General features: G+C 38.3%; 2 protein-coding genes across 7 annotated transcripts in view; both read right to left on the bottom strand.

Moving 5' to 3' along the window:
• Positions 1-121,010: 121,010 nt before the first annotated feature.
• On the bottom strand, positions 121,011-361,800 carry LOC128650021 (UPF0462 protein C4orf33 homolog). Of its 3 annotated transcripts, none has more exons than XM_053703663.1 (8): positions 361,722-361,800; positions 240,418-240,475; positions 234,893-235,073; positions 226,798-226,858; positions 196,278-196,329; positions 168,467-168,490; positions 133,560-133,765; positions 121,011-121,252 (listed from the first exon to the last, which is right to left on the bottom strand). In XM_053703663.1, exons 1-8 carry the CDS (start codon positions 361,790-361,792, stop codon positions 121,156-121,158), a joined length of 750 nt encoding a protein of 249 aa, XP_053559638.1. In that variant the 5' UTR covers positions 361,793-361,800; the 3' UTR covers positions 121,011-121,155. The 3 variants fall into 3 exon arrangements, with proteins under 3 accessions (XP_053559638.1, XP_053559640.1, XP_053559639.1); XM_053703665.1 differs by lacking the exon at positions 361,722-361,800 and adding an exon at positions 288,198-288,278; XM_053703664.1 differs by lacking the exons at positions 168,467-168,490; positions 361,722-361,800 and adding exons at positions 280,890-281,005; positions 288,198-288,252.
• A 117,213-nt stretch (positions 361,801-479,013) lies between these two features.
• C2H4orf33 (chromosome 2 C4orf33 homolog) overlaps positions 479,014-576,716 on the bottom strand; it is a 143,386-nt gene continuing 45,683 nt past the window's right edge. For 3 of the 4 annotated variants that reach the window (XM_053703657.1, XM_053703659.1, XM_053703661.1), the window contains 5 exons: positions 570,634-570,814; positions 559,451-559,511; positions 556,295-556,346; positions 527,581-527,780; positions 479,014-480,873 (listed from right to left, as the gene is read on the bottom strand). In XM_053703657.1, coding sequence (XP_053559632.1) covers positions 480,783-480,873; positions 527,581-527,780; positions 556,295-556,346; positions 559,451-559,511; positions 570,634-570,814 — 585 coding nt within the window. In that variant the 3' untranslated portion in view covers positions 479,014-480,782. Of the gene's footprint in view, positions 480,874-527,580; positions 527,781-556,294; positions 556,347-559,450; positions 559,512-570,633; positions 570,815-574,749; positions 574,815-576,716 lie in introns of all 4 variants that reach the window. The other variant, XM_053703660.1, reaches the window with a different exon arrangement.

Genomic DNA, 576,716 nt, shown 5'->3' with positions numbered 1-576,716 from the left:
GCTCATCTGCCTACCTTATTAGTCAGTAACTGCCACATCAGTTCTATCAAAATCATTGCAGTCACTAAGGCTTTGTTTGGTGGAATACTTAAATTAGAAAACTATTAAATAAGTGGTTATATGTATTTTATCGTTAACACTTGTACTGGGTGTTCAGCAATTGCTTTAATAAACTTATCAAGGTACAGTGGAACAGTACTAAGTAGAGCCTACAGCTCACCTGTCTCAGCTACTGACTAACTGAACCTAACATTAAAGTGAAGTGAACTGTTTGATACTGCAGTCTATGCTGCCTCAACTTAACTACAGCAGGATCATACTTTCACCTCTCAACATCACTAAGCTGCAGTTGAGGTCCTATACTTATATTCCATTTTATTTGCAGGGAATTCTGAGTGATAGAAATTACTGACACATGCGCAGCTTTCGGGCGGATGAATGCAAATTTTCCTCCAGTATTTTTTGATGACATACTGCATTCATCTTGCCATCAATTCTGACCAAATTTCCTGGGTCTTTGTAGCTCACACATCCCCAAAAAATCAGCAATCCACCTCCGTGTTTCACAGTAGGAATGGTGTACCTTTCATCATAGGCCTTGTTGACTCCTCTCCAAATGTAGCTTTTATGGTTGTGACCAAAAAGCTAAATTTTGGTCTCATCACTCCAAATGACTTTGTGCCAGAAGGTTTGAGGCTTGTCTCTGTGCTGTTTGGCGTATTGTAAGTGGGATACTTTGTGGCATTTGTGTAGTAATGGCTTTCTTCTGGCGAATCAACCATGCAGCCCATCATTCTTCAAATGCCTCCTTATTGTGCATCATGAAACAGCCACACCACATGTTTTCAGAGTCCTGTATTTCCCCTGAAGTTATTTGTGGGGTTTTCTTTGCATCCCCAACAATTTTCCTGGCAGTTGTGGCTGAAATTTTAGTTGGTCTACCTGACTGTGGTTTGGTTTCAACAGAACCCCTCATGTTCCACTTCTTGATTAGAGTTTGAACACTGCTGACTGGCATTCTCAATTCCTTGGATATCTTTATATATCCATTTCCTGTTTTATACAGTTCAACTACCTTTTCCCACAGATTCTTTGACAATTCTTTTGCTTTCCCCATGACTCAGAATCCAGAAACGTCAGTGCAGCACTGGATGAAAGATGCAAGGGTCTGTCAGGAGTCCAGGAACTCATTGACTTTTTATACACACACACTAATTACAAGCAAACAGAGCACAGATGAGGATGGTTACCTTTAATAGCCATTTAAACCCCTTTGTGTCAACTTGTGTGCATGTAATCAGGCCAAAATCACCATGGTATGTAAACTTTTGATCAGGGTCATTTGGGTAGTTTCTGTTGTCATTATGATTTAAAAAGAGTTAACAGAGTTGATTGATAATAAACGGCTTCAGCCAAACACTAACAATGAGTGAAAGAAAAGTTTTTGTGTTATCATTCATATTCTCTGAAAAATGGTCAAGAAATCATAAATTCTGCCAGGGTATGTAAACTTATGAGCACAACTGTACATATATATTTACTGGGAACACACAGTTCCCATGGACCGTAAGGTTTTTCTAACACCCCACTCCCGCCAACTTTAGCCCCAAAATACTGCCTAGTGCAGTAATTTTATTTAAAAAAAATAGATGCTGCAATCTTTATTTTTAATAAAATACACTACACTGTATTTTGGTGGCATTTGGGGCATATTTATAAAATTAATCAGAGATCTGGTCTCTGGTTAATTTTATGGGGCCTATTTATCAAGCTCGATATGGAGCTTGAAGGCCCGTGTTTCTGGCGAGCCTTCAAACTCGCCAGAAACACCAGTTATAAGACCGCTGCTCAATAACCTGTCTGCCTGCTCTGAGGAGGCGGACAGACATTGCGGGAAATCAACCCGATCAAATACGATGGGGTTGATTGGCACCCCCTGCTAGCAGCCGATTGGCCATGAATCTGCAGGGAGCGGCATTGCACCAGCAGTTCACAAGAGCTGCTGGTGCAATGCTGAATGCAGAGAGCGTATTGCTCTTCGCATTCAGCGATGTCTATCGGACATGATCCGCTGATCGGATCATGTCCGACAGAGGGTTGATAAATAGGCCCCTATAAGCGATTATTGCTTCTGTGAGCTTGCAGTAGCAATAACCAGCCACTTGTCCATTTGCAGGGGTGTGATCATTTAGGGATCCACTTGTAATCTAGCCCTATATGTTTAAGCTAAAACGTAAAGGGATATGGAAACCATATTTTTTTTCTTTGATTCAAATAGAAAATGTGATTCTAATTTACTTCTCTTATCAATTTTTCTTTGTTCTCTTGGTTACTTTTGTTGAAGAGCAGGGACATAAGCTTAGGAGCTTCAGTAATAGTGAGTACATTTTTGTTTTTTTGGGGGGGTTTTGGTGGGTTTTTGCTTTAGATTAGGGATTTTTTTATTCTCATCAGCAGTATAAGAGCAGATTGCCCTTTTAAGGGCAATTTCCATTCAAATGCCCCTTTAGGGGCAATGGGTAGATTAGGTTTTTTATTTTGGGGTGTTGGGTGGGTGGGGGATTGTAATGATAGGGGGTGAAAGAGCTGTTAAATTTAGGGCAATGCCCTACAAAAGGCCCTTTTAAGGGCTATTGGTAGTTTATTTATAGATTAGGTTTTTTGTTATTTTGGGGTGCCTTTTTATTTTAAACGGGGTATTAGATTAGGATTATCTTTTTTATTTTGGATAATTTAATTTATTTTCTGTAATGTAAGATGTTATTTTTTATAATGTTAGTTTTTTTTTGTAGTGTTAAGGATTTTTAAATTTTTGTAATTTAGGCTTTTTATTTTTGGTATCTTTTATTATTTTAAAATAGTAATGTTAGATTTATTTATAGTTTAAGCTTAGTGTTTTTTATATTTCACATGTAAGTTTTTATTTATTTTAAGGGAGTTATTTTTTTAATTTTTAACTTTAAATTAAAGTTAGGGGGTGTTAGGTTTAGGGGTTAATATTTTTATTTAGATTGTCACAATGTGGGCCAGTGGTTTAGGGGTTAATAGTTTTATTTAGGGAGTTGCGATGTGGAGGGTTGGCGGTTTAGGGGTTAATAGTCTTATTTAGGGAGTTGCGATGTGGGGGGTTGGCGGTTTTAGGGGTTAATAGGTTTATTAAGGGAGTCATGATGTGGGGGGGTCGGTGTTTTAGAGGTTAATAGCTTTATTTAGTGTTGGCGATGTGGGGGCGGTGGTTTAGGGGTTAATATGTTGATTAGGTGTTAGCAATGTGGGGGATGGTGGATTAGGGGTTAATAGGTTTATTTTAGTATTTGCGATGCAGGGGTGGTGGTTTAGGAGTTAATAGATAGTTTATGGGTATTAGTGTACTTTGTAACATATTTTTTATGAGTTTTGTGAAACATTTTTGTTTCGCAAAATCCATAACTACTGGTCTTTGATTGCGGAATGGATTGTTGCGGTATAGGCTATAACGCTAGCGGAATAGCAGTACCACAGAACTTGTAATATCGAGTAGCACTCAATGGCCATTTTTTTAGCAGTAAAGCCATACCGCACAACTTGTAATCTTGCTCCATATTGGCAGAGTGCAAGTATCTAAGATGGTGGTGACTAGTGGGGGTGAGGGAGAGAAGAGAGCTATTTTGGGAGGAATCAGTTAGGGATCAGAGGGTGGAAGTTGTCAGGTGGGGGTAATCTCTACACTAAAATTAATCTAATTAACCCCTTCACTTCCGGAAATAATAGAAGTGTGGTGTGCAGCAGCAGTTAGCGGACTTCTAATTAATAAAAATCAATGGCAAACAAAGGGGATCCCAGAGAAGCTTTTACCATCATTTGTGCCATGATTGCACAAGCAGTATGTAAATAATTTCAGTAATAAACCCAAAGTTTGTGAAAAAGTGAACGATTCTTTTTATTTGATCACATTTGTCGGTGAAATGGTGGCGTGAAATATACCAAAATGGGCCTAGATCAATAACTTGTGTTGTCTACTTAAAAAACAATAAGTTTTGACAGGTAAATAGAAAAAAAAACAATGCTCTATTTCTGTTTAAATGAACAAAAATGCTAAAAATTCTCAGGTATTTTGGGCAAGTTTTTTTCTGAAAGTCCAGATAGTGAAGGGGTTAAACAAATCTGTGTTACCAATATTACAGCGTTCCCTGCATAAATAAAAAAAAAAAAAACAGAAAGAAGATGAAAACATACTAAATAGAATTTTGTGAAGTAAAATGTTTTTATTTGGAAAATAAATCACACTTCTATATCATACTTCTATATAATGGCTCTCAGATGAAAATCAGCTGCAAACAAACTGAACAGAAAGTCTCGAAGAATACAATTTTTTCTCATCAGTAACTGTTTTTGCATTGATCTTGCTTTTTAATGATTCCTTTTGAGAAACCCAAGGAAAAAGAACCTATCATATTTCCCCACTGATAAAAATAAAATTAGAAAAATCTCTGTGGCATGAACTGAGGTTTGTTTGAGGTTGCATATTATCGGCTTTTAATTAGTCAGCTTGATCCAACTTACTTCAAGCTTCCAGGCAAATACACACTTAGGGGTAGATTTATTATAATGCGAGCGGACATGATACGACGTAGCGCATCATGTCTGCCGCACATCGATAAATGCAGACAGCAATGCAGACAGCGTACGCATTTATCATTGCGCCAGCAGTTCTTGTGAACTGCTGGTGCAATGCCGCCCCCTGCAGATTTGTAGTCAATCTGCCGCTAGGAGGGGGTGTCAATCTGCCCGATGAAATATTTGATCGGGTTGATTTCTGTCCGCGGACTCACAGCAGGCAGACAAGTTATGGAGCAGCGGTCTATAGAAACAGGGGCATCAAGCTCCATACAGAGCTTGATAAATCGACCCCTTAGTATCAGGATTAGGAGTAGTGATCTACACTATTGCTTTTCTAGCAGATTTTATTCCCATCACTAGAAAATGTTTTTAAAACAATAACCATCTTTGTGGTTAGACATTGCTGAATAACTCCCCAATCCTATATAATTAAAGGGACACAATAATGCAATAATAGAATGCTATAATGCATTAAAACATTGTAATAGTGCACAGATGCTTGCATGTTACTATCTGTTTCACCAACAGAGTACAGGAAATGAACGGTGATTGGTTACTACATGATTAAGCTGCACTTAATTGGCTCATTAACTGTGTCCAGAACAGGTGCCGTGTGCATTTGTTCAATAATAAAGTTCTGTAGAGCATAATTTTTTTTTATTTTCACACATCACATTTAAATTCTGTAATTTTAACACTTTAATTTATTTAAAAAAATATGTTTACATAGAGGTACTGTCTAGCTGGCAAATAAAATATAAAGCTTTGTGATGCGCCATCATTCTGTGTATTGTACATTTTATTGCCTAGCATAACCAATTTAAATTTGCAGCGTGGGATACGTTTTTATTCCTATGCTTGGATATATTTTTTGTTACAATGAGCTGCATATCTACATAGTTATTATGTCATTTTCCAAAACTTTGCAAATCAATATCATGCATAGAAGTTATTAACTATTTCACAATTTTATCAATCAGGAAACAATGTCCATATGTTATTGTGCAAATTTTTAGAATTTCCTTTTTCACACTCTTTCAGTGACTCATTCTGACTTTTAGCATGCTCACAGTTTACATATTCACAAATTTGATCCTACCCTGCTTTATTTTGCTTGATGTTTTCCATAGAAACACAGATATAGGGCCTGATTTACTATTAGGCAGAGTAGGCATGTGCCTACAGGCACCTTACGTAGAGGGGTGCCTGTCTCTCTGCTCTATATGTCTTTTCTGCACACCTCTGCGGCTATGCCCTTACTCACCATAGTAGATAATAACTTTGCCCTAAACAAAGATGGCCGCCACGCTGGCCGGTCCGGTCAGTTTCTTCAGTGAATGCGGACAGAGCAGCCTGAGAGTAAGTGTGTGGGAGTTGGTTCTTTTATGGGAGTGACAGTAAGTGACTATTTGCGTGCTATTACAGAGCGCTCTGCATGCACGGTGGGCATGTATCAGATTGTACAGTCTGAGGGAGGTCTTTCATATAAAATACCAAAGGTATGAATATTATTGCTAAAATGCAAAATGCCAGGGCTGTTACACAGGATAAACACACTTTAAAAAAACAACTGACCCTTGGTTGATTGTGCATATTGCAGGCTTGGTCAGCAAAGTTTCTAAATAACGCCCCAGGCTAGACAACTTGCACTTTTCTTGTATAAATTTAAAAAAATACTGTCCTGGCTGGAATCTCATTATACTGGGCAAATACTATCTGGAGTGTTTTGTTATAGATCATGGACTGCCTTTTATGTGGCAAAATTAGCAGCTGCTGTAAAAAAAATCATAATTCTATAAAGTTTTAGGGGCCGAATTATCATTGTGTGAGCGGACATGATCCAATATTGCGGATCATGTCCGCTGCACATCGATAAATGCCGACAGCATACGCTGTCGGCATTTATCATTGCACCAGCAGTTCTTGTGAACTGCCGGTGCAATGCCGCCCCCTGCAGATTTGGCCGCTAGCAGGGGGTGTTAATCAACCCGATCGTATTCGATCGGGTTGATTTCTGGCGATGTCTGTCCACCGCCTTATAGCAGGGGGACAGGTTATGGAGCAGCGGTCTTTAGGCTCACCAGAAACACGGGGCATTAAGCTCCATACAGAGCTTGATAAATATGCCCCATAGGCTGTATCTATAGGTTCATACATGTGAACCGAGCACATGGGGGGCGCTTTAGATTTTGGGGCCTATAGGCACCTGGGCTGTAAATCCGGCTCTGCACAGATATCCTCCCGTTTTTAGATTTGGGGGTAGATTTATTAAAAGTCTAGTGAAATGCTTGTGCAATGCCACCCCCTGGGATCGTGATGATTTCAATCTGTCACCTAAAAGGTGGGGGACAAGTTAAGGAGCAGCGGGCTTATGCGGCCTGGGTTTTTTCAGTAAAATCTAGTTTGCTTACAGTACACAATACCTCTCAATAACATGTAAGGAGGAGCTGGTTAATCCTATTTAAATACTGAAAATAATCAATTCTTACATCAGGGCAGAACCCATCAATTACGCTGTGAACATCAGCACATGAATTAGCATTTAATTCTGTGTATGTAAATTCAAAATTAGTTTCATAAAGTGGAAATTACTCACCTAGAAATACATTTTAGCCAACAAAGGTTTTACATTAGGATATTATTCCTATTTTGCTTCCATCATGTCAGAAACATTTAAATGTTAAGAAGCAGAGCATATATGTGATAAATGGGCAGTGTATTGCACACAGGGTTAATATGCCCGAAAGCTTGAGCTAGTACTCTGAAAACATCAATGTGCGAGTTAATGTAAGTAATGAACCTTTCATGTGAAATGATGTAGTGTCACAACTCATTTGCATCCCACTTAAAGTGTAATTAAGATTCTCTGACAGTGTTGCTCATAGTTGAAAGAACAAGAAGCAATGCTAAATGAATCCAGAATCCCTTCACTTAACAGTGTGCATGGAAAGCTTTGCAATTTTCACTTGATCAAATCCCCTTTCAAGTAACAGTTAATCAGTTTTTGTATTCTTTTTTTTTTATCCTTGATATATAATTGTAGCTTTGTAATTTTTTTACACACGGCATGTGGTGAAATGTTATATTGCAGAGCTTTTTCAGCAGCAAAACAAAAACAAGAATGACTTAAGGTAATGGAAACATTAGAACATTTTGTTCTTCATCCACAGTAGCCAGATCAAGAAATTCCCAAAGCAATTTATTGTGTGGCATTTTGAAACAGCTTTAAGTTGGCAGTGCATTTTTATTTATACATGAGTCTTCTAAGCTATAGCATTTGTCTAAATGAATCACAGATGATACTCTTAAAACAAAAAAACAGTTTGTTATTCTCCCTTAACTGGTAAAAAAAAAGTAAGAGAGGAACATTTTTAAAGAATGTTTTTTTTTGTGTATTTGGCAAAAAGTTCTGTATATTTGTAAACAGATCAATATATTCAAATGGATGTTGATTTTTTACTGTGCAATTTACATCCAATTAACATTGCTGTTCTTTATTCTATTAACTGTAGGTTCAATTTTTTTAAGTCAATATTTTCCAAAACAGTTCAGCCATGAAATCCTTTTGTGGGTTTCAAAAGTACAGAAGATTCCAGAAAACATATAGGGCTAGATTACAAGTTGAGCGCAACATATTGCTTCCGTAAAAGCGATATTTGCGCTCAACTTAGTAATACTAAGTGAGGTACAATGTGATTGCGACCTCACAAGAGCACGCTTCCATAGGCTCCAATGGGAACCTCGTTCCCATGCCGTGAGACCCAGCATGAGAAGTAGAGCAGCGAAGGGGGTAAGTTGCGCAGCGATGTGCAGCAAATATAAATATATATGTATATAAATATATACATATATATATGTGTTAATATGTGTTTATACACATATTAACACATAAATATATATATATATATATATATATATATATATATATATATATATATATATATATATATATATATATATGTATATAAGCATTATAAGCATATACATATATATTTACTGGGAACACACAGTTCCCATAGACTGCAATGGTAAAGGCACTTTTGCAGTGCCGTTTTTTTTTCTAACACCCCAGACCCGCCAACTTTAGCCCCCACAAACCCCTTAGTGCAGTTAAAAAGAAATGCTACATTTTTTGTTTCTTAAAAAAGGAGCTCACTTATTATTTTTGGAGCAATTGGGGGACACAAAAAAAAAAATTAACCAGAGGTCTGACCACTTGTAATGGCTTGTTATTTATCAAGCGCCCATAAACAGTGAATTTGCCCTTTTATGGGTGCCCAATAAATAAGTGACCCATTTTTAGTCTAGCCCTTAAAGTGGCCGATAATAATAATTAGAACCCTGAGATATTTTTCATAGTAAAAAAAAATTGTGTAAATATAGTGCTTCCTTCTTGTGCAATCACTTTCAACTAACAAAAGCAATTTTTAGTGACAATGTTCCTGTGGATCACATAATCAGAAAAAAACTGTATACCAAGTTACAACAAAACAAAGTTTGAAAAATACTTTGTAGGTGTCAATCCATCAAAATTCCCACTCAAAAATGTCATGTGGCAGCTTGGGTAACTTTTGCTAAGCCATTCCAGTCTGTAAGATGAACTACAGTTTGAATTAGAAAAATAGGACTTGTGACATAAATATATATAATTTGAAGTAATTTCATAATTTACATTTCAAAGCCTTCAAACACTTTATTACAATAATAAATGGTCATTAAGATGGACATATTAAATGTGTGTACAAGTTTCATACTTTACATGTGTAATGTAACTATACTTTTATTAGCCAAAAAAAAACACAAAACTGTGCATATAAACAAAATTTGCACAAGCTTTAACATGTAAACAAAAAAAATCTTATAAGAAATACCACTCATAAAAGGTAAAAATTTGTTTTCAACAGGTTAATTGTAATACCTGTCCCCATGCAATCTGTAGGCAATATTGTACCAGAAATACATTTGAAAACCTTGTGATAAGACAGTAATCAGTTTCAAAGGGATTGGAATGGCTACAAAATTGAGACTCCCTTAAAATAATGCACTTCAAATGGAGTTCTGATTGATTGGAATAGGACAATTGTGTTAATTCAATGAAATTCCATTTGTCTATTAGCATGACCAGCTCAAAGAATTGCACTGATAATGTACTATGTAAGTGTGAGAATTAAACAATGCCCCCCCCACCCCAACTTTTTTCCACTACAGTCTATACCCAACCATTGCACTGCTTCCTAAATGCAAAAGATATACAGAGACCACTTGGGTACTTTTATATTATTTAAAACAACCTTATTCTCCCCATTGGTGGCCCCTGTTAAGTGCTCCTTGGGTCCTATGGTCTCACCAGGACCCATTATAGAGCCTGCACAATTTAAACTTTCATTATCTTCTGTTCTACAACTATTGCTGTAAAATATCAAATATGTATTGTAAATTTATATAATCTGTGATTCCTTGCAAACTAAAATTAAGTAATAAATAATATTTTGTCTACAAATATCATCTCAAACAGCAAGGGCTATTTTTATGCAATTTGTTATTAGTAAACTAATATTAATAATTATAATCATATAATTGCTGTTAGTGTTTAGTATGAAAAGTGATTTTTGTGTGCACTGTAAATTACATTGTACACCTGGGATTCCATATTGCAATGTTCAGTTAATAAAAAATATTTTTTTCTGCAGTTTCTATAAAGACATTATTTCTAAAATGTGTTTTCAAATCAAGGTTTCAGATCCCTACCAAGTTATTTATAAAATGAATGCATAGAACAACAATCATCCTGTATAATGTAATGCAGAACCGACAAATGCATTATTTAACTCTAAAACCATCTGATTGAACATCCCAGAAGTCTTCACCCCCCCCGTCTATACTATAAGCTATTGTTTTTTTACATTCTTAGTTTAATGTATGATTCATCTGTGTTAAGTTAGTACCAGAGCAAATCATTTTAAAATATGGATAGAGAGGAAACTCTTTTCCTAAGTCTGAGAAAGAACAGTTTACAGAACCTTTCTACAAATTGTTCCTTAGGTATAGACAAACATATTGAAGTGGTCACATATGCAAAGAAGACAAAATACCTGTCTTGCACACCTATACACCATGGGGCCGAATTATCAAGCTCTGAATTATCACGCCCCTGTTTCCACGCGAGCCTTCAGGCTTGCCGGAAACAGTAGTTATGAAGCAGCAGTCTAAGGACCGCTGCTCTATAAATTGTCCGCTGCCTCTGCCCTGCTACGGAATCTGCAGGGGCGACATTGCACAAGCTGTTCACAAGAACAGCTGACAGCATACGCTACATTGTATCATGTCCATCCGCACTTTAATAAATCAGCCCCAAAGACTTTCACTATATCTATCCATGATGAAGCCATGGCTTGTGTAGAATGACTGTTCAACTCGGAAAGTAAATAGTCATTCACCTTGCATTGCTCTTCAAATGTTTTTTTTTTTTTTTTTTTTTATTATTCAAACCTATTCTAATATTTAAAAAAATCCATGTATTTCAAGCTTTGCAATTGCATTAATTTCATGCCAGCACCCTGTATACCATGTTTGTGGACAGTTCAACAGTGTATTCAAATCAATCATTGATCACTTTCAAGTTTTTACATGATTTTTAGGCTTTAATCTTAACAAATCTCATCTTGACCCATATTTCATGTTAGATTGTTCCTGTTAGCATTGCTTTTTTACAATTTTAATATTTATTTAATTCTTAATATGCTAGATTCTTGGCTTAAAGGGATAGTAAACCCCAACATTTTCTTTTATGATTCAGATAGAACATACAATTTTAAACAACTTTCCAATTTAATTCTATTATCACATTTTCTTCATTCTCTTGTTATCCATTGCTGAAGGGACAGCATTGCACTACTGACAGGAAGCTGAAAATATACATTTAGCCATTCACAAGAGACAAATGTGTGCAGGCACCAATTAGCAGCAGCTCCCACTAGTGTATGATATGTGTGTATTAATTTTTTAACAAGGGATACTAAGAAAACGAAGCACATTTGAAAATAGAAGTGAATTTAAAAGTGTCTTAAAATGACAAGCTCTATCTGAATCATGTAAGTTTAATTTTGACTTTCCTATCCTTTTAATGAAAATATGCTGACATACTTTTTCAACTCCAAAAATTGTAGTCAAATTAAAAATGATAATTAGAATATACACTTATTATTGCAATTACGTGTTTTGACAGTTAAAAATAAAAAGATCACACACCTCTGTTGTATTTTAAACAACAATCATGGTTTCCTTTAATGTGCTGGCTTTTTGGAGCATGAGTAAATAAATAACCTATGCTTCCCCTAGGGCAAAACGTTGTGAGTCCTCTCTTATAGTCACAATAGTTTAGCAATAAGTTCAGAAGGTTGGAGCTTCAAACTGATATCTGGCAAGAAATGTTGACATCAATATTCAGAAAAAGAAACATTTAAAAAGGAAGAATTGTAGATCATATAAGATTATACAATGTACAATCAGTTTATTCTAGCTGAATTATTTTACTATACAATTAAGCAGGTAGACCAGGTTGGCAGGCTGTAGTAGCTCATCTATCATTTAGAAAATCATTTGATATTATCCCATTCGATAATCTAATTAATGAACTGGATTTCCTTCGCTGATTAGGAATCCATCATTTTACTTCCTCTTAAAGAGACAATCAGCTTTAAGAATGCATATCATGCATTTTGAAAAAGCTATATTTAAAGATGTTAAAATTATTTTGTATGAAAAATTACTCCGGCTTCATTGGTGGATACGGACATACCATCACACCCTTTCATGAATATCCTTAAAAACTGCAATATATTCAAATTTACAATTTTTAGACTTTTATAGCCTTTAACATTAGAACAGTTGCTTCTTCAATTTGCAAACAAGTAGTTAATATTTTTATAGACAGCAACTCGGCCTATGCATCTAAAATGATGTCAGTGGGGTAGATTTATCAAAGCTTCAACTGATAATGCGCTGGAAGTCCGCGTCAAAATCGCAATTAATCCGACGCAGAGCAATGCTTGTGTTATTCGAGCGGAATACTGATGATTCGCCCTCATATCCGACTCTGAACCTCTTAGCAAGTTATCAAATATTGGTCAGGTATGCTCGCGTTTATTTCGATGCAGCGTACCTATCATTTAATCTGCCACCTCAGAGGCCGTGAATGCCATGGTAATCAACGGGACTCAGAAAACACAGAAAGGATTGTGATACTTTGTAGACGCTTACACAAATAAAACCAATACAAATGTTTTAAATCACATTCTCTTTCTAAGGGACTTATTTATCAAGCTCTGTATGGAGCTTCATGCCCCGTGTTTCCGGTTGCTCCATAACCTGTCCGCCTGCTCTGACACCCCCTGCTAACAGCCAATTGGCCGCAAATCTGCAGGGGGTGACATTGCACCAGCAGTTAACAAGAACTGCTGGTGCAATGATAAATACCAACAGTGTATGCTGTCGGCATTTATCGATGTGTGGCGGAAATGATCCGCTATATTGGATCATGTCCACTCGCAGCATAGTAAATAGACCCCTCAGTCATTTATGGCAATGTTAATACACCAAATTAATTTTCAATACACTAAGCAAATATTCTTCAATACACTCAGCAAATATTTCCCCACAAAGGATAGCAAGAGAATGAAAGCCATTCCACACAAAAATACTTGCAAATGTGTTTAAAATTGTATTTTACTTCCCACAAAGGATAGCAAGACAATGACAACCATTCCATACAAAAATACATGCAAATGTGTTTTAAATTGCATTCTCTTTATAAGCCATGTTTGAAAATGTTAATACACCACATTATTCTTTAATATTGGAGTCTAAAAACAACAAAATCAATGACTAACCCTTTAAAGGGGCAGTCAACACCAGAATTGTTGTTGCTTTAAAAGATAGATAATCCCTTTATTACTATTTACCTCTGTGATTAACTTGTATTTAAGCATCTTCTGACAGCCCCCTGATCCCATGACATTTCTTTCCTAAGATATGGTGAGTCCACGACGTCCTCAATTACTAGTGGGAATATCAATCCTGGCAAGCAGGAGGAGGCAAAGAGCACCCAGCAAAGCTGTTAAGTATCACTCCCCTTCCCACAAACCCCTTTCAGTCTCTTGGCCTCTTCACAAAGGTTTTGGAAAACAGCACACCTGTCTCTTAGTTGAGGGGCACGGAATGTAGGACTTGCCACGTCCAATAGTAATCCAGTAACATAAAAGGTATTCCAGCCTCCAAAGTTAAAAAAGCCCTTTATTATTTCACATAGGGTCCAGAGAGCAAACCATACGTTTCAAGCCTGCCTTAGGCCCTTAGTCATGTATATCATATACATGATTAAGGGCCTAATGCAGACCTGAAACATTGTATGTTTTGCTCTCTGAACCCTATGTGAAATAATAAAGGTCTTTTTTAACTTTGGAGGCTGGAATACCTTTTGTGTTACTGAGTCTCTTGGCCTCTGTCAATGGAGGACGTGAAGTTCTGGTGTCTGAAGAAAATTGGATTTCTTTTGCTACAAGCAAGTTTTTTGGGTCTAGCCATACTCCACGTTAGTCTCTTCAGTAGGGAAGTGGTGGCTTTAAAGCAGTTAGGAACTTGTAAGGTGGGTCTTGCTTCGTTTTCCTAACATTTTTGCTGCCCATGGTACAGAAAGCCAGAGTAGAGTTACTCTGTTCTTTCTTTTTTCTACAGGACTCTGTGAGGATTGTGTGTCCTCTCATACCATGTAAACTGTCTTCCTGCCAGACGGCTAGACTACAGGTAAGTGCTTTTGTCTTCTATGTATTGGGGACCTGCACTTATGAGTCTTTATCTGCAACAATAGCTGGGACATATATATACTTTAGAAGGATATTTTAGGCAGGATGCAGCCACTTGTGACCAGGAGACTAGGTGTTAATACTTTTATAATAGTATCCCCTGATTTTTGGCTTATATGTTTTAACATTTAGAGGTGAGGAGTACCTTACCACATTTGTTTGCTTTTTACCTAACCTGTAGGTGCACCTATGACCTAAGTTTTAAGAGTGTTGTGAAGTTTTTATACTTACCAATGGATTGTCTTTTATGGAGGAGCCGGTCTGGTTTGTTTTTTTTGGCTGGTTAGCGTTTAGAGGCTTATGAGGGGTTAATAATTCCTCTAAATATTAACTTGCTTATTGGGTTTATTATTCATTTGGTTGGGCTATGTGTTTTGGTAGCTCTTTAAGGGATTTGCACAGTATAGAGTTTCTTAGTGTTTTGTGAGTGCACTCTGTCTGCGCTTGTCTATGGGGCTTGTCATACATTCCCATGTTGATGTCGTGTCCCCGCCTTGTGGCCTAGCCTAAGTTTCCTAAGAGCTCTAGCGGAGCGGCGATATTACGATGCATTTATCTTTTTAGAATCAGGTGAGCAGTACCAATATTTGTAAACACATCTCTTGTTGTTGCTACAAGACACCTCGCTGGTGGTTTATTTACAGCTGGAGAATGAAACACGATATTAATACTTTTTCACGCTTCATTCCCATGCTGATACCGTGTCTCCGGCTCCTTCTTCTTAAGAAGGGGAATGGCGCCATTTTCAGCTATCCTGGGTCCAGCCAGCTGCCTCTTTCAGTTCCTCCGGCTGAGAACGGAGCAGCAGCTCAACCTTTCTCTGAGTGAGATTGATGAAAAATAGACCTGAGTTTTGTATCAAGTAGCAAACTCAAAGGTTATATGGATTGTTGGAAAAGTTAATTCTACACTATGTGAATGTATATATTTACAAGGCATCTCTTAATTAAATAAAATCCACTGCTTCCTCTCTATCCTATACTGTGTATGCTATAGAGAAAAATCCACTGTAGTAAAGTGGTAAGCATCCCCTTTAAAAAAAGTGTTATGTCTTTAAAGTGACAGTTTTTTTATTTTAAACAAACACAGTTTGAATATAACTTTTTCCTCTCAATTTTCTTTTGGTAAAGAACTCTGCTTGTTTTTTTAGATGCTGATGATGCTGTTTAAACAATGCCACAGCTTTTTCCTCAAACGTCCCAAGCCTTTATGGCGTCACATGCAGTGCCCTGCAGTTCCTCTCAATCTCCTGGAGGAGTTTATCTGCCGGCAGAACTTTTTTGCCCAGGTATCTTCAGCTGTATCTGCAGCATTATCTGCTTTTCTTATACTAAAGGGAAGACGCAAAAGGAACATAAGAGATTCAGATAGTAAGTTTTCTGTCCCATTTGCTGCTACTCAGGTTGTCCTTCCTCATAAGTCTGATGAGGAGAATACATCAGTAGCCTCTGAGGGTAACATCTCAGATTTGGAAAGTATAATTCCTTCATCTGATGCTAAAGTAGTAACCTTCAGATGTATGCTTGAACACCTTGTGTATTGTTAAAGGAGGTTTTGGCTACACTGATATTCCTGTCGTTGTCAACCGAGTACGTTTATTTACTTACTATGATGTTCCTTTCTCTGTGGAAGTGATCTAGACTGTGCTATGGAAATTTTTCACAGGAATAGGAGAAGTCAGGGATACCTTTTCCCTGTCTCCGGCCTTTTAAATAATTTTTTCCTGTCACTGACTCCATTAATGATCATGGTGCATGGTACCTTAAGTAGAAGGGGACTTTTCTACTTTGGCTAAGAGAACTATGATCCCTATAGAGGAGAGCTGCTTTTTTACGGATCCCATGGACATGGAATTATTTGATCATCTTAGTTTTTAATGGAAACCTGCAGTTTGTATTGCCACTGTTTTCAAGTGCGGGTTCCTTTTGGTATGACGCCTTGTCTAAATATACTGGGAGCCAAGATATCTGGCGTTGCTAGCCCGTTAGGTGTATGTGGCTAAAATCTTGGTCAGCTGATGTTACCTCCAAGTAAAAGCTTCTGGCATTTCCTTACAAGGTAGGTCCTTGTTTGGACCTGGTCTGGCAGAAATAATTTCTGATTTTGCGGGTTGAAAAGGGGTCTTTTCTACAACAAGTTAAGAAGTATAGACCTAAAAGGACATCAGAATAATTTTCTTTCCTTTTGAATCTTCTCAGTGATAGTTCCTTCCTGTAAGGGAACAGGATCTAGGATTCTATTCAACTCTGTTCATGGTTCCCAAAAAGAAGGGAACTTTCCGACCTATCCTAGACCTAAGGTGTCTAAACAAGTTTTTCAGAGTACCCTCCTTTAAATTGGATACTATTCATTCCATTCTTCCCTTGGTCCAAGAGAGTCAGTTCCTGATGACAATAGTCCTGAAGGATGCGTATCTTCATGCTCCCATCAACAGGGATCATCTCATGTTCCTGAGATCGCCTTTCTAGGCTAACATTTTCCGTTGGTGGCTTTTCTGTTTGGCGTTTCCACAGCTCACAGAATTTTCAATGTTCTGGGTTTTTTCTTGGCAGTGATCAGGGCTAGTGGACTTGCAGTGGCGCCCTACCTGGATGTTATGCTGGTTCAGGTGTAATCTGTTCAACAAGCAAACTCTCATACAGAGATCTTGTTGTCTTTTATACATTTCCACGGATGGAAGCTGAACCTGTAAAAGAGTTCACTTGTTCCAGTTACAAGGGTAGTTTTCTTAGGGACCACAATAGATTCCCTATCTATTAAAATATTTCTGACAGAGGTCCGAAAGTCAAGGTCTCTTTCCTCTTGCCTCTCTCTGTAGCCTACTGTTCAGCCATCAGTGGCTCAATGTATGGAGGTAATTGGTCTGATGGCTGCTTCCATGGACATCATCCTGTTGCTCGATCCCATTTGAGAGCTCTCCAGTTATGCATGCTCAGACAATGGAACAGAGACCATTCAGATTTATCTCAGAGGATAGATCTATATCAGTTGTTAAGAGACTCTCTCCCGTGGTGTTTTTTTTAGGAGCATCTGTCTCAGGGCACAGGCTTCCAGAGACCTTCCTGGGTGAGAGATAAGTGGGGTGTAAAACCAACCATAGGGGGTTTTTTTTAGTGGCGGACTAAGTTGTCAGTAGGGGCAAACTTCCCTTGTAAATATGCCCAGTGCGTAAAGTCCCCACCCCTAATCAACGGATGTGCCCATGACAGAGAGGTGACCTCAATCCTCCTGTCTGGCTAAGTGTTCAGAAACAGACCTTTTGGTTACACGCTCCCTCACATACAGAGCGGCTAATACAGTGGATAGATAAAACTACCAAGCGTGTGACACAGTTCTCCAATCGCCGTAGCGTTTTCACATACCTTGCAATGCAAGCAGGCCCCCTTTCAGGATATCCAGCCTGTGACAGTATCCACTTCGTCAGTTGTCCACGTCCCACGGAGAGCAGCGGTCTTCAGTCTGAACACAGATAATCCGTTAGTTAATGAGCCACCCTGCAGCCACTTGCTAAAATCTCCGTGCTCACTCAGGCCAAATACATGAATAGAGAACAAGAAGGGATTAGAGGAGCACTCGAGTGATAGCAAGTAAAACCATTTATTGGACAGTTGCAAATTCCACATAAACGTAAAGTAAGGAGTAAATACTCCGGGGTAAAAATACAGAGTGAAGTGTACAAATAGGAGTGCAGGGGCACTAGAACAAACGGCTTACGCGTTTTGGCCTAAGCCTTACTCATAGCCATACTAAAACAGTGTAACAAACAAACCAGTTATCAAACCTCATCCTTGCACCTATTGGCCGCCCGGTAAACACCTCTCCAAAGGCTGGCCAATCCAAAGTGTGTATTGATACACACCCCTGTCGGACACACCCACCCTAACACACCACTGTCGGACACACCCACCCTAACATGAGAATTAGGGTGGGTGTGTCCGACAGGGGTGTGTATCAATACACACTTTGGATTGGCCAGCCTTTGGAGAGGTGTTTACTGGGGGCCAATAGGTGCAAGGGCGAGGTTTGATAACTGGTTTGTTTGTCACACTGTTTTAGTATGGCTATGAGTAAGGCTTAGGCCGAAATGCGTAAGCCATTTGTTCTAGTGCCCCTGCACTAATATTTGTACACTTCACTCTGTATTTTTACCCCAGAGTATTTACTCCTTACTTTACGTTTATGTGGAATTTGCAACTGTCCAATAAATGGTTTTACTTGCTATCACTCGAGTGCTCCTCTAATCCCTTCTTGTTCACCTTCCTGGGTGATTGTGACCATGGACACCAGCCTGCTGGGCTGGGGAGCAGTCTGGGACTCTTTAAAGGTGCAAGGACTATAGACTTGGAAGGAGTCTGCTCTCCCCATAAACATCTTGAAGTTGAGAGAGATTTGCAATGCTCTGATTGCTAGGCCTTCAGTTGTCCTTAGCCGGTTTATCAGGTTCCAGTTGGACTATATCACCTCAGTGGCTTTCATCAACCACCAAGGAGGAACACTGAGTTCCTTAGCCATGAAGGAGGTGACTTGAATTGTTCAGGGGGGGTGGAAGCTAACAATTGCTGTATATCTGTCATCCACATTCCAGGAGGGGACAACTGGGAAGTGGTTTTCCTGAGCAGAAAGACATTTCATCCCGGGAAGTGGGCTCTCCATCCGGAGGTGTTTTCCTGAGATCCACAGGCCGCCCTGATAGATGCTCTGGCGGTTCCTTGGGATTTCAGTTTAGCATACCTGTTTCCTCCGTTTGCTCTCCTTCCACGAGTCATTGCTCATATCAAACAGGAGAGAGCATCAGTAATTCTTATAGCTCCTACGTGGCCTTGCAGGATCTGGTATGCAGACCTAGGGAGATGTCATCTCTTCCACCTTGGAGGTTTCCTCTGAGGAAGGACCTTCAAACCCAGGGTCCATTTCTTCACCCATATCTCGTTTCTCTCTAGCTGACTGCTTGGAGATTGAATGCTTAGTTCTGTCTAAGCATGGTTTTTCTGAGTCGGTCTTTGAGACCATGATTCAGGCTTGTAAATACGTTTCTAGAAAGATTTACCATAAGGTATGGCGTAAACACCTTTATTGGTGTGAATCAAAGGGCTACTCTTGGAGTAGGGTCAGGATTCCTAGGATTTTCTCATTTCTCCAGGAAGGTCTGGAGAAGGGATTGTCAGTCAGTACTCTGAAAGGTCAGTTTTCTCCATTATCTATTCTGTTACATATACATCTGATGGATGTATCAGACGTTCAATCTTTTTGTCAGGCCCTAGTCAGAATCAGGTCTGTGTTTAAGTTTGTTGCTCCTCCTTGAAACCCTAACCTTGTTCTTTTTGCAGCAGGCTCTGTTTAAACCTTTACATTCCATAGATATTAAGTAATTATCTTGAAAGGTTTTGTTTATTTTTGCTATTTCTTCTGCTCTGAGAGTTTCAGAACTTTCGGCCTTGCATTGTGATTCGCCTTACCTTATTTTTCATGCTAATAAGGCGGTTCTTAGTTCTAAGTTTGGTTTTCTTCCTAAAGTGTTTTCAGATAGGAATATTATTCAGGAAATTGTTGTTCCTTCCCTATGTCCTTATCCTTCTTCTCATAAGGAACGTTTGTTGTACAACCTGAATGTTGTGTGTGCTCTAAAATTTCACCTACAGGTGACTAAGGATTTTCGCCAGTCCTCTGCCCTGTTTGTTTCTCTGGAAAGCGTAAAGGTCAGAAAGCAACATCTACTTCTCTTTTTCTCTGGTTGAAAAGTATAGTTTGTTTTGCTTATGAGACTGCTGGACAGCAGCCTCCTGAGAGAATTACGGCTCATTCCACGAGGGCTGTCTCCTCTTCGTGGACTTTCAAAAATGAAGCTTCTGTGGAACAGATTAGCAAGACTGCAACTTGGTCCTCTTTGCATAGTTTTTCCAAATTTTCCAAATTTTATACTTTTGCCTCGGCCAAGGCTTCTTTTGGGAGAAAGGTTTTTCAAGAAGTGGTGCCTTCTGTTTAGGTCTGCCTGTCTTGTTCTCCCTCCCTTTTCTTTCTGTGTCCTCTAGCTTGGGTATTGGTTCCCACTAGTAATTGATGATGTTGAGGACTCACCATATCTTAGGAAAGAAAAAAAATGAATACATACCTGATAAATGTATTTATTTCCAGATATGGTGAGTCCACAACCACATCCTTTTATCAAGACAGTTATTTTGTCTAAATTTCAGGCACCTCTACACCTTGTGTTACTCATTTTCCCATTTCCCTTCGGTCGACTGACTGGGGTTTGTGGGAAGGGGAGTGATACTTAACAGCTTTGCTGGTTGCTTTTTGCCTCCTCCTGCTGGCCATGAGTAATATTCCCACTAGTAATTGAGGACGTCGTGGACTCACCATATCCGGAAAGAAATACATTTATCAGATAAGCATAAATTTTGTTTTTATTATTTATCTATTGACTTTCATTTTAGCCAATTAGTTCAGTGTCTGCCACAATCCACGGGCATGATCACAATGTTATCTATATGGTTTACATGAACTAGCTCTCCTATGTTGTGAAAAGCAAATAAAAAAGTATGTGATAATAGGCGGCATTCAAGGGCATATAAATTATCATATGAGCCTTCCTATGTTTAGCTTTCAACTAAGATTACCAAGAAAACATAGAAAAATTGGTGATAAAAGTAAATTGGAAAGTTGTTTAAAATTACTCTCCCTATTTGAAACATGAAAGTATTTTTTGGACTTGACTCCCTTTAAGACTCCATGATGCTGCCATCTAAAAACAGAAAACCAGTCATGAATTTATCCATATTTAAATACTCATTTGTGGGGTATAATAATTAAGGTAATTGCACAATCAATATCAAGCATACACCTGCATTTACAGATGGTGAACTTGTCATCTGGGAGGTGCTTCCATACATATTACCTTTAAAACAACAACTTTGTGCTCGTATAATGACACATCCATGAAAAAAATCTGAAAACCTGCCATGATATGTACTGTGTGTCACAGAAGTAATTCAGTTAATTTCATCAATCAATATCAAGTGTCCACAGCTGGTTTTAAGCAATTTAACTTGTCATGTGGGAGGTGCTTCCATTCATTTTTCAGCTGGTGAACTTGTCATCTGGGAGGTGCTTACATACATGTTACCTTTTTAAAAACCACTTTGTGCTTGTATAATAATGCAAAAATACAGAAAACCCGTCATTAATTTGTCTGTGTTGTAATGTGTGCCAGATATGTTATTCAATCAATTATTGCAATAATTTACAGCTGGAGAACTTGGCATTATAAAACGATGTTTCAATTGACACTTACTTCATATCCTAATTAATTTTCAATGTAGTTCATGAGCATGTTAGAGATTGATTTATTATTACAGAGACAAAGAGTAAGATGGGTGATGATAGCTGTGGAGCGTCAAAGAAGACACCAGCTGGTGCCAAGGTTTTTCCTGCCTAGGATTGGTCTCCATGCCCTCAGTGATCGAGTGGTGATCCGTCGATTTCCACTCAATAGGGCTTCTATTGAGAGGCTCTATGTTGAAATCAAGGACTCTCTCAAACCACTAACTGCATAGACTAGGGCATTCCCTGGGAAGGTAAAGTTACTATTGTGGTCCTCTATTTTTTGGCAACTGGATCATTCCAGGCTGTGACAAGTCTATGTGTAGGTATGAGCCAGGCAACCTTCTCCCGTCATCTGAAGGTTGTCCTGAATGCCTTGCACCAATGCCTAGTCCATCATGTCCACTTCCCAAAAACACTGGAGGAGTGGCATGATGTCAAGCTCCAGTTCTATAATCTAGCTGGGTTTGCAAGAGTATTTGGGGCCATAGACTGCACTCATGTATTGGTACAGCCTCCTAATGGAAGAGAGGAGCCATACCGGGACAGGAAGCACAACCACTCGCTGAAAATCCAGGTCATCTGTGACGCTGGGTTAAGAATTATGAGCGTCTGCTCTGGATTGCCTGGTTCTAGTCACGGTTCCTTAATCCTCCGGAATATATATATATATATATATATATATATATACTATCAGTTCCAGGAGTGACAAATGCCAGAGGGAATCCTAATAGGTAAATATATCTTATAAATTTTCACATATGCATATTATAGATTTTATTAATTCTGATTGCTAAATATCAATGCTCTTTTTCTTTTATGGAGGTGATTCTGGATATTCTTGTCTTCCGTGGCTGTTCACGCCCATCAACAATCCCAACAGAGTGGAAGAGGTGCGCTACAACGAGGCCCACATCGTCACACGATCAATTATTGAGCGTACCTTTGGTATACTGAAGAGCCGTTTCCGATGCTTGAACACCTCCGGCGGGGTTCTTCAGTACGCCCTCTCCAAATTCTCTTTTATTTTCCTTATCTGCTATATGTTACACAACATTGCCATTAATGTTCCTGATATAGATCTGGAGAGCTTGGATGTCCCCGAGTATGATAATCATTTAGCTCCCTTACAGCTAAATTATGCAAGGAGAGCTCAAGCTCAATCCGACTATATTTTGGACGTTTTTGGCCAATAATGTTGTCAGGATTGACTGTGTAACATACAGTAGTTTTATTTTTGTTATATTGTTTTTCAATATTGCTTTTATTTCCAAAAGATGTTAATTTTGGTTATCTTGCAATTATTGAAAGTATTGAAAGTTTGTCAATAAATATCTTGAAAATAAATATATTCAAATAAAGATTATTTATTCTACACTTGACTCATTTTTTTTCATTCAAGATTATTTCCTGGATTGTCAAAATATATTTGTGCAGACATAAATCTCAAAATATATATTAGTAACATGGTTTTCATCTCTCAACTTTGTGAATGTTAAGGTGACAGTAAAGTCAAAATTACAGCTTCATGATTAAGATCGGGCATGTAATTTAAAAAAAATAAAATAGTTTTTTTCTTCAAATGTGCTTTGTTCTTTTTTTATTCTTATTTGAAAGATACACCTAGGTAGCCTAATATACTAATATCTAAGTACTTGAAGGGTGCATCTTATCCCATGCTGTTTTAATTGGTTTTCACAACAGGGGACTGCTATTTCATGTGAGGCTTATAGATTATATTGTAATCACGCACGTTTCTTTTAGCAGACAATGTACTAATTGGCTAATATGCAAGTCAATTGATAATTAATCATATATCATGTACTCAGAGGGCTGTCATGAGATGCTTAGATAGAATGTAATAAGAGGTATAAAGAATAGTAATGTGACATGAAACACAAAGTTTTCTTTCAGGATTTAGGTAGAACATAAAATATTTAAGAAATAGGTTTCCAGTTTACTTCTACTATAAAGTTTGCTTCATTATCTTGTTAGCATTTATTGAAGGAGCAGCAATGCACTACTGGTTTATAAATGAACACATATGTAAGCCAATTGGTGTATATATATGCAGATAACAATTAGCAGATGGAACCTATATTCTTTTCTGCTCTAGAGATTACCTGCACATCTTCATCATCAAAGGATAACAGGAGAAGGAATTAAATTTAAAACTAGAAGTAAATTTGAAAGTTCTTTACAATCATATGCTATTTATGAAGCCTGAAAGAAAATATTAGTGATTAATGTCCCTTAAATCAAAGTGTTTTTTTTTTATGCAAAATTGGTGAATGGCTAAGAAAGGGATTGTCTGTTCTGTCTATTGTCAATCTCACCCTATCTAACTCTAATCTGTCCCTTTCTAAATTAATGCCCCTCTCCAGTATCTGGCCCTGTTGCTCGACGGATAATCTTAATGCCCCATGCAGCTCCTTGTGATCAACCCTGTACTGCCTCCTCAGAATCAACAATTCTCTGATGGCATCATCCTCATTAAGAGGCAGCTGGGGCAGCCAGAGCAGGAGGGGCAGGAGGGACAACAGCAACTGGATCATATGTTCCCTGGAAGATTTCCTGTTCCTGTGATTGCTGAGACAGGATCTTTCCCAGGAACTCCTCCTCCTCCTGATTCTCATCGATAGTTGCTCTTAGCGACCGAAGACAAACAGAAAGCTCCACTTCATAAGGTAAAATACTAATATTGAAATCACACGTAATTTAAAGTGAAATATTAATGGCATATGAAATTCAAAATGCAAATATCATTATTCATATAGATTTTGAAATTTAAATGCACAGTCTACACCAGAATATTTGTTGTTTAAAAAATAAGATATACCTTTATTACCCATTCCCCAGTTTTGCATAACCAACATAGTTATAATAATACACTTATTACCTCTAAGATTAACTTGTATCTATGCATCTTCTGACATCCCCCCTGATAACATGACATTTTATTATCTATTGACTTTCATTTTAGCCAATTCGTGTAGTGTCTTCCACAAGCCACGGGCGTGATCACAGTATTATCTATATGGCCTACATTAACTAACTCTCCCCTGTTGTGAAAAGCAAATAAAAAAGCATGTGACAAGAGGCGGCCTTCAAGGGCTTAGAAATTATCATATGAGCCTTCCTAGGTTTAGCTTTTAAATATGAATACAAAGAGAAAAAAATCAAAATTGGTGATAAAGGTAAATTGAAAAGTTGTTTAAAATTACATGCCCAATTTTTTTTTTATTTTTTTTTTTATTTGGACTTGACTGCACCTTTAAGATAACATTACCTATCTGGATCATGTCTCAATACACTTTTGAAAAAATCGTGTATTTTCTATAGTGCTTTGTTCTCTTCTCTATAATTTTAAATGTACGCTTAAAGGGATAGGAAAGTCAAAATTAAACTTGCAAGAATCAGAGCGTGTCATTTTAAGACACTTTTAAAATCACTTCTGGCCTAGATTTGGAGTTTGGCGGTAGCCGTGAAAACCAGCGTTAGAGGCTCCTAACGCTGGTTTTAGGCTACCGCCGGTATTTGGAGTCACTCAAAATAGGGTCTAACGCTCACTTTCCAGCCGCGACTTTTCCATACCGCAGATCCCCTTACGTAAATTGCGTATCCTATCTTTTCAATGGGATTTTTATAACTCCGGTATTTAGAGTTGTTTCTGAAGTGAGCGTTAGACATCTAACGACAAAACTCCAGCCGCAGGAAAAAAGTCAGTAGTTAAGAGCTTTCTGGGCTAACGCCGGTTTATAAAGCTTTTAACTACTGTACTCTAAAGTACACTAACACCCATAAACTACCTATGTACCCCTAAACTGAGGTCCCCCCACATCGCCGACACTCGAAAACATTTTTTTAACCCCTAATCTGCCGACCACCACCTACGTTATACTTATGTACCCCTAATCTGCTGCCCCTAACACTGCCGACCCCTATATTATATTTATTAACCCCTAACCTGCCCCCCACAACGTCGCCGCCAGCTACCTACAATAATTAACCCCTAATCTGCCGACCGCAAAGCGCCGCCACCTACGTTATCCTTATGTACCCCTAATCTGCTGCCCCTAACACCGCCGACCCCTATATTATATTTATTAACCCCTAATCTGCCCCCCTCAACGTCGCCTCTACCTGCCTACATTTATTAACCCCTAATCTGCCGACCGGACCTGAGCGCTACTATAATAAAGTTATTAACCCCTAATCCGCCTCACTAACCCTATCATAAATAGTATTAACCCCTAATCTGCCCTCCCTAACATCGCTGACACCTAACTTCAATTATTAACCCCTAATCTGCCGACCGAATTTCGCCGCTATTCTAATAAATGTATTAACCCCTAAAGCTAAGTCTAACCCTAATACTAACACCCCCCTAAATTAAATATAATTTAAATCTAACGAAATTAATTAACTCTTATTAAATAAATTATTCCTATTTAAAGCTAAATACTTACCTGTAAAATAAACCCTAATGTAGCTACAATATAAATTATAATTATATTATAGCTATTTTAGGATTTATATTTATTTTACAGGTAACTTTGTATTTATTTTAACCAGGTACAATAGCTATTAAATAGTTAAGAACTATTTAATAGCTAAAATAGTTAAAATAATTACAAATTTACCTGTAAAAGAAATCCTAACCTAAGTTACAAATAAACCCTATCAGATTGAGCTTGCATTCTATTGGCTGATCGGAACAGCCAATAGAATGCAAGCTCAATCTGATTGGCTGATCGGATCAGCCAATCGGATTGAACTTGATTCTGATTGGCTGATTCCATCAGCCAATCAGAATATTCCTACCTTAATTCCGATTGGCTGATAGAATCCTATCAGCCAATCGGAATTCGAGGGACGCCATCTTGGATGACGTCATTTAAAGGAACCATCATTCGTCGTTCAGTCGTCGGCCAGGATGGATTTTCCGCGGTGGAGGTCTTAAGGATGCTGCCGCTTCGCTCCGGATGGATGCCGCTTGGATGAAGACTTCAATCGGATGGAAGACCTCTTCTGCCCCGCTTGGATGAAGACTTCAGCCGGATCATGGACCTCTTCAGCCCCCCGCTTGGGCTTGGATCAGGACATCGGAAGAGCTCTTCTGGACCGATCGGTGAACCTGGTATGGTGAAGACAAGGTAGGATGATTTTCAGGGGCTTAGTGTTAGGTTTATTTAAGGGGGGTTTGGGTTAGATTAGGAGTATGTGGGTGGTGGGTTGTAATGTTGGGGGGCTTGGGTATTGTATGTTTTTTTTTACAGGCAAAAGAGCTGTATTTCTTGGGGCATGCCCCGCAAAGGGCCCTGTTCAGGGCTGGTAAGGTAAAAGAGCTTTGAACTTTAGTAATTTAGAATAGGGTAGGGCATTTTTTTATTTTGGGGGGCTTTGTTATTTTATTAGGGGGCTTAGAGTAGGTGTAATTAGTTTAAAATTGTTGTAATATTTTTCTTATGTTTGTAAATATTTTTTTTATTTTTTGTAACTTAGCTAGTTTATTTAATTGTATTTATTTGTAGCAATTGTATTTAATTAATTTATTGATAGTGTAGTGTTAGGTTAATTGTAGGTAATTGTAGGTAGTTTATTTAATTAATTTATTGATAGTCTAGTGTTAGGTTTATTTGTAACTTAGGTTAGGATTTCTTTTACAGGTAAATTTGTAATTATTTTAACTATTTTAGCTATTAAATAGTTCTTAACTATTTAATAGCTATTGTACCTGGTTAAAATAAATACAAAGTTACCTGTAAAATAAATATAAATCCTAAAATAGCTATAATATAATTATAATTTATAATGTAGCTATATTAGGGTTTATTTTACAGGTAAGTATTTAGCTTTAAATAGGAATAATTTATTTAATAAGAGTTAATTAATTTCGTTAGATTTAAATTATATTTAATTTAGGGGGGTGTTAGTGTTAGGGTTAGACTTAGCTTTAGGGGTTAATACATTTATTAGAATAGCGTTGAGCTCCAGTCGGCAGATTAGGGGTTAATCTTTGAAGTTAGGTGTCGGTGATGTTAGGGAGGGCAGATTAGGGGTTAATACTATTTATGATAGGGTTAGTGAGGCGGATTAGGGGTTAATAACTTTATTATAGTAGCGCTCAGGTCCGGTTGGCAGATTAGGGGTTAATAAGTGTAGACAGGTGGAGGCAACGTTGTGGGGGGCAGATTAGGGGTTAATAAATATAATATAGGGGTCGGCGATGTTAGGGCAGCAGATTAGGGGTACATAGGGATAATGTAAGTAGCGGCGGTTTACGGAGCGGCAGATTAGGGGTTAATAATAATATGCAGGGGTCAGCGATAGCGGGGGCGGCAGATTAGGGGTTAATAAGTGTAAGGTTAGGGGTTTTTAGACTCGGGGTACATGTTAGAGTGTTAAGTGCAGACGTAGGAAGGGTTACCGCATAGCAAACAATGGCGCTGCGTTAGGAGTTGAACGCAGCTTTTTTGCAGGTGTTTGGTTTTTTTTCAGCTCAAACAGCCCCATTGTTTCCTATGGGGGAATCGTGCACGAGCACGTTTTTGAGGCTGGCCGCGTCCGTAAGCAACTCTGGTATCGAGAGTTGAAGCTGCGTTAAATATGCTCTACGCTCCTTTTTTGGAGCCTAACGCAGCCTTTATGTGGACTCTCAATACCAGAGTTATTTTTATGGTGCGGCCAGAAAAAAGCCGGCGTTAGTTTTTCGGGTCGTTACCGACAAAACTCCAAATCTAGGCCTTCTATTTTTAAATGTGCTTTGTTCTCTTGATATCCATTGTTGAAAATTAATAAACACATATCCTACACTAGTGGGAGCTAGATGGTGGTTGGTGCCTGCACACATTTGTCTCATCTGATTAGCTAATTAGATGTCTTCATCTAGCTGCTAGTAGTGCAATGTTGTTCTTTCATCAAAAGATAACAAAAGAATTAAACATCCTATATAATAAAAGGCCAGGTATTTTTGTCAGATGCAGTCATGCGCAGTATATACTGCACAAGGACAAACATACCTGACCTTGAGCAGCAGAGGAGTGCGCACTGTGGAAGCTGCATGGTGGGGGCGTGGCCGGGCGTGCTGTGATGGGGCATGTCCAGGCATGCCGTGATAGGAGCGTGGTCGGCAGGTGTCCCAAGGGGGCATGGCCAGACGGAGCATGCGTGAAGGGGTGTGGCCAACGGGAGCAGCCATGGTGGCAGCGACATGGTCAAGTGAGAGAGCAAAAGCGAGGGGAGAGCAAAACTGAGGGGAGAGAGGAAAAAGAGAGAGAGAGACCAAAAGAAAGTGGGGAGAGACCAAAAGAGAGGAGGGAAAGAGCAAAAGAGAGGGGGGGAGAGACCAAAAGAGAGGAGGGAAAGAGCAAAAGAGAGGGGGGAAAGAGAGAAACTGAGCAAAAGAGAGGGGGGAAAGAGAGGGGAGAGAGAGCAAAAGAGGGGAAAGAGCAAAAGAGGGGAAAGAGAGCAAATGAGAGGAGGGTGGGAGCAAAAAAGAGGAGGGAAAGAGAGAGCAAAATAGGGGGGAGAGAGCAAAAGAGGGGGGAGAGAGCAAAAGAGGGGGGAAGAGCAAAAGAGGAGAAGAGAGAGAGCAAAAGAGGGGTAAGAGAGAGAGAGTGAGCAAAAGAGGGGGGAGAGAGCAAAAGAGGGGGTGAGAGAGAGCAAAAGAGGGGGAGAGAGAGCACAAAAGAGGGGGAGAAAGAGAGCACAAAAGAGGGGGAGTGAGAGAGAGCAAAAGGGGGGGAGAGAGCACTAAAGAGGGGGAGATAGAGCTCAAAAGAGAGGGGGTGGGAGAGAGCGCAAAAGAGGGGGAGAGAGAGAGCACAAAAGAGGGGGGAAAGAGAGTGCAAAAGAGAAGGGGGAGAGAGAGCCCAAAAGAGGGAGGGAGAAAGCGCAAAAGAGAGGGGGAAGAGAGCGCAAAAGACAAGGTGGAGAGAGAGCACAAAAGTGGGAGAGAGAGAGAGCGTAAAATAGAGGGGGGAGAGAGTGCAAAAGAGAGGGGGAGAGAGAGCAAAAGAGAGGGGGAGAGCGACAGAGAGCAAAAGAGAGGGGGAGAGGGAGAGAGAGAGCAAAAGAGAGGGGGAGAGAGAGAGAGCAAAAGAAAGGGGAGAGAGAGCAAAAGAGAGGGGAAGAGAGAAAGCAAAAGAGGGAGAGAGAGAGCAAAAGAGGGGGGAGAGAGAGAGTAAAATAGGAGAGAGAGAGAGCAAAAGATAGGGGAGAGAGAGCAAAAGTGGGGGAGAGAGAGCAATAGAGAGGGGAGAGAGCAAAAGAGAGAGGATGGGGAGAGAGAGAGAGCAAAAGAGGGGGGAGAGAGAGCAAAAAAGGGGGGAGAGAGAGAACAAAAGAGGGGAGGAGAGAGAAAAAGAGGGGGGAGAGAGCAAGAGAGCTAAATAGGGGGGATAGAGAGAGCAAAAGAGGGGGAAGAGAGAGAGCAAAAGAGGGGGGAGAGAGCAGATGAGGGGGGGAGAGAGAGCGCAAAAGAGAGGGGGAGAGAGAGGGAGCAAGGATTGGAACCGCAGTATTTAAAAAAATTGGCCCGTGTACACAGGCTTTAGGACTAGTTTTGTAACATAAAAGTAAATTTGAAAGTTGTTTAAATTTGTATGTTCTAACTGAATCATGAATTAAATATTTGGGGTTTCCTGTCCCTTTAGGAGACATTCCATTTTTTGTCAAACACATAAGTAGTACTTGCTGATTATTGTTTTAAATGTCGCCAAACAATCATCAAGCACTACACAGGTGATGATCCAAACATATACTTCCTTCTAAGCTTACATTCTTTATTTTCCCAAAAAAGAAAAGACCAAGGCCTCTAGTTATGAAGCTCAGTATTTTGCTGCATTCGCCGGCCCAATATGCTCACCTATGCTCACCTAACATCGCTGCCGTGGACCTGAATACGTTCGCCAAAGTTACCAAGAAAGCTGTCAAGGAGCCGCACACCAAGTACAGAGCGATGAGCAGCGGACTGTTGTTAACTGACAGTCATCGATCTCGCTGCTCATTGGCTTCTTCACAGCTTTCTTGCTAGCCTGTCACTAAGCACCCACACTATGCTATACAGTTTTTCCCCCTAAACCGCCGCTCCCGGAGCCCCCTGTACCTAAATAAACTTATTACCCCCTAAACAGCCGCTCCCGGACCCTGCCTCCACTATAATAAATATATGAACCACTAAACCGCCGCTCCCGGACCCCGCCGCCACCTACATTATACCTATTAACCCTTAATCTGCCTCCCCCTATACCGCCGCCACCTACATAAAGTTATTAACCATTATTCTGCCGATCCCTGACCCCGCCTGAAAATAAATTAATTGTTTAACCCCTAAACCGCCGCACCTGGAACCCTCCGCCACCTACATTACATTCATTAACCCCTATCCTGCCCCCCCTACACCGCCGCCACCTACAGTACATTGATTAACCCATAATCTACCCCCCTACACCGCCGTCACTATATTAAATGAATGAACCCCAAAACCTAATTCTAACCCTAACCCTAACACCTAAATAAATCCTAACCTAAGTTACAAATACACCTAACACTACACTATCAATAAATTTATTAAATTAATTAACTACAATGATCTAAAATAAAATACAATTAAATAAACTAAACTATAGTACAAAAAAACACTAAATTACACAAAATAAAAAAATATTACAAGAATTTTAATCTAATAACACCTAATCTAAGCCCCCTAATAAAATAAAAAAGCCCCTCAAAATAATAAAATTCCCTACCCTAAACTAAATTACAAAAGAAATCAGCTCTTTTACCAGCCCTTAAAAGGGCTTTTTGCGGGGCATTGCCCCAAAGTAATCAGCTCTTTTACCTGTAAAAAAAAAAGCAATACAATACCCCCCCAACATTACAACCCACCACCCACACACCCCTACTCTAAAACCCACCCGATCCCCCCTTAAATAAATCTAACACTACCCCATTGAAGATCACACTACCTTGAGCCGTCTTCACCCAACCGGACCGAACTCTTCATTCGATGCGGGCACAACTGGTCCTCCAGCCGGGCAGAAGTCTTCATCCGATCGGCACAGAAGAGGTCCTCCATCCGGCAGAAATCTTCATCCAAGCAGCATCTTCTATCTTCATCCTTCCGGCGATGAGTGGCTCCATCTTGAAGACCTCCGGCGCAGAACATCCATCTCTGCCGACGACTACCCGACAAATGACTGGTCCTTTAAATGACATCATCCAAGATGGCGTCCCTCGAATTCCGCTTTGGTATCAACACTTTATCTGATCAGTTCTCTTGTTGACTACTAGGAGTCAATCTCCAAAGCCAAGGTCTTTTCTAGGCAGGCACTTAGTGTATCTCCCATTTACAACTTTTTCTAATAGTGTACCTAGTCACACTGAGCTGCCAGCCCAATCTCCACTAACTTTTTAGAGCAACTTATAGATTGATTCTGATTCATCTGCATACATTGATTTTTAAACTACCTTTTACGTCTATTATTATCTTTTATTATGGAGAGTTTGCGGAATTTAAGAGAAGCAATTGATCTAAAAATAGTGAAAGATAGAACAAATTTGAATATAAGTACAGATGAGGAGGATGTTATTGACATCCAGTTGATTTTTAGGGAGTTGGAGAAACTATTAATTACGGAAGTAAAATACAAGGCAGAAATATCTTTTCTGCAAAAGTGTCTAGAATTCGACATTATACCTAAAGGGTTATTGGTGCATAAAGAATGCGCGTTTCCTCTTTCAGAGGAATTGCTGAAAAATGGAGAAAGGTGCTAATTGATGCCTCTAGAAAATTGATAGAACTTATTATAGAATATAGATTAATGCTAACATCAAATATAAACCTTGAAATAAAGGAAGATGAAGAAATTATTCTAAACTTAGAAAATTCAGGGCCAGAAACAAATGATATAGCAGAAAGGAAAGAAAATTTAGTTAAAAAAGTAAGTAAAATCAAAGAGGATGTGATACAAAAGAAAACTAAAAAAATGATGAAAGAGCTAAATAATAAAGAAAAAGTAAATAACCCAGTAATAGGTGATACTGATACAGCAATAGGGAATATCATTCAAGGGGATACTGACATTGAACACAAATCTGGATCTAATATTACAAATAAGTATAATACAGCTGATCAAAGCTCAGAACGAAGATAAACTTTTTCTGACAGTTTTCAAAATGGAAGACACTTGAACAAAAAACCACATACAGAGAATATACATAGTAATTATGATCCGTATCACCCATATAATTACCATCAGCATAATAATGGGTACAACACTTATGGATATAAAGGGAGATTCTATGGAAGACAATATAACAACCAAAAATGGACAGGGGACAGCGATATAATGTGAGAAATAGAGATAACTATCCCAATGATTGGAACCAGGAGAGTAGAAATAGAAGGTACCATTTCAACTACTGGAATAGAGAGAGGAGACATGATGATTTTAGAGGAAGATTTGATTATTATGGGCCAGAACATGGTACAAGAAGAAGGCCTGAGGATTTCGAATATGGAGGCTACCAACAATGGCCAGAAAGAGGATATTACCAGGGAGAAAATAGATATCAATCTGAATATCACCCAAACAGAGGGAAAAACTTCCAGGATCCACCAAGGAATTGTCACAGAGACTATGAAAACAATATAGAAGGTGAAAATTCATATGAAACTCCAGGAGGGTATCAGAGAAACACTAAACAAAAGAATGGAATGGAAGAAAGAAAGGAGAAAGAAGCCAACAGAATTGAGGAATGGAAATAAAACAAAAAAGGAAGAGACATGGACCCAAAAGTGACAATTCCAGTCACAGTGACCACATCACAACCAGGTACCTCTGGCGCTTCGTCTGGACCTTATTTAGAGTTGGGACATCACCATCAGAAAGGAAAGGAAAAACAACATACATTAAAAACAAAGGCAAGACACATAGAGGAAGCAGAGGAGGTGTAAAGACTAAGAAGGTCAAACATAAAAACAACGATGTGGAGAAAAAAGGAACAAACAAAGGAATTTTCAATCTAAGTTCACATGCACTAAATGATGATTGAAAAGCAGTCCTGAAATTTGGGCTTTCATTTGCTCCATCGAGGAGTCTAGATAAATTTGGTACTTTCGTGAATACGAAAGAATTTATCAGAAAACTGACTCTGAAAAGATTCTTCCTGAAAGCTGAACAAGAGGAAACTGGAGAAAATTTAAGGAGGAATGAAAATTCTGGGACAAGGGAGAAATATATACATACTGAACTAAAACCAAGATCAACCTTCTACCTTGTAAACAGTAAAGGAACAGCAATAGAAGCCTTCAAGACTGTAGTCTGTAGAGAGATAAGGGAGATACAATCGAAAAAACTAAAATATAAGAAGCAAAACTTGTCAAGAAAACAACGGGAGACCATCACGAAGCTGGAACATAATCAGAATCTGACAATAAAACCTGCGGATAAAGGTGGAGGGATTGTCGTGATGGATAGGGACGACTATGAGGTTGAAAATAGACGGATTCTAAGTGATACAAGTACATATGAGGAACTGAAAGGAAATACAACAAATTTATAAAGAAAAGAACACACAGATTTGCTGAGAGAAGCCAACGAGGAGGGTATACTAAACGACAAAGAGTTCAACTACTTAAATTTAAAATATCCGATTATACTGATACTATATCACCTGCCAAAGATCCACAAATCGCTAACTAAACCCCCCGGAAGACCAATAATCTCCGGAATAGGGTCTTTGAGTAGCAACCTGTCGGAATACGTAGATCAACATCTACAAAAGTTGGTATAGAAATTACCCTTTTATCTGAGGGATTCAACGCAGGTTCTGAACCTTATAGAAGATCTACCTTGGAAGGATAGCTATATACTGGCATCATGTGACGTGATGTCACTATATACGAGTATTCCGCATGAGGAGGGTATCGATGCAGTAAAGTTCTTTTTAGATAAGGAATCTGATATTATACCATCAAAACAAAATGAGTTCATATTGGAAAGTATCCGATATATTCTCACACATAATTTCTTTAGCAATGAGGGCAAATTCTATCGCCAAACCTGTCGAACAGCCATGGGGACCAGGTTCGCGCCAAGCTATGCGAATCTCTATATGGGAAAATTGGAGCAAATATTCTGGGACTCCTGTCCAGCTGGTGTGGACCTGGTCCTCTATCGGCATTATATAGATGATATAATTATAATCTGGAAGGGCACTCTGGAAGACCTGATGTATACCATTGAAATCATGAACAAGAACAATGTAAATCTTAAGTTTACATACGAATAAAGCTACACAGCGCTGACATTCTTGGATTTAAGAATAGAGATGAGAGAAGGGAGATTGGAAACATCCACACATTTTAAAGAAGTGGATAGCAATAATTATGTCCACAGAGAAAGCTGTCACCTCACCAGATGGAAGAATAATATCCCAAAGGGACAGCTGCTACGGATGAGAAAAAAATGCTCACAATCTCTCCAAATGGGAAGAACAAGCGTCAATAATTAAAGAGAAATTTATAGAGAGAGGCTATGACGAGAAAATGCTGGATGAAAAATTGGATGAAGTAAGAAAAACAGAAAGGAAAGAACTCACCAAATACAAAGAAAAGGTCAAGAATAAGTCCATTGAGGGCAGTCTCAATATAGCAATGATAACAGAATACAGTGATAACAAACAGATTGTAGAGAACATCTTTCGGAAACACTGGGCATTGCTAAAGGACGACGACGTACTAGGAGAAAAACTGCCAGAATACCCGAGGTTTATATATAGAAAAACAAAAAAATCTGAAGACCAGACTGGCACCAAGCCTTCAAAAGAAAAAAACTGGAGGAAAACGGGATGTGTTTGGAAAAAAGGTTAAAGGATTCTACCTTTGCCATACGTGCAAAGCATGTAAATGTGGGACCAAAACAACTAAATTCCATTCTAACAATACCAAAGAGGAATTCAAAATACAAGATCTGATACGTTGTCAAGACAAGGGAGTGATTTACCTACTGCAATGTCCATGTGGGCTACAATACATTGGACAGACGTCCAGAACTCTTAGAGATAGAATTCGGGAACACCTGCTAATGATTGAAAAATTAAATATGGATACACCACTATACCAGCATTTCACGACCAAACATCATGGAAATATTAATACATTGAAATATATAGGAATCCAAAAGGTTGCCAAAAACTGGAGAGGTGGTAACTTTGAGAAACTACTACTAACTAGCGAATACAAATGGATATTTCTAAAGGATTGTCTATACCCAAGGAGTCTCAATAATAAAGAAGACCTCTCCCACCTGTTGAACCCTTAAGCCAAAAGCATATATTAAATGATCATCATTAAACACTTTCAGAATATGCTTATAGATCCTCATAAGAACGCACATGAATGAGGGTTTTTGGAAAGAAACATCCAAATTTCAAAATAAGAAAAATTGTTGTAGTCACCTCTCTCATCCAGTTCAACATACGGCATTGATGGGCCTGTAAAGCTCTCCAGATCATTGTCTCAAATAGTACACCACAAATATATCAGTGAAATAACTACCTGAAACTCTCAAATAGAACACCACAAAAATATCGGTGAAACTATTACCTAAAACTCACTTTGTAGATACCCTCTGATGGGACATTAATATCGCTTCCCCTGTCACCAGTCACTAATACCTGGAGGCAGTATGCTACCCTGTAGCCAGGCAGTTAACACTTGGTAGCAGTAAGCCTCCCCTACGTGAGTAGATTTCCCCATCCAGTATTCGTCTGTTTAAAGTAATACATAATTAGATTTACAATTAGATTTTTGGATTAATAGTATTTTTTAAATTGAGACAATTTAGATAGTCAACAATCTAAGAAAGTTAGTATATAACCGCAGCATCTGAACTAATTGGCTTATTTTAATTACTGGCCTCTGACTATTTTTAGTTTTTAGCACTTTTTCATACTGGCGCTAAAGCCTCTGAATATTTTTAGTGTGTAGTGTTAGACATTTATGAAAGTGGTGTTCTAAGAGTTAGGAGACTTAGAGCCTCCCCTAAACTCAATACAATAGGGTTCATTATAATATTGTATCCACTAGCCAATTGAAAAGATTCATACAATATTTGTAAAATCATATAAATTACCTCCCTGGTAATCTCTCTAGAGCATCATCACCACAAGAAATTAGGTTCAACATATTATACATTAAATTGTAAGAAGTCCGCCAGTTTTAAAAAATCCAACAACTCTTGCAGACCTGCTACTAATACAAGCTAAAAAAGTGGCCACCAATCCCAGCTACCTAACATAATGGTTTTTTGTCTAGCCAGTTCTTAAATACCTCTTAAGGTGGGCAAAATAAAAGGATAAGTGAGATTAGGATATATACAGCCTCCTATAATAATTGAAGTTTTTACTCTCCCTACTTTGCCAGTTTTTTTTGGACGAAACTGACAGAAAAGTCGGTGTTAGCTCTTTTTGCCGGTTTCTTTAAACAAAACTGACACTATGAGTCCGTATCAGTGATATAAATATATTGACTGATAACGCAAGCTATATTTTATAAACATTAAAGGCTTATCGGCTTTAAACGAAAAAAAGGCTTACTGCTTTTGTTCAAGATCTATATATTATTTGTTGAATGAAAATTAAATTCAACCAATAAGGTAATGGTCTCTTCGCACACCCTCCTTTATATACAAATAATAAGACAGCAAATCACAGCTCCTAATAATGGAATCTGACAGTACATATAGGAGCCGGGATTACTGTGAAAATGTATACATATATAACTAACAGGCTACTACAAGATATTGTGGGAAGAAGCCACGTTTAGGTAATATTAAGGTGGGCAAAATAAAAGGATAAGTGGGATTAGGATGCATACAGCCTCCTTTAATAATTGACATTTTTACTCTCCCTATTTTTCCAGTCTCTTTGGATGAAACTGACATAAAAGTTGGTGTTAGCTCTTTGCCGGTTTCTCTAAACGAAACTGACACTATAAGTCTGTATCAGTGATATAAACATATTGACTGAAAACGTAAGCTATATTTTACAAATATTAAAGTCTTATCGGCTTTAAACGAAAATAGCCTTCGTTCAAGATCTATATACCATTTGTTGAATGAAAATTAGATTCAACCAATAAGGTAATTGTCTCTTCGCACACCCTCCCTTATACACCAATAATAAGACAGCATATCACAGCTCCTATTAACGGAATTTGATAGTACATATAGGAGCCGCGATTGCTGTGGAAATATATACATATAGCTAACAGGCTACTACTAGATATCGTGGGAATAAGCCATGTTTAGGGAATATTCATAATTTTTATAATCTTTTATAGACGATTATTTCAACTACCCCTGTCTATTCTAAATACAAATACTGAAGCTTTAATTCCCCAAGATCTACACGATCTCTTGACTAATATCTGATAGAAATAAGAAAGGCCGGGTCTGAACACATGGTCTGAATACATTTGTTTATTTATAAACATGCATACGCTAAGAACTGTTGAACAAGTCACGATGTGAACCGGAAGTAACTTGTCAAGGAAACCGGAAGTAGTTAACGGCTGATGATTCCAAAGCCGGTTGAAGTTTTTTATACAACTAATGCATAAAATAAACAAATAATATATATATAAGAAAGGTTATTTAGATATACAATCTTTATAAGCCACTTTATACTCAAGTAATATTTAGAAATAAGTATTTTAACTCATTATACAAAACCAGAAGTATTATACATTACTTCCGGTCTACATTTGCCAAACCGGTATAAAAGACCACTTGTAGCTACACATTCCAGTCTTGATAAAGGTCTAGTACAGACCGAAACGCGTCGACTGGTGAGTTCATTTTCATTTATTCTTCTATTTGGGAAATACCCTCTGCACTATTGTTTGTTTTTACTATTATAGGTACTATTTGGGAATGGATTGCCTGGTGTCTGAGGAGACCAAGACACCCCCAAAACAACCCTTCCGTTCCTGCTGTGGTTGCAGGCACGTCCTCTCCAAAGAGTATTACTATTAGGAAGATCTGTCTGTAGGGTCCTTGACTGTCTGCACATTTTTGTTTCTTTAAAACAGTGGCCACTGATTTTTTCTGATTTTTTACTGATTTTTTTACTTTATTTTTATTGACTATTGTTGCACTATTTGGATTCCCACATTATTATTTGGATTCCCACATTGAATTTTGGAAGATTTTGGACTAGTGACAATCACATATTTTTGGATAGTGACATTCACGTTTGTTTCACCCTGCTAAGTTATTTTTGTGAGACTCTTTTTAGTTTTTTTTTGTTTTTTGCTTTTACCACCATGAATATTTGTATCATTTGTATTCACTCTGCAATTTAATTGGACTGTAAACTATTTATATTCTATTTTTGTTCACTTGTTTAGGTCATTTTTATTTTCTTATCCATTTATCTCTGTGGATAAGTTTATTGGATTTTTACACATAGTTTCACATATTTCACATTCGACTCTGCACAACACTATTTGCACACAGAGACTTCTCATCTGTATATTATTATTTTCACACAGTTACTTTTCAATTCGACAATTTTGATAGATACAGGGAGTGCAGAATTATTAGGCAAGTTGTATTTTTGAGGATTAATTTTATTATTGAACAACAACCATGTTCTCAATGAACCCAAAATACTCATTAATATCAAAGCTGAATAGTTTTGAAAGTAGTTTTTAGTTTGTTTTTAGTTATAGCTATTTTAGGGGGATATCTGTGTGTGCAGGTGGCATTACTGTGCATAATTATTAGGCAACTTGACAAAAAACAAATATATACCCATTTCAATTATTTATTTTTACCAGTGAAACCAATATAACATCTCAACATTCACAAATATATATTTCTGACATTCAAAAACAAAACAAAAACAAATCAGTGACCAATATAGCCACCTTTCTTTGCAAGGACACTCAAAAGCCTGCCATCCATTAATTCTGTCAGTGTTTTGATATGTTCACCTTCAACATTGCGTGCAGCAGCAACCACAGCCTCCCAGACACTGTTCAGAGAGGTGTACTGTTTTCCCTCCTTGTAAATCTCACATTTGATGATGGACCACAGGTTCTCAATGGGGTTCAGATCAGGTGAACAAGGAGGCCATGTCATTAGATTTTCTTCTTTTATACCCATTCTTGCCAGCCACGCTGTGGAGTACTTGGACGCGTGTGATGGAGCATTGTCCTGCATGAAAATCATGTTTTTCTTGAAGGATGCACACTTCTTCCTGTACCACTGCTTGAAGATGGTGTCTTCCAGAAACTGGCAGTAGGACTGGGAGTTGAGCTTGACTCCATCCTCAACCCGAAAAGGCCCCACAAGCTCATCTTTGATGATACCAGCCCAAACCAGTACTCCACCTTGCTGGCGTCTGAGTTGGTCTGGAGCTCTCTGCCCTTTACCAATCCAGCCACGGGCCCATCCATCTGGCCCATCAAGACTCACTCTCATTTCATCAGTCCATAAAACCTTAGAAAAATCAGTCTTGAGATATTTCTTGGCCCAGTCTTGACGTTTGAGCTTGTGTGTCTTGTTCAGTGGTGGTCGTCTTTCAGCCTTTCTTACCTTGGCCATGTCTCTGAGTATTGCACACCTTGTGCTTTTGGGCACTCCAGTGATGTTGCAGCTCTGAAATATGGCCAAACTGGTGGCAAGTGGCATCTTGGCAGCTGCACGCTTGACTTTTCTCAGTTCATGGGCAGTTATTTTGCGCCTTGGTTTTTCCACACGCTTCTTGCGACCCTGTTGACTATTTTGAATGAAACACTTGATTGTTCGATGATCACGCTTCAGAAGCTTTGCAATTTTAAGAGTGCTGCATCCCTCTGCAAGATATCTCACTATTTTTGACTTTTCTGAGCCTGTCAAGTCCTTCTTTTGACCCATTTTGCCAAAGGAAAGGAAGTTGCCTAATAATTATGCACACCTGATATAGGATGTTGATGTCATTAGACCACACCCCTTCTCATTACAGAGATGCACATCACCTAATATGCTTAATTGGTAGTAGGCTTTCGAGCCTATACAGCTTGGAGTAAGACAACATGCATAAAGAGGATGATGTGGTCAAAATACTCATATGCTTAATAATTCTGCACTCCCTGTATATGTTACATACATAGTTGCATACAAATTTGAACAACATCTTATCATCATCACCACCTGCAAGAAGTTTCCAACATATAGTGAGAGGCTACCATGACCCAAATATTAAGAGCATTATATAAGGTAGAAGCTGGGGCACCAGTACATTTTGGCTCATTACACTAGTCACTTGGAAGAGGACAGTGTTTGTGATTTTAATAATCAACCATTTTAGTGTTTAATTGTTTTAAATTGTCTGTTTGTTACATGGATCCATGCACGTTTGAAAATAAAGTGTAATTTTACTTTTACTTTTAACAAAATGTCAATTGACTGTAGTTCATATTGTTGAGACCCAGCCTTTTTGGCGCTTTGATATCAACACTTTATCTGATCAGTTCTCTTGTTGATTACTAGGAGTCAATCTCCAAAGGCAAGGTCTTTTCTAGGCAGGCGCTTAGTGTATCTCCCATTTATGAATTTTAAAACCCACAGGGACTCTTTCTGGCCACAAAAGTGATGGAAAAGTTGTTTCAAGGGGACTAACACCTGGACTGTGGCATGCCGGAGGGGTATCCATGGCAAAACTCCCATGGAAAATTACATAGTTGATACATAGTCTGTTTTTAATCCATAAAGGACATAAATCACCTAAAATTCCTAAATTGTTTGGAATAACATCCTTTAAAACATCAGGTATGATGTTGTATCGTTCAGGTAGTGTAAGGGTTACGCCCGCTTCACAGTGACAGACCAAACTCCCCGTTTAACGCACCACAAACAGTCCATTTGCACAACCGCAAACTCCCCATTTGCACAAGGTTGGATACCAAGCTAGCCATGTCCCGTTACATTGGACAGACGTCCAGAACTCTTAGAGATAGAATTCGGGAACACCTGCTAATGATTGAAAAATTAAATATGGATACACCACTATACCAGCATTTCACGACCAAACATCATGGAAATATTAATACATTGAAATATATAGGAATCCAAAAGGTTGCCAAAAACTGGAGAGGTGGTAACTTTGAGAAACTACTACTAACTAGCGAATCCAAATGGATATTTCTAATGGATTGTCTATACCCAAGGAGTCTCAATAATAAAGAAGACCTCTCCCACCTGTTGAACCCTTAAGCCAAAAGCATATATTAAATGATCATCATTAAACACTTTCAGAATATGCTTATAGATCCTCATAAGAACGCACATGAATGAGGGTTTTTGGAAAGAAACATCCAAATTTCAAAATAAGAAAAATTGTTGTAGTCACCTCTCTCATCCAGTTCAACATACGGCATTGATGGGCCTGTAAAGCTCTCCAGATCATTGTCTCAAATAGTACACCACAAATATATCAGTGAAATAACTACCTGAAACTCTCAAATAGAACACCACAAAAATATCGGTGAAACTATTACCTAAAACTCACTTTGTAGATACCCTCTGATGGGACATTAATATCGCTTCCCCTGTCACCAGTCACTAATACCTGGAGGCAGTATGCTACCCTGTAGCCAGGCAGTTAACACTTGGTAGCAGTAAGCCTCCCCTACGTGAGTAGATTTCCCCATCCAGTATTCGTCTGTTTAAAGTAATACATAATTAGATTTACAATTAGATTTTTGGATTAATAGTATTTTTTAAATTGAGACAATTTAGATAGTCAACAATCTAAGAAAGTTAGTATATAACCGCAGCATCTGAACTAATTGGCTTATTTTAATTACTGGCCTCTGACTATTTTTAGTTTTTAGCACTTTTTCATACTGGCGCTAAAGCCTCTGAATATTTTTAGTGTGTAGTGTTAGACATTTATGAAAGTGGTGTTCTAAGAGTTAGGAGACTAAGAGCCTCCCCTAAACTCAATACAATAGGGTTCATTATAATATTGTATCCACTAGCCAATTGAAAAGATTCATACAATATTTGTAAAATCATATAAATTACCTCCCTGGTAATCTCTCTAGAGCATCATCACCACAAGAAATTAGGTTCAACATATTATACATTAAATTGTAAGAAGTCCGCCAGTTTTAAAAAATCCAACAACTCTTGCAGACCTGCTACTAATACAAGCTAAAAAAGTGGCCACCAATCCCAGCTACCTAACATAATGGTTTTTTGTCTAGCCAGTTCTTAAATACCTCTTAAGGTGGGCAAAATAAAAGTATAAGTGAGATTAGGATATATACAGCCTCCTATAATAATTGAAGTTTTTACTCTCCCTACTTTGCCAGTTTTTTTTGGACGAAACTGACAGAAAAGTCGGTGTTAGCTCTTTTTGCCGGTTTCTTTAAACAAAACTGACACTATGAGTCCGTATCAGTGATATAAATATATTGACTGATAACGCAAGCTATATTTTATAAACATTAAAGGCTTATCGGCTTTAAACGAAAAAAAGGCTTACTGCTTTTGTTCAAGATCTATATATTATTTGTTGAATGAAAATTAAATTCAACCAATAAGGTAATGGTCTCTTCGCACACCCTCCTTTATATACAAATAATAAGACAGCAAATCACAGCTCCTAATAATGGAATCTGACAGTACATATAGGAGCCGGGATTACTGTGAAAATGTATACATATATAACTAACAGGCTACTACAAGATATTGTGGGAAGAAGCCACGTTTAGGTAATATTAAGGTGGGCAAAATAAAAGGATAAGTGGGATTAGGATGCATACAGCCTCCTTTAATAATTGACATTTTTACTCTCCCTATTTTTCCAGTCTCTTTGGATGAAACTGACATAAAAGTTGGTGTTAGCTCTTTGCCGGTTTCTCTAAACGAAACTGACACTATAAGTCTGTATCAGTGATATAAACATATTGACTGAAAACGTAAGCTATATTTTACAAATATTAAAGTCTTATCGGCTTTAAACGAAAATAGCCTTCGTTCAAGATCTATATACCATTTGTTGAATGAAAATTAGATTCAACCAATAAGGTAATTGTCTCTTCGCACACCCTCCCTTATACACCAATAATAAGACAGCATATCACAGCTCCTATTAACGGAATTTGATAGTACATATAGGAGCCGCGATTGCTGTGGAAATATATACATATAGCTAACAGGCTACTACTAGATATCGTGGGAATAAGCCATGTTTAGGGAATATTCATAATTTTTATAATCTTTTATAGACGATTATTTCAACTACCCCTGTCTATTCTAAATACAAATACTGAAGCTTTAATTCCCCAAGATCTACACGATCTCTTGACTAATATCTGATAGAAATAAGAAAGGCCGGGTCTGAACACATGGTCTGAATACATTTGTTTATTTATAAACATGCATACGCTAAGAACTGTTGAACAAGTCACGATGTGAACCGGAAGTAACTTGTCAAGGAAACCGGAAGTAGTTAACGGCTGATGATTCCAAAGCCGGTTGAAGTTTTTTATACAACTAATGCATAAAATAAACAAATAATATATACATAAGAAAGGTTATTTAGATATACAATCTTTATAAGCCACTTTATACTCAAGTAATATTTAGAAATAAGTATTTTAACTCATTATACGAAACCAGAAGTATTATACATTACTTCCGGTCTACATTTGCCAAACCGGTATAAAAGACCACTTGTAGCTACACATTCCAGTCTTGATAAAGGTCTAGTACAGACCGAAACGCGTCGACTGGTGAGTTCATTTTCATTTATTCTTCTATTTGGGAAATACCCTCTGCACTATTGTTTGTTTTTACTTTTATAGGTACTATTTGGGAATGGATTGCCTGGTGTCTGAGGAGACCAAGACACCCCCAAAACAACCCTTCCGTTCCTGCTGTGGTTGCAGGCACGTCCTCTCCAAAGAGTATTACTATTAGGAAGATCTGTCTGTAGGGTCCTTGACTGTCTGCACATTTTTGTTTCTTTAAAACAGTGGCCACTGATTTTTTCTGATTTTTTACTGATTTTTTACTTTATTTTTATTGACTATTGTTGCACTATTTGGATTCCCACATTATTATTTGGATTCCCACATTGAATTTTGGAAGATTTTGGACTAGTGACAATCACATATTTTTGGATAGTGACATTCACGTTTGTTTCACCCTGCTAAGTTATTTTTGTGAGACTCTTTTTAGTTTTTTTTTGTTTTTTGCTTTTACCACCATGAATATTTGTATCATTTTTATTCACTCTGCAATTTAATTGGACTGTAAACTATTTATATTCTATTTTTGTTCACTTGTTTAGGTCATTTTTATTTTCTTATCCATTTATCTCTGTGGATAAGTTTATTGGATTTTTACTCATAGTTTCACATATTTCACATTCGACTCTGCACAACACTATTTGCACACAGAGACTTCTCATCTGTATATTATTATTTTCACACAGTTACTTTTCAATTCGACAATTTTGATAGATACAGGGAGTGCAGAATTATTAGGCAAGTTGTATTTTTGAGGATTAATTTTATTATTGAACAACAACCATGTTCTCAATGAACCCAAAATACTCATTAATATCAAAGCTGAATAGTTTTGAAAGTAGTTTTTAGTTTGTTTTTAGTTATAGCTATTTTAGGGGGATATCTGTGTGTGCAGGTGGCATTACTGTGCATAATTATTAGGCAACTTGACAAAAAACAAATATATACCCATTTCAATTATTTATTTTTACCAGTGAAACCAATATAACATCTCAACATTCACAAATATATATTTCTGACATTCAAAAACAAAACAAAAACAAATCAGTGACCAATATAGCCACCTTTCTTTGCAAGGACACTCAAAAGCCTGCCATCCATGGATTCTGTCAGTGTTTTGATATGTTCACCATCAACATTGCGTGCAGCAGCAACCACAGCCTCCCAGACACTGTTCAGAGAGGTGTACTGTTTTCCCTCCTTGTAAATCTCACATTTGATGATGGACCACAGGTTCTCAATGGGGTTCAGATCAGGTGAACAAGGAGGCCATGTCATTAGATTTTCTTCTTTTATACCCTTTCTTGCCAGCCACGCTGTGGAGTACTTGGACGCGTGTGATGGAGCATTGTCCTGCATGAAAATCATGTTTTTCTTGAAGGATGCACACTTCTTCCTGTACCACTGCTTGAAGATGGTGTCTTCCAGAAACTGGCAGTAGGACTGGGAGTTGAGCTTGACTCCATCCTCAACCCGAAAAGGCCCCACAAGCTCATCTTTGATGATACCAGCCCAAACCAGTACTCCACCTTGCTGGCGTCTGAGTCGGTCTGGAGCTCTCTGCCCTTTACCAATCCAGCCACAGGCCCATCCATCTGGCCCATCAAGACTCACTCTCATTTCATCAGTCCATAAAACCTTAGAAAAATCAGTCTTGAGATATTTCTTGGCCCAGTCTTGACGTTTGAGCTTGTGTGTCTTGTTCAGTGGTGGTATCAAACTTATTTTTATATTTTGCTTGTAAGAGGATTTGTTATAAGCTACTAGGATATTTATGGTAAATGAAATTATAAGAAAAAGGTTGTAATTGTATCAGAGGTGCTATCCCACATCGGGTGATGCAGACTTAACCCCTCTGAAGTTATTATGTGCCAAAATGAGAGTTATGGTAGAGACACAAAGTCAGTTTTAACTCAATTTAGGCAGCAAAGTATTATAAGATAGGTGAGTAATGGATAAGGCATACAATGACATTTACTTGTAACAGCAATTGATTAATACGGCAAGAGCCCAGCATACAACCTGACACCTAGTTCCCTCTTTAATAGGAAGTCCCTTGCTGCTGAGATTAGGAAGGCAGTTGAGGCTTGTGAGAAAGGAGAGTTTAGGCGTTCAGCGTAACTCCGTGCTGTGAGATGAAGCGGTAGTTCCCTGAGAGCCGAGACCGGCAATAGCTGATGACGTCACTGGGTAAGAGACAGGCAGCGTCTCTCACGCTGCAGCAGAGAACTGACAGGAAGATTCAGTAGAGCGTCAGGTACAAGGAGGTAAGGCTTGGAGCCGGATTGGCTGTGATTTCACTATGGTTAGTGGAACAATAATCCAGCAAAAGGAAAGGTAATTGGGAAGGTTAAATAGGTAGAGAGGATTTAAGGGGGCCAATAGGAAGAGGCAAAGGAGGATCTGACAGATCCCCCCCCCAAAGAACCCACAGCGAGGGTTCAAGGACTAGGGCGATCCGGATTCCGGCGATGAAATAAAGTAACACAGCGAGGTGCTGATACAGAGGAGGCAGGTTCCCAAGAATCCTCAGTATGATCATAGCCCTTCCAATGGATCAAGTATTCCAAGTGTCCTCTACGGCGTCTGGAGTCGAGAATAGACTGGACCTCGTATTCTACATCCTGGGAGATATCATGTGAGACGGCATTAGATGGTAATTGACCATTATGACATGGTTTGATCAGGGAGACATGGAAAGTGGAGTGAATCCTGTATGATTCGGGGAGTCTAAGGGTGACTGTTGCTTGGTTTCTAATAGCCAGAATTGGGAATGGACCAATGTAGAGTTTACTCAACTTCCGAGATGGGGTGTGCAAGCGAAGGTTTTTGGTAGATAACCAGACTAGCTGACCAACCTGGTACTGGGGTTGCGGTGTGTGTCGCAAATCATAGAACTTTTTATGAGATGCTTGAGCATGCTTGATGTTGTCCCGGGCAACCGCAAAGGTTTCTGAAATATCATTGACAGTATCGTTAACTGTCGGATTTGGTGATGGCAGGTAAGGTAGGTAGTCAATTCTGGGATGTATTCCATGGTTGATAAAAAACGGACTGAAACCAGTTGATGAATTAGTGGCATTATTGTAGGCAAATTCTGCCAATGCGAGATGGTCAGCCCAGGATTCCTGTTGATTGGAACAGAAACAGCGGAGATACTGTTCCAACCACTGATTCGTGCGTTCAGCTTGCCCATTGGTCTGAGGGTGATAAGAAGTAGTGAGTTTTTGAGTTATATTCAAAGTCCTACAAAGAAGTCTCCAAAAGCGGGATGTAAATTGTGATCCCCTGTCGGTTAAAATGACCAAAGGTAGGCCATGTAAGCGAACTATCTCTTTGATGAACATGTCACTTGTTTGTTGTGCGGTGGGTGTGCCAACCGCCGGTAAGAAATGGGCCATTTTTGACAGGAGATCGACTACTACAAGTATGGAGGTGTAAGAGGAAGATTTTGGAAGGTCGACGATGAAATCCATTGCAAGATGGGACCAAGGGGTCTCTGGAACTGGGTAAGGCTGTAAAAGGCCTACTGGGAAAGTATGTGATGGTTTGGTAGTGGCACAAGTGGTACAATGAGTGATGTAGTCGTGTACAGATGTGGCCATAGCTGGCCACCAGTAGTGCCGTTTAAGGAGATTCAAAGTTTTCCATTCTCCAAGGTGTCCTGTAAGAGGGGAGTCATGATGAGCATGGAGGAGAGTGGTCCTGTAGGTAGGTGGAATATAAAGTTGATCGGCATGGAAGAGAAGACCATTAAGTTTCTTATGAAGCAGATGAATAGGTTTCGTGGGATCCTCAAGCTGAGATTTCTGGAAGGCTGGATCTGAGTTAACAATCATACCTAAGAATTTTGAGCTAGGGATGATAGAGGTTGGGTTGTCAGTCAAAGGTGGTCTAATGTCTCTTCTGGATAAAGCGTCAGCCTTGCCATTGCGGATCCCAGGGCGGTACATGATGACAAAGTCAAAGCGGGAGAAGTATAAGTTCCACCGAAGTTGTCTGGCAGACAACGTCCTGTTTTGTTGCAAATATTGCAAATTTTTGTGGTCTGTTATAATGATAATGGGGAACTTGGCACCTTCCAAGAGGTGTCTCCACTGGTCAAAAGCAGATTTTATTGCTAAGAGTTCTTTCTCCCCAACGGGATAATTTCGTTCAGCTGGAAGCATGAGCCTGGATAAATAAGCGACAGGATGCATAGAATCAGTGAGCGATTGTTTTTGTGAAAGCACTGCCCCCAGAGCGTAATCTGAAGCATCTACCTCAACTATATATTGTAATTCTGCATCAGGGAATGTAAGTATTGGTGCAGTGGTGAAGTCAGTTTTTAATTTCTCAAAAACCTTCTGACAGTCTGAAGTCCAGTGGAATGGTTGAGATTGTTTTGTTAGGTCAGTAAGAGGTCTGGCAGTATGGGCGAAGCTTTTAATAAATTTACGATAAAAATTCGCAAAGCCGAGGAATCTTTGCACCTCTTTTCTGGTTTTTGGGGTTGGCCACTGAATGATGGCTTGGATTTTAGAATCATCCATCTTAATGCCTTTATTAGAAATGACATAGCCTAAAAATGTGACTTGTGTGCTATTAAATTCACATTTTTCTAATTTCGCATACAATCTGTGTTCACGGAGTCGTGCTAGAACAGTTCTTACATGCGTGATATGGTCTTGTTGATTGTCAGAAAATATAAGTATATCATCTAGATATACAACGATGAAATTATCTAGTATGTCTTTAAATATATCATTTATGAAGCACTGAAATGTAGCTGGAGCATTACACAACCCGAAAGGCATGACTGTATATTCATACAGGCCATAACGAGTTCTGAAAGCTGTTAACCATTCATCTCCAGCCCTCATTCGTATGAGATTATAAGCCCCCCGTAGGTCCAGCTTTGTGAAGATCTTTGCAGTACGTAATCTCTCAATAAGCTCAGGAATGAGCGGTAAGGGGTAGCGATTTTTCTTAGTTCTCTTATTAAGCTCCCTATAATCAATGATAGGCCTAAGTGACTGGTCTTTATTCTTTACAAAAAAGATACCAGCCCCAGCTGGAGAGGTGGAGGGTCTTATAAAACCCTTTGCGAGATTTTCTTGCAAGTACAGTTTTAAATGATCTAGTTCGGGTTTAGAGAGTGGATATATGTGACCTACAGGTATGGTTGCGCCTGGCAATAAGTCGATAGGACAGTCATATGGCCTATGTGGTGGGAGTGTTTGTGCATCAACCTTATTGAAAACATCTTGAAAATCAAAATAATCGTCAGGTATTGTGATGGTGGTTGAAAGTAAAATGTTATTAATAGGGTAGCATGTCTGTAAACAATATGAAGAAGATAGATTAACAGTCATTTGTTCCCAATCAAAAACAGGTTTATGTATTTGTAACCAGGTGAGCCCAAGGATAATAGGAAAAAGGGGACTTGGTATAACGTCAAAGCTAATTGACTCCCTGTGACCAGTGTTAGAGTGCATAAGTAGAGGTATGGTTTCTAAAGTTATGGGACCTGTTGAAAGAGATGAGCCATCCACCAAATTAATAGAGACAGGAGACTGTTTTGCTTGTGTAGGTATTTTATTACTATTTACAAGATCAAAATCTATATAGTTCCCTGATGCACCAGTATCGATAACTGCGTCAATCCTTATAGTGTGTTGATCCCACTGTAAGGTAAGAGGTATGGATATATGAGGTGGTGTTAACTTTGTAAATGATAGAGTTAGAGTATTAGTGGTATTCTTACCTAATTTCGTCTTCTTTAACAGAGGACAGGCATTCACATCATGCTCTGGGGCAGCGCAGTACATGCACAACCTATGTGCTCTTCTTCTTCCTTTTTCCTCTGTTGAGAGGGGGCCTCTAATAAAGCCGATATCCATGGGAGTTTCAGTCTCCTTAGGAAGAGTTGAGGAAGGATTGTAGTGTCTGTAAGAAGCTGGTGGGTTGTTTGCCCTTTCTTGTTTACGTTCGCGCAACCTTCTATCAATAGTGGTACAGTGGATGAACAAATCTTCCAATCTCTCTGGGACACCAGTGCGAGACAGTTCATCCTTGATGTCCTCAGAGAGCCCAGCTCTAAATTGGTGTTTAAGTGATGGTTCATTCCACTTAGAATCAATTGCATATATTTTAAACTGTGAGATGTAATTCTCAACAGGTTGTCTGCCTTGTCGCAGGGCCCTAAGAGAGGTTTCTGCGGACTCCTGTTTAAATGGATCATCATACAGTAATGAAAAAGCTGTTAAGAATTCCTGTATGGAATTTAATATGGGATTTTGTGTTTCAAACAGGCTGTCTGCCCATGCACGAGGCTCACCCCTCAAATAAGAAATTGTTGTTAATACCTTTATTCTGTCATTATTATATGTTCTTGGTTTAAGTTCAAACAGTAAGAGACAAGCATTTCTAAACTCTTTGAATGTAGCTCTATTACCAGTAAATTTGTCTGGTAATGATACCTGAGGCTCAGGGAGTACTTCTGTATGTGCAGGTTTAGCTGTATAGAACTCTCTAAAGCAATCTTTCAGTACCTGGTTTTCAGTTTGTACCTCCCTGAGTGTTTGAGTGATAGTATCCATACGTTGTGTTAGAGAGGTGACCTGGTTTGCTAACTCATTCACATCCATAATTGCTTATAACCTCTATTTTTTAGGCTGGATTATTATATCAAACTTATTTTTATATTTTGCTTGTAAGAGGATTTGTTATAAGCTACTAGGATATTTATGGTAAATGAAATTATAAGAAAAAGGTTGTAATTGTATCAGAGGTGCTATCCCACATCGGGTGATGCAGACTTAACCCCTCTGAAGTTATTATGTGCCAAAATGAGAGTTATGGTAGAGACACAAAGTCAGTTTTAACTCAATTTAGGCAGCAAAGTATTATAAGATAGGTGAGTAATGGATCAGGCATACAATGACATTTACTTGTAACAGCAATTGATTAATACGGCAAGAGCCCAGCATACAACCTGACACCTAGTTCCCTCTTTAATAGGAAGTCCCTTGCTGCTGAGATTAGGAAGGCAGTTGAGGCTTGTGAGAAAGGAGAGTTTAGGCGTTCAGCGTAACTCCGTGCTGTGAGATGAAGCGGTAGTTCCCTGAGAGCCGAGACCGGCAATAGCTGATGACGTCACTGGGTAAGAGACAGGCAGCGTCTCTCACGCTGCAGCAGAGAACTGACAGGAAGATTCAGTAGAGCGTCAGGTACAAGGAGGTAAGGCTTGGAGCCGGATTGGCTGTGATTTCACTATGGTTAGTGGAACAATAATCCAGCAAAAGGAAAGGTAATTGGGAAGGTTAAATAGGTAGAGAGGATTTAAGGGGGCCAATAGGAAGAGGCAAAGGAGGATCTGACAGGTGGTCGTCTTTCAGCCTTTCTTACCTTGGCCATGTCTCTGAGTATTGCACACCTTGTGCTTTTGGGCACTCCAGTGATGTTGCAGCTCTGAAATATGGCCAAACTGGTGGCAAGTGGCATCTTGGCAGCTGCACGCTTGACTTTTCTCAGTTCATGGGCAGTTATTTTGCGCCTTGGTTTTTCCACACGCTTCTTGCGACCCTGTTGACTATTTTGAATGAAACACTTGATTGTTCGATGATCACGCTTCAGAAGCTTTGCAATTTTAAGAGTGCTGCATCCCTCTGCAAGATATCTCACTATTTTTGACTTTTCTGAGCCTGTCAAGTCCTTCTTTTGACCCATTTTGCCAAAGGAAAGGAAGTTGCCTAATAATTATGCACACCTGATATAGGGTGTTGATGTCATTAGACCACACCCCTTCTCATTACAGAGATGCACATCACCTAATATGCTTAATTGGTAGTAGGCTTTTGAGCCTATACAGCTTGGAGTAAGACAACATGCATAAAGAGGATGATGTGGTCAAAATACTCATATGCTTAATAATTCTGCACTCCCTGTATATGTTACATACATAGTTGCATACAAATTTGAACAACATCTTATCATCATCACCACCTGCAAGAAGTTTCCAACATATAGTGAGAGGCTACCATGACCCAAATATTAAGAGCATTATATAAGGTAGAAGCTGGGGCACCAGTACATTTCGGCTCATTACACTAGTCACTTGGAAGAGGACCGTGTTTGTGATTTTAATAATCAACCATTTTAGTGTTTAATTGTTTTAAATTGTCTGTTTGTTACATGGATCCATGCACGTTTGAAAATAAAGTGTAATTTTACTTTTACTTTTAACAAAATGTCAATTGACTGTAGTTCATATTGTTGAGACCCAGCCTTTTTGGCGCTTTGATATCAACACTTTATCTGATCAGTTCTCTTGTTGATTACTAGGAGTCAATCTCCAAAGGCAAGGTCTTTTCTAGGCAGGCGCTTAGTGTATCTCCCATTTATGAATTTTAAAACCCACAGGGACTCTTTCTGGCCACAAAAGTGATGGAAAAGTTGTTTCAAGGGGACTAACACCTGGACTGTGGCATGCCGGAGGGGGATACATGGCAAAACTCCCATGGAAAATTACATAGTTGATGCATAGTCTGTTTTTAATCCATAAAGGACATAAATCACCTAAAATTCCTAAATTGTTTGGAATAACATGCTTTAAAACATCAGGTATGATGTTGTATCGTTCAGGTAGTGTAAGGGTTACGCCCACTTCACAGTGACAGACCAAACTCCCCGTTTAACGCACCACAAACAGTCCATTTGCACAACCGCAAATTCCCCATTTGCACAAGGTTGGATACCAAGCTAGCCATGTCCCGTTACTTGTCCTCACTGATGTGACTGCACGTGCAATCACTTTGTTTTTTTTAAATTTACACTACTGTTACAACAGATATGAGTGGTGGCACTAGTTGGCAAGTGGGCCTGGCACACACGCTGGCAGGCAGGCAATTGCAATTAGATTACACTAGCAGACTGATGTTTCACAGTCAAAAAAGTTTTTTTTTTAAATTTACACTACTGTTACAACAGATATGAGTGGTGGCACTAGTTGGCAAGTGGGCCTGGAACACACGCTGGCAGGTAGGCAACTGCAATAAGATTACACTAGCAGACTGATGTTTCGCAGTCAAAAAAGTTTTTTTTTTTTTAAATTTACACTACTGTTACAACAGATATGAGTGGTGGCACTTAGCAAGTGAGCCTGGCACACACGCTGGCAGGCAACTGCAATTAGATTACACTAGCAGACTGATGTTTCACAGTCAAAAAAGTTTTTTTTTTAAAAAAAAAATTTACACTACAGTTACAACAGATATGAATGGTGGCACTAGTTGGCAAGTGGGCCTGGCACACCCGCTGGCAGGCAGGCAACTGCTATTAGATTACACTAGCAGACTGATGTTTCACAGTCAAAAAAGTTTTTTTTTAAAAAAATTTGCACTACTGTTACAACAGATATGAGTGGTGGCACTAGTTGGCAAGTGGGCCTGGCACACACGCTGGCAGGCAGGCAGGCAACTGCTATTAGATTACACTAGCAGACTGATGTTTCACAGTCAAAAAAGTTTTTTTTAAAAAAATTTACACTACTGTTACAACAGATATGAATGGTGGCACTAGTTGGCAAGTGGGCCTGGCACACCCGCTGGCAGGCAGGCAACTGCTATTAGATTACACTAGCAGACTGATGTTTCACAGTCAAAAAAGTTTTTTTTTAAAAAAATTTGCACTACTGTTACAACAGATATGAGTGGTGGCACTTAGCAAGTGGGCCTGGCACACACGCTGGCAGGCAGGCAACTGCAATTAGATTACACTAGCAGACTGATGCTTCACAGTCAAAAAAGTTTTTTTTAAAAAAATTTACACTACTGTTACAACAGATATGAGTGGTGGCAATAGTTGGCAAGTGGGCCTGGCACACACGCTGGCAGGCAGGCAGGCAGGCAACTGCTATTAGATTACACTAGCAGACTGATGTTTCACAGTCAAAAAAGTTTTTTAAAAAAAATTTACACTACTGTTACAACAGATATGAATGGTGGCACTAGTTGGCAAGTGGGCCTGGCACACCCGCTGGCAGGCAGGCAACTGCTATTAGATTACACTAGCAGACTGATGTTTCACAGTCAAAAAAGTTTTTTTTTTTTTTAAAAATTTACACTACTGTTACAACAGATATGAGTGGTGGCACTAGTTGGCAAGTGGGCCTGGCACACACGCTGGCAGGCAGGCAACTGCAATTAGATTACACTAGCAGACTGATGTTTCACAGTCAAAAAAGTTTTTTTTTTTTAAAAATTTACACTACTGTTACAACAGATATGAGTGGTGGCACTAGTTGGCAAGTGGGCCTAGCACACACGCTGGCAGGCAGGCAACTGCAATTAGATTACACTAGCAGACTGATGTTTCACAGTCAAAAAAGTTTTTTTTTAAATTTACACTACTGTTACAACAGATATGAGTGGTGGCACTAGTTGGCAAGTGGGACTGGCACACACGCTGGCAGGCAGGCAACTGCAATTAGATTACACTAGCAGACTGATGTTTCACAGTCAAAAAAGTTTTTTTTAAATTTACACTACTGTTACAACAGATATGAGTGGTGGCACTAGTTGGCAAGTGGGCCTGGCACACACGCTGGCAGGCAGGCAACTGCTTATAGATTACACTAGCAGACTGATGTTTCACAGTCAAAAAAGTTTTTTTTTTACAAAATTTACACTACTGTTACAACAGATATGAGTGGTGGCACTGCAGGCAGGCAACTGCAATTAGATTACACTAGCAGACTGATGTTTCACAGTCAAAATTACACAGGCAAAAAAAAAAGATGTTCTAGCCCTACAAAGGGCTTTTTGTGGTTCTGTCCTTACAGCAGAGATCAGATGAGTCCTTCAGGACTGTAGTGGACACTGAATACACTAGCCTAGCTATCAATTTCCCTATAAAATCAGCAGCAGCTACACTTTCCCTCCTCTCACTAAGAATGCAGGATCAGAATGAATCTAAAATGGCTGCTGTCCAGGAGCTGGGAGGGTCTGGGAGGGAGTGTCTGCTGCTGATTTGCTGAAATGTGTCTGCAGACTGTGAGATACAGGGTCAAAGTTTACTCAATAATAACAAATAGGGGGTGGATCAAACATTGCATATGTTCGCCCACCGTGGCGAACTCGAACAAGCTATGATCGCCGGGAACTGTTCTCCAGCGAACTGTTCGCGACATAACTATTCCCTACTTCACTACCAGGAAAGGCCATGAATCTAAAATGAAATTCCTTATTTCACAGCTTGTTGGTCTATCATTAGCATCTTGCTACAGTGCAAAATAACATCAAGTTGAATTTTCAGGGTCTGGGAGGGAGTGTCTGCTGCTGATTGGCTGAAATGTGTAAGCAGACTGTGAGATACAGGGTCAAAGTTTACTCAATGATGACGAATAGGGGGTGGATCGAACATCGCATATGTTCGCCCTCCGCGGCGAACGCGAACAAGCTATGTTCGCTGGGAACTATTCGCCGGCGAACTATTCGTGACATCACTAGTTTGTAGGTAAATTACAAAATTAGTGTTGCAAGAAATACTGAAACGTATGTCATCCTCCCTATTAGTGGTACTGGATACAAATTTCGGTCCCTGTTGTATGTGTGTGCAAGTTTTATAGCTATTGCCTTGATATTTGATGCAACCTATTCTTCTCCTTAACCAAGACTGGTTTTTATTGAACGGTAACATGGAAGGAGCTAATAGGCTTCCTAAGGTCTTAGCTTTGCGGGCTGAGAAATTACAGCCTTCGCAAATGATTTTGTTTAGTTTGACATCACTTTTTAAAATTGGTAAGCAGTTGCGAATAATGTCACAAATTTTCTTGTAATCTTTACTATAATTTGTTACAAAGTAAGGTTTGTTGTTGTTTCTCTTATTCTGTTTTTTTCTGTTACATTTTGTCACTAATAAATCCTCTCTTTTTAATTTATCTACTTTAATTTTGGTTTCTGCCAATAGTTTAGTATCATAACCTTGTGCTTCCAATCTATGGCTGGTATTGGATACATGTAATTGATATTTGTCTTCTGTGGTACAATTTCTTTTGGTTCTAACCATTTGACAATAAGGTATAGAATGAGTGGTGTGCTTAGGGTGACAAGTCCAAAGAGTGCGTGTCTATGTGAGATGTGAGTGTGACGTCCAAAAAATTGAGACTGTCCACACTATCTATCTTAGTGAACTCCAAATTTAAATTGTTGATATTTGCGTGGTCAAGGAACTGGTGGACCAGAGAACGGTCCCCATCCCAGACAAACAGCAAATCATTGATACATGATTATTTGATATATATAAATTGATCATCTAATAAGAACAATAAGAACAAAAATAAAAATAAAAAAGGTAATAAAAATAAGTCTGATAGAAGTAAATATGTCACTTTTTCAAGTATAGACACTGATGGTCAAGACACCAGTGCCCAATCATCAGAAGGAGAACAGTCACAAGATCTCCCTAGAAAAGACTAGTCTAGACTCTAATCCCAATAGAAAAATGTTAAAAACTTTGGTTAAGCCACCTGCTCAAACAAGTACCCCTATAAAACCATCAGATAAAGCTAATAATGAACAAACTGAGCCTACTTTTCGTTACCCCAGCAGAGTCAGAAAAAATGTAAAGAAGTAGGGGTTATCAACCTCTCTGATTATACTTTGTCTAGCACAGAAACTAATCTGTTAAATAAAGGTTTGTCATATGCACCATCACATAACTTTGACTTTGTGAATACACTTATAGACATTAATAGATTTGTTCGTAAGATTGTCTTGAAAAGACATTTCAAAGACAATCCAATGGATCACTTACTGCTAACAACTCATATACCTATCAAATATGATACTGTGGGACTTAGGTATACTGATTTGCTAGATCTCACTAATTTAACTTCTTTACAGCAGGAATCCATTAGAATTCCTGACACTTTGGTTGATAATTGCACATCTTTTAAATTCAAAAACACATCTCACTTTTACCCAATTCATGCTAGACATCATCTATTAGATGTATACCAGAGAGTGGTAGAAAAGGAACTGACTGACCTATTCAGAATGACTGAGAATAACCCTTTTAATATACCTAGGGATAATCTCACTCGACAACAGAGACAAGCACTGATAAGACTCCAAAAAAATAAAGATCTAGTCATAGTCCAGGCTGATAAGGGAGGGGCGGTGGTGGTTCTAAATAAACAAGATTACATAGGCGAAGTTGAGAGCCAATTGAGTGACTGTATGTTATATACCAAACTAACATTCAATCCCATCACCTTCTTCAAAAATAAACTTAGCAATCTGTTGGATCATGCAATAGAACACAATTTCATGACTAAAGAATTAACAGAATATATATATGTGGAAGAGCCAACCACCCCGTATTTCCGGATTGCACCAAAGATACATAAGGGACTTAAAAATCCCCCTGGACGACCCATTGTAGCCAGCAATGGGTCTTTCTGTGAAAGATTGGGTGGCTGGCTCGACCACATCCTCCAACCAATCATGGTGGCTCTTCCCGGGTATATTAAGGACAGTACACATTTGCTCACACAGATCTCAGATCTTACTTGGAATGATTCCTATGTATGGACCACTATTGACGTGACTGCCCTATATTCGAATATCCCTCACTCAAAAGGACTAGAAGCCATTGACTTTATGCTACATAGATACTCAGATTATAGCCATGAATTTATAACATTTATTGTTCAGGTAACTGAGTTTCTTCTGAAACATAATTTTTTCATCTTCCAGGGTATCCATTACTTGCAAAGACGAGGCACGGCGATGGGGGCAAAATTTGCCCCAGCCTTTGCCAATATTTATAAGGGGTGGTTAGAATTTAACATGATCTTTTCAGACTTATTTCCATATAAAAATAATATCATACTTTATGGTCGTTTTATAGACGACATTATTGTCATCTGGGAGACTAGTGAAAGTTGTAATGTAGACAAATTAACAGAATATTTGAACGAAAATGAATATAATTTGACCTTTACAGCACAGACACATAGTCAAACTATTGATTTTTTGGATCTGAACCTAAAGGTAGTAATTTCCACATGCACTTACCGTAAACCCTTGGCCAGAAATACAATACTGAGAGCTGATTCTTGCCACCTCAACCATCTTAAGAGAGGCATACCGAAGGCCCAATACTTACACCTTAGGAGAAATTGTACAGAATTAACAGAATATTGCTCCCAGGCTAGAGAATTGACAAATAGACTGACAGATAGGGGCTACCAAAGAAATTTACTATTATAAACAGAAAAACAAGTAGCAACGCTAGATAGACAAGACTTACTTCAAGAGAGGAATAATCTAGATAGAACCAAGAGATCTAAAAAGACTGTACTGCCTAGTCAAAATCTCTTGTTTGTTACACAATTTAGTAAACAATATATTCAGATTTGTAGTATAGTCAAGAATAATTTGACCATCCTAAAAGGTGATGAAGCTTTAAAAGATATCTTAACATCTGGAGTTAAGTGCATAGCACGTAAAGCCCCTACCATAAGAGAGATAACTAATAAGCAGTTCACTGAAAAAGTAACAGTAGGCTCCAATTGGCTAAGCCTAAAACCAGGATGTTTTAAATGTGGCCATGTACCATGTAAAGGGTGCACGAGCATAACTGTGACTGACACTTTTTTTCATATGTGACGAATCAAACATTTCATATTAGGGATAGGATTGACTGTAATTACCAATATGTGGTCTATCTAGTTAATTGCTTATTTTGCTCTTGCCAGTATGTAGGCATAACTACTCGCCCACTGAAAGATAGGATTCGTGAGCACCTGCGCTCTTTGGATGAAAAAGATCCCAGAACACCTGTAGCTAAACACTTTAGACTACATGGTATAGGCCCCAAATATTTTTCATTCATAGGCATTGATCTAATCAAAAAACATCCCAGAGGGGGAGATAGGGAAAAAAGCCTTAGGAAAAAAGAAGTTTTTTGGATTGTAAAATTACATACTAGAGCACCAGAGGGCATCAACAAGAGGATGGATGTTGACTTATTTGTTGAATAAGCCCCTTGCTACCCAGTTATTGAATTTTTACAAAATCCTTTTCTTGATTTGTCAAAAAATTGAGTCTCTATTTAAGTTAGTCTTTATCTGTTCCCTAGCTAATGAATATGATTAAACCAATTTAACTCATTAGTTCCTCAATTTGTTCAAATTAAAATCAAAATGTATTTATATACAAAAAAAACATATATTGTGTTTCTTTTTAAAAAAAAATAAAAATAAAAATATGTTTTTATTTTTTCTCTCTTCTCTTTTCTTTTTTATAAGAGATAGTTATATGGTTAAGATTGGATCTATATTCAGCTATCTAATTTTCATATACTTGATAGCTTGGAAACAAAGTTTACATTTATATTTCCATATTTATTATTTACAAGGTTCATAACCAGTACTTTGTGTTCTATCTCCACCTATAATTATTATTTACTTATATTTAGATCCCTATCCTTAAATGATTGGTTATTGTTGTATTTATGAATTGTATTTTCTTTACTACTAAAAAAATTGTTTTTGAATATATCACGATATATGTTTTCATGCACTATTAATATTATAGGCTTCTATATATGAAGTCTTAGAATTGAATTGTTTAAACATGTATATATATTTACAAGAAAAAGAATGAGTGGTTGGCTTGTTTACAGCAAATGATCTTATCACATACTACAGGTGTAACCGTTATCCTATTCACTTAATGATACCTGGATTGGTTGTGTTGCTGTATATAAGTCCATTCACACCTTGAACACATCACCTCTGATGAAGCGCATGTGCGCATGCGTGAAACGCGTCAGGTGTGTATGTCCTGGCTTCACCTTTGTACCTGCACTCTACCAATAAACTGGTTTTGAACTGACCTTGGATGTAGCTTCGGCCTCAATGCTTCCCTCCTTTGGGGATTTCTTGCTTCTTATATATATATATATATATATATATATATATATATATATATATATATATATATATATATATACATATACATTTATTTATTATTATTATTATATTATTTTTTTTATATATTTCTATGCTTAAAGGGACAGGAAACACCAAAATATTTTTTTTTCAGGAATTGGATAGAACATACATTTTTATACGACTTTCCAGTTTCCTTACTTTATTAACTTTGCGTTGTTCTCTTGTTATCCTTTGCAGAAGGAACAATACTGCACTACTGTCATCAAGATGAACATATATATATATATATATATATATATATATATATTTTTTTTTTTTTTTCAGAAGAAGAATATAATCTCCATGCATTGCAGCTGCAAAAACATTACACAGAAAAAAACATAGCACATGGATCTAATGTTGACATACATCTTTATTTGTTCACAGATTTATCAAGGCCAACAGGGAGGATACCGAGATACATCATGCCAGTGTCTATGGCCACACCTAGGAGCAACCGCTCCTCCCAACTGCTACCACTGACTCTTTTGGGCAATCCATGGGAGGATGAGTCAGGGACTGATTCAGATGTCCCTGATACCCAAGGTAATTTTACATTAAAACAACATATTTGCAGTATTTACCATAAAAGAGTGAGTTTGAAAGAAGTTCTTTCATGATGTAGGTTAATGTAAGGGATTGTGTTTGTGGATTGATTTAACATATTTGATTTATTGCATCATGTTGTCATAACAGTCTACAGCAATAATGAGTATAATCTCGGACTTGTCACATAATCCTCATCCTAACAATGATTTGTGTTTGTGCTTCATCTCTGACAGATGAGAGTGATGAATCAGATGAGAGTGATGAATCAGTGGCCACGGATCCTACCCCAGCCATGTCACCAGAAATGGCAGATGACGAGGTGGCTGTAGCAGAATGTAAGATATTATCATATTATGTTTTAACACTTCTATCTTGATACTGAATTGGTAAAACATATTTTATTTTGTGTTTTTTAACAAAGATGTGTATAATCTTGGACTTGTCACATAATCCTCATTCTAACAATGATTTGTGTTTGTGCTTCATCTCTGACAGCTGAGAGTGATGAATCAGTGGCCACGGATCCTGCCCCAGCCATGTCACCAGAAATGGCAGATGACGAGATGGCTGTAGCAGAATGTAAGAAATAATCATATTATGTTTTAACACTTCTATCTTAATAATGAATTAGTACAACATATCTTATTTTTATTTATTTTTTATAGATGAAGACTGACCCCATTATTCCCCATTTATTTTCTCAACTGACTGAGAGCCTTGATAATGTTGTTGGGAACATCATGAACATACAGGAGGCACCACAGAGCTTTTTATTTATTTTATTTTGTTTTATACCTTTTTATTTTAATATTTTAAAAATCAGTTAAAAATGTTTATAATAATAAAAAAAATCTAAATTATAGTGTCACAGAATTCCTTTAAGTATTCTCTTGAAGGGACATGAAAAAAAATATATATGTTGAATTATTTGATATCTCTTCATTCTTTTGCTATCCTTTAATGAAGAGCATATGTAAATAAACTATGTAGCTGCTGATTGATGGCTGCACATAAATGAAACATGTGATTGGCTTGCACATGTGCATTGCTATTTATAATAAATAGGATATCTGAGGAATAAAAAAAGTGAAAAGGATTGATGTTGCTTGATATTGTCTTGTCTATCTGCATAATGAAATAACATATATGAGTTTGATGTCTCTTTAAGCTATGAACTAACATTAATTGACTAATGCTTCACTTTACATTTTATATTTTCACTTATTATTGATCTGCATAATAATATATTTACCATATCTACAAATAGTGGTATCAATAAATACAGAGATATGAAAGACAACATTGCTTTATTCAAACATTGCAATATTGAGGGACATGTAAAATTTTTATAAAACTTGACATAACAAATAAATATTATCATAAATATAGAGATAGATATAGATATATCAATATATATATATATATATATATATATATATATATATATATATATATATATATATATATATATTTAGATATATTTAGATATATATTTATATAAAAAGAGCAGTGAAAAACCTTTTGGGAAACTGTGATATCAGTCCCTGATAAGCCATATGTGCTTCAATCTGATTATGGCCTGTGGGGGGTTGCCATAGCAACCAAAACTAGCAACAATGGCCCTAATACTGGGTAAGGCATGATATGGCCAATCATCGGTACTGCAACATAAAGGAGCACCCAACCCCCAGACAGACAAGTCAATCACCCAGAAATATACAGCATAATATGTAAATTGAACACAATCAGTCAAATTGCACAATACCTTGTAGCGCTATACATAATATAATTACAAAATTGCCCAGTAATTAGTAAACAAGCCGTATAGCTGGTACGCAATACACCCCTCAAGTGCCGGGCTATCAGGATGTCTAATACTGTCCAGTCTGGAGGTGTGACATTGTGATCCAATCAAGGGGTTAGACTACATTGTAGAGCCCCAAGGGAAACAGCAGGGCTAAAAGTATGCATAAGGCATCTAAGTCAAGATACCAATAAAGTTAAACAACGTCAACAGGCTGCTACTTTACACACAACCCCACGTCTAATGTACAAACCATATATCAGCATGCTCAGCGCAACCGGGCAATGCCCGGTATAGAGGCTTGACATAGATAGCCAATCAGGGGGCGTGGTGCACCCTCAGGATAAATAGTACAAAAGTATTCAAACGGGTAGAATATACGTTAGCAATAAAACCCTAGACTAGATGATACTGGCATACTGGGAAAACATGTGCAAAATGAAAAACTGTGCAAGTTAAACCAGGGAGGGGGAGAGAGAGAAGGGAAGGGGAAAGGTACACAGTATCGTATTGGAAACCCCATATATGGTAAAGCATTGCAAAATGTGCCAATAAAGCTTATGCTGCCAAAGCAACTAAGTATGCAACTTAGTAACTAGAAATAACACAAGGACCAGGAGAAAAATAAATAAAAAGAAAGAAAAGTGAAAAAAGAGTAAATAAAAAAGGATAAGCAGAGAACAAAGAAAAGTACAAATACTAAGTGTAAATACATGTATAAAGAGGGTCATAGAACTAGGAATAGATCTAAAACATGTGCAAATCAATAAACACATAATTGCAGTGTAACTTTACAGAAAACAATGCCAGCCTAGATGAAGATTTAGGCTGTTCGGGGCCAGGATGTCCAATCTGTGAGTCCACATAGCTTCTCTTTGCAGAAGAATTTTCCCTCTGTCCCCACCTCTAGATAATATGGTCGATGATAGTGTATTTTAAATCAATCAATGTATGTCCTTTTTGGACAAAGTGTCTTGCCACTGGTTGGTCCGATGTTCCCTTCAGAATAGCCATACGTATAGACGATCTGTGATTGGCCATTCATGTCCTCAAATCATCAGTCATTTCCCAATGTAAAACAGGCCACAGGTTCAGTGGAGTAGGTACACAATGTATGTGGTTGTGCACGTCAGGCGATATCTATGTTTGCACTTCATAAGTGAAGAAAGGTCCTGTCTGTAAGGCACTGCAGGTCGTGCAACCAAGACATCTGAAACAACCTGGTTTTGTTTTCTCCAACCAGGACTTTTTCTGATAACAAGAACGGGGGTCCGTCTTTACCAGCATGTCCCTTAGTGATGTGGCTCTTCGAAAGTCCAATGTGGTGGTACCATATTTTTGAAAGGCAGCGCTGGATCACTCTTCACGATTTCCCAGTGCTTGTTGAATCTCTAAGGCATGATTTGTTGCTTGTTTACGTTGTCACAAAAGTGAGTTGTTCCTGTAGTCCACGGGTTTTGAGGGTGTCCAACTCCATCAACTGTTGATCAAGGATCCTTAAGGGGTACCCTCTGTCCTGGAATCTTTTGTACATTTCTTCCATCTGCTGTTGGGCTCTCTACTCATCTGAGTTGTTTCTTTGGACCCTTTTAAATTGGAACTTAGGCAGTGATCTCTTGAGCGATGGTGGGTGGCCAGTGATAAATGAGGGCAGGGAGTTCCTATCTGTCTCCTTTCTATAGAGTGTACTTTTCAGAAGGCTTCCATCCTTATACAGCAGGAGGTCCAAAATATGAATAATTCTATCATCTGTCTCCATTTTGAACTTGAGTGCCGGGTTGGCATTATTCAGATTCTGAAACCATATGTCCAATGTTGCTCTGTTGTCTCTCCAAATCAACACCAAATCATCGATGTAACGTCTGTAGAATAGTATATGTGCATACATATATTTAGATATATTTATATTTACATATATATTATGATATATAGATATATATATATATATATATATATATATGCATAGAAGATATATATACAATGGTATAAATGGTATGAATAAAGTGGCAATAAGAAGACTAAAATGTCTTCATTTGATAGACATTCAGGGTAAGTAATTTGATACATAAGGATATTCAGGAGATTGATGACTCATCGATGCTCAGTCCGATGCTCATTGTGGCAGACTTGACGAGTGTATTTTTGACAGACTTTTTGATAAATAGTAGTCGAATTTAGATTTGCGGCAGCGATGTCTGGCAATGTCTGGCGAGCGTATTGATGCCAGCAAATGCACCAAGATTGACGCTTTTATAAATCGGGGCCAATGTCTTAATTTTAATATTAGTGAAACAAACTGGCAAAAACAAACCACACAAAACAGCAAAAGATAAATAAATAATTTGATGTGAACATTGTTTCTAATAAATTACTGATATACATATATACATGCTTCATGGTGGAATTGTTTTAAAGAAGAGATACTTTTAAAAAGACAGCAACCTAATATTACTGTGTCTCAGAATTTATATTGAAATATTATTTATATATATTAGAAATACTGTTCACATCACATTATTTATTTTTCAATTCCAATTATTATTAAACAACTTTCCAATTTTCTTCTATTATCAATTTTGCTTCATTCTCTTGCTATCCTTTATTGAAGATATATGTAGATAGGTAGCATGCACGTCTGGAACAATGCATGACAGGAAATAGTGCTGCTACCTAGTGCTCTTGCTAATGTATATCATTGTTGCAAAACTACTATTGTATAGGGCTGCAGGCACGTGCATACTCCTAGGAACAGCAGTGCACTACTAGGAGCTAGCTGAACACATTGAGTGAGCCACTAACAGGATATATTTACAGCCACCAATCAGCAGCTAGCTCCCATCTCCTGAGCTTACCTATGTATGATTTTCAACAAAGGATACCAAGAGAACAAAGCAAATTAGATAAAAGAAGTAATTTAGAAATGTGTATTTTCTATCTGAATTGTGAAAGGAAATATTTAGGTTTCATGTATCTTTACGTTAAGAACTTGAAAATCACTCTAACATAGTAAAAATCTTCTAATTTATCAAATTAATTATGTCACACAAGAAAATAATACAAATATTGCATATTAGTTAGAAAGAGTAATATTGGAAATCACTTTATCAATAGTGATGTCCCGAACTGTTCGCCCGCGAACGGTTCACAGCAAACATAGGTTGTTCACGTTCGCGTTTGTGGGCGAACGCATGGCGATGTTCGATCCGCCCCTATGTGTCATCATTGTGGAAACTTTGACCCTTTATGTCACAGCCGCCTGACACATTAGAGCCAATCAACATCAGACACTCCCTCACAGACACTCCCAGCTACTCGGAATCCGCCATTTTAGACTCATAACGACCTTGCTTTTTTAATGAGAGGACGTGTTGTGTTTTTGCTCCTGGCATTAATAGGAAAAACATAGCTAGGCTAGTGTATTTACAGTCCAGAAGGACTCCACTCATCTCTGCTGCAAGCACAGCACCCCAAAAAGCCCTTTTTAGGGCTATATTTCGTGCCGTTTTTTTTTTTTTTTTTTCGTTTTTTTTTTTATTAGCATTTGCCTGGCTTTCAGCTGTGTGTTTAAGGCTCACAGCATATGCTGTGACTACTGCCACCACTGATATCTCCCTAACAACATTAGTTTAAATTTAACTAACCCAAAAATATAATTATTTTTCTAGTGTAATTTTTTTTCATTTTCTATCAGGCCAGTGTCACACAGCATATACTCTGGTTCATTGCTCTGTGCCAGCCAGCAGCCAGCAGTGTTAATATCCGTTTATAACATTATTTTTAATTTAAAAAAAAAAACACAAAAAAATATTTTTCTAGTGTAATCTAATTACATTTACTATCATGCCTGTGTCTGTCAGGCTCACTCAGCATTAATATACCTCTTTTTTTCAGTCTTTTGGTTAATTGGTCTGTGCCAGGCAGCCACCCAGCACTCATATCTATTTTTCTTTCACCTTAATTTTAATATATATAAAAAAAAAAGTTTAAATTTGTTTGCTAGTGTAATCTAATATAATTTTCTATCCGGCCTGTGTGTTTTGCTGACATAGAGAGCCTACTGTGTTTACTTGCTGCCCTCCCTAGTCTATGAGCCACGACTCACATGTGTTTAACCTTTTTTTAATTTCCCCCCCAAAAAAATAATTTCAATCATTTTTCTAGTGTAATCTAATAGTATTTTCTATTAGGCGTGTGTGTATCCAACATACAGAGCCTACTGTTTTTAATAGCTGCCCTTCCAAGGCTATCAGCCACGACTCATATGTATGTACTTAACCTTTTTCTTAAAATTTCCAAAAAAAAGTCTTTAAATCATTATGCTAGTGTAATCTAATTGTATTTTCTATCAGGCCTGTGTCTAACTGTCTATCTGACTTACACAGCATACTATTGTTATAATTGCTGCCCTACGTAGCAGCCAGCCAGTGCGACCACTCATAGGGTCATAAGTGCATTGCACTTCTTAACATAATTTTAATATTAAAATCTAAAAATTTTAAATATTTTGCTAGTGTAATGTAACTTAATTTTCTACCAGTCCTGTGTTTTTGTCACTTACACAGCATACTGTGTTAAATTGCTACCCTACCTACCATCCACGACTCATATCTGCCAGCCTGTCTGCCAGGCCCAAGTAGCCAATTAGTGGCACCAATCACAATTCTTGTAACAGTAATAAAAAAAAAAAAACATAATTTTTTGGACTGCAAATATTCAGTCTCCTAGGGCCATTGAATTTCATTTACCTCCTGCCTGCCACTGCCAGCCTTTTGTCTAGCCAACTATTTACACCAATCATAATTGTTGTCAAAGTCAGACAGTATAGTTATTAATTTAAATAAAAAAATTTTTTAGTGTTGATCTTAATCCTCAGTTTGCTCGTGCCTTTGAATTGCACTTTTCTACAGCCTTCCAAGCCTGTGTGCCAGGCCTACTTAAAAAATATTTACACCAATCATATTTGTTGTGACAGTATTCTAATAATTAAAAATTAAAATTTTTGGTATTAGTTGTTGTGAATCCTCAGTTTGCTGGTGCCAGTGAATTGCACTTTCCTCCTGCCTTGCAGCCTGCTGTGAGTCAGGCCCACCTAGCCAATTATTGCCAGCAATCATATTTCTTTTAACAGTATTGCAATAATTGTCAATCATCACTGTTTTGACTGTCAGTAATCAGTCTCCTAGTGTCCTTGAATTGCATCTACCTCCTGCCTGCCAGCCTTTTGTGCCAGGCTGTCTTGCCAACTATTTACACCAATCATAATTTTTTGTCACAGTATAGTTACTAATTAAAATTAAAAAATTCTTGATTGTTGATGATCTTAATCCTCAGTTTGCTCGTGCCCTAGAATTGCACTTTTCTACTGCCTTCCAAGCCTGTGTGCCAGGCCTACTTGAAAAATATTTACACCAATCATATTTGTTCTCAAAGTATTCTTAATAATTAAAAATTTAAATTTTTGGCAATAGTTGTTGTGATTTGAATCCTCAGTTTGCTGGTGCCATTGAATAGCACTTTCCTCTTGCCTTGCAGCCTGCTGTGAGCCAGGCCCACCTAGCCACTTGTTGTCAGCAATCATATTTCTGTTAACAGTATTGCAAAAATTGTCAATCATCACTGTTTAGACTGTCAGTATCAGTCTCCTAGTGTCCTTGAATTGCATCTTCCTCCTGCCTGCCATCCTTTTGTGCCAGGCCGTCTTGCCAACTATTTACACCAATCCTAATTTTTTGTCACAGTATAGTTACTAATTAAAATTAAAAAAATCTTTATTGTTGATGATCTTAACCCTCAGTTTGCTTGTGCCTTGAATTGCACTTTTCTACAGCCTTCCAAGCCTGTGTGCCAGGCCTACTTAAAAAATATTTACACCAATCATATTTGTTGTGACAGTATTCTAATAATTAAAAATTTAAATTTTTGTTAATAGTTGTTGTGATTTGAATCCTCAGTTTGCTGGTGCCATTGAATAGCACTTTCCTCCTGCCTTGCAGCCTGCTGTGAGCCAGGCCCACCTAGCCAATTGTTGTCAGCAATCATATTTCTGTTAACAGTATTGCAAAAATTGTCAATCATCACTGTTTAGACTGTCAGTAATCAGTCTCCTAGTTTCCTTGAATTGCATCTCCCTCCTTTCTGCCATCCTTTTGTGCCAGGCCGTCTTGCCAACTATTTACACCAATCCAAATTTTTTGTGCGGCTATTCATGCAGGCCATATAGAGCTGACAACATTCGGTGTCGTATCAGCTATTAAACTAATAAGAACAGTACTACCAAAATACAGCCAATGAAGGGCCTTAGGAAGACTGAGCCAAGGTTGGATTGTAGTATTTGGTTAGGCTAATCATGATGGCCATGTAGACCACCATGTAGTAATAAGAACAGTACTACCAAAATACAGCCAATGAAGGGCCTTAGGAAGACTGAGCCAAGGTTGTATTGTAGTATTTGGTTAGGCTAATCATGATGGCCATGTAGACCACCACCACCGAGAGTCCTGGAAGTAACAGGGATGATGAGATGAAAGTGCTAAGAATAGTACTACTTGAAACTTTAGCCATGGGTGTTAATCCAAGAACGCTTGGATTTATTTTTGTATTGGGTGCAGCTAATCATGCAGGCCATATAGAGCTGACAACATTCGGTGTTGTATCAGCTATAAAAATAATAAGAACTGTACTATCAAAATACAGACAATGAAGGGCCTATGAAGACTGAGCAAAGGTTGGATTGTAGTATTTTGTTCGGCTAATCATGATGGCCATGTAGACCGCCCGTAACAGGGATGAAAGTGCTAAGAATAGTACTAATTGAAACAACAGAGTTAGCCATGGGTGTTAGTCTAAGACCACTCGGCTTTTTTTGGGGGTTTGGGTGCAGCTAATCATGAAGGCCAGATAGACCTGCCACCATTTGGTGTTGTAACAGGTATGAAAATGCAAAGAACAGTACTACTTAACACAACCTACTTACCATGGGTCCCAGAGCATATGTTTGGTTGTTATATTTTGTAAGGATAATCATGCAGGCCATATAGACCTCCACCGATAGGGTGAGTATGAGTAACAGCTATTAAAATGCGAAGGACATTACTAATTAACACAACATAGTTACCATGGGTCGCAGACCAAGAGCAGATGTCTTATTATTATATTTTGTATGGGTAATCATCCAGGCCGTATAGACTTCACCAAATAGGGGGAGTTACAGAGATTCAAGTGCTAAGAATGGTAGTACTTAAAACACAACCTCATTAAAATAGGTAGCAGACCACATGTCTTATTATTATAATTTTTCAGGGTAATCTGGCAGGCCATATAGAACTCCCCCGATAGGGGGGGGGGGGGGGAACAGGGATTAAAGTGCTAAGAAAAGTACTAATTGACACAAGCTAGTTGGGTCCAAGAACGCATGTTTGATTATTAGAATTTATTAGGGTAATTATATATCTAACAAATCTATCTATTTCTCTTCTATCGATTCTATCTAACTATCAATCTATGTATATCTATCTATCCTATCTATCACTATCAATCTATCTTCTGTCCGGGATGTTTTGAGACAGCCACTTTGGGAATGTTAGTTGATTTAGACCCATTATGGCTTAAAAGCAGACTCTGCATCAACTATGTAATTTTCCATGGGAGTTTTGCCAGGGATCCCCCTCCAGCATGCAACAGTCCAGGTGTTAGTACCCTTGAAACAACTTTTCCATCACTATTGTGGCCAGAAAGAGTCCTTGTAGGTTTTAAAGTTCGCCTGCCTATTGAATTCAATGGCGGTTCGCGAACAATACCAGAAGTTCGAGTCCGCGGTTCGCGAACCGAAAATTTTAGGTTCGCGACATCACTATTTATCAAATGTATCACAAAACACTGGAAAGCTCTACAGCTCTTTCAGTTATTTGTGACTTTTATTTTTCAGTTCTGCATCCAAGTCTGTGACTATTATTTTCCATATGAAAGTTTTTGCAATTTATTTTGTTCATACAGGTAAACCTCGCTTTACAGCTCTTTACTTTACAGCGCTTCACTTTACAGCGCTTCACTTTACAGCACTTCACTGATACAATGCTAATTTGGAGCTGAAGTTCATCCTCCAAGGAAGTTGAAACAGTACTGTACTCATCTTGAGATTGCGAGAAAGGCATCTGGCACCATTTTGCTATGCGCTGTTTGGTCTCTTTACAGCATTACAGTGCATTCTGTGTCTCTGTGTTGTAATCTGGCAAATATTCACTACTATTTTACAGGTGATGTACAGTTTTTATTGAATACTAATTGAATACCGTACTGTGTTAGTGTTAAACAAAACTTAGCGCTATTGCACACCATATATTTTAGTTCAGACATGTTTTGAAGTTGCTAAACACACTGGCAAGTGAAAAGAAAGCTAAAACCACCTTGTTTCACTTTAAGGCGGTTTTCCCTTTACAGCGGGCTCCAGTCCCTAATCCGCTGTATGAGCAAGGTATACCTGTATATTAAAGGGTTCTTTAGAAAAGTTTATCAAATTATATTTAAAAAAAATCTAGATAGACTTGATGATAAATCATTAGTTAAATTTCTAAAGGATTATGAACTAACCATAAATATGATTTCACTGAACCAAAGTAGTAACTTCATGTTATCTGCAATATGAGCAAGTATATAGACTTAATAATCCCAGAATGTTTGTTTATTTTGCTTTTTTTTTTAACGTGATCCCTTAAAAAATATTTAATTGCCTTAATGAATCAAGTTTTTAAATCTGCATTACAATTATGTTTTGTGCAATCTATGGCCTAGATTTGGAGTTTGGCGTTAGCCGTGAAAACCAGCGTTAGAGGCTCCTAACGCTGGTTTTAGGCTACCTCCGGTATTTGGAGTCACTCAAAATAGGGTCTAACGCTCACTTTTCAGCCGCGACTTTTCCATACCGCAGATCCCCTTACGTAAATTGCGTATCCTATCTTTTCAATGGGATCTTTCTAACTCCGGTATTTAGAGTCGTGTCTGAAGTGAGCGTTAGACATCTAACGACAAAACTCCAGCCGCAGGAAAAAAGTCAGTAGTTAAGAGCTTTCTGGGCTAACGCCGGTTTATAAAGCTCTTAACTACTGTGCTCTAAAGTACACTAACACCAATAAACTACCTATGCACCCCTAAACCGAGGTCCCCCCACATCGCTGACACTCGATTAAATTTTTTTAGCCCCTAATCTGCCGACCGCCACCTACGTTATACTTATGTACCCCTAATCTGCTGCCCCTAACACTGCCGACCCCTATATTATATTTATTAACCCCTAACCTGCCCCCCACAACGTCGCCGCCAGCTACCTACAATAATTAACCCCTAATCTGCCGACCGCAAAGCGCCGCCACCTACGTTATATTTATGTACCCCTAATCTGCTGCCCCTAACACCGCCGACCCCTATATTATATTTATTAACCCCTAATCTGCCCCCCTCAACGTCGCCTCCACCTGCCTACACTTATTAACCCCTAATCTGTCGAGCGGACCGCACCGCTATTATTATAAAGTTATTAACCCCTAATCCGCCTCACTAACCCTATAATAAATAGTATTAACCCCTAATCTGCCCTCCCTAACATCGCCGACACCTAACTTCAAACATTAACCCCTAATCTGCTGACTAGAGCTCACCGCTATTCTAATAAATGTATTAACCCCTAAAGCTAAGTCTAACCCTAACACTAACACCCTCCTAAATTAAATATAATTTTAATCTAATGAAATTAATTAACTCTTATTAAATAAATTATTCCTATTTAAAGCTAAATACTTACCTGTAAAATAAATCCTAATATAGCTACAATATAAATTATAATTATATTATAGCTATTTTAGGATTAATATTTATTTTACAGGTAACTTTGTATTTATTTTAACCAGGTACAATAGCTATTAAATAGTTAAGAACTATTTAATAGCTAAAATAGTTAAAATAATTACAAAATTACCTGTAAAATAAATCCTAACCTAAGTTACAATTAAACCTAACACTACACTATCAATAAATTAATTAAAAAACTACCTACAATTACCTACAATTAACCTAACACTACACTATCAATAAATTAATTAAATACAATTCCTACAAATAAATACAATTAAATAAACTAACTAAAGTACAAAAAATAAAAAAGAACTAAGTTACAAAAAATAAAAAAATATTTACAAACATCAGCAAAATATTACAACAATTTTAAACTAATTACACCTACTCTAAGCCCCCTAATAAAATAACAAAGCCCCCCAAATAAAAAAATGCCCTACCCTATTCTAAATTACTAAAGTTCAAAGCTCTTTTACCTTACCAGCCCTGAACAGGGCCCTTTGCGGGGCATGCCCCAAGACGTTCAGCTCTTTTGCCTGTAAAAAAAAAACCATACAATACCCAAACCCCCCAACATTACAACCCACCACCCACATACCCCTAATCTAACCCAAACGCCCCTTAAATAAACCTAACACTAAGCCCCTGAAGATCATCCTACCTTGTCTTCACCTCACCGGGTATCACACCGATCCGTCCAGAAGAGCTCCTCCGATGTCCTGATCCAAGCCCAAGCGGGGGGCTGAAGAGGTCCATGATCCGGATGAAGTCTTCATCCAAGCGGGAGCTGAAGAGGTCCATGATCCGGATGAAGTCTTCTATCAACGGCATCTTCAATCTTCTTTCTTCCGGATCCATTTTGAAGACCTCCGACGCGGAACATCCTCTTCTCCCGACGCCTACTAGCCGAATGACGGTTCCTTTAAGGGACGTCATCCAAGATGGCGTCCCTCGAATTCCGATTGGCTGATAGGATTCTATCAGCCAATCGGAATTAAGGTAGGAATATTCTGGTTGGCTGATGGAATCAGCCAATCAGAATCAAGTTCAATCCGATTGGCTGATCCAATCAGCCAATCAGATTGAGCTCGCATTCTATTGGCTGTTCCGATTGAACTTGATTCTGATTGGCTGATTCCATCAGCCAATCAGAATATTCCTACCTTAATTCCGATTGGCTGATAGAATCCTATCAGCCAATCGGAATTCGAGGGACGCCATCGTGGATGACGTCCCTTAAAGGAACCGTCATTCGGCTAGTAGGCATCGGGAGAAGAGGATGTTCCGCGTCAGAGGTCTGCAAGATGGATCCGGAAGAAAGAAGATTGAAGATGCCGTTGATAGAAGACTTCATCCGGATCATGGACCTCTTCAGCTCCGACTTGGATGAAGACTTCATCCGGATCATGGACCTCTTCAGCTCCCGCTTGGATGAAGACTTCAGCCATATCATGGACCTCTTCAGCCCCCCGCTTGGGCTTGGATCAGGACATCGGAGGAGCTCTTCAGGACGGATCGGTGAACCTGGTATGGTGAAGATAAGGTAGGAAGATCTTCAGGGGCTTAGTGTTAGGTTTATTTAAGGGGGGTTTGGGTTAGATTAGGGGTATGTGGGTGGTTGGTTGTAATGTTGGGGGGGGGTATTGTATGTTTATTTTTTTACAGGCAAAAGAGCTGAATTCTTTGGGGCATGCCCCGCAAAGGGCCCTGTTCAGGGCTGGTAAGGTAAAAGAGCTTTGAACTGTAGTAATTTAGAATAGGGTAGGGCATTTTTTATTTTGGGGGTCTTTGTTATTTTATTAGGGGGCTTAGAGTAGGTGTAATTAGTTTAAAATTGTTGTAATATTTTTCTTATGTTTGTAAATATTTTTTTATTTTTTGTAACTTAGTTCTTTTTTATTTTTTGTACTTTAGTTAGTTTATTTCATTGTAGTTATTTGTAGGAATTGTATTTAATTTATTTATTGATAGTGTAGTGTTAGGTTAATTGTAGGTAATTGTAGGTATTGTATTTAATTAATTTAATGATAGTATAGTGTTAGGTTTAATTGTAACTTAGGTTAGGATTTATTTTACAGGTAATTTTGTAATTATTTTAACTAGGTAGCTATTAAATAGTTCTTAACTATTTAATAGCTATTGTACCTGGTTAAAATAATTACAAAGTTGCCTGTAAAATAAATATTAATCCTAAAATAGCTATAATATAATTATAATTTATATTGTAGCTATATTAGGATTTATTTTACAGGTAAGTATTTAGCTTTAAATAGGAATAATTTATTTAATAAGAGATAATTAATTCGTTAGATTAAAATTATATTTAATTTAGGGGGGTGTTAGTGTTAGGGTTAGACTTAGCTTTAGGGGTTAATACATTTATTAGAATAGCGGTGAGCTCCAGTCGGCAGATTAGGGGTTAATAATTGAAGTTAGGTGTCGGCGATGTTAGGGAGGGCAGATTAGGGGTTAATACTATTTATTATAGGGTTAGTGAAGCGGATTAGGGGTTAATAACTTTATTATAGTAGCGCTCAGGTCCGGTTGGCAGATTAGGGGTTAATAAGTGTAGGCAGGTGGAGGCGACGTTGAGGGGGCAGATTAGGGGTTAATAAATATAATATAGGGGTCGGCGATGTTAGGGCAGCAGATTAGGGGTACATAGGGATAATGTAAGTAGCGGCGGTTTACGGAGCGGCAGATTAGGGGTTAATAATAATATGCAGGGGTCAGCGATAGTGGGGGCAGCAGATTAGAGGTTAATAAGTGTAAGGCTAGGGGTGTTTAAACTCGGGGTACATGTTAGGGTGTTAGGTGCAGACGTAGGAAGTGTTTCTGCATAGCAAACAATGGGGCTGCGTTAGGAGCTGAACGCGGCTTTTTTGCAGGTGTTAGGTTTTTTTTCAGCTCAAACAGCCCCATTGTTTCCTATGGGAGAATCGTGCACGAGCACGTTTTTGAGGCTGGCCGCTAGCGTAAGCAACTCTGGTATCGAGAGTTGAAGCTGCGTTAAAAATGCTCTACGCTCCTTTTTTGGAGCCTAACGCAGCCTTTATGTCGACTCTCAATACCAGAGTGTTTTTATGGTGCGGCCCAGAAAAAAGCCGGCGTTAGTTTTTCGGGGTCGTTACCGACAAAACCTCCAAATCTAGCCGTATATTTTTAATTTATAAAATAAAATTGTTCTGAACAATTGCACTATATTAAAATCTAAATTCTAACGTCAACCTGAAGTTTATTTTCTTGTTTCATAAGATATAAATATATATAAATATATCAGAGTAATATATTTTGACAGCAACACAAAAATATATTTTTAAATGGCATTTTATTGTTGTCCACTCTCATGTATACAAATGTACAATTAAAAAGTTTAATGATTAGAAGACCTGTGAAATGTGCTTGAAAATTGAAATAGTCAAAATATTCCCCAATTACAAAGTACAATCTATTCTGCAAGAAAACAGATAAAACTAAACTCTGTGCTACATGTATTTTGAGCTGAGCTTTAAAAGAAAAAAACAACTGTTCAATACCCTTTTTGATTTATTTCTGTCCTTTACCCACAATGCACTCTAGATTACATAAAGATAATGCATATATAAATCCATGGCATTTAAATCCCTCACCTATAAGACATGTATGCAATGAACTGGAAATGTATATTTTAAAATTGAATGAGAAAAAGATATTCATTCATCTCAGCATTGACAGTATAACTCCCTCCCTCTGCTTCACATACTATGCTGATACTCATCTTTCTTATGCAAAGGTACTAATAAACAGCATGTGAATAGTGTGCTCTATAAATTAACAGCATCAGCCAATTGCCAGAGAGCTTTTTTTCGCATATGGACAAATTATCATCATTATTGATGTCTCCGCTTGCATGACACAACACATTAGATGATGAATGTATAGGACATTGAAACAAATGATTTTGCCTGCAGCATCAAAGGATGAAATAATATTAAAATGAATATACAAATTGGGTACTATCTTTGCAAATGTGCCATACTTCTCAGTTCACAATATTTTAGCTCATATGAAATATGCAATTGTATGTCTTGTTATTGGAAGAGATGCATATTAGCGGTTGTGGATGAGTCACATACTTCTAAGTTTAATATATTCCAATGGAGAATTAAACTGCTTATTGACATTGAGAATTATGCATGACCTTGTGAAGTTTTATGAATGTTTTTCAATCAATAATTTATTTTGCCAACAGAAGTCTCATGAATTGAGAATATTAGAACATTTTTGTGCCTATAAACAATTAAAAGGACATGAATTCAGATAGAGAATGCATTTTTTAAACAACTTTCCAATTTACTTCTAATATCACATGTTCTTAATTCTTTTGTTATCCTTTGTTGAAAACTTGGAAGGTAAGTTTAGGAGTGTGCACGTCTCCACAGCACTATATGGCAGTAATTTTGCAACAATGCTATACATTAGCATGAGTACTAGATGGCAGCACTATTTCCTGTCATGCATTGCTCCAGGCATGTGCACAGTACCTATCTAGATATCTCTTCAACAAAGGATAACAAAAGAACCAAGCAAATTTGATAATAGAAGTAAATTGAAAAAAAATAATAATAAATAATTGTATTTTCTTTCTGAATCGGGAAAGAAAAAATGTGGGTCTCATGTCCCTTTAATCTAAAAGCCAGGGTCATATACTCTTAGTAAAAAGAGTAAAGGGCAGTAGCACTAAAAAAATATATATAAAATACAATTATAAAACATGACAGTTTTACTCAAGCAGTAAAAGGGATACAAAACAGAGGATATGTATAAATCATTTTAAGTATTTTGCACCCATAGGAGGTGCTTAATCATATATTGAATACATATCCAAAACCATTACTTTAAAAGACAACACAACCAATCACAATAGTAATTCACACAGTGACATCATCAACCCACTTGTAAACAACTGATACCAAAAAAGGCATGGGTGTATAGAGATTTAAAGGGCTTTTATATGTGTAGTACGCAAGAAAGGACACTAAGACAATTTAAGTCTAATACAAATGGAAGTGTACGTTAGTATACTATATAAATCAGTTAGCAACATGTCATTCCACTAATGTAATATATTTTTTAGAACGCTCTCACATGCTACAATATGTATGTTGTACCTCAAGATGCTTGAGTAAAACCTCACTGGAAAGGAGGAGACTATCTTCATTTATTGGTGAAAATAGAATGGAATGAATATAGAAACTTAATACATAGGGGTAGATTTATCATACCCTGGGTGGACATGATTCGCTATACCGAATCATGTCCGCTCTGCATCGCTAAATGCCAACAGCATATGCTGTCGGCATTTAATATTGCACAAGCAGTTCTGGTAAACTGCTTGTGCAATGCCGCCCCCTGTCGCTAGCAGGGGGTGTCAATCAACCCGATCGTATTGATGTTGATGTCAGCTGTCTTAGAGGCAGCGGATGAGTTAAGGAGCAGCGATCTTAAGACCGATGCTTCTTAAGCCCTGTTTCCGGCAAGCCTGAAAGCTTGCACGGAAACAGGTGCATAAGGCCCCATTCGGCCCCATTATCCCCTGAAGAGTAAAATATTGACTTTTGAACTATGCCCTTTCTTATAATTATTGTGACCTCCATTTATCTTGCAATACATGTGTAAAGAAACAGGAGATTCATGTGATTTTTTTTGTTATTTAGAGTTGGACCTTCACTAATTTAGAAGCCCTGCGTGATGCAGCAGAAGAGTTTTTACCTAAGGATGGTAAGTCAGGGTTGCACTGGCATTACTGAGTGGAGGGCAAATATCACTGTCGCGAAATCCTATATCTTTTAATATGCTGATATTCTCTCATATATAACTGTAATATGGTGGTACAAAATAATCTTTTTCATCTATTGGATTGCATAATACTATATAATGTGTGATATATACTCCTTCAACCAAAATAGTTTTAGATATCCGAAGACCATTCTCACTGAGATGAAATGGTTAAAAGCATTTATCATTTTGTGGTTCAAAATGCAGACATAAAAGGAGGAACCTACACCTGACCAGCTATACAAGCTTGTTAGATACTCCATTCCAAAACCATAAGAGCCATAGGCCCAGTAAATCTGCCCAATATTTCCTAAAAGTATTCTACTATTTTTACTGGCCTTACTCGATGCAATACTACATTGTTTGCTAAATTTAAATCATCCGAAATAATGATTCCCAAGTCCCATTCCTCATTTGTAACAGTTAGTAAAGTGTCATTGAGTCTGTAATTAAAGGGACAGTAAACACCAGAATTTTTGTTGTTTAAAAAGAAAGATAATCCCTTTATTACCCATTCCCCAGGTTTGCATAACCAACAGTTATAATAATACACGTTTTACCTCAGTAATTATCTTGTATCTAAGCTTCTGCTGACTGCCCCCTTATTTCAGTTATTTTGACAGACATGCAGTTTAGCCAATCAGTGCTCACTCATAGGTCACTTTACGTGCATGAGCTCAATGTTATCTATATGAAACATGTGAACTAATGCCCTCTAGTGGTCAAAATGTATTCAGATTAGAGGCAGTCTTCAAGGTCTAAGAAATTAGCATATGAACCTCCTAGTTTTAGCTTTCAACTCAGAATACCAAGAGAACAAAGCAAAATTTGTGATAAAAGTAAATTGGGAAGTTGTTTAAAATTGCATGCCCTATTTAAAACATGAAAGTTTTTTTTGGACTTGACTGTCCCTTTAACATTTTTCTTTCCTAAATGCATAATTTTACACTTTACAGTGTTAAATTTTAGATCCCAGTCATTTGTCTAATCCTCCAATTTTTGAATATCACTTCTCATTTTGCCTACTCCCCCCCTCCCAAACATATACTCTATTACACATTTTTCATCTGCAAACAGACATACTTTCCCCTGTAGTTCTTTGCTGATATCTCTGATAAATATTTGAAACAAAACAGGCCCCAGAACTGACCCCTAAGGAACACCACTACTAACAGCTCTCTCTGTTGAATGTACTCCATTTACTAAGACACTCTGTTTTATATCCTTAAGCCAGCATTCTACCCAGTTCCCAATTTTTGAGTCTAGACCAAGGAGATATAGTTTGTGAATTAGTTTGTTTTGTGGGACTGTGTCAAATGCTTTGCTGAAATTTAGATATGCAACATCAAATGCTCCACCCTGGTCTAATACTTTTGTTACATAATCAATATATGTAAGTCATAATTCTTTCTTTTAAGATACTTTACATTAATTTCCATACTACTGAAGTTAAACTAACTGGCTTGTAGTTACCAGATTCTATCCTACTGCCCTTTTTTATGAAGAGGTACTACATTCACTATTCTCCAATCATATGGAACAACTCCTGTCAAAGGTTACTGAAGATTAAGTTTCTTTAAAACCCTTGGATGAATATTATCATGATCCACTGAGTTTTATACATTTACTTTTGATAATACCAACAAAATCTAATTCTCTGTAAAAAGATTAGTGCTAAGCTCATTTCCATTTTTTGTAGCATCCCTAAATATAGACATTCTATCTTCACAATCTTTTGTGAAGACAGAACAGAAGTAATCATTGAGACAGTCTGCAATTTGCTTATCTCTTTCTACTATTCTACCATCAACTGATTTAAAAAAAAAAAAAAAAAATTATATTTAATTTTTATTGAGGGTAAAAGATGCATACACATAAAGGTACAGTGGATAAATATAAAGTCATACAATCAGCAATCTATATGACAATAAGGTAATGTATAAATCTATATTATGATATTGAAAGTTGTCCAATTAATACCTGAATAGGAGCGTAAAACATATAAAACTTGAACCCTCAGTTTTCTACCTCCACCAAACAGATGGGGCCACTTTTGGTAGTCAGTAGGATCTATAGAAGGAGGTTTATAGTATTATTAGGCCACTTATGGGCCATAAAACTTATCAACCGCTAACACAGCAAACATGGAAATAGAGTTATCAACTCTGGATATAACATTTATATATGAGTAACTGAAACTGGAGAGAACCATAGGTGCAACTCAACTAGGTATTTACAACCTAATAGGTTTTAAAAATTCAGATCAGCAGAGGGCAGTCTGCAATATCTTATTTGTAATAATATATATGGTACAACATTAAAATAGGGAACCATCTAATACCTAACTATAGACCTCTTTTTGACCTTCTAGATCTTATGTTAAATATATATATATATATATATATATATATATATATATATATATATATATATATATATATATATATATATATATATTGATTATTAAAATTAAAGGGAAGAGGGATGTATGGGCATGTGAACCCCCAACTTAACTCAAGGGAGTGTGTCAATATTTACTTATGACAAAAGAGGGTATACATCTGATTAGTGTATATTTGTAAAATCAATTCTATAACCCCAATCCATTAAAGTTGTGAGTACATGGTCAATTATAAACACATTTGGAAAAGGTCTGTAAAAGTAAGAAAGGCAGCCTCAGATTTTAAAACTCACCTGTGAACACTATAAAAGCTAACTACAATGTCAGTTGTGCCCAAATAAATCACCAAATTATTTTGCAATATTTTTACATATTTATGATATATGAAGCATATGATGAAACCTCAGGGTTTGAAATTTTATATCAGTGGGTTATGGTGTATATAGGTTGCTCATTAAGACCCCCTGTGCTATAATAATCATCTGCCATTAAGGGTAAAAGACAAATTCACATAGGAGCCTGGCAAAGAAAATGTATGGTATTAACCCCTTTTACTTTCCTATAGCCGGTATGAATAACATATAGAATATCAGCAGTATCAAAACCAGCCTCGAGTATAGCAGAAGTGGAGCGTAATACAGGATGGCTGACAACTTATATGAACATTAAATTAATACAGACTAAACACGTAATTTAAAGGAAGGTGCACTTAGCTCTCTAGTGTAACATAATGAACATTCCCCTTACAGGTATCAAAAATAGCTGATCGTCCCTATTAATAACTATAGCCATAGAATTCGGGACAGATCTTTTGAGCATCTCACACATGATATCATACCGGTAAGTGTAATACATAAATGATTATCTATAAAGTTGAGTCCAAAATAAAGTTCTCATATCATAGGCTTGAGGCAAATGCAGTCAAACTTGTGCAACCAACAAAGAGCGCTTATAAGCATAGTGATAGGGATAAGTAAATTTGAGACATAGGCCTAAAAACAATATGTCCTGGGGTGTGGGAGTCAATAGAAAAGTCTCACCAAGTGTTTATTTGACTCCTAGTTAGCTGAATAACATATTACCCCACTCCTGATCTGGGGCACAGAAACATATCGATGAGTTCGCTTAGGTACATCTCAAGTGTGGATGTGGCCCTGACCTTGGGCTCATATAGTGTGTAGAGGGCTCCCTCAAATTTGTGTGACCGCTGCTTCAAGATGGGATGCTGCTTCAAGATGGGATTTAATAGGGTCGATTTTTCCTCTGAGGTAAGCAATCTCGGTGTCACTTTTTTGCAAGCACTCCCCTATTCAGAATGTAGGGTCTCTGTAAGACTTAGAAGGAGATCATGAAATAGACGGTCTACCTCCCCCAGAAGGGAAACGTGTCTCAGCTCCATTAGTTATTGAAAGTTCGTGGTGCTTGCTGCATCTTGCGGTTTACTGGTACCGATGATGAAAAATTATACAGCGTATACAGCTGTTAATCCTAAATCCATAGGAATATAGGAACGGCGAAATGAAGGCCTAGGCCGCTAAATGACCTCCGCTATGCACTTCATCAATTAAGGTGTTCCGGGCTGAAATCTCTCTTAAAAAAGTAGTGTGATCTGCTCAGCAAATCTTGGACTCCGTTTTAATGCCAAGAAGTGCCTAAGAGTACCAATTTTCTGAGTGATAAATAGCGGATTTATAAACTCTAATGCTCAGCCATGTAAAATAGCAGCCATCTCTGCTGATAGTTAGACATGCCCCCAACTGATTTAAATTTTACTATTCCAACCTTAGCTTTTCTTTTTTCACTGATATATCTAAAGAAGGTTCCCCATGTTTTACTGAATGTGCTATCTTCTCTTCCGCAGGAGCTTTAACCTTTCTAATTAAATGCTGTCTTTTTTTTGTTGGAGTCTCCATATTTGCATATCATCATCTGATTGTATGCGTCTGTAATTGTTTTAAGCTATCTTTTTTTGTCTTTACAGCATGTGCTACTTATTTGGAAAGATCATATTGGTTGCCTCTTTCGTTTACAATACTAATGTCTAATACAGTGTGCGGTTTCATCTAAAATGGCACCCTTCAAAAATTCCCCATAATAAGAGTTTGCCCTTTTAATTAGTTGTTTAGGTATTCTCACATGTATGAAAAATCAGCCTTCCTAAAGTCTAAAACTTTTGTTTTAGTCAAGGTGGATAGTGCCTGCACAAGAATACTAAACCAAACAGATTGATGATCACTGGATCTTAAAGGGACAGTCTACACCCGTAATAACCGTCGCTTATCCTTTCTATCTAGTGCTAATAGTTCTAACTCACCCCACTTCAGTCACAATAGTAATTCACCAACGGAGATATTGATATACTAAACTCACTTGATCTCCGTTAGAAATGGCCGCCACACTCCTCCTACTATTACCTCATCAAGCCTCTCTGTTGAAACCGTCCAATACAAACTAGATCCCAGATGGAAAAACATGATCACGCTTTCGTCTATTCGCGAATGCGCACTCATGTCGGAACTTAAAAACCGGAACGAAAAATTCATGTAAATTTGCACACGTATATTTATTTAGACAGTATAAGCTATATCTATTGTAAGTATAGAGTTTACTTACACTTGAAAATATTGGAAATACACTTGGAAATTATTGCCTCTTACCGAATGAACAAAAAGAAGGATGCGTGTAGCGTCGGAACTAAAAATCAATATGGGGATTCTTAAACGTGCACGACAGACGGGATGTTGAATACACGTCACTTCTGTATATTCGCGCATGCGTATTTACACGCGTGTGACGTAGGTGACTGACCGTGCACGAGTATGCGTTCGATAGAGAAGGGGAGAAAAATTTGAAAGGAGAAGTGAATGGGCGGAGTTTGGCGGCCATTTATAACGATTGGTAAGAAACTTTTTATTTTGTAGATGTCGGTTTGGGAATCAACATATGAAGCGAAGAGCGGGTGAACTACAACTATCAGCAGTAAATAAAAATGATAAGCGAAGGCTAAAACGGGTGTAGACTGTCCCTTTAAGTTCTCACCTACAGACACATCTGAAACTGTATCACTGTTTGTAAGTATTAAATCTAATATATCTTCTATTCAAGTAGGTTCCTTAACTAATTTCTCAAATGATTCACCTTGCAAGGATTCAAGAATATACCTTCTTCTAGCTGATCTAGCAGAGTTAATCTTCCAGTCTATAACTGGAAAATTAAAGTCCCCCATTACTATAACCTTACAATTCATGGTAATTTTGGTTATTTCTTCTAATAACAGATTGTCCAGTCTTTCATCCTACAATGAAGGCCTATATACAACCCCTATTCTAAAGACATTTTTTTCTCTAGTTTCCACAGTCACCCAAATACTTTCCACATCATCATTAGTTCTAACAATTTCAAGAACCTTTATATTTTCTTTTACTCTTCTGGGAAGGAGATTTTTTAATGTGCCTGTGGCCCATTCAGCCAAAGAGCATTTGTGAGGTTAGACACTGATGTTGAATGAGAAGGTTTAGCTTGCAAACAGCTTTCCAATTCATCCCAAATGTGATCATTGGGGTTGAGGTCAGGGCTCAGTGTAGGGCATTCAAGTTACTCCACAATAAAATCATCAAGCTCAAAGTTGTCTAAAATATATTTGTATTCTTTAGCATTAAGATGACCCTTCACTGGAACTAAATGGCCTTCCTCAAAAACAGCCTCAGATCATTATTCTTCCTCCACCAAACTTTACAGTAGGCTTTATGCATTCTGGTAGGTAGAGTTCTCCTGGCATCCACCACACTCAGATTCTTCCATTAGACTACCATATAGTGAAGATTTATTTATCACTCCAGAGAACACATTTCCACTTCTCCAGAGGCCTGTGGCAGTGTGCCGTTCACCTCTCCAGCTGACACTTGGCATTATACATGTTGATACGAGGATTATGTACAGGTACTCGGCCATGGAAACCCATTTCATGAACCTCCCAACACAAAGTTCTTGTGTTGATGTTGCTTTAGAGGCAATTTGGAACCCTGTGTTATTAAAATATTTAATATAAAATATTTTTATAAAATGTATTAAATTATTAAAAAAATATTAAACATACAGTATAATATTCTAAATAATCCATAGAATGTATCTATATTTTTAATACTATTTTACCTTCCTATGTTCTACACATAGGCTTTTTTTTTACTTTTTATTATTAAATATATATTTTTATGTATATCTGATACTGTTAATGTAAAATACATATGCCAAGTTTAAAGTTAGCTCTTCAGTACAACATATTGTACTGCCAATGTTTGTAGAGATTTGATGGCTATGCGCTGGATTGTATGCATCGGTTAGAAATGTGTGTAGCTGAACACCTGAACTCATAACAATGTACTTTGACATGTCCTGGTCTGAAACATTCTGATGTTGCTGGTGTGTATACTGATTATTAATAAAGCCTATAATTCAGATAGGGATAGCACAGTAGATGAGACGTGTGATACTTATATGCCATATTTTTTAATCCTTTCCAGCCAATAGGATTGCATCAGCCAATAGGATTTTTTCTACCTTAATTCCATTGGCTGATAGAATTCTATCAGCCAATCGGAATCTAAGGGACGCCATCTTGGATGACGTCACTTAAAGTGATATTCATTCAGCAATAGACATCATTGGAAGAGGATGCTCTGCGTCGGATGTCTTAAAGATGGAGCCACTCCGCGTCGGAAGGATGAAGATAGAAGATGCCGTCTGGATGAAGACTTCTGCCCGTCTGGAGGACCACTTCTGCCTGTCTGGAGGACCACTTCTGCCGGATTCGTTGAGGACATCTTGCCGCCTGGATGAAGACTTCTCCCGGTAAGTGAATCTTCAGGGGGTTAGTGTTAGGATTTTTTAAGGGTGTATTGGGTGGGTTTTATTTTTTGGTTAGGGTTTGGGCTTGCAATAGAGCTAAATGCCCTTTTAAGGGCAATGCCCACCCAAATTCCCTTTTCAGGGCAATGGGGAGCTTAGGTTTTTTTAGTTAGTAATTTATTTGGGGGGTTGGTTTTGTGGGTGGTGAGTTTTACTGTTGGGGGGTGTTTGTATTTTTATTTACAGGTAAAAGAGCTGATTACTTTGGGGCAATGCCTCGCAAAAGGCCCTTTTAAGGGCTATTGGTAGGTTACTTTAGGCTAGTTTTTTTGTTATTTTGGGGGGGCTTTTTTATTTTGATAGGGCTCTTAGATTAGGTGTAATTAGTTTAAAGATCTTGTCATTTGTTTTTTATTTTCTGTAATTTAGTGTTTGTTTTTTTGTAATTTAGTTAATTTAATTTAATTTAGTTAATTGTATTTAATGTAGGGAATTTATTTAATTGTAGTGTAGTGTTAGGTGTTATTGTAACATATGTTAGGTTTTATTTAACTGGTCAATTTGTATTTATTTTAGGTAGGTAGTTATTAAATAGTTAATAACTATTTACTAACTAGTCTACCTAGTTAAAATAAATACAAACTTGCCTGTAAAATAAAAATAAAACCTAAGCTATCTACAATGTAACTATTAGTTATATTGTAGCTACCTTAGGTTTTATTTCACAGGTAAGTATTTAGTTTTAAATAGAAATTATTTAGTTATTAATAGTAGGTTTTATTTAGATTTATTTAAATTATATTTAAGTTAGGGGGTTAGGGTTAGACTTAGATTTAGGGGTTAATACATTTAATATGGTGGGTGGCGACGTTGGGGGTGGCAGATTAGGGGTTAATAAGTATAATGTAGGTGGCGGCGGTGTCGGGGTGGCAGATTAGGGGTTAATAACATTATGTAGGTGGCGGCGGTGTAGGGGGCGGCAGATTAGGGGTGTTAAGACTCGGGGCTGTTTGTGTTTGTGTTAAGCCTCTAACTGTTTGATATCTGATAAATTTATTCATACCAACCTAAAAGAGAAATCTAAATTTTACCCAAAAAATGAAAAGGGACCTATCATTGAATCTTTTGAAAAACTGATACTCAGGGACATTGAAAATTTATCTGAAAAAAAACTTAAAAATGCTCATAATAATACAACTAAAAAGCAACTAAAAGTAATAAAAGAATTGGAGGAAAATAAAAACATCACGATCAAGCCCGCCGACAAGGGCGGCGGGATTGTGGTTATGGATAGTTGCAATTATCAAAAAATGTGTAATAATATAGTCACAGATGAATCGACTTATAAAAAGCTAAAGTTTGATCCCACAGAGAAATACAAATCAAGTTTAACATCCATTCTTAATAAAGCTAAAGAGGAAGGAATCCTAAATGTAAAAGAACGTGAATACCTTCTTCCTAAGTTTCCAAGAATTTCTCTGTTATATTGTTTGCCCAATATACATAAGAGCATGATAGATCCCCCAGGCAGGCCAATTATTTCAGGCATAGGCTCTCTAACAGCCAATTTATCTGAATATTTGGATGTTTTCTTGCAAAAATATGTAAAACTTCTTCCATCCTTTCTAAAGGATTAAACAGACGTATTGAATCTTATTAGGGATGTACCATGGCAGGATGACTATTTGTTGGCATCCTGTGATGTTGCATCTCTATATACGTGTATCAATCATAAAGATGGACTTAAAGCTATTAATTTTTACTTAGAACAAGATATATCTATGAATTATGAACAGAAGACTTTCATTTTAGAAGCCATTGAGTTTATTTTGACACACAATTTCTTTTTCTATGAAGGATATTTTTATAATCAAGAGAGAGGTACAGCGATGGGCACCAGGTTTGCCCCAAGTTATGCCAATTTATTTATGGGGTATTGGGAACATCACTTTTTATCAAATTACCCACTTGGGGCAAGCCTGGTGTCCTTCAAGAGATATATTGACAATATTTTAATTATTTGGCGAGGAGACTGTCCATCACTAGATAAATTTGTTGAAGATATGAACACCAATGAAATTAATCTCAAATTTACCCATACACGTGATAAAACCACTATCAACTTTCTTGATTTAGAAATTTTTGTTAATGACAATGAATTAAATGCTCGGACCTTTTTTAAAAAGGTTGATGCGAATAGTTACATCCATTATACTACTTGTCACCATAAAAAATGGTTGGACAATATCCCCAAAGGGCAATTTCTGAGGATTCGTAAAAATTGTACAAACCTGACAGACTTTGAAAATCAGTCAAGTTTGATAAAACAAAAATTTATAGAGAGAGGGTATAGAGAAAGCGAGATAGATAAAACTCTCAATGAGGTTCGATCAGTCGACAGAAATTCCTTACTAATCGCCAAACCAAAACAAACTATACACACCGTTAACAAAGATAGGGAAGGGAACAAGCAGATATTCATTCCCTTCATTACAAATTATAGTCAAAATAAATATTTACTAGAGAAGATTTTGAACAAACATTGGAAGTTACTTAAAAATGACGAAATACTAGGTCCTGGTCTTCCACCAAGACCACAAGTAGTGTATAAAAAAGTGAAAAATCTTAAGACTATTTTGGCACCAACACATAATAATAATAGTTCTGTGAACAGTGCTAACCAATTAGACATAAAGGGCAAAAGCCTTTTAGGCTTTTATCCCTGCTTAACCTGTAAGTCTTGTGAACACTCAACTAAATGTAGAGAATTTAAATCAAATGTAACAGGAAAATCATACAAGATAAAAGATCTCATTAGATGCTCGGATAGCAATATTATTTACATCATTCAGTGCAAATGTGGTCTACAATATACAGGAGAGACCTCCAGACCCATACGTACGCGTATCAGAGAACATATGTGGTCTATAGAAAATTTTACACTAAAAAGAAATAAAGACCTACCAATTGCCAAACACTTTGGGGTGTGTAACAATGGGAATTTAAACTATTTCTCCTATCTCGGAATAGAAAAAGTCAAAAAGAAATGGAGAGGAGGAAATATAATTAATGATCTTTTAAAAAGAGAAAGTAAATGGATCTTTGATCTAAAAACATTACAACCACTAGGTCTGAATGTCGACTTCGACATTGGTTGCTTTCTAAAAGATTGACCTCCTATTCTATCCATCTATATATCTAGCTTATATATACATTTTTCAATTTTTAACTTTAAACTTTCAATGTATCCTTCTAGGGTCATCTGCTGTCCTTCCTCGTAATATACCTTTTTGATTGTCACTAATATATATATAATACATATATATATATTTTTCTATATACTTTTATATTTTCCTTAAACCATTCAAATTTATACTATGAGCTTATTATTATTTTTTATATATATATTTTTATACATTTTTTTATATATTTCTTATTTTTACAGATTTGTATATTTTATATATGTATATCTCCACATACATTTTTAATTACAAATTTTTGCATAAATTACATTTTATATTTGGAGCTGATTTTTATAAGTAGTTTTTTTGCATCGAGCATAATGTTTTTTATATATGGTCAGAGAGACCTCCGTGCGGATTGGATACAACCAGAGTTGTGCATCTTAAATAGAGGCATATATGTACACATGGAGTTGTTTTTTGGCACGATATAGTATATGTTAGAGCATCGAGTGAACTGTGATACACAAACACTACGGCTGGCAAAATATCTTGACATACGCCCACTGACGTAAATTAACCAATAGCCTAATTGTATCAGCTATATAAAACACTCTTATCTATCTGTTGGGAGCTTGAAAAAGACCCTGCTTACGGGTTGAAACGCGTTGCTCTGTTCTGTTCTGTTCTTGTCTCTCTCCGGCCTCCGTAGGTGCAGTTTTCCAGTTACCTGTGCAAAGGTGTTTGCATATTTTCCGCTGGATTGATTGTCGCTGCCCACTACGGTTTGGAGCCTCACGCTACTGAAAGGAACATATAGGATTCAACCACCGATCTCCGGTGTAAGTAGAAGTGAAAACCATATTTTGTTGCCTTTTCTGTCGTTTTATTGGTCTTCCTCATCTCGTTCCAGCTCTTATTGAAGATCTAAATCCTCCTTCAAAATCTGGGCTGACTGAAAAAAATCATCACATCGAATCTTAACTGGAAATTGATTAAACTTTTCACATTGTTTCATTTCATTTTTTGTATTATATTGTTGCTATTATGTATACTACACTTCAATATTGCGCCTGATCAGCGCTTTTATGTGTGCCAATTATTTTATTCTATTTTGTCACTTATGTAATTAAATATATATATATTTTATATATTTCTATTGTTCACACTTCTTTTGTTGATTCAATCCGCACTGGGTGTCATTATTTGCATATATAGATTGCGTTATATGCTCACAAACCATTTTTTATATATTTTCTATTTTAAGCTGCTTTAGCGCCTGTGTTTTGAATTTTATGGTCTCTTTCTAGAGTCCATAATCATTCTTTTTAAATCACTATATCAATTGAGGTTGGGAGTTTCCTCTTTATCACCACAGGTTTAATAGTTTCCCTTTTTTGCGCAGTTAACCCTTTTGTCTTTTTATCTTTATTTTTACCAACTCTCACTTTTTAGGATTCACTGCTGCAGAAACCATGACTGATTCCAATCTATTAAAATATAGGGAAGACATCTATAAAGGTATTTATGAGATTTTTTCTGGGGGACAGCCGGTAACACTTGAAAGTTCTGGTGGTTTATTTAAACTTATGAAAGAATTGGAGGACAAACTTTTATCTGAATTAAAACATAGAATTGAGTTTATTTTCATTGAAAAATATATAGAACAAAAAAGAGTACCACGTGGTCTTAGAATCAAGAAGGAATGTGCTTTTAAAGTAGATGATATTAATTTAAAAAAAAAGTGGAACGAAATTTTAGAAGAAGCTTCTTTTAACTTACTTAGATTAATCAAAGATCATAGAAATGGAATTTTGACTAAATTAGAACAGGAAATCAAAGACTTAGAAGTCCAATTAAAAATTTATGAAAATAGCACAGAATATATTGATTTAGAAAGAGATATTAAGAAAACTATCAATAATACTAAAGAAGATATTTTGAAAGTAAAGGTTAAAAAATTTGAAAGAGATAGAGAAGATTATCTATCGCATATCAAAAACCCAAATTGTGATAATTATATTTCACATAGATGGAGAAGTGATGTGAAAACATCAAATGAGGAAAGTACAGGAGACATTTCTAATACACATATGTCATATACACCTAGGAGAAATAATAGACATCAGGGGATCTCTTACACCAATAGGGCCCACATTAACAATCCTACCTATAGAGAGATTGATAGAGAAAATCATTTTAGGCCAGTCCAAAGACAATTAGAAAAAGATAAAAATAATTATTTCCAAAACACCAATAGAAGACAGGCTGTGGACAATAAGCATGATTCTGACCACTTTAGAACTCGAGATAGGTCAGATCCACATAACCAACATATTACTAGAGATGAAAAGTATTTAAATGTATCCACTTCAAATAGCCATGCACAATCTCACTCTTTCCCTAGAAGACAAAATGCCCAGAATATTGAGTACAGAAACTCTAATGTTTCAACCAGAAATTATGAACATACACACCAATATAATAGACATTCAGACTATGACCTAAGATTGTCAAATAGATTCTCTCCGTTGTCCAATCATGTAGACACTGACTATAGAAGATCTGACTCATATAACGGATCTCCACAAGTTTTGGGGAACCGTTTTTTAGGCCACGGCTCAAGTATCCAACCAAGCCCATTACCACAAAGAATGGTAAGAAAAAAAAGGGCTTCAGAAAGCGAGGCAACAGGGGAGGACTTAGGCGAAATAAAAAAGTCAAGGGTTTAACTAATATAGAAACTGAAAAGAACCCAAATATAGGCATTTTCAATCTTAGCAAAGAACCTTTAAGTGAAAAACATGAGGAAATTTTAAGTAAAGGATTGTCTTTTGCTCCAACTAGCAATCTAAATAGATTTAATACGTTTGTGGATGCTCACAAATTTGTACGAAAATTAACAGTAAAAAAATGGTTTATGAGATCTAGTGCTGAGAAAGCAGCCTCTAACTGTTTGATATCTGATACATTTATTCATACCAACCTAAAAGAGAAATCTAAATTTTACCCAAAAAATGAAAAGGGACCTATCATTGAATCTTTTGAAAAACTGATACTCAGGGACATTGAAAATTTATCTGAAAAAAAACTTAAAAATGCTCATAATAATACAACTAAAAAGCAACTAAAAGTAATAAAAGAATTGGAGGAAAATAAAAACATCACGATCAAGCCCACCGACAAGGGCGGCGGGATTGTGGTTATGGATAGTTGCAATTATCAAAAAATGTGTAATAATATAGTCACAGATGAATCGACTTATAAAAAGCTAAAGTTTGATCCCACAGAGAAATACAAATCAAGTTTAACATCCATTCTTAATAAAGCTAAAGAGGAAGGAATCCTAAATGTAAAAGAACGTGAATACCTTCTTCCTAAGTTTCCAAGAATTTCTCTGTTATATTGTTTGCCCAAGATACATAAGAGCATGATAGATCCCCCAGGCAGGCCAATTATTTCAGGCATAGGCCCTATAACAGCCAATTTATCTGAATATTTGGATGTTTTCTTGCAAAAATATGTAAAACTAATTCCATCCTTTCTAAAGGATTCAACAGACGTATTGAATCTTATTAGGGATGTACCATGGCAGGATGACTATTTGTTGGCATCCTGTGATGTTGCATCTCTATATACGTGTATCAATCATAAAGATGGACTTAAAGCTATTAATTTTTACTTAGAACAAGATATATCTATGAATTATTATTAAAAAGACTTTCATTTTAGAAGCCATTGAGTTTATTTTGACACACAATTTCTTTTTCTATGAAGGATATTTTTATAATCAAGAGAGAGGTACAGCGATGGGCACCAGGTTTGCCCCAAGTTATGCCAATTTATTTATGGGGTATTGGGAACATCACTTTTTATCAAATTACCCACTTGGGGCAAGCCTGGTGTCCTTCAAGAGATATATTGACGATATTTTAATTATTTGGCGAGGAGACTGTCCATCACTAGATAAATTTGTTGAAGATATGAACACCAATGAAATTAATCTCAAATTTACCCATACACGTGATAAAACCACTATCAACTTTCTTGATTTAGAAATTTTTGTTAATGACAATGAATTAAATGCTCGGACCTTTTTTAAAAAGGTTGATGCGAATAGTTACATCCATTATACTACTTGTCACCATAAAAAATGGTTGGACAATATCCCCAAAGGGCAATTTCTGAGGATTCGTAAAAATTGTACAAACCTGACAGACTTTGAAAATCAGTCAAGTTTGATAAAACAAAAATTTATAGAGAGATGGTATAGAGAAAGCGAGATAGATAAAACTCTCAATGAGGTTCGATCAGTCGACAGAAATTCCTTACTAATCGCCAAACCAAAACAAACTATGCACACCGTTAACAAAGATAGGGAAGGGAACGAGCAGATATTCATTCCCTTCATTACAAATTATAGTCAAAATAAATATTTACTAGAGAAGATTTTGAACAAACATTGGAAGTTACTTAAAAATGACGAAATACTAGGTCCTGGTATTCCACCAAGACCACAAGTAGTGTATAAAAAAGTGAAAAATCTTAAGACTATTTTGGCACCAACACATAATAATAATAGTTCTGTGAACAGTGCTAACCAATTAGACATAAAGGGCAAAAGCCTTTTAGGCTTTTATCCCTGCTTAACCTGTAAGTCTTGTGAACACTCAACTAAATGTAGAGAATTTAAATCAAATGTAACAGGAAAATCATACAAGATAAAAGATCTCATTAGATGCTCGGATAGCAATATTATTTACATCATTCAGTGCAAATGTGGTCTACAATATACAGGAGAGACCTCCAGACCCATACGTACGCGTATCAGAGAACATATGTGGTCTATAGAAAATTTTACACTAAAAAGAAATAAAGACCTACCAATTGCCAAACACTTTGGGGTGTGTAACAATGGGAATTTAAACTATTTCTCCTATCTCGGAATAGAAAAAGTCAAAAAGAAATGGAGAGGAGGAAATATAATTAATGATCTTTTAAAAAGAGAAAGTAAATGGATCTTTGATCTAAAAACATTACAACCACTAGGTCTGAATGTCGACTTCGACATTGGTTGCTTTCTAAAAGATTGACCTCCTATTCTATCCATCTATATATCTAGCTTATATATACATTTTTCAATTTTTAACTTTAAACTTTCAATGTATCCTTCTAGGGTCATCTGCTGTCCTTCCTCGTAATATACCTTTTTGATTGTCACTAATATATATATAATACATATATATATATTTTTCTATATACTTTTATATTTTCCTTAAACCATTCAAATTTATACTATGAGCTTATTATTATTTTTTATATATATTTTTTATACATTTTTTTATATATTTCTTATTTTTACAGATTTGTATATTTTATATATGTATATCTCCACATACATTTTCAATTACAATTTTTTGCATAAATTACATTTTATATTTGGAGCTGATTTTTATAAGTAGTTTTTTTGAAATCCGTGCGGATTGGATACAACCAGAGTTGTGCATCTTAAATAGAGGCATATATGTACACATGGAGTTGTTTTTTGGCACAATATAGTATATGTTAGAGCATCGAGTGAACTGTGATACACAAACACTACGGCTGGCAAAATATCTTGACATACGCCCACTGACGTAAATTAACCAATAGCCTAATTGTATCGGCTATATAAAACACTCTTATCTATCTGTTGGGAGCTTGAAAAAGACCCTGCTTACGGGTCTGTTCTTTTCTGTTCTTGTCTCTCTCCGGCCTCCGTAGGTGCAGTTTTCCAGTTACCTGTGCAAAGGTGTTTGCATATTTTCCGCTGGATTGATTGTCGCTGCCCACTACGGTTTGGAGCCTCACGCTACTGAAAGGAACATATAGGATTCAACCACCGATCTCCGGTGTAAGTAGAAGTGAAAACCATATTTTGTTGCCTTTTCTGTCGTTTTATTGGTCTTCCTCATCTCTTTCCAGCTCTTATTGAAGATCTAAATCCTCCTTCAAAATCTGGGCTGACTGAAAAAAATCATCACATCGAATCTCAACTGGAAATTGATTAAACTTTTCACATTGTTTCATTTCATTTTTTGTATTATATTGTTGCTAATATGTATACTACACTTCAATATTGCGCCTGATCAGCGTTTTTATGTGTGCCAATTATTTTATTCTATTTTGTCACTTATGTAATTAAATATATATATATTTTATATATTTCTATTGTTCACACTTCTTTTGTTGATTCAATCCGCACTGGGTGTCATTATTTGCATATATAGATTGCGTTATATGCTCACAAACCATTTTTTATATATTTTCTATTTTAAGCTGCTTTAGCGCCTGTGTTTTGAATTTTATGGTCTCTTTCTAGAGTCCATAATCATTCTTTTTAAATCACTAGGGTTTGGGCCTGCAATAGAGCTAAATGCCCTTTTAAGGGCAATGCCCACCCAAATTCCCTTTTCAGGGCAATGGGGAGCTTAGGTTTTTTTAGTTAGTAATTTAGTTGGGGGGTTGGTTTTGAGGGTGGTGGGTTTTACTGTTGGGGGGGTGTTTGTATTTTTTTTTACAGGTAAAAGAGCTGATTACTTTGGGGCAATGCCTTGCAAAAGGCCCTTTTAAGGGCTATTGGTAGGTTACTTTAGGCTAGTTTTTTTGTTATTTTGGGGGGGCTTTTTTATTTTGATAGGGCTCTTAGATTAGGTGTAATTAGTTTAACCCCTTAACGACCGAGGACGTGCAGGGTACGTCCTCTAAAAAATGTCAGTTAACGACCAAGGACGTACCCTGCACGTCCTCAGTCTGGAAAGCAGCTGGAAGCGATCCTGCTCGCTTCCAGCTGCTTTCCGGTTATTGCAGTGATGCCTCGACATCGAGGCATCCTGCAATAACACTTTCTGGCCATCCGATGCAGAGAGAGCCACTCTGTGGCCCTCTCTGCACCGGACATCGATGGCCGGTATCGTTGGTAGGTGGGAGCCGACTTGGGAGGTGGGTGGGCGGCCATCGGTGAGATCTGGAAGGTGGAGGGGGGCGGGATCGGGGGCGGAGCCTTCGGGGGCGCTCACGGGCGCGCGCGTGCACGGTGGGTGGCGGGCGGGCGCGTGCACTGGCGGGAGCGGGTGGGATCCGCTACACTACAGAAAAAAAGTTAGGAGTAAAGTGAAATTAAAAAATGAAATAAACATTTTTTTAAAAAAGCATTTAAGCGATCTGGAAGGGGTGGGGGGTTGGTATTGGGGGGGGGGGAAGCTACACTACAGAAAAGGGAATTTTTTTTAATAAATAAACATATTTTCACTAAAATGGGTACTGGCAGACAGCTGCCAGTACCCAAGATGGCGCACATTAAGTCAGAGGGGGAGGGTTAGAGAGCTGTTGGGTGGGGGATCAGTGAGGTTGGGGGCTAAGGGGGATCCTAAACAGAAGCATATGTAAATATGCTAAAACAAAATGCACAAAAATGCCCAAATTTTCCTTTTATTTTAGTACTGGCAGAGTTTCTGCCAGTACTTAAGATGGCGGGGACATTTGTGGGGTAGGGGAGGGAAGAGAGATGTTTGGGAGGGATCAGGGGGTCTGATGTTTCAGGTGGGAGGCTGATCTCTACACTAAAGCTAAAATTAACCCTGCAAGCTCCCTACAAGCTACCTAATTAACCCCTTCACTGCTAGCCATAATACACGTGTGATGCGCAACGCCATTTAGCAGCATTCTAATTACCAAAAAGCAACGCCAAAGTCATATATGTCTGCTATTTCTGAACAAAGGGGATCCCAGAGAAGCATTTACAACCATTTGTGCCATAATTGCACAAGCTGTTTGTAAATGATTTCAGTGACAAACCTAAAATTGTGAAAAATGTAATGTTTTTTTTAATTTGATCGCATTTGGCGGTGAAATGGTGGCATGAAATATACCAAAATGGGCCTAGATCAATACTTGGGGTTGTCTACTACACTACACTAAAGCTAAAAATACCCCAAAAAGCTCCTTACATGCTCCCTAATTAACCCCTTCACTGCTGGGCATAATACACGTGTGGTGCGCAGTGGCATTTAGCGGCCTTCTAATTACCAAAAAGCAATGCCAAAGCCATATATGTCTGCTATTTCTGAACAAAGGGGATCCAAGAGAAGAATTTACAACCATTTATGCCATAATTGCACAAGCAGTTTGTAAATAATTTCAGTGAGAAACTGAAAGTTTGTGAAAAAATTTGTGAAAAAGTGAACGATTTTTTGTATTTGATCGCATTTGGCGGTGAAATGGTGGCATGAAATATACCAAAATGGGCCTAGATCAATACTTTGGGATGTCTTCTAAAAAAAAATATATACATGTCAATGGATATTCAGGGATTCCTGAAAGATATCAGTGTCCCAATGTAAATAGCGCTAATTTTGAAAAAAAAAATGGTTTGAAAATAGCAAAGTGCTACTTGTATTTATGGCCCTATAAGTTACAAAAAAAGCAAAGAAGATGTAAACATTGGGTATTTCTAAACTCAGGACAAAATTTAGAAACTATTTAGCATGGGTGTTTTTTGGTGGTTGTAGATATGTAACAGATTTTGGGGTTCAAAGTTAGAAAAAGTGTGTTTTTTTCCATTTTTCCTCATATTTTATAAAATTTTTTATAGTAAATGATAAGATATGATGAAAATAATGGTATGTTTAGAAAGTCCATTTAATGGCGAGAAAAACGGTATATAATATGTGTGGGTACAGTAAATGAGTAAGAGGAAAATTTCAGCTAAACACAAACACTGCAGAAATGTAAAAATAGCCTTGGTCCCAAACGGACAGAAAATGGAAAAGTGCTCTGGTCACTAAGGGGTTAAAGATCTTGTCATTTGTTTTTTATTTTCTGTAATTTAGTGTTTGTTTTTTTGTAATTTAGTTAATTTAATTTAATTTAGTTAATTGTATTTAATGTAGGGAATTTATTTAATTGTAGTGTAGTGTTAGGTGTTATTGTAACATATGTTAGGTTTTATTTAACTGGTCAATTTGTATTTATTTTAGGTAGGTAGTTATTAAATAGTAAAATAAAAATAAAACCTAAGCTATCTACAATGTAGCTATTAGTTATATTGTAGCTACCTTAGGTTTTATTTCACAGGTAAGTATTTAGTTTTAAATAGAAATTATTTAGTTATTAATAGTAGGTTTTATTTAGATTTATTTAAATTATATTTAAGTTAGGGGGTTAGGGTTAGACTTAGATTTAGGGGTTAATACATTTAATATAGTGGTGGCGACGTTGGGGGTGGCAGATTAGGGGTTAATAAGTATAATGTAGGTGGCGGCGGTGTCGGGGTGGCAGATTAGGGGTTCATAACATTATGTAGGAGGCGGCGGTGTAGGGGGCGGCAGATTAGGGGTGCTAAGACTCGGGGCTTATGTTAGGGTGTTAGGTTTAAACATAACTTTATTCTCCCATAGGAATCAATGGGATATCGGGCAGCAGCGAACATGAGCTTTTGCTGCTTTCAGACTCCCATTGATTCCTATGGCATCTGCTGCCTCCAGGGCAACGGATTGAAAAGCAGGTACGCTGGGCCAGAATAGTGGCGAGCGTACCTGTTAGAAATTTGTTAACTAGCAAAAGTAGTCAGATAGTGCAGAATTTGCATTCAGAACATCTGTAGTGACGTAAGCATCGATCTGTGTCGGACTGAGACCGGCGGATCGTATGTTACGTCACAAATTTCTACTTTTGCCGGTCTGTGGGGTTTGATAACTAAGGGGAATCAGGCTTGCCACAAATACGCTGTGGAATTCCAGCGTATTTGCGGTTGACGGCTTGATAAGTAGAGGCCACAATGTTCAGTAGCAGCATTTTTGCTAATGCAAGTATATTGCAAAATTGTTTTTATTAAAAATTGAAATTTAATTTCTGATTATGTCCCTTAAAGTAAAGCAGTTTTACATTATGCAGCCCAGTGTGTGCTGCACACATTTCTGCCCAGTATAAAAATGTCATATACACTAGAAAAATTCAAGTTTAATGAAAAATAATATTTTCTTAGAGTCTTACAGTGCTGTAAATCAGGCTTATTTGTAAAGTGCTTTGTGAAAATGCTGCAGATTTTGGAGATGTTATTTAGGTAAAAGGAGCAGAATTTGATTCAATGTAAAGAGCAAATGTTGGTCAAATATGACCCCATGCCAGCAGGCACACGTTATAGGAGTAATGATGGCATTAACATCAGTAATGTATGCTTGAGTCATGTGTTAATTAATGTAGAAAAGGGTGCATAACTTCACAAACTGTTGCATAAATATCCTGTGTAACACATAAAACATATATATATTTATTATTTTATTAAACATAAAATCTGGCCATGAGAATTTCCCTCACTGGTTCTTGTTTTAATATTGGCATAGGATGATATATCTTTTATACCCAACTTGTACAATGAAATTTCTTATTGGATTCACTATATAAAAATAGTTTTAAACATATATATATATATATATATATATATATATATATATATATATATATATATATATATATACACTGCTCAAAAAAATAAAGGGAACACTTAAACAACACAATGTATCTCCAAGTCAATCACACTTCTGTGAAATCAAACTTTCCACTTAGGAAGCAACACTGAGTGACAATCAATTTCACATGCTGTTGTGCAAATGGGATAGACAACAGGTGGAAATTATAGGCAATTAGCAAGACACCCCCAATAAAGGAGTGGTTCTGCAGGTGGTGACCACAGACCACTTCTCAGTTCCTATGCTTTCTGGCTGATGTTATGGTCACTTTTGAATGCTGGTGGTGCTTGCACTCTAGTGGTAGCATGAGACGGAGTCTACAACCCACACAAGTGGCTCAGGTAGTGCAGCTCATCCAGGATGGCACATCAGTGCGAGCTGTGGCAAGAAGGATTGCTGTGTCTGTCAGCATAGTGTCCAGAGCATGGAGGCGCTACCAGGAGACAGGCCAGTACATCAGGAGACGTGGAGGAGGCCGTAGGAGGGCAACAGCCCAGCAGCAGGACCGCTACTTCCTCCTTTGTGCAAGGAGGAACAGGAGGAGCACTGCCAGAGCCCTGCAAAATGACCTCCAGCAGGCCACAAATGTGCATGTGTCTGCTCAAACGGTCAGAAACAGACTCCATGAGGGTGGTATGAGGACCAAACGTCAACAGGTGGGGGTTGTGCTTACAGTCCAACACCGTGCAGGACGTTTGACATTTGCCAGAGAACACCAAGATTGGCAAATTCGCCACTGGCGCCCTGTGCTCTTCACAGATGAAAGCAGGGGCACACTGAGCACATTTGACAGATGTGACAGTCTGGAGACGCCGTGGAGAACGTTCTGCTGCCTGCAACATCCTCCAGCATGGCCAGTTTGGCAGTGGGTCAGTAATGGTGTGGGGTGGCATTTCTTTGAGGGGCCGAACAGCCCTCCATGTGCTCGCCAGAGGTAGCCTGACTGCCATTAGGTATCAAGATGAGATCCTCAGACCCCTTGTGAGACCATATGCTGGTGCGGTTGGCCCTGGGTTCCTCCTAATGCAAGACAATGCTAGACCTCATGTGGCTGAAGTGTGTCAGCAGTTCCTGCAAGACGAAGGCATTGATGCTATGGACTGGCCCTCCCGTTCCCCAGACCTGAATCCAATTGAGCACATCTGGGACATCATGTCTCGCTCCATCCACCAACTTCACTTTGCACCACAGACTGTCCAGGAGTTGGTGGATGCTTTAGTCCAGGTCTGGGAGGAGATCCCTCAGGAGACCATCCGCCACCTCATCAGGAGCATGCACAGGCGTTGTAGGGAGGTCATACAGGCACGTGGAGGCCACACACACTACTGAGCCTCATTTTGACTTGTTTTAAGGACATTACATCAAAGTTGGATCTGCCTGTAGTGTGTTTTTCCAATTTAATTTTGAGTGTGACTCCAAATCCAGACCTCCATGGGTTGAAAATTTTGATTTCCATTTTTTAATTTTTGTGTGATTTTGTTGTCAGCACATTCAACTATGTAAAGAACAAAGTATTTAATTAGAATATTTTATTCATTCAGATCTAGGATGTGTTATTTTAGTGTTCCCTTTATTTTTTTGAGCAGTGTATATATATATATATATATATATATATATATATATATATATTATGGATTATTTAGAATATTATACAGTATGTTTAATATTTTTTAATAATAATAATATTTTTTTAATATTTGATGTTTAATATTTTAATAATTTGGCCTTAAAATTAATACATTTTTATGTGTGCTAACCCAACGGTGCAAAATCTAAATTGTGAAAACCTATGCGTTGAATGCATATTTTAAGTTCCTTTGTTCTTCACATAGACAAATTTAATATATTTAAAATAAAAGCCCCAAATAGCCCCCCACCCCCATGAGGCTTCAAGGATGGCAATGCTCAGTGCATAATGGGGTTTCTGGGGGTGTCCCTAGCCTGCCTCATCATAGGAGCAGGCTAGGGTCATCCAATCTGAGCTTGCCATTAAAAAAAAAATGATAATAAAATATTTAATTTGTCTGATTTGTAAATATTGACACTGATCAGTGTGGATCTCCCTCCCTCTCCTCACTTGCGTTTTTGTTGGAGAGAGAGAAAGATCTGTGTTTAGGAGAGATTTATTTCATATATTTGAAAAAACAAAAGGTTCTTTTCAGAGCCATTAACCCCTAGCTTGCCAGTGATCAGTATAAATTACTGGCAGTAGCATAGCTGCACTTTTTTGCTGTCTGTGCATTTTTTTAGGGGTTAATTTTTTTTTAGTAATTTTCTTTTGTGAGACCCAAAAGGCTCTTTTCAGATCCATTTAGCTAGTTTAATTTAATGTATTTTTCAGAGCCATTAACACACATAGCTGTACTTTTTTGCTGTCTGCATTTTTTAGGGATTCATTTTTTTTAGTATTTTTGTGAGAACCAAATGCTCCTTTCAGAGCCATTTAGTTAATTTAGTTAATTTTTTTCTGTGACAGATAAAATAATTTTACACTCTACAACTATGGCATACAAACTGAAACGCGTCAGTGGGTCAATGGGATTAATCCTTAATTTTCCCACCTTTGCTGCTATGCATTTGTATCTGCAATGGATATTTTAACGCTATGTTATCTAATAAAATTTAATTTTACATTATCCATGCCCGTGCTCCCTAATTTATTTAGGGGAGACTACACAAAAAATCAGAGACCGCATTTGTCAGGACAGAAGTAACATCAGAAGGAAAAATTTTGAGGCCCCTCTGTCTAAGCACTTCATTGAAAATAACCATAATGTTAGCCAGCTTCGTTGGCAAGTTATTGAGCAGATCCAAATCCCCAGGAATGGCACAGACAGAGAGGTACTACTCAAGCAGAGAGAGATGTGGTGGATTTTTAAAATGGAGACCATGGCACCCAAAGGGTTAAACCGTGGTTTTGATCTTTCCTGTTTTTTATAAAAAAAAATTTATAGAAAATGTTAAATCATAAACTTTTGCTGCCGTTTTTTATAAAATTAATTTTTCTACTACGTAATGATGTTTGCTGTAAGATGGGATATACATATTATAGATAATTACATTGTCCTTTATTATGGTATTTCTACCTCCAAATAATTCAGGTCATAAACTGTATTCTGTATTGTTAATTGACATAATATTCTAGGATCAAAGATTTTTAGCAGTAGCCCTAGGATGAGATAATGTATAACTGTAATGTTTTGGTTACCTTTTGGTGCAAGTGATACTTTGTTTTTAATATTTGAAACATACTTTTTGTAATAAAGATAGCTAATAATTTTTTGGTCAGTAGGTGGCGCTATGCACATTGTGCAACACAGAATTGGCACAAAGTTGAAAGGGTTTAAAAAGACACCAAACACTGTATGTATCAAATAGCATGATTAAGGGGTTAACCCCCAAACGTTGCATTTTTTACTAAGGTCTTCAATAAAAGTATATTTTTTATCCATTGTGCCGGCATCTTTCATGCATACAAGTGTTATACATGGATTGAGCAGTTAATTCCCTTTGACCGTGCACTGACAGTGGTGCTGTTCTCCCTACTGACTTTGTTGTTAACATCTCACTCTCGTGTCAGACATCACGCACACTGTGTCACACCTCACCCTCATGTCAGACATCACACACACACACTGTGTCACACCTCACTCTCGTGTCAGACATCACGCACACTGTCACACCTCTCTCATGTCAGACATCACACACACACTGTGTCACACCTCACTCTCGTGTCAGACATCACGCACACTGTGTCACACCTCTCTCATGTCAGACATCACACACACACTGTGTCACACCTCACCCTCATGTCAGACATCACACGCACACTTTGTCACACCTCACCCTCATGTCAGACATCACACGCACACTGTGTCACACCTCTCTCATGTCAGACATCACACCCACACTGTGTCACACCTCTCTCATGTCAGATATCACATGCACACTTTGTCACACCGCTCTCATGTCAGACATCACACTCACACTTTGTCACACCTCTCTCATGTCAGACATCACACCCACACTGTGTCACACCTCTCTCATGTCAGACATCACATGCAAACTTTGTTGCACCTCACCCTCATGTCAGACATCGCATGCACACTGTGTCGCACCTCACCCTTATGTCAGACATCACGCACACTGTGTCACACCTCTCTCATGTCAGACATCACACACACACTGTGTCACACCTCACCCTCATGTCAGACATCACACGCACACTTTGTCACACCTCACCCTCATGTCAGACATCACACGCACACTGTGTCACACCTCTCTCATGTCAGACATCACACCCACACTGTGTCACACCTCTCTCATGTCAGATATCACATGCACACTTTGTCACACCGCTCTCATGTCAGACATCACACGCACACTTTGTCACACCTCTCTCATGTCAGACATCACACCCACACTGTGTCACACCTCTCTCATGTCAGACATCACATGCAAACTTTGTTGCACCTCACCCTCATGTCAGACATCGCATGCACACTGTGTCGCACCTCACCCTCATGTCAGACATCACGCACACTTTTTCACACCTCACCCTCATGCCAGACATCACACACACTTTGTCACACCTCACCCTCATGTCAGACATCACACGCACACTTTGTCACACCTCACCCTCATGTCAGACATCACATGCACACTGTGTCAAACCTCTCTCATGTCAGACATAACACACACACTTTGTCGCACCTCACTCTCATGTCAGACATTACACGCACACTTTGTCACACCTCTCTCATGTCAGACATCACACCCACACTGTGTCACACCTCTCTCATGTCAGACATCACATGCAAACGTTGTCGCACCTCACCCTCATGTCAGACATCGCACGCACACTGTGTCGCACCTCACCCTCATGTCAGACATCACGCACACTTTGTCACACCTCACCTTCATGCCAGACATCACACACACTTTGTCACACCTCACCCTCATGTCAGACATCACGCACACTGTGTCACATCTCACTCTCATGTCAGACATCACACACACACTGTGTCACACCTCACCCTCATGTCAGACATCACACGCACACTGTGTCACACCTCACCCTCATGTCAGACATCACACACTGTGTCACACCTCTCTCATGTCTGTAACAAGAGGGGGCAGAGAAGGGACACTATATATTACTGTCCTGATTGCCCTGGACAGCCTGGACTCTGCATTGGGGATTCCTTCAAGCGGTATCATACAATGGTCAATTTAAAAAAATAAAATAATTTGCTGTTATTATTTTTTTTGGTTATGTTCACTGTTAGAGGTTTTTTTTTGTTTTTTACTTTTACTGTGCTAGATTTTTACATTTCACTACTCGATTTTTTATAAGTTCTAAAATTGGGGCTGTTTTTTTTTTTTTTTTCTTACCAAAACCCCTGTCAAACCTATCCATGGGGGCATAGGTGTACTCAGGGTGCCTTGCAGAAAACCATCTGGAGTGTTTTTTTGCAATAACTTACAATAGTCTCTCCTAAATTATAGTCAAAAAGCAATGTGTGTGTAAAAATGAAAATTGAAGACACCATGGGAAGGACCCATAGTAGTGAGAGCATGGGTGATGTTATGATCAGGTCCCTGGCACAGCTCATCGTTCTGCTCTGCTATGTCACTGGACTTTGTGCATAATGACAAATTGTGGCATCCAAAAAAAAAGACGGGAGCAATGCCCCTAACCAAGGCTTCCTAGGAGTCACACTTCACTCTCGTGTCAGACATCACGCACACTGTCACACCTCACTCTCGTGTCAGACATCACGCACACTGTCACACCTCACTCTCATGTCAGACATCACACACACTGTGACAAACCTCACTCTCGTGTCAGACATCACGCACACTGTGTCACATCTCACTCTCGTGTCAGACATCACACGCACACTGTGTCACACCTCACCCTCATGTCAGACATCACACGCACACTGTGTAACACCTCACCCTCATGTCAGACATCACACACACTGTCACACCTCTCTCATGTCAGACATCACACGCACACTGTGTCGCACCTCACACTCATGTCAGACATCACGCACACTGTCACACCTCACCCTCATGTCAGACATCACGCACACTGTGTCACACCTCACCCTCATGTCAGACATCACACCCAAACTGTGTCATATCTCTCTCATGTCAGACATCACATGCACACTGTGTCGCACCTCACACTCATGTCAGACATCACGCACACTGTCACACCTCACCCTCATGTCAGACATCACGCACACTGTGTCACACCTCACCCTCATGTCAGACATCACACCCAAACTGTGTCATACCTCTCTCATGTCAGACATCACGCACACTGTGTCACATCTCACTCTCGTGTCAGACATCACACGCACACTGTGTCACACCTCACCCTCATGTCAGACATCACACACACTGTCACACCTCTCTCATGTCAGACATCACACGCACACTGTGTCGCACCTCACACTCATGTCAGACATCACGCACACTGTCACACCTCACCCTCATGTCAGACATCACGCACACTGTGTCACACCTCACCCTCATGTCAGACATCACACCCAAACTGTGTCACATCTCTCTCATGTCAGACATCACACCCACACTGTGTCACACCTCTCTCATGTCAGATATCACATGCACACTTTGTCACACCGCTCTCATGTCAGACATCACACGCACACTTTGTCACACCTCTCTCATGTCAGACATCACACCCACACTGTGTCACACCTCTCTCATGTCAGACATCACATGCAAACTTTGTTGCACCTCACCCTCATGTCAGACATCGCATGCACACTGTGTCGCACCTCACCCTCATGTCAGACATCACGCACACTTTTTCACACCTCACCCTCATGCCAGACATCACACACACTTTGTCACACCTCACCCTCATGTCAGACATCACACGCACACTTTGTCACACCTCACCCTCATGTCAGACATCACATGCACACTGTGTCAAACCTCTCTCATGTCAGACATAACACACACACTTTGTCGCACCTCACTCTCATGTCAGACATTACACGCACACTTTGTCACACCTCTCTCATGTCAGACATCACACCCACACTGTGTCACACCTCTCTCATGTCAGACATCACATGCAAACGTTGTCGCACCTCACCCTCATGTCAGACATCGCACGCACACTGTGTCGCACCTCACCCTCATGTCAGACATCACGCACACTTTGTCACACCTCACCTTCATGCCAGACATCACACACACTTTGTCACACCTCACCCTCATGTCAGACATCACGCACACTGTGTCACATCTCACTCTCATGTCAGACATCACACACACACTGTGTCACACCTCACCCTCATGTCAGACATCACACGCACACTGTGTCACACCTCACCCTCATGTCAGACATCACACACTGTGTCACACCTCTCTCATGTCTGTAACAAGAGGGGGCAGAGAAGGGACACTATATATTACTGTCCTGATTGCCCTGGACAGCCTGGACTCTGCATTGGGGATTCCTTCAAGCGGTATCATACAATGGTCAATTTAAAAAAATAAAATAATTTGCTGTTATTATTTTTTTTGGTTATGTTCACTGTTAGAGGTTTTTTTTTGTTTTTTACTTTTACTGTGCTAGATTTTTACATTTCACTACTCGATTTTTTATAAGTTCTAAAATTGGGGCTGTTTTTTTTTTTTTTTTCTTACCAAAACCCCTGTCAAACCTATCCATGGGGGCATAGGTGTACTCAGGGTGCCTTGCAGAAAACCATCTGGAGTGTTTTTTTTGCAATAACTTACAATAGTCTCTCCTAAATTATAGTCAAAAAGCAATGTGTGTGTAAAAATGAAAATTGAAGACACCATGGGAAGGACCCATAGTAGTGAGAGCATGGGTGATGTTATGATCAGGTCCCTGGCACAGCTCATCGTTCTGCTCTGCTATGTCACTGGACTTTGTGCATAATGACAAATTGTGGCATCCAAAAAAAAAGACGGGAGCAATGCCCCTAACCAAGGCTTCCTAGGAGTCACACTTCACTCTCGTGTCAGACATCACGCACACTGTCACACCTCACTCTCGTGTCAGACATCACGCACACTGTCACACCTCACTCTCATGTCAGACATCACACACACTGTGACAAACCTCACTCTCGTGTCAGACATCACGCACACTGTGTCACATCTCACTCTCGTGTCAGACATCACACGCACACTGTGTCACACCTCACCCTCATGTCAGACATCACACGCACACTGTGTAACACCTCACCCTCATGTCAGACATCACACACACTGTCACACCTCTCTCATGTCAGACATCACACGCACACTGTGTCGCACCTCACACTCATGTCAGACATCACGCACACTGTCACACCTCACCCTCATGTCAGACATCACGCACACTGTGTCACACCTCACCCTCATGTCAGACATCACACCCAAACTGTGTCATATCTCTCTCATGTCAGACATCACATGCACACTGTGTCGCACCTCACACTCATGTCAGACATCACGCACACTGTCACACCTCACCCTCATGTCAGACATCACGCACACTGTGTCACACCTCACCCTCATGTCAGACATCACACCCAAACTGTGTCATACCTCTCTCATGTCAGACATCACGCACACTGTGTCACATCTCACTCTCGTGTCAGACATCACACGCACACTGTGTCACACCTCACCCTCATGTCAGACATCACACACACTGTCACACCTCTCTCATGTCAGACATCACACGCACACTGTGTCGCACCTCACACTCATGTCAGACATCACGCACACTGTCACACCTCACCCTCATGTCAGACATCACGCACACTGTGTCACACCTCACCCTCATGTCAGACATCACACCCAAACTGTGTCACATCTCTCTCATGTCAGACATCACATGCACACTGTGTCGCACCTCACACTCATGTCAGACATCACGCACACTGTCACACCTCACCCTCATGTCAGACATCACGCACACTGTGTCACACCTCACCCTCATGTCAGACATCACACCCAAACTATGTCACACCTCTCTCATGTCAGACATCACACGCACACTGTGTCACACCTCACCCTCATGTCAGACATCACGCACACTGTGTCACACCTCACCCTCATGTCAGACATCACACCCAAACTGTGTCACACCTCTCTCATGTCAGACATCACATGCACACTTTGTCGCACCTCACCCTCATGTCAGACATTGCACGCACACTGTGTCGCACCTCACCCTCATGTCAGACATCACGCACACTGTGTCACACCTCACCCTCATGTCAGACATCACGCACACTGTGTCACACCTCACCCTCATGTCAGACATCACACCCAAACTGTGTCACACCTCTCTCATGTCAGACATCACATGCACACTTTGTCGCACCTCACCCTCATGTCAGACATTGCACGCACACTGTGTCACACCTCACCCTCATGTCAGACATCACGCACACTGTGTCACACCTCACCCTCATGTCAGACATCACAAACACTTTGTCACACCTCACCCTCATGTCAGACATCACATGCAAACTGTGTCACACCTCTCTCATGTCAGACATCACACACACACTTTGTTGCACCTCACCCTCATGTCAGACATCACGCACACTTTGTCACACCTCACCTTCATGCCAGACATCACACACACTTTGTCACACCTCACCCTCATGTCAGACATCACGCACACTGTGTCACATCTCACTCTCATGTCAGACATCACACACACACTGTGTCACACCTCACCCTCATGTCAGACATCACACGCACACTGTGTCACACCTCACCCTCATGTCAGACATCACACACTGTGTCACACCTCTCTCATGTCTGTAACAAGAGGGGGCAGAGAAGGGACACTATATATTACTGTCCTGATTGCCCTGGACAGCCTGGACTCTGCATTGGGGATTCCTTCAAGCGGTATCATACAATGGTCAATTTAAAAAAATAAAATAATTTGCTGTTATTATTTTTTTTGGTTATGTTCACTGTTAGAGGTTTTTTTTTGTTTTTTACTTTTACTGTGCTAGATTTTTACATTTCACTACTCGATTTTTTATAAGTTCTAAAATTGGGGCTGTTTTTTTTTTTTTTTTTCTTACCAAAACCCCTGTCAAACCTATCCATGGGGGCATAGGTGTACTCAGGGTGCCTTGCAGAAAACCATCTGGAGTGTTTTTTTGCAATAACTTACAATAGTCTCTCCTAAATCATAGTCAAAAAGCAATGTGTGTGTAAAAATGAAAATTGAAGACACCATGGGAAGGACCCATAGTAGTGAGAGCATGGGTGATGTTATGATCAGGTCCCTGGCACAGCTCATCGTTCTGCTCTGCTATGTCACTGGACTTTGTGCATAATGACAAATTGTGGCATCCAAAAAAAAAGACGGGAGCAATGCCCCTAACCAAGGCTTCCTAGGAGTCACACTTCACTCTCGTGTCAGACATCACGCACACTGTCACACCTCACTCTCGTGTCAGACATCACGCACACTGTCACACCTCACTCTCATGTCAGACATCACACACACTGTGACAAACCTCACTCTCGTGTCAGACATCACGCACACTGTGTCACATCTCACTCTCGTGTCAGACATCACACGCACACTGTGTCACACCTCACCCTCATGTCAGACATCACACGCACACTGTGTAACACCTCACCCTCATGTCAGACATCACACACACTGTCACACCTCTCTCATGTCAGACATCACACGCACACTGTGTCGCACCTCACACTCATGTCAGACATCACGCACACTGTCACACCTCACCCTCATGTCAGACATCACGCACACTGTGTCACACCTCACCCTCATGTCAGACATCACACCCAAACTGTGTCATATCTCTCTCATGTCAGACATCACATGCACACTGTGTCGCACCTCACACTCATGTCAGACATCACGCACACTGTCACACCTCACACTCATGTCAGACATCACGCACACTGTGTCACACCTCACCCTCATGTCAGACATCACACCCAAACTGTGTCATACCTCTCTCATGTCAGACATCACGCACACTGTGTCACATCTCACTCTCGTGTCAGACATCACACGCACACTGTGTCACACCTCACCCTCATGTCAGACATCACACACACTGTCACACCTCTCTCATGTCAGACATCACACGCACACTGTGTCGCACCTCACACTCATGTCAGACATCACGCACACTGTCACACCTCACCCTCATGTCCGACATCACGCACACTGTGTCACACCTCACCCTCATGTCAGACATCACACCCAAACTGTGTCACATCTCTCTCATGTCAGACATCACATGCACACTGTGTCGCACCTCACACTCATGTCAGACATCACGCACACTGTCACACCTCACCCTCATGTCAGACATCACGCACACTGTGTCACACCTCACCCTCATGTCAGACATCACACCCAAACTATGTCACACCTCTCTCATGTCAGACATCACACGCACACTGTGTCACACCTCACCCTCATGTCAGACATCACGCACACTGTGTCACACCTCACCCTCATGTCAGACATCACACCCAAACTGTGTCACACCTCTCTCATGTCAGACATCACATGCACACTTTGTCGCACCTCACCCTCATGTCAGACATTGCACGCACACTGTGTCGCACCTCACCCTCATGTCAGACATCACGCACACTGTGTCACACCTCACCCTCATGTCAGACATCACGCACACTGTGTCACACCTCACCCTCATGTCAGACATCACACCCAAACTGTGTCACACCTCTCTCATGTCAGACATCACATGCACACTTTGTCGCACCTCACCCTCATGTCAGACATTGCACGCACACTGTGTCGCACCTCACCCTCATGTCAGACATCACGCACACTGTGTCACACCTCACCCTCATGTCAGACATCACAAACACTTTGTCACACCTCACCCTCATGTCAGACATCACACGCAAACTGTGTCACACCTCTCTCATGTCAGACATCACACACACACTTTGTTGCACCTCACCCTCATGTCAGACATCACACGCACACTGTGTCACACCTCTCTCATGTCAGACATTGCACGCACACTGTGTCGCACCTCACCCTCATGTCAGACATCAGGCACACTTTGCCACACCTCACCCTCGTGTCAGACATCACACGCACACTGTGTCACACCTCACGCTCATGTCAGACATCACAAGCAAAAAAAAAAATTGAAAAATTACCACCATATACTTTCTGTATTTTTTTGTGGCTAAAACTGTTGCATCAAAGGCATCAAAGCACACCATATACAGTACCTTGGGGTGTCAACATTTCAAAAATATACACTTTTATGGCAATAAATAAAAATGGGGTATGCAATAGGCCCCAAACTAAAGATAGGCCTATCAAAAGAAATACTCTCACTTTTAATAACTAAAATTACAAGTCATAAAATTGTAACAGAACCTTCCAAAAATCCTGGCAAACCTATGCATGGGGGCATAGGTGTACTCAGGAGGTCTTGCAGAAAACAACCTGGATTGTTTTTTTGTAATAACTTACAACAGTCTCTCCTAAATCATAGTCAAAAAGCAATGTGTGTGTAAAAATGAAAATTGAAAAATTACCACCATATACTTTCTTCATTTTTTTTGGCTAAAACGGTTGCATCAAAGGCATCAAAGCACACCATATACAATACCTTGGGGTGTCAACATTTCAAAAATATACACTTTCATGGCAATAAATAAAAATGGGGCATGTGATAGGCCCCAAACTAAAGATAGGCCTACCAGAAAAAATACTCTCACTTTTAACTAAATTTAAAAGTCATAAAATTGTAACAGAACCTTCCTAAAACCCTGGCAAACCTATGCATGGGGGGCATAGGTGTACTCAGGAGGTCTTGCAGAAAACAACCTGGAGTGTTTTTTTTTTTTGCAATAACTTACAACAGTCTCTCCAAAATTATAGTCACATAACAATGTGTGTGTAAAAATAAAAATTGAACAATTACCACCATACACTTTCTCCAATTTTATTGGCTAAAACGGTTGCATCAAATGCATCAAAGCACACCATATACAATACCTTGGGGTGTCAACATTTCAAAAATATACACTTTCATGGCAATTAATAAAAATGGGGTATGTGATAGGCCCCAAACTAAAGATAGGCCTATCAGAAGAAATACTGTCACTTTTAACAAGATTTACAAGTCATAAAATTGTAACAGAACCTTCCCAAAATCAAGAAAAACCTATGTATGAGGGGCACAGGTGTACTCAGGAGGTCAGGCAGAAAACAACCTCAAATTGGGGTATGTAAAAAAGCCCTCCAAAAGAAGATAGTCAAAGATGATATGTTAAATTTGAACATGTCAGAAGTGTGGAATTGCAAACCTCAAACAACCCAACAAACCTAGGTTGCATAGGTTGTATCGCTGTACTCAGGAGATCTTAACAGGAACTAAAGTATAATGTGTTTTAAAAATAACACAAAAAATGACTACCCAAATGTTTGACAAAGACTGGTGGTTAAATTAGTGCATGGAAAGTGTTAAAATACCAGAATTTCAAATACCCTAGGGTGTCTACTTTTCAAAAATATATGGTTTGATGGGGGTAAATTACATTGGCCGGCTTAAAAAATGACCCAAATAGGACATGGGTGCATGATGACAGATGTAAAAATTCCAAGTTGGAAAACTGGAATGCGCCCCAGAAAAATAATTATTACATTCATGATTATCATATCCTCTAGATGACAGTGTTATGGCTGTCTGCATATGAAATGCTGAAAAGTAGGATGTATCCAGAATGTTGTATTGTGATTGGTTAGCCATACCGTTAAGTAAAGTTCCAGGTGTACTATCTAGTATGCATGATTAAGGCACTGCGTTCCCGAAGCGTTGCATGTGTTTTCAATAAAGGACATTTGATACATTTTATACATTTAAGGTGCTGAGGATATATATTCATTGTGGATCTTTGTGAGGCTGGAGGTCGCCATATTTTCCTTCGTGCACCTGGCCTGAGAGGGCTACTCCTGTGGTTGCTGGGTTTATCTTGCTTTGCCATAAAAATAAGGCCTTTTAGCCCCCTGAGAACCCAACAAACCTATTTATGGGTGGTATCACTGTACTCAGGGATGTTGTTGAACATATATTGAGGTGTTTTTTTGCAGTAAGAAATAACAGGAACTAAGAATCCATGCCTAAAGTATAATGTGTGTGAAAAATAACACAAAAAATGTCTACTTAAAAGTTTGACAAAGACTGGTGGTTGAATTAGTGCATGGAGAGTGTTAAAAAACCTACATTTCAAATACTCTAAGGTGTCTACTTTTCAAAAATATATGGTTTGATGGGGTAAATTACATTGGCTGGCTTCAGAAATGTACCAAATAGGACATGGGTACATGATGGCAGATGTGAACATTCCAAGTTGGAAAACTTGAATGTGCCCCCCTAAAAATAAGGCCTTTTAGCCCCCTGAGAACCCAACAAACCTGTTCATGGGTGGTATCACTGTACACATGAGATGTTGTTGAACACATATTGAGGTATTTTTTTTTGCAGTTACAAATAACAGGAACTAAGAATCCATGCCTAAAGTATAATGTGTGTGAAAAATATCACAAAAAAATGTCTACTCAAAAGTTTGACAAAGACGGGTGATTGAATTAGTGCATGGAAAGTGTTAAAATACCTGCATTTCAAATACCCTATAGTGTTTACTTTTCAAAAATATATGGTTTGATGGGGTAAATTACATTGGCTGGCTTCAGAAATGTCCCAAATAGGACATGGGTACATGATAACAGATGTGAAAATTCCAAGTTGGAAAACTGGAATGCACCCCCTAAAATTAAGGCCTTTTAGCCCCATGTATTGAGGTGTTTTTTTGCAGTTACAAATAAAAGGAACTAAGAATTCCTGCCTAAAGTATAATGTGTTTGAAAAATAAGACAAAAAAATTACTACCCAAAAGTTTGACAAAGACTGGTGGTTGAATTAGAGCATGGAAAGTTTTAAATTACCAGCATTTCAAATACCCTAGGGTGTCTTCTTTTAAAAAATATATGGTTTTATGGGGGTAAATTACATTGGCCGGGTTCAGAAATGACCCAAATAGGACATGGGTGCATGATGACAAATAAGAAAATTCCAAGTTGGAAAACTGGAATGCGCCCCATAAAAATAAGGCCTTTTAGCCCCCTGAGAACCCAACAAACCTATTCATGGGTGGTATCACTGTACTCAGGAGATGTTGATGAACATATATTGAGGTGTTTTTTTTTTACAGTAAGAAATAACAGGAACTAAGAACCCATGCCTAAATTATATTGTGTGTGAACAATAACACCAAAGAAATATCTACCTAAAAGGTTGAAAAAGACTGGTGGTTGAATTAGTGCATGGAAAGTGTTAAAATACCAGCATTTCAAATACCCTAGTGTGTCTACTTTTCAAAAATATATGGTTTGATGGGAGAAATTACATTGGCCGGCTTCAGAAATGACCCAAATAGGACATGGGTGCATGATGACAGATGTGAAAATTCCAAGTTGGAAAACTGGAATGCACTCCCTAAACATAAGGTCTTTTAGCCCCCTGAGAACCCAACAAAACTATTCATAGGTGGTATCACTATACTCAGGAGATGTTGTTGAACACATATTGAAGTTTGTTTTTGCAGTAACAAATAACAGGAACTAAGAATCCATGCCTAAATTATAATGTGTGTGAAAAATAACACAAAAAAATGTCTACCCAAAAGTTTGACAAAGACTGGTGGTTGAATTAGAGCATAAAAAGTGTTAAAATACCTGCATTTCAAATACCCTAATATGTCTACTTTTCAAAAATATATGTTATGATTGAGGTAAATTACATTGACTGGCTTCAGAAATGTCCCAAATAGGACATGGGTACACGATGACAGATGTGAAAATTCCAAGTTGGAAAACTTGAATGTGCCCCCTAAAAATAAGGCCTTTTAGCCCCCTGAGAACCCAACAAACCTGTTCATGGGTGGTATCACTGTACTCAGGATATGTTGTTCAACACATATTGAGGTGTTTTTTTCAGTTACAAATAACAGGAACTAAAAATCCATGCCTAAAGTATAATGTGTGTGAAAAATAACACAAAGTAATGACTACCTAAAAGTTTGACAAAGACTGGTGGTTGAATAAGTGCATGGAAAGTGTACCCTTTGGTGTCTAAGTTTAAAAAATATATGGTTTTATGGGGTAAATTACATTGACCGGCTTCAGAAATGACCCAAATAGGACATGGGTGCATGATGACAAATGTGAAAATTCCAAGTTGGAAAATTGGAATGCAACCCCTAAAAATAAGGCCTTTAAGCCCCCTAAGAACCCAACAAACCTATTCATGGGTGGTATCACTGTACTCAGGAGATGTTGTTGAACACATATTGATTTTTTTTTTTTGCAGTAACACATAACAGTAACTAAGAATCCATGCCTAAATTACAACGTGTGTGAAAAATAACACAAAATAATGACTACCTAAATGTTTGTCAAAGACTGTTGGTTGATTTAGTGCTCGGAAAGTGTTAAAATACCTGCATTTCAAATACCCTAGGGTGTCTACATTTAAAAAATGTAAGGTTTAATGGGGTAAATTATATTGGCCTGCTTCAGAAATGACCCAAATAGGACATGGGTGATTGATGACAGATGTAAAAATTCCAAGTTGGAAAACTGGAATGTGCCCCATAAAGATAAGGCCTTTTAGCCCTCTGAGAACCCAACAAACCTATTCATGGGTGGTATTACTCAGGTTATGTTGATGAACACATATTGGGGTGTTATTTGGCAGCATCCCTTAACATTCTCAGTAAATGTATTCTTAAATTACTATTTTGTCAAAAAATCACTACTTTTTTTTTTTCATACTTTGGCATAAATAAAAAATACCCCAAGTTAAATACCTTAGGTTGTCATCTTTTTAAAAATATATACATGTGAGGGGTTATTTTTTTGGGGGGGTCAAAGTTAAAAAATTTGTGTTTTTTTCAATTTTTTCATCATATTTTATTAAAAAAAAATATAGTACATTATAAGAGATGATGAAAATAATGGTATCTTTAGAAAGTCCATTTAATGGTGAGAAAAACTGTATATAATATGTGTGGGTACAGTAAATGAGTAAGCGGAAAATTACAGCTAAACATAAACACTGCAGAAATGTAAAAATATCCTTGGTCCCAAACGGTCAGCAAATGGAAAAGTGGTTTGGTCACTAAGGGGTTAACCACTTAAGGAGCAGGCATTTAGACAAAAACTTCCCCAAAAGATCAGAGCATTTTTAGCATTATTGCCATCACTACATTTAAACAGAAATAGAGCCTTTATTATATTTACCTATCAAAACTATATATTTTGTTTTAGTAGACAACCCAAAGTATTGATCTAGATCCATTTTGGTATATTTCATGCCACCATCTCACTGCCAAATGCCATCAAATTTAAAAAATAGTTATTTTTTTCACAATTTTAGGTTTCTCACTGAAATTATTTACAAAATGTAAATGCTTCTCTGGGATCCCCTTTGTTCAGAAATAGCAGACATATATGGCTTTGGCATTGCTTTTGGTAATTAGAAGGCCACTAAATGCTGCTGCGCACCACACTTGTATTATGCCCAGCAGTTAAGAGGTTAATTAGGTAGCTTGTAGGGTTGATATTAGATTTAGTGTAAAGATCAGCCTCCCACCTGACACATCCCACCCCGTGATCCCTCCCTGTCCCCTCTCAAACAGCGCTCTTCCCACCCCACCTCACAATTGTCACCGCCATCTTAATTTCTGGTAGAAAGTCTGCCAGTACTAAAATAAAAGGCTTTTTTTAATAATGTTTTTTATTTTTTTATAAATATTCTGCAGTGTTGTATCCCCCCTTAGCCCCCAACCTCCCTGATCCCCCAAACAGCTCTCTAACCCTCCCCCTCTACCTATTTGCCACCATCTTAGGTACTGGCAGCTGTCTGCCAGTACCTAGTTTGCTGCAAATTAGGCAGATTTTTTACAAACAAATTAAAATAGCATTTATTTTTCTGTAGTGTAGCTGCCCCCCCTCAATACCCTACAACCCTCCCCGTCCCAGATCCTTTTATGGCAACGGATCCCAAATAGGATCCCCCTCATTGCCCCTACCTCCCTCCTTCCCCTTTTTTTGGCTTCCCTGTAGCGTGGCATAGCGGTCCAACTGCACTCGCCCTCCTCCCGCCTCCTACAGTGCACCCACCCACCTCCCAACTTAACCTCCATCCTACCCACCAGCTATCGGCACTACCGCTGTCCAATGAAAATCATCGGTAACTCCGCAAATCTATTTCTGCAGTGCCCCACTCGTGGGGCATGCAGAAATAGCGCAATCTCGCATTTTTGAGCAAGATCATAGCAGAGAGAAGCCCAGAGTATGGCGCTGGTCATTAAGGGGCTACATATATATTTCTATAAATATCTGATACTGTTAATGTAAAAAACACATCTATACCTATATATCTATAGGAATAAATATGCAGGTATAGGTATATATATATAAATACATATGAAAACTGTAAAGAAGACAGTGACATTCTGACATAATTAGATTATCACTTTTTTTGTTTGTTCTATTGATCAGTGCAATTAATCAATCAGGAGCCAGTTAGCCCCATTTGAGCTAAGGGTTGTCTTGCTATTTCCTCAATAAGAACATCATTGTAATATCCTTTTATTTCTAAAAAAAATGTTTAACATAATTTAATTATAATTAATTATCATTTCCATCAACTCAAAGATCTTCTCTCATAATTGGTAGTCTTGTTTTTGGGGGCAAATATGAGAACATTGACTTTAACAAAGTTTGATTGACATAAGCCTCAAGGGTCCAGTAACACATGATCAATAGCTTCTGGTCAACATTATCAATAGTTATCATGTTATAGAAATGTTATATTTCTTGTTATTCTATTAACAGAAAAAAATACTAATTTCTCAAATACTGGAGATTCACCTTTTTTGTTTCAAAAGTACAGGGTAATGTAATAAGCTTGGAAAAAGAAAATGTCCTCTTACTAAATGGCAGAGTCCATGTTTAACCCTAATATTATTAGTTACAGTAATCCATAAAACACGAAAATGCTATATTGATGTTGCCTTTGTTGTATTAGGTATAAATCAAGGTCTTCTATCTAAAATATATGCTGTGAATTTTCGACTACTATGTTAATCTACAGAATTAGATCTTAAGAGGTTGAAATGACATATTTGATGTATTACATTTAATGTGACCTCTCTGCCAATTCCAATTTGTCTTAGAGCTACCCCTTTTTCATCAATATTAATTATTCAAAGTTACTACTAAAATATGGCACTTTAAAAATCGTGGTTTACTTTACATATAATATTTTTTGTTATGAATAATAAAATATGTTTTATATAAATACACTTATTCTAGGCCAATTAATCTCAACCTTATTGTCAGGACACATTGGTCCATGTTGATAATCAGGGCTGTTCTGTTCAATGTGCTGTAGGTAAGACAGAATAATTAATGAGAGTATTGATCACCCTCACACACACACACACACACATATATATATATATATATATATATATATATATATATATATATATATAAAATTATATAAAATATTTGCATAAACACTAGGGTTGCACCGATACCAATACTAGTATCGGTATCAGTGCTGATACCAAGTATTTGCATGAGTACTTGTACTCGTGCAAATGCACCGATACTTAAACTGATACCTCCAATTCCTACCCATATGTCATCTTGTGGCGTTTTTAAAACTGTATGTTCCTATTTCATTTTAAGCTGGAGTGGAGACTTAACTAAAAATTGTTCACTTCTGTTCTGCCAATACAAATTGCTGTTATTTGTATTATTTTACTTCAGAGCAGTGCTTTAAAAGCTGCTACTTTACAGCTGGAAGCCTCTCATCTTGCACAATTATGCTCAAAATATACTGTACTCTTAGGAACACCTTTAGCCAGGGCTGGACTGGGAATAAAAAGCAGCCCTGGAAAAATATGAAGACCAACCCTATTTTCTGTTGAGTCAGTAGAATACAAATGCCCCATTTTTCTCAAAGGGGATTACTGGGACACTCCTTCCCCAATATTATTTTCAGAATTAAATTATACGACTTTGTATTAACAACCAAATGTCAGATTGATGAGTTATATATGCACCCTACAACCCAATAGCATTTAGTAATCACCCATTTAAATTGTAGCTTTCCAGCCCCAGCTGCTGCAGCTGTTATTTATTGTTGTTATTATTGATATATGTTATTGTAATAATTTAATTTATAAACATGTTCTGTGAACTTTGTGACAACAAGCATATAAAACTGTTTTATTATTTCAAAATGTCTTTTGAGATACAGTTCATAATTATAAAGAAGCGATCTTAAATCATTAGTCTGTATTGTGCTTGGTAAACTGTCATATGACATTAAAAAAGTATCGGTAATTGGTATCGGTGGGTATTTGAAAAAAGTATCGGTGCTTGTACTCAGTCTTAAAAAAATGGTATCGGTGCAACCCTAATAAACACACACATACATAAATAATCACAAATATAAACACTTTGTTATGGTTGCAACTTTCTACAGAATATTTAGAATAATAATATGACAGATAATGCATACATTTGTGACATTTCTTGGTATCACATAAATTAAGAAAATAAGGGGCGTCATTTTAATTTCATAATAAAGATGTCCCAATAAAAAGTCTGTCTTTATATGATGAAAAAAGAAATAAGAATGTGTAAAGGGAAAATAAGGTAAAAAATTAAATACTAATATAAAACATATTTCAAAATAGTTTTAGTTAAAAAAAATAAAGAAAAGAACTTCACCTAAACTCCCTGGTGCTCTACAGCTGTCAGTGTTTTACCATTTATCTTAAGGTCAATCTGATCCAGCTAATACACTGAAATGGCTATAAGGCTGACTTTAAACACATTTTTAATGACAGCAGTTAGCAAAAAAAAAAATTGTAATAAACTTTGTTGATATGGACAGTTTAGCTTTTGACCTCAATATCCCTTTAAGTATAAATGGACTTTTCAATTTTCAGAAAAAAAAAAAGCAACTAAAAATGGTATTAGAGAGAATAATTGTATCATACTGGACAATTCAAATGGCCATTTAAGCTTAAATACCATAGAAATATAAAGATATATATGATTCCAATCTGCAGAAATAATTGGCATAAGAATTCAGAGGTAAACAACCTTTTAACTTATGTTCCCCAAGCAATAAGTAGAAATTCTCAGCAGAAGAATTCTGTAAAAATAAAAAAAAAGAATTTTAAGAGCAGTTATGCTAGTTTATCCTTTACTTAGGGATATCTATCTCTGCAGATTCCATATAACACGTTTTAAAAGCAATCTAAGTAAAAAAGCAGAGATGGAAAACAATTACATTAACGGAACACTAAAAATAGATGTTTCAAACTGAGCCAGAGTGGAAAGCTCATTTTATTAATTTGCATAATCATATAAGTTTCAGTCATGAGGAAGAATAAGAGGCTTGTTAAGTACTAAATGCCAACAGGGATAATCTTTTTAACACAGATGATTCAAAAAAAAACTTGATAGAAGACTTTCAAGGAGCTGATTCCCAGAGGCTGGAGGACGGTTGTTCCCACTCGTCCCCCATAATCCATTTCAAGCTGAATGCTTTGAAATATTCCAGACGATGGCTATAAATGTAAACAAATGCAAATTAGGTTTGGAAAAAAAGCAATATACATTCTGATCATCCTGCGCATATTGTGGATGTCATGTTTAATTTCTCTAGTGACTGCTTACAGGAGCACAGCACACATCAAGGACATCAACATCCATAAATGTGTATTCTACTAAACTCTAGTCATAATACTTTGATGTAGACACAGGGAGGGGTTTAAAGTGGTAATCTAGAAATTAAAGTAACATAAAGAAGTAGTATCGTACATGGACTGCAACAAAAATATCTTTATGCCCTGGTCTGGTTTGTCCCTCAGGGGATGGAGTTGGAAGGTATTGAAATTAAAATGGTGACAAGGGACAAGTTATGGAGCAGCGATCTTTAGAGGAGCTTGATAAATATGCCCTTTTGTCTCCCTTTTACCACATTGGATGAAGTACTACACTTTTCATCAGTTTGCACTTTCAGTCTTCTAAGTGTACATAGTGTACCACATCTGATAAAGTACTATACTTTTCATCAGTTTGTGCTTTGAGTCTTCTAAGTGTACATAGTGTATCACATCTGATAAAGTACTATACTTTTCATCAGTTTACTATGTTTCTGCTCTTAAGATGGTGTGTGTATGCATATACATTAAGGGGTCAAATTATCTTTTTGCTCAACATGTGCCTTTCACAGAGAAGAACTTTCCTGAAGCATATCAGTCTGATCCTGACTTCACAGTACAGTCCAGCCCTGAAATACCAGGCAATCCCTCTCTGAACGAGAGAAACAGCAAACCCCAGATGTACGTTTCAGCCTATTGTGGGCCTCGTCAGTGACATGCAGCCATATCCCTCTAGCAACGGGTCCACATCTGGATTCCCGCATCTCACTTAGTCAGACTTCCCAAAATGTAATAATTTGCATATATAAAAAGAGAGAAGCCCTCAACCTGGAAACGAACAATAGCATAATAGCTTGTTCTATGGCTAGTTACCACCCAAGAAGCAGCCTCTTTTTGCTCAACATGTGCCTTTCACAGAGAACTTTCCAGTAGCACATCAGTCTGATCCTGACTTCACAGTACAGTCCAGCCCTGAAATACCAGGCAATCCCTCTCTGAATGAGAGAAACAGCAAAACCCCAGACATACGTTTCGGCCTATTGTGGGCCTCATCAGTGAGGTGCAGCTATATCCCTCTATGCACACTGAGCAACGGATCCACTTCTGGATTCCCGCATCACACTTAGGGAGACTTCCCAAAATGTCATAATTTGCATAAATAAAAAGAGAGAAGTGCTCAACGTGGAAACGAAAAATAGCATAATAGCTTGTTCTATGGATAGTCACCAAAGAAATAGCCTCTTTTTGCTCAACATGTGTCTTTCACAGAGAAGAACTTTCCTGAAGAGGGATTACCTGGTATTTCGGGGCTGGACTGCACTGTTAAGTCAGGACACTAGTGAAAAAGGTGAGAAAAGCGCTGTAAAATGGAAGATCCACCACAAAAAGAAAACAGAAAGTTAAATAAAATCCCCAAGATAATATTGACAAGATATATAGAAAGAAATAATCTTCCTGCGCTAAAGGTAAAAAAATCTTACACTAAAGCTGAATCAAAAATGGGCGGTCCTCTTTATTGAGGCTATGTGGATGATTATATAGGGAATTTATTTGTTTAAATTTTAAAAAATATATCCAAAAATGCAAGTATAAGGTTTATTTATAATATACCAGTAGGTAAAAGTGATTAAAAGAATATTCCTTTTAAAAGCATTCAAGTAAAATATAAGATAAAAACATGTAAATGAAAAAAGAGTACTTTGGTTAGTATACACAGTGAGTTAGTATACACAGTGGTTAGATAAAATAGCGTACAATTTTGCATAGAGCACACTCATATATTCAGGAGGCTATTTTGGATAGGCTATTATAGAGATTAAAAAGGTTAAAAAAGCAAGCAATTGGAATTAAAGGCAAGCAATTTGAGATGAAAACCCAAGCAGTGTAAACACAAACAAGCATACGCCTAGATTACGAGTTTTGCGTTAGAGGTTATTCGGTGCTAATGAGCAGTTTTCCCTCACCGCTCACTTACCTACAGCGCTGGTATTACGAGTTTTCAGAAACCCATCGTTAAAAGACAAAAAGTGAGCGTTGAGCAAAATTTAGCTCAAAATCTCACTTCAATACCAGCGCTGTTTAAGTCAGCAGTGAGCTTGTGTAACGTGCTCGTGAACGATTTCCCCATAGGAATCAACAGGGAGAGCTGGCTGAAGAAAACTCTAACACCTGCAAAAAGCAGCGTAAAACTCCTTAACGTAGCCCCATTGATTTCTATAGGGAAATAAAAGTTATGTCTACACCTAACACCCTAACATGAGTCTAAACACCCCTAATCTTACACTTATTAACCCCTAATCTGCCACCCCCGACATCGTCGACACCTGTATTATACTATTAACCCCTAATCTGCCGCTCCGGACACCGCTGCCACCTACATTATAGTTATAAACCCCTAATCTGCTGCCCCCAACATTGCCGACACCTTCATTATATTTATTAACCCCTAATCTGCCGCCCCCAATGTCGCCGCCACTATAATAAACATATTAATCCCTAAACCGCCGCACTCCTGCCTCGCAAATATTAGTTAAATATTATTAACCCATAATATGCCGTCCCTAACATCGCCGCCACCTACCTACATTTATTAACCCCTAATCTGCCGCCCCCAACGTCGCTGCCACTATATTATATTTATTAACCCCTAAACCTAAGTCTAACCCTAAACCTAACACCCCCTAACTTAAATATAATTTAAATAAATCTAAATAAAAATTCCTATCATTAACTAAATAATTCCTATTTAAAACTAAATACTTACCTATAAAATAAACCCTAAGCTAGCTACAATACAGGGAGTGCAGAATTATTAGGCAAATGAGTATTTTGACCACATCATCCTCTTTATGCATGTTGTCTTACTCCAAGCTGTATAGGCTCGAAAGCCTACTACCAATTAAGCATATTAGGTGATGTGCATCTCTGTAATGAGAAGGGGTGTGGTCTAATGACATCAACACCCTATATCAGGTGTGCATAATTATTAGGCAACTTCCTTTCCTTTGGCAAAATGGGTCAAAAGAAGGACTTGAGAGGCTCAGAAAAGTCAAAAATAGTGAGATATCTTGCAGAGGGATGCAGCACTCTTAAAATTGCAAAGCTTCTGAAGCGTGATCATCGAACAATCAAGCGTTTCATTCAAAATAGTCAACAGGGTCGCAAGAAGCGTGTGGAAAAACCAAGGCGCAAAATAACTGCCCATGAACTGAGAAAAGTCAAGCCTGCAGCTGCCAAGATGCCACTTGCCACCAGTTTTGCCATATTTCAGAGCTGCAACATCACTGGAGTGCCCAAAATCACAAGGTGTGCAATACTCAGAGACATGGCCAAGGTAAGAAAGGCTGAAAGACGACCACCACTGAACAAGACACACAAGCTGAAACGTCAAGACTGGGCCAAGAAATATCTCAAGACTGATTTTTCTAAGGTTCTATGGACTGATGAAATGAGAGTGAGTCTTGATGGGCCAGATGGATGGGCCCGTGGCTGGATTTGTAAAGGGCAGAGAGCTCCAGTCCGACTCAGACGCCAGCAAGGTGGAGGTGAAGTACTGGTTTGGGCTGGTATCATCAAAGATGAGCTTGTGGGGCCTTTTCGGGTTGAGGATGGAGTCAAGCTCAACTCCCAGTCCTACTGCCAGTTTCTGGAAGACACCTTCTTCAAGCAGTGGTACAGGAAGAAGTCTGCATCCTTCAAGAAAAACATGATTTTCATGCAGGACAATGCTCCATCACACGCGTCCAAGTACTCCACAGCGTGGCTGGCAAGAAAGGGTATAAAAGAAGAAAATCTAATGACATGGCCTCCTTGTTCACCTGATCTGAACCCCATCAAATGTGAGATTTACAAGGAGGGAAAACAGTACACCTCTCTGAACAGTGTCTGGGAGGCTGTGGTTGCTGCTGCACGCAATGTTGATGGTGAACAGATCAAAACACTGACAGAATCCATGGATGGCAGGCTTTTGAGTGTCCTTGCAAAGAAAGGTGGCTATATTGGTCACTGATTTGTTTTTGTTTTGTTTTTGAATGTCAGAAATGTATATTTGTGAATGTTGAGATGTTATATTGGTTTCACTGGTAAAAATAAATAATTGAAATGGGTATATATTTGTTTTTTGTTAAGTTGCCTAATAATTATGCACAGTAATAGTTACCTGCACACACAGATATCCCCCTAAAATAGCTATATCTAAAAACAAACTAAAAACTACTTCCAAAACTATTCAGCTTTGATATTAATGAGTTTTTTGGGTTCATTGAGAACATGGTTGTTGTTCAATAATAAAATTAATCCTCAAAAATACAACTTGCCTAATAATTCTGCACTCCCTGTATAACTACTAGTTACATTGTAGCTATCTTAGGGTTTATTTTTATTTTACAGGCAAGTTTGTATTTATTTTAACTAGGTAGAATAGTTATTAAATAGTTATTAACTATTTAATAACTACCTAGCTAAAATAAATATAAATTAACCTGTAAAATAAAACCTAACCTAAGTTACACTAACACCTAACACTACACTATAATTAAATAAATTAACTAAATTAAATACAATTACCTAAATTAAATTAAATTATCTAAAGTACAAAAACAAACAAACACTAAATTACAGAAAATATTAAACAAATTACAGATATTTAAACTAATTACACCCAATCTAATAGCCCTATTAAAATAAAAAAGCCCCCCCAAAATTAAAAAAACCCTAGCCTAAACTAAACTACCAATAGCCCTTAAAAGGGCCTTTTGCAGGGCATTGCCCCAAAATAATCAACTCTTTTACCTGTAAAAAAAAAATATAAACCCCCCCAACAGTAAAACCCACCACCCATACAACCAACCCCCCCAAATAAAATACTATCTAAAAAAACCTAAGCTCCCCATTGCCCTGAAAAGGGCATTTGGATGGGCATTGCCCTTAAAAAGGGCAGTTAGCTCTTTTGCCACCCAAACCCTAACCTAAAAATAAAACCCACCCAATACACCTATAAAAAAAAACTAACACTAACCCCCTGAAGATCGACTTACCGGGAGACGTCTTCATCCAAGCCAGCGAAGTGGTCCTCCAGACGGGCAGAAGTCTTCATCCAGGCTGGTCAGAAGTGGTCCTCCAGACGTGCAGAAGTCTTCATCCCGACAGCATCTTCTATCTTCATCCATCCCGCACGGAGTGGGTCCATCATCAAGACATCCGACGCGGAGCATTCTCTTCTGGCGACGACTAAATCTGAATGAAGGTACCTTTAAGTGACGTCATCCAAGATGGGGTCCCTTAAATTCCAATTGGCTGATGGAATTCTATCAGCCAATCGGAATCTAAGGGACCCCATCTTGGATGACGTCACTTAAAGGTACCTTCATTCAGCTTTAGTCGTCGCCAGAAGAGGATGCTCTGCGTCGGATATCTTGAATATAGAAGATGGGGGAACTTCAATAAGTCAGTCAATCGGAATTCGAGGGATGCCATCTTGGATGACGTCATTTAAAGAAACCGTCATTCGTCGTTAGTCCGTCGGCCAGGAAGGATGCTCCGTGCCGGAGGTCTTCAAGATGTAGCCGCTCCTCGTCGGATGGATGAAGATAGAAGGTGCCGCTTGGATGAAGATGGCTGCCGGTCCAGATGTCCTCTTCTGCCCGGATAGGATGAAGCCTTCTGCCGGTCCGGATGTCCTCTTTTGCCCGGATAGGATGAAGAATTCTGCCGGTCCGGATGTCCTCTTCTGCCCCATCAGATGAAGACTTCTGCCGGATCGGATGACCACTGGTGCCCGGCTGGGTGAAGACGGCTCAAGGTAGGGTGATCTTCAATGGGGTAATGTTAGGTTTTATTAAGGGGGGATTGGGTGGGTTTTAGAGTAGGGGTGTGTGGGTAGTGGGTTGTAATGTTGGGGGGGTATTGTCTTTTTTTTACAGATTAAAGAGCTGATTACTTTTGGGCAATGCCCCGCAAAAAGCCCTTTTAAGGGCTATTTGTAATTTAGTATAAGGTAGGGCATTTTATTATTTTGGGGGGCTTTTTTATTTTATTAAGAAGCTTAGATTAGGTGTAATTAGTTTAAACTTCTTGTAATTTTTTTTTATTTTCTGTAATTTAGTGTTTGTTTTTTTTTGTAATATAGTTTATTTAATTTAATTGTATTTTATTTTAGCTAATTGTAGTTAATTAATTTAATTTATTTATTGATAGTGTAGTGTTAGGTGTAATTGTAACTTAGGTTAGGATTTATTTGACAGGTAATTTTGTAATTATTTTAACTAGGTAGCTATTAAATAGTTATGAACTATTTAATAGCTATTGTACCTAGTTAAAATAAATACAAAGTTGCCTGTAAAATAAAAATAAATCCTAAAATAGCTACCATGTAATTATTAATTATATTGTAGCTATGTTAGGGTTTATTTTATAGGTAAGTATTTAGTTTTAAATAGGAATAATTTTGTTAATAATAGTAATATTATTTAGATTTATTTAAATAATAATTAAGTTAGGGGGGTGTTAGGGTTAGACTTAGGTTTAGGGGGTAATAAATTTAATGTAGGTGGCGGCGGTGTAGGGGGGTCAGATTAGAGGTTAATATATTTAACGTAGGTGGCGGCAGTGTAGGGGGGTCAGATTAGAGGTTAATATATTTAATGTAGGTGGCGGCTGTGTAGGGGGGTCAGATTAGAGGTTAATATATTTAATGTAGGTGGCGGTGGTGTAGGGGGGTCAGAGGTTAAACACTTTATTTAGGTGCGGCGGGGTCCGGGAGCGGCGGTTTAGGGGTTAATACATATAATGTAGTTGGCAGTGGGCCCTGGGAGCAGCGGTTTAGGGGTTAATACACTTTATTAGTTATTGCGGTGGGGGATTGCGGTTGACAGGTAGATAGACATTGCACATGCGTTAGGTTTTTTTTGGAAGGCATTTTAGGGAGTTACGGTGCTCCCATACTCAGCGCAAGGCCTGCTACGGCTGCATTTTATGGCAAGGTGAAAATGGAGTAAGATTTCTCCATTTTCACCACGTAAGGCCTTGCGCTGGATATTGGATACCGACTTACGACGCGGTCCCATGTTAGCCTATGGGAGTAAAAATTGCGGGCGATGGGTGAAATATACGGGCGTAAGTTGTATGCTACGCCGTATATGTGATACCAAACCCGCACAAAAAACGGGGTCGCCGGCTTTTGCGGGCAACGCTGCATATCGGATAGGGTCCCTAGAGACCATTTCTGCACTATGACCTTTGCTGGCATTTCTTTTTCCATTATTTCTCATGACCCTTTGTGTAAGCATTCTTGTTTGTCATTATTGTCTATATTCCACTGATCATTACTGTCTGGGTTCCTGTTGGTCACTACTGTTTGTGTTCCAGTTAACCATCACTGGTCAACCTTAATTGCTCTTTTCATCACCTCGTCATCATACCTGTCCTGTTTCTAGTATCTTCTACAATCTTCATCAATAACTGTTTCTAAGTATCACAGATAAATGTTGGTGATATGTGTAGATGCTGTATTTTAATAAAGCTGTTTAAACTATCTCTAGTTGACTGCTAAACTTGATCCATATTGTCAACAAGATCCTCACGCTTTGGATGTTAAAATATTTTGAAATAATTTGAAACCCAACTGTGTGACTACCATTTCTCTGCAGCTGCTGAGCTGTACTTTAACCATGTGTTTAACCCCATTTGGGCGATTAACCACATAAAGTTGCAGGGTCAGTAGGGATACAGTTGTATACTATTATGAATTAGAGCATGACATTTTTTCACTTTAATGGCCCTTTTATAATGCCAACCCTCTGACTTCTCTAAACAGATGAAAACAGAACTGAAGCCCAGCTCATACCATTTATAGGTAAGGATGCTGAGAACCTGAAAACAGTAATACATTTAAACAGATATATTTTTTCTTAGGATTTATGCAGCAAGTCCAAAACACAATACAATTCAGAAAGCTTTATTGTCCCAGGGATGTTTATTCCCATGTATATTAAAAATAAAGATGTTGGAAGCAGAAGATCATCTCCATTATCGCCTGATTAGAAGCACAGACACAGACTAGAGGATGTTCAGAGTTACTACAACAAAGCATTTAATCAGCGCTATTCCTGGAAGCCAAGTTATGCTTCAAGGCTCCCTACTCTCATACACAAATGAATACGTTGACACTTTTAATTGTTTTTTGTGGAGGGGGGGGGTTAACAATTGACTTTTTCTTTACATTTTTTATAGATGTTTCCTGGGAGATGAAAATAAACACTTTCAAACAATTAAACTGTAATTATTTTTGGAAAGTGTGCATGGTTTTGTAGCTTCAGTGTAAGATTTTAGTGAGTATAAAAATGGTGTCCTTATTGTTAAAGAGAGGTTAGTGTGTCCTTCTTACTATTTTAACACTAGGCATGATGTAATGCTGAGGTGATAAGTTACACATGCTAAGGGCTGAGATCATATATGGATAGAAGGGGATGATGAGAGACCAAAAGTATATTGTCAGCAATCTTAAAGGGTATTTAAGAGGCATGAGAGATAATAGTAGTCAGAGTGCCACTGAAGGGAAAACATCAAGTTACACTCCATGACTTAAGGCCTCCCACAGTTGAAGCAAACAGGGTAATATAATTTTATTTACTATTTCTCTGTTAAATTGTTTTCTGTGTTTTAACCTTGTAAACAATAACAAGTAATCTTGTTATTTATCTTTCTTTAATAAACGTGTGATTGATTATTATGAAGGAAGTATTGTTGTCTGTTCTTGAAGGGTCATATAGCTATACAGAAGATTGTATATAGATTTCGTTTGCACAAGGCTGATTATTGAGATATATATATATATATATTAATTTTTAGACGTGAATGGTTTTTAACATAAGATCCTTCTTTGTTTAAAGTGTAAATTCTTACATCAGAACATTAGATCCCTTCAAAAAGTCTCTTGATACTGCTTATCTTATCTCTCATAAGTTGGCAAATTTATAGGAAAAGTATGTTCCTGCTGATACAAGGGACTCACAAAGTACTAACTAACTAACAGCATCATGTTTAATGGGACATAAAACCCCAAACATTTATTTCATAATTCTATTCTGATATTTGATTTTAGTGTAGGGAAAATACAGGTATAGGAAAGGGAACACTCCATACATTAACAGATTTTGTAATCTACCCAAAATAATGATTTGGATTCACTCATTCTATGGGTTTTATTAAAATCCATTAAAAATTTTGAGTGCAGTTTTGCTTTTTTTGTCTAAGTCAAAACCAAATCATTAGAAATCTATGATTTTGACCAGCATGAGCCTCACAAATATTTTGCATTGAAAGAATTCAGCAGTGGTATTTTAATATTTTTGTACTTTTCTATATTAACAGCTTTGCCTTCATGAAAACCCATTTCGCCTGTTTGAATACTTTGGCTGTTAATATTTTTTTATGAAACTTGTACACAAATAAAATATGATAATCAGAATACTTGATTATTATTGCAATTAAGTGTTTTGACATTTTAAAAAAAAATAATGATACATTTAAGCCAAATTATATGAAATTGTTAATTGCAAGCATGTGATGAATTGATACTGTTGAAGTGAAACAAATTACATTCAAACACAATAGGCAGGCTTTATCAATATTAAATCAATTGGCTGCTCTATATTATGTTTTTATTGGCCACAGGAAGTTTTCCAAGAGGGGTAAAATTAAAGTCCAAATGCTAACAACAGGAATGAAGTAAGCAGAATATACACAGTGAGAAGCACACTCACAGGAATGAACAATCAGCTCAATAACATTGGTCAAAATTACAAATTTTGTGGTACAGCTATACCACTGAAAAATTACCGCAAGCGTTTTAGCCTGTACCGCAACTCTCCATTCCGCAATCAAAAATGGCTTTTGAGTGTGCAATTTTCATTGCGCCTGCATTACAGGTTGTGCGGTCTGGCTATTACGCTAGCGCTATAGCTTATACCGCCAAGATCCATTCTGGGATCCGGGGCCAAGTAGTTATGGATTTTGCAAAACAAAAAGTTTCACAAAACTCATAACAAAAATGTTACAGAGTACACTGACACCCATAAACTACATTATTAACCCCTAAACCCCCATCCCTCTGCATCGCAAATACCCACATAGCCAACACTAAAATAAAGTATTAACCCCTAAACCGCTGACCCCCCACATCGCCAACACTAAATAAACCTATTAACCCCTAAACTGCTGACACCCACATCGAAACTACTATAATAAACCTATTAACCCCTAAACCGCCGGTCCCCCACATCGCTACACACTCAATTAAATTATTAACCCCTAAACCTAACACCCCCTCACTTTAAATTAAATTAACTACCTTAAAATAAATAAAAACTTACCTGTGAAATAAAAAAAAACCTAAGTTTAAACTATAAATTAACATGGCATTACTATTTTAAAAAACTAAAATAAACAAAAAATATACCTAAGTTACAAAATAAAAAAATCCTAACACTAAGAAAAAAAAAATCTAACATTCCAAAAAAAAAACTAAAATTCCAGAAAAAAAATAAACCTAAGATTAAAAAAATAATAAACGAAATTATCCAAAATAATAAAAATTAATTCAAATCAGCCAATAGGATTTAAGCAGCTCTCATCCTATTGGCTGAATTGAATATTTCAGCCAATAGGAATGCAAGGTACCTCAAATATAAAAGGGGTACCTTGCATTCAATCTTCAGTGTGCGGCGGAGATCGCATGAGGAGGAGGCTCCACGCTGGATGTCGTTGTCGTCGTCATCCTAATCTATTGTTAGATTAGAGGGTATTTTTATTTTGGGGTTGCTTTTTTGGTTTTATAGGGGTATTAGATTAGGTTTAATTTTTATTATTTTGGATAATTTTGTTTTTTTATTTTTCGTAATGTTTGTGTTTTTTTTTAAATGTTAGATTTTTTTATTTTTTCGTAGTGTTTTTAATTTTGTAACATAGGTTTTTTTCCGTTTATTTTAGTTTTTTAAAATAGTAATGTAAGGTTAATTTATAGTTTAAGATTAGTTTTTTTTATTTCACAGTTTTTATTTATTTTAAGGTAGTTAGAATATTGTAACTTTAATTTAAAGTTAGGGGGTATTAGGTTTAGTTTAGAATTTGCGATGTGGGGGGGCGGCGGTTTAGGGGTTAATAGGTTTATTACAGTAGTTGTGATGTGGGAGGTCGGCTGTTTAGGGGTTAATAGGTTTATTTAGTGCTGGCGATGTCGGGGGTGGTGGTTTAGGGGTTGATAGGTTTATTTAGTGTCGGCGATGTCCGGGGGCGACGGATTAGGGACATTTAGACTCAGGGTTTATGTTAGGGTCTTTTTACATAATCTTCTTGTCCCCATAGACATCAATGGGGAATGCGTTATAGAGATCGCCATTCTGCAATCGCAGGTGTTAGTTTTTTCTTTAACACTTTTTCTCCATTGATGTCTATGGGAGAAAACGTGCATGAGCACATCAAGTTAGGCCTTGGCTTTTGTGCGGTATGAAGTTTAACGCACCCTAACGCACAACACAAGTAGGTTTTTCTGTAACTTGTAATGGCAGTGCTATGGAAAGTGCGGTACCGCTAAATTTTTAGCGTTATTTACGCACCGGGTTTAGCGGTCAACTTGTAATATCAGTGATTGTTAGCCTGTTCTATGGTGATTTACTACCTGGGTGTAGCTTCTTTTTAGCCCAGTAATGTTTTTCACAGAGTAGAACTTTCCTGTAAATAGAATATGCCTCTATCTACTGATATATATATTTCTATATATATATGTAAGGTTTATGAAAATGTGAGGCTAGAAAACAAGATTGTATAAGAAAGGATGTGTATAGAAGGGAAATTGTTTTTGAACATTGACATTGCAGTGAGTTTTTTTTTCTGTGAGTTTAGTTTCACAAACAGATTTTTCTCAAATTTAGGCCACTTCCGATGTATCTGATTGCAAGGAGGTTAACAAGATACTGCTGTAATGCCATTGGTCGGATATGAGTAGTGCTGTAATACGTACCTTGCAGTATTTGTGCAGCATGCTGACAGTGCAATTTTTATTTTTTTGAGAATGAAATCATTTATTTGTGTTCTACATTTAAGAAGGAAGAGGGTTTTGCTTTGATGGATGGGTGGAAATAAAAATTAAGAAAATGTGTACTTGTGGTTTCTTGCGTTCAGACAGAGCAAACATAACAAAAAAAAAAATACTTACAAGTTGGGGCCTTGTCCTTCACTAATTTCCTCTGGCGGTATTGGATACATGGCCTCGTAGACTCTACCAATCCCAGAACCATGAATAGCATATAAATTCATCCTGTCAACACCTGGTGGAAAATAATTCCAAGGAATAAGAGCTCTCCCATGCCACTTGCCCCAATGTGATGTGATATCAGCTTCAAATTCCAGTTGTAGTTGTTTCTAGTAAAAAGCAAAATAAATACGTTAGGGAAAAATTCAATATTTACTCATATATGCTATTTATCTAAATTGTAAATAACAATCGGCTAGATTACGAATTTTGCAGTAAGGTGAAAAAGCAGCGTTAACAGGTCCTAACGCTGCTTTTTTATGCTCGCTGCTATTACGAGTCTTGTAGGTACAGCTGTCTCGCACACTTTTTTGGCCTTACCGCAAATCAACTTACGCAATTTGCGTATAGTCTATTTTCAATGGGACTTCCATAGCGCTGGTATTACGAGCTTGTCCTGGAAGGCCAAAAAGTAAGAGGTACAGCCTATCACGCAAGAGTCGTAACGCATTTTAAAGTCAGTAGTCATGAGTTTTACGCTACAAAGCTGTAACATAAAGCTCATAACTAAAGTGCTAAAAAGTACACTAACACCCATAAACTACCTATTAACCCCTAAACCGAGGCCCTCCCGAATCTCAAACACTACAATAACATGTTTAACCCCTAATCTGCCGCTCCGGACATCGCCGCCACTAGAATAAACATATTAACCCCTAAACCGCCACACTCCCGCCTCACAAACATTAGTTAAATATTATTAACCCCTAATCTGCCGTCCCTAATATCGCCGCAACCTACCTACATTTATTAACCCCTAATCTGCCACCCCTAATGTCGACGCCACTATATTAAATGTATTAACCCCTAAATCTAAGTCTAACCCTAACTTAAATATAATTAAAATAAATATAAAGAAAAATTCCTATCATTAACTAAATAATTCCTATTTAAAACTAAATACTTACCTATAAAATAAACCCTAAGATAGCTACAATATAACTAATAGTTACATTGTATCTAGCTTAGGGTTTATTTTTATTTTACAGGCAAGTTTGTATTTATTTTAACTAGGTAGAATAGTTACTAAATAGTTATTAACTATTTACTAACTACCTAGCTAAAATAAATTCAAATTTACCAGTAAAATAAAACCTAACCTAAGTTACAATAACACCTAACACTACACTACAATTAAACAAATTCCCTAAATTAAATACAATTAACTAAATTAAATAAAATTAGTACAAAAACAAAAACACACTAAATTACAGAAAATAAAAACAAATTACAAGATCTTTAAACTTATTACACCTAATCTAATAGCCCTATCAAAATAAATAAAGCCCACCCAAAATAAAAAAAACCTAGCCTAAACTAAACTACCAATAGCCCTTAAAAGGGCCTTTTGCGGGGCAGTGCCCCAAAGAAATCAGCTCTTTTACCTGTAAAAAAAAATACAAACAACCCCTCCAACAGTGAAACCCACCACCCACACAACCAACACCCCAAATAAAATTACATATATATATATATATATATATATATATATATATATATATAAAATAAAATAGTATATATTGCAGTTAGACTTTCATTACATTCTGCTGCTATATTTATAAAATTCTATATAGATCCCTTAAGTTATATGTTTACTTTATAACAGTTGCAACAACAATGTATTTATCTTGGTTTTCACATTTGTTTGTAACATTGCCCCACAAACTGCATATTTTTATTTTACATTAAAGGTAATTATTTTGATATTATTATTATTATTATTATTATTATTATTATTATTATTATTATTATTATTACCACTACTACTGTTATTTTATGAATTGCTATTTATAATGAATCTAAATTATAATCAAATTTTTTATTTAAATTGTATTTTCACTTCTTCAGTATTTCTTCACTCTAGCTATCAGGAATGATTAGCTGGCCAGGGTTTGGGATATTCTTGCCTTTTGATTGGGTCACATGTACTCAAGTGTTCTGAAACCCAAGGCTGTTGGAGTGGCTGTGGATTTCCACTGGAAGCCACTGGTTTAAATATTATAAAGAAAGTTCATTCTCACACATCTTCACTTACACAGCCGAACTTTAGCTACAATTGTGCAGTTATCTAATTAAATAAAACATTTTAATAATGAAAACAGAAGGAGGGGAAAATGTATTAAATTAATAGAAATGAAAACCAATACAATTTCAAATTACACATGGATAATCTTGAGTACGTATAATGCTTAGAAGTACCGAACCTGGTCAACAGAGGGCCCTGGTGCAAAAACTTTTTTTGGGCCCCCCAAATATAACTCTGTAGTAAGCAATAGTAATAGACTACTATGGGCCCCCCTAGCCCTTGGGCCCAGGTGCCATCGCACCTGCTGCACCAATGGTAGTCCCACCCCTGCTGTAAATACCTCTAAGATAAAAAAAAAAGTGCAAGGGACAATATTATACAATTATCTCTAAATATCAGCATATACATTTCTATATAAAATATATAAAATCAAATAATAGTAATAATATCTCTAATGTATTATCTTTATCTATAATATCTATAAATTAAAGAACCATATATTTACTCCCCTAAAATGTTTATTGCAAATAACTCAGTATAAAGAATAAGGCGTTCCAACAAAGTCCTTGTGTCTCTGTTGAAGGAGTTAGGTTTTATTCCTTATATTAGGCCTTTTAATATATTTTTTTAGGAAAATAAGTATATTAAATGTCAGTTTGTTGGCATGAGTATTTGCTTCAGCATAAAACTTTCTATAACAATATAGTAAAAAGCTTTTACTTATAGCCTCATGCCCCATTGCATTGTTGAGTATTTTACTATTATTATTGTAAATATTGAATTCAATGCTATGTATTCTTAGTTTTGTTTTGTTTTTTTGTTTTTGTTTTTTACTTTTTTATTAGTTGCATTATTATTTTTTCCTCTTGAGAACTCTTCTTATTTTTCATTCTTTTTTCAGCTTTGGCCCTTTCAGACAGATTTCTCTTGGCAGGGATTGATAATTCCACTGGGAAAGAGCATTCTGTAACAGTTCCTTTTGACAATATAATTTACCTCTTCTTTTCAAAGAATGAGGTCTAGATCCCAAACAGGTCGCTATTAAGCATCTGCTATGAAAAAAATCAAGTGACAGCTGCTTTTATATAGCTGCTTAATTTAAGCAACCTGTTAAAACTCATACCACTATTACTTAGTAACATTTAACTCTATGCAGTTGACTAAATAATACGGCTCATGAAGCCTTCATGCTATTACCAGGGAATTTTATACCACAACCTCTATAATGCTGGTACCTATATTACGCAGACACAATATCTTTATCTAGACCATTCTAACCACAAATAATCCTAAATGCAGTGGATCCAATCACCCCACTGTTGTTAACCATAACTGGCAAGGATCTAATCTTCCTCACCAATGTTAACCATACCCTCTTATGCCCTGATTCATTTGCTGCTGCCAGTCCTAACCATGAATTACCCAAATGCTAAATACATAATTAGAAATGAGTTGCAAGACAGGTAACAGAAAAGAGTGCTTGCCCCTCTGTAAATATGTGTAATAATAATTTTATTTTACGTGGTATAATAGAAAAATAGATACAATATGGCCATTCATAACATTATTTTAGTAACATAATTGAAACCCATTCATACCTTTGACACTAAACTCTGCAGAGCTACGAATAAATAGGGAAGTGTGTGAGAATATCACTCTTCACATAAGGGTTAAAGATGGGTAGTTTTGTATGAGTGTGTGTAGGGTGAGTGCGGCAACACCCAGGGCAAAGAAGAAGAGGGATGAGAATAAATATACTGCTGTTAGGTAGAGGTAGTGATTTGTACTCCTTAAAGGTAATATTCTAGTTGAAAAGATCGGATGTGACTATTATATTGTATTAATTAGTGATAAAATGCCTATATATCAACAGTGAATATCGCACTTACTTAATCAACAAAGCAGATTGATCAATCATACAGCAATGGAGACACGCAATATCACCTACAGTTTCGTCTCAACTAAGCTCCTTCTATAGCGGGAGCTATATTTATAGTTATCTTACCCTGTGCTTGTCACATACTACCGCACACAATTGCAAACATCATTCATCATTTAAGTCTCTCAAAGAGTAAGCAATTTGAAAAAGTGAGAGACAAGCTCTCTAGAACTGGTCCCCTGACACGTGTTTCGCAATCACACTTCCTCAGAGGGGAATTTGCCACTATTTTAAACAATATAATAGCCACATCCGATCTTTTCAACCAGAATATTACCTCTAAGGAGTGCAAATCACTACCTCTACCTACCAGCAGTATATTTAGTCTTAGAAAAGGGGCAAGCACTCTTTTCTGTTGCCTGTCTTGCCACTCATTTCTAAGCGAGTCTCCTGAATGCAACTACCCCTCAATAAGTGCTTAATGTGATTTAAAGGGACACTGTACCCAAAAATTTTCTTTCATGATTCAGATAGAGCATGCAATTTTAAGCAACTTTCTAATTTACTCCTATTATCAAATCTTCTTTATTCTCTTGGTATCTTTATTTGAAATGCAAGAATGTAAGTTTAGATGCCGGCCCATTTTTGGTGAACAACCTAGGTTGTCCTTGCTGATTGGTGGATAAATTCATCCACCAATCAAAAACTGCTGTCCAGAGTACTGAACCAAGAAAAAAGCTTAGATGCCTTCTTTTTCATATAAAGGTAGCAAGAGAACAAAGAAAAATTGATAATAGGAGTAAATTAGAAAGTTGCTTAAAATTGTATGCTCTATCTGAATCACAAAAGAAAATTTTTGGGTACAGTGTCCCTTTAAAGAAAAAGTTTTGCGCTTATAGTAAAACTTTTTATCTGTACTTTCTTGCCAATCTTCTTAAATGAAACTAAATATATTATGTCTGACAAGCCACCCACTGCTACTGTCCTAACCATGATCTCCTGGAGGTAACCATCCTTAAATCTAACCTGCAAAAAAAATTCCTCTACATGCTACCCCCAACATGGGGTCAATTTACCAAGTGTCAGGCGGACATGATTCGCTATATCAAACCATATTAAATCTGCCCCATGATCTTTATTGGAAGTCACACCTTTATTCCTTGCTGTCCCCTTTTGTCCCTTGCTGTTGTCAGTTCCTGATCATGATTACTTTAGTAAATAACAAATCTGAACTATTGGCAAAGATATATATATATTTTTTTCAATAACTGCTGCAAGAGAGAGCAAAAGAGAGGGGAGAGAGAGAGAGCAAAAGAGAGGGGGAGAGAGAACAAAAGACAGGGGGAGAGGGATAGCAAAAGAGAGTGGGGAGAGAGAGCATAAGAGAGGGGGAGAGAGAGCAAAAGAGAGAGGGAGAGAGAGCAAAAGAAAGGGGGAGAGAGCAAAAGAGAGGGGGGAGAGAGATCAAAAGAGGGGGGGAGCAAAAGAGGGGGGAGAGAGAGCAGGGTGGTTCCATCACTACAATAGACTGCCCTTTTGAAAATGGCAGGGTGGTTCGGTGGTTCCGTCACCACAATAGACTGCCCTCTGGGCAGGCTTTCCCCCTAGTAAGAAATAATACATTTAATTACAAGGTAGAGATGCAAAGTAGAGATATATTTTAAAAACATAAAAGGGATGATGCATATTTAAAACTTATGACCTAAATAGCCGAGTACTCGATAAAACACACGCATGCATACATATATATATATATATATAAATATATATATATACACACATAAACATGTATACCGATTTACACTCACAAACATAAAAATGTATTTACACACACACACATTGTTACTGTATATATATACTGTATGTTTTTCCTTCAGTTATATAATGTATATGCTAAAAGAACCAAAAACACATTTTATTCATATATATCTAAACTTACAATAAATTGGAATTACTATATAAATAAATATGTTAACAAAATGTATTTAGCTTGAAGAATGGAACCATTGTCTGTAAGCTTTATCCCTTTAAAGTATTCATACATTCCCTAAGAACATTAACCAAGGGACCCATAATTAATGTAATTATCCTTGTCATTGTAAAATCTACTCTTTGAAAGCTCCTTCTCAGACATAACATTTATTTTTCTTATTACTGCATCGATATTAGGCAATGTAGGCTGCTCTAACACGCTGAAATTGCAGTTCTTTCTGCATTATTTTTGTGACCTAATACATTTGTATATAGCTTTTGTTTTAACAAAGATTTTTCACTGCAGTTTTAGAATAATGGATCCAGAAATATATATATATATATATATATATATATATATATATATATATATATATATATATATATATATATATATATATATATATATATATATATATATATATACATACATACATATATACACAGCACATGTTTAAAACAAAACATATTTTTATAGCAGGGCTTCTTCATTGAGACCAGCACAAATCCATCATTATAAAACCTGTAGGTATCAGTCTGTAATAACTTTTTTTCATGTTGTAAAACGGCTGCACATATTTAAAAAAAAAAACTAAAGTTTTTACTTCAAAAACTAGACAAATTCTGTTTACTAGCAAATACCATTGGAACAATAACATGTACCGTGCCACAAGAGCTAACATTCTGCGTGCAATGGTGACTACCACTTTGTCTTGTCGTAAACTACTGTTGACACAACTATAAACGCATGGTTACCTTACTAGCCACTATTCTTCAAAGTTGTTCTTCTATTTAAACACTTACAGGTGCCGGATGGTGAAGCTCTGCAACTTCATACTGGGTGCCGCCATTTTGGATCTGAGATATTCTCCCATTCTGACTGAAGTGGTGCACACTCACAGATCAGCGAGGTTGCCGGCTCTTTGATATCTATACTGTGTACTTTTGCTTAGTGTGTATGATACTCAGTGTAACCTTTAGATTTTTGCAGTGGCCACATTGCTCTTTAGTCCTGAAGGCTTTTTTATGTCTATTTTGAAACAATGTAAAAAAACGAAAAAACCAAGACCTTCTGTTTTGTATTGTACACTCCAAAATGAAGCACAAGGTACAGCTGTCAAAGAGCAGGTAGCATTACCAAACTATGAATGTGCACTGCTTCTGTCACATGATGGCCCCAATATTCAAAACATCATCAGACCCATGAGAATTTGCCTTTTTGGCTGCAACAGTTTCACAGTCTGTGGGTCTAGTGATATATAAAAATATATATATTGATATATTGTGTTATACAATAAAATATGTATAAATTATTGTATATACATATAATGCACCATACCCCCAATGCAACCTCTCTACACTATTAACCCCTTAAGTGACCTAACCCCTAAGGTAACCTAACCCCTCTACACTTTTAACCCCTTAAGCAACCTAACCCCCAATGTAACCTAACCCCTCTACACTTTTAACCCCTTAAGCAACCTAACCCCCAACGCAACCTAACCCATATACATTATTAAACCCTTAAGTGACCTAACCCCCAATGCAACCTAACCCCTCTACACTTGTAATCCCTTAAGCAATCTAACACCCAATGCAACCAAACCCCTATATATTATTAACCCCTTAAGTGACCTAATCCCCAATGCAACCTAACCCCTCTAAATGTTTAACCCCTTAAGCAGCCTAATCCTTATACATTATTAAACCCTTAAGTGACCTAACCCCTCTACACTTTTAACCCCTTAAGCAACCTAACCCCCAATGTAACCTAACCCCTCTACACTTTTAACCCCTTAAGCAACCTAACCCCCAATGTAACCTAACCACTCTACACTTTTAACCCCTTAAGCAACCTAACCCCCAACGCAACCTAACCTATATACATTATTAAACCCTTAAGTGACCTAACCCCCAATGCAACCTAACCCCTCTACACTTGTAATCCCTTAAGCAACCTAACACCCAATGCAACCAAACCGCTATATATTATTAACCACTTAAGTGACCTAACCCCCAATGCAACCTAACCCCTCTAAACTTTTAACCCCTTAAGCAACCTAACCCCCAACACAGCCTATCCCTTATACACTATTAACCCCTTAAGTAATCTAACCCCAATGCAACCTAACCCCTCTACACTATTAAGCCCTTAAGTGACGTAACCTTCAACACAATCTAAACTGTCTACACTATTAACCCCTTAAGTGACCTAACCCCCAACACAACCTAACAACACTAGAGTAAACAAATAAAAACACACACAACAGTAAAACACAATAAAGTAAATAAATCATTAATCAAAAGTACACAGCCATATTCACGCAACAAATTAACCTAACTAAACGACCATAATTACACAGCAAATTAACTTAAGTCAACTATAATAATTACACAACAAATTAACCTAACTAAACAACAAAAATCACACAACAAATTAACCTAACTACACAATAATAAACAAGTACAAAAAAAAGATGGCAAAAAATTAAAGAAAACAGAAGTAAAGAACAGCAATAAACAAAAACTATTTTTAACACAAATGATCCTGGCAAAGAAAAAAAAGAAAAAATCCAAAATACCATCAAAAAAACAAAATAAAAACAAGGGTCCTCTTCTTTTCTTCATCAGATGTAATCAAAACCGTCCTAGCAAAGAAGAAAAATCAAAAATCCAAACAAAAACAAAAAACAAGAATCCTCTTCTTTCATTCATCAGATGCAATCAATTAGGTCCTCTGTAACGGTAGTCCTATATAAGGAACACTTATAAAAAATATATAGAAAACCCTAACACAAGAAATTGGCAACAATATCAAGAAGCTAAAAAAGAGACAGCTATTTATATCAAAAAGAGTATCAAGCGGAAATAAAGAACAAAGCTTCCTTCATGAGGTTTAATGGGAAAACTTCTAAGTGGCTGGCGTTTATAGTTAAAGCACGTAAAAAGAAAAACCACATAGCGGCTATCAAAAATAAGATAGATAGATTTGTATCTAATGAGGAGATAATTAAAACTTTCCATAATTTTTCCAGGAAGTGTATACTTGTACAAGAATAAAAAGCAAGGAAAAAGATGCTTTTTGGGAAAAAATTAAATTACCTAAAGTGTCCAAAAAGAGCTTAGATAGTCTAAACGCACCAATTACACAGGAGGAAATTCATGAAGGGATTCAACATATGGCGTTGAATAAGGCCCCAGGGCCTGACCAGCTACCTTTTGAATTCTATAAAATACTACAAGATTCTATTTTACCAGTTTTACAAGATCTGTTTATTGAATACTACATAAAATAAAAAATCTTCATCTTATTTTGTCTCTTCTTTAAAAACACTTATACTTAAAAAGGACAAAGATCCAGAGTCGTTGGATGCGTATAGACCTATCTTACTATTAAACAACAACTACAAGTTATTAACAGCTATAGTGGCTAATAGAATTAAATTTATGTTGGACCCGCTTATACATACAGACCAATCCAGAATTATGTCAGGAAGGGACCCCACAAAAAATATGCGAAGAGTGCTTACAGTTCTTGAACATATATGGTGTAATAAGCATAAATCAGGGGAGAATAAAGATGCAGCAATAATTACAATTGACGCGGAAAAAGCCTTTGATGCTATTACATGGGATCACCTATTGACCTCTATAGAGAAATTTGGTTTAAGAGGGCATTTTAAAGAATTTGTACAAATGATCTATACTAAGCCAACTTCGAGGCTCTTAATTAACGGGCAATATTCCCCCATGATTACTATCTCCAAAGGCACGAGACAAGGCTGCCCTTTATCTCCCTTACTTTTTAATCTTGCAATTGAGCCATTAGCAACCAGTTTAAGGAAAGATTTAGAAGGCATCTTCTCGGGAGGAAGGAAAGTAGTAATATCACTTTATGCAGATGACTTATTAGTATTTATGGAAAACACTCGGAAGAATATTCCTATTCTATTAGATATTATACATCAATATATATATATATATATATATATATATATATATATATATATATATATATATATATATATATATATATATTTTTTTTTTTTTTTTGGATATAGGATTAATCTTTCCAAGTCTGAAATACTTTGGCTACACAAAAATGCAAGTAGTAGACCCTCTACTCCATTTAAAGAGGTAGAAGAACAGATTGAATATCTAGGTATTATTCTAAGTAAAAATCCAGCCAGTTGGTATGAGTTAAATTATAAAAAAGTATGGGCATCTGCAGCAAGAGATTTACATAATTACAAGGCCTTACCCCTCGGAATCTAAGCAAAAATTAATTTGGTGAAGATGATCCTCCTCCCCAAAATATTATATCTGTGTCAAAACTTACCACTTTTTATTAAAGAGAAAGATCTTAAGAAATTCCATTCACACTATTTACAGTTTTTTTGGAAAGGGGGGAAAGCACGTATAGCACTTAAAAAAATTAATGCATAAAAAAGAATATGGTGGGCTTGGATTCCCAAATATTAAACTATATAATAGGGCATTTATGGTTAAGATAGCCTGTGACTGGTTAGTAGAAAAAGATCTAATGTCATACTCACAACTAGAATACAATTTGATAAGACCATTCTTATTAAAAGGTCTATTACATCTTAATCTCAAAAACATACCCAAAGAGGTGGCTAGAAAGAAAACAGTTTATAATGTAATTAGTTTCTTGGATTCAATATAATAAGGAACTTGAATCAATAACCAGGTGTCAGGCTACCTCACTATACGAGGAAATCCAGATTTTGTACCCGGATTAAAACAAAATATCTTTAAGAAATGTGAGCAAAAGGGTTTAAAGTATGTAGTGCAATTAATAGATTCAGACTTGCAGACAATTAAAACTTTTCAGGCACTGACACAGGAGTTTGTTCTATCTCCCAAAGAATTTTATGCTTATTTACAAATTAGACATTTCTTCTACAAGTTAAAAGAAGCACATGGGGTTAATTGGTCATTGGGAGTATTAGATATCTGCTTTAAGGCATATCAAGCAGGGTTGACTCCAGTATAAATATGGTACAATCTAATAATGCAGAAAACGGGACAAAATAATTTAGAGAGGATTAAGGATAATTGGAACAAAGACTTCAGAGAGATTTCAGCTAAAGAGATCACTTTGAGTATCAGAGAGTGCATAAGGCTTATAGCTGAATTAGCTGGGAGGAATTGCATGTGAAAATTCTCTATAGGTCATATATGACTCCAGCAATTATGTTAAAGTGGTCTAAACAAAATAGGATGAGTTGCTCCAGATCTAATTTTCCAGAGGCAGATATCAACCACTGTTTTTGGTCTTGCCCCAAAATACAAAAATTCTGGAGTAGACTTAATTTTTGGATTAATAGATTTTTGGAAAGGAAATGTATGCTAGAATCTCAGTATATATTTTTTCTCCATCCCAATATAAATGACATGGAAAATATAGCCCTAATTAATACGGCAATTTTGATGGGACGTAATGTCATATTGAAGTCTTGGAAATCTAAATATAGTCCTATGATTAAAGAATTTACTAATAAAATAATGATACAGATACATTTAGAACAGTTCAATGTAAATATATCACAGGAGAAAAGAGTGGCTTCTTTTTTTCAGAAATGGTTTAAAGTAATATTGACTTTCCCAATTAGGGTTCAAAAAAAGATAATCTATCGTTTTAGGAAATCTGATTATTTTAGTATGGCACTCTTAACTGGGGACTTTCCAGATTCCTGGGGAAATTGAGGGATGAGGCTAGAGGGATGAGAGGAGTGGATATATTGTATATTGTTCTGTTTTCTGTCTTTTTTTCCCCTGTTATGGTGTTTTATTATTTTAAAGCCTTTCGAGAAGCTAGATAAAAGCTATATCTAGTTTGGGATAGATACAGTATGGTTGGATTTAAAATAGATGGGAACTGACATGTTAAGAAAAAGATAGCCCACCCTTGACCTAGACGAAACTAACAACGTCATTTTTTTCTTTTCTCCCCCCCCCCCTCCCTACTGGGATTAGCCATCATTCCTAGTATAGCATCTCTAGTGTATTTGTTTTTGGAATGTTGTAAGAAGAATTGCATAATTCAAAAACTATCTAAATATATTTTTATTTTTATTGAAAAAAGGAAAAGCAATAACAAAGTGAAATTGTTTAAAATGTGTTAGGTTTGATCTCTGTTATGTTATATTTTCTAACATAGTCCTGCGTGGTGCAAATTACGAACTTTGTATATCTTTCACTCTGTTATAGAATAAATAAATATTTTTTTTTTAAAAAAGTCCTATATGATGGCCTCTGCAGTGATCCATCATGTCGCCAGTGATTATGGTCCTCTATGACAGCTTTGGTGGTCCTCCATGTCGGTGGCTTTCACAGTCCTTTATGGCGGTGGATGCCGTGGTCCTCCATCTCTATTGCTGGATGCTCTCTTCATGCTGTCCAGCAACACACTCAATTTTTTTTGTCAGTTTCCCCTTTTCATAGAGGTGTACTAACAATTCTATTGATAGTTTTTGTAAAGCTTTAAAATCAGCCAATAGAAAGAATGAAAATGAAAAATATATGTTGTTTATTGCTGTTGTTTCTGCTGTTTTTCTGTCTTTGCATTTTTTTGTATTTTAGCTGTTTTTGTATTTGTTTATTATTGTATAGTTAGATTAAAGGGACAGTAAATGCAAAAAATAACGTTACATAATACTGCAAATAGTGCAGAATTATGTAACATTATTAGCGACAGGTTTAAAATCTAAAGATTTGAAAGATTTTACCTCTGAAAGTTGAACTTACCTGCTCTTCTCTCCAGGATCTTCTGAGTGTGTCTGCTCTTTCAAAAGCACTTCAAGGGTGTGCTGTCTAATCACAGTGCGCCCAATCTCGCTATTGAACTGAATGTAGCGCGCTCCCGCTCTGGTCGCTAAGATAATGTTACACATTTAGCACTGTTGATGAGATTTGTCTGGGACACCCTCTGAAAGGGGCTGGGAAAACAAAAGGATCAGACACTCCCCTCCCCCCTTCCCTGCATATGAAAAAAAAGATAATATAAACAGGAGCCAACAGGAGTCTGTAAACTCATGTATACATCTGACACTGTGGGGCTTGGTTAGGAGTATGAAAATCAGCACCATGTTCTTAAAAAATAAGCAAAACTATACATTTTTATAAAAACACGTCCAGATGGGCTATATAAATGGATCATCTACAAAACGGTTATGCAAAGAAAAATCTAGTGTACAATGTCCCTTTAAGGAGTTAGTAGTGTAGAGAGGTTAGGTTGCGTTGGGGGGTCATGGCATTTTAAGAGTTAATAGTGTAGGGCTGCTTAGTGTTTAATGGGTTGTTCTTTTTATATTAAAAGAATAAAGACTAAATAAATGTATTAATGCCTTATATTATTACATTTTTTCTTTATTCTTTTAATTCTTGTAGGCTGCAGTTTGTACATGTGTGATATGTGTAAAAGGTATCATTTACATTACATTTATTTTAAAGGGATATTCTGGTCATAATTTAAATGCACATAGATGAATTACATCTTTGAATAGAAACACATTTGCAATATACATGTTTTGGCAAAAATGCTTCTAGCAAAAGCTATTACTGTTTTAGTGTTGGTATTTTTCTGTGCATGTGCCTGTGAAGCATAGTTAGATATTCTCAGTGCACCAGCATTTTAAATACTACAGCTGCTCACAGCACCAGTGGGGCTTGAATCATGTCAGTAATTAACAAATAAAGTCATTATCAGGTGGTACAAGCACATTATGCTCTCTGAGCAAGTGCTGTGTTTAAGCTGCTGGTGCACATTAAATATCTAAAAACACATTTGAAACCACTATAGCTTTCATTAGAAGCATTTTTGATAATACATATATATTACAAAAATTATTCTATTCAAAAATTAAATGCATCCATGTGGATTCTAATTTTGGCTGGAATGTCCCTTTAATTGTAGGTGGTGATACTGCTTTGAATACTTTGCCAGCATCGCCACCCACTGAGATGTATAGTAAGATGCCTCTCGGTGAGGCTGTCTTCAGACACTGATTTCAGAGGTTTTTAAGATTTCTCGTTCCCTAGATGGATCCCTTTTGAATATATCGCCACATTGCGGCAGTTTTGATCTTCAGGGCTGATGTGAGAACATCTAAGCTCCAAGATGGAGGCAACTGTCAATTTGAAGAGAACTTCAGGCACCGGAGAAAAAGCAATAGCATAGAAAGTAATTATAGTTGCGCACGGAAGTTACGGTCTGTTTAAGTGCTCACAATATATATTGAAACACTATGTCCTACTGCACAATAAGCACTTCATGTTTAATTCTTGTTTCTCATAGACAAATACAACTTGTTGGGTAATAAACTAGTTTACTGCTCATGTCTGTACAGCTAAATAATAGGACTTCTGAATCTATTACTGGCAAAAAATATTTTCTACCTATTAAGTTAGTGTACTTTGCACCTTTTAAAATAAATGAAAACTTGTGTTCCATTGACAAGGACATTTAACACCTCTTGCTATTGTGTAAGTAACTTGTACTTGTTCCAAACTCCCTAGAGAGGACACAAAGCAATTTCTGTGACCTAAGTTTTATTCTTCAAAATACTGCATATTAAATGGTAGGTTTAAGCAATTTGCAGTATTTTGAAGAAAATACTTTGCTTTCTCGCCCCTCTAGGGAGCGAGACACAAATGCAAACTGCATTTAATCTAATTTTAACTCTTTGGGGCATATCTATCAAGCTCCGTACGGAGCTTGAAGCCCCGTGTTTCTGGCGAGCCAGCAGGCTCGCCAGAAACACCAGTTATGAAGCAGCAGTCTAAAGACCGCTGCTCCATAACCTGTCCGCCCGCTCTGAGGAGGAGAACAGACATCTCTGGAAATCAACTCTATCGAGTACGATCAGGTTGATTGACACCCCCTGCTGGCGGCAAATTTGCAGTGGGCGGCATTGCACCAGCAGCTCACAAGAGCTGCTGGTGCAATGCTGAATACAGAGAGCGTATTGCTCTCCGCATTCAGTGAGGTCTGTCGGACCTGATCCGCACTGTCGGATCAGGTCCGACATACCTTTGTTAAATAGGCCCCTTTGGGGTCAATTTAACAAGTGCCAGGGGGACATGATTTGCTGTAGTGAATCATGTCCACCCGACATAACTAAATGCAGACAGCATACACTGTTGGCATTTAACAATGCACAAGCATTTGTTGTGAAATGCTTGTGCAATGAAGCCCCCTGCACATTTGCGGGCAATCAGCCGCTAGCAGACGGTGTCAATCATCCAGATCGGATTGGATTGGGATAATTTCAGTCCACCACCTAAAATGAGAAGTTAAGGAGCAGCGTTTACGGCGTTTCAGGCTGCTTGTTAAATCTACCCCCAAGTCTTTAATGTGCTAAGAAATTTTTTTTAGATGTAATAATGATGAGGAAAAAAGGAGGGCAAAAAAGAATAAATGTCACTAGTAACTATAAACAGGTTACTAAAAGCCTAACCTGTAATTAATATTAAGTGCAAATCAATGCAATGTAATGTGAAACTGGTTCTATCACTTGTAGAAATGGGTTGTACTTTACAGAAACATTAAACACTCTCTGGCCTAGATTTGGAGTTCGACGGTAAAAGGGCTGTTAACGCTCCGCGGGCTTTTTTCTGGCCGCACCATAAATTTAACTCTGGTATCGAGAGTTAAAACAAATGCTGCGTTAGGCTCCAAAAAAGGAGCGTAGAGCATTTTTACCGCAAATGCAACTCTCGATACCAGAGTTGCTTACGGACGCGGCCGGCCTCAAAAACGTGCTCGTGCACGATTCTCCCATAGGAAACAATGGGACTGTTTGAGCTGAAAAAAAACCTAACACCTGCAAAAAAGCAGCGTTCAGCTCCTAACGCAGCCCCATTGATTCCTATGGGGAAACACTTCCTACGTCTGCACCTAACACCCTAACATGTACCCCGAGTCTAAACACCCCTAACCTTACACTTATTAACCCCTAATCTGCCGCCCCCGCTATCGCTGACCCCCGCATATTTTTTTTAACCCCTAATCTGCCGCTCCGTAAACCGCCGCAACCTACGTTATCCCTATGTACCCCTAATCTGCTGCCCTAACATCGCCGACCCCTATGTTATATTTATTAACCCCTAATCTGCCCCCCACAACGTCGCCGACACCTACCTACACTTATTAACCCCTAATCTGCCGAGCGGACCTGAGCGCTACTATAATAAAGTTATTAACCCCTAATCCGCCTCACTAACCCTATCATAAATAGTATTAACCCCTAATCTGCCCTCCCTAACATCGCCGACACCTACCTTCAATTATTAACCCCTAAACTTCCGATCGGAGCTCACCGCTATTCTAATAAATGTATTAACCCCTAAAGCTAAGTCTAACCCTAACACTAACACCCCCCTAAGTTAAATATAATTTTTATCTAACGAAATAAATTAACTCTTATTAAATAACTTATTCCTATTTAAAGCTAAATACTTACCTGTAAAATAAATCCTAATATAGCTACAATATAAATTATAATTATATTATAGCTATTTTAGGATTAATATTTATTTTACAGGCAACTTTGTAATTATTTTAACCAGGTACAATAGCTATTAAATAGTTAAGAACTATTTAATAGTTACCTAGTTAAAATAATAACAAAATTACCTGTAAAATAAATCCTACCCTAAGATATAATTAAACCTAACACTACCCTATCAATAAAATAATTAAATAAACTACCTACAATTACCTACAATTAACCTAACACTACACTATCAATAAATTAATTAAACACAATTGCTACAAATAAATACAATTAAATAAACTAGCTAAAGTACAAAAAATAAAAAAGAACTAAGTTACAGAAAATAAAAAAATATTTACAAACATAATAAAAATATTACAACAATTTTAAACTAATTACACCTACTCTAAGCCCCCTAATAAAATAACAAAGCCCCCCAAAATGAAAAATTCCCTACCCTATTCTAAATTAAAAAAGTTACAAGCTCTTTTACCTTACCAGCCCTGAACAGGGCCCTTTGCGGGGCATGCCCCAAGAATTTCAGCTCTTTTGCCTGTAAAAAAAAACATACAATACCCCCCCCCAACATTACAACCCACCACCCACATACCCCTAATCTAACCCAAACCCCCCTTAAATAAACCTAACACTAATCCCCTGAAGATCTTCCTACCTTGTCTTCACCATCCAGGTATCACCGATCCGTCCTGGCTCCAAGATCTTCATCCAACCCAAGCGGGGGTTGGCGATCCATAATCCGGTGCTCCAAAGTCTTCCTCCTATCAGCCAATCAGATTGAGCTCGCATTCTATTGGCTGTTCCGATCAGCCAATAGAATGCGAGCTCAATCTGATTGGCTGATTGGATCGGCCAATCGGATTGAACTAGATTCTGATTGGCTGATTCCATCAGCCAATCAGAAAATTCCTACCTTAATTCCGATTGGCTGATAGAATCCTATCAGCCAATCGGAATTCGAGGGACGCCATCTTGGATGACGTCCCTTAAAGGAGCAGTCATTAGTCGGGAGACATCGGAAGAAGAGGATGGATCCGCGTCGCCTGCTTCAAGATGGACCCGCTCCGCACCGGATGGAAGAAGATCGAAGATGCCGCTTGGAGAAGATGTTTGCCGGTCCGGATGTCCTCTTCTTGCCGGATAGGAGGAAGACTTTGGAGCACCGGATTATGGATCGCCAACCCCCGCTTGGGTTGGATGAAGATCTTGGAGCCAGGACGGATCAGTGATACCTGGATGGTGAAGACAAGGTAGGAAGATCTTCAGGGGATTAGTGTTAGGTTTATTTAAGGGGGGTTTGGGTTAGATTAGGGGTATGTGGGTGGTGGGTTGTAATGTTGGGGGGGGGTATTGTATGTTTTTTTTTACAGGCAAAAGAGCTGAAATTCTTGGGGCATGCCCCGCAAAGGGCCCTGTTCAGGACTGGTAAGGTAAAAGAGCTTGTAACTTTTTTAATTTAGAATAGGGTAGGGAATTTTTTATTTTGGGGGGCTTTGTTATTTTATTAGGGGGCTTAGAGTAGGTGTAATTAGTTTAAAATTGTTGTAATATTTTTATTATGTTTGTAAATATTTTTTTATTTTCTGTAACTTAGTTCTTTTTTATTTTTTGTACTTTAGCTAGTTTATTTAATTGTATTTATTTGTAGCAATTGTGTTTAATTAATTTATTGATAGTGTAGTGTTAGGTTAATTGTAGGTAATTGTAGGTAGTTTATTTAATTATTTTATTGATAGGGTAGTGTTAGGTTTAATTATATCTTAGGGTAGGATTTATTTTACAGGTAATTTTGTTATTATTTTAACTAGGTAACTATTAAATAGTTCTTAACTATTTAATAGCTATTGTACCTGGTTAAAATAATTACAAAGTTGCCTGTAAAATAAATATTAATCCTAAAATAGCTATAATATAATTATAATTTATATTGTAGCTATATTAGGATTTATTTTACAGGTAAGTATTTAGCTTTAAATAGGAATAAGTTATTTAATAAGAGTTAATTTATTTCGTTAGATAAAAATTATATTTAACTTAGGGGGGTGTTAGTGTTAGGGTTAGACTTAGCTTTAGGGGTTAATCCATTTATTAGAATAGCGGTGAGCTCCGATCGGAAGTTTAGGGGTTAATAATTGAAGTTAGGTGTCGGCGATGTTAGGGAGGGCAGATTAGGGGTTAATACTATTTATGATAGGGTTAGTGAGGCGGGTTAGGGGTTAATAACTTTATTATAGTAGCGCTCAGGTCCGCTCGGCAGATTAGGGGTTAATAAGTGTAGGCAGGTGTCGGCGACGTTGAGGGGGGCAGATTAGGGGTTAATAAATATAATATAGGGGTCGGCGGTGTTAGGGGTAGCAGATTAGGGGTACATAGGGATAACGTAGGTGGCGGCGATTTGCGGTCGGTGGATTAGGGGTTAATTATTTTAAGTAGCTTGCGGCGACGTTGTGGGGGGCAGGTTAGGGGTTAATAAATATAATACAGGGGTCGGCGGGGTTAGGGGCAGCAGATTAGGGGTACATAAGTATAACGTAGGTGGCGGTCGGCAGATTAGGGGTTAAAAATTTTAATCGAGTGGCGGCGATGTGGGGGGAGCTCGGTTTAGGGGTACATAGGTAGTTTATGGGTGTTAGTGTACTTTAGGGTACAGTAGTTAAGAGCTTTATGAACCGGCGTTAGCCAGAAAGCTCTTAACTCCTGCTATTTTCAGGCGGCTGGAATCTTGTCGTTAGAGCTCTAACGCTCACTGCAGAAACGACTCTAAATACCAGTGTTAGAAAGATCCCATTGAAAAGATAGGCTACGCAAATGGCGTAGGGGGATCTGCGGTATGGAAAAGTCGCGGCTGAAAAGTGAGCGTTAGACCCTTTAATCACTGACTCCAAATACCAGCGGGCGCCCAAAACCAGCGTTAGGAGCCTCTAACGCTGGTTTTGACGGCTACCGCCGAACTCTAAATCTAGGCCTCTGTTTTTTAGATAAACATTCAAACGTTCCCAAGAAAGGTCTGAAAAAAAATTCTGTAATCTAAGTTTTAAAAATGTTACAGCAGGTTGTCTAAACCATCTAGAGGTTTTGTTAGAGCCAGAGGGTTCAGAATTTGCCTGTCTAGGGAGGGTGGGATAAAACTAAATATTATACTAAAGCAAGAGGTGTTTACTGTCCCTTTAACAGCAGTTTCCATCCTTGTAAACAAATGATCTAAATACATAAGGGCATATTTATCAAGCTCCGTCGGAAACAAAAGTTATGAAGCAGTGGTCTAAAGACCACTGCTCCATAACTTTTTCTGCCTGCTCTGAGGCCGCGGACAGAAATACGATTGGGTTGATTGACACCCCCTACTAGCGGCCGATTGGCTGTGAATCTGCAGGGGGCGGCATTGCACCAGCAGTTCACAAGAACTGCTGGTGCAATGATAAATGCCGACAGCGTATGCTGTCGGCATTTATCGATGTGCGGTGGACATGATCGTACATTGATAAATATGCCCCATAGAGCTAGATTACGAGTGGAGAGCAATATTGCGTACGCAAGCACAATATTTGTGCTCCACTCAGTAATACCAGCGCACGTAAATGTGTGCTGGTATTACAAGTATGGTGAAATGTGAACATGACATTGCATTTGCATTGCCGGAAAACTTGCGCTCACGAGAGCCCGCTTCCATAGGCTTCAATAGAAGTCTCGTTTTAAAGTTAATAGACACGGCAAACCACCTAGCGCAAGGGGCAAATTGTGCAGCATTGTGCAGCAATAAATATATATGAATATATACATATATATTTATGTGTTTATACAGTATGTATATATGCACATATTAACACAAATATATATGTATATAAGCATATATATATATTTATAGTGAAAACACAGTCCCCTTTGACCTCAATGTAAAGGCACATTAGGTGCCCACATCCCCTCACTTTAAACCCTTCTAACTGCTTCGTGCAGTTGTTTACAAAAATAAAAAAGCTCATATTTATTTTTAATTGCTAAGTATTGTAATCTTTATTTTGGGGGCAATTGGGGAGTTTTTTATTTTTAATTGCACTAAACACAAAGTGAAACCGCAAGCTCCCAGGAGCATTAGCCCGCCACTTTTAATGGCTGGTTATTTAACGTGCACCCATAAACTGGCAAATTTGTACCCTTTTGGGCGCTCGTTAGGATAGCGCTCCACTCGTAATCTAGGCCATAATTGGCTTGAAATCATGTGTTTAAAGCTGTTTCACTTTACATGTTATCATTCAAAACATTCATGTATTTGTGCGCATGACTCTTCATTTTTAGCCAGCCATGCTATTACCACACTGGTTTTCAAACCTGTCCTTTATACCTCCCTAACAGGCCAGTGAAATAATCAGCTGATTAGTAAACGTGGTTATTTTTCCTGCTCTCATCCAAGGTAATCCTGAAAATATGTCCTGTTAAGGAGGCCTGGAGACAGATTTGAAAACCATTGCATTAGCAGCTACCTGTTCAATAACTTCTTATAGCAACAAGAAGCAGTTTTCAACCAGTGGTAATTATAGGGCTGCTAGCATTATTTATTCCTGCAGCACTTCCACATCTTGAATGAACCAACAAGGAGAGAGGGAACAAATAGATATATTTTATAGTCTAAAACCAACCCAGCTTTCAACCAGGGTACCTAGACAATTGTTTAAGTGTGACCTAGGCCAGTATTATAGATGAATCTAACTTTGGAAGTTAAACTAAAACATGCATGTATTTGATTCTTGCTTATCTTATATGCAGTAAGTGGCAAAAAAAACTAACACCCTTAATTACACACAATCCCGATCATGTTTACTCAAGTGCACTTACCCGACATTAAATATTATTATTTCACATTCCATTGTTCTTCACATAGAATATATATATATGATAGTTTTTTTGGTAATATATATATATATATACCCCTATGTGAAAATATTTACAGTAAATAGTTAAACACTTTATTAAATATGAATATTGCATAAATAATTCTACATGTTTTCAGCTACTTGACTGCAAAGGGCTCCAATTCACTTACATGCATACAGTACATCCCCAATTTGAAAAAGTTGGGACAGTATGGAAAATGCAAAAAAGAAAGAGTAAACAACAAAAAGAGTTATTTGAAAATTCAATTTACCCTGTACTATAATGAAAACACATTATTAAAACATTATTTGATGTTTTACTTTGTGAATGTAAAGTATTTTTTAAAATATACATTCATTTAATATCTGATGACTGCAACACACTCCAAAAAAGCTGGGACAGTCAACTGTTTACCACTGTGTAACATCACCTTTTCTTTTAATAATACTTATTAAGCATTTGGGCACTGAAGATACCAGTTGGTTAAGTTTAGCTAGTACCTGCACTCACTGCTTACGCAACCATGCACTTGTAATCCGGGCATAATATGGTTTGGCGTTGTCCTGCTGGAAAATCCAGGGACGTCCCTGGAAAAGATGACGTCCTGATAGCAGGACATGTTGCTCCAAAATGTATACATATCTTTCTTTATTAATGGTGCCCTCAAAGATGTGCAAGTTACCCATGACATGGGCAGTGACACACCCCCATACCATGACAGATGCTGGCTTTTGGACCTGATGCTGATAACAGCTTGGATGGTCATTTTCCTCTTTGGCCGGAGAACACGACGGCTGTTTTTTCAAAAACTATTTGAAATGTTGACTCGTCAGACCACAAACCATGATTCCACTTTGCTACTGTCCATCTCAGATGAGACAGAGCCCAGAGAAGTTGGCGGCAGTGTTGATGTACAGGGAGTGCAGAATTATTAGGCAAATGAGTATTTTGACCACATCATCCTCTTTATGCATGTTGTCTTACTCCAAGCTGTATAGGCTCGAAAGCCTACTACCAATTAAGCATATTAGGTGATGTGCATCTCTGTAATGAGAAGGGGTGTGGTCTAATGACATCAACGCCCTATATCAGGTGTGCATAATTATTAGGCAACTTCCTTTCCTTTGGCAAAATGGGTCAAAAGAAGGACTTGACAGGCTCAGAAAAGTCAAAAATAGTGAGATATCTCGCAGAGGGATGCAGCACTCTTAAAATTGCAAAGCTTCTGAAGCGTGATCATCGAACAATCAAGCGTTTCATTCAAAATAGTCAACAGGGTCGCAAGAAGCATGTGGAAAAACCAAGGCGCAAAATAACTGCCCATGAACTGAGAAAAGTCAAGCGTGCAGCTGCCAAGATGCCACTTGCCACCAGTTTGGCCATATTTCAGAGCTGCAACATCACTGGAGTGCCCAAAAGCACAAGGTGTGCAATACTCAGAGACATGGCCAAGGTAAGAAAGGCTGAAAGACGACCACCACTGAACAAGACACACAAGCTGAAACGTCAAGACTGGGCCAAGAAATATCTCAAGACTGATTTTTCTAAGGTTTTATGGACTGATGAAATGAGAGTGAGTCTTGATGGGCCAGATGGATGGGCCCGTGGCTGGATTGGTAAAGGGCAGAGAGCTCCAGTCCAACTCAGACGCCAGCAAGGTGGAGGTGGAGTACTGGTTTGGGCTGGTATCATCAAAGATGAGCTTGTGGGGCCTTTTCGGGTTGAGGATGGAGTCAAGCTCAACTCCCAGTCCTACTGCCAGTTTCTGGAAGACACCTTCTTCAAGCAGTGGTACAGGAAGAAGTCTGCATCCTTCAAGAAAAACATGATTTTCATGCAGGACAATGTTCCATCACACGCGTCCAAGTACTCCACAGCGTGGCTGGCAAGAAAGGGTATAAAAGAAGAAAATCTAATGACATGGCCTCCTTGTTCACCTGATCTGAACCCCATTGAGAACCTGTGGTCCATCATCAAATGTGAGATTTACAAGGAGGGAAAACAGTACACCTCTCTGAACAGTGTCTGGGAGGCTGTGGTTGCTGCTGCATGCAATGTTGATGGTGAACAGATCAAAACACTGACAGAATCCATGGATGGCAGGCTTTTGAGTGTCCTTGCAAAGAAAGGTGGCTATATTAGTCACTGATTTGTTTTTGTTTTGTTTTTGAATGTCAGAAATGTATATTTGTGAATGTTGAGATGTTATATTGGTTTCACTGGTAAAAATAAATAATTCAAATGGGTATATATTTGTTTTTGTTAAGTTGCCTAATAATTATGCACAGTAATAGTCACCTGCACACACAGATATCCCCCTAAAATAGCTATAACTAAAAACAAACTAAAAACTACTTCCAAAACTATTCAGCTTTGATATTAATGAGTTTTTTGGGTTCATTGAGAACATGGTTGTTGTTCAATAATAAAATTAATCCTCAAAAATACAACTTGCCTAATAATTCTGCACTCCCTGTATGGCTTCTGCTTTGCATAGTAAAGCCTTAACTTGCATGTTTGGATGCAGCAGCAAATGGTGTTGACTGACAAAGGTTTACCAAGGCATTCCTGAGCCCATGTCAGAATATCCATTACAGACTAATGATGGTTTTTGAGACAGTGACGTCTGAGGGATCGTAGATCACACGCATTCAGAAGTGGTTTTTGGCCCTGCCCTTTACGCACCAAGATTTGATCAGATTCCTTGGGGGCGATTTATCATGGCCTGAATGGGGCCAAATACCAGTTTCCACGCGAGCATTTAGGCTTGCCAGAAACAGGAGTTAAGAAGAAGTGTCTGGCGTATCATATCAGATAAATCGGCCCCTTGAATGTTTTAATTATATTGTGCACTGTAAAAAGGTCAAATGCAAAAAATCCTACCGATTTGTCTTTGGGGAATGTTGTTCTCAAAGAGTTGGATTATTCGCTGACACATCTGTTGACAGATTGGTGAACCTCGACCCATCCTTGCTCTTGAAGGACTAGACATTTTTGGAAGCTACTTATATACTATGAATACACAATTGCCTCACCTGTTTCACATCACCTTCTTATTTCAACTTGTCACATTGCTATTAATCCTAAATTTCCCCTGTCCCAACCTTTTTGGAATGTGTTGCAATCATCAGATTTTAAATGAGCGTATATTTTAAAAAATACTTTAGATTCACAAAGTAAAACATCAAATAATGTGTGAATAATATGTTTTCAATTAAATTTTCGAATATTTTTTTAAATAATTTTTATTAGACAGTTTTATTATGACTGTAACTGTACTTTTAAATGTGTTTTGACTCGCTTAACAGTAACCAGAGCTCTGAAGTCACACTATCCTGACGTGGGTTAAATTCAATTGCGCTCAAGCAAACACATTTACTTTCAACTTGTAATACACGTGCTACTTTCGGCGCTCACACAACAGCACGCCACTCATAATCTAGCCCCTGAATGGAAAAAGTCCAATCTATTGAAACTCGTGGACATGCCAGGGACTTTTATGTCCCTTTGAGAAGTTATTTGTTTTTTTAATGGCACAAACAGTATTATTTGGCACTTCTATGTTTCATATGTAAGAAATGAATACCTTCTATGTTTAGTTGATTTATTTTTGCATACAGGAATCATGTTACAGTCACATATCAATGTTTTGATTTTTTTTGGTCACCAAATACAAAAATAACATCTGAAAAAAAGTGACATAAAAGAAGCTGACATTGATTACTTAAAGCTGTTCCAAATAGGTTGACTGCTTCCCCTCTTCAAGCCATAATATCAATGAGACACTTGGGATGAATTCAGTGCCTCAGATAGGGAAATCTAATTCCACTGATCTAATCTTTTAACTCTGCAATCAATCCTGCTACATTGAGGCTCTTTTGTCTTGAAGGATGAAGACAGCTTGAAATGAAAGTTTATTCATATTTTAATATCAAAGAAGACTTCTGTGATGGCTGCAATATGTCACTAAACTTTCAATATAAACCTCATCATTGCATAAAATCTTTGACATAAAAAATAGACAGGCTGCTGTTGTAAATTGATGGTGTATTTTGCAATTTTCCTTATATTTTTGCAGGGGAAATTATTACTTATTCATACAAACATTTACAAATGCAGTAGATGGGGTTTCCCATTAATTAACTACATTCCGACTTTTTTGTTTTGTTTATTTAGCGTTTCAATACATTAGAAGTATGATTTTTTTATTAGAATAACCTATCAACCAAGTCTAAACATTTTTCAAACAATTTAGCCTCTTCTCTGCTGCACTTGTTTTTTAATTGTCAAACTCCACCGTTGATTTGACATTTTTTAGGAGCCAATCTGGACTTCCTTCTGGGGATAACAAGGCTAGCTACAGTCACTATGTTAGTAAACAAATGTATTGTTTTGCAGTAGTTCTTTGCTAAAGCCAATAAGTAAAATATATGTTGTTGGTCTACGAGTGAGAAGTCTTCATTTCCAACTTGAGAGTTATAAAACACAACATTTTCAGAATTAAATGACATGAAAAGGGTTAAAAAAAATAATAACTGTATATACACTAAGCAGGAGTCAACGCATACAACTACACTCTCCTTTCTAGTAAGGTTGGCAGTTACCATAGTGGGATAATATATATAATATTGTACCATTAGATTTCTGCCAAATACTGTAATATAATAAATGTCACTAGTCGACCTAGCACTTAAATCTTCTCACTTGTTGATGAGTTTTAGCCGTCACTCTCTGACTTGTCTTCACCTGAGAGTAATTTCAATTCCAGTTCTACATCTGAGTACCCCCTGATATATTACATTTCTAAAGGTTTCTCCATGTCCCACACAAGCCTACCCTCCATACCAGATATAGGCTAAGTTAAGTGGCAATACCCATCTACCAAGCTGACATTGTCCAGCTCGAATCTAGTTACCATATATGTATTTGCAAGTAACTTTAATAAACAAGCTTTACCCTTATTATAACTTCAGCAAGGTTAACTTGCCCAGCAGACATCAGAGCGTCCAAAAGTGACCGTATATTCCATTAGAGTTCCTCCTCCGAGTCACTTAAGTTTATATGGGCCCATGAGTGGCCCCTGAAGTATTGGAGGTGCATTTATCTCGTTAATAAAATAAGGTTTCATTCTTTTCTGTTCATTAGAACTACGGTTGTTAGTATTATCTTGATTTCTGGAAATCACATAGTAATGTGTATTGTAATTTATAATTTTGTACTTGCATGTATCTTCAAAACAAATATTGATGTACTCATTGTATATGCTATTGAACACATTTTGTTATATCTTTGAACAACCTCAATAAAAATTATTTAAAATAAATAAATAAATAAATAATAACTGTAAACTGCAAAGTTGTCTAACTATGCTTAACTAGTTATTTTATATTACAATCTTAAAATGCTTCCTGTCTCTTTAAGCCAGTGTTTCTCAAATTTAGTCTTCGGGACCTTTAACAGACCAGATATTAATTATACCTTAACTAGAGCACAGGTAAAATAATCAGCTCACACATCAGCTGATTATTTCACCTCTGCTCTAGATAAGATATATGGAAAAGTTGGCCTGTTAAAAGGACAGTCAATGCCAAAATTGTTATTGTTTAAAAAGATAGATAATGCCTTTACTACCCATTCCCCAGCTTTTCACAACCAACATTGTTATATTAATATACTTTAAAACATTTAAACCTCTACATTTCTGCCGGTTTTCCACTATAGACACCCTCTTAATCACATGCTTTTGTATTTGCTTTTCACAACAGGAGACTGCTAGTTCATGTGGGCCATATAGATTACATTGTGCTCACACCCGTGGGTTGTGGAAGACACTGCACTAATTGGCTAAAATGCAAGTCAATAGATAACAAATAGCCATGTGATCGGCCTGTCAAAGAAATATTAGATACAAGGTAATCACAGAGGTAAAAAGTATATTAAAATAACTGCGTTGGTTATTTAAAACTGGGAAATCAGTAATAAAGGGATTATCTATTTTTTTTAAACAATAACATTTTTGGAGTTGTCTGTCCCTTTAAGTGTCCTGGGGACAGGAGCTGGGAAACACTGCTTTAAAGGGACACTGAACCCAAATTTTTCCTTTCATGATTCAGATAGAGCATGCACAGCACTGGTTTATAGGTGTTGTCCAATCAGCAAGGACAACACAGGTTGTTCACCAAAAATGGGCCGGCATCTAAACTTACATTCTTGCTTTTCAAATAAACATTCCAAGAGAATGAAGAAAAAATGATAATAGGAGTAAATTAGAAAGTTGCTTAAAATTGCATGCTCTATCTGAATCACAAAAGAAAAAATTTGGGTACAGTGTCCCTTTAAGCCATATACATTTGGCATGCAATAGCCAGTATATCCATGTACTGTTATGTTCTCTTTTTATTTGGACTTTTTTTTTTTTTTTTTGCAGTGGCTTCCTTAGGCACATATAGCAGCAATATATACACAGGAAAAGAAAATATGGCAGCTAATTGATTCAGTATTGATGATCATTGTCTAATGTGTCTCAATCTGTTTTTTTCCCACTACACCATCAATTTGTGACATGTGTGCAATTAACAATTTATATTATTTTGCATAATTTTATAATTAACATTTTTAAAATGTCAAAATACTTCATTGCAATCATAATTGAACATTCAGATTATATTTTAGCTGTGTACATGTTTTATGGGGATTTTAGCTGTATTTTAAGTATTTATTAAAACATAAAATGATTGTGTTCATTAACATATGAGCTGAGTAAAAGCCAATGAATTGGTGAGTATATACAGTTAAAACCAATAGAAATCCACACGAGAGCCAGGTTTACTGATGGATTATAAAAAACAAAAAATGATCACTGGCACTATATATGTACTATTATGAAATATAGAAACAAGATGGATGCTGTAGTAACACTACTTGGTAAAATCTCCACAAAAATGTAATAATTAAAGGGCCATAATACCCAAATGTTTAAACACTTGAAAGTGATGCAGCATAGCTGTAAAAAGCTGATTAGAAAATATCACCTGAACATCTCTATGTAAAAAAGAAAGATATTTTACCTCAAAAGTTCCTCAGTAGCCACCTCCCATTGTAAAGGATTTCTAAGCAGCATTTTAGTGTGTTTGTCCTGGGACATCTGAAGGGACTAGCATCGTGCACTCTCATATTATTTCACCAATCAGGTAAAGGAAGCTTACTATGAAATCTCATGAGAGTTAAGTCAAATCTCATGAGATCACAGTAAGAGTTCATGACCTCAGAACTGCTGATGCTGATTGGCTGCTGTTCATTTCTTCATTTTTTTTTAATTTTTTTACCTGCAGCTGGGAGCAGCTGAGTATAACTTTTTACACAGAACTTACTCTGCTGAGCTGAGGAGATTGTGAGGTAAAATATCTTCCTTTTTTACATAGAGATGCTCAGGTGCTATTTTCCTGTCAGCTTTTTACAGTTATACTGCATCAGTTTCAAGTGATTTAGCATATGAGTATTATGTCCCTTTAAGGAAAAAGGAGGTAGATGATTTGCACAATTCTACCACTAAAATTATTATTTTAATGTACTACATTAAAACCATAGTTAAAATACTCTAGGAGCTCAAAGTCATACACTATTTTAAAAGATGAAGAGGAAAAGGCTAATGTTACTGCAACTCACTTCCCTCAGATTCCTGGCTAATGACTGGAATCTCAGCATCAGGTGGGGGTGAAGACAACAGTTAAAGAAGGCTAAAAGAAAAAACAAGTGCATTTCGGCACCAATTGCCTTTCTCAATGGTAAATTTAGTCAAGCTTAACTAAATTATGGGCAAAATGCATTTGTAGTAACTTTAATTAAAAAAAAGGAAATTTATGCTTACCTGATAAATTTATTTCTTTTACGATATGACGAGTCCACGGATTTCATCCTTACTTGTGGGATTAAACATCCTGCTAGCAGGAAGTGGCAAAGAGCACCACAGCAGAGCTGTATATATAGCTCCTCCCTTCCCCTCCCCCTCCAGTTATTCGACCGAAGTTAGGAAGAAAAAGGAAAAGTCAAAGGTGCAGAGGTGACTGAAGTTTAATAAAAATAAGTACATACCTGTCAAAAAAATGACAGGGTGGGCCGTGGACTCGTCATATCGTAAAATAAATAAATTTATCAGGTAAGCATAAATTTCCTTTTCTTTTACAAGATATGACGAGTCCACGGATTTCATCCTTACTTCTGGGATACAATATCAAAGCTACAGGACACGGATGAAAGGGAGGGACAAGACAGGAACCTAAACGGAAGGCACCACTGCTTGAAGAACCTTTCTCCCAAAAACAGCTTCAGAAGAAGCAAAAGTATCAAATTTGTCAAATCTGGAGAAAGTGTGAAGAGAAGACCAAGTTGCAGCCTTGCAAATCTGTTCAACAGAAGCATCGTTTTTAAATGCCCATGAGGAAGCCACAGCCCTAGTAGAATGAGCCGTAATTCTTTCAGGAGGCTGCTGTCGAGCAGTCTCATGCCAGACGGATGATACTCTTCAGCCAAAAAGAAAGAGAGGTAGCCGTAGCTTTCTGGCCCCTACGCTTTCCAGAAAACACAATGAATAATGAAGATGATTGACGGAATTCCTTAGTCACCTGCAAGTAAAACTTCAGGGCATGGACCACGTCCAAGTTATGCAACAGACGCTCCTTCTTAGAAGAAGGATTAGGACATAATGAAGGAACAACAATTTGCTGATTAATATTCTTATTTGAAACACCCTTAGGAAGGAACCCAGGTTTGGTACGTAAAACCACCTTATCAGAATGGAAGATAAGATAAGGCGAGTCACATTGTAATGCTGAAAGCTCAGAAACTCTACAAGCAGAAGAAATAGCAACCAAAAATAAAACTTTCCAAGATAACAACTTAATATCTATGGAATGCATGGGTTCAAATGGAACCCCTTGAAGAACATTAAGAACTAAATTCAAACTCCAGGGTGGAGCAATTGGTCTAAACACAGGCTTGATTCTGGTCAGAGCCTGACAAAAAGACTGAACATCTGGAACATCTGCCAAATGTTTGTGTAGTAAAATTGACAAAGCAGAGATTTGTCCCTTGAATGAACTTGCTGATAACCCTTTCTCCAATCCTCCCAGAATCCTGGGAATCCTAACTCTACTCCATGAGTAGCCCTTGGATTTGCACCAATAAAGATATTTGCGCCATATATTATGGTAGATCTTTCTAGTAACAGGCTTACGTGCCTGAATCAAAGTATCAATGACTGAATCAGAGAACCCCCGCTTAGATAAAATCAAGCGTTCAATCTTCAAGCAGTCAGCTGCAGAGAAACTAGATTTGGATGATGGAAGGGTCCCTGAATGAGAAGGTCCTGCCTCAATAAAAGCTTCCACGGCAGCAGAGAGGACATGTCCACTAGATCGGCATACCAAGTCCTGCGAGGCCACGCAGGCGTGATTAGAATTACTGAAGCCCTCTCCTGTTTGATCCGAGCAATCACCCAGGGAAGGAGAGCAAACGGTGGAAACACATAAGCTAGGTTCAACGACCAAGGCACTGCCAAGGCTTCTATCAGTTTGGCCTGAGGATCCCTTGACCTGGATCCGTATCTTGGAAGCTTGCCATTCTGACGAGACGCCATCAGATCCAATTCCAGTCTGCCCCATCTGAGGATCAGAGTGGCAAAGACCTCCGGATGAAACGTCTGTCTGCTTAAAAAGTCCGCCTCCCAGTTGTCCACTCCTGGGATGTAGATTGCTGACAGATAATAAGAGTGAGTTTCCGCCCACCAAATAATCTTTGATACTTCTGTTATCGCTAAGGAACTCCTTGTTCCTCCCTGATGATTGATGTAAGCCACAGTCATGATGTTGTCCAACTGAAAGTGGATGTATTTGGCTGAAGCCAACTGAGGCCACGCCTGAAGCGTATTGAATATTGCTCTCAATTCCAGAATATTGATTGGAAGAAGAGATTCCGGCTGAGTCCACACACCCTGAGCCTTCAGAGAATTCCAGACTGCACCCCAGCCTAGTAGGCTGGCGTCCGTTGTCACTATCACCCATGAGGGTCTGCGGAAGCACGTCCCTTGGGACAGATGATCCGGCAACAACCACCAAAGAAGAGAGTCTCTTGTCTCCTGATCCAGATCTATCTGAGGAGACAAATTTGCATAATCTCCATTCCACTGCCTGAGCATGCTCAGTTGTAGTGGTCTGAGATGAAAATGAGCAAACGGAATGATGTCCATTGCCGCCACCATCAATCCAATTACCTCCATGCACTGAGCCACTGATGGCCGAGGATTGGACTGAAGATCTCGGCATGTATTCAGAATCTTTAACTTTCTGACCTCCGTCAAGAAAATTTTCATAGCTATGGAATCTATTAGAGTTCCCAAAAAGGGAACCTTTGTCTGTGGAATTAATGAACTCTTTTCTAGATTCACCTTCCACCCGTGAGTCCTCAGAAAGGACAGAACCATGTTTGTATGAGACTTTGTTAGATGGTAAGACGATGCCTGGATCAGAATATCATCCAGATAAGGCGCCACTGCAATGCCCCACGGTCTGAGAACTGCTAGAAGTGACCCTAGAACCTTTGTGAAGATCCTGGGTGCTGTGGCCAACCCAAAGGGAAGAGCCACAAACTGAAAATGTTTGTCTATAAAGGAAAACCTTAGGAACTGGTGATGATCCTTGTGGATAGGAATATGAAGATATGCATCCTTCAAGTCCATGGTAGTCATATATTGACCCTCCTGGATCAATGGCATAATTGTACGAATAGTCTCCATCTTGAAGGATGGGACTCTGAGAAACTTGTTTAGACTTTTTAGATCTAAAATGGGTCGAAACCTGCCCTCTTTTTTGGGGACCACGAAAAGATTCTTGGAACGGGACGAATTACTCCCATAGTAGAGAGGTCTTTAACACAATGTAAGAATGCCTCTCTTTTTATCTGGTCTACAGACAATCGTGAACAAATAAACCTCCCCCTTGGGAGAGAATCTTTGAATTCCAGATGATACCCTTGGGACACGATTTCCAGTGTCCAAGGATCCTGCACATCTCTTACCCAAGCCTGGGCAAAGAGAGAAGTCTGCCCTCTACTAGATCCGGTCCCAGATCAGGGGCCACCCCTTCATGCTGTCTTTGTAGCAGCAGCGGGCTTCTTGGGTTGTTTAACCTTGTTCAAAGCCTGGTTGGGTCTCCAGACGGACTTTGCCTGAGCAAAATTCCCTTCCTGCTTGGCGGAAGAAGAGGAAGATGAGGTGACTCCTTTAAAATTCCGAAAGGAACGAAAATTATTTTTTTTACCCCTCAGTTTAGCAGTTCTATCCTGAGGTAGGAGATGACCCTTACCTCCCGTAATGTCAGAAATGATTTCTTTCAAGTCAGGCCCGAATAGGGTTTTTCCTTTGAAAGGAATAGCCAAAAGCTTTGACTTAGATGACACATCAGCAGACCAAGATTTTAACCATAAAGCTCTACGCACTAAAATGGTAAATCCAGCATTTTTAGCCGCCAAATTGGCAATCTGAAAGGCAGCATCCGTGATAAAAGAATTAGCCAGCTTAAGATCCTTAATTCTATCTAAAATATCCTCTAAAGGAGTCTCAGTCTTAAGAGACTCTTCTTAGGCATCAAACCAGAAGGCCGCCGCAGTGGTAACTGGTACCATGCAGGCCGTCGGTTGTAACAGGAAACCCTGATGAATAAACAATTTCTTTAGAAGACCCTCCATTTTCTTATCCATAGGGTCTTTGAAAGCACAACTGTCCTCAATAGGAATAGTTGTACGCTTAGCCAGGGTAGATATAGCTCCCTCCACCTTAGGGAGCGTTTGACAAGAGTCCCGAACAGTGTCAGATATGGGATACATTTTCTTAAAATTAGGAGAAGGTGAGAACGGTATACCCGGTCTGTCCCATTCCCTCTTGATAATCTCCGAAATTCTCTTAGGAACCGGAAAAACATTAGTGTAAGCAGGTACCTCTAAGTATTTGTCCATTTTACACAATTTTTCTGGTGATATCACAATAGAGTCACAGTCATCCAGAGTCGCTAAAACCTCCCGAAATAACAGGCGGAGGTGTTCAAGCTTAAATCTAAAGGACATGACGTCCGAATCTGTCTGAGGCAACACACTTCCCGAATCAGAAAATTCCCCTTCAGACAGAAGTTCCCTGACCCCCAAATCAGATCCCTGTGAGGGTACATCGGAAATAGCCAACAAAGCATCAGAGGACTCAGTATTCACATTGACTTCTGTCCTACTGCGTTTGCCCTGTAACGCTGGCAACTTAGATAAAAAAAATCTGTAAGGGTAGTTGACATAACTGCAGCCATATCCTGCAAGGTAAATGAATTAGACGCGGTTGAAGAACCCGGCGTCGCTTGGGTGGGCATTAAAGCTTGTGATGCTTGGGGAGAATTTGACGGCATACCCTGATTCTCCTCAGACTGAGAATCATCCTTAGACACACTTTCCTTAAATAAAATCTGCTCTTTACATTGTAAGGCCCTTTCAGTACATGAGGGACAAAAAGTAAGAGGGGGTTCCACAGTGGCATCTAAACACATAGAACAAGTAGATTCCTCAAGGTCAGACATGTTAAACAGACTAGCAAGAGCAATAATAGTTGTTCTTTACTTGATTGAAGAATCTAAACTAACACCTCACTTTACCTCTTCCTATCACTAACACAGACAAAGAGAATGACTGGAGGGGGAGGGTAAGGGAGGAGCTATATATACAGCTCTGCTGTGGTGCTCTTTGCCACTTCCTGCTAGCAGGAGGTTTAATCCCACAAGTAAGGATGAAATCCATTGACTCGTCATATCTTGTAAAAGAAATTATATTTAAAATAACAGTGAAAATTATAAGGAGTGGGGTAATTCTAAAGAGTGAGATGTTGAAAGATGCATTTCTAAATCATGGTTTTTATCCAAGGTGACTTAAGACCCTCATCATATTGACAAATGGGAAATTTGGTATTTTTTAGAAACCCAGCAGCCTAAAGAATTTGCATTTTGATTACATATGTTGAGAGCTTTAGCAGTATTTTTCTTTTTTTATAAGCAGTTTATGGCTGGTTTTACAGAAGTCACATAAACATAGATGGCTATGGAATTTTACGAAAATAGTGACAAACAATTTAAGAAGCTGGGGACTTAGTCAGAAAGGCTTGGGGTGGAGTTGTGTATGTTTCATAGGCAGAGTCAAGGCAGGCAGAAATATTGTTGTGGGTGTCTGTGGGTGGGGATAGTGTATTGTGCATGGTCCCAGGGCATAATAAGGCATTCCAAGGTTGTGGCTAGGAAGCAGGGGAAAGAGGTGAAAGCAGCAATATTTACCTTCCCCATCAGCCACACAGCATGAAGGGGGCGCAAGTTTAAATATTATGGTAATTTTGTAACCATGCAAACCTACATAGAAACACTACTAGAGTTGGCCCTGGTAGAAATATAACTTGGAACCATGAATTTCTGAAGTTGGCTTCCTAACCCGCTGACCCAGCTCTTCAACTCACTTGATAGACCTGAAGAAACAGACACTGTAAGATAAAAAATCAAATTAAATGAAAATGTTTTCAGGCAGCCTACTTTGCAGTGTTCTACAATACATCAAAATAGAAATGAAAATATAGCTGCTGGGATCAATATTATTCATGTTCAAAATGTAATGTGGAATCAAACACAATGCTATAAATTAGACTTTAAAAAGCTACTGGTATCAATTTCTTGGTGGACAGTCCTTTAAGGCAGCCTAAAATCAACAACAATTTTTATTTAATGCTCAGAAGATGTTAACATTACAAAGATGAATTTAACAAATTATCTCACACAATACAGCTCTGAATGCCCTCATGTATTTTGAATGTGTTTCCAGCATATAGATTGAATATAAGATAATGGCACATACAGATAGAATAAAGTATTGCATAATATAAAGTTCTCTAAAGGTCAGTACAGTCATTCCAGACCTTGAATCTGAACAGTACTTGATATGGATTAGGTGCATGCTTGCTTGTGTGTTTGTGCATGTGAGCGCATGTCTTCATCTATTTGTTTTTAGGTTAAACTGTCTTATAAAATGAATTTTGTGTAACTATGGTCTATGATTTTATGTTCATCATTACATTTTATTACTGCATGTTTACATTAGATACCACAGGCTAGATATTGGTCCTATGTCTAGGAGATAAGCTGCAGAACCATAATCAAATGATTGTCTGTTACTAAGTGACATCTTACTCTAATAAGACAAAACTAAACAACAGCCCCTCTAAATGACAAGCTTGGTAAGGAACTTCTGTCAACTTTCACAATAACCCTGTTAATTATAGCATAGAGGTAAAGTGTTGCTGCACTATAAAAATGTATCATAACCCCTCCATTACAACACTTACCCCACCCCCCATCAAAATTCACAATATCTGATGCCAGAAAATGCTAAAGAATTACCTGACTGGATCAATGATAAGGTAGGGGCATTTTTAAGCTTTTTTTCTTATGTTTTAGGGTTGAAGGGAACTTAGCAGTAGGAGTAGCATTCTTTATGTTGTATAGGTTATGTATTAAATACAGGGAATGTGGTTATTGCCATGAAGGGTACAATATAGGTAGTAGTAGTAACCTAAGGCAGTGGATTGGTTATGTTTTACCTGTCCACAATGAGGTTTACCCTGGTACAGTAGTATTGTAAGAACTTTACACCATCACAAGGCAGGTGTAAAAAGTGAGTTTGTGTAGGCATAAAAACAGGTCACAAGAAAATGAGACCAAATTCTGAGGACACTATAAAAAGTATTTTGCTCTGCCCATTTAAAGTATTAGGTTGTGCAAATAATATATTTGGAACCTGTCACTATTTTTAGAAGGTTGCTATTAATTACTGGTCCTGCCGCAGAAATATTTAGAACAGGATAGACATTTAGCTCCAATTTGTGTCTTAGATAGGGTCATTTACATAGCTTTATATGTTTTCATAAAAGAAAACGTAAACTAAAAAAAATGTTGGTAACATCTTCTGCAAATTAATTTTCTATTTATAATACTGGGGAAAAAACACACATGAAAAAAAAAGAAACCTGACATATTGCAACTTTCTGAATAAAAAACATCTAACAACCTGGAGCATTTAGCTGCTGGCAAAGTAATACAGAGTTGCTGGAGGGTTTCAAGGAGATAATACAGCTTGGGGACCTGAAAGGCAGATGATCTGAAAGCGTTTGCTTATTTTATCAGGCAAGCATAGGTTTTATTCACAAATGTGGCTCTGCATGAGATCCCTAGCCCTATTCCAGGCTCTCAAATCTAATGTTATCAACAGAAAATGTTTCAGAATGAGTTTTTTTTTTCCTCCCCTCATACAAACAGATGCCGGCCCAATTTCTGACTGTGATTGCTTGACTGCATACTACTTGCTGAATTCATCTTACTGCCAGCTCTAAACAATCACAGCTAAAGTAATGCTTAGCATGGAATGTTTGTCAGCATCTGCAATGCATATTGATCAGATATTTGCCCTAAACCGTCTGTCTAATCAAAAAATGAAGCATTAATATTCTTCTGGGCAAAGGGAAACATTATTGCCATATATTAAAGAAATACTTTAGTCTCAGACAAGCTTCATTACATATCCTATAATATCTTATGCAGAATAAATTACTCCATTATTCAAAAGATGATGTGGCCTAGTGGGGGAGGAGGAAGTTCAGATGTTCAAAATAGGTCTTTGGCTCTGAGCGAGAAAATCTATATGACGTGTTTTGATTCTGTATTCAGGTGGCTTTTTTTGATTAATTTGATTGAAGAAATTCTGTGAAAACCAATTTACGAGGGATTTGAAGATTTTCTGGCATTATTCAAACAAATGGTTCACTATTAACAAGATATATGTTGCCAGCACTAACATAAATGATCAAAGAAATTTACCATCCTCAATTACCACAGCAGAGAAAAAATTATAATAAAGCAGCAATTTGCAATAAGCCAACTGCCAGTAAAGCAAAAACGACAGAACTTAATAATGAAAATCACTCTGAATAATGTTATCAATGCAATTAAAATTGTGACCTTGAAAAATTAGCTAACATAAATTATATTACCTTTCCCATTAGCCTGACAATTTTTTATTTATTTTTTTAAACCTGACAATATTTAGTTAGGATTTTTTTTTCCATTCAACCTTGAATTTTTTGCTATAACTTTCAAGGAATTTTCTTCCATTCAAAAATATTGGAATGGAAAATATATTTACAATAGTGCAGCAGATTAGAATATTTTAAGACGTGTGAATTTAAACAAATGTAGATATATCACAGGAACGGTTACAGGGAAATTAGACTAAAATTTAACTCCCCCCACCCCAAAAAAAAAAACAAATGTAAAAAAAATTTATATTCATTATTTATTATAATTTTTTTTTTTTTGCTGTTTAGCTCTGAAAATATTGCAGTGGATCTTGTAGAATTCTGAGCTCAACATTCAACACAGTCATTACTTGAACAATGTATATATGTCCCTTATTGGTAACGGCAAATAAGGTAAGATAAACATTCTAAAAGCTTTGGTTGTTGACTGCAAAACAATGATAATGTTTGCTTAAAATAAAAGCAAAGTTTAAAATGCATTTATTCTGTGTGCAGACATTTCGCAAAGCAGTGCTTGTGCTCATATGTACTATGCATAAATATGGGTTTTACAAGAATGGAGAAAGCAAATCGTAGTTTTCAATTTCTTGTAATTTATTCCTTTGTCAAACTAGTAGATGTGGATTTTGGTAAAATAAACCATTTTAAAAATGATAAGCTGACAAAAATGGGAACAGTAAGATATATATATATATATAAATGTTCAGAATCAGTTATAAAAGAAAGTAACAAGGGTAGGTATGTGGTAGTAATTACTTTCTAATATTCAAAGGGACACTGAACTCAAATTTTATCTTTCATGATTCAGATAGAGCATACAATTTTAAGCAACCTTCTAATTTACTCAAATTATCAATTTTTCTAAATTATCTTGCTATCTTTATTTAAAAAGCAAGAATGTAAGTTTAGAAGCCGGCCCATATTTGGTTCACAACCTGGGTTGTCCTTGTTGATTGGTGGATAAATGCTGCTCAGTGATCTGCTTAGATGCCTTATTTTTCAAATAAAGATAGCAAGAGAACAAAGAAAATTGATAAAAGGAGTACATTAGAAAGTTTCTTAAAATTGCATGCTTTATCTGAATCATAAAAGAAAAATTTGGGGTTTAGTATCTCTTTAAAAAAAGACAACAGGCTTTTTAGCAATAAAACTCATCACATTTAAGTCGATCAGAGACAAATTAAAACCAGGCATTACTGAGTTCCAAAGGGAGGCAGTATGCAGTGTAATTATCATATGTTGTATATATAGATACACCTCTTCTCTTTGAGTCCCAAATCATATAAGCTGTTTTTTCTGTTTTGATTGGATGTGGAATACATACAAATTATTTGTTGCACTAAACTAGTGCTAACAGAGAATTCTGCATTAGGGCAGTGTATAGAATACACACAATACAAATAAATGTCCCATACTGCCCCTAAACCACCATAATCCCACCATACTTAGCCCCGGCCAGATCCCATAACCACTAAGGCCCCACCACATTTAACCACAAACTGATAGACCAGCCCAACACACTTGTTTGTCCTGGGTGATTGAAAGGCCATGCTCTCACTTGACTGGTCATGGAATAGTAGGGAGCAGCACAGCGCTTGCATGTGCTTGTGTAATAATACATGTGGGCATTTGACGCTGCATGCTTGCCTGCTGGTTGATAGCTTGGGCCCTTATTGTCTAAACTATTAAGAATTCCCCACCATAATGAACACCTGAACTGCTGAATCCCCACCACATTTAGGGTTAGATTTTGATTGGAGCACTATTTTAACATGTGCCCGTAAAGGGAAACATTTGCCCGTTTAAAGGCGCACATTAAATAACCAGATAACCAGACAAGTGGCTGGTTAATGCTCCCGGGAGCTCACGGTTTCAATTTACTTTAAGCGCAATTAACCAGAGGTCAGACCTATAATTCATTAAAAAAGTGCCCCAATTGTGCTCTATAGATGCCCTGATTTGACATTATTTTAAATGATAGATGATAGGTTAAGAAGTTTGCGCATATAACCCAACAGGAGTACATTCATTCTTCATGTGCGCTAACCCAACATGAGTTATCTTATTAAGGCGCGTTACGTATTTATTAAATATAAAATATTGAAAAATATTATTAAATAATGTAAAAAATTATTATAAATGTTCTAAAAATAATACATAGAATATTTATGTATATATAATTTATATATATATAACTGTACCTATAATAATTGTTAATAATAATTATTAATATATTTTACAATATTTCATATTTAATATTTCAATAACATGCCTTAAGGTAACTAATTCTTCATGTGCATTAACCCGACTCCGTGTTAGACCTACATTGTAAAACCTGAAGCGTTTTAAGCATATTCTACATTATAGCAATAGATATATAGATATATACAGACATATTCATTTAAAATAAAAATAACATTTTCCTGTATGTGAAGAACATTGGAATGTGAAATGTTTACAGTAAATACACAGTAAAACACACTATATATATAGTAGTACTTTGCAGTCAAATATATATCATATACCTTTGAACCCTTATAACTTTTTTTAAATTAATATTTACATGATTATTTTTTATCAAATAGTGTGTATATGAGTATAACAATTTCTTTTTCTTTTAATGTATTTATATTGTGTTTGATGATTTTTTTTTTCATCCCTGACCCTTTACGCAAGGTCATTCTAACGCACTTTAGCAAACTCTTTCAATTTGTAATATGTTTGTGCCCCTCTTGTAATCTAGCCCTTTGTGTCACAAAAGACTGATAATGGGACCTCACTCTAACATAATCAGAAGCTTAGCATCATCTTGACCCTTACAGGATAACCATCTATTCAGATTGTGCTTCCGTTTAGAGCACTGGGTGCAAATATGTTGCGCAGGATGCAATTTCTGCGTGACATGAAATTTCAACCCTGTGAAACGTATTCCTTCAGACAATCTTCTACTGTCAAAATGGGGACACTTGTCGATAATTTTAGACGCTTCAAAGTTCACTGTAAGTGGCAACAAAGATGGGTTTACCTGATTTAAAATTCAGTCTTTTCACTTCTACATGAGACAATAATTTTCCACTATTCGTCCTATTGACCTCATACTGAGTCCTTTCAATGATCGTTAAAGGGTAACCTCTCAACTTAATTTGTTCTTTCGTAGCGCAGATTTAACTTACAGAATCTTCATCTTTTTTACAATCTTTTGATGTGAATAAACTGACCTTTTGTAATCCCAAAGCCCATGTGCCTATGGTGACAGCTTCTATATGTGTAATCAGTAATAGTTTGTTTTATAAAATGTAGTGATCATTTTATGTAAACATTTCATTCCATCAAATTCAAAAACATTCTGAAACTGTCATGGGATTTTGACACTACACACCACATTAGCAAAAACTTGTCCAATAAATTTGCTGGAACATGAGTTTAAATTACATTTAAAGTCTTTATTTGAATATAAACTCCTGAAAATAAAATATTTTATGTATTCAAGATTTACCATCTTTATAGATTATCAAGGATGTTAAAGGAACAGTAAAATCAAAATTAAACTTTCATGATTTAGATAGACCATACAATTTTAAATAACTTACCAAATTACTTCTGTTATCAAATTCGCTTTGTTCTCTTGGTATCGTTTTATTAAAGAGTAAAACAAGGTAGGCTCTTAAGAGCTCAGGAGTGTGCATGTGTCTTTAATACTCTATGGCAGCAGTGTTTTGCAACATTGTAGAACAAAGCTACAAATAATGTTGCAAAACACTGCTACCATAGAGTACTAAAGACACGTGCACACTCCTGAGCTCTTATGAGCCTACTTAGTTTTAATCTTCAATAAAAGATACTAAGCGAACAACACAAATTTGATAACAGAAGTAAAATGGAAAGTTGTTTAAAATTACATGCTCTATCTGACTCATGAAAGATTCATTTTGTCTTTACTGTCCCTTTAAACACCTAATTATCTTCAACAATTTCGCTGAAGGTAAAATGTCTAACTTCTTTTTATGTCAGTTTGTTATACTGTATAGTTTATATACTGTGCCCCAAAAAACAGCACTGTTTGCTCTATGTTGAAAGATCTGAAAAACTTTATTTACTAAACATCTGACTCCAATAAAGAAATAATTACAGATAAGCATGGGATGTACTAAGTGTGTTTATACCTAACAATGATCCAGTACAATTCTTAAAGGGACAATGAACCCAAATTTTTTTTTCTTTCTTGATTCAGATAGAGCATGCAATTTTAAGCAACTTTCTAATTTACTCCTATTGTCAAATTTTCCTTATTCTCTTGGTACCTTTATTTGAAAAGCAAGAATGTATGTTTAGATGCCGGCCCATTTTTGGCAAACAACCTGGGTTGTTCTTGCTGATTGGTGGATAAATTCACCAACCAATAAACAAGTGTTGTCCAGGGTCTGAACCAAAAAAATTGCTTAGATGCCTTCTTTTTCAAATAAAGATAGCAAGAGAATGAAGAAAAATTAATAATAGGAGTAAATCAGAAAGTTGGTTAAAATTGCATGCTCTATATGAATCACAAACGGAAAAATTGGGTTCAGTGTCCTTTCAAAAGAGCAATAACCAGCTAGTTCCCAGTAATGCATTGAGGCTTCTGAACTTACTTATGATTTTACAAAATAAGGATATCAAGAAAACAAATTAAATGTGAAACGTCTCTTAAAATTATATGCTCTGGGGTGGACGGAGTTAGACCACAAGCTGAGCGGACGTGCTTCTTAACAGCTCTGTTGCTGACTAAACTGCTACATACTGCTACATAGGACTCCTCGTTGGCACTGCAACTGACGCGGCACTCTACCACAACAGCCAGCAATATGTTAGGGGGTATGCAGACTGTTCCGAGGGTTGTAGACCCTTAACTCACACTCCGGAGCTGAACCTGACTAGAGGGCCCACCCACCATTATGGGTGCAGTGCGGCGGGGAAAATTACCTAAGCTCCCTACAAGCATCTCAAAGAGCACTCTGATCATAATGTTGGCTGACAGCCATCTGCAAAATCACGGTGGGACGGAGGTAAGCAGTGAGGTGTATCTCCTTGTTCGCACTTTTCATCTGTTGTTCTCCAGCCTCACTATTTACGCTGAGACGATCCATAGCCTCAAAACTGCACACATCAGTGAAGTCTCAGCTCTCAGACCCTCTCAGACCCTCTCTGTGGCACTTCCGCTCATAAGTCTCTTAAGATAATATCCTAAAGGACTTTGTGCCTTGGAGCCCTATTACACCCTGATACCTACAGTGAAGAACTGTTTTTTTATACACCAGGGCTCACACATTAATTATGGCATCCTAGAATATTAGTGGCTTCCCCCACTGGCGGGGATACTGTGTTTCTGAAGCCTGAACCTGTCAATCAATACAGACCTACCCTTGAGTAATTATTTACTCACTACTTCAGTGGCCTCACTTTTTTCATTATTGGCTATTTGGCTACTGCAACCTGAAACAATAGCCTTATAGGATCACTGACTGGTCAATATGTCGCAGCACTCCAAAAAGAAATTAAAACCTAACCTCAAGGCTAAGAGGACAATTTTCAATCACAGACTGAACTGGATCCACAGGGGTCTGAGGAGGAGGGACTAGTTTCCCCTTCTCTTAGTGGAGATAGCCAGAGCTCACGCCACTGGTCGTTTGACCATTCTGAGGAAGATTCATCTGCCGCTATACACATACCTGCCGACTCTATTAAGCAGCTTTTTGATAAACACCACAGTTTTTTTAATAAGAGATTTGACAAACTGGAGAAATAATTAGCTGATTTAAAGAGAGACATCTTGCATTAGTGAGCGCACCGACACCCTAGAAAAGAAACAGAAGACCTAACAGTCGATCATGCTCATTGGGCCAACTATACACAAAATCTAGCTAACTAGGTGGTAGTTCTGGAAGCTAAATTGGCTGATGTTGAGGACTGCTCAACGCGAAGTAATGTCCATATCAGGGGCATCCCTGAGTCAGTCCCTCCTCAGGAACATGAAAGATTTGCAATATCCTTGTTTCAGGCCCTGGTTGGCCATTCACAGGGCGATGAGAATTGTATCGACCGCATACACCGTATAGCCAGACCCAAGAACTTACCTCTGGACAAGTCTAGAGACACCATTGCCTGTCTTCACTACTACTCATATGAAGAGAAGCTGCTACATGAGTCCATGCGATCCCAGGCCTTTCAGGGGGAGTTAGCTGGTATACAGATGTTCTCAGACTTCTCAGTATACACCCTCCTCCAAAGAATCTTTAGGGAAATAACAATGGAGTTAAGGAACCTAGGTATTTGTTATTGCTGGGGCTTTCCAGCCAAGCTCTTCATTAATAAAGATGGAGTCCAACACATCATCTCCAACCCACAGTAGGCCAAAGATTTCTTCCAGGAGTGGTGCAGACCGTCTCCTCCCCAAAATGTCCCCCCCCCCAGGTCTGCGGGGAATATTAGAGCTGCTTCTCAAGAGTGGAAGCCAAATAGGCCCAGACCTAGCCCCACTATTAGACAACCTAATTGATGGACCCTTCTCATTCTTTAGGTCTGCATGCTAAGCTCTGCCAAAAATGGTCAAACAGACTGGTAACATATGATGCTTGGATCTTTATGCAGAACTTTCTTTTAACAGTTTCTTGTATATCAAGTTTTGTTAATGTTCATATGTTATGTTAAGGGTGTGTACTCTTTTTTTCTCCCTCTGTATTTTACTGGTTTAGTTGACATGTTGAGTTGCTATTAAGGGAGGACTGCTACTGAAAAGTTTTTTTTGTGTCTCCTTTGAAACCATCCCTTCCTTATCCTGTCAGACCTACCCTTTACCCCATGTCCCATCCTCTTCCTCTTCATCCCCTTCCCTCCCCTAGCCACTTTTTTTTTTCTTCTTTCTCCTCCCCTCATGTACATGTAAACAGTAATGGAATAGCTAGTAATATGTTTAGATCTACAAATCTACTACTGCTTTGTGTCATGATTGCTTTATTTTAATTATGTATACCACTCCATGTTGGCAAAAATGCTAGGCCTCAAAAGTGTTTTTGCTCAATAGTACGATATAACCAAGTCCCCCCTTTTTATATTTTTTTCTCATGAACGGATGTGTGTGCTAGAAGATATAGACACACCTATAGGCGCTCTGCTAGATGTCTCATGTATTTACTTAAGCTGTTTCAGTGTTAGTATGTTATTTTTTCCTTTTGAAATGACCTATTATGCCACTTGGTAAAGAAAGGTTATCACTTTATATGTTTTTATGCTTGAAACCTCAGAAATGTAACTACCTTAAATTTATGGTAAAGTTTAAACTGTTTTCACCAAGTATAACTGTACCTGTAAAGTCATCACAACTATTATGGTTTCTCCTACACACCTTCAGAGTTCCCTCTTATTTCCTGCACCGACGCCTTTCTCCCTCTCCCAAATCCTTCATTCCATATACCTGTACATTCAGTTCTCTCGCTCGTATCCGGGCTTCACAACCTAGACTAGCTCTACAGTTACTGACATATGGCAGTGTTGCCGCCAGTGGGGACCCTTATCCTACCCCTGGTACTTATTGTTACTCTACCCCCAATTTTAACCCACTCTGCATCTGTGTTGGTCAATTCCCACCCAGCGCTCCACTCTGCAGAGAAGCTTGGCCTCACTCTGCTCACATTTTTTTTTAATCTTATCTACTCAGTTTTATATAATTGGTCTTTGTCAAGGTGGAAGAGAGGAGATTGAGGTGTTTACAATTTGACCCTACCGGACTTCACTCTTCTTCACTCACCCTCTCTCGTCTTTTCTGTCCTCTCTTTTCTTTTGCCCCCTGCCCATTTGCTCCATTTCCCTCCTCTCCCCCCCCCCCCACTTTTTTATCTCTTCCCTCAGAGGTTCAGAAAAACCTCTATTATATGAAACAAAAATATTACCATAAGGATAATAAACCCAACAGACAGATTGTTGGCCACCAAACTTCGGCAGCGTGCCCAACTGAACAGGATCGGGATGATCAAAGACAATGGACGGGTCTTTTACTCACCTAAAGACATAGGGAAATCTTTTTCCAGGTATTATCAACAACTATATGACATAGCCAGATAAAAGTACTTCTACTCATAACAAAAGGAAATTTTTTGCTTCCCTACATCTTCCCCATGTACCAAATGAGTCCAAGGACTGTCTAACCACCCCCATTCAGCTTCAGGAAGTTAAAGATACGATCAAGAACCTAAAGCTCCACAAATCTCGAAACCCTGATGGATACTAAGCTGTGTTCTATAAGAAACTCTTTCCAGAGCTAGGGGGGCAATTAGTAAAGGTGTTTAAATCAGCTCAGAAATGTAGCCATTTTCCAAATGAATACTTGGAAGCCAAGATTATCACCATCCCTAAACCGGGAAAGGACCCAATGCTAAGTTATCGCCCCATTTCCTTAATAAGTATTGAGGTTAAAATCTTTGCCAAGATTTTGGCCAATAGATTGGCATCTGTTCTACCTGAAATTTTTCATTGGGATCATGTAGGCTACATGCCCAATAGACAAGGCTCAGATAATACTAGGCATTTGATAAATATTTTTGTGGTATCCGCGACCGTGGAGACCCCTTTGGTCACCCTGTCCTTAGACACCGAGAAGGCCTTTGACAGGGTGAGATGGGCCTATATGTGGAAAACTATGAGAGCCTTTGGCCTTCCAGAAGGCTTTATCACTGTGGTATCTGCTTTGTACTCCAGTCCCTTTGCCACAGTGAGGGGGGTAGGATTTGCTTTTGACCACTTTATATTAGGAATGGGACAAGACAGGATTGCCCTCTTTCTCCCTTGCTGTTCACACTAGTTATAGAGCCACTCACGGAAAGAATTCGGCAGCACCCTGACATATCAGGATTACTCTTATATGACACACCCCTAGCACTCTTCGCTGATGACCTAACAATATTTATAACTGACACTAAGGGCTCCATGTACTAAGCCGTCAATTCATCCGTCATTTTAGACGCAGCTAAACTCGCCGTTACTCGCCGCGGGCGAAATGGTGTCCGCTGTAGCTATGTACTAATAATCCCACAATAAATAGACACGTCTAGCCCGCCGCGAGCAGTGGCGGAATATTGATAAATTTGACGATAAATTCAAACTCACTTTTGATTCTTCAACACAAAAGTTTTTCTCAGTTATTAATCATGACAAAACAAAAAATGAAATCAAATTACATATTTACGGTATAAAAAATCTACTTGCTCCATTAACATTCCCAAAGTTGCCCTAATTTTAGAAATTTTTTGTTTAACATGATCTTCTAGACAACTCTGAGTACTTTTGTCTGCAGTCTCAATAGTTGATGTTGAAGATAAATCTGTAGAAAAATAAATGAAAAGCAAATTTTAATTCAATTGTCATATACATATTCAATGTATGATAGGGTTTTTCATCACAAATATTACCTCCTGATGTGCTGTTATCTACGTTATCTACTATATTAGCTTCTACACTTATGTCCACTCCTTTAAAGCTTTCATCTGAGCCAACTCCTATTTGAAATATACAATATATGTATTAGTTAAAACTTGTATTTTCTTAGATTTAAGATTACTGAGTATGAAACATACCTTTATCTACCATCATTGTTGGTAAAACTTATATCCTTGGTTGAGTATCATCTGAAGTCAATGCTTCAAATATTGTCACACTATCAGGATTTTGAAATTCTTCCATTTCCATACTAGTTTCCATTTCTTCCATGGTAATATCTATGAACGAAATTACAAAGATAAAGATAGAAAACTATTAAATCAAAAACCTTGTATATATTATTTAAAACAATAATAATAATAATCATTAAAAGGGACATAGAAACCAATTTCTAAGTTTCATGATTCAGATAGTGCATGCAATTTAAATAAACTTTCTATTTTACTTCATTCTTTTTGTATCTTTATTTGAAAAGCAAGAATCTAAGTTTAGATGCCAGCCCATTTTTGGTGAACCAACTGTGTTGTACTTGCTAATTGGACAGAACCAATCAAAGAGTGCTGTCCATGGTGCTCAACCAAAAGTTGGCTGGCTCCTTAGCTTAGATGCCCTCTTTTTCAAATAAAGATAGAAAGTTAATGAGGAAAAAAATGATAATAGAAGTAAATTAGCAACTTGATTAATATTGCATCATGCTAAAACTTTTTAAGCCAAAACCTAAAATATATGATTTAAAATTTAAATAATAAGTCATTAACTGTCTGTGTCTCTTTATGACAAATTTCATATGGATTTGGAGATAATTCAATATCCAATAGTGTTATTGGCAAAGGTGGAGAAAGAGCTTCACTTCTGGGTGTTTGCACCAACATTGACCTTAAGTAGCGTGGTGGGTGTGCACACTTCATTCTCCTACTTCTCATATCTATAAACATATATATAATAAAAAAATTTAATAAAAAAATTTTAATTAATTATTCCAAGTAATTTTTTGTTTTCAAAACATTCAGTTCTGCATGCTTACTTTTCTAACATGTTTCAATGTTATATAGTAATATATTTATATTTTATTCTACTAACTCAGTTCTGCATGTTTCAATGGTATATACTAATATAGTTATATTTTACTCTACTAACTCATTTTTGTATGCTAAGTTTTCTAACCTTTTAAGTGTATATAGTAATATAGTTCAATTTTAATCTACTAACTCAGTTCTGCATGCTTACTTTTGTAACTTTTTGCAATTGTATATACTAATATAGTCAAAGTAACACTCAGGAAATATTATTTTCCTGGATTCGTCAATGATGACGCAGTTCAAAAATAAACCCTTTTTTTATATTATTAAAAATTATTTCATATATAATTTTGAAACTTACATGTCCTTATCAATCTTCGAATCGATTTATAGTACTTTGGTTCTCTTCTCTTCAAATCACTATATTTTCTAAGACACTGTCGTCTTGTTCTTTTAATTTTTGAAATACGATGCATTCTTCTCAGCATCTCGTATATAATTTTGTCTCTGCATTCCTGTCTCACTCCCCTCACACCACCAATCCGTTTAGGGAAATATTTATCCATGGCATAAACTAATATCACCAATTCTCCAGCACCAAAAGGTTCAGGACGCGACATGTTAGACGATGACGTGATTAATCGTTATGTCAATCATTAGCGCATTGATATAGATATGTATCCCCGAAAAATAGAGAAAAATATAATGTATATGTAGATTAATGTATTTTATGAAGGTTTGTAAATATCGATGTTGATAGTTATTACAAATGATATTTGGTTTCTATACATTTTCTTTGTTTCAGATGTGTTGATATGTATTAACATTTATACTTTGGTTTACAATAGTTATTGTTTCTAAACATTTTATTTGTTTCAGATGTGTTTTTATGTATTAAAATTTAATTTGGTTTACAATTTTTATTTTGTTTATAAACATTTAATTTTTTTAAGATGTGTTTATATGTATTAAAATGTGTTATTTTGTTTCTAAACATTTTCGTTGTTTCATATGTGTTTATATGTATTAGAATTTATTTTGGTTTACAATTGTTATTTGGTTTCTAAACATTTCCTTTTTTTTCAGATGTGTTTATATGTATAACAAGTTACTTTGGTTTACAATTGTTAATATATAATGTTTAAAGATTATAATTTTGTAATACAATAATTTATTTTGCCATTATTTTCTATATGCCACTATTCTTTTAACAAATCTTGAATGCAAAAATATATTATAAAGGTTAAGAAAATAAGTGCTAAGAGTAAGCCCTTAAGGTATTTATTTGAATATGGGAAAACCTAGTAGCTGTTAAAAATAGAGGTTAGAATAAAACAAATAAAATTAGCAAGTCTTTTTTAACTCAAAAATCCAATCTGATAACATAAAGCACTGTTGAATATACTGTCGCTTGTTACAGCTACAATTCAATGACACAATACAATGAATTAGCATCAGCTATGGAGGGATTACATTACAATAATCACATATGTAAAAGAGTGAGAGCAGCTGTAGACACTAGTGTGATGTCACAAAGACAATGTATTACCTATAATATATTGTCTGTAATAACTTTGATCATAAACTTTATTTATTTGAAACCTTTGATAATTGAAGAGCAACAACTGTTATGTATTTAACTGTTTATCATGAGTGATTTTTAATAACCTTAACTCTTAAAAAAAAATGGAGACAAGTTAATAAAGAAAGTTTTTTATTGATCAACTGAAACTTTAATCCTCAAACACAAAATATTGTTCTGAAACCATGTCCCTTGTTGCATTTCCACGCCTATTAGCTTGTTCTACACATATTTCTTCTGGTAAATCATCAGCATCTATTGGATCTTCATCTTCTAATGGACAGCCTCTTTTAATTGCAATATTGTGCAGTATGCAGCAAACCAATATAATTTTGGCAACTTTCTCTGGTGCATACTGCATAGCACCACCAGAACGATCAAGACATCGAAACCGCATTTTCAAAAGACCGAAAGTCCTCTCAATAATCCCCCTGGTAGATCGGTGAGCTTCATTGAAACGTACTTGACTTCTGGTCTGTGGGTTGTTATAGGGAGTCAACAGCCATTCTGTACATGAGTACCCTCCATCTCCTAATAGAAGATATAATAAATATAAATATTAATATAAGAATAATTATAAAGATTCAGAACTATACAATACAATTAAACTATACAGATTACAGTCGACAAATTGGGCGCAATTTTGGTACATTGAAATGAGAGACATATTAGACGCCAGTTATGCTTACCTAGAAGCCATCCGTCAGGCATATTTCCGTCCTCGAACTTCCGGTATAACCCAGTCTGCCTTAAAATGTAAGAATCATGACAGGAGCCAGGAAAGTTAGAACGGACACTGATAATCCTCATGTGGGGGTCACAGACCATCTGGACATTCAAGGAATGGAAATGCTTTCTATTCCTATAGATCTCCTCACAAGCTTGAAGTGGTCTTACAGCAACATGGGTACAGTCTATGGCACCTAGGACATTGGGCATTCCAGCCATCCTATAGAAATTTGACTTGATAGATTGCCATTCTTCAGGGGTAGATGGCAAACAAACATATCGATGAAAAATAACCATCATAGCCCCTATTACTTTGGATAAGTGGCGTGAAAAAGCAGATTGACTCATTCCAATAATGACGCTAGAAACTGCCTGAAAGGAGCCTGTTGCAAAAAAATGCAATGCCGCTAATAGTTTGAGAAGTCCCGGAATAGCTTGTGAACGAGCAGTCATCGGCTCCAAATGATCTTCAATCTCTCGATACAGGTGTAATATCGATTCACGATCAAGCCGGAATCTTTGTATGATCTCTCGGTCAGAAAGGCCGTGCAAACCAACCCGTGGAAGGAATACACGGGGGACTCGAACTCTCCTTCTTCTAACCAATCGATTAGCTACATTTCCAGTATTCTGTCTTCTAGCCCGGATTTGCATCAAACGGAGAATAAACAAAAACAGAATTCTCTCCATAGCTGCTGAAATGAACAATGTAAGTACAATGCTGATATTACTGCCTTTTATATATGTCTAGACTGGCGTCTAGAGTGACTTTCCTATTGTTTTGTACCTTGCCCGCCACCTAAAAGGTGGCGAGGCAAAAATAACGAGGTGGGAGCGGAAATTGACGCGAGCGGACAAATAGATTTTTTAGTACATTCGTTTTTGGCGAGTTGGTGGTCAAATGTGTCTAATTACAGTAAAAAATGGAGAGGTAGCGAGGTATGGCGGATAAGTACGCTCGCAATTTTAAAGATGCGAGTTTTTACATAATTGACGGCTTTGTACATATCAGTTTGCGAGTTTGGACGCGAGATTTGTTGCGGGTAGCTCGCTGACTGCTTAGTACATGGAGCCCTAAGAGTTTGATTCCAGTACTATTTTATACCCGAAAAGAATTTGGAAATTGCTCCTATAAAATTATTTATGCTAAAACAGAGGCGTATGCAATTGGTCTACCCCCCACTGACGTCCAAGAACTCGCCAGACTTTATCCCTTTAACTGGTCTACTACTGGTCTTAGACACCTAGGGGTCTTCCTTTTTTTTTTTTTTTTAAATCTTTTATTTATCCTCAAGCACAGAATACATTTCAGTAACACATATTTGTCACACTTACACAAAATTCTTTGTAGACCATGCAGGTAACACAAAACCAAAAAACATGTTTTCCATTTGTATCTTATTTATAACATTAGGCAAAACCTCCTCTGCTAACTAAAAGAGACAAAAATGGTAATTAAATCCTGCACTAATCATAATTACTGTATAGTGACAACATAAAATATCATGACATTCTCAGCTTAATATTAAATTCTCCAATCATAAACTTCCATTGTCATACTATTGTGCGTTTATTTCTTATTTACCTAAAAAATAATAAAATAACAAAAACTACAAAAAACTACAAAAAAAAAAAAAAAAAAAAAAAAAAAGGGAAAGGTCGGAGGAAGAAAGAAAGGACAGGAAGGAAGGGGACTCCTAAATCTCCATCTCCACCAGATTTTAAATGTCCAAACATAGATAATTTATTAGTACCAGTCTACTGGGAATATGTTCCTGAGAATCAATGTACCAAAAAAATCTGATTTATGAAAGCACTTTGTTAGTGAATATTGTAAATTATATGGTTGGTCCAATATTACAAGAAGCCATTTATCAAAAAAACATTGAATCTGATTTGAAGATAAAGTCTTTCACTATTTAGTTGTTCAAACATAATTTGCGAATAAACTTCCTGTTTAAATAACTTAAATGAGGGAGCATTCTTATTTTTCCAGCTTCGAAAAATTAAATTACGACCTAATAAGATTAATGTATCAATCGTCTTAGAGAATTTTATGGTAATCTCCTTAGTTAGGAAGAAAACTTGAAATACATCTATTAAAAAATTCTCCTGAGAGATTTTGGACCACCAAAAAAATACCTTAAACCAAAATTGCTTAATTTTAGGGCAAAACCATAGACAGTGCAGGAGGTCAGCATCAGCCTGTTTACATTTAAAACATTCCCCTGTATTGTTGCCTGTCCACTTAGCTAACATTTTTGGTGTAATATACACCTTGTTAATTAATTTTATGTGTGATTCGTTCCAAGATGTAGGAATTTTAGCCTCTTTTAGATTTGATCTTTTCTAATGTTATTTCTTGAAAATAAGGCCTCCAGACATTAGTTAACATTTCTAAGCCTAGCTGCCCTTGTTTCGACATTAAAATATTATAAGTTAACGAAATGGTATGGATACTATTTTTATGTAGGATGATATAATCTTTAAGTACACCGAATTCTTTGTAGTCTTGAGGGGTCTTCCTAATCTAATTGGAGTTTCTCTGAGGTTTCTTTGTACCTATTTGTCTCACTGTCTACCTATCACAATCCCAAATCGATATCTTGACAAGTTTCAATCCATCTTTAAATCTTATATCTGGGCAAGGAAACCACTTAGGGCTTCCTTGGAACTCCTACAAATGCCAATATGATGTGGAGGATTGTTGATCCAAAATGTCCATTACTATTATAAGGCAACTATGCTATCACATATAGTTCTGTGGGGTTTTGAGGAAGATCAGTCTAGATGGCATCTGATTGAACAGGCCTCACTTCCATGCGGGGTCAGGCTCTCTAACCTGATATGGATTCCAGATCATGCGCTGGTACTCATCGGCCTTAATAATAAGATAATATTGGCTTGCTTACAAAGGTGGAAACACCTTAGACATGAACAATTAATTGCTCCCCATCCATATCCAATCCATTACATTTTGGCTGTTCTGTTTTGCTTACCTAACTCACACCCATGATGGTGGGAAAATTGTGGCCCACTTCATGTCAGAGATCTTTATCATAGAGATAAGCTGATGACACGGGCACAGACATTGGAGAGACTAGAGATTCCTAAAAAGATGCACTTTGGATGCCTACGGTTACATTCGCTGATGGCCTCTTGGGGGTTTCCAGTTTGTGGCTTGAAGAAGCCGGCTCTTTGGGAGCAGCGGTGGCTGTCTAGCAAACACCCACACAAGTTCCTCTCCTTTCACTATCAAACTATTCTTAATTCCCCAGCTTACAGTAAAACCCGGCAGGCGAAGGAGTGGGAGAGAGAATGGGAATGAGAGTTTGAAGATATTGACTGGCTTATGCTATTCATTGCACAAAAACTGCCATTCACTGTGCAACGCTTTATGAGCTTTATCTGAAGCTTCTCATAAGATGGCATATGGTCCCTTCCAAGATTAAAAAAATCTTCCCCATGCGATCTAAGCTATGTTGGAGGGGATGCAGTACAATTGGTTCACAACTACATACTTAGTGGGCTTGCCCCTGCTACAGACTCTTTGGGATAAAGTCTCACATAATCTGAGAGATTTGGGGTTACTACAATCCTTACCTGCCCTTATGGCACTTCTACATATAGGTCTAGGGGGGCTCCCCAAAGCAACCAAATACTTGATTATTTATGTTCTGCTGGCAACTAAACTGGTGATTGCACGTATGTGGCTAAAACAAGCTGCACCATCTTGGACTCAGGGTGGTTGATATTATCCAATTTATTCATAAAATGGAAGAGTATTGCCTAAGTGTAGATGGCCAATCAGCATTACATGCTGTTATCTGGGTGATGTGGGATGATTGGGAGTCTTTGCTTAATAAGCCTAACAAGTAAGACCCAAAAAGGGCTTAGCAGATGGGAGGAAAAGATATCATAAATTGATGACACATATACTCACCTATTATGACCTCTTATACACTACTCCCCTCTTTTAGTCCCCTTGCCTCTGGAACCCTTAAGTGAAAGTAAAGTTACCTGGTTTGCGATCCTCAGTAGCAGTCTTTGGGCATAAATAATATGACTTTCATTCATCGTTTTTTTTTTAAATGTAGCTGGAATCAAAGTTATCGCCTTATTTACAAAACTTTATAAACTATCCAAATTCAACCCGTAAATAAATAAAAAAATTCACTCCGGGTCACGTGTTGTCAAAAGCCAATTGAAAATCTGGCCGTTAGGTGGCCGTGAAACCAGGTCACCCGCCTACTTATTAATCTACGCATGCACAAATGTTTTGGCCAGACACTAATATATCAGGAGCGCGCTCCTGTTTCTCTGGGCACAAACAGTTTTGCCGTGAAGCGAATGCGCAGTAGACGGAGCCGTACGGGATTTGCACATGTGCAATACAAGGCCATACACTAAGATATCAGGCGCACACTCCTGTTTCTCTGGGCACAAACAGTTTTGTCAATAAGCGCAGGCGCAGTAGATGGAGCCGTACCGGATTAGCGCATGCGCAATACAAATAGCCACTGTGAATGCGCTTTGGAGCTACATATAGAGCGGGTTGGGACCACTCTATATGTCAGAACCCAGAAATATAAGAAGTAGAGGATGGGAGGAGTTGGAATAAATACGGTAGGAAATTAGATTTTTAATAAAACTTCGAATTATTGATACATTTATGAAAATAAAGTTAGCGATCATAATATACTAAGGTAGTAGAAAAAATTAATGTGTTCGAAGGGGACCAACTTTACTTTCACTTTATGATGTGCACTTACCCCCCCACACTTTTTTCTCCCCCAATTTTTTCCTAACTCTTCCTCTTTTCTCCATGATCACCTCTCTTCCTCAAGACATGGTATACCCCTTGAGTAGATAACTTGCAATTTGAAAACTGCTTACGACACTAATCTCTCCTGATAGTGATATGCTGCCCAATACACTATATCACTACTCTTTCATTTTTATCTTGTTTCTTTTAAATTGTTTTGCCTCTTTTAATTCTATTTTGGAGAATCAGCGTAAACATTCCTATTACAATTGCCCCTTTTCACAGCTAAATTTATACACTTAGTTTGCAATACTCGCACAGCCCATGTACATACTGAGGAGTCTCATTTACCTAAGCATCTCCCTTGGCCCTACACCTGGTTTCCAACCTGTGTAACCCTTAACTGTTCAGCCCTTTAGCTGACACTCATATAGTAACACAGATATGGGTTAGGAGTTACATCGTCTATGGTTGTACATATTTTGTTTATTCTGCATGTTTAAAGGATAATATTGAGAAGAAATATAATTTGAGAGACACTGCTTTATCATAGACAATTTTGAGTATTATATGTGCCCTTGGCATCTAGTTTATATTGACTTATGCTGTGGGCGCTACGTTATTGTTCAACACAGGGATTCACCCCTTGCAAGACTTCTAGGTTCATCCCATGTTTGTCGATAAGAACCATGTATAACTTGCTCTTACTCTCACGTGTGCCTTTTATTAACCTTACAGGAACTCAGGATTGTAAAAAATATTTTTGATGGCCACTTAACAATTATCTGCAAGGCCTCAGACTTGACTTGAAAGGCCTTTAAAAATATAAATTACAACTAAAAAAACAAATATTAAAAAAAATTAAAAAAAATCTAAGTTTATCAAAATGAATTAAAACTAAAATCACAAAAAATAAAAACCAATTATCAAAAATAAAAACAATTACACCTAATTTAATAGCCCTATAAAAATACCCCCCCCCCCCCCCGAGATGGATAACAAAGGATAAAGCCTAAACTAAACTACCAATAGTCCTTAAAATGGCCTTTTGCGGGGCATTGCCCAAAAAAAAATCAGCTCTTTTACCTGTAAAAAAATACAAACAACCCCCCAACAGTAAAACCCACCACCCACACAACCAACCCCCCAAATAAAATACTAACTAAAAAAACATAAGCTCCCATTTGGATGGGTATTTATCTCTATTGCAGGCCCAAACCCTAATCTAAAAAATAAACCCACCCAATACATCCTTAAAAAAATCCTAACACTAACCCCCAAATATTCACTTACCAGGAGAAGTCTTTATCCAAGCAGCAAAATGTCCTCAACGAAGCCTGCAAAAGTTGTCCTCCAGACGAGCAGAAGTCTTCATCCAGACGGCATCTTCTATCTTCATCCTTCCAGCGTGGAGCTGGTCCATCTTCAAGACATCCGACGCGGAGTATCCTCTTCAAAAAACGGCTTCTTCGTTAATGAATATCTCTTTAAGCGATGTCATCCAAGATGGCGTCCCTTAGATTCTGATTGGCTGATCGAATTCTATCAGACACTCGGAATTAAGGTAGATAAAATCATATTGACTGATTGGATCAGCCAATAGGATTGAGCTTGAATTCCATTGGCTGATTGGAACAGCCAATAGAATGCAAGCTCAATCCTATTGGCTGATTTGATCAGACAATAGGATTGAAGTTTGATGAGCCAATAGGATTTTTTCTACCTTAAATCCGGAATTAAGGTAGAAAAAATCCTATTGGCTGATTGGATCAGTCAATAGGATTGAGCTCGCATTCCATTGGCTGATTGGAACAGCCAATAGAATGCGAGCTCAATAGGATTTTTTCTACCTTAATTCCGATTGGCTGATAGAATTCTATCAGCCAATCGGAATCTAAGGGACGCCATCTTGGATGATGTCACTTAAAGACATATTCATTATGAAGAAGCCTTCGTTTGAAGAGGATGCTCCGCGTCGGATGTCTTGAAGGTGGACCCACTCCGCGCCGGAAGGATTAAGATAGAAGATGCCGTCTCGATGAAGACTTCTGCCCGTCTGGAGGACCACTTCTGCCTATCTGGAGGACCACTTCTGCCGGTTTCATTGAGGACATCTTGCCGGTTGGATGAAGACTTCTTCCTGTAAGTGAATCTTTGGGGGTTAGTGTTAGGATTTTTTAAGGGTGTATTGGGTGGGTTTATTTTTTAGGTTAGGGCTTTGAGCCTGCAATAGTACTAAATACACCTTTTAAGGGCAATGTCCATCCAAATACCCTTTTCAGGGCAATGGGGAGCTTACATTTTTTAGTTAGTATTTTATTTGGGGGGTTGGTTGTGTGGGTGCTGGGTTTTACTGTTGGGAGGGTGTTTGTTTGTTTTTTTTACTTATTTAATGTAGGTAGTTTATTTAATTATAGTGTAGTGTTAGGTGTTAGTGTAACTTAGGTTAGGTTTTATTTTACAGGTAAATTTGTATTTATTTTAGCTAGGTAGTTATTAAATAGTTAATAACTATTTAGTAACTATTCTACCTAGTTAAAATAAATTCAAACTTGCCTGTAAAATAAAAATAAACCCTAAGATAGCTACAATGTAACTATTAGTTATATTGTAACTAGCTTAGGGTTTATTTTATAGGTAAGTATTTAGTTTTAAATAGGAATAATGTAGTTAATGATAGTAATTTTATTTAGATTTATTTAAATTATATTTAAATTAGGGGGTGTTAGGGAATGGTTAGACAGGTTTAGGGGTTAATAAATTTAATATAGTGGCGGCGACGTTGGGGGCGGCAGATTAGGGGTTAATAAGTGTAGGTAGATTGCGGCGACATTAGGGACGGCAGATTAGGGGTTAATAAATATAATGTAGGTGTCAGCGATGTTGAGAGCAGCAGATTAGGAGTTAATAAGTATAATGTAAGTGTTGGAGATGTTGAGGGGAGCAGATTAGGGGTTAATAAGTGTTTAGACTCGGGTTTCATGTTAGGGTGTTAGGTGTAAACATAAAATGTGTTTCCCCATAGGAATCAATGGGGCTGCGTTACTGAGATTTATGCTGCTTTTTGGCAGGTTTTAGACTTTTTCTCAGCCGGCTCTCCCCATTGATGTCTATGGGGAAATCGTGCACGAGCACGTACTACCAGCTCACCACTGACTTAAGCAGCGCTGGTATTGAAGTGCGGTATGGAGCTCAATTTTGTTCTACGCTCACTTCTTGCCTGTTAACGCCGGGTTTGTAAAAACCTGTAATACCAGCGCTACAGGTAAGTGAGCGGTGAGAAAAAAATGCTCGTTAGCACCGCACAGCTCCTAATGCAAAACTCGTAATCTAGCCGTCTGATTTTTTACATTTTTCATAGGATTTTTTTTATTTTAATTTTTAATTTTGATATTTTAATTGTAGTATTTTTTATTTTATTAGGTTAGTTATGTTAGGTTAATTTATAGTTTAATGTTAGGTTTATATTTATTTCACAGGTTTTTATTTATTTAAATAGAGTTATATTGTATATTATATACAAATATTAAATATATATTTGTTAGGTGTAGGGGTTAATAGTTTAATTTAGTGTTTTGTGACGGTTTAGGGGTTAATAGGTTTATTTAGTGGTGGAGATGTGGGAGGTCGGAGGTTTAGAGGTTAATAACTTTATTATAGTGGTGGCGATTTTGGGGAATGGCGGAATAAAAATAGCTTTAATATGGTGTTTGCGATGCGGGAGAGTGGCAGTTTAGGGGTTAATATGTAGTTTATGGGTGTTAGTGTACTTTGTAATACTTTAGTTATGAGTTTTGTGAAACATTTTTGTTAAAAAAAAAAATCCATAACTACTGCTTTCAGATGGCGGAATGGCTCATGTCGGTATAGGCTGTAACATAAGCTTTTAAGCCTGAACGCACATCCTGTAATACCGGTGCTATGGAAATCCCACTCAAAAAACGTCATTTTTTTGAGTGCGGGATTGTCATTGCGTTAGGGGCTAAACTGCTTGCGGTATAGCTATACAAACACGACTCCCAATAGCAGCGTTACTGCTTTTACACTGAAATTGCTATTTTTTCAGCGTTATAAGCCGCAACACAAAACTCATAATCTAGGTGATTTTATATTAAATTAAAGGATCTATATTTTTTTATGGAGAACAAAGGTTCACTTTAGTATTTCCCTACAACACTTCTTTAAGTGTAGGCATGGGAGTATGACTATATTTTGTCATTTAAATGTCAAAAATAAATTCTCATTGTCGTTTAAATGTTTCTAGAGAACAAATGTTAGCATCTAATTATTTAAACATATACTAATATATATGTAGGTTTGTTAAGCTGCAATGGTTTGATTATTAATTATGGTTTACATCATACTACATAGTACTGTAATTTCAATCATTATGCATAGACGGCTGGCATCAGATGATAATGTCAAAATATGTTTCTAATACACCATTTATTATCCCATTATATAAAAGGCAAAGTGTTTTTGTCCGAAGCTGTCATGCGCAGTAGAAACAGCACAAGGACAAACACATCTGGCCTTACCTGATATGCTGTTGTGGCGAAAGTGGGTGTAGCCGAGCGAAGCATGGGCGTGGCCGGGTGGGAGCGTGGACGTGACCGGATGAGATTGTGGGCATGGTCAGGCAGGAACTGGGGTGTGGTCGGGCCGTGGCCCAGCGCAGTCGGCCTGAGAGAGGGGAGAGAAATAGAAAGAGAGGGGCAGAGACAAAAAAAGATAGGAAAGAGCTAAAGAGAGGTGGAAGAGCAGAAGAGAGGGGAAAGTGCAAAAGAGAGGGGAGAGAGAGAGCAAAATAGAGTGGAAAAAGCAAAAGAGAAGGTGAAAGAGCAGAATAGAAGGAAGAGAGAGCAAAAGAGAAGGGAGAGAGAGCAAAATAGAGGGGGAGAGAGAGCAAAAGAGAGGGGGGAGAGAGAGCAATAGAGAGGGGGAGAGAGAGAAAAAGAGAGGGGGGAGAGAGAAAAAGAGAGAGGGGAGAGAGAGAAAAAGAGAGGGGGAGCTAGAGAAAAAGAGAGGGGGAGAGAGAGCAAAATAGAAGGGGGAGAGAGAGCAATAGAGAGGGGGAGAGAGAGAGCAAAAGAGTGGGATGGAGAGAGAGAGGAAAAGAGAGGGGGGAGAGAGGGGGAGAGAGACAGCAAAAGAGAGGGATGGAGAGAAAGAGCAAAAGAGAGAGATGGAGAGAAAGAGCAAAATAGAGGGATGGAGAGAGAGAGCAAAAAAAGGAGAGAGGGACAGAGCAAAAGAGAGGGGGGAGAGGGCGCAAAAGAGAGGGAGAGAGAGCGCAAAAGAGAGGGGGTAGAGAGAGAGCGCAAAAGAGAGGGGGAGAGAGTGCAAAAGAGAGGGGGAGACAGAGCGCAAAAGAGAGGGGGAGAGAGAGCATGCAAAAGAGGGGTAGGAGAGAGAGCGCAAAAGAGAGAGAGAACACAAAAGAGAGGGGGGGAGAGAGAGAGCGTAAAAGAAAGGGGGGAGAGAGAGCACAAAAGAGAGGGGGGAGAGAGATCAAAAGAGAGGGGAGAGAGAAAGTAAAAGAGAGGGGGAGAAAGGGAGCAAAAGAGAATGGGAGAGAGAGAGTGCAAAAGAGAGGGGGAGAGAGAGAGCGCAAAAGAGAGGGGGAGAGAGCACAAAAGAGAGAACGCAAAAGAGAGGGGGAGAGAGAGAGCGTAAAAGAGAGGGGGAGAGAGCATAAAAGAGAGCGGAAGAGAGAGCAAAAGAGAGGGGGAGAGAAAGCAATAGAGAGGGGTAGAGAGAGAAAAAGAAAGGGGGGAGAGAAAGAAAAAGAGAGGGGAAGAGAAAGCAAAGGAGAGAGGGGAGAGAGAAATAGAGAGGGGGAGAGAGAGAGTAAAAGAGCAGGATGTAAAGAGAGAGAGCAAAAGAGAGGGGAGAGAGACAGAGCAAAAGAGAGGGGGGAGAGAGATAGCAAAAGAGGGGGGAGAGAGAGTGCACAAGAGAGAGAACGCAAAGGAGAGGGGGAGAGAGCATAAAAGAAAGGGGGGGAGGGAGAGCAAAAGAGAGGGGGAGAGAGAACAAAAGAGAGGGGGGAGAGAAAGCAAAAGAGAGGGGGAGAGAGGGAGCAAAAGAGAGGGGGAGAGAGAGCGCAAAAGAGAGGGGGGAGAGAGAGCACAAAAGAGAGGGGGAGAGAGAGCACAAAAGAGAGGGGGAGAGAGAGCACGCAAAAGAGAGGGGGAGAGAGAGAGTGCAAAAGAGGGGGACGAGAGAGAAAGCGCAAAAGAGAGAACGTAAAAGAGAGGGGGGAGAGAGAGAGCATGAAAAAGAGGGGGTAGAGAGAGTGCAAAAAGAGAGGGGAAGAGAGAGCAAAAGAGAGGTGGGAGAGAAAGCAAAAGAGAGGGGAGAAAGGGAGCAAAAGACAGGGGGGATAGAGAGAGCAAAAGAGAGGTGGGAGAGAAAGCAAAAGAGAGGGGAGAAAGGGAGCAAAAGACAGGGGGGATAGAGAGAGCAAAAGAGAGGTGGAACGAGAGAGAGCACAAAAAAGAGGGGGAGAGAGCACAAAAGAGAGGGGGAGAGAGCGCAAAAGAGAGGGGGAGAGAGTGCAAAAGAGAGGGGAGAAAGAGCAAAAGAGATGGGAGAGAGAGAGCAAGGGGTGGGACCGCTGTACTGCAAAAAATGGCCCATGTGAACAGGCTTTAGGACTAGTTATTATTATATTTAGCTAGATTATATATATATGTTGAGGTAAAATGTGTGATCATGTATTCCTCTTCTCTAAATCCACTAAGTCTATTTGTTAAATATCACTCTATGGATGTGCAGTCACGGGGTTAATGTGGGAGTGTTTTTACTTCTGTACTTTGACCAATCACTGTGAAAGGTTGTATTTTTAAACTGACACCTATGAGTGGTTTGTGGGTCTATGATTAGGGCACCTGCCGAAACGCGTAAGTCCAGCTTATTTCCTGTGTACCCAATGCTGGTGTTTATGGATTTTATCCTTCTACAATAAAGTTTTAGATTGTAACCTTTCATGGACCCAGGATTTCCTCTTTTTTTCTACACACACACATGCATATACACACACCAACATACCCTTGTGCACCTACACACACATGCCCATACACACCAACATACCCATGTGCACCTACACACACACATGCACATACACACACCAACATACCCACGTGCACCTACACACACAGTGCTATGTGTTTCTGTAATGACTGGTATGAGCAAGGTAAAATATTAATATTTTTAATAAATATGTCTGAAGAGCTAAATACTGAGCATGTTTTGAATTGCATACCATCTCTGCAGCTCATAAATACCTGTAACCTGAATACATCTCATGGAGTTTTACTGCCTGCAGGAAGGAATTGTTAAAAAAGCAATATAGATGATTATTGTTTTACCCCATCTAGAAGCAGCTTGCAATGCTAATGTCCCTTTGATTCACCTCCCTCTAAGCAACACTTATTCAGAAGTGGCAGATTCCAGTTTCAGGGAAGGAAGAATTGTGAGCAATATAGATTCAGTCTTCTGTATGACATTCCTAGTAACATAATGCCAGGCTTAGGTGTCAGTGCCAATATACTCTTTTGTTTGCTAAACACGATTCCTTTTGAGATGTTTCTTTATTTACAATCATTTTCAAATGGTACTTACTATAAAAGCATTTCCGACACCAGACAGTAGTAAGACCAGGTGTTGCCCGTGCCTAGAAAAAGGGGTAAATGTGCAGCTGTTATCATAGGATCAAGATATCTCAAATCTTTTTTAGCATTTAAAAGACCATTTCATGCACAATTCAAATTTGAAAAGGAATAGCTCAGTGACTGCCAGCTCTCAGTAACAACTTGTAACAATTTTAAAGCCAGTAACGAAATATAAAATGTTATAATGGACTCCTTAAGGAAACACAATTGTTTAGATGTAGATTATTTGAAGAAAGCCCATTTTAAAACCACCTGTGCTTTGGGAAATATTGTGTGGGGGATGTGAACAAAATAAATATCATTTAAAATGAAAAGTACTAATGCAGTGCAGCACTATGGTATTTTTTTATATACTTTTTTAAGACATGTTTTTTTCAATGAAATGCTGGTTATGCACTAGAAGAAATATGATTTACAGTTATAAAGGGGAATACACTGCTAATATACTAGATAAACCTAATTCCCTAGTGCATTGTGACCCTTCAGTGTGTATTAATACAATGTAGGCAAGTGAGTACTATGTTTTGACCTTGAAGGTCCCAACCATCCTGCATATTGTGGGATTGTCATGAGTATGGTTGCTACCTCCTACACAAAATACTACGATTGGTTGGTTACAACATTGCTAACCCTCAAAATACTAATTCTCTATGTAAAAAAGATACAATGTTATCAAGTTATAGAGGATAGCGCTTAAAGCAATTGTAAGAAAAGAGGTGAAATTGATTGTTTAAATTAAGTATTTATTGTTAATAACATAATTATAAAAAAATGTATGAATATGTATCATATAAATCCAAGTCAAAGATAGTTTGTATATATTGTGCAATATCATATAAACATAATACAAAATATATATAAATAAAATATATAGAAAAATAGTTATCTCAAAAAATATAACTTTTTCAGCCTGAGTCATTGGGGTCAAATTATCAAGATCTGAATGGAGCTTGATGCCCCTGTTTCTGCGCGAGCCTTCAGGCTCGGCAGAAATAGTAGTTATGAAGCAGCGGTCTAAAGACCACTGCTCCATAACTTATCCACCTGCTTTGAGGCTGCGGACATCAATTTGTCCAATCCTATACGATGTGGCTGATTGACACCCCCTGCTAGTGGCCGATTGGCTGCAAATCTGGGTACTCACATACTCCCATAGCACACCAATGTGCTAGTAGATGCAGACTGCAGATTCAGAGAGGTGTGGCAGCTCACCCAAACAGATAATCCTTCAAGTAATGATGAAATGAGAAGAGATGCAGGTTTAGAGCTTTCCAGTGGCTGTGTCCTTCTCAGTACAAATGAGCAGGTGGTAGGAAATGAATTCCACTCCAAAGATAGAAGTTAAAAAGTATTTATTAAAAACAAGTAAAAAATTAAAACAACACCAAGGTTGTTACATAGAGTGGATTGTGGGGTCACCCAGTTGGCCCCAATAATTGCAACGCGTTTCTCGGTTTACAAACCGTTTCATCAGGCATATCATATTCATTCCTACCTCTGCTCTTTATTCCCTTCATACAAACAAACAATTGAATACTTTCTAATGGGTGTGTGCCTCATTAGTTCCCACCTGTGTGAATTATCAGGTGTCTCTCAGACTGATTTGTTGTTGAAAACAAAAGACAATATTGATAATGCAAAGTAAATAAAAAACTAAGGCCTAGATTTAGAGTTCGGCGGTAAAAGGGCTGTTAACGCTCCGCGGGCTTTTTTCTGGCCGCACCATAAATTTAACTCTGGTATCGAGAGTTAAAACAAATGCTGCGTTAGGCTCCAAAAAAGGAGCGTAGGGCATTTTTACCGCAAATGCAACTCTCGATACCAGAGTTGCTTACGGACGCGGCCGGCATCAAAAACGTGCTCGTGCACGATTCCCCCATAGGAAACAATGGGACTGTTTGAGCTGAAAAAAAACCTAACACCTGCAAAAAAGCAGCGTTCAGCTCCTAACGCAGCCCCATTGTTTCCTATGGGGAAACACTTCCTACGTCTGCACCTAACACTCTAACATGTACCCCGAGTCTAAGCACCCCTAACCTTACACTTATTAACCCCTAATCTGCCACTCCCGCTATCGCTGACCCCTGCATATTATTATTAACCCCTAATATTCCGCTCCGTAAACCGCCGCAACCTACGTTATCCCTATGTACCCCTAATCTGCTGCCCTAACATCGCCGACCCCTATGTTATATTTATTAACCCCTAATCTGCCCCCCACAACGTCGCCGACACCTACCTACACTTATTAACCCCTAATCTGCCGAGCGGACCTGAGCGCTACTATAATAAAGTTATTAACCCCGAATCCGCCTCACTAACCCTATCATAAATAGTATTAACCCCTAATCTGCCCTCCCTAACATCGCCGACACCTACCTTCAATTATTAACCCCTAATCTGACGACCGGAGCTCACCGCTATTCTAATAAATGTATTAACCCCTAAAGCTAAGTCTAACCCTAACACTAACACCCCCCTAACTTAAATATAATTTTAATCTAACGAAATAAATTAACTCTTATTAAATAAATTAATCCTATTTAAAGCTAAATACTTACCTGTAAAATAAACCCTAATATAGCTACAATATAAATTATAATTATATTATAGCTATTTTAGGATTAATATTTATTTTACAGGCAACTTGGTATTTATTTTAACTAGGTACAATAGCTATTAAATAGTTAAGAACTATTTAATAGTTACCTAGTTAAAATAATAACAAATTTACCTGTAAAACAAATCCTAACCTAAGATATAATTAAACCTAACACTACCCTATCAATAAAATAATTAAATAAACTACCTACAATTACCTACAATTAACCTAACACTACACTATCAATAAATTAAATAAACACAATTGCTACAAATAAATACAATTAAATAAACTAGCTAAAGTACAAAAAATAAAAAAGAACTAAGTTACAGAAAATAATAAAATATTTACAAACATAAGAATAATATTACAACAATTTTAAACTAATTACACCTACTCTAAGCCCCCTAATAAAATAACAAAGCCCCCCAAAATAATAAATTCCCTACCCTATTCTAAATTAAAAAAGTTACAAGCTCTTTTACCTTACCAGCCCTGAACAGGGCCCTTTGCGGGGCATGCCCCAAGAAGTTCAGCTCTTTTGCCTGTAAAAAAAAACATACAATACCCCCCCCCAACATTACAACCCACCACCCACATACCCCTAATCTAACCCAAACCCCCCTTAAATAAACCTAACACTAATCCCCTGAAGATCTTCCTACCTTGTCTTCACCATCCAGGTATCACCGATCCGTCCTGGCTCCAAGATATTCATCCAACCCAAGCGGGGGTTGGCGATCCATAATCCGGTGCTGAAGAGGTCCAGAAGAGGCTCCAAAGTCTTCATCCTATCCGGCAAGAAGAGGACATCCGGACCGGCAACCATCTTGATCCAAGCGGCATCTTCTATCTTCATCCGATGACGACCGGCTCCATCCTGAAGACCTCCACCGCGGACCCATCTTCTTCCGGCGACGTCCAACTGCAGAATGACGGTTCCTTTAAGGGACGTCATCCAAGATGGCGTCCCTCGAATTCCGATTGGCTGATAGGATTCTATCAGCCAATCGGAATTAAGGTAGGAATATTCTGATTGGCTGATGGAATCAGCCAATCAGAATCAAGTTCAATCCGATTGGCTGATCCAATCAGCCAATCAGATTGAGCTCGCATTCTATTGGCTGATCGGAACAGCCAATAGAATGCGAGCTCAATCTGATTGGCTGATTGGATCAGCCAATCGGATTGAACTTGATTCTGATTGGCTGATTCCATCAGCCAATCAGAATATTCCTACCTTAATTCCGATTGGCTGATAGAATCCTATCAGCCAATCGGAATTCGAGGGACGCCATCTTGGATGACGTCCCTTAAAGGAACCGTCATTCTGCAGTTGGACGTCGCCGGAAGAAGATGGGTCCGCGGTGGAGGTCTTCAGGATGGAGCCGGTCGTCATCGGATGAAGATAGAAGATGCCGCTTGGATCAAGATGGTTGCCGGTCCGGATGTCCTCTTCTTGCCGGATAGGATGAAGACTTTGGAGCCTCTTCTGGACCTCTTCAGCACCGGATTATGGATCGCCAACCCCCGCTTGGGTTGGATGAAGATCTTGGAGCCAGGACGGATCGGTGAACCTGGTATGGTGAAGACAAGGTAGGAAGATCTTCAGGGGATTAGTGTTAGGTTTATTTAAGGGGGGTTTGGGTTAGATTAGGGGTATGTGGGTGGTGGGTTGTAATGTTGGGGGGGGGGGTATTGTATGTTTTTTTTTACAGGCAAAAGAGCTGAACTTCTTGGGGCATGCCCCGCAAAGGGCCCTGTTCAGGGCTGGTAAGGTAAAAGAGCTTGTAACTTTTTTAATTTAGAATAGGGTAGGGAATTTATTATTTTGGGGGGCTTTGTTATTTTATTAGGGGGCTTAGAGTAGGTGTAATTAGTTTAAAATTGTTGTAATATTATTCTTATGTTTGTAAATATTTTATTATTTTCTGTAACTTAGTTCTTTTTTATTTTTTGTACTTTAGCTAGTTTATTTAATTGTATTTATTTGTAGCAATTGTGTTTATTTAATTTATTGATAGTGTAGTGTTAGGTTAATTGTAGGTAATTGTAGGTAGTTTATTTAATTATTTTATTGATAGGGTAGTGTTAGGTTTAATTATATCTTAGGTTAGGATTTATTTTACAGGTAAATTTGGTATTATTTTAACTAGGTAACTATTAAATAGTTCTTAACTATTTAATAGCTATTGTACCTAGTTAAAATAAATACCAAGTTGCCTGTAAAATAAATATTAATCCTAAAATAGCTATAATATAATTATAATTTATATTGTAGCTATATTAGGGTTTATTTTACAGGTAAGTATTTAGCTTTAAATAGGATTAATTTATTTAATAAGAGTTAATTTATTTCGTTAGATTAAAATTATATTTAAGTTAGGGGGGTGTTAGTGTTAGGGTTAGACTTAGCTTTAGGGGTTAATACATTTATTAGAATAGCGGTGAGCTCCGGTCGTCAGATTAGGGGTTAATAAGTGTAGGTAGGTGTCGGCGACGTTGAGGGGGGCAGATTAGGGGTTAATAAATATAATATAGGGGTCGGCGGTGTTAGGGGCAGCAGATTAGGGGTACATAGGGATAACGTAGGTGGCGGCGCTTTGCGGTCGGAAGATTAGGGGTTAATTATTGTAAGTAGCTGGCGGCGATGTTGTGGGGGGCAGATTAGGGGTTAATAAATGTAATATAGGGGTCGGCGGGGTTAGGGGCAGCAGATTAGGGGTACATAAGTATAACGTAGGTGGCGGTCGGAAGATTAGGGGTTAAAATTTTTAATCGAGTGGCGGCGATGTGGGGGGAGCTCGGTTTAGGGGTACATAGGTAGTTTATGGGTGTTAGTGTACTTTAGGGTACAGTAGTTAAGAGCTTTATAAACCGGCGTTAGCCAGAAAGCTCTTAACTCCTGCTTTTTTCAGGCGGCTGGAATCTTGTCGTTAGAGCTCTAATGCTCACTGCAGAAACGACTCTAAATACCAGCGTTAGAAATATCCCATTGAAAAGATAGGCTACGCAAATGGCGTAGGGGGATCTGCGGTATGGAAAAGTCGCGGCTGCAAAGTGAGCGTTAGACCCTTTAATCACTGACTCCAAATACCAGCGGGCGGCCAAAACCAGCGTTAGGAGCCTCTAACGCTGGTTTTGACGGCTACCGCCGAACTCTAAATCTAGGCCTATGTGTTTCCCTTTTTGTTTGTGCATTTATGTATTTATATACGATAATATTTTGAGGAATGTCATTGTTCCTATATGCTTGTATAGTTTGTGTTTTAGTATGGGAATGTAAACCTCCCTAATCAAGTCATACATACTTGTATATACTTATATGGTTTGTGTTTTTTCATGTGGAAATGAAAAACTCCCCTAATCTAGTCAAATCGTACATTATTGTTGCTAACTAAAACAGTGTCAACCAAAGATGTACTGAGATCTTAATAGTGGCACTCCAAGGAACAAATTGTATTTGCTTTTTCATTAGAAACGAGATTTTTCGTGTGTTCAAAGGTATTTACAAATCGGAGGATCTGTAACGTGATTGGATAGAGGGTGTTTGTAAATTGGCCAATCATGTATCCTATAGAAAAATTTGTTGGATAAGATAATTTGCAAGTTTTTAAAGCCCCCTATTTGTTCTATATAATAGTGTTATCGAAACTCTAAATTGGCACTCTATATTATTTGACACATGACCGGGGGTGTGTATTAGTCATCCAATGACGAACTAGATATAATAGCTTATGTCAATTGAGAAATCGTTTCTCATAGGTATGACAGTATATATCAGTTATGCGTTCGTGCTCTATAGCGCAGCAGGCGTCTGGAAAAATAATTACAACAATGCCATTGATATTGGGCTCTGATCTTTAGAGCATGAACGCATAACTGATTTTATTTAATTAATTTATTGATAGTGTAGTGTTAGGTTTAATTGTAACTTAGGTTAGGATTTATTTTACAGGTAATTTTGTAATTATTTTAACTATTTTAGCTATTAAATAGTTCTTAACTATTTAATAGCTATTGTACCTGGTTAAAATAAATACAAAGTTGCCTGTAAATTAAATATTAATCCTAAAATAGCTATAATATAATTATAATTTATGTTGTAGCTATATTAGGGTTTATTTTACAGGTAAGTATTTAGCTTTAAATAGGAATAATTTATTTAATAAGAGTTAATTTATTTCGTTAGAATAAAATTATATTTAACTTAGGGGGGTGTTAGGGTTAGGGTTAAAATTAGCTTTAGGGGTTAAAAAATGTATTAGAGTAGCGGTGAGCTCCGATCGGCAGATTAGGGGTTAATACTTGAAGTTAGGTGTGGGCGATGTTAGGGAGGGCAGATTAGGGGTTAATACTATTTATTATAGGGTTATTGAGGCGGGAGTGAGGCGGATTAGGGGTTAATAGCTTTATTATAGTAGCGGCGGCGTGCAGACGGCAGATTAGGGGTTAATAAGTGTAGGCAGGTGGAGGCGACGTTGTGGGGGGCAGATTAGGGGTTAATAAATATAATATAGGGGTCGGCGGTGTTAGGGGCAGCAGATTAGGGGTACATAGGGATAATGTAAGTAGCGGCGGTTTGCGGAGCGGCAGATTAGGGGTTAAAAAAAATATGCAGGTGTCAGCGATAGCGGGGGCGGCAGATTAGGAGTTAATAAGTGTAAGGTTAGGGGTGTTTAGACTCGGGGTACATGTTAGAGTGTTAGGGGCAGACGTAGGAAGTGTTTCCCCATAGAAAACAATGGGGCTGCGTTAGGAGCTGAACGCGGCTTTTTTGCAGGTGTTAGGTTTTTTCAGCTCAAACAGCCCCATTGTTTTCTATGGGGGAATCGTGCACGAGCACGTTTTTGAAGCTGGCCGCGTCCGTAAGCACCGCTGGTATCGAGAGTTGAAGTTGCGTTAAATATGCTCTACGCTCCTTTTTTGGAGCCTAATGCAGCCATTCTGTGAACTCTCAATACCAGCGGTATTTAAAAGGTGCGGCCAGAAAAAAGCCAGCGTTAGCTACGCACCCCTTTGGCCGCAGAACTCTAAATCTAGGCGTTAGTTTTTTATTTACTTTGCATTATCAATATTGTCTTTTGTTTTCAACAACAAATCAGTCTGAGAGACACCTGATAATTCACACAGGTGGGAACTAATGAGGCACACACCCATTAGAAAGTATTCAATTGTTTGTTTGTATGAAGGCTATAAAGAGCAGAGGTAGGAATGAATATGATATGCCTGATGAAACGGTTTGTAAACCGAGAAACGCGTTGCAATTATTGGGGCCAACTGGGTGACCCCACAATCCACTCTATGTAACAACCTTGGTGTTGTTTTAATTTTTTACTTGTTTTTAATAAATACTTTTTAACTTCTATCTTTGGAGTGGAATTCATTTCCTACCACCTGCTCATTTGTACTGAGAAGGACACAGCCACTGGAAAGCTCTAAACCTGCATTTCTTCTCATTTCATCATTACTTGAAGGATTATCTGTTTGGGTGAGCTGCCACACCTGTCTGAATCTGCAGTCTGCATCTACTAGCACATTGGTGTGCTATGGGAGTATGTGAGTACCCACTTTATACCACTAAGTACACACCTATGTTTTATTTTTAATGGTCTGCACATATAGTGCTTTCTGTGTGCTTTTTCATTTGCTGCAGCATTACTGTATTGGAAATATCTCAGAAAGGGTGAGCTGTTACACCTATATAAATCTACAGCCTGTCCCTACCAGCACATAAGTGTGCTTATGGAATATGTGAGTACCGATTTGGCTATTCAATCATATCTCTGTCATCACCAAGATAATACTACACATGAGGCGCCCCTCTGTTGTTTTCTGTTTTATAGTTCTTCTCTGGATCATCTGGTGAAGAGGAGGCTGCCGAATACCAACTATCAGTTCATCATACAAAAATACTTTTTCTTTTTTCTATACTAAAGGAGATTTCACCATATTATTTACAGGATTTTATTGGTCTGTATTAAGATCTGTTTGCACTATTTGTTGTAGTTACAAATTGCCTCTAGGGGCCAGTATAGATCACTTTTACCTTTTTTTTTTATATATATATAACCTTGTGCGCCCCCTCCACAGTGATTGTATCACATATTATAAGGATAGGTCTTACTGGATGGGTTTTTTAAATTTTTTTGTAATGGTAGTTTTTTTATATATATTTTATAACTTAGGGGGTGTTAGGTTAGGGGTGTTGGGGGTTTAGCGGTTGGGGGTATTTTGTGATGGGGGTTATGGCGGTTACGGGGTTGATAGGTTAGGGGGTTAATAGGTTAGGAAGTTTATAGTGGTGGACTATGTGGCAGTATAGGGGTTAATAGTATAGCTGGGTAATTTGCAGTGGGCTGTGTGGTGGTTCGGAGTTAATAGTGTAGTGGATTAATTTGCGATGGGGGTGTTTGGCGGTTAGGGGTTAATAGTGGAGAGGTGTAGTTTGCAATGGGGATGTGGCAGTTTAGGGGTAAATTGTATAGTTAAGAGCAATTTTTTTCCCCACCCAAACTAGAGATGTGCGTCGCTAAAATAATTTCGTTTCGGCAAATTAGTTTAGTTAAGTTTTTTTTTTAAAAATGAGTTTAGGCAAATTAGTTAAATTAAATCGTTTTTTTTGGATCCGTTTGTTTTTTCAGATCCATTCTATATTCATATGCATTATTCTATTCTTAAGTTTAGAATAGAATAATGCATATGAATGAAGAATGGATTCGAAAAAACAAAACGATACGAAAAAACTATTTACTTTAACATAACTAATATGCTGCCGATTGCCAAAACAAAATTATCTAAAACCGCTACCGCCACTAAATACAGTTATTAACCCCTAAACCACACACCCCCACATCGCCAACACTACCTAAACCTATTAACCCCTAAACTGCACCCTTCCACATTGCTGAAATAACTAAATAAAGCTATTAATCCCTAAACCGCGATTCCCTGACATGGCCGCCACTAACTAAACCTATTAACCCCTAAACCGCACCCCCCACACATTGCCAACACTACTTAAACCTATTAACCCCTAAACTGCACCCCCCACATCGCCAATACTACCTAAACCTATTAACCCCTAAACAGCACCCCCCACCCCACATTGCCAACACTAACTAAACTTATTAACCCCTAAACCGCAGTTCCCAAACATCGCCGACACTAACCAAACCTATTAACCCCTAAACCACAGTTCCCAAACATACCCGACACTAACTAAACCTATTAACGCCTAAACTGCTGTTCCCAAACATCGCCAACACTAGTTTAACCTATTAACCCCTAAACCGCCGGCCCCCACATCGCAACAACCTAAATTAAACTATATTATTAACCTCTAAACCTAACACCCCCTAACTTTAACATAATTAAAATAGACCTAAATTAAAGTTACAATTATTAACTAACTACATATTTAAAAATAAATACAAACTTACCTGTGAAATAAAAATAAAACCTAAGCTAGCTACAATATAACTATTTGCTAACTACCTAGTTAAAATAAATGCAAACTTACCTGTGAAATAAAAATAAAACCTAGGCTTACACTAATAAAACCTAACATTAATAAAAATAAAAAAACTAACATTACTAAAAATAAAAAAAAATTAAGATTACTAAAAAATTAAAACAATTACAAAAATAATTAACACTAAAATTACAAAAAATAATAGAACTACCATTACAAAAAATAAACAAAATTATCTAAAACAATAAAACTTATTCCTGTTCTAATACCCCGTTTAAAAAAAAAACACCCAAAAATAAAAAACTCCCTAAACTATAATAAACTACCAAGGGCCTTTTGTAGGGCATTGCCCTAAAGTTAACAGCCCTTTTGAAAAAAAAAAAAAAAAAAAAATACCCCCTAACATTACAACCCCTCACCCTCCAAACCCACAAATTTAACATTATCAGCACAAGTGCCTGTAGGCAACAAAATCCAAGAAAGAAGAGTGGTGCTGTGTATCATTTTCTAAGGATATTGGAGGGCATTGCAGTGGTCCATTTATTCACGTGCACCTGAGACAGACACAAAAAAGTAGAGAGAAAAAAGCCGAATCTGATACGTTCCACGCAAAACTCCAAAAATGAACCTCCGTGCATCCGCCGACCACTCTGCCTCCGCCATGAAGATAGAAGATGGAACTACCTGGATGAAGATGTTTTGCCGGACTTCAGCAATGGTGGATTACAGAGTTGTTCTATAGTTTGATATCAACAACCAAATACAAAGCAAACGTCTCAAAGAAAAAAAAAATCCGTCCAGAAGTGACGTCAGACACCAACTTTTTTGCAGTCGGCGAGGGAAAGACCTGTGATGTTCAGTTTGTAGAGAGACTTGGAACCCAGTTGTCTGTCACACCAAAAAGCTGAACCTATTGTGGACACTGTTCTTCTAATATTTTAATGTAAGTGCTTATGCATTACTGCACTTTTGTTTCTGAATGAACCTATTGAGACGTTCTTGCGCTTTCCTATACATTTTCTAGTTTCTCTGGTTTTTGGAAATACCCGTGAACGAAAGCAGCACCAGCTGATAGAGGCATAATTGATTTCACTTGGACTACTCATACAGAACTTTTAATTCTGGACTACACTGGTAATTTTGGACAATTTATTAATGCTTGAAGGTACTTGACACAGCTATATAGAGCCATATAGTGCTACATATTGCTATATATTTGATCATAGTTAGAGCCCACTGCATATTGTCTTCTTAGTGTGTTTTTAGTGTGTTATACATCTGTATGTGAAATAGCGCTGATTTTAAAAAAAATGATTTGTGTCTTTTTCAGCCCATTAAAATAAAAAAAAGCCCTAATCTTAAAAAAAAAAAAAAATCCCAAAAAAACAAAAAAAAAAAATACCTAAAACTAACCCCAAAGTACTCACAGTTGCTGAAGTCCGGCTAAAGATCTTCATCCCAGCGGTGAAGCATCTTCATCCAGGCAGCTCCATCTTCATCCATCGCTGGACCGGCATCTTCTATCTTCTTCATCCCTGCAGAGGCGGAGAGGTTGGTGGATGCGCGGAGGCGGAGGTCCAGGCAGAGTTCCATTGGTCCGACGTGGAGGTCCTCTTCATGCGATCGACCGCCGCACACTGAGGATTCAATGCAAGGTACCCCTTTTATATTGGGGTACCGTTGCCTTCCTATTGGCTAAAAAAAAATAAAAAACCAGCCGATAAGAATGAGAGCTGCTTAAATCCTTAAAAGTAAAAGATTGTAGATCCAGGCTCACAAGTTAAACAAATAATCTTTTATTAGATGAAAATCAAAATATGGACATGTGTAAAACAGCTCGGTCTTATGCGTTTTGGCTTACAATCGTGCCGTAATCATAGATCATCAAATTTGAATCAGCCAATAGGAATGAGAGCTGTTTAAATCATATTGGCTGTTCAAATCAGCCAATAGGATTTAAGCAGCTTTAATTCCTAGTGGCTGATTTAAAATTTTCAGCCAATAGGAATGCAATGGTACCCCAATATAAAAGGGGTACCTCAGTGTGCGGCGAACGATCACATGAAGAGGACCTCAATGTCGGACCGATGGACCTCCGCCTGGACCTCCGTCTCTGCGCATTGACTGCTCCACATTGAGCAGAGATGAAGAAGATGCCGGTCCTGCGATGGATGAAGATGGAGCCGCCTGGATGAAGATGCTTTGCCGCTGGGATGAAGATCTTTCGCCGGACTTCAGCAACTGTGAGTACCGATTTTGGTGTTAGTGTTAGGGTTTTTTTTTTTTGTGATTTTTTTTGTTTTTTAGATTAGGTATTTAATGGGCTGAAAAAGAGCTGAATGCCCTTTTAAGGGCAGTAAAAGAGCTGAATGCCCTTTTAAGGGCAATGCTCAAACAAATGCGCTTTTCAGGGCAATGGGTAGATTAGTTTTTTTTTATTTAGTTTTTTTTTTATTTTATAGGTTTGGGGGGTGGGGGTTTGTAATGGTAGGGGTGTTTGTTGTAATTTTTTAGCAAAAGAGCTGTTAACTTTAGGGCAATGCTCTACAAAAGACCCCTTTGAAGGCTATTGGTAGTTTATTATAGATTAAGAATTTTTTATTTTGGGGTGTTTTTCTTTTTTTTTTAAACGGGGTATTATAATAGGAATATTTTTTTATAATTTTGTATAATTTCGTTTGTTTTTTGTAATGTTAGTTTTTTTTCTTTTTGTAATTGTAGTTTAAATTTTTTAGTAATCTTAGTTTTTTTTTTTTTTTAGTAAGCTTAGATTTTAATTTTATTTCACAGGTAAGTTTTGTATTTATTTATTTAAACTAGGTAGTTAGTAAATAGTTATATTGTAGCTAGCTTAGGTTTTATTTTTATTTCACAGGTAAGTTTGTATTTATTTTTAAATAGGTAGTTAATAATTGTAACTTTAATTTTGGTCTATTTTAATTATGTTAAAGTTAGGGGTGTTAGGTTTAGGGGTTAATAATATAGTTTAATTTAGGTTGATGTGATGTGGGGGCCGGCGGTTTAGGGGTTAATAGGTTTAGTTAGTGTTGGCGATGTAGGTGTATGGCGGTTTAGGGGTTAATAGGTTTAGTTAGTGTTGGCGATGTTTGGGAACTGTGGTTTAGGGGTTAATAGGTTTAGTTTGTGTCGGCGATGTTTAGGAACTGCAGTTTAGGGGTTAATAGGTTTAGTTCATGTCAGCGATGTTTGGGAACTGCAGTTTAGGGTTAATAGGTTTAGTTAGTTTTGGTGATTTTTGGGAATGGCGGCTTAGGGGTTAATAGGTTTAGTTAGTGTCAGCGATTTCAGGGAACTGCGGTTTATGGGTAAATAGGTTTAGTTTGTGTCAGCGATGTTTGGGAACGGCAGTTTAGGGGTTAATAGGTTAAGTTTGTGTCAGCGATGTTTTGAAATGGCGATTTAGGGTTTAATAGGTTTAGTCCGTGTCGGCGATGTCAGGGAACTATGGTTTAGGAGTTAATAGCTTTATTTTGTGATTTACTTAGTGTCGGCGATGTCGGGGAACTGCAGTTTTGATTCCTAGGAGACAATTGTTTATGTGAGCTGATTGGCTGCAGTTGACTTTAAGAGGGTGTGCTATCTCAGTGTCAGGTTATCCTATGATTAAGTGCCGTTGGGCACGAAACATGTCAGGACCCCGCCTCCTCCTTCCATAGTAATGCTGTGTGTTTATTCATGTTTTTAAAGAGAAGAATAAAGGATTTTCATTTTAAGGATCTTTGGAGTGCTGCCTTTTGCTTCCACTATTTGTGACTTTTGAGCCTGCTCGGCTCTTTTTTTGGCTGGCACCCTGCTAACTGTGTATATGCTGTACACATGCCATTGATGAAGGCGGTGTTTGCTTGTCTTCGTGACGATCTCTGCCAGGATTGGTTCTGTGCTTCACACACCCTCTCTGCTGAAGCGACGCTATCCCTTCACTGTTAACTGCGGTTTAGAATAGATTAGAACAATGAAAAATTCTGAATATGAATAATGGATCCAAAAATTCGGAAACTGTTTTATTCATTTTCTGAATTTTTCGGGATTTGCCAATTCTGAAATTCAGATGCATTCGAATCTCCGAATCGGCCAAAATTTGTCCGAAAACTAAATTCGTCCGAAACGAAATGCACATGTCTAATGCGAACTCCACTCATAATATGGAGTCAAGCGCAAAAAACACTGATACCTTGCAAATGCGTTTCTCATGCAAACAAATGTGCTCCACTCGTAATCTAGCCCTATACTTGCATGTATATTAAAGATGCCTACAAAAGGTAGATCCTACTGTTTTTTCAGCCCATTAAAATAAAAAAAAGCCCTAATCTTAAAAAAAAAAAAAAATCCCAAAAAAACAAAAAAAAAAATACCTAAAACTAACCCCAAAGTACTCACAGTTGCTGAAGTCCGGCTAAAGATCTTCATCCCAGCGGTGAAGCATCTTCATCCAGGCAGCTCCATCTTCATCCATCGCTGGACCGGCATCTTCTATCTTCTTCATCCCTGCAGAGGCGGAGAGGTTGGTGGATGCGCGGAGGCGGAGGTCCAGGCAGAGTTCCATTGGTCCGACGTGGAGGTCCTCTTCATGCGATCGACCGCCGCACACTGAGGATTCAATGCAAGGTACCCCTTTTATATTGGGGTACCGTTGCCTTCCTATTGGCTAAAAAAAAATAAAAAACCAGCCGATAAGAATGAGAGCTGCTTAAATCCTTAAAAGTAAAAGATTGTAGATCCAGGCTCACAAGTTAAACAAATAATCTTTTATTAGATGAAAATCAAAATATGGACATGTGTAAAACAGCTCGGTCTTATGCGTTTTGGCTTACAATCGTGCCGTAATCATAGATCATCAAATTTGAATCAGCCAATAGGAATGAGAGCTGTTTAAATCATATTGGCTGTTCAAATCAGCCAATAGGATTTAAGCAGCTTTAATTCCTAGTGGCTGATTTAAAATTTTCAGCCAATAGGAATGCAATGGTACCCCAATATAAAAGGGGTACCTCAGTGTGCGGCGAACGATCACATGAAGAGGACCTCAATGTCGGACCGATGGACCTCCGCCTGGACCTCCGTCTCTGCGCATTGACTGCTCCACATTGAGCAGAGATGAAGAAGATGCCGGTCCTGCGATGGATGAAGATGGAGCCGCCTGGATGAAGATGCTTTGCCGCTGGGATGAAGATCTTTCGCCGGACTTCAGCAACTGTGAGTACCGATTTTGGTGTTAGTGTTAGGGTTTTTTTTTTTGTGATTTTTTTTGTTTTTTAGATTAGGTATTTAATGGGCTGAAAAAGAGCTGAATGCCCTTTTAAGGGCAGTAAAAGAGCTGAATGCCCTTTTAAGGGCAATGCTCAAACAAATGCGCTTTTCAGGGCAATGGGTAGATTAGTTTTTTTTATTTAGTTTTTTTTTTATTTTATAGGTTTGGGGGGTGGGGGTTTGTAATGGTAGGGGTGTTTGTTGTAATTTTTTAGCAAAAGAGCTGTTAACTTTAGGGCAATGCTCTACAAAAGACCCCTTTGAAGGCTATTGGTAGTTTATTATAGATTAAGAATTTTTTATTTTGGGGTGTTTTTCTTTTTTTTTAAACGGGGTATTATAATAGGAATATTTTTTTATAATTTTGTATAATTTCGTTTGTTTTTTGTAATGTTAGTTTTTTTTCTTTTTGTAATTGTAGTTTAAATTTTTTAGTAATCTTAGTTTTTTTTTTTTTTAGTAAGCTTAGATTTTAATTTTATTTCACAGGTAAGTTTTGTATTTATTTATTTAAACTAGGTAGTTAGTAAATAGTTATATTGTAGCTAGCTTAGGTTTTATTTTTATTTCACAGGTAAGTTTGTATTTATTTTTAAATAGGTAGTTAATAATTGTAACTTTAATTTTGGTCTATTTTAATTATGTTAAAGTTAGGGGTGTTAGGTTTAGGGGTTAATAATATAGTTTAATTTAGGTTGATGTGATGTGGGGGCCGGCGGTTTAGGGGTTAATAGGTTTAGTTAGTGTTGGCGATGTAGGTGTATGGCGGTTTAGGGGTTAATAGGTTTAGTTAGTGTTGGCGATGTTTGGGAACTGTGGTTTAGGGGTTAATAGGTTTAGTTTGTGTCGGCGATGTTTAGGAACTGCAGTTTAGGGGTTAATAGGTTTAGTTCATGTCAGCGATGTTTGGGAACTGCAGTTTAGGGTTAATAGGTTTAGTTAGTTTTGGTGATTTTTGGGAATGGCGGCTTAGGGGTTAATAGGTTTAGTTAGTGTCAGCGATTTCAGGGAACTGCGGTTTATGGGTAAATAGGTTTAGTTTGTGTCAGCGATGTTTGGGAACGGCAGTTTAGGGGTTAATAGGTTAAGTTTGTGTCAGCGATGTTTTGAAATGGCGATTTAGGGTTTAATAGGTTTAGTCCGTGTCGGCGATGTCAGGGAACTATGGTTTAGGAGTTAATAGCTTTATTTTGTGATTTACTTAGTGTCGGCGATGTCGGGGAACTGCAGTTTTGATTCCTAGGAGACAATTGTTTATGTGAGCTGATTGGCTGCAGTTGACTTTAAGAGGGTGTGCTATCTCAGTGTCAGGTTATCCTATGATTAAGTGCCGTTGGGCACGAAACATGTCAGGACCCCGCCTCCTCCTTCCATAGTAATGCTGTGTGTTTATTCATGTTTTTAAAGAGAAGAATAAAGGATTTTCATTTTAAGGATCTTTGGAGTGCTGCCTTTTGCTTCCACTATTTGTGACTTTTGAGCCTGCTCGGCTCTTTTTTTGGCTGGCACCCTGCTAACTGTGTATATGCTGTACACATGCCATTGATGAAGGCGGTGTTTGCTTGTCTTCGTGACGATCTCTGCCAGGATTGGTTCTGTGCTTCACACACCCTCTCTGCTGAAGCGACGCTATCCCTTCACTGTTAACTGCGGTTTAGAATAGATTAGAACAATGAAAAATTCTGAATATGAATAATGGATCCAAAAATTCGGAAACTGTTTTATTCATTTTCTGAATTTTTCGGGATTTGCCAATTCTGAAATTCAGATGCATTCGAATCTCCGAATCGGCCAAAATTTGTCCGAAAACTAAATTCGTCCGAAACGAAATGCACATGTCTAATGCGAACTCCACTCATAATATGGAGTCAAGCGCAAAAAACACTGATACCTTGCAAATGCGTTTCTCATGCAAACAAATGTGCTCCACTCGTAATCTAGCCCTATACTTGCATGTATATTAAAGATGCCTACAAAAGGTAGATCCTACTGTTTAAAGATGGCCTCAGTCAGTTTACTTTATGTCAAGTTATTGGTTGCCATATTTTATAGTGCCACACAGATGCCATTTAACCACTTGTACTAGTTTCAATAAAGTTATTAAGCCTATTAATGTTTTTTCAACCTTGTTGCCTGAGGCTAGGGAAAAAAGACATCTTGTCGTGGTTGGCATTAGATCTGCTTAAATTGTTATAGATTTGACTGGGAGGCATATTGAGTGTTCACATTACTATGAGCCTTACTTGAGTCAGTCATTAAGCAGCCTGTATACTGGCCAATTCATTTAATTAGAATACTCTCTTCTAATATTTGCCTGCTATCTTCCCTAAAATAGAATTTCTGAGTTTAAAATGTTTCCGCTATAAGAATTCCCGCTTAATAATCAGTTGTATTTATGCCACAATAGGTGTGATCTTCATAGCATATTCATATACCCAATTATATATAGGGTTTAAAAGAAGCACATAAAGTAAGTAGATGGTTAGTTCATTTTTCTTATAGATCCAAACTGTTGTACAACTGCTAATTGTACACCTCCTGTTGTGTATCTTTACTTATTATGTTCATAATCTTTCGAGGCTAATGAGTGGCCTTGGAACATATTTGATTTCCTCCATCAAACTTGTGACAATGCATAGTTCTAAGAATTGTCAAATTTTTTATAGACCTACCTATTCACGCGATATTGTAACTATTTTGTTTTGGAAAAAAAATCTGGGATTGTTCTTTTTGGGACATAGTAAATGCTATAAGTACGGTAATACTCTTCTAAAAACCTGAATAAATAACTCTTTAAAAAAATAAAATATAAAAAAAATGCATGTATGACATAGAAGCAAGCAAATTTAAAATTAGAATTCTCTAACTTACCAAGATTAGATTAGTTTTTAAAACTAGATCAATGTCCAAACTTCTTTTCTATAAACTATTACTATTTTTAATGAATGCACCCGTAACTTTTCTAATTAAAAAAATGTGTTTTTATATTACTGTATAATCATCACTAGGGGGCCTATTTATTAATGTGCGAGCGGACATGATCCGATATTGCGGATCATGTCCGCTGCACATCGATAAATGCCGACAGCATACGCTCCCCTGCATTTATTATTGCACCAGCAGTTCTGGTGAACTGCTTGTGCAATACCGCCCCCTGCAGATTCACGGCTAACAGGGGGTGTCAATCAACCCGATCATATCTGATTGGGTTTATTTCTGGCGATTTCTGTCCACCTCCTCAGAGCAGACGGACAGGTTATGGAGCAGCGGCCTTTAAACACGGGGCATCAAGCTCCATAGGGAGCTTGATAAATATGCCCCAAGTGTAAATTGCTTGCTAAAATAGCTCTAATTTCTAAATTATTTAAATAAACTGAGATATTTATAGTATAGAAAAAACGTTTTAACATAATATGATGGACTGTTTGATTAATCTGTATTATTACTGAAATATTTGCAGGTCTGTTATACAATTTTTTTTATAGAAATCTTGCAGACAAAATAGGGACACATTTTTTTTACTGATGCAGTAAGGACTGCTATATTACCAAAAGTATGTGGATACCTGACCATCACACTTATATTAGCTTGCTGGAAATCCCATGTCTAAACCATAGGCATTAATATGGAGTTAACCGCCACACCCTTGTGGTTATAATAACTGCCACTCTTCTGGGAAAGCTTTTAATCAGCATTCCAGTTCATCCTAAAGGTGTTCAATGGGGTTGAGGTTAGGGCTCTGTGAAGCCCCCCACACTAAACTCAGAAAACCATATCTTCATAGACCTTGCTTTGTGATACTGGAACAGGAAAGGACCTTCCCCAAGCTGTTGCCAAAAAGTTGTAAGCACTGAATAGTCTGAAATGTATCCTGTAGCATTAAGAAGACCCTTAACAGGAATTGAGGAGCCTAGCCCAAACCCTGAAAAACAGTCCCAGACCTTAATCCTCCATCCACCTAATTTTACAGTAGGCACTATGCATTCCAGTTGGTAGCATTCTACTGGCATCTGCCTCATCCAGATTTTCAATCAGTTTGACAGATAACATGTTTCCACTGCTCCAGATTCCAGTGACAATGTGCTATACAGCACCTCAGCCATCTAGCATTAGCAAATACAAGAGAGGCGCCTCATGTGTGTATCAATTACTATATAAATGGATCAAATTGAAAAAAACAAACACAAGGTACTCACATTTCCACAGAGCACCCTTATGTGCTGGTAGAAGCAGGCTGGCAGTTTAAATGTGTGTCAGCTCACCTCCTCCCTACTACTGCAGACAGTCCAGGTACGGCTCCAAATACTCAGAGATGTATACCAAGCAGTAACAGAAAATGTATGTTCACCTAGCTTGTAAACACTGCTCTTGTTTTAAAAAAGGATTTATTAAAACCATAAAAGACCATACAGTGTTAAACACTGCATATATGGGGGTACATACTTTGATGCCCACCAGTCTTTTATGGTTTTAGTAAATCCTTTTTAAAATGTTTTTCAACAAAGGATACCAGGAAAACAAATAAGAGAATAGAAGTAAATTGGAAAGTTGTTTAAAATTACATGCTCTATCTGAATCATAAATCTATCTGAATCAACAAATTTTATTCTGGCATTAAACAAACAGGAAATGCACAAATGGCATCATACAAGCTCACTATAAGAAACTCTCACAGCTCTGTTGTGAACAATAGTGTGCCTCACAACAAGCATAAAATGGAATTAAAAAAGAAAGATAGAAAGAAATGTAATATCCTTTAATACCCCCCCCCCCCCCCCCCCATAGAATCATGTGCATAGGGCACTTCTGACTCTTCAGGCCAGCTTTGAGAATGTGTATACTACTTCTGCACAAAACTACTCATTTGCCTGGACCAGCATCACTTCCAAAGAGCACATTAATATGTATGCAGTTTATTGATGTGTTCAGAGAAGTTGGTCTATTGTTTAAAAACCTTTAAAGGAAAATTGATATTCAAACAAGGATCTCTTTTTTTCAATATGAATTCAACAATTTTATTTTCTTTCAAGTTTTTTTTGTTCAGGTAATGAGAATTGCAAACTATAATGTCCACTATTTCACAACTTGGTCACTTTTGGTTCTCATTCTGCTTAAAAACATTATTTTGTTGTTTATGACTGTGGAGCCAGAGGAAGGAACAGCCATATAATGATTCTAACACCAGGCCTCGCATGCTTCAGAAAGCTTTTGTTTTCGACTTCTCGCAATAATAGACTGGAAGTGACTGGAGACTAATAAATGAGTAAAATGAAATGCACCATAAACCATATCATCCAATCACATTGGACAGCATCAGCTCCTCCAAATATTGTCTATTAAAAACTTTATGAACACTATAATTTAGTAAGCACTCTTAATACCTTGTTATTTTCTGGAGGTGTTTTTATTTTGTTATTACAAATTTAGCTTCCTGTTCAGAGCCATGTGACAGTCATGTTGCTTCTTTTAAACTTTCTCCTAAGTCTGAGAGCTGTGCTAATTAACCAAGGTGTTTACTTATAGAAAGCACAAAGAGCCAACTTGAATGGCACAGTCAGCATAAGAGCTAACAGCCTCTTTAGCCGATGCATTAACCATATCAGCCCTCTTAAGAGTGTGAAAACATAAGGTTACCATGCCCTTTAGTCATCCTGTATGTACATAATTATTATGTTGTGTTAAATCTCTGCAATGTAAAGACACTGGAAATATATATATATAGCTTCTGTTGATTCAAGAAATATAACAAAATGTATTTTTTGTTGGGTATTTTAAAATTTATTAGTATTTTTTTTTTTTGAACGGATGTTCTTGTGTTGAGAAATGTTTTTATGTTTACTAGGTGTCACTGTCTACTAATAAACAAGCAAATTGAACACTCTGTACTTATTGTACATATACATATATAAATGTTGCCCTCCCCCAAAAAAATGTGAAGGAAAGGCTGTTAAATTTAAGTAGAAACTAATTTAAGGTGAATACTAATACGAGTAATGAAATTTCCTGCTAATCTTTACTGCTTGATAATAGGCAAGGTTTTTAGACACTTGTTATGCTGCTGAGCGGTCAAGTTGTTCAGGTGAGATCATGTTCAAAATTCATTGAAGCTCATTTCACCTATGTTTTCTAGTAGCCAATCCCCAGTGGGCATTCCTGCTATTAGCTTAAACAGAGCTAGATTGCAAGTGGCATGCTAACTGTAGCACACAAACGATATTGGGCTTTTCTCACTTTTTGCGCTCAACTGAAATAGCGAGTGTATTATGAGTTGAAAGTAAACAAGTTCTCTTAAACGCAATCAAGATTTACACTGGTCGAGTTAGCACGACTTCAGAGCTCTCATAAAAAGGAAGGGGAAGAAAAAAGTTGCATTAAACACAACATAAATATATGTAAAAATACAGTTATACTCATATAAACACTGTCTGATAAAAATGATCATATATATATATATATATATATTTATATATATATTTATATATATATTTCAAAAGATTTTAGGGCTCAAAGACAGATGGTATGAGGTGTTTGGAAAAAAAGGGCTGCAAAGGGCTTTAACATATATGTGCATACTTACACATGCCTAAATGTGTACTTACCCATGCCTAAACAATTCAATCACCTGGTGCTCTGCAGAAAATATGTATACACAATCACTGGATATTACCCACGGCTGGCAGCCGTATATCCTGGGATATCCAAAACAGCAGGCAAACACAGGGTTTCCTCAATCGGCTTTATTCAGCACGGAAAGGCTATATACCAAAAGTTTCGGCTCTCGCAGGAGCCTTTCTCAATGGAAGCCAAACAGACAGAGAAAGGCTCCTGCGAGAGCCGAAACGTTTGGTATATAGCCTTTCTGTGCTGAATAAAGGCGATTGAGGAAACTCTGTGTTTGCCTGCTCTTTTGGATAACCCAGGATATACGGCTGCCAGCCGTGGGTAATATCAGTGATAGTGTATATATATATATATATATATATATATATATATATATATATATATATATATATATATATATATATAAAAAAATATATATATATATATACTGTATATATACACCTATACCTGTATATCTATTCTTATAGATATATATAGTCATATGCAAAAATGTAGGCACCCCTGACAATTTCCATGATTTTCATTTATAAAAAATTGGGTGTTTGGATCACCAATTTCATTTTGATCTATCAAATAACTGAAGGACTCAGTAATATTTCAGTAGTGAAATTAGGTTTATTGGATTAACAGAAAATTTGCGAAATGCATAAAAAAAAAATTAGACAGGTGCATACATTTTGGCAACCTTGTCAGTTTGTTGATTTGAATACCTGTAACTACCTAGCACTGATTAATTGGAACACACAATTGGTTTGGTGAGCCTATTAAGCCTTGAATATATATATATCTGTATATCTGATAATGTCCATGTAAAATACATATCTATATACATATATATATATATATATATATATATATATATATATATATATATATATATATATATATATATATTTAGGAATAGATATACAGGTATAGGTATATATAGATATATAGAAATAGAAACATTGAATTTGATGGTAGATAAGAACCAAAAAAGTCCATCAAGTCTCCCTATATTACATGTTTCTTTTTCCTTAGGATAGTCTTATGCATGTCCCAGTCATTTTTAATTACTTTACAGTCTTTGTGTTTACCACCTCAATTGGAAGTTTATTCCATGAATCCACCACCCTTTCTGTAAAAAAAAATACTTCCTAGCATTTCTCCTGAATCTGCAACCCTATATCTATTTGCAATAAAAAGTTTTGTTATGTTACAGCAGTCTTGTCTTTTATTGGAAGTCTCACAGGCATAAAAAGAGGGTTGATAGAGGTGCAGGTCCTGGGAGCCAAGTGCGCTAAGCCTCCTGTTAGCGTTTCTGGGGCTCTGGCAACAAAAGGATCAGGATAGCACACTCTCCAGAGCGTGTTAGAGTAAGTATAGTAACTACAGGTGAATTTTTCACCTGTAGCTTTGAAACATTTACATCGTTTTAACTAAAACAAATGTAAATATTTAACTAAACTTCAGTATTTGTTTATTTTTAAACTAAACAAATACTGAATAGTGCAGTAACCGAATATTCAGGGAAACGAATTTCCCTGAATATTCAGAGTGAAAATTTCGTTCTAAAATGAAAAGGACAAAAAAGTTCTTAAGGGGCGGAGCTAACCGCCGAGCTAAGCAGTCGCAGGAGTTCAGAGCTCCGTTTATTTTACCCATATAAATTAAGCTTTATTAATATACTATATTCGTATGTACCCTGCTACAGCTGCGAATCTTAAGGGAGTATACTGAACAGCATTTGCCGACAATTGTATTGCAAGAAAACTCGTTGGAGGCAGTTATTGAGAAACCCAGCACCCACATCCAGGGAATTGGGCCTGAGGAGTCAGGCTCTCAGTCCCATTATATACATCACTCAAAATGGAGGCAGATTACGTGGCCATACAAGAACTTATGATCGATTTCGAGCTATGGATGTGTAGCAGATTTGACCACCTCCTGTTCCTAGTAAAGAGTACCCATCTGCGGGTGGAAGTCTCTGAGCCAGTAACGGAAGAGGCGGCGAAGCTGGCAACTCAGAGCGGTGTCAAACAAGTTGCCCTCGAGAGACTGTGGAGGCCTGTATTAGCCCCGGAATGGAGAGATGCGGTCTGCTTGCTGGAGGTAGTGGATGACGGCTTCCGTGATTGAAAGGGAAAGCTATGCAGCAGCAGTGATGGGACAGATGAGCGCTGTGCCTGGGAGCCAAATTGAAAAAGCCTTTCTGTGTTGGGCTGACCTGAACAACTGTAGGAGTTTCTCTGTCTTACCTTTGCGGCAGCCTGGTCCGGCAGAGCTATTCCTTAATAAACACGCCACGCGACAAGCCTGTTTAGGTAGAACTGGCGTAGGGTAAACCTATTTGTACAGAACTGGCCTGTTTGTGTCCACTTTGGCCTTATTACCCTATATGATGGCTTCCTAGCCCGACGGACCATAAGAGACCCAATCTGCGATACCAGACTGTTAACACCCAGGTTGGATATTCTTTTTTATCTCATCTCCCCCATGGGATATATATCAAGTAAAGCTTTTATTTTACAATCTGCGGCAGGACTGTACAAACTCAAGCAACCCATAATATTTAATACATGGATTATGACATGTTAATATACTTTTCTATTAGGTTTTCATATTGTTCAGAGATAAATAATAGAGACTTTAAGGTAAAATATTTATTGTAACTCCTATACCTATAGTAATCCAGTATGCTTTAAGAAGTTCTATTCTGTGGCAGGACTGTATAAATTCATGCAACCTATAATATTTAATACTTGAATTACGACATACTAGTATACTATTTTGTTGGGTTTATCTATTTTTCAGAGATAAATAAGGGAGACTTTAAGGTAAAATTCCTTCATACTAGAGTATATTTATTGTAAATCCTATGCCTATAGTAACCGAATAAGCTTTAAGAAGTTCTATGTCATTATTTGTATTCTAGAACAGTGGTAGGGATTTAGAGACCAACAGCTCTTACTTATTACCTGTATGCCAGTTTCTAGCCTATGCCATAAGTCTTTATTGTTTAGATATGCTAATCTTAGCTGGTGTTGGCTCTCTGATTATCACCTGCATTACTGTTCTGCATTTGTAATATGACCTGGAGTACAGACCTAAAAGAGATCTATGATAAGGAGTGTGTAAGTTTCATGTCTAGCTACCTAGCTGAGGGTGGTATCCTCATCGTGTTTCCCCAGTGCTTCGAATTACAATGCTATTTATATAGGTTGCTTCTCCCATAAAAGTGATAAAATCTGTATATATATATTTTTTAGCAGTTTTATAGCAACCACTAACATGAGTACTTATGTTATTATGGTCTTCAATGGGTAAAATGTATCTATGCTGGATTTGCCTAATGTCCATCTTAGCTATAATAGTTTTACTCATGGCGCAGGTTAGCAGATGTGGAGAATATTATCATTAGACTGCTACTCACTACTCCGCCCCCCCCCCCCTTTCTCTATGCGGTAAGGGATGAGTAATTTTTCCTCCGCATTTATACTCTGGCAGAGTTTCGTAGCCTCTGCTCAGTTCGAAGAATCGGTTTAATGCTTTCTCCCTTATATGTATTTAAAGATTCTTCGGGCCCTAAATACAATAGAAAAAGTGTCTATACTTATGTACCTTATTATTTATAGTTTGGAATGCCTACTTAAGTTTAGTAAGTCTATCCTGATTCCGGGTACCTGACCAGAACTGAAAATTGTATTAGAGTAATTTTTGTTATAAGATGTTCGGAGTTATTGCCCTATTTATATTTGCATTCTTTTCTGAGGACTATCCGGACATTGTATTTGAACCAAATTATTTTACGTGCTGTTATCACAGTTTGACTTTGGTGTCATCCATGTTTTCAAAAAGACTGCTCCATTCAGTGGAGCTAGCAATCCTTGATGGCACAGCAAACCTTTAAAAACTTAAATGGGGAACAGAACAGATTGGCTGCCAAGACAACCGTGTGTGTTTGGATATGGTATTGTGTTTACCTTGTTGTCAATTTTTGAGATACTGTTTGTGTCTTTAATTGCTATGTATGTACCTATGTGCTATGTTTCCTCAATAAAAAAATAATAATAAAAAAAAAGTTCTTAAGCAGAAATAGATATTTTTTAATATTTTCCCCATATTTGGTCATAGGATCATTTGGCATTTGTTCATCCAGTAAGGGGAACTTACTAGTGATTGTGAAAAAATAAGAATGCATTAACACCTTGTTGGATGGAATAGATTTTTATTAGCCCACCACTTGCCTTATTTGGATGAGCCAATTAGAACCTGTTACTGGAGAAGACATAGCTAGCAACTGAGTAATGACAGATATATGGCAGGGTTTGGCTGGTGAAGAATACAGTGTGCACTTCCAGTCTTGAGAATTGGAAAACTCTTAGGCCTAGATTTAGAGTTGGGCGGTAGCCGTCAAAACCAGCGTTAGAGGCTCCTAACGCTGGTTTTTACCGCCCTCTGGTATTTGGAGCCAGTCATTAAAGGGTCTAACGCTCACTTTCCAGCCGCGACTTTTCCATACCGCAGATACCCTTACGTCAATTGCGTATCCTATCTTTTCAATGGGATCTTTCTAACGTTGGTATTTAGAGTCGTGGCTGAAGTGAGCGTTAGAAATATAACGACAAAACTCCAGCCGCAGAAAAAAGTCAGGAGTTAAGAGCTTTCTGGGCTAATGCCGGTTTATAAAGCTCTTAACTACTGTGCTCTAAAGTACACTAACACCCATAAACTACCTATGTACCCCTAAACCGAGGTCCCCCCACATCGCCGCCACTCTATTAAAAAAAATTTAACCCCTAATCTGCCGACCGCACGCCGCTGCCACCTATATTATCCCTATGAACCCCTAATCTGCTGCCCCTAACACCGCCGACCCCTATATTATATTAATTAACCCCTAATATGCCGCCCCCAACGTTGCCGCTACCTACCTACACTTATTAACCCCTAATCTGCCGACCGGACCGCGCCGCTATTATAATAAAGTTATTAACCCCATATCCGCCTCAATAACCCTATAATAAATAGTATTAACCCCTAATCTGCGGATCGGAGCTCACCGCTACTCTAATAAATTTTTTAACCCCTAAAGCTAATTCTAACCCTAACCCTAACACCCCCCTAAGTTAAATATAATTTTATTCTAACGAAATAAATTAACTCTTATTAAATAACGTATTCCTATTTAAAGCTAAATACTTACCTGTAAAATAAACCCTAATATAGCTACAATAGAATGCAAGCTCAATCTGATTGGCTGATCGGATCAGCCAATCGGATTGAACTTGAATCTGATTGGCTGATTCCATCAGCCAATCAGAATTTTCCTACCTTAATTCCGATTGGCTGATAGAATCCTATCAGCCAATCGGAATTCGACGGACGCCATCTTGGATGACGTCATTTAAAGGAACCGTCATTCGGCAAGTAGGCGTCGGTAGAAGAGGATGTTCCGGGTTGGCTGGAAGATGATGGCTCCGGAAGAAAGAAGATTGAAGATGCTGCTTCATAGAAGACTTCATCCCGATGATGGACTTCTTTAGCGCCCGCTTGGATCAAGACTTCAGCCCGATGATGGATTTCTTCAGCGGCCGCTTGGATCCAGACTTCAGCCTGAGGATGGACGTCACTCTTCAGCCCCCCGCTTGGGCTTGGATCAAGACTTTGGACCCTCTTCTGGACCGATCGGTGAACCTGGCATGGTGAAGACAAGGTAGGGAGATCTTCAGGGGCTTAGTGTTAGGTTTATTTAAGGGGGGTTTGGGTTAGATTAGGGGTATGTGGGGGTATTGTATTTTTTTTTTTACAGGCAAAAGAGCTGAATTGTTTGGGGCATGCCCCGCAAAGGGCCCTTTTAAGGGCTGGTAAGGTAAAAGAGCTTTGAACTTTTGTAATTTAGAATAGGGTAGGGCATTTTTTTGTTTTGGGGGTCTTTGTTATTTTATTAGGGGGCTTAGAGTAGGTGTAATTAGTTTAAAATTGTTGTAATTTTTTTCTAATGTTTGTAAATATTTTTTTATTTTTTGTAACTTAGTTATTTGTTATTTTTTGTACTTTAGTTAGTTTATTTAATTGTATTTATTTGTAGGAATTGTATTTAATTTATTTATTGATAGTGTAGTGTTAGGTTTAATTGTAGATAATTGTAGGTATTTTATTTAATTAATTTATTGATAGTGTACTGTTCGGTTTAATTGTAACTTAGGTTAGGATTTATTTTACAGGTAATTTTGTAATTATTTTAACTAGGTAACTATTAAATAGTTATTAACTATTTGATAGCTATTGTACCTAGTTAAAATAATTACAAAATTGCCTGTAAAATAAATATTAATCCTAAAATAGCTACAATATAATTATAATTTATATTGTAGCTATATTAGGGTTTATTTTACAGGTAAGTATTTAGCTTTAAATAGGAATAATTTATTTAATAAGAGTTAATTTATTTCGTTAGATTTAAATTATATTTAATTTAGGGGGGTGTTAGGGTTAAAGTTAGACTTAGCTTTAGGGGTTAATAAATTTATTAGAGTAGCAGTGAGCTCCTGTCGGCAGATTATGGGTTAATAATTGAAGTTAGGTGTCGGCAATGTTAGGGAGGGCAGATTAGAGGTTAATACTATTTATTATAGGGTTATTGAGGCGTGAGTGAGACGGATTAGGGGTTAATACATTTATTATAGTAGCGCTCAGGTCCGGTCGGCAGATTAGGGGTTAATAAGTGTAGTTAGGTGGAGGCGACGTTGGGGGCGGCAGATTAGGGGTTAATAAATATAATATAGGGGTCGGCGATGTTAGGGCAGCAGATTAGGGGTACATAGGGATAATGTAGGTGGTGGGGGTGTACGGAGCGGCAGATTAGGGGTTAAAAATAATATGCAGGGGTCAGCGATAGCGGGGGCGGCAGATTAGGGGTTAATAAGTGTAATTATAGGGGTGTTTAGACTCGGGGTACATGTTAGGGTGTTAGGTGCAGACGTAGGAAGTGTTTCCCCATAGGAAGCAATGGGGCTGCGTTAGGAGCTGAACGCGGCTTTTTTGCAGGTGTTAGGTTTTTTTTCAGCTCAAACAGCCCCATTGTTTTCTATGGGGGAATCATGCACGAGCACGTTTTTTAAGCTGGCCGCGTCCGTAAGCACTGCTGGTATCTAGAGTTGCAGTGGCGTTAAATTATGCTCTACGCTCCCTTTTTGGAGCCTAACGCACTGAAAACCCAGCCATTCTGTGAACTCTAAATACCAGCGGTATTTAAAAGGTGCGGGAGAAAAAAAGCACGCGTAGCTAACGCACCCCTTTGAATGTCAAACTCTAAATCTAGCCGTTAGTTAAAAGAGTTAATTTACATGAAAATGAGCAGAATACATACAAATAAATAGTGTTTTATATCAGTTTCAAAGTGTTTAAGCTATGATTTCCAAAGCACATTTTAGTTTGTAATATCTTAAAATTGCAAATACTCATGACATCTGATTGGCTGGTAAGTATGGTAAGTTAAACAGAAACAGATAACATGAATACAATAAGACACGTTTAAAGCTTCTTATGATGGTATTTATCACTAATACTAACTTGTGGCACTGTATGATAATTAGGTTCAGTGGTGCTATTTTATGATTTATTCATATTTCTATGCACTTTGGACCCCCCAGACTAGGAAGGACATTATGAAAGAACTTTACCTTTCATTCTACAAATACAATTGAAGTGTTACTAAATGGTTTAACATAAGAGAGGCTATACATTTCAATAATTGCTCTATATTAAAACACATATGTGTACAATGTATAGACCATATTAATGCACTTTAAAATTGACTTCACATGTTCTTGGGTAAATGAAAACATTTGCCATTATCTAAATACTATCTACATAGATTTTGTACCTGCCTCACTAATATATAATTATGTGATTTAATTTTGTAATGTGTAATAATCTGACGATGGAAGAGAAATAAAGCAGTATGTTAAATCAAGTCATCCATCCAGTAGAGCAGAAAAAAAAAATAAAGCAAATTACTAAGAAAAACACATGAGATGGAAGAGGTTGTAAAGGGGAAAGAGCAGGGTAGGAAACACACACTGGGGAATATATGTCTTGCTCATAACTGCTATCTGATTCCCTAAAACATCAACATTTAAAACGGTTGGCTGCCAAAGACATTGCAGTGCATGGATAAAGAAGTATATATATATGTCATTCAGAGTCATTCTCACTAGCAAGATTTAAAGACTTCACGCTCGCTTGTACATCAGCCAACTAAAACATATCTTAATCCAAAATGCTTCCCTCTTGGCTGAGTCTCACTGACAGTGTAAAATAGAGCCATTTTTCTTGACTTACATTGACAAAGGGTCAGGACTGTCAAAGCTTAACAGTTTATGGAAACTGTACATTTACAGTCTGTGTTGTACCTGCTCCATTGCTAAATGTCTATAGCATTCACAGTTCAGTGCTGTCATGGTTAAGTTATTGTTTTCTTCACTTAAAAATTATTTCATACCAAGTCATAAATGTACTTACGGGCACAGTTCTACTTCCAGATATTGAGTGGTCTTGCTGTTCAGAAAAAAAGATTCAACCACTGTAGGCAATAAATAACAGCAGGTCAGAATTAGATGTTGTACTGGAGATTTTAACTTATTTCTATGACTGAGCTACAAAACACATTTAAGGAAAAAAAATCAGTTGCTAAAACATTTTGGTGACATTGTGGGGTTCTAAAGGAGCAATTTTATTTAGTTTCCAAATTAGATACTTATAAGAAAGTAGATTAAAATCCCTGCATTATATAAATTCATAGTAATACAAAGAACTGAATTAACAATAACATTTTTTTTTTTTTAAATAGGGTATTTTAATATGAAAGTATATTACTGTTTGTGGCCAGATCATTGTTTGTGATTACTATACAAATTCCAGTGCATTTAATTTAATTTTAAAAATATTAGATCCGTGGGATAAGGGCAATAATGCTCAGAAATGATTGTGAGAAGGCTGGACACATACAAAGTGGATCTGTGTTTATTGTAGAATATATTTCATTACATTACATATGTACTGGTTTTATACTAGCTAAAATGTAGATTAAAATGTTAGTAATACTTTTTAGACAATTTAGACAGTGAGTAATACTCAATTTACATCAGAGTATATAAAAATCATAATATGAATAACAAATATATTTTTTACATATATAGGGCTAGATTACAAGTCATGCTGTATTTTGCATTTGCACTATAGCGAAAAGTCTGCTAGAATTACGATTTTTGCGCTAGTCGAATTTAGAATATCACGTGCATGTTCACATATTCCCAAATAGAAGTCAAAGGAGAAGAAAAACACCCCACTCTCACGCAAACACCATCACATATTCTCATTAGCGCTAACCCAACATGAAAATATCAATATTTCATATTCCAATGTTCTTTATGTAACAAAATATGTTCTATTTAGTCATAAATACATATTTCTACATATATATGATGTTTTTTAAGCTAATATATATGTATACCTCTATAAATAGATGCTTATATACAGTACAGATGTGTATATATATATATATATATATATATATATATAATCTTTTTTACACCCTAGATCTCTTATCTTTGTGCTCTTATAATTTTTGAAGGCAATATTTTTTTTAAATATTTTTTGTTAGACAGTGTTATTATAAGTGTTAGTGTACTTTGTAATTTATGTTTTATGACACTTTTTATTTTCGCAAAACAGTTAACCACAGCTCTGAAATTGCGGTAATTATTCTAGCAAAAATTGTGATTGCGCTTAACTTGTAATATAAGACCAAGTTAAACAGAGCACAAACGATTGCAAAAATGCTTGCAGAAAGCATTTGCTTGCCACTTGTAATCTAGCCCATATTGGATTAAAGTAAGAAGATTGCTCCAGCATTAGTTTAGAGTTTTTTTTGTTTGTTTTTTTTTACTTAAATTCCAAATGAATTTGTAAAATAAAAGATTCCAAGTTAAAATATGCCAACGGTTTGCTCATTTTTTTTGTAATTTTAAGTGTGACATTTATTTATAAAAAACAAAAAATCAATATATAAAGAGCTAACAATGCAGGTGAAAAAAACCCAATCTAGTTGTTTATAGCAAGCTTTTAGTAAAATGTATTCTTGGAAGAAATAAATATTTGCTCAGTATTTGCTAAATTATAACAAAATTGTGTCCCACAGATACTGAAAACTTGCTGCATTCATAGGGGCATATTTATCAAGCTCCGTATGGAGCTTGATGCCCCGTGTTTCTGGCGAGACAGCAGTTATGAAGCAGTGGTCACAAAGACCGCTGCTCCATAACCTGTCCGCCTGCTCTGAGCAGGCGGACAGACATCGCAGGAAATCAACCCGATCGAGTACGATCGGGTTAATTGACACCTCCCTGCTGGTGGCCTATCTGCAGGGGGCAGCGTTGCATCAGCAGCTCTTGTGAATATTCAGCGAGGTCTGGCAGACCTGATCCGCAGTGTCGGATCAGGTCCGCCAGACCATGATAACTAGAGGCCATAAGCTCAACACTGAAAACATTTTTTCTTTGTTTTATTATTATTTTTTTTTAATACACGAATAAAGACTGTAATATATTTCTTGGAAATATGGCTGTTTGGTTGCTGCACAGAGGTAAACTTGTGTTTTGTGCTACCCCAGGCTCATGATGCAGATTCATCTCATATATTATACTTATTTATTTCTCTCCTGATTTTCTTTTATTTCTAACTCATACTGTACATATTGTACCACCAGCTTTGGGTAGTCTGGGGACAGGATTTGTGCAGTTTGGTTTAGAGATCACAAGGAATAGAAAGACAGTGGCCTCTTAAAGACAGATAAGTTGGGAGTAGGGCAGGACTGTGTGCTAGTTTTTTTATGTAGGCCAACGGGTGTGTGGCACCAAATAACACAGGGGCCTGATATAAAATACAATGTGGACAGGCACCCAAAACTGATCTGAGCTCTGATGTGAATGTTGGTCTGACAGGAGCTGCAGGACTATTTGGTCTGATGGTACTTTTATAGCCCTGCATACCTTTCTCCACTCATACTACTATAGAAACAGCTAGGTATAAACAGGATAGATGTGTTTATACATAATGCACAATGTGTAGTTTCATTCCTGCTGTCCCTTCAAATCTTGTCACACCTTTGTTGCCATATCTATATGCTTTAGAAGGAAAGTAAAAATATTCATAGGTGCAGAGTTTTGGAAAACTATATTAATTCTTTATCAAGTTTTCCAGAGTAAAAATTCTTCTAGTATTCTCTTGGTCCCAGCTATCCTAAAAAAATAAAACAATATATACCTAAAACTAAATGACAATGTTACTGCATTTAGACTTGTGTCAAGTATGTACAATGTGCTCTACTGTTTTTTGTATGAAATAATGGCTTCATAAATTGTGCACACAATACAGAACATCACTCTCTTATACTGAATAGCTCAATTTGCACTACAACCTTTTTAAGGTATTAGGGCTCAGTACAAAAAGCTACATTCATGAACATTTTCATTGTGAGTGGTACTTAAATGTTATCTTAGCTTGCTAAAACTAATAACTGCATTCCATGATGTATTATTCTGAAGTATAATAGTCTCATACTCCCTTATGCAATTATATACAATAACAGCCAATAACTCGTTGCATAACACAAATATCAATATTACAGCAATGTTCAAGTCCACCGGGAACACTTAATATACAATGATATGTGTATATACTACTCTTTGAATTGTGTTCACAAGAAATTGTTACCAACAAAAAAAAAAAAACAATCAGCATACATAAATGAATAAACAGAACACACATACATATTTTCTAAGAACTAATGAATAGCAATACATTCCCTCTATGATGTATTCATGTTTTAACAAATTGCTTTGTTTTAAATGATTACAAAAATTTAAATCAAATCATATATGGCATAAATCAAGTTTCAAAATATCCAGTATATGTGGAAGAAAATAGCAAATAAATGCACATCCCTTTCAATTTATAGATAAACTTGGGGGGAGGGGAATAGATAAAGTAGTAATTTATACAGAAACAATTTTATGATATTATTTACAGTATTCTTGTATTCAATTTGGCCAAACTTTTAGTAAAAATTATACAAATATAAAAAAATAACACAGATATTTATAACTAATTAAATACATAAATACTGTGCATTCAGAAAGTATTCAGATCCCTTAATGTGTTCACATTATGTTATGTTGCAGCCTTATGCTAAAATGGTTTAAATTAATTTAATCATTAACATAAGTATTCAGAACCGTTGCTATGATGCTTGAAATTTAGCTCAGGTGCATCCCAATTCTCTGGATCATCTTTAAGATATTTCTACACTTTGAATGGGGCCCACCTGTGGCAAATTCAATTGATTGGACATGATTTTGAAAGGTACACAACTGTCTATATAAGATATCACAGCAGAAAATGCATATCAGAGCAAAAGCTATGAGGTCAAAGGAACTGCTTGCCAAGCTCAGAGACAGAATTGTGTTGAGGCACAGATCTGGGGAAGGCAACAAAAAGTTCAGCAGCATTGAAAGTTCCCAAGTGCACAGTGGCCTCCATAATTCTTAAATGGAAGACATTTGGAACAACTGTGACTTTTCCTAAAGCCAAACTGAGCAATCATGGGAGAAGGGCCTTGGCAAAAGTGGTGACCAAGAACCCAATGGTTACCCTGTGTGGAGATTATGTGTTGAGATTGGAGAAGCTTTTAGAAAGACAACCACCACTGCAACACTCCAGCATCCTGGGCTTTATGACAGAGTATACTCCAAAAGTCATGAACACCAAACATTAAAGGCAGATCATGCTTTATAATAAAAGCTAAACATTTATTTCATCGATTAAAATCATAAAATATCCACAGCATCAAACTAGCAATGATATAAAGTAACCACAGCATGGAGTGGAGAGCGGACTCCTATGCATACATGAAAAAATAAATAAAGTATTGGTATATATTTGTCTCAGGAGAGAGATATTGGTACTTGGCCACCCTTAAAAACAATTCTTCCTAGAAAACTTTTGTGAACTATGTGTCAAAAGAAGGGGGGTGCAATGACTTTGCTTGTTACAATTCTCTCTAATTCTTTTCTTTTTTTTTTTTAATATTTTGTAACATTTAATTCCCAAATTCAGTAAGCTTATTTTTATTAATTTATTAAATGATTGAAAGTATTTAATATGCTACATGTAATCTATATAGCAAGATGTGAAAAACAGTCTAAGTAAAATGTACACCATTCTATCAGAAAAGTGACCGTGAACTTTATTGGGAATTTGGCTTAAAAAAGTAAAGAAAGATTAACAGGAAAACAGCGCAATTAAAATTGCCTTTAAAAAAGAAGCCCAGCGATGGTATCAGGTATCTTGACAAAGTCTGCCAACCCGAAATGCATAGATTACCTAATTCTATTACAAACGGAGCAGCTGGTTGAAACTGAGGTTCTGTAGGGAGAAGAACCATATCCCCACCAGTTAAATCCTACGTGGACTTACAAATCTGCAAACTCGCAGCAACCTTTTCAGACATCAAGAGGAATAAAGAAGAAAAAAGATTTCAGCAGTGCACTGCGAAGGAACACAAAAAATTGCAACCGGCGAAAGGAAAAACGATAATGGATCATGGAAGTCTGGGGCTGAAAGACCCACAACATGATTAGTGGTGTACTATGGGGGTGGAAGGATAACTATAAGCCGAAGGGATACAAGTTAACCATTCACACCACTACTGAAACATTACCTGCAACAGAGAAACTCACGCACCACTTAAGGATTACAGGAACCGCTCACATTTATAACTTAAGACTATACTGTCAGTTCCGAGGTAAAGACTGACACTAAGGATCCTCTAGCCACCAATATTGGTTGTACCGGCATACCCATCGGTATAACGACATACATCAAGGACTGGTTTACTACCAGTATAATAGTATATAATACGTGTTTTAACAGGTTTAGTAAATGTATTTTAATCTGAATTTTACTCATGTATTATAATAAGCACATAGTATGAGACACTGGTGTCTATTTATATTTTAATACTTATTGTAATATTTTTTTTTTAACATTTTATACAAATATAATACCACTGTCTTTGGGAGTACTTATTACCAAGTTAGAGAGAATTGTAACGAGCAATGTAGTTGTGCCACCTTCCTATGCAGACATTTTTTGTGCTTTCATGAACTTGCTTACTGCTTTTAAGAGTAACGGTCTCTTCTGGTATAAATGAATGTACATTTAAAGTCATAGTACATATATACAAAGTCTATATATACACAATTTATCCACTCCCTGCTAAATTTTCATTTGAGGTTATATTGTTTAATATTTATATAGATGGGAATAGAAGGGTACTTGAAATATTTATCTCTCTTACATACAAAGTAACACATTAATAATTACTGTTTAATCTTAAATTTCATGTATTTGATAAATTGTGTATATATAGATTTTGTATATATGTACTATGCCTTTAAATGTTTCATTAATTTATCCTGGAAGAGACCGTTACTCCTAAGAGCAGTAAACAAGAGCATGAACACACGAAACATGTCTGCATAGGAGTCCAATGTCCACTCCATGCTGTGGATACTCTGTACCATTGCGGGTTTTTAGATGCTGTGTCTACTACATGATTTTAATGGCTTAACTAAATGTTTAGCTTTTAGTATAAAGCATGATCTGCCTGTGATGTTTGGTGCTCAGGACTTTTGAAGTACAGTTTAATGTTTGGCAGTTTGAGCGATTATGTCATCTGCAGCACACACACACACACAGAGCAACTTACATCATCCCCGCTCTCCCTTGAGCTGACAACTATTTTGAATCATGGGGGTAAGAATGAGCACACTGCTTATTTGTTGGGGTTTTTTTTTTTTTTTGCTTTTTATGGCAGAGTAGCCAGACAGAAGTCTCTCCTCAGTGTAAGACACATAAAAGACCACTTAGAATTTGCAAAATAACATCTAAAGGACACTATGACTGTGAGAAACATGGTTCCTTGGTCTGATGAAAATTGAACTGTTTGGCCTCAATCCCAAGCATTATGTCTGGAGGAAACCAGGCACTGTCATCACCTGGACAATACTATCCCCATAGTGGAGCATGGTGTTGGGTGTTTTTCCGCAGCAGGGATATTGGGACTGGTCAGGATTGAAGGAGATGGAATGTCGCAAAATACAAAGATATACTTAATGAGAACCTGGTCCAGAGCACTCAGGGCCTCAGACAGGGCCAAAGGTTCCCCTTACAATAGGACAATAACCATAAGCACACAGCCAAAAAAACAATGCAAGAGTAGCTTAGTGAAATTTTGTGAATGTCATTGAGTAGCCCAGCCAGAGCCTGCACTTGAACCCAATCGAACTTCTCTCGAGAAACCATAAAATGTCTGTCAACAAATAGTCCCCATCCAACGTGACAGAGGTTGAGAGAATCTGCAGAGAAGAATAGCAGAAAATCCCCAGGTTTGCAAAGCTTGTCCCATCATACCCAAAAAGATTTGGACTGTAATAACTGCCAAAGGTGCTTCAACTAAATACTGAGTTAAGGTTTTGAATACCTATTTCAATGTGATATTTCATTTTTTTATTATAAATTTGCAAAGTTATGAAAAATCCGGTTTTTGCTTTGTCATTATGGGGTATGGAGTGTAGATTGATGTGAATAAAAATTAATCATAGACACGCACACAGGGTGTGCCAGGTACACCATAATGCAGCCGACACTAGCAGACTAAGCTGAATGACACAACCATGTGACTTTCCAATGCACCGCCGTCACCTAGGTCAACTTGGAACGTTTAATACTTACAAGCCCCTCTCAATTTGATCTCCTAGAAGCAAGAAGGAGAGTGTAGACAAGAGTCACTAATGTAAGGGGCCCTGTGTAGGCCCCCTCTACCTGCTAGACTAGGGCTCAATTTACTCACTGCCATTTCTGTAGCTGCCATCATGCTTTAATTCGAGCATGTTGTGCACAGTTTTTAGCATGATCTCAACAACTTCAGCAGCACAAGAAGGCAATATCTTAGTACCCCTGGAAATTATTGATTCCCTGCACTGCAGCAGACAGCCTGGGGCTGGGAGCCCCTGCTTCTGGTCTGCATGTAGAGAGTTTGAGTTCTCTGGTTAACAATTTATACTAATTTTGTGTTCCTGGTTATCACTACTAGAGAATGTTCATATTTTGTGTCATATTTATTGATTATGTATCTTCCTTTAAACCTTTGTTTTGCTTTGTCTTATTTTTATTATAATGGATTGAAAAGAACGTTCTTTTTTTCACGTGTTTTGCCACCTAAAAAAAAAAATCTCTGGGTGCACACCATAATGAAATCTGCTTTGCACACCTATGAAAATAATGCAAACCAGTTTAGCATAAGGCTGCAAAATTCGAAAACAATATAGGGGCCTGAATATTTCCTGAATGCACTTTACATACATACAGTACATAAATACAACATGAAATGGATAGAAGAAGAAACAAATCACCCAATAGACAAAAACAGAGAAAATTATAATATATACATAACGCATTTGTGATAAAATTAAAAAAAAAGATACAGATAACTTACCTTCAAAATCCCAAAGTCCATCAAAAGGTTCCCCAGGCTCACCAGGTGGTGTTGGAGGATCATCAAAAAATGGACCATCAACTTCCATTATTAATCCATCTTTGTGAGGCTTAAAAGTTATTGTCATTGGCTCATGCAACACCATTTTGCTGTCCCATGTTGTGCTTATTTTGTAAACTTGCTGTTTGAAAGACAGGATTTATTATTTTTAAGCATGTATTCTATTAGTAAGGTAATTATAAACACTGGAAAATATAATTTTAAGCATATGAAAATGAATGCAGAAATAGTGATGTGATGTATGATATAATGCAATATATAATCACTAATATAATTTATGATGGCATCATGTTGTAAGAACATGAATATCTTTGAGTATTTTTAATTTGAATTGTCACCTGACAATTTTTGCATTGAGTTTAGGTTCTGAGCTTACACGTCATTTCATTTTTATAACATTAATTGATATCAACAGATTTTTTAGACTATATAATTCTGTTAAATATGAGAAAAAAGTTATAGCAAGAAATGTTATGACTAAGGAATGGAAAGCTGTTAAAGACCTACACATCAGTTTTGATAAGAAGAGGATTGATGATGACCATGCTAGATGATGACTCCAATTTTTTTATTTTTTTGTAGCTTCTTCAGCATGTCATGCCCCATCTTCCCCTTTTTGATCTCCTTCCCAAAGCACATACACAATTGAAAAAGCCACAGGGTAAGCCTATTGAGACTGGTGGAGATTGGTTTCCATAATGAGAATCTATCACAATTGGTGGATGAACATCTCCAGCTTGTGGTCATGTGTTTGACTGTAAGGCTATAAATACCCTACATCTGAAACATAGAACTATATATTTTGACAGAAGATAAGAACCATAGTAAGTGTGCCCATATTTTCTGTAAAGTATAAGTTTAAGGGGTCAATTTATTATTGGCTGAATTGGGTCAATTCACCCTGTTTCTGCGCAAGCCTTCAGGAAGCAGAAGCAGCGGTCTATAGAGGCGGCGTACAGCAATCCCCCCGATCCTATATGATCGGGCTGATTGACACCCCCTGCTAGTGGCCACGAAACTGCAGGTGGCGGTATTGCACAAGCCGTTCATTAAAACGGCTTGTGCAATGCTGAATACGGACAGCGTATGCTGTCCGCATTTAGCGATGTCTGGCGGACATGATATGCTACAGCGTATCATGTCCGCCAGACTTTAATAAATTGACCCCCTCAGTGTTAACAATGAAAAAAGTTAAGATCACTGGTATTTGGTTTACTACTACTGTGAGTTCACTATACATATGTATATCCCATTTTTTTGTCATGCTTTGGAAAGGTGGATCAGGCCGGGTATTGAGACTTTTATTGAGCACTTATTGACACATCATTTCTGCCTTCTGCAGAAATGCAATACTAAGGCCTAGATTACAAGGGGAGCGCTATTGATTGCACAGGGTGCACTATCAACATCATGGGCCTGTGATATGGCTGGATCTGGAAATTCCAGGCAAACCATCCATGCTTTACCAAATATTAACATAATTGTTCAAATGTGGAAAATTAGAACAAAAATGAAGGTAACAAGACATATTGTTAGTGGTTTCAATTCCTGTGAATTAGTGCAAGTAATGAATGATATTTTAATTATGGAGAGAAACATTTTTAAGTTTAAATCTACATAAATCTACAGCAGTATGAGAGCTAAGATTAGAGCGCAATATGGGATTACAAGTCTATGGTAAAACAGAGTTCCAGAGATCACTATTGTAGCCAAAATCTCTTTAGCGCACCCTATACTTTCAATGAATAACTCAACTGTGCTTAACATTGCACATATCACAAGCTGTAAGCCAAAAAGGTTAGCAAGACAGTAGAGCAGAAATAAAATGTTTGTTCTAGAATAAAAGTAAAACAAAACACATGTGTATGTGCATACATACATACAAACACATATATATATATACATGTAAACATACAAATACAGACACGTGTATATATAAATATGTATGAAAAGAATGTGTGAAAAACAATGCTATTTAAAATATTCCTTTAAGTACCTTCACTTTATCGCACTTGGCTTAGCTCTCCTTCTGGGTTAGCGCAAGTGAAAGAACAGGGTTTTGTAGCACACCCCTTAGAAGTCTATGGGGAGAGGGACTTAGAGTGGCCGGCTATCTGAATTACAGATGTTAGCGAGCGTTTGGCTTTCACTTAAGTGAAAAAGTTTTTGTTTCAACTTTTAATATGAGTGCAAGAATATGAGCACTTCTGATTTAACTTAAAAGGCGTTAGAGCTCAATAGCACTAATATTGTTGCACTCCACTTCTAATCTAGAGTATTAAAAATCTGCAACTGTATTTTCAGGTTAGTGAGATAGGTGCCATATTCAAGCAAACACTAATCCCTTCAGATAGAATATTTCTTTGTGTGTTTGTAATTGATTGAAAGTGACAGTAAAGTCAAAATTAAACTTTCAAGATCCAGATATAGCATGCAATTTTAAATGGACATGAAACCCAAAACTTTTCATTCATGATTCAGACAGAAAATGTAATATTAAACAACTTCCCAATTGACTTCCGTCTCTTATCTAATTTGCTTCATTCTGTTGGTATCCTTATGTGAAAAGGCTCAGAAGCAGCAATGCATTACTGGGAGCTAGCTTCTGATTGGTGGCTGCATACAAATGCCTCTTTAAATTGGTTCATCGGATGTCTTCAGCTTGCTACCAGTAGTGCATAGCTGCTTCTTCAACAAAGGATACCAAGAGAATGAAGCAATTTTGATAATAGAAGTAAAATAAAAAGTTGTTTGACATCACATGCTCTTTTTGAATAATGAAATACATTTTTGGAGTTTCATGTCCCAGTTTATTTCAAATTTCCTTCATTCTTTTGGTACCTTTTATTAAAAAGTAGAGTCAGAAGAAACAATGTTCTATTTGGAGCTAGGTGAACACATCTGTTGAGCCAATGGCCTCTATTCATCAAAGGTCTTGCTGACCTGATCCGACAGTGCGGATCAGGTCCGCAAGACCTCGCTGAATGCGGAGAGCAATACGCTCTTGTGAGCTGCTTCTGCAACGCCGCCCCCTGCAGACTCACGGCCAATCGTCCGCCAGCAGGGAGGTGTCAATCAACCTGATCGTACTCGATCAGGTTGATTTCCGGCGATTCCTTTAGACCGCTGCTTCATAACTTGTGTTTCTGGCGAGTCTGAAGACTCGCCAGAAACACGGCCCTTCAAGCTCCATACGGAGCTTGATAAATATGGGCCAATGACTGCAGCTGCTGAACATAGCTAGGTTTATTCTTTAACAAAGGATACCTAGAGATTGAAGCAACATTAATAATAGAAGTAACTTGTAAAGTTTTGAATTGCATGCTATATCCAAATCATGGAAGTTTAATTTGTACTTAATTTTCCATTGATAAGGACCTTTAGAAGAAATCTCTCATTTTTACCATGTCTAACTGGTGATAGATTTGGATTTTCATTTTGTGAATTCTATTTTAAATCTACTTTATGCTTAAATCTACAACAGTATGAGATCTATCTTATTACTTCATGTAAGCTGGAATATTTGGGTAGGGTGGTGAAAAATAAGAATTCTGTAAGACCTTAGTGCCATGGGTAACTTCATGTCACGTTTCCTCATTTTTCATACTATAAAAACCAAACAAATTTAATTCTAGAGCCCATTTTCTGCCAACAAGAGGGTAAAGAGAATCTATGTTGAATAAATGAGTTGTCCATTAGATCTCAATTTGCTCTCATTAAAGATTGGGATGTGAATTTACTAGTTTTATTACTTTCTAGTTGTTTTCAGGGAAAAACAAATAATATGAAATTTATGTCAATGTTGATTTGCCTAGTAAATAAAGATGTTTATTTTACAGTTGACAGGGAATAAAATGGATAGTTATATGATTTGTGTTTAAACTTACATTTGCTGTGCATAAATAATTTCTTAGTTTAGGCTTTATTGAGTAGGTTATTTATATCATGTCATATTTTTTACCAATAGCCAATGATTGTCCGCTTCTGAAGACACACATCTGCACATCAGATGTTTGTATGTATATTCTCTTTGTTGTCTCATGTTGTTTTTAAAAATATTTGACTGAACAAAGTCAATTTTTGTTTTTTTTAGGCCATTTCTTAAAAATAATCCTAGCACTACCGATCCTTACTGTAATCCTAGCCCTACACCTAGTCTTAACCTTAACCATAACCCAGGCCTAACCATAACCTTTACTCTTGCCCTAATCCTAAATGTATCCCTAACCATAACACAAATACTTAAGCAAAGCTTAGCCCTATCTCTAACCCTAACTGTAATGTTAGCCCATACACAAAGTCACCATTCACTTGACTTGAAATAGGATGTTTGTCAATATTGCCGAACCACAATATTACGTACTGTGACATCTTGCTAAACTGACACTCTAGACCAGAGCTTTCCAAACTTTTCATGTTGGTGACACACTTTGTAGACCTACATCATTTCGCGACACAGTAATTCAGTTGTACTAGCAAAAAGGAGGTTAAACTAACTTGTTTTAAAAGATAAGGACACATACATAAATTATATAATAACAAAATGCATTTACAAGTAACAGTATGTATGTGCAAGAATTAAAAAAAGTTTAATAACACCAATAGTTACTTAATATTTTAATGGGATATAATGAGGTTGATGGGATGAACACAGTTTCAGAATCTTTGGTGTAATATTAGATAAAGACACTCATATTTCATCATCAATCATTTTTAAGCTTTCACTTTCTATACATATATAAAGAGCAGAAGCAGCAATGCACTACTGGGAGCTAGTTGCAAAAAAAAAACCTCTGACTTCAGCTCAGCGTTTAAGCTGCCACCCTCAGAGCTCTGTGAGTCCGACTGACTACTGCCCGCGCTGCAAACACACTGTTGTCCCACTCACTGGCTACACTTGCAGTCACAAGCCAATTAAGGAGACTACACGTGCAGTCAGGAGCCAATGTGCCGCCAAATCCGCCAATGGTAATAGTTTAAGTTCCCACTGAGCTGTGCCAATTGGTTAAGATGATCTGTGACCCACTAGGTAACGTGTCAACCATGTGATATGCGTAGCAGGCAGGTGGAAAGTCAGAAACCAAAAAACAATTTAAAAAAAAATATTTAAATTTAAAAAAAATTGTGCTGAAGCAGGGACTCACCTACACACTGCTGTGTCCCGACACACAGTTTGGAAAGCACTGCTCTAGACCCATAACATTGCAAGTTAAGTATTATGGAGCTTTATATTCAGCCATGACAACAGCAACTGATCTATCTAGCAGTTATGATATTAAACAGAAGCACTTTTATAAACACTTGTATATAGCTTAATGCCTCCAATTGTATTTAAAAAAAAAATGCTCTGTCTGTTAAATACAACTCTTTGCCCCTTTTATTTAAGATACATTTTATCTAACATTTTAATAGTTAAAACTGTTACAAAAATTAAAATTGTTAATTGCATATAAAAAAATATTTACCTCTCCCACTGTGTACTTTTCAGCTTCATTTTCTGAACTGATTCTGGAAACCAGGACCCTTATGTTTGGGGGGAAAGTGTACATTATTGTTAATTCTTGTGTCAAGCTTAAAAAAAAACAAATTATCATACCTGTAAATGTTTTCATTTAAATATGTTGTTTGGGATATAAAAGGCTTAGACCTAGATTTGGAGTTTGGCGTTAGCCGTGAAAACCAGCGTTAGAGGCTCCTAACGCTGATTTTAGGCTACCGCCGGTATTTGGAGTCACTCAAAATAGGGTCTAACGCTCACTTTTCAGCCGCGACTTTTCCATACCGCAGATCCCCTTACGAAAAATGCGTATCCTATCTTTTCAATGGGATCTTTCTAACTCCGGTATTTAGAGTCGTTTCTGAAGTGAGCGTTAGACATCTAACAACAAAACTCCAGCCGCAGGAAAAAAGTCAGTAGTTAAGAGCTTTCTGAGCTAACGCCGGTTTATAAAGCTCTTAATTACTGTACTCTAAAGTACACTAACACCCATAAACTACCTATGTACCCCTAAACCGAGACCCCCCCCACATCGCCGACACTCGAATACATTTTTTTAACCCCTAATCTGCCGACCGCCACCTACGTTATCCTTATGTACCCCTAATCTGCTGCCCCTAACACCGCCAACCCCTGTATTATATTTATTAACCCCTAATCTGCCCCCCTCAATGTCGCCTCCACCTACCTACACTTATTAACCCCTAATCTACCGACCGCAAAGCGCCGCCACTTACGTTATCCTTATTTACCCCTAATCTGCTGACCCTAACACCGCCGACCCCTGTATTATATTTATTAACCCCTAATCTGCCCCCCTCAACGTCGCCTCCACCTGCCTACACTTATTAACCCCTAATCTGCCGAGCGGACCTGAGCGCTACTATAATAAAGTTATTAACCCCTAATCCGCCTCACTAACCCTATAATAAATAGTATTAACCCCTAATCTGCCCTCCCTAACATCGCCGACACCTAACTTCAATTATTAACCCCTAATCTGCCGACCGGAGCTCACCGCTATTCTAATAAATGTATTAACCCCTAAAGTTAAGTCTAACCCTAACACTAACACCCCCCTAAATTAAATATAATTTAAATCTAACGAAATTAATTATCTCTTATTAAATAAATTATTCCTATTTAAAGCTAAATACTTACCTGTAAAATAAATCCTAATATAGCTACAATATAAATTATAATTATATTATAGCTATTTTAGGATTAATATTCATTTTACAGGTAACTTTGTATTTATTTTAACCAGGTACAATAGCTATTAAATAGTTAAGAACTATTTAATAGCTAAAATAGTTAAAATAATTACAAATTTACCTGTAAAAGAAATCCTAACCTAAGTTACAATTAAACCTAACACTATACTATCAATACATTAATTAAATAAACTACCTACATTTACCTACAATTAACCTAACACTACACTATCAATAAATTAATTAAATACAATTCCTACAAATAAATACAATTAAATAAACTTGCTAAAGTACAAAAAATAAAAAAGAACTAAGTTACAAAAAATAAAAAAATATTTACAAACATAAGAAAAATATTACAACAATTTTAAAACTAATTACACCTACTCTAAGCCCCCTAATAAAATAACAAAGCCCCCCAAAATAAAAAAATGCCCTACCCTATTCTAAATAACTAAAGTTCAAAGCTCTTTTACCTTACCAGCCCTGAACAGGGCCCTTTGCGGGGCATGCCCCAAGAAGTTCAGCTCTTTTGCCTGTAAAAGAAAAAATACAATACCCAAGCCCCCCAACATTACAACCCACCACCCACATATCCCTAATCTAACCCAAACCCCCCTTAAATAAACCTAACACTAAGCCCCTGAAGATCTTCCTACCTTATCTTCACCTCACCGGGTTCAACGATCTGTCCAGAAGAGTTCCTCCGATGTCCTGATCCAAGCCCAAGCGGGGGGCTGAAGAGGTCCATGATCCGGATGAAGTCTTCATCCAAGAGGGAGCTGAAGAGGTCCATGATCCGGATGAAGTCTTCTATCAACGGCATCTTCAATCTTCTTTCTTCCGGATCCATCTTGCAGACCTCCGACGCGGAACATCCTGCTGGCCCGACGGACTAACGACGAATGACGGTTCCTTTAAGGGACGTCATCCAAGATGGCGTCCCTCGATAGGATCAGCCAATCGGAATTAAGGTAGGAATACTCTGATTGGCTGATGGAATCAGCCAATCAGAATCAAGTTCAATCCGATTGGCTGATCCAATCAGCCAATCAGATTGAGCTCGCATTCTATTGGCTGATCGGAACAGCCAATAGATTGCGAGCTCAATCTGATTGGCTGATTGAATCAGCCAATCGGATTGAACTTGAATCTGATTGGCTGATTCCATCAGCCAATCAGAATATTCCTACCTTAATTCCGATTGGCTGATAGAATCCTATCAGCCAATCGGAATTCGAGGGACGCCATCTTGGATGACGTCCCTTAAAGGAACTGTCATTCGTCGTTAGTCCGTCGGGCCAGCAGGATGTTCCGCGTCGGAGGTCTGCAAGATGGATCCGGAAGAAAGAAGATTGAAGTTGCCGTTGATAGAAGACTTCATCCGGATCATGGACCTCTTCAGCTCCCGCTTGGATGAAGACTTCATCCGGATCATGGACCTTTTCAGCCCCCCGCTTGGGCTTGGATCAGGACATCGGAGGAGCTCTTCTGGACAGATCGTTGAACCCGGTGAGGTGAAGATAAGGTAGGAAGATCTTCAGGGGCTTAGTGTTAGGTTAATTTAAGGGGGGTTTGGGTTAGATTAGGGGTATGTGGGTGGTGGGTTGTAATGTTGGGGGGCTTGGGTATTGTATTTTTTCTTTTACAGGCAAAAGAGCTGAACTTCTTGGGGCATGCCCCGCAAAGGGCCCTGTTCAGGGCTGGTAAGGTAAAAGAGCTTTGAACTTTAGTTATTTAGAATAGGGTAGGGCATTTTTTTATTTTGGGGGGCTTTGTTATTTTATTAGGGGGCTTAAAGTAGGTGTAATTAGTTTAAAATTGTTGTAATATTTTTCTTATGTTTGTAAATGTTTTTTTATTTTTTGTAACTTAGTTCTTTTTTATTTTTTGTACTTTAGCAAGTTTATTTAATTGTATTTATTTGTAGGAATTGTATTTAATTAATTTATTGATAGTGTAGTGTTAGGTTAATTGTAGGTAATTGTAGGTATTTTATTTAATTAATTTATTGATAGCATAGTGTTAGGTTTAATTGTAACTTAGGTTAGGATTTCTTTTACAGGTAAATTTGTAATTATTTTAACTATTTTAGCTATTAAATAGTTCTTAACTATTTAATAGCTATTGTACCTGGTTAAAATAAATACAAAGTTACCTGTAAAATAAATATTAATCCTAAAATAGCTATAATATAATTATAATTTATATTGTAGCTATATTAGGATTTATTTTACAGGTAAGTATTTAGCTTTAAATAGGAATAATTTATTTAATAAGAGATAATTAATTTCGTTAGATTTAAATTATATTTAATTTAGGGGGGTGTTAGTGTTAGGGTTAGACTTAGCTTTAGGGGTTAATACATTTATTAGAATAGCGGCGAGATTGGGTCGGCAGATTAGGGGTTAATAATTGAAGTTAGGTGTCGGCGATGTTAGGGAGGGCAGATTAGGGGTTAATACTATTTATTATAGGGTTAGTGAGGCGGATTAGGGGTTAATAACTTTATTATAGTAGCGGTGCGGTCCGGTCGGCAGATTAGGGGTTAATAAGTGTAGGCAGGTGGAGGCGACGTTGTGGGGGGCAGATTAGGGGTTAATAAATATAATATAGGGGTCAGCGATGTTAGGGCAGCAGATTAGGGGTACATATGGATAATGTAAGTAGCGGCGGTTTACGGAGCGGCAGATTAGGGGTTAATAATAATATGCAGGGGTCAGCGATAGCTGGGGCGGCAGATTAGGGGTTAATAAGTGTAAGGCTAGGGGTGTTTAGACTTGGGGTACATGTTAGGGTGTTAGGTGCAGACGTAGAAGTGTTTCCCCATAGCAAACAATGGGGCTGCGTTAAGAGCTGAACGCAGCTTTTTTGCAGGTGTTAGGTTTTTTTTCAGCTCAAACAGCCCCATTGTTTCCTATGGGGGAATCGTGCACGAGCACGTTTTTGAGGCTGGCCGCTTGCGTAAGCAACTCTGGTATCGAGAGTTGAAGCTGCGTTAAAAATGCTCTACGCTCCTTTTTTGGAGCCTAACGCAGCCTTTTTGTGGACTCTCAATACCAGAGTTATTTTTATGGTGCGGCCAGAAAAAAGCCGGCGTTAGTTTTTCGGGTCGTTACCGACAAAACTCCAAATCTAGCCATTAGTTTCTTTATCCATGCAATTGTTACATGCGATAGGATGATTAAAAAACATTAAGTGATTCTGGGTAAACTGCCCATACAGATCATCACGTTTTAGCTACATACCCCTATTAAAGAGGGTTTCCCTTGAGCTTTGCACTGTTTGTTTGTTTTTTACAGTAATAGCTGGATTAAGGAAGCTTAGTATTCCAAAATCCATTTATAGAATCTCTAAAGGACCGTAATTACTCAGCATGCAAAATGAAATATTTTGCATCTATAATTTTGTGTTTCATGAAACATTAATAAACTATTTCATGCATAAATTAAATATCTGATTTTCCTCTATAAACAATAAATTGTTTAATTTATGGTGCAATATTATAGCATGAGCTCATCAGAATTAACTAAATAGCTCATGTTTATTTTTTAAATATATATATATATATAAATATATTCTTTGAGAATATATCAGGTTGGTCCATGTAAGAAAAAAAACAGCTGATTATAGAAAAAAATATATTCAAGCTTCTTTATTAAAAAAAGCCAATAGCTACGTTGACTTGACAGTTCTGTGACATATACAAGTGATTTCTGTATTACTTCAGAAATTGCATTAATATGCAGCTGTTATAAGAAGTAATTTTTAAAAAGCTAAATATTAGTATTTGTGTATTGTTGGTCTGCTTCTTCCATCTAGTGGTAAATCAGAGTAAAGAACTGTCCTATGGAATATTACTGCCTATACATGTAAAGCAATTTTAGATCCCCAAAAGATATGATGTGTAAAAAAAAGATGTGTCCAAGCAGTTTGATAGTCAAAGCATTATAATTTCATCTTCCTAGTGCATTTTACACTGAATCTTTAATTTTGTTTATGATTAAAAACAGGATATTAAAGTGACATTAAAGCTTAGATATTAAAAGTGTATATACTGTATATATATATATATATATATATATATATATATATATATATATATATATATATATATATATATATATATATATATATATATATATATTTAAACACAATGTCAAAAAACCAGCACTCTCTGATCCCAAATATGTAAATGCAGGGTGCTACCAGAGGACAGACAGATAGATAGATAGATAGATAGATAGATAGATAGATAGATAGATAGATAGATAGATAGATAGATATTCCTAATGCAAAAAATTAGTTATCAAGTTATACAAGATGTAAACAGCAGAACATATATGCAAATGCAAACATTTTAAACAATAGATGAGAAGCAGCGCGTTTCAATAAACAGCAGTGTTGCATTTGTATGGTAAAAACTTTGCTCCAGTTGTTTAAAAAGTAATGCTGATTTAAATGCCTTTTTTTCTTTTATACACACTGTTATATGTTGGCCCCAGGCTTGCACATTTTTGTTCTTTATACAAATAGACCTCTATTTGGAACATTTCAAATGGCTTTACTTCAAGTGTATCAAAAGGAAAACAGCAACACAAATATAAAGCAGCAATCTGCAATTATTTTGTACGTCTAAAAAGCAACTGTAAAGTAAATAGATTTGAAAAAGTGTAAAGAGCAATGCTGTGTTAAGGTATATGCACTTTTTACATTCAATTAATAAATGATTAATATTTCATCTCACAATGTGTTGTTATTAACCCACAGCTGCATTATGAAGTGCCAATATCATTTACAGTGTCTGCACCTAAGGCAATACATTAGTCAATATGGGAGTAAATCTGTCTTCAACATACAGTAAAAAGGGAAAGGGTTTTATAGAGGAGTACAGAGAATTATTTGCACCCAGTCTATACTTAAACTGCAGTTTTCCAGAGTATTAACACTCTGGCTTAATCATAACTGTGTTAATGAGGCTGTTTTCCACTAAGTGTCCCATGTTTCTGTATTTTCTTCAGGCAACAAAACCTGCAATGTGTAGGTGGAACTGTGTATTTATTTTTAGAAGTCTACCACCTGTGCAAGGGTTAAGATGTGCTAACATGTAAATTAAGCAAAGTGTGATTCCTCAGATCTTAACAGGAAAAATAATAAATGTGTGTTGTTTAAATTAAATTAAATGACCAAGATCTATTTGTAGTAAATTCCAAAATTTGAAGTAAGGTATAAAGAATAGTTATGATAAAATGTAATCTCCTAATTAATAATGCATTTGCATAATTTGCATTAAATAGCATGCACTGCGCATACCATATACAAAACCAACTGTTCCCCTACACAACTTTCTACGGATGCAACTCTGTTAAAGTAAATAAATATACAATTATCTGTATTTGTGATTGTTTTTTTTTTCTTTCATTTTCAGAAACAAATTAAATGATACACATGCTCTGAATTAGTACATGTAGTCAACCATGACATTTTAATGATGGTATTTGTCAGTTTTCTGTTACTGAAAGTTGAACAGCATTGACACCAGATGAATAATTTTAGATAATTTGCTTTATGATTCGTGTGCAAAGTCAAACTAAACATATGTCCACAAGGCATGTTACATTACAGGGTCTTCCTTTCATTTTTGTATTATTTGGGAATACATTATACACTTTCTATCATAGGAGTATTTTGTTGAAAATATGATATGGTTCAGATGCAGTTGCAAAGATTTTTAAAGGTATAAATAACATAGTAGATGAGGTTGAAAGAAGATGGAAGTCCATCGACTTCCACCTTAACAGATCCTACTTAACAGATCCTATTGGGATTTAAAACATGACCCATTTAACACCAGCAATCATATTCCTGAATTATGTTTCTAGCCAGATATGTATCTAATCCATTTTTAAATGTATCTAAGGTACTGGCATTCACTACCTCCTTATAGAATGAGTTCCACAATTTGACTGCTCTTACAGTAAAAAAAAATATTAACGTTAAATCTCCTTTCTTCCCATTTTAAATTGTTATCTCTTGTTACAAACAATTTTCTCAGAATAAACAGAAATTCTGCCAACTCTGTATATGGGCCTTGAATATATTTATTTAAAGTAATCATATCCCCTCTCAAGCACCTTTTTTTCTAGAGAAAAAAAAACCCAGTTTGGCTAACCTCTCCGCATAGCTTAAATTCTATATTCCCCTTATTAGTTTTGTGGCCCTTCTCTGAACTTTTTCTAACTCTACATATGTATGCTTTAAATCTGGTGTACTTTGCATACCCAGTAAATTGTGACTGACACTTTTTGTTTAGAGGTATCTTAAATTAAAAGTACATATAACCCAAAATATTTAATTAATGATTCAGATAGAGCATACATTTTTAAATAGTTTTCTAATTTCTATGATCAAATTTTCTTCAGTCCTTTTTTATCCTTTGTTGATAAGCATACCTAGGTAGGACCAGTAGCAGCAATGCATTACTGATGAATGGTACCTATACTAATATACCTTTTGCTTTGGCTCACCGTATATGCTCAGCGAGCATGCAGTAGTACATTGCTGTTCCTTCAAAAAAAGATACCAAGAGAAAGAAGCAAATTTGATAATAGAATTAAATTGAAAAGTTGTTTTAAATCAAATGTTCTATCTGAATCATGAAAGATACATCATAGGTTTTTATGTCCCTTTAAGATATGTTAAATTTAGTTATTAATTTGACTTTGGTTGAGAGAGTGTTGTGATACTTTATAACCTTGTATTTGTTAAAATTTATTTTGTGACAATATCACGAAAAGAGCTGCCATTAAATGATAATGTTGTTAATAAAACGTTGGTAGTTTTAATCTATTGTTCAGAAACAATATCACTGGCACAATGGTTTTCTGGTTAGAATTGGAATTAGGGTGACAGCTTAAAGGTTAACATTTTTAATGCCAGAGAGCAGGAAAAAAATCAAGGTGTCACAAGGTGTCACAAGTTTGCCTCCGCTGCAACTATTACAACATGGGTAGTGATTTCAGAGAAAATGAACTTCATCAAGAAGTCAAACCAAGGTCAGGTAACAACAGACACAGGAAGACAGTTATCAAAAATAAAGGGTCAGTACAATTAATTAAGTCTGAAATAATGGAATCCAAATTTCCCTCTCAGGAGAAGGATGGAAAGGTATCAAGTAATGGAACAATTCAAAGAAACACAAAGGTGGCACTGAGTCAGATAACTGTACTTTTTATTAAAGTGAGACCTTTAATAAAAGGTACAGTTACCTGACTGAGTGCAACCTTTGTGTTTCTTTGAATTATATCTTGAGACCCAGGGAAGGGGGTCTGACAGGTGTTGATCCAGGACATTATACTTTTGAAATCACTAATGAATGGAATAGTCTTTTTTCTGATCCTTTGTGTTTACACATAGGTAATGGAACAATGACGGGACCTAATGTCAACATAACACAGTAATGAGTGCAGTACAAACCTAGAAATTATAGGTAGGGAACTAACAATAGATCTGGTGGGGATTCCTGCACTATTGTTTTACCCTTCTGGGTACTGAGACGTGTGACATCATCTTGCAACGTTTAATAGATTATGTTACATGCCGTGAGGATTGTAATAAAGGTTTATGTAAGAAAAATTCTACTGCATAACATTCATCTCTGTATTTAAAATAAGCATTTCATTCTTAATAAAGCTTAAACTATAGCTGCTTTTTCATGCAGCTATAATAACGATTATAAAAACATTGTGAAGCCTCCAACATACTTATTATCACATTTTATACTGTTAATCTAACTGTATGAATTCAAGTGAGTGCTAACTATTATGTGTGTTGTGTTTATATATATATATATATATATATATATATATATATATATATATATATATATATATATATATATATATACAAAACACGGAAGGGAACTGCACTCTCATACCGGAACGGGTACCCATCCCATGACCCTGCAACATGCTCAGCCCTGGGTGCCACTGGCACTCACAGGAAGCTGTGCTGTCCCCAGAGCCACAAGCAGTTAACCCCAGACAGCTCTGGGTGCAAGAACCATAGGGAAAATTACAAAACAAATTAATACAACACACAGAGAAAACCCAGCACTCACTTACAAGCTCTCAGCTAAGATTTAAAAGCAAAAAGGGAAAGGTTAGTCACCGCATCTGGCCTAATGGGACAAGCTCAGGTACCACGTCAAGGTCCTTTCCAATACCTGAGACCCTAAAACAGCCACACAATACAAGCTTTCAAATCCAAACAAACTGAAAAAAAGGGAAGGGTGCACAGGAATATGTAACCACCCTAGACATATACAAAACACGGAAGGGAACTGCACTCTCATACCGGACCGGGTACACATCCCATGACCCTGCAACATGCTCAGCCCTGGGTGCCACTGGCACTCACAGGAAGCTGGGCTATCCCCAGAGCCACAAGCAGTTAACCCCAGACAGGTCTGGGTGCAAGAACCATAGGGAAAATTACAAAACAAATTAATACAACACACAGAGAAAACCCAGCACTCACTTACAAGCTCTCAGCTAAGATTTAAAAGCAAAAAGGGAAAGGTTAGTCACCGCATCTGGCCAAATGGGACAAGCTAAGGTAGCACGTCAAGGTCCTTTCCAATACCTGAGACCCTAAAACAGCCACACAATGCAAGCTTTCAAATCCAAACAAACTGAAAACAAGGGAAGGGTGCACAGGAATATGTAACCACCCTAGACATATACAAAACATGGAAGGGAAATGCACTCTCATACCGGACCGGGTACCCATCCCATGACCCTGCAACATGCTCAGCCCTGGGTGCCACTGGCACTCACAGGAAGCTGGGCTATCCCCAGAGCCACAAGCAGTTAACCCCAGACAGGTCTGGGTGCAAGAACCATAGGGAAAATTACAAAACAAATTAATACAACACACAGAGAAAACCCAGCACTCACTTACAAGCTCTCAGCTAAGATTTAAAAGCAAAAAGGGAAAGGTTAGTCACCGCATCTGGCCAAATGGGACAAGCTAAGGTAGCACGTCAAGGTCCTTTCCAATACCTGAGACCCTAAAACAGCCACACAATGCAAGCAGATTCGATGTCAAACTTGGCCAGTAAGGCCCCCCCCCCCGGCCGGCCCTCCTCACCAATTCAACCGCATCATTGAAAGAAGCATACCACACCGCCGCCAATTCCGGGTCGATCCCATCATTCACCGAAGATCCCTTTGGATATGAAAGTGATGTATCATCCGTAAATTGACCAGGAACCTTTTTCGAACCATATCTCCATGTCTCTATCATCCTATCTCATGTTGGGCCACACTGCAATCCGTTGCCGGAACTGCTCGTCGTACCACCACCAGGCCATATTCCCATATGTCAGATAAGCCACGGAAATCTCATACAGATAGCAGAACAACACAGAACCTTGCTCAGGAAACTTCTCAATCATCACACTCATGAATATGCAGAACGCCTTGGACCAGTAAGCAAACTTGGGTAATTTGCGATACCGCTTCTTCCTCTCCTTCTCTTCCTTCTTACCCGTGTCCCCTTTTGCATCTTCTTTCACCTCTAAAAACTGGTCCAACGGCAGCAGCGAGAATAATTACAAAAACTCTCTCTTTCAAATCTTTTCCTTCACTTCGCTTGTCAGGTGCAGGCCAAGCGGTCCAATTGAACACAGACATGGCCTGCAAAAAGCCTCCTCAGACACCCTCAGTGTCCCCGCCGGGGCCGCCACCCGGAACCCCCCCAGAGCTTGTTGCCGACATCGCGGAGACTGCACCAGCCATTGCATCTGCCGTACAAGTTTCCCCTTGAGCTACGCCTGCGCCTCCCACCACTTTGGTGCTACCGGAACCAATCCAGCCGCAACTGGCGTCCCGCTCACCGGTGTTCCCCACACTGCCCCAGGCCCGGCCAACCCAGCTGAGCCCTCAACTGCCCCCAAAAACTGCTCTACTTGAGCCACCGGATCCTTGAGCCCTTTCAATAGCACACTCTGCACACCATCCACACCTCCACTCTGTTTTGCATCCCCTCCCCCATTGTCGGAACTGGCACCTCACCTGTCCTCTCTCTCAGCTCCCGGGCACTGCTCAGTTGGCCTCTCAGGCTCCTGCACCAATGGACCACTATCAGGCCTCTGTCTGCCTCCAGCTGGAGAGTCACGCCATCTCTCTGGCGACCGCCTCCCCGCCCAGGTATATAGCCTCCTCCCCCCGCTCCTCCCCTGTGTAGTCCTCTCAATCCGTGCCCAAGTTGGCGACAAGTGCCCACTCCCAACGTCCCTCCTGGAGACCGGGAAACGTGATCTGCCTCTCAGTCATCCTGAAGCCATCCTACGGGTAGCAGATGGCCCTCTCTGTCAATCTCTCCCCACCTTCAAGGGGACAGCAGAAACAGACCCAGTAATAGCTTGTTCCCGGATACTCCCCCTGACACCCCTACTCCTCCTCTGCTCCTGAGCTGTTCCATTGTCCCCTACCCCCCCCCCCCCGTGCCCCGAGGAGGGGAAATAGCACACCAAAGCTTCACCAGCGCATCAAGATCTCCCTCCTGGTCAGACATACACGGTCCAGCTCCGCCCATCTTACCAGGCATCTCCTTGTCAAAGTCGCTGGGGAAGTCCTCCAGGACCAAGGAATCCCTGTCTCTCTCCTGCCTACTGCTGCCTGGGTAAGCCACCACAACTGCTCCAGCAGGATTGTCTCCGCCTGCCATAGGTACAACTAATATAAGAGGAGAGTCAGTGGCAAAAACACCTAACAGACCTCAAAATAAACTACTCCCCCTATACCCAACCCACCCTGAATCACTAAACCAACCAACAATTCCCCTCAGGAAAAGGAAAAAGCCATCCAGCTGCCCTACAACCCCTAGGAGCATAAACCCTACCTTACACTCTTCCCCACCCACGGTGATGGCCAGATACCAAAACTAGGGATTAAATTATATCCAGAGCATAGAGCTATGCTATAATGAATAAATAAATTTAAAATTCTCTTTTTTTCTATTTTTAAATTATATGTATATATATATATATATATATATATATATATATATATATATATATATATATATATATATATATATATATATACAGGGAGTGCAGAATTATTAGGCAAATTAGTATTTTGACCACATCATCCTCTTTATGCATGTTGTCTTACTCCAAGCTGTATAGGCTCGAAAGCCTACTACCAATTAAGCATATTAGGTGATGTGCATCTCTGAAATGAGAAGGGGTGTGGTCTAATGACATCAACACCCTATATCAGGTGTGCATAATTATTAGGCAACTTCCTTTCCTTTGGCAAAATGGGTCAAAAGAAGGACTTGACAGGCTCAGAAAAGTCAAAAATAGTGAGATATCTGGCAGAGGGATGCAGCACTCTTAAAATTGCAAAGCTTCTGAAGCGTGATCATCGAACAATCAAGCGTTTCATTCAAAATAGTCAACAGGGTCGCAAGAAGCATGTGGAAAAACCAAGGCGCAAAATAACTGCCCATGAACTGAGAAAAGTTAAGCGTGCAGCTGCCAAGATGCCACTTGCCACTAGTTTGGCCATATTTCAGAGCTGCAACATCACTGGAGTGCCCAAAAGCACAAGGTGTGCAATACTCAGAGACATGGCCAAGGTAAGAAAGGCTGAAAGACGACCACCACTGAACAAGACACACAAGCTGAAACGTCAAGACTGGGCCAAGAAATATCTCAAGACTGATTTTTCTAAGGTTTTATGGACTGATGAAATGAGAGTGAGTCTTGATGGGCCAGATGGATGGGCCCGTGGCTGGATTGGTAAAGGGCAGAGAGCTCCAGTCCGACTCAGACGCCAGCAAGGTGGAGGTGGAGTACTGGTTTGGGCTGGTATCATTAAAGATGAGCTTGTGGGGCCTTTTCAGGTTGAGGATGGAGTCAAGCTCAACTCCCAGTCCTACTGCCAGTTTCTGGAAGACACCTTCTTCAAGCAGTGGTACAGGAAGAAGTCTGCATCCTTCAAGAAAAACATGATTTTCATGCAGGACAATGCTCCATCACACGCGTCCAAGTACTCCACAGCGTGGCTGGCAAGAAAGGGTATAAAAGAAGAAAATCTAATGACATGGCCTCCTTGTTCACCTGATCTGAACCCCATTGAGAACATGTGGTCCATCATCAAATGTGAGATTTACAAGGAGGGAAAACAGTACATCTCTCTGAACAGTGTCTGGGAGGCTGTGGTTGCTGCTGCACGCAATGTTGATGGTGAACAGATCAAAACACTGACAGAATCCATGGATGGCAGGCTTTTGAGTGTCCTTGCAAAGAAAGGTGGCTATATTGGTCCCTGATTTGTTTTTGTTTTGTTTTTGAATGTCAGAAATGTATATTTGTGAATGTTGAGATGTTATATTGGTTTCACTGGTAAAAATAAATAATTGAAATGGGTATATATTTGTTTTTTGTTAAGTTGCCTAATAATTATGCACAGTAATAGTCACCTGCACACACAGATATCCCCCTAAAATAGCTAAAACTAAAAACAAACAAAAAACTACTTCCAAAACTATTCAGCTTTGATATTAATGAGTTTTTTGGGTTCATTGAGAACATGGTTGTTGTTCAATAATAAAATTAATCCTCAAAAATACAACTTGCCTAATAATTCTGCACTCCCTGTATAAAGCGCTGGCTAATACAATGTGCTAATAACGCATAAAAAAATGTAAATTATAGAATATCAGCTTAATAGTGCATGAACCTAAAAATAGCCTCCTATCGAGACCTAAAATAGAGGTACAGTCTCTCACTTAAGAGGTAAGTTCTCCCACTTAAGAAGATGAGAGAGGTCTGTAATTTTCATCATAGGTATACCTCAACTATGAGAGACAAAATGTGGAAACAAATCCAGACAATCACATTGTCTGATTTGGAAAGAATTTATTTGTAAATTATGGTGGAAAATAAGTATTTGTTCAATATCAAAAGTTCATCTCAATATGTGATGATCTGCTGTAGCAGATATTGTTGCAGTGAAAATATTAAGTTTGTTTCTCTTTTCCTGAATATAGTCAAGCAATATGGTCTTAATAACCTGACTAGTCAGTAGTGAGAATTACTGTTATAGATTTAAGCGCAGAGTCTAAATCTGAATTGTCTTTCCAGATTAGATAGTATAAGTACATCAACAATACAAGTAATGATAAAGAACAGATCAGAATGAGATATGATCACACAGGTGATTAATGAGTTAACTTCAGACGAGATATAACTTCTGTTAATTATGAATCCTCTTCACGCACTCACACATACAACCTTAAAATATATACAAGTCCATTCACATATCCTTTCGTCAAGTATAGGCAAACTTTGAGATGATGATTTTAGATTCCTGAGGTAAGTAACATGGAATTAGGATACTTTTATATACAGCGTTTTTGAGCGGAGAGAACTTGTACCTGACGACCGGTCCGGTCGGCGTCTTCAGTGTGAGTGTGGCTTCCGGATTGCGGTAAGTAGTTCCGGCGGCTTCGTGATCCAAAAAGCAAGTTAAGTCCGTAAGAACAGACAGGTTGCAAGATGAAAAGTTTGTTTCAACAAATGATAAGAGATAATGAATACCAGGGAGAAAGTAACAGTCCAATAATGAGAATATATTACGAGAAAAAAGTCAAGTAGCAAAATTAACTAGAGAAAAACAAAATCACTCTAGTAACAGCAATTTCCAGACAAGGAATGCCTGACCCAAATGTGCTATAAATAGGGAGTAACCTGTTAAAGGCGGGATATACCTTAAAGGTATATCACACACTCCCCCCTTCAAGGTCTCCCCACATCAGCAATGGTTGGTTTCAAAGGGTATCGTTTGTGAAAAGACTGTATCAAACGTGGTGCATGGATCTCAGATTGTCTTTGCCATGAATTATCCTCAGGTCCAAATCCTCTCCACTTCAGAAGGTATTCCAGATGACGACCACGAATTCTTGAATCCAAAATCCTCTCAATTTCATATTCCTCCTGATCATCTATTTGAATAGCAGGGGGTTTAAGGTTTTCATCCTTATTTGTTGCTTTGTATGGTTTTATTAATGATACATGAAATGTGGGATGTATCTTATAGGAAGGTGGTAATACCAATCTGACAGTAGAAGGATTTACAATTTTGTCTATCACAAAAGGGCCAATAAATTGATTTGCTAATTTCTTTGAAGGTACATGCACCTTTAGGTTTTTAATCGATAATAAAACTTTGTCACCAATTTTATATAGAGGACTAGGTCTATGATGCATGTCATAATACCGTTTCTGATAATTCTTGGCTTCCATGAGGTGAGTTTTAACCAACGCTAAACGTTCCTGTAGCTTACTTGAGTAGTCTTTGGCAACTGTTGAATTCACCTCAGTATTGGTAATCAATATGTTAGTTGGATGATATCCATAAGTTACATAGAAAGGAGTCATTTTTGTTGATGTTGAAATTGAGTTGTTATATGAAAACTCAGCCATAGGTAAATAATTAATCCTATCATCTTGAAGATGGGATACGTAACACCTTAGATATTGCTCTAACGTTTGGTTTAATTTTTCTGTCATTCCATTGGTTTGTGGGTGAAATGCTGTTGAATACCTGGAGTTTATTTTCAACAGCTTACATAAGGATCTCCAGAATGCTGAAGTAAATTGTGTACCCCTGTCTGTGATAATAGTTGTTGGAAGCCCATGTAACTTTACAATATGGTTTAGAAAAACATTGGCAGTGATGTAAGCGTTAGGTAAGCTTTTCAATGGTATAAAATGTCCCATTTTTGTTAAGTGATCTATCACTACTAATATTGTATTATATCGGTGTGATAAAGGTAAGTCTACAATGAAATCCATTGAAATTGTGGACCAAGGCCTATCAGGAACTGGCAGTGGGTTTAACAATCCAATTGGTCCCCTGTGATCAATTTTATTTCTAGCGCAAGTATCGCATGAAGTTACATATTGTTGGATGTCTTGATCCATTTGTGGCCACCAGAAACTTCTTCTTGTTTTTTCTATTGTTTTTTGTATGCCTGTATGTCCAGATAAGGGTTCGTCGTGAGTGTTTTTTAATACATGGGTTCTCATTACTTCCGGAACATATAACTTGTCTTTGTGATAATAAAGACCTGTTTCTGGGTTTTTAATACAATTTTTAGGATAATCATCCTCTTTCTGTATTACCTTTATTATTTCCTTCTCCAAAGGAGTTAGTACTCCAATGAATCTTTCAGCTGGTATAATTGGAACTATTGCATCATGATGTGATTCTTCTTGTATTCTAGATAGAGCGTCTGCCTTTACGTTCAAGTGTCCAGGTTTGTAAGTAATTATAAAATTGAATCTGTCCAAAAATAAAGACCATCTTACTTGTCGAGCAGACAAGGTTTTGCTTTTCTTTAAGTATTCTAAATTCTTGTGATCTGTGAACACTTTGAATGGTTTCTCAGTTCCTTCTAATAAATGCCTCCATTGTTCAAGAGAAGTTTTTATGGCTAATAACTCCTTATCTCCTATGCTATAGTTAATTTCGGCAGGAGAAAATCTTCTGGAGTAGTAACCAACTGGGTTCATCTCTGTCTGTTCCTTATTGTATTGTGAAAGGATGGCTCCAATTCCAGAACTGGAAGCATCTACTTCAAGTACATATTGAAGATTGTTATCTGGTATGTGGAGCAGTGGAGCTTTAGAAAATTTTTCTTTTAAGGAATCAAAAGCTATCTGTGCCTGTTCTGTCCATTTATACCTTTGTTTCTTACTGGTTAGTTCAGTCAAAGGTTTAACGATGTTAGAAAAATTATCAATAAATTTTCTATAGTAATTCGCGAATCCGATAAATCTTTGCAGAGCTCGTATTGATTTTGGTATAGGCCATTGCAATATAGCGGATACTTTTTCGGGGTCCATTTGAATCCTGTTGGGTGTTATGATATAACCTAGGAACTTTATCTTCTTCACATGAAAAAGACATTTTTCTTGCTTTGCGTATAATTTATTCTCTTTTAATCTTGTTAAAACCCATCGAACATGTTTTTCATGTTCTTGTGGATTCTTTGAGTAAATAAGTATATCATCTAGATATACAATGACACAAACATCCAGTAAATCATAGAATATTTCATTAATGAAATGCTGAAAGGTCGCTGGGGCGTTGGTTAACCCAAATGGCATAACATTGTATTGATATAAACCGTATCTGGTCCTAAATGCAGTCTTCCACTCATCCCCTTTTTTGATCCTAATAAGGTTATACGCACCTTTCAGATCTAGCTTGGTGTAAATATTTGCTCCTTTCAATCGCTCTATGAGCTCTGGAATCAATGGTAAAGGATATCTGTTTTTTATTGTAATGGCATTAAGAGCCCTGTAGTCAATTATAGGTCTTAACGATTTATCTTTATTTTTAACTAGAAACATGCCTGCTGCTGCTGGGGAAGTTGAATGAGAAATGAATCCCTTTCTTAAATTCTCATCCAAATATGTCCTCAGGAATTTTAGTTCTTCTTGTGATAGTGGATAAATTTTCCCATGTGGTATCTGTGACCCTGGAACAAGGTCTATAGGACAATCAAAACTCCTATGTGGGGGCAAATTTTCTGCTTCCTTTAGATTGAAAACCTCTGCCAAATCCTGATACAAACCTGGTATTCCTTCTTCAAGTGAAGCTATAACAGTATGAGGGTAACAAGTTTTATTGCAATAGGAAGAGGTTAGTGTAAGTTCTGAGTGTTTCCAGTTTATTACCGGATTATGTAGTTGTAACCATGTATACCCTAAGATTAAGTTATGTAATGCAATAGGTATTACATCAAATTTTATGTATTCTGTGTGACCTGTATTAGATTTAACTAGTAAAGGTACAGTATGATGTGTAATAGGACCTTTTTTAATCAGAGTTCCATCAATAGACTTAACATACACAGGTGTTTGCTTGCACACTAAGGGTATTTTATTTTTTTCAACAAACATAGAATCAATATAACTTCCTGATGCCCCGGAATCAATCAACGCCCTGGTTAGGATATTTTCCTGATCCCACTGTAAAGAGAGAGTTAATGTCAATTGTTTATCATCCGAGATATGACAAATGTGATTTGGGTCTTTATGCTTACCCTTCTTTTGTTTCTGAAGTATTGGACACTCAGATACAGAGTGCTCTTTGTTTGCACAGTATAAACACAATTTTTCTATCCTCCTCCTTATCTTTTCTTCATGAGTGAGAGGTCCTTTAATCGCTCCAATTTCCATAGGTGTTGAATATAATTGTGGTTTTTCTGAAGTTGAATTATAAGTGATGGTTCGCCTTGTTGATGAGTCATATGAGACCCTTTCTCTAAGCCTTCTATCAATAGATGTACTTAATTTTATTAGAGCTGGTAAAGTATCTGGCAACTCCTGACGTGAAAGCTCATCTTTTAATGTTTCAGAAAGACCGAGCCTATACTGATTTTTAAGGCTAACCTGGTTCCATTGAGAATCTACTGCCCACATTTGGAAGTCAGTAGTATATTCCTCCACTGTACGCTTCCCTTGTTTAAGTGAGCGTAACTTGGATTCAGCTATTATCTGTGTGTCAGTATCTACATATAAGTTAGACATGGCTTGGAAAAATTCTTGTAATGAATCCAGTATGGGATCATTGTTCTCATAATATCTGTTTGCCCACGTTCTAGGTTCACCTTGTAAAAAAGAAATAGTGGTGCAAACTTTGATGCGGTCAGTATGGTAGGTACGTGGTCTTAATGAGAATAGAAGATGGCAAGCATTTTTAAAATCTCTGAATTCATGTCTCTTGCCTGTAAAAGTTTGAGGGTATTGTATGTGGGGTTCTGGTATGTCAGGTTTAGCAGTTACATAGTCTTTGACTATAGTTTTTAGTGCTGCATTTTCTGCTTGAACCTCAGTTAACCCTCTTGCAAGATAATCTAATTTTTGTTGGATATTAGTAAACTGATTTTTTATTTCAGTTGGATCCATTGTATGAAAATCTATAACAGTATACAACTTAATTCACTGTGGTCTGGAAATTATGTGATGATCTGCTGTAGCAGATATTGTTGCAGTGAAAATATTAAGTTTGTTTCTCTTTTCCTGAATATAGTCAAGCAATATGGTCTTAATAACCTGACTAGTCAGTAGTGAGAATTACTGTTATAGATTTAAGCGCAGAGTCTAAATCTGAATTGTCTTTCCAGATTAGATAGTATAAGTACATCAACAATACAAGTAATGATAAAGAACAGATCAGAATGAGATATGATCACACAGGTGATTAATGAGTTAACTTCAGACGAGATATAACTTCTGTTAATTATGAATCCTCTTCACGCACTCACACATACAACCTTAAAATATATACAAGTCCATTCACATATCCTTTCGTCAAGTATAGGCAAACTTTGAGATGATGATTTTAGATTCCTGAGGTAAGTAGCATGGAATTAGGATACTTTTATATACAGCGTTTTTGAGCGGAGAGAACTTGTACCTGACGACCGGTCCGGTCGGCGTCTTCAGTGTGAGTGCGGCTTCCGGATTGCGGTAAGTAGTTCCGGCGGCTTCGTGATCCAAAAAGCAAGTTAAGTCCGTAAGAACAGACAGGTTGCAAGATGAAAAGTTTGTTTCAACAAATGATAAGAGATAATGAATACCAGGGAGAAAGTAACAGTCCAATAATGAGAATATATTACGAGAAAAAAGTCAAGTAGCAAAATTAACTAGAGAAAAACAAAATCACTCTAGTAACAGCAATTTCCAGACAAGGAATGCCTGACCCAAATGTGCTATAAATAGGGAGTAACCTGTTAAAGGCGGGATATACCTTAAAGGTATATCACACAATACTTTGTTATATATCCTTTGTTGGCAATGACAGAGGTCAAACATTTTCTGTAAGTCTTCACAAGGTTGTCACACACTGTTGCTGGTATGTTGGCCCATTCCTGCATGCAGATCTCCTCTAGAGCAGTGATGTTTTGGGGCTGTCGCTGGGCAACACGGACTTTCAACTCCCTTCCAAGGTTTTCTATGGGGTTGAGATCTGGAGACTGGCTAGGCCACTCCAGGACCTTGAAATGCTTCTTACGAAGCCACTCCTTCATTGCCCGGGTGGTGTGTTTGGGATCATTGTCATGCTGAAAGACCCAGCCACATTTCATCTTCAATGCCCTTGCTGATGGAAGGAGATTTGCACTCAAAATCTCACGATACATGGCCCCATTCATTCTTTCATGTACACGGATCAGTTGTCCTGTTCCCTTTGCAGAGAAACAGCCCCAAAGCATGATGTTGCCACCCCCATGCTTCACAATAGGTATGGTGTTCTTTGTTTGCAACTCAGCATTCTCTCTCCTCCAAACACAACGAGTTGTGTTTCTACCAAACAGTTTTACTTTGGTTTCATCTGACCATATGACATTCTCCCAATCTGCTTCTGGATCATCCAAATGCTCTCTAGCATACTTCAGACGGGCCCGGACATGTACTGGCTTAAGCAGGGGGACACGTCTGGCACTGCAGGATCTGAGTCCCTGGCGGTGTATTGTATTACTGATGGTAGCCTTTGTTACGTTGGTCCCAGCTCTCTGCAGGTCATTCACTAGGTCCCCCCGTGTGGTTCTGGGATGTTTGATTACCGTTCTTGTGATCATTTTGAGTAATTTTTGACCCCATGGGGTGAGATCTTGCGTGGAGCCCCAGATCGAGGGAGATTATCAGTGGTCTTGTATGTCTTCCATTTTCTAATTATTGCTCCCACAGTTGATTTCTTCAAACCAAGCTGCTTGCCTATTGCAGATTCAGTCTTCCCAGCCTGGTGCAGGTCTACAATTTTGTTTCTGGTGTCCTTCGACAGCTCTTTGGTCTTCACCATAGTGGAGTTTGGAGTGTGACTGTTTGAAGTTGTGGACAGGTGTCTTTTATACTGATAACAAGTTCAAACATGTGCCATTAATACAGATAATGAGTGGAGAACAGAGGAGCCTCTTAAAGAAGAAGATACAGGTCTGTGAGAGCCATAAATCTTGCTTGTTTGTAGGTGACCAAATACTTATTTTCCACCATAATATGCAAATAAATTCTTTCCAAATCAGACAATGTGATTGTCTGGATTTGTTTCCACATTTTGTCTCTCATAGTTGAGGTATACCTATGATGAAAATTACAGGCCTCTCTCATCTTCTTAAGTGGGAGAACTTTCACAATTGGTGGCTGACTAAATACTTTTTTGCCCCACTGTATATACAGATTAAATGTACAATAGTCACAAAATATATATACACACTCTTATATTTAAGTGTGTATAGATCCTCTTCGTTAAACCCCTTTTGGGTGTCCACTTACTTTATATTACCGCAATCAGTATGAGGTAAGTGTTAGATGTATCTCATATATCCGCCTTGCATTTGCTCTTGACAGGGGCTTGATTAGATAGTGATGCCTCTTGTCACTGATAGAAACTTTCAAACGTTTAGCTTCCCAGGTTGGTCACTGTGTAAGCTGTGTGAGCTTGCCGTTCTCATAAAGAGGGATGAGAGAAAAGAGCCAATAGTGTAATTCCGTTTATTAAAAACACAAGTTAAAAAGATTTTTCTTTATATATCACACTCACATTTAAAATCCTCATAATATGAGGTATTGGTATGGCACATAAAACAGATACAGATAGTTAATGCACAGCAATATTATATCTCATAATATTCCTCTAACGCTCACATGACATAGGAGTTCGTCCCTGGAAATGACTAGTTCCGTTTTGTCACAGGAAAATAAAAGGTCAAAGTGCAGTCTTAAAAACCAAGGTCTGTGCAGACCACAGTCTATATTGCCCTTACGCGTTTCAAAGGTCTAACAAGCTTTCAAAGCTCTTTCAAATACACACTATGTACAGTATATATACCCTGACTCCTGAAAAAAGGGGTGGGGCACCCTAAACAGTCCTAACTACTGATAACACACAACGACTGTCTGCACACCCCACTACAAGGCCATCACTAGTTGGTGATTTTATAACCCCCTAACAACCTCTACACAGGTCCGTTACCTACTTATGCCCCTTACAGCAGCCTTCTCCTAATCCATCTGTGGGCCCCCTACCCTCCCCAGCCGGTATCCAACTCCCACCAATTCATGCCTTCTGATCCCCATGAGAGCTGCAGTAGCATAACTCCCAGCACCTACATTGGAATTCAGGCTTTCATGACCCGCTCTGTGACCCGATCTGATCACATGACCGCGTTCATTCCACCTGCCTCTGGTGGCGGGCTCGACCACTCTTCGCCATACTGCCTGCTCCTGGGTCAGCTCCTGAGCCACTCCACGTGCTTCCTGCTCCACAGCTGGCCATCCACTTGTCCTCCTTCTAGCCACTCCGGTCACTGGACATACCCCTGTGCCTTCATCTCCGGACTCAGCCGCTCCGGCAGCCTCGAACACCTTGCTGACGTGGTCCTAGGCCCGGATGCAGCTTCTCCATGCTGCTCCTCCAGGACGCTCCCACCAGGAACTGCACCAGTGACCTGCAGCTGTGCCGGCAACCACTCTGACCCATGCTCCCTGGCCACAGCTGCAGCCGCTGATATAAGGTCCTGCAAGCCTTCCATGCTGAAGGCAAGGGGGGTCCCCTACGTCACACGTGTGGATACGATGTAGTGAGAAGAAGTGATCACAGCTTCTTTTTACCATCAGGTCCAAATGCGCATAGGAACAGCCCTTCCTGACTCCTCTATAATATAACATCCTATCTATAATAGACATCCTATCTAACCCAACCTTCCACTTGCCCTCCTCAGGGGTTAAATGCCCCTCCCATTAAGCATTTCCAGGGCTTGCTTTAATGCAGCAGCAGGACAAATACATGGTATTGATAATGTGGTAAAGAATATGCTATTTGGTAGTAATCTGAAGAAATATATATAATAGTTAAATATTTATGCAGCATTACCAATGGTTTCGTTTACTAGATACTGTATATTGCATATTGTTTTGTTAGCGTGAATCACAAGTGCTTTCTTTTCACAAGCCACTCAAGATTGACTATTTTAAGGAATAACTGAATTAATAGACTATAAAATAGCAGAAGTTTCAATTGCCATGTAATTTATGAGACCGTCCTGAATTGAAAGATCACTTCCACTGTTCCTTCAAAGTCTATTTATACAACAGCAGAGCCTGAAATGCATTTGTAGAAAGAGACTATTAGTAAATAATACAGTATTTACCCTGTTTCTTTAGGCAAACAAATGTTTTTATGAAACTCATGAGCCTTCTTATACTGAACTATAGGTAAACAGGCCACTACAAGGTCTGTAGAGGTTTAGGACCACTTGGATGATTAGGCTAGGACTAGAGTTTTTTAAAAAGCCGAAGCTTCAACTGTAAGTGGAGGATACATTTCAAATCGGTTAGGCTCACCAAAAATGTCTTTTATTTTATGTGTTCGGGTGGACTTATAATTACTGGCTCACCTTTTCAAAATGTTTACAATTTTAAAAATGTTTACAAATGTTTTTTGATAGATAATTCCTGATTTTGTATTTTGACTGCCACTCTTTTCATATATTAAATTACATTTACAAAACCATACAGAGGTTCATAATAATTATTATTATCAGTTATTTGTGAAGCGCCAACAGATTCTGCAGCACTAATCATTTATACACAAACAAATCTTTTTATAGCACATTGACAAACGGCTTGAGCATATACAGTATATGCAGTGCTTAGATGTTTCCTGTTTCACATGGACATTCAAAGAGTAGCGTAACCAAGCTTTGTAACCAGGACCGTCACGTAATATGCAGCATGGTTGAGAGCTCTGTAATAGCCCCAGGGCTCCCTGTATTATGTTGCCCTGTTCCCTGTATTATGCTGCTTCTAAAAAAAATCATTTTTATGTTTTAACAAAGAAATCTCCCAAGCAGAAAAGCACTCAGGATGATCCTCCGGTTAAAGAAACTTAATCTGCATCTATCTAGATTTATTAGTCCAGTCCTGTATGTAAATTTATGTTTGCCAATGACTGATTACAGTAAAATCATGCTCTGATTATCTAATTGTTTAATATTATAAAGAGTTAATGTAAAAGATTGTGTTTTATGAAATATGGTTCACAGAGCAAATATGGATTTGGCTAATGCTTTGGAGATTGGATATATTTTAACTGCAAAAAAGGGTGTTGTTGTGGCTGGGCCTCAAACTAAATTTCAAACAAGTTTCATTTTGAAGCCAAAAATATTTACCTTTTTTTTAAAAAAATGTTTATCTTTCCTCAGAGTATATACACATTATAAAAATAACTACATTATGTAAATATTTTTCTCAGGCAGCTATAAATTTTGTTTCCAACTCACCACACTATCACTTGTTATTCTTCAAATTTTTAAAGAAAAAAAAAATGTGTGAATGTGTAACATTATTGTTATATCACAAGTAAATATAAGAATTATGCATGCCAAAACATTGTGACCCAATTTTTAGACGTTAGCATGTGCAAACTAGTTCTCACTTTAGTACTGAAAAAGTGAAAAATGACACAAGAATGCAATTAAATAATAATAGTGTTTATTAGGAACTTATTGTAATCACATAAATCAGTAATCAGCTTATAAACATATTAAAACACAATAGCTACACTAAGCAGTAATAACAGTACAATAAAACAAGGCAGTGAGTAAACCATAAATGCATTACTTATCTTTGGGTTTCAGAAAAGGGATTAATAATGTACAATGGCAAGCAGGCATGTGATCAAAATGACACAGAGAGTCATTATGTATTCGAAAACAAGCAGCAAATCCCACAGGTGCTCTATGAGACTTCTTTCCAAGATGTTACCTGCAAACTCTCCTACCCCCTCATAGCAATACTGATAATTAAACCTTCAGTTTAAAAGTTGTGTCTAATGTTATGTCAATCATATTATTTAATTTAGAGCAAAATAAGTGTTTCTCATAACAAGCAAGTGTTCCCATAATCAACTTCAGGTTAGTGCCTGTCACTGTCTCCCATTAGAATGTCACACTCCCCTCTTTCTAGATAAGAACATCTGCTTAAAGTGCCATAAAACAGGATGAGATCTGTGCTTATCCTAAAAGGGCTAATTAATTTAAAATAGTTTGCATAAACAAATTGTTTAAAAATTGCTGGCAAGTATTTTAAAATAATTTTCAAAAATAAGCATAATAAATTACATAGCTAAACTGCCAGGAGCAGCTAACTCCACCCCTCTTATCAGTGTTTAGACACAGGCATTGTATTTCAACTAGGGTTCCCATATTCTAGGCATGCTCCAACAGATAATCCCTATTCACGTTTGCATTTTACCAAAAGAACAATAAAAATAGATTCAGCCATAAAAAAAATTGTGTGGGGGGAGTTAGAGCTTTACAATTCAGAAACTAAAAAGAAAGGGTTAATGGCGAGACACTGCAGTATAAATTTGCAAGTAAAGTAATTAAAGTACATATTATATTATTTTGTCTCTATCCCAACTTGTTTTACGTCCCTTTAAGCAGAGAACAGGAAAGCAGAGTGAAAAACAAGTAATGTATTCTTAATGGCAAATAGGTCTTATACTCTCTCTTATATGTGTTTAAAGTATATATATATATATATATATATATATATATATATATATATATATATATATATATATATATATACTGTATATATTGAATGTGGAATTACTAATTGTCTATCCCCTAAAGCCGTACATACTGTATATGTTGTGTGTAGAATTACTAATTTTCTATCCCCTAAAGCTACTTGACTCACACTTTTACATATTTATGCATATTATTTTATGGGGGTGTAATACTGTTTTTTTTTTTTTTAAATGTATATAAAAAATGATTTAATATTCTATCAAATGCTTCTAATGATAAAATTAGATATTTAGTAGATTTAAAGCCACTTGGTAGAGCATATAAAAATAATCCTAAAAATGTTTTTTTGACTGTGTTGCACATTAGCAGGAGGTCATATACATAATCTATTTGCATTAAAGGAACATTAAACTCAAAATCGGATTTACCATAAAACAAGTAGAATTATGAATATTAAAAAACAAACAAAAAAAGTTTGGAACTTTAATGTTCATTTTTTTTTTTTACTGTAATTTTACTGAAGTTTTACTGTAATTTTACTCCGTAAAACTGAGTGCATCTTACTGGATTCCGAATACTGGCCCAGCAACATTCTATAAAGCAATTACTTTAACTCAATTATATATCTCTATATGATAACAGCAAAGGTGATAAACATAAACTTTTAAAGAGATATGTCCCTGGACTGCAAAACAATTCATACAAATTTAATTTTTTTTTTTTTTTTTTTTTTTTAAATATGGGGTATTTTGCAATGCATGGCTTTATTGTTGATAGATGATGATAGATAGATAGATAGATAGATAGATAGATAGATAGATAGATAGATAGATAGATCATATTTTTGTTCTTTTTATACAGGAACATAACTTGAGGTTAGAAGGATTTACACTGCAAGAAATATGCTTGAACAACATTTATGGTTTACAACCTTCAACTCACCTCACCAGTCCCTTTATTTTATTATGTGGCTCATAACCACGTTTCAGCACATATTACTATCTGCAATCTATTCTAGACTAAACATGCCTTAGAAACATTCCCTGTTTCAATATGTGAATACTCTCATCAACTCATTCGCATATCCCCCTGCTGCCTTTTATCCTCTGCACTGTGTAATTAGTCCTCCGTCCTCTAAGATCAGATATTACTGTACATCAGAAGAAAAAAGAACTGCTGCAGTCTTGAATACCTTATTAAAGTTCAACTGATATATTTCTCAATTAAAAATACTCTATTCTCTAGGACCCAAACAGAAATCAACTGAATCTAAATGTAATTATATATGCAATATTTTATAAAAATTAAATGTCAAAAACTAACATTCATGTCAGAGTTTATGTTCTTTTTGAAATGTGAAAAAAATATTGAAAGTCCTAGTTCAAGCTCTCTCTTTAATAGAAATTAAAAAAAAAATCATCTCTATGCTCCCCAACCTAAAAAAATGTGCTGCATGCAGGGACAACACAAAAAAATTATTGTACTCTCTTATACAGGAGCTGTAAATCTAATAGTTGTGGTGAATGCAGAGTTTGTTTTGAACTATTTTTAAGGTTTGGTTCAATTAAAAGTTCAAGTGTAAAACTTGTATATCTTTTTTAAAGTAGACAACCCAATGCATTGATCTAGGCTCATTTTGTTATATCCCTATTTGCCAGATACGATTACATTAAAAAAAATTGTTAATTTTTTTTACAAACCTTTGGTTTCTCACTGAAGTAATTTGCACATCACTACTGCAGGCATATAACAAATGGTTGTAAAAGCTTCTCTGGGATCCCCTTTGGTAATAAATAGCAGACATGCATGCCTTTGCCATTGCTTTTTGGAAATAAGAATGCTGCTAATTGCTACTGTGCACCTTACTTGAAATTCCTGGTAGTGAAGAGGTTAATTAGTTAGTTTGTAAAGTTAATGTTTGATGCAGAATAGAGATTACCCTGATACCTCCCACTCCCGATCCCTTCCAAACAGCACTTTTCCCTCCCTCACCCCCCATTGGTCACCACCATCTTAGTTACTAGCAGACAGTCTGCCAGTTTGCAGTTTAGGTTTTTTTTTTTAATTATTATTACATTTTCTGCAGTGTAGTGATCGCTCCTCAAATCTCCCACCTCCCTGATCCTTCCAAAAAGTTCTTTAACCCTACTCCTCTCCCGAGTGGTGGCCATCTTTATAAAAAAATGTATTTCTGAAGTGTAATGGTGCCCCCTACCTTCCCCCTCTCCACGATCGTTAGGTAGTTTGCCACTTCCTTACAAACCCAAGGCTTTTGCTGTAGTGCCTAGTCCCTTCAAAAAATGTTTGCAGTATAGTGCCCCTCCCACTTCCTCCCCCTCCTACCTCTGTGCCCCCCTCCCGCCTTTCCTCCCACACCTCCCACCATCACCAACGGAGATTGTTACAAACAGTTGCAAAGACTGTGTCACTGTCTCTAATGGTCTGTCAATCTGTCTACATATGGCAACGGAGCACCGAATGTGCTCTGTTACCATATGTAGGCAGATGCTGGAAGCCCAGGAACAGCAAGTCTCAGTTGTCACTTGACAATGGAGATAGGGGCTCCTGGAGATTGCAAGGCATGGTCGGAAGGAGCCATGACCTGTGGAGGAAGAGGCCCTTATTTGAGGTAGGAGGGATTAGAGGAGGAACGAGGGGAGGTTTTAAAAGGGACATGCAGAGCGGGAAAACCAGCAGACTGTTTTTGCATTGTAAGAGAGAACATCCTCTGTTGGTTCTCCCGCCCTGCATGCCTATGGCTTCTGTGGAGGAGCTGTTGTGCAGGCTTCGTGAGGCGGCAGCTGAAAAAGGACCTACCTGGTTGGAGTCGCAGGTCCGGTCGCTTCTGGGGGCTTCAGTTGCCGGTCCGGAGACCGGTGGCATCCCGCTGAGGAAGAGGTCGTCGAGGCCTTCAAGGCCTCCAGCTAGGCTGAGTCCGGAGGTGAGCTGTAGGCCGGCAGGGAGGAAGATTGGATCCGGCTCAAGCAGGAAGAAAGCGGCCGCGGCGGCGGCAGAGGGGGCATCATCATCTTCAAGGCCCCAGGCGATGACATCATCGGCGGTGAGGAGCGGCGCGGAACCGGAGCGGCAGGTGACGGCTACGACGGCCTCACATGTGGTGGCAGGTGATATTCAGCCGGTGTACGGCCGGGATGGGCCTGGGAGCAGTGGCTTGGGAGCTGGGAGGGATGTTGTGGTTTCTGGGCCTAGCGGGGTGCCGTTTACGTTTGGGGGGGTTGTTCCCGATAGTGACAGTGAAGGGGATAATAGCTTGGCGCCAAATGTTGTTTCTGTGAGGGGGCGGGGGGGGGGGCCCTGTTATTTTGCCTCTGGAGGTGTCGGCTGGGCCTAGTGAACTGCCACCGGATGGGTTAGGTCAGGTGGGGGATGGGAGGCCTCAAGGGTTATTAGTAGATTGTGAGTACGGCTCTGAGGAGGAGCTTGAGGATTTTGAATTGGATTCTGGGGCTGTGGGGCTGTCACTTGAAACGTCTGATGAGGAGTTTGTCCCCTCTTCCCCTGGTGTGAGTGGAAAGTCTGTTTGTCGTTTTGGTGGTTTTTCGAATGTTTCTTCTGATATGTGTTCCTCTCCTAAGCCCCCAGGTAATCGTGGGAGGGTTAGGGATGTTGGTGTGGGGGGCTCACATGTGAGTTTTTGTTTTCCAGATGGTGCTGCGGCGGCGCAACGGCCTGGCCCGCGTCCTGGCCCATCCGCTGCGGCGGACCTCAATGACGGCCTGGAGGAGGATTTCCTCGGCCTACACGGCTCCTGGACCGAATCAATTCGGATTGAGCCTGATGAAGGCGAAGAGGGAGACGCCTTGCAGGTTGCTGGTAGTGAGGTGAGAGGTAGGGGCAGGGGAAAGGGGATGGAGAGGCCTAAGGTACAGAGTGGAGCCAGATCAGATACGGCGCTCACTCGGGGGGGTGGGGGAGGGTATAGATGGCCGGTTAGGTCGCAGGCCCAGGTTGGGATTTCTAGGGGGGGGAGTAGACGACGGCCGGGGGCGGAGGCTCCCTGGTCAGGGGGTGACGGAGGAGGGGCGCCGAAGAGGGGTAGGGGTGGGCCTACGGCCAGGATGGCCAGTCTACATCAGGTGAGACGGGGGAATAGGGGTTTTCCTCCTCTGAATATGAGTTCACGTGCTGTTGTTTTGCAGGATCAGCCACGGCAGCCGGCCCAAATGACACGGACGGCGGCCATACTACAGGAAGATAGTCTGCATGGAACGGAGCCACGCGGTGGCGGGCTCCAGATTGCTACACGAGAACCAGCGCAGGGACTGCAATCGGCAGAGGCTTCAACAGGTGAGACAGGTTTGGTGGGGGTGGGGGTGAATGTTGCGGGAAATGCTAGTGATTCTATGGCTGGGAGGGTGGTTTCTGGTCTGAGGGATTTACTGTTGCAACTGGAAGGGTCTGTACCTGCTAAGGAGGGGTCGGTGGTTAGGGCTTGGGTCCCTGGTCCGAGTTTGTCGAGTGCGCCGGCAGTAGGGAGACTGGAGGTGGGTACGGTCGTTTCACCGGGTGCTAACGTGGGTGCTCCTGTGGTGTCTCAGGGCGCGGGAGTGTCGGTGTCTGTGGTTGGTTTACAGAAACAGGTTGATGGGCCTGAAATGAGGGTGGCGGATACGGCAATGTCCCGTTCTTGTCTTTGCTCCATTGGCCCCCTAGGGATGCATCTGGCCGTGGAGGTGAAAGATAAGATATGTAAACGGGAGTTTATTGAGTTGTTTTCCCTTCTTCCGCTTGAGCAATCCTTTGAGATCCCTGAGGATTCAAAAAAGGATGTGGCCAAGAAGGAGGAAGATGAAAGGAAAAAACGGTATAGAAAATTGCCAAAAACATTCACAAATTGGTTCCAAGCCTTTGTGATTTATGCGAGCATTTTTTCGGGTAGGTTCCCAGAGCAAGGTGGTTCTTTGTTCTGCTACCTGGATGAGATTGCGGCCGCTCAGAGAACATACGGGGGTATGGCCTGGTGGTCCTATGACGAGAATTTCCGGCAACGGCTGTCTGTTAAACCGGAGATGAGGTGGGATGACCGGGACATGGGATTGTGGTTGAAGATAATGACACCTTTGAGAGCCTCCCAGTCCTTTTGGTCAGGAGCCGGTGGTCCACCCTCGGGTGGGTCCCCGGCGTCAGTTAGAAAAGGGTGCTGCTTTGCATTTAATGAAAAGCTGTGCAAATGGGGTTCCGCGTGTAAGTTTAAACACGAGTGCTCAGGGTGTGGGGGAGCCCATTCCTACACAAAGTGTTTCAGGAAGGGTAAATCAGGGGGAGCAGGGGATTCGGCTGACAAAGGGGGCGACTCCGGTGAGGCTAGGCGCGATGGAGCCCTGGCTCGTCAGGTACGCTAGACGTCGGGGTTGTCTGGAGAGAGCGGCCTTATTGTATCATGGCTTTCAATTTGGCTTTGTTATCCCGTCGCAAGGGGGCAGTCGGGTATTTAGGGGCAATTTGAAATCGGCACGTGTGTGGCCGGGGGTTGTCACTGAGAAGTTGGCGAAAGAGGTGTCGTTGGGGCGCATGGCTGGTCCTTTTGGTTCCCCGCCTATTCCTGACTTGAGAATCTCTCCGCTAGGGGTGGTACCGAAGAGGGAGCCTGGGAAGTTTAGGCTTATTCACCATTTGTCTTTCCCGAAAGGGGGATCTGTAAATGATGGTATCCCTCATGAATTGTCTTCGGTTAAATATGCCTCCTTTGACCAAGCTGTGGACTTGGTGAGAGGGGCGGGGCCTTCGGCTTTGCTTGCCAAGGTCGACATTGAGTCGGCTTTCAGGTTGTTGCCTGTTCACCCGACTTCGCACCGTTTGCTGGGTTGTTGTGTGGGGGGCTCGTATTATGTTGACTTATGTCTGCCAATGGGCTGCTCCATATCGTGCTCCTTTTTTGAGCATTTCAGTACTTTCCTTGAGTGGGTGGTATCAGAGCGGACAGGCTTGTCCTCGCTGGTACATTACCTGGACGACTTTTTGTTTGTTGGACCGGCGGGTTCTCCGGCTTGTAAGAGGCTGCAGGAGGTTTGTTGTCAGGTGGCCTTGGAATTTGGAGTACCAATTGCACAGGAAAAATCGGAAGGGCCGGTCACGGCCCTTGATTTTCTGGGTATCACCATTGACTCCGTGAGAATGGAGTGCAGACTGCCATGCGATAAGGTGGCGGATCTGTTGGAGTTAATTGACCGCTGCTTGTCGGTAAGGAAGATTACGTTGCGGGAGCTTCAGTCTTTGGTAGGCAAATTCAATTTTGCGTGCCGAATCATCCCGATTAGGAGGGTTTTTTGCAGACGGTTGTCGCTAGCGACAGCGGGTGTGGTCAAGCCGCACCATTTTGTTCGGTTGTCTAAGGAACTGAAGGATGACTTAATAGTCTGGAGGCATTTTTTGATGGGTTTCAACGGTTCTGCATTGTTTCAGGCACCTAGGTTGTCTAATGAAGAGTTGGGGCTGGTGACTGACTCCGCTGGTGGTTGTGGTTTTGGTGCGTATTTCTCGGGTCATTGGTGTGCGGACAGGTGGCCTGAGGATTGGTTTTCCTTGGGTCTGGTAAAAAATCTAGTGTTCTTGGAACTTTTCCCCATTGTTGTCTCCTTGTTTGTCTGGGAGGATGAGTTGTGTAATCGGTCGGTATTGTTTTCAACTGACAATATGGGGGTGGTTTACGCTTTGAATACTTTGACTTCTTCTTCCTTGCCTGTTTTGCGCTTGTTGCGTCTGTTGGTTCTGAAATGTTTGAGAATGAACGTGTGCATTAAGGCCAAGCATATTCCGGGGGTGTATAATTCTATAGCCGACTCCCTTTCTCGTTTTCAGTTTCAACGATTTCGGGAGTTGGCCCCCCGGGCAGACGTGACTGGTTGCCCGTGCCCGGTTTCCCTGTGGAGGCTTGGAGTAGAGGACTGGATAGACTGGTGAGGGCTTCCTTGGCTCCAGGTACTTGGGCTTCCTATGCTAGGGTGTGGAGGGACTGGGAGTCCAGGTTATTGGCATATGGTGTTGTTGAAGGGGGCTTGGAGCTTACGGGTTTCCTGCTGGACTGGATGAGGGAGTGGGAAGTTCAAAACTGTCGGCTTCGGCGATGGATAAGCGGCTTGCTGCTTTGTCTTTTCGCTTTAAATTTTTGGGTGTTCAGGATGTGACAAGAGTTTTTTGGGTTCGCCAAGTACTTAAGGGTTTAAAGAGGGGCTTGGTGGGCCCCTCCCCTGATAGTAGGAGACCGATTACCTTTATGCTGTTGAAAAAGTTATATGGGATCTTGGAGGTTGTTTGTTCGTCGGTGTTCGAAATTTCGTTGTTTAGAGCGGCCTATGTTTTGGCTTTCTTCGGGGCCTTCCGCATATCCGAGTTGGTCAGCAAAAACTTAAATTCTATGGGGGGTTTAGGTTTTGCGGATGTGGTTCTTTATGAAGCCAGGGTGGAGATATTTTTGAGAAAGAGTAAAACAGACCAGCGAGGGAAGGGTAGGACGGTGGTCCTTTTTTCTAACGGTTTGGAGGTTTGTCCATGCCAGTGCTTGCGAGTGTACTTGGGTTGTCGGCCAGTAATTGGTGGGTCATTGTTGGTCCACCAGGATGGGAGACCTTTGTCGCAATTTCAATTTAGGGCAGTACTCAAAAAAGCTCTGGTTTGTTTGGGCCTGAATTCGGCTGATTTCGGGTCTCATTCGTTTCGTATTGGAGCGGCAACGGAGGCTTCCATGCAGGGGCTTTCGGAGGCTGAAGTTAAGGGCATTGGTAGGTGGGGTTCTAAGCGTTTTCGCCTGTATGTTCGCCCTGAGTAGGGCTTTTGAGGGGGTTTTTGGGTGGTGTTTTCATTTGTTTTCTGTGTTTCAGGTTTGAAACGTTTGTGGCTGGTCGGTCATTCGTTTATTTATTGGGCCCGGAGAGTGGCTGCGGTGAAAATGGACGGTTTACAGTTGGGTATTCCTAAGTCCCAGTGCGAAGTGAAATGGTTCGGTGTCAGGGGGCTCAAATGGGACGGATTGTTGCCTTTGTTGATGGATTATTGCAGGCATTTTCAGCCTCCTACTATCTTATTGATCCACGCTGGGGGAAATGATCTGGGTTGTCTATCTCAGAGGGATTTGGTGAGAAAAATGAAGAGGGACATTGGGAGATTGAGGGTGTTGTTTCCCTCAATGACTTTTATTTGGTCTGACATTCTACCATGGTTGGTGTGGAGGGCAGCCTGGGACCCTGTTCGGTTGGATAAGAGTAGGCGTAAAGTTAACAAGATCATGGGGGCCTTTGTTCGGAGGCTTGGGGGTTCGGTGGTACATCATTTAGACTTGGCTGAGGTTGGCGAGGGTGAGTTTTATATGCCGGACGGTGTTCACCTGAATGATTTTGGCCTGCAGCTATTTATTCTTAATTTCAAGGAAGCGTTGTGTGCGGTTGGTGGTCTGGCGGGACTGAGCTGAGGTGTCAGGCCAGTCGGTGGCGGTGGTGCTAGCCCTAATTTACAGAATATTATGGCCAGTTGTCAAGTGTGGTGGTATGTTGAATTCCCATGGAGGGATTTTAAGATGGGGTTTTCTAAGGGCATGGGGTTCCTTAGAAAACTTAGATGGATTTTCGTTTACGGGCCCAACCACTTGCACGGTTGGGTCCAGTTAAAGGAGCTACGGCCATAGTAAGATTGGAAGAAAACGCAGGAAGGACTAGCACCGCTGGGTGGTTTTGTGTGGTGAAATGTTTACAGTTATTTGCACTTTATTGATTAAGTTATTAAAGTTTACAAGTTATTTATTTGAATAAACGGCTGCGGCCAATTTATACCATTACCTAAGTCTGGTGCCTGTTATTTATGTTGGTTTTAAGAGTGGGTTTGGGTTGGTCTAAAGGGGCCGGAGCTTGACGACATAGAAGGTCAAGGGGCTCCTGGAGATTGCAAGGCATGGTCGGAAGGAGCCATGACCTGTGGAGGAAGAGGCCCTTATTTGAGGTAGGAGGGATTAGAGGAGGAACGAGGGGAGGTTTTAAAAGGGACATGCAGAGCGGGAAAACCAGCAGACTGTTTTTGCATTGTAAGAGAGAACATCCCCCACCCGCCCGTCCCCGTATTAATATGGAGAGGAGTGTGTTTTATTTCTGTTTCAGGTTTTGTCGCAGTTGAAAGGCGGTGGTGCTAGCCCTAATTTACAGAATATTATGGCCAGTTGTCAAGTGTGGTGGTATGTTGAATTCCCATGGAGGGATTTTAAGATGGGGTTTTCTAAGGGCATGGGGTTCCTTAGAAAACTTAGATGGATTTTCGTTTACGGGCCCAACCACTTGCACGGTTGGGTCCAGTTAAAGGAGCTACGGCCATAGTAAGATTGGAAGAAAACGCAGGAAGGACTAGCACCGCTGGGTGGTTTTGTGTGGTGAAATGTTTACAGTTATTTGCACTTTATTGATTAAGTTATTAAAGTTTACAAAGTTATTTATTTGAATAAACGGCTGCGGCCAATTTATACCATTAACTAAGTCTGGTGCCTGTTATTTATGTTGGTTTTAAGAGTGGGTTTGGGTTGGTCTAAAGGGGCCGGAGCTTGACGACATAGAAGGTCATGCTTGGGCTTCTAGCATTATGGACGTAAAAAAAATTGTGAATTTTCCTAAAAAAGTTGAAGGGTACCAATACTTTCAGCCACGTCTGTATGTGTTGCATAAGGAGATGCATAGTCAATTGTTTCATTATGATATCACACAGCCATGCACTGAACATAAACAGCTTAGCATGATATGTAGAAATGTTGAAAATGCTGTAAAATACCTATTTGGTCCATCCAGAAACATAAAATTGGGCATTATACATTGGCAATAATATGCCTTAGTTCAAATTATTATTATTAATTATTATGCATTATTTCCAACATTATATAATGCTTCAATTAATATAAGCAAAAGGCAATATATGGCTTAAACTATATATACTTATACAGAAGCATTTGAGTTATCTGTTCCTGTTAGAAATGACAACTTAGTGATCACAGTACAAATCACAGGGGCAAGCCTGAAGCACAAGTACCCGCACTGGCACCTTTTGAAGGCGCTCAGTGTACACTTTCCTTGCTTACTGCCTGTATTTAAACTATTTTCCAACTGCTGACTATTTAAAATAACTTACCATTAGAGTGACTGTGAATAATCACAGGCAGCAAACCAGATGAGCACGAAAACACAAAGGAACTGCTACAATCCACACAGCATACACACAAACATTAACTGTCTGCCACACCTTAGGAGCAGTAATAAGTGATAGGTGCATCCATGTGCAAGGGACTGTGGGTGTAATGTTTTTTTATTCAGCTGCTTGTTGTTATCTATTGTTATTGTTACACTTAAAGGGACACTGAACCCATAATATTTCTTTCCTGATTCAGATAGAGCATGTAATTTTAAGCAACTTTCTAATGTACTCCTATTATCAATTTATTTTCATTCTCTTGCTATCTTTATTTGAAAAAAAAGGCATCTAAGCTTTTTTCTTGGTTTAGTAATCTGGACAGCATTTTTTCATTGGTGGATGAATTTATCCACCAATCAGCAAGGACAACCCAGGTTGTTCACCAAAAATGGGCCGGCATCTAAACTCACATTCTTGTATTTCAAATAAAGATATCAAGAGAATAAAGAAAATTTGATAATAGGAGTCAATTAGAAAGTTGCTTAAAATTTCATGCTCTATCTGAATCACAAAATAAAAAAATTGGGTTCAGTGTCCCTTTAAACTAAATCATGCTGTGAATCGTGTATGTCAAAGCAGAGGCATAACTAGAAACCACAGGGCCCAGGAGCAAGAATCTAAGAAGCCCCCCCCCCAAAAAAAAAAGAAAAATAAGAAGTGAATTTGATACATATCTTTTTTTTTTTTTTGTAACATTTAACACAGAAAAAAAATGTGAATCAGATTACATGTCTGCAAAAGAAAGTACCCTGTGCCCACAGTCTGTGAGATGATCTGACCCCTATTACTGTATATAGTGACACTGTTTAACTCACCAGTACAGTATATAGTGAGTTAGTGACACAGTCTGTAATCTGCCGGTGAGATGGCTGGCCTGACCCTACCCACCCTAGTACTTTATAAAGTGACCACAGTAGTCTGTGACATGGTCCAGCCCCCCCGTACTGTATATAGTGGTACTGTATAGTAACACTGTTTACCCCCCGCCCCCCCCCATGCTGTAGTAAGGTCTGTAATTTGCTGGTTCCACAAACATACACACATACATACATACATACACACACAGTCACATACATACATACACACATACACACATACATGCAAAAATACACACACAGTCACATACATACACACATACACACATACATGCATAAATACACACACAGTCACATACATACATACACATACACACATGCACACACATACATGTATAAATACACACACAGTCACATACATGCATACACACATGCACACACACATCAACACCAATGGGTAAAACAGAAACACTAACCCCTGTAGTCAGAGACAGAGACACTAGTGAAACATCACGTCACACTCACATGATATCAGTGCAGGCAGTGGCAGGTCACGGTTTTTTATTGGAGGGAAATATTTTTTTTTAAGCTGGTCCCCCACCCTTGGGGGCCCGGTCGCAGTTGTGTCCTCTGCACCCCCAATAGTTCGGCCCCTGCATAAAAGGTAGATTCTCTCCCTCCAAAAACTCAACTCTAAACTAAACTTTATTTAATACACTTTGGGCCAGATCACAAGTGGAGCTCTAATTAACGCTCCCACTCGAGCTTTAACTGCGCTTGAGGTTTGGCTTTTTCTGCTCATCGGGTTGTGCTCGTACTGTGAGTAGAAGGTAAACTGTTTTCACTCATGCGCTAACCGGATGAGCACATAAAGCCGATGTTAGAATATTGCATGTGCATTCGCGTATTCCCCTATAGAAGTCAATGGAAAAAAAGTGGAAAAAAACTTATGGGCCGATTTATCATATGTCTAGAATATGCTGTCTGCATTTATCATTGCACAAGCAATCATTGTGCAATACCGCCCCCTGCGGATTCGTGGCAAATTGGGGCTAGCAGGCGGCGGATGAGTTAAAGAGCAGCGGTCTTAATATCTCTGCTTCTTAACTCCTGTTTCCGGTGACCCTGAAGGCTTGTGTGGAAACAGGGGCATTAGGGGCCATTCGGCCCTTAATAAATTGGCCCCCATTCCTTACTTGCGTGCAAACCTGTTTGCATATTCTTATGTGCGCTAACCCGACATGAAAATATGAATATTTCACATTCCAATGTTCTTCACATACAAAAATATGTTCTATTTATTCATACATATTGCTATATATATAATGTCTTTTTTGTACAATATATATGTATACATATATATGTAATATTATATATAGATATAGATACATACAGATATATATAGGAGTAAATATTTATTAATACATAGAACATATTCTGCTATGTGAAGCACACTGGAATGTGAAATATTTACAGTAAATATAAACTATAAAATTGTATTTATAATGAAATTGCATAAATATGTTTTACAAGTTTACATCTACTTAACTGCAAAGGGCTCCAATGCACTTTTATATATATTCCGGGTGGTAAATCGCCATAGAACAAGCCACTGAGCTGTTGTTCGTTCCTGGTAGAGCGCTTCTCTCTTTGTATGCAAATTATTATGACCCTGGGGAAGTCTCCCTATGGGTGATGGGGGAAACCAGACGTGGACTCCTTGCCCATTGTGCTTAGAGGAATGTGGCTGCACCTCACTGACGAGGCCCATAGGAGGCCGAAACGATCGTCTGGGGTTGTCATGTTCCTTGTTCAGAGGAGAATTGCCTGGTATTTCGGGGCTGGACTGACCTTACTTGGCGGGATCAGACTGATATACTTCAGGAAAGTTTTCTTCTGTGAAAAGCACACTGGTCTAAAAGAGGCTGCTTCCGGGTGGTAAATCGCCATAGAACAAGCCACTGAGCTGTTGTTCGTTCCTGGTAGAGCGCTTCTCTCTTTGTATGCAAATATATATATATATATATATATATATATATATATATATGTCTGTAAATACATATACATCATCTAAGAAAGAGGTGAAGCAGAGATGAATATAAAACATAGCATTTATTTAACAAAAGTTAAAATTCCAATTTATATATACACATATAAATACATAAATACATATGTACTCATATATCTATACTATAATCGCGTTTGTAATGCGTCCATCGGCGCATGCATCCTCAAAGGAATGTTGGCAGCACTAGGTAGCCAAAAGAATGTTGGCCACGCGCAGCCAAAATAATTCACCTGGATGCAGCGAAGGCAAACGGAGCATTACAAAAATAAAACTAACTGCCCACAATAAGTATTAAAAAAAAAACAACTAACCGCTCGCAATAAGTATTAAAAAAAAATAATATCCGTCCGCAATAAGTATTTTAAAAAAAAAACTAACTGCCCACACAAAGTATTAAGAGAAGAAAAAAAAAGCCTAAGAAAATTAATCCCTAAATACACAAAACCCAACATTGCAAACTACCTAATACATCTATTAATAGGCTGACCATATTTCCTTGAGACAAAAACGGGACATTGAGCGGTCAAAAACGGGACAGGGTTATATTCTTTATTTATATGAAAAAAAGTAAGATTTTAACAAAAGTTAACTTTTATGACATGAATTTAAACTATTGAGCCAACAATTATCCTTCAGTGACAAAAGAACTCATACAAAAAAATGTAGGTAGACGTAGAGCTAGAGGGGGACTGTATTTCATCATGATTGTACCATGAATATTTGTCTGATGAAACAAATTTACACAGCAAATTTCGGTATTTCAACACCATATAATAAAACTTCTCACACTCCATGGGCTGATGTATCATGTATATGAAATTATTTTTACTTTAAATTTGATGCACACAGAAAATTGGCAAATCTATATAAAAATAAAGCACAAATGTTTTGACTTATAAAGACACCCTATAAAATGCTTTTTATTATAACTGTTGTTAAGGGAAATAAAATTACTTATCCAATAACCATTCTAAAGACGAAGGTTCCCTCCATTAGATCACATCCATCATGCCTCCCCCCCCCACAATATTCATTAATATTAATTTATATTATGGAACTTGTCTCAGACTCATTGTCACTTTTAAACAGATGGATACCCAAGCCAAATTTGTTCTTTAAACAAAGAAAATCAAAGAGAACATGCTTATAAGAAGAGCTGATTCTGAAGCTTGTGAACAAAAGTATTACAGTTTAATTTATCATACAAACAACAAACATGCTTTAAAAAAGTGAGATTATCCTATGTTGTCAAGGCAAATTCCCCCATATTAACTGATTTTAAAGGGTAAAAGCCTCTGAACTTGCGTTTGGTTTGAATATCTGGGTAGTAGTTGTAGATTTTTTTTTAGCTGAGTTGCCCAAAATCATTGTTACACATGTAAATGGTGGAAGAACTGATAAAAATGTGGAACTACATAGTTACTTGATAATAACCGTTATTTTATAACGTCTGTACTACAACCAGCACCGCAGCAGCATTATAATAATAAGCATATGATATAATAAATGACAATTAATTTAATTGATTGCCAGGCACTGGTCTTACCTTGGCCGTGTACAATTCTTGCAGAAGCTGAAGTTCAGAACATAGACTGTAGACAGTTGAATCGATCTACTTCCAGACCAGACCATAACACTAGTTTGTATGTTCACTTCACACGTCTGTGACACAAACAAGAAGAAGATGGCAACAAGAATTATCTCTCTGGTGTCTGGTGACGGTCAGGTCAGCCTATAATTCGGATGATGGTGAGGCAGCAGCTAAAGGCAGATGATTGATCATCACATCAGATCCAGATGATGACTGATTGAATCTCAGATATTTTTATTCCGACTCCTGCCGGCTGCTGTGCTGTGTCTGTCCTGAGTGTAAGTTACTAGTAAAGTATTGGCACTACTGCAACTGAGCTAGCTAGTAATCTAACTTCCCTCACGCTGACCAGTGACCAGTCTCCCTCCTAGGCTCAGTCTGACAGCTCACGACTGAGTACTGACCTGCTGTCACTGACTCTTTATAGGAACCTATCAATGACACGCCCCTAATTTTGAAGAGCGCGGGCGGCATAGACTTCATGAAGACTGCATGCTGTGGAACATGTGGGCACGGCCTCCCAACCCCAACCCGGCTGCAGTTAAGAAAAAATAGTTTTTTAAAAACTGCCCTCCCCGCTGGCGGGGAGTTTAAAAATTTTTTAAGTGGTGTGTGTGCAATAAAAATTTACACTTGCGCTGCCTGCACGGTCTGATTACCCTCAAAACGGGACAAAATGACTATTAATAAAGAAACAACGGGACAGGGGAAAAAACATAAAATAACGGTACTGTCCCTTTAATGACTAAGCTCCCTAACCTAACACCCCGTAAATTAACCCCTTAATTACATAAGAAAATAAAATACTACATTACAATTAATATAAAAAATCAGTGCTTTAAAAAAATAAAATTACATTAAATTATTCTAAAATTAGAGAAAATAAAAAAAGGCTAACATTACAAAAAATAATAAACCACAGTATCCAAAATAAAAAATGAAACCTAATCCCTATGAAAATAAAAAAGCCCCCCCAAAATAAAAACACCCCCTAATCTAAGAATAAACTACCAATAGGCCTTAAAAGGGCTTTTCGTAGGGCATTGCCCTAAAGAAATCCGCTCTTTTACATTAAAAATAAACCAAGTCCCCCCTAACAGTAAAACCCCCCACTCACCAAACCCCCCAAAATAAAAAAAACTAACACTAATAAACCAAAACTACCCATTGCCCCTAAAGGGGCATTTGTATGAGCATTGCCCTTAAAAGGGAATTCATGTTTTTTTTCCTGCCCTTAAAAGGGCATTCAGCTCTTTTTCGAATTGCCCAAAAAAAACCTAAATAATGGGGTACCTTGCATTTAATCTTCAGTGTGCGGCGGCCGATTACATGAAGAGGAGCCTCCACGCCGCAGAGGATCACCGCCGCAGAGGACCGCCGCCGCTAAGGATCGTCACATCTGGGAACACCTCTCTGCCCTCTCTGCATCTCCGCCCACGCTGCCTTTGCTGTGGATGAAGATAATGGACCCGTCTGGAAGAAGACCTTCTCCGCCTGACTTCAGGAACCATGAGTACCTATTTGGGGCTTTAGTGTTAGTTTTTTTTTTGGGGGGGGGTTATTTTTTTAATTAGGGTTTTTTGGGCAATGTGAAAAATAGCTGAATGCCCTTTTAAGGGCAGTAAAAAAGAGCTGAATGCCCTTTTAAGGGCAATGCCCATACAAATGCAATGGGTAGTTTAGGTTTATTAGTGTTATTTTTTTATTTTTTGGGGGGGGATTTGGTGGGTGGGGGGTTTTAATGCTAGAGGGGGGATTAGTATTTTTTTAGGTAAAAGAGCTGTTTAATTTAGGGCAATGCCTTACAAAAGGCCATTTTTAAGGGATATTGGTAGTTTAGATTAGATTAGGGTTTTATTTTGCGGTGGCTTTTTTTTTTTTTTTTTAAAAAGGGGGTATAAGATTAGGAATATTTATTTTTTATTTTGGATAATGAAGTTTGTTTTTTTCAGTAATCTTAGCTTTTTTAATTTTTTGTAAATTTAGATTTTTTTATTTTTTTGTAATGTTAGTTATTGGAAAGGGGGATAGGGGGATAGGGACAGGGGGATCGGGGGACAGGGGGGTAGGGACAGGGGGACAGAGGGATAGATGAATAGAGGGATAGGAATGGATAGGTATATTTCATTAAATATTTTAGCCCGTGTACACATGCTTTACCACTAGTAGACATATAAATTTATAAATACATATACATTTTTAGACATGTATATATGTATGTATCATTTTTTTTCTAACACCTGAGATATCTTGGCCTTGATCCGATATGCAGCATTGCCCATAAAATCCGTCAACGCCAAATTTTGCGCTGGTTTGGTATCACATATACGCCGTAATCTAGAAGTTACGCTTGTATATTTCTGCCTTCGGCCGTAGTTTTTTGGCCCATAGACAGGTATACCAAACCAGCGCAGTTTGGTATCCAATATACAGGGTAAGGACATACGTGGCGAAAATGAAGAAATCTTACTCCATTTTCACCTCGCCACAAATTGCAGGCGTAGTAAGCCTTACGCTGTCTATTGGAGCACTGTAACTCCCTAAACTACCTGCAAAATAAAACCTAACACCTAACGCATGTGCAATGTCTATCAGCGTAAGGCATAGTAAGCCTTACGCTGTCTATTGGAGCACCGTAACTCCCTAAACTACCTGCAAAATAAAACCTAACACCTAACGCATGCGCAATGTCTATCTACCTGTCAACCGCGAACCCCCGCCGCAATCCCTAATAAAGTATTTAACCCCTAAACCACCGCTCCCGGACCCCGCCGCCACCTACATTAAATGTATAACCCCCTAATGTGAGCTCCTACTCCGCCGCCATCTACATTACCTACCCCCTAATGTGAGCCCCTTAAACCACCGCAACCTACATTACCTACCCCCTAATGTGAGCTCCTACCCCGCCGCCAGCTATATTAAAATTATTAACCCCTAATCTAATCCCCCTATACCGCCGCCACCTATATTAAATTAATGAACCCCTAAAATACTAAACTATCCCTACCACTAAACCTAAGTCTAAACCCTACAAATAGCCCTGAAAAGGGCTTTTTGCATGGCATTACCCCAAAGTAAACAGCTCTATTGCCAGCCCTTAAAAGGGCTTTTTGCGGGGATTTGCCCCAAAGTAATCAGCTCTTTTACCAGCCCTTAAAAGGGCTTTTTGCGGGGCATTGTCACAAAGTAATCAGCTCTTTTGCCTATAATCTAAATCCCCTACACAACCGCCACCTAAAATAAATGTATTACCCCCTAATCTAATCCCCCTATACCGCCGCCACCTATAATAAATGTATTACCCCCTAATCTAATACCCCTACACCGCCGCCACCTATATTCACTATATTAACCCTAATTATATAAGGGTTAATATAGTTAATATAGTTATTATATTATATATATTAACTATATTAACCCTAATTATATTAGGGTTAATATAATATATATATATATATATATATATATATATATATATATATATATATATATATATATATATATATTAATTATAATAACCCTATCTAACTCTAACACCCCTAACTAAATTCTTATTAAAATAAATCTAATTAATATTAATATTATTAATTAAAATATTCCTATTTAAATCTAAATACTTACTTATAAAATAAACCCTAAGATAGCTACAATATAATTAATAATTACATTGTAGCTATTTTAGGGTTTATATTTATTTTACAGGTAACTTGGTATTTATTTTAACTAGGCACCATAGCTATTAAATAGTTAATAACTATTTAATAGCTACCTTGTTAAAATAATGACCAATTTACCTGTAAAATAAATCCTAACCTAAGTTACAAATACACCTACACTATCAATAAATTAAATACACTACAAATATCTTAACTAAAATACAATTAAATACACTAAACTAAATTACAAAAAGAAACAAACACTAAATCACAAAAAATAAAAAAATTACAAGAATTTTAAGCTAATTACACCTATTCTAAGCCCCCTAATAAAATAATAAAGCCCCCCAAAATAAAAAAAAATGCCCTACCCTATTCTAAATTAAAAATTAACCAGCTCTTTTACCATCCTTAAAAGGGCTTTTTGCGGGGCATGCCCCAAAGTAATCAGCTCTTTTGCCTTTAAAAAAACACTCAATACCACCCCCCAACATTAAAACCCACCACCCACATACCCCTACTCTAAACCCACCCAAACCCCCCTTAAAAAAACCTAACACTAAGCCCCAGAAGATCTCCCTACCTTGAGCCGTCTTCACCCAGCCGGGCCGAACTCTTCATCCAATCCGGGCTATGTCTTCAGCCAAGCGGCAAAGAAGAAGTCTTCCATCCGGCGATGTCTTCATCCAAGTGGCAAAGAAGAAGTCTTCCATCCCGGCGATGTCTTCATCCAAGCGGCAAAGAAGAGGTCCTCCATTGGAGCGAAGTTTTCCTCCAAGCGGCATCTTCAATCTTCATTCTTCGGACCTCCGAAGCGGAACATCCAGCTGGCCCGACGACTGAAAGACGAATGAAGTTTCCATTAAATGACGTCATCCAAGATAGCGTCCCTCCAATTCCGATTGGCTGATAGGATTCTATCAGCCAATCGGAATTAAGGTAAGAAAATCTGATTGGCTGATTCAATCAGCCAATCAGATTCAAGTTCAATCCGATTTGCTGATCCAATCAGCCAATCAGATTGAGCTTGCATTCTATTGGCTGTTCCGATCAGCCAATAGAATGCGAGCTCAATCTGATTGGCTGATTGGATCAGCCAATCAGATTTTCTTACCTTAATTCCGATTGGCTGATAGAATCCTATCAGCCAATAGGAATTTGAGGGACACCATCTTGGATGACGTCATTTAAAGGAAACTTCATTCGTCTTTCAGTCGTCGGGCCAGCTGGATGTTCCGCGTCGGAGGTCCAAAGAAAGAAGATTGAAGATGCCGCTTGGAGGAAAACTTTGCCCCGATGGAGGACCTCTTCTTTGCCGCTTGGATGAAGACATCGCCGGGATGGAAGACTTCTTCTTTGCCGCTTGGATGAAGACATCACCGGATGGAAGACTTCTTCTTTGCCGCTTGGAAGAAGACATCGCCCGGATTGGATGAAGAGTTTGGCCCGGTTGGGTGAAGACAGCTCAAGGTAGGGAGATCTTCTGGGGCTTAGTGTTGGGTTTTTCTAAGGGGGGTTTGGGTGGGTTTAGAATAGGGGTATGTGGGTGGTGGGTTTTAATGTTGGGGGGTGGTATTGTGTTTTTTTTTACAGGCAAAAGAGCTGATTACTTTGGGGCATGCTCCGCAAAAAGCCCTTTTAAGGATGGTAAAAGAGCTGGTTAATTTTTAATTTAGAATAGGGTAGGGCATTTTTTTTATTTTGGGGGGCTTTATTATTTTATTAGGGGGCTTAGAATAGGTGTAATTAGCTTAAAATTCTTGTAATCTTTTTTTATTTTTTTGTAATTTAGTGTTTGTTTTTTGTAATTTAGTTTAGTGTATTTAATTATATTTTAGTTTAGATATTTTTAGTTTATTTAATTTATTGATAGTGTAGGTGTATTTGTAACTCTGGTTAGTATTTATTTTACAGGTAAATTGGTAATTATTTTAACAAGGTAGCTATTAAATAGTTATTAACTATTTAATAGCTATTGTACCTAGTTAAAATAAATACCAAGTTACCTGTAAAATAAATATAAACCCTAAAATAGCTACAATGTAATTATTAATTATATTGTAGCTATCTTAGGGTTTATTTTATAAGTAAGTATTTAGATTTAAATAGGAATATTTTAATTAATAATATTAATATTAATTAGATTTATTTTAATAAGAATTTAGTTAGGGGTGTTAGAGTTAGATAGGGTTATTATAATTAATATATATATAATATAATAACTATATTAACTATATTAACCCTAATATAATTAGGGTTAATATAGTTAATATATATAATATAATAACTATATTAACTATATTAACCCTAATATAATTAGGGTTAATATAGTTAATATAGGTGGCGGCAGTGTAGCGGGATTAGATTAGGGGTTAATGTATTTAATATAGTTGGCGGCGGTATAGGGGGATTAGATTAGGGGGTAATACATTTATTATAGGTGGCGGCGGTATAGGGGGATTTAGATTATAGGCAATAGAGCTGGGCGATGGGGTCCGGGAGCGGCGGTTTAGGGGTTAATGCATTTATTATTAGGAGAGTGAGGGGGGATAGCTGATAGAGGGGTATACGTGTCGGGCTATGTTTGGGAGGCATGTTAGACAGTATGGGAGATTTTATAACTTAGTCAGGTTTTGTAGGCGCCGGCAGTTTCTAAAGTGCCGTAAGTCACTGGCGACTACAGAAATTTGTACTTACGCAGATTTCTGGACATCACTAATTCGCTGGTTTATCCGACTTACGGCACTTTAGCAATTGCCGGCGAGGTATATTGGATAGCTCGAGTTGCGAGCTGAAACTACGGGCGGCGGGGGTTCCCTCGCTTGCGCCGCAAACTACGATTTATATCGGATTGCGCCCCTTATCTTTGAGCCTTTATAACATTTGTGTGCAATATTTTATTTTAAGAATTTTTATTTGATGGTGTTATGAGTGTATTTGTACTTTGTAATGATTTTTTTATGTGTTTTGTGATCAGAGTGAATGTAAGCCTTGGTGAACATCTACTTAAAAAGACATTATTTTTTTAATTTTTTACACCCTGCCCCAAAAATATTATGTCTAAAAAAAGGCCTTAAACCTGGGGTGGGGTGGGGGGTGGGGCAGCAGCAGAATTTTGAGTGCCTAGGGCAGCACAAAACCTAAATACGCCCCTGGGTAAACACAAAGAGCGTACACACACATGATAAACCCCTTATTGGTCGCACGTAAAGGTTTGAGCTCCATTAGTAATCTGGCCCATTGTACATAGCACAAGGAAGTGTAAGCGCATAACATTTCATTTGGACTTGTGAAGTGGAAACTTTAGCTAAAACCCCTCTGACATTTGAAATCTATTTGGTGGTGTAATTCCCAGTGAGACAATAATGAAGATTAATTGATGTGCTTGATGTTGTGTGCGCATGTGTACAATTTTTGATTATGTAGTATGTGTAATCTGTGAGTGTCCTATGTCAGTGACAGTAAGTGACTTCTCTGTTGCAGCAGGAATGTGTATGTGAGTGATTTGAATGGGGGTAGAATTTGATGCAATATGTGTGCAGTATGTGTAATTTAGCACTATGTACAAAGGTGGGCTTGCAATCCTTTATGTACTACCACTTACCTTCCAAAGGTTCCAGCAATGGGGTGATTCGCCATTGCTCCCTGCTTGCTGGTTCTGTTCCTCTGTCACACCTCTCGTGACGTCATTATGCTCCGGGGCTGTTATGCTGGTTTGTACCTGTATGTGATAGTAGGTTGGTTTTGATTCCCTGACAGATTTTTTTTTTACTTTCTTTATCTCCTGTTTTAACCCCCTCTCTCCTTCTCACTTCATGTTTTATTCTGGTATTGTTTGTTTTTATGTTTGTTTATGCTTCCTGTAAGTTGGGGGGAGGTTTGGGGTTGTTATGTTGCCTTCAGCAATGGTATAGCAGGACACCACAAAGAGCCCTGGTTTATATAGATGTTACATAGTTTAAAATTAGACCGTGTACCAGTGCTGGTACTGTACTAGGCTGTGTTAACAAGTGACAGACACCCTGAACATTAAAGGGACAGTAAAGTCAAAATGAAACTTTTATGATTCAGATTTGTTGAAGATCATACCTAGGTAGACTCAAAGGGGCATATGTATCAAGCTCCGTATGGAGCTTGATGCCCCATGTTTCTGGCGAGCCTGCAGGCTCGCCAGAAACAGCAGTTATAACGCAGCAGTCACAAAGACCGCTGCTCCATAACCTGTCCGCCTCACGTACGATCGGGTTGATTGACACCCCCTGCTGGCGGCCCATTGGCCGCGAGTCTGTAGGGGGCGGCATTGCAACAGCTGGTGCAATGCTGAATACGGCGAGCGTATTGCTCGCCGTATTCAGCGAGGTTTGGCGGACCTGATCCGCAGTGTCGGATCAGGTCCGCCAGACCTTAATAACTATGGGCCAGAAGCTGCAATGCACTACTTGGAGCCAGCTGTTAATTGGTGGCAGCACACATATGCCTCTTTTCATTGGCTCACCCAATATGTAGATCTAGCTCCCAGAAGTGTTTTGCTGATTCTTCAAAAAAGGATCCGAAGAAAATAAAGTGTATTTGGTATTATAAGTAAATTAGAAACTTGTTAAAAATAGAATGCTGTATATGAATCACAAAAGAAAATGTTGGAATTTTATGTCCTTTAATTAGCAGGAACAAGAAGGAAAATAAAAAGTGTCTGTCCATGGGAAAACAGGACAGTCGGCAATTATGCATTTGTTCTGCTTCTATACAAAAAACAACGACACAAAACACATAACTGATGCAGAGCAGGAACCAGAACTATCATGTGACACACTGTCATAAACAAACTCCCAACTCTTTTATATATTTCTTTTGTATTATAAATGTATTTATGTGTCATTAGCATGAGGAATAGGATCATATTTGAATTGGTTGTTGCTTTTACGTCTGCTATGCACATAAAATGCTACTCATGCAATTAATATCTTTATGCTTACAGTCCCAGTACTGGTGAAACTGCAAAGCCCAAAAGCAATTAACCATTAAATCCCTTAACTTACAAATCTATATTCATGCCAGCCCTGGAGAAATGCATATTTAGTAGGGGCCTGTGACCCCAGAGCAGGACTAGTGAGAAGGGGTAGGTGGAGGTCAGGGGGTAGGCTCACAGGGTAGGTCTTAAGAAATGGTGAACAGGAAGTAGGCTCATCTTCTATCCGGATCTGATGGTGAGAAGAAGCTCTTTGCATCTTCTCACTTTCATCAAGCCCGGAGAGTACGTGAGGGTACTTACCTGCTCACTATGGATGACCTACAGGAGCTGTTCACTGCAGCTGCATCCACAGTGGTTGCTAGCGCAGATGCAGGCTGCAGGGGCGATCCCAGGAACAGCAAGGATCTGGAGCAGGCAGCAGGGGAGGAGATATCCCCTAGGGCCAGGCTGGTGCGGCGGTCGAAGCCGCCAGAGCACCTCATTTCGGAGGCGGGTCCACAGAGGGGGAGGTCAGCAGCGAGCACATCCGGTGCTTCCAGGAGAGGGACCAGAGGATGGCCAGGAGGGCCGGCCCGCAGAGGAAGGGACATCAGGAGCTGGAGCTGCTCATGCGGGAAGATGATGGTGGTCACGAGGGAGCTGTTACATGCCCGGCTGGACCTGTGGTGGAGGCAACGTCAGAGGTGGCAGCAACAGCTGCTCCTGCAGATAGGCGGCTGAGTTATCACAGAGAAAGGGGTCAGTGTGGTTGTATGCTAGCCAGACAGCTGGGGGCACAAGGAGACCTTGGGGTATTGTGGTGGATGGCATTGAGGGAGTCCATGTGCGGACCGGGAGAAGGTTAGTGGGGGGCCCAAATGAGGCCGGGGGGGAACATGTTAGTAGGTAGGCCCACATAGGCCTTGGGTACATGACTGGGTGAGTTAGGGGGTAATGTATCAGTTAGGCTGGTCCAAATGAGGCCTGGGGAAGGTGCATAGGCAAATTGGCCCAAATGAGGCTGGGGATGGCCAGGGTTTAGAGGTCAGGCATAGTGGGCCCAGATGAGGCCAGGGATCAGATGTTAGTCATAGTGGGCCCAAATAAGGCCATCTGGGTGTGGGCCCAGCAAACTAAAGATAAGTACATAGGTTAAGCTGAGATCGCTTTCCTCTGGGCCCCTCGGGTGCGTTATGCGCGTAGGCAAATGGTAGGCCTTCGTTAGGCCTAGGGGGTTTGTTAGCTGGGCCGGGAATCCAAAGGGCGGGAGCCACGCATATATATAGCATTATATAATTGTAGCGGTAGTTTCCTTGCCCCCCGTCATAAAAGGGGGGACTGTTAGGATAGGGTTGTGGGGTAACGTGGGAGTGGCTGGGGGGCCTTTGTTGGGTGTGTGTGCCATAACTGCCTTTTTCTGTAATAGTGCCACAGACTTCAACCCCAGAGGGATGTCGGAGGTATGACTGCAGCAGGATTCGGGAGAGGGACGGGGATTCCCTCGTCATAGAGCATATCCTTAGTGACTTTGATGGTTAAGGATTTCAGGAGGAAGACATCCCAGAGCTGTCGACAGCTGGCCAGGTGGGGGATCTGGATATCTTGGCGCAGCTATTGGGGTCCATTTCACCTCCTCAGGGTTTCGGGGGAGAGGGGAGGGGCAGGTGCAACGCCAGGACAGGTGAAAGGGGAGCTATTGCAGATGTTTTGGATGATGTTTTTGGTATGCCTTTGCAGGTTGGGAGTGACTGGAGGAAGGATCGGTCCCCTAGTGGGCAAATGGAGACAAGCCTGAGGCGGGGGCGGTCCCACTCACCTATCAGAAGCAGACCCAGCAGGGACGGCCGGATGTCACCCACTTTGGCGCGCATTGAGCAGGCGGCCAGGGGCAGGGGTGGCGACAGGAGTAGAGAGCCCGGGGCCAGGAGGAGATCCCCAGGAAGGCGCCGGCGAGGGAAAGGAGACGGTCTGGAAGGGCCGGGGCTGCAAGGGATTCAGGAGCGGGGACGGTGCATAGGACTTCAGGTGAGGCGCCAAGAGGTATGAGTGCAATTATTACTCAGAGTGGGAGTATGAATGAGGTGCAGAATGTTTTGTTGAAGGGCCTGAGGTAGTTGGTCACATGGGTAGAGCAGTCTTGGGCTTTGGCGGAAAATCATGGGAGCCCGGCAGGGGCATGGGGAGCTAGTGCTCCAGGCGCAGGTAACCAGGGGGATGGGGCAGCAGCTGATGTGGTCTCTGGGCCAGGAACCTGGTAGTAGGGGCTGGGCAGGTGCCCGGTGGAATGCCATCTGGGGACACTGCTGCAGGGGTCGCGAGCGCAGGCAGTGCAGCGGTGAGTTACGGGGGAAGGACGATGAAGGTGTCAGAGGAAGAATTCCGTAGGCTGTGTCTATGTTCCATAGGTCCCTTAGGGATGCATTTAGCAAATGAGGTTAAGGAAAAGATTTAGAAAAGGGAGTTCCTAGAGTTATTTTTGCTCCTCCTCTTCATCAATTTGTAGAGATTAAAGAGTACTCAAAAGGGGAGCAGGGGAAGAAGGAGGAGCGGAAGAAGCGATATTCGAAGATACCGAAGACGTTCGCTAATTCGTCTAGGGTCTTCTGTATTCTGGCTAGCGTAATTACTCAGAAGTTTCCCAAACAGGGTTCCACTCTGTTTTGTTATCTGGATGAGATTTCCTCGGTCTAACTAACTTATAGGGGTATGGCCTGGTGGAGATATGATGAGCAATTTTGTCAAAGGATAGAAGTTCGTCCTGACATGAGGTGGGACGACATGGACATTGGGATTTGGCTGGAGATCATGACTCCTTTATGTGGGGGGCAGTCCTTTTGGTCAGGGGGGGTGGCCTCGCTAGAACAGCCGGTAGCAGTTCAGCAGTGGCCCTCTGAAAAGGCCTGTGTTTCAAGAAGGGCAATGCTAATTTGGGTCATCGTGCAACTACAAGCACGAATGTTCAGGATGTAGGGGTGCACCCCTATGCCAAATGCTTCAGGAAAGGGAAGGCCGGGAGTAGAACAGGGGAAGTGGATGTACCTGCCCCGGACACTGGTGGACATAAGAAGCATGGTCCCGTGGCTAAGGCGATACGCTAAGGTTAGGGGAAGTGGGGAAGACGCTGAGCTGCTCCTAACGGGGTTTAGCTCGGATTTTCTCATCCCCTTTCAGGAAATAAAAGGGGCAGGGGTGTCAGGGAACTTGAAGTCCACCAGGGAGTTTACAGGAGTGGTCTGGGAAAAGCTGGGGAAGGAGGTCACCTTGGGGCGAATGGCGGGCCCTTTCACGGCAAGTCCGTTGCCTAGCCTGAGGCTGTCCCCTTTCAGGGTAGTCCCAAAAAAGGTGCCGGGCCAGTTCAGAATGATCCACCACCTAACCTTTTTTGGTTAATGACGGTATTGATCCAGGCCTGGCGACAGTTAGATATGCGTCATTTGACGATGCAGTTTCATTGGTAAGGCAGGCGGGCCAGGGGGCCCTCCTGGCAAAGGTGGATATTCAGTTGCTCCCGGTCCACCCGGCTTGTCAACATTTGTTGGGCTGTTTGTTTGAGGGGAAGTTTTTGGTGGATTTATGTCTCCCTATGGGTTCTTCCATTTCTTGTTCCTATGTTGAAAAGTTTAGCTGTTTTGTGGAATGGGTCATTAAACAAGTTTTGGGGTTGTGTTCTTTGGTCCATTATTTGGACAATTTCCTGTTTGTGGGTCCCCCAGGTGCTGAAGCATTTCAGCGCTTGATGGATGCATTTGAGACAGTAGCTGGTGAATTCGGTATCCCTGAGTTTCTTAGGAATCCACAATGATTTGGTTTAAGTGGAATTTAGCTTGCCTAATGACGAAGTGGTCGACTTGTGTGGCGTGTTGCGGCAGGCCATGGGGCGGAAGAAGTTGACTTTGAAAGAAACGCAATCGTTGTTGGGTAAGTTGAATTTTGCCTGCAGGATCATCCCGGTGGGGAGGGTGTTTGCCAAAGGTTATCCCTGGCCACAATTGGAGTGAAAGAGACAGGAAAGTTTTGTTTCCCTCAGATAATATGGGTGTGGTGTCGTCTGTTTTCTCCTTGTCGGCATCATCCCCCCCAGTAGTGGTTCTCTTTCGTTTGTTTGTGTTGGAGTGCCTGAGATGTAATGTTCTTTTCAAGGCTGTGCATGTGCCTGGTAAGTCAAATTAAATTGCTGATTCTCTTTCCCATTTTCAGTGGGACAGATTCCATGAGCTGGCCCCGTTGGCAGAGGAAGTGGGGATGCAGTGACCAGGGGACTTGTGGAAGGTGGACTTCTTGGCTTGTTGAAGATGGTGAGATTTGCAATAGCTAGGTCAACATGGAAGGCTTACTCTCAGGTATGAAGGGAATGGTGTGGAGTGCTAAAAGGGGATGGGGGGGACTTACGGCCCGGAGCTGGTTGGAAGTGCTATTGAGATGGATGGCAGAGTGGAGAAAAAATATGGTGTATAGGGCCATAGTGAAGCGCAGATTGGTGGCAATTGCTTTCTTATGTCAATGTTTGGGCTGGGAGGATATTACAAAATTGTTTGTGGTTCAAATGGCGGCCAGGGATTTGTGCAAGGGAAGAAGGGTGCTGGACTCAAGGAGACCGGTTATTTTCTCGTTGTTGCAAAGGGTAGTAGGAGCGCTGGCCTCAGTGTGCTCTGATGAGTATGAGGTGGTGCTTTTTTTGTGCGGCTTATGTTATAGCCTTTTTTGTCACCTTTAGAGTATCGGAGGCAACTAAGAGAGACAGGGGGGTATTCAGTGGGGCAATGTGTGGATCCAGGGACATGATCTTTATATCTGGCTCCGGCATTCTAAGACGGATCAGGGTGGAAAGGGGAGAGCTATTGCCTTAAGGCAATAAGGGGGGCATGTTGCTCAGTGGAAACAGTGTCAGCACTCCTGCGAGTTTGGCCAGAGGGTGGAGGCCCCTTGCTTGTCCACCAGAATGGGGACACTTTATCTTGTTTCCAATTGGTGTCGGTCTTTAGGAAGGTGTTAGTGTTACTGGGGCTCCCGCATCTTGAATTTGGGTCTCACTCTTTCCAAATTGGGGCTGCCACGGAAGCGAGAATGTTGGGTATGTCAGACGCAAGTATTAATGGGATTGGGAGGTGGGCCTCTAGCAGTTTTAAAGCCTAACAGCTAGATTACGAGTTTTGCGTTATGACTCAAATAGCATCGTTACGGGCCATAACGCCTCATTTTCCCTAACACTGCTATTACAAGTTTATGTAGCGCCACAAAAATCACCACTATCTACACTCAAATCAAGAACGCTCTCCCAGGCCAGTAGTTATTGATAGATAGATAGTTAACAAAAACATTCACAAATCGATTCAAAAATATAAGACAAAGTACACTTACACTCATACAAACACTCGACAATTTTGATTTTTTTCAGAATATATTTAGAAAAAAAAAATACGAGATCTTGGGTGTTAGAAAAAAAAGGCACAAAAATTTATTTCACATTGACTTACATAGACATACGTGAACATACACTCATTTAGCTACATCTACATACAAATAGCATCACATACATACACAATTAGATACAAACAATATACAGCACATAACATACACAAAACATAGGAAATTAACACGATTTAGCTACTTTTTCTCAGAAGGACATGATGTCACTCACTTTACACTCAATACAAGTGTTGGAAGTTTTTTTTTAAGGAAATATCTCGCATCCATTGACTTCTATGGGGAATAAGTGCTCGTGCACGCGACCGACAGATTTCCCTAACGCAAGACAGATTTTTCTACTTTAAAACTCATAATAGCAGCGTTACAATTGTGGCGCTAATTCATTCATTCTTGCATTGGTCCCGCTATGACAAATAGATCAAGAAATAGACTATTTCACACTGGAGTTATGGCTTTTACTTGTGTGAACATCACTACAACAACAAATCACTACAGCATCAAATTCTTTTACGAAATTACATTACATCAACTATAAATCAACATCAATTCAATAATCACCAATACAAAATTGGTTTCAAGAATTAAATCATATTTAAACGGACAGAAAAAATACTTTTTAACATTTCATTATTCACAACAGTAGGAAATTTTAAACACTTCTCTCATTTACGTCTATTATAGCATTTCATGTATTCAAGTAATATGCTTGGATGAACAGCATATCTAGATAGGCTCTGCAGATGATGATTGATGGCTACACATACATGCCTTTTGTCATTGCCTCACACATGTGCATTGCTCGTTACTCAACGAACCATATAGAAATAATGAACACATTTACAACATACAAGTACATTGGAAGGTTGGTTAACATTGGATTCACTCTCTCAATCAGGAAGAGAAATTATGGCTTTACTGTCCCTTTAACAACACAATTTAAACATAATATAATAGGAATTCTGTAGAATAATAAAATATCATTAGAAAATAGAGGTTTTTTTGGAAGGGACAACAATGCTATACTGCTTTATATAAATGAACATATGTGGGAGAGAATTACAATACATACATATATGATACATTACACACATCACACAACAAAGCACACATTTATCTTTTTAATCAGGACACAAGAAGAATGTTGAAAAATACAACAACACAACAAAGATTTGCAAACTAGACAGGCATGTTGCTAATATGATGACATCATTCTAAGCTTCAACCATACAGATTACAGCATAAGGACTGTACCGCCCCTTTCAGCAGTTTCTCACTCAACACTATAATATTACATATACGTAGACGAGAGGTTGGAAGATCTTCATTATTATTGCGATTTCAATGGGACACGTAAAGTATTGAAATCTCACCAATCACTTATATATAGAATATTATAGATGTCAGCCTTTACTTTAACATTTTGCAACAATATTGCAGCAACATTGATCAAGCAGATTCTATGCTATGTCTATGCACACATTATACACAAGTATGCACTTTAAATCATGTTAGCGTGGACATGTGTTTTATAATATAAGATCGCGTTTACTAAGTATTTGTTATGCATATGAACAAACATCAGGAAGATGCACTGTATTTGTTTCATTTTATACTTTCACATTACGATTTATTGGGGGAAAACATTACAAACACGCTAACATTGGACATTTTGCACTATAAATCCCCCAAACAACATGGCCAAAACGTCCTTGATGATCGACATTGTATCAAATCGCTTTTGTGTTTTTGCATACCTTGTTACTCCTTGTGCGTTTGCTCTGCTGTTTGGCTTTGTGCTGCTTGGCTTGGCAAATATGAATGATCCGCAGTTACCTTGTGTAGGTGCTGTTGGACAAGTTTTGTACAACAGAATCAGACGGGCTTGGCATCACCAAGAGAGGCATAGGGAACGTCTGATCAGAGGTCCTCGTGTTGATTGAAATGGTAAGGCCCACCTTTGAGAACATGAGCGACTTCGAGGTTTATGACAAGTATAGGCTCAATTGAGAGCAACTCATGGGCCTTTACGAAGTACTTAAATCTCATCTGGAGCCACGTAAATGTATGCGAACTGAAATCCCTGGCATGACCAAGATGCTATGCTCCATACACGTCCTGGCCTCCGGAAATTTTCAATCCTTAGAGGGGTGCATGCATGGGTTGTCTCAGGGCACCTTCTCTGTGGTTTTTGACAAGTTTCTGGACGCCATGGTACGATTTTGTAAGCTTTACATAGAATTCCCTCAAAATGACGACGATTGGAGGAGACTCAAGAGTGAATTCTATGCAATAGCTCAAATGCCCAATGTTTTGGGAGCAATAGATTGCACCCACAATGTGCTGTGTGCTCCAGCAGAAACACTTTCATAGTCTGAACGTGCAGTTTGGTTGCGACGCACGGATGTGGATTATGCAGGTATGTGGGAATTTCGGTGGGGCGAGTCATGATGCCGCATCCTCAGGCAGTCGTCACTGTGGCGGCAGTTTGAGGAAAGACAGTTTCCCCATGGGTGGCTCATTGGTGAGTACATGTGCACAGCATGGTTAAGTAGTTAGACAATTGCCACTGTAATGTTCGCAAACAGTTGTGTTTGTGTAATGTGCAAAATGTGCAGATATAGAATGCGCTTTAACCATTTTTTTCTCTTTCAGCAAATTTCTAGTTTTAGTGAAAAACAGATATGTAGCAGGTTGTAGCTTAAATGGGCAGCTATAGGATGCGCTTTAACCATGTATTTGTCAATTTCCGAAAATGTCTAGTTTTAGCGAAAAACATATATGTAGCAGGTCATAGCTTGAATGTGCAGATATAGGATGCGCTTTAACCATTTATTTCTCTTTCAGCAAATGTCTAGTTTTAGCGAAAAACAGAAATGTAGCAGGTCATAGCTTAAATGTGCAGATATAGGATGCGCTTTAACCATGTATTTGTCTCTTTCTGCAAATGTCTAGTTTTAGCGAAAAACAGATATGTAGCAGGTCATAGCCTAAATGTGCAGCTATAGGATGCACTTTAACCATGTATTTCTCTTTCAGCAAATGTCTAGTTTTAGCGAAAATAGATATGTAGCAGGTCATAGCTTAAATGTGCAGCTATAGGATGCGCTTTAACCATTTATTTCTCTTTCAGCAAATGTATAGTTTTAAGGAAAAATAGATATGTAGCAGGTCATAGCTTAATTGTGCAGCTATAGGATTGCTTTTACCATTTATTTCTCTTTCAGCAAATGTCTAGTTTAGGCGATTTTCGTATATACAAATGCATTGTATTATTTATGTAAATGTATTTCTTTCATGTAATTAGCAAGAGTCCATGAGCTAGTGACGTATGGGATATACATTCCTACCAGGAGGGGCAAAGTTTCCAAAACCTCAAAATGCCTATAAATACACCCCTCACCACACCCACAAATCAGTTTTACAAACTTTGCCTCCTATGGAGGTGGTGAAGTAAGTTTGTGCTAGATTCTACGTTGATATGCGCTCCGCAGCAGGTTGGAGCCCGGTTTTCCTCTCAGCGTGCAGTGAATGTTAGAGGGATGTGAGGAGAGTATTGCCTATTTGAATGCAGTGATCTCCTTCTACGGGGTCTATTTCATAGGTTCTCTGTTATCGGTCGTAGAGATTCATCTCTTACCTCCCTTTTCAGATCGACGATATACTCTTATATATACCATTTCCTCTACTGATTCTCGTTTCAGTACTGGTTTGGCTTTCTACTACATGTAGATGAGTGTCCTGGGGTAAGTAAGTCTTATTTTCTGTGACACTCTAAGCTATGGTTGGGCACTTTTTATATAAAGTTCTAAATATATGTATTCAAACATTTATTTGCCTTGACTCAGGATGTTCAACATTCTTTATTTCAGACAGTCAGTTTCATATTTGGGATAATGCATATGAATAATTCATTTTTTTCTTACCTTAAAAATTTGACTTTCCCTGTGGGCTGTTAGGCTCGCGGGGGCTGAAAATGCTTCATTTTATTGCGTCATTCTTGGCGCAGACTTTTTTGGCGCAAAAATTATTTTCTGTTTCCTGCGTCATACGTGTCGCCGGAAGTTGCGTCTTTTTTGACGTTCTTTTGCGCCAAAAGTGTTGGCGTTCCGGATGTGGCGTCATTTTTGGCGCCAAAAGCATTTAGGCGCCAAATAATGTGGGCGTCTTTTTTGGCGCGAAAAAATATGGGCGTCACTTTTGTCTCCACATTATTTAAGTCTCATTGATTTTTGCTTCTGGTTGCTAGAAGCTTATTCACTGGCATTCTTTCCCATTCCTGAAACTGTCATTTAAGGAATTGATCAATTTTGCTTTATATGTTGTTTTTTCTATTACATATTGCAAGATGTCCCACGTTGATGCTGAGTCAGAAGATACTTCTGGAAAATCGCTGCCGGGTGCTGGAGCTACCAAAGCTAAGTGTATCTGCTATAAACTTTTGGTATCTGTTCCTCCAGCTGTTGTTTGTATTGTTTGTCAGGACAAACTTGTTAATGCAGATAATATTTCCTTTAGTACTGTTACATTACCTGTTGCTGTTCCATCAACATCTAATATTCAGAGTGTTCCTGATAACATAAGAGATTTTGTTTCTAAATCCATTAAGAAGGCTATGTCTGTTATTCCTCCTTCTAGTAAACGTAAAAAGTCTTTTAAAACTTCTCATTTTTCAGATGAATTTTTAAATGAACATCATCATTCTGATACTGATATTGGTTCTTCTGATTCAGAGGATTCTGTCTCAGAGGTTGATGCTGATAAATCTTCATATTTATTTAAAATGGAATTTATTCGTTCTTTACTCAAAGAAGTCCTAATTGCATTAGAAATTGAGGATTCTAGTCCTCCTGATACTAAATCTAAACGTTTAGATAAGGTTTTTAAATCTCCTGTAGTTATTCCAGAAATATTTCCTGTCCCTGGTGCTATTTCTGAAGTAATTTCCAGGGAATGGAATAATTTGGGTAATTCTTTTACTCCTTCTAAACGTTTTAAGCAATTATATCCTGTGCCATCTGACAGATTAGAGTTTTGGGACAAAATCCCTAAGGTTGATGGGGCTGTCTCTACTCTTGCTAAGCGGTTGATGTCAGGTATATGTCTCTAGCTATCTTAGCTAGAAGAGCTTTATGGCTTAAAACTTGGAATGCTGATATGTCTTCTAAGTCTACTCTGCTTTCCCTTTCTTTCCAGGGTAATAAATTATTTGGTTCTCAGTTGGATTCTATTATCTCAACTGTTACTGGAGGGAAAGGAACTTTTTTACCACAGGATAAAAAATCTAAAGGTAAATTTAGGTCTAATAATCATTTTCGTTCCTTTCGTCACAACAAGGAACAAAAGCCTGATCCTTCATCCTCAGGAGCGGTATCAGTTTGGAAACCATCTCCAGTCTGGAATAAATCCAAGCCTTTTAGAAAACCAAAGCCAGCTCCCAAGTCCACATGAAGGTGCGGCCCTCATTCCAGCTCAGCTGGTAGGGGGCAGATTACGTTTTTTCAAAGAAATTTGGATCAATTCCATTCACAATCTTTGGATTCAGAACATTGTTTCATAAGGGTACAGAATTGGCTTCAAGATAAGGCCTCCTGCAAAGAGATTTTTTCTTTCCCGTGTCCCAGTAAACCCAGCGAAGGCTCAAGCATTTCTGAAATGTGTTTCAGATCTAGAGTTGGCTGGAGTAATTATGCCAGTTCCAGTTCTGGAATAGGGACTGGGGTTTTATTCAAATCTCTTCATTATACCAAAGAAGGAGAATTCCTTCAGACCAGTTCTGGATCTAAAAATATTGAATCGTTATGTAAGGATACCAACATTCAAGATGGTAACTATAAGGACTATCCTGCCTTTTGTTCAGCAAGAGCATTATATGTCCACAATAGATTTACAGGATGCATATCTGCATATTCCGATTCATCCAGATCACTTTCAGTTTCTGAGATTCTCTTTCCTAGACAAGCATTACCAGTTTGTGGCTCTGCCGTTTGGCCTAGCTACAGCTCCAAGAATTTTTACAAAGGTTCTCGGTGCCCTTCTGTCTGTAATCAGAGAACAGGGTATTGTGGTATTTCCTTATTTGGATGATATCTTGGTACTTGCTCAGTCTTCACATTTAGCAGAATCTCATACGAATCGACTTGTATTGTTTCTTCAAGATCATGGTTGGAGGATCAATTTACCAAAAAGTTCATTGATTCCTCAGACAAGGGTAACCTTTTTAGGTTTCCAGATAGATTCAGTGTCCATGACTCTGTCAATCATCAAGGAGGGACTCACAGTCCTCTGGCTATGAAGGAAGTATCTCGAATTCTGGTATGGGCGGAATCCAGCTCCTGTCTAGTTTCTGCGGTTCATATCCCAGGTTCTTTTTCACAGAAAGATTGCTAATCTTCCTGATATTCATTGTTTTGTACAAGCTTTGGTTCGTATAAAACCTGTCATTAAGTCAATTTCTCCTCCTTGGAGTTTGAATTTGATTCTGGGGGCTCTTCAAGCTCCTCCGTTTGAACCTATGCATTCATTGGACATCAAATTACTTTCTTGGAAAGTTTTGTTCCTTTTGGCCATCTCTTCTGCCAGACGAGTTTCTGAATTATCTGCTCTTTCTTGTGAGTCTCCTTTTCTGATTTTTCATCAGGATAAGGCGGTGTTGGGAACTTCTTTTAAATTTTTACCTAAAGTTGTGAATTCTAACAACATTAGTAGAGAAATTGTGGTTCCTTCATTGTGTCCTAATCCTAAGAATTCTAAGGAGAGATCATTGCATTCTTTGGATGTAGTTAGAGCTTTGAAATATTATGTTGAAGCTACTAAGAATTTCCGAAAGACTTCTAGTCTATTTGTTATCTTTTCTGGTTCTAGGAAAGGTCAGAAGGCCTCTGCCATTTCTTTGGCATCTTGGTTGAAATCTTTAATTCATCATGCTTATGTCGAGTCGGGGAAAACTCTGCCTCAAAGGATTACAGCTCATTCTACTAGGTCAGTTTCTACTTCCTGGGCGTTTAGGAATGATGCTTCGGTTGTTCAGATTTGCAAAGCAGCAACTTGGTCTTCTTTGCATACTTTTACTAAATTCTACCATTTTGATGTGTTTTCTTCTTCTGAAGCTGTTTTGGTAGAAAAGTACTTCAGGCAGCTGTTTCAGTTTGAATCTTCTGCTTATAATTTTAGTTTTTTTCATGTAATCTTTATTTTGGGTGTGGATTATTTTTCAGCGGAATTGGCTGTCTTTATTTTATCCCTCCCTCTCTAGTGACTCTTGCGTGGAAAGATCCACATCTTGGGTAGTCATTATCCCATACGTCACTAGCTCATGGACTCTTGCTAATTACATGAAAGAAAACATAATTTATGTAAGAACTTACCTGATAAATTAATTTCTTTCATATTAGCAAGAGTCCATGAGGCCCACCCTTTTTGTGGTGGTTTTGATTTTTTTGTATAAAGCACAATTATTCCAATTCCTTATTTTTTATGCTTTCGCACTTTTTTCTTATCACCCCACATCTTGGCTATTCGTTAAACTGATTTGTGGGTGTGTTGAGGGGTGTATTTATAGGAATTTTGAGGTTTGGGGAACTTTGCCCCTCCTGGTAGGAATGTATATCCCATACGTCACTAGCTCATGGACTCTTGCTAATATGAAAGAAATGAATTTATCAGGTAAGTTCTTACATAAATTATGTTTTTCATATCATAATGTGTAAGATATTGTTAATATTGACATTTTGTAATGTTCATTATTTATAGGTGATTTGGGTTACATGAGCTGGCCTTGGCTCCTTACTCCATTGCATAACACAGCTGATGACGCCCAGATGCGCTATAATCGGGCGCACAAGCAGACCAGGGCTGTAATGGAGTGGATGTTTGGGCTCCTCAAAATGCGGTTACGATGCCTAGACGGGTCTGGAGGAGCCCTCCAATACAGCCCTGGTAAGGTGACAAAGATCATTATAGCCTGCAGTGTCCTTCATAACATTGCTCAGCGGGGCTTGGATGCTGCAGGCCGTCCAGACACCCCGAGACCTCCTCCAAGATGAGGAGGGCAACCCAGTTCTAGAGGGGCCATTCCGGGATGAGGGGGTCAATGTCAGAGCCAACATCATCAATCGCCATTTCAGACGGTAAATAATATACGTTATATTGGAGCATTGCAAATATGTGAGACTTTCATTGTTCAAGAAATGATTATAGAAAAATCTAAAATATATTTTATCATCATAGGTAATTTGAACATAATATGATTCTGGCATTGGCTCCTGTAATGACTTTGCCACCTGATTTTTAAAGACAACATCAGATGGTAAGTAGACACAATGTATGGACCAAGACTGGGGGGGGGGGTTGGCCCAATGATCCATCATATGGCATACAATTAGTTTACATTTAGTATTTAGTTTAGACATTATTAGATTTTAGATAGTCTGAAAGCAAAAAATGCTGCAAATAGCAGATAAAGGGATACTCTGAAGCACATTATAATTGATAGTCAGAGGTTAAGTATGGACAATAAAAACAAAAGGAAGAAGGCGCTCCAATGGTGCATAGTATAGCTCACTTATCACTGCCTGAAGAAAGGGTGCCACTAGCACCTTGAAACGCATAGCAAAATATTTTTGTATGTTTTTAAATACATTTTTATTAATAAATTTATCCCTACCCTTGGGATATTTTATATATTTTATTTGGTTAGTGAGCTTTATTTGAGGGAAGTTTTTCCTTTTGTTGGACTGATCCTATAATCTGGAGTGAGTTAGCTGGTGAATTCTGATATACCAGCCTGCATTACTTGCACTGTATTATAGTGTGCAGCCTATGAAAGTATCCAATCACAGTGGGGTCTATTATTGGGAGCCTGAGAATTTTAGTGAACATCTGCACTATTGGAGTCCTTTGTTCCCTTCCCCTGTTTTCTTTCCTTGCACTACAGACTTGAGGTTACATTGAATCCTGTGGGAGCTAGCTGTTGGCTCTGATCAATCCAGCCTGTTTGAATAGCATTTTACCATAGTGCGCTCCTCTTGTGAGTATTTACTTACAGATAGGGGTTTATTCTGGGAAAGAATCACTATATTGAAACATACTGCACCATTGGAGCACCTTCTTCCTTTTGTTTTTATGCCTATGTTTATCTGCCTTTAAGAAGAGCTAACCCTGGTGACCATTTACCCTCAATGACAGCCTATGAAGGGCGGCTTTGTCTTTTGATACCATCATTTAGATGGCTAGAATTTGGTGACTTAAATATGGATAATGTATGTGAGTCAGCTTCACAATATATTGTTAGAACAGAACACAAGAGGCTACATATGCTTAGTAAGCTATTGCTATAAACATTTTAGTAAATAATGATTTGGATACTTGTATAGCGCACAACCCCAAACTTAATTGACTTGCGGCACTGATAACAGGTATTATTATTACCCAACTTAATGGTACTCATTTTACCGACCTCGGAAGGATGAAAGGCTGAGTGGACCTTGTCGGGATTGAACCTGCAACCCTTTGTTTGTCACAGATCTCTGTAACAGTGCATTAGCACAATGAGCTATCTGTCCGGCCTAATAGGTACGTAGGGGAGGGATGCAGAACTATGTACCATTTTAGTAGAGATTTGATTTATACTTTATTTTCCATTAGGGAGATTGACTTCATCTACAGACTGTAGGTGAAGAATACCAGACTGAAGGTGAATAATACCAGACTGAAGGTGAAGAATACCTATGTGATCCTTTCTGTGGTATTGTCTTTCAACTGTGCTGACTTGGAAAAACATACAAAGACACGTTCACATGGTAAGTGGACACAATTCTATGGAATAAGACTGGGGGTGCAGGATACATCCTATGGGAAATACTTATGTTCCTCTTTTATTTTAGATGTTATTTCACAATCCTCTATTTGGAAAGTGATGAATTTGACACATTATGAAGATAAACTGATATTTTGAATAGAATCGACTTTTAAAGACCATACATCCAGGTTAGTTTGCACAATGCATGCTATTAAGAATCATAGTAGGAATAATGTGAAAATAGTTCATAATATATTGAATGTATCTGACAATTTTCACCATCTCCTTTATTTAATATACATTCCCCCTACTTTGTGCTAGAGAGGACTCAGATTGTGATCATTCAGACAGATAAAGGGATACATTTCCTAGTTGACATTTAGGTATATTAGTTTTTGAAGGGACAGAAAATATTACATTCAATTATGTCCCTCATACAATTGAATAATTATGAATTTTTGAACACAATTGGATATTAGGCATTTTGTCTAATTTTAAATGTTAATATGTAAGTCAACTCTTGATTAGACAATTTAATGTGATTAATTTAAAATTATGTATACATAAATATAGATCTCCAGTCTGAACCTGGCTTTAATCTCAAAACAAACAATACATGTTAGAGCATAGACAAAAAATGAATTTACAATTATTAGATTTAACAAATATTTGTTTATTCATGTGTTCATTAAATAATATAATTGATTTTAGATTCTAATATAAAAAAAAATTCTCTTACAGATTTTCATTTTTGATAAATTCCAAAACTAATATAGATTTATTGTTAATTCTTTTTTTTTTTTTGTTTTATTAAAAATAAATATCTTTACATACTATCGGCTAGATAACAAGTTTTGCGGTATGAGGGGTGCAGTACTAACTTGCATGTTATTGTCACCGCTCACTTCCCTACAGCGCTGGTATTACAGGTTTATAAAAACCCAGCGTTAGCAGGCAAGAAGTGAGCGTAGAGCAAAACTGAGCTCCATACCGCACTCCAATACCAGCGCTGCTGAAGGTTTTATGTGCTCGTGCACGATTTCCCCATAGACATCAATTGGGAGAGCCGGCAAAAAAAAAAAGCCTAACACCTGCCAAAAAGTAACGCAGCTCCATTGATTCCTATGGGGAAACAAAATGTACCTAACATGAACCCCAAGACTAAAAACCCCTAATCTTACACTTATTGACCCCTAATCTGCCTCCCCTGACATCGCCGACACCAACATTATACTTATTAACCCTTAATCTGCCGCCCCAGACATCGCCGACACCTACATTATACTTATTAACCCCTAATCTGCAGCCCCGGATATCGCAACCACTATAATAAACATATTAACCCCTAAACCGCCGCAGTCCCGCATCGCAAACACTAGTTAAATATTATTAACCCCTAATCTGCCGCCCCCAATGTCGCCGCAACTGTACTAAATTTATTAACCCCTAAACCTAAGTCTAACCCTAACCCTAACACCCTCTAACTTTAATATAATTAAAATAAACCTAAATAAAACCTACTATCATTACCTAAATAATTCCTATTTAAAACTAAATACTTACCTGTAAAATAAACCCTAAGCTAGCTACAATATAACTAATAGTTACATAGTAGCTATCTTAGGGTTTATTTTTATTTTACAGGCAAGTTTGTATTTATTTTAACTAGGTAGAATAGTTACTAAATAGTTATTAACTATTTACTAACTACCTAGTTAAAAAAAATACAAATTTACCTGTAAAATAAAACGAAACCTGTCTTACACTAACACCTAACATTACACTATAATTAAATAAAATAAATTAATTAAATACAATTTCCTAAATTGCTAAAAAAACAAACACTAAATTACACAAAATAAAAAAAGAAATTATCAGATATTTAAATTAATTACACATAATCTAATAGCCCTATCAAAATAAAAAAAAGTCCCCCCCCAAAATAAAAAACTCCCTAGCCTAAACTAAACTAAACTACCAATAGCCCTTAAAAGGGCCTTTTGCGGGGCATTTCCCCAAATAAATCAGCACTTTTACCTGTAAAAAAAAATGCAAACAACCCCCCAACAATAAAACCCACCACCCACATAACCAACCCCCGAAATAAAATCCTAACTAAAAAAACCTAAGGTCCCCATTGCACTGAAAAGGGCATTTGTATGGGCATTGTCCTTAAAAGGGCATTTAGCTTTTTTTCAGCCCAAAAGCCCTAATCTAAAAATTTAAACCCACCCAAAAACCCCTAAAAAAAACTAACACTAACCATTGAAGATCCACTTACAGTTTTGAAGACCCGACATCCATCCTCAACGAAGCTGGGAGAAGTCTTCATCCAAGCGGCAAGAATTCCTCAACGAAGCCGGGACAAGTCTTCATCCAAGCCGGCAGAAGTGGTCCTCCAGATGGGCAGAAGTCTTCACCCAGACGGCATCTTCTATCTTCATCCATCTGGAGCGGAGCCAGATAGGATTGAGCTCACATTCTATTGGCTGATTGGATCAGCCAATTGGATTGAAGCTCAATCCTATTGGCTGATTGCATCAGCCAATAGGATTTTTTCACCTTTAATTCTGATTGGCTGATAGAATTCTATCAGCCAATCGTAATTCAAGGGATGCCATCTTGGATGACGTCATTTAAAGGAACCTTCATTCAGTCATAGCCGTGGAAACAAGAGGATGCTCCGTGTCTGATGTCTTGAAGATGGACCCGCTCAGCACCGGATGGATGAAGATAGAAGATGCCGTTTGGATGAAGACTTCTGCCCATCTGGAGGACCACTTCTGCCGGCTTGGATGAAGACTTCTCCCGGCTTCGTTGAGGACTTCTTGCCGCTTGGATGAAGACTTCTCCCGGCTTCGTTGAGGATGGATGTCGGGTCTTCAAAACTGTAAGTGGATCTTCGGGGGTTAGTGTTAGTTTTTTTTAAGGGTTTATTGGGTGGGTTTTATTTTTAGATTAGGGCTTTTGGGCTGAAAAAGAGCTAAATGCCCTTTTAAGGGCAATGCCCATACAAATGCCCTTTTCAGGGCAATGGAGAGCTTAGGTTTTTTTAGTTAGGATTTTATTTGGGGGGTTGGTTGTATGGGTGGTGGGTTTTACTGTTGGGGGGTTGTTTGAATTTTTTTTTACAGGTAAAAGAGCTGATTTCTTTAGGGCAATGCCCTATAAAAGGCTCTTTTAAAGGCTATTGGTAGTTTAGTTTAGGCTAGGGTTTTTTTTTATTTTTTTGGGGGGGGCTTTTTTATTTTGATAGGGCTATTAGATTAGGTGTAATTGGTTTAAATATCTGATAATGTCTTTTTTCATTTTGTGTAATTTAGTGGGGGGGTTTGTAATTTAGTTAATTTAATTTATTTAATTGTAGGGTACTGTTAGGTGTTGGTGTAAGACAGGTTAAGTTTTATTTTACAGGTAAATTTGTATTTATTTTAACTAGGTAGTTAGTAAATAGTTAATAACTATTTAGTAACTATTCTACCTAGTTAAAATAAATACAAACTTGCCTGTAAAATAAAAATAAACCCTAAGCTAGCTACAATGTAACTATTAGTTACATCAGACGAAAGAAAGATGTCGGCTGCAAGTAACAGTGCAAAAAACTTTAATCCATTTAAACAAAAATAGTACGGTTACAATGCACACATGGAGGGGCTCAGCTGATCTTACGCGTTTCACGCCCATAGGCGCTTACTCATAGATACTGAGCACAGGTAAAACCGTTACTACATTTAAGGGCTAAACCACCAATCAAATGCTTTGCATAAATGACGTATATGTATGTATAATGTAAATGGTGTGAATACTATTGTTTATAAGCCCATTAAAGTGATAGCAACATCTAAAATCAAATTGACAAATACTTGCATAGATAGCAAATATGGTTCTAGATTCCTATATAATTCCTAAATGGAATACCAGTATAGAACACAGTAATATATTGCAGTAGGATATATCAATGTTGGAATGAAATATAAATAATAATGAAAAAATAATTAAACAAAATTAAAATATATATGAATATATAAACTCTGTGAAAGTATATTTTTTTTTACTTTTTTACATTTTTACATAAATTCCCTAAGTATTTTAGTTTGAAAAAAGTATGGGACATATATATTAGTAAAATATCTTTACTACACAACTTTGTTCCTTTTAATATGTATGTGTAGATATATACATTGCTGTCTTATGACACACCTAACATAGTTAAGGATAAAGAATATCTTGGTGAGAATAATATTGTCTTTTCAACAGAATATTCAGTGCACTACAATACAATCTGTAACATTATTAGGAAGCATCTAAATGTATTAAAGGGTGATGACACTTTACATGCATATGTCAAGAATGGCAAATTTGTGGCCAGAAAACCCCCTTCTTTGGCCACTAAACTTTCACCTAGCATGGTTACCTCTAAAAAGAGAGCCCAAAGTACTTGGCTTAGAGGTAAGGGAAATTTCAGATCACATTTAACTAATTGTATGACATGCGACAATTTGGAATTCACTAGCATTTTTATTAGCCATGTTATGGGTGATAAATTCAGTATTGATTTTTATGCGACTTGTCTCACTGAGAATATTGTTTATTTACTTGATTGTCAATTTTGTGGGAAACAAAGATTCGGCAGTAGCCAAGCATTTTAACCTTTTTAATTTTACCAACGTCCCTAATTTTAAAATAAGAATGATTAATCTAGCTAGAATACAATCAAGAGGAGGTGATTTGGGTAAGATCCTGGATAAAAAGGAACTCTTTTGGATCTATAAATTAAAAACCAAATAACCACTAGGCATGAATTTAGAATGGGACATGCGTTATTATGTGGAATAATAACCACATAATAACATATATACATATTTAAAATTAACTAATTACTCAATCTATACTGAAAAAAATATCTTCTTTTTGTATGTACATCATATGTGCTTATATACGGCACATATAATAGCTTGCCATGACTATAAGGCACATGGCTAAAGGGTAAATTACAGATTTGACATTTTGTTTAAGTTCTTTAGAAACTTGCAATATAATACAATATGTATATATTTACAGACGTGTTTGACTAGTAAGACAGCAATGTATATATCTACACATACATATTAAATGGAACAAAGTTGTGTAGTAAAGATATTTTACTAATATATATGTCCCATACTTTTTTCAAACTAATATACTTAGGGAATTTATGTAAAAATGTAAAAAAGTAAAAAAAATATACTTTCACAGTGTTTATATAGTCATATATATTTTCATTTTGTTTAATTATTTTTTCATTATTATTTATATTTCATTCCAACATTGATATATCCTACCGCAATATATTACTGTGTTCTATACTGGTATTCCATTTAGGAATTATATAGGAATCTAGAGTCATATTTGCTATCTATGCAAGTATTTGTCAATTTGATTTTAGACGTTGCTATCACTTTAATGGGCTTATAAACAATAGTATTCACACCATTTGCATTATACATACATATACGTCATTTATGCAAAGCATTTGATTGGTGGTTTAGCCCTTAAATGTAGTAACGGTTTTACCTGTGCTCAGTATCTATGAGTAAGCGCCTACGGGCGTGAAATGCGTAAGATCAGCTGAGCCCCTCCATGTGTGCATTGTAACCGTACTATTTTTGTTTTAATGGATTAAAGTTTTTTGTACTGTTACTTGCAGCCGACATCTTTCTTTCGTCTGAACCTTTGCAGATGTTCACCGCTACTATTTTTTGTTGGCTCCACTCTGCCCCTGCATTTTGGCGTGTTCTTGGATCGAGATAGCCTGTACACCCGGACGTGGGCTTACTGCAGCGGCACTTCCTCTTCTCACTTAACAATTAGTTAAATTGTAGCTAGCTTAGGGTTTATTTTACAGGTAATTATTTAGTTTTAAACAGAAACTATTTAGGTAATGATAGTAGGTTTTATTTAGATTTATTTTAATTATATTTAAGTTAGGGGGTGTTAGGTTTAGGGTTAGACTTAGGTTTAGGGGTTAATAACTTTAATATAGTGGCAGCGACGTTGGGGGCGGCAGATTAGGGGTTAATAAATGTAGGTAGGTGGCGGCGATGTTAGGGGCAGCAGATTAGGGGTTAATAATATTTAGCTAGTGTTTGCGAGGCGGGAGTGCGGCGGTTTAGGGGTTAATATGTTTATTATAGTGGCGGCAATGTCCGGAGCAGCAGATTAGGGGTTGATAATTTTATTTTAGTGTTTTAGTGTTTTAGGGGTTAATAGGTAGTTTATGGGTGTTAGTGTACTTTTTAGCACTTTAGTTATGAGTTTTATGCTACACCTTGTGTACTACTGACTTTAGATTGCGTAACGAATCTTGCGGGATAGGCTGTACCGCTCACTTTTTGGCTTCCCAGAAAAAACTTGTAATATCAGTGCTATGGAAGACCCATTGAAAAAAGACTTTAAGCAAATTGCATAAGTTAATTTGCGGTACGGCCAAAAAAGTGTGCGGTGCCCCTAAACCTGCAAGACTTGTAATACCAGCAGGAATGAAAAAGCAGCGTTATGAGCATTAACACTGCTTTTTCTCTCATATCGCAAAACTCGTAATCTAGCAGTATATAATTTCATTTATTTAAATACATCTTTCATATATACAGTATATATATATATATATATATATATATATATATATATATTCATATTCTCTATCCAAGTAAGATAATAAGAAATACTTCCTTCCAATATTAGGACATGTAAACAACATATTAGTCCCATGACTGTTAAAGTATATATTTTACAAGCACATGCCTGATATTAAATATAATACAGTTGCACTTTTAGACAGTTAACTCATAGATATTTCAACGTATAATTTATCAGTTATCCTCTTTACCTGCTGGAGTGTATAAAATAGTTTAAAAGTATTTCTGTTACCCTTATTTTTTTTAAAATAGTTTATTTCTCCTATGGTATCTCCACCTATTCATAATGTTTTTGTCCTTAACCCCTTAATGACAACTGACGTACCAGGTACGTCATGCATTAACAAGCAGTTAATGATAATGGACGTACCTGGTACGTCAGTTGTCTAACAGAGTGCTGGAAGTGATCACAATCACTTCCAGCAGCTCTGAGGGTATTGCAGTGATGCCTCGATATGGAGGCATCCTGCAATACCCCTTTACAAGACTCCGATGCAGAGAGAGCCACTCTGTGGCCCTCTCTGCACTGGTAGTGATGGTGCCGATGGTGCCTCTGACCGGTGGGAGGTTGGTACCCAAGATGGCGGTAATTAGGTAGGGGAGAGGGTTAGAGAGCTGGAGGGGGGGATCAGGGAGGTTGGTGCTAAGGCAGGGGTCCATCACAACTAAAATATTTTATAATTTAAAAAAAAACAAAAAAACTTTTATTTAGTACTGGCAGACTTTCTGCCAGTACTTAAGATGGCGGTAACAATTGTGGGGTGGGGGAGGGAAGAGAGCTGTTTGGGAGGGATCAGGGGGTGGGATGTGTCAGGTGGGAGGCTGATCTCTAAAATTAACCCTGCAAGCTCCCTACAAGCTACCTAATTTAACCCCTTCACTGCTGGGCATAATTCACGTGTGGTGCGCAGCATCATTTATCGGCCTTCTAATTACCAAAAAGCAACGCCAAAGCCATATAAATCTGCTATTTCTGAACAAAGGGGATCCCAGAGAAGCTTTTACAACAATTTCTGCCATAATTGCACAAGCTGTTTGTAAATAATTTCAGTGAGAAACCTAAAATTGTGAAAAATGAAAAGTTTTTTTTTTTTATTTGCTCGCATTTGGCGGTGAAATGGTGGCATAAAATATACCAAAATGGGCCTAGATCAATACTTGGGGTTGTCTACTACACTACACTAAAGCTAAAATTAACCCTACAAGCTCCCTACAAGCTCCCTAATTAACCCCTTCACTCCTGGGCATAAAACACGTGGGGTGCGCAGTGGCATTTAGCGGCCTTCTAATTACCAAAAAGCAACCACAAAGCCATATAAGTCTGTTATTTCTGAAAAAGGGGATCCCAGAGAAGCATTTACAACCATTTGTGCCATAATTGCAGAAGCTGTTTGTAAATAATTTCAGTGGGAAAACCTAAAGTTTGTGACAAAATTTGTGAAAAAGTGAACTTTTTTTTTTTTTTTTATCGCATTTGGCGGTGAAATGGTGGCATGAAATATACCAAAATGGGCCTAGATCAATACTTTGGGATGTCTTCTAAAACAAAATATATACATGTCAAGGGATATTCAGATATTCCTGACAGATATCAGTGTCCCAATGTAACTAGCGCTAATTTTGAAAAAAAGTGGTTTGGAAATAGCAAAGTGCTACTTGTATTTATTGCCCTATAAATTGCAAAAAAAGCTAAGAACATGTAAACATTGGGTATTTCTAAACTCAGGACAAAATTTAGAAACTATTTAGCATGGGTGTTTTTTGGTGATTGTAGATGTGTAACAGATTTTGGGGGTCAAAGTTAGAAAAAGTGTGTTTTTTTCCATTTTTTCCTCATATTTTATCTTTTTTTTTTTTAGTAAATTATAAGATATGATGAAAATAATGGTATCTTTAGAAAGTGGGTACAGTAAACGAGTAAGAGGAAAATTACAGCTAAACGCAAATAGTGCAGAAATGTAAAAATAGCCATTGTCATTAAGGGTAAGAAAATTGAAAAATGGTCCGGTCATTAAGGGGTTAAAGGGATAGTATACACTAATTTTCCTATAACTGCATGTAATAGATACTACTATAAAGAATAAGATGCACATATACTGATATAAAAATCCAGTATAAAACTGTTTAAAAACTTACTTAAAATCTCTCAGTTTAGCTCTGTTGAAAATGTTGCTGGAAATCCCACTGCAAGTGGCAAATAAGACACTCCCTCCCCCCTCTCCTTCTTTTGCATATGAAAAGACCCTTTACTCAAACAGGAGCAAGCTGCAGTAGGTAGCTGACGGTATTCTCATAAAACTTTGGGGCTTGGTTAGGAGTCTGAAAATCAGAGCAATGTTATTTAAAAATAAGCAAAACTATACATTTAAAAAAAAAAAACTTTATGGGCTATATAAATAGATCATCTACAAAACATTTATGCAAAGAAAAAATTAGTGTATAATGTCCCTTTAAGGTAAAGCTGTGTAAACACAGCCATTATAAGATAATTCACTCCCAGTGTGGCATACAATATATATATGTGATACAAAGTAAAAATGTCTGAGGTTGATTGTTTTGCAGATATAAGAAGTATGTATATGTAAACAATGGGATAAAGTTAGGAGATCAGATTATCTATCCAAGCTAAGAAAAATATATTTTGTTGTGACTTCAAAATAAGAATTCATAGACAAACAGGAAATATCTTATTTCATACATTATACTCTGCTGCTAGTAAAATAATAAGGAATTGTAAACACATTAAGTGATCCAAATATTATAGTATACTGTCCCTTTAAGAGTCTGCATGAATCATTAAAAAGCTCCATCAAAGGAGGGAGATAAGTGGACACTTTACATACAACATCCTCACACAGGTCAAATGTATATTCATATAACAGGATTGAGTATGACAACATGTGTAATGTGTATTAAAGTGACATGAAACTCAAATATTTTCATTCATGATTCAGATAGAGGATACAATTGTAAACAACTTTCTAATTTACTTTGACTATATAATCTGTTTCATTCTCTTGGTATCATTTGTTGAAGGAGCAGCAATGCCCTAATGGTTTCTAACTGAACACATGGGTAAGCCAATCACAATCGATATATATGTATCCACCAATCAACAGCTAGAACCTTGGTTCTCTGTTGCTCCTGAGTTTGCTTAGATGAAACTTTCATCAAAGGATAACAAGAGAAGGAAGCAAATCAAATAGAAGTAAATTGGAAATTTGTTTAAAATTGTATTCTCTATCAGAATCATGAAAGAGAAATGTTGGGTTTCATGTCCCTTTAAAGAAAATATATATTTATGGTTTAATGTCCCTTTAAATGTATATAACCTTTCACGGGGTATACTCTCATCGATTTAAATATATTATCATATTTAGGCATGACTGTATATTTATTTTTAAAATATCCCACTGCATATTTACTATTAGAATATTGGCTGTAATATTATTTAACTATTTAGTTTGCGTTAATTGCTTGTGATGCCTATTTCATTTGTAGTGAAAGGGAAATGCAACCATAAGTTAATCTTCCATGATTCAGACAGATTTGAATCTAAAATAAAAATGGACTTTAATAATTACATATGGTTCATTCTCATGTTATCCTAAGTTTACACAAAGTTTATGCAGAGGCTTATGAGCAGCAAAGCATTACTGGGAGATATCTACTTATTTGTGGGTGGACAACAATACATACCGCTAGATTTGGAGTTTTGTCGGTAACGACCCGAAAAACTAACGCCGGCTTTTTTCTTGCCGCACCATAAAAATAACTCTGGTATTGAGAGTCCACATAAAGGCTGCGTTAGGCTCCAAAAAAGGAGCGTAGAGCATTTTTAACGCAGCTTCAACTCTCAATACCAGAGTTGCTTACGCAAGCGGCCAGCCTCAAAAACGTGCTCGTGCACGATTCCCCCATAGGAAACAATGGGGCTGTTTGAGCTGAAAAAAAAACACCTGCAAAAAAGCCGCTTTCAGCTCTTAACGCAGCCCCATTGTTTGCTATGGGGAAACACTTCCTACGTCTGCACCTAACACTCTAACATGTACCCCGAGTCTAAACACCCCTAACCTTACACTTATTAACCCCTAATCTGCCGCCCCCGCTATCGCTGACACCTGCATTTTATTTTTAACCCCTAATCTGCCGCTCCGTAAACCGCCGCTACTTACATTATCCCTATGTACCCCTAATCTGCTGCCCCTAACACCGCCGACCCCTATATTATATTTATTAACCCCTAATCTGCCCCCCACAACGTCGCCTCCACCTGCCTACACTTATTAACCCCTAATCTGCCGACCGGAGCTCACCGCTATTCTAATAAATGTATTAACCCCTAAAGCTAAGTCTAACCCTAACACTAACACCCCCCTAAGTTAAATATAATTTACATCTAACAAAATTAATTAACTCTTATTAAATAAATTATTCCTATTTAAAGCTAAATACTTACCTGTAAAATAAATCCTAATATAGCTACAATATAAATTATAATTATATTGTAGCTATTTTAGGATTAATATTTATTTTACAGGCAACTTTGTAATTATTTTAAACAGGTACAATAGCTATTAAATAGTTAAGAACTATTTAATAGCTAAAATAGTTAAAATAATTACAAAATTACCTGTAAAATAAATACTAACCTAAGTTACAATTAAACCTAACACTACACTATCAATAAATTAATTAAATAAACTACCTACAATTACCTACAATTAACCTAACACTACACTATCAATAAATTAATTAAATACAATTCCTACAAATAAATACAATTAAATAAACTAGCTAAAGTACAAAAAATAAAAAAGAACTAAGTTACAAAAAATAAAAAAATATTTACAAACATAAGAAAAATATTACAACAATTTTAAACTAATTACACCTACTCTAAGCCCCCTAATAAAACAACAAAGCCCCCCAAAATAAAAAATGCCCTACCCTATTCTAAATTACTAAAGTTAAAAGCTCTTTTACCTTACCAGCCCTGAACAGGGCCCTTTGCGGGGCATGCCCCAAGAAGTTCAGCTCTTTTGCCTGTAAAAAAAAACATACAATACCCCCCCAACAATACAACCCACCACCCACATACCCCTAATCTAACCCAAACCCCCCTTAAATAAACCTAACACTAAGCCCCTGAAGATCTTCCTACCTTGTCTTCACCTCACCGGGTATCACCGATCGGTCCTGGCTCCGATATCTTCATCCAACCCAAGCGGGGGCTAGACATCCACTGAAGAAGTCCAGAAGAGGGTCCAAAGTCTTCATCCTATCCGGGAAGAAGAGGCGATCCGGACCGGCATACCATCTTATCCAAGCGGCATCTTCTATCTTCATCCGATGAGGACCGGCTCCATCCTGAAGACCTCCGACGCGGACCCATCTTCATCCAGCGACGTCCAACTGAAGAATGAAGGTTCCTTTAAGGGACGTCATCCAAGATGGCGTCCCTCGAATTCCGATTGGCTGTTAGGATTCTATCAGCCAATCGGCATTAAGGTAGGAATATTCTGATTGGCTGATGGAATCAGCCAATCAGAATCAAGTTCAATCCGATTGGCTGATCCAATCAGCCAATCAGATTGAGCTCGCATTTTATTGGCTGATCGGAACAGCCAATAGAATGCGAGCTCAATCTGATTGGCTGATTGGATCAGCCAATCGGATTGAACTTGATTCTGATTGGCTGATTCCATCAGCCAATCAGAATATTCCTACCTTAATTCCGATTGGCTGATAGAATCCTATCAGCCAATCGGAATTCGAGGGACGCCATCTTGGATGACGTCCCTTAAAGGAACCGTCATTCTTCAGTTGGACGTCGCCGGAAGAAGATGGGTCCGCGGTGGAGGTCTTCAGGATGGAGCCGGTCATCATCGGATGAAGATAGAAGATGCCGCTTGGATCAAGATGGTTGCCGGTCCGGATCGCCTCTTCTTCCCGGATAGGATGAAGACTTTGGACCCTCTTCTGGACTTCTTCAGTGGATGTCTAGCCCCCGCTTGGGTTGGATGAAGATATCGGAGCCAGGACCGATCGGTGATACCCGGTGAGGTGAAGACAAGGTAGGAAGATCTTCAGGGGCTTAGTGTTAGGTTTATTTAAGGGGGGTTTGGGTTAGATTAGGGGTATGTGGGTGGTGGGTTGTAATGTTGGGGGGGGGGTATTGTATGTTTTTTTTTACAGGCAAAAGAGCTGAACTTCTTGGGGCATGCCCCGCAAAGGGCCCTGTTCAGGGCTGGTAAGGTAAAAGAGCTTTTAACTTTAGTAATTTAGAATAGGGTAGGGCATTTTTTATTTTGGGGGGCTTTGTTGTTTTATTAGGGGGCTTAGAGTAGGTGTAATTAGTTTAAAATTGTTGTAATATTTTTCTTATGTATGTAAATATTTTTTTATTTTTTGTAACTTAGTTCTTTTTTATTTTTTGTACTTTAGCTAGTTTATTTAATTGTATTTATTTGTAGGAATTGTATTTAATTAATTTATTGATAGTGTAGTGTTAGGTTAATTGTAGGTAATTGTAGGTAGTTTATTTAATTAATTTATTGATAGTGTAGTGTTAGGTTTAATTGTAACTTAGGTTAGTATTTATTTTACAGGTAATTTTGTAATTATTTTAACTATTTTAGCTATTAAATAGTTCTTAACTATTTAATAGCTATTGTACCTGTTTAAAATAATTACAAAGTTGCCTGTAAAATAAATATTAATCCTAAAATAGCTACAATATAATTATAATTTATATTGTAGCTATATTAGGATTTATTTTACAGGTAAGTATTTATCTTTAAATCAGAATAATTTATTTAATAAGAGTTAATTAATTTCGTTAGATGTAAATTATATTTAACTTAGGGAGGTGTTAGTGTTAGGGTTAGACTTAGCTTTAGGGGTTAATACATTTATTAGAATAGCGGTGAGCTCCGGTCGGCAGATTAGGGGTTAATAAGTGTAGGCAGGTGGAGGCGACGTTGGGGGGGGGCAGATTAGGGGTTAATAAATATAATACAGGGGTCGGCGGTGTTAGGGGGAGCAGATTAGGGGTACATAAGGATAACGTAGGTGGCGGTCGGCAGATTAGGGGTTAAAAAAATGTATTCGAGTGTCGGCGATGTGGGGGGACCTCGGTTTAGGGGTACATAGGTAGTTTATGGGTGTTAGTGTACTTTAGAGTACAGTAGTTAAGAGCTTTATAAACCGGCGTTAGCCCAGAAAGCTCTTAACTACTGACTTTTTTCCTGCGGCTGGAGTTTTGTCGTTAGATGTCTAACGCTCACTTCAGAAACGACTCTAAATACCGGAGTTATAAAAATCCCATTGAAAAGATAGGATACGCAATTTACGTAAGGGGATCTGCGGTACGGAAAAATCGCGGCTGAAAAGTGAGCGTTAGACCCTATTTTGAGTGACTCCAAATACCGGCGGTAGCCTAAAACCAGCGTTAGGAGCCTCTAACGCTGGTTTTCACGGCTACCGCCAAACTCCAAATCTAGGTCATAGTTTGGAATGGTTAAACAGATGTCTTTAGATACTTCACACTATTGCATATCTGCTCCTTAACAATAAAAACACAGTTTAAAATAAATTTATATGTGAGAATTTCAAACAAAATACATGCTCTATTTGATTTTAAAAATTAAGGAACAGAAACTTTGTATTTCCATAACAAAAAAATCCCTTTCATTTTTGCAAAGTAACGTCCATTAGAAATACAAATTACGCATTTCACCATTTTGGAAATATAGCGTGGTAAACAAATCTTTCAACACTAGATTCGCATCTATGTAAAGTCGATTCTAATTTCACGCACTAGCACACAATCGATGTGCATTGTTGGGATTGTAAATATATTTAATAGAGCACTGTCAATACTTCAGAATGAGTCACGATATTTATTAAACAATGAATACATACAATCTTTACTTTTTGTAATCTAAAATATTTTTAAACTTTTATTAAAGAACTTGATCAATATAAAACATCAAAATGTGTCATAAACATTTACTAATGTGACTGGATTATATTTACTATCGTGAGTAAAAATACAATCTAGTTCAAATGTCAACAAAATATATTAATATTTAACGGATTCAATATATTATATATGCGTAACATATATACGCAAATCATTCTAATAAATTCTAATTTATTCTACATGCCAAATGTAGTAACAGCACCCCTAGGAGGTATGTGTATGGAAGTTACAAAGATATGAATCCATGAAACATTAAGTAACAGCATCATCACACAAACATAACGACTCAGTATGGCCTCACAGACATGCTTACAAAATTAAAGTATTTTATCCAATCAGATGTACAGATACCATGTCACATGGTATAGCTCATATTTACTTCCCCATATAAAAGTCCATTAAACGTTAACATTTTTGTCAGTTCTCTAATGCCTGCGGTTGATATATATATATATATATATATTTATATATTATATTTAAAATTAAAAATAATAGCAGGCATGACGTCTCCCAGGTTCACACGGGCGGAAAGTACTGCACTGGTCCACGCGGTAGAGAAGTTTTATCAGCAGCTGTTTGGGACTAAGAAGAGTTCGACAAAGCCAGCGATTAGGAAGGCCCTCTGGGTGTCTATCACCTTTCTGTGAATTCGGTGAAAGACGTCCAGAGGACCTTGGATCAAATCATGAAGAGATTCGGGGATATGAGGTTGCGGCTTCGCAATAAAGTCCGCCTTATAAGGGAGTGGGCAAAAGCTTGTCGGAGAGGTGGAAATCAGGATCCACCCCCACGGAAACTTTTCCTACAACCATATGAGGAGACTTTATGCACCCTCCTCAATCTCCGTTTCCCCCGCAGATTTGCTTCAGCACGCTCCTCGACCCCTTCACAGTCCCCAGTTTCTGGCTCTGATGCTCCCGACCCGGAGGCCTGTGCAGATCCAATCGGTGACCTGGGAGAAGGTGCTGCAGAGGCTGAACCAGGTTAATATCAGACATATAATATATTAATATTTGAGTATATATTTAAGCAATGTGTATATAGTCCTATATTCAACCTATATAGATCTCCCAACAGATATTACATATGATGGTAGACATCTGATTTTAGATTTGTCACACATCAAATAGGAATAATGCTTTTTCTAGCGCTCTTCCGAATATGCGTCACAGAGCTAAAATGGAATTGCGCATCCATGAAATCCCTATCCTCCGTCATTTCATACATTGAATATCGATTCATACAAAAATTTGAAATATTATTTTGTATCATTCAATCTTTACAATGATCCTTTTGGAATATCGTGATACACACAATTGTAAATATATTCTAAAGATTTACAAATTATACTCATAACACTACTAGATCCAAATCAATTCCTAATCACGGATGCGCAATTACGCTTTTAATTATTGCACAATGCTCATGGAAGATATAATTGCGCAGAGATGTGAACATGGGTTTGCTGTAACAGTGGCATTACTTTAGACATGTTTGTCAAATGTATACATTAATTAGTTTAAATGTGAAGAATACAGTATCCTGGTTTTCAATCTTATAAATTCCAAAAGCTATAATAGCAATATAAAAAGAAAAAATGTCCGCTCAAAACAATTGATGACAATGCAAGAAAACATAAAATGACTTAAAGGGACAGTCAACAACATAAAAGCTTGAAGGAAAAAAAAAAGATCTCTTTATTTATAAATACATTTTTGAAAACCATGAACTCACGTAAAGAATTATAATGTTTAACTTTGTCAATTTGAAAAACAATGTATGATTGTTTGTGTCAAAGTTCTGAGTTGTATTAATGATATCCAATCCTGATTTAATATTTTACAGAGATGGATGTTGGTGCTGGACCCTCAAGCTCGGGTTTGTCCCAGTCTGGTATGTCTCATTACTTTTGGCTTGGAAATTTGGACATAACATTGCCTAATCCATTCACATTGATCTATATTAACATGGATCCTCTAATTCAATTTCAAGTGTATTTAAAAAGAAGAATCACGATTCAGACATCGAATTCCATTGTAATCCAAATCACAATTTATTAGTATTCGAAGATATTCCTCTGATTCTTGCTATCTTTCTTTGAATGTAATATTAGGGTCTTGACCATTTTGTATTCTGTATCTGGGTAGTGCTTGACAGTTGGTGGCTACATTTAGACTAGACATGTGCGATTCATTTCAGATCGATTCGGAAATTCGGCCAAATTCGTTAAATTCGGAGATTCGGATTGATTCGAATTTCTGAATTAAAATAGTGCCGAATCTACTGAATAAATCCGAATTAGTTCGGATTTATTCGGTAAATTCGGATGGCCATAGATTACACTAGTATTGTACAGTATATTAGGTTATATCACTCTGCTATGGGTTACACCTAATATACAGTACATCATAATAGTCTAATACACAGCATATCCCAAATAACACATACTGAAATTCCAAATTTCCGAATCGAACCGAATCCAGCCGAATTTATTCGAATCCGAATGAATCCAAAACAAATCCGAAACAAATTCATTCAAATTTTTCCGAATTCGAATCGATCTGAACCGAAATTCGAAAAAATCCAAATCGATCCGAAACGAATTTTTCGATTATGCACAAGTCTAATTTAGACAACACTAACACATTTTTACACATGTGCAGAATATATAAATATACATCTCATATGCTTTGATATTTTCTTCTTATTATTAAAGAGACAATGAACCAAAAAAATTTCTTTCATGATTCAGATAGAGCATAAAATTTTAAGCAACTTTCTAGTTTACTCCTATTATCAATTTTTCTTCATTTTCTTACTATCTTTATTTTAAAAGCGGGAATGTAAATCTTAGCAGCCAGCCCATTTTAGGTTCAGCACCATGTATAGCGCATGCTTATTGGAGGCTGACATTTACCCACCAATAAACAAGCATAACACAGGTTCACAACCAAAAATGGGCCGACTCCTATGCATCACATTCCTGCTTTTAAAATAAAGATAGCAAGAGAACGAAGAGAAATTAATAATAGGAGTAAATTAGAAAGTTGTTTAAAATTGCATGCTCTGTCTGAATCATGAAAGAAAATATTTGGGTTTAGTGTCCCTTTAAGAGAGAAGGATAATTAAATATTCATGATGATAGGAGAAAATTATATATATATATATTTAAAATTGCATGCTCGCTCCGATCCATTACATCAACATATAGAATAGACAATTCCTTTAGAGTGACATTCACAAATATTGGAATTGAATTTATCTATAGATAAACAATATCTTTATTAGTCATTACACTATTTTTTATGACACAATACTGTGATTGAAATCACATCTTTCACTCTTGGACTACCTTTATATATATATATATATATATATATATATATATATATATATATATATATATATATATATACACAAGCAAATTCTAACAGCACCATGATGACATAGTTTTAAATATATCTTGTGATCAATATGTGTTGTGTCAGAAACCAGATTACTGTACATTGCACAAATGTATATATGTGCCACATGTATTATGCTCTAGTTATCAGTTGTTGTTATTTAAAGTGTTGACTGTCTGGATTCTTTTACAAGATGGACCAATAGTTAATTGTAGATATGCCATAGATTAATATATTAAGAATTGGCTGTCTAATATTTTAAGAAATCGGACATATGTGAAAGACATCATTTTCTTTCCACTCACCTTGATGAACTAATGAATTTATTTTTCATATTAGTGGTCTAGTCTTCACATTTCAAAAGATATTATTTTTAATAGTTGTTTAGAATAATGTTCTTTTGGAATAACAAATATGTATATTTAGAGTTGATGTACAAATTGTGTTACATAATATTTATTTATATCATTAATAGATCTAGTTATTGTGACAGACTCAGAGGGATCCAGTACTGACACAGACATGCCTTTGAAGGATTCTGGTAAGTCCAATGACTCATTCATATATCATTAAAGGTGTCTTTTTCCAAAATATTCTGATCATGATTATGATGAAGCATTCCATTTAAATAAAACTTATAATGTATTCCTCTAAATATATATATTTTTATTTTTTGTTATTTGAATATTAAGATCTCAAAGCTTCTTAGTCTACACCTTTGTGCTTCAGAACATGGCTAGCACATGTTGATATTTTTTATAAATATAGACAACAATCATCAAGAGATACACACATGAGAACTATTAAATGTTCCATGTACTATGCTTTTTTCCTGATTTTCAAATCACAGAAGATCACATTTAATTATTAATCATCGATAATTATATATTTTATTTCATTTGCATGCTCCATCAAAATTATGATATTCCTAACTTTGGTTCAGTATCTCTTTAATGCAACATTGATGTGTGTCCTTGAGCACCAGTAAACACATGTTATAATATTTGATTTTAATGTGTAAACAACATATTATGTTTTACAGAGATTGATGTTACATGTGTGATGGAGGAGGAAGTGGCTCCCTCGGAGTCTGATGGTTTGTCAAATATATATAACATGTATCTAACATGTATTATTGTTTACAAATCATACTCTTGAAGAAAAATAAAGTTTACAGCTTTGTCCCTTTAAAATATATTATTCCATTATTTTTTCAATACACTACTGCAACCCTTTCTATATCATGCAGCATGAACATATGTTTTTATTTATTTTCCTATTTATGTATGAATTGTCATGAAATACATCATGATGTCACATGCATATTACATCCAAACCCCCAATAATCATCTTATGATTGTATAGATAGTCATTGCTATTCATCTGAGTGCCTAGATGCAGACCATCTCATTATCTCATCACTGTTATGAGCTTCTCAGCCCCTTCTAAGTATACACAAAACATAATCATGTTGAAATTTATTGATTTAATTTCATGATGTATGATATGTAAAGGGATTTGCTAATGATTTATGTGTAGAGTGTCCATTTTAATCAAACAAACATTAATATTCCTCTAACCTAGAAAATGCAATTCGGAATGTGTCTATTAATATTGGGATGACATACATTTAATCCTAATGTAAAAGAGATATTCACAAAACATACTATGTAAAAGTAATGTCAGAGAGATACCATTCTATTCTTAATATTTAATATGAACGATAGTATCTACCATGTATAAATTCTGAAAAGTAATTGATTGAACCATCAAGCTTAAAATAATTCTGTTTAAGATTACAAGGGCAATCATCTTAATCTATATGTTAATCAGTGATTACCTTGTTTCAAAGGATATGTGGAGTGGCCATTTAGATTTGATCATATTACACACTCCCATATTATCCACAGGCATGTGTCTAAAAGAACTCTATGGCATTTCAATCTCAAATGCATACATGCGTACTGATATATTATCAAAAAGAGAAATATCATATAATAAAATCATAAAGATTAACACATAATGTTGACTTAGAAAAATATGCGGCTAGAAAAAAGACTTTATGAAGTTTGAGTAAGACGGTTTGCGGTAAGGCCAAAAAAGTGTGCGATGCACCTAAATTGGCAAGACTCGTAATAGCAGCTGTAGTGAAAAAGCAGCGTTAGGACCTGTTAACGCTGCTTTTTCACTACAGCTGCTATTACGAGTCTTGCTGATTTAGGGGCATCACACACTTTTTTGGCCTTACCGCAAACCGTCTTACTCAAACTTCGTAAAGTCTTTTCTCTATGGGACTTCCATAGCGCTGGTATTACTAGGCTGTCCTGGGAGGCAAAAAAGTGAGCGGTACACCCTCTACCTTCAAGATTCCTAACGCATTTTAAAGTCAGTAGTTATGAGTTTTACACTACAACGCTGTAGCATAAAACTCATAACTAAAGTGTTAAAAAGTACACTAACACCCATAAACTACCTATTAACCCCTAAACCGAGGCCCTCCCGCATCACAAACACTATAATAAAATTTTAACCCCTAATCTGCCGCTCCGGACATCGCCGCCACTATAATAAACATATTAACCCCTAAACCGCCGCACTCCCACCTCGCAAACACTAGTTAAATTATATTAACCCCTAATCTGTCGCCCCCAACGTCGCCACCACTAAATAAATATTACTATCATTAACTAAATTATTCCTATTTAAAACTAAATACTTAACTATAAAATAAACCCTAAGCTAGCTACAATATAACTAATAGTTACATTGTAGCTAGCTTAGGGTTTATTTTTATTTTACAGGCAAGTTTGTATTTATTTTAACTAGGTAGACTGGTTACTAAATAGTTATTAACTATTTAATAACTACCTAGCTAAAATAAATACAAATTTACCTGTAAAATAAAACCTAACCTAAGTTACAATAAAACCTACCACAACACTACAATTAAATAACTTAAATAAATTAAATTAAATTAGCTAAATCACAAAAAAAACCCACTAAATTACAGAAAATAAAAAACAAATGACAAGATATTTAAACTAATTACACCTAATCTAATAGCTCTATCAAAATAAAAAAGCCCCCCAAAATAAAAATAAAAACCTTAGAAAAAACTAAACTATCAATTGCCCTTAAAAAGGCCTTTTGCGGGGCATTGCCCCAAAGAAATCAGCTCTTTTTCCTATAAAAAAATACAAACAACCCCACCAACAGTAAAACCCACCACCCACACAACCAACCCCCCAAATAAAATACTAACTAAAAAAACCTAAGCTCCCCATTGCCCTGAAAAGGGCATTTGAATGGGCATTGCCCTTAAAAGGGCATTTAGCTCTATTGCAGGCCCAAAGCCCTAACCTAAAAAATAATCCCACCCAATACACCCTTAAAAATATCTTAACACTAACCCCCGAAGATTCACTTACCGGGAGAAGTCTTCATCCAAGCAGCAAGATGTCCTCAAGGAAGCCAGCAGAAGTGGTCCTCCAGACGGGCAGAAGTGGTCTTCCAGACTAGCAGAAGTCTTCATCAAGACGGCATCTTCTATTTTCATCCTTTCGGCGCGGAGCGGGTCCATCTTCAAGACATCCATCTTCAAGATTGAATCAGCCAATAGGATTGAGCTTGCATTCTATTGGCTGTTCCAATCAGCCAACTAGCTCACCGCTGACTTAAGCAGCGCTGGTATTGGAGTGTAGTGTGGAGCAAAATTTTGCTCTACGCTCACTTCTTGCCTATTAACGCCGGATTTGTAAAAACCTGTAATACCAGCGCTGCAGGTAAGTGAGCGGTGAAAATAAACTGCTTGCTAGCACCGCACAGGTCCTAATGCAAAACTCGTAATTTAGCCGATGGTTTTTAATGTATTGATCAAACGTTCCATGAAAAATACCAGTAAACAATCAGAGTTTCAAGGATCAATTAAATATGATTATTAATTATACTTAATTCAAATCAATCAATACCTTTAAAAATAGTCATTATTGTGACTTTGTAAAAATATTTTATGAGAACAACAATACAGATTTTAAATGATGGTGAATATTGATTTCTCTCAAGATAATAATATATTTTTATATAATATATGTCCTGAACCCTCTCCCGGCCCTTCTCATCCTGACCCTTTACCTGCCCCTTCCCTAAAACAAATTCCCTGCCCTCCTTTGCCACTCTCCCTGTTTTGCCCATCCTGCTTCTACCCCACCTGCACAGCCACCAAATCCCTCAGCCCATGACATCCTCCACCTCGCTACATCCCTCCCCTACGCCCCATCCCTCCCCAACAACACCTTTACCCTAATCCCCACCTTCATTGTCCTGGGTGTCGGATTATCCATCCCAGCCACTGATGTAAGTATCATTACAAATCAACATTAGAACATACATTCTTAAAGGGACATTATACTGATCTAATTATACATAAATTGATTTGGAATAGAATATGTTTTTTATAAGCATTTTCTTTATTTGATTAATGTAAATGTTTCCTATCTTCAGTTTTGGAAATCAATATCCACATTTTCGAATATCTAAATGATATTGCCTAGATGTTGGATATCTATTATGTATATACGCCAATATTTTTTATTTGGTATCACTGCCTTTTTCACAGTGTGTCATAAACCAAAGAAATATTTTTTCCAGATTGATAGGGTTTTGATTTATCTTAATATCTTAATGGTTTATCTCTGAAGAACATATTTAATGTGTAAATCTTCATATCTATAGCATATTTTATTATAATAATGATTTGTATTTTAATGAGTACAATGTCTCTTTGCTCTATTTTTATTATGTTCTGTAATTATTATTAATTATTTTTGTTTTGTTTAGGTTGTGAATCAGCATGGTTAACTCTAGGGGCTCTAGCTCGGATTGAGCAAACCATGCTGAGTTCCAATCAGTTGCTGGGAAGGATGCATGACACCATGTGTATCCAGCTGCTGATTCATCGCTTGACTCTAGAACGCATAATGTGGTTAGAGGCAATGCATGAAGCCGCAGCTGGAGATGCGCAGGGCGATGAAGGTGATGCTGATGCCCTATAAGTGGAGGATCCAGAGATGGCCCGAGGGAGAACTAATAAATCCTCCATCCCCATGTTGTTCTTTGTTGTTTTAATATGTTGCCATTTGGCCTATTTTGTGTTTACTGTTGTGCCTGTTGCACTTTTTCTGTGAGCACAAAAGGTAATATTGGTTATTGCGCTGAGAATTGCTATTACACCTATGAGAATCTCCCCAGCCTCTAAGATAAATATGTGATGGGGTATAAGAGATATTTAGCCAAAAGCCAAATAACCTTAAATCATAGGCGCTAATAAAAGCTTAAAATAGAAAGTGAAAGAAAAAAAAATATATATATATATATATATAAGTGAGAAAAAGGAGAAAATTTAAATTAATTAAATATTGTGAAAATAATAAACCTTTTATAATTTATATGAATTTAATACAGATAAAAAATAAAAATTAAAAAATATGAATTAAAATAAATATACATAAAATCATATGCGTTGATCAGGCGCAATAGATAGTGTAGTATACATACGGAGCAAATAAACTAGAGAAATTGCAACAACCAATCTAAAAAATCAGATGCTACATAAAAAAAGCTACAATAAGGAATTGGCTACAATAAAATAGAGAAAAGTGGCAAGATAAAAAACAACAATGTTAGGAAATGGGGTTTCCAAATAATTTAAAGATGAATCGATGGTGTTTGTCGGAGAGCTCAAGGAACAGGTGTCACATGAAGAAGCTGGAATACATAAAGAACCAAATCAAAATGGCAGAAGGTGTACCAGAAAAAGGTGTTCACTTTTACTTACACCGGGAATGGTATCAAGGCGTGTGTTTCTCTTCTTTATGGCAACCTCTACGATAACAGCAACAGACTCTCAGCGTGGCATTCCAATATGGCGATGCAATTTCAGCGTGATGTTCACCTGCTGCTTATGAGTAACTGAGCCCTTACAGGAGCCTTAGAGGGACAAACAACTACTTGGAATAGGAGCAACGTGTTTCAACCCGTCTTTATTTCTTTCAAGATTGTAATTTTCAATAGACCAAATATGTTCCCTGATGCGAGGCCATAGGGGTCTTGTAGTTTCACCTACGTACTGTAAACCACAACTATGTTGGATAATGAAATAATGAAGCAATCTGAGCACCTAATTTGATCATTGATCTTAAATATTTTACCAGTAGCAGTTTAGCTAAACTCCTTTTTCTTGGTAGAATGTTCACAAGATTTACAAGCTAAGCAAGGGTAAAAGCCATTCAGACTTAAAGGTATAGATTTCATATACTCAAAAAAAAATTATATATATTTTTTTACATATTTAAGTAAATACACACACTCATTCACTTTCACATCAATTACACACTTTTAATAAATTTACATTTTATTTCTTTATTACACTTGTTCTATAAATGTAAACTTATTCTATATACACACATTTTTAATAATTGGAAATATCCCCCAATTACACCTGTTCATGAGAAAATATACTTCTAATACCTAGGTCCTGTTTAATTTAATTTATTTCCGACCCCTCTGCTTTTTTTCTCGAGATTTATATGAATTTAACTGCATTTTATAGATATACTGAAAGAAGGGTTATTAATCCCTTGCTCCACTATCGAATATTATTTTAAATATCATTTTGAATAATATTTTGAATATTATCTTGTATTCCGCTATTTTCAATATGAGTCAAATTGTGTTTAATTTTGTATCAATACGTTTATCTTTCTTGTACTGATCCGTTTTTTGTAATTCCTTACTAGTTGTCAGAATAAGTAGGGCAACTATGCCCACTGTTTTTAGCCAATAAGGATGTCTAACTGCCTTTAAATTGACAGTCGTACATTCCATCAGGAGCTTGACAAAGACCCATGATGGGTTGAAAAGTGTTGCTCCTATTCCAAGTAGTTGTTTGTCCCTCTAAGGCTCCCGTAAGGATTTGGCTCAGTTACTCATCAGCAGAAGTTATCCAGGCGGACATCACGCTGAAATTGCATTGCCATATTGGAACGCCACGCTGAGAGTCTGTTGCTGTTACTGTAGAGGTTGCCACAGAGAGGAGAAACACACGCCTTGATACCATTCCCGGTGTAAGTAAAAGTGAAGACCTTGTTCTGGTATCCATTCTGCCGTTTTGATTCAGTTCTTTATGTATTCCAGCTTTTTCATGTGACACCTGTTTCTTGAGCTCTCCGACAAACACTCCAAAGGGGCTGTGTAGGCCTTTGTTTGGCCTTGTCAACTCCCTCCATGGACTGTGATGTACTATGTCACCTTGTCAGATGTCTCCAAAGGGGCTGTGTTGGCCTTGTTTGCCCTTGTCAACTCCCTCCAAGGACTGTGATGCATGATGTCATCTTGTCAAATGGCTCCAAAGGGGCTGTGTTCGCCTTTGTTTGCCCTTGTCAACTCCCTCCAAGGACTGTGATGCACTATGACACCTTGTCAGATGGCTCCAAAGGGGCTGTTTTCTCATTCTGACTTATTTTTAAAGTTATCTTATTTATTTAAGTTTTATGACATTCATAAATCATATTTAGCATAATAAAAAGAATGTCATGAAGATATTTATTTTTCTTATTTATTTATGAATGTCATTTCTACTAAACGATCTTTTATGTTGATAATCCTTAAGTGATGCTGACCACAAATCAAAATTTATTGATATGCATTCCTAATGTACATTTTATTATAATTTATTTTGACATCAACATACACATATAATATATTTAAAACAGATTATTATCTGAATGTTGGCAACACATACAGTATATTGCAATTTTCCTTACATCTTATTGTAGTAGTATAAAAAGATTACTGTGTGTAATGCACACATTTTAGATGATTAATCTCGTTCTATTATTTCTGAATATATGTAATGTATATAGTAGCATTATTTCCATGTTAAAACCTGCTGCTTCCTAAATATTTCCTAATCTTCCTATTCTAATGAAATATATATTTATTACTAACAATGGATTATATTTCATATATCAGAGTATTATGTTATCTAGCGTTACCTTATTTGAAGCTGTGCATTACATGAAACAAACACGCTTGATAGATAACAGTATAGCACATACTATTTTTTAAAATAGAAATACATTTGTTATTGACATGCAAAGGACTAAAATCCAGCATTGGTTCGGATTATGTTTTTATGGGATCTCAGATGCGCCATGTGTTGTAAGACGTCCCATGCAAAGGATTAAAATCCGTCATTGGTTCGGATTATGTTTTTAAGCGATCTCGGATGCGCCATGTGGCGTAAAACATCACATGCAAAGGATTAAAATCAGTTATTGGTTCGGATTACGTTTTTACGCTGTCTTGGATGCGCCATGTGTTGTAAGACGTCACATGCAAAGGATTAAAATCTGTCATTGGCTTGGATTACATTTTTACGCGATCTCGGATGTGCCATGTGGCGTAAAACATCACATGCAAAGGATTAAAATCCGTCACTGGTTCGGATTATGTTTTTACGCGATCTCGGATGTGCCAAACGTCACATGCAAAGGTGTTGAATCCGTCCTTTGAATGGAACCATGATTTTCCTGGATTATGGATTGTGTCAATCATGTACATTGTTGAAACATAGATGATAAAGAGCAAATAAATATCTATTAATGGCTGTCTTGTGGAGGAAACAAATGAAGGCAGTGTTGTTGATCCAGATTCTATTCTATTTTTTAAGTGTTAATCCAGGAATGTTCAGCAATGAATATACTCTATCTTATTTCATATGTTTGTCCACAATATTTCCCCATTAAAATAAATATCATGTATTATGTTTAATTTTCTACACTGAAAATTCCTGAACATGCGCATCTATATTTGAATTAATTTCTCAATATGCATTGACCTTTATCATGTTATGTCCTGATATTTCTTCTTAATGTAAATGCTCAATAGTGTGTCATGTATCGATTCCACATTGTTATTCTCTAAATATAGTACTGTGAGCATGTATTTCAAATGTCAGTGTTAAAGGGACCTGAAACCCTAAATGTATCTGTCCTTTGTTATGTTGAACATACAATTTTATCCCTGTTTGCAATTCTCTTCTATTCTCAAATGGGCTTCAGTCTCTTGGTACAATGTGTTAAAGGAGCATCAATACACTACTAGTTTTTAAGTGAACACATGAGTGAGGCAATGAGAATCGGTAGATATATGCATCCACCAATCAGCAGAATGAAGCTATGTTCTTTACTGCTTTACTGCCTGAGCTTTCCTTGATAAACCTTTCTGCGAAGGATAACAATTCAAAGAATATGAGTAAACGTGAATGTTGTTTAAAATGTTATGCTCTGTCAAAACAAAATCATGTAAGCAAATTTTCTTTTTTGATGCACCTTTTAAAAGAAATAGATTTCCAAAATAAAAAACTTCAATCTCGCTTTAAAAAAACAAACACTTTATTTAACACATTGAGAGAAATATGGCATACTGGCTTATTAAAACAATCAAATATTTTCTTGTTTTAACAAGCACGTATATATATATATATATATATATAAACCAACAAGCCCCAAGTATTATTATATGTTAACATATGTCCTTGTTTAAAGGGAAAGTCATGTCAAACAAAAGATTCTTGATTTAAATCGTAAATGTAATTTTAAACAACTTTCCAATGTACATTTATCACCAATTTAGCTTTGTTCTCTTGTTGTTTGTTGAAAGCTAAACCTAGGAGGTTCATATGGTAATTTGTTAGACCTTAAAGAGTGCCTCTAATCTGAATGCATTTTGACCACTAGAGGGCATTAGTTAATGTGTTTCATATAAAAAGCTTTGAGCTCATGCACATATAGTTACCCTGGAGTGAGCACTGATTGTCTAAAATGCAGGTCTGTCAAAAGAACTGTAATAAGGGGTCAGTTTGCAGAGGCATAGATAAAAGGTAATCACAGAGGTAAAAACGTGTATTTGTATTACATTGTTGGTAATGTGTAATAAATGAATTATATTTTTTTTGAACCCACAATAATTCAAGTGTTAACTGTCCCTTTAAGCTGTGGTGTTGGCATCAACAAAGTGATATGCCATTATATATAATTGTAATGCTCATTGTTTTGTTTTAGGACAACAGTTTGGACATCACATCACAAAAACTACTCAACAAGGACAGCATGTGATGACGTTGTCTCAAAACACTTTTAAAACACACTCTGCAAAACAATCTGTCTCCATGGACCCGGTCCCATAGAAGCCTATTCAATACAGAGTGTGCTCCACAAGTGTAAGAAGACAACATCATCGCATACCTATCCTTTACACATTAATAACTTAAAATTATATATATATAATTACTTCTTCCTCCTTCCCTTCTTCCCATGAGACGGAGGCTCTGGGGAGGGCAAATGGTCACTCCGATGAATCCTCCTTAGAGATAGTTGGGGAAGAAGTGGAGGAGGAGGAGTATGAGTGGTTTGGGATTCACCAAGCAGAGGAGGAGATGGAGGAGGCCCAGGAGCAGATGGTTCAGGAGCAGATGGTCCAGGAGCTGAGGGTCCAGGAGCTGAGGGTCTTCCCATTCCTGGTCTGCCTGCCACCTCCCGGAGGACCTGCAAGATATTCTTTTGTCCTTCGAACAGCCGGTTATTTGCGTTTGTCATGAACTGTCGGTATTCCTGTTGTTCCCTCCGGGAGCTCTGCATTTCTATCAGGAAGGCCCTCATCAGCTCCACCTCTGGTACCTCTGGGGGGATGTTCTCCTCAGGAGGATCTTGTGCACGGCGGCCTGCTGATGCATGGCACACTAATGCACAAGGGGCTGGTGCTGCACAGGGCGCTGGTGCAGGTATGTCTTCTGCATTGGGGGCTTCTTCAGGGAGGAAGGTGCAGGGATATCTTCCATTTCTTCCCAAGGTGACATGTCACCTTCTGCACCACTCTCATGCCTGGGTGAAGGAGGAGCCTGTTGGTGCTGTGTTTCCTCCTTCCTGGCCTCAGACTCTGTATATTTGAAAATGAAAGAAATCGAGACATTAATACAGTTCCAAATTAAGGTGTAAATGTTAGATTTGAAAGTGTATTAATGAGGCTGCCTTCGTAATTCAATTGTAACCAAAATCAAACAATACGATTTATGTATTTGCAAACCTGTCTTTCGGCTATCTAGATGGTCAATATGAATGTATTTTTGCGTGCGTCTTAAATCTGTTTAAATGCACACCTAATCTGTAGACTAGATACTAAATGTGATGAAAAAATATAAGAACCAGTAGGTGGCGCTATAGGACCATAGTTGTAAATGTACCTATTATTTCATTCAGTAATAATTTCGGAAAATGTGTTTTTACAAGTAAAAATATTTATTCATTATATTCATAAATTATTTAAAAGACATGTCACAAAGAAATAAGCATAAAATCGATTTGATGTGATCTCAATTTTTTTAAAAACATATAAAATATAGACACCGGTGTCAAATTAATATTCTGTGCAAGCTAATAATATGTACAGGAATATGACAAATGCAATTTGGAAACAATAAATCTTGTCAAAGGCATCCCCCCGAAACGCATAGATCACCTGACCAGGACTTTACTGGAACTGTTTGTGTGCACACATCACCGGTATTTGAAAAAGACCGGCAAAGAAGGCTGAAAATAGGAACATCACTACTTCTATTTTACATTATATCCACTAAAAAGACCCACATTAAGGATATACAAGCAGGACGGAACCTTAGGAACAAATATCCTGAGAGGTTAGCCGTTGTGGAGCTTGTTCTTACACGGATCATTTAATGCTGCAGAACCGCAAGTATTACTAAATCTCCAAAAGAAATCCTGAGCTAATACCAGCCATACATTAAAAGCATCCCAAGTGAAACAGGGTCCTAGGAACATTACTCTTGAGGGGCTAGCCATTGTGGAGCTTGTGTTCATAATATCGTAAGTAAGTAAGTCTGTTGTAAAAGGAATTTTGAAAAAAGTAACGGTCACATCTGTATTAAGACCTAAGGAAAGTACATGGGAAAATAAATCTGCAACTAAATAACCCTCCTACCTTCTATGTGATACAAATTGTAATAGATACTACTATTTATAACTAACATATTGCTACTTCCACTTATTAAACACAAAGGACCCTAGTTATCAAGCCGTCAACCTCATATACGCTGGAATTCCACAGCGTATTTGTGGCGAGGATGATTCGCCTTAGTCATCAAACCCTTTACACCGGCAAAAGTAGAATTTTGTGACGTAAGCTTCGATCCGCCGGACTCAGTCCGACACAGATCGATTCTTACATCACTACAGATGTTCCGCACACAAGTTCGGCACAATCTGACTACTTTTGCTAGTTATCGAAAAACTAGCTGGTACGCTCGGCACTTTTCAGGCCCAGCTTACCTGGTTTTAAAAGGAATCAATGGGAGTCTGACCATAGCGAAAGTTCATGTTCGCTGCTGCCCGACATCCCATTGATTCCTATGGGAAACGTCTGCACCTAACACCCTAACATGTACCCCGAGTCTAAACACCCCTAATCTGTCCCCCCTAAACCGCCGCAACTAAATAAATGTATTACCCCCTAAAACGCCGCACCCGGAGCCCACCGCCACTCAATAAAGTTATTAACCCCTAAACCGCTGCTCCCGGAGCCCACCGCAACTATAATAAATATGTTAACCCCTTAACTGCCACTCCCAGTCCCCGCTGCAACTATAATATATGTATTAACCCCTAAACCGCCGCTCCCGGACCACGCCGCTACCTACATAATACCTATTAACCCCTATCCTGCCCCCCCTACACCGTCGCCACCTATAATAAAGTTATTAACCCCTATCCTGCGGATCCCAGACCTCGCCGCAACTAAATAAATAGTTTAACCCCTAAACCGCCGCTCCCGGACCCCGCCACAACCTATATTAAACTTATTAACCCGTAATCTGCCCCCCTCCTACACCGTTGTCACCTATATTAAATTTATTAACACCTATCCTGCCCCCCCCACACCGCCGCCACTGTAATACAATTATTAACCCCTAAACCTAAGTCTAACACTAACCCTAACACCCCCCCTAACTTAAATATTAATTAAATAAATCTAAATAATATTTCTCTTATTAACTAAATTAATCCTATTTAAAACTAAATACTTGCCTTTAAAATAAACCCTAATATAGCTACAATATAAATAATAATTATATTGCAGCTATCTTAGGATTTATTTTTATTTTACAGGCAACTTTCAATTTATTCTAACTAGGTACAATAGCTATTAAATAGTTATTAACTATTTAATAGCTACCTAGTTAAAATAAAGAGAAATTTACCTGTAAAATAAAAAATTACCTAAGTTACAATTACACCTAACATTACACTATACTTTAATAAATTATTCCTATTTAAAACAAAATACCTGTAAAATAAGCCCTAAGATAGCTACAATATAATTAATAATTACATTGAAGCTATTTTAGGATTTATATTTATTTTACAGGTAACTTTGTATTTATTTTATCTAGTAAGAATAGTTATTAAATAGTTATTAACTATTTAATAACTACCTAGCTAAAATAAATACAAAATTACCTGTAAAATAAATCCTAACCTAAGTTATAATTAAACCTAACACTACACTATCATTAAATGAATTAAATAAATTACCTACAAATAACTACAATTACATTCAATTAAATAAACTAACTAAAGTACAAAAAATAAAAAAGCTAAGTTACAAAAAATAAAAAAAATAAGTTATAAACATTTCAAAAATATTACAACAATTTTAAGCTACTTACACCTAATCTAAGCCCCCTAATAAAATAACAAAGCCCCCCAAAATAAAAAAATGCCCTACCCTATTCTACATTAAAAAGTTACCAGCTCTATTACCTTACCAGCCCTTAAAAGGGCCTTTTGCGGGGCATGCCCCAAAGAAAACAGCTCTTTTGCCTGTAAAATAAAAATACAACCCCCCCCAACATTAAAACCCACCACCCACATATCCCTACTCTAACCCAAACCCCCCTTAAATAAACCTAACACTACCCCCCTGAAGATCATCCTACCTTGAGCCGTCTTCAGCCAGCCAACCACCGATGGAACCGAAGAGGAGATCCGGAGCGGCAGAAGTCATCATCCAAGGGGCGCTGAAGAAGTCTTTCATCCGATTGAAGTCATCATCCAAGGGGCGCTGAAGAGGTCTTCCATCCGATTGAAGTCTTCATCCAAGCGGCGTCTTCAATCTTCATCCATCCAGAGCGGAGCGGAGCCATCTTCAGATGAGCCGACGTGGAGCCATCCTCTTCTTCCCGACGACTAACGACGAATGACGGTACCTTTAAGTGACATCATCCCTTCAATTCCGATTGGTAGATAGGATTCTATCAGCTAATCAGAATTATGGTAGGAAAAATCTGATTGGCTGATTTAATCAGCCAATCAGATTGAAGTTCAATCCGATTGGCTGATCCAATCAGCCAATCAGATTGAGCTTGCATTCTATTGGCTGTTCTGATCAGCCAATAGAATGCGAGCTTAATCTGATTGGCTGATTGTATCAGCCAATTAGATTGAACTTAAATCTGATTGGCTGATTCAATCAGCCAATCAGATTTTTCCTACCTTAATTCCGATTGGCTGATAGAATCCTATCAGCCAATCGGAATTGAAGGGACGCCATCTTGGAAGACGTCACTTAAAGGTACCGTCATTCGTCGTTAGTCGTCAAGAAGAAGAGGATGGCTCCACGTCGGCTCGTCTGAAGATGGCTCCGCTCTGCTCCAGATGGATGAAGATTGAAGACGCCGCTTGGATGAAGACTTCAATTGGATTGAAGACCTCTTCAGCGCCCCTTGGATGATGACTTCAATCGGATGAAAGACTTCTTCAGCGCCCCTTGGATGATGACTTCTGCCGCTCCGGATCTCCTCTTCGGTTCCATCGATGGTCGGCTGGCTGAAGACAACTCAAAGTAGGATAATCTTCAGGGGGGTAGTGTTAAGTTTATTTAAGGGGGGTTTGGGTTAGAGTAGGGGTATGTGGGTGGTGGGTTTTAATGTTGGGGGGGGTTGTATTTCTATTTTACAGGCAAAAGAGTTGTTTTCTTTGGGGCATGCCCCGCAAATGGCCATTTTAAGGGCTGGTAAGGTAATAGAGCTGGTGACTTTTTAATATAGAATAGGGTAGGGCATATTTTTATTTTGGGGGGCTTTGTTATTTTATTAGGGGGCTTAGATTAGGTGTAAGTAGCTTAAAATTGTTGTAATATTTTTGAAATGTTTGTAACTTATTTTTTTTATTTTTTGTAACTTAGCTTTTTTATTTTTTGTACTTTAGTTAGTTTATTTAATTGAATTTAATTGTAGTTATTTGTAGGTAATTTATTTAATTAATTTAATGAGTGTAGTGTTAGGTTTAATTGCAACTTAGGTTAGGATTTATTTTACAGGTAATTTTGTATTTCTTTTAGCTAGGTAGTTATTAAATAGTTAATAACTATTTAATAACTATTCTAACTAGCTAAAATAAATACAAAGTTACCTGTAAAATAAATATAAATCCTAAAATAGCTACAATGTAATTATTAATTACATTGTTGTAGCTATCTGAAGGTTTATTTTACAGGTAAGTATTTAGCTTTAAATAGGAATAATTTATTAAAGTATAGTGTAGTGTTAGGTGTAATTGTAACTTAGGTTAGGATTTATTTTACAGGTAAATTTCTCTTTATTTTAACTAGGTAGCTATTAAATAGTTATTAACTATTTAATAGCTATTGTACCTAGTTAAAATAAATTGAAAGTTGCCTGTAAAATAAAAATAAATCCTAAGATAGCTACAATATAATTATTATTTATATTGTAGCTATATTAGGGTTTATTTTAAAGGTAAGTATTTAGTTTTAAATAGGATTAATTTAGTTAATAAGATAAATATTATTTAGATTTATTTAATTAATATTTAAGTTAGGGGGGTGTTAGGGTTAGTGTTAGACTTAGGTTTAGAGGTTAATAATTTTATTACAGTGGCGGCGGTGTAGGGGGGGCAGGATAGGGGTTAATAAATTTATTATAGGTGGCGACGGTGTAGGGGGGCAGATTAGGGGCTAATAAGATTAATAAAGGTTGCGGCGGGGTCCGGGAGCGGCGGTTTAGGGGTTAAACTATTTATTTAGTTGTGGCGAGGTCCGGGATTGGCAGGATAGGGGTTAATAAATTTATTATAGGTGGCGGCGGTATAGGGGGGCGCAGGACAGGGGTTACTAGGTATAATATAGGTGGCGGCGGTGTCCGGGAGCAGTGGTTTAGGGGTTAATACATTTATAAGAGTTGCGGCGGGGTCTAGGAGTGGCGGTTTAGGGGTTAATAACTTTATTTAGTTGCGGGGGGCTCCAGGGGCGCCGGTATAGGGGGTAGAACAGTGTAGTTAGTGTGGGTTCTTAGTGACAGCTTGTCAATAAAGCTGTCAAAAAGCCGAAGAGCAGCGAGATCGGATGAGTGATAACTATCACAGTCCGCTGCCCATCGCCCCGTACTTGGTGCGCGACTTTTTGACAGATTTATTGATAACTTTGGCGAAATTTTTCAGGTTCGCGGCGGCGATGGTAGGCGAGCTTAGGCGGGCGTATTGGTCCGGTGAAGGCAGGTAAAGTAGACACGTTGATAACTAGAGGCCAAAGTCTCGGACAAAACACTAAAGACTTAAAGTATCAGGTGAATCAGCTTATCAACTGTACCCATCTTCATCTAATACTAGACCCTTTTTGAAGGACTAATTAACATCAATTTTCTTAAACAAATATTTATTGTTTCCAAATTGCATTTGTCATATTCCTGTACATATTATTAGCTTGCACAGAATATTGATTTGACACCGGTGTCTATATTTTATATGTTTTTTAAAATATTGAGATCACATCAAATCGATTTTATGCTTATTTCATTGCGACATGTCTTTTAAATATTTTATAAATTTATGAATATAATGGATAAATATTTTTACTTTTATTACTGAATGAAATAATAGGTACATTTACAACTATTGTCCTATAGCACCACCTACTGGTTCTTATATTTTTTCATTGTATTACACTATCTTTTGAGGAGTTATAGTGTCATTTTTGGTGCAGCTGCTATCTCAATAAGTGTTTGTTGACTATCACACTTGTTTTTCATACTAAATGTGATGTCTTTTCTTCCAATCCAACTTTCTCTAAGGTAATTCTGAATGCGTTTCCGTAATAACGTTTTAAAAAATTAAATTAATTGCGTTAGTCATATCCCTAAATGCTTTTGCGTGTGAATGGGTTATGAGGTGGATGTAAAGAGATTATTAAATGAGCTTACTAGCAGATGAGAGGGACAGTTTCCGGTACCAATTCCTCCTTCGATACCGACTACGGCCACCTCGGAGATGTTGGGACGCAGCATGTCCTCCCAGCGGCTGTAGACAAATGTCTGTTCCGGCCCGCCACCGGTCTCTGCATAGTATGCATTCTCCCTTGACATCTTCTTCTTGAGTTCACTTCTGCAGTCCCAGTAGTGGTGCTGTATTGATTTGACATCCCTCCTGCACTCAACGACTGCGTTGACAGCATTCGTGATCTCCAGCCAGCCACAACTTATTCTTATCTGAAGGGGTGGCCTTCGGTGCCTGCAGCCTCCTAGCCCTCTCCATATAGGCTGCTATGAGGACCTCCTTCTCCTCAGTGGTATACCTCTCCTCCCTCTGCCTGGGCTTCCTCTGTGATGCATGCCTCTGTTGTCCGGAGTGTATTGTGCCTTGTCTGCGCTCCTGCCCTACACCACTGGGCCCAGCCACTTGTTCATCTTCAACAAAGTTGCTGGGTCCACCCACCCCATCTTCCTCTCCCCCTTCCACTCCCCCTTTCTCTCTAGTTCCTCTCCCCCTTTCTCTCCCCCTCCCTGTCCCTCTCTCCTGCCTAACCTGCTCCCTAACCTCCTCCATAACCTGCTCCCTAACCTGCTGAGTAACCTGCTGCGTAATAAGCTGTAAGAGCTCCTCGCTGATCTCCTGCCTCGGCTCTCCCCTAGCCCTCCTTCCCACCATACTCGTTCAAATGTGAAAGTGCCCAACTGAAAGGGGGGCAATATAATGAACTAAAAGTAAAAAGTGCTCAAACTGTGAATGGTCTTCAAAAAATAGGATAAGTGGTATTAATTAACAGATAAACGTATAAAAAAGGATTAAATGAGGGTATATAAACAATAAGTTGGTGTAAATCAGCCAAATACAAACTATGGGATGGGTATGGGATTAAAGGGAATGGGGTATGGAGTGTATGTGTGTGTATGTAGTGCTACTGATATGCGTATGTATGTATTGAATGTGGTTGCATGTAAATGTGTTTATGTAATGTACCAAACAACAGCACGCGCACACTCACCCAGACAAACTCTCACTCTCTCTCACTAACTAACTCTCACTCTCACTAACTAACTCTCACTCTCTCACTAACTAACTCTCTGTCTCTAACTAAATCTCACTCACTAACTCTCACTCACTCTCTGTCTCTCACTAACTAACTCTCACTCACTAACTCTCTGTCTCTCACTAACTAACTCGCTAACTCTCTGAAACCTCCAACGCCTAGACCTGCAGCTATCTCAAAAAAGCAATACAGTCAAAGAACACATGTTTCTAGAGTGTTTATATACCCTATGCAAATGTTTAATGATGTACCGGTGTAAGTAAAGGAGGTTTAGGTGTACTTTAGTGATGATTTGCATGTGTGCAATGTGTAGTAGTTGTTTTAATTTGTGCATGCTCATATGGAGTTTGTAAATGCCCATATGTATTTGTGGAACGTGTACAATGCAATGATGTCATAGTGATTGATTTGCATAACATTCTCCTAATTTAGTATCCCAAAATCTAAATAATGATTTCTGTTCGTATCGTATTAGTTAAGTGTTGTAAATGTTTATTTTGTAATAATGTTTTGTAATTGTCAATGCGAATGTTTTGTTTGTGTATCAGTATGCAATTCCTTTTTCATGTTATTTTTTTCTGTGATGCAGAGCGCCACGTATTTTCATAATCCTTGCTTAGTGCAAATGTTGTGTAGTGTTAGTAGTAAAGTATTGTGAATGTTGAATGTGTATGTGCTATGTTGTGTGATCGATTGTTGTTTGTCCATTTGATCTGATTTTAGTTTGTGTCCAAGATGTTGTATGCGTGATATGACAGAGCAGTGTGTAGTTCTCGCGATATCGAGTGTTAGAAGACAAATCTGTGTATTCTTCAATTTGCATTGATTTCTATGGGAGATTCCATTACACATCCGTGATTCCGCTTTGGAAATAAACGTGGTACTCAAATTACCGTGATGCGTAACAAGGTTCTTTTCAGACTTGTAATCCCGACGTCATGAAAAGTGTGCAATGAATATAACGCACATACTCATTGCGAACAGCCATTACGCGATAACTTGTTATCTAGCTGTAAGTTAGAAATGAGTTGGTCCTGTAGTTTTGAAGAGAGAAACACGGAGACGCAGCCAGCAGGCTACACTAGCAAACCGGAAATGACAAAGTCAAACTCCAAAAGCTACCGGGTAGCGGTCTGCAGATTCAAAATAATTCCCCAAAAACATGCACAGAGTGCCATAGCCAATGCGGTGGATCAGACCGCTGTATGATACAGAGGCAACAGAAATGGACGGCAGGCACTACATCCAAGACTCCAGGTAAAAAAACTTCAAAATTTATTGAGACAAAGGTAAAAAGGTGTGCAGACAAGACTGGTAAAACAAATGCTTTGTAGTCTGACGCGTTTCGCGCCCCCTACAGGTGCTTACTCATAGATAGGGATCTCTATAGATACCCAAACTATTTATGTGGTGCGAGTCACAGGGTTAACTGTTTAACTACCGCACCACATAATGGCAATAGGTTAATAACAAAGAGCATGGTACTAGATATGAGAATTTTTCATTACAATGGCTTGAGAGTATTTGTAACATGTTACTGATAGCCCTAGAACATCTATATACATAAAGCATTCTTAATTTGTCAATGTGTAAAGCAATATAAATGAAAATAATAATATATATATGAAAATGTACATTAATATAGAGAGACAACATTGTAACAGTTTAGCACATACTTGCATATGTAGTTTCTTCATGCTTATCATGAAAAAAGGTGTAATATCTTCATATAAATTGGGACTGACTGACTGATGCACTGGAATTAAAAAGTTGGAGAGAACAGGAAAGGTATCAAAGCATATAAAACCGTATATGGATGAATGTACAAATAATGCAAATATAAATATATATATATATATATATATGAAAACACAGATCATAGAAAGATCATAAAAGGATCATTAAAAGAATTACATATATGCTACCATATTCTATTCTATACTGTTTTAAACTGTTTTATAGCTTTATATGATTGAATTAAAAAAATCAATCTATGGCTAAGTTAGTCACCAGAATAGATAAGGGAACAGAAAGGGTAAAAGAATAAGAGAACCAGAGTGGTTAATATAGAGACTAATTGTCTATAAAGAAATTTATATTGCACTCCCTATTCATACCAGAAGGGCTCAGTGTTTTGAGTTTAAGAATCCAATATAGCTCCTTTTTCTCCAAAATCTTTGCCTTATACCATCCTCTAGGGGGCAAAGTAACTATATCAATAATCTGTAATGATAGATTAGCAATGTGAGTAAAATTAAAATTGTTAAAATGATTAGCGACAGCAGAATCTTTGTTATAATTCTTTACGACCCTGACATGTTCATTGTGCCTAGTCCTGAGCATTCTTGTAGTTTTACCTACATACTGGCAAAAACAGAGATTACATGTTAGAAGATAGACAACATATTGTGAACTGCAGTTCCCATAGAACTTCATTTCAAAGGTCCTATTAGTGGCCTGACTTCTAAACTTACTACCTACGCATATATTGGGACATGCATAACAGATTCTACTTCCACATTTATATGTTCCTATTTTATTTAGCCATGTGCCTTGGATTTTTTTCTCCTTATTATTGATCTGACTAGGTGACAGCATTTGTGCTAGAGTCCTTGACTTTTTTGGGACAAATTTACACTTCTCAATATATGGCTGTAACATATCATCTGCTTTTAGTAAATGTAGATGTTTCTTAAGTATATTAATAATGTCATCATATTGCTGACTATATGCAGTGGAAAAGAATATGGAATCATCAAACTTAGTATCGGATTTGGAGCTATTCTTTACCACAGATGTTTCCACCTTCTTGATTTTTTCCCTGCAAGGTTCTAAGAAATGGTACCTATATCCTCGTTTCAAAAGTCTATTTCTATGTTCTATAGACTGTGTATCATAAATATGGTCATCTTTTGTATTTCTTCTGAGCCTCAAGAATTGAGATTTAGGTATTGATTTTATTAAGTGGTTAGGTTGTTGAGAGGTGGCATGCAGGATCGTATTTCCTGCAGTTGGTTTCCGATATGTTTTGGTGGCTTTTTTGCCATCTCCAATGTACAAACTTAAATCCAGATAGTTAACCTGTTCGCCACTATATTGCCCTGTGAACCTCAGCCCTAACGCATTGTCATTACAGTAGGCTAAGAAAGCATTAAGTTGTAAATCATCTACAGGGTTCTTAATTATGAGGAGCAGGTCATCTATGTATCGTACAAATAGTACAATCCTATCTTGCCAGGGATTATGGGAAGAGTATATAAACTTTTGTTCCCACCAGGCTACAAAAATATTTGCGAAAGAGGGCGCAAATTTTGCGCCCATGGCAGTGCCATGTGTTTGAAAACAAAATTCATCATTAAACATAAAAAAATTATGTGACAGCAAAAAACGCAAAGTACTGCATATAAACTCTACATATTCATGAGATAATTTGTGATCTTTCAACAAAAAATACTCAATAGCCTGTATTCCCAGATGTTGTGGTATTCATGTATATAGTGAAACTATATCCATAGTGACCCACGTATAACCTGGCTGCCACTCAATCTGATCCAAAGTAAGCAAGAGGTGTGAGGTATCCCTCAGGTCGGACATTTGGTTAACTGCATAGGGCTGGAGTATGCTATCTAGCCATTCAGCTAGTGGCTAAAAATGTGAGCCTATACCAGCCACTATGGGCCTACCTGGGGGATTCTCAACACTCTTGTGAATCTTTGGTACGTGATGAAAGATAGGGCACATAGGATATTGGGGCACCAATGTGTCCATATCTTTTTCTTTGAAAATACCCAATGTAATTCCTTCCCCAAAAATTTTGATTAATTTTGCTTGAAATACCTTGGTGGGATTGAAATTAATTTTTCTGTATACTTTCGTATTTGATAATTGTCTATAGGCTTCGTCAAAATATAATGACTTGTCCATAACTACTATGCTGCCCCCCTTATCTGAGTTGTGTATAACTATTTCTTTGTTATTCATCAGGCTATTTAAAGCCTTACACTCTTTAAATGTCAGATTTAGGGGGGCAGCACTAGTACTTGATGATTTCTCCAACTCAAAAATGTCCTGTTGGACAGATTTCTGGAATGCATTTATCAAAATTATGTTTCTGGGGTGGTGGTAAAATTTCAGATTGTGAAATTTCTGAACTTTCATTTAAAAGGCTGTTCAGACATGTGATAGCACAAGCGTCTCCAAATTCTAAGTGAGGAGTGGAATTGGATTTTCTATCATGTGGGCTAGTTTTATTGATTGTGTAGTCATTATTTAGTGGGTCAGTATCCCTCATATTTTCTCTACCTCCAGTATGTGCAAAAAACCTGTGTCCCAATATATGCGTAGGTAGTAAGTTTAGAAGTCAGGCCACTAATAGGACCTTTGAAATGAAGTTCTATGGGAACTGTAGTTCACATTATGTAGTCTATCTTCTAACATGTAATCTCTGTTTTTGCCAGTATGTAGGTAAAACTACAAGAATGCTCAGGACTAGGCACAATGAACATGTCAGGGACGTAAAGAATTATAGCAAAGATTCTGCTGTAGCTAATCATTTTAACAACTTTCATTTTACTCACATTGCTAATCTATCATTACAGATTATTGATATAGTTACTTTGCCCCCTAGAGGAGGGGATAAGGCAAAGATTTTGGAGAAAAAGGAGCTATATTGGATTATTAAACTCAAAACACTGAGCCCTTTTGGTATGAATAGGGAGTGCGATATAAATTTCTTTATAGACAATTAGTATCTATATTAAGCACTCTGGTTCTCTTATTCTTTTACCCTTTCCCTTATCTATTCTGGTGACTAATTTAGCCATAGATTAATTTTTTAATTCAATCATATAAAGCCATAAAACCATTTAAAACAGTATAGAATAGAATATGGTAGCATATATGTAATTCTTTTAATGATCCTTTTATGATCTTTCTATGATCTGTGTTTTCATATATATATATATATTTATATTTGCATTATTTGTACATTCATCCATATATGGTTTTATATGCTTTGATACCTTTCCTGTTCTCTCCAACTTTTTAATTCCAGTGCATCAGTCAGTCAGTCCCAATTTATATGAAGATATTACACCTTTTTTCATGATAAGCATGAAGAAACTACATATGCAAGTATGTGCTAAACTGTTACAATGTTGTCTCTCTATGTTAATGTACATTTTCAAATATATATTATTATTTTCATTTATATTGCTTTACACAGTGACAAATTAAGAATGCTTTATGTATATAGATGTTCTAGGGCTATCAGCAACATGTTACAAATACTCTCAAGCCATTGTAATTATAAATTCTCGTATCTAGTACCATGCTCTTTGATTTTAACCTATTGCCATTATGTGGTGCAGTAGTTAAACAGTTAACCCTGTGACTCGCACCACATAAATAGTTTGGGTATCTACAGAGATCCCTATCTATGAGTAAGCGCCTGTAGGGGGCGCAAAAGGCGTCAGACTGCACAGCATGTGTTTTACCTGCCATGTCTGCACACATTTTTAACTTTGTCTCAATACATTTTGAAGTTTTTTTTTACCCGGAGTCTTGGATGTAGTGCCTGCCGTCCATTTCTGTTGCCTCTGTATCATACAGCGGTCTGATCCACCGCATTGGCTACGGCACTCTGTGCATGTTTTGGGGGAATTATTTTGAATCTGCTGACTGCTACCCGGTAGCTTTTGGAGTCGGGACTTCGTCATTTCTGGTTTGCTAGTGTAACCTGCTGGCTGCGTCTCCGTGTTTCTCTCTTCACTGCAAGGATCTTTCCAAAGCGCTTGGCCAGCAGCTACACTTTTGGGACTGACATACTGATATTGATACTGATCTGCGACCTAATACTACGAACTTTTAAGTACGTTTTTTACTCAATTTATTTACAATGAATACTGTATATACCGGTAAAGGCTTTGAAATATATGTGGTTTCACACACTGACGTTTGAAGACCGGTGACAACTATTTTCGTTATTGAGTAAAAAAAGGCACAGGTCTTAAAAAAAGCCATAGGTCTGATGTAATGCGGTATAAAGCTTGATAACAACTCTGCTTGCAATAATATTGGTCGCTATAACGCCTGTCCCTCTAAAACATAAATACCGGAACTTTTCTCCTAATAACTGCACATATAACATTACTCATACACATTTTGCAGACATGGCAGGGCTAGATACGGGAGGCTTGAATATAGCTGAAACTCCCATTGAAACCACTGCTGCTAGCATTATTATATATGAAAGTGAGTCACAACATAAACAACAACATATTGATGAATGTCATGATATGTTTGATATGAGGACAATACAGCAATACTTTGATAAAATATTTGCTGAGAATAAAGACACACAAGAAAGCACAGACATAAAAAGGACTTTTAAGAATCTAGAACGCTATATGAGTATGGATTTAAGATACATGTGGGACATAGTGGCATTCCAAAAGTATCTAGACTACCAGCGTATACCAAGGGGATTGAGAATTAAAAAGTACCCATCCTTTGAATTTGAAGATAATGAGGATCAAGATGATTGGAATGAAGCTCTAACAGAATGTTCCTTAAAATTGATTAACATTCTCATCAGAGTAAAAGGGAAGAAAAGGGATACAATTAAACCTATAATTGCTCAAATGAAAGATGAATTAAAATCTTTGGAAGACAATGAGCAATATCATAAATATAATCTTAATATGAATGAATCATTAAAGAAATTGGATGGTGAACAGGCCCTGAGAAAAGGGAACAAGTTTAACAGAGACAAAGAAGACTACGATGAGAAAAGAGTATATGATTGGGCGGCCGTGAGACAACAAAGGCGACTGACAAAAAAGAGGATCTTTAATAATAAAAATAACAAACAATCCAACAACCAAAAACTACAAGACCCAAACATGAACTCTAACTCAAATAAAACCAAAGATATTCCTAAATCCATTCTAAAAAATAAGCACAAACAAGGTAGCAAAAAGTAGTCTTCAGCACAGATGAAGGGGAATCCACAGACTCTGATGCCACCTTCAAAAGCATTGCAGCATCAACGATGTCTTCTTCCCTCTCTTCTCTTTCCTCTATTTCCTCTCCATCCTCTTCCCCTCCCCTTTCTCCCTCTATTTCTCCTTCTACTTCTCTTTTTTTAGGAGAACCTGCGATGTAGGAACCTCCACCGGTTGTACGACCAAAAACAAGAAAGGTGCTGCAAAAAGAAAAAGAAGACGAAGAAGGTGGAAAAATAAAAGGAGAAGCAAAGAACAAAAAGAACAAGAGACATTAATTAATTAATGACTTTAATTATGTAGATATTATGGATAATGAGTAAACATCTAAAAGTTTAGTTAACATATCCCATTATAATATCACACAAGATGAAGTTAATTTGCTTTCTAAAGGGTTGGGGTTTGCTCCTACTAGTAGCTTTTCCAGCTTTAATACGTTGCTGGACATAAATTTGTTCGCAAACTAGCATTTAAGAAGTTTTTTGCACACACTGGAGGTAGAGAAAATATGAGGGATACTGACCCACTAAATAATGACTACACAATCAATAAAACTAGCCCACATGATAGAAAATCCAATTCCACTCCTCACTTAGAATTTGGAGACGCTTATGCTATCACATGTCTGAACAGCCTTTTAAATGAAAGTTCAGAAATTTCACAATCTGAAATTTCACCACCACCCCAGAAACATAATTCTGACTTTTATCCTATTAGTCATAGAGGTCCACTGTAAATGCATTCCAGAAATCTGTCCAACAGGACATTTTTGAGTTGGAGAAATCATCAAGTACTAGTGCTGCCCCCCTAAACCTTACATTTAAAGAGCGTAAGGCTTTAAATAGACTGTTGAATAAATAAGAAATAGTTATACGCAACTCAGATAAGGGGGGCAGCATAGTAGTTATGGACAAGTCATTATATTTTGACGAAGCCTATAGACAATTATCAGATACGAAAGTATACAGGAAACTTAATTTCAATCCCACCAAGGTATTTCAAGAAAAATTAATCAAAATTGTTGGGGAAGGAATTACATTGGGTATTTTCAAAGAAAAAGATATGGACACATTGGTGCCCCAATATCCTATGTGCCCTATCTTTCATCACGTACCAAAGATTCACAAGAGTGTTGAGAATCCCCCAGGTAGGCCCATAGTGGCTGGTATAGGCTCACTTTTTGAGCCACTAGCCGAATGGCTAGATAGCATACTCCAGCCCTATGCAGTTAACCAAATGTCCTACCTGAGGGATACCTCACACCTCTTGCTTACTTTGGATCAGATTGAGTGGCAGCCAGGTTATACGTGGGTAACTATGGATATAGTTTCACTATATACATCAATACCACAACATCTGGGAATACAGGCTATTGAGTACTTTTTGTTGAAAGATCACAAATTATCTCATGAATATGTAGATTTTATATGCAGTACTTTGCGTTTTTTTGCTGTCACATAATTATTTTATGTTTAATGATGAATTTTTTTTACAAACACGTGGCACTGCCATGGGCGCAAAATTTGCGCCCTCTTTCGCAAATATTTTTGTAGCCTGGTGGGAACAAAAGTTTATATACTCTTCCCATAATCCCTGGCAAGATAGGATTGTACTATTTGTACGATACATAGATGACCTGCTCCTCATAATTAAGAACCCTGTAGATGATTTACAACTTAATGCTTTCTTAGCCTACTGTAATGACAATGAGTTAGGGCTGAGGTTCACAGGGCAATATAGTGGCGAACAGGTTAACTATCTGGATTTAAGTTTGTACATTGGAGATGGCAAAAAAGCCACCAAAACATATCGGAAACCAACTGCGGGAAATACGATCCTGCATGCCACCTCTCAACAACCTAACCACTTAATAAAATCAATACCTAAATCTCAATTCTTGAGGCTCAGAAGAAATACAAAAGATGACCATATTTATGATACACAGTCTATAGAACATAGAAATAGACTTTTGAAACAAGGATATAGGTACCATTTCTTAGAACCTTACAGGGAAAAAATCAAGAAGGTGGAAACATCTGTGGTAAAGAATAGCTCCAAATCCGATACTAAGTTTGATGATTCCATATTCTTTTCCACTGCATATAGTCAGCAATATGATGACATTATTAACATACTAAAGAAACATCTACATTTACTAAAAGCAGATGATATGTTACAGCCATATATTGAGAAGTGTAAATTTGTCCCAATAAAGTCAAGGACTCTAGCACAAATGCTGTCACCTAGTCAGATAAATAAAAAGGACAAAAAATCCAAGGCACATGGCTAAATAAAATAGGAACATATAAATGTGGAAGTAAAATCTGTTATGCATGTCCCAATATATGCGTAGGTAGTAAGTTTAGAAGTCAGGTCACTAATAGGACCTTTGAAATGAAGTTCTATGGGAACTGCAGTTCACAATATGTAGTCTATCTTCTAACATGTAATCTCTGTTGTTGCCAGTATGTAGGTAAAACTACAAGAATGCTCAGGACTAGGCACAATGAACATGTCAGGGACGTAAAGAATTATAACAAAGATTCTGCTGTAGCTAATCATTTTAACAATTTTCATTTTACTCACATTCCTAACCTATTATTACAGATTACTGATATAGTTACTTTGCCCCCTAGAGGATGGGATAAGGCAAAGATTTTGGAGAAAAAGGAGCTATATTGGATTCTTAAACTCAAAACACTGAGCCCTTTTGGTATGAATAGGGAGTGTGATATAAATTTCTTTATAGACAATTAGTCTCTATATTAACCACTCTGGTTCTCTTATTCTTTTACCCTTTCTGTTCCCTTATCTATTCTGGTGACTAACTTAGCCATAGATTGATTTTTTTAATTCAATCATATAAAGCCATAAAACAGTTTAAAACAGTATAGAATAGAATATGGTAGCATATATTTAATTCTTTTAATGATCCTTTTATGATCTTTCTATGATCTGTGTTTTCATATATATATATATATATATATTTATATTTGCATTATTTGTACATTCATCCATATATGGTTTTATATGCTTTGATACCTTTCCTGTTCTCTCCAACTTTTTAATTCCAGTGCATCAGTCAGTCAGTCCCAATTTATATGAAGATATTACACCTTTTTTCATGATAAGCATGAAGAAACTACATATGCAAGTATGTGCTAAACTGTTACAATATTGTCTCTCTATGTTAATGTACATTTTCATATATATATATTATTTTCATTTATATTGCTCTACACAGTGACAAATTAAGAATGCTTTATGTATATAGATGTTCTAGGGCTATCAGCAACATGTTACAAATACTCTCAAGCCGTTGTAATTAAAAATTCTCATATCTAGTACCATGCTCTTTGTTTTTAACCTATTGCCATTATGTGGTGCGGTAGTTAAACAGTTAACCCTGTGACTCGCACCACATAAATAGTTTGGGTATCTACAGAGATCCCTATCTATGAGTTAGCACCTGTAGGGGGCGCGAAATGCATCCGACTACACAGCATGTGTTTTATCTGCCATGTCTGCACACCTTTTTAACTTTGTCTAAATCAATTTTGAAGTTTTTTTACCCGGAGTCTTGGATGTAGTGCCTGCCGTCCATTTCTGTTGGTCCTGTAGTTTTGTTTCTGTTCCCCTTGCTAGGTCCCACGGAGTGTTGGATTATCGTCCATTCATACATTTATTGGGCCAGGCGAGTGGCAATGATGAATGACGGGGGGGAGTCAGCTAGGACTTGATGGGAATGCAGTTCGGATCTGTTAGTTTGGTTTTCATGGCTTAAGATGGGACCAGGTTATTGTTAAAGTTGTGGAATACGCTAGATTATTTATGCCTCCGAGCTGTTGGTGATTCATTGCGGGGGGGAATGACTTGGGCTTCATCTCTCTACAAGATTTGGTAGCAGGCGTTAAAAGGGATTTGCTCAGATTATTGGCTCTGTTTCCTGGTCTAATTTTAGTGTGGTCCGAGATAGAGCCTAGGTTAAACTGGAGGGCAGCTTGGGATGTGCATAGGTTAGGAGCTTCTAGCAGGAAGGTCAATAGAATATTGAGTAAATTTGTGGAAAAGAATGGTGGGGTGTCGATATGGCACATGGAATTTGAAGGGGAATCTGGGGAATGCTTCTTTTTTAGAGATGGGGTCCACTTAAACGAGGTCCACTTAAACGAGGTGGATCTTCATCTTTTTAATTTTAATTTGAGAGAAGGGGTTGAAAAGGTCCTGGGTGGCGGGGTCTGGCTTTAAGCCGTCCTGGTGGTGAGGGGGACTTGCCTTTTGTGGTTTGTGGAGTTCTGCTGGGGTACCTCCTGCTCAGGCACTACAATAGGACATACAAAATTTGGTTTTTCGTTATGACAGGCAGTACTTTCAGTTGACCTGTTTGCAATCATTTCTAGCTGGGGTAAAATGCACCAAAGCCCATTGCTTTGTGGTTCCTTATAACTGAGGATTACTAATAGTAAATGCCAAAATTCTCAAAGATGACATCACTACTTTGACTCTCTAGAGCAGTGTTTTTCCATTCCTCAGGACACACCAACAGGACAGATTTTCACAATATCTGAACTAGAGCACAGGTTATATATACATCTGATCAGTAACCATGGGTACTAACCTGCTCTCACCCATCAGCTGATTATTTCACCTGTTCTCTAGGTCAGATATCATGAAAATCTTGCTGGTTGGTTTACTCTGAGGACTAGGCTGCAGTTGAAAAACACTGCTCTAGAGGACTTTGTTTTGTATCAACAACCAGCCTAGCGCCATCAGGAAGTGGCAAATTCAAAGGATGCTTATTATGCTGTGGAGCTGTGATATTTATTCCACTAATATCTGTATGCAGAGATACCTCTGAAAGTTGCAAAAACCAATGCCCAATGTCATCAATGATTTAAATTTGCAAAAAAAAATATTAAAAAAATGCATACAGACCCTTAGTCACTGTTATAACATTTTTTAAAAGTTAAAGTTTGTTTTACATTTAAAATGTATATAGTGGTTAAAATCAACAATTAAAATTGTCAGTGCAGTGGCAAGGTTCTATTGTAAGCCTGAGCTAATCATTATTCATATGTTTGTATTACTGGACATGTCTGCTATATATCTGCAACTGACTAGATTCCTCTTCATTGTAATGGAGTCATTGCATTGTTTGTAACTTATTATCTAATAGGTTCTCTAGAATATATTTGGTCTCTCACTTGAGATTTGTCACTCATATGTTTCACAGCATTTTTTTAAATTAGAAAAATCCTTCTTTATTTATTTATTTGTAATATGTAAAGAGGCAATTTGGCCACTCACCGGTTGCTTACTAGAGTCTCCCTTAATGTTTGTGCCTATGACCCTCCTTATGTTACTAGTTATACACTTATTACTAGTTAGTTTATTCCATAAATTAAAGACTATTCCTAAATTAAATGATTGTAATAGTTTTCCACATGTCTTTGTAAATATTACTTTATTTAGCATCACAAGAGAGGAATGGGATATAATAGTGAAGCATGTTAAGACCAGTACAATGCTTAATTGTGCAGGAAAAAAGGAAGATTCTAATTTACTTTGCAAATTGCTAGTTAGACCTCGTCTTCAGAAGAATATAAATAAACTAGAAACTGGTATAACAGTACAAGGTCTAAAAAATAAAACTTAAAAGAAACACCTCATCACTTTAAATCAGGGGTGGGCAAGACGTGGACCACGGTCTACCAGTGGACCACGGGTGCATTTGGAGGTGATCGCCTGGATTTTCAAAGCCTGCATAGTAAGAGAAAGATTTTACCACCATAGATGTGTGAGAAATCTATCTCTTCCTTATGCTAACTGCTAAATATGCTGCCTATCAGCACGCAGGACTCATATTGTGCCTCTTCAATAGACAGAGACAAGAAGTTTCCGATTGGCAGATAACAGACCCCCCCCCCTTCATTATGGGCTTGTCTCTGGTATATTTTTCTACTGCTCTGATTGGCTGCCCGCTCAAGGCCAGAGGAGCTCTAAGCTATGGCAAAAGGAGTAAGGAGGGTATTGCCGGATGCTGGAAGGCACAATCATCCCAGAGCCTGTAGTCAGAGATTATGCAGAAGGTTCACCCCGGAGCCTATAGTCAGCGATTATGCAGAAGGTAGGAAACTCCAACGTTCATAGGTGGACACTGACTTAGAATCTAAGGAGAGTTTGGTCTGAAAGGGATCTGCTAATGTTCGTCTGCTATACAGCACTGTCAGATTCACACGGTCAGACCACACACTCCTCAGATAGAATTCCAAGTCAGTGTCCACACCCACTCCCGGTTTAGCTGCTTGTTCACTGTTGGTATTGTAGGTGAGACTTAGACACTGACCAAAGCGATCTTAAAAGACCACAATGTTTGCAATAGTTTTGTGCCCTCTACACAAGTTTGGGCAAAGTGTCACAGTGCTAAAATGATAAAAGACTTTTAATAAAACATCTGTAATTCCTAGATAAGTATAAACTTTGAGTATTGATGTAATGTGGAGTAAAGGGAGGCATGAAAGGAAAGGGAGGGACTGAAGGCTGCTACAAGTACAGTAAATGGATCGCAAAATTAATTACATATGAGCTGACCAATGATGGTGAATCATGGTGTTTTTTTCAGTTAGGTGACCATGTCACTTGGAATAAAATGTGAGGTAGCCCTTGCCTTACAAAAGTCTGCCCACCCCTGCTTTATATGGACGTTACAGCCAAAATGGAATGATCACAAGTGCATTTCACTTTTGAATAAAAGCATATTTGTGATATACATGTATTGGCAAAAATGGTTCTAGTAACTGTTATCAAATGTCAACACTAAAGCAGTGATAACTTTTACTAGAAAAATATATGTATTTTTTAACTATGTTTCTATTTAAAGATATCATTTTTCTATGTGTATTTCAATTTTGGCTGGAATGTCTCTTTATTTTGTACTGTGCATCTAAGGAGATAGAAGGCTGATATGAAATCTCATCACTTTACAAGATACTCTCCAGCCATAATTGAAATACTCACAAGTTCATTTCACTTTTGAATAGAAGCATGATTGTACTATACATGTATTAGTAAAAATGTTTCTAGTAAACATTTACTTTATACCATGCACTTTACTATGCTCTGTGCACCAGCATTTTAAACACAGTGCTAGTTCCGATAGTCTAAGGTGCTTGTATCATTTGGTAACAACTTCATTTGCATCATTGCTAACAGGATATAAGCCCCACTAGCTCTCTGAGCAGCTGAAGTATTTAAAATGCTGGTGCACTTAGAATATCTAGTTATGCTTCACATGCACATGCTGAGAAAAATATTAACACTAAAACAGTGATTTTTATTATCATTTATTTGTATAGCGCCGCAAAATTCCGTAGCGCTGGATAACTTTTACTAGAAGCATTTTTGTCAATATATGTGTATTGTAAATATGTTTCTATTCAAATATATAATTTATCTATGTGTATTTAAATTTTGACTGGATTGTTCCTTTAACCCCTTAATGACCAGCGCCATACCCTGTACATTGCTGCAGTCCTGGGCTTCTCTCTGCCGCGATCTCGCTCAAAATAGCGAGATTGCATTATTTCTGCATACCTCACGAGTGGGGCACTGCAGAAATAGATTTGCAGAGTTACCGATGCAGAAAGGGCCACTCTGTGAGTGCCGATCGTTGGTGAGTGGGAAGATAAGGATGGAGCAGGTGGGCGGCCCATCGCTGAGGAGGGCAGGAGTGGGTGGGACCACTCGGCCAGGCTACAGGGAATAAAAAAATAAGAAATAAATAACTGCGTTATTGAGGGGGAAGGTGGGAGGAGGAAGTAGGGGCAATGAGGGATCCGTTAACGGAAAGGGATCTGGGAGGGGGGAGGGTATTGAGGGGGGGCAGCTACACTACAGAAAAAAATGGGTCTTTTATTTAAACAAAAAAAAAAAAAATAGCCAAATTTGTAGCAAACTGGGTACTGGCAGACAGCTGCCAGTACCTAAGATGGCGGCAAATAGGCAGAGGGGGAGAGTTATAGAGCTTTTTGGGGGGATCAGGGAAGTTAGGGGGTTAGGGGGGAACCAACACTGCAGAAAATATATTTAAAAAAAGGCTTTTATTTTCATACTGGCAGACTTTCAGCCAGTACTTAAGATGGTGGTGACAATTGTGAGTTGAGGGAGGGAAGAGAACTGTTTGAGGGGGGTCAGGGAGGGATCAAATTAACCCTACAAGCTACCTAATTAACCCCTTCACTGCTGGGCATAATACAAGTGTGGTGCGCAACGCATTTAGAGGCCTTCTAATTACCAAAAAGCAATGCCAAAGCCATATATGCCTACGATTTCTGAACAAAGGGGATCCCAGATAAGCATTTAACAACCATTTGTGCCATGATTGCACAAGCTGTAAATAATTTCAGTGAAAAAACTAAAATTGTGAAAAAGTTAAAAAAAAAATTAATTTGATTGCATTTGGCGGTGAAATGGTGGCATGAAATATACCAAAATGGGCCTAGATCAATACTTTTTGTTGTCTACTAAAAAATAAATAGTTTTGATAGGTAAATATATAGAAAGGCTATATTTCTGTTTAAATGTAGTGATGGCAAAAATGCTAAAAATGCTCTGGTCTTTTGGGGAAGTTTTGTCTGAAATGCCTGGTCCTTAAGGGGTTAATAAGTAAATCTAAGGAGAGAGAAGGCTGATATGATCGATATCTTTAGGTACATTAAAGGGATATTATACACCAAAATTAATATAGGCTATTTAAATAAAGCATTAAGTGTAGATAAAATTTGTGTGTGAGAAGTATAGGTCCCTGTGCGTAAAAGCTAATTAATTACATGGTAACCACCCTGTGCAGCAGAAGAGGCATAGCTGTCTGATTTTAGGCAAATTAGCTTCTACACACAGGGAGCTAAACTTCTCACACATATCTCAGTAAAATATGTTCCTGACTAGAAGGAGATTGTTTCTAAGAGAAGTGTCTGTGAGAAGTTTAGTCCGGTGAGGAGAGGGGTGAGGAGCTGCACAGTGTTACCAGAGGAGGTGGGAGACAAGCATAGCTGGTGAGTTTTAGGCAGTTCTGTGTATCTATTTTACTGTTCTTCTTATTTTACAAATAAAACAGTTTCTCAGCAGACCTCATACAACTTAGTGCATCTGCAGCTTCAGTAAGTCAGGCATGTCAGTTAGTGACTTCTGGCTATAGGCAGTTAGTTAGGGAGTGAGGGGAAAACAATAGATCAGTGATTAGAGTATAGTACGTAGGTATGCATATTCAGTGAAACACTATGCATGGTTTTTCCCATTTTTAGGAGAGTTAGCTGCAAAATAGGTAATGTATGTCAATTGCAAATTTTATATACACATAATACTTTATTTAAATAGCATACATTAATTTTGGTGTATAATGTCCCTTTAAGAGATTTAATATAGCTGAGACTGAAAGTATTTTTCCCACAAAGAGCAACACCAGAACAAGGTGTCAAGATCACAAGTCAGAGGGTATAGTAGGTTTAGCAGTAGTTTGCAGATGCGTCGTTTTATAAAACAGGTGACTGCATCATGGAATTAATTTGCATTAATTGCTAAAGGAGAAAAACTGTAGGTGAAAATATGCCTGATATATGTGTAAGATTTGTCCTAAGAATTAATTAATTAATTAATTAAGCCTAAACTTTAGAACAGAATAAGGGCAAACTCAATGTACACTTTAGTAGCCATCAAAATCTATGTATCCATATTTCTAAATGTATATGTAAATGCATTATATATATTTATTTATGCCCTTTAGTTTCTCCACATGTCAAAAACATCTAAATAGGATTATTCATTATAAATTAGTTTATATGAAACATTTAATAAACATATGTTTTATCTAATTTATGTGGATATAAAAATGTGGATATTTTATGTAGATAAAGCTAAGGCTGAAATGATTGTGGTAGAACATATTAATACACAGCTCTCTCTCTCTCTGTATTTCATAAAAAGCTTGCAGAAACTTGAAAATTTCTCATACCATGGACTCATTGGCACCTCAATTTTTCAATGCCTAAAAAAATTAATCTGTTTATACTTGAGTCTATTCCATGGTATAACAATGATGAATTAGCCAACAAGCCTAGATGACTTTCAAAATGCTATTTATCTTGACAAAATAACAATAAATTCAATTAGATGCAGGTACTGATACTGAATTCAACTAATTGCTTGGCAACTGATTAAAGATGCCACAGGCTCTTTTGACAATTCTAATGAAGAAATTTATAGCAACTGATTAATGCCACCCTAAGAAGGTGTTCAGGAACAATTTGCAGGCAGATACTTTTGATTTAGGATGTACACAGATGACAGAAGGTCCTTCAGAATACTCCGTTTTTATTACAATAAATTTGGAGGCAATAAGTCTGGTGGTTAATATTTAATCTAGGTATTTCACAAAGAATAATCTTCTAAAAATGCAGTCTATCTGTAAGAAGAAAAAAAAAAGTACGCTGAGCATCTTTCATTTGTATTGCTTTTCTGTGAAGACATGTTTACCAAGAGAAGGTGAAAAAAAGCTGAATTTATGTACAGGAGCTTTGGAAATGCGTACACAGTCAACAAAAAACATATTCTGTGTCAATATTCCGAATAATTACAGTACTAGCAAGAGAAGAGTTTATAATCAATAAAATTAATATTTTTATAATCCTTTCCAAAGGTGAGTGGAAAAAAACAAGTATTAATGTACAGGTGCAAATTTAATAGTTAAACATTTGGTATTATAAATAATGTTCTAACGCTAGCATTCATTTGTCACCTTGAATCCCTAATAGCATTTAGAAGTAATCTCATTATCCATTCCTGTTCTGTGTTGAATGTATGAAACTTGTTAACTAAGAATCTTGACACAAATTTATTAACCATATTGGTTTCTGCTACTTCGTGGGTGACAGATGTTTTGACTTGTTTTAAAGAGGAAAAGTAAGATGCAAAAAAGTGTGTTATTTTGTATAACTTGACAACCCTAATACGAATTCTGAATATAATGTATGCACTTGTTTAAAATACTTTCTCAGATGTAAAACTGCAAGATAGCTGCTTAATAAACTCATATGAATTATTTATAATTCAAACCTTTTTGGATAATAATAGCGATCATGCACCTGCATAAAAAAAACCCTGATTGTTTCATGATCGCTATTTTTTTTCAATCTCCAAGATAGATTCTATTCCAGTTGACAATGTTATCAACATTTTCCATTAATATATAGACAAATGTTTTTAGATAAATTCTATGATACGCTATTAAACTGGATTTAAATGTACTCCTTTGAAAGAAAAGTTTTAAACTGATCAATAAAATAATAGGTGCCCAAGTTTTTAAAGGGACACTCAAGTCAAAATTAAACTTTAATGATTCAGATAGAGCATACAATTTTTAACAACTTTCTAATTTGCTTCCATTAACAACATGTGCAAAGTCTTTTTATATATAGCCTTTTTGAGTCACCGGCTCCTACTGAGCATGTGCAAGAGTTCACAGAATATACGTATATGCATTTGTGATTGGCTAAAGGTTGTCATATAATACAGGGGGAGTGGAAATAGACAGAACTGAAGTTTTCAGAAAAAAATCTACTCTTTTGAAGTTCAGACTTAGGGATTCATGTACTAACAGGCGAACTTGTGAAGCTGTCCACCCGCCTTCGCTACATACGGGCAGCAGATCTGTTGAAATGTCAACACAACGTTAACTTACATCTACACGAAAAGAGCAACTGCTCGAAATGCACAAATATTTCAGTGAAAACCTGGTATTAAAATGGAGCCGTAAATTACTTTTAGCTGTAAGCGACTTCGGTAGCTTACGGTTGGAAAGCAAAAAGCCTTCTCAGGAACAAATTGCCAATAGATGTGATCAAGGCCTATGTGTTTAACACCCAAAAAGTGGTTAAACACATGGGTAAAGTCCAACATGGGTGTCACATGGCTGTATGTAACTACAACTCCTGATAGGCTAGCCAGCTGTGTCCTTCTCAAGTGCTAAAAAGCTTGTGGATACTGTTTGGGACTTAACCTATGTGTTTAAGCACTTTGCAGGGGTTAAACACATTACAAGTGGAGCACGATCAAGAGCGTACATTGTGTTATCTTTTGCGCAACCTACTAGAGAAGGTTAAATATTTTAACCAAAGTGTCTTTTTAACACATTAGTGTGCTATAAACTTTTGATAAACATCACAGGGAAAGCTACTGACATAATCAGTGGTGAGTAAAGTGTTGTGCTCAACCAATCCAAAATACCACTGTAAAATCTAGTGCTTTTTAAGACCATAAATAAACCATTATCATTAATATTCTAGCACAGAACTACTTGGACACCCCTGGCTTGGTGCATCATTGGCTTAGCACTCGTGCAATATCCAATATGAATTTTACTGTGCACCCCTATAGAAGTCTATTATGTAAGGGATTGAGAGCATCTGCACTATCCAACATGCACATTTTAGAGTGCCCTAAACTATTAAGCACTAAAAATAAATTTGGACTTGTAATATGAGCACAAAATAGAAGCTCTATTGATTGTGTTTGAACGGTTAAAGGGACAGTCTAGTCCAAAATAAACTTTCATGATTCAGATAGCGAATGTAATTGTAAACAATTTTCCAATTTACTTTTATCACCAACTGTACTTTATTCTCTTGGTATTCTTAGTTGAAAGCTAAACCTAGGAGGTTCATATGCTAATTTCTAAGCCCTTGAAGGCCGCCTCTTCTCTCAGGGAATTTTGACAGTTTTTCACCACTAGAGGGTGTTAGTTAATGTGTGTCATATAGATAGCACTGTGCTCATGCACGTGGAGTTCAGGTGAGCCAGCTCTGAGTGGCTAAAATGGATGTCTGTCAAAAGAACTGAAATAAGGGGGCAGTTTGTAGAGGCTTAGATACAAGGTAATCACAGAGGTAAAACGTGTATTTATATAACGGTGTTGGTTGTGCAAAACTAGGGAATGGGTAATAAAGGGATTATCTATCTTTATAAAAAATAAAAATTCTGGTGTAGACTGTCCCTTTAAAGCATAATAGTGCTAATATTTTGGCCCTCCACTTGTAATCTAGGCCATAGTAAGCTAGGGGAAATAATGCAAAAATTACATTAATGAATTAGAGCAATGTCATTTTAGCTGCACAATGTCCATTTAATAAGATTTCAAATAATTTTCCTGTGAGAGAAAAGCTCTCAATTTCATACTTGTCCTTATGTCTTAAATGATTCATTAAAGCATTAGAATACTCTCCAAACTTAGTGAATAAGCCCACAGTAAGACTTAAAAACGGATAGATTTTCTTCTCCATCCTTAGTGAATATAGGCAATTGTATGCTTTAGAACAAATAGTGTTGGAACCTAGTATGCCACAGTCATAATTCACAGTGATGAATGTTCTAAATAAAATCATACCTGTTGGATGGCTGGTAAACCAAGCCAGCTAAGGATGCCTCAACAACACATAAAATAAAGAAAGTCTTCATTATACACATGTGCATGAACATGTAAAACAAATTACAAGTGCTTTATATTTTTATACCCTAAATTACTTTATTATAGCCAAGTAGTTGTCAATATATTCAGTTGTTTCCAGTAAATAGCATGATTAATAGCAGCAAAAACCTTGGCTACATTAATAAGTGATAGCTAGAAATGCTGATTTGTGCTGAACAATTATTAGGGTAAACTTAATAAGTAGTCCTACAGATACAATATTTCAGCAAACCCTGACCCAGATTTATAAATTACAGTGGTCTAAAATATCAAGTCAACCTATAATCTTTATGGAAGGTTATTCACTCTACATTCTAGTTCCATTTTCTCTTCTCCAATGAAAAATCAGCACAAATAAAAGATGTGCTATCTGCCAATTCTCCTGGTTATTTTTTCTTAGATATGTCAATTTTTTTTTTATAAGGAGCAAAATATTCTCAAAAACACACTCTTATTTGGTTGTCATTTTATCAGGCTTGTTCTCTCATGAGATATTGTCACCTTTTTAATCACCTTTCAGGCTCACTTAATACATTTACTTAGCACACACTTTTCCCTTATTTTTCCCTATGTAAAATTGACTTTCAAATGTATTACTTTTCATGCCTATTTTACTGCACGTTCCTGTGCAGGAGCTCAGACAGTCACTAAATTGTAATATTGAAAGCCCCATACTTTAATATAGATAATATAGAACATAGACACAAAGGCCCTGATGATCGAAAGTGCTACGAGGTGGCAAGATAATCCAAGGGTGCATCACAGAGAGGCATTTACTATACATGCCATAGGTCGGCGATGCTGGTGATAGGTAACACCCAGCATCACCGCCCATATTGGAGATGTATAGTAAACAATCCCTTGAAATATAGCTGCTGTGCCTAACCACTAACCATAAGTACCCTTAAACCTAAGTACTGCATAGTTGCACTGTTAATCCCTCAACCGTCACATACCCACCACAAATATCTATCCTGTTAACCCCTCAACCAACCACATACAAACCACAAGTATCTATCCTGTTAACCCCTCAACCACCACATACCTACCGTAATTATCTATCCTGTTAACCACTATATCGCCACATGCACACCGCAAGTACCCATCTAATCTATTAACATCTGTACTTCCACTAGCCCACCAAAAGTACCCTACACTATTAACCCCTAAACCGCCACTAGCCCACCACAGCTACCCTGCACTATTAAACCCACCCACAATTAACCCCCCCATAAAATCTAACACTAAATTTAAATTACAATAGCCCTTAAAAGCATACTTTGTAGGGCATTGCCCTAAAAGTGAATGCAGCTCTTTTACATTAAAATAAATTACACCCTCCATCACTACAATACAAGTTAACCCCCAAAATAATAAAGCCTAACTACAAGCCTATCCTAAAAAATAAAATTAAAATTAAAAAAATATAACATAATCTTTAAAATAAAAAAACACCACAAAAAAATTTCTAACTAAACCCAAAGTTTAAACTCAACAACCAAAAATCCAGCTCCTTTTGATCCAACTTTGGGTTCTCTTCATCCAGGGTCCAGGCTGTTAGGACCCTGGATGTTAGGTAGTATAGTTGTATTTTGCTCCAGGAGGTTGCAGTTTAGGACATAATCACCTAACACTCCCCCCATACCTATATAGGATTGATTAGGTTATTATTGTTGGTTAGCATTTAGTACGCCTTAATCACCTAACAACCCCTATACCTATATGGGGGTGGTTAAGGGATTAGGCTAGGGCAGCTTAAGGGTTAATAGTGTATTTAAGCATTTATCTACAATGTTTAAAATAGTATGCATTTTCATGTATTATGCATATTATTTTAAGTATTGTATATAAATTAAAATGTATTTATTTTTTCTTGTTGTATGATTGTAAACATAAATATATTTTTTTAAATTTATATTTATGCTGCAAAGTCATTAATATTACAATTGCATAACAGCCATGTAATTATAATGCAACTGTCTTTTATAATATAAATATTTATATATATGTGGCATAGATTCAACAAGGAGTTGGAAACATTCCTCAGAGATTTTGATCTATATTGACATGATAGCATCACGCAGTTGCTGCAGATTTTTTTCGGCTGCACATCCATGATGCAAATCCCCCATTCCACCACATCCCAAAGGTGCTCTATTGGATTGAGATCTGGAGACTGTGGGGGCCATTAAAGTACAGTGAACTCATTGTCATGTTCAAGATACCCATTTGAGATGATTTGAGCTTTGTGACATGGTGCATTATCCTGCTGGAAGTAGCCAAGAGAAGATGGGTACACTGTAGTCATAAAGGGATGGACATGGTCAGCAACAATACTCGGGTAGCCCGTAACATTTAAACAACTGGTACTAAGGGGCCAAAATTGTGCCAAGAAAATAACCCCCACACCATTACACCACCACCAGCCTGAACAATTGATACAAGGCAGGATGGATCCATGCTTTCATGTTATTTATGCTAAATTCTGACCCTACCATCTGAATGTCGCAGCTGAAATTGAGACTCATCAGACCAGGCAACATTTTTTCAATCTTCTATTGTCCAATTTTGGTGTGGTCTTCTGCTGCTGCAGCCCATCTGCTTCAAGGTTCGCTGTGTTGTGAGTTCAGAGATGATATACTGCATACCTTGGTTGTATTTGAGTTACTGTTGCCTTTCTATTATATCAAACCAAGGGAAATAACCCTAGATTTATCTATAGGAAGGCCAAAAATGTAAGATTAATACTTGCCCCTAGTGAATATAAAAGTGGGAACAAAATGTTGAAGAGAGGCCATACTGTTCTAAAAGAAGAAAAATTAGAGGGCTTTTTCCCCTGCCACAACTGCAAATCCTGCAAATACAGCAGTAAACTTAGGAATATTAAATCAGATGAAAATGGGAAGATCACTGAAATTATTAGGTGTACACACCAATGTTGTATATCTCATACAATGCAACTTTAATCTAACATATTTTGGACAAATAAGTAGGAAACTGAAAGATCGCATCAGAGAACATATACTAGCAATTGAGCACCAAAGACATGACACCGTATTATATAAACATTTCAAGGAAATACACCATGGAAAAATAGATGCAATTAAATTTTGGGGAATCAGGAAAATACTAAAAGATGGTAGAAGAGGGAACATAGAAAAGAAACTTTTAAAACAAGGAGGCTGAACTGATCTATAATTTTGGAACGCTATCTCCAAAAGGTCTGAATAGTGAACTAGATCTGAATTTCCTTATAGATTAAAAAGACTAACCGCTAGATTTAGAGTTTTGTCGGTAAAAACCTGTGGCTCTAACGCTCCTTTTTTTCCAGCGCTCCCTTAAGCCAACGCTGGTGTTACATGTTTTCTGAATGGATGCGTTAGCCTCAGAAAAGTGAGCGTTGAGCATAATTTAGCTCCACTTCAACCCGCAATACCAGCGTTGCTTACCATAGTGGTAAGCTGGAAAACGTGCTCATGCACAATATCCCCATAGGATACAATGGGGCTGAACTGGCTGAAAAAAAACCTAACACCTGCAAAAAAGCAGCGTTCAGCTCCTAACGCAGCCCCATTGTTTCCTATGGGGAAACACTTTCTAAGTCTGCACGTTATACCCTAACATTAACCCCGAGTCTAAACACCCCTAACCTTACACTTATTAACCCCTAATCTGCCGCCCCCGCTATCTCTGACACCTGCATTTTATTATTAACCACTAATCTGCCGCTCTGGACCCCGCCGCCACCTACATTATACCTATGAACGCCTAATCTGCTGCCCCTAACATCGCCGACACCTATATTATATTTATTAATCACTAATCTGTCCCCCCCCCCAACGTCGCCACCATCTACCTACATTTATTAACCCCTAATCTGCTGACCGGACATCGCCGCCACTATAATAAATGTATTAACCCCTAAACCACCGCACTCCCGCCTCACAAACACTATAATAAATTTTATTAACCCCTAATCTGCCCTCCCTAACATCGCCGCCACCTACCTACAATTTTTAACCCCTAATCTCCCGCCCCAACGTCGCCGCTAATATAATAAAGTTATTAACCCCTAAACCTAAGTCTAACCTTAACACCCCCTAAGTTAAATATAATTTAAATAAAATAAACTAAAATTACTATAATTAAATAAATTAATCCTATTTAAAACTAAATACTTAAGTATAAAATAAACCCTAATATAGCTACAGTATAACTAATAGTTACATTGTAGCTATTTTAGGATTTATATTTATTTTACAGGCAACTTTGTATTTATTTTAACTAGGTACAATAGCTATTAAATAGTTAATAACGGTATTTAATAGCTACCTAGTTGAAATAATTACAAAATTACCTGTAAAATAAATCCTAACCTAAGTTACAAATACACCTAACACTACACTATCAATAAATTAATTAAATAAATTAACTACAATTATCTAAACTAAAATACAATTAAATAAACTAAACTATAATACAAAAAAAACAAACACTAAATTACAAAAAATAAAAAAATATTACAAGAATTTTAATCTAATTACACCTAATCTAAGCCCCCTAATAAAATAAAAAAGCCCCCCAAAATAATAAAATTCCTTAACCTAAACTAAATCACAAAGTAATCAGCTCTTTTACCAGCCCTTAAAAGGGCTTTTTGCGGGGCATTGCCCCAAAGTAATGAGCTCTTTTACCTGTAAAATAAAATACAATCCCCCCAACATTACAATCCACCAGCCACACACCCCTACTCTAAAACCGATCCCCCCTTAAAAAAAACTAACACTACCCCCTGAAGATCACCCTACCTTGAGCCATCTTCAGCCAGCCGGCCACCGATGGGACAGAAGAAGACATCCGGACCGGCAGAAGTCTTCATCCTATCCGGGCAGAAGAGGACATCTGGACCGGCAGACATCTTCATCAAGGCGGCATCTTCTATCTTCATCCTTCCGGAGCAGAGCGAAGCCATCTTCTATCCAGCCGACGCTGAGCCATCCTCTTCTTCCGATGTCCTAAGGTCAAATGAAGGTTCCTTTAAATGATGTCATCCAAGATGGCGTCCCTCGAATTCCGATTGGCTGATAGGATTCTATCAGCCAATCGGAATTAAGGTAGGAAAAATCTGATTGTTCAATCAGCTCTAGAAAGTTGTGGAGAAGACACAAGATTACACACAGAGAAAGCCTTACAAAGACATATAATGTTTGAAAGCCATTCAGAACACCTGCTTGCTAATCAATTAAATGTAAAGGGTTAACAGGAAACCCTATAAAGAGTAAGAAGTAGCTGTATAAAGAATTCTTGACAAAGACTGCTTCCAGTGAGCCGAAACACGTAGAATTCCTTTAATCCAGCACATTTAATCAGTCATATGATAGCTGCTACATGATTCCCAGGACCGCAAGTTCAGCTTACAGCTAAAATAACTCCCCGAATGTGAAGGAGGGCTGACGAGGCAATAGGAGTCAAATGTCATCGGAGAAATTGTTCCTACTAACCTAGCGTGCGCACTAACGAATATCAACTATCAACAACACATCAAAGGTTGGAAAATGGAAGATCCACGTGACCCACTCAGAGTTCACACGCAACTTACCCCAGTGAGTACGAAGAGGACAGGTGAGCTGATAGCTGCCTCCAGAACCAGAAAACTCGGTAAGTAAAAAAACATCACATACAGAGAAAGAAGTGTTTTACTTAAATAAGAAACATTGTGAGACCAAGGTATTTCACCCAAGTGTAGACACACGCTCAATAAACAATCCACTGCCTAACTATTGCACTTTGGATTGTAGTACACTTTGAATTATAATATAGCAGGCACTTCACGGATTTTAGTTTAAAAGACTAATTATGCTCTCAGAATCTCGTACAGTAACGCTTGCAATATAGGTCTATAAGGACTTTTGTTAACAACACATTGAAAGATTGGAGCCATTTGAATCGATACATCTGTGTTTATGTGTATAACATGAAAATTTATATGTGTCAATTTTCTTAACAGAGTCTTTATGCCCAACTGTCTTGAACTAACGGATATTTTTGTGGAAAATAGTATTTTAATTATAGTACAGACACCGGTGTCATTTAGATTATACAAAATATAGATATTTAGCTAAAATTATGAAAAGACATATTATTACACTGTATTGATTTTATTCTACTAAGAAGTTTTTTTTTGTTTTGTTTTTTTATTGTATTATTAAATCTTGAACTGATTACATGTCTTATTTTTTATATACTCATTAGCATTTGCCAAAATTTGTTTTTAACACAGAATAGATATTAGGCCCATTGGGACTGTTCACTTTAGACACAACAGACTGCCGTAGGCGCCACTTCCACACGTATATCACATATATACAACAACATTTAAAATTAGGGGGAGGCAAAAGGTGAGTTTAAAATCCTCCACTACGCACAAAATATAGAGAAAATAACTCATTGTGTAGTTCATTAACAAATCTAGACAGGCCAGAAGGCTTGTATTTTCCACAGAAAACCTCTAAATTACATTGTTTCCAATGCAGCAAAGGATTCTGTGTAAGATATGCAAATGAGGTTCACAATGACACACCTTTTTAATTCAATTCTGCTTTTCAGCAGATTCCCTTTACGCCAAAGCATCGCTGTTCACACAGCTCATAAGCTTAGCTAGGGTTAGCGCAGTGATTCATAACCATCCCAGGACAGACTGCTTCATGGTTTTTGCCACTCATCAGCTGGGAGAAGGTTTGAATCACTGCTGGGTGATGCTGATTTCTGGGCAAAATACAACAACATTTAAAATTAGGGGGAGGTAAAAGGTGATTTTAAAATCCTCCACTACGCACAAAATATAGAGAAAATAACTCATTGTGTAGTTCATTAACAAATCTATACAGGCCAGAAGGCTTGTTTTTCCCACAGAAAACCTCTGAATTACATTGTTTCCAAAGCAGCAATGGATTTTGGGTAAGATATGCAAATGAGATTCACAATGACACACCTTTTTTACTTCAAGTCTGCTTTTCAGCAGATTCCCTTTATGCCAAAGCATCGCTGTTCACACAGCTTATAAGCTTAGCTATGGTTAGTGCAGTGATTCATAACCATCCCAGGACATACAGTTTTGTGTTTTTTGCCACTCATCAGCTGGGAGAAGGTTTGAATCACTGCTTGGAGAAGTTGATTTCTGGGCAAAATACAACAACATTTAAAAATAGGGGGAGGTAAAAGGTGATTTTAAAATCCTCCACTACGCACAAAATATAGAAAAAATAACTTGAAGTAAAAAGGTGTGTCATTGTGAACCTCATTTGCATATCTTACCCAGAACCATTTGCTGCATTGGAAACAATGTAATTCAGAGGTTTTTTTGTGGGGAAAAACAAGCCTTCTGGCCTGTCTAGATGTGTTAATGAACTACACAACATGCTCAGCCCAGAGTCAAAGGCAGTTAACCCCAGACAAGCCTGGGTGCAAGGCCCATAGGGAAAATTACAAGATACATTAATACAACACACAGAGAAAGTCCAGCACTCGCTTACAACTCTCAGCTAGGATTAAAAGCTTAACTGGAAGAGTAAGTTACTGCATCTGGCCAAATGGGACAAGCCCAGGTACCACGCCAAGGTCTCTTCCAAAACCTGGGTCCCTAATACAGCCAGAGTCAATGGCAGTTAAACCCAGGCAAGCCTGGGTGCAAAGCCCATAGGGAAAATTACAAAATAAATTAATTATTGACTGGTAAATGGTATACATATTTATTTATGTTACCTTGTTATGTTTATTAATGATAACATAGATATATATGATAATATATATTTATGTTATGGTAGTCAGTAGCATTTAATTATATTTTTACATAACAGGCATTAAGTTATGTAGAACTATAATTATTTAGTTATGTAGAACTATAATTATTTAATGTAATTATACTGTGTTTAATAAAAAATAATAAACACAACAAGCAACATTAACTACATTTTAATTTATATGCAAACATTTAAACAATATGCAGTCTACATAACAATGCATCATTTTAGATATTGAATATATATATATATATATATATATATATATATATATATATATATATATATGTGTGTGTGTAGGGCCTTAGCTTCTACAGTTAGTATGGCAGTTTAGGGTTCAATGTTTAAATGATATGCATAGTTCTGTGCAATGCATATTGTTTTAAGTATTGTGTGTGTATATATATATATATATACAGGGAGTGCAGAATTATTAGGCAAGTTGTATTTTTGAGGATTAATTTTATTATTGAACAACAACCATATTCTCAATGAACCCAAAAAACTCATTAATATCAAAGCTGAATAGTTTTGGAAGTAGTTTTTAGTTTGTTTTTAGTTATAGCTATTTTAGGGGGATATCTGTGTGTGCAGGTGACTATTACTGTGCATAATTATTAGGCAACTTAACAAAAAACAAATATATACCCATTTCAGTTATTTATTTTTACCAGTGGAACCAATATAACATCTCAACATTCACAAATATACATTTCTGACATTCAAAAACAAAACAAATCAGTGACCAATATAGCCACCTTTCTTTGCAAGGACACTCAAAAGCCTGCCATCCATGGATTCTGTCAGTGTTTTGATCTGTTCACCATCAACATTGCGTGCAGCAGCAACCACAGCCTCCCAGACACTGTTCAGAGAGGTGTACTGTTTTCCCTCCTTGTAAATCTCACATTTGATGATGGACCACAGGTTTTCAATTGGGTTCAGATCAGGTGAACAAGGAGGCCATGTCATTATATTTTCTTCTTTTATACCCTTTCTTGCCAGTCACGCTGTGGAGTACTTGGACGAGTGTGATGGAGCATTGTCCTGCATGAGAATCATGTTTTTCTTGAAGGATGCAGACTTCTTCCTGTACCACTGCTTGAAGAAGGTGTCTTCCAGAAACTGGCAGTAGGACTGGGAGTTGAGCTTGACTCCATCCTCAACCCGAAAAGGCCCCACAAGCTCATCTTTGATGATACCAGCCCAAACCAGTACTCCACCTCCACCTTGCTGGCGTCTGAGTCGGACTGGAGCTCTCTACCCTTTACCAATCCAACCACGGGCCCATCCATCTGGCCCATCAAGACTCACTCTCATTTCATCAGTCCACAAAACCTTAGAAAAATCAGTCTTGCGATATTTCTTGGCCCAGTCTTGACGTTTCAGCTTGTGTGTCTTGTTCAGTGGTGGTCGTCTTTCAGCCTTTCTTACCTTGGCCATGTCTCTGAGCATTGCACACCTTGTGCTTTTGGGCACTCCAGTGATGTTGCAGCTCTGAAATATGGCCAAACTGGTGGCAAGTGGCATCTTGGCAGCTGCACGCTTGACTTTTCTCAGTTCATGGGCAGTTATTTTGCGCCTTGGTTTTTCCACACGCTTCTTGCGACCCTGTTGACTATTTTGAATGAAACGCTTGATTGTTCGATGATCACGCTTCAGAAGCTTTGCAATTTTAAGAGTGCTGCATCCCTCTGCAAGATATCTCACTATTTTTTTACTTTTCTGAGCCTGTCAAGTCCTTCTTTTGACCCATTTTGCCAAAGGAAAGGAAGTTGCCTAATAATTATGCACACCTGATATAGGGTGTTGATGTCATTAGACCACACCCCTTCTCATTACAGAGATGCATATCACCTAATATGCTTAATTGGTAGTAGGCTTTCGAGCCTATACAGCTTGGAGTAAGACAACATGCATAAAGAGGATGATGTGGTCAAAATACTCATTTGCCAAATAATTCTGCACTCCCTGTATATATACAGTTGCAAGAAAAAGTATGTGAACCCTTTGGAATGATATGGATTTCTGCTCAAATTGGTCATAACATGTGATCTGATCATCATCTAAGTCACAACAATAGACAATCACAGTCTGCTTAAACTAATAACACACAAAGAATGAAATGTTGCCATGTTTTTATTGAACACTCCATGTAAACATTCACAGTGCAGGTGGAAAAAGTATGTGAACCCTTCAATTTAATAACTGGTTGAACCTCCTTTGGCAGCAATAACTTCAACCAAACGTATCCTGTAGTTGCAGATCAGACGTGCACAACGGTCAGGAGTAATTCTTGACCATTCCTCTTTACAGGACTGTTTCAGTTCAGCAATATTCTTGGGATGTCTGGTGTGAATCGCTTTCTTGAGGTCATGCTACAGCATCTCAATCGGGTTGAGGTCAGGACTCTGACTGGGCCACTTCAGAAGGCGTATTTTCTTCTGTTTAAGCCATTCTGTTGCTGATTTACTTCTATGCTTTGGGTCATTGTCCTGTTGCAACACTCATCTTCTGTTGAGCTTCAGCTGGTAGACAGATGGCCTTAAGTTCTCCTGCAAAATGTCTTGATAAACTTGGGAATTCATTTTTCCTTCGATGATAGCAATCTGTCCAGGCCCTGACGCAGCAAAGCAGCCCCAAACCATGATGCCCCCACCACCATATTTCACAGTTGGGATGAGGTTTTGATGTTGTTGTGCTGTGCCTCTTTTTCACCACACATAGTGTTGTGTGTTTCTTCCAAACAACTCAACTTTGGTTTCATCTGTCCACAGAATATTTTGCCAGTACTGCTGTGGAACATCCAGGTGCTCTTGTGCAAACTGTAAATGTGCAGCAATGTTTTGTTTGGAAAGCAGTGTCTTCCTCTGTGGTATCCTCCCATGAAATCCATTCTTGTTTAGTGTTTTACGTATTGTAGATTCGCTAACAGGGATGTTAGCATTTGCCAGTGGCTTTTGTAAGTCTTTAGCTGACAATCTAGGATTCTTCTTCACCTCATTGAGCAGTCTGTGCTGTGCTCTTGCAGTCATCTTTACAGGACGGCCACTTCTAGGGAGAGTAGCAACAGTGCTAAACTTTCTCCATTCATAGACAATTTGTTTTACTGTGAACTGATGAACAGCAAGGCTTTTGGAGATACTTTTATAACCCTTTCCAGCTTTATGCAAGTCAACAATTCTTAATCGTAGGTCTTCTGAGAGCTCTTTTGTGTGAGGCATCATTCACATCAGGCAATGCTTCTTGTGAAAAGCAAACACAGAACTTGTGTGTGTTTTTTATAGGGCAGGGCAGCTGTAACCAACACCTACAATCTCATCTCATTGATTGGACTCCAGTTGGCTGACATCTCACTCCAATTAGCTCTTGGAGATGTCATTAGTCTAGGGGTTCACATACTTTTTCCACCTGCACTGTGAATGTTTACATGGTGTGTTCAATAAAAACATGCCAACATTTCATTATTTGTGTGTTATTAGTTTAAGCAGACTGTGATTGTTTATTGTTGTGACTTAGATGATGATCAGATCACATTTTATGACCAATTTGTGCAGAAATCCATATCATTCCAAAGGGTTCACATACTTTTTCTTGCAACTATATATATATATATATATATATATATATATATATATATATATATATATATATATATATATATATATATATTAAAAGGTATTTAATGTTGCTTCCTTTTATTTTAATCATAAACATATATTTAGAAATATATATTTATATTTGAAATGATAAACACAGCAAACAACAATAAATCCCTTTTAAGATATACATAATACTTTAAATATTTAATTTATTATTAATTTATTTCTATATACTTAAATATATAATATAAAAATTATATCTGCTTCCCCAATCTCTTGGCAAATCTTTTCTCAAGTCACTAACCATTTGACTAATGTATAGTTTTAACTTCCTCCTTTTTGAACTGTCGAGGACAGAATCCTCATTCTTGGTCTGTTGCTGTGTCTGCATGACAGGGTTAAGAACCACTGATTCTGGGCCAGATTAAGAGTGTTGCGCTAATGGTTTATCGCTGCTGTTTGCACGTGTCAGAAGGAGCGTGCATATTGCAAGTTGAAAGTAAATGCAAACTCTTGAGTGCAATCGTTATTTACTCTAGAATGATACTTAGAACATTTTCTGCCATGTGAAGAACATTGGAATGTGAAATAGTAATATTTTTATGTCAAGTTAGCACACTTGAGAATATGCGATTAGGTTTGCTCACAGTAGGGTTTTTTTTTTTACTTTTCTTACTCCATTGAAGTCTATGGGGAATACGATAACGCAGTAACAATATTCTTACTTTGGCTTTTTGCGTGCATTGGGTTAAAGCTCATGTAAAAACTTTTTACTTTGAACTTATAATATACACACTACCTGACACATGTAAAAAGCTTACTTCTAGCGCAGTTAACGTACAAGCAGAAGCACAGAGTACCGCCGCATTCGTAATCTAGCCCTCTGTTATTGGAAGCGCTAGCTTAAGAAAGTAGTGGGAATGGTGGTAGCACTATATATAGTGATAGGACTAAATGTTTTTATGGGCCTAGTAGGGTATTTGCTTGTCTCTTCAAAATAAATAATATTAATAAACATAATTCAAACATAATTCAACAACAAAATAAATCTCTATATTATACTCAGTTAAATGGATGTGACACATTGAAGTCTATACATTTTGCTATGAAAATTAAAAACAGCCTTGAGATAAATACAGTATCTACACTGTATGCTAAATTGAGATGGACTGTGCTAATTGCTTTGTGGTATCAGAAATACATAGTCCTGTATACTCAAGTAGGTAGCTCTTCTCCATCACAATATTAAAGAATAATACTGTGATGGGGTTTAGCACTGAGTAAAAAAGCAAAATGATATGTTTCAATAAATATCTGGGGAAGAAATGTTATTAAAATATATAATCATTAATGGTGTAACTTTAAAGTTTGATAAGAAGTATGTGTTTAATCCCCACAGGTGATCAATCACAAGTGGCATACTGTATGTGCATAGCTGTCAAACATTGGCTGTGTTTAGTTTATTGGCTGCTTCAGAGCTGACTTTAACTGTTAGTTTAACCTTTTGTAGGCGTTTGTTTGTCCTGGTACTGGGGAAACACAAACTAGGTCTTACAATTGTACTTAAAAAAGTGAAACAAACACATAAGAATGCAGTAAAATAATTACAGTGTTTTTTATGAACTTAATGCAGTAACAAAAATCAGTAATCAGTTTGTAAAAGTCACAACCAAGCAGTTACAATATAGTAACACAAGGCAGTAATTAAACTCTAAAAGCATTACTTATCTTTGAGTTTCAGATTAGGTATTAATAACACGCAACAGCGCTGAGTGTCATCATTCAGTGGGACACAGACCAGGCACCAGATTCCACAGGTACTGTATGAAACTTTTCTCCAAGATTCTAATAATGAAACCTTCATTTTAGAAGGCATGTCTAACGTTATGTCAATCATATTAACTAGTTTAACTAGCATTTAGCAAACTAAGGGCTAGATTACTGTATATACTGCTGTATAGCTAAATGTTGCACTAATGAAAACACTGCTAGCATTATGATTTTTTGGGCTTCTTGGGTTCCGCTCATATTACAAGTTGAAAAAAATCTTGTTTTTTTGCTAGCGGTTGCCCAAGAAGCGCAAACATTGCTAGCAGAGTTTTCGCATTGGCGTGCATGTGTTCCCCCATAGAAATCAATGAAGAGAAAAAAAGTGGGGGGAAAAACGAATACCCTACTTGCGAAAATGACAAAAAAAACACACCCTACCATAAGCCCCTAGCCTAATAACCCCTAATCTGCCAACCTCCACATTCCCAACCCTAAATAAAATTATTAACCCCTACACCACCATCCCCCACAATGCAAACTAACTAAACTATTAACCCCTAATCTGCCACCCCCACATCGCCAACCCTAAATAAAAACATAATTTATGCTTACCTGATAAATTTATTTATTTCCGAATATGGTGAGTCTACGGAATCATCAATTACTAGTTGGAATATCACTCCTGGCCAGCATGAGGAGGCAAAGAGCACCACAGCTACGCTGCTATATATGTCACTTCCCTTACCCATAATCTCCAGTCATTCCGCTGAAGGAAAATAGAGAAAAGAAGATAACACACAAAGGTGTAGAGGTGCCTGAAGTTTAGAAAAAAATAACTGTCTTAAATAAATGGTGGGCCATGGACTCACCATATCCGGAAGTAAATAAATTTATCAGGTAAGCATAAGTTATGTTTTCTTTCCTAATATATGGGGAGTTCACGGATTCATCAATTACTAGTGGGATCCAATACTCAAGCTAGAGGACACAGATGATAAGGGAGGGACAAGACAGGTAGTCTAAACAGAAGGCACCAAAGCTTGAAGAACCTTCCTCCCAAAAGAAGCCAAAGTCGAGGCAAAAGTATCAAATTTATAGAATTTGAAGAAAGTATGTAAAGAAGACCAAGTTGCAGCCTTGCAAATCTGTTCCACAGAAGCTTCACTTTTGAAAGCCCAGGAAGAAGAAACAGCCCTCGTGGAATGAGCTGTGATTCTCTCAGGAGGTTGCTGTCCAGCAGTCTCATAAGCCAAACGAATAATACTCTTTAACCAAAAAGAAAGGGAAGTAGCCGTAGCCTTCTGTCCCATTCGTTTCCTGAAGAAACAAACAAACAAAGCAGAAGACTGACGAAAATCCTTCATCATCTGCAGATAAAATTTCAGCACCCGCACAACATCTAGGTTGTGCAACAAATGTTCCTTATGAGAAGAAGCATTAGGACACAAAGAAGGAACAACAAATTCCTGATTAATATTCCTGTTTGAAACAAATTTAGGCAGGAAACCTAACTTAGTACGTAGAGCAACCTTATCAGAATGAAAGATAAGATAAGGGTAATCATACTGCAGCGCCGAAAGTTCTGAAACTCTCGAAGCAGAAGAAATAGCGACAAGAAACAAAACCTTCCAAGATAATATCTTAATATCTAAGGAATGCATAGGCTCAAACAGAGCCTGCTGTATGACTCTAAGAACAAGGTTAAGACTCCAGCGAGGAGAAATAGGTTTAAACACAGGCCTGATCCTTACCAAACATCTGCTAAACGCTTATGCAACAAAATAGATAACACAGAAATCTGACCTTTCAGGGTACTAGCGAACAAACCCTTCTCCAGACCCTCCTGAAGAAAGGACAAAATCTTAGGAATCCTGACTCTACTCCAAGAGTAACCTCTGGATTCACACCAATACAGGTATTTACAACATATCTTATGGTAAATCCTTCTAGTTACAGGCTTACGAGCCTGAATTAAGGTCTTGACTCTGAGAACCCACGCTTAGATTAAATTAAGGGTTCAATCTCCAAGCAGTCAGCTTCAGAGAAACAAGATTTGGATGAAGGAAGGGACCCTGACTAGAAGGTCCTTCCTGAGAGGTAGTCTCCAAGGTGGAATAGATGACATTTCCACTAGGTCAACATACCAGATCTTTCGAGGCCATGCTGGTGCAATGAGAATCACTGACTCCCTTTCCTGCTTGATCCGAGCAATGACTCAAGGAAGGAGAGTGAATAGAGGAAACAGGTATGCTAGACTGAAATTCCAAGGGACAGCTTGAACCGTAACTCAGAAGTTTTGACATTCTGCCGAGATGCCATGAGATCCAACTCCGGCAACCCCCACTTGAGAGTCAGACTGGAAAACACCTCCGGATGGAGTTCCCACCCCCGGGATGAAAAGTCTGTCAGCACAGAAAATCCGCTTTCCAATTGTCTACTCCTGGAATGTGGATTGCCGATAGACAGCAATTATGGGTCTCTGCCCACTGAATAATCCGGGTCACTTCTGACATGGCCAAGGAACTCCGAGTTCCTCCCTGGTGGTTGATATACGCTACCGATGTTCTAGAATGTTTATGGGAAGAACTGACTCCTTGTGAGTCCATAGACCCTGAGCCTTCAACAAGCCCCAGACTGCTCCCCAACCCAACAGGCTGGCATCCGTGGTCACAATCACCCTGGAAGGTCTGCAAAAGCAAGTTCCCTCGGAGAGGTGTTCCGGAGACAACCACCACAGAAGAGAGTCTCTTGTCACTTGATCCAGATCTATCCGCGAAGACAGATCCGCATAGTTCCCGTTCCATTGTCTTAGCATGCATAACTGCAGAGCTCTGAGATGGAACCGAGCAAACGGGATGATGTCCATGGAAGCTACCATCAGACCAATTACCTCCATACATTGAGCCACTGACGGCCGAGGAGAGGACTGAAGGGCAAGACAAGAGTCGAGAATCTTGGCTTTTCTGACCTCTGTCAGAAATATCTTCATCGATAGGGAATCTATTATGGTCCCTAAGAACACTACCTGTTGTGGAGGGTTTTCAGTTTAGGGGTTAATAGGTTAACTAGGATTATTGCGATGTGCGGGTTTTGTGGTTTAGGGGTTAATAGGGTAATTAGGTTTATTGCGATGTGGGGGTTTAGTGGTTAATAGGTTAATTAAGTTTATTGTGATGTGGGGGTTTTGCGGTTTAGAGGTTAATAGGGTAATTAGGTTTATTGTGATGTGGGGATATGCGGTTTAGGGGTTAATAGGGTAATTAGGTTTATTGCGATGTGGGGGTTTTGCAGTTATGGGGTTAATAGGGTTATTAGGTTTATTGCGATGTGGGGGTTTTGCAGTTATGGGGTTAATAGGGTAATTAGGTTTATTGCAATGTGGGTGGTTAACGGTTAAGGGGTTAATTACTTTATTATTTTGCTTCGTGTGGGTTTGCGGTGTAGGTGTTAATACTTTGTGTGGGAGGTTCGATTTTTTTTTGTTATACTTCGTGCGGGCGGTGTATTTTTATTTTTTTGTAATGCTCCGTTTGCCTTCGCTGCATCCCGGTGGATTCCAAAAATGGCAACATCCCATTGAGGATGCATGCGCAACTGCCGACAGTGATGGCCATTACAAAGGCAATTATAATATATATATATATATATATATATATATATATATATATATATATATATATATATTATATACACATACTGTATATTTAGTATATATTTATACATAATGTATTTATGTTCTCTAAAAAAGAAAAGTTTTACTATGAACTGCTAATATATTAAGGGCTAGATTACAAATGGAGCGCTAAATATCGCTTGTGCGCAAACTATATTATCACTCCAATAAGTAATACCAGTGCACGCTAATGTGTGCTGGTATAAAAGTTAAGCACAATGTGAATGCTTATGTTTGCATTGCTAGGAAGCATTGCATTTACGAGAGCGAACTTCCATAGGCTCCAATGGGAGGCTTGTTCTGATGCCATCAAAGACGGCAACAGAACCTAAATGCAGCAAAGGGGGTAAGTAGAGCAGTGATGGCTGCAAATATAAATATATATGCATATGATTATATACATACGTATATATTTACAGGAAACACACAGTTCCCATACACCACAATTTAAAAGCACTTTTCACCCCACTCCTGCCAACTTTACCCCAAAATACTGCCTAGTGCAGTCATTATAATAAAAAATAAAGATGCTGCTATCTTTATTTTTTAATAAAATATACTACACTGTATTTTGGGGGCATTTGGGGCACATTTATAAAAATAACCAGAGATCTAATCTCTGGTTTATTTTATAAGCACTAATTGCTACCACAAGCTCTCGGAATCAATAACCAGTAATTTTTGTATGGCTCTTTAATTATTGCAAATTTGGCCATTTGCAGGCTTGCAATAATTTAGAGCTTAACTTGTAATCTAGCCCTAACTGTTTGATTACTTATTTGTGCATGGAATCATGAAAATTTTAACACATAGGAACATTTTCTTTTTTGCATTTTATATACCTTTAAGTTAGTATATGCTGCAATGTATGTTCAGTGTAAGAAACCCTTTAAATGACCAGGCATCAACAATGATTATATTTATGAAGGCATGCAGAGATAAAAACTACAATCAAATGTGTCCCTTATACAGTGTCAATTAAATTAAAAAAAAATCTTAAGCTTCATACTGATTCAATTGCTAAACTATTGTAATTTTCCTGGAGACTTTCCTATTACATTTTACAGGACAGGATATTGTAATCCTATATATCTTATTGGATATTAGTCCTTATTATAAAACTTCAACAGCTGTACAAACAGTTTCCCAATTGCTCAGTCACATTATGTTATCATTCAAGGCGATGAGAAGTTCAAACCTGTTTACAGCTTGTCTGATAAAATTCAATGATCACATTTCTGGAGAGAACATTATGTAAATCCAACAATTTTATGAATAAAAAAATATAGAATAATTGACAGAATAACACTAGTAATATGATTAGAGGGTACAGAAAATGTCTATTGTTACATTATAAAAAAAATGTAATATTATAGTAGTTGTTTTATGCTCATCCAAATTACATATTAAGCATATTTTAGGAAATTATCCGTTACACACACAGACTTTTTGTGCCATGACAAGGGAGCATACACACAATTTTATACCCGCTTAATAAATTGTCTAAAAAGAGGCACCAGAAAACCTAGAAACAATAGTTTAACAATGTTTTAACCCCTTCCGTACTGGGAATGTTAAAAAAAAAATATGCTCGAAGTACCTGAGAATTTTTAGCATTTTTCCTAATCACTCCATTGAAACAGAAATAGAGCATTGTTGTTTTATTTTTGTAAATTTTTTTTAATTACCTATCACGTACTTGACGACATTTGAAAAAAAATCCCAGAGACACTTTGCAGCAGAGCAATGCGCATGTATGATTTGCATAGCTCCACCCACTCCAATCCACCCCAAAACAAGCATATACATATTAATAGTGTAATTTAGCCATACTGATTGCTAAAAGGGATAGGTAAAAAAACAATGAAAACTGGGTACTGGGCTGGCAGACAGTTTCTAGTACTTAAGATGGCTGCCACAAGTGACAGGGGGAGGGTTAGAGAGCTATTTGGGAGGGATCAAGTAGGTGGGAGGGTTGAGGAGGGATTCCTACATTTATAACAAATATTTTATAGAAAGCTATAGAGAGAATCAAGTGGCATACATGACTGTCACTTTAAAGAAAGGGATTGCTGCACACAGAATCCAATCCACTACAATCCACCCCAAAACAAGCATATACATATTAATAGTATAATTTAGCCATACTGATTGCTAAAAGGGATAGGTAAAAAAAACAATGAAAACTGGGTACTGGGCTGGCAGACAGTTTCTAGTACTTAAGATGGCTGCCACAAGTGACAGGGGGGAGGGTTAGAGAGCTATTTGGGAGGGATCAAGTAGGTGGGAGGGTTGAGGAGGGATTCCTACATTTATAACAAATGTTTTATAGAAAGCTATAGAGAGAATCAAGTGGCATACATGACTGTCACTTTAAAGAAAGGGATTGCTGCACACAGAATTCTTAATAAATTTGTAATTTATTAAGTTGCAATTTATGAAAACATATAATTGACCGGGTAGTGTCCAGTATCCTGAACAGACCAACAAAAAACATCTAACAAAACTTAAAACTTTAAAACCTAAATAAAGCAAGAAAATACCCTTTACACATAAGCATATACAAGCTGCACATAAAGTCCTTTAAGCGATGACCAAAATCATCTGGCTATATATCTAGTCAGAGTTACTCACACAGTCCACAAATGATATCTAGGGCTTGCAAGCCCTTCGTCTCATAGGCTGTCATGCCTGTTATGTGTAGAACTTGTATAGCCGCTTCTATGTGGTTAACTTCCAGTGGGAAAGTACCGTTACAGCAAAGTCCCATAAACACAGTTCTGTGTACATATACCAGCTAGGGTATGTCTGATCCAAACCCCTCACTCAGGGTGTACCACGGATGTCTGGAAAACTCCTCCTACTGGCTGTTTAGTTGCTGAAAGATCCACATATAGCAGATAGTGGGTTTATCTTGCAAAAAGGGTTAACTTCATAGCAAAGTATCCAAAAGCCACATTGAAGCAAATGGTATAACACACTGAGTGCCAAAGTCATGTACGTTTCACCCCCACCATAGACTTGTGTGTCAGGGACTTCATCAGGGCATAATTGATCTCCCAGAATAACCTCTTTTATAGCACCTGTATGTGCTCAGGTGATCGCACAGGAATCCCCTTAAGGTGGACTTTACCATCTTAAGGATTTTAAACATGTAAACAGACTGCCCATCTTACTATGCAGTTAGTAACAATGCTACAGCATAATTCCTAGTCAATAACATTAATTCATATATATCACTACTGCTACAGTATTGCATATTAAGTGTTGATCTGTTTATATGATGCTCAATCTCACATACATAATATTTATGCAGTTGAGAGAAAAAAGGATAGCAAAAATCAGATAGAAATGGAAATTTTAACAAAATTTACAAAAAGCAGGCATATTCCAGTTTATTGTTTAAGCCAAGTGGAAATCTAGTCCTAAATCTAAAAATCCACTTGGTTTCCTTTTGAAGTAGAACTTTGTTATGGTCACCTCCTCTTCCAGAGGAGATGCCATTGTCAATAAACACAAACTTAAGAGTCTGTGCATCACTGTGCACAAGCAAAATGCCTTGCTACATTAGTGTCTCTCAGCTTAGTGATTTCGTCCCTATGCTCATGTACCCGATCCTTTATGGCTCTATTTGTTTTTCCTACATAAAAAAATGGGCACGAGCATCGCAGGAGGTATATAACCCTCACAGAATTACAATTGAAAAATAACCTAACGTCATACATTTTTGATCCATCAACTGTAAACTTCTTTGTACTTTCCATGTGTACACAGTACACGCAATGACCACACAGGAAGCTACCTTTTATTCCTTTATTCTTACGTAACCAGTCAGAGTCTTAGTGACCTCTTTTAAATTGGCTCCTAACATGTCTATCTTTCAAACTTGGAGCCTTTCTAGCAACCATTGCGGGGTCTGTCCCCAAAGCTTCTCCAATTTTCTCATCAATTGTGAGAAGGTGCCAATTCTTTTTCATAATTGACCTAACCTCCTCCCACTGGTTATTAAACTTGTTAATGAATCTTATCGGGTTCTGGTTCTTTTTCTCTTTCTTTTTATGCAAGATATCATCTCTTGACATACTTCTTGCCTTCCAAAAGGCCTTTTTGACACAATTATTAGAATAACCCCTTTTCAGAAAACGCTCTTTCATTTGTAAAGCATGATAGTCAAACTTAGAAAGAGAAGAGCAATTCCTTCTAAGACGCAGGAATTGGCCATACGGAATACCCCTCTTAAGGTGCTCCGGATGGCCACTTCCATCATGTAAAACACTATTGGTCGCGTTTTCTTTTCTATAGGTTTCTGTAATAATAGACTGTTCCTCCTTCTTAATTTGTAGATCAAGAAAGGAAAATCCTACATTACTAGTTTCAAAGGTTAGAAAGATATTTCTGTTGTTCCGATTCAGAATGGTAACGAAGTCCTTAAATTAATCGATTGTGCCATCCCACAGGATGAGCACATCATCCACATATCGTATCCAAATCTGAATGTGCTCATATTATGTATGTGAGATTGAGCGCCATATAAACAGATCAACACTTAATATGCAACACTGTAGCAGTAGTGACGTATATGAAATAAAGTTATTGACTATGAATTATGCTGTAACATTGTTACTAACTGCATAGTAAGATGGGCAGTCCGTTTACATGTTTAAAATTCTTAACATGGTAAAGTCCACCTTAAGGGGATTCCTGTGTGGATCACCTGAGCACATACAGGTGCTATAAAAGAGGTGGTTCTGGGAGATCAATTATGCCCTGATGAAGCCCCTGACACACAAGTCTAGGGTGGGGGTGAAATGTACGTGACTTTGGCACTCAGTGTGTTATACCATTTGCATCAATGTGGCTTTTGGATACTTTGCTATGAAATTAACCCTTTTTGCAAGATAAACCCGCTATCTGCTATATGTGGATCTTTCAGCAACTAAACAGTCAATAAGAGGAGTTTCCGGACATCTGTGGTACACCCTGAGTGGGGGGTTTGGATCGGACATACCCTAGCTGGTATATGTACACAGAACTGTGTTTATTGGACTTTGCTGTATTAGTACTTTCCCACTGGAAGTTAACCACATAGAAGCGGCTATACAAGTTCTACAAATTACAGGCATGACAGCCTATGAGACGAAGGTTTTCTGGAACCTAACCAATCAGAAGAGAGGTGTGTAACATCACAACCCTGCCTACCCTTGATGTCATCTAAGGTATCGGCATGTCTGAGAGCTGAAGCCGAATGGCGGTCTGTTTAAACGCTGCTGCAAATAGAGGAATATCTCCGGATCCTTGACTTTCAAGCCCTCAATATCATTTGTGGACTATGTGAGTGACTAAATATATAGCCAGATGATTTTGGTCATCGCTTAAAGGACTCTATGTGCAGCTTGTATATGCTTATGTGTAAAATGTATTTTCTTGCTTTATTTAGGTTTTAGGTTTTGTTAGATGTTGTATGTTTTTTTGTTGGTCTGTTCAGGATACTGGACACAACCTGGTCAATGATATGTTTTCATAAATTGCAACTTAATAAATTAATTTTATTAAGAATTCTGTGTGCAGCAATCCCTTTCTTTAAAGTGACAGTCATGTATGCCACTTGATTCTCTCTATATCTTTCTATAAAACATTTCTTTAAAGGGTTGCACCAGGCTTTGTTTATAGTAGTATTAACTCCTCCCTCCAATCATATATAATAATTTATAACAAATGGTTATAAAAAAAAATCTGTGATCCCCTTTTTTCAGAAATAGCAAACATGCATGACTTTTTCATTGGTTTTTGGTAATTAGAATGCCGCTTATTGCAGCTGTGCAACACAGTTCTGAAATTCCCGGCAGTTAAGGGGTTAATTAGTTAGCTGGTAAGGGTAATATAACTGCACTGTAGGGATTACCCTCCCACCTCTCTGATCCCTACCTGATAACTTTAAATCAGCTCTCTCCTCATCCCGACCTACACTCCTCTCCACCATTTTAGGTACTGACAGACGCTCTGCTAGTATGGAGTTTAGGGCCTTTATTTTTTTGAATACTTTTATAATTATTTTTTTTTGCAATGTAGGCAAACCTCCCTGATCCCCCCCAAACAGATCTCTAACATTCTCCCTGTCACTTGTGACAGCCATCTTGGGTACTAGCAGTTGTCTGCCTGCCCAGTACCCAGTTATAATTTATTTTTAATTTTTTTATTGCATTTTTTTTTTTTGTAACGTAGGGACCCCCTCCCCACAATCATTATTTAAGGCCCTCCTCGCTCTTACATCCTCTTAATTTGTAATGTAGCATCCTTTTCATACCTCTCCCTTTGAAAACATTGTTTTAGTAGTGTAGGGTCCCTTCCCCTTTGTCGCTTGTCCAACCTCCCGCCTTCCCTCCCACACCACCTACTGGCACCAACAGAGATCATTACAGAAAGTGTCATGGCAATCTGCCTTCGTACTTATCATGCTCTGTTAACATATGAAGACAGGTGCCTGCAGCTCAGGAACAGCAAGTCTCTGTTGTCACTTATGTACAATTATGCATGACGTAGATCTACATCCGAAAGGCGCAAAAGCTTAAGGGACACACAGAGATTTATTGATGGGCCTAAAATTTTACATGCATTGAAGATGAACAAAAGTCTGAATGTAAAAATAAAAATAAGGTTGTCTACTACTCACAAAGTTTAGACACTGCACCAACTTAATACCAGCGTATTTAAAGGAGCAAAATTTCCTTCATCTATTCTTTATAAATGCAAGTAAGTTATAAAGTCATATTTTACAATCAAATTACACATCCCAACAGGTTTTACTTCAGCTTTAGTAGAAAAACATCCAATGTGCTATTACAAGTATAGGAAGTAGGTTGTCCCCAAAACATAAACTTGAACTGATTTGTCAAATCAAGCCCACTTTATGTAGTGTTATCGATTACAAGTTATTGATTATAAGTAGTATACAATTCATTTACTGAGCTGTAATATTCAGGCAACAACATAACTAAATAAACTACAGTATATTTGTGATGACATTTAACAAATGTAGGTGTCAATTTGTGATTAGGGCATGATGGACAATTTGTCAATTGAATAGTGGTTTTGAAAAGAAAATACAAATATAATATTCAATTTAAAATGACATAATACTACATTAAAAATTGAAGAATACTAAATTACAAATTTAGAGTCTATCTGCATGCATTTAAGCTGCATGCTGAAGTCTGTTTCAAACTGTATACAATTTAAAGTCAGTTGTAAACTGTTTGAAAAAAGCAAATACAAAGGCAGTCAGAATAAATTTAATTCAGGCTGGTCAAAGTGCTGTCATTTCAAAGTTGGTCCATGTTGTTTAAATCACCTGTCTGTAAATGAATTAAAAAATAAATAAATAAATAAATAAATAAATTGTCAAGAAAGTTAGAGCTTTGAGAATATCTGCTGGTACAAAATAAACAGAAATCTGATTTAGAGAATTTGTGTAGATGCTCTTTCAAATACATACGGCTTACGAGTCTTGCGTTAGGCTTAAAAAGCAGCATTGGCCGGTCCCAATGCTGCTTTTTAACGCCCGCTGGTATTACGAGTCTTGCAGGTACAGGTGTACCACTCACTTTTTTGTCCAGACTCGGAAATACCGCAAATCCACTTACGTCAATTGCGTATCCTATATTTTCAATGGGACTTGCATAGCGCCGGTATTACGAATCTGACAAAAAGTGAGCGGTAGACCCTCTCCTGTCAACACTGGTACCGCATTTTAAAGTCAGTAGATAAGAGTTTTACACTACAATGCCGTAGCATAAAACTCTTAACTAAAGTGCTAAAAAGTACACTAACACCCATAAACTACGTATTAACCCCTAAACCGAGCCCCCCCCACATCGCAAATGCTGGAAAAAAATTAACCCCTAATCTGCCGATCCGGACATTGCCACCACTATAATAAATATATTAACCCCTAAACCGCCGCACTCCCGCATCGCGAACACTAGTTAAATTTTATTAACCTCTAATCTACTGTCCCTAACATCGCCGACACCTACCTACATTTATTAACCCCTAATCTGCCGCCCCCAACGTCGCCACCAATATATTAAAGTTATTAACCCCTAAATCTAAGTCTAACCCTAACCCTGCCCCTAACTTAAATATAATTTAAATAAATATAAATACAATTACTATCATTAACTAAATTATTCCTATTTAAAACTAAATACTTACCTATAAAATAAACCCTAAGCTAGCTACAATATAACTTATAGTTACATTGTATCTATCTTAGGGTTTATTTTTATTTTACAGGAAAGGGTTCATGTTAGGGTGTTATGTGTAGACATAAATGTATTTTCCCCATAGGAATCAATGGGGCTGTGTTAGGAGCTTTACGCTGCTTTTTTTGCAGGTGTTAGGCTTTTTTCCAGCCGGCTCTCCCCCATTGATTCCTATGGGGAAATCGTGCACGAACACGTTTAGCCAGCTCACCGCTAACGTAAGCAGCGCTGGTATTGAGGTGAGATGTGGAGCTAAATTTTGATGGTCGTGGGTGGATAATGCCACTGACCCAATTAGCAGCAGCAGCCAAGCAGCTGAATCATGCAACTAATGCTCTGATTGGGTTCTTTAACTATGTGCTTTGCAGGGTTTAAACACATAGGAAACGCTGGAAACAGGAGTTAAGAAGCAGTGATCATAAGACCGCTGCTCCTTAACTCTTCTGCCACCTCTGAGGCGATGGACAGCAATCAGCCAAATCGGATACGATCCGGTTGATTGACACCCCCTGCTAATGGCCAATTGGCCTCAAATCTGCACATGCATGTATTTCCCCATAGAAAGCAATGGAGAAAAAAAGTAAAACATCCAAGATCGCACAAACGCCGTAACATTTTCGCATTCCCCATAGAAGTCAATAGAGAGAATTTTTAAAAAAATATATATAAATATAAAATATATTCACACGATTTTTACATCCTAGCTACCCTGGAAACTATATCATCATTGGTTTGTTAGACTGTGTGACATTTAACTCCCAGGGGTGCATGGATATCCCTATAATATTAATAGTATCTGGGAAATTATAATCCACAAACGATAGGGCAGTATTTTCCCAACTTAATTTTCATAACCATGATTGCTCCAACTACTAATATAGTATCATCTAGTGGGTAATTTACATGATCAATATTACCTCAGAGGCTGAATTGTATGGTTTATACACCCACAAGAATTAATATGTTTACATACTAATTCTCCATTATTTTAAGTATTTGTCCCATTTTTAACAGACTTTTTAGTTTAATAAAGGTTATGTTTTATCAATAATAGTTTGTGTGGGCAGAGAGTGCTAGGCTGCATCCTTTCAGTGGAAATTCTTTCTTATCCACACCCCAATGATATATACTTTTAATGCAAAGCACCACTCCCAATGGATGATTAATATATAGTATAGTAAAATATTCCAGTAAATATTTGATAGTGCGATTGTTAACTTATCTATATGTGTATATATATATATATATATATATATATATATATATATATATATATAACTATTTTAAAATATAAAGAACTGTTTTTTCTTCATAATTGGAAAGTCCACAGCTGCATTCATTACTTTTGGGAATTAAGAACCTGTCCACCAGGAGGAGGCAAAGACACGCCAGCCAAAGGCTTAAATACTCCTCCCACTTCCCTCATCCCCCAGTCATTCTTTGCCTTTCGTACCAGGAGGTTAGCAGAGAAGTGTCAGAAGTTTGTTTTCGTCTCTTATGGAGGGTAGTACTCTTGACATGGGATGGGAGTTTTAAGTAATCCTGTCAGTCTCTTAGTGAGGGCTTGGATGAGAGTTAGAATCCGGAGATGAAGGAAGAGTCTTTCTGTGAAACCATCCTGACTCATTTTAACAACTCCACAAGCATTCGGCGTTGTTGAACTTCGCTTCGCTGTCTTCTTTCTTCTCTCAAGTCCATGGCGGAGGCGAGGCTACTATCTATCACACTTGAAAGGCCGTGTTCCTGTTCCATGGCGTAGATTCCAGTAAGATTGTTTCATTTTACTTCTTCATGATTGTACTGTAACTCATTTGTTCCTGAGAACTCACATGAAAATACAGGGTCTCAGTGGGACTCCTTTAGTATCTTGGAATCAAGGGTTAATATCTCCTGAGGGGGATTATTGAACAGGTTTTTTTAATCATGTTTATGTTATTCAATCTGCTTATGTGTAGTGCTAACTGGGCTTGTGGCTTTTAGAACATAACAGCCTTTCAAAGTGACACAACCTTACAGTCGGGCATGCTTTTTTTGGACTGTACAGTTCACCTTGTGTCCAGGCATGTTCTGGTCTCCCATTTCCTCATTCCTGACTGTGTGGCGATGGAGAAATCTTGTTCAACTTTCTGATTCAGATTCTTTGTCCTGTGACGAATGCGACTTGGCCCCATTGACTCAGGTGAGTCAGTTATGTTCTTCAGGGCGTTCTAGAGCGCCTTGTTCCTCTGGCTCTGGGATTCAAGGGACTGCTGAGCCATCCGCCTCAGGAGGCCCTGTCCTCCGGGAGGCAAGTTCCCTACCACTCCCTACTACTACACATGCGTGTAACCCAAGTTATGTTTTTTCCTCCTCGGAGGGTGGATTTTTCCCCCTGGAAGTTGTGGCACATTTTCACTTTTACATACTTTTGGCACTTGCGCATCTACAAAGTCCAGATGTTTATTTGCGATTGTGTTCGTACCAGAATGCCCCAGGTCTCTCGGCCACAAGAGGGCAGTACCCTGCTGGTGTAACTGTTCCTGAGTGTTGTGCCTTTTGTTACAGGTTGGCTCACCTTCGTGTTCTACTCAGACACGTTTTTGAGCTGTTTGGGGACCCTATCCTTCTCGGTTATGGGACTCATCAGTCTCCTCCTTCAAATGGCTCACCTCGTTAGAAATGGGGGGATGAAGTTATCTCCTTTAAGTCTTGTTATCGAGATCCTTCCCAGTTTTGTTGGAAGAACAGGGTTTCCGTTAGGCTGGTCCTGCAGATCTTTCTGTTCTTCTTGGGCGTTAATTCTCAGGTTGCCTGTTATTTTATTTTATCCAGTGAGGATGAGTTTTATTTTATTTTTTATACTATGTTTCCTGCGGGATCTTAAAGATCTCTGGGATAGATGCTCGCTGTTTGCTTCTACGGAAGTTGTTTGGGACACTTTAGTCCCATGTTCTTCTGTTTTTCTTCCTCCCTCTCTGTGGGCAGATTTATCCAGCTTGGCAGTTATGACCCTGGTTGCAGGCTAGTCCTGCTTGGGCTCAGATTTTCTGTCTTTTGGCTTATTCAGACACATGGCGCCTAATAAACCTTGCTGGTCAGTTTGGGATGCCGAGTGCTCTTAACATTATTATGTTTCTAGTTATTTGTTTTACAAGTTTCAGCTAAGCATTCTCAAGAGGACTTGCGGGTCCATGCGGCTCTCGGAATTGTTTCAGTCCTAAATAGCCATCTCTCTGGTGACTGGGTCAGTGAATTTTGCTGGGTCACTCTCTGTTGTTTCTGATACCCTCAGAACCTAGAGTATTCCTTCCCAAGTGGTTGGAAAATTAGAGGATTTAGCGTCTCTTTCTGCCGGTCGGGGTGGTGTTGCTTTAGGAAATTGTCCTTTTTGGACTTGTTCCTTTAGTGGTTCTCTTCTTCATTGAGACCTCTTAGATTGTCCGTTTCTTCTTGTGGATGGGTCGCCTTCAGGGGACTTGGATTCCCTTTGAGAGTTGGTTGTTCCTTTTTCGGGACATTAGACAATGAGGTCTTTTTGGGCTCCAGTTAGGGGTCCTTTCCCGGTGTTGGGAATGCTCTGCATCTCTTTCTTGGGATAGAAGAGGTCCTAGTGGTTTTCCACTTATATGGTTCAGGTATTGCCATCCAGGTGGCATCCAAACCCATGTTTTACTGCCCTCTGACTTCAAATCTGAGGTGATGTGGAGGCTTGATGTTGCTCTGTTCTGGTGACTTGTCCTCACTGTTCCCCTTGTGTCTGGAACTTGTGACTAGTTTGACAACTAGCTCAGCATACTAATGCTCTGTGGCTACTCTGTTCTGTAACAAACCGAGGGTTGCTAGTTCGATCCCCGGCGAGGTCTACTCAGCCTTTCCTCTTTTTGAGGTTGATAAGATGAGCAGCACCCTGTGTTCCTTAGGGCAATTAGCCACACTTTCAAGCACAGTCATGTTAATGTTGCTTGGACGCCTGTTAGCTCTAGTGGCCCTGGCTCTTTGGAGTGTTGGGCTCCTGCAAGAGGTGGACTCTTTCCTTTGGGTCGGGACTTGCAAGGGCTTCTTGCTCTTGTTATCCGGGTTATTCTGGATTTTTCCCTCGGAGGTCTGTTTTTTTTTATAGCAGACAAGGGATATATGTTCCTGGCAGATTGTTTAATCTAAACATTTGTGGGGCCTAGGCTTCTTGTCCTGACCTTCTGGTTGTCAAGGGTTTTACTCTGTATTATCACTTTGTGGATCCCGCTATGGGATGTTACCGGACCTTATGATACTAGGACTGGCTGGGGGGTTCCAGTTTCCGGGGTACTTGGGCTTGGCCCTTGTTCTGGCTGTTCTGTTTTAACAACTTGGCCAGATTTACTGAGAGCCATGGCTCCTTGGGGCTTGTCTTGTGCCGGACGATATGGTTCCCTTGGGACAGCCGACTGATGTGACCTGATGGTGGGATCTCTGTTTGCTCAGTCTCTGTCTTCATCTGTCTTTTTTGGTGCTGTTGCACGATGTTTGGGAGATGTTTCTTCTCCTTGATGATGCCCGATTGCTCCTTGTGGGTCGGGCGTCATCTCCTCTTGTTCTCGGGATCCATTCGGGTCTCTGTGGACTTTGCCTTCATTTGAAGGGGGTCTTTCCTTTATGGATTTTGCTGTACCTTTTGGGTTTCCCTTTGGCTTACCCTTGTTCTTTCCCTTTTTGGGATTTTGGTACTGTACTAGTAAGGGTTGTGTGGGGACCAACTGCTGGGTGATGGTTTTCCTGGAGGAGCGTTGGCTCAGTGAGTCTGCTTGCGGCCTCAAGTTAGGCTTTCAGACTATGTGCCGGTCAGTATCCTTGGGGCCTTTTACTTCTAGTTTTGTTGCCTGGCTCTGACGAAGTGGGGTTTGGTTGGGTTGTAGTTTTTTCAGGCCTGGTGCCCTCAGAATTGGCCGCCTATTGTACCCTCCCATTTTTGCATTCAGTGCCCTTAATTGCTTTGGTATTGTTTTCCCAAAAGTAATGAATGCAGCTGTGGACTCTTTCCATTTATGAAGAAAAACTTAAATTATGCTTACCTGATAATTTTCTTTTCTTCACATGGAAAGAGTCCACAGTTCCCCACCCATATTTTTTTCTGTGGGGTGTCTCTTATTTTTTATTCTTCTGGCACCTTTTCAGCCTGGTATTTCTTCTACTGTTCCTTGTTCCTCGGCAGAATGACTGGGGGATGAGGGAAGTGGGAGGAGTATTTAAGCCTTTGGCTGGGGTGTCTTTGCCTCTTCCTGGTGGCCAGGTTCTTAATTCCCAAAAGTAATGAATGCAGCTGTGGACTCTTTCTATCTGAAGAAACAAAAATTATCAGGTAAGCATAATTTAAGTTTTTTTTTAAGTGAAGAACATAGGAATTTAAAGTATTTCTATTCAAAACACATAAAACACATTAAAATGATTAAATATGATATTGCATATATACAGTATGTATGTATATAAGTGTATACATATGTATATATGTGTATAACGGTATGTGCATACATATTTACACATATAAACACATAAATACACATGTATACATTTACCGGATCATTGTAACTATGAGTATAGTCTGTCATGATCGTCAAATGTATAATAAGATCACTGGGAAGTTTACTGTACCACTAGGATCTGTGAATAACCAGTCTAAATGTTACTCACGTATGGGGAAGGGACTACCATTAATATAGGCACAACAGAGGATAACTATTAGATGAGTGACTAGTAACACTAGATAATGTTTTTTCTGAATTGCCTGTCTTAATGCCTAAGGATGCAGCCGAGGTGAGGGGTGCCCCCCCCCTGTCAAAACAGCGGACATATAACCAATCTCTACAATTCAATAATGAACGCCCCGGTGATGTAAGATAGGGGCAATCCATGTGTGAACGTGTGTTGGCTGGCGATTGGAACTCCCCTCAGAACTATAAGGATTGCCTATTGTAGAGGTGTGTTGCTTTACTTTGATAGGATTGGCTAATAAAGTAATAAATATTGGCTTTTATGGGGCCACTCCCGCCTTTAAAAAAGCTCAGGTGACACGCGTATCAGGCCTTCGCCTGTCTTAGTTAACGTGGGGATTTAACTTTGATAAAGTTATCAAATATTTGATGCCACCATTATTTAGGAGCTATTTTTGAGTGATATGTTATTATTAAAGGGAAATTCCTGTCAAAATTTAAATGCACATGGATTTATTACATCTTTGAATAGAAACATATTTGCAATATACTTGTATTGGCAAAAATGCTTCTAGTAAAAGTTAGCACTGTTTAAGTGTTAGTATTTTTCTCTGCCTGTGAAGCATAACTAGATATTGTCACGGCACCCACATTTTAAATAATGTAGCTGCTAAGATCTTCATTGGGGCTTGTATCATGTCAGCAATTAACAAATTGAGTCATTTCCAGATGGTACAATCACCTTATGCTCTCTGAGAAAGTGTTCTTTAAAAATGCTGGTGCACGGTGCATACTTAAATACACTTTTGAAACAGTTATAGCTTTTATTAGAAGCATTTTTGCTAATGCATGTATATTACAAAATTGCTTCTGTTCATTACCGAAATGCATCCACATGGTTTCCAATTTAGGCTGGAATATCCCTTTAAGGGTCAGACCATGCCCAGACTTTTTTGACAATAATTGATAAGCCCACTGATTTCCCACTGTTGGTGGGGCTCATGCATAGTCAGTAATACATTAGCGATCTTTTTGTGGTCTCTGAATGTTTCACAATGGGTCTCTTAGTCCTGTGATGCTCTTAAACTTAGTAGAATCTTTACTAATGCTATAGACTTATGGTAATTTGATATGTTGATACATATATGCATCGTATCCCAGTACTCAGACAGTGATATTTGTTTCTTTCTTTTAATTGGTTTTATTTTGGTATCAATATGATACTTTTTAAGTACCCTTATTAAAAGTTATGTTTTAACCCCAGGCTCCATTATGTGACCAGTGATACTGTGCCATTTAGGTGCATGCCATGTGGTTTTATATAATCTTTTCTTTGTTAAACTGTTCACTTATATATACCCTAGCACCCTCCTCATACACACTTGCACCCCCTACACTTGTAGGTATTTTAGTGAGTGTATGGGCAATTGATAGGATAGTAATTATAGGATTCTGGTTTTGCATCTTCTTCTTTTTCTTTGATTATACAGGCACAGCTTAGAAAGGTACAGCAACACCTTGTAATTACAAGACATTTCTGTTATGTTGCTATTGAACAACATATCACATTAATATCCTTTTCACTAGAATTATATTTTTTGGGGAGCCAATATGGACTTTAGTCCACAGAAAACAAGGCTAGCCCCTGTTATAATGTTAGTTTAGAATGCATTGTTTTGTTGTGATCTCATTAAGCCAATTAGGGACAGATACGTAGCAGATTTATACTTGAGAAGTCAGCAGGCTGTATTTCAAGTTCTGGGAATTAGAAATTGCTCAGTTACATGAAAAGGGGGAAAATAAATAATGAAAGTATATTGTAAGGTTGTTTCATTACATATTACTAAGCATTTTATATAAAATCTCAAAGGTGCTTACTGTCCATTTAAACATCCAGAATGCAGATTTTAGGAGCATACTTAACCACTGAGTGTGACTGGTGCATACACTTGTCAGAGACTCACAAGGCGCAGCATCTCATACGAATCTTAGGGTTGTTCTAGTGTTTAGAACATGCACAACAATCTGTGGCTGAATATGATCTACAGAAGGATATCATATATATATCCTATTATATATCCTATTTCTCCAGAGGCGTGGGACAGCGATGGGGGCAAAATTTGCCCCCTCCTACGCCAACCTTTTCATGGGTTGGTGGGAGCTCTCCCACGTCTTTGGGGAGCGAAACCTGTTCAGACAGGAGATAGTGTGGTATAGGCGCTTCATTGACGACCTCCTCTTCATTTGGCAAGGCTCCTATAATGATCTAGAGAAGTTTGTAGAGGGACTTAACAACAACAGTGTAGGCATTAGCTTTACGTCCGAGATACAAGAACACACAGTAAATTTTTTGGACATCTCATTAAAGGGAGAAACAGGTCAGAAGATCACCACAGAGACATATCGGAAGCCTATCGCAGGGAACTCTTTGCTACACGCCTCAAGTTGCCACCCAAGGAGGGTGTTTAGGGGTGTAGCTAGAGGCCAGTTCATTCGCCTGAAAAGGAACTGTACTGATCAAAGTACATATGAGAAACAGGCCGATGAACTATCTGTTAGACTCATGGAAAGAGGCTATCCAGGGTCAATAATTACAAAAGAGAGAAACGCTGTTACCAAAATTAACAGAGTTGATCTTCTGAGACAAAAAAACACAAAGTACAGAAAAAGAACAAAAGGGACTGTGGACAGGAAAATTACATTCACGACAGAATATTCACAGCAGTACACACAAATATGTCAGATCATTAGAAATAATTACCATCTTTTGTCAGCAGATGATGCTCTAAAGGAGACAGTATCTGAGGGCATCAGGTGTACATACAAAAGAAACAGAACAATATACAATATAATTGCACCCACAAGATTGAGGAAGGAACAGACGGATGGGTCCTCCTGGTTGAGATTAAATGGGACCTATAGGTGCAACCATTTATCTTGCAAAGCTTGCGAGAAAGTCACTATAGGGGACTCCTTCAGCTCTCTGGTTACGGGGGAACACTTTCAGAAGAATTTATGTCTCAACTGCAGGTCTACCTTTGTAGTGTATTTGATTTCATGCACCCACTGTGCCCTCCAGTATGTAGGCCTCACGACAAGGGAAGCCAGGGCACGGATAAAAGAACATCTTGCGGACATCAAGGCAGGGGTTCTCACAACGCCACTTATTAATCATTTTTCGATTACACACAACAAAGATAATTCTTTCTTCTCTTGGACCATTATAGAGAAGGTACCAGTCCAGATAAAAGGGGGGGACAGAACCCGCAAATTAGGCGAAAGGGAGGCCTTCTGGATCTTTCGTTTAAAAACGAGGATTCCAGACGGCCTCAATTCAGAATTTGACCTCATTAATTTTTGGTAGTTTACATTTGGAACAACACTATATTTAACAGAGGAAGTTAGGTCACAATACACTTAATATGTAAACTTAAATTTACCTATGCACTAAGAACATTTACCTATGCATTGAGAATATTTACCAAAATATAAATACATAAATAAAGCACAAACACTCCAGGTTCTTGGTTAGAAGTAGCTCATTCATGGTTTGAACGAGGGTATTTGTCAGAGGTAACTAAGGTTAAATACATAGATAGTGTACAACCACCCAAGGTCCTTGATAAGAAGCAGCTCATTTTGATGCTAAGTATAATAAGATCAGAATAAATTTAGGTTAAATACACTTAAAATAGTAAATAAGAATTCACTACTTATGTAAGATACCTACTACTAATAAGCACATAGTTAAAGCATAAACACACTTGGCCCTTTATATAGTGCATTTATTTATTTACTTGAAGTGTGGTTCTTAAAAGTACATTATAACAAAGGTGACACTCTTTAAATTTAAATTTAATAAGTAGCTCATTTTGATGCTAAGTTTAATAGATCAGAATAAATTTAGGTTAAATACACTTAAAATAGCAAAAAAGAATTCACTACTTATTTAAGATATCTACTACAAATAAGCACATAGTTAAAGCATAAACATTCTTGGCCCTTTATATAGTGTATTTATTTATTAACTTGAATTGTGGTTCTTAAAGTACATTATAACAAAGGTGATATTCTTTGAATTTAAATATAAGGAAAAAAAATTTCCCCCAACTTTAGCCCATCCGGCTCTAACTACTTCAATATAAGTGGGGATTCACACCCTAACTGACAAGCACGCTCACAATATACAAATACATTCCATTGTTCACGAGTCATGAACACATAGTAATAATAACATGATAGAGCAGAGACTGAACATCTGACGTTTGACAGCGATGTGGTGTTGTGACAGGCTATGTTTTGATTGGCGCATACACACGATATTCGACCAATCAGGATCCAGTAAGCAGAGACCTATAGCTACCTTCTAGACTCCTTGCAATGCACTGGGGTTTGGTAGACCGCACCAGATTGGCTGACATACACATTACTGACCAATAGGGATTTGTAAATAGCATCTAGTAGTAAACAGTAATTACGAACGAATAAAGATTTTGAAGCACAATACACTTCTTCCCACAATATCATAGGCGGTCTAAGATGAATATAAAGAAACAGGAACCGCTTTGAGGTAGGAGATGTGAGAGCTGTTTAATAAGACAGGATAATCACTAAAATATACAATACTAATGTCTATGCATATGTCCATATATAAAGCGGTTCAAGCTCTAAGACAGTTTTCTTACACAGTGATGTAAAATGCATGTTTAATAGACTCATACAATAGTTTCCTCCATGTTTCCACTGTTTGGCTCCTATTGAATATTGAATATTAGTGACAAATAGAAGGTTAGAAATATAGTCTTAGTAATCAAATTTGTTATGTTGAGCAATTAGACAAGTACAGCTGTGTTGAAAAGGAGGGTTAATTGATCTAAGCTGAAGGGAGTTACAATGAGGGGTGTGGATTTCTGAACCAATAGGATTTCAGATGATGGTTTTTAAATCAGAGAACTGCTAGACAGTTTTAAGCAGGCTAGGAGTAAGGCAACAGCCGAAACCGGTCAGCCTTTTTCATCTGTTTGACTACTATACATGTATGTTCTTACCCAGGGGTTAAGATACCCTTTATGTTCTAAATAAAGTTTGATTTTTTATCCATATACTTGGTGCTCCTGTTATACATTTTTTTCTGATGCTTACTTTTTAAGTACCCTTATTAAAAGTTATGTTTTAACCCCAGGCTCCATTATGTGACCAGTGATACTGTGCCATTTAGGTGCATGCCATGTGGTTTTATATAATCTTTTCTTTGTTAAACTGTTCACTTATATATACCCTAGCACCCTCCTCATACACACTTGCACCCCCTACACTTGTAGGTATTTTAGTGAGTGTATGGGCAATTGATAGGATAGTAATTATAGGATTCTGGTTTTGCATCTTCTTCTTTTTCTTTGATTATACAGGCACAGCTTAGAAAGGTACAGCAACACCTTGTAATTACAAGACATTTCTGTTATGTTGCTATTGAATAACATATCACATTAATATCCTTTTCACTAGAATTATATTTTTTGGGGAGCCAATATGGACTTTAGTCCACAGAAAACAAGGCTAGCCCCTGTTATAATGTTAGTTTAAAATGCATTGTTTTGTTGTGATCTGTAAGCCAATTAGGGACAGATACGTAGCAGATTTATACTTGAGAAGTCAGCAGGCTGTATTTCAAGTTCTGGGAATTAGAAATTGCTCAGTTACATGAAAAGGGGGAAAATAAATAATAAAAGTATATTGTAAGGTTGTTTCATTACATATTACTAAGCATTTTATATAAAATCTCAAAGGTGCTTACTGTCCATTTAAACATCCAGAATGCAGATTTTAGGAGCATACTTAACCACTGACTGTGACTGGTGCATACACTTGTCAGAGACTCACAAGGTGCAGCATCTCATACGAATCTTAGGGTTGTTCTAGTGTTTAGAACATGCACAACAATCTGTGGCTGAATATGATCTACAGAAGGATATCATGGCAATATAACGTATGCCAACCTCTAAGCCTTTTTTTAATGCAAGGTACATTGTAAAGTTGTTTAGCAGACAATTATAGTGTTATAGAGCTGCAGAAAAGGTTTCATTAGTATGTCCCTTTAAAAACCTCTTTCTTGAAATCCATTTTATAACAAAGAAAGAGCAAAATATAAATAAATAATATAACATAACACTACAGTTGGCTTAATGTTAAAAGACAGCTCATTTTCAGTTTTACCATAGTGCTGACTTTCTGAAATGACACTAGATTCTTCACTTATTCCTAACAGTATGTCAGAATATACATGCTAAAAATCCATGATCTGGAAAAAATGAAAGCGCACAAGAAAGCACAAAACAAAAGGTTGCAAGGAAAAAAAAGTATGTAAGTGAAATGTCTTTATTTATCCTAATGATGAACTAAAGAAAGGGACATTTGTGAGAATTAAAAAAAATGCTTACTTGCAAATCCTTTCAAAACTATGCAAAACAAATGTACGGAATGAAAAAAATAGCTACTGTATAGAATTTTAAATGAAGTGAAGAGGTGATTATTAATCAGTTCCTCAGTGGTCACATGCCACTCCTACAGTGTAAAAGATACCCCCCCCCCCCCACCACCCAGTGAATAGCTTATTTAAATAAGTTTAACAATCCTACTGTATTCTATAAATCATCAAACATAAGAGTTTAAAAGAGAATTAAAAACCTCTACTAAATAATTTTATATATCAAATAAATCTGTTTCTATAATTCCCCCCAAAAAACATGGGGGAACAAATAACAATCTTTGTTCATATTGAGCATTAATTTGAATATATTCTAAATGTAATTTTACTTTAATGCACAACTCCATCACTATGGCATTAAAAATATGCTGCCATCTCTGTGTATTTTTTTTTTCATCTACTGCATTTATCTAACTTTATGCATAATGAATATAATTGCATGGAAATACAAAATGAGACATCAGGGCTGTTGAAAAGATCATGATTGCTTTGAATAAATTTACAGAGAATAGCACCTGAAATTATGTATGTTGATATATGTGCACTTTTCTAGGAAAATGATAAAGAAAAAAAAGATCTATAAAGAACCAATTTAAAAGGTTACATGCCCTTATGTCTCACTCCTGTGCAGATTATGCAGACTCAAAATGGATAATTCAAACTAAAGTCACATTCTGTGTCTTTTGTATTAATAAAGAAATGTAAGAAATTAGCAGTCTGACTTTAATATATATACAATATTATATATTTGTGTGTGTATATATATATATATATATATATATATTTAATAATTTACATAATGTAAATCATAATAACAGATGGGTCAATTGCTCAAGTCCACAAGAAATACCACAGTTTTGTAAATTACTGGACTTGGACCCCCCTCCCATACCATCTATTCAGCAGGAACACCCGTTGGAGAGTGCAAAATTCCAAGCGCAGAAGAAAAAAGAAACATGGAGCACTATTCAACCTAAAAAAAAAGGTAGACTCTCACAAAAACAGAACTCTACAGCTACACCCTCACAGCGAGGGGAGATGGGGTCCCCTACCTCATCTAAGGATGAAGAGGACTCAGAACCAGAATCTCCGTGAACGTGACTGTTTGGATTTGTAAGTAAAGTTGTTTTATGTGTGATATTATTCCATGATCCTGTTTATCGCCCTTAGGCGAAGATCCCTATAATTTTATAGAGAGACTGTGTTTCAGGACTATGTCAAGGACATTCTTGTTGGCCACCTAGGTGGCAAAATTGAGTTATCTGGTGTTACTAACTCATAGTAATTATTATAAGAATTCTCACGGTTTCTCTAGGATACCCCTGAGTTTGTGTTATTAGAAAATTGATGCTAATTATTAGATGTTTACTGTTAAGACATGTGTTATTTGTATTTGTATTTTTTTTTTTATGTTTTCAATGCAGGTCTCATATTTTCAGGTTTTTCCTACACTCAAAGGGATGCAGATTATTGGTATCTACAGGGTTTCAATTCTGGTATAATTTCAAATGACAGGTATCAAGTTAGGCATATGCTACCATGACACACACGCTACAAATAATTTCACAAAGTGTTAGGGGATTTAACTCACCTAACAAGCGTTCAATGGCGTTGCTTGACTTATTTAGGAGGAAAGCAGATATTTTGTTTCTACAGGAGACACATTTCAAAAGGCACAAAGAACCTAAATATCTAGGTCCCTATTTCACTCAGCATTACCACAATTCCGATTTACAAAAAAAGAGAGGGGTTAGCATTTTATTCCATTGGAACACAGCCTTTCATCACATACAAACCACCAAAGATACTGAAGGGAGGTTTCTGGGAGTCTTTGGACTTCTATATGGAACCCCAGTTTCATTAATTAACATATATGCTCCAAATGTTCAACACATCCCATTTTTTCGTAGAATGTTCCAGAAACTTGTAGACTTGGCCAAAGGAATTGTTATACTGGGGGGAGATTTTAACTTCCCTCTTCAACCACTAAAAGATAGCTCAAATGTCAATATCTGTGTTTCTAAGAAAACCGCACAATTTTTGTGGAAAAACTTAAGGGAACACAATCTTTATGACTCTTGGAGATACTTCCATGGGACAAGATTGATTACACATTCTTTTCAGCCCCTACAAAAATGTACAGCAGATTAGACTATTTCTTCGTAAACCAAGTAGGTCTCCCTCACCTTTCAAACTCCCAAATCAAAGCCACCACGTGGTCTGATCATTCTGCTGTGCTACTTTCTCTAAACTGGCCCAATTCTAGGAATACTGAATTTATATGGAAGTTGGATTATACAATATTACACAAGACTGAACACACAGATGCCTTAACACGCTCCCTGCAGGAATTTTTTGTAATCAATAACACCCCTGACATTAATATCTCCACTTTGTGGGAAACACATAAGTGTTATATGAGAGGTGAGTTCATAAAAATTAGGGCACAGAATAAGAAAATAGCCCGCTTAAGATATACTGAATTGGCTGAATCACTATCTAAATTAGACCTACAACATAAAAAAACACCTACTGACCCCCAAATATTACAAGATTTAATGAGCACTAGAAACCAATTGAAATCTCTCCTAGCCCAAGAGCAACAGGCTATCACTCATAAAGTTAAACAAAAATTCTTCTATGAAGGTGATAGGGCAGGGAAATTGTTGGCCAGAGCTCTTAAAAAAAGAAAATTGAAATCATATATCCACCACCTGATCACCCCTCAAAAACAAAAGGTGCAAACTACTCCAGAGATAGGTACACAATTCCGGGAATACTACCTTAAATTATATAACATTGCTCCTGCTAACGCTAACTCCTTTGAAGACTCAGAGTTAGAACTCTACCTACAGAACTGTACCCTGCCTTCCCTGACTCCCGAACAGAGAACTGAGCTAGACTTACCCATTACCCAACAAGAAATTCTTAGAGGACTCAAGGAAATGAATAAGGGTAAAAGCCCAGGCCCAGATGGCTTTTCAGTGAATTACTATTAATTATTTAAAGATATTTTGTCCCCTTTCCTTCTACAACTTTTCAATGAGGTGGGAGAGGGGAACCCATTTTCTAAAAACATGGTAGAGGCTCATATAACAGTGCTACCTAAACCTGATAAACCCCCCACAACCCCATCGAGTTTCCACCCTATCTCCTTAATTAATACAGATATAAAACTTTACGCTGATTATTGCCTCCCGTATTAATAAACTTCTCCCTACACTAATACATGTCAACCAAGGGGGATTAACCCCCTTCCATGAGGCCAGGGACAACACAATAAAATTACTTAACCTTCTCGACTACGTCACAGTTAATGAGATACCAACTATATTCCTATCAATAGATGCCGAAAAGGCTTTTGATAGATTAAATTGGAAATTCCTGAAGGCCACCTTATATAAATTTGGATTTGGACAAACAATAGTTGAAAAAATATTTGCATTGTATAATTGCCCCTCGGCTAGAATAAGATTAAATGATTCCCTAACCCCCCAATAACCATAACCAATGGTACGAGACAGGGCTGCCCTCTTTCGCCTTTGTTGTTTGTTCTGGCAATGGAGATTTTGGCCTCCAGAATCCGGCAGAACTCAAATATAAAAGGAATTGAGATTCAAGGCAATCAGTATAAAATGGCACTATATGCCGATGACGTAATGCTCACATTAACATCCCCTGCCACGTCACTCATAGAATTATCGTCAGAGCTCTCAAACTATAGCAAGTATTCTTTCTTCAAAATTAATGAAACTAAGTCAGAATTCATCAGCTTTTACAACCCCCCCCCCAACTTGGTGGATAAGATACAAACAGACTTTGGGTATCACCATAATACTAAATCAATTAAATATCTAGGTATTCAAATCCCTGAAAATAAGTCATTAATATTTTCATTAAACTACCTCCCATTACTGCAGACAGTTAAAAAGGAACTACATGTCTGGAAACATAAACCTATATCTTGGATAGGTCGTATAAACTCAATAAAAATGATGGTACTCCCCAAAATACTATACACTTTCCAAGCCCTCCCTATCCAACTTCCTGACTCATATATACACTCTCTACAAAAGGTTCTCAACTCCTATATCTGCTCTGAACATATGATAAGGGTTCCTATGCACACGTTGTACATGTCTAAAGATAGAGGTGGATTAGGGGCCCCAAACATAGCATTCTATAGATTAGCAACAGAGCTTGTACGAATCATAGACTGGTGTAAAAATGGCATAAATAAGGAATGGATTGCACTAGAACACTCACTAGCCTCTTTTCCTAATCTAGGTAGCGCCTGCTGTGTATCCCCAACTGAACAAAAGTATACTACGTCAATATCCTCACTCACAAGAGAAACTTTTAAATCTTGGCACTACGCCCTCAAACATTTCCCTTCTATATCATCCATTCCCTCCCCCTTATCCCCAATCATCACTAATCCTATTTCCCAAATAAATTACAAAAGTATTAGTAAATCTGATAGTACGATTCACACTCTAATTCCATTTAGTAAGGTTTTAAGGGGACACACACTATGTACAAAAGAAGAGCCAATAGAATTAAATATTGATCACTTTCAACAATGGTATAAGTTTCTCCAACTCAAGCATTACATTAGCACACACCCTGATAAGCAGCAAATCCTTAGATCACGCACACCATTAGAAAATATATGTTTCTTACAAATGGCAACTAAGGGCCACCTCTCCATGGCCTACCAACAATTACTAAACTATCACTCACGCAAGTTACCCTCATATACAGAGAAGTGGGAGAATGATTTAAACTACCCACTTACAGAGAAGGATTGGCTTACCATAATTAAACACATGAACTCTTCCACCACATCTATGAAATTTAGGGAGACAAACATGAAGTTATTAAGTAGATGGTATTTGACACCGCATAGGTTATCCCTGATCTACCCTAACACCCAAGCTCTATGTTGGAGAAATTGTGGCCAGACAGGTACACTGCTCCATGTGTGGTGGCACTGTCCAAAAATACAGGAATTTTGGAGACTGGTGACCTCTGAGATTCGCAAAGTCACGCACCATGACATATCCTTAGACCCACAGACGTGTTTATTCCACAAGCCAAACAAGATTAGGTGTAGGTTTAGAGCGGTAATACTGAATTTAATGCTGAACTGTGCTAAACAGTTAATTCCAAGACAATGGAAAAGTGTTGATGTTCCATCTAGAGAGGAATGGATAAACTCTATAACTTTAACATTATCCCTAGAGAAATACCATTATGGTTTAGTGAACAAATTGGAAGAATACTATTCTATTGTGTTTATATGGGAAGAATATTTGTATGCTGGAAAAAGTAAAGAACTTAAAATGCCTTAGACACTAATCTGTTCAAGAATGCCAACTCTGTATATATACCTAGTTTTGAATTAATAGAATGACACTGATGATATATTGCCTGTGTGTTAACTGAGACCTGAACTGTATTATTGTTTTACAGCTGTAATTGTTTGTTCTATTAATAAAGAAAACTTTAAAAAAAAAAAAAAATTGACATAATGTAAATGTGCATTGTTTGAGTGAAATATAGTTGATGTAGCTATTCATAATCATAAAAGAGCCTCTCATATTACTTAATGTCGCTTTTTTTTTTTACTCTTTGCAAGTTAAGGGATTAAAAACACCACTGAATAAAAAAAAGCTGAAAAAACAATTAGTATAACTACAATAAATAGAAAACTTGGTTTTACTACAATTAGCAATTTAGTTACATAATGATTTTGCAGAAATCCACAATAAGCAAAATTCAACATACAAATGTGGTTTAATAGTACACTTTGCTGCCAATGCTGTGCTACTTACCACCTTTCCTGTACGGGGCTCTCATGCCATGACTCACGGCTTGAGAATGAGGCTCCCATAGGAGCCTATGGGAGCGCGTTTGTAATACCACATTAGCATGTGCTGGACTTACATAGCGGAGCACAAATATTTAGTGCTCCGCTTGTAATATGGCCCTAACTTTTTAATTATTTTTAATTTTAAACTAATTCAGATCTCTTGATTTAAAAATGGCAATGAAAAACCTCATAAGACAACACATGTTTAGGTCATGGCATTTTTCTAAAGCAGCCACTGTAAGTTTATAGTTTAAGTTTCCTTAAATCTGCAATAATTTGTAATAATAAGCGGAGGCCGGAATCTAGAATGTTCCAGTCCAACCTTTTTGCTTCCTTAGTGTAGTTATGAGGTCAGTTGTACTTGTTTTTTCCCCTTTTTGGGCCAGATTATGGGGTAGATTTATTAAAAGCTGTAGCGAATTAGTGTAGTTATGAGGTCAGTTGTACTTGTTTTTTCCCCTTTTTGGGCCAGATTATGGGGTAGATTTATTAAAAGCTGTAGCGAATCATGTCAGCTCAAACTCGCTAAATACCGACAACATATGCTGTAGACATTAAACATTGCACAAGCATTTCTGGTGAAATGCTTGTTCAATCCGCCACTTCTTATGACCACTGCTTCTTAACCCGAAACGATGGGGCTCCGAAGCAGCATTCGATTCTTAATAAATGGAGCCCTATGAGTGGAACGCAGACATTTGCACCCGACAGATAAGGGGTATATCATGAGGGTTTGCATTCATCAGGCTTACTGCTTGTATTATGAGTTGAAAGTAAACACAATCGCCACAATTACCACGACTTCAGAGCTCTGGTTAACTGTTTTGCAAAACATAAAAGTGTCATAAAACACATGAAAAATACATTACAAAGTACAGTTACACTCATAATAACACCATCTTATAAAAATTATTACAACAAAATTTGTTACACAAAAGTTAAAGGCTCAACGATATGAGGTCTCAGGTGCTAGAAAAAACAAAAGGCAAGGGGCTTTAACATTGAGACACATATATATATAAACATCTCTAAATATGCATATGTATGTCTATATAAATATATATATATATATATATATATATATATATATATATATATATATATATATATATATATATATATATATATATATACAGGTAGCCCTCAGTTTACGCCTGGGTTAGGTTCCAGAAAGAATGGTTGTAAATTGAAACCGTTGTAAATTGAAACCCAGTTTATAATGTAAGTCAAAGGGAAGTGAGGGAGTTAGGTTCCAGGCCCCTCTCAAAATTGTCATAAGTAACACCTAATACATTATTTTTAAAGCTTTGAAATGAAGACTTTAAATGCTAAACAGCATTATAAACCTAATAAAATAATCACACAACACAAAATATATAATTAAATTAAGTTAAATGAACAAAAACATTTGCTAAACAGCATTATAAACCTAATAAAATAATCACACAACACAGACTTCACTTGCATTTTTCTTCAAACAGTTCTTTCTATGCATTCCAATCTGGACTGATTTATAGACAGGAAGATCTTGTTCCTTTGAAATCTGCTCGATAGCTCAGGTCTAGTTAAACTGATTAATTTCAGCTTGCTTGGCTTTGCTGCAACACAAGCGGACAGCTCCACCTACTGGCTATTTTAATAAATGCACTGCTTCTCAATGCTTTTCAATAGCAGTCACATGACTGGAAAAAAAGGTTGTTATTCTGAAACGGTGTAAATTGAACCGTTGTAAAACGAGGGCCATCTGTATATATATATATATATATATATATATATATATATATATATATATATATATATATATACTGTATATATATATATATATATATATATATATATGTCTATATATGTTTTTCACTTTTTTCTCCATTGAATACTATGGGGGGATATATGAACACGATATTCTAACTTCAGATTTTTGCGCATGTGGATGAGAGTGAAAACAGTTTATTTTCAACTTGTAACACAAGCGCAACCCTACGAGTGCAAAAATCAAATTTCTAGCGCAAGCGGGAGCATTCATTTGTGCTCCACTCATAATCTGGCCCTTTGTGTTTTCCAAGCTATAATGAACATAACTTGAGGTTGACTTACCCTCATATACTGGATATGTTTTACTGTTTTTATGGACAGTTTGTTCTTAGGTCTCAAAGTAGACTAAATACACAGAGTAAGAAGCAAACATAATTCTTATATTTTGGTTGCTATTTTGGAGATCAGGATAAAACTTGGGCTCCTATTGTTCTAAATGAATGATTGGAAGGGGAAAAAAAGCATTTTATCGATAAGCATGAATCAAGTAGTCATCTTGCTGACTCCTACTTCTATTTGGTAAAAAGTGAGGGTTTCTTAAAGAACCTAAAATGCAATACAGAACATTTGAAAATGCTTTCTACAATAAGACCTGTTCCTCAAAGATAAGGATTGTTGGTGCCTACTCATCCTTTTAGTAATACCAATGTTTCTAATCACAATTTGGAAATATATACCATGGCTTCTGATCCTAAATATGACCTTAAAATTGCAAATTAATCATATCTCAAAATGAGCTGAATCATCTGGTTTGTGACTTTAAAGGGATGGTAAACTCAGTATAGGCTGAATATGTTATCTGTATTATCTCATATTATTACATTTTCTCTTTAAATTTCAATAAAAACATGAAATAGCCATTTACTTACAATTTACAAGTAAAGAATAGATCCGTTCTGTAAAATCGCCAGCCCACCATGACGTCACATTAAATTTTCCTGTCTGTGTCCAATCATCTATCCAGTCGCTAGACAGGCTCCCTGCCGTACAATTTTTTTGCGCATGCGCCCTAACGATCACTTCCTACGATCGCAACAACCAATCAACATGCTATCAATCCTTCTAAGAATTTGCGTGTGCACGTTTGATTTTACGCATGCGTCTTATGTTATTTTTCACACGGCACTCTCGGCACAAACAAAGTAAGCCCTGTATTGTATACTATTACTATACGATACATTCCTTACTTGGAGCAGTGCCAGTAAGTACATCTTACAAATATAGAGTTTGAATTGTTTGTTAAAAAAACTTTTATTTACAAAACGTTTGGTTTATAATTAATTTTGTAGATAGCTGTAATCACGAGTCAATGTTTACTTCCTAGACGTCATGCAAACCAATGCGCATGCGTTAAACATTAGAATATCGGGAATGAGCAATCAGTATGACGTGAGGAGAGGGTAGAGAGAGGACAAAGGACAGAGTGGTGTTACGGGCAGATAAGAGGGGAGGAGCGAGACGGGGAGATGCGGAGTAACCAAGTTAAAAAACATTATTAAAAATGAGGATAAATTACATATAAATATAAAAAACGGATAATGCGGTTTGATCATATATACCTATAGAAATGTAAATATGAAATTGTGAAGTAAATGAGTTTACCATCACTTTAACATCAAGCTGAATTTGTAAGCTCCAGACTTGCCCTAGTGAGCTAGTACAGAATCAGAAAAGCAATGCAGTACCAAGAAATGGCCAAAAAGAGATCAGTTTATGTCTGGGAAAGGCTAAGTAATATTTATTTCCTTGGAACCCTTGACCACTGTCCTTTATTCTTCATTGTGTTTAAAGCTAGGTCTTAATTTTGTGAAAGCCATTAAAAAAAATAGTGAGGCAAAAACCTAAAGAGGATATGTGTTGGGCTTTAGATTAAAGGGATATTAAACCCAATTGTTTTAATGATTCAGAGAGAGCATGCAATTTTAAGCAACTTTCTAAATTACTCCTATTATCATTTTTTATTTGTTCTCTTGCTATCTTTATTTAAAAAGCAGGAATGTAAAGCTTAGGAGCCAGCCCATTTTTGGTTCAGAACTGGGTTATGCTTGCTTATTGGTTTGCTAAATGCTTGCTTTTTAAATAAAGATAGCAAGAGAAGGAAGAAAAAAAATTGGGTTTTGTATCCCTTTAAGGGCCAGATTACCGGTAGCTAAATAACCAATATTGCGTCAGTTTTGACTGAAGACCTGATGTAAGGTGTAAGGTTTAAAACAAATGTACATCAAACACAACGTAAATACATTAAAATAAAGCTCTGCATGTATAAATATGTGCATGGGTATATATATATATATACTGTATATATATATATATATATATATATATATATATATATATATATTTGTATATACATGTGTATTTATCGGTTTATATATGTATATGCATGTATTTGCCCCATCCTATGCCAATCTTTTCATGGCATGGTGGGAGCTGTCCCACGTCTTTGCGGATGGCAATCCGTACAGGGATAAGATCATCCAGTATTATCGCTACATCGATGATTTGTTTTTCATCATCGATGGTAGTGATGGTGAAGTTGAACAGCTTTGCAAATATCTTAATTCAAATGAATGTGGTATTCAATTTACAGGAGAAGTTCATGCAAATTCTGTAAAATTTCTGGACTTAGAAATCACAGGAGACAGTGACTGTGAAAAAATTAAAACTTCTCTCTTTAGAAAAGCTACAGCAGGAAACACCACTTTGGAATTCAATTCCTGTCATCCCAAACATGTAATCAAAGGGATCCCCAAAGGGGAGTACATTCGGGCTAAAAGGAATTGTAGTACAGATAGTGATTACCAACAACAAGCTTCCATCATTTCAGAAAGATTGTTAAAAAGGGGATATGAATTAGAATTATTGAATCAAATAAAAGATGAAGTTGAACAAATCCCAAGAGACAATCTGTTGAAATATAAATATAACAAAAATAAAAAATCAAAACACAATAAGCTGAAATTTATAACAACTTACAGCAAGGACTATTACAAAGTCTGTAATATAATCAGGGAATCCATGCAAATCTTACATACTGACCCCATTATAGTGGATGTACTAAGCCAAGGCTGTGACTTTGTAGCCAGAATAGGAAAAACTATTGCTAATGTGTTATCTCCTTCAGATCTTCCTACTAAGCCTACTGGCACCTGGCTTAAAAAGAGATTAGGGGCGCGATCCGATATAGATCGTAGTTTGCGGCGCAAGCGAGGTAACCCGCGTCGCCCGCAGTTTCAGCTCGCAACTCGAGCTATCCAATATTCAGCGCCGTCAGATGCTAAACTGGCGTAAGTCTGAAAAACCGACGAGCAGGCAAAATGTGCGCAAATACACCTTTTAGTCGTCGCAAGTACTTGCGCCTGTATTTTGTTCACGTAAAGTCTCAATAAAGTGTAGTTTTATGCAAATTAGCCTACGACTCGTAAAAAATAACGCCAGTTCTAAAAGATGCGCCACGTAATGACGAGATTCAAAATTCATACTTAAACACCTGCGCAGCCGCCATTTCTTTAGTGTGTTTGGTTGGTTCTTGGAGCTACAGCACACTACAGTGAGTAGAGAGATTAGTGGTAAGAGCAGTGAGAAAGGAGCATTTCATTAAGTTAGTTAGGTCGGATTGTTGGATTGTTAAGCCTGTACATTTACTTACACTTTTTTTCATATTGCACACATTTTGCATACACACATATACAAAATACACAACACTTTTTTTTTATAACACCTTACACATTTTATTTATCTTTTACAGTTTGAAAGGCTGAGTGTCTGGTTGTGATTGTGTGTGATTGAAGTGGGAGTGAGTGTGAGTGTGTGAGTGTGTGTAGTGTGAGGATGTCAGGGAGAGCTAGGGCTGGGGGGAGGAGGGAAGGGGAGTTGCAGGGAGAGGATTATGGACAGGAGGAGCAGCAGGGTCCCCGTCAGGGAGTGAGCGGAGTGGGGAGAGGGAGAGCCAGAAGGGAGGATGGGAGTGGGGTTGCCCCAAGGCCAGGCACACTTAGAAGAGGGATAGAGGGTGCACATGGGGATAGAAGGGGGGAGGAGGGAGAGGATAGGGAGGAACCCACACCAGGGACATCCCAGGGAGGGAGCCAGGCGGCCCAGGACGAGGTGTCCTAATTTCAGTTTTGCAGAAAACCTTGCTCTAGTCCAGGCTGTCCTGGAGAACCATAATGCCCTCTTTGGACAAGAGAAGGGCAAAGGAGTTGCCCGTAGGCGTAAAGATGCTTGGCAGAAGGTGGTGGAGGCCGTCAATGGTGTGTCCCAACAGAGGAGGAATGTGGATGGCCTAAAGAAGAGGTGGAATGATTGTAAGAGGAGAGTCAAGGAGAAGATGGGCCAGGAAGCAATGTCCCAGAGGGCAACAGGAGGTGGGCCTCACTATGAGGCGGAATACAATGAGTGGCAGGAGCTCATTCGTAGGTCCCTGAGCCTCACAGCAGTCCGTGGACTTCCAGGGGCTCGTGACACAGGGGCTGCAACATCAGCACAGCATGCTGGTGAGTAACATCCCACACACCAGTATTATATGTATTTGAGTTATAACATCCTATATTGTCACACATTCATGTACACAATGAGGAGCATGGTATTTTGCTTACTAACAACAAAATATACAATGAGATTTAACATTAAAGGGACATGAAACACAAATAAGTTTATTTCATTATTCAGATAGAGAATACAGTTTTAAACAACATCCCAATTTACTTCTATTATCTATTTTTCATCATTATTTTCATAATCTTAGTTTATTAAATATCAATGCACATGGGTGAGGCAATCACACGAGGCATTGATGTGCAGCTACCAATCAGCAGATTATGATCCTATCTAGAAATGCATTTCAGCTAAGAATATCAAGATAATGAAGCATATTAGCTAATGGAAGTAAATTACAAGTTTGTTTAAAATTCCATGCTTGGCTAGCTGAATCATGAAATAATAAATATGGGTTGCATGTCCATTTAATGCTACTTAACACATTGAAAATCATGATATGAGGTGGAATAGTGAAATACTAACATGTCTCAGAGTAACACAGGCCACAAGCCACATGTAGACTTTTCAGTAAATGGACACCATAGTCATCACAACCATAGTGTCACTTAAAGAACACATTTTCTCCATCACTGACATGTACACAGAACTATTGTATGAAGCACATACATGTATACTTTGCATATTAAAACCCATCATATCACAAATCTCAATGTGCACATGCATGTTATAGAGTTTGACATGAGAATGTGGATAGGCCCTAGCATGTACATTGTATGCCCACATGGATAGATATCTGACTGTACTAATCCCTCTCATCATTTGACTCCTCCACAGAACCTCCAGTCACCAGGGTGCCTACGCCCATGAATCCCCCAACACCGGATCAAAGTATATCTCCACCTCAACCACCGGTCCAGAGAATCCAGCAGGAGTATGCCAGGCATGACATGGGTTGGACTGCCTCAATTGAGAATCCCAATATTATGCCGCCTGCATTACAGGAGGATACCTGGCAGGAGCCCTGGCTGGAGGATTATTCCTTTGGCTTGGAGGGGGAGCCACGCCAGCCCCGAAGGGTAGATGTCTTTACCCCCCCACAAGAATATCATGCCACTCAAGGATTATACCAGCAGGCTGAGTGGATGCACACCAGCAGCCAATGGGACTATCAGTCCATCCGGACATCTGTACCATCGGCAGCAGTTGGAAGAGCTCCACCAACTGAAATCCATCGCCCTGCACCTCCAGCTCAGATTCCGGGGCCTGCACCTCCAGCTCATATTCCTGGGCCTGCACCTCCAGCTCATATTCCTGGGCCTGCACCTCCAGCTCATATTCCTGGGCCTGCACCTCCAGCTCATATTCCTGGGCCTGCACCTCCAGCTCATATTCCTGGGCCTGCACCTCCAGCTGAGATTCCGGTGGCTGCACCTCCAGCTGAGATTCCGGTGGCTGCACCTCCAGCTGAGATTCCGGTGGCTGCACCTCCAGCTGAGATTCCGGTGGCTGCACCTCCAGCTGAGATTCCGGTGGCTGCACCTCCAGCTGAGGGTCAAGAAATGGAACCAGTGCCTATAGTCCCTGCTGGGGAAGAGCCCATGGATCCACTGACTTCCGCCATGGGTGAGGAATACATATCCCTACAGAGGAGGCAAACATTGACGTGTGAGAGTCTAACGTCAACCTGTGAAAGAATGCAGAGGGACCAACGCAGGTTCCATAGGAGCCAACAGCGTTTACAACAGCGATCCATTGAGCTGCAAAGGGACATGGCAGCATCTGTAACAGCTATGGTACAAAACCAATCACAAATGCTGCGAGTCATTTCGGACATGCAAATACAGAGTGACCACAGATGGAGGGAACAGAACCAACTGTTAAGTGTGTTGGTGGAGCATTTCACCCACCAGCAGGACATCGCCTCAAGCATCTCGTCTGTGACCAGCACTCCTACTGGATCCACACAACCCAGGAGAGGCAGAAGACCCACTCCAGGCCCCTCATCTAAGAGGCCTAAAAGAAAATAAATATTATTCTATTTCATCAAAAATCTTGTCCTCTGTTATTTACCATATAATTGTCATCCACATCCATGTGAGGTGTGTTTTAGTACAGTAATATTGGTAAAACATATAATAATACCTGTGTTGAAATGGACAAAAAAGGTATTATTATAATGTTTCTAACATATTCCTGCTCAATAAACCACATCACATAGTTGTGTCTCAACGGTACATATAGTAATATTCACTTCTAAGATGTACATCAAGGTTTCTCACATCCAATATAAATTTACACGTTGGTATATATAACTAATAATGTATTTAAAGAAGGTGTGAACATAAGGTATAAATATCCATTATCCTCATTCTTAATGATAGTGAACTAAACATGAATGAAACAAATGAGAAATATACAGTAATTAGGGTTGTTAAAGGGACATGAAAGCAAATTTTTTTCCTTCATGATTTTGAAAGAGAAGACAATTATAAAAAACTTAATAATTTGCTTCTATTATTTATGTTGCTTCATTCTATTGATATTCTTTGCTGAAAAGCATATCTAGATATGCTTGGTAGCTGCTGATTAGTAGCTGTATATAGATGCCTCCTGCGATTGTTTCACTGTGTGCATTGCTATGTCTTCATTAAAGTATATCTAAAGAATAAATGAAAATAGGTAATTGAATTAAATTTTAAGGTTTTTACAAATTATATTCTCTATCCTTAATCATGAAAGAATATGTTTGGGTATAGTGTCCCTTTAAGGGAAGGGGGTTGGGATGTAGTAGTTTCACTTACATGCAGTGGAAATCCAAAGTTTGAAATTCTGCAAGACATGATATATACACATGCAATGGTTGGTGAGGTACTGTCAAACATCATAATACATGTGAATGTTACGGTTTACTGTACTTATGAATAAGTAACTTACAGGTGAAGTATTCCCGGATGACATAATCCCTCACTTCATTCCCCCTCAGTGTCCCCCTGTCCACATCCTCAGGTACAGGAACCAGCTGCTGCTGCTGCTCTGGGTCAATGTCCCCCAACAAACGTGTGTCCACAGCAATGTTGTGTAGAATACAGCAAGCATTGACAATGGAACACACTTTGTTGGGGTTATACTGTAGTGCTCCGCCTGTAACATCCAGACACCTGAACCTGGTTTTTAATAGGCCAAAGCTCCTTTCAATGACATTCCTTGTTCTTATGTGTGCCTCCTGGTACCTGAGTTGTGGCTCTGTAATGGGGTGCACCAAGGGGGTTAATAGCCATGGTCTGCAGCCATACCCTGCGTCACCTGTCATGTAACATATGTGTTTGGATTACTACAGGTACATCATATGCTTTAAAGGGACACAACATGAATCTCATATAAAAGATAGATTTAATAAAAACATTAAATTTGTGCATTATAAGCAATCTACTTTTATGCCAGTATTAGTCTAGACCAAAAATCTATTTTAAAGGACCAGTCAACACAGTAGATTTTCATTATCCAAAAATGCTAGATAACAAGACAATGCAATAGCACTTAGTCTAATATCAAAGTTATTTTTTATTACAATTTAAAGTGTTATGTATTTTGAAAATCCACCTGTACCATGTGACATCCATCAGCCATTCACATATGCATACACACTTATTCTTGCACATGGTCAGTAGGAGCTGGTGACTCAAAAATATAAAGTATACAAATAATGTGCACATTTTGTTAATGGAAGTAATTAGGATAGTTTATTAAAATTAAAAGGCCTATCTGAATAATGGAAGTGCAATTTATACTAGACTGTCCATTTAATAAGAACCTGCAATTGTTAGCAGCTTGCTAATTTACTTAGATTAGATCATTTTCTCAATTCTATAGATAACTTTTGATGACAAGCATATTAGATATGCTCAATAGCTGCTGATTGGTGGCTGCACATAGAAGCCTCATATGATTGGCTCATATATGTGAATTTCTATTTTTTAAAAATAAGATATCTAAAGAATAAATACAATGAGATAATAGAAGTGAATTGTAATGCTGTTTAACATTGTATTCTCTATCTGAAACATGAGATTAAAATATGTGTTTAGTGTCCCTTTATTAGAAATATACAGACAGAATGAAGGTACTCACCAAGCAGCCATCCTCCCGAAAGTGTTCCATTTTCAAACATATTGAATAAGGAGGTCTGGCGCAGGATGTAGGAATCATGTGCACTCCCCGGGAAGCCTGCATACACATGTAAGAATTTCAGATTGGTATCGCAGACCATCTGGCAATTCAATGAGTGAAACCCTTTCCTGTTAATATAGAGGATTGTCTCCTCATGTGGGGCCACAATACGCACATGTGTGCAATCAATTGCCCCCATGACATTAGGAATACCCCCCAGTCGATAGAAGCCTTGTTTAAGACGGTTCCATTCCTGGGGGGTATGGGGGAAATGAATGTATCGTTGTGTCTGGTTATCTAGAGCAGTCAGAACCTCCCCTAGAATCCTGGAGAAGGTAGACTGCGCTAGGCCAGACACAAGCCCCTCTGTTGACTGGTATGAGCCAGTTGCCAGGAAGTGTACAACACACAACAGCTTCTGCATACCAGTCAGAGCTCGGTTCCTATACGCTTGAGGGTCAATATCATCCTTCAAGACCTCATATAGGTTAATGAGGCTTGCAGATGTCAAGCGATATTTTTCCCTGACCTCCTCTTCTGTCATCCCGAACAGGGTGACCCTAACCCAGTGTACCCTTGGTGCTCTTCCCCTCTGCTGATGCCTTCGTCTTATAGGCCCTGCTGGCCTATGGGCAGCTGCAGCAACAGCAGCATGGGGAGCACCAGGAACAGGGACAACAGCAGCAGCAGCAGCTGGAGCAGGGACAGCTACAGCACCATGACCAGGGACCTCAGCAGCAGGGATACCATCCAAAACAGGGGCTTGTAGGGGTTCCAGCACCCCTTGTGCCCCACGACACTGTCTCACTCTAAATGCAATATACTGCAAGGGAAACATGGTGGCTAATGAGGGTGTGCATTTGCAGGTGTTTTAAGGCTGCAGGTGAGAGGTTGTGCTGTTTGTGATTGGTTTGACACACTTGCAGGGGCAGGAATAATAAATGCTTTTAAGAGGTTAACTATTTGTGAACAAGCTGCTGCTATGTATATTGTTAGGCATGCATTTGTTAGGCCTTCTGAGAGTTACGTTGGTTTCTAAGTCAGTGCAAGGGTTCCTGCGCCTTCAATTTGTGGCGAGCTGAGAATGGAGTAGATTTTGTGAAATCTGCGCGCGTAAGTCCTTACGCCGTATATTGGATAGCAAATTGCGCGTGTTTTGTATGTCAGTCTATGGGCCAAAAAACTACGGGCGACGCCAGAAATCTACGCGCATAACTTCTAGCTTACTCCGTATATAGGATACCAAACCCGCGCAATTCTTGGCGTCGCCGACTTTTGCGGGCGACGATTTTTATCGGATGGACCCCTAGGTTTTTATAAATGTTGTCGCCCTATCTGTAAAACATGTCAACATGTCACAGAGGGACCTAAATTTACTTCTACTACTACAAAAATGGAACACACTATAAAATTCTTTATTAATTGCTCCACTACTCATGTAGTGTATTTATTAACTTGTCTCCTTTGTGGGAAACAATATACAGGAAAAACAAAAAGGTCCCTTAAAGATAGGTTCTTACAACATCTGAGATCTATAGAAGATGAGGAATGTGACACTCCTGTCGCAAGACATTTCAGAGAACAACATAACTCTGATGTGTCCAAACTAGCTATACAGGGCATTGATCATGTCCCTTGCTGGAAAAGAGGCGGTGACAGGGAAAACAAACTAAATAAAAGAGAAATCTATTGGATGTTTTCTCTTAAAACCAGTAGTCCATATGGTCTCAATATGAGAAGGGATCTGGACACATTTACCTAAAACATATTTGTTTCTTTCAATTAATTCTCACAACTTAGCTTCCATCTAATATTCTGTGATTTTTCACAGTTTATAATTTGTTCCTTACAAATTAGTTAAAAGTTCAGGTGATATAATCTCTCCATATGCTCTCTTGATTGTCGCCTCTTAACAACAGCATATAAAGAAAGGGAAAAAAAAAGAAGAAAATATTTTTTCATAGTATATTGTAATAAAACTCATTAGTAAAAAAACTCATTAATATAAAGCAACTTAAATATCTACAGATTTAAAGTCTAAAAAACTTTAAAAAATTTAGAATTTAAATGTTTTAATAAGTGTGAACACTAGGTTTCAAACTAAGTAGGCAGTGCAGGTTAGGAAATAAGCTAATTTAATCACAATATGTTCCTTTATATATCTGGTTTATTCTCCTTTAGGTACTTTTATAGGATGGTATAACTTTAAGAATAGGTGCTAGCATATTTCTCTCTTTCCCTTTAAATAGAAGGTGTGCACAGGTGTGTCTACATGCAGTGAACAAGTGCTGAGGCACGAAACATGTTTGCAGATAGGTGTCTCTGTACACACTGAGTTACCTTTTAACTCTATATTTTTGTACTACAATGTCTTTTTATCTTGGATTATATCAAAATGTATACACTTTTTAAGAGCAGGTGTCTTTGGACTGTTTTGCGCTATCCCTTATTTCTTTTGGATTTTTACATTTCTCTGGAGTGTTTGCAGACACTCTGGTTAAAGGGACACTGTAACCAAAAATTTTCTTTCGTGATTCAGATTGAGCATGAAATTTTAAGCAACTTTCTAATTTACTCCTATTATCAAATTGTCTTCATTCTCTTGGTATCTTTATTTGAAATGCAAGAATGTAAGTTTAGATGCCGGCCCATTTTTGGTGAACAACCTGGGTTGTCCTTGCTGATTGGTGGATAAATTCATCCACCAATAAAAAAGTGCTGTCCAGAGTACTGAAACAAAAAAAAAAAAGCTTAGATGCCTTCTTTTTCAAATAATGATAGCAAGAGAACGAAGAAAAATTGAAAATAGGAGTAAATTAGAAAGTTGCTTAAAATTGCATGCTCTTTCTGAATTACAAAAGAAAAAATTTGGGTTCAGTGTCCCTTCATGTCTCCCTGCACCTACCCACTCTCCACTTGGGAAGAGATCACAAGCTACATGCTGAGGATCGAGGATCAACTAACAGCGGTGACATACATTTGGGTAAGCTGATTCATGTAGCGCTTAGGTTTGGTGTCTTTGTTCTCTTATATATATATATATATATATATATATATATATATATATATATATATGCATATATAAACCGATAAATACACATGTGTATATACATATATATATATAAAAACAGTATGTATATACATAAATACACAAACTTTGGAGCCCTTTCCACACAGATACCTTAAAACTAGAAAAAGCACTTTTTTAATACATTTTTATATTTTATAATGTTTTATTGAGTATTTAATGTAAATATTTTACATTCCAATGTTCTTCACATAGTAGAAAAGGTTCTTTGTATTTTTAAATATATGTTCCTATATATATATATATATATATATATATATATATACTGTATATATATTGTTAAGATGGATCACAAGGAAGAGCAGGCCATTTGTAGACCCTTCTGTCAGAGGAAATCTCTAAAAAAATAACAAAACTTTCTAAGAAGTAGCTTAATGACTAAAGAGTGCATAGGTTCAAATGATGAAACTTGTAAGACTTTTAAAGCAACTTTTTTGATAGCCTGTCACTAAGCACCCACACTAAACTACACTGTTTTACCCCCTTAACCGCCGCTCCCGGAGCCCCCCACAACTAAATAAAGTTATTACCCCCTAAACCTGGACCCCGCCGCAACTATAATAAATGTATTAGCCCCTAAACCGCCACTCCCGGACCCCGCCGCCACCTACATCATACCTATTAACCCCTATCCTGCCCCCCACTACACCGTCGCCACCTATATTCAAGTTATTAACCCCTATCCTGCGGATCCCGGACCCCGCCGCAAATAAATAAATTGTTTAACCCCTAAACCGCCACACCCGGAGCCCACCGCCACCTATATTAAAGTTATTAACCCCTATCCTGCCCCCCACTACACCGCCGCAACCTACATTAAACTCATTAACCCCTAAACCGCCACTCCTGGACCCCGCCGCAACTAAATTAAATGTTTAACCCCTAAACCGCCGCTCCCCGACCCCGCCGCCACCTATATTAAACTTATTAACCCCTAAACCTAAGTCTAACACTAACACCCCCCTAACTTTAATATTATTTTAATAAATCTAAATAAAACTTACTATTATTAACTATATTATTCCTATTTAAAACTAAATACTTACCTGTAAAATAAACCCTAAGATAGCTACAATATAACTAATAATTATATTGTAGCTATTTTAGGATTTATTTTTATTTTACAGGGAACTTTGTATTTATTTTAACTAGGTACAATAGTTATTAAATAGTTATTAACTATTTAATAGCTACCTAGTTAAAATACTTACAAAATTACCTATAAAATAAATCCTAACCTAAGTTACAATAAAACCTAACACTACACTATCATTAAATAAATTACCTACAATTACCTAAAATTAAATTAAATAAACTAAACTATAGTACAAACCCCCCCACTAAATTACAGAAAATAAAAAAGAATTACAAGAAGTTTAAACTAATTACACCTAATCTAAGCCCCCTAATAAAATAATAAAGCCCCCCAAAATAAAAAAATGCCCTACCCTATTCTGAATTACAAAGTAACCAGGTGAAGACGGCTCAAGGTAGGATGATCTTCAGGGGGTTAGTGTTAGGTTTTTTTAAGGGGGGTTTGGGTGGGTTAGAGTAGGGGTATGTGGGTGGTGGGTTTTAATTTTGGGGGGGTTGTATTTTTTTACAGGTAAAAGAGCTGATTACTTTGGGGCAATGCCCCGCAAAAAGGGCTGGTAAAAGAGCTGGTTACTTGGTAATTTAGTATAGGGTAGGGCATTTTTTATTTTGGGGGGCTTTATTATTTTATTAGGGGCTTAGATTAGGAGTAATTAGTTTAAACTTCTTGTAATTCTTTTTTATTTTCTGTAATTTAGTGTTTTGTTTTTTTGTACTATAGTTTAGTTTATTTAATTTAATTTAATTTTAGGTAATTGTAGTTAATTTATTTAATTAATTTAATGATAGTGTAGTGTTAGGTTTAATTGTAACTTAGGTTAGGATTTATTTTACAGGTAATTTTGTACTTATTATAGCTAGGTAGTTATTAAATAGTTAATAACTATTTAATAACTATTGTTCCTAGTTAAAATAAATACAAAGTTGCCTGTAAAATAAAAATAAATCCTAAAATAGCTACAATATAATTATTAGTTATCAGCAAGTGGTGGTTTAGGGGTTAACAGGTTTATTATCGTTGCGGCGGGGTCTGGGAGCGGCGGTTAAGGGGGTAATAAATTTATTTAGTTGCGGCGGTGTGGGGGGCAGATTAGGGGTGTTTAGACTCGGGGTACATGTTAGGGTGTTAGGTGCAGACGTTTCCCATAGGAATCAATGGGATATCGGGCAGCAGCGAACATGAGCTTTCGCTATGGTCAGACTCCCATTGATTCCTATGGGATCCGCCGCCTCCAGGCCGGCGGATTGAAATCCAGGTACGCTGGCCTGGAATAGTGGTGAGAGTACCTGGTAGTAGTTTGATAACTACCAAAAGTAGTCAGATTGTGCCGAACTTGCGTTCGGAACATCTGTAGTGACGTAACCATCAATCTGTGTCGGACTGAGTCCGGCGGATCGTAGGTTACGTCACTATGTTCTACTTTTGCCGGGCAGTAGGGGTTGATAACTAAGGCGAATCAGCCTCGCCACAAATACGCTGCGGAATTCCAGCGTATTTGCGGTTAACGGCTTGATAACTAGAGGCCAAAGAGGAAGGAGAGCTGGATATCTGAACTAAGTCCACAAACCAAGTTCTGCAAGGCCAAGCTGGTCCTATTAGAAATACTAATAATAGCTCCTGCTTTATTCAAACTATCACTCTTGAAACCAGAACAGTTGGAGGAAATATGTATGTCAGACTGAAGGACTAAGGAGCTACTAGAGCCTCTGCAAGCTCCGTCAGAGGATCTCTAAACCTAGAAAATATCTGGTAAGCTGTTTGCTTCATCCAAAAAACAATCAGGTGTATCTCTGGAAGACCCCACCCCTTTACTACCTGATTGAAGACATCTGCATCGAGAGATTTATCCCCTGAATGAAAGGGATTGGTGACATAGAAACTCCACTTCCTAGTTGCTCACGCCTGGAATAGGAATTACAAAAATGGTGCAGGAATTGTTCTCTGCCTCTTGGAGAATTTGGGACACCTCCTTCATCACTAAAGAACTGCAAGTTCTTCCTTGATGATTGATATATATTAGAGCCGTGACATTGTCTGAATGAAAAAGCTAGTAAGACTCCATCAGGATAGGCAATCTCTGAAGAGCCTTGAAAATCCCACATTCTAACACATTAATTACTATCCTTGCCTCCTGAGGAGACCTACCTGCACTCTCCTAGACCCCCATACTTCGGCCCAACCTGAGAGACTTGTATCTGTTGTAAATAATGTCTAAGTTGGATGTAGAATGGAAGTCCCCAGAGTTATGGACTAATAATGTATCCACCATAATAGACATCTCCTTGTTGAAGAATCCAATAGAATCCATTGGAAAAGAAGATTAAAGCTTTGCACCATTGACTCAACACGCAAAGTTGAAGAGATCTCATATGAAAACGAGCAAATGCAAAGGCATCTGATGCTGCAATCATCAAACCTAGCACTTCCATACAGATATTGTCTAAAAATATTATTTGTGTGTCGGGATAGGAAGGTAGGCATCCTTCAAATCTATTGTAGACATGAATTTTACTTGGTGCAAACAAAACACAGAAGGGCGCTTCCTAGTGTAATATCGTACAAGCAGTATATATATATACAATGGCAATAGACTGGTACTCACAAGTGTGGCAGCACTCACTCGTGCTTAGTGGCACCTACTGGGATCTCTCAGTGTCCCAGCTCACTGTTCTTGGGCTCTCACACACCTCCATCAGGGGCGTAGTCTCCAATAGCAAAAGAACAGGCTCTCAGTCAAGTGATAAGTATAAAATCACTTTTAATAAAATAGTATAAAAGCACAGTGTACAGAAAGTTCCCACTATGTATTAAAATCAAGCAACTAGTTTCTCAGCTGGCACGCTGTTTCCTCAGGACACTGAGAGATCCCAGTAGGTGCCACTAAGCACGAGTGAGTGCTGCCACACTTGTGAGTACCAGTCTATTGCCATTGTATATATATATATACTGCTTGTACGATATTACACTAGGAGGCACCCTTCTGTGTTTTGTTTGCACCATCACAGATTCCTATTTTCTGATCTACTTCTGGGAAGGAGCGGCCGTTATCTGAGGACAAAGACACCAAGGAGTGCTAAACCAAGTGGAAGTTTCATCTTTAGAGACTGATCACACCTTGGACTGATAAGTCATAGCATTTAATATGAAATAATTATAGTCACTATTTTTTTTTTTTATTGTTATTATATAGTGTCATATTCTCATATTGGTCTGTTTTGCGCCCCCTTGAGTGGTGACGTGGGAATGTCATCAGGTTTGTTTTGAGATGAATTTTACTTGTTGAACAAGAGGGAGTATAGGTCTGATTGTTTCTATTTTAAAGTATGGAACTCTGAGAAAGTTGATCACATAGGTCTAAAAATGCACTCTTTTTTGGGGAACTATAAAGAGATTGGAATGTTAAAAATTACCTTGTTCCTCCAGAAGAAGTAGACAAATCACTCCCATGAGTTCTAGCGGTTCTATTGCTAGTACCAATACTGCCTGATTACACGTTGCCAGATTCTGCTTGCCTGATTACTCTATTGGTTAACCCTTACCTGCCTGATTACACGTTGCCAGACTCTGCTTGCCTGATTACTCTATTGGTTAATCCTTACCTGCCTGATTACACATTGCCAGACTCTGCTTGCCTGATTACTCTTTTGGTTAACCCTTTCCTGCCTGACTGCAAGTTGCCAAACTCCGCTTGCCTGACTACGCCTCTTCCTGACCCTGCTCTGCCTGCTATCAAGCTTCCTGTACCTTACCTTGAAACCTGTGAGTAATCCTCCACTTACTAATTGGATGTACTTTGTTTTCTCTGAAGCTGTCATGGGGTCAGGTCCTGGTTTATACTCAGTGTGCTTGGGTGTTATTTAAATTCATCCTAGCATTGGGTCTGACTCTGGACTTTACCTAACCTGACATAACAAACGGGACAAAATGGACCCCGCATAGTTATCCAGGGCCGTGACTCTCCAAGGACAGCTTCTTGGAACCCATGCTGCACACTTGCCATCAGTAGGGAGCTGCGTCGCTCAGTTCCTGGAGAGGTGGAGATTGAAAGGTCCAATCCGGGCAGAGATCAAATACAGGCAAAAAAATGTGCTAACTAGCACCGTGTTCTATTAGCGTAGTGCTAACCAACAAAAGAGCCAAGCCAGCCCCGAAAATGAGAACAAAAAAGAAAAAGGCAGCACTCCAAGAATCCTTTAGGATAAAAACAATCCTTTATTACAAAAAAAGGCAGCACTCCAAGAATCCTTTAGGATAAAAACAATCCTTTATTACAAAAAAGTAAAAACATGCACTCGTTTGCAATCATGGTAGGTAGAGGAGGAGGAGTCCTAACATGTTTCGTGCCGTGCAGCACTTACTCATATGAATAAGTGCTGCACGGCACAAAACATGTTAGGACTCCTCCTCCTCTACCTACCATGATTGCAAATGAGTGCATGTTTTTACTTTTTTGTAATAAAGGATTGTTTTTATCCTAAAGGATTCTTGGAGTGCTGCCTTTTTCTTTTTTGCACACTTGCAATCTCTGGATTCGAAATTAGACCAGATTACTGCTCTTCTTCATAGTCTCTCCTCACATGCTAAAGCTCCAGCAACTCTTTCCATTACTGCTGCCAGTTCAAACACTGTCTATAATCCGTCTCAGCCTGCAGGGCAATTGATTCCTAGAATCCCACTCCCAGATAAATATGATGGCAATCCCGCAGACTGCCGTGGATTTCTAAACCAATGTCGTCTGCATTTCAGAAATAATCGACAAGAGTTTTCTAGTTCTTCTTCAAAGATCACCTTTTTTATTTCGCTCTTGAAGGGCAAAGCCCTGGCTCGGGTTTCACCTCTTTTGGAGAAAGACGATCCTTTGCTTAATGATGTAGAATTCTTTGTGTCCACTTTTTCTTCAGTGTTTAATAAACCCAGGCGGTCTGCGGCAGCCGAGGCTGGTTTGTTGGAATTAAGACAGGGTTCTCTTTCTGTAGCTCAGTATGCTATAGAATTCCAGACGTTAGCTGCTGAAACTATGTGGAACTATGGGGCCCTGCGTGCAGCCTTTCGCAAAGGACTTTGTAAACATTTAAAAGATGAACTTGTGTTTTGGGACCTTTCTGATTCTCTAGACGAACTCATCAATTTATGTATCAAACTGGATACCCGCTACTCACAGCGTCTTCAAGAGCAATAGGAGACCATTTTCCAAACCAACTTTTTGTCTGCCTACCCGTTCTCCTAATCTTCCCATTCCTAGCTCTAATACATCTGAGTCTGTGAACCCATGGAAGTTGGAACTATCAAGTTAACCAAAGCTGAACGCCTTAGAAGGTGTACACTTGGACTGTGTCTATACTGTGGTACTAAAGGTCATTTGTTGAAAGATTGTCCTACACGTCCAGTAAAAGCCAGGGCTTAACTTCTGAAAGAGGGACAGAGTTAAGCCAAAACCCTTTGTCTTCCCTCAATCCAAAACTCTTTGTTCCTGTAACCCTTAATTTTGGAAGCACCAAGTTCCAAGCTCAAGCTCTCATAGACTTTCTGGAGCTGCAGGAATATTTATCGATTCAAAATTTGTCGACACTCTCCAGAGTCAATTGATTAAAGTTACCATGGTTAGTGGACAACCTCTGGGTTCTGGATACATTCAATATACTACTATACCTCTTCTTATGTCTGTAGGCATTCTTACATTCTGAAACTAACAGTTTTGATGTAATCTCATCTCCTCATTTCCCTTTGATTTTGGCACTACCCTGGTTACAGCTCCATGATTCTGTTTTCTCTTGGTCTAAAGGGGAACTTATTGCCTGGGGAACTACCTGTTTCAAATACTGTTTACAGAGTCCCTTCAAATTTCTGAGTTTCGTTTTAGCAGTTTTGGACATCCCTGATTCATTACCTGAGCAATATCATTCTTTTCATGACATTTTTTCTAAAAAGGATGCTGAAAATGTACCTCCTCACCGGATATTTGACTGTCCTATTAATTTATTACCTGAAGCTCCTCTACCCAGGGGTAAAACTTATCCTCTTTCACGTCAGAAATATGTTTCACTTGAAGAATACATTAAAGATAATTTGGCCAGAGGTTTTATTCGTCCTTCATCCTCACCTGTAGGAGCAGGTTTTTTCTTCGTTGAAAAGAAAGATGGGGGTCTCCGACCTTGCATCGACTATCGAGCCCTGAACCAAATAACAGTTAAGAACAGTTACCCTCTTCCTTGATCTATTTGACCGTCTCCAAGCAGCATTCATTTTCTCCAAGTTGGATCTTCGAGGGGCCTATAATTTGGTTATAATTAGAAAACAGGACGAATGGAAAACGGCATTCAACACTAGATTTGGTCACTATGAATATCTTGTCATGCCGTTTAAGTTGTGCAATGCCCCTGCTGTTTTCCAACACTTTGTAAATGAGATCTTCAGAGATTACTTAAACCAATTTGTCATCATCTATCTTGACGACATACTGATCTACTCCAAGACCATACAAGAACATCTTAACCATGTAAAACTTCAGAGACTACGTGAGAACTCTCTCTTTACCAAGCTGGAGAGGTGCTATTTCCACCAAAAGTTAATTCCCTTCCTGAGTTATATTATTTCACAATCCGGATTTGAGATTGATCCCAATAAACCTTCTGCTATTAAGAATTGGCTTAGACCTACCACCCTTAAATCCTTACAAAGGTTTCTTGACTTTGCCAATTACTATTGAAAGTTTATAAAAGACTTTGCCAACATTTCTTGTCCTCTCACTTCTCTTACTAAGAAGGGTCAAAACGCAGAGCTTGGTCTAGCACTGAGTTACAGGCTTTTGAAACTCTGAAATCAGCATTTTCTTCTGCACCCATCCTCTGTCACCCTGTTCCAGAACTCCAATTCATTCTTAAAGTGGATGCCTCTTCTATAGCTGCAGGAGCTGTTCTTTCCCAATGGAAGCCGATCACCAGTAAAATTCATCCGGTGGGGTTCTTCTCTAAGAAATTCAATCCAGCAGAACTAAACTACGATGTGGGTAACAAAGAGTTACTTGCCATAAAATTGGCTTTGGACTGATGGAGTCACTGGCTTGAGGGCACTACTCAGCCATTTCTCATCTTAACGGATCATAAGAATCTTCTGTATCTCCATACTGCCAAAAGCCTCAACTCACGGCAAGCCCGGTGGGCTTTGTTCTTCTCCAGGTTTAATTTTGTACTCTCTTATGTTCCTGGTACCAAAAATTCCAAGGCTAATGCTTTATCGAGGCAATTTCAACCTACAGATTTGTTGCTGTTGGATTCTAAACCCATACTTCGTCCAGTCAGTGTTCTTGCTCAGTTATCCTCATTCCCTATTCAGGCTCTATGCTCTGCTCAAGATAAGGTTCCATCTTCCAACTAATTACCTCCTGGAATCCTGTATGTACCCCCTGAATTCCACCTAAAACTACTATGTTGGGCTCATGATAATATATTGGTCGGTCATCCTGGGGTAAATAATACATTATGGAAACTCAAACAACATGTTTGGTGGTCCTCAATGACTACAGACGTTAAAAATTATATTGCTGCTTGTAACTCTTGTGCCTCAAATAAACAGGCTTCTCATCTACCTTTTGGATTATTACAACCTCTTTCTGTACCACATTACCCTTGGCCCCACATTACCATGGATTTTTTTACTGATCTTCCTGATTCTGCTGGAAACAAGATCATATGGGTAGTGGTTGACAGCTTATCCAAATCAGCCCATTTTGTTCCTCTGCCAGCTCTACCCTCCGCTCTGCAACTCTCTGAGCTTTTTATCCTTCATGTCATTCGATTACTCGGATTTCCTTTTGACATAGTTTCTGACCGAGGAGGAGTCCAATTTGTCTCTAGATTCTGGAGGTCTCTTTGCAAGCAGTTCGGTGTTAACATTTCACTTTCCACTGCTCATCATCCCCAGTCCAACGGTCAAACTGAACATGTGAACCAATCTCTTGAATCTTTCCTCAGGCACTATGTAAACCATCAACACCTCAACTGGCCTTAGCTCCTCCCTCTAGCAGAACTAGCCCACAATTCTCACCTCATTTCTTCCTTACAGACATCTCCTTTCAAGGCTGCCTATGGATTTGAACCTAGAACTTTTCCTATGTCTACTAGTACTACTAAAGTTCCTGGGGCTGACAGTACCGCAAACAATCTCTGCAAACATTTGGCAACGTATTCGACAAATACTTCTCCTTTCTTCTAAAAAATATAAGAAATTTGCTGATCGCAAACGCCGTAAAGCTCCATTATACCGCACAGGAGACAAGGTGTGGTTATCCACCAGATTTATTCGCCTAAAGCAATCTTGTACAAAATTGGGTCCCAAATTCATTGGACCTTTCAGACTTGTTTCCAAAGTTTGTACTTCTGCTTACTGAGTGGCCTTGCCCAAAACCTTGAAAATTCATCCAGTATTTCATGTATCTCTTCTCAAACCTGTAGTGAAGAATCGATTCTCCACTAAATTCAAACCACCTCCACCTTTACTTGTAGATGGTACCTCTGAATTCATGACTTAGAATGGAGATGATGGCACCACTTAATAATAATATAAAAAGGGGTGGGGTCTATAACCGTTCAAATAAGGTCAATTGGCCTCAGATTATAACTTGTATTTTGTGGTATTGGTGCTAAGTATCGAAAACACTACATTACAAAAATGTTAGTTAGAGAAACTAAACAAAAATTGATACTATATGAGCACTCGAATAAGACCCTTGAATAGCTTGGAATTGGAAAAAAGTCACACACATTAAAATATAAATGTTTATTAGAACATATTAAAACCTGGGTGTATAAAAACTAAAGTGCTGGCAATATTTCCAGTTAGAGAACTGGTTATCGAAGGGGGAACAGTTAAATGGTACTATAGTGGGCTATTATAAAGGTTGCAATATAATTGGGTTGTAAGGCCTCAAATGAGAGACAATATACACTCTATAAGAGAAAGGCCTAATTACCAAGTATACAAGTTATACTAATGTAATGATCAAACTAGTAGCTTGATCAGCATATGTGGCTCCAGTACTATATTAGTTTACAATAGCAGGGACATTAGGCTAGAAGGACATGATGTGAATAAGATTTGGCGCCCCTTAATCAAATAATATTAAGTATATAGCTAGCTGATCGCTGGGTTCAGCAATAACCAACCAATGAGTGATCAGTGCTCAAGTATAAGATTACTAAATGTAGTAAATTAGCTTACTGATAGCAGAAATAAACTGCCATTCACAGCCTCCCATATATATACTCTGATACTTCCATTATAAAAATGATTATTGATTCTGACCAAAATAATTAGGTCATATAGTATATAATTACAGAGTACCAAGTTAGTGTGTATTGTCTCACACATACATTATACAGAGATATTCGCTTGGTTGTATAATAACTGCTACGAGTATTGGGTGATTATATTATTAAAGTAGTTACAATACTACTAATGAATTATCATGAGTGTAACTAATCAGCTTATCAATATGTATATGATGTGCTTATTACTTGGCAATGTAAGGTAAACATATAAACTTTATGAGCCTACTTCCATATCAGTATGTATCACTTTAATCGTGATTATAAAATTATAAGAGCGCTAAGTCCATACAGTGTTATTTGGAATAGATATGCTAAGTGGCTGTTCATAGCAATTTTGTTTATGTTAAATTGTATAGGAGCGCTTAATCTCCAAATAAATGTACTAGAATGAGGCTACAAACCTGCCCACAACACTACTAATACATAGAAGTTAAATTATGTATGAGTGCATTCAGCCCCAAGTAAATATCTTAAAGTATAAAAGTTAAATTGCAACCAACAACAAATCTGTTATATAGTGTTAAGTCAGATTACCGTCAGTTAGTAAAGTCTTCTATATACTAAAATATCTTATATGAGCATATCGTATCTGTATGTTATTGCGAGTTTCTTATAAAGATATCCTATACAAATGTTATGGTTATGATGCTCGTTATATGCTCACTACTTGCTTGCCCACATTATACCACTTATATTATACTTGGAATGGTTTAAAGGCATTTAATTTTCTAAATACTATCTCAAGTACCGAGGTTAAATAAATACCCAAAAATTGTGTAACTTTTGGTCCAAATTGCTACCTGTTGTAACAATTTCAAATGCACTGTGGCAACGAAATCAAGCGTGTCATATTTGCTAAGTGCTCCGAGTTACTTCATTTTGTACTCTGGCTGCTTATTAACATTGTATTATACACTATTTGCGTAGTGCAAGAGATTTGTCAATGACCAATTGTGATCAAGTAACCCCTATATTAATGCCAGCAAGTACACATTTAAAATTAATGTAGAGCTCCCATTAGCTCCCTCTCCTCCCTTGACATGTTTCGCCGGGTTTCTGGCTTTATCAAAAGGCGAGGCGCCGCAGACACGGCAGCTTTTTATGACTCTCACTACGCCTCCTTTAATGAGGTATGGCCAATCAGAGCCCTCCAAAATTGGGCTGTTTTAAAAAAGACAACAGAAGTATAGGATACACTTTTAAGTGTATCAATTTCAAATGGATTTCCTGATTTATCAATGTTAAATACTCTATTTGTGAATGAACATATTTGGTTGAATTAACGTAGCTTTTCTAAGAATGTTGAAACGGTTAATAGGGTAATATTGTAATTTTATCTTGAGAGTGAATATAAAGACTTTAGAATTTAAAGTGATATGATTACAAGTTGGTGATTTCTTAAAGTGCATTAAAATAATATTCTATGTGGGCATTAAATCATGCCTACAAATATGTGAACCAACATTTATTTTAATGTGGATTATGAATATGTAATGTATTCATAATTGATAAATTCAAAAATAGTTAATAGTGTCTCTAAGTCTAAAATCAATATATTGTCTGGCTTCCTCAGTAATATTGTTGATCCCTGATACAATGGGCCTTCCAGGTGGTGAGGTGGCATTTTTATGAATTTTAGGTATTATATGAAAACTTTTATATAATACCTAAAATTCATAAAAATGCCACCTCACCACTTGGAAGGCCCATTGTATCAGGGATCAACAATATTACCGAGAAAGCCAGACAATATATTGATTTTAGATTCAGAGAATTTGTAACAAAAAATGCCTTCATATGTGAAGGATACAATGGAAGTGTTACAGCACTTGTATAATCTCAAACTCAATAATGACACTATTCTAATAACAGCTGATGTAGAATCTTTATACACAAGCATTGACCACAAATTAGGAGTCCAAGCAGTTTAGAGCTTCCTGTCAACATCCTCTAATGAGGACAGATGTCATGATGAGTTTATAATCAAATTACTAAAGTTTGTGTTGTATCACAATTACTTCGTGTTTGACCAGCAGTTCTATCTGCAAGTCAGGAAAACGGCAATGGAAACAGCATGTGCTCCCACCTATGCCAATCTGTTCCTAGGCTGGTAAGAGCAACATGTTGTCTTCTCTGACACTAATGCATCATATGTGGATCACATTCAGCTATGGCTGAGATACATTGACGATGTTTTCTTCCTATGGGAAGGCCCCCAAAATAAACTACAATAATTTTTGGAGATTCTCAATAAAAACGCCCTGAATATCAAATTAACCTGGGAACAAAGTAAAGAGAGCATTACCTTCTTGGATTTAAAAATTATTAAAAATCAAGAAGGTGAAATCACTACTGATATTTACAGAAAGGAAACAGCTACAAATAGTCTCCTCCAGTCTGATAGCGCTCATTGTCCACATACAGTAAGATCACTTCCAATAGGAGAATTCCTTCGAACTAAAAGGAATTGCTCAGATCCAGAAATATATAAACAGAGAGCAACTGAATTACAGAATCGATTAAGAGCAAGAGGTTATAGCAATCGCTCTATCAAGAAAGCAAAACATAGAGCAGAAATTACAGAGAGGAACAAGCTATTACACAAAAATAATAAAAAAGATAAGGACAACACTGCCAGAATCATCATGACCTACTAACCCCAAGAGAAAGAGGTGGCTAGCATCCTTAATAAACATCTTGGGATACTAAAATCAGACCCAGCACTGAATAAAATTGTGGGGGACAAAATACAAGTAGGGTATAGAAGATCCAATAATCTCAAGGATCTTCTAAGTCCAAGCCATTTTGAAAAGAAAAAACTGAACCCTATTGCATGTGGCAATTTCAAATGCAGAAATTGTTCAATCTGCAAACATCTTTTACCACTTAAATCTATCTTAGATTTAACAAAATACATACTATTAATTCTCACATTAACTGTAATACAGAATCTGTAATCTATGGAATTACATGTAACTGTAAACTTATTTACATTGATATGACCTCACGTAAACTGAGGGTCCGCATGTTGGAGCATTTAAGCAATATCAGAAACGCGGAAAAGGATCTGAAAGCAAGAAAAATCATAACAACTGTTGCATCACATTTTCTGAAAAAACATTAAGCTAACACCTATGAATTTCGCTGTTTTGGAATAAAAACAGTGAGATTAGGAATCAGAGGAGGAGACATAGAACAGTTACTTCTACAAGCGGAAAGTCGCTGGATTTATCTTTTAAATTCCCTTCAACCTAATAGATTAAATGAACATAATAATTTTTTTACATAGTTATAAAAACTTATATATGTTTCTAATATATCTTCATAGTTGTTTTAACGGTTAAAACAACACTCTAATCAGTTGAGACCTTATATTCTCTAGGTCACTCTGCTTAATCTTTTTAATTGTCTATTCATTTTCTTTTTGGTTTTTGCTTTCACATTGTTGTCACATCCATATTAGGTTATTTATTATTACACGTGTTTATCCCATATTAATATTATATACACAATTTAATTATTTAATAAAAATAATTTATTTACAACTTAGGTGTTACACATAATTCAGAACTAGATATTTCAACACTATTAACTATTTTTTAATTTATCAATTATGAATATATTACACATTCATAATCCACATTAAAATAAATGTTGGTTCACATATTTGTAGGCATGATTTAATGCCCACATAGAATATCACTTTAATGCACTTTAAGAAATCACCAGTTTGTAATCATATCACTTTAAATTCTAAAGTCTTTATATTCACTCTCAAGATAAAATTACAATATTACCCTATTAACTGTTTCAACATTCTTAGAAAAGCTACATGTTAATCCAACCAAATATGTTCATTCACAAATAGAGTAATTAACATTGATAAATCAGGCAATCCATTTGAAATTGATACACTTAAAAGTGTATCCTATACTTCTGTTGTCTTTTTTAAAACAGCCCGATTTTGGAGGGCTCTGATTGGCCATACGTCATTGAAGGAGGCGGAGTGAGAGTCATAAAAAGCCGCCGTGACCGCGGCGCCTCGCCTTTTGATAAAGCCGGAAACCCGGTGAAACATGTCAAGGGAGGAGAGGGAGCTAATGGGAGCTCTACATTTATTTTAAATGTATACTTGCTGACATTAATATAGGGGTTACTTGAACACAAATGTTCATTGACAACTCTCTTGCACTAAGCAAATAGCGTATAATACAATGTTAATAAGCAGCCAGAGTACAAACTGAAGTAACTCGGAGCACTTAGCAAATATGACACGCTTGATTTCATTGCAACAGTGCATTTGATATTGTTACAACAGGTAGCAATTTAGACCAAAAGTTACACAATTTTTGGGTATTTATTTAACCTCAACTTGAGATAGTATTTAGAAATTTAAGTGCCTTCAAACCATTCCAAGTATAATATAAGCGGTATAATGTGGGCAAGCAAGTAGTGAGCATATAACGAGCATCATAACCATAACATTTGTATGGGATATCTTTATAAGAAACTCGCAATAACATACAGATACGATATGCTCATATGAGATATTTTAGTATATAGAATGCTTTACTAACTGGCGGTAATCTGACTTAACACTATATAACAGATTTGTTGTTGTTTGCAATTTAACTTTTATACTTTAAGATATTTACTTGGGGCTGAATGCGCTCCTACATAATTTAACTTCTATGTATTAGTAGTGTTGTGGGCAGGTTTGTAGCCTCAACATTCTAGTACATTTATTTGGAAATTAAGCGCTCCTATACAATTCAACATAAACAAAATTGCTATGAACAGCCACTTGGCATATCTATTCCAAATAACGCTGTATGGACTTAGCGCTCTTATAATTTTATAATCACAATTAAAGTGATACATACTGATATGGAAGGAGGCTCATAAAGTATATATGTTTACCTTACATTGCCAAGTAATAAGCATATCATACACCTATGGTGTGAATTTAATATATTGATAAGCTGATTAGTTACACTCATGATAATTCATTAGTAGTATTGTAACTACTTTAAAGGGCCACTGTAAGTAAATATTTTCTATGCCTGTTACTAACTACCCCAAATACGCTTTTTATCAATAGCATTTCATTAACATATCCCTAACGTATATCAGAAATCTTGTCTGCAAATTTAATTGTTTTCCAAACCCACTCTGTGGGTATCCTTTGCTCTGTACCAATCCGTTTACAATACCTAGGTTTCAAAATGGCGCTTTAAACACAAAGTTATTGGTTTAAGTATTTTGAACACTCAGTGCTGAAAATAGTGGGCAGGATAACGTGGCATCATCGACGAATAAAATATATAACTTTTAGAACGTTATGAAACTTCGTTTTGGAGAAAATATAGGTCAGTAGGTTTTAATTAATGTTTATTAACTTTAATATTTTAGTTGTTTAGCTTAAAAATTATAACAGAAAGTAATCCTTTAATAATATAATTACGCCAATACTCATAGCAGCTATTATACAACCAAGCAAATATCTCTGTATAATGTATGTGTGAGACAATACACACTAACTCGGTACTCTGTAATTATATACTATATGACCTAATTATTTTGGTCAGAATTAATAATCATTTTTATAAGGAAGTGTCAGAGTATATATATGGGAGGCTGTGAATGGCAGTTTATTTCTGCTATCAGTAAATTAATTTACTACATTTAGTAATCTTATACTTGAGCACTGATCACTCATTGGTTGGTTATCGCTGAACCCAGCAATCAGCTAGCTATATACTTAATATTATTTGATTAAGGGGCGCCACATCTTATTCGCATCATGGCCTTCTAGCCTAATTTACCTGCTATTCTAAACTACTATAGTACTTGAGCCACATATGCTGATCAAGCTACTAGTTTGATCATTACATTAGTATAACTTGTATACTTGGAAATTAGGCCTTTCTCTTATAGAGTGTATATTGTCTCTCATTTGAGGCCTTACAACCCAATTATATTGCAACCTTTATAATAGCCCACTATAGTACCATTTAACTGTTCCCCCTTCGATAACCAATTCTCTAACTGGAAATATTGCCAGCACTTTATTTTTAATACACCCAGGTTTTAATATGTTCTAATAAAGATTTATATTTTAATGTGTGTGACTTTTTTCCAAATTCCAAGTTATTCAAGGGTCTTATTCGAGTGCTCATATAATATCAATTTTTGTTTAGTTTCTCTAACATTTTTGTAACCTCTGAATTCATGGTCAGTTAGATCCTGGACTCTAGATTACGGGGCAACCGCTTGTATTACTTGGTTCATTGGAAGGGCTACCCCATTACTGAACGTTCCTGGGAACCTGCTTCTCATGTCCATGCTCCTGCTTTGATCAAAAAGTTTCACATAAGGCATCCTACTAAGCCAGGTCGGGAACCCCGGAGGGGTCCTTGAGGAGGGGGCATTATCACAATCCGCTCAGTTCCTGTGCTGTTGCGCTGCGTTGCATTGCCTAGCAATATCTTACGCTCACTGAAGCCGTCCCACTCGGCTGATGTCAGGCCGGGTTCTTATTCCTTTTTCTGCTTTGGCTTTCGTGAGTACTATTTTGCTGGAATACCTGTTAACGAACTTTTGCCTGTCTGACATCGTCTCTGTCTTACCTTATCCAAGCTTGATACTTGTTTTCAACCTTCTCCTATTGCTAGTACCAATCCTGCCTGATTACATGTTGCCAGACTCTGCTTGCCTGATTACGCTATTGGTTAACCCTTACCTGTCAGATTACACGTTGCCAGACTCTGCTTGCCTGATTACTCTATTAGTTAACCCTTACCTGCCTGATTACACGTTGCCAGACTCTGCTTGCCTGATTACTCTATTGGTTAACCTTTACCTGCCTGATTACATGTTGCCAGACTCTGCTTGCCTGATTACTCTATTGGTTAACCCTTACCTGCCTGATTATACGTTGCCAGACTCTGCTTGCCTGATTACTCTTTTGGTTAACCCTTTCCTGCCTGATTACACATGGCCAAACTCTGCTTGCCTGACTATGCCTCTTCCTGACCCTGCTCTGCCTGCTATCAAGCTTCCTGTACCTTACCTTGAAACCTGTAAGTAATCCGCTTACTATTGGATGTACTTTGTTTTCTCTGAAGCAGTCGTGAGGTCAGGTCCTGGTTTATACTCAGTGTGCTTGGGTGTTATTTAAGTTCATCCTAGCATTGGGTCTGACTCTGAACTTTAATATATCTGACACAGAGTCCATTTATACAGCAACTAACTACACACTTTATTTTCTGGTTCCTCACTCTAACAACACTGTCCCCGCCCCTGCTTCTTTGCAACAATTATATACATTTATAAATCAGAGCACAAACTAGGAAGAAAGCATTATATATTATAATATCACAACAGACACCATAACCATGGTAACATATGGACGCTGAGTCAGTCGACGATCGCAGCAGCATCAGGGATCCACCAGTCATAAAAAAACATTAGCGTATGCTAGTAAGAAACACAAAAAAGGAGAATGTTGCTAATAGCAAACAAATCTTTAACACAAAACTGCCTACAATTTAAACTCATGTTTCATCTTATCGGCATATATTTTACATATTACTCCTATTGTAATTGCTTAGCAGACCTAACTAAAAGCAAGAAAAAAGCAAACTGCAATGTGCCCCATGGATATGGTAAAAACATATATTTAAAGAAAGGAGACAACCAGTCCTTATTTGTAGAAGTAACTCTCGATTCCAACCTCAATAATGCCTTGGCTCGATCACCACCACGTCTTGACTTTGGTATATGATCAATCAGGATTGTCCTCATAGTAGGGATCAAATGTCTAGCTTGCTGAAAGTGGTGTGCCACTGGTTGATCTGATCTGCATTTTTCCAAGGCTAATCTAATTGCAGATTTGTGGTTCGCCAGCTGCTCCCTAAATGTAGTGGTGGTTTAACCAATATAGTACAGGGAGCATGGGCAAATGATGATGTAAACAACATGGTCTGATGTACAAGTCATCCTGTGTCGTATCTGAAACATCTGATTCATGTGTGGATGATGGAACTGATTTCCTGTGATCATTCTATTGCAGGTTTAAAATTGCCACAACAAAAACATCCCTTCTTGCCCACTGGTAACCATGTATCCTTCCGATAGCTGTTGACAGGATCTGTCTTCACCAACAGATCTCTCAGGTTCATTGACCTTTTATAGACCAATCGTGGTGGAGGAATGTCGTCAAATAGTAGACTGGCATCTGTAGAAAGTATAGGCCAATGTTGCTTTACAATCCTCTGCACTGCTCTTGAAGCTGGTGTAAAGATTGTGATAAAGCTTAGACATTTATCCAGTGGTTTGGGTGGTTTGGAGGTAATAGATCATTGGGTGAGGAGAGCTGCTGTCTCATGTTGGGCCTTGATGATGGTCTCCGGGTACCCCCTATTCAGGAAACGTTTGGACATAGTCTCTAGTTGTTTTTTCTTGTTGGTCTCCTCGGTGTTGTTATGTATGTGTAAGGATTCCAGGCCACCTTTTCCATCTCTCCCTTACCTGCACTCCCTACCTGCTTTTAAGTCGTCACCTGACTGCAAACAGGTGCTTAGTAATTAGACTTGCAGCAGCTAACAGCATCACAGCAACTTTGCTCCTGTGAATCAGAATTAAGCCTAAATCTTTGGATTACAAAATCTACTTGCAAAGATTCAACTTATATCATCTTTTCCAGTATTGGATTACTAACTTGGGATTGCTTTGTTTCTATAAAGGAGTTTCTGTTTCTTGTCTACATTCTCAAGTGCCGCTCTACTCTGAGATATCCTAATCCTGTCTTGGATATTAAGCCTTTCCTTCAGTGACTTTCTATGGCAGATTGAAGCTACTGGCTTATATAACTCCCTTTGCACCTAAGTTCAAGCAACTTAATATTCTGAGCCGTATACTCAAACAGCGTAAACCGCTGTCACTCAAATTCACTGACTGCATTACGTCATTGTTTGTCCGGAGCTACAGACTACAAGCCGCTGTCACTCAAAGGTCTGTTCCGCCCACTCCTCCTCTCAGCTCCGCTCTGTAGCGGCTACGGTTTTTCACCTGTCAGTAACAGAGTCGGCTCTGCTCAGAACATGCTTGTAAGTGTAAAGACTCAAGCTGCTCACAACTAGTGACGATTCTCTATGCAACAGGTTTCTAATTTGTACCAACTCCTGAAGTGCCGTTGTCACTCTGGCTTATGCGCTCTCAAGTAATTAAGTCTGCAGCTCCTACTAGCTTATTCCTCTTACCACCACTATTTGAAATACTCATAGCATTACCTGTTGTTTATTCTGACAAGTGTCAGTAGTAAACATAACATAATACTGAAAGTAAGTATTGATACTTCCTCCCGGTATCCTTTGTTGAAAGACATACTTTCTACTTTCTTATTTAAAAATAACATTAACTTATTTTCACTTAATATCGACCAGTCTATGCTGATTAATAGCCTGAAGTATATTGGTGATACAACACTTTATGTGTTCAAGTCTGCAGTTGTGATCTTTTGCTTTACCTTTTAAGGGGTTCACCTCTGAAAGCTTACAGTATGACACGCAGGAGCTGAGAACCCCTACTTTCTGAAACTGTGGGTGAAAACTACCAAAATGTAACAGTGAATTTTTATCAGTAGGCTTACTAAATAATGTAGTGTACAGTCTAAGTTCATTACATGTATCTTTTTTTTATAGATTTCTACATCTAAAAAGTGTATCCTATCCATATCATTCTCAATTTTGAACCGTACAGTAGAATCAATTGAGTTGAGTTGGTGGAACTAATCAAGTAAGGATGATACACTGCCACTCCAAATAAGGAAAAACATAATTTATGTAAGAACTTACCTGATAAATTAATTTCTTTCATATTGGCAAGAGTCCATGAGCTAGTGACATATGGGATATACAATCCTACCAGGAGGGGCAAAGTTTCCCAAACCTCAAAATGCCTATAAATACACCCCTCACCACACCCACAATTCAGTTTAACAAATATCCAAGCAGTGGGGTGATAAAGAAAGGAGTAGAAAGCATCAACAAAGGAAATTTGGAAATAATTGTGCTTTATACAAAAAATCATAACCACCATAAAAAGGGTGGGCCTCATGGACTCTTGCCAATATGAAAGAAATAAATTAATCAGGTAAGTTCTTACATAAATTATGTTTTCTTTCATGTAATTGGCAAGAGTCCATGAACTAGTGACATATGGGATATCAATACCCAAGATGTGGAGTCTTCTACTCAAGAGTCACTAGAGAGGGAGGGAATAAAATAAAAACAGCTATATTACGCTGAAAAAATAATCCACAACCCAATAAATAAGTTATTTTCACTTTGAAAAGAAAAAACTTAAATCAAAAGCAGAATAATCAAACTGAAACAGCTGCCTGAAGAACTTTTCTACCAAAAACTGCTTCCGAAGAAGCAAATACATCAAAATGGTAGAATTTAGTAAATGTATGCAAAGAGGACCAAGTAGCTGCTTTGCAAATCTGATCGACTGAAGCTTCATTCTTAAAAGCCCATGAAGTAGAGACTGATCTAGTAGAATGAGCTGTAATTCTCTGAGGTGGGGTTTGACCCGACTCCAAATAAGCTTGATGAATCAAAAGTTTCAACCAAGAAGCCAAGGAAACAACAGAAGCTTTCTGACCTTTCCTAGGACCAGAAAATATAACAAATAGACTAGAAGTCTTCCTGAAATTTTTAGTAGCTTTGGTAGAACCGACGTCAGGCAGCAATGTTCCAGCAGAAACTTCAGAGACAGTATCGGATTGGGACATCTTGCTCAATGTAAAAAAAAAACAACATATAAAGCAAAATGATCTATTTCCTTAAATGACAGTTTCAGAAATGGGAAAAAAGGCAAAAGCATAGGCCTCTTGATAGAGGAAAGCAGGATGCAAACATGCATGGGGTATTGAAATAATGAAAAAATTGGCGCCAAGTATGACGCCAACGTAACGTAAACTTTTTTGGCGCCAAAAATGACCGGAAATGACACACTTGCGTCACTAATGACGCCGCCGTGTAAAAGGTCTCGACGTCACGTATGACGCCGGAAATGACGAACTTGCGTCAAAAAACGTAATTTCCCGCTCCAAAAAAGTTTGCGCCAAAAATGAAGGAAATACATGAACCTGACTCATGGCAAATATAAGTACAATACATATATTTAGAACTTTATATAAATTGCATAAAGTGCCAAACCATAGCTAAGAGTGTCTTAAGTAATAAAAACATACTTACCAAAAGACACCCATCCACAAATAGCAGATAGCCAAACCAGTACTAAAACAGTTCTTTAGTAGAGGTAATGGTAAATTTGAAAGTATATCGTCGATCTGAAAAGGGAGGTAGGAGATGAATCTCTACGACCGATAACAGAGAACCCATGAAAAAGACCCCCGTTAGGGAAATCATTGTATTCAAAAGGAGATACTCCCTTCACGTCCCTCTGACATTCGCTGTACTCTGAGAGGAATCGGGCTTCAACAATGCTGAGAAGTGCATATCAACGTAGAAATCTTAGCAAAAACTTACTTCACCACCTCCATAGGAGGCAAAGTTTGTAAAACTTAATTGTGGGTGTGGTGAGGGGTGTATTTATAGGCATTTTGAGGTTTGGGAAACTTTGCCCCTCCTGGTAGGATTGTATATCCCATATGTCACTAGCTCATGGACTCTTGCCAATTACATGAAAGAAATGTCGTCTATATAACGACGATAAAACTTGATGGAATTCTGCCTGGGAAGAAAGATATACTCTTGTTCATACATTGCCATATAAATTTTGGCATACAATGTGGCCATATTGGACCCCATTGCAGTGCCTAGTGTTTAAAGAAAAAGGGTATTTTCAAACCGGAAATAATTCTTAACCAGGCAGAGCTCCATCAGTTCGATCAAAAATTCAATAGGGGGGCCGGTATAGTGGACATTGTTACTAAGAATGCATCTGACCATCTCCAGGCCATGTGTATGGGGAATTATGGTATATAAATTGACAACATCCATTGTTACTAATATGTCACATGGTTGTATATCATTAAGGCTATTCAGTTGAGATATTAGTTCAGCCAAATCTCTAAGATAAGAGGAGGTGTTATAGTCAGTAAGAACTCTTTTAATCCTCTAAAGAAGATCAGTGTTCCTTTGAGACTGGTAAAGGTTTATGTGTTGGCTAGGTATTCCTGGAGAAGTTTTTACAGGATAACCTAGTGCATTTATATATGCCAACAGTATAGCTTTGAGCAAAATAAAAGTTGGTTGAATCACTCAAACTATTATTTGGCAGTTTAACATATGATCATTGAATTCACTGAAAAACTTAGTATATGGTGCCACAAACACAAAGAGTTGTTTTAAGGAGTATTTCAGTGAAACATAAACATAGGAAGTCAATAGGTAATCAGACCTGAGTGCATGGTTCAGAGTTGGTCAGATATCCTCATACAGGAATACCGGATTATTCCTTTCAGTCTCCTGGAAGCTGGTAGCTGGAGCGTGGAGAGCGGTTAGAGCAGGCAAGCAGGGAGAGGTGCAGTCGGCTGTGTCTGATGACGTCAGCGGCAGCGTGTGCTGCACAGACACAGCTGACTCCGGAGTTCTGTAACTGCACCTGAAGTTAGAGCGGAGAGTAGGAAAATGGAAGAGCAGGTTAGTAGTAGGTTTAATCTCCTTCTAGCAGTGGCCCAAGGCGTCTGGAACAAAAAGGTGTAGAGAGGAATCTCTAAGGTACGTGTGAGTGCACACGGTTAGCCAGCATAGCACTGAATAAAGCAGCATTAGAATGAGGTAGGAGGTACCTTAAATAAGCGAATGCCTTAAAGGGACAGATGGCCATGTTAACCCTTACAGAACCCCCCCAACAAAGAACCACAACATGGGTCAAGGCCTGGGACGGTCCGGGTTCCGCCGGTGAAACAAGGACACCAGGCGAGGGGCGGAAACATGAGTAGCAGGTTCCCAGGAATCTTCTTCATGTCCGTAACCCTTCCAATGAATGAGATAGAATAAAACACCTTTGCGAATTTGTGAGTCCAGGATGCTATGTACAACAAATTCTTGATCCGAGGAAGATATCGGAACAGGATCAGGATCATTAAGACATGGTGTAGAAAGAGAACAAGGTTTGACCAAGGACACGTGAAACGTTGGATGAACCTTGAAGCTGGATGGGAGTTGCAGAGTGACAGTAGAGGGATTACCGATCCGTATGATGGGATAAGGTCCAATAAACAGTTTCCCCAACTTTTTGCCATACCTTTTGCCCAACAGTATATTTCGGACTGGTCCTATGGAGGAGGTTGTAGTACTTGCTTTGATAAGCTTGAGCTTGCAAAATGTTGTCATGGACCATAGGGAACAAACTGGATATATCATTGATTAGATCATTTACCACAGGACAAGGTGTCTCAACCTTTGGTAGTAGAGTGAAACGAGGGTGTAATCCATAATTAATGAAGAAAGGAGAGAAACCAGTAGAGGCATTCATGTTGTTGTTATACGCGAACTCTGCTAGAGGGAGGAATGATGCCCATGACTCCTGTTGATTTGTAACATCGCAAGTACTGCTCCAGCCACTGGTTGACTCTCTCCGTCTGTCCGTTAGTCTGCGGATGGTAAGCGGTGGTAAGTTTCTGTTCCATGTGGAGAGATTTGCACAAAGATCTCCAAAATTTGGAGGTAAACTGAGTTCCACGGTCACTAATAACTGTTAGAGGAATACCATGCAACCGGACAACATTTTGTATGAAAAGATCACAAGAAATTTTAGATGTGGGTAACGAGGATGTGGGGATAAAATGAGACATTTTGGAGAATAGGTCAGTAACCACCATAATTGTGGTACAATTGTTGGATGTCGGCAGATCAACTATAAAATCCATAGATACAGTCTCCCAAGGAACATGGGAAACTGGCAAAGGTTGTAAAAGACCAACGGGTAGTTGTCTAGAGGGTTTGGAGGTAGCACATATGACACATTGATTCAAATACTCTCTGAGATCAGTCCGCATGGATGGCCACCAGTATGATCTGGTGAGTAGATCCATAGTTTTATCTCTGCCCATATGCCCAGCTAATGGGGATAGGTGAACAGAATTCAATACTTCCTTACGAAGGTTTTGCGGTATATACAACTTGTGGTCCTTGCGTAATACTCCTGTGGAGTCAAGTAACAAGTCCTGTTGAGGTACAGAAGTGTCAGTTTTAAGGGCATCTTTGAATATAGGTTCGAGACCTGTCAAGATTCCTACTATGCAATCCCTGGGTATGATTGTAGTTGGGATAGCGGAATGATGAGGTTTGGTGACTTGCCTGGAGAGGGCGTCAGCCTTACCATTTCTGGTCCCTGGTCTATAGGTGATGATATAATGGAAGCGAGAGAAGTAAAGACTCCATCTCACTTGTCTGGAGGACAAAGTACGGTTCGATTGTAGGTACTGCAAATTTTTGTGTAAATGACTGTAGGTTGATTAGCTCCTTCTAAGAGGTGTCTCCAATGATCAAATGAGCACTTTATAGCGAGCAATTCTTTTTCTCCTACTGGATAGTTCAACTCGGCAGGTTGTAAGAGTCTGGAGAAGAAAGCTACTGGATGTAAAGGGTCCTTAAAAGACTTCCTTTGGGAAAGGATTGCCCCGATGGTGAAATCTGAAGCATCTACTTCTAGTATGAATTGTTTTTGTAAATCGGGATACTGTAGAATGGGAGCTGAAGTAAATTGAGATTTGAGATTGTCAAAGACTGACTGAGTCTGACGGGTCCAGACAAACTGCCAATTAAGTTTAGTGAGTTCAGTCAAAGGTTTGGTAAGGGCTGCAAAACCAGGAATAAACTTCCTATAATAATTAGAAAATCCTAGGAAACGCTGCACATCTTTCTTTGTTTGGGGTGTAGGCCAATCTAAAATTGCCTGAACCTTGTCGTTTTGCATCTTAATGCCTTTAGGGGAAATCTCATAACCTAGGAAGGTTATATCTTGGGACTCGAATATGCATTTTTCCAGTTTAGCGTAGAGGCTATTCATTCTCAATCTGGAAAGGACTTCTCTAACATGTAGTCTATGTTGTTCTAGGTCTTGTGAAAAAATGAGAATGTCGTCCAAATAGACAACTACATACACATCCAGGATGTCTCTGAACAGATCATTAATAAGGCATTGGAATGTTGCTGGAGCGTTGCATAATCCAAATGGCATCACTGTGTATTCGAATAGACCGTATCTAGTTCGGAACGCAGTGAGCCATTCGTCTCCAGCTCTCATTCGTATCAGATTATAGGCGCCACGAAGATCCAACTTTGTGAAAACCGTGGCTCCCCTCAATCTTTCTATCAATTCCGGAATTGAGGGAAGGGGGTACCGGTTTTTTCGTGTACGCTTATTTAATTCTCGGTAATCGATGATAGGTCTTAAAGTACCATCTTTGTTTGTAACAAAGAATATCCCAGCCCCAGCAGGGGAGGTACTTGGTCTGATGAACCCTTTTCTAAGGTTATCATCGATATAATTCTTTAAATGGTCCAACTCTGGTTTAGAGAGCGGGTAAATGTGGCCGTAAGGGATGGAAACCCCTGGGAGCAAGTCAATAGGGCAATCATAAGCCCTGTGGGGAGGAAGGACCTCAGCTTCCTTTTTGTCGAACACATCGGCATAATCTGCATACTGAGTGGGTAGAATATTTACATCAGTATGACATAGAATAGATATGTCAGTGGTTGACGGGGAGATGTTAGGGATAGGAAAGGTAAGGCTGAGGTTATCCCAATCTATAATGGGTTTATGGTCACACAACCATTCCATACCGAGTATGATGTTGAAAATAGGGGAAGTAATAACATCAAATACACAGGAGTTAGTTACAGAATTATTAACAGTTACCTGTATAGGATCAGTTTGGTGTAGTACAGGCCCAGAAGCAAGTAGAGACCCATCAATAACCTTCACAGAGACTGGATTGCTTTTACACACAAAGGGTATTTTATTGGATTTCACAAAACCTAGATGTATGAAATTTCTACATGAGCCAGTATCTATGAGTGCTTCAGTGGACGTCTGGAAGTGGTCCCACTGTAAAAGAATAGGGATAGTGATATAAGCACTTTTAATTGTCTTCAACACATGAGAAGAATGTGATAATAACAACCTACCCTTCTTAGTTTTAGAAAGTACAGGGCAGTCTTTTACTTCATGGGATGGAGAGGCGCAATACATGCATAGGCTATGTATCTTTCTTCTAGCCTTTTCCTGAGCAGTGAGTGGCCCCTTCATAAACCCAATATCCATGGGTTGAGGACTGTCTTTCACCTGATAAGGCGGAGTAGGGAGGTAGCTTTTAGGGCTAGCAGCCTTTTCATTCCTACGTTCTCTGAGGCGTCTATCAATATTGATAGTGAGTGTGAAAAACTCCTCCAGGGAGTCAGGGATTCCAATACGAGATAGTTCATCTTTTATTTCTTCTCTTAACCCCAGACGAAATTGTGTCTTAAGGGACACCTCATTCCAGCCGGAGTCACGTGCAGAAATCTTGAATAGGGTGATGTAATTTTCCACTGGATTTTTTCTTTGTTTCAGTGCCCTAAGGGTGTTTTCGGCAGAGACCTGTTTGAAAGGGTCATCATAAAGTCCCGCCATCTGAGTGAAAAAACTTGATAGGGACCCTAAAACAGGGTCTTGGCTCTCATAAAATGAGTCAGCCCAAGCCCTGGGCTCCCCCCTTAGGTAGGAAATGACTGTTAGGACTCTGACCCTCTCAGTAGGATAAGTGCAGGGTTTTAGGTCAAATAACAGTAAACACGAATTCCTGAATTCTCTAAAACGAGCTCTGTCTCCAGAGAATTTCTCAGGAGGGGAGACCAAGGGCTCAGGGGTTTGATCTGGAGGGGTTGGCTTGGGGGCCAGTACCTCCCTTAGACAGGCTTTCAGGGCCTGATTCTCAACTTGTAGCTCATGAAAGGAGCCTGAGAGAGCATCTAGTCTGTCAGACAATACTTGAACTCTGTCACTAATCGGATCTGAATCCATAGTGACAAGTAGAAAATAAAATTTAATACTTCAGAACACTTCAGACAAATAAACCTTTCTGAATCTCTTTTTTGGCTGCTTTATTATGTTATAGTCAGTAAGAACTCTTTTAATCCTCTAAAGAAGATCAGTGTTCCTTTGAGATTGGTAAAGGTTTATGTGTTGGCTAGGTATTCCTGGAGAAGTTTTTACAGGATAACCTAGTGCATTTATATATGCCAACAGTATAGCTTTGAGCAAAATAAAAGTTGGTTGAATCACTCAAACTATTATTTGGCAGTTTAACACATGATCATTGAATTCACTGAAAAACTTAGTATATGGTGCCACAAACACAAAGAGTTTTTTTGAGGAGTATTTCAGTGAAACATAAACTTAGGAAGTCAATAGGTAATCAGATCTGAGTGCATGGTTCAGAGTTGGTCAGATATCCTCATACAGGAATACCGGATTATTTCTTTCAATCTCCTGGAAGCTGGTAGCTGGAGCGTGGAGAGCGGTTAGAGCAGGCAAGCAGGGAGAGGTGCAGTCGGCTGTGTCTGATGACGTCAGCGGCAGCGTGTGCTGCACAGACACAGCTGACTCCGGAGTTCTGTAACTGCACCTGAAGTTAGAGCGGAGAGTAGGAAAATGGAAGAGCAGGTTAGTAGTAGGTTTAATCTCCTTCTAGCAGTGGCCCAAGGCGTCTGGAACAAAAAGGTGTAGAGAGGAATCTCTAAGGTACGTGTGAGTGCACACGGTTAGCCAGCATAGCACTGAATAAAGCAGCATTAGAATGAGGTAGGAGGTACCTTAAATAGGCGAATGCCTTAAAGGGACAGATGGCCATGTTAACCCTTACAGGAGGTAAATTGGACCACAGGCTGCAAAAAATTATCAATGTATTCAGCCAGGGGCTGAAACAATGAGACCCTGGCAGAAACTATCAGACACCCAGAAGGGTTACTCAAACATTTGTGAATCTTGGGTAATAGATATAGAATTGGGCAAATTGGATTATCTACTGTCAAATAGTTAAATACATCTTCATCAATAAAATTGGAATTCAATGCCAAAGTCAAAAATTTGTCAACCTGTGTTTTGAACATATTAGTTGGATTAAATGTTAATTTACAATAGGTAGACTCATCGCTCAGTTGTTGTAATGCCTCTGTCTGATACTGTGAATAATCAAGCAGCACAATGGCTCTGCCCTTATCAGCAGGCCTAAGCACAATAGTGCTTTCCTCCATAAGAGTTTTCAGAGCACTTCTCTCATCCGCTGTCAGATTATCCCAAGTAGTAGACTCAGACACTTTTTGTTGGCTGATATCAGAGTTACACATTCTAGTAAATGTTTTAATGGAGGTATGAGTATTTGTGGGTTTATAAGTACTACCTACTTTGAAAGGCTTGTGTATATATGTCAGACTGTTCTTAAAGTGATCTTTTAATTTTAACTGCAGTTGAAAGTGAAACAAGTCCACTTGCAAATCAAAGGCGTCACATTTCGGGGTAGTGATGAATGACAGGCTCTTGTTCAATAGTGAATATTCTGCATTGGCTAAAGTATGGGAGCTTAAATTGTACACTATAGTTTCTGTTTGCGGAGAGTACTTTTTTTTGTTGTGGCTATTGTGTTTCCTACCGTCCCTCCTTTTGTGTCGTTGTCTGACCCTGCAGGTAAAGGGGATTTCTGTGAAGACCTAGTGCTAACACCACCAGTGAAGGTTGTGGCACGTTGAGAGCTAATGGCTTCAACCCTGGAAGAATCTCCCCCACTGCTATCCACTGTCTCAAAATTCACCCATCTATTCTTATTGTACCTCCCCCTTCTCTGAAAAGGCATATCCTGTTTCCCATATAACCATTTATATACCTTTCTTTCCCTGTAATCATGTTCAACGGTGTTATATTTTTTATTTTTAAATGCAAGTAATTCCTGTTTTTACTTGGCAACTTGAATTGTTAATTTGTTAAGCCAATCGGTTTCTGAGTCATGACTAAGGCCCCTATTTAAGAAATTTGTAAGAAGGTTTTTTGAGGGAGAGTGATGTGGGTTGTATTAATTCAAACTTAAGGGATAAATCAAATTTATTATTTATATATCGTAACCCTTAAGTTCCAGAACCATTAACAGTAATATACATCAAAATGTACAATGGGATGAAAAAAAAGGAGAGATTTTGCAGCGCAGAGAGAAAGACTGTTGGTTACTGGACTTCGTTAAATACTAAAACCCACTGTCAGAATAGGCAAAAAGTAAGTGTGATCAAAATTCGATACTTTAGAATGCAATTAACAGCTTCATTCACACAAAATAACTTTATTGAAAAAAAATATAATTAAAGTAATAGTCCGGCTGGACTAGTACTCACGCACACTCACACACATACGGTTTAAAACTTGCTGGAACTCAGACTATATAATTTAATCTGAATTGCACCTCATAAAATATACATCACTCCTTAACAGGAGATATTGGAGTATTTGCATATATATAAACGATCAACTCCTGTAGGAAAGTGAGTGTGTTGTTAACAGTGGTAGTAAGGTGTACCTAATAAGTATTTATACAAAAAAGCACAACATTAGTATGAGTGGTATCCGATTCAATTACCGGTTTGTGTGCTGAGAAGTAAAAAAGGTCTATAGTACACTCAATGTATATATATTTAGTCAAGCAGTCAAAAGTAAAGCTGGTGATTTACTGTGTTCCTAAATTATAGTCATTGCAAGTATTGCAAACAATGTTAAACTGATATATAAAAAGGCCACAGTCACAGCACAGTCATTAGTTATTTTTAAAGTGCGGTATATACCTTTCAGTATAGATTCAAATGCACTATATATATATAATGCACATATCTATCATTAAGTGTAATATTTGTGTATGCCTTAGTACAGTCAATTATTGACTTTGCTTTGAAGCAAAGATAGAGTTCGTTTTTTCACTTCAACCTTGCTGAATACAGATATATCAGCAGGCAACCCACGAATGGAGACAAATGCTGAGCTTAGCTGGAAAAAGGTCTCTTCTATGACAGAGGCCTGTTTAAACATTAGCTGTCTTTAGAGCTTATAGTTCAACCACACTGAGTATCAATATACCGGCGTTCACCAATGAAACAATATGCTGAGCTGAACTAGAAAAAGGTCTCTTCTATAGCGGAGGCCTGTTTAATCTTTTAACTGTCACTGAAGTTATAATACAACCTTGCTAAGTATAAGTGTGCCCACGGGTTGCCTATGTTTAGAAAAATGTGCTGAGCTGAACTGAGAAAAGGTCTCTTCTATAGCGGAGGCCTGTTTAACATTAACTAGTACTGTATATAATTCTGAACACAGATTACCCAAGATCGACAACAAGTCTGCTAATCTTAGACTGCAAAAGGTCTCTTCTATAGCGGAGGCCTTGTTTAAATATTAACTGCCACTGTCTATAAACGTATTCACTATGGTGCAATTTAAATATTGAGGCTGAGTCAGCTATTAAAATTGAGGTTCCATAACCTCGTGCAGGTGCCCCTGACGCGCGTTTCACATAACGAAGAAGCGTTAGAAGAGACCTTTTGCAGTCTAAGATTAGCAGACTTGTTGTCGATCTTGGGTAATCTGTGTTCAGAATTATATACAGTACTAGTTAATGTTAAACAGGCCTCCGCTATAGAAGAGACCTTTTCTCAGTTCAGCTCAGCACATTTTTCTAAACATAGGCAACCCGTGGGCACACTTATACTTAGCAAGGTTGTATTATAACTTCAGTGACAGTTAAAAGATTAAACAGGCCTCCGCTATAGAAGAGACCTTTTTCTAGTTCAGCTCAGCATATTGTTCCATTGGTGAACGCCGGTATATTGATACTCAGTGTGGTTGAACTATAAGCTCTAAAGACAGCTAATGTTTAAACAGGCCTCCGTCATAGAAGAGACCTTTTTCCAGCTAAGCTCAGCATTTGTCTCCATTCGTGGGTTGCCTGCTGATATATCTGTATTCAGCAAGGTTGAAGTGAAAAAACGAACTCTATCTTTGCTTCAAAGCAAAGTCAATAATTGACTGTACTAAGGCATACACAAATATTACACTTAATGATAGATATGTGCATTATATATATATAGTGCATTTGAATCTATACTGAAAGGTATATACCGCACTTTAAAAATAACTAATGACTGTGCTGTGACTGTGGCCTTTTTATATATCAGTTTAACATTGTTTGCAATACTTGCAATGACTATAATTTAGGAACACAGTAAATCACCAGCTTTACTTTTGACTGCTTGACTAAATATATATACATTGAGTGTACTATAGACCTTTTTTACTTCTCAGCACACAAACCGGTAATTGAATCGGATACCACTCATACTAATGTTGTGCTTTTTTGTATAAATACTTATTAGGTACACCTTACTACCACTGTTAACAACACACTCACTTTCCTACAGGAGTTGATCGTTTATATATATACAAATACTCCAATATCTCCTGTTAAGGAGTGATGTATATTTTATGAGGTGCAATTCAGATTAAATTATATAGTCTGAGTTCCAGCAAGTTTTAAACCGTATGTGTGTGAGTGTGCGTGAGTACTAGTCCAGCCGGACTATTACTTTAATTATATTTTTTTTCAATAAAGTTATTTTGTGTGAATGAAGCTGTTAATTGCATTCTAAAGTACCCTATTTAAGAAAGTCTGGCGGACCTGATCCGACAGTGCGGATCAGGTCCGCCAGACCTCGCTGAATACGGCGAGCAATATGCTTGCCGTATTCAGCATTGCACCAGAAGCTCACAAGAGCTGCTGGTGTAATGCCGCCCCCTGCCTACTCGCAGCCAATGGGCCGCCAGCAGGGGGTGTTAATCAACCCGATCGTACTCTATCAGGTTGATTTCCGGCGATGTCTGTCCGCCTGCTCAGAGCAGGCGGACAGGTTATGGAGCAGCGGTCTTTGTGACCGCTGCTTCATAACTGCTGTTTCTGGCGAGCCTGAAGGCTCGCCAGAAACACGGGGCATCAAGCTCCATTCGGAGCTTGATAGATAGGCCCTAAGAATATGTAACAATTTATCCTTAATGAGAGAGATGTCTATTTTAACAGCAGCTTTAAGTCTAGAAACCTCCTCAATGACTAATAGCTTTAGGTCATGCGAGCATTTATTGAGAATGCCGCACCACCTTTTGCAAAATTCAATGCTTGTCCTCCCCAAAGTTTTTTTTTTAATAATTGTTTATTGAGATATTTGTCAGTTACAAATACAGGTAGATGTCCAAAGACAAACAAGAAAATAAGTAAAAGCAATGAACATATTGCATACAGTGAACCTGAAAATATAAGTAGACATCGACAAGACTGTCCAGATTAGGATATAGTATAAGACTTAAACAGATGCACAAAGATGGTAATTGCAAGCGTCAAGTTAAAATATTGCATGGTGGATTTAATCAATTACAACTTTACGAATTGCTCACACTGACAGACTGAGATATATCCAAATCAGGTTCACTGCTTAAGTGATTATGTCTCTACATAAGTAACTTGTTACTTCAAAAGTAACAGAGCTGGACATATTATGATATCTCTATTTTATAGATAATAAGTTTATGTAGTAACTACTGCGCTGGCCACTTTTGGGCCAAGTGATTCACTAAAATCTTATCGAATGGTAGTTACATAGGGACCACTCGTGGGCCACATGTTATAAGATGAGCATCTAATACAGCTTATAATTTTGGTTGCTTATATGAAATCAGTAGATAGTAAATAACAGGGAGATCAGCAGGCAAGAGCTGCTCTAAGTTGGAGGGGAGGGAGGGGGGCGTTCTAATTGTTTATATTGTAAATAGATGATTGGGGGTTAGTATTTTACTCCTAATGACGTGAGTGTAGTTGTGAGCTGGGTGGGTATAATTATAGCAGGTAAGATGTTTACATGAGTATAGTATGAGATATGAGTGGTAGAGATTAAGTAGGGCACTCTTGGGTCTTTTGCTTAACTTAAAGTATGTGGGCCATAATGTTATATAAAATGTCAGGCAAATAGAGGTGTAATAGCGTAGTATGAGGAAGCGCTCTACTTGTTTGGGCAACCAACAAAAATTAAAGGAGCCTATTGTAAGCTGACACCTTGAAAGACACATAAGAGAAAAGTAGCTACAGAACCCCTACTGTATATGTTCAATTAAATATTTAAAAGGAGATTGTAGTGGGCTATTGTAAATTAACTCACCATATGACATAAATGATAAGGGCAGTTATAAGATCTTATTAGTTATTGTCAGCAACTCAAATTTGACTTTGGCAAGACCTATATTAGTGAGCAAGAGGTTATTCTGCTGTGTGAGTTAGCAGAAAATAGTTAATTGTACGTACATTATACCTGACTAGCATGTTTCTCAGAGTGAGCAAAATAGAGCCCTATGTTTTAAAATATAATCTAATGAGAATAGCGTATAACCTTAATGTAAAAAAAAATATATAACATCATTATATACTTCCATATGTAAGCAGAATGGTCAGTTATAAAATGTTCGACCCAGAATATATGACAAGAACACAAATATAAAACTTGCCTTAGAAAGAGGAGGATATATGGTATAGGTGGATATCTTTAAACTATTGTAAATATACCTATATGAAATAGTTTGCACACAATCAGCATATGTAAGAACAGACTAAGAAGCTTGCTAAATGAGCCTATGGGTTAACCTAAATTTCTTTCTGCCCCACTAAGATAGATAAATGAATAATTATAGCATATATCTTAAGTTCCAGAGAACATGTATATACAAACATATTTAGACAGCATGCATGTATAAAGATATAGATCCATCATCCTAAATACTCAGGCTAAAAGTGGGTCAAGCTTTACTGAATGTAAATAATATTAGTGGGGTGCATAATTGACACTGGATTAAAAGCATATAGATTAGACAAGTAGTGGGTTGGACACCCATTATCAAACTTGATTGTTCTCATTAAGGTGTCCTAATCTTAAAATCCAGCAAGAGTAGTCCAAACCACAATGACAAAAGTCCAAGCACTGGGAATACCTGTATTGGAAGAAAAATAAGATTACCCAACACTTGTGAAGGAGCAGTAAATTATAGTCTGGGGTTCTAGTGATCGCCAACGGCTAACTGGGCCATGTGGTGCCTTCATCCAAAATCCCAGCTGAGAAAGCTGGTAAAGTAGTGTACTCGATTTGTCTCTGGGCTTAAGTGGCTGCGCGTGTTCCTGGTGCTGGAAGCATAGCAAAGAGATCTAAATGTGTCTTTCTCTGCTCTGTCAGACTGGACGCATCTTCAGAAGGTAGAGTTATGAGAGAGCTGAAGGTATTCACAGAAATTGGCTGCGCTGTGTCAGTGCATCTCCCGGCAAGTGCGTGAACATCAGTCTGTTGCATTTCCTGAAGCCGCTCAACTGACGTCTCCTCTCGTGCGGCGGTGTTGAAGTTATCCGTACTTGTGCCTAGGGAGCGTATATTGGTCAATAGGTGGCTGTATCTAAGATCCATCGACTGTCCCAGGCGTTTGAGAAGGACTGCTGCCATAACGAGATCTTCTTCTAAATTCTCCTTCCCGCAGTCTGTTAGGTTACGGCTTGATAATAGAGACATTGTGAGGTTAGCTGATATTCTCTCTTGTGGGCGTCGAAGCTAAATATCCGAGTAGATCCACAGCTTCAGTTTTACTTAAGTAGCCAGGATTAGGGTGGTGTGAAGGTCCACGTGTGAGATCTAACAATCTATAAAGGCTCCACCGCATTTCAGCGTAGTAGTAAGAAAGCATATTTCTGTTAAGGAGAGTTTGAGAAAGCAGATTGTAAGATTGTTCTGGGCGGATTGTCCATAGTTCCAAAGATAATTGTTGGATTAGGGCATCATCCTTCTGAGTCAAGTTGGTATATTTTTAATCCTAAACCCTCGTGGTATGAATTTATCCTCAGGGTACTTAGATAAATACACTGCATGTAGGTAGTAGTCAAACCCCTTTTTCTTTAAGTGTAATAATTTATGATACACATTTAAAGGAGTCTCACCTTTAATTTCCTCCATTCGTGTGAGATTCTGCAGAACATAAAGACTGAGCAAGTACCAAGATATCGTCCAAATAAGGAAACACTGCAATACCCTGCTCTCTGATTACAGAGAGTAGAGCACCAAGAATCTTTGAAAAGATCCTTGGAGCTGTCGCTAGGCCAAAAGGAAGAGCAACAAATTGATAATGCTTGTCTAGAAATGAGAATCTCAGGAACTGATAGTGATCTGGATGAATCGTAATATGATGATATGCATCCTGTAAGTCTATTGTGGACATATAATGCCCTTGCTGAACAAAAGGCAGAATAGTCCTTATAGTCACCATTTTGATTGTTGGTACTCTCACATAACGATTCAAGACTTTTAGATCCATAACTGGTCTGAATGAATTTTCTTTCTTTGGGAAAATGAACAGATTTGAATAAAACCCCAGACCCTGTTCATGAAAAGGAACTGGCACGATTACCCCAGATAACCCCAGGTCTGAAACACACTTCAGGAAAGCCTGCGCTTTCTCTGGGTTCACTGGAATGCGTGAGAGAAAGAAACTTCTCACAGGCGGTCTTACTCTGAAACCTATTCTGTACCCCTGAGAGACAATGTTCTGAATCCAATAATTTTGGACTGAATTTATCCAAACATCCTTGAAAATTTTTTAATCTGCCCCCTACCAGCTGAGCTGGAATGAGGGCCGCACCTTCATGCGGACTTGGGGGCTGGTTTAGATCTCTTAAATGGCTTGGATTTATTCCAGATTGAGGAAGGCTTCCAATTGGAGACAGATTCCTTAGGGGAAGGACTAGGTTTCTGTTCCTTATTTTGTCGAAAGGAACGAAAACTGTTAGAAGCTTTAAATTTACCCTTAGATTTTTTTATCCTGAGGCAAAAAAGCTCCCTTCCCCCCAGTGACAGTTGAAATGATAGAATCCAACTGAGAACCAAATAATTTATTACCTTGGAAAGAAAGAGATAGCAATGTCGATTTAGAAGTCATATCAGCATTCCAAGATTTAAGCCATAAAGCTCTTCTAGCTAAAATAGCTAAAGACATATATCTAACATCAATTCTGATGATATCAAAATGGCATCACAAATGGAATTATTAGCATGTTGAATTAATTTAACAATGCTATTCACATTATGATCTGACTTTTTGCGCTAAAGTTTCCAACCAAAAAGTTGAGGCAGCTGTAACATCATCCAAAGAAATAGCAGGCCTAAGAAGATGGCCTGAACATAAATAAGCTTTCCTTAGATAAGATTCAAGCTTCCTATCTAAAGGATCTTTAAAGGAAGTACTATCTTCCATAGGAATAGTAGTACGTTTAGCAAGAGTAGAGATGGCCCCATCAACTTTGGGGATCTTTTCCCAAAACTCCAATTTATCAGTAGGCAAAGGATACAATTTTTTAAACCTTGAAGAAGGAGTAAAAGAAGTACCCAGTCCATTCCATTCCTTAGAAATCATATCTGAAATAGCATCAGGAACTGAAAAAACCTCTGGAATAACTACATGAGGTTTATAAACCGAATTTAAACATTTACTAGTTTTAGTATCAAGAAGACTAGTCTCCTCCATATCTAATGCAATCAACACTTCTTTTAATAAAGAACGAATATACTCCATTTTAAATAAATAAGAGGATTTGTCAGTGTCAATATCTGAGGCAGGATCCTCTGAATCAGACAGATCCTCATCAGAGATAGATAAATCAGTATGTTGTCGGTCATTAGAAAATTCATCAACTCTATGAGAAGTTTTAAAAGACCTTTTACGTTTATTAGAATGCGGAATGGCAGACAAAGCCTTCTGAATGGAATCAGAAATAAATTCTCTTAAATTTACAGGAATATCCTGAGCATTAGATGTTGATGGACCAGCAACATGTAATGAACTACTACTGATGGAAACATTCTCTGCATGTAAAAGTTTATCATGACAACTATTACAAACCACAGCTGGAGGAACAGTTACCACAAGTTTACAACAAATGCACTTTGCTTTGGTAGAACCGATATCAAGCAGCAGAATTCCAGTAGTAGATTCTGAGACAGGATCAGATTGAGATATCTTGCAGTATGTAAAAGAAAAAACAACATATAAAATTATCAATTTCCTTATATGACAGTTTCAGGAATGGGGAAAAAAAAGCAAGCAGAATAGGCCTCTGACATAGAAAAAAAGACCAGAGGCAAAAGAAATGAGGTCTTAACAAAAGAAAAAATGTTTGGCGCCAAGTATGACGCACCACAAACTGATAAACTGAATTGTGGGTGTGGTGAGGGATGTATTTGTAGGGATTTTGAGGTTTGGGAAACTTTGCCCCTCCTGGTAGGATTGTATATCCCATACGTCACTAGCTCAAGGATTCTTGCCAAATACATGAAAGAAACATAAATTTAACATCAATTTTGATGATATCAAAAATGGCATCACAGATAAAATGATTAGCATGTTGAAGCAAACGAACAATGCTAGACAGATCAGGATCTGTTCCCTGTTGCGCTAGGCTATCCAACTAAAAGGTTGATGCAGCTGCAACATCAGCGATAGAAATGGCAGTCCTGAGAAGAAAGCCAGAATATAAATACGCTTTCCTTAGATAGATTCAAGTTTCCTATCTAAAGGATCTTTAAAAGAAGTATTGTCTTCCTACATTTGGCAAGAGTCGAAATAGCCCCATCAACTTTGTTTTTTTTTTTCCCCAAAACTCTAATCTAGCTAATGGCAAAGGGTACAACCTTTTAAACCTAGAATAAGGAATGAAAGAAGTACCAAGCTTAATCCATTCCTTAGCAATCACATCAGAAATAGCATCAGGAACTGGAAAAACCTCAGGAGTAACCACAGGAGGTTTATAAACAGAATTTAAATGTTTAATAGTTTTGATATCAAGAGGACTAGACTCCTCAATATCCAAAGTAACCAACACTTCTTTTAACAAGGAACGAATATACTCAATCTTGAAAAGATAAGTAGATTTGTCAGTGTCAATGTCTGAGGTAGGATCTTCTGAATCAGAGAGAATCTCATCAGAGGAGGATATTTCCATATGTTATCGGTTATTAGAAATTTCTTCAATTTTATGAGAAGTTTTTAAAGACCTTTTACGTTTATTAGAAGGTGGAATAGCAGACAAAGCCTTCTGTATCTCATCAGCAATATAATTTTTCATATCAACAGGGAAATCATGTACATTAGATGTTGAAGGAAAAACAGAAACTGTACTAGTACTGATGGAAATGTTTTCAGCGTGCAAAAGCTTATCATGACAACTGTTACATACTACAGATGGAAATATAATCTCAGCTAATTTACAACCGATACACTTAGCTTTGGTAGAACTGTGATCAGGCTGCAGGGTTCCAATAATTGTTTATGAGACAGGATCAGATTGAGACATCTTGCAAAATGTAAAAGAAAAAAACAACATTAAAGCAAAATTTACAATTTCCTTATATGGCAGTTTCAGGAATGGGAAAAAATGCAAACAGCATAGAACTCTGAGCATATAGAAGGCAAGAGGCAAGAGGCATATAGGAAGTGGGGTGAAAAATAAACTAAATTATTGGGCACCAAGAATGCCGCACAACGCAAAAGGAAGTTAAATAATTTTTTGGCGCTAACAACATCCGGAAATGACGCAACTTGCGTCATGACAGACACAACCTTGTTCAAGGAAACCTGGCATCAGCTAAGACGCCGGAAATGATGAACTTGCTTCATCAAAGACGTACCTTCATGACAAAAAACATAATTTATGTAAGAACTTACCCGATAAATTCATTTCTTTCATATTGGCAAGAGTCCATGAGCTAGTGACGTATGGGATATACAATCCTACCAGGAGAGGCAAAGTTTCCCAAACCTCAAAATGCCTATAAATACACCCCTCACCACACCCACAATTCAGTTTAACGAATCGCCAAGTAGTGGGGTGATAAAGAAAGGAGTAAAAAGCATCAACAAAGGAATTCAGAATAATTGTGCTTTATACAAAAAATCATAACCACCATAAAAAGGGTGGGCCTCATGGACTCTTGCCAATATGAAAGAAATGAATTTAGCAGGTAAGTTCTTACATAAATTATGTTTTCTTTCATGTAATTGGCAAGAGTCCATGAGCTAGTGACGTATGGGATATCAAATACCCAAGATGTGGAACTCCACGCAAGAGTCACTAGAGAGGGAGGGATAAAAAATAAACAACTGCCAAAAGTTGAAAAAATAATCCACAACCCAAAGTTCTTATGAAAAAAAGAAAAACTTAAAATAGCAGCAGAAGAATCAAACTGAAACAGCTGCCTGAAGAACTTTTCTACCAAAAACTGCTTCAGAAGAAGCAAATACATAAAAACGGTAGAATTTAGTAAATGAATGCAAAGAGGACCAAGTCGCTGCTTTGCAAATCTGATCAACTGAAGCTTCATTCTTAAAAGATCACAAAGTGGAGACTGATCTAGTAGAATGAGCTGTAATTCTCTGAGGTGGGGCTTGACCCGACTCCAAATAAGCTTGATGAATCAGAAGCTTTAACCAAGAGGCCAAGGAAATAGCAGAGGCCTTCTGACCTTTCCTAGGACCAGAAAATATAACAAATAGAGTAGAAGTCTTCCTGAAATCTTTAGTAGCTTCAACATAATATTTCAGAGCTCTCACCACATCCAAAGAATGTAAGGATCTTTCCAAAGGATTCTTATGATTAGGACACAAGGAAGGGACAACAATTTCTCTACTAATGTTGTTAGAATTCACAACCTTAGGTAAAAATTCAAATGAAGTCCGCAAAACCACCTTATCCTGATGAAAAATCAGAAAAGGAGATTTACAAGAAAGAACAGATAGCTCAGAAACTCTTCTAGCAGAAGAGATGGCTAAAAGGAACAACACTTTCCAAGAAAGTAGTTTAATGTCCAAAGAGTGCATAGGCTCAAACGGAGGAGCCTGTAATGCCTTCAAAACCAAATTAAGACTCCAAGGAGGAGAAATTGATTTAATGACAGGCTTAATACGAACTAAAGCCTGTACAAAACAGTGAATATCAGGAAGTTTAGCAATCTTTCTGTGAAATAAAACTAAAAGAGCAGAGATTTGTCCCTTCAAGGAACTTGTAGACAAACCCCTATCCAAACCATCCTGGAGAAACTGTAAAATTCTAGGAATTCTAATAGAATGCCAAGAGAATTTATGAGAAGAACACCATGAAATGTAAATCTTCCAAACTCGATAATAAATCTTCCTAGAGACAGATTTACGAGCTTGTAACATAGTATTAATTACTGAGTCAGAGAAACCTCTATGACTTAATACTAAGCGTTCAAATTCCATACCTTCAAATTTAATGATTTGAGATCCTGATGGAAAAATGGACCTTGAGACAGTGGGTCCGGCCTTAACGGAAGTGGCCAAGGTTGGCAACTGGACATCCGAACAAGATCCGCATACCAAAACCTGTGGGGACATGCTGGAGCCACCAGCAACACAAACGATTGTTCCATGATGATCTTGGAGATCACTCTCAGAAGAAGAACTAGAGGCGGGAAGATATAAGCAGGTTGATAACACCAAGGAAGTGTCAGCGCATCCACTGCTTCTGCCTGAGAATCCCTGGACCTGGACAGGTATCTGGGAAGTTTCTTGTTTAGATGAGAAGCCATCAGATCTATTTCTGGAAGACCCCACTGTCATGAGATGCAGGACATATGCAGGACACAGCAATGATGGTACAACTCTATTTTATTACAGAGCATAGCAATACACATCCAGACAGGTTGATTGTACTAAACTAACTGCGACACAGACACCGGACCTAAGCCCCGCCCACCAGCTAGTGACATCACATCCTGCTATCATCACATCTTCCCCTTTTTCAAAGGCAAAGCATACATTCGCATATATTAAATAACAAGGTACACCAACAGGGTATACAACAACATTTTGTTTTAGAACATTATAAGAACAGATAGATTAGAAAACATGAACAAATAAATTACATCCTGACTTGGACATCGGGGTAGACTACCCTAGTCCACAGTGACCATGGGATTATTCTGCCCATACTTCCGGTCACTGTTCTAGCTAAAGTCAGTCCCTGTATCGGGCCGGAAGCCTCACCACTCTTCCGCTTGATGTAACTTTGCATGAACTGTCCTCTGATACAGAAGATGGTGAACAAGAGTCTGCTGGAGGCAAAGATATATCCCCGCTATGATCTTGCTGAGGGGAAGGCACCTCTCTTAGAACAGGAGATCCCACCGGCGGTGGTACTGAGGTATCCGGTTCCAGACTCTCAGGTACAGGCTGAAGATGTCTTCGGTTACGGCGTGTAACCGTCCCTCCCTCTGTAAGGACTGTGTAAGACCTTGGTTCTGGAGAGCGGCCCACTACCGTAGCAGGCGTCTTCCATTTCTTCTCATCATCCAGTTTAATTCTGACACTTTGGCCCGCTTTCAGTTCCTGTAAAGGCCTGACAGAATGTCTCCTGTCGTAGAAGAAACGATAACCCTTTTTGGCCTCTTCATCCCTCCTAAGGACTTCGTCCCGAGGAACAGGGCCAGGCGGCTTGAAGACACCCACTGAGGGTAAAGTGGTGCGAATCTGGCGTCCTAGCATCAGCTGTGCCGGGCTAAACCCGGTGGCTTGAATGGGCGTCGCCCTGTATGACAAGAGGGCTAGGTACGGTTCAGATTGCTTTAGAATGAATTTTGTTGTTTGAACTGCCCTTTCAGCCATTCCGTTGGCCTGCGGATAATGTGGACTTGACGTGGAATGTACAAAATCATATTCCCTGCTGAAAGCACTGAACTCTGTAGAAGCGAACTGCATGCCATTATCACTCACCAGCTCCATTGGAATACCCCAGCGGGCGAACAAGCTCTTCAGGCGAATGATAACGGCCTGACTTGTGATATCATTCAGGGGTGCTATTTCCAAATACCTGGAATAGTAGTCGATAACAACAAGAAACTTTTTCCCGTGCAGTTCGCACAAATCAGCAGCTATTTTCTGCCACGGCCCCGCAGGCAGCGGAGTAGACATTAAGGGCTCCCTTCTCTGAGTAGGCCGGCGTTCCCGGCAAAAGGCACATTTAGACACGTGATTTGCAATGTCGGAGCTGATCCCAGGCCACCACACAGCTGTAGCTGCTCTTTCTCTGCACTTTGTAATGCCTAAGTGGCCATCATGAATCCTGTTTAACATCTCCTTCCTCATGCTGACAGGAATTACAATACGGTCTTGGAACAGCACCAACCCCTCCAGCTCCGTGAGCTGCGACCTCTCTGGCTGGTAAGCATTTAAAGACATCCAGGCTGCCCGGCTCTCGGGCCAGCCATCTCTTATGTACCTTATAACTTCTTGCAGATCTGTGTCCAAATATGTCTCTTTCTTTATCTCTTCCAGTTTCCTTGAAGAAATGGACTTAGAGGCCAGAACTGAATCAACATACACTTTTACATCCGATTCTGTAGAGGATTCTTCAGCAGCAGCCAGCGGGAGCCTGGACAGTGTATCTGCCACAACCAGCTGCTTCCCCGGCACATGCACTGCCTGAACATTGAACCTGAGCAGTCTCATTAAAAGTCTCTGGCATCTCAAGGGTGTTTTGTCGATGTCATAAGAATTGATAAGAGGGACTAGCAGTTTGTGGTCAGTTTCCAGACTAAATTTCTCCAAACCCACTAGATAACGCTGAAAGCGCTCACAGGCCCAAACTGCAGCCAGGCACTCTTTCTCAATTTGAGCGTATTTTGACTCCGCAGCCGTCAGTGTGCGGGAACAGTAGGCGATGGGCTGTAGTTTGTTGTCATTCAGCTGCAGGAGTGCAGCCCCCAACCCATAACTGCTTGCATCAGCACTAACCACAGTCTTTTTTGAAGGGTCGTAGAACCCCAGCACTGGGGCAGACCCCAGCAGGGACTTAGCATGCAGGAACGCTTTTTCTTGTGAGGGTCCCCAGACCCAGGCAACATCTTTCTTAAGCAACTCTGTGATAGGGTGCAAAACTGTAGATAAATCTGGAAGAAACTTGCCCACGTAATTTACTAGGCCCAATATCTGTCTCAGCTCATGTACATCAGAAGGGCTTTTCATCTGTTCGATAGCCCAAATTTTCTCGGGGTCCGGCTTGATGCCATCCCCGTTGATGATATGCCCAAAGTAGCATAATTCCGTTTTCCTAAAATGACATTTTTCTTTATTCAGCTTCAGCCCAGACTCTTTGATAGCCTGCAGCACACAACTCAAACGCTGATCATGCTCTTCCACTGTAGACCCATACACTAGAATGTCGTCCATGACGACTGCTGTGCCCACGTGGCCACTCAGGAGAGAACTCATTTCCCTCTGAAAGATCTCAGGAGCGGAGGATATCCCAAAGGGAAGTCTGCAGAAACAGAACCGACCTACCGGAGTGATAAAGGTAGTCAGTTTGCGGCACTTTGGATCCAGGGGGATCTGCCAAAAGCCGCTAGAAGCGTCTAATGTGGAAAAGAACTTCGCCCCAGCCAACTTCGGGGCTATATCTTCCAGTGTCGGCAGCACAAATCTCTCCCTCTTCACTGCCTCATTCAACCTTTTCAGGTCCACACAGATGCGCACCTTTCCGTTTTTCTTTGCAACTGGAACAATGGGGGCACACCAATCAGTTGCTTCAACAACCTCTTCAATAACCCCCATAGACTTCATGCGCATGAGCTCTTTCTCCACTTGAGGCATGAGCGGGAACGGAATTCTACGAGGAGTAGAAATACTGTACGGGACTGCGTCACTTTTAAGTGCTATACGGACAGGTTTGCAGCTCAGTAGGCCCAACTCGCCAAACATATCTTCAGAGATCTCATTCACTCTGGCCACGAGGCCCAAGTCACAGGCTGCTTTTCTGCTCAATAAACTGTTAACACACTGACCTCGGATCACATGCACCCACATGGTGAACTTCCTTTGTTTGTACTCACAGCTGGCAAGAAATTTCCCCACACAATCAATGCGGCCACCAGGACTATGAACATTTGTAGTAACCTTCGCCAGCTGGGGCTGTCGAGGCAGTCTCATAAATTCAGCAAAAGACATTACAGTGATATCTGCTCCTGTGTCAATCTTAAAATCAACATTGGCTCCCATTACAGTAAAGGTAACTTTCCAATCTTCCTCTGAGCTTGTCCGTTCCACAACAGACCCCACAAAAGACACTTCCTGACCCTCCTGGTCACTGTCCACCTGCATCTCCTTAATGTATTCAGTTTTACACACCACTTCAAAATGGCCTATTCTGTTACATTTTCTGCATCTTTTATCTCTGGCCGGGCATATAGCACTCTGATCATGAGCCCGGTAGCACCGTGTGCATCGGCCATGTTGCGCCCATCCACTTCTAGGCCTTTCCAGTACTTTAGATCTACCGCTCACACTGTGCCTTTCACTAGTAATTTTCCTAGACTGTTGCACTTCATCCACAATACTCTCAGACCTCAGATCAGCACTTTGCTTTTTCACCAGTTCACTCTGGCGGGCCATCCTAATAGCCCCGTCTAATGTTAAATCAGGCTCTAACTGCAGCTTCAGGGAGACTTCAGCATCTGCAATTCCAATAACTATTCTGTCTCTGATTTGCTCTTCTTTAGCAACACCAAACTCACAGAATTCAGCTAATTCATACAGGCTGCGCAAAAATGACTCCACAGATTCTCCCACACGCTGATTACGTTTGTGAAAACAAGCTCTCTCATGAATCACATTTCTTTTGGGCACAAAGTGGGCACTGAGTTTATCCATAACTATATCAAAGTTAACTTCTTCCCCTTCTTGGAAAGTAAAAGCATTGAACACTGGCTCTACATCTTTCCCCATAGAGTATAAAAGAGAATTAACTTGTACTTCACCACTCTCCTTGTTCAGTTTGGATGCAATCCTGAAGCGCTGAAACCGCTGACGCCATGTGGGCCAAGCTGCAGGCTGAGAAAAGTCAAAAGGCTCAGGTGGGGTAAACTTTGACATCGTCATCATCAGAAACAGAAGCGTAGTCCAGAACTTCTGACACCATGTCATGAGATGCAGGACATATGCAGGACACAGCAATGATGGTACAACTCTATTTTATTACAGAGCATAGCAATACACATCCAGACAGGTTGATTGTACTAAACTAACTGCGACACAGACACCGGACCTAAGCCCCGCCCACCAGCTAGTGACATCACATCCTGCTATCATCACACCCACATCTGAACAATCTGAGAAAACACATCCGGATGGAGAGACCACTCTCCTAGATGTAAAATCTGACGGCTGAGATAATCCGCCTCCCAATTGTCTACACCTGGGATATGAACCGCAGAAATCAGACAAGAGCTGGATTCCGCCCAAACAAGTATCCGAGATACTTCTTTCATAGCTAGGGGAATGTGAGTCCCTCCCTGATGATTGACATATGCCACCATTGTGATATTGTCAGTCTGAAAACAAATGAACGGTTTTCTCTTCAACAGAGGCCAAAACTGAAGAGCTATGAGAATTGCATGGAGTTCTAAAATATTAATTGGTAATCTCTCCTCTTGAGATTTCCAAACTCCTTGTGCTGTCAGAGATCCCCAGACAGCTCCACAACCTGAAAGACTCCCATCTGTTGTGATCACAGTCCAGGTTGGCCGAAAAAAAGAGGCCCCTTGAACTAAATGCTGGTGATTTAACCACCATGTCAGAGCGTGTCGAACATTGGGATTTAAGGATATTATTTGTGATAGCTTTGTATAATCCCTGCACCATTGATTCAGCATGCAAAGCTGGAGAGGTCTCATGTGAAAACGAGCAATAGGAATCACGTCCGATGCTGCAGTCATGAGGCCTAAAACTTCCATGCACATAGACACTGAAGGGAATGACTGAGACTGAAGGTGCCGACATGCTGCAACCAATTTCAAACGTCTCTTGTCTGTTAGAGACAGAGTCATGGACACTGAATCTATCTGGAAACCTAAAAAGGTGACCCTTGTCTGAGGAATCAAAAAACTTTTGGTAAATTGATCCTCCAACCATGTTTTCGAAGAAACAACACAAGTTGATTCGTGTGAGATTCTGCAGAACATAAAGACTGAGCTAGTACCAAGATATTGTCCAAATAAGGAAACAACGCAATACCCTGTTCTCTGATTATAGAGAGTAGGGCACCCAGAACCTTTGAAAAGATTATTGGAGCTGTTGCTAGGCCAAATGGAAGAGCAACAAATTGGTAATGCTTGCCTAGAAAAGAGAATCTCAGGAACTGTTAATGTTCTGGATGAATCGGAATATGAAGGTAAGCATCCTGCAAGTCTATTGTAGACATATAATGTCCTTGCTGAACAAAAGGCAGAATAGTCCTTATAGTCACCATCTTGAAAGTTGGTACTCTTACATAACGATACAAAATTTTCAGATCCAGAACTGGTCTGAATGAATTTTCTTTCTTCGGGACAATGAATAGATTTGAATAAAACCCCAGGCCTTGTTCCTGAAAGGGAACCAGCATGATAACCCCTGAAACCTCCAGATCTGAAACATACTTCAGGAAAGCCTGAGCTTTTACTGGATTCACTTGGATGCGTGAGAGAAAAAATCTTCTCACAGGAGTTCTTACTCTGAATCCTATTCGGTACCCCTGAGAGACAATGCTCTGAATCCATTGATTTTGGACAGAATTTGCCAAAACATCCTTGAAAAACCTTAATCTGCCCCCTACCAGCTGAACTGGAATGAGGGCCGCACCTTCATGAGGACTTATGGGCTGATTTTGGTTTCTTAAAAGGCTTGGATTTATTCCAATTTGAAGAAGGCTTCCAATTGGAAACAGATTCCTTGGGGGAAGGATTAGGTTTTTGTTCCTTGTTTTGACAAAAGGAACGAAAACGATTAGAAGCCTTAGGTTTACCCTTAGGTTTTTTATCCGGAGGCAAAAAAACTCCTTTCCCCCCAGTAACAGTTGAAATAATAGAATCCAACTGAGAACCAAATAAATTATTACCTTGGAAAGAAAGAGATAGCAATATAGACTTAGATGTCAAATCAGCATTCCAAGATTTAAGCCACAAAGCTCTTCTAGCTAAAATAGCTAAAGACATGGATCTAACATCAATTTTGATATAAAAAATGGCATCACAAATAAAATGATTAGCATGTTGCAGTAAGCGAACAATGCTAGATATGTCAGAATTAGTGATGTCGCAAACATAAAAATTTGGGTTCGCGAAGGCGAATGCACGAATGGGCGAACCGGGCGAACCGCCATAGACTTCAATAGGCAGGCGAATTTTAAAACCCACAGGGACTCTTTCTGGCCACAATAGTGATGGAAAAGTTGTTTCAAGGGGACTAACACCTGGACTGTGGCATGCCGGAGGGGGATCCATGGCAAAACTTCCATGGAAAATTACATAGTTGATGCAGAGTCTGGTTTTAATCCATAAAGGGCATAAATCACCTAACATTCCAAAATTGTTTGGAATAACGTGCTTTAAAACATCAGGTATGATGTTGTATTGATCAGGTAGTGTAAGGGTTACGCCCGCTTCACAGTGACAGACCAAACTCCCTGTTTAACGCACCGCAAACAACCGCAAACAGTCCATTTGCACAACCGCAAACTCCCCATTTGCACAAGGTTGGATACCAAGCTAGCCATGTCCCGTTCCTTGTCCTCACTGATGTCATTGAAGGTCTCTTCCTCCACCCAGCCACATACAACACCAAGGGTCCCCGAAAGGTGACAACAAGCCCCCTGGGACGCCTGCTGTGTTTGGTCTTCCACCTCCTCAAAGCCACCTTCTTCCTCTGACTCCTCTTCTTCAGACTCCTCTCTCTGCGTTATTATAAGGTGTGTTAAGTAGTACTATTCCTATCAGTTTAATCCCCGTTACGTCCCCTATCAGGGGACGTGTATATGGCATCGATTTTAGGAACCGGGAGATGGAAAAAGATGCTTGGTCGGTCCTCCTATTTCAAATTTGGGGCACTGCGCGTGCAATCTAATGTGCCACCAGATAGGAGTGGTGTGTTAAGTAGTACTATTCTTATCAGTTTAATCCCTGTTACCTCCCCTATCAGGGGACGTGTATATGGCATCGATTTTAGGAACCGGGAGATGGAAAAAGATGCTTGTTCGGTCCTCCTACTTTAAATTTGGGGCACTGCGCGTGCAATCTAATGTGCCACCAGATAGGAGTGGTGTGTTAAGTAGTTCTATTCTTACCAGTTTAATCCCTGTAACGTCCCCTATCAGGGGACGTGTATATGGCATCAATTTTAGGAACCGGGAGATGGAAAAAGATGCTTGGTCGGTCCTCCTACTTCAAATTTGGGGCACTGCGCGTGCAATCTAATGTGTCACCAGATAGGAGTGGTGTGTTAAGTAGTACTATTCTTATCAGTTTAATCCCTGTTACGTCCCCTATCAGGGGACGTGTATATGGCATCGATTTTAGGAACCGGGAGATGGAAAAAGATGCTTGGTCGGTCCTCCTACTTCAAATTTGGGGCACTGCGCGTGCAATCTAATGTGCCACCAGATAGGAGTGGTGTGTTAAGTAGTACTATTCTTAACAGTTTAATCCCTGTTACGTCCCCTATCAGGGGACGTGTATATGGCCTCGATTTTAGGAACCGGGAGATGGAAAAAGATGCTTGGTCGGTCCTCCTACTTTAAATTTGGGGCACTGCGCGTGCAATCTAATGTGCCACCAGATAGGAGTGGTGTGTTAAGTAGTTCTATTCTTATCAGTTTAATCCCTGTTACGTCCCCTATCAGGGGATGTGTATATGGCATCGATTTTAGGAACCGGGAGATGGAAAAAGATGCTTGGTCGGTCCTCCTACTTCAAATTTGGGGCACTGCGCGTGCAATCTAATGTGCCACCAGATAGGAGTGGTGTGTTAAGAAGTTCTTTTCTTATCAGTTTAATCCCTGTTACGTCCCCTATCAGGGGACATGTATATGGCATCGATTTTAGGAACCAGGAGATGGAAAAAGATGCTTGGTCGGTCCTCCTACTTCAAATTTGGGGCACTGCGCGTGCAATCTAATGTGCCACCAGATAGGAGTGGTGTGTTAAAGGGACAGTCTACACCAGAATCTTTATTGTTTTAAAAGATAGATAATCCCTTTATTACCCATTTCCCAGTTTTGCATAACTAACACATTTATAATAATATACTTTTAACCTCTGTGATTATCTTGTATCTAAGCCTCTGCAAACTGCCCCTTTTTTCAGTTCTTTTGACAGACTTGCAGTCTAGCCAATCAGTGCCTGCTCCCAGATTACTTCACGTGCACGAGCACAGTGTTATCTATATGAAATATGTGAACTAACACCCTCTAGTGGTGAAAAACTGTTGAAATGCAATCTGAAAGAGGTGGGCTTCAAGGTCTAAGAAATTAGCATATGAACCTCCTAGGTTAAGCTTTCAACTAAGAATACCAAGAGAACAAAGCAAAATTGGTTATAAAAGTAAATTGGAAAATTGTTTAAAATTACATGCTATATCTGAATCATGAAAGTTTATTTTGGCCTAGACTGTCCCTTTAAGTAGTACTATTCTTATCAGTTTAATCCCTGTTACGTCCCCTATCAGGGGACGTGTATATGGCATCGATTTTAGGAACCGGAAGATGAAAAAAGATGCTTGGTCAGACCTCCTACTTCAAATTTGGGGCACTGCGCGTGCAATCTAATGTGCCACCAGATAGGAGTGGTGTGTTAAGTAGTACTATTCCTATCAGTTTAATCCCTGTTATGTGCCTTTTTTTTGTTTGGTTTTTGAAGCCACAGTGCAGCACCAGAGGCCAGAAAAATTAGGCATGTACACATTCCATGAAAAATTAGGTATTGTTGCAGCCGCTGCTGTAGCATCGGCCAGAAAAATTGATGTTTGTTTCCCAGGCAGAAAGTGCCCTAAAACATTGTGGCTTGAACCCTAGTTGGTGGCGGATAAGTCACGCAAGTCATCCGGCATTCAGAGATAAAATACAGCAGCGTGTGGACCATTTTTAGCCTAAGGCAGCTCATCGCATCAGGCCTTTTTTAGTCGAATGTATCGCCCACTGTCAGTCCCTTCGGGATCCATCCCTCATTCATCTTAATAAAGGTGAGGTAATCTAGACTTTTTTGACCAAGGCGACTTCTCTTCTCAGTGACAATACCTCCTGCTGCACTGAAGGTCCTTTCTGACAGGACACTTGAAGCAGGGCAGGCCAGAAGTTCTATTGCAAATTGGGATAGTTCAGGCCACAGGACAAGCCTGCACACCCAGTAGTCAAGGGGGTCATCGCTCCTCAGAGTGTTGATATCTGCAGTTAAGGCGAGGTAGTCTGCTACCTGTCGGAAGAGTCGTTCTCTGAGGGTGGACCCCGAAGGGCTGTGGCGATAGGTAGGACTTAAAAAGCTCCACATGTCCTCCATCAACAACACTTCTGTAAAGCATCCTGTCTTTGCTGGCGTGGTCGTGGGAGGAGGAGGATTACTTTCACCTCTTGCCCTGTTAGATTCCCGTTGTGCTGTGACATCACCCTTATACGCTGTGTAAAGCATACTTTTTAATTTATTTTGGAACTGCTGCATCCTTTCTGACTTGCGGTAATTCGGTAACATTTCAGGCACTTTATGCTTATACCATGGGTCTAGTAGCGTGGACACCCAGTACAGGTCGTTCTCCTTCAGCCTTTTTATACGAGTGTCCCTCAACAGGCACGACAGCATGAAAGACCTCATTTGCACAAGATTGGATGCCGAGCTACTCATGTCCCGTTCCTCGTCCTCAGTGATCTCACTGAAGGTATCTTCTTCCCCCCAGCCACGTACAACACCACGGGTACCATATAGGTGACAACGAGCACCCTGGGATGCCTGTTGTGGTTGGTCTTCCTCCTCCTCCTCCTCCTCAAAGCCACATTCCTCCTCTGACTCCTCTTCCTTACAATCCTCTTCCAGCGTTGCCGCAGGTCCAGCAAGCGATGCTGATAAGGCTGTTTCTGGTGGTGATGGTGACCACAACTCGTCCTCTTCACGCTCATCTACAGCCTGATCCAGCACTCTTCGCAGGGCACGCTCCAGAAAGAAAACAAATGGTATGATGTCGCTGATCATGCCTTCGGTGCGACTGACTAGGTTTGTCACCTCCTCAAAAGGACGCATGAGCCTACAGGCATTGCGCATGAACGTCCAGTAACATGACAAAAAAAAATCCCAGCTCCACAGAGGCTCTCCTAGCACCCCGGTCATACAAATAGTCGTTAACAGCTTTTTCTTGTTGGATCAGGCGGTTGAACATTAGGAGTGTTGAATTCCAACGTGTCGGGCTGTCGCAAATCAAGCGTCTCACTGGAATGTTGTTTTGCCGCTGGATATCTGAAAAGTGCGCCATGGCCGTGTAGGAACGCCTGAAATGGCCACACACCTTCCTGGCCTGCTTCAGTACGTCCTGTAAGCCTGGGTACTTATGCACAAAGCGTTGTACGATCAGATTACACACATGTGCCATGCACGGCACATGCGTCAACTTGCCCAAATTCAATGCCGCCACCTAATTTCTTCCTTTGTCACAAACCACTTTGCCAATCTCCAGTTGGTGCGGAGTCAGCCACTGATCCACCTGTGCGTTCAGGGCGGACAGGAGTGCTGGTCTGGTGTGACTCTCTGCTTTCAGGCAAGTCAACCCCAATACGGCGTGACACTGCCGTATCCGGGATGTGGAATAGTACCTGGGGAGCTGGGGGGTGCCGTTGATGTGGAGCAAGACGCAGCAGCAGAAGAGGACTCAGCTGAGGAGGTTATGGAAGAGGATGGAGTAGGAGGAGTAGATGAGGTGGCAGCAGGCCTGCCTGCAAGTCGTGGCAGTGTCACCAACTCCTCTGCAGAGCCACACATTCCATGCTTGGCAGCCATCAGCAGGTTTACCCAATGCACAGTGTAGGTGATATACCTGCCCTGAACATGCTTTGCAGACCAGGTATCAGTGGTCAGATGGACCCTTGCCCCAACACTGTGTGCCAGACATGCCATTACTTCCTTTTGCACAATCGAGTACAGGTTGGGATTTGCCTTTTGTGCAAAGAAATTTCGTCCGGGTACCTTCCACTGCGGTGTCCCATTAGCTACAAATTTTTTGAACGCCTCAGACTCCACCAGCTTGTATGGTAAAAGCTGGCGGGCTAAGAGTTCAGACAAGCCAGCTGTCAGATCCCGGGCAAGGGGGTGACTTTGTGACATTGGCTTCTTACGCTCAAACATGTCCTTGACAGACACCTGACTGTGGGCAGATGAGCAGGAACTGCTCAAGGCGAGACATGTAGTGGCGGATGGTTGAGAGGGGGCAATTAAGACAGCAGTGGTTGACCTGGCTGAAGATGCTGGACCAGGATGAGGATGGTGGCTTTGAGTCTGTGTGCTGCTTGTACTCATTTGTTGATCCCATAGGCGTTTGTGATGTGCGATCATGTGCCTTCACAAAGCAGTTGTACCTAGGTGGGTGTTGGACTTCCCACGACTCAGTTTCTTTTGGCACAGGTTGCGAATGGCATCGCTGTTGTCAGAGGCAGACACACAAAAAAAATGCCACACTGCTGAGCTCTGCAATGACGGCATTCTGGTGGTGGCAACAGCATGCGTTGATTGGCGTGCTGTCTGGCTGTCCCCGGGTGCCGATGCATGCTGTCTGACTGTGCCACTAGCAGCTTGCGATGACCTCCCCCTGCTTCCAACTCGTCTCCTCCTCCTCTCTGTCTCCCCATCTGAACTTTCCCCCTCTTCTTCTTCTCTTCTAACAGGCACCCACGTGACATCTGCGGACGCATCGTCCTCATCAACCGCTTCACTTGTATCTGACAACTCAGCAAAGGAAGCAGCAGCGGGTACAACATCATCATTATCATCACACCGTACGTCCATGTGTGTAATGCTGCCTGACTGAGACATATCCCTGTTATCTACATCCTCTGGTAATAATGGTTGCGTATCACTATAACTCATTTCTTCCAACTGATGTGTAAATAACTCCTCTGACAGATCAAGTGAAGCGGCTGTGGTGCTAGTGTTGGTGGTAGCGGCAGGCAGGCGAGTGGTAACTTGAGAGGTGCCCGAAGCTAAGCTGGAGGAGGATGGTGCGTCAAGGTTGCGAGCGGAAGTTGTAGAAGATTGGGTGTCCTGTGTTAGCCAGTCAACTATGTCCTCAGAACTGTTCGAGTTCGGGGTATGTGGCCTCTGAACACTGGGCATTATTCTAAGGCCAAAGGGAATCACAGCACCATGAACACGACGGCCCCTGCGGGGTGGCCTGCCTCCGCCTGTCATTTTTTTTTCGATTAGTGGTACTATGCGTGCAAGCTACTGTGACAACAGATATGAGTGACACTGTGCACTGGCAGAAGTTGGCAGAGTAGACGCTGTAGGCCTGAGACACACGCTTGCAGACAACTAACTGCTATTCAATCTATTACAGTCAAAATTGTATTTTTTTTTTAAATGTACACTACTGTTACACCAGATATGAGTTGCACTGGTGTGACACTGTGCCCTGGCAGGCACTGAAACGCACACGTGTGAAGGAAACTGACTGCTATTATTTAACACAGTCAAAAAAGTGTTTTTTTTAAATGTACACTACTGTTACACCAGATATGAGTGGTGGCACTGGGCAAGTGGGCACAGTATACGCTGTGAGCCTGACACACACGCTGGCAGGCAGGCAACTGCAATTAGATTACAAGGGAAAAAAAAACAGACATGTTCTAGCTCTAAAAAGGGCTTTTTGGGGTGCTGTCCTTACAGCAGAGATCAGATGAGTCCTTCAGGACTGTAGTGGACACTGAATACACTAGCCTTGCTATCAATTTCCCTATTAAATCAGCAGCAGCTACACTGTCCCTCCAATCACTAAGAATGCAGCTTCCGAATGAATCTAAAATGGATGCTGTCCAGGAGGTAGGAGGGTCTGGGAGGGAGGGTCTGCTGCTGATTGGCTGGAATGTGTCTGCTGACTGTGAGGTACAGGGTCAAAGTTTTACTCAATGATGATGAATAGGGGGCGGATAGAACATTGCATATGTTCGCCCGCGGCGGCGAATATGAACAAGCTATGTTCGCCGCAAACTATTCGCCGGCGAACTATTCGCAACATCGCTAGTCAGAATTAAATTCTTGTTGTGCTAGATTCTCCAACCAAAAAGTTGAAGCAGCTGCAACATCAGCCAAAGTAATTGCAGGCCTAAGAAGATGACCTGAATATAAATAGGCTTTCCTTAGATAAGATTCAAGCTTCCTATCTAAAGGATCTTTAAAGGAAGTACTATCTTCCATAGGAATAGTGGTTCGTTTAACAAGAGTAGAAATAGCCCCATGAACTTTGGGGATCTTTTCCCAAAACTCTATTGCATTTGCTGGTAAAGGATACAATTTTTTAAACCTTGCAGAAGGATTAAAAGGAGTACCTGGCTTATTCCATCCCTTAGAAATAATGTCAGAAATATCATCAGGAATAGAAAAAACCTCTGGAGTAACCACAGTAGGCTTAAAACAGCATTTAAACATTTACTGGTTTTAATATCAAGAGGACTAGCTTCCTCAATATCCAAAGTAATTAACACTCCTTTTAACAAAAAACGCATATACTCTATTTTAAATAAATAAGTAGATTTTTCAGTGTCAATGTCTGAGGAAGGATCTTCTGAATCAGATAGAACCTCATCAGAGGTGGATAATTCATTATGCTGTCGGTCATTTGAAATTTCATCAACTTTATGAGAAGTTTTAAAAGACCTCTTACGCTTATTAGAAGGTGGAAATGCAGACAAAGCCTTCTGAATAGAATCAGTATCAAATTCTTTAAAATTCATAGGTATATCATGTACATTGGAAGTTGAAAGAACTGCAACCGGCAATGTACTATTACAGATGGACACTCTATCTGCATGTAAAAGTTTATCATGACAACTAATACAAATGACATTAGGAGATATAATCTCCACAATTTTACAACAAATGCAATTAGCTTTGGTAGAACCGATGTCAGGCAGCAAAGTTCCAGCAGATACTTCTGAGGCAGGATCAGATTGAGACATCTTGCAAAATGTAAAAGAAAAAACAACATATAAAGCAAAATTATCAATTTCCTTATATGACAGTTTCAGGAATGGGAAAAAATGCAAATAGCATAGCCCTCTGACATAGAAAAAGGCAAGAAGCAAAAGCAATGGGGCAATAAATAATGAAAAAAGTTTGGCGCCAAGTATGACGCACAATGTAACTGAAAATTTTTTTGGCACCAACCATGTCCGGAAATGACACACTAAATGACACACTGACGCAACCCTGTGTGAACCCATGCGTCAAGTACGACGCCGGAAATTATGAACTTGCGTCAACGGACGTGCCTTTCGCGCCAAAAAATTCTCGCGCCAATAATGACGCAATAAAGTGTAGCATTTAGCGCACCCGCAAGCCTAAGACAGCCCGCAATTTGAAACAAGTAGTCAATTGAAAAAAAAAATAAGACTAAACCCCATGTAAGAAAAATATTTCTCAATATTAACTCCCAAATACGAAATTGACAATCTGCAAAAGGAAATACATGAACCTGACTCATGGCAAAATATAATTTATATAAGAATTTACCTGATAAATTAATTTCTTTCATATTGGCAAGAGTCCATGAGCTAGTGACGTATGGGATATACATTCCTACCAGGAGGGGCAAAGTTTCCCAAACCTCAAAATGCCTATAAATATACCCCCACCACACCCACAATTCAGTTTAACGAATAGCCAAGAAGTGGGGTGATAAGAAAGGAGCGAAAGCATAAACAAGGAATTGGAATAATTGTGCTTTATACAAAAAAATGATAACCACCATAAAAAGGGTGGGTCTCATGGACTCTTGCCAATATGAAAGAAATTAATTTATCAGGTAAATTCTTACATAAATTATGTTTACTTTCATGTAATTGGCAAGAGTCCATGAGCTAGTGACGTATGGGATATCAAATACCCAAGATGTGGAACTCCACGCAAGAGTCACTAGAGAGGGAGGGACAAAAATAAAGACAGCCAATTACGCTGTAAAATTAATACACAACCCAAATCAAAAGTTGTAATCTTATAATGAAAAAAACTGAAATTATAAGCAGAAGAATCAAACTGAAACAGCTGCCTGAAGTACTTTTCTACCAAAAACTGCTTCTGAAGAAGAGAAAACATCAAAATGGTAGAATTTAGTAAAAGTATGCAAAGAAGACCGAGTTGCTGCTTTGCAAATCTGATCAACAGAAGCTTCATTCTTAAAAACCCAGGAAGTGGAAACTGACCTAGTAGAATGAGCCGTAATCCTCTGAGGCGGGGAATTACCCGACTCCAAATAGGCATGATGAATCAAAAGCTTTAACCAAGATGCCAAAGAAAAGGCAACTATGGCGCCGGAAATTACAAAAATTTTGCACCAAAAAAGTTTGCGCCAAAAATGACGTGATAAATTAAAGCATTTTCTGCCCTCGCGAGCCTAACAGCCCAGCCGCAAGGAAAAAAGTCAATTTGAATATTTAAAGGTAAGAAAAAATATTAATTCATAAGCATTTTCCCAAAAAAATGAAACTGACAGTCTGAAAGAAGGAATACTGAATATCCTGAATCATGGCAAATATAAGTTTAAAACATATATTTAGAACTTTACATATAAAGTGCCCAACCATAGCTTAGAGCAGTGTTTTTCAACCAGTGTGCCGTGGCACACTAGTGTGCCGTGAGAGATCCTCAGGTGTGCCACGGCAGACTGACAACAGTGTGACATATTTTTTAAACTTTGCTTGTTTTTTACTCCCAGTGCAGGGGTAGTTTGTAGGAGGCATGGCATAACAGCACAATACATACAGTATGTGTGTTTGTGTGCGCGTGTGTGTGTGTGTGTGTGTGTGTGTGTGTGTGTGTGTGTGTGTGTGTGTGTGTATGTATGTATGTATATATATATATATATATATATATATATATATATACTGTATTAGGCTACAATGTGTGATATTTTAAAAAATTTGGGATGGTGGTGTGCCTCAGGATTTTTTAATGTAAAAAAGTGTGCCACGGCAAAAAAAAGGTTAAAAATCACTGGCTTAGAGTGTCATAAATAAAATAAGACTTACTTACCCTAAGACACTCATCTACATATAGTAGATAGCCAAACCAGTACTGAAACGAGAATCAGTAGAGGTAATGGTATATAAGAGTATATCGTCGATCTGAAAAGGGAGGTAGGAGAAGAAATCTCTACGACCGATAACAGAGAAACTATGAAATAGATCCCCTAGAGGAAGACCATTGTATTCAAATAGGCAATACTGTCTTCACATCCCTCTGACATTCACTGCACTCTGAGAGGAATACCGGGCTTCAGCCTGCTGCGAATCGCATATCAATGTAGAATCTAGCACAAACTTACTTCACCACCTCCATGGGAGGCAAAGTTTGTAAAACTGAATTGTGGGTGTGGTGAGGGGTGTATTTATAGGCATTTTAAGGTTTGGGAAACTTTGCCCCTCCTGGTAGGAATGTATATCCCATACGTCACTAGCTCATGGACTCTTGCTAATTACATGAAAGAAATATCAATTTCCTTATATGACAGTTTCAGGAATGGGAAAGAAATGCAAAACAAAATAAGCCTCTGGAAACCAGAAGCAAAAAGAAATGAATTCTTAAATAATGTCAAAAGTTTTGCGCCAAGTATGATGCCCACAACTGACAAAATATTTTTTGGCGCCAAAAACGTCTGCAACAAACACGTGCGTCATAGATGACGCAACCACGTGAAAAAACTCGGTGCCAACTAAGACGCCGGAAATGACGAAGTTACGTCAAGAAACAATTCTCGCGCCAACAGCTCAATTTGAAAAATTCAGGTAAGAATTTTTTTTATTTTTTATTTTTTTTTATATGCATTTCCCAAATATGAAACTGACAGTCTGCAAAAAAGGAAATATGCTGATAACCTGGATCATGGCAAATATAAGTACAAACATATATTTAGAACTTTAAATATAAAGTGCCAAACCATAGCTGAGAGTGTCTTAAATTAAAGAAGCATACTTACCAAAAGACACTCATCTACATAAAGTAGATAGCCAAACGAGTACTGAAACGAGAATCAGTAGAGGTAATGGTATATAAGAGTATATCGTCGATCTGAAAAGGGAGGTAGGAGATGAATCTCTACGACCGATAACAGAGAACCTATGAAATAGATCCCCGTTAGGATGACCATTGCATTCAATAGGTTATACTCCCTTCACAGCCCTCTGTCATTCACTGCACTCTGAGAGGAACCGGGCTTCAGCATGCTGATAAGCGCAAATCAACGTAGAAATCTTAGCACAAACTTACTTCACCACCTCCATAGGAGGCAAAGTTTGTAAAACTGAATTGTGGGTGTGGTGGGGGGTGTATTTATAGGCATTTTGAGGTTTGGGAAACTTTGCCCCTTCTGGTAGGATTGTATATCCCATACGTCACTAGCTCATGGACTCTTGCCAATTACATGAAAGAAAATTCTCAAGCCAAGAATGATGCAATAAATAACAGCATTTTGCGACCTTGCAAGCCTAATTTTGCCCACAAAATTAAAAGAAATAACAGTCAATTTGAAAAAAGGACTATACCCCAGGTAAGAAAAATAACCTCCCAAAACATGCTTCCCAAACTGAAACTGACAGTCTGCAAAAGGAAATACGGTATGCATAGACCTGACTCATGGCAAATATAAGTAAAATACATATATTTAAAACTTTATATTAAATACATAAAGCGCCAAACCATAGCTGAGAGTGTCTTAAATAATGAAAACATACTTACCGAAAGGCACCCATTCACATATAGCAGATAGCCAAACCAGTACTGAAAAAGTATCAGAAGAGGTAATGGTATATAAGAGTATATCGTCAATTTGAAAAGGGAGGTAGGAGATGAATCCCTACGACCGATAACAGAGAATCTTTGAAAAGATTTCCCGCGAGGAAAACCAGAAAATCAATAGGCTATACTCCCTTCACATCCCTCTGTCAAACACTGTACTCTGAGAGGAATTGGGCTTCAGAATGCTTAGAAGCGCTTATCATAGAAGAAATCATAGAAATCAAGTACAAAATTACTTCACCACCTCAATAGGGAGGCAAAGTTTGTAAAACTGAATTGTGGGTGTGGTGAGGAGTGTATTTATAGGCATTTTGAGGTTTGGGAAACGTTGCCCCTCTTGGTAGGATTGTATATCCCATACGTCACTAGCTCATGGACTCTTGCTAATTACATGAAAGAAAATAAATATTAAATATGGAGACTCACAAATGAGCCAAAAATAGGTACTCCAAACAGGCAGATGATCTTATGTCAAACCTATAGCCACCTATATCCCATGATGATCTGGGATCTCAAGCTTCTAACAGTTCCAGGCTGCAGGCATTAAACCTTTAGGGTGTAATTCAATTTGTGAGTATGTTTCTTTATTTGATTGCTATCTGTGAAGTTAGAAGATATCGCACTATTTGGGGCGCCCTATTCCTTTTATGTTTTTTAGATATGAAAATTAAATTTATGAGATAAAAACTGAGCTCTGTTTCATAGTGTTAAAGGGACAGTCTACTCCAGAATATTTATTGCTTAAAGAGATAGATAATCCCTTTATTACCCATTCCCCAGTTTTGCATTACCAATACGGTTATATTAATATACTTTTACCTCTGTGATTAACTTGTATCTAAGCCTCTGCAGACTGCCCCCTTATTTCAGGTCTTTTGACAGACTTGCATTTTGGCTAATACGTGCCCTCTCATAAGTAACTCCATGGGCGTGAGAACAATGTTATCTATATGGCACACATAAACTAACACCCTCTAGCTGTGAAAAACTGTAAAATTCATTCAGATAAGAGGCGGCCTTCAAGGGCTTAAAAATTAGCATATGAGCTTAGCTAGGTTTAGCTTTCAAATAAGAATATCAAGAGAACAAAGAAAATTTGATGAAAAAAGTGAAATACAAAGTTGTTTTATTATTATTAGTATTTATTTATAAAGCGCCAACAGATTCCGCAGCACTCTCCATGGGTAACAAAGATAAAAGTATACAATATGAGACATCAGAGAATATTTAACAAACAAAAACAGGGGAACATACAATCTAGATGGGTAGGAGGGTGAAAAACAGTAAGTGGGGACTGCAAAGGTGAGAATAATATTAGTGTGGAGTTAGATGAGGGCAACTATTAGGCAAGTGGAATTCATTAGTTACTGATTTGGTGATAGGCTTCCCTGAACAAGAAGGTCTTTAGGGAGCTTTTAAAGGAGGAAAGTTTGGGAGAATGTCTGGCAGCTTAAGGAAGTGCGTTCCAGAGAGTTGATGCCGCACGAGAGAAGTCCTGTAGTCTAGCATGGGAGGAGGTGATGGTAGAAGAAGCAAGGAGTAAAATATTGTTGGATATTAGGGGGCTGGAGTATATTTGTTGATGAGTGAGGACAGGTAGAGGGGGCTGCATTAGTAAGGGCTTTGTAGGTTAGAGTGAGAATTTTGAATTTAATTCTGCTATGAATGGGGAGCCAGTGAAGGGACTCACAGAGGAGTAAAGCAGATACAGAGCATTGGGAGAGGTGAATTAGCCTAGCAGAGGCATTTAGGATGGAATGAAGGGGGGGGGGGGAGGTGGGAGAGAGGAAGGCCAGTTAGTAGGTTATTACAGTAGTCAATCCGGGAAATTACTAGGGAATGGATTAGCTGTTTAGTAGCTTCAGCACTCAGAAAAGGATGAATTTTGGAGATATTGTGTAGGTGGTTGCGACAGGATGAAGAGATCAATTGGATGTGGGGTATGAAGGACAGCTTGGAGTCAAATGTAACTCCTAGGCAGCAGACTTGGGGTGATGGGGAGATAGTGGTGTCGCCAACAGTGATAGTAAAGTTAGAAACTGGAGTAGAATTAGATGGAGGGATAAGAAGAAGCACAGTCATGGACATGCTGATTTTTAGGTGGTGAGAGACCATTCAGGAAGAAATGCCAGATAAGCAGTCGCTAATGTGGGAAAGGACAGAAGGAGAGAGTGCAGGGGTGGATAGGTAGATCTGAGTAGCATCAGCATAGAGGTGATAGTTGAAGCCAAAGCTACTGATAAGTTTACCCAGTAAAGGATTATAGATAGAGAAGAGTAGAGGGCCTAGAACAGAGCCTTGAGGTACTCCAACAGACAGAGGCAATGAAGAGGAGGAGTCACCAGCAAATAAGACAGGTTGGTCCAGGGGGATGACAGATAACTGTCACTCCGAGTGAGAGGGGGGAGAATAGGCAGATGGAGTGGACTTCAAAGGAGGAGAAAGAGACGGATGAGGATGCAGGTGCTGATAGAAGCAGGAGGGGGAGAGTATAATTCCAACACCGCCACCATGTCTCTCACCTGGCCTAATTGTTTAAAATTGCATGTCCTATCTGAATCATGAAAGTTTAATTTTGAGTAGACTGTCCCTTTAAGTATGTGTTATATTGTATTATGTTTACATGGCTTTCAAAGGGAGCTGACCTTTTCATGCCTATGGCCAATTCATGAATGGAGTTGCAATATTAATTAAAATAAACAGGCATATTAAGTTTGCACATAAAAATCTCAGAGCAGGAAACAATGCAACACATAGCACAATATCTGAAAATAAAAATAGTATCTTAAGCAAGGTGATAAAAAAATATAAAAGGCATATGACGGGTTGATGAATTTTTTCGCTGTTCACAAAAAAGCAAGCAAAGTGTAAATGTAGATCTTAAAGCAGGTTATATGTCCCACAGGCTGGATTTAGGCTGTTTCCATTTTTCACCGCCAAGTGAACTTAAATTCAGTGGTCTGAAGTACTCCAAGCGATGGCTGTATAAAACAAGATAAGAAAAAAAATATTCTTCAGTTAATTCCTCCAGCAGTCAGAGAACCCAGTTTTCTAATTATTATTATTTTTTATGACAAATATGAACAGCAACTTTCTTTATCTTCATACTACTAATCTTGATTAATTATTATTACTACATATAGAGCAGGCAACATCCACAGAGTATAGCAGTGCAGACCCAATTAACTATACTTTACTAATTATCTCTAGCATGAGGAAATCAGTCAAAATAAAATTCAATAAACATATTTCCATTTGAAAATAAAATTAATATAAAGTGAGGGCTCAAAAAAACTTTCAGAAAAGGTAGTGGAAGCACATGTGAAATCTAGACTTACTTTCACCAAAACAACTACAGTATGAGATTGCACAGGTATGGATCCCTTATAGGTGAGAGATTTTATTTTCTGAACCCCCCAGGTGTCAGCACAAGTATGACTTGCATTAGTGTTGTATACAAGACCTCAGCTAGAGTTTATTTTGAAATCTATATAAACAGAGAGGACAAATTTGATATCCCAGGAAACAGTGTAAATGTGTTAATTATTTCAGAGTCTCACTATCATATCAAAAGATAGTTATGTATGAATCTTTAGGTGTATTTTTAACTTATGGTTCTTATCCCAACATATGAAAGGCTGTTGATATTTTTGCCATGGCTCTATTGATCTCGGAGGCTTATTTTTTGTGGACCTAAGGGCTAGATATTCAAAAGATTGTCAGATACATGAGAACTGCTCATTTCGGTATCTCTACTCATGCAATCCTTCCACTGAGCAAAATGTTATAAAAAAAGTTGATTGACACTCTCTGTCCCAAAGAGTGGCGATGTGCCTTTCATAGCAAACAATAGGGTCGCTGCCTGTTCAACAATCTGCAACAGAGCCCGTGAGTGTGGATCTCAGCAGTGTGATTTTAGTATGTTTTCAAAGCATCTTTACAAAACATATACCCTCCATTCACTAAATATTAAAATTATTTTTGTAAAAGCTTAAATAGATATGCAAATAATATATATGGAAACTAAGTATTGTACATTCAGTCAATTGTTTTACAATTGCTAATCTCACCACTGTAGCAAGACAGGTATGTGAAATGGTTCACCTAAGCTGTTGGATATGGTTTACAACATTAGAAACCCCTGGTGATTTTCCCCTTTACAAAACAGGTTACTCTCATGAAACGCCAAAATTTACTTCATAGGAAACCTAACCTGTAGAAGTTGGGGGATTGTGGGTATATGGTACATGTGTATGTAGTGTGTTATATGTACTATACTGTTAAATACGATATAATGGTCTAGATTACAAGTGAAGCTTTATTGATAGTACACTGTGGAACAGTGATAAGAATAGCATGCAATCTGGTATTAAAAGTCCATGGTAAAACTGAATAACCAGAGAATGCTTAGAGTGTCCAGCATCCATTTAGTGTGCCCTATACTTTTAATTGATAGTGTGGCCATGCTAAATATCACCAACAGTGGTGAGTTATGTGCTTAATTAATATCCTGTACATGAAAACAAAATGTATACTTACCTGATAAATTAATTTATTTTATGGTGGTGCAAATCCATGAGCCATTACTCCTGGCCACTAGGAGGAGGCAGAGATTACCAAAACTTCAAGAGCACTCAATCCCTCCCACCTCTTTGGTATACTAGCCATGATGTATAGCCAAGCAAGGAAAATTAGAAAAGGACCAAGCAGGAAAAATTAAGGGCAAACTGTAAGTGCTGCCAGAAAGAAAATACTAAATTTAATGAAATTAGGCGGATCTTGTGGAGCCTCACCACAATGAAAGAAATTAATTTATAAGGTAAGCATACAATTTGTTTTAGTTTATAAGGTGGTGAGAGTCATTACTCCCAATCTGTCAGGGCCAGACTGGGAATTTAAAGCAGCCCTGCCGTTCAGGCTCGATTCAAAGTGTCCATTACAGCATCCATGGAAGTCTATTTGTTTTTACGTTAGGCATTAAATCTACAAGCCTAATAGTTTAAAGACTCAAGGTATTGATGATAAAAGGGACCTTGATAAAGTAGGTTGTTACATAGTGGAAAAGACCACAGAGGAACATCTGAACAAGCTGGAGAAATCATAATTACTGATCAAAGTTCCTGCTTGATTCGATCTACTACTCTCAGAAGTAGAACAGTTGGTAGAAATATGTAAGCAAGGCAGAATTACCAAGGAGCTGCTAGAGCATCTACAAACTCTGCTTGAGGAACCCTGGATCTTGCACAAGCTGTCTGAAATTTAGTTTTCCTTTGCTCTGTTAAGGAAATTCTCATTGAAATTGGGTCTATGACGACTCATAAAAAGATACTCTGGTTTGAGGGGATAGAGAACTCTTTGGAATATTGATTTCCCAACCATGTTTCCAAATAACAAAAGTTTGTTGGTATAAGATACAGCTATAGGTAAAGATGGAGCCTGAACAAACATTGTCCAAGTACAGAGCCACCAAAATACCTTGAGCCTCTTAAAGAGATTTGCCAGAACTTTTGTAAAAAGTCTGTGAGCTGTTGTTAGGCCAAATGGAAGAGCAACAAAGTGTTTGTCCAGAAAGATAAACCTTAAGAACCTGTGATTAAATTTGTGGATAGGAATATGAAGGTGAGCTTCCTTCAAATCGATCATGGACATATATATGCCCTGTTGAACAAGGGGCAGAGAAGTCCAAATAGTTTCAATTTTGAAAGTAGGAACATTCAAAGACTTGTTTAAAGTAGGCCAGTAAGTTCCCTCTTTATTGGGAACAATAAATAGGCTGGAATAAAAACCCTGGCCTTTTTGTAAAACAGGAATTAGAACTATCACTCTTATAAGTTCAAGATCTTAAACAGACTGAAAAAAGGCCTTTGCCACATAAAACAGAAGACAGAAGAACAGTTTCTCCTGAAGCTTTTTCTGTATCCATGGAAGACAATGTTTAAAGCCCATGGATCTTGGACAAACTGAGACCAGGCCTTGTGAAAAAGGTGTAATCTGCCCCCTACCAGAAGTGGTTCTGGCTTGGGGGCCATACCTTTATGCTATTTTGGTAGAGAAAAAATGACTTTTTTTGACTGTTTAGCCTTGTTCCAACTTGGACAGAACTTCCAGGAGGGTCTGGAAGAATCCTGTTTTTGAGAAGAAGGGAAAGACTTTCGGCTCCTAGATTGACAAAAGGAATGAAAACAGTTATTTGATGTGTTCTTTCCCCTAGACTTCTTGTCTTAAGGGAGAAAAGTATTTCCTCCAGTCACAGTAGATATAATGGTGTCTAGACCAGGTCCAAATAATATCTTTCCTTGAAAAGAAGATATAATAGTCTGCCTTTAGAGACAATGGACTAGATTACGATTGGCGCTCTATCTTTTGCACATGATCAATAAGGGGTTTATCATGGCTCTTTGTCAGAAATAGCACGAGTATTATAAGTTGAAGTTAAACGTGTTAGCTTAAGCGCAGTTGAATTTAACGTACGTCAGGATAGAGCAACTTCAGAGGTCTGTTAAGCGACCCAAAAAAGTTGCACAAAATTAAATTTAAAAGTACATTTACACTCATATTAATACTAATAAAAATTATTTTAAAAATTTGCATTAAAAAAAAATATATAAAGGGGGCGGAGCTTGACCGCTTAGAGAGATGGTCGTGTGATTGTGTAGCTCCTAGGCCCACATCTGTGATTCCCGATAAAAAACATAATTTATGTAAGAACTTACCTGATAAATTCATTTCTTTCATATTAGCAAGAGTCCATGAGCTAGTGACGTATGGGATATACATTCCTACCAGGAGGGGCAAAGTTTCCCAAACCTTAAAATGCCTATAAATACATCCCTCACCACACCCACAAATCAGTTTAACGAATAGCCAAGAAGTGGGGTGATAAGAAAAAAGTGTGAAAGCATATAAAATAAGGAATTGGAATAATTGTGCTTTATACAAAAAAATCAAAACCACCACAAAAAGGGTGGGCCTCATGGACTCTTGATAATATGAAAGAAATGAATTTATCAGGTAAGTTCTTACATAAATTATGTTTTCTTTCATGTAATTAGCAAGAGTCCATGAGCTAGTGACGTATGGGATAATGACTACCCAAGATGTGGATCTTTCCACGCAAGAGTCACTAGAGAGGGAGGGATAAAATAAAGACAGCCAATTCCTGCTGAAAATAATCCACACCCAAAATAAAGTTTAATGAAAACATAAGCAGAAGATTCAAACTGAAACCGCTGCCTGAAGTACTTTTCTACCAAAAACTGCTTCAGAAGAAGAAAACACATCAAAATGGTAGAATTTATTAAAAGTATGCAAAGAGGACCAAGTTGCTGCTTTGCCAATCTGATCAACCGAAGCTTCATTCCTAAACGCCCAGGAAGTAGAAACTGACCTAGTAGAATGAGCTGTAATCCTTTGAGCGGAGTTTTACCCGACTCGACATAGGCATGATGAATAAAAGATTTCAACCAAGAAACCAAAGAAATGGCAGAAGCTTTCTGGTTTTTTCTAGAACCAGAAAAGATGAAAAATAGACTAGAAGTCTTTCGGAAAGACTTAGTAGCTTCAACATAATATTACAAAGCTCTAACAACATCCAAAGAATGCAATGATTTCTCCTTAGAATTCTTAGGATTAGGACATAATGAAGGAAACACAATTTCTCTACTAATGTTGTTAGAATACACAACCTTAGGAAAAAATTCAAAAGAAGTTCGGAACACCGCCTTATCCTGATGAAAAATCAGAAAAGGAGACTCACAAGAAAGAGCAGATAATTCAGAGACTCTTCTGGCAGAAGAGATGGCCAAAAGAAACAAAACTTTCCAAGAAAGAAGTTTAATGTCCAAATGAATGCATGGGTTCAAAAGGAGGAGCTAGAAGAGCCCCCAGAACCAAATTCAAACCCCAAGGAGGAGAAATTGACTAAATGACAGGTTTTATACGAACCAAGTCTTGTACAAAACAATGAATATCAGGAATATTAGCAATCTTTCTGTGAAAAAGAACAGAAAGGGCAGAGATTTGTCCTGTCAAGGAACTTGCGGACAAACCTTTATCTAAACCATCCTGAAGAAACTGTAAAAAAAAAATTCTCGGAATTCTAAAAGAATGCCAGGAAAAATGATGAGAAGACACTAAGAAATATAAGTCTTCCAGACTCTGTAATATATCTCTCTAGATACAGATTTACGAGCCTGTAACATAGTATTAATCACAGAGTCAGAGAAACCTCTTTGACCAAGAATCAAGCGTTCAATCTCCATACCCTTAAATTTAAAGATTTGAGATCCTGATGGAAAAAAGGACCTTGCGACAGAAGGTCTGGTCTTAACGGAAGAGCCCACGGTTGGCAAGAGGCCATCCGAAAAAGAATCCGTCCATGCTGGAGCTACCAGCAGAACAAACGAGCATTCCTTCAGAATCTTGGAGATTACTCTTGGAAGAAGAACTAGAGGCGGAGAGATATAGGCAGGATGATACTTCCAAGGAAGTGATAATGCATTCACTGCCTCCGCCTGAGGATCCCGGGGTCTGAACAGATACCTGGGAAGTTTCTTGTTTAGATGAGACACCATCAGATCTATTTCTGGAAGTTCCCACATTTGAACAATCTGAAGAAATACCTCTGGGTGAAGAGACCATTCGCCCGGATACAACGTTTGACGACTGAGATAATCCGCTTCCTAATTTTCTATACCTGGGAAATGAACTGCAGAGATTAGACAGGAGCTGGATTCCGCCCAAACCAGAATTCGAGATACTTCTTTCATAGCCAGAGGACTGTGAGTCCCTCCTTGATGATTGATGTATGCCACAGTTGTGACATTGTCTGTCTGAAAACAAATGAACGACTCTCTCTTCAGAAGAGGCCAAGACTGAAGAGCTCTGAAAATTGCACGGAGTTCCAAAATATTGATCGGTAATCTCACCTCCTGAGATTCCCAAACCCCTTGTGCCGTCAGAGACCCCCACACAGCTCCCCAACCTGAAAGACTTGCATCTGTTGAAATTACAGTCCAGGTCGGAAGAACAAAAGAAGCCCCCTGAACTAAACGATGGTGATGTGTCCACCACGTCAGAGAGTGTCATACAATCGGTTTTAAAGATATTAATTGAGATATCTTTGTGCAATCCCTGCACCATTGGTTCAGCATACAGAGCTGAAGAGGTCGCATGTGAAAATGAGCAAAGGAGATCGCGTCCGATGCAGCAGTCATAAGACCTAAAATTTCCATGCATAAGGCTACCAAAGGGAATGATTGTGACTGAAGGTTTTGACAAGCTGATATCAATGTTAGACTTCTCTTGTCTGACAAAGACAGAGTCATAGACACTGAATCTACCTGGAAACCTAAAAAGGTTACCCTTGTCTGAGGAATCAATGAACTTTTTGGTAAATTGATCCTCCAACCATGATCTTGAAGAAACAACACAAGTCGATTCGTATGAGATTCTGTTAAATGTGAAGACTGAGCAAGTACCAAGATATCGTCCAAATAAGGAAATACCAATACCCTGTTCTCTGAATACAGACAGAAGGGCACCGAGAACCTTTGTAAAAATTCTTGGAGCTGATGCTAAGCCAAACGGTAGAGCCACAAAACTGGTAATGCTTGTCTAAAAAAGAGAATCTCAGAAACTAAAAGTGATCTGAATGAATCGGAATATGCAGATATGCATCCTGTAAATCTATTGTAGACATATAATGCCCTTGCTGAACAAAAGGCAGGATAGTCCTTACAGCTACCATCTTGAATGTTGGTATCCTTACATAACGATTCAATATTGATAGATCCGGAACTGGTCTGAAGGAATTGACCTTCTTTGGTACAATGAAGAGATAGAATAAAACCCCAGCCCCTGTTCCAGAACTGGAACTGGCATAATTACTACAGCCAACTCTAGATCTGAAACACATTTCAGAAATGCTTGAGCCTTTGCTGGGTTTACTGGGACACGGGAAAGAAAAAAATCTCTTTGCAGGAGGCCTTAACTTGAAGCCAATTCTGTACCCTTCTGAAACAATGTTCTGAAACCAGAGATTGTGAACGGAATTGATCCAAATTTCTTTGAAAAGAACGTAAACTGCCCCATACCAGCTGAGCTGGAATGAGGGCCGCACCTTCATGGGGACTTAGGAGCTGGCTTTGGGTTTCTATAAGGCTTGGATATATTCCAAAGTGAAGAAGGTTTCCAAACTGATACCGCTCCTGAGGATGAAGGATCAGGCTTTTGTTCCTTGTTGTGATGAAAGGAACGAAAACAATTATTAGACCTAAATTTACCTCAGATTTTTTATCCTGTGGTAAAAAAGTTCCCTTCCTTCCAGTAACAGTTGAGATAAAAGAATCCAACTGAGAACCGAATAATTTATTACCCTGGAAAGAAAGGGATAGCAAAGTTGACTTAGAAGACATATCCGCATTCCAAGTTTTAAGCCATAAAGCTCTTCTAGCTAAAATAGTTAGAGACATATACCCGACATCAATTCTAATGATATCAAAGATGGCATCACAAATAAAATAATTAGCATGTTATAGAATAATAATGCTATGAGAATTATGATCTGTTACTTGTTGCGCTAAAGCTTCTAACCAAAAAGTTGAAGCTGCAGCAACATCCGCTAAAAATATAGCAGGAGTAGAGACAGCCCCATTAACCTTAGGGATCTTGTCCCAAACTCTAATCTGTCAGATGGCACAGGATATAATTGCTTAAAACGTTTTAAAAAGGAGTAAATTAATTACCCAAATTATTCCATTCCCTGGAAATTACTTCAGAAATAGCATCAGGGACAGGAAACACTTCTGGAATAACTACAGGAGATTTAAAAACCTTATTTAAACGTTTAGTTTTAGTATCAAGAGGACCAGAATCCTCTATTTCTAATGCAATTAATACTTCTTTAAATAAAGAACGAATAAATTCCATCTTGAACAAATACAAAGATTTATCAGCATCAACCTCTGAGACAGAAACCTCTGAACCAGAAGAACCATTATCAGTATCAGAATGATGATGTTCATTTAAAAATTCATCTGAAAAAAGAGAAGTTTTAAAAGACTTTTATGTATACTAGAAGGAGAAATAACAGACATAGCCTTCTTAATGGATTTAGAAACAAAATCTCTTATGTTATCAGGAACACTCTGAGTATTAGATGTTGACGGAACAGCAACAGGTAATGTAACAGTACTAAAGGAAATTTTATCTGCATTAACAAGTTTGTCATAACATTTAATACAAACAACAGCTGAAGGAACAGATACCAAAAGTGATACACTTAGCTTTGGTAGCTCCAGCACCGGGCAGTGATTTTCCTGAAGTATCTTCTGACTCAGTTGCAACGTGGAACATCTTGCGATATGTAATAGAAAAAACAACATATAAAAAAAAAAAAATTTTAAGGTAAGAAAAAATTATTGATTCAAATGCATTATCCCAAATATGAAACTGACTGTCTGAAAATAAGGAATGTTGAACACCCTGAGTCAAGGCAAATAAATGTTTGAATACATATATTTAGAACTTTATAAAAAAGTGCCCAACCATAGCTTAGAGTGTCACAGAAAATAAGACTTACTTACCCCAGGGCACTTATCTACATGTTTGTAGAAAGCCAAACCAGTACTGAAACGAAAATCAGCAGAGGTAATGGTATATATATAAGAGTATATTGTGGATCTGAAAAGGGAGGTAAGAGATAAATCTCTACGACCGATAACAGAGAACCTATGAAATAGACCCCGTAGAAGGAGATCATTGCATTCAAATAGGCAATACTCTCCTCACATCCCTCTGACATTCACTGCACACTGAGAGGAAAACCGGGCTCCAACCTGCTGCGGAGCGCATATCAACGTAGAATCTAGCACAAACTTACTTCACCACCTCCATAGGAGGCAAAGTTTGTAAAACTGATTTGTGGGTGTGGTGAGGGGTGTATTTATAGGCATTTTAAGGTTTGGGAAACTTTGCCCCTCCTGGTAGGAATGTATATCCCATACGTCACTAGCTCATGGACTCTTGCTAATTACATGAAAGAAATAGCCATATACACCCTATTTTAACGCTCCTGGCAGGGGGCATAACTTGCAAGAAGCTGCGGAGCGAAATAACAAGAGGGAAAAAAAGAGCCGACACGGAACATTTGAACACCTGATCCCCTCCCTGTTTAGCTATACATGCGCGCTGGAGCAGAGGAGTAGCGCCATATTAGTGACCTCTTTACACCCTCGAATCAGAGGCACATTAGAAGGACAGAAGAGCGAGCAACAGGAGCGGTAAGCCTGATATAGCATAAGGCACTAAATATACAGCTATATAGAGACCGTAGGATCTCGGCAGCACACGCTTCTCACTGCTCTGCCCGACACCACCTCGTGGGCACACGCTGGGGGAGATAGCAGCCATAACATTTTGGTATACCTGCAATACAAGCGCTGTGCCGTATTTACCCCCCTTATAGAAGTGCTTGCCTAAAACTTGCAGCCAGAAAGACTTTTAATCTCAGCACAGTAAGCTCATACCAGGGGCAACAAGAAATACACACGCAGCTATATGAAGCCAAAGTACTGCTCAAAGGCCCACACGTTTGTGCACTGTTTCTATACAGCCAAAAGAGAGTATAGCACCACATCAGACAGAGCTCTGGCAGGAGCAATTAACACAGACTTTCTTTGGTGCCCAAATGAACATTTACAACATTTATTATATCACTAGTGGATGTTTTACAGAAGAGTAACACGCAAATAAAAGTCGGAGAATAGAGGTCTTTTTATCTGGGCTATATCTAATATGGAAGACTGATTGTGATATGGGACTACAGTAGCAGAAACACTTGCAAGAAAGTGAGAGATCAGCCTACCATCATATAAAGCATTTGACTACCCTATATTACTAAAGAGGGGGAACACCTCAGCTACATACACGGGTCATGCCAGGGAAAAAAATCGCATAAGACAGATAACCTACCTAACACTAGAACAATGCAAAATTACTTAAAGCAAAATGAATCAAATCAGAACTCAGGAGAACCTCATCAACCAAGTGCCCACAAAGCTGAAATGCAGCATAAACCCAGCCAAACCATGAATACTGCTGATTTTACTAGAGAGGATTTGAGATCTCTTTGCACTAAAGACGATGTGAAGGAAATGATGCATGAGGTCAAAAATTGGTATGGGGAGCTAAAGAAAGACCTTACAAGGGTAGCACAGAGAGTCACAAACTTAGAAGAGAACCACAACACCACCTTCAATGACATTCAACATGTATCCCGCCTGGCATACGAACAAGAAGAAACAATCCACCATCTGCTTGAAAAAGTAGAAGACCTTGACAACCGGGGCAGGAGGAACAATCTCCGCATTAGAGGAATCCCAGAAAGTATACAACCAACAGCCCTGGAGGGATGTCTTCAAAGCCTTTTCAAGACCCTCAAAGGAAATGAAGGAGCCCCAGATATCAACATTGAAAGGGCGCACAGAGCTCTGCGTGCTAAACCTCCACCAAAGGCCCCCCCGAGAGATGTCATCTTGAAACTTTTACACTTTAAAGACAAAGAGGAAATAATGAAATATGCCAGGCAGAAAAAAGACTTCACACATGCGGGATGCAGAATACAGATATTTGCAGACCTCAGCCCCACTACTTTACAGAAGAGGAGAGACCTTAATCATATTACTACAGCACTGCAAGATCAAAACATCCAATACAGATGGGGATTTCCGGTGAGCATTATCGCCTCTAAAGGAGACACAACTGCTGTATACAGATCCAAGGAAGACTTATCAAATTTTTGTGAGGCCTTACAGATTAACATCAGAACTATGGAAACACACAACCGCAACACAGCGGAAGACCACTCGCCTATTAGGAGGAGCCATTCACTGACAAGAGAAGGCCGCAGGGACATTGACACTTCCTCTATAGCCCCTACCAGCAGCGACACAGGCATCAGCAAGGATGCCAGATAACCCATAACTGCCTCCTGCTGGGTTATTAAACCCCTATATCTTTGAACTTGGCTACAGGTTGTAAGTTTTTACTTGTTTATATATGTTTATAATTCTGTGTGGGAACACAGTTGTGGGATATTACCCACCTTATTACTGTTATAACTTTTTTGACTCGCTTTAAGAATTGTTGTGTTCTATCTCTTTTAACAAAAATAATCTAACAATCTTCTTTTTTCAGACTAAACTCTGAATTGTATATCTACTAACTGCATGCAGTTTTTGAATTCTGTGACATTTCCAACATCTCCAACACACTTGCTGGGGGTCCCAGCGCTTGGTAAGCGGTTTTTCACTCTACCAACACACTCTCATACGACAAGAACTGTACAAAATAACACGTGACACTGTTCACCCTCTATAGCAAACATATAGACAAATAGGCAGTCAACTAAACATGGCAGACAACTCTGGCAATGGCGCTAGGCCTATTACATTAATCACTATTAATGCAAAGGGACTGAATAGCCCAGAGAAAAGATCAGTAGCTTTCAATCAACTCAATCATGCATTAGGGGATATAATCTTTATTCAGGAGACACATTTTCAAATAGGAAAGGAACCCACGACTCTCCACCATAGGTACAAATCAGCCTACCTGGCATCAGGTAGGGAGAAAAAGGGAGGAGTGGGAATTATATTCAGAAACAATATCAGCTTTCAGCCCAAACACACGATCAAAGACCCCAACGGCAGATATATCATTATCTCGGGCCTCCTTTACAATAACCCTGTGACATTTGCAAACATATATCTCCCAAATACTGGCCAATCTATTGTCTTTAAACAAATATCCCAGTTACTGCTTGAGCACACAAAAGGTACACTTTTTTTGGGAGGGGACCTCAATCTCCCACTAAACCCTACAATAGACACCTCCACCGGCATATCATGCACACCAAAACGAACTATTAAAGCGGTTAACACACAGATTCAACTCTTGAAGATGCACGATATATGGAGAACTATTAACCCAAATAAAAGAGACTACACCTTTTATTCCCACCCACACGGCTCATATTCTAGAATAGACTATATTCTCAGCGACCAAATGGGCTTATCCATGATCGACAACTCCACAATACTACCTCTCACTTGGTCTGCTCACGCCCCGGTGCAATGTAAAGTTTTTTGGCCATCTGCACCGGTAATACCCTTTATATGGAGATTAGATGAAGCTATGCTGGAAAATCAGCTAACTAGGTCAGACATCGACACAGCCCTGGGACACTATTTTAAGGAAAACACAACTGATGACATCTCCCACACAACAGTATGGGAGGCCCACAAATGCGTAGTAAGAGGGGAGTTTATTAAAATTAAAGCTAAAGACAATAGAAATAACAGACAATTCTTAAACTCTACCCTAGCTCAGATCAGATATTGGGAACAAGAACATAAACGACATCCCGCCGCCTCTTCTATACTGACTTCCCTCACACAAGCTAGGAATGACCTACATAGCCATCTTACCAAAATGTACCAGAGAAAGGCTGCCTTCTTGAAACAGAAATATTATGACCTTAACAATAAAACAGGTTCGTCACTGGCGAAAGCCATTAAAAGGAAGCAGCTGAACACACATGTACACACCATAAAAGACAGAGGAGGAACAGTGCTCAAAGACAGCAAAAAGATAGCTGAGGCCTTCAGACTATACTACGAAACACTATACAACTTGGATAATAACAGCAGCCAGGGGGACATAGACCACTATCTAGCTACCCTTCAACTTAATAAGCTGACAGAGGGGGACGTGGAATTTCTAGATGCACCAATCACCATAGAAGAAACCAAACTAGCCATAAAGAGTATGCCCAACAGAAAAAGCCCAGGCCCTGACGGACTGAGTATAAAATACTACAAGATGTACCTACACCACATATTACAACCCCTGACCTCCCTATTCAACTCAACCTTGAAAGAGGGAGGTTTTACAGAAAGTCTGCTGGAAGCACACATCACTGTCCTCCCTAAAGCAGGCAAATCCCCAGACAGTCCCATCTCACTACTGAATTCGGACGTCAAAATATATGCTAAAATCTTAGCTACTAGGATAAATAAAATCCTTCCCGCCCTGATCCATCCTGATCAAGTGGGCTTTGTACCCGGAAGAGAAGCCCGAGACAATACTTTAAAGATTCTACAACTCATGTCACACGCACAGGCCCAACATATCCCATTAGCACTAATTTCTACAGACGCGGAGAAGGCGTTTGACAGGGTACGCTGGCAGTTTCTGGAAGTGACCCTGTCCAAGATGAATTTTAGCAAACACTTCATAGCCTTAATTTTCTCGCTCTATAGCAAACCAACTGCGCGGGTCAAAGTAAATGGCATCCTCTCCGATAAATTTAGTATCCAAATTGGAACGAGACAGGGCTGCCCACTCTCACCTGTATTGTTTGCCATCACAATTGAGGCTCTGGCACAAACTATTAGGTAAAATAAGCAGATTAAGGGTATACACACTACCACACATGAACACAAACTGGCGCTATACGCCGACGATGTCATACTTACCCTCACTGGCATAGACTTATCAATACCCAAGGTGCTTGAAACATTTGCAGACTTTGGCAGGGTCTCCAACTTCCACCTTAATCTTAGCAAATCCGAGTTTTTAAACATCACATACAAACCTGACGAGCTACCCAGGCTCCTTCTAAATTGCCCCTTGAAAAAACAGCAGATAAAAATGAAGTACCTGGGGATCTACTTGTCCCCAGACCCACAGGTGATGTTTCAGGCTAATTACAAACAGCTGGAGCACAACCTGGTTGCTGACCTGTCCAGCTGGAGAAATAAATCTATCTCCTGGCTGGGACGCATCAATGTGGTGAAGATGAATATCTTGCCCAGGCTACTCTATCTGCTTCAAACAACCCCTATATCCCTTCCAGCACACTATTTGGACAGGATACAAGGACTCATCGATCAGTACATTTGGAGAGAAATTAAACCAAGGGTAGCAAGATGTACATTATACTTACCTAGAGACAAGGGAGGGCTAGGGGTACCACACATAGCCACATACAAACAGGCAATAGTGTTACACAGACTACTGGACTGGTGCCAAAATGACCCAAACAAAAATTGGGTTCAATTAGATTGCGACATTATGAATACAAACAACGTAGGCTTGACAGCTTGGGTTAACAAGAAATATAGGCCAAAGACGGTAGTGGACTATCCTCTCCTATTGGAGTTTTATCAGGTATGGGACAGGATTATCAACACTTCGACACACATATCCAGGATAACATCTCCTCTTACCCCTATCTGCAATAATCCAGATTTGCCTTGGAACTTCAGGGAAACTAGATTGAACCAAATAGCGAGTCTAGACAAGAGAGTGTTCTCCGCACTAATAGAGAAGCACAAGCTCAAGGAAATTGGGGACATTAAGGAGCAAATACCTGAACTACCTATGAATTGGTTCACACATGCTAAAATATCCCACTACTTGACTACACATCAGCATAGGCAACAACTCATAAGACCACACACCCCCTTTGAATCACTCTGCCTGCAAAAAACAAAAACACAACATGCAATCTCGAGACTGTATAAAATCCTCCTCCTGGGAGAACCAGAAACACTACCCTCCTTTGTTAAGACGTGGGAAAAAAGAGCTGAACACAGACATAACATACCAAGAATGGCAGTCAGCCTTTCAAGCTACTAAAAAAACATAATTCATGCTTACCTGATAAATTCCTTTCTTCTGTAGTGTGATCAGTCCACGGGTCATCATTACTTCTGGGATATTACTCCTCCCCAACAGGAAGTGCAAGAGGATTCACCCAGCAGAGCTGCATATAGCTCCTCCCCTCTACGTCACTCCCAGTCATTCGACCAAGGCCCAACGAGAAAGGAAAAGCCAAGGGTGAAGTGGTGACTGGAGAATAAATTAAAAAATATTTACCTGCCTTAAAAACAGGGCGGGCCGTGGACTGATCACACTACAGAAGAAAGGAATTTATCAGGTAAGCATAAATTATGTTTTCTTCTGTTAAGTGTGATCAGTCCACGGGTCATCATTACTTCTGGGATACCAATACCAAAGCAAAAGTACACGGATGATGGGAGGGATAGGCAGGCTCTTTATACAGAAGGAACCACTGCCTGAAGAACCTTTCTCCCAAAAATAGCCTCCGATGAAGCAAAAGTGTCAAATTTGTAAAATTTGGAAAAAGTATGAAGCGAAGACCAAGTTGCAGCCTTGCAAATCTGTTCAACAGAGGCCTCATTCTTGAAGGCCCAAGTGGAAGCCACAGCTCTAGTAGAATGAGCTGTAATTCTTTCAGGAGGCTGCTGTCCAGCAGTCTCATAAGCTAAACGAATTATGCTACGAAGCCAAAAAGAAAGAGAGGTAGCGGAAGCTTTTTGACCTCTCCTCTGCCCAGAGTAAATGACAAACAGAGAAGACGTTTGTCGAAATTCCTTAGTTGCCTGTAAGTAAAATTTTAGAGCACGGACTACATCCAGGTTGTGCAGTAGACGTTCCTTCTTTGAAGAAGGATTTGGGCATAAAGAAGGAACAACAATCTCTTGATTGATATTCCTGTTAGTAACTACCTTAGGTAAGAACCCAGGTTTAGTACGCAGGACTACCTTATCCGAATGAAAAATCAAATAAGGAGAATCACAATGTAAGGCTGATAATTCAGAGACTCTTCGAGCCGAGGAAATAGCCACTAAAAATAGAACTTTCCAAGATAACAACTTTATATCAATGGAATGAAGGGGTTCAAACGGAACGCCCTGTAAAACATTAAGAACAAGGTTTAAACTCCATGGTGGAGCAACAGTTTTAAACACAGGCTTAATTCTGGCCAAAGCCTGACAAAAAGCCTGGACGTCAGGAACTTCTGACAGACGTTTGTGTAACAGAATGGACAGAGCTGAGATCTGTCCCTTTAATGACCTAGCAGATAAACCCTTTTCTAAACCTTCTTGTAGAAAAGACAATATCCTAGGAATCCTAACCTTACTCCAAGAGTAACCTTTGGATTCACACCAATATAGGTATTTACGCCATATCTTATGGTAAATCTTTCTGGTAACAGGTTTCCTAGCCTGTATTAAGGTATCAATAACTGACTCAGAAAATCCACGTCTTGATAAAATCAAGCGTTCAATTTCCAAGCAGTCAGCTTCAGAGAAGTTAGATTTTGATGTTTGAAGGGACCCTGTATCAGAAGGTCCTGTTTCAGAGGTAGAGACCAAGGTGGACAGGATGACATGTCCACCAGGTCTGCATACCAAGTCCTGCGTGGCCACGCAGGTGCTATTAGAATCACTGATGCTCTCTCTTGTTTGATTCTGGCAATCAATCGAGGAAGCAACGGGAAGGATGGAAACACGTAAGCCATCCTGAAGTCCCAAGGTGCTGTCAGAGCATCTATCAGGACTGCTCCTGGATCCCTGGATCTGGACCCGTAACGAGGAAGCTTGGCGTTCTGTCGAGACGCCATGAGATCTATCTTTGGTTTGCCCCAACGTCGAAGTATTTGGGCAAAGACCTCCGGATGAAGTTCCCACTCCCCCGGATGAAAAGTCTGACGACTTAAGAAATCCGCCTCCCAGTTCTCCACTCCCGGGATGTGGATTGCTGACAGGTGGCAAGAGTGAGACTCTGCCCAGCAAATTATCTTTGATACTTCCATCATAGCTAGGGAGCTTCTTGTCCCTCCCTGATGGTTGATGTAAGCTACAGTCGTGATGTTGTCCGACTGAAACCTGATGAACCCCCGAGTTGTCAACTGGGGCCAAGCCAGGAGGGCATTGAGAACTGCTCTCAATACCAGAATGTTTATTGGCAGGAGACTCTCCTCCTGACTCCATTGTCCCTGAGCCTTCAGAGAATTCCAGACGGCACCCCAACCTAGAAGGCTGGCGTCTGTTGTTACAATTGTCCAGTCTGGTCTGCTGAATGGCATCCCCCTGGACAGATGTGGCCGAGAAAGCCACCATAGAAGAGAATTTCTGGTCTCTTGATCCAGATTCAGAGAAGGGGATAAGTCTGAGTAATCCCCATTCCACTGACTTAGCATGCACAGTTGCAGTGTTCTGAGGTGTAAGCGTGCAAAGGGTACTATGTCCATTGCCGCTACCATTAAGCCGATTACCTCCATGCATTGAGCCACTGACGGGTGTTGAATGGAATGAAGGGTGCGGCAAGCACTTTGAAGTCTTGTTAGCCTGTCCTCTGTCAGGTAAATCTTCATTTCTACAGAATCTATAAGAGTCCCCAGGAAGGGAACTCTTGTGAGTGGAACGAGTGAACTTTTCTTTTCGTTCACCTTCCATCCATGTGACCTTAGAAATGCCAGCACTAACTCTGTATGAGACTTGGCAGTTTGAAAGCTTGAAGCTTGTATCAGAATGTCGTCTAGGTATGGAGCTACCGAGATTCCCCGAGGTCTTAGTACCGCCAGAAGAGCACCCAGAACCTTTGTGAAGATTCTTGGAGCTGTAGCCAATCCGAATGGAAGAGCCACAAACTGGTAATGCCTGTCTAGGAAGGCAAACCTTAGGTACCGATAATGATCTTTGTGAATCGGTATGTGAAGGTAAGCATCTTTTAAATCTACAGTGGTCATGTATTGACCCTCTTGGATCATAGGTAAAATTGTCCGAATAGTCTCCATCTTGAACGATGGAACTCTTAGGAATTTGTTTAGGATCTTTAAGTCCAGGATTGGTGCTGTTTTAGGGGCAGCAGCAGGTTTCCTAGTCTGCTTGCCCTTGTTCCAGGACTGGTTAGGTTTCCAGCCTTGTCTGTAGCGAGCAACAGCTCCTTCCTGTTTTGGTGCAGAGGAAGTTGATGCTGCTCCTGCTTTGAAATTACGAAAGGAACGAAAATTAGTCCTGAGGCAGGGCATGGCCTTTACCTCCTGTAATGTCAGCGATAATCTCTTTCAACCCGGGCCCGAATAAGGTCTGCCCTTTGAAAGGTATATTAAGCAATTTAGACTTAGAAGTAACATCAGCTGACCAGGATTTTAGCCACAGCGCCCTGCGTGCCTGAATGGCGAATCCTGAATTCTTCGCCGTAAGTTTAGTAAGATGTACTACGGCCTCCGAAATGAATGAATTAGCTAGTTTAAGGACTCTAAGCCTGTCCGTAATGTCGTCCAGAGTAGCTGAACCAATGTTCTCTTCCAGAGACTCAATCCAGAATGCCGCTGCAGCCGTGATCGGCGCAATGCATGCAAGGGGTTGCAATATAAAACCTTGTTGAACAAACATTTTCTTAAGGTAACCCTCTAACTTTTTATCCATTGGATCTGAAAAAGCACAGCTATCCTCCACCGGGATAGTGGTACGCTTAGCTAAGGTAGAAACTGCTCCCTCCACCTTAGGGACCGTTTGCCATAAGTCCCTTGTGGTGGCGTCTATTGGAAACATTTTTCTAAATATCTTAAGTCTCTTAGGTATAGGAAAAACCTCAGTACTCGTCGGTACCGCAAAATATTTATCCAACCTACACATTTTCTCTGGTATTGCAACTGTGTTACAATCATTCAGAGCCGCTAACACCTCCCCTAGTAATACACGGAGGTTTTCCAGTTTAAATTTAAAATTTGAAATATCTGAATCCAGTCTGTTTGGATCAGAACCGTCACCCACAGAATGAAGATCTCCGTCCTCATGTTCTGCCACCTGTGACGCAGTGTCTGACATGGCCCTAATATTATCAGCGCACTCTGTTCTCACCCCAGAGTGATCACGCTTACCTCTTAGTTCTGGTAATTTAGCCAAAACCTCAGTCATAACAGTAGCCATATCCTGTAATGTGATTTGTAATGGCCGCCCAGATGTACTCGGCGCTACAATATCACGCACCTCCCTCTGAGCGGGAGATGTAGGTACTGACACGTGAGGCGAGTTAGTCGGCATAACTCTCCCCTCGTTGTTTGGTGAAATTTGTTCAATTTGTACAGATTGACTTTTATTTAAAGTAGCATCAATACAGTTAGTACATAAATTTCTATTGGGCTCCACTTTGGCATTGCAACAAATGACACAGGTATCATCCTCTGAATCAGACATGTTTAACACACTAGCAAATAAACTTGCAACTTGGAAATACAATTCAATTAGAATAATATTAAAATGTACTGTGCCTTTAAGAAGCACAGAAGATCTATGACAGTTGAAAATTAATAAATTGAAACAGTTATAGCCTCAATCCTTGTAAACAACACAACTTTAGCAAAGGTTTAATCCCATTAGCAAATATAACAAATTCTGAAAGCAGGAAACAAATTACAGAATAAACGTTTTTTATCTCAGTCAAACTATAATTCTCACAGCTCTGCTGAGAGAAATTACCTCCCTCAAAATAAGTTTTGAAGACCCCTGAGCTCTGTAGAGATGAACCGGATCATGCAGGGAATACAATGAGTTGCTGACTGAAATATTTGATGCATAGAAAAAGCGCCAAAAAACGGCCCCTCCCCCTCACACACAGCAGTGAGGGAGAACAGAAACTGTCAGAAAAACAGATTAAGCAACTGCCAAGTGGAAAAATAGTGCCCAAACATTTATTCACACAGTACCTCAGCAAATGAAAACGATTTTACATTCCAGCAAAAACGTTAAACATAATCTCTAGTTATTAAACAGCTTTATGTATTTCTTACAGTGTAATTCTAGTGAAGTACCATTCCCCAGAATACTGAAGTGTAAAGTATACATACATGACATTATATCGGTATGGCAGGATTTTCTCATCAATTCCATTGTCAGAAAATAAAAACTGCTACATACCTCTATGCAGATTCATCTGCCCGCTGTCCCCTGATCTGAAGTTTACCTCACTCCTCAGATGGCCGAGAACAGCAATATGATCTTAACTACTCCGGCTAAAATCATAGCAAAACTCTGGTAGATTCTTCTTCAAACTCTGCCAGAGAGGTAATAACACACTCCGGTGCTATTTTAAAATAACAAACTTTTGATTGAAGATATAAAACTAAGTATAATCACCATAGTCCTCTCACACATCCTATCTAGTCGTTGGGTGCAAGAGAATGACTGGGAGTGACGTAGAGGGGAGGAGCTATATGCAGCTCTGCTGGGTGAATCCTCTTGCACTTCCTGTTGGGGAGGAGTAATATCCCAGAAGTAATGATGACCCGTGGACTGATCACACTTAACAGAAGAAATCATCAATCTCGGCCAGAATTCAAGAGTCAAACTACAAGTTTCTCTCGAGATGGTACCTCACCCCAATTAGAATACAGCATATATATAGGTCATCTTCTGGGAAATGTTGGAGAAATTGTGGGGGAGAGGGCTCTTTGCTACACATATGATGGGAATGCCCCAAACTAGATACATACTGGGTGGAAGTCCTCTCTCACATTAAAAACGTATTAGGCTGTACTCTGCCTAATGACCCCAAAATTCTTCTATATCTCTCGCTGCCAAGGATTGAGGGCAAAGAACACAGAGCATTAATGATGATCATGCTAAAATATTAATCCCTAAGAACTGGAAAACACACACTGTCCCGACACTGTCAGATTGGAAAGCACAGGTCACCTTGTTACTCCAACTCGAAAGGTACCACCACTTAGTGCAGGACACCACTGATATACACGAGCTTATGCTGTCAGCTTGGGCAAATGGAGAAACACGCCCCACAGAATAAGACACTAGGCGACTATAGAGACACACATACTCAAGCTTGCCGCTGGGACACCCCTCTCCGCCCTTCTTTTCTTTTCTTTTCTTACTTCCTTTTTACATAGAATTTTTATCAGTGAATAAGCAATGTACATACTTTTGGAACTTGTTGAATGCACTTTTGTATCCTAGACTATTGTTTACATAGCATTTCAACACTGAGACAAAGATATGGAACTAACTAAGCACCTTTGGTGCTGATTCAGGAGATGATGATTGGATACTGGACACTACAGACATTTAATTTATACCTTTTGTGAGACTATCAGATTACACTGTAACATTTGCTATGATTGTTATGTTTATATTTTCAATAAAGCTTTTGAAACTTAAAAAAAAATAAAAAAAAATATAAAGGCTCAAAAATATAAGGTCTCATAAGGCTGCACAGGGCTTTAACATAGAGAAACATATTTACATGTATGTATGTATGTATGTATGTGTGTATATATATATATATATATATATATATATATATATATATATATACACACACACACACACACACACACACACACACATACATATATACACAGTATATATCTATATATATATAAAATTGTTTATATGTATGTACATATGTATATAAATATATATGTATACATATATAGACATTTACTGTATATAAGTGCACTGGAGCCCTTTGCAGTCAAAAAGATGAAAACATGAAAAATCATATTCATGCAATATTCATATTTTAAAAAGTTTAACTGTATTTACTGTAAATATTTCATATTTCAATGTACTCTTCACATAGAATATGTCCTAAGTATTTTTAAATACATATTCCTCTCTATGTATCTGTATATATCTATACGTATATATAATATATATATATAAAAATAACAGATATATATAATATATATATCAGTATTTAAGATTAAATAGAACATATCCTGCTATGTGAAGAACATTGGAATGTGATATATTAACATTTCATGTTGGGTTAGTGCACTTAAGAAAATGGGATCGAGTTTGCGTGCGAGTAAGGGTGTTAGGTTTTTCCCCCACTTTTCACAATCCACTGAAGTTTAGGGGGGAATACGGTAAAGGGACATTAAAACACTTAATAAATGCTAGACAGAATGATGCATTCAAAGAAAAGATTGGTCTTAGAATAACATGGATTTTTTTTTTTTTAAAGTTTCATTAGCATAAGTGCAAAGTTTTAGTGTTTATAAAACCATGGGAGCTGCCATGCTGTAACTTAGGTTACCTTCTCTGCTGTGGCCAATTAGGGACAGTTATAAATAGGTCACTAGAATGTGCAGCCAATGGCTGTGTGGATTATGACAGTGTTCTGCACTTCCATTTCTAACAGAAACTGAAAAACTCACAAGTTCAGAATGGAATTGCAGGAAAATGGACAAAATAAATAGTGAAAGTATATTGCAAAGTTGTTTTTATATATACAATTTATCATTTTATATTACCATCTTAAACTGTTTAACGTGTCTTTAGTGTGGTCTCGATATTGGAAGTTTGGCTTTTTGCGCATGTCAAATTTTACTTTCAAATTGTAATACGCGCGCTTCACGATGAGCGCAAAAACAAAATTTATGCTTACATAATAAATTTATTTATTTCCAGACATGGAGAGTCCACAACATCATTCCAATAACTAGTGGGATATTCACTCCTGGCCAACAGGAGGAGACAAAGAGCACCACAGCAAAGCTATTAAGTGTCACTTCTCTTACCCATAACCCCTAGTCATTAAGCAAAATGGAAATGGAAAAAGAAGATAACACAAAGGTGAAGAGGTGCCTGAGGTTTAACAAAAAATACTGTCTAATAAGGGTGGGGTCGTGGACTCTCCATGTCCGCAAAAAAACATTTATCAGGTAAGCATACATTTTTTTTCTTTCCTAAGACAGGGAGAGTCCACTACGTCATTCCAATTACTAGTGGGAACCAATACTCAAGCTAGAGGACACAGAATGAATAGGGAGGGAGAATAAGACAGGCAGACCTAAACAGAAGTCACCACCGCTTGAAGAACCTTTCTCCCAAAGGTATGCAGAGAGGACCAAGTTGCAGCATTGCAAATCTGTTCCACAGAAGCTTAATTTTTGAAAGCCCAAGAAGAGGAGACAGCCCTAGTGGAATGAGCTATAAGTCTCTCAGGAGGCTGCTGCCCAGCAGTCTCATAAGCAAAATTAATCATACTTCTCAACCAGAGGGAAAGAGAAGTAGAAGTAGCCTTCTGACCCTTACGCTTTCCAGAGAAACAAAAAAAACAGGCCAGAAGACTGGCGAAAATCCTTAGTAGCCTGTAGGTAGAATTTTAGAGTGTGCACCACATCCAAGTTGTGCAACAGACATTCCTTATGAGAGGAATGATTAGGACAGAAAGAAGGAACAACAATCTCCTGATTAATATTTCTATCCGGAACCACCTTAGGGAGAAAACCCAATTTAGTACAAAGTACTCCCTTATCCACATGAAAAATAAGTTAAGGTGAATCACACTGCAAAGCCGAGCGTTCTGAGACTCTATGAGCAGAAGAAATAGCCATAAGAAATAAAACCTTTCAAGATAACGGCTTAATATCTTTGGAAAGCATTGGCTCAAATAGAGCCTGCTGCAAAACTCTAAGAACTAGGATAAGGCTCCATGGAGGAGCAACAGATTTAAACACAGGCCTGATTCTAACCAGGACCTGACAAAAGAATGAAACATCTGGCACATCCGCCAGATGCTTATGTAAAAGAATATATAATGCAGAAATCTGACCTTTCAGAGAACTGACTGACAATCCTTTCTCCAGACCATCCTGGAGAAAAGACAAAATTCTAGGAATCCTGACCCTACTAGTAGCCCTTCTATTCACACCAATAAAGGTATTTACACCATACCTTATGGTAAATTTTATGAGTAACAGGCTTGTGAGCCTGAATCATAGTATCAACAACAGACTCAGAAAACCCATGCTTAGCCAGAACTAAGCGTTCAATCTCCAAGCAGTCAGCTTCAGAGAAACAAGATTTAGATGGAGGAAAGGACCCTGATTTAGAAGATCCTTCCTCAGAGGTAACCTCCAAGGAGGAAGAGAGGACATCTTCACTAGGTCTGCAAACCAGATTCTGCAAGGTCATGCAGGAGCTATTAGAATTATAGACGCTCTCTCCTGTTTGATATGAGCAATGACTCATGGAAGGAGAGCAAACGGAGTAAAACAGGTATAACAGACCGAAGTCCCAAGGAACCGCCAGAGCATCTAACAGGGCGGCCTGAGGATCTCTTGACCTTTAACCGCACCTTGGAAGCTTGGCGTTCTGACGAGATGCCATCAGATCCAACTCCAGCACCCCCCACTTAAGGGATAACCCGGAGAACACCTCCATATGGAGAGCCCATTCGCCGGGATTAAAGGTCTGTCCGCTCCGGAAATCTGCCTCCCAGTTGTCCACTCCTGGAATGTGAATGGCAGATAGAAGACAATTGTGAGCTTCCGCCCACTGCAGAATGTGAGTCATCTCATTCATGGCCAAGGAACTCAGAGGTTCTCCCTGGTGGTTGATGTAAGCCACCGAGGTGAGGTTGTCCGACTGGAACCTGATAAACCAGGCTAAGGACAACTGAGGCCAGGTCATTAGAGCATTGAAGATCACTCTCAACTCCAAGATGTTTATTGGAAGAGAAGACTCCTCTGGAGTCCATAGGCCCTGAGACTTTAATGAGTCCCAGACTGCTCCCCAGCCTAGCAGGCTGGCATCCATGGTCGTGATCACCCAGGAAGGTCTCCGGAAGCATGTGCCCTGAGACAGATGATCCTGAGAAATCCACCATGAGAGAGAGTCTCTTGTCAACTGGTCTAGATCTATCCTCTGAGATAGATCCGAATGGACTCCCTTCCATTGTCTGAGCATGCATAATTGCAGAGCTCTCAAATGCAATTGAACAAAGGGAATGATGTCCATATAAGCAACCATCAGACCAATTACCTCCATACATTTAACCACTGATGGCCGAACAGTAGACTGTAGAGAGAGGCAAGTAGTGGGAAGCTTGGATCTTCTGACCTCTGTCAGAAAAAATGGGTCATAGATAGGGAATGGATAATGGTCTCTAAGAAAGCCACCCTTGTAGCTGGAACAAGGAAACTCTTCTCCAGATTTACTTTCTAGCCATGGGAACTTAGAAAAGCAAGAAGATCTCTGTATGAGAGTTTGCTTGTTGAAAAGATGGCGCCTGAACCAAAATGTCATCCAGGTAAGGTACCACCGCAATTCCCTGAGACCTGACAACTGCCAAGAGAGCCCCCAGAACCTTTGAGAAGATTCTGGGAGATGTGGCAAGGCCAAACGGAAGAGCCACAAACTGAAAGTGCTCGTCTAGAAAAGCAAATCTCAGGAACTGGTGATGATCCCTGTGGATGGGAACATGAAGATACGCGTCCTTCAGGTCTATGGTCATCATGAACTGACCCTCTTGGACCAAAGGAAAAAGGGAATGAATGGTTTCCATTTTGAAAGGACGGTACCCTGAGAAAATTGTTGAAACACTTTAGGTCTAAAATGGGTCGAAAATTTCCCTCTTTTTTTAGGAACCACAAACAGATTTGAATAAAATCACAGACCCTATTCTTTTACTGGAACAATCACTCCCAGGGAGGAAAGGTCCTGAACGCATTTTAAGAATGCCTCTCTTTTTACCTGCCCCTGGGAGCATGAGATTTGAATTCTATTTTGTACCCCTGAGATATCTGGGACATCTCGTATCCACGCTTGTCAAAAAAAGGAAAGTCTGCCCCCCACTTGATCCGATCCCGGATCTGGGTTAGACCCTTCATGCTGACAGTCTAAGCAGAGGGCTTCTTTGATTGCTTTCCCTTATTCCAAGAATGATTGGGTTTCCAAGAAGACTCGGACTGCTCCTGCTTGGAGGAAGGAGAGGAAGACTTTAGATGTTATGGAGTCCGCAACAGGAAACCTCTTTTTAAAAATGGCAGATGGGGAGAAAGGTATCCCAGGTTTATCCCATTCCTGTGCAATAATCTCTGACACACGGTCTGGAACAGGAAATACTTCCACAGCAGAAGGAACATCATAGTATTTATTAAGTTTACTAGATTTCTTAGGGTTGACAGCGACAGAAGTGTTGGAGTCATCCAAAGTAGCTAAAACCTCCTTTAGCAGTACACAGAGGTGTTCAAGTTTAAATCTGAAGTTTACCTCTTCAGAATCAGACAAAGGAATTATACTGTCAGAATTTGAGATTTCACCCCCAGAGGCTACCGAGGTATCCTCCTCATCAGACTTATGAGGGAGGTCCACCTTCACAGCAGCAGATGGAACAGACACCTTACTATCTGAAAAATATTTAGATTTCCTCTTGCGTTTTCCCAACATAGTAAAAGCAGATAATACCGCAGATACCGCAGAGGATATCTGTGCAGCAAAATCTGACGGCAAATAAACTCCTCCAGGAGGCTGAGAGGAACTGCAGGGCACTGTATGTGATGCCATTGAGACTTGGGACGTTTAAGGAGAAAGCTGTGGCATTGCGTGAACAGCATCATCCTGAGAGACATTAGGCTCAGAAAAAGAAATTTATCTTTACATTTTAATGTTTTATCTAGACATGAGGAACAAAATTGCCTAGGTAACACAATTTGGGTCTCTAGACACAACAAACATTTGTCCAGGATCCTGCTCCATGTCCATATCTTAAACCAAAGATTGAGGAATGACAAGATTTTTTTTTTTTTAATTGACACTTTAAATTTACTCAGAGCGAATTTGCGCTCAAAAACTTACCCCTAAATAAGGACCCTCTACACCTTAGCAGACTGAGCTACCCTACCTGGCCCTCCGGAGTAAGAAAATCTTGCCAGGAATAAAACTGCCGGTTTCACAGAAATGTCTCACAGCCGACGTCGCTCTGATCAGATCTGAGAGCAAAAGAGAAGGAGTCATGTGACCGGCTGAACAGAAACTGTAAAAGTAAAAACTGTAAAAGCAAAAGTGCACGTTTCTGATGCTGTATTAGACAGTAACAGTAGACAGAACAGTAAACTGACACAATCAGTTTAAAAACTACTAGTCTTCCTCTGACAAACTCTCTTGAGCTAAAAAAGTGTATAAAACACAGACAGAAGCCCCAATAAGACCCCCAACAGAGTCCAAAAACAAAATGAGCCAGAAATTTTAGGTTAACTCCATCAAACCCATAAAGGAAAATGAACCCCCATTCTCCTGTTATCACATACGTTGTTGTTTTTTGTGCCTGCACACTGCCTAAAAAAAATCCTTTATTAAGGATTAAGCATGTCCCAAATAAATAATGCAGATAATCCTTTTAAGTGCAAGTCTCCAAGACCTAGAAGACAAAGGCACTTACCTGCAATCCAGCTATCCGGCATAAAGACAGCTCTCAAGGTGTGAAACGACACATACTCCTTACAGAGACCTGTAGAAAAAGAAAAAAACAGAGTAACCAACTCTTGCTTTCAACACAAGGGCAGCAAATATGTTAGAAACCTGAGCAAGGACCACCTCACTACTTTCTAACTGCTTAAAAGCCACAACTACTCTTTCTCAAGAGATTGACGTGGACACAGCTAATCCCAAATCCGTCTATGATTAAGCGCCACTAGGGTGCATGAAATGCGCAAGACAGACCTTGCTGTGTATGCCATGTGCCTGGGAACACTATACTTTTTTATGGAAACCAATAAAATTTATATTTTTTAGCTTTACACTAACTGAGTAGAGCCTGTGATTTTTGTACCTATCTAGTTGTTTTCCGGCCTGATCCGCCGTTTGCTAAGGCTCTCTGGGTTAGCTTAGGTAGCAGTTACTGTTTTTTTTTTTGTTGATCTGCACCTATTGGAGTCTCTAACCGTGTTCCAGAAAACCCCCTCCTGGAAACCAAAATCCTTGCTTGCAGGGAAAAGTACCCAAAAAAAGGAATTAATATCTTCAGACACCAAACTTCACCTCCTCCATTGACAGAGGCAAAGAGAATGACTGGGGGTTATGGGTAACACTTAACAGCTTTCCTGTGGTCCTCTTTGCATCCTCCTGCTGGCCAGGAGTTAATATCCCACTAGTAATTGGAATTTTGTCGTGGACTCTACATGGTTAAGGAAAGAAAAGCTTACTTCTAGAGAATGCAATGCGCTCCACTCTTAGGGGTCGATTTACGAAGCAGCGAATGCTGCTTCCGACTCACTCCGCTTCAGGTCCACTGGAAGCGGAAGTTTAAAAGCAGTGGTCGTAACTCGTCTGCCACCTCTGAGGTGGTGGACAGCAATCAGCCCTATGGGATACAATCGGGTTGATTGACAACCCGAATGTGCAGGGGGTGGCATTGCACAAGCATTTCACTAGAAATGCTTGTGCAATTATAAATGCAGACAGCGTATGCTGTCGGCATTTATCGATGTGTAGCGGACATGATCCACTACAGTGAATCGTGTCTGCCCGCACATTAGTAAATCGGCCCCTTAATCTAGCACTATATCAGCAGACCATTATTTGAGCAACAAATCTCTTCTGGGCAAAATCATTAATGCCATATTTTTAGCATTAATTCTGATTATGTCAACAATAGCATCACAAATAAAAGAATTTACTCATTTAAAAAGTTTTAATGGTTTTGAGAATCATCTGAAATTTGATCACAAAGATTGTCACACCAAAGAGTATAGGCTACTATAATTTTCAGTCCAAAGTCTTTAAAATATGTACTATCCTCTGAGGGAATAGGAGTGTGTTTTGCTAAAGTGGAAATTGCATTGTCTTTGGAACAGCACTGTCCACCTTTGGAACAGTTTACTAAACTTCTACACTAGAAGCTGGTTAGGGAAACATCCTCTGAAATGCTGAGGATGGATTAAAAAGAATACCAGGCTTAGACCAATCTTTGGAAATTATCTCAGTAATCACTTCTGGAACAGGAAAAACCTCTGTAGTCTTAACAGAATGTTTGAAAATCAAAAACTATTATTTGATGGATTTAACCTTAGAAGGCTTAAAAGCCTATTTAACAACAGTCTGTCGGAGCTGGTCCGACAGACCTCGCTGAATGTGGAGAGCAATGACCTCTCCGTATTCAGCATAGCACCAGCAGCTCTTGTGAGCTGCTGGTGCAACGGCATCCCCTGCAGATTCGCGGCCAATCGGCCACCAGCAGGGGGTTGTCAATCAACATGATTGTACTCGATCGGGTTGATTTGTGGCAATGTCTGTCCGCCTGCTCAGAGCCCCTTTGAAAAAGCCGGGTGTACCGGCGAAACATGTTAGGGACTTAGGAGTTAAGGGGAACTCTTATCCTTATTTTTAATTTGCCGCAATTTAGACTCAATCCTTTATTCAAAACCTAGTTAATCTGTTAATAGAACCATAAGAATCCGCTATTATCAATGACTCAACACAGTGCTATATATAGCTGCTTAGATCGTTTGATCCAATTCACAATGGCAGTATTTAACATTTAAAGTGCTGTTAGTTGGGTACTGGGGGTTCACGTTACAACAGCTGAATATATTATTTAACGATCCCAATAAACAATTTGACTAAACTTACAACAGCAGCGTTTAACTTTTAAAAGTGTTGTCAGTTGGGAATTTGGTATTTACGTTTGGTATTTACGTAACAATACAGCTGAATATGTTATTTAACAATCCTAAATAACATGTCTGATTAAATTCACATTGGCAGCGTTTAACATTTAAAAGCGTTGTCAGTTGGGCAATTGGATGTATGCAACAACACAGCTGAATATGTTACTATTTAACAATCTCAAATAAACAAACGTTACTTGTGGTATCAGAACATCTATACGTTCAAAACTTAGCACCAATTGGAGTCATTGTATTGCTACCTTTATATCCAGGGTATTGAAATAATAGGACACATACTGCAATCCCAGTAATGACTTAAAATTTACAGCAAGTTAACATCCAAATAGCAAGTTATCAGTTAAATTAAAATTATTTCCTTACCTACAAGGTCAATTTATTTATTGAATATTATAGAATTGCACAACTAAGTCTGTGTGTGTGCAAAGCAATTGACCGTATTTGATATTTAAAAAAACGTTTCTTGCAGTAACTGATATTACATCAATAGTGATAGAACTGTAGCTCCACAAGACAAAATTAATCAGAATTCGTATTGTTATACAATTTAACCCCAATACATAGTTTATCAATACAGCAGCATGACTATATCAGCCTAATGCCAAAGCAAGATTATATCAGCTTGATGCATAAGTATATATAACTGCAACTTGTATTACAACACCAAATCTATATGTTGAATCACAAAATATATTCAACTGAGTATTGCAACATTGTTTATATTTATAGAACAGATTTACTCATTCCATAGGTTGGATACTATCTCTTGATACATTGAAGTATAGGAATATAATATCAGATACCAAAACCACGACTATGACATAACCAAAATACCATTATCAAGGTACATATAGAATATACAAAGATTCTGTACAGATAACTTTGATTGCAATTTCTATAATTAAACAACTCTTTTGAGATTAATATACTGATAATTGAATACACAAAGTCGCACCCAAAAATATACTTATATATATCCATACATAAACATAAATATTTTTAGTATGGTATTAATACAAAAAAACATATTTTTTGGATGGTTAAACTTATAGATGCAGCAAGGCTCACAAAGAGCACAAATTGCAACATTTAAAGTCATATTATTTATATGTGTATACAACCAACACATAACTGACCAAGTATACCAGATTGATACTGGATGCATGCTTGTTCAATTTGGGACAGCCAAATCAAAAGCTATGAGCTCATGATACCTAACTATGTTGCAATATACACTTATAATCGTGTAAACCCTCAATCAGTATAATTGTAAACCAACTCCTCACATTATTGCCCCCAGTCCTGACTTTCTTAGTGGTCTTGACCTTATTCCCCCATAATTAGGGTTACTTAATACCAAGATAGACTAGGTTATTTCACGCATGAGTCCACATTGTGTGTGTTTTTAACTGTGTGTTTTTCCCCACCACCCCTTTTTTAATCAATATGTAAATAAAAGTTATATTTTATAATCTCCCTTTCTCTCACCTCTATGATCAGTTATGATCATCAACTCATTAACTGTTGTGAACAATTGATAGTTTTTTCATTGCAATTCGTTGCTGTCGACATATACCTTAAGCTCAAGAGTGCTATATGTGTATTCTTCTTTGGTGGATTTAACTATCCACCATAAATTTGCTTCAGGACAGGGTTATTGAGCTAGGGTATGCAGGTTCGCCAAAAACACGGGGCATCAAGCTCCATATGGAGCTGGATAGATAGGCCCCTTAGACTGTTGGAACCTAAAGTAAATAAGACCTCCTTTAGTAAGGTACAAAGATGTTCGAGCTTGGACATGAAAGAAGAGAATTTTGTATACTGCTTAGCAACTGACTCCTGATCATCTGATATTTCTTCACCTTCAGAATCTAGATCTGAGGTGTTAAGAGTTTGACTCTGAGTCAATGCTTAGCTGATCCTAAGAGATTTACAATGGCTAGATAAATCAACTGTAGGTTGATTGTTAGATAAGCAAAACAGAATGAGAAGCAGTCTGCCAGGAACGAACAGCAGCATCAATAGCTTGTTCTATGGCCCGGTTGCCACCTGGTAGTAGCTTCTTTCTGCCCAATTGTCCTTTTCACAGAGGAAAACTTTCCTGTAGTATATCAGTCTGATCCCGCCGACATGGTCAGTTCAGCCCCGAAATACCAGGCAATTCTCCTCTGAACAAGGAACATGACAACCCCAGATAATCGTTTCGGCCTCCTTTGGGCCTCGTCAGTGAGGTGCAGCCATATCCCTCTAAGCACATTGGGCAAGGAGTCCACGTCTGGTTTCCCCCATCACCCTTAGGGAGACCATCCCCAGGGTCATATTTACATATGCAAAACAGAATGAGAAGCAGTCTGCCAGGAACGAACAGCAGCATCAATAGCTTGTTCTATGGCCCGGTTGCCACCTGGTAGTAGCTTCTTTCTGCCCAATTGTGCTTTTCACAGAGGAAAACTTTCCTGTAGTATATCAGTCTGATCCCGCCGACATGGTCAGTTCAGCCCCGAAATACCAGGCAATTCTCCTCTGAACAAGGAACATGACAACCCCAGACGATCATTTCGGCCTCCTTTGGGCCTCGTCAGTGAGGTGCAGCCATATCCCTCTAAGCACATTGGGCAAGGAGTCCACGTCTGGTTTCCCCCATCACCCTTAGGGAGACCATCCCCAGGGTCATATTTACATATGCAAAACAGAATGAGAAGCAGTCTGCCAGGAACGAACAGCAGCATCAATAGCTTGTTCTATGGCCCGGTTGCCACCTGGTAGTAGCTTCTTTCTGCCCAATTGTGCTTTTCACAGAGGAAAACTTTCCTGTAGTATATCAGTCTGATCCCGCCGACATGGTCAGTTCAGCCCCGAAATACCAGGCAATTCTCCTCTGAACAAGGAACATGACAACCCCAGACGATCGTTTCGGCCTCCTTTGGGCCTCGTCTAGTGCTTAGAGGGTTATGGCTGCACCTCACTGACGAGGCCCAAAGGAGGCCGAAACGATCGTCTGGGGTTGTCATGTTCCTTGTTCAGAGGAGAATTGCCTGGTATTTCGGGGCTGGACTGACCATGTCGGCGGGATCAGACTGATATACTACAGGAAAGTTTTCCTCTGTGAAAAGCACAATTGGGCAGAAAGAAGCTACTACCAGGTGGCAACCGGGCCATAGAACAAGCTATTGATGCTGCTGTTCGTTCCTGGCAGACTGCTTCTCATTCTGTTTTGCATATGTAAATATGACCCTGGGGAGAGTCTCCCTAAGGGTGATGGGGGAAACCAGACGTGGACTCCTTGCCCAATGTGCTTAGAGGGTTAGGGCTGCACCTCACTGACGAGGCCCAAAGGAGGCCGAAACGATCGTCTGGGGTTGTCATGTTCCTTGTTCAGAGGAGAATTGCCTGGTATTTCGGGGCTGGACTGACCATGTCGGCAGAATCAGACTGATATACTACAGGAAAGTTTTCCTCTGTGAAAAGCACAATTGGGCAGAAAGAAGCTACTAACAGGTGGCAACCGGGCCATAGAACAAGCTATTGATGCTGCTGTTCGTTCCTGGCAGACTGCTTCTCATTCTGTTTTGCATATGTAAATATGACCCTGGGGAGAGTCTCCCTAAGGGTGATGGGGGAAACCAGACGTGGACTCCTTGCCCAATGTGCTTAGAGGGTTATGGCTGCACCTCACTGACGAGGCCCAAAGGAGGCCGAAACGATCGTCTGGGGTTGTCATGTTCCTTGTTCAGAGGAGAATTGCCTGGTATTTCGGGGCTGGACTGACCATGTAGGCGGGATCAGACTGATATACTACAGGAAAGTTTTCCTCTGTGAAAAGCACAATTGGGCAGAAAGAAGCTACTACCAGATGGCAACCGGGCCATAGAACAAGCTATTGATGCTGCTGTTCGTTCCTGGCAGACTGCTTCTCATTCTGTTTTGCATATATAAATATGACCCTGGGGAGAGTCTCCCTAAGGGTGATGGGGGAAACCAGACGTGGACTCCTTGCCCAATGTGCTTAGAGGGTTATGGCTGCACCTCACTGACGAGGCCCAAAGGAGGCCGAAACGATCGTCTGGGGTTGTCATGTTCCTTGTTCAGACGAGAATTGCCTGGTATTTCGGGGCTGGACTGACCATGTCGGCGGGATCAGACTGATATACTTCAGGAAAGTTTTCCTCTGTTAAAAAGCACAATTGGGCTGAAAGAAGCTACTACCAGGTGGCAACCGGGCCATAGAACAAGCTATTGATGCTGCTGTTCGTTCCTGGCAGACTGCTTCTCATTCTGTTTTGCATATGTAAATATGACCCTGGGGAGAGTCTCCCGAAGGGTGATGGGGGAAACCAGACGTGGACTCCTTGCCCAATGTGCTTAGAGGGTTATGGCTGCACCTCACTGACGAGGCCCAAAGGAGGCCGAAACGATCGTCTGGGGTTGTCATGTTCCTTGTTCAGAGGAGAATTGCCTGGTATTTCGGGGCTGGACTGACCATGTCGGCGGGATCAGACTGATATACTACAGGAAAGTTTTCCTCTGTGAAAAGCACAATTGGGCAGAAAGAAGCTACTACCAGGTGGCAACCGGGCCATAGAACAAGCTATTGATGCTGCTGTTCGTTCCTGGCAGACTGCTTCTCATTCTGTTTTGCATATGTAAATATGACCCTGGGGAGAGTCTCCCTAAGGGTGATGGGGGAAACCAGACGTGGACTCCTTGCCCAATGTGCTTAGAGGGTTATGGCTGCACCTCACTGACGAGGCCCAAAGGAGGCCGAAACGATCGTCTGGGGTTGTCATGTTCCTTGTTCAGAGGAGAATTGCCTGGTATTTCGGGGCTGGACTGACCATGTAGGCGGGATCAGACTGATATACTACAGGAAAGTTTTCCTCTGTGAAAAGCACAATTGGGCAGAAAGAAGCTACTACCAGGTGGCAACCGGGCCATAGAACAAGCTATTGATGCTGCTGTTCGTTCCTGGCAGACTGCTTCTCATTCTGTTTTGCATATGTAAATATGACCCTGGGGAGAGTCTCCCTAAGGGTGATGGGGGAAACCAGACGTGGACTCCTTGCCCAATGTGCTTAGAGAGTTATGGCTGCACCTCACTGACGAGGCCCAAAGGAGGCCGAAACGATCGTCTGGGGTTGTCATGTTCCTTGTTCAGAGGAGAATTGCCTGGTATTTCGGGGCTGAACTGACCATGTCGGCGGGATCAGACTGATATACTACAGGAAAGTTTTCCTCTGTGAAAAGCACAATTGGGCAGAAAGAAGCTACTACCAGGTGGCAACCGGGCCATAGAACAAGCTATTGATGCTGCTGTTCGTTCCTGGCAGACTGCTTCACATTCTGTTTTGCATATGATTGTTAGATAAACCTCTTTTGATCTTACATGGAGTAGGCATGGCTGCCAACATCTCTGAAACATGTAAAATCTTTAACTCACACATACAGTACAAACAGAGGGAGGACAGATTCCTTTAGAGGCAAGAGCAGCTTATGATTGGTTAAAATTCACCAGAGGATCCCTACATGAACTGAAAAGCACATTTATCAAGAGGTAATAAAATATTCACTGCTGTTCTACTTTTTAAAGAAGTCAGTAGTTATAATTAGTTTAAATATGTATGTACTGTATGTGATAATATAACTGAGGTCTGTCAAATTAATGATCTGAATTTAAGAAGACAACACACTTAGATTCACTAAGTAAATCAGTTTTTAAGGAGACCCTGCTATGGTTAATTGTGATCAACATTAGGCATGGAAACATCTGAGAAGAATGCCTCCTAAAGACCTTCATTTCAGGCTTGTAAATGTATTTTAGACCCCCATATATATTAAATAATTTCTGATTATATTATTTTAATGTCTAAAGGTTTTAACTTAATAGACAACAGAATAATCTGAAACAAATAAAGAATCTTATATTATAATGTTATTTTTATGGAGGACACTATAAGACTGAGTGCTTCACATTTGTTTGAGTTTACCTTCAATCTGAAATAGTTAACAAATATGAAATTAAATTATATAAATTAGCCATATAGAAAAACGATTTTGCAATGGACTGAAGAATGTCACTTGCGGAAGGTGAGATTTTGTATTCCCTACATTGTATTTTAATATCAATATTAACACATAAGGCTAAATGCAAAAGGGCATTGTGCAATTTTGAACATGAATGAGTTGGGACAGGAAACCCACCATCTTTGCTAGTGGGAGAAGTGTAAAGCTTAAATGATAGTTTGTAAATTACCAAAATAATCTAAAATTGCTTCTAGAAAGTTTCAATTAACTCAAACAAATGCCTTCTTTTTGTCTAATTAGAGAAGCATAGCCGTACTTTATCTAATTATTATTAATTTAAAAAGGCATACGTTTATTTAGTCTATTAGCCAGATTTTTTAATTTAGCATTCAGTGATCTCTAAATAAGTGCATAAAATGCATCAGATAAAACAGGTCTTTCTGACTGCTTTGTATTGTTAAAAATAAATATAGTTTTACCTGCAATATTTGGCTTCAGAACAAGTATTTTGGGACTTTACTTGTAACCTACTGGTAAGCTCTTACGATCAGCCTTTTAGGCACAAATGTCTTAGACATATACTTTACACTGACAGTCCTTCAAAGTCATTAGCAGAGATAATGTACGTACTGACTGACCGTTAAAAGCCAACATTACTGGAAATTGCAGAATGTATACATTTTATTGTGGACAGAAAGACAAGGGGAAAATATAGTAGCGCATGTAATGTCTTTGAAAGAATTAGCCAGTGCATTTATATTTGGCAAACATTTGCCAAAGTACCTCAGATACATTTTTGCTTTAGACATTATAAATTAAAATGTCTAAATTAAATTGGGAAAAGAAGATTTAATTTTTAAAAGTGTAGAGCAACAAATAGACGATAAAGATTTACATATGATGAAGTTGTAGAAACAGGATTTACTCATAGAAATAATGAAGAACTGAAGTAAGTCACAATGATGTTACACGCCAATTTGTAAATAGACCATGAAATCGACTGTAGCATCAACAGCACTTTCAGGACTCTCAGGGACTGTGACAGTTTGATGTAGTTGCAAAATCATGGTGTCCAATGACGCAATCTTAAAAATATCAGATACTAATTGTTTGTGTTTATAACAATAAGAAATTTAAAAACAGTTTGTAGATATCTGCAAAACATGAGTCATTTAACACACAAAACAGAAAGAAGCATGCCAAGTACACATTGTGATCGTTCAAAAAATGAATATATCAATAGGCTGGAAAAAAAGCCAGCCCACTATAAATGTCTAGAGGACTCAGACGCTACCTTGATCGGTCCCAACCAACCCCCCTCCCTTTCCTAGCATGACAGAGATGAAACGCAGTAGCAAAGAAGCAGTTGTGAGTGCTGAACCTAACATGAAAACTACACTAGACAAAAAAATATGAAATCCTCCTATTTCTTTCTTTCTTTACAATGGAGCCTAGTAAACCATCCTTGCTAAAAATGCTGGACTCTCTATTCTATGACCACTTCTCGTGCCTGACCGAACGCATATACGCACAAGATTCAAGGAGTCCTGCTCAATCCTGCTGGCAAACCAGAAGATATCTACCCTAAAGAATCAGAGAAATTGGAAGCAGCACCAGCGGTAGAACATGCAACGAAAATTATACTGGAGAAACAAAGCAACACTGCAGTGAGTGGCGCAGCTGACAGCTCCATACAGGCGCCGTATGATCAAGTCCCTGTGTTCAAGCTTGCAAGAGGCTTCTTTAGCAAGTGGCTACGATACTCACCTAGATCTTTCCAGCTACAGACCAATAGTGTACTGAAGAGCCTGATCCTGAGTCAGAGGTCACATATTTTAGAGAGGCTTTTAAAAAAAGAGGTTGCGAGATCTACCATGGGAGCACTTTTATTATACCCATAATTTCTCAGGATTGTCCTACTACACCAGACTTGCCTCCCAAATCTGGAATAGGGTAATCTATTGTTCTGTTGCCTTAGAGCTCACATGCTGATTGAAGGGACGATTATATTGACTTTAGCACATATATGTATGATAATATATATGTTAACCATGTTTCTGATGCCTTTTCATTATGCAAATACATGTTAAATTGAAATTAGTTGCGGTTTAATCTTCCATAATGTTTCCTACCAAGATGTATATTGTTCTATTCCTGCCCCTCAGATGAGGTCTTTTTGTATAAGATACTAAGCTTGTGTTAGGTCATTGTGTTAGGTCTTCCCGCTTCTGCCTCCCTGACTACTTTTAAATGCCCATTTAATTTGTGCTAGATTCCCCTGGTATGTCTTCCTGCTTCTGCCTCCCTGACTGCATTAAAATGCCCCTTTAATTTGTGCTAGATTCCCCAGGTAATCATTTCCTCCATCTCCATTTTGTCTACCTGTAATCATTTTATCAGACACTGTCTAAAATTCCTTCTTCCTGCCACCCCAAACCTCTAATTTGCAAGTGAGTAACTCCTGACTAGCTAAGACTGCCTGTAACAGCTACTTAGAATAATTTCATTACTTTTCACTGATAAATATAGAGCAAGCATAAAGGCTCCTTCTTGAGCCTTGGCTCTCCGATTCTAGGTAGCTCTATGTTACAAGTTACTCACTGGAGTTAGAAACTGGAGGTGGATACTGCAGACCAACTAACAGGTAAACTTAATAACTATACTTCTACACAATGCTCTCTATGACTTTTCTGCTCTCTCTGTCTGCCCTTCTCCTAAAAATCACTGCATGTCCCTATAACAATCCCCACACTATCCATATCTCACCCTCCCTTCTCTCATCCCCTATGCTGTCCTCTCATGAACTACTTTGTTTCCTTAGAAACACTTCCCCCTCTAACTCTCTTGTGTCTAATCATACCCGCTCCTACAAATCTCACTCTCATCTTCTGTCACTCTCACTGCTACTACTGCTTGCTGCTGGTGATGTCTCTCTTAACCCTGGCCCTGCAGCAATCACCACACTTTCACATTCTCGCTCCATCTCCCAATGCAATACCAACAATCTCATCTCCATTAACACATAGCGCCTATCCCCTCCCTTTTCTTGTGCCCTCTGGAATGCTCGCTCCGTCTGTAACAAACTTACAACTGTTTGCGACCTGTTTGTTTCCAACGCTTTCAAACTTTTAGCAATTACGGATACCTGGCTATCTTCCTCTGACACTGCTTCCATTGCTGCTCTCACACACGGTGGTCTCCACTTTAGCCACACACCTAGGCCAGGTGAGAGACATGGCAGCGGTGTTGGCATCTTACTCTCCCCCTCCTGCTCCTATCAGTACCTATCCCCGTTTCCATCTCTCTCCATTTCTTCCTTTGAAGTCCACTGCATTCGCCTGTTCTCCCCCCTCTCTCTCAGAGTGGCAGTTATCTATCGCCCCCCTGGACCAACCTCCCAATTCCTTGACAACTTTTCTGCCTGGCTTCCTTACTTTCTCTCTACAAATACACCTGCTCTAATCCTAGGGGACTTCAACATCCCCATTGACAACCCATCTTCCCCTGCTGCCTCTAAACTTCTCTCACTCACTAACTTCTTCGGCCTATCACAATCCACCCTATTCCCTACCCACCGCGATGGACACTCTATTGATCTGGTATTCTCCTATCTCTGCTCTCTCTCTGATGTTGCCTGTCTCCCATTTTCCATCTCAGACCACCATCTGCTTACCTTTAATCCTAATATAGATGCTAAACACACTTCCCCCTCACGCCCCCGCACCAGTAGAAATCTGCACACTGTGGATCCTCCCCAACTCTCCAATCTTATTCAAATATGCCTCCCCCCCACTTCCCCGATATCCTGCCCTGACCTTGCTATAACCCACTATAACAATACTCTCTCCGCTGCACTTGACACTCTTGCTCCGCCCAAACCTCGCAAAGCCCCACCTCGTCAGCTCCAGCCCTGGCACTCCCAACAAACATAAACAGAGAAGTTCAGCACAAGTGTCAGGGATGTGCCTGCTGCAGGGTTCACACTCTAAACCCTCAAAATCAGTAAAAAGTCCAAGAGGCAGCCGCACCATAAAAATAGTAAAAACGTTTATGCAACGTTTCGAACCATACAGGTTCTTAATCATGCATGATTAAGAACCTGTGTGGTTCGAAACGTTGCATTTTTATGCTTTTGTATTAACCCAATAAAATTACTATTTTTATGGTGCGGCTGCCTCTTGGACTTTTTACTCCCAACAAACATGCCACCTATAAAAATACTCCCGCACTGCTGAACGTGCCTGGAGGAAATGCCGCTCTGAACCTGATTTCATGCACTATAAGTTAATTATTTACTCTTACACCTCTGCACTTCGCGTAGCTAAGCAAACGTACTTCTCTTCTCTTATACCCACTCACTCATCAAACCCTAAAAGACTCTTCTCCATTTTCAACTCTCTCCTCTACTCACCTGCACCACCCCCCTCATCTGCATTCAGTGCTCAAGACCTTGCTGAATATTTTTTCAATAAAACACTTGCCATCTGAAGAAGCATCCCAACACAAACCTGCAATCTCCCAACTCTGCTCCCAGTCACCCCCTCTGCCACTCTCTGCACCCTCCTCCCAACCACAGAGTGAAGTGGCTTGCCTTTTGTCTTCCTCACACCACACTACCTGCCCACTTGACCTTATTCCTTCACATCTAATTCCTCATCTGTCTCCCACCCTCACTCCGGCTCTTACTCACATATGCAACCTATCTACCGGCTCATTCCCTGCCTCCTTCAAACATGCAAAGGTCACCCCCATCCTTAAAAAACCCTCCCTTGACCCTAACTCCCCTGCAAACTACTGCCCCATATCACTGCTCCCGCTAGTATCAAAATTCCTTGAAAAACAGAATTTATGTTTACCTGATAAATTACTTTCTCCAACGGTGTGTCCGGTCCACGGCGTCATCCTTACTTGTGGGATATTCTCTTCCCCAACAGGAAATGGCAAAGAGCCCAGCAAAGCTGGTCACATGATCCCTCCTAGGCTCCGCCTACCCCAGTCATTCGACCGACGTTAAGGAGGAATATTTGCATAGGAGAAACCATATGATACCGTGGTGACTGTAGTTAAAGAAAATAAATTATCAGACCTGATTAAAAAACCAGGGCGGGCCGTGGACCGGACACACCGTTGGAGAAAGTAATTTATCAGGTAAACATAAATTCTGTTTTCTCCAACATAGGTGTGTCCGGTCCACGGCGTCATCCTTACTTGTGGGAACCAATACCAAAGCTTTAGGACACGGATGAAGGGAGGGAGCAAATCAGGTCACCTAAATGGAAGGCACCACGGCTTGCAAAACCTTTCTCCCAAAAATAGCCTCAGAAGAAGCAAAAGTATCAAACTTGTAAAATTTGGTAAAAGTGTGCAGTGAAGACCAAGTCGCTGCCCTACATATCTGATCAACAGAAGCCTCGTTCTTGAAGGCCCATGTGGAAGCCACAGCCCTAGTGGAATGAGCTGTGATTCTTTCAGGAGGCTGCCGTCCGGCAGTCTCGTAAGCCAATCTGATGATGCTTTTAATCCAAAAAGAGAGAGAGGTAGAAGTTGCTTTTTGACCTCTCCTTTTACCAGAATAATCAACAAACAAGGAAGATGTTTGTCTAAAATCCTTTGTAGCATCTAAATAGAATTTTAGAGCGCGAACAACATCCAAATTGTGCAACAAACGTTCCTTCTTCGAAACTGGTTTCGGACACAGAGAAGGCACGACTATCTCCTGGTTAATGTTTTTGTTAGAAACAACTTTTGGAAGAAAACCAGGTTTAGTACGTAAAACCACCTTATCTGCATGGAACACCAGATAAGGAGGAGAACACTGCAGAGCAGATAATTCTGAAACTCTTCTAAAACGTTTTAAAATGAAACCGTTACTGTCACTTTAAATTTTAAACTGAACACACTTTATTACTGCAATTGCGAAAAAGTATGAAGGAATTGTTCAAAATTCACCAAAATTTCACCACAGTGTCTTAAAGCCTTAAAAGTATTGCACACCAAATTTGGAAGCTTTAACCCTTAAAATAACGGAACCGGAGCCGTTTTTAACTTTAACCCCTTTACAGTCCCTGGTATCTGCTTTGCTGAGACCCAACCAAGCCCAAAGGGGAATACGATACCAAATGACGCCTTCCGAAAGTCTTTTCTATGTATCAGAGCTCCTCACACATGCGACTGCATGTCATGCCTCTCAAAAACAAGTGCGCAATACCGGCGCGAAAATGAGGCTCTGCCTATGATTAGGGAAAGCCCCTAAAGAATAAGGTGTCTAAAACAGTGCCTGCCGATATAATTTTACCAAAATACCCAGATTAAATGATTCCTCAAGGCTAAATATGTGTAATATATGAATCGATTTAGCCCAGAAAAAGTCTACAGTCTTAATAAGCCCTTGTGAAGCCCTTATTTACTATCTTAATAAACATGGCTTACCGGATCCCATAGGGAAAATGACAGCTTCCAGCATTACATCGTCTTGTTAGAATGTGTCATACCTCAAGCAGCAAAAGACTGCTCACTGTTCCCCCAACTGAAGTTAATTCCTCTCAACAGTCCTGTGTGGAACAGCCATGGATTTTAGTAACGGTTGCTAAAATCATTTTCCTCTTACAAACAGAAATCTTCATCTCTTTTCTGTTTCAGAGTAAATAGTACATACCAGCACTATTTTAAAATAACAAACTCTTGATTGAATAATAAAAACTACAGTTAACACTAAAAAACTCTAAGCCATCTCCGTGGAGATGTTGCCTGTACAACGGCAAAGAGAATGACTGGGGTAGGCGGAGCCTAGGAGGGATCATGTGACCAGCTTTGCTGGGCTCTTTGCCATTTCCTGTTGGGGAAGAGAATATCCCACAAGTAAGGATGACGCCGTGGACCGGACACACCTATGTTGGAGAAAACTAGTTTTCAATCGCCTAACCCACTTCCTGTCCTCCAACTCATTGCTCGACCCCCTGCAATCTGGCTTCTGTCCCCAACACTCAACTGAGACTGCCCTCACCAAGGTAACCAACTATCTCCTTTCCGCTAAAAACAAAGGCTACTACTCTATACTCATCTAACTTGACCTCTCTGCTGCCTTTGACACTGTTGACCATCCCCTTCTCCTACGGACTCTCAGCTCTCTTGGTCTCTGTGACACTGCCCTCTCCTGGATTCTCTCTTATCTCTCTAACAGATCCTTCTCCGTCTCTTTTGCTGGTGACTCCTCCTCTCTATTGCTTCTGTCTGTTGGAGTACCTCAAGGCTCTGTCCTGGGTCCTCTACTCTTCTCTATTTACACTTCTTCACTTCTTCACTCGGTAAACTTATCAACAGCTATGGCTTCAGCTATCACCTCTATGCTGATGATACCCAGATCTACCTTTCCATCCCTGCACTCTCTCCTTCTGTCAATTCTCACATCAACGACTACTTATCTGGCATTTCCTCCTGGATGGCCTATCACCACCTAAAAATAAACATGTCCAAGACTGAACTACTTCTAATTCCCCCCTCTAACTCTAATCCAGTTTCTAATTTTTCTATCACTGTTGGCGGCACCACTATCTCCCCATCACCCCAAGTCCGCTGCCTCGGAGTCACGCTTAACTTAAACCTGTCCTTCATTCCCCACATCCAACTTTTCTCTTCATCCTGCCGCAACCAATTAAAAAAAATATATATATATATTATAAGTTAGCACCAAGGAACTACAGGGACTGTTGTTCCTGTAATGCCCTTTAAAGGGACAGTAAACTTAAAAAATAAATGTTATATAATTCTACACTTACCTGGTCTCCTCTCCAGGCTCTTCTGATCAGGTCTTCTCTTCAATAGCGGTTCACAGGTGCGCTGTCTATTGAACTAAATGTTACTCGCTACCAGACCAGAGCAGGAGTGAGCTACATTTAGTTCAATAGCACGATCGGGGCGGGCTGTGATTAGACCGCGCGCCCGCAAACCGCTTTTGAAAAGAAGACCTGATCAGAAGAGTCTGGAGAGGAGACCAGGTAAGCATAACTTTGAGAGCTAAAATCTCTCAAATCTTTTGATTTTTAAAGCTGTCGCTAAAATATAGTTACATAATTCTGCACTATGTGCAGACTTATGTAACATTATTTTTTAAGTTTAAGAAAGAAAAAACATGGGTTGGAAGTGACTTTAACCTTTTCAGTGCCTAAGATTCGTAGATGTTTCCAGTCTGTTATAGCTGTTTAAATAGGAATCTGGCAACAATTTTTGCTATTTGAGAACATGTTCAGCGCTCTATCTTTGTTTTTTATATGCAATATAAAAAGTATAACGGAAAAAGCTGGCAAAAAGAAAAACTATTTTCAATTTTTTTTCTCTTTAATTTGATGTTCCACTATTTTAACAATATCAAGCAAACCATTGCAAGCTTTTTAATTATAAATGCCTTCGCTCTCCTGAGCAAACAAATACAAAAAATAGGCATCTTTATTAATTATTCATGAATAACTCAGGTCAGAGAGACTGCAGACAGATACTTCACTACTTACAAAAACTAAAACAAACACTCTGTACTCAGCCAATTTAAATTATTCTGTATATTCCATACAGACCTACAAATTATACTTAATAATAGTGCAGACAATATAAAATAAACAAACAAAAACTCTACTAAATTATAAGCACGTCACTAAAACCAGATTTTTATTGACAATTTACTGAATCAAATACTAAGTTCAACATTTAACACTTATATTAACAGATACATTATATGAATCCATAAAAGGCTAAAAATAAAAGCTACAGATCCATTGTTTAAATAGTCCCCATATCCACTGCATATATACATGTAAGAGTGTATAAGGATTTTCACAATTTAACATCTAATAAAAAGGTTCCTATGGGCTATAAAGACACATTCTGGTGTTCTGTGTTGAGCTACATATAAGTAATCCTTATCATATGCACATTTTTTTTTTATTAGTGTTTCTTATATGAAACCATTTGGTTTATGTCTTTAACAATGAGGTGTGTGCGTTTTCATTGTCCATACTTTTGAGGGTTTTAGGTTATTTGTATTATAGAAAACAGAATCATTTTTATACATTCTCAATTAAAAGGAAATTAAACACTATATACATATTATAAGCATTATATTAAGGTTATTCCCCCCCACCCTCTAGTCATGAGTGCTGCCATGTTGAAATCTAGCATTCATTGAATTCAAGGGCTGATATGTTTGCACATGTGCAGCAACTCTGCTTCAGATACCTGCAGTGAAACTTAGGTTACAATATGGCAGCAGCAATAATTAGAGGGAGGTGCATCAAATGTATTTAGTGTTTAATTTAAACGTGATTTTATTTTCACTATGAAGCACCATTATTTAAATGTGAAAATACCTCTGTCTTTAAATGATGTGCCATGGCTTTAAAAAAATTATAGTTAGGGTACAATAGCTGTGTCATCTGAATCACAATATTAGTCATTTATTTTTTAGTTAATTAGTTAATCAGGCAAGACTTAAAAATTGACATTCTGTCCAAAAGGGGGGTACATCAATGCATTTCATTTTTGATTAGGACTTTTACAATATTTTTGCATTAACAAAAATGTTTATAGTAGAAGCTATAACTGTTAAGTGAGATGTTTTACTGTGTATGTGCATGTAAAGCATATGTAAATATGCTTCATGCACCAGAATTTTCATTGGAGTGTCTGGTTCCTTATTTTCATTGGAGCTGGGGGTTCCTTATATTGTGTTGGCCTTGACTCATTTGCATGATGCAAGTCACTGCCAGTTTTCTGAGAAGAAACAGTGTTTAAAAGTGCTAGTAGATGAAGTATGCTGCAGCAATAGCTTTTACTAGAAGCATTTTTTCTAACTCAAATACATTGAAAAAAATCTGTCTATTCAAAAGTGAAATGCGTTCATGTACATTTTGGCTGGAATGTCCTTTAAAGTAACATGAAAACCCCTTTTTTTCTTACATAATTTGGATAGAGCAATTTTAAACAATATTCTCTTGGCATCCTTTGTTGACGAAGCAGCAATGCACTACTAGGAGCTAGTTGAACACATCAGATAAGCCAATGACAAAAGGCATATATATGCAGCCACCAGTCAACAGCTAGTTCCCAGTAGTGCATTGCTGCTTCTAAACCTACCTAGGTATACTTAACAAAGGATACAGAGAGAAAAAAGCAAATGAAATAATAGAAGTAATTAGAAAGTTGTTAAAAAGTGTATACTCAAGCATGAACAATTAATTTTTACTTTACTGTCCATTTAAATACTGTTAAGCATGTACAGTATGTACTATGTCTTTTGCTCTCAACTTCTAGTAGAAACTGAATGGAAATATCTGCAGGATATGGGGAGAAGATGGTAATCAAGTCCATAGGTGAAAGCCTGCTTTAACATATTGCCCTTGTGCAGAGGAAAATGGAGAGGTTAAACGGACATAAAACCTAAAATGTTTCTTTCATGATTCAGAAGGAGCATACAATTTAAAAAAAGTTTCCAAATGTACTTCTATTTTCAAACGTTGGTAGGGAGGGAGGCAGGCTCAGGAGTGTGCATGTGCCTGGAGTAGTACAGTATATGGCAGCAGTTTTGCAAAACTTTGTTCAAAGGGACAGTCTAGTCAAAATTAAACTTTTATGGGCATGCAATTTTAAACAACTTTGCAATTTACATCAAATTTGCTTTACTCTTTTAATATTGTTTGTTGAAAGCTAAACCTAGGTAGGCTCATATGCTAACTTCTAAGCCCTTGAAGGCCACCTTTAATCTCAGCGCATTTTCACAGGTTTTCACAGTTAGACAACGCTAGATCATGTGTGCCATATTGATAATATTGTGCTCACTCCAGTGGAGTTATTTAGAAGTCAGAAATAATTGGCTAAAATGCAAGTCTGACAAAAGAACTGAAATAATGGGACAATCTGCAGAGGCTTAGAAACAAGGTAATCACAGAGGTAAAAAGTATATTAATATAACTGTTGTTTATACACAACTGGGGAATGGGTAATAAAGGGATTATTTATCTTTTTAAACAATCACAATTCTGTTACACATTTGCAAGAACACTAGATGGTAGCAATATTTGCTTCCATGTTGTGCTTAGACATGTGCACACCAACTATCTAGGTATGCTCTTAAGCAAAGAATAACATGAGAGTTAACCAAATTTGATGATAGAAGCAGATTTTTTTTTTTAATTCTGTGCTCTATCTGAATCACAAAAGAAAAATGTTGGGCTCCATGTCCCCTTGATATCTGCGGTGACTTTCAAATAATCAGCTTTTCACAAATACCTTTACTCAAATAGATTCTCAACTCACTTAGAGGTCTCCAAATTAAAGGGACGTAGACTAAAAAGCACAAAAATGTCATACTTACAAATCAGGCTGCTGCCCTTCTTGTAACTCATTCTCAGGAACGGGATAAAGTGACTCATACGTTCTCTTTTCCCCAGAGCCGTGGATTGCATAAGCATTAAATCTATCCACTGAAGGGGGGAAATAATCCCATGGGAGAAGGGCACTGCCTTCCCATACCCCATCTGTTCTAGTTACTTGAAGAGACAATGGAAGCGATTCCTATAAATAGGAAAAAAACAAATCTATTATTAGAACAATAAATTAAATACAATTTCAGATGAAATCTATATTACATTTTAATTATTCGATTTCTTCCTCGTTATCTTCTATAATATTAAAGGGATCTTCATCTCAAAATATGATCGCCAATAGAATTTTTAACTATGGAAAATAAAATAACCTTTTGCCTGCTCTATTTTATGTTTAAAAAAACTCTTCTTTCACTATCTGTTTAACTTGTTCAAGAATGTTAAATATGTAGCTAAAGCTACTCCTGAAACTCACATTCTACTCTGAATGAGGAAACGACCAGTGATTGGAGCATATGCATGTATGCTAGCTTCTCATTTGCTCACTAGCTGTATCTATATCTGAAGTGGCACAGAAGCACAGTTATGCAGGGGTTAAACAAAAAGTCATTTGGAATTTGTTTCAAAATAAAATGATCTTAGGAAATAGAACTTTTACACTGGAATGTTTTATAAGAATAGTACATGCAGAAGCCAGTGCCTGTTCATAATCTGCTGAGATGTTTGTTGGCCTGTAAGTACACAAATAAATAACCACTACAATTTAGTAATTCATCCTGTGATTAAAAAGAGATAGCACTAATGCATTTTAATGGAAACACATGTCTTGTTCACATTGTTTTATTTCTATTTTTAGATTAAATAACGCAAGTCATTGCACTATAACATATTAAAACTATAAATCTTTTTTGTGCTTGAGATTTGAACGAGTTATGTCAATTAGCAGGAGAAATCTAGTTGTTTATATTTTAACACACACACACGACGGTTCAATTTGTGCCGTTCCAGAATAACGCCCTTTTTTTTGCTATTGAAAAGCATTGTCTGCTATTGAAAGCATTAGCACATGCATACAATTAAATAGCCAGTAGGTGGAGCTGTCCGCTTGTGTTGCAGCAAACACATGCAAAGAAAAGCAAGCCAAACATGATCAATGGATCAGCTTTCAAAGGAACAAGATCTAGCAGCTACTTCCCTTAGATGCAGACTCAATGCAGAGAACTGTTTGCAGAAAAAGGCAAGTAAAAAACATTTTTGTTCATTAAGCTTAGTTTGATGATGATACAGTCTGTTGTGTGATTAAACACAGGCAGGCTAATCAGTGTATAACCAGACCTGAGCAATGGAGCCATTTTTTAAAGGAACAAGATCTAGCAGCCACTTCCCTTAGCTGCAGAAAAATGCAAGTAAAAAAACGTTTTTGTTCATTAAACTTAGTTTGATGATGATACAGTCTGTGTTTGTGTAATAATTTTATTAGGTGCAGCTTAGCAAATGTTTTTGTTTATTAAACTTAGTTTGATGATGATACAAACTACAGTATATTTTTAGGTTTATAATGCTGTTTACCATTTAAAGTCTTCATTTCAAAGCTTTAAAAATAATGTATGAGGTGTTACTTATGTCAATTTTGAGAGGGGCCTGGAACCTAACTCACTCACTTCCCATTGACTTACATTATAAACTGGGTTTCAATTTACAACTGTTTCGATTTACAACCATTCCTTCTGGAACCTAACCCCAGCGTAAACTGAGGGCTACCTGTATATGGTTTAACATTTATTTTGTCAAGAAGCAATTTGCAAACAAATTTGCATCTCAGCATGGTCAAAATGTCACAGAAAAAACAAAAAAATATTTAGTTTATTTTTATGTAAAAATAAATTAGGAATTCGGGATTTGAATTTTCCATAAAAATATCTAGCCATGCATTTTTAAAAATAAATAAATAAAAAATCCATTAAACAAATAGTGATGCCCTAAGAAAAACATATTTTTTTTGCAAAAACAATAACAAAAGCAAAATGTATGCTTACCTGATAAATGTCTTTCTTTCCGGACATGGAGAGTCCACGTCGTCATTCAAATTACTCGTGGGATATTCACTCCTGGCCAGCAGGAGGAGGCAAAGAGCACCCCAGCAGAGCTGTTAAGTATCACTTTCCTTACCCATAACTGCCAGTCATTCAGCCGAAGGGAAATGGAAAAAGAAGATAACACAAAGGTGTAGAGGTGTCTGAGGTTTAACAAAAAATAATGTCTTATTTAAGCATGGGGTTGTGGACTCTCCATGTCCGGAAAGAGAAATTTATCAGGTAAGCATAAATTATGTTTTCTTTCCTAAGACATGGAGAGTCCACAAAGTCATTCCAATTACTAGTGGGAACCAATACCCAAGCTAGAGGACACGGAATGAACAGGGAGGGAGAACAAGACAGGCGGACCTAAACAAAAGGCACCACCGTTTGTAGAACCTTTCTCCCAAAAAAGGCCTCAGCCGAGGCAAAAGTATCAAATTTGTAAAAAATTTAAAAAAAGTATGCAGAAAGGACCATGCAGCCATCTTGCAAATCTGTTCCACTGAAGCTTCATTTTTGAAAGCCCAAGATGAGGAGACAGCCCTAGTAGAATGAGCTGTAATTCCCTCAGGAGGCTGCTGTCCAGCAGTCTCATAAGCAAAATGACTTATACTTTTCAATCAGAGGGAAAGAGAAGAAGCAGCAGCCTTTTGACCCTTCCTCTTTCCAGAGAAACAAGCCAATAGAGCAGAAGACTGATGAAAATTCTTAGTAGCCTGTAGGTAAAATTTTAGCCTGACAAAAAGATTGAACATCTGGCACATCCGCCAAACAATTGTGTAAAAGAATGAACAGTGCAGAAATCTGACTGACAACCCCTTCTCCAGACCTTTCTGGAGAAAAGACAAAATTATAGGAATCCTGACCCTACTCCAAGAGAAGCCCTTCGATTCACACCAAAATAGGTAGTTGCACCATACCTTATGGTAAATTTTACGAGTAACTGGTTTGCAGGCCTGAAGCATAGTATAAATGACTGACTCATTCAATCTCCAAGCAGTCAGCTTCAGAGAGACTAGATTTGGATGGAGGAAAGGACCCTGAGTTAGAAGGTCCTTCCTCAGAGGTAACCTCCAAGGTGGAAGAGATGATATCTTTGCCAGATCCGTGAACCAGATCCTGCGGGGCCATGCAGGAGCTATCAAAATCACAGATGCTCTCTCCTGTTTGATACGAGCAATGCCTCATGGAAGGAGAGGAAACAGGTATGCTAGACCGAAATCCTGAGGAACTGCAAGAGCATCTATAAGGGCAGCCTGAGGATCTCTTGACCTTGAACCGTACCTTGGAAGTTTGGCATTCTGACGAGACACCATCTGATCCAACTCCGGCAACTCTCACTTGAGGGCTAACATGAAGAACACCTCCAGATGGAGAGCCCACTCCCCGGGATGAAAGGTCTGTCTGTTCAGAAAATCTGCCTCCCAGTTGTCTACTTGTCTACTCCAGGAATGTAGGTGGCAGATAGGAGACAATCGTGATCTTCCTCCCAGTGAATAATGCGAGTCACCTCCTTCATGGCCAAGGAACTCCGAGTTCCTCCTTAGTGGTTGATGTAAGCCACCGAGGTTATGTTGTCCTACTGGAATCTGATAAACTGGGATAAAAAAAGCTGAGGCCAAGCCATCAAGGCATTGAAGATCACTCTCAACTCCAAGATGTTTATGGGGAGAGAAGACTCCTTACCGAGTCCACAGGCCCTGAGCCTTTAATGAGCCCCAGACTGCTCCCCAGCCTAGCAGGCTGGCATCCGTGGTCACAATCACCCAGGAGAGTCTCCGGAAGCATGTGCCTTGAGACAGATGATCCTGAGAATTCCACCACGAGAGAGAGTTTATTGTTAAAGGATCCAGATCTATCTTCTGAGATAGATCTGAATGGTCTCCATTCCATTGTCTGAGCATGCATAATTGTAGAGCTCTCAGATGAAATCTAACAAAGGGAATGATGTCCATGGAAGCGACCATCAGACCAATTACCTCCATGCATTGAGCCACTGATGGCTGAACAGAAGACTGGAGAGAGTGGCAAGAAGAGAGAAGTTTGGATTTTCTAACCTTCGTCAAAAAAATCCATAGATAGGGAATCTATGATGGTCCCTTAGAAACACACCCTTGCAGCTGGAACAAAGGGATTCTTCTCCAGATTTACTTTCCATCTATGCAAACGTAGAAAAGAAAACAAGATCTCTGTATGAAAGAGTTTGCAAGTTGAAAAGATGATGCCTGAACAAAGATGTCGTCCAGGTAAGATGCCACTGCAATTCCCTGAGACCTGACTACTGCCAAGAGCACTCCGAGAACCTTTGTGAAAATTCTGGGACCCGGGGCAAGGCCAAACAGAAGAGCAACAAATTGAAAGTGCTCGTCTAGAAAAGTGAATCCCAGGAACTGCTGATGATCCCTGTGAATGGGAACATTAAGATTTGCATACTTCAGGTCTATGGTCGTCATGAACTGACCCTCTTGGACCAAAGGAAGAATGGACCGAATGGTTTCCATCTTGAAAGATGGTAGACTGAGAAATTTGTTGAGACATTTCAGGTCTAAAATGGGTTGAAAAGTTTCCTCTTTTTTTGGAACCACAAACAGATTTTAATAGAATCCTAGACCCTGTTCCCTTACTGGGACAATTACTCCAAGGGAAGAAAAATCCTGCAGTTTAAGAATACCTCTGATCTGCAGATAATCTTAAGTGAAGAAATCTGCCCCTGGGAGGATAAGTCTTGAATTATATTTTGTAACCCTGAGATACTATGTTCACAGCCCAAGGGTCTGGGATATTGTGTATCCAAGCTTGATGAAACAAAGAAAGTCTGCCCCCCACCTGATCAACTACCGGACCAGGGGTGGGCCCTTCATGCTTACTTAACCTCAGATGAAGGCTTCTATGATTGCTTCCCCTTATTCCAAGACGGATTGGGTCTCCAAGAGGACTTGGACTGCTCAGGCTTGGAGGAGGAAGATTTTTTACCTTTGAAGTTACTAAAGGAACAAAAATTCAATGTTTGGCATCCCTTAGGTCTATTCTTCTTGTCCTGTGGTAGAAAAGACCCCTTTCCACCCTTAATTTCAGAAATTATCCCTGCCAGACCAGGACCAAACAGGGTCTTGCCCTTGAAAGGTAGCGACAGGAGCTTGGACATGGAGGTAACATCAGCTGACTAAGATTTTAACCACAGAGCCCTGCGGGCTAGAACAGTGAAACAGACAACTTGTCTCCCAGTCTAATGACTTGCATTTTGGCATTAGAGATAAAGGAATTGGCCAGCTTGAGAGCCTTGATCCTATCTCCTCTAACGAAGACTCCTCTAAAATTGGTTCGGACAAAGCGTCACACCAATAAGATGCTGCGCTTGCTACCGTAGCAATACAAATAGCAGGTTGCCATTGTAAACCCTGATGAACATACATTTTCTTTAAATAAGCCTCAAACGTTTTATCTATGGGATCTTTAAAAGAATAAACTATCCTCTATAAGAATTGTGGTTCTCTTAGCCAAGGTAGAAATAGCTTTATCCACTTTAGGCACATTGCGCCATGAGTCCCGAATGGAGTCAGCAACAAGAAACTTCTTAAAAACGGGAGAAGGGGATCACTGGCTTATCCCATTCCTGAGATATGATCTCCGACACATGGTCTGGAACAGGAAAAACTTTCACAGAAGAAGGAACATGATAGTAGTTTCCTAAATTTTTTAGGGTTGACTACGAACAAAGAGTCGGAGTCATCCAAAGTAGCCATTACCTCCTTTAGAAGTAAACAAAGGTGTTCAAGCTTAATTCTGAAGTTTACTTCTGCAGAATCAGTCAAAGGATTTATACTGTCAGAATCTGAGATCTCACTCTCAGAAGCTACCAAGGTATCCTCCTTGTCTGACTTATGGGGGAGGTCAACCATCACAGAAGAAGATGGAACAGACACCTTACTATCAGAAAAATGCTTTGATTTCCTCTTGCACTTCCATGTCATGGGAAAAGCAGATAAAGCCACAGATACTGCAGAAACTATATGTGCTGCAAAATGTATTGGCAAATAAACGCCTCCAGGAGGCTGAGAGGACCCGCAGGGCACTGTAAACAAAGTCATTGAGGCTTGGGACGTTTGAGGAGAAAACTGTGGCATATCTTGAACAGCATCCTCATGAGAGGCATTTGGCTTAGAAGGCAGTAATTTATCTTTAAACTTAAAGGGACAGTACACTGTAAAATTGTTTTTATGTTAAAGGGATAGTAGACTGTAAAATTGTTTTTCATTAATGTATTTTAAATGACTTGTTATACCACCTGCAGAGTATAAAATATTTGAGAAATTGCATTTTCAGGTTTATTTGTGTATATGAAGTAACTGGTTTTGTGCTTTGAAACCACAGCTTATTACAATGGGTTGAATTTAAGGTAATATCAGATCTCATTATGTTATAACTTTGTGTACACACACTTGCTTCCTTATCTTATAATTGTCTGGAACACCATAGCTCAATACAAAGAGAGAACAATGGAAAATTATCATTTTATTACTTAAAGGGACAGTATACACTCATTTTCATGTAATAGACACTACTATAAAGAATAAGATGCACAGATACTGATATAAAATCCAGTATAAAAATGTTTAAAAACTTACTTAGAACCTCGTAGTTTAGCTATGTTGAAAAGGTAGCTGGAAAGCTCACTGCAAGTGGGAAATAAGACACTCCACCCCTCCCCCTTCTTTTGCATATGAAAAGACCCTTTACACAAACAGGAGCAAGCTGGAGTAGGTAGCCGACGGTATTCACATAAAACTTTGGGGCTTGGTTAGGATTCTGAAAATCAGAGCAATGTTATTTAAAAATAAGCAAAACTATACATTTTTTAAAAAAAAAAAAAACAACTTTATGGGCTATATAAATAGATGATCTACAAAACATTAATGCAAAGAAAAAATGAGTGCATAATGTCCCTTTAACTATCCTGCATCCCACTGAGATTGTAACTTCTTCTGCTGACTGTGTTTACTTAGGCTTGTCAATAGCATATACTCCAGTATCAAAACTTTCAGTATAGGTTGGGAAACCACAAGCTAAATCAGCTATTTCAAATGCTGAAATAGGAGTAAAGGAGCTACTTGCAACCAATTTAATAAACTCTAGCAGGTAAAAAGGATCATTGGGAATAATTTAAAGGGGAGAAAGTTTTTGGGTGAACTGTCCCTTTAATGTATTTTAAATGACAGCTGCAGAGTATAAAATGTATGAGAAATTGCATTTTCAGGTTTATTTGTGTATATGAAGTAGCTGGTTTTGTGTTTTTAAACCACAACCTATTACAATGGGTTGAGCATCAGGTAATATCATCTCATTATGTTATCACTTTGTGTACACACATTTGCTTCCTTATCTTATATTTGTCTGGGAAAACTAAAGCTCAATACAAAGAGAGAACAATGGAAACTTATCATTATCCTGCAACCCCACTGTGAGTTTAATTTCTTCTGCTGGCTGTGTTTATCAAAACTTTCAGTATAGGTTGGGAAGCCACAAGCTAAATCAGCTATTTCAAAGGCCAAAATAGGGGTAAAGGAACTACTTGTAAACAAATTTAAAACTCTCCAGCAGGTAAAATGGATCATTGGGAACAATTTAAATTGAAGAACATTTTTGGGTGAACTGTCCCTTTAAGTGTCCTAGCTAAACATGAGGAACAAAATTGCATAGGCAAAACAATTTGGGCCTCCATACAGTAAATATTTATCAAGAGAAACAAACTCCTGTTCAGAGTCCATAGCTTGAGATAATTCCCAAAAATAAAGGAATACAAAAAATAACTTGAAAATGACTACTGTCAATTTAAGAAGGAAAACAATTTTTTCAGAATGCAAAAACGCTAAATGTAAAATTAAGTGAAAAACAAAGTATGCGCCTCTACACCTCAGTCAGCCTGAGGTGCCCTACCTGAACCTTCACCCAATATTCGACAAGCTCCCCTGCAGATTGGTAAAACAAACCATTACAGAAGAGAGCTCACATAGGAATGACGCCGCTCCTCTCTGACTCTCCAACGGAAGAGCAGGAAGTCACATGACCGGCAGGAAAAGAAACTGCGCAGCAGAGTAAAAAGCGCATGTTTCTTACAAGCCCTCAGATACAAAACGGAATGAAAAAGATTTAGTCAAAACACCGAAAATCCTCAAACTTAAAATACCTGAGAAAGTTTCTTAGACGGCCAGCTAATAAAGATAAAATTGAGCCCCAGAGTTACCGCCCCAAAAACAGTAAGGGAAGATATTAACCCCTTAGTCTCCACACATACACATGTGCCTGCACACTGCCCCAAAGTAAATCCTACACAAAGGATTAAGTATGTCCCAAAACAATAGTGCAGAAATAATTATCCCAAGTGCAAGTCTCCCATACCTAGAAGACAAAAACACTTACCTGCAAATCCAGCTGTCGGGCAGGAAGACAGCTCACAAGGCATGAAAGGACAGATACTCCTTATAGAGACCTGTAGAAAAAGAAAGAACAGAGTAACCAACTCTGGCTTTCTATAACAAGGGTAGCAATTATGTTAGAAAACAAAGCAAGGGCAACCTCACCACTTTCTAACTGCTTAAAAGCTACCACTACAATTACTCAAGTGATTGAAGTGGACACAGCTAAACCCCAATCTTTGCTTGCAGGGAAAAGTACCCATAAAAGGAATAAAAATCTTCAGAGACCAACTTCACATCCTCCATTGACAGAGGCAAAGAGAATGACTGGGGGTTATGGGTAATGGACGTGACACTTAACAGCTCTGCTGGGGTGCTCTTTGCCTCCTCCTGCTGGCCAGGAGTGAATATCCCACTAGTAATTGGAATGATGTTGTGGACTCTTCATGTCTTAGGAAAGAAATAGACATTTCATCATTTTACAAGGTTAAATTGGCACATAATAGGAACACATGATAGGAGATGCTTGAAAATGTGATGTACACTTTGCCAATGCTAAGGCAAACTAGAAGAGTAAATAAGAAACATTTTCAAATAAGCAACCATAAATTGATCTCAGAAATCTCAAAAGATGTCATATCTTATATTACAAATATAATTTTTGCTAATTGAAGACAACAAAAACTGTTAGAAAATGCATTACAGGGACCGAAGGACTAAGGCCTAGTCGAGAGATACATTTACAGTGCTAACTGTGCTCAAGGTAAATCAATAGTGCTACCACATTTGTGCTGGTAATACAAGTTGAAAGTAAAAATGTAGTGCTTGATTAAAAGACTCAGGTGCACTAACATCTGGAGGGTGAATATTGCAGCCGCTCAAACTCCCTTTCCCCATACACTATGAGGCCTACTTATCAAGCCGTCAACTTTCTTGCATTCAACAGCACCAATACGCTCGCCTGATATCGCCTAACATCGTGGACCTGAATGCGCTCTCCATATTTATATAAAAAGCTGTCAAAAAGCCGTGCACCAAGTACGGGGCGATGAGCAGCGGACTGTTGTTAACTAACAGTCATCGATCTCGCTGCTATTCAGCTTTTTCCCAGCTTTATTTATATCCTGTCACTAAGTACCGCCACTATACTAAAATGTTTAACCCCTATCCCGCCGGTCCCTCAACCCGCCGCAACTAATTAAAGTTATTATTATGATTGGAATAGCCAATAGAATGCGAGCTCAATCCTATTGGCTGATTGGATCAGCCAATAGGATGAAAGCTCAATCCTATTGGCTGATTGCAACAGCCAATATGATTTTTTCCACCTTAATTCCGATTGACTGATAGAATTCTATCAGCCAATCGGAATATAAGGGACGCCATCTTGGATGATGTAATTTAAAGGAAACTTCATAGTTCAAGAAGACGTCAATTGAAGAGGATGCTCCATGCCGGATGTCTTGAAGATGGAGCCCCTCCGCACCGTCTGGATGAAAATAGAAGATGCCGTCTGGATGAAGACTTCTGCCGGATTGGATGAAGACTTCTGCAGGCTTCGCGGAGGACTCCTGCCGCTTTGATGAGGATGAATGTCGGGTCTTCAAAAACTGTAAGTGGATCTTCGGGGATGAGTGTTAGTTTTTTTTTAAGGGTTTATTGGGTGGGTTTTAATTTTAGATTAGGGACTTTGGGCAAGGATAACTAGCAAAAGTAGTCAGATAGTGCCGAATTTGTATTCAGAACATCTGTAATGACGTAAGCATCGATCTGTGTCGGATTGAGACCGGCGGATCGTATGTAACGTCACAAATTTCAACTTTTGCCGGTCTGTAGGCTTTTATAAATGAGGCGAATCAAGCTCGCCACAATTACGCTGCGGAATTCCAGCGTATTAGCGGTTGACGGTTTGATAAATAGGCCTCTTTGGTGGGGCGTGCTAAAAAAGCTTTTTCTTTTTTTTTTTAAACTCAAGCACTAACCGAAAGGGGCATCAGGCCAACTACACTAAAGCTGAAGATGCGTTTCGAATACAGGTAGAAAACCATTTTTCTAAACAGCTTGGTTGGTATTTTGGAATAATTTGGATTTTTGGAATATTTACATCTGTAAAATGGGATAGTTGGGAGAGGGGATGGAACCAAGTTTAAAAAACAATATCTTATGTCATTAAAGGGACATAATACTCATATGCTAAATCACTTAAATCTGAAGCAGTATAACTGTAAAAAGCTGACAGGAAAATATCACCTGAGCATCTCTATGTAAAAAAGGAAGATATTTTACCTCACAATTTCCTCAGCTCAGCAGAGTAAGTTCTGTGTAAAAATATACACTTCAGCTGTTGCTCAGCTGCAGGTAAAAAAATAAATAAATGAAGAAATGAACAGCAGCCAATCAGCATCAGCAGTGCTGAGGTCATGAACTCTTTTTCTGTGATCTCATGAGATTTGACTTAACTCTCATGAAATTTGATAGTAAACTTCCTTAAACTGAATAGGGAAATAAGATGAGTGTGCACGTAAGCTCACTCCCTTAGCTGTCCCCGGACAGACATACTGGTTTGCTGCTTAGAAGTCTTTTATAATGGGATGTGGCTACTGAGGAATTTTTGAGGTAAAATAGCTTTCTTTTTTACATAGAGATGTTCAGGTGATATTTTCTAGTGAGCTTTTTATAGCTACGCTGCATCTTTTTCATGTGCTTCAACAATTGGGTATCATGGCCCTTTAAGGCATGTATAAGCAATACATGTCATAACTAAAAGCTTATACATGCAACCTAAAGCTAGTTTCATATCATTTTAATACTTTTGTATACATAGTACCTTCAGAAAGATACTGTACTGTAATCAGAAAGGTAATATTTGTTGTTTTAAATAAATAAAGCTAGCATTTGCGTTTTAGAACACAAACACAGACAGAGAAAATTGTGACTTACAGATGGAGAAAAAGTCATTTTTAATCATTTTATTTAAAAAAAAAATACTAATTAAAAAAAATTGGATTTCATAATAAGTTTGAATTTTGGTATTCCTAATTTAGGAATATGTACCTGTACTTCAAATACCTAATTTATCACTTTTTAAATATATATTTCTATATATCTGCATATTTTGTTTGTAATATTTATCTAGAAATATATATTTAAAATAAAACGAACATGTTCTTCTAAGTAACCAACAAAGGAATTTAAAGTATCTATTATTAAAAAAAAAACATATTAAATTGTTTCACACCGAAACATCACAGACATATTGATTAAAGAAATATATTCATTCAAATCCGGTGCCTTCTGATTTGGACACACACACATATATGTATATATATATATATATATATATATATATATATATATATATATATATATATATATATATATATATATATATATATATATATATATATATATACACACACACACACACACACACACACACACACACACACACACATATATATATATATATATATATATATATACACACACACATATATATATATATATATATATATATATATATATATATATATATATATATACACATACATATATACATACATACATATACACACACACACACACACACACACATACATATACACACACACATATATATATATATATACACATATATACACACACACACAGTGGATATAAAAAGTCTACACAGACAAAGATAAATCATTTCAGAACTTTTTCCACCTTTAATGTGACCTATAAACTGTACAACTCAATTGAAGAAAAAACTGAAATCTTTTAGGTAAAGGGAAATAAAAAAAAATGATATATATATGGTTGCATAAGTATGTAAACTAATACTTTATTGAAGCACCTTTTGATTTTATTACAGCACTCAGTCTTTTTTTGGTATGAGTTTTTCAGCATGGCACATCTTGACTTGGCAAGATTTGCCCACTCTTCGTTGCAAAAACACTCTAAATCTGTCAGAATGCGAGGGCATCTCCAGTGCACAGTCCTCTTCAGATCACCCCACAGATTTTCAATTGGATTCAGGTCTGGGCTCTGGCTGGGCCATCCCAAAACTTTAATCTTCTTCTGGTGAAGCCATTCCTTTGTTGATTTGGATGTATGCTTTGGGTCATTGTCATGCTGAAAGATGAAGTTCATCTTCATGTTCAGCTTTCTAGCAGAAGCCTGAAGGTTTTGTGGCAGTATTGTCTGGTATTTGGAACTGTTCATTATTCCCTCTACCTTGACTAAGGCCCCAGTTCCAGCTGAAGAAAAACAGCCGCAAACATGATTGCTTCACTGTAGGTATGGTGTTCTTTTGGTGATATGCAGTGTTGTTTTTGCGCCAAACATATCTTTTGGAATTATGGCCAAAAAGATCAACTTTGGTTTCATCAGACCAGAACACCTTTTGCGACTTGCTTTTGGGAAACTTCAGATGTGTTTTTGCAAAATTTAGTTGGGCTTGGATGTTTTTTTCGTAAGAAAAGGCGTCCGTCTTGCCACTCTACCCCATAGCCCAGACATATGAAGAATACGGGCAATTGTTGTCACATGTACCACACAGCCAGTACTTGCCAGATATTCCTGCAGCTCCTTTAATGTTGTTGTAGGCCTCTTGGAAGCTTCCCAGACCAGTTTTCTTCTCATCTTTTCATCAATTTTGTAGAGAAGTCCATTACTTGGTAATGTCACTGTTGCACTATATTTTCTAAACTTGATGATGACTGTCTTCACTGTGTTCCGTGGTATATCTAATGCCTTGGAAATTCTTTTGTACCCTTCTCCTGACGGATACCTTTTAACAATGAGATCCCTCTGATGCTTTAGAAGCTCTCTGCGGACCATGGGTTTTGCTATAGGATGCGACTAACAAAATGTCAGGAAAGATCTACTAGAACAGCTGAACTTTATTTGGGGTTAATAAGAGGCACTTTAAATGATGACAGATGTGTACTGACTCCTTTTTAACATGATTTTGAATGTGATTACTTAATTCTGAACACAGCTACATCCCCGGCAATCATATTATTTTAGTTTTTTTATTTTTCCTTCCCTCCACTTAAAAGGTCATATTAAAAGGTGGAAAAAGTTCTGAAATGATTTATTTATTTATCTCATTTTTTACATCACAGAAACCTGACATTTTAACAGGGGTGTGTAGACTTTTTATATCCACTGTGTATATATATATATATATATATATATATATATATATATACATACAAATAGACAAGAATAAAAAGACCCTTATTGTTCCAGCACCCAACTATGTATTGAAAAATTATCTATTAGTCAAAGAAAGGATTGTGAGTCAATATAAAAAATGAGAAACAAACTCTCTAAAATGCGTGATTAATTCTGTTTATGTACAAGTTTCAGCAATACAATGAATCATAGGCTTTACCCCCAAATGTTAGAGCTCAAAGTTCACAACCCGGGTTGTTGACAGAGGTTAATAAGTTAGTCCGTTAGTATTCCGGTGTTATATAAATTCAAATGCCTTTGATTGGCATATTTGTAATCCAAAAGTGGAAATCAACGTTAATGCAGGAGCGGCACCAAAATTTGCAACACTCACACAACAGATTATAACTTGTATCTTCGCACTCTCAATGCAGGATTATGACTGTATCACTTTCAACAAAATGGCAACTTTTCAATACCAAATATATCTTGATTGTGACAGCTCTGTTTTGCATATAGAGACACAATGAACAAGTACCTGTTTCCTCTGTGTTATAATAGCATAATGTCGTGGTGCCAAATCTACCTGCTCGTTGCTTCCGACTGTTTCAACAAGGACCGGGATTGGAATAATCACCTTTGCTCTTCATCCGCAGTTTTCGGCTCTTTCAGTGCATCCGCACGCCTTAACCTTTAGCGGAAGTATGACTTTCTTGGGGGATCAGCTGTTGGACGGTGCTCAGCTGTTGCACCGCTCCAACCAACAAACAGACAAGCAGTTATGCGCGTTTCACCCGGGTTCCATTCGGGCTTCTTCCGGCTGTGCATGATTGGAAATTACTCTCCATGAAATTTAAACAATATGCTCCGCCTTCAAAAACTTTTGAACAACATATTTAAGCCATTCAGGTGAAATGTTTAACAAGTATTACTATTTACATTACTTTGCTGTTTCCAAACATATAATAAAATCACACACTTTATTTGTTGGATACTCTAATGTTATTACTTCATACATTACAGGGTCAATAACATTTCCACTTTTTAAAGTGGTTCGAATTTAATGCTCTGAATTTTTCATCAATAAGATCATAGATAGATACCTGTTTTTTTAGCAGATATTATTATTCTGTATATTACTTCAATCTCCTAGAAAAGAGCCAAAATTTATCTCTTCATTTAGGCCATCTGGTTTTAGACTTTTAAGGTTAAAAATCCATTTGCTCTCTTTGCACAATAGAATCTGATCTAAATTGCCTCCTCTACCTTTCAGGTCCACTATTTCTAAACCTCTGAATTTTAAAAAATTTTTGTCACTATTATGAAATTCTGCAAAGTGACGCGCCACACTGCTAGTTTTTGTACATTTATTTTTGATGTCCCTTTTATGTTCTTTTATTCTTTCTTTTAACTCCCTATAGGTTTTACCTATATAGTACCAAGGGCAATTGCAGGAGACCATATAAACTACTCCTTCACTCTTACAAGTTATACGTACATGATTTTGAATGTGATTGCTTAATTCTGAACACAGCTACATCCCCAGCAATCATATTATTTTAGTTTTTTTATTTTTACTTCCCTCCACTTAAAAGGTCATATTAAAAGGTGGAAAAAGTTCTGAAATGATTTATTTATTTATCTCATTTTTTGACATCACAGAAACCTGACATTTTAACAGGGGTGTGTAGACTTTTTATATCCACTGTGTATATATGTGTATATATATATATATATATATATATATATATATATATATATATATATATATATATATATATATATATATATATATATATATACACATACACACACATATATATATACACATATATATATATATATATATATATATATATATATATATATATATATATATATATATATATATATATATATATATATATATATATATATATATATATATATATACACACATACATACACATATACATACATACATACGCACATACATAAACACACACACTCACAGGTCCTTTATTAGAGACACCTTGCTAGTATCGGGTTGGACCCCCACTTTTGCCTCTAGAACTGTCAATTATTCGTGGCATAGATTCAACAAGGTGTTAGAAACATTCCTCAGACATTTTTGTCCATATTGACATGGTAGCATCACGCAGTTGCTGCAGATCTGTCGGCTGCACATCCAGGAGGCAAATCTCCTGTTCCACCACATCCCAAAAGTGCTCTATTGGATTGAGATCTGGTGACTGTGGAGGCCATTGGAGTACAGTGAACTCATTGTCATGTTCAAGAAACCAATTTGAGATGATTTGAGCTTTGTGACATGATGCATTATCCTGCTGGAAGTAGCCATCAGAAGATGGGTACACTGTAGTCATAAAGGGATGAACATGGTCAGCAACAATACTCAGGTAGGCCGTGGCATTTAAACAATGCTAAATTGGTACTAAGGGGCCCAAAATGTGCCAAGAAAATATCCCCCACACCATTACACCACCACCAGCCTGAACCGTTGATACAAGGCAGGTTGGATCCATGCTTTCATGTTATGCCAAATTCTGACCCTACCATCTGAATGTCACAGCTGAAATTGAGACTCCTCAGACCAGGCAATCTTCTATTGTCCAATTTTGGTGAGCCTGTGTGAATTGTAGCCTCAGCTGACAGGAGTGGCACCCGGTGTAGCCTTCTGCTGCTTTAGCCCATCTGCTACATGCTTTCAGAGATGGTATTCTGCATACCTTGGTTGTAACGAGAGGTTATTTGAGTTACTTTTGCCTTTCTATCATCTTGAACCAGTCTCCTCTGACCACTGACATCAACAAGGTATTTTCATCCACACAACACAATGGATATTTTCTCTTTTCTGACCATTCTCTGTAAATCCTAGAGATGGTTGTGCCTTAAAATCCCAATAGATCAGCAGTTTTTTAAATACCCAGACCAGCCCCTCTGGCACCAACAACCATGCCACATTCAAAGTCTCTTAAATCCCCTTTCTTCCTCATTCTGATGCATGGTTTGAACTTCAACAAGTTATCTTCACCACAAATGCATTGCGTTGCTGCCATGTGATTGGCTGATTAGCAATTTGTGTTACCAAGCAATTGAACAGGTGTACCTAATAAAGTGGCCGGTGAGTGTATAATATATATATACAGGTAGCCCTCAGTTTACGCCGGGGTTAGGTTCCAGAAGGAATGGTTGTAAATCAAAACCGTTGTAAATTGAAACCCAGTTTATAATGTAAGTCAATGGGAAATGAGGGAGATAGGTTCCAGGCCCCTCTCAAAATTGTCATAAGTAACACCTAATACATTATTTTTAAAGCTTTAAAACGAAGACTTTAAATGCTAAACAGCATTATAAACCTAATAAAATAATCACACAACACAGAATGTATAATTAAACTAAGTTAAATTAACATAAACATTTGCTAAACAGCATTATAAACATAATAAAATAATCACACAACACAGACTTCACTTGCATTTTTCTGCAAACAGTTCTTTCTATGCATTCCAATCTGAACTGATTTATAGACAGGAGGATCTTGTTCCTTTGAAATCTGCTCGATGGCTCAGGTCTAGTTAAACTGAATAATTTCAGTTTGCTTGGCTTTGCTGCAACACAAGCGGACAGCTCCACCTACTGGCTATTTTAATAAATGCACTGCCTCTCAATGCTTTTCAATAGCAGTCACATGACTGGAAAAAAAGGTTGTTATTCTGAAACGGTGTAAATTGAACCGTTGTAAAACAAGGGTCACCTGTGTGTATATATATATATATATATATATATATATATATATATATATATATATATATATATATATATATATATATATATATATATATATATATATATATATATATATATATATATATATATATATATATATATATATATATATATATATATATATATATATATGCGCAAGAAAGAGAGGAGCGCTAAGACCCTACGTGGTTTGGCTAATACTGTAGTATGCAAATAAAAGTAGACCTTCACCTGGGACAGAATAACCCACAGTAAATAAAATACAAAATATGTCAGGAGGAAAAAAAGAGATGGTCTGAGGGCGGAGCCAACTGCCGAAGCAAGCAGTAGCACATACTCAGAACTCCTGTGTAATTATAGCTTAATTTCATGATTTGGATATTTAAAATTAAGCCAAAGTCTGTCAGATAACCACATAAAGCACCCTACACCCTATCTGGACACTGGTGGGAGTGGAAGCCGATCTGATCATTAAGTGCGGCACCGGAACAAGGTGACACTACCAGAAGCTAGCAGGCCTGGAAGTTTACGTGGGTCTGCACTTTACAGCGCGACATACCTCAACTCTCCGGAGGGTTGGGGATCCGCTCCGGAGACTGATTAGCAGCAGCTCGATAGTCGCACAGCTCAGAAATTGCCTAGGCGGCAACCAGGAGGGAAGCTACTTAACGGAACTCCGCCCAAGAACAAAGAACAGTGAATAAAAGCAACTGACTATATAGCTCAGGCGAGACTGGTAATCACTAACAGAGACATATCAGCCGCTCCCTTTACTAAATATAATGATGTACCCACAGCTGAATTGAGAGACACGGAAGGGGGTATTCTCTTTTGCCGCAAATCTCCATTCTCTATTATAGCGCCCAGCCAGACATCACGCTACACATAGAAACTAAAGCTAACTGTAAAAGCACTTACTCTGACCTAGGGAAATCAGGTCTATTCACCCTTGGGACTGAGATACGGACCAGTGGTTCTAACTGAGGCCATAAACAATTGAAGGCTAGGTCATACTGCACAACGTAGTAGCAGCAGGCTAAGATAAAGGCAACCCCATGTGTTTGGGTGCTAAACTCAATAGAAAGAACGGGGATCAATGAAAACTCTCTGTTTTGAGGTCTCAGGACTGTGAATACACACCATCATTGGAGACAGCTGTAAAAAACTTCATTACAAAGACCCTCAATGGCCCTAGCATGATACTATACAGCACAAAGACTTTAGCAGTGGTGGTGTGCTCTCCCCCCCCTCCCCCTCTTTCTAACAGCCTTTGGGACAGTAGGTCAAACACCCTATTCCCTTTCCTTTGATTGTCCTGTGAGGACAACAGCCCTGGGGAGTAGTGCACTACTGGGCCACAAAGCACCAACAAGAGGGAGAGGTTAGGAGACAATCACCTCTTGAAGGAATCCTATTTCTACCTAAATCAGTATCTGACTGACATCCCTGAATTGCTAATAAAAATCTAGCATCTATAATACAGGTAACATCTCCACTTGTGAATCTTTTTGCCATTCTTTTGTTTTGAATGAGAGTTCAGTCCTTAAAAAGGAGGGAGGGTCAGATTATCTTGGATACTAACTGTGTTATTTACCTGGTGGATACATCACTCCCTGTCCTGACCCACAATACAGAGTGGTATGGAGTCAGAAGTTTGGGAGGAGCATTCAAGATACCTTTATGCTGCAGTGCATGAGATCTGACCTGTCCCCAACAATAGTTGTATAGCAGCAATATTCGGGGTAATTCATAAACCCTGATTGGTGAAACATGCCGAGCTACACTTAATAATTGAACTAACGACATGCCATGGTGACGAAGAAATCTAATGACCTGAACTGAAGACCTCTCTATTGCATGACCTCCTTCTATAAGCTGGGTGGGGACCTCTCTCTATTCATTATAGAACTTAACATTAACATACTTGTCTAAAACTACATCTCGTTTGGGGAATTGCATCCTATTAATCTTAACAAGCTTCCTTGAGACAAGATCAGTATGAAAAGCAGGAGCCATTCAGTTAAATACTATTTATCAAGAGCTCAACTTAAACAAAAAAACATGGACAAAGCTATGTCTCCAACTAAGGACAATTTTTCGCAAGAACAAAGCGAGAGTGAGACCCTAGCCATCTCTGATACACCAAACGGAGACCTATTGGCACAAATTAAATCCATAATTCAGGAGGAATTTAAATCAGCCTTATTGGAGATGAAAAAAAGACATCAAAGAAATAGGTCACAGAACATCTGATATTGAAAGTAATTCAAATGAATGTATATCTATCAGCGCCACAATAATACCATACAAGCTATATCTGATATAGGCGGAGTCTCCCAACCAGACTCCAAAAGTTAAGAGTAAAAAGAAATGCCAAGATACAGCGCTACACTACCCTCAGATGAGGGTTGGGTTGCTAAAGATGGTGTCCACGACTAGGAATGTGTATACATCAAGGTTAATATATAATATTGTGTTACACAAAGAATATATATAAAACCATGTGAAAAAGTACTTAAAAGGTAAAAGATTAAAAACAAAATATATATATATATATATATATAGGATGTGATATTAAAATTTATTAAACAAACATTTTATTAACATAAACTGACAGTTAAAAATACAGTTAAAAATAGATTCAACAATCTAATGGATTGCCCCATACAATGTCCAAGAAGTTATGTCCTATGTAACATACAAGTGTTTAAGTCCCATACCAAAATGTCCAAAGCAAATGTTCAAGGTTAATATCCAAAAAAAATAAAAATAAAAATGATAATATGTCCAAAGTTGGTGTAAAAATCAAAAAGGTGAAAAAATGTAAAAAAAATAAAAAATATATTAAATATTTTTTGAAAAGATGAAAAAATGAATAAAAATATATAAAAAATATATGAGTTGTGATCAGCAACCCATATGGAAGGAATATAATATATGTGATAGTGAATAATTCTCGTGAGGTGTACACCTAAAAAGTGTGTATATAAAAGGGTGTGGTAAAAAATGTGTCATAAAAAATGTGTCATAAAAAAGGATTCAAAATCCTGGTGAAATAAATAAAGTCCAAATTGCTCCAAAAAAATGTGTATATAATTCCAAGTATTCCAAATGTGAGTGTAGAAAGTGCTGGGTTGATGTTCCTCTTCTTAAAAGGTTATCAAATGTAATGGGATATCCTCCTGTACCTGCCAAAAAAGGAAAGGCAAACAATAGTGCAGATGGCTTCTTAATGTTCTCTCTAACCCACCATGGTTTTATATATATTCTTTGTGTAACACAATATTATATATTAACCTTGATGTATACACATTCCTAGTCGTGGACACCATCTTTAGCAACCCAACCCTCATCTGAGGGTAGTGTAGCGCTGTATCTTGGCATTTCTTTTTACTTTTTACTGATATTGAAAGTAAGCTAGATGATATTACTGAAGAGATCCCACAAATACAGACCACTCTTTTGGATCATTCCATCTACATCAGAAAATGAGAATACCAAGTAAAAGACCTAGAGAATAGGTAACATCGATCAAATAACAGAATCCGGAACCTACCATAAAGCTATAAAAATCTTCAGGAAGATATTACTAATTTGTTTCACTGGTTAGTTCCAGACATAAATGGTTCCATGCTATTTATGGACAGAGTCCACCGAGCTCTAACTAAACTCTCTCAAATCTATAACTCAAAATATTGTTGTGAAAATGCATTACTTTCATGTCAAAGAAGAAATAATGAAAACAGCAAGAGCCAAAACGCACCCTCAAATTTGAAATAAATGATATCCAGATATACACAGACTTTACGAAGAAGTTTACAGTGTTCTTGATGTGTTGTGGTAGTTTGTATGTTTTCCAGCAATTAATTAAATTCGTTTTACAGCCCTGGTTGAATCGACATAAAAAGTACTTTATCGGTTATGGTACCACTATTAGCAAGAATTGGCAAGTTGCGCTCCTAATTCTCTTCATGTTACAGGTTGTTGTCACACATAATTTACTCTATTTGGACAGTGGGTCCCTTGTCCCTTTCCTAAATCTAGTGGCCCAAATATATATCAACCCCCATTTACATACAATCAGATTAAGATACCCCACACATTAGGCTGACATCATGACAATTAAAGTAATCCTGCACAATGTTAAGGGGTTAAACTCGAACATTAAAAGGAAGAAAGCCATTCTCGAATACAAAGCTGAAAATTCCCAAATAGTTATGATGCAAGAAACACATTTTACCTCACAAAATACACCTACATTTTGGGACAAACTATTCCCCATACAATATCACGCCATCAATAAAAAGAAAAAATGTGGGGTTTCCTTACTATTACACTCGTCCCTAAACTTTAAAGAAGAGGAAGTTATTAGAGACAAGGAGGGGAGATTTTTTATTGCAAGAGGTGCGATCGAAAACACTCCAACGCACCTAATCATTAGGTACGCACCTAATGATAATCAGGCCCCTTTTATATCCAAACTTAGTAAACAAATCACACTATGATAAAATCATTATAGGTGGCGATTTTAATATGACTTTGAATAATCAATTAGATAGAACTTACAAAGATGCTAACTCACCTATAGGAAATAAAACATCCCAACAACTTTTGAGGGACTTCCTTTTAGATCAAAATCTAATAGATGGTTGGAGAGCTATTAATAAAAGATAAAAAGAGAGTACACCTATTACTCCCCAGTCCATAATACGTATTCAAGAATTGATTACATTTTAATTAGCCAAATTATGCTACCCCTTATAAAATCTGCAAAAATTATAGACTGCTCCTGGTCGGACCATTTGATGGTAGAGATAACCCTAACAGGTGTACTAAACCCAAACAGAACTAGATATTGGTCCCTACACCCTAGCCTCCTAAAAGACAAAGCTGTTTTTCAAAAACTTCAGCAAGAGATAACAATTAATTTCTTTTAATGAAGGCTCCACCTCAAACCCAATTTATGCCTGGGGAGCGCTAAAACTGTTTGTCAGGGGTCTCTGGATCATGGAATCCAACAAAATAAAAAAACGAAACAAAGCTACAATAGATGAGCTTAGAACAGAAATCTCCACACTTAGGACACAAGCTATACAAAAGCCAAGTAAAGATACATTTAGGAAACTTAAAGATAAAAATGAAGCTTTGAACCAAAATCTTGACAAAGAGGCAGTTCAAGCTATCAATCTCAGACACTCAATACTACCTGTATGGTAATAAACCAGAGAAAATGCTAGCTAACAAGTTAAAAGAGATAACTTGAACCACCTTGGTTCCATAGATTCAGTTAGATGACAGTGTGACTACAAATGACACATTAAAAATTGCAAATGCATTTGCAGAGTTCTATGGCAGCCTATATAACCTTCCTAGTGGCAACAGTACCTCAGATAAAGTTAAAGACCTAGATAATTCTTGGAATCATCCCAAATTTCACAAATAACCAATAATGATTCAGGAAGTTTCTATGGCAAATAAAAGCCTTAAAAGAAATAAGACGCCATGCCCGGATGGGTTTGCGAGATCTTTCTATAAAGAGCTTCAACTTCTCATTGTCCCACAATTAGTTATACTGTTCAACTTAATCATGCAAGGCACAGCAATACCTCCAGATATGCTCTTAGCTCAAATTTCAATCATCCCAAAGCCCAGTAAAAGTTTACAATCCTGTCAAAATTAAAGGCCTATCTCCCTTATTAACCAAGATATTAAACTACTCACCAAAATATTAGCAAATAGATTGAATATCTTTATCACAAAGTTGATACACACGGATCAGGTTGGGTTCATTAAACAAAGAGAGGTGCCAGATAAAGTACGCAAACTTATGAATCTGATAAATTATGCAAAAACCAAAGAAATGCCTTCTATGTTCCTTTCCCTGGATGCAGAGAAGGCATTTGATAGGATCAACTGGGATTACTTACAAGCTATCCTAATGAAATTTGGAATTACAGGGCCTTTTCATAACACAATTTTGGGTCTATACTCCAATCCTGAGGCATTTGTAAGACTAGCAGGATACCAATCTAAAATAATTAAAATTCGAAATGGCACTAGACAGGGGTGCCCCCTACCCCCCTCCTATTTACGTTAAGCATCGAACCTCTAGCAGCCAAGATTAGAGACAACCCAGACATCTCAGGAATCCCACTAAATTCACAAAATTACAAGATTTCACAGAAGATATCATTCTCTCACTAACCAAACCCCTAATTTCACTTCCACCACTTTACTCAATTATACATAAATTCGGTCAACTATCAGGATACAAAATTTATGAAGGGAAATGCAAAGCTCTTAGCATACAAATTCCTCAACACACGAAAAAATTGTTGGAGATAAACTTTTTCTTCCAATGGATCAAAAACACACTCAAATATTTAGGGATCAACCTAACAGCTCATGTAAACAATCTATTTAAAGAAATCTATATCCCAATGTTCGTACATAATAGAAAATTAATAGAGCGATGGTCTAAATTCAAAATGTCCCTATATGGTAGAATCGTCGTGACTAATATGACAATCTTACCCAAACTTTTATACCTGTTCAGGTCTCTACCAATCTCGATCCCAATGAATGAACTCCGCAAAATGCAGAAAGATATACTAAGCTTCATTTGACAGGGGGAAAAAGTTTGCATTAATAAGAACTTGATGACAAGAAATAGGAAGGAGGGAGGGATTGGAGTACCTAACTTGGTGTCATATTTTTATGCAGCTAGGATGGCAAAGACACTACATTTGAGTATACCTAACAGTGTTAAACAATGGGTTGAGATGGAATCCAATATGGTTGAAATAGATCAGATCTTTAAACTACTATGGGCTCCTAAACAAAGTAGACCCCCAAGGAAAAAATATTTATAGCCATAGAATAGACTATATGACTATGGGACTTATTAACTCACAAATTTCCCTTACTTAGCCCTAAATCCATTTTGACGCCTCTGGTCACCTTAGGATCTCCGATTGAGAAAGTGGTCACACATAAATGGTCCAAAAAAGGATTATATAGAATAGCAGACGCTCTTAGACAAAATAAACCTATCACAATAGAGCAATATGCTGGGTATGAAACCTCTGACAAATTCCTATGGTTCCACTATTTACAATTAAAATCAAGAGTACAAGAAGTTCTTGGGAGGGAGACAAATCCACCCAAAACCAACTTTGAAACAATCTACTTAGATAAACATGGTACACAATTTCTAAACAATATTCCATATTTAAAGTAGAGGTGAGGGACACCAAGCCTGCATCTATCCTGAAGTGTGGAATTGAACAATACCTGGACGCTGGAAGAATGGGAAACAAATCTATATAAGGGCATGTCCTTTTCAGTCAATGCATTCCTAAAAGAAAATTTCATGAAGGTAGCATTTGGATGGTATTTTTTTCCCAAAAGATTTCATAGTAGGCTGATTTAGATAGTAACCTTTGTTATAGAGGATGTGGGGAGCGAGGGACATACATTCACATGTGGTGGGAATGCCCCGAAGTCAGAGGATTATGGGATAAGACCTCCCTCTTCCTAAGCCGCTTATTCTCAAAAGACATCACCCTCACACCTGAACAGGCCCTACTGCACTTCCCAACAGACAACATACTCACTCACCAGAACAAATTAACAGCAATGATCTGCACAGTCACTAGAATAAGCATAGCGAGATTTTGGAGATCAGTACCCCCATCATTTGACTACATTCTTTGCAAACCAGAATATCACTATCATATGAGTAGCCTAGCAGCAATCTTATTAGATAGGAAAAATCAAGTCATTGCGAATCGTACATTATGTACTATGAGGAAACGAGAAGTAATGCTAGGAGGGGAATACACATAGATTTGTGACTAATGAAAACTTTAAGAATAAATGGAATAATTCCTGATCAACAAATTCTGTTACATAATACAAGAGATTGTTTTTATAAGTGAACTTTATTGCTGTGAAGTTGGAGCATACAACTGCTGAAATGATTATATAATTTGTAAAAGATCCGTGTGGTACTGATATATTTGCTTGTACCGTAATACTTTGAAAAACCTTAATAAAAAAAGTTTTCATCATCAAAAAAAAAAAAAAAAAAAAAAAAAAAAAAAGGGAGAAAAAGTATAAGTCAAAACCAAAGTAATCTAAAATTCTAGATTAAATTAGGTGTACACAGGTCACCATAAACACATACGTATAAGTGATATTCAAAAGATATGCAGGTTTTGTGTACAAATTTCATATATACACACACAATCAACATAAAGAGAGTTTATTGTGTACTGTGCTGTAACAAGGGTGTTACAAACTCGAAGTGTTTTGTTAATCCTGTAAATGGTTAAGAAACATGCTCTAATCACAGATACTCTAACAAAAACCTACACTCAATCCAGCATCCCCTTGCAACTATTACCCACTCTCTCTTCTTCCCCTCATCTTTAAACTTCTTGAGTGGATTGTTTATAAATGCTTATCACACTTTATCTCATCTAACTATCTTCTTGACCCTTTGCAATCTGGCTTTCGCCCCCAATACTCTACAAAACTGCTATCACCAAGATGACAAATTACCTGATACTGCTAAAGGTCATTACTCCATGGTAATCATTTTAGACCACTCTGCAGCCTTTGACATTATTGACCATCTATTAATGCTCCAGGCCCTTTCATCATTGGGTATTTGTAAAACACAGCTATTCTGTGGCTCTCTACCTACCTTTCTAATCGTTCTTTCTTTGGCCTCCTCCCCTCTACTCCTCTCTAGGCTCATTACTCAGGCCCTGTTGTTTTCAGTGTCATCTTTATGCTGACTTCAACCAAATCTACCCTTCTGCACCAGAAATTTCCTCCTCCTTGCTGACTAGTGTCACCAGCTGCCTAGCTAATATCTCATCCTGGATGGCTTCTCACTACTTAAAGCTGAACCTCTCTAAAACTGAACTCATATTTCCTCCCTCCACCAATCTCCCCATTCGCCAAATCTCACTGTGGACAATTCTGTCATTACCTCTACCCCTCAGGCCTGTTGCCTTGGAGTCACACTTTACTTGAACTTTCTTTTGATCCCCAAATTAACTCCTTAGCTAACTCCTTAGCCACTTCCACCTTAAAAATATCTGTAAAATGTGTCACTTCCTCACTAAAGACACAGATACAAATCTTATCCACACTGTTATCATTTCCTGCCTTGACTACTGCAATTCTGTCATCTCCCAAATTACCACCTGTCCCCACTGCAATCCATCATGAATGCGTCTGCCAGGCTCATTTTTCTTAAGCATACCTCTACATCTGCTGCACCTCTTTGCCAACCTCTCCACTGGGTTCCCTTAGCCACAAGAATAAAATTCAAAATTTTGACCTAAACATACAAAGCCCTCACCAATACTGCACTCTCTCTGCCCTTGTTTGCAAATACTCCCCAACCCATCCTCTCTGCTTTAGCCACAACCTTCTTCTCTCCTTATCTCTCATTACTTCCTCACACTCTTGTCTGTAAAACTTTTCTATAACTGCACCTACCATATGGAACTCCTTGCCTCGCTAAGTCAGACCCTACTCTAGTCTCAAAAACTTCAAGTGTTCCTTAAAAACATATCTGTTTAAGGACACATACAACTTACTTTAAGATGTCTCTACTACTTATGTTTCCCTCTCCCTCAACTTCCCCTTATATTTCCTTCAGATTGTAAGCTTAAGAGCCTCTCAACTGTAGCTCACTTTGTATAAAGTGCATCTATAACTGATTGTGCTCAAGGGCAGGTAACTCCTCGACTTTTGTTTAGGTTTGTCAATGTAAGTGTAGTAATGTACATTGTCTTACATAATGTCTCATTGTAAGTTGTTTTTTTGTATTGTACCCTTATGATTGTAATGTACCTTTGTATATTGCTGCGTAAAATATTGGCGCTTTATAAATAAATAAATAATAATAATAAAGCATGCAATTTTAAACAACTTGACAATATACTTGAATTATCAATGTGTGCTCAGTCTTTTTATATGCATATTTTCTGAGTCACCAGCTCCTACTAAGCATGTGCAAGAGTTCACAGTGTATACGTATATGCAAGCCTTTATTTGGCTGTCACAAGGTACAGTGGGCATTTAAATAGAAGCAATCTTTGAAATCTTCAGAAAAAAAAATCTACTGATAATTTCAAATTCAGAGTAAAAGCTATTACATTGTCTTTTTATTGTGCATGTGTGGGTTTTGCATATATACTGCATTTAATGGTCCTTTAAGGTTTACAAAACTGCAACTGTAAAAAAAAATAAAAAATGGAGAATGAGAATTACTATTCCTGGCCAATATCTTGGAATTTCTAGAAGGTACTCTGGTAGTAATTAAAATGCCCAAGGTCCAAATATGGGTCAAGCTTGTTAGTAAAATTTTAATATTAAAACGACCTTGATGAAAACCTGGATATATTTTAGAGGACTGAAAATTTATAGAAACATAATAATTTGTTTTGCTTGTTTACATTCGGTCAACACATTTTCAAACTCAGGGTTAAATCTGCACATCTGTATCCCAATATGAAAAAAGGACAGCATTTATTTTGCAGCAAAGCTTAAAAGGTTGAGTTAAAATGTCTAGTGTATAACATTTTATTTACAAAGGGAGATATGCACCTGTAATTGGTTTTTAATAGAATATTTCCATCCATCTTTTACATTAGCGACACAGTTGCAATTCTGCTAATTATGTAGGTTTTTTTAGACAACAAAATATTGTCTCCCAGTTGTTTAACTGCAAAATGAATTTGCTTGTATACTGCTGCAACCTTAAATTAACTTTCACCCAATACTTGGGAGGCTCTTATTACGTATAGGGTTATAAGCAAGCACTTAGCACTCTGAACAAAGTGTCAATTAGACATAATCATCCTGTGAGGAAGCCAAGAGCTGTACAGTGCATGGTCTTAAAATGATTTCTAAATTTGGCAAATCACTACTAATTATTCATAGGTTAAAAAAGGATGAATGTAATGTTCTCTACACTTTATAATCCTTAATCTTTTTCCGCCCTCCTGTTTTATAGCAGACAACTGTGTTGTGCCGAGCATGCCAACTTTAATTAGGGATTCCATTTTATCAGATGACTGCTTGGCAGTAAGAGACTGAAAACTTAAGGATTGGAGAAAAAGGGGGGAGGGTCTCTCACTTTGTTAATTTTCCATCATGTAGTGCCTGATTTAAGATCTAATTTTTTGCTGGTTTAAATGGTTATGCTCATTTCAGACAGCTCAGCGAGATTTGAGCTTTCAATGCAGTCATTATTGTCTACTTACCTTCCAAATATGTCTGCGTTGTGAAAGAAGCAACACCAAATGCTGCCCGTGTCTGCAAATGTAAAAATAAACACCAACAATTACTAAAAGAAATATAAAGATTATGTTTTCACTTTAATACATCTCAAGTATAACATTTTAGTTTCATAATGCAGAATTGTTTAATTTGTGCAGATTTACTTATTTATAATTTTCATTCACCATTATCTGTTTTCTTCTGCCAGACTGCAGCCCTTCTGCTCTATGTACAATGGAAACAAATATATTTGTATCCAACTATAATGCAGGGTCTGGAAGTGATGCCTTAAATTTTTAACATAACCCACACCCTTTTAAGTAATTTGTAGTGTTGTTCTTAACTAGGTCACTGAGAAATGTGTATGATGTATGATTGTCACAGAAAGAACAGTAGCTGTAGAAGCTACTGTATACCCTAGGAAACCATAAATTTCAATTGATTTGATATAAAACTAAAAATTAATCTTCACAATCTGGATCTCTTGTAGTGGACAGTTCTTTTAAATAGAATAAGCACTTGTTTACTCTAATAATGAGCTCTTTTCAGTATAATAATATTGATTAAATAAAATGAACCAGAGGTGATATATCAAGGTACACACGAGAAAATAGTCATATATTTCTTCGGTTATGCAAAATGTTTGTTTATATTGATCAACATAAATATGTTATTGTATATAATCATACAATACATATGTTCTGTAATTTTACTGCAAGACAAGTTCATTTTATTCTAACACACACCATATGAAGAGCTAAACCCTGTAGGAATTTTTAGTTGTTAAAAGGACACTAAAGTCAACATTACACTTTTATGATTCAAAGCATACCGTTTTAAGAGTCTTTTCCAATTACTTCTATTATAAAATTAACGCTCGACGAGTGCAAACACCCGCAATAAAAGCCTCATCTCTTGCGTGCAAACATTTGCACTCCACTCGTAATCTGGCCCTAAATGTTTTAAAAGGATGTAACCTGTTTATTTGATATTAAAATATAAATTTTGCAATCCAGGGACATACTCCATGAAAAGCCCCTTAAAGGGACATGAAACCCACATTTTTTATTTCATGATTTAGAAAGAGCATATAATTATAAACAACTTTCTAATTTACTTCTATTATCTATTTTGCTTCATTTTCTTTATATTCTTTGCTGAAAAGCATATCTAGATATGCTTAGTAGCTGCTGATTGGTAGCTGCACATAGATGCCTCCTGTGATTGGTTCACCGTGTGCATTGCTATTTCTTCATTAAAGTATATCTAAAGAATGAAGAAAATTAGGTAATAGAAGTAAATTGGAATGTTGTTTAAAATTGTATTCTCTACCTTAATCATGAAAGAAAATGTGTGGGTATAGTGTCCCTTTAAGTGTTGTAAATATTATGTCTTTTGCTTTGGCCAATTAAGGACCAATATAAGTGAGTTACTACACTAACCGTGCAATCACTGCATAGCATATTGTAGGGTAAGGATTCTAAAGTATGGAATATTCATTTTTTGCAGAAATTATTTTTTTAAATGTATTTTTTTTACATTAACCACCAATAGAACTATATGAGTTCTTCTTTTTTGCCACCCCTAGGTTTCAGTTGTACACTGACATGTTAGCTTCAAAATCAAATTTAATGGGACACTAAAGTAAAAATTAAACTTTAGTGATTCAGATTGTGCAATTTAAAAAATAAATAAATCCACATTTACTTAATTTTCATTACCACTATTAATTGTACACTGTCTTTTTAGATGCACTTTTCCATGGCACCAGCTCCTACTGAGCATGCACAAGAGTATATAATATGACTCTGTGATTGTTTGGTGGCTGTCACATGATACAAGGGGCAGGGAAATTGAGTGAAACTGAAATTTGTCAGAAAAGAAAGCTTATTATGCATTTGTTGATTATGCAGTGGTACTGTATTTAATGGCCCTGTAAAGAGTAGGGACACTAAACTGTTGGGCACTACTGTGATAGACTGGCTTCTATTCATGTTATTGTTTTCTTCCTGTTCCACAGCTCTCTTCAAAGCTTTTTTTTTAACCCTTTAAAGTGATGGTTAGTGAAGTATTCTCATACCCCTTAGTCAAGCTGCAAAATATAGAGGTGTATATTTTTGCAGAGACTTTATTACTCTATATTATTCCTGATTTTTTTATTTTATATTTGTTATGTAACTTTCTGTATAAACAAATTGCACAAATGTAACAACTTCCGCTTTCTATTGTGCTAAACTAAGGTTACAGATGTTGAAATGGTGGTAACATCACTGATCTGTGAAACCGCACTGCTTCTGTCACAGGATGCAACCAAATTTGTGTTCCAAGATGGAGCCCAGTATAAAGATGCTGAACTTTACAAACTGGCCACTGAAATTAATTCAAATAGGAGAATGTATTAAAGAGAACTACAGGTACAGAAGTAAAAACAATAGCATAAGTGTTAAAGTTATGCCCAGAAGTTAAAAGTCCCTTTAACCTTTTTTTTCATATTAAAACAAATAATATTTTTTACTTTCTTTCCTATTTATAATTTTTTGTTTAATGTCCCATTTTCCTGGAAAACAGAGCAAAGTAAGTAATGACAGTGCATTGCAAAGTTTTTGAATATGCGTAATTATAACCATGTAAGTAATTGTTAGAACTAGATCCTGTAGGCCAGTGTTTCTGAACCGCGGTCCTCAAGTACCCCCAACAGGCCAGGTTTTTATTATAGCTGAACTAGTGCACAGGTGAAATAATCAGCTGTTGTGTGAGAGCAAATTAGTAACCATGGTGTTACTTCTCAGTTGATTACTTACCTGTGCACTGGTTCAGCTATAAAAAAAACCTGGCCTGTTGGGGTTACTTGAGGACCGCGGTTGAGAAACACTGCTGTAGGCTAATGGAAGCAGGTGCATGGACTGGCACAGAGGAGCAAATAATTAATGGTAGATGAAGTGGATAGGCCTGGCATTTAACAATGAGATGGCTCGGGATGACAAAGAACGATGGAGTGGTTCTCAATGAGCTTACAAAGTCTAAGTACATTTTAGACAAAGATACAGGTTAATAACCTTGTTAAAAAAAGAAAAATTCAAAATCAACAAATTGCACATAACAGTGAGTATAAAAATAATTAAATATATATTTGTACTTACGGACAAATCTCAACCTCTAGATATTGTCCCGTCTGGCCATTTAAGAAAAATGCTTCAACCACTAGAATTTAAGAGGAACAGCTGAATGTTCAAAACCAAATACATATGAGAAATGTTTAATTTTATCACTGCAGCTTATGGTCATTCCTGTGAAGGTCAAAATAATGTATGTAACACTGAATAATAAAATGCCTTACATTAATATACATTACCGTGACCACACCGTAAGCTAAGTAGAGGCAGAAACTTCTCAGATAATTGTGTCTTCACTGTGACATTACTCCTATAATTAACCATACTTTTCCTCTTACTTATCATCTCTCCACCTATACTAAGATATTATATATGGATAACCTGTATGCAGACAAGGTAAATGTAAGGAAAGAGATCCATAACTAAAGGTAAGAAAAACTGAAAGGACCAAGATCTTTAGGTATTTATTTAAATCTACTTCTACCGAGCATCTAGGTATTACTAGCCACGAATGCTGTTATAGGGATACTAAACCAATTTTTTCTTTAATGATTGAGATAGAGCATACAATTTTTATTAAGAGTAAATTAGAAAGTTGCTTAAATGGTATGCTCTATCTGAATCATTAAAGCTTAGTATCCCTTTAACAAGCATTTGCGGAGACTATTGTGTATATGGGCTAGTTGTCTTGCTTGTTTTAGTGCTGCTTTACACTTAATAACTGGTGTGCACAGATGTAAGGATATCAAAAGCATTGTGCACATTCATTCCATGCTCCACAAGCAGCCGCATAAGTCTAGTTTGCCATTCTTTATAGATTGTTCCATTAGATACATGTAAACTTTTCTTTCATGATTTGGATAGAGCATACACTTTAAGACAACTTTCCATTTTACTTCGATTATAAAATGTGCTTCAGTATCTTGGTATCCTTTGATGAAGGAGCAGTAATGCACTACTGGGAGCTAGCTGAAGACATCAGGCACGCCAATGACAAGAAGCATGTGCAGCCACCAATCAGCAGCTAGCTCCCAGTAGTGTAGTGCTGCTCCTGAGCCGACCTGTGTATGCTTTTCAACAAGAGATACCATGAGAACAAAGCAAAATGGAAGTTTAATATTGATTATTCTTACCTCACACACCAAAAGCCAATTATACTGATAATAGACTGGAAACAAGAAACGTTATCTTTAAATTCTCCATATTCATAACGAAATGAGTGTTTAATATTTTTCATGTATGTTTAACATCTCTATCTTCAGCACTAGCCACTGGCATGACACAGGAAGACCACCCAATAGTGGATGAAGAAAAAAAAAACTAAAGAATAAACTAAACAAAAAAATATGCAATAAAGACAAGCCAGAACTACAAGAATTAAGGCAGTTCTCTTCGGTGACGATTAAAGACATAGGGCCAGATTACAATTCATGTGCAAAATTGCAAGCAGTATGGAGTATAAAAAACAGTGGAACTTCAAATAAATTAAAAGAACTAAAACAAATCATATACAGAATATCTGTTTATTCAGATGCAGGAAAACCTTCATGGTCTTCTCCTTATTAGTATAAATGTTATAGTACAGTAGTTTTAATGTCCATAAAACAAACCATATAATTCATAATGTAGTAAAGTAAGTTCTTCTTGACATTCATGGGACCTCAGGAGGGACCTTTTGAATCCTTTATATTGTTCCAGAGTAAGTAAAAAATAATTAAGCCTGATTACAGTTTAGTCACCCAGATAGTCGTCCAGGATGGTGACATAACAACCTGTCCAAATACTGCTCTGGGTGATCCAAGAAGAACTATATTAATTGACTTCTGCTAATCACTGAGACAGTGAACAAACTACACTAACCTGTACATTATGTAACATCACATATAAGCAAAACAACTATGATAAACATGCACGGTTAATCGTGTTATCCTGTATCAAGGTATGAGAGAAAAAGAAAATGGAAAAAGAAGGTATTCCATAGTATTAATTTCCCAAACTAGAAAAGAGGCAGTTAAGTGTACTTGGTCTTGGACATGATGGAGCCCTTTTTCCATTTGAGCAAATAATCAGTAAGCTGAACTACCTAATCAGCTGAAGGTGGATCAACCATTTTCCAATGCTCTAGCTATAGAAAGCTTGATGGACAGAAATATATAAAATGCCAGCAAAGCCTTCGGCAACCTGTCACCTATGGTGTTGATGAGTCCCTTCTCAGGAAACAGCCAGGTTTATAACTAGCGTTTTACAGATGGCAAACATATCAGTCCACCGCTAAAAGTAAACTTTTAACGCAGGTGAGTTAGCGCACATATTACAAGTTGAAAGTAAAACGGTCACAAAAGCGAAACCCGATGCGTGCTAACTTCAGGACTTTGGATACCGTTGCCGTGTTAACTTTTTCTCCCCATAGACTTCAATGAAGCACATTTAAAACAAAAACCTAACACTTATCGCTCTAGCGATATACAGTCATGGCAAAAAATATTGTCATCTCTGCATTTCTGTAAGATAATGCACCACTTTGCCCAGAAAATTGTTGTAATTTTACAAATGTTTAGGCATTCTCATGTTTATTTCTTGTGTTTGTATTGGTATGACACAAAAAAGTGGAGAAAAAAAAAGCCAAATCTGACACATTCCACGCAAAACTCCAAATATGGACTGGACAAAATTATTGGCACCCTCAATTTAATATTTGGAAGCACACCCCTTGGAAACAATAACTGAAATCAATCACTTCCTGTAACCATCAATGAGTTTCTTACACCTCTCAACTGGAATTTTGGACCATTCTTCTTTCGCCAACTGCTCCAGGTCCTTCCTCCAGGGTTCCTTTTCGCAACTGCTGTTTTGAGATCTCTCCACAGGTGCTCTATGGGACTGAGATATGGACTCATTGTTGGCCAGTTCAGTACTCTCCGGTGCGTTGTCTTAAACCATTTCTGGGTGCTTTTTGACGTGTGCATTAGGTAATTGTCCTGCTCTAAGATCCATGACTTCTGACTGAGACCCAACTTTCTGACACTGGGCCCTACATTGCACCACAGAATACTTTGGTAGTCTTCAGATTTCATAAAGCCATGCACACAGTCAAGACATCCAGTGCCCGAAGCAGCAAAGCAACCCCAAAACATCAGTAAACCTCCACCATGTATGACTGTAGGTACTGTATACTTTTCTTTAAAAGCCTCATTTTTTTTTCTGAAAACAGTAGAATAATGGGTTTTACCAAAAAGCTGTAATTTTGTTTTGTCTGTCTACAGCACATTCTCCCAAAAGGATTTTGGCTTCCTCAGGTTTTGGCAAACTCCAATCTGGCTTTTTAATGTTTTTGTAAAGGTGTGTGTTCAGAACGCCTCAATAGGTGACTGAGAACTCAAATGTTGTGGAGTCTGATTGTGGTGAGTTGTGATTGTCAATGGCAAATTAAATAATTTAATTTTAATGCAATCCTAAACATTTTTATATACAATCATAAAAAAACATAAAAAAAATGTGGATCCACAATATACAATAAACGATAAAAAGATTAATATCAATAAGGTAAGCTAAAGTGGGATTGTCCAAATTATGGACTTTAGCCTTAAGTTGGTGATGTATGATAAATCAATGGATATGTATTAATGAGGTATCCTGGAAAAGTGCTGAAATCCAATGATGGTGTTGTGAGAAGAATTGTAGGGCCCTGAGCTGGATAGGATCAAGGTGTGTTAGGTGAAGTGGTGTAAAAGTGATAACAATTTAATGGCTTGTAGTCAACGGTCATGCACAGATCCAACTGTAGCTGGTCTTGTATGTAGAACTTCAGCTTAGGTCAGCTGTGACTTGATAAAGGTGAGCTTTGTATTCCAACTGAGTTTGGAGCAGAGCTGCTATATAGCTCCTCCCCTAACTGCCATTACCAGTCATTCGACCGAAAACATGCAGAGAAAGGAAAACCATAGGGTACAGTGGTGACTGTAGTTTAATGGAAAAATTACCTGCCTTAAAGTGACAGGGCGGGCCGTGGACTGGATACACTACAAGAGAAATAAATTTATCAGGTAAGCATAAATTATGTTTTCTCTTGTTAAGTGTATCCAGTCCACGGATCATCCATTACTTATGGGATACCAATACCAAAGCTAAAGTACACGGATGACGGGAGGGACAGGCAGGCTCTTTATACAGAAGGAACCACTGCCTGAAGAACCTTTCTCCCAAAAACAGCCTCCGAAGAAGCAAAAGTGTCAAATTTGTAAAATTTGGAAAAAGTATAAAGAGAAGACCAAGTTGCAGCCTTGCAAATCTGTTCAACAGAAGCCTCATTCTTAAAGGCCCAAGTGGAAGCCACAGCTCTAGTAGAATGTGCTGTAATTCTTTCAGGAGGCTGCTGTCCAGCAGTCTCATAGGCTAACCGTATTATGCTACGAAGCCAAAAGGAGAGAGAGGTAGCCGAAGCTTTTTGACCTCTCCTCTGACCAGAATAAACGACAAACAGGGAAGACGTTTGTCGAAAATCCTTAGTTGCCTGTAGATAAAATTTCAGGGCACGGACTACATCTAGATTGTGTAGCAGACGTTCCTTTTTCGAAGAAGGATTAGGACACAAAGATGTAACCACAATCTCTTGATTGATATTCCTGTTAGTGACCACCTTAGGTAGGAACCCAGGTTTAGTACGCAGAACTACCTTGTCTGAATGAAAAATCAGATAAGGAGAATCACAATATAAGGCAGATAACTCAGAGACTCTTCGAGCCGAGGAAATCGCCATTAAAAACAGAACTTTCCAAGATAACAACTTGATATCAATGGAATGAAGGGGTTCAAACGGAACCCCCTGTAAAACATTAAGAACTAAGTTCAAACTCCATGGTGGAGCAACAGTTTTAAACACAGGCTTGATCCTAGCTAAAGCCTGACAAAAGCTTGAACGTCCGGAACTTCTGACAGACGTTTGTGTAAAAGAATGGACAGAGCTGAAATCTGTCCCTTTAAGGAACTAGCGGATAAACCCTTTTCTAAACCTTCTTGTAGAAAAAGACAATATCCTCGGAATCCTAACCTTACTCCATGAGTAACTCTTGGATTCGCACCAATATAAGTATTTGCGCCATATCTTATGGTAAATCTTTCTGGTAACAGGCTTCCTAGCCTGTATTAAGGTATCAATAACTGACTCAGAAAAACCACGTTTTGATAAAATCAAGCGTTCAATTTCCAAGCAGTCAGCTTCAGAGAAATTAGATTTTGATGTTTGAAGGGACCCTGGATCAGAAGGTCCTGTTTCAGAGGTAGCGACCAAGGTGGACAGGATGACATGTCCACTAGATCTGCATACCAAGTCCTGCGTGGCCATGCAGGCGTTATTAGAATCACTGATGCTCTCTCCTGTTTGATTCTGGCAATCAATCGAGGAAGCATCGGGAAGGGTGGAAACACATAAGCCATCCCGAAGGTCCAAGGTGCTGTCAAAGCATCTATCAGAACCGCTCCCGGATCCCTGGATCTGGACCCGTAACGAGGAAGCTTGGCGTTCTGTCGAGACGCCATGAGATCTATCTCTGGTTTGCCCCAACGTCGAAGTATTTGGGCAAAGACCTCCGGATGAAGTTCCCACTCCCCCGGATGAAAAGTCTGACGACTTAAGAAATCCGCCTCCCAGTTCTCCACTCCCGGGATGTGGATTGCTGACAGGTGGCAAGAGTGAGACTCTGCCCAGCGAATTATCTTTGATACTTCCATCATTGCTAGGGAGCTTCTTGTCCCTCCCTGATGGTTGATGTAAGCTACAGTCGTGATGTTGTCCGACTGAAACCTGATGAACCCCCGAGTTGTTAACTGGGGCCAAGCCAGAAGGGCATTGAGAACTGCTCTCAATTCCAGAATGTTTATTGGTAGGAGACTCTCCTCCTGATTCCATTGTCCCTGAGCCTTCAGAGAATTCCAGACAGCGCCCCAACCTAGTAGGCTGGCGTCTGTTGTTACAATTGTCCAGTCCGGCCTGCTGAATGGCATCCCCCTGGACAGATGTGGCCGAGAAAGCCACCATAGAAGAGAATTTCTGGTCTCTTGATCCAGATTCAGAGTAGGGGACAAGTCTGAGTAATCTCCATTCCACTGACTTAGCATGCACAATTGCAGCGGTCTGAGATGTAGACGTGCAAAGGGTACTATGTCCATTGCTGCTACCATTAAGCCGATCACCTCCATGCATTGAGCTACTGACGGGTGTTGAATGGAATGAAGGACACGGCATGCATTTGAAGCTTTGTTAACCTGTCTTCTGTCAGGTAAATCTTCATTTCTACAGAATCTATAAGAGTCCCCAAGAAGGGAACTCTTGTGAGTGGAAAGAGAGAACTCTTCTTTTCGTTCACCTTCCATCCATGCGACCTTAGAAATGCCAGTACTAACTCTGTATGAGACTTGGCAGTTTGAAAGCTTGAAGCTTGTATCAGAATGTCGTCTAGGTACGGAGCTACCGCAATTCCTCGCGGTCTTAGTACCGCCAGAAGAGCACCCAGAACCTTTGTGAAGATTCTCGGAGCCGTAGCCAATCCGAATGGAAGAGCTACAAACTGGTAATGCCTGTCTAGAAAGGCAAACCTTAGATACCGGTAATGATCTTTGTGAATCGGTATGTGAAGGTAAGCATCCTTTAAATCCACTGTGGTCATGTACTGACCCTTTTGGATCATGGGTAAAATTGTCCGAATAGTTTCCATTTTGAACGATGGAACTCTTAGGAATTTGTTTAGGATCTTTAAATCCAAGATTGGCCTGAAAGTTCCCTCTTTTTTGGGAACCACAAACAGATTTGAGTAAAACCCTTGTCCTTGTTCCGACCGCGGAACCGGATGGATCACTCCCATTAATAAAAGATCTTGTACGCAGCGTAGAAACGCCTCTTTCTTTATTTGGTTTGTTGACAATCTTGACAGATGAAATCTCCCTCTTGGGGGAGAGAATTTGAAGTCTAGAAGGTATCCCTGAGATATGATCTCTAATGCCCAGGGATCCTGGACATCTCTTGCCCAAGTCTGGGCGAAGAGAGAAAGTCTGCCCCCCACTAGATCCGTTCCCGGATCGGGGGCCCTCGATTCATGCTGTCTTAGGGGCAGCAGCAGGTTTCCTGGCCTGCTTGCCCTTGTTCCAGGACTGGTTAGGTCTCCAGCCTTGTCTGTAGCGAGCAACAGCTCCTTCCTGTTTTGGTGCAGAGGAAGTTGATGCTGCTCCTGCTTTGAAATTACGAAAGGAACGAAAATTAGACTGTCTAGCCTTAGGTTTGGCTCTGTCTTGAGGCAGGGCATGGCCTTTACCTCCTGTAATGTCAGCGATAATTTCTTTCAACCCGGGCCCGAATAAGGTCTGCCCTTTGAAAGGTATATTAAGCAATTTAGATTTAGAAGTAACGTCAGCTGACCAGGATTTTAGCCACAGTGCTCTGCGTGCCTGAATGGCGAATCCGGAATTCTTAGCCGTAAGTTTAGTTAAATGTACTACGGCATCTGAAATAAATGAGTTAGCTAACTTAAGGGCTTTAAGCTTGTGTGTAATCTCATCTAATGGAGCTGATTCAAGTGTCTCTTCCAGAGACTCAAACCAAAATGCTGCTGCAGCCGTGACAGGCGCAATGCATGCAAGAGGTTGCAATATAAAACCTTGCTGAACAAACATTTTCTTAAGGTAACCCTCTAACTTTTTATCCATTGGATCTGAAAAGGCACAGCTATCCTCCACCGGGATAGTGGTATGCTTAGCTAAAGTAGAAACTGCTCCCTCCACCTTAGGGACCGTTTGCCATAAGTCCCGTGTGGTGGCGTCTATTGGAAACATCTTTCTAAATATCGGAGGGGGTGAGAACGGCACACCGGGTCTATCCCACTCCTTAGTAACAATTTCAGTAAGTCTCTTAGGTATAGGAAAAACGTCAGTACTCGCCGGTACCGCAAAATATTTATCCAACCTACACATTTTCTCTGGTATTGCAACTGTGTTACAATCATTCAGAGCCGCTAACACCTCCCCTAGTAATACACGGAGGTTTTCCAGCTTAAATTTAAAATTTCAAATATCTGAATCCAGTTTGTTTGGATCAGAACCGTCACCCGCAGAATGAAGCTCTCCGTCCTCATGTTCTGCAAATTGTGACGCAGTGTCTGACATGGCCCTAATATTATCAGCGCACTCTGTTCTCACCCCAGAGTGATCACGCTTACCTCTTAGTTCTGGTAATTTAGCCAAAACTTCAGTCATAACAGTAGCCATATCCTGTAATGTGATTTGTAATGGCCGCCCAGATGTACTCGGCGCTACAATATCACGCACCTCCCGAGCGGGAGATGCAGGTACTGACACGTGAGGCGAGTTAGTCGGCATAACTCTCCCCTCGTTGTTTGGTGAAATATGTTCAATTTGTACAGATTGACTTTTATTTAAAGTAGCATCAATACAGTTAGTACATAAATTTCTATTGGGCTCCACTTTGGCTTTAGCACATATAGCACAGATATCTTCCTCTGAATCAGACATGTTTAACACACTAGCAAATAAACTAGCAACTTGGAAATACTTTTCAAGTAATTTACTATAATATGAAAACGTACTGTGCCTATAAGAAGCACAGAAAAAGTTATGACAGTTGAAAATTAATAAACTGAAAAGTTATAGCATCAAATCTTTGTAAAAAACACAATTTTAGCAAAGGATTGCTCCCATTAGCAAAGGATAACTAACCCAGATAGCAGAAAAAAAAAAAAAAAAAAAATACAGAAATAAACGTTTTTTTTATCACAGTCAACTACAATCTCACAGCTCTGCTGTGAGTGATTACCTCCCTCAAAACAAGTTTTGAAGACCCCTGAGTTCTGTAGAGATGAACCGGATCATGCAGGGAAGACAAACTTCTGACTGAATTTTTTGATGCGTAGCAAAAGCACCAAAAAAGGTCCCTCCCCCTCACACATAACAGTGAGAGAGATCAGTAAACTGTCATAAATTAAAAAAAACGACTGCCAAGTGGAAAAAAATAGTGCCCAAAACATTTTTTCACCCAGTACCTCAGAAAATTAAACGATTTTACATGCCAGCAAAAAACGTTTAACATTAATAAATTGAGTGTTATTAAAAAGCCTGTTGCTAGTCCCTGCAAATTAGGCTAAAGTTTTATGCATACAGTATAATTCCAGTGAAGTGCCATTCCCCAGAATACTGAAGTGTAAAATATACATACATGACAGCCTGATACCAGTTGCTGCTACTGCATTTAAGGCTGAGTTTACATTATATCGGTATGGCAGAATTTTCTCATCAATTCCATTGTCAGAAAATAATAAGCTGCTACATACCTCTTTGCAGATTAATCTGCCCGCTGTCCCCTGATCTGAAGTTTACCTCTCCTCAGATGGCCGAGAAACAGCAATATGATCTTAACTACTCCGGCTAAAATCATAGAAAAACTCAGGTAGATTCTTCTTCAAATTCTACCAGAGAAGGAATAACACACTCCGGTGCTATTATAAAATAACAAACTTTTGATTGAAGGTATGAAACTAAGTATAATCACCACAGTCCTCTCACACATCCTATCTATTCGTTGGGTGCAAGAGAATGACTGGTAATGGCAGTTAGGGGAGGAGCTATATAGCAGCTCTGCTGGGTGAATCCTCTTGCACTTCCTGTTGGGGAGGAGTTAATATCCCATAAGTAATGGATGATCCGTGGACTGGATTCACTTAACAAGAGAAACAACCATATTTCTTGGTGGTGGGAATCCTTTCTAATTTATGGTAGTGAGAACCCCCGTGGTGAATCCTGATGATCTCCCAGTGGGTGACTTGTAGTTTCTCCTAATGGTAGTGAGAATCCCTGCAAATGGATCCTGTTGGTCTCTCAATTGGTGATTTCAATGTCCTAGAAAATGAATATTGATAGTGTAGATTGTACAAATATTGATATAAAATTGAAAGTATGCTTACTAGCTGTTTAGTCAATGCGTTTCGGCCTCCTCTAGGCCTTTCTCAAGACTCAGCTAAAGTTGGACTTGTGCATGACCGTTGACTACAAGCCATTAAATTGTTATCACTTTTACACCACTTCACCTAACACACCGTGATCCTATCCAGCTCACGGCCCTACAATTCTTCTCACAACACCATCATTGGATATCAGCACTTTTCCAGCATACCTCATTAATACATATCCATTGATTTATCATACATCACCAACTTAAGGCTAAAGTCCATAATTTGGACAATCCCACTTTAACTTACCTTATTGATCTTAATCTTTTTATCGTTTATTGTATATTGTGGATCCACATTTTTTATGTTTTTTTATGATTGTATAAACAATTTTTATGATTACATTAAAATTAAATTATTTCAATTGCCATTGACAATCACAACTCACCACGATCAGACTCCACAACATTTGAGTTCTCAGTCACCTAGCCCTAATTGAGGTGGATAATACGGCCCGGGCATGATATAGCAATATTGCACCTAAGCTATTGATTGCACGCCACTTGTAATCTAGCCCACAGTTTTTATAAATCAAAATGTCAGTTAAATTAGTTTTTAACAATGCTGTTCACCAAAATGTTAAGCAAAGATGAATTGATAAAAGAAAAGTTTCAGATGGGCAATTGTTTTTATTGAAAAGCACCTACTACATTAGCAGAAAAACATTAACATTTGATGTATTTAAAAAGACATACAATGTTATATACTATAACTACTGGAATAAAAAAAATCTACTGCTGCTGTTTTTGGAGTATTAATGGCACTGCAGCCTTAGATACTGTTTCCACTGTCTGACAAATGTGTGCTTTCATGAATTACTTACTACTGGATAAAGATATAATTACTGAAATCATAATGTACATACCTATATGTTTCTTTAACATAGTGTTAAAACAGTAGCAAGGCATTTTAATACTAGTCAGTTTGGCGGTTACTCTTTTCCAGTATAATATAATTCCCCAATTCATTATTTTTCCTATACCCAATTAACAACTTCTCTTAGCAACCTTCTGTTCTGTAACTGTGTTTACTACAGAAAAAGAGATACCGATCTGTGTTCCTATTCCAAACTTCCATTTTCCCAATCACCTTTCAATTGTCTTGCTGCCCACCACTATCCACCCCTACAGTGACCAATCTTTTTCCAAGGTCACAAATTTAGAACATATGATTTAGATAAATATTTCATCAAAATATACCAACCTTCATAATCCCAGAGCCCAGGGAAAGGCTGGCCACTAGGTCCAGGAGGTGCAGGAGGGTCATTAAAGAATGGAGCACGTACATCCATGCGAAGGCCATCATCCTGATTTTTCAGCCAAATCGTAACTGGTTCATGCGATACAGTCACACTGTTCCACTCATGCTCAATTTTAAATTCCATCTAAAAAGGGGAAGTATCAGTGTTATATGCGGATACATGTAAGTAAAATATACAGTTTACTGCTTTAATGGAATCAGAATTGCCAGGTGTCCTCTATTCAACTGTACAGTCCAGTAATTTAGCAGGCTGTACATTAAAATCTTCACAAAATTACTGGACACTTAAAGGGACATTAAACATACAAAGTAATATTATGTAATTCTGCACATAGTACAGAATTATATAACATTATCTTAGCGGCACCTTTATAAATCTAAAGCATTTCCTAATTTTTTTTATCCCAAAGTTGGACTCCGCTCAAGGTTCTACTGAAAGGGTCTTGTTGTCTAGTCCCAGCGCGCCCGATAGCGCCATTGAAGTGAATGTAGCTCGCTCCCGCTCTGATCTGGTAGCAGGAGCGAGCTACATTCACTTTAATGGCGCAATCAGAAGCACTGTGACTAGACAGCGTGCATGTGAAGCGCTTTTAAACAACAAGACCCGCTCAGTAGAACCTTGAGCGGAGTCCAACTTTGGGATAAAAAATTAGGAAATGCTTTCGATTTATAAAGGTGCCCCTAAGATAATGTTATATAATTTTGCACTATGTGCAGAATTATATAACATTATTTTGTATGTTTACTGTCCCTTTAAAGTGAAGGTAAATTTCAGACTTTAAGAATGTTGCAATAAAAAAATATATGTTAGTGTACAAAACCGCATGATTATTTTTATAATATTTTTTTTAAAAGTCTATAATTTATTTTATAACAACAAAATGCATTTCTATTTGCTGATTCTTAAATTATTAGACCAATCAGCCAACAGAATGAAAGCTTTTTCTATTGGCTGATTGTAATAAGAATTAAAAAATCAGCTAATAGAAATGCAAGGACACCCCTATATAAGTGGAAACCTTGCATTCAAGCTTCAGTGTGTATCTTTTTTAGAATAGAGTTTTTAAAGATAGGTTTTTTTTTTGGGGGGGGTGGAGGGTGTACTTTGATTTGAGGATAGGGTTTTTTTATGCAAAAGAGCTCATCAATTCAACTAGGACACTGTCCGACAAATCCCTTTTTTAGGAAAGGGATTTTTATCACAGAATAGCTTAATCGCTGATGCCCTTTTCAGTTCATCTTTTTTTAGGATAGGGTTTTTTTCACAAAAGAGCTTAATCGGTGATGCCCTTTGAGTGCATCTTTTTTAGCCTAGGGTTTTGGGGGGGTTTCCACAAAAGAGCTCAACCGCTGATGCTAAGGGGTAACTGACTGCTCAGCTGTAAAAAATATATACATGTGGGATCAAGAGTGAGGGCTATGGTAGAACTTGGGGGAGGGCATTGTGTCACCCACACAACATTAGCTTAGATTACAAGTGGAACAGTAACATTGCTAGAGGTTAACTTTTTGTACACGTTTTGGTAGCACTGGTATTACAAGTTGAAAGTAAAAAAGTTAACCAAAGGAGATCAAAGTAACCCAATTGAAACCAATGGAGCAGCGATTAAACCCATTTTTTTTCTTTAATGATTAAGATAGAGCATGCAATTTTAAGCAAATTTCTATATTACTCCTATTATCAATTTTTCTTCATTATCTTGCTATCTTTATTTAAAAAGCAGGAATATAAAGCTTAGGAGCCAGCCCATTTTTAGCTCAGAACCTGAGTTACGCTTGCTTATTGGTTAGCCAAATGTAGCCATCAATAAGCAAGCGCTATCCAGGGTGCTGAACCTAAAATAAACCGGCTCCTAAAATTTACATTCCTGCTTTTTAAATAAAGATATCAAGCGAACTAAGACAATTTGATAATAGGAGTAAATTAGAAAGTTGCTTAAAATTGCATGCTGTATCTGAATCAAAAAATAAAAATTTGGGTTTAGTATCCCTTTAAATAAAACCTACACTTGCGCATTAATCCCCACCGCTATAAGCACCCTACTCAAATAACATCTAAACCACCACAACGCCTACCGCAATAAACTCCCTACACTTATAACCCATAAACTGTCAAATAGCCCACAACAAATTACCCTGCTACACTATTAACCACTATTATAGCCGACCACTATAAACTCCCTACACTAGTAAACCCTACACCACCAATACCCCATCACAAACTACCCCATAACCTATTTTAACACCCTAACTGCTATAACCACATTGCACAATACCCCTAATCTATTAACTACCTAAATGCCTCAAACTCCATCGCAAAGTACCCCCCAACAACTAACCCCCCCAAGACCCCTAACCTTTAAGTTTCAAAAAATAAAAAAACTACAATTAGAAAAAATCAAACACATTAGCATTACAGAATTTTTTTTACCAAAAAATAAAAAACTACAACCAGTAAAACCTTTCCTAAAACTAAAGTCCACATAAAAAAAATGCCTAAAAAAACCCTAAACTAACACTAAAACCTACTGTAAAAATTGCCCTGAAAAGGGCATTTGTCAGGCAGTGCCCTCATTGAAGCAATTAGCATCTTTAAAAAAACCTTTCCCAAAAAAGATGCTCTGAAAAGGGCATCAACGATTAATTTTTTTTTTTGTGGAAAAAAAAAACCCCCAAAAAATTACCACTGAACTCCAAAAGTTGGTACACCTCAAACTTGTATCTGGCTCCTTAAGGGGCAGCTACGGGTCCATGCTTGCACTCCTTTGGGGCTTTCCTCTTCTTCCATCTTCTTTTCTATCCGATGTCTCTGCAGCACACTCACTGAAGCAGGAAAGCGAGGTTCCCCTTTATATAGGGGTGGCATTGCATTTCTATTTGCTGATTCTTAAATTATTAGACCAATCAGCCAACAGAATGAAAGCTTTTTCTATTGGCTGATTGTAATAAGAATTAAAAAAATCAGCTAATAGAAATGCAAGGACACCCCTATATAAGTGGAAACCTTGCATTCAAGCTTCAGTGTGTATCTTTTTTAGAATAGGGTTTTTAAAGATAGTTTTTTTTTTGGGGGGGTGGAGGGTGTACTTTGATTTTAGGATAGGGTTTTTTTATGCAAAAGAGCTCATCAATTCAACTAGGACACTGTCCGACAAATCCCTTTTTTAGGAAAGGGATTTTTATCACAGAATAGCTTAATCGCTGATGCCCTTTTCAGTTCATCTTTTTTTAGGATAGGGTTTTTTTCACAAAAGAGCTTAATCGGTGATGCCCTTTGAGTGCATCTTTTTTAGCCTAGGGTTTTGGGGGGGTTTCCACAAAAGAGCTCAACCGCTGATGCCCTTTTTAGGGCATGTTTTTTAGGATAGGATTTTTTTTTTTTTTAAAGATAGTTTTTTTTTGGTCGGGTGGGGGATCACTTTTGTTTTAGGAAGGGTTTTTTAAGCAAAAGAGGTAATAGATTCAACTAGGGAACTGCCCAACAAATGCCCTTTTCAGGGCAATTTTTAGAGTAGGTTTTAGTGTTATTTTAGTTTTTATTAGGGGGTGGGCTTTTTCTAAGAAAACTTTAGTTTTAGGATAGGACTCACTGGTTGGGGTTTTATGTGTAGTGTTATACTATTTTATTTTTTATAACTTAGGGGGTCTTAGGTTAGAGGTTGTGGCAGTTTAGAGGTTTCAAGTACAGGGAGTTTATAGCGGTGGGCTACGTGGCAGTTTAGAGCTTATTATTGTAGGAAGTTTATAGTAGTGAGCTATGTGGCGGTTTAGGGGTGCTTAGTGCAATTTTTTTCTCAGCCCAAACTCTTTAGGTGAGCTTTGAGTTCATGTAAAAGGTTTAAATGTAAAATGCGATTGCATTTGAGTGATCCGCAACTTGTAATATAAATGCACATTGACGCTCAACGCAACCCATAAAAAGTAATAACTACTTTGCAATAATTTAAAGGGACATAATACTCATATGCTAAATCACATGAAAGTGATGCAGCATAACTGTAAAAAGCTGACAAGAAAATATCACCTGACCATCTCAATGTAAAAAGGAAGACATTTTACCTTACAATTTCTTCAGCTTACTTCTTCAGTGCTCTGGTAACAGTTATACTTCAGTAACTATCCAGCTGTAAGTTGAAAAAAATAAACAAAACAAAAAACAATAGCCAATTGGCATCAGCAGTGCTGAGGTCATGCTATGCTTTGCTGTGATCTCATGAAATTTCACTGAAATCTTGTGAGATTTCATAGTACACATCCTTAAACTGAATAGGGAAATAACATGACTGTGCCTGCCCATGCCAGATGCATGCTTCCTTGCAAGTCATGGTCTAGTATCCTGATTGATTGCTTAAAGTCCCTTTACAATGAGGTGTGAATACCTAGGATTTTTTTTTAGGTAAATATCTTTTTTTTTATTATTGATTTTTCCATAATATACAACTGTTTGGCATAAAGAATAATAAACAGAGAATTGTATGGTTTATACAGGCTTATTGAACAGAATTGTACACATATTTAGACATGTAGCAGACAATATTATCATCCACTAGAAAATAAACTTTCAAATTCTTAGATCCTGTAGTTGATCTTGAGTTTAAAGAATACATAAAATAACCATTAATGTGCTTTACATGGTTTATATATCAAAGTATAATTATAGTAGCAGTGTTTGCGAGAGAACCACTAAATTAGACTCTAGACATAATTATAAAATGTCAGAGTACATTTATGGGTGGGGGATAGAATCATAAGGGGCCAAACAGGCAATGTTGAAATTAAACATAGTACCATCTAGATGTAGCCCATATAAGGGTTACAAGTATTAGCAGTAGCGAGGGGCTTATTTGAATCTAGGGGAGGGGAGAAAGTGAACAGTTGCTTTATAGCAAGAAGTGGCAGCTCGTGGGTTATTCAAATGGGGGTTCACAATATATATATATATATATATATATATATATATATATATATATATATATATATATATATATATATTTTAAATTAAATAAAATAGCATTTAAAAAAAAATGTAAGCTTACATTACTGCTTTTTCAAATAAAGATACCAAGATAACTGAGAAAATTTGATAATAGGAGTAAATTAGAAAGTTGCTTAAAATTGCATGCTCTATCTGAATCATGAAAAAAAAACATTTGAATTCAGTATCCCTTTAATGGTCGAAGTACAGCAACTCAGCCCTTGTGAAATGCCTCATAGTTAAAAATATATATATATATATATATATATATATATAATAAATAATAGCATAAAAAGACACGATTTAAAAAAGCAAAAACACAAAACAAAGCAGAGTATTAAAAAAAAAAATTGTACATATTCTCACACGCACACACACACATATATATATATATATATATATATATATATATATATATATATATATATATATATATATACACACAGTTGCAAGAAAAATTATGTGAACCCTTTTGAATGATATGAATTTCTGCACAAATTGGTCATAAAATGTGATCTGATCATCATCTAAGTCACAACAATAGACAATCACAGTCTGCTTAAACTAATAACACACAAAGAATGAAATGTTGCCATGTTTTTATTGAACACACCATGTAAACATTCACAGTGCAGGTGGAAAAAGTATGTGAACCTCTAGACTAATGACATCTCCATGAGCTAATTGGAGTGAGAAGTCAGCAAACTGGAGTCCAATCAATGAGATGAGATTGGAGGTGTTGGTTACAGCTGCCCTGCCCTATAAAAAACACACACCAGTTCTAGGTTTGCTTTTCACAAGAACCATTGCCTGATGTGAATGATGCCTCGCACAAAAAAGAGCGCTCAGAAGACCTACGATTAAGAATTGTTGACTTGCATAAAGCTGGAAAGGGTTATAAAAGTATCTCCAAAAGCCTTGCTGTTCATCAGTCCACGGTAAGACAAATGGTCTATAAATGGAGAAAGTTCAGCACTGCTGATACTCTCCCTAGAAGTGGCCATCCTGTAAAGATGACTGCAAGAGCACAGCACAGACTGCTCAATGAGGT

This window comes from Bombina bombina, chromosome 2, assembly GCF_027579735.1.
Source record: "Bombina bombina isolate aBomBom1 chromosome 2, aBomBom1.pri, whole genome shotgun sequence".
NCBI classification, from domain to species: domain Eukaryota; kingdom Metazoa; phylum Chordata; class Amphibia; order Anura; family Bombinatoridae; genus Bombina; species Bombina bombina.
The sequence above is the reverse complement of the archived record's forward strand: the minus strand, read 5'-3'. Positions and strand labels throughout refer to the sequence as shown.

Excerpts from the sequence above, each read along its gene's own strand:
- LOC128650021 (XM_053703663.1), bottom strand. The coding sequence starts at position 361,792 with ATGAAGACTTTCTTTATTTTATGTGTTGTTGAGGCATCCTTAGCTGGC. Across the intron at positions 226,859-234,892 it reads TGGACTTTGGGATTTTGAAG|TGGTTGAATCTTTTTTTCTG; the intron begins GTAAGTTATCTG and ends TATTGCCTACAG. Across the intron at positions 121,253-133,559 it reads GAAGGACAAGGCCCCAACTT|CCATCGTCTGGAATATTTCA; the intron begins GTAAGTATTTTT and ends TTACATTTATAG.